The 487,587-nt window shown below is 41.1% G+C and overlaps 2 protein-coding genes, 1 long non-coding RNA gene and 1 other non-coding gene across 15 annotated transcripts; 1 reads left to right on the forward strand and 3 right to left on the reverse strand.

Moving 5' to 3' along the window:
- Positions 1 to 115,033: 115,033 nt before the first annotated feature.
- Positions 115,034 to 118,463, reverse strand: LOC144585870 (uncharacterized). Its single transcript, XR_013540462.1, has 2 exons — positions 118,253 to 118,463; positions 115,034 to 118,039 (listed from the first exon to the last, which is right to left on the reverse strand). It is a non-coding gene; the product is annotated as an uncharacterized LOC144585870 (long non-coding RNA).
- Positions 118,464 to 119,733: 1,270 nt separating this feature from the next.
- On the reverse strand, positions 119,734 to 127,652 carry ZBTB18 (zinc finger and BTB domain containing 18). Of its 4 annotated transcripts, XM_020787712.3 has the most exons (3): positions 127,529 to 127,621; positions 125,064 to 125,146; positions 119,734 to 123,299 (listed from the first exon to the last, which is right to left on the reverse strand). In XM_020787712.3, the coding sequence occupies exons 2-3, from the start codon at positions 125,074 to 125,076 to the stop codon at positions 121,717 to 121,719; spliced, it is 1,596 nt and encodes a 531-aa protein (XP_020643371.1). In that variant the 5' UTR covers positions 125,077 to 125,146; positions 127,529 to 127,621; the 3' UTR covers positions 119,734 to 121,716. The 4 variants fall into 4 exon arrangements, with proteins under 4 accessions (XP_020643371.1, XP_020643380.1, XP_020643389.1 ...); XM_020787721.3 differs by lacking the exon at positions 125,064 to 125,146 and having other exon boundaries at positions 127,529 to 127,652; XM_020787730.3 differs by lacking the exon at positions 127,529 to 127,621 and having other exon boundaries at positions 123,880 to 125,391.
- Positions 127,653 to 199,937: 72,285 nt separating this feature from the next.
- AKT3 (AKT serine/threonine kinase 3) lies at positions 199,938 to 487,102 on the forward strand. 9 transcript variants are annotated; one of them, XM_078383109.1, is made up of 16 exons: positions 199,938 to 212,707; positions 219,267 to 219,362; positions 242,407 to 242,553; positions 291,908 to 291,977; positions 337,441 to 337,566; positions 389,457 to 389,568; positions 390,784 to 390,928; positions 409,640 to 409,771; positions 411,435 to 411,500; positions 418,529 to 418,597; positions 421,000 to 421,122; positions 433,606 to 433,734; positions 445,223 to 445,437; positions 447,959 to 448,046; positions 465,907 to 466,009; positions 476,172 to 487,102. In XM_078383109.1, exons 6-16 carry the CDS (start codon positions 389,468 to 389,470, stop codon positions 476,255 to 476,257), a joined length of 1,257 nt encoding a protein of 418 aa, XP_078239235.1. In that variant the 5' UTR covers positions 199,938 to 212,707; positions 219,267 to 219,362; positions 242,407 to 242,553; positions 291,908 to 291,977; positions 337,441 to 337,566; positions 389,457 to 389,467; the 3' UTR covers positions 476,258 to 487,102. The 9 variants fall into 9 exon arrangements, with proteins under 9 accessions (XP_078239235.1, XP_072849120.1, XP_078239234.1 ...); XM_072993019.2 differs by lacking the exon at positions 291,908 to 291,977; XM_078383108.1 differs by lacking the exons at positions 291,908 to 291,977; positions 337,441 to 337,566 and having other exon boundaries at positions 390,764 to 390,928.
- On the reverse strand, positions 232,841 to 233,006 carry LOC140703323 (U1 spliceosomal RNA). The gene has a single exon (XR_012082762.2). It is a non-coding gene; the product is annotated as a U1 spliceosomal RNA (small nuclear RNA).
- Positions 487,103 to 487,587: the final 485 nt, after the last annotated feature.

The following is a 487,587-nucleotide window of genomic DNA, read 5'->3' on the forward strand; positions in this document are numbered from 1 at the left end:
GAAAGGAGTACGACAAGGCTGTATATTGTCCCCCTGCTTATTCAACTTATATGCAGAATACATCATGCGAAAGGCTGGACTGGAGGAATGCCAAGCAGGAATCAAGATTGCCGGAAGAAATACCAACAACCTCTGATATGCAGATGATACTGTACTGTCCACCTCTGTGTGTGTACCATAGTCCAGCTACCACTTAGATCATTCAGGTCACTCCAAACACTCCCAATGAAAGTCATACTTCTTCCTGTCACCATCATTGTACCAAGGGAAAAAGTGTAGGTGGACAGTCTTTGTTTCACCAGCCCAATTATTAATTAGGTGAGAGATTGGTATGGTCCATTTAGTCCTGCTCATTGGATCTATTAGTGATCCCTATTGTCCCTATTGGCTGGACTGGATGAATCCCAAGCCAGAATTAAGACTGCCACAAGAACTATCAATAACCTCAGATATCCAGATGATACCACTCTGATGGCAGAAAGTGAGGAGGAATTAAAGAACTTCTTAATGAGGGTGAAAGAGGAGAGCGCCAAAAATAGTCTGAAGCTCAACATCAAAAAAACTAAGATCATGGCCACTGGTCCCATCACCTCCTGGGAAATAGAAGGGGAAGATATGGAGGCAGGGACAGATTTTACTTTCTTGGGCTCCATGATCACTGCAGATGGAGACAGCAGCCACAAAATTAAAAGATGCCTGCTTCTTGTGAGGAAAGCAATGACAAACCTTGACAGCATTCTAAAAAGCAGAGACATCACCTTGCCAACAAAGGTCCGCATAGTCAAAGCTATGGTTTTTCCTGTAGTGATGTATGGAAGTGAGAGCTGGACCATAAAGAAAGCTGACCGCCGAAGAATTGATGCTTTTGAATTGTGGTGTTGGAGGAGGCTCCTGAGAGTCCCCTGGACTGCAAGGAGAACAAACCTATCCATTCTAAAGGAAATCAACCCTGAGTGCTCACTGGAAGGACAGATCCTGAAGCTGAGGCTCCAGTACTTTGGCCATCTCATGAGAAGAGAAGACTCCTTGGAAAAGACATTGATGTTAGGAAAGTGTGAAGGCAAGAGGAGAAGGGGACGACAGAGGATGAGATGGTTGGACAGTGTCATCGAAGCTACCAAAATGAAATTAACACAACTCTGGGAGGCAGTGGAAGATAGGAAAGCCTGGCGTGCTCTGGTCCATGGTGTTACAAAGAGTCGGACACGACTTAACGACTAAACGACGACAATCCAATAAACCTGGTTTTGTTAAGCTTTACATCAACATGGACCTCAATCTTTCTATTTGAACATTGTTGACAGAGATCAACTGGTGGCAGCATAAAGGAGGGAATATATCGTGGGCCTCAGGGCTAGTGAAATAATCTGGGGACACACTGGGGCACATCGCAGATGCCAACCTGACTGGTTGGTAGTTGCCCAACTACTTCCTCCCATTTTGAAAATGAGGGATCTATCTATCTATCTATCTATCTATCTATCTATCTATCTATCTATCTATCTATCTATCTATCTATCTATCTATCTATCTATCTATCTGTCTGTCTGTCTGTCTGTCTGTCTGTCTGTCTGTCTGTCTGTCTGTCTGTCTGTCTAGTGTCAAGTCACACTCTGGGCAGTTTACAAAACATAAAAAAATTTGAACCCTCTTCTTTTTCAGTCCACATGAGCCTCACCTATTCTCCAAGAACTCTCAAAGATTATGGACAAAGATCCTGCAAGTTCCTTTAGTACTTTGGATGTAGTTCATCTGGTCTAGGAGACATGAATCCATTTCAAGTAGATATGTGCTTCTGTGCCATGCCTTTGTAGATCTTGAGCAGCAGCCTCTTTTCTTCCTTCTTTCTTCCACGTACAAACACGTAGCAACTCTTTTCTTTTTGGGAGAAGATGGAGGCACAGTAAGAGTTCAGCAGTTCTGTATTTTGTATGCCATTCATTACGAATCCTTGATCCTCTTTATGCAAGGGATCTACTTGTTCTTCTTTTTGTATCTTGTGTAGGTGAAAACACCCTATTTTAAATTGTTACCCTCTCTTGCAAATCTGAGCTCATGTCTGGCTTTAGCCTTTCTGACCTTCTCTACACACATGAGCTACTTGCCTGTATTTTTCTTGAGTGATAAATGTCTGTTCTATTTCTTACACATGCCTCCTTTTAATCTTAGCTCATCTGGAAGGTCATTTATACAGTTACCCCCACTTTGTCAGATTTCTCATCCCTTTCTTTCCCAAAGGAATTCTTAGTAATTGTACCTTTGGTTTCTCGCTCTTAAGAAACTTTGACCTACCATGGATAATGTGGAAGCTCTTAGATACAACTGCATTTGCTCAGATCCTCAAAATAGAGACTCCAAACCTATGGATCTACAAATGGCATTTCTCCTACTACAATACCCACACAGACTGGTTAAAGAACAAATTAACTGGGCAAGATGAATACCCAGAAACAACTTGCTGCAAGACAGACCCAAAACAGCAACGACTAAGCACCATTAGTTTTCACCTTCACCCCACAGCTGTGACCACTCACACCCATCATAAATGATCTACAACCCATTCTAGAGAAGAATACTTCTCTCTCCCAAACTCTTGAAGGCAAGTTTGTGCTTGCAGACACCCCCCTCCCTATCTCAAACTATTACTGACACATGAAACTAAACTGGATGAAAACTAGACCCTGCTACTCAGCGGCTTGTTGATTTATTTCTCTGCCAATGTGATCAATGCAACTCTTTGCTAATCTACACTTTGCATAGGACATCCAGGACAGTCTCTGTGTAACAGAATTAATGTATATCAATTTGACATCAGAAATGACAACACATTCAAAAAAAATTACCTGGCCTCTACACCATCGGCCATGTAATCTGGGACATTAAAAATAGCACATAAGTTTGGAACTGCCCACAAGAATGTGATGCACACCCTTGAAGAAGATGACTTATCATCGAAATCTCATTATTTGTTTTTTTTTTTCATTTTATATTCCTAATGGTTGATTAAAGGTATCACCTGGTCCTACATTAAAACCTGCTTCAGAACATTTTGGTTCCTTAACATTCCTTGAATGATCTGAAAGTGATTGCCACAGGAAAAAAAAGCTACAGAATAAGATATGAAAGAAAGGCAATTGAGATAAGATATATACACAAGTTTGACAACCTGTCAGAGGGATTAAACATTGCCCAAAGGTTCCTAACTCGTCACAGACTCCACATTGATTCTCACAGTTGGTAATTTGTGTTGGTAATCCTATTGTTACATTTCAGACTCGGATGCAGTACCTGCTAATTTAAATTATTCACAACTGACAGTCCTATTTTGAAACATTGTCAGTTTCTCCATTATTTTTATATCCTCTGTTGTTCATGGGGTTATGTATAGATATGCAAGCCATATAGTCTCACTCTGGTGTCTGAAGAAGTGGACTCCATCCACCAAAGCTCGCATTAAAACAGTTAATCTTTAAGGTGTTACACTGGTTTTCTTCCTTTTTGTTTTTTCTGATACATTCAAGCATTTATTTTACTCTTCCTCCTGCACAGGCCAGGGGAAGCTGCAGAGAGGATGAATCTGTGAAAATCATTTTATCCTAAAAGTAGACCTGTACATTTTAACTGAGATGGGTAACCTCATTGGGCTGAGGATCATTTTTCTGGTTTTCCAGTAGCCTGAGAGCCCTACTCTCTAATGTGCATACTTAATTTTTAGTAGAAGTGTTTAGATTTGAATTTTTTTTAATTATAGCTCCCAAAGAATTCCAGGAGCTATGGTCTAAATACAAACACCTGCATATCTCAATTTTGGGGTTTGTTTGTTTAATGTTATAAAGGCTGCTACAGTGGGGTTGTGTTACTGAAAAATAGGTTTAGATTTTTTAAAAAAAAAAGTTAACTGAGCCCCCTCTATTCCTCTGGTAGCCCTTTTTTTAAAACTAAAATTTTGTGGGGTATAAGGTGCCCTCAACACATGGTAGAATTGCTGCCCATGCTCCTCAGAGGGCACAAAAAAGATTATCTAAGAAAAAAATTAAAATAAAAAAAATTGCAACGTTTTGAGGGCCTGGGGAGCCAAGGGCATTCAGAAATGTTCTAATATTTTTTGTTGTTGTTCAGTCGTTTAGTCATGTCCGACTCTTCATGACCCCATGGACCAGAGCACACCAGGTCCTCCTGTCTTCCACTGCCTCCCAGAGTTTGGTCAAATTCATGTTGGTAGCTTCGATAAAATTTAACCCTTCCCAATTAAGTTATCTATGCTTGTGTATGTACTCTAGAAACCAAATATTGTTGGGGCTTTTATATGAAACCAAGCAATTTTGCAAAGCCAGCTATTAGGCATCTAGTTAAGAGTGCTGCTACTACTTACTGACCAGTTTTGTGATTGCTTTTCACATTTCACTGAAATAAAATCAGCATAGCCTAGACAAGACAGAAAGATTGCATAGGCCATATTAAGAAGCCACGTCTTCAACTCAAATTCTTCTGTGTCTCCTCTCTTACTCACTATTTCTGCCACAGATTATCCACCTGTCCTTCTGACAGACTAGTAGTAATTTTGGAGTTTTGATTTTTCTCCTAGTCCCCCATTCCTTCTGTCCTTCATTCTCTTCTAAATGAAAAATGTGACAACAGAATGCATTTAAACATATAAATGTTCTCCTGGGGAGAAGCAGACTTTTTCTTACTATCATGATGGGATGCAGGGTCCTTAATAAAATGGTGTGATATAGGATAGCCGCCTAGAGTGGTCCTGAGTTGGCTAGATAGGCGGGATATAAATAAAATAAAATAAAATAAAATAAAATAAAATAAAATAAAATAAAATAAAATAAAATAAAATAAACAAACAAACAAACAAACAAACAAATAAATAAATAAATAAATAAATAAATAAATAAATAAATAAATAAATAAATAAATAAATAAATAAATATCTGGGGGAGGACATGAGTGACAGCCATTCTGAAAGCACTGTTTCCTCATAATAGCACCTGTTAGGTAAATATATCATTTGTTGTTAAACTGAAAGTTAGCAGGTCGTTTAGGCTGGCTGAGCAGAAAGCTTTTAGCATGTAGTAAGTGTGAGACTAGTAACTTCCAACTCAGAGAGCAGAATCATTCTGAGGGAAACACCACTCATTTCAAAATTTCCAATTGTCAGGCAAGTCTTTTTGTATCCATCAATAGGTCTGACAAGGAACCTCTTTGTCTCCCAGCCAGGGTGGCCCTAGCGTTAGGCAGAGTGAGGTAGTTGCCTTGAGTGGCAATGTGGAAGAGGGAGCCAATGCAGTCCCTTAGCAATTTTCTTCTGTCAAAACTGTGCATCCCAGATACCCCGTGTGCCTTCAAGTACAGTGAAGGGTGCTGTCCCACCACTAATATCAAAGTAACACTGAACTGCTAGTATTTGCAGTTAAAATGAAAGGGGGTCATACTGGCCTTTGGCTTAGACAGCAACCTGTCTTGAGCAGTCCTGATCTTTATCATGGTTGTTGTTGTTTAGTCGTTAAGTCATGTCTGACTCTTTGTGATCCCATGGACCAGAGCACACCAGGCCCTCCTGTCTTCCACTGCCTCCCGTAGTTGGGTCAAGTTCATGTTGGTCATGTTTATTTTAGAGTAAGAGTGAGAATCAAGATGCCCAACATTACAGCTATATAGATAGCTAATATGAATATTTAAGTATTCTGTTGATCTCCAGGCATCCCAATTGACTGGAAACATTAGATACTAGCACTGGGGATTATATAAAAATGTGCAGTTGCAAAATAATATATGGTATAGTTCATACTGTAAAACCATTTTTTAAAATCAGTAAAAGTATTTTTTGGTTGTTGTGGGTTTTTCGGGCTCTTTGGCCGTGTTCTGAAGGTTGTTCTTCCTGATATTTCACCAGTCTCTGTGGCCGGCATCTTCAGAGGACTGGAGTAGGAACTCTGTCCATGCTCTGTTGGGGTTTGTTGGATAATATTTATAGCTGTGGGAACGGCTTTTTTTCTTTTTTCAGGAGATAGGGTGATCAGCATGTTTTTGTTATGATGAGGGACTGGGGGAGAGGGAGAGATTATCTGTCATGAAAAACCCACAACATCCATTAGATCCCAGCTGTGAAAGCCTTCGGGAATACAGAAGTATTTGTGTTACTATATTGAAAAGTGGTGATGTGAAAAATAGCTGGCAAGAATATGACAAAAATCTCCATCCCTGATCACACACAGTCATTTCTACTCCTCAGAGCTTGAAATGTTAATACAAAAGGACTCATTAAAATTTTAGTCTCAGGACCCAAAAACTTAAATTAGGTAAATGGATAAAGTTTCTGAATTAATTTGGTTAAACATTAAGTTATGTCATTTGAAAGGAAACCCTACAAGAAAATAGCATCTGTTACTGTGGCTCTAGTGGCAATTCACTATTTGCATCGTCAAATGGGCTCTTTCTGTAGTTTAAGTTGGTTTCTCCAATCTGACCCTTTCCAGATGACTATTAATTCCACAATTCAGTTGCTGACTGGGGATGGTAGGATCTGTACTCCAACAGAACTGAAAAACGGCTGCTCTAAAACATGGACCTGTTCAATTAAGCTTTGTTGTTGCTTCACATTTCTTTTTGCTCTCTCTCCCTCACCCCCAACACTTATGTTCACTTACCCCTTAAGCACCGTGGGGTGTTTCTCTGCACTGAAAAGAAAGTGTAGTAATGAATGATATCTTTATTCCAGTTAGAGGATATTTATCCTTTTACAGCAATAAATGGCTGCAGACACCAGTCAGTAAATCAAAGAAGGGGGAAAAATGTATAGCAGATGCATAGAAACCATAGAATATGGGAGAACCTTGTCCTTACAGGTCGTATAAAATTGTCAATGTTACGATAAGCACCAGAAAATGTCAAATGCATTATTCTTAAGCATTAACTTTGTTCATGTGGACTTTCCATTCTTCTTCTGTTTTTTTTCTTTTTAAAAAATTCTTACTCTACATTGTTTTGCTGGAATTCATCATTCCTTTTCTGTTCTGCATTAGCAATGTCAAAATCCAAATTCTGGTGCTAGAATCAGTCCCAGTTCTAGTTCAAACTAGAGAATACACCCATTGCCTAAAATCCTGTTCTCATAGTTATGCTGTGTAAGACTGATTATATCACAGCTGCAGCAATTTTGTTGGAAATAACACATTTCCAATTTGCCCAGGAAGGTCCTGAGTCTCTTGTGGAATCTTTTTTTTTTTAACTGGAGGCAGCAGTTTTTAGACATTAACCACTCTGCAAAAGTCCCACAGTCCTCTCCACAATGAAAGGGATCCCACAAGAATCTTGGCACCTCTGGGGAAATCAGAAATATATTATTTTTTTAAAAAAAAATCACATTGGCTGATGATGTCATCAGCCTTATGTAGCATAAGTTATGGCAAAGTTTTCAGCCATTGAATCAGTGAAATTTCTATAAATGATAACTAGCCACCTAGTAATTGGATGTAGACTTGAGGATTTTCTTTCCACCTTCTATAGTTTTTAGATAATTAAATGTAGCATTAAGGATCAACAGCATGTGCTCACTAATATGAGAAAAGTACAAATATGGGTTTTAGCAACTTGGGCTGCTCATGCAAATTATACTCACATACAATTTTGCAGTTTTGCTCCAGCCACATGACAAATTCCAATAGATATGATTATCTGAATGTAAGAGAAAGCAGTACAGAGATCTGCTCACCTATGCAAGGGAATTTTTGTGTGCTTAGTTCTTTAAAATGTCTGCCTTTGACCCTCCACAGGCTTCTTATCCAGTATATATGACTACAGAATTTTGGCCAGAGCAGATGATGATGATTGAATTTAATTTGCTTTATTTTATTTCAAAAGGGGCTAACCACGTTTATGAAATTTCTTCTAAATTGGAGGGAAAGGATTTTTGCTTTTCAAAAACTTTCAAGAAAGGAAAACCAACAGATTTATCTAACAATGTATCCTGGTTGAGATAGGATACAGATAAAATGTTAGCAACTACTGGCTATAATTTACTAATGAAGAAAATGAAGAGTTGACCACCAGATGGTGTAGTAGCTTCAGAGATGGGGAAAGAAAAGCTTGTCTGCAGTAGCGCTAGAGGGCTGCAGTCAATTGTTTCAAAGTACTTTTCAAAGTGGCTTGTCAGCTGTGACTTTTTTTTGTTTTGTTTTTTTTCTTTTAACAAATCTTGACATTTCTAAGTTCAATGAAGCAAACCCAACTCTCTGTCTAATTTGTTCAGTTCAACCCCATCTGAAATGAATGTGAAGAAATGAAGTCACTTCACAAGACTGAAAACAGAGTAGTTATTGTTGCATTTGGCTGTGTTTGCCAATAAACATCAAAACATACTTTGGAGCATGGAGTACTACTGTCATAGAGAACTTTTGTTCCATGTTTTTTCTGGTAGGTTTCCAGATCTAAGCCATGTTGGCATTTGAACGTAGGCAGACAGAAGCGTTTCATTTAGTTCTCATTGGCCCAAAAGGCAGCACAGTGTGTTCAGTTCTGATCTGACAGCCGATCACATCAACTGTCAAAGTGTTACTTCCCATCATGGAGAGTCATGATTGAGGAGCTTAAGATAAATCTGTAAAGCTTGGCAATTACAGGAGATGTAAATGAGAGCCGTTGTTTTTCTGTGTCAAACAATGCCAGTGAAAGAGAGACAAAATTGCTTCTAAATGTGAGCAACACATTTTACACATACGTGGATAAGAAGCTGCTCACATGCTGCAACCTGGCAAAAAGATGAAATATAAGGGAACAAGGACTTACAATTTATAACTTTTGTACCATGCCCTTCCTTCAAGGGATGTGTTTATGGGGGCTATTTCATTTTATCCTCATGATAACCTTGTGGAGTAGGTCTCTTAGTTCAAAGTCTGATTATCTTGTTACATTACAGTGGCTTTCTGCCTTCTATTTTCATATGGAAGCTTGAATATCTCCTTGCGGCAAAGATGGATGTCTCAAGAGGAATTCATATGTGCCATCACTTCCTGGTACAAATGTGCATGACTATGTACTGTAGAATTCTAGAGATTGATATCTTTGTACAATGACTTTTCACTACATGTTGCAATTGTGCAAAACCACAGTTAGAGTCCCTATATGAATAATTAGGTCAAACTGCCTTTCACGAGTTCTAAATATTAGTGGCATATTCTTGATGGTCTGACCTGATGAGTCAGTGTTTATATTTGATGTGCACAAGGTCCAATTCAATCATTCCTCTGATGGTGCAACACACAACGACAACACTGGGGACCTCTGGTTAAACATTTGCATCACACCTATCATGAGCACTCAAGTAGTGTCCAGGATCTGATGAGCTATTGGAAACCATGATCACAAACTTTTCAAATTTATACACACGTGATCAGGCAAAAGGCCAGGAAATCCAGCACAGAGTACCTGAAAGTAAAGGATGACAAGATTTGGTGCATTAGAAATGAAAAGAATATCCTTCAGATATTGCAATCAATGCAACACAGCCAATGTTACATTTCTTGTGTCACTGTCAGATTCAGACAATCTTTAATAAAATAAAATAATAAAATCACCACGATTGCAGAGTTCAGATCTAAAAATGTGTGACAGTACTACAGATATTTACAGCATATATGCCACATTCTCCAAGGCCTGATAGTGATTTCATGATGCCAAAAGAATTCAGGAAAGAATCCACAATAGAAAATGATCTAAGGAGAGATGTCAATTGCCCTTTCCATCCCATAAATGTACACTTGGATACTAAAATTAGACAGTATATAGACACAACAAAATATTTTGCTTTCGATTATTCATGAGGAGCTGGATTAGTGTCACCATACTAGCAAAGGCCACTCATATTCCCATCTGAGTGGGAAACTGATCAGAAAATTTAACACAGCCACATTAAAGTTCCAAAGGGGAAAATTCTTGAAAGCAAATGCAGCAGCTAAAAGCAAATGGCAGGCTGTAAGTTGAAAGAACAAGTCAGTTTAGGAAGCCCGAAGGTTATATGAGACTGCAGTCCCATGCACTTATCTGGAAATAAATCACACGTAGTATAATGGAACTTCTGAATAAAGAGACAGAGAGCTACCGCATAAAAACAGCATAGTAGAAGCATAAAATAAAAACAACTTTGAAAATACACATGAGATGCAAATGTATGCCGATATAATGAAATATTGGAGCCAGAGGGACTTCAAATGGTAGGAAGGCATCTTTAAAAATGTAGAGGTCCTGCCCAGAAGGAGAGCATTGGGCTGGAATAACAAAATTGGTAAATCAAAGGCAAATATATAATAAGGAAAGGTAAGTAGAATGCAGTGGCATTTCAGTCTCTTCGGAGCAGTGGCAAGCGAAGTGCAGCTCTCCACAAGTTGCTGTCCTGCAGCATCATTGCTAGAGCTGATGGGAGTTGCAGTCCAAGAAGACCAGGAAGGATGCTCTTTTGCCCACCTCTGCTTTAGAGAAAGAGCATGTGCACACTCCTTTATTGCTAAGGGTTCATTTTCCTGAGTTAATGTAGTGAACAAATCATAGCATTTTGGACAAACCCAGTACACAAAACCGTTGCTGACCTGTAGCGTAAAACATGACAATCTCTGAAATTCAGGAGCAAGTTGGTGGTTAAACTAGACTAGACAGAACTAGAATGCGACCCATGTTATTTAAGTAAGTATCTCTTAATGATATTCTGGGTTCTTTTAAAAGACTCTATCCTAATTGCTGTTTAGATAAAATCTCTCATTGGCATGATCTGGGAAAGGAGGAGAGATTCCAGCTGATTGAATTTGGAATATTCAGCAAGTAAAATTGACATTTCTTTTTCTAACTCCCCTTTGGTGTTTTTTTATTCCAGGGGGAGCATCCCCAGGTATGAATAATTTCCACATTATCAAATTTTATTAGGAAATTTTATGCAACATCTACGCAAAACACATAGCCAAACATATATTTTGTGTTGAAACAGTCATCTGTATATTTAATGGGATTAGCTTGGTTTGGCACATTTTAAAATCATTATATACTACAGTATTTTAAGTCTAGATCTGCATAAGGTTGACTAGTAATTCTGACCTCTAAAGATTATTCTATACTTTTTGGGATGAACCAGTGATATCTGAATATATGTTTGCTGATATTCTGCGCACACACTAAACCACTTTCCTTCTAGTTTTACAAGAAAGGGATGGAGAAACACTGTTAAACCATTTTCTCAAAAACACACATAATTTTATAATGATCCCAATGGAATCTACAACATATGAACTGATTTAAAAGTAAGAATTATACTGGCATTCTAGAGAGGTAAGCATGCAACATTATTCAATTAAAAGAGTGCCAGCAGTTCACAAGGACACACAGAAAAATAACTTTCCAGCAGCATACAATCATGCTAGGTTACCTTTGTTGTTGTTAAGTGCTGTAAAGTCACCTCCAACTTATGGTGACCCTAATAGGGTTTTCATGGAACAGGAAAAGTTCAAGAAGTGGCTTATCGTGGACACCTCTCAGTCTATTTCTATAGCTTACATTTTAATCAGGGCTGTGGTCTGTGAGTAGGGATGAGAAACTGTGGCTTTGCCCTAGGACCCAATGTTTAGAGGACACCAAAATCTAGACGTGAATCTACTGCTGTGTGTTAGAAAAACTAAATGAAAAATGAACTTTCTGTTTCTTTGGGGGTAATACCATGGTCTTCTCATTTTTCTTGGGGTGGGGACTTATGCCAATGCCTCGCAACTGAGGAGGTGTCATTTCCTTTGGGTGCCAGAATGGTCAGTTACAGCTCTGCCCAAGTCTCCTAAGTACATTACTCTATCCATATACTACACTGGCTTTCAGATTGACTGCACAGTCAAAAAACCCATACAGCTGAAGCGGAGAAAGAGTCATCGTTTAGTCGTTTAGTCGTGTCCGACTCTTCATGACCCCATGGACCAGAGCACGCCAGGCCCTCCTATCTTCTACTGCCTCCCGGAGTTGTGTCAAATTCATGTTGGTCGCTTCGATGACACTGTCCAGCCATCTCATCCTCTGTCGTCCCCTTCTCCTCCTGCCATCACACTTTCCCAACATCAGGGTCTTTTCAGGGAGTCTTCTCTTCTCATGAGATGGCCAAAGTACTGGAGCCTCAGCTTCAGGATCTGTCCTTCCAGTGAGCACTCAGGGTTGATTTCCTTTAGAATTGATAGGTTTGTTCTCCTTGCAGTCCAGGGGATTCTCAAGAGCCTCCTCCAGCACCACAATTCAAAGGCATCAATTCTTCGGCGGTCAGCTTTCTTTATGGTCCAGCTCTCACTTCTATACACCACGACAGGAAAAACCATAGCTTTGACTATTCGGACTTTTGTTGGCAAGGTGATGTCTCTGCTTTTTAAGATGCTGTCAAGATTTGTCATCGCTTTCTTCCCAAGAAGCAGGCGTCTTTTAATTTCGTGGAGAAAGAGAGTCCAGGAGAAAAGCTTTTGACTTGTGAAGAACCTGCCCTTTACAGGTGAAGAGCAGATGTTTGCAAGTGTGCAATTCTCGGGCTCTCTTTCTTTACATGTTCCAGTAAATCACAGTATTGCTGCTTACAGGAACATACTGTGTCCCTAAATTGATCTGGGTCCACCTGGTTGAGGGTTTTTTATACCAGCAGCAATGCCTTCCAGCAGCATTACTGTGATGCTCAGAATGTTCCAGATGAATTTATTTCTTATTTATGTCATTTATATCCTACATACATTTCAGAGTGCTTACTCAACATTTCAGATGATGTACATGTGAACAAATAAGACATGTAGATGTGGATCCAGAGCAAATTTCTAGAGGATTTTGGGGTGGGTGGGTAGAGGGAAGGAGAAATCAGTAAAAGCACCTTCCACCATATGCGATAGAGAGGTTTCATAAGTGAATTTCTGCTCATAAGATTTTTGTAGATCTATTCCATTATGATTGCATGCATTATCCCTCATACTGTAGTTTTATATTATTTCCCTTGTAGAAAGAATGAAAAATGGGTTTGCAGATGAAAGACAGTGCTGCTGGGAGGCGATAATTAGCCAGGTGAACCTGGGAGGATATTTGTTTCTGTTTGCTTCTGTGAGAGGCCTTCTTGATTTCCTTAGAATGGATTTACAGAGTCAGTTGAAGACCACAAAGGAGGAAACAGCTTTGGCCATACTCAAGATGGGACAAAACATCTGGTTTATGGGAATGGACAGAAGTGTTCCTTAGGTTCATGGCATCTTGATTTTGAATTGGTTGATTCATCATAATGAAACTTTGATTTTGATACAGAAAACAGATAGAGGTACTCAGAACAAAAGAAATCAGGAAGTACTGAGGTGGAGATTTAACCTGCCCATTCATCTGGAGGTGAGGATGCTTCAGGATTTGATTGGCTTTCTCACCAAAGATATAGGGTGCCCAATGACAGATGAACTTATTATTAGTTGTGGTGGCGGCGAGTGGGAAGTCAGGAAGGCATTTGTACTTTATCTTGAGTTCCCATTGCCTGTCCACTTGCATGAGAGTAACTTACAGGATGTGTAAGCATGACCTTGCATTACAGTAAAGGCATGTGACTAATATGCTACCAGGATCATTTCACTTCTGTTTCTGCAGTCTTTCCCAGAACAAAAGGCATATTAGATATATTCATCTGGCTCACCCTTAACATGGGTCAGTTGCGGTTCTATAACTAGACAATGTCCTAGGTTAGTGGTTCCCAACCTTGGGTAACCCACATGTTCTTGGATTCCAACTCTCTGAGTGGCGAAGGCTGGTGGCGAAGGCTTCTGGGAATTGCAGTCTAGGAACACCTGGATGACTCAAGTTGGGAACCACTGTCCAAGGGTAACACTAAAAATGATACTCAGTGTGGTGTAGTGGAAACAGTGATGGACTAGGACTAAGGAGACCTGGGTTCAAATTGTGCTTAGCCATAGAAGCTCATTGGGGGAGTGGAACTGGTAAAACTACTCATTAGATATCTCACTTATCTTAAAAACCCTATTAGGGTTGGTATAAGTTGGTTCCAGCTTGATGGCACATAGCAAATACGAAAAAGGAAACATGCAGAAACCATCATGCGTGAGCTTTATAGTAACAGATTAGATTACCTTCTTTTCCTCTGCATGTCCCTTGTAGTACAGTGATTAAACTTCTTGCATAAAGCCAAGACTGTGCTCATGACCTGGGGTTCAGTCCCAAGTGGCTCACTCAAGGTTCACTCAGCCTTCCATCCTTATAAATTTGGTAAAATGAGCACCAGCTTGCTGGGGTGGGGGCAATGTGTAGCCTGCATAATTAACTTGTAAACTGCCCAGAGAGTGCTTTAAGCACTATGGGGTGTTATTTAAGCAGCACACTTTGCTTCCTCCACTTTTTTAACTTTTTTTCTTTTTATTTTGCAGCCCTAATGAGCCTATGAAATGTATTCATGAAGGCTTTCACAGCTGGAATCTAATGGTTGTTGTGGGTTTTTCGGGCTCTTTGGCCGTGTTCTGAAGAGGGCTAAAGAACCCGAAAAACCCACAACAACCAGCCTATGAAATGATTGATAAAGGCTTTGTGAATTGTTCAGAGCACTTGCAGAATGACTACTGGATTGTCTCAACTAGACAGATGTTTAAGACAAGAGAGTTTCTGTTACATCATGCCTTGAGTGTCTCTTTACTTATTTCCCATGTGACCAGGTCCTTCCATGTGACCAGCTTTTTTGCAACATTCATTGTGCAATCATGCAGAGATTCATTTTCACTTGTGTATTAGAAAATCCAAATCTTTGGAATTAAAACCTCCTAATATTGATTTTCCAATACTAGGTGTAAATTACACTCTGCATGACAACATCCAACAAAGCTTCAGGTGCTATGACTGCTGATGCAAAGATGAAGTTCAAGGCCCATTAGACAATGGGCAACTTATTTTAAAAGCACAGGTCAGCTACAGATTTCAAAAAGAAGTTCAGCAGCAGAAAAAATAATGTATATGTGTGGATGGGATGAAGCGAATTGAGAGGAATCCTAAAGAGAGGAAAAGAAATATTATTAATGGTTCAGATTTAGAATGTGGGAGTAACCTCTGAGGTTTGGGGAGGGAATATAATTACACACAATGGTATCAAGGACCTCCTGCTTATAAGCTGTCCAAAAAGACACTCTCTTTAGAAAAAGGCATACGCTTTGAATTGAAAATGAATAGCAAAACTGGCCTTTGGGATAACAATAATAAGCTGTTTTCCTGTTTTCCTCAAAGCTCAGCACTCTACAGGAAAACTGGAGAAATATGACTAAAAAGTGCCACAAGACAGCCTCAATGATTGGTTTTTATTTTAAAAAAACATGGACAAACAAGAATGACAAAAATACACATGGAGCGGGGAAAGTGGAAACCAATGCAGATAGGTAATTCCTTAAGTCACAGCTTTGTGATGAAAGGATCCATCTGCGTCAGAGATAGCATCTCTTTCCTATTGCAGTTTAAAGTGGCTGTGTATAGTGAATTATAAACAGGGATGGGACTCACTGTCAAATTGGACTTAAGTCGCACCAGTAACTCAACTCAGTTTCCCCCCCACACACATTACTCAAACTTGACTCGTGACTCAGAACCCCCATCCCTCCTTTTTCTGGTGAAAAAAGCTTGTTTTTAACAGGGCTTTGGGGCTTGGCACTTGGTACCAAAGTCTTGGACGTGGGACTCAGACCCAAAGACTTGTCAACATCCCTGACTATAAACCAATGACAACGAGGGCTGCCATTGGCTTGCTTAATTAAAGACACTTCCAGACAAGGATTTTGTTATGCAGTTACCCTACCAGAGTTGTAAGATGTCTAAACAATGACATCTCCAACTTGTTACTTCCAATATTTTCCCATCATTCCTTACCTATTTTTTTTCTTTTCACAGGACAAATTAAGGAGGAAAAGATAAGACAGCTGCAAAGCATCTCTGGATTGGTGGCACTAGGAGCCCTCCACCTGAGAGTATTCTCAGAGAAACCATGGCATCACAACACTTCCCAAGATGGGCTGACTTACAGAATGGCAGAACAGTATCTAAAGCAATTATGCCACCTTTTTTGCCATGGATCTATTACTCACTAGAAACAAGACAGCAATAAATCACATTCTGTGTTTTGGAAGGTTTTCCTGTTCTTTGTTACCCAGAAAGTAAAGCCATTATTATCAGCTATTTATAGCAAATGCTGTTAGAAATAAAAATATGTTGGTTCATTCATATATTTTTAGAAAGAGCTATTCAGATCTTTAAAAGGGAATATAAACGTCCCAGAAAAACAACAACCCTAAAAGGCATACGGTCTATCGCAATAATAATAACCATATTGAGAAATAAAAAGAATGATGCAAAACAAATGGATGTGATTGTCATAAAACTTAAATCTGGCATGAAAAATCTGAGCCATAACAAAAGGTTCCAATCAGGAGGACTAAACCAAAGTTCAATCCAAAAGTTCAAAGTTCAATCAAGGTACAATGAAAGTTCAACACTGTTTCCTTTCCACACAAAGTGAATTATTTCTTTTAATAGTAATGTATGCCACTTGAATATTTATGACAAAAATTTTGAAAACAAACAAACCTAATCTAGCTGGTAGAATCATAGAGCTGGAAGAGACCTGAAGAATTATTAATTCAAACCCTCTGCCAAAGCATGAAGCCTACAGCTAAAGCATCCCCGACAGGTGGCCATCCACATTCAGTGTGCAACTAGACAGTCAAAATTGGATTGGGCTGAATCAGGTTAAATAAGGTCACTTAAGGTTGCATAGAGGTATGATATGCAATTTGTGGTGATCCTTGCATCCACATGCAAGGATCTGGTGGCTTCAGGGCAGGAAACCACACCATACAAGTGACTTTATTTAGTCCATTTCTTCTTTTAAAGGGAGGAAAAGAAAGAAAGAAGGTTCCCCCTTCTGTCTCCCCCTCTGTGGAGCAGGAGGAGGAAGCTTTCTAGCCGCCTAGAGTGGTCCGGTGGTCCAGATAGGCGGGATATAACTCAAATAAATAAATAAAATAAAATAAATATTCAATATACAGTGGTGCCTCGCTTGACGAGGATAATTCGTTCCATTGAAATCGCTGTTAAGCGAAATCCTCATCAAGCGAAACGAAAAAGCCAATTGAAACACATTGAAAACCTTTCAATGCGTGCCAATGGGCTAAATACCTCAGTGTCCAGCGAAGATCCTCCATGGGGCGGCCATTTTCGGTGCCTGTAAAGTGAAGAATCTGTCCTAAATCACAGCGAGGAGCCATTTTGCACAGCGGGCGGCCATTTTAGAGCTGTCGATCAGCTGATTTAAAATCATCGTCTAGCGAAAAATCGGTTCCCGAAGCAGGGAACTGATCATCATTAAGCGATTTTTCCTATTAGAACATTGTTTTGTGATCGCAAAAGCGATCGCAAAAACTTCATTGTCAAGCGGTTTCATTGTTTAATGAGGTTATCGTTAAGCGAGGCACCACTGTATACATAAAAATTCAAATGGCATAAAGCTGAATTTGCTTACTGAGCAACTAATTCAGTGTTGGAGTCAAAGGTCTTTAAAAACCCTCTTTGCATCCTCTTCTGTTTCGACTTCTGCAGGGGATTGAGAAGAAGCTTTGATTTCCTAATAGCTAATTAGATTCTGAAGTGGCATAAGCAAAAGATAGTTTAAGTCAGCCACTTTGGCTCAATACTGCCAATCACACAGTCCAGAACCAAACCAAAATGGAGTAATCCTACCTTCATTAAAAAACAGTAGGCCCTGACAGGACCCCAAAAAGGTATGGGCAGGCATGGACAGACTGCTTCACAATTGTCCATACGTCATGTGTTTTCTGTAGAAAGGAGTAAAGCAGTCTGTGCCCAAAGGGGACTGAACTATGGGACAATCCCTGTCTGATCACACCTTCAGTTTAAAAATGTCCAGTAAAGGAAAGTCGACCACCTTTTAAGCGTGTTCATTCCCTTATTACTAATGTTTATCTGGACTCTCCTTTCTTGTTATTTAAATCCTCTAATTTTGTCCTACTTTCTGAAGCTGCAGAAAATAATCTTGTTCCATTTTCCATATAACAGCCTTTCAAATATGTGAAGAAGGCTACTGTATTAATTCTTGGTATCTTCTTCTGTAGGTTAATCACACCAATTCTCTCAACCATTTGTCATAGGATTTGATTTCCACACTTCATAGTCATTTCACAGTCTTGTGCACTCCAATGGACATATATCCAGGTTGCTGATGTTTGTGTTATATTGTAGTGCCCAGAGCTGGACACTATTTTCTACATGAGGCCTAACCAAAGCAAAACAGAGAGGTAGTATCTCTTCTGTTGGATGCTACGTATACTGAGGCAGCACAGTACTGTGTTAGTTTTTCCTTCCTACTATTGATTCTTGCTTAGCTTAGGGTCTATTAAGACCCTTGGATTCTTTTCACATGTATTATTGCCAAGCTATCTGTAACCCATCCTATATTTGTGCATCTGATTTTTCCTGTCCAAATGTGGAACTATACATTTGGTTATCCAATTTGGTAGTCCTAACAAGTGTAGGGATATTGAATCAATTGATAAATGGTGAAGTATTGACTCACCATTCATCAATTGGTTCAAGGGTAATCCCATTGATTTAGGATGTGGTCAGAGTGTGGAAAGGTGTATATCCCAGTGCCCAAAAGTAGTATCACTACAGCTGGACCAAAAAAGTTATTTATGGGCATACATCAGGGTTGGGCTGGAGTGCAATTCCTTATACTGTGTATTGTGTGATTGCTGAGAAATACATTGTTCCAGATTGCTCACAAGTGATCCAAACTGCAATCTACATCTCTGTGATCACACATTCACTCAAGGTGATTCACCGTAGATGGGATTAACAATTGGATTCAGAACCTTGGGCTCATTAGGTGCCTACAAAATATCAGGTAAGTAGTAAAGACTAGAGATGGGCATGAACCTCGATTGGGAGGTTTGTGCTGGTTCATATAGCACACGAGTGCCACATGTTCCCTTCCCCTACATCCTCGGCCAGTGCGTCACTCACCAGTTGGAGCATGCTCCTCTCCTCCTCTTCTTTGATTGTTCAGCCAGTTACTGGCAGAAGCACAGCTTGCCTATCCCACCTCCTTATCTGGGTCATCAGCTAAGGAGGCAGCTCAGGAAAACCTGTGGTCCTGCCAAGGACTGGCTGAACAGCCGTTGGGAGGGGGGAGAGGAATGTGCGCTGGTTGGTGAGTTGGGGACCCAGCTGAGGAGGTGAGAGAAGGGAACATGTGGCACCTGTGGTGCCACATATAAGAACCCGCACAAGTTCAACTCTCATGCAACATGTGGAACGCTTGATGATGCTACTACTGCTATTTGTATGAGAAGGGAAGATCAGTTTATACCACATTCTTTTGTTGTATAAAAGAAGAAGAATGTGCAGATTATTAGACTAGAAAGGAACTTTTTTCTAATGTGCTTCTTTTGGCTATAACTAGTAGTAGCACTTCCACTCATCGTGGTAGTAGTTGTACACATTTGTATCACAATTTTCTAAGAGATTTGCAAAGTAACACGATTTAAAACCAAATTTGTTCTATTGTATTTCATGTTCATTTTTGACATAAAGATAAAGAGACATTTTTGGTATCTTATTGGTTTTGTCATGCTTTTCTTATGAACTAGATGAAATGTACAGTAGTGCCTCGCTAGATGATTGCCTCGTGGGACGAAAAACCTGCAAGATGATTGTTTTTTGCGATCACTATGGTGCCTCGCAAGACGCTTTTTTCTATGACCGTGCTTCCCAAAACTTTTTTGAGACCGATGCTTTGCAAGACTTTTTTTTTAGACTGATGCTTCGCAAGATATATATTTTTTTAGACCAATGCATAGGGAACCTCGCAAGACGATTTTTTCACAAGACGACAATTTTTGCGGAATGAATTAAAATCGTCTTGCGAGGCACCACTGTATCTAGATTTGAAGGGAAAGGTATGTGCAATCAACTTTATGTGTTTATTAAGAGAGCAAAAAAGGGGAATGCAGAACTTTGAAGAGAAAGCATATATATATTTGAAACATGAAATTAAAAATCTGCTGTTCCAGAAAGGGACTATGGCTAAAATAAGCTTTTAAAAAATCTCATATGGATGCAGTCATAAAAATCTTAGGATGGCCAGTACATTTTCTCTTGCCTGATCCTAAAAATCCAATTGATAGCATAACTCAACTGACCTGCTATATAGTAATAGTTCTCTGAGATATTCATTATTCATTCTGAGCAGACAAATGTTGGCTGGCATAATATGGAGCAAGCTTTTATATAACCATCACATTTGTCACTACCACAATTGCCACTTTATAAACAACATGTGAACAAAGAAGCATGATGAGATGAAAAGAGAGGAAGAAATCAATTATAAGAAATTTTTTTGTTTTTCAGAGTTCTGTCCTGGCCTTTCATGCACGCGCACACACACACAAACGCCCTCCAACCCACCCAGAATAAAGCAACTGGCAATGGCATTTGATATGGATTACAGATGGATCATGTGTCACCCATACAGCTGTACATATCTGGCACACAGGTGTTTGATTGTGTGTCTGCCAGCTGCCCAGCAGCAGCCAGAGATACTAGGGCCAAGATAGGGATGGGAGCAAACTCTTCACACTTGTTTTTAAAAGGAGGGGAGAGGGAGGAGAATGTGTGTGTGCATGCAAACATGTAAACATATTGTGGGGGAAGGAAAATAATAGCAGTGACAGTGAAGGCACAATATTTTCTCCAAACTCCAAGTCGGACTATTCCTACATATGATTCCTGCATATGTCCCTTCAGACATGTTTCTCCAGGAAGCGCTACACATATGGTGAAGGCCTACATTTCCCACATTTCTTTTGAACCAAGAAAGAGACTGGGTTGAGTTGTAACAGAAGTGCCCATCAACCAAACATCGATACGATGAATCCCAGTTTACAAAGTGAAAGCTGATTTTTTTGTGTGTTTGTGAGCATGTGACAATTCACTGTCCAGGTGGGAATTGTTCCATCTCACTTCTCTGGTAACTGTAAGATGAAGTCCACAACATAAGGCATATCTGATCTGGTGGGCCAGTGCTTGAGTAAACAGTGTCCTGGTCAAGGAGCGCCTTTTCTATCACTTCTATGATGGGCTTATGGCACCGGGGCACATGTGTTGTTGGGGTCCTTCCACTGCCTCCTACAAAGATGGATGCATGTGTGTACGAAGTGTGTTCCCATGATTTTTAAACAGCGCATATGATATCAAACTGAAAAGTGAAAAAGGTACACACTTTAAAGCAAATTGAAGGAGGCCTATTTCTATACGTAACACCCAAATAACCTGCCAAAAATGGAAGGGAAAACTACAGAGTTTGCTTTTTGCTACCTTAGCACAGTGCAGACAGTATATTAAAAATATACAGTCCCTGAACTCAGCTCAGGCCCCCTTCTGCTGTGTTTGGCACCCCTTCCTGCTTGGTTACCTGGAGGATCACCCAGTTCTCCCCCTGTTAAGGCCAGCAGTGCTGATTTGAAACCTATGAGTACAAAGCCTTCCTTGAATTGATTACAACATTGGGGGAATTTTTGCATAATTTATAACATGATAACAAAACAGAGAGATTTTAAAAAATTGAAATATGCTAGTAATTGATACATTTTAATTTGTAATACAGTTAAAGCCTTTTGCTATAATGCAAAATGATTTTCGATTATATGGAATTTCCCATCAAAAATAAATGATCTTTGAGAATCAGGCATACAACATTGGTGTAGACTCAACAGGAATAATATGGTCCTCATACTCAATTTGTATATTTCTGAACCGTCAGCAGAATTTCGAGTAATACCCCTTGCTCTTCATACTTTCGCAGACTTGAGTGGATGCCCAGTCAGCATTAATAAACATCAACCCAGATTCTCACTCACACTAAATGGTGTCCGAACCAAGCATCTTTGCTGTTGCCTACTTAGGCCCACGCTTAATAGACTATATCAAAGCCTTTGACTGTGTAGATCATGGGAAACTATGGCTTGTTCTGAAAGAAATGAATGTGAGTCCTAGATCAAATCAAGCCCGAATTATCTCCAGAGGCAAAAGTCTTGAAGCCGAGGCAGTCCTGGTTTGGGCTGGAAAAGATAATAATGCTGGGAAAGGTTGAAGGTAGAGGAAGATTAAATATGAAATGGATTGACTCCATATAGGAACCCACAGGCTTAAGTTTGCAAGAGCTGAACAATGCAGTTGAGGACAGGACATTTTGAAGATCTCTCATTTATAGAGTAGCCATAAATCAAAGGCAACATAATGGCACATAACAACTTAGGTTCATAAAACATAATGGGGTTTTTAAAAAACTCATTACATAAGGAATCTCATGCAAAAATGTTCTAGATCTGAATAGCACGACATACTGTTATAAACGATTGGGTTAAAAAACAACAACCCCATAGGAACAAATTCCAGTTGCCTGTTTGCACACAGAATGATTTTTCCAGTGCTTGTATTAAAGAACACCTTTCTCTGGCTATGCTTGAGGAAGTGGAGACAAGTCACCCACACTAAATAGGAGCAAAATAAAATAAACATCCAGACTGGCATAAAAATAATTACCAATCCTTATGCCATTAGAAGTTTGGGTTTCCATGAACTCAGAACAGTATATGTCAACTTCTTATAATTTGTACTCTTTTCTGCTATGTAGTTGGTCACATATCTATGTTACAATTAATTATGCATGTCCACTTTAATAATGGGGTGAATTCCTCAGTCTGTAGAATGCCATTCTGCTCCACCAGGATTTTATTTTATTGATTGATTTAAAATATGTTTACCCCTCCTTTCTCCTGAAAAGGTGCCCAAGGCAGCTTAACATAATAAAAACACCATACTAAAAGCTAAAACCAGAAAAGTATTCAAGTACTGCAGGAGAATTAATAATATTATATTTAAAATGTTATGTAAAAGCATTACAAAAACAAAGGATTCCTTCACAAGAAGCGGAGGTGGAGTGGGATGCCGAGGAATATCTGGAACCATTAATGTTTTTATTGTTTTTCCCCCCTATATTCCTTAAAACATGATAGGGTAATTTGTTTAAACAGACAAATTTAGCTTCAGTCAGTTGTTCCCAGGAGACTCCTCTCAGGCCCCATGAGAATCAAACAAGCCAGAGACAGGGCCGTTTGAGTACAGATTTGTGGACTGCAGTTTGATTCTTGGCATCGCTGTCTGGATGGCAATTTACAACAATGGAAACCAACTGACTGCCAAACCTCCACACAGCAGTCAAGGCTAGATCCAGCTCTAACTAAATGGGAATGAGGTGGAGCTTCCATTTTGGAAAGATTCACAGGAGGGAGTTAGTGGAGCTTGGCAAAGCAGAACCCACATTTATAGCATCCACTCTATGGCACTCCATTCATTCTTGTCCCCACTGTTTCAGCCATACCTCACAACCTCCAGGATCTAAAATGCAGATGAATGGCTATCAGAATGGGGTGCAGACCAATGTCAGCAGGAAAGCCTCCCAGGAAAATTAGCATTCTAGACACACTTTGTGAGCAGGTGGAATATTGCAAGTATAAGAAATAGAACAGCTTAAAAAAACAGTAGCACATGAACGATGCACTTCACAGTGAGGGACACTTTAGATGCCCTTTCAGCAGAACTGACATTCTTTATAGGGCATAAATTATCATGTATGCAGTGCATAGGTGGCTCAGATACTTGATCTAGTGCACTTCACCTAGCATCCTGCCTGTCAGTTACTTCTGTTTTTCAAGGAGTATGTGCTGTAATTTCATCTGAAATACACTATCGTTTCCTTCCCTTCCCTGTTAAGCACTGTGTGCCATCGTTGGCCTACAACATTTGACACACATCATCAGACCCAAATATAGCCAAAGCTCAAGAACACGCTTTGCATAATGTACATATGTATTTCATTTATTTTTATCTCAGTTCTGCTTCAGTATATAGAAAAGAATGAGTGATAACCTTGCCTAGAGCTAACATAACATGGCCAGGCAGTTTGTGCTACACACACAACTCCAATATACATAGTGAGGCTCTATTTTGATGTCTCCATATACTGTACATCAGTGACCAGTTTTCATTTTCCAGCAATGTGAGCCGTTAGTCGGCTGAGGCTTGATTCTGTTCTCCATGCATCTGATAAGCTAGCTTCAGACATGATGTGGGCTGATATTGTGAGTGTCATGGTAGGAATGCCTACTGGGTCCTTCTAAAAAAGCACAGGGCTCAGGACAGTTAGGCTTGTGGAGATCCTCTGTGTGATCCTCAAAGTTGCTCAATTTCCCTTGGGCTTTTTGGGGTAAAAGAACTGGCGTGAGGCAAATGCATTTGTCTGGCTCACAAGAGAGCTAGCCCTGAACATGGGAGCCATTACAAACAAAGCATGTGTTCTATCTTTAAACTATAGCCTGTCGTTGGTGATGGTAAGCTTAAGCAGTCATGGAAATCCTGTTTTAGGAAGCCACTGGGTAATGCAAAGAACATGTAGGCTGTCTCTTTTTGACAACTTCACTAGAATCCATTAGGATTTAAGCTCGCTGAAGTGATGATGTCTGTGCAGAAGAACCCAGAAAGACAGCTTTCATACCTATCCTCTTTATTTCTTTGAGTGTCTGAGAAGGTGGCTGCTGATTTCTTTCCCCTGCTTTGGTAACTACAATTTCTCATTTTCCAAGTACCAGCTATATGCGAATAGGGCAAAAAAGGAAAAGGGCAATCAGTTACAGATTAGACTTCTCCAGAGAAGTGGCATATCCTGTGATAGAAGGCTATACACAATGTGCTAATTTTATTTTTTCTAGTGACACTTCTGATTTGTTTTCTTGGATTTTAATTTAGTTTAGGTTGTCAGCTCATGCAGAGCTATGAGCTGCCTTTGGTGAAATGATGTCAACCACTGGCTCACAGAAAAAGATTTGTTAGTTATAAATACTCTATATTTATGAAGATTAATAGAGGAAAAGACAGCATGAAGTAAAGCTAGATAATAAAAGCAAAGCCACAATGTCCTTTCTTTACAGGACAGTGGACCCAAATTTGCTGAGATTTGTACACAGAGAACTAGTATTAGATGTTTCCTTCCACCGTAATTCAGCACAGAAACCTTTCCTGTTGTTTGTTTTATTTTCAGGCATCCTAACTACAGGAAAACAGACAACAAATGAGCACATCCCAGGTCATTATTTTTCTGAGTTCACAACTAGTAAGCTACAGTTTTCCTGAGAAGGTCATAATTTAGGGGTAATCCTGGAGAACCAGAGTTCCTAGTTAAATATGGGGAGCTGTGCTAAATTGATAATTCAGAATTGTGGCAAAATATATACTAGCTTGTTGTTATTGTTTTGTGCCATCAAGTTGGAACCAACCCTAATCAGCCATCTATGTATCTGAGATATTTAAGAAGTGGTTATCCCAGTCCCACAACTCCAGTTAGTTTCCATAGTTGAGCGGGGATTCTGTCCCAGGCCTCCTGAGCCCTAATCCATCACTCCATCCATTATACCACACTGGGTATCATCCTGGCGTACTCTGCTACATTAATAGCAAGTTTTATAATGTGAAGCCTGAAGCATTTTTTAGGTGGAAATTGATTCCCATTAGCACCGTACCTACCTGTTAACTACAACCAGCATTTGTAAAAACAGAATCAGGTACGAGTTACAATCCAAACATATGATCTAACTATCACGGTGAAATGGGCAGGAAATATACAAAGGTTCACGCTGTCATTTGTGCACAGCACAACTATGCCTGTTTGAAGGCATGTGCATCAGACTGACAGCACAGTCTCATTAACATTCGTACCTGTTGTTGTTAAATGGAATGAGACAGAAATATCAGGCTTATGAGAAGAGCACTGATGATAACAACTACCCCACTTCCCACTGTGGGCTGCAGTACTTTTTTTTTCTTTCACTTATACCACTGCAGGTTAAATCCATAAACTCTTCCACTTCACATACTGTCACCTGAAACAATAGGGCTGGGCATAGCAGAAGTAAAGAGCAGATGCTTCATCAGTTCTTCTTTAAAAAGAGAAGAAAGCATGACATGTCGCTTATGGGTATATATTTCAGACTTATTTCTGGAATGTGACAAATGCTTCATGCCCAAAATGTGACAATTCCAAAATCATGTTTAATGTTAAGCCATTGCTACATAAACCTGGGAGAGTTTGTAGGGCCTACTTCCAAGTTAAGAATACATGTAGGTTTGGGCTGCAATCTTGCAATCACAAGTGGGCTTACTTAAAAGTAAATCACTGTAGTTTTCATATAATGGAGGGGTGGGGCAGCATATGGCTCACAGTCTGCATGTAGCCCTTGCACCCCTATTTTTGGGACCTTCCCTAGGCTCTCCTATTCCTGCAGAATCATCCACCGCAGCTGCTGTCTTCACCATGACAATCACAGCACTTTCATTTCTTCTTTTCCTTTCCCTTCCTGCCAATTCCAGAAAGAAGACAGATGGTTTACCATTGCCATCCCCTGGCCAGCTTCCATGGCTAAGCAGTGATCTGAACCAGATCTTTAGCTCCTAGTCCAACACTCTACCTATTATACCATACTGGCACTCGCAGCAACTGTGGCAGTAGCAAATTTGAAAGCAATGCAGCCTTTGAACTCCAATGCAGCCCTTTGCAACACTGGAAACTTGCTGTGGCGACCGCCTACGTCACTCATGCCATTAATATTCATGAGCTGATTTGCATGAACCTAAAGAGGGCTGGAGAGGTGGAGTCAGTAGCTACATGGGGCTTGGCGGAAGAAGGAGGAGTCAGATAGGGCTGGTTAGTCAGAAGAAAGAGAGAGAGGGAACTGAAACTGATACTGATAGAGTTAAAGATGAGATACTAAGAGAGATAGGACTGGTTAATCAGAGTGATAGAGCTGGTTAGGAAAATAGGTAGAGAAGGTGGTAATGATAGTGCAAGAGAAAAGTATGTACTGAGAGAACTGTTGATGATTTGCTTATGCATAATGTGTATCTGAGAAACTTCTGTTATTATTCAATCTGCTTCACTTCAATAAATAAATTCTGTTTCTGTTCACAAGACAAGTGTTCCAACAAATGCCATTTATATTGTGGATTGAGGTAATCCACTGGTGGCATCGAGAAGAAAACGCGACATGAGCCTTTGTGAGGGAAAGACAAGCAGGGACCACAAGGGCAAACACCACACTTGCCATCTTGGTTTTTATCAATTGTCCCTTAAAATAGTTTGATATAATATTTCAAGCATCTTAAGGAGATATATAGTATCTGTGTTTTAGGCCCTTAGGACTTTAACTGGAGTCAGATTTTTCCCCTTCTCCACTTCCCATTAGCTTTCCTTGTAGGCACAGTGGGTAATAAAAACTCCCAATGTCTGGCTCCATAGCCAGATAACTAAACCACTGAGCTGTATATACTGGATGGTTGTTTGGTGTGGATGTCCCCCCCCCGCCCCCCTTACGGAAGGGATCTCTCCAACCAGCAGCTTCTCTTCAGGCACATTCCCTGCTATTACTCACCAAGGCAGCTCTATCAGTCCAGAAGCTAATAATGAGAGACTAAAATGTCTGTAATGCTCATCCATTGTTTGGCTACCCAGATTAAAATTAAGGAAATGTTTTTCAGAGCATCTGTAAATCCTGAAGGAACAACAGAGAATGCCAGAAGCATAATGTAGAAAGAAAGAAATAATCACTTCTTAAAGTGGATGGAATCCCAGGAAAATCTAGCCCCCAGTCACACAATGAGCTGGCTTACTTGGGAGCCTGTAGAGTGGAGTTGGCAGAACCAAGAGGAATCTAAGAAAATTGTGCTTTTGCACAGACACTGTTCATTGTAAGTGTGGAGGAGAAAAGGCAACTTCGCACTTGTGCCACTGTACTCTGTGTCCCTTAGTATGTACTATGGAAGATTTGGTGTTAGCTGCCTCAAATGCTCTTGATGTTACCAATTGCTGGGCAAATTTTTCTGATATACAGTATTTATTAATTATACTGCAGTGTTTCTGATATGAACAAAGAAGAAGGCCAGAAGCTATGGCACATACATATTATTGGATTCCCTGTCTGCTTCTTTTCTCCTGGCCAGAAGAGTAAAACTAGTGCTTGAAGTATTGAATAAAAGATCACCTAATCTTCACAACTGGGAGGGAAGAATTGCATTTATTTGATTACTGGAGTGTAGGAGTTGTAGAACGGTCTAATTTCCAAGTTAGAAATTCGTTTACACACTTTTCTTTATGAAGAAAAAAAGAGGGGGGGAGGGAATGCAGCTGTCAATTCCATTTATTTATTTGATTTGTACTCTGCTTTTCTTCCTGAAAAGGGACTTGAGGCAGTTTACATTTTTTTTCCCTTTGGAATAAAATGTGAGTCGTGACAGGAAGGTTTAGTCGATTTATCCAAGGCAATAAGAGAGATCAACGAGTTCCAGACACACACAAGAAAACCCAAGAAGAAAGACCAATGGTCTTTCATTGCTAACATGTTATGAGAACAATCTTTGATAAAGGGATATCAACTTTGTTATTAAATGAAAGCAGTTGGTTTCCATTATACTAGTGGAGCATTGCCCCATTGCTTTCACAACTGTAGTGCAAGATGAAGATTAAAAAGCTAAGAGCAGAGTTTGTAAACGTTAGGTTTTCTTTTACTACAGTTTCCAGAATCCCTCAAGTAGGCTGGGGGATTCTGGGAGCTGTAGTGCAAAAAGGAACTTGTCCATGTTCTTGGTAAAGAGCTAGGTCTTCACAAACCTTTTGCAGGGATCTGTGTCTGCACAGTAGAGTTGACACCCAGTGCCAACTTCAGAGCCTTGGGCATTGCTGGTGACTAATGGGCTATTAAAGAACAAATGGCTCTGTTGGAGCTTGTCATCCAGCATCTAATTACTTTAGCCTCTGCCATTGCATCATCAGCTGGGTGAGGGGTGGGTTGGAATGCCATTTTTGTAATGTTAGTTGTTTTTCAACCAGCAGTCATTCAACCTGGCCGCTCTATTTATTCACTTCCAAAACTGGACTGAAGCCAATGTGTCGGACATAAAGGTCATGTTGCCTGGTCCTTCCTTTATCTCTGTATTGAAAGATGTATTTATTGGCCTTCAAATAGCTAGTGCAAAGGAAAACCATACTTCAGAGATAGAGTATGTGATATGAAAAATTTCTGTCCTGATCCCTGCTGGCAATTTGAAACATGCACAAACTAATGTAAATAATGGCAACGAGAAAGAAGGTAAGAATTTAAGTTATTTTTATTGTTATTGGTAATGTGCCATCAAATCAATTATGATGTACAACAATCCTTTCCAGGGTTTTCTAGAGGTATAGATTACTTAGCAGTGGTTTACCATTTCCCACTTCTGGGGACCCTTTTGGACTGTGCAGCTTGCCCAAGGCTACACTGGCTGGCTCTTCTCCCAGGAAACACAGTGGGGAATTGAATTCCCAACCTTTAGCTCTACCAGATGTCTAACTTGCTGAGCTATCCAGCCAGCTATTGCTGAAGTCAAAACACTGCATAATATTATCAGGAGAACACCTAAACTGTTCCTAATATGTGTGGTGTGGGAAGAATGTCTCTAATGACCAGAAATAACACTAGCTATAAAGATTTTAACAGTTTCTTAATTCCTTACCAGATAAGGAGGCATTTATATGGAATTGCATATAGTTTTCTAATAGTCTGACTATAATTTCCTGTTACAAGTTGATTCAAACATAAGATTTTTCACTGAGCACATTATAGTGACCTGTGTTACACTAGCATTACAAGTACTGTCCTAGAACCAATATTGTTATGAGATATTCTTCTTAAGAAATATTTTACTTCCCAGGATGCCTGTAATAATAATGCAAGAGTAGGTGATACCTTTTATTGGACCACTAAAAAAAAAATACAACAAATGGCAAGCTTTCATGGATGAAACCCACTTCCTTAGGCTCTAAGCACGCACTCTTCATGGATAGTGCATAAAAAGATCATTTTTCCCAGATACGTAACATCAATTTCTGGATAATTTTTCTGTACCATCCATGAAGAGGTTGTTTTATTTTTTGGTGGTCCAATAAAAAGTATCACTACTCTTGTAGTTGTGTAATCTTCAGGACCACACTGGCCCTTTTCTTTTTATTCTGGACTATATACAAATGATTGTTGAACACAGAACCACCTACAAGACATTGTGGACTTTCAACACCAGCCACATGAATTATTCACATCAACCAGAGTATGACCTTATGCTCATCAAACAAAAATGTTGATCTGACTTTCAATTTGGCAAAATTAGCTATTTCTACCAGGTAAATGAACCAAATTGTGAGCACTGACTTGTACTGAAAACTGCTTTCTCTTACCCCACAGCTAAAAGTCACTTACTTTCAAATAAGCTCTCTCTCTCTCTCTCTCTCTCTCTCTCTCTCTGTGTGTGTGTGTGTGTGTGTGTGTGTGTGTGTGAGAGAGAGAGAGAGAGAGAGAGAGAATCACAGAGTAATTCTCAGCCTTTTGGTCTCAAGAACCATAGTGTAAAAATTCAAAACCTTACTACAGAGACAGTAAGAGGACGAGCCTCACAAGAAGATCATCACTCCCAGATATATAACATCAATTTCTGGACAACTTTTCTTTACCATTTATGAAGGGGATGGTGGTGTCTAGAGCCTGAGGAAATGGATTTTATTGATGAAAGCTTGCTTTTTGTTTTAATTTTTAGTGGTCTGATAAAAGATATCACCTACTTTTCCATTTGTGTAATCTTTGGGACCACACTGATCCTTTCCTTTTTTCCTGTAATAATAATGTATCACAAAGCATTTATATAGCACATTGTAGAGTGCTTCCCATATTATAATCCTTGCAATAGGCAGTTAAAGCTGGTGGCTGAGACCTATAGAGCTCATATGATCATTCCAAGACACCATCTCTCACTGACTAGGACCCAGAGGTTGGAAATGGTTTGTTTGTTTGTTTTAGATTGTACTTCTAGAATCTCCCATCCAGCAAAGCTCCACTGGGATCAAGGCAGTCTTTTAGTAGTTCTGCTTGTGCTGCTAAAAAAGCATCAGATGAGATGACAGCTAGTGCAGAGGCAGAACTTAGGAAAACAGCTTGTTTGGATTCTCAGACTCTAAAACTCAGCATGAATCTGACAGAGCCTGGTTTGGAAGCCACTCAAATGTCTCCTCTCTGGCAGTAATGGGGGCAAAGATTTCTTGCTTCTCATCCATTTCACTTTGGAGACTTATACAGCATTCTATGGGTGCATCCATTGGTGGCTTGTGGTGATAGTTTGTGTAATTTTTTGCAGAGGAAGTTGCTGGTATCAATGGCCACTTAGATGCCATAGTGAATTGTAGCAATAGCCCTCTTGACTTCTGCCCTCATTATTGCCCAGGTGAATTTGGGTTAATTTCACCTGAAGGTATAGATACATCTTAGTTTTAATGACTGTTGGGTTCCTGATATTTTTTATCTTTTTGAAGCACCTCATGGGAAACATCACTGTTTTGAGATTGTTTTACTGTTTGTATTACTGAATTAATGATGTGTAAAGATGGAACCAGTGTGGTGTAGTGGACAGAGTGATGGACTAGGACTCAGGAGGCCTGAATTCAAATAAGCGTTCAGCCATGGAAATTCACTGGGAATGTGGAACTGATAAATAAGTTTCAGATTGCAGGGCTATACATGATTCTATATCAAATTATTGTGCAATGTTGATGTGTATGTATGTATGTATGTATGTATGTATGTATGTATGTATGTATGTATGTATGTATGTATGTATGTATGTATGTATGTATGTATGTATGTATGTATGTATGTATGTATGTATGTATGTATGTATGTATGTGGTGGTGTTTTGTTTTTGCCTTTCTTTATTTCTTTTTTAGCTGATGCTCCTGATTGTTCCATGGCAATAAAAATGCTCAACTACCATTTTATATTTTTGGCACATTTGAGTGAATATTCAGCAAGAACTGGCTTCTCCCTCCTTATGGGTTCCTGGTCAACCAAAGCTATTTAGTGAAATAAGTTAAAATAATAATGAAATAATGAGTCAGTTCCACCTGTAAAAACAGGAGAGAGAACTGCCACCTGAAATTTAAGTCAATGTACCAGAGTTTTTTAAAATATTAAGTATCCCATGGGATACTTCTCACTGGAAGTGCTCACTGGAAGGATAGATCCTGAAGCTGAGGCTCCAATACTTTGGCCATCTCATGAGGGTCTTTTCCAGACTCCCTGGAAAAGACCCTGATGTTGGGAAAGTATGAAGGCAAGAGGAGAAGGGGCGACAGAGGACGAGATGATTGGACAGTGTCACCGAAGCTACCAACATGAATTTGACCCAACTCCGGGAGGCAATGGAAGACAGGAGGGCCTGGCGTGCTCTGGTCCAAAAAAAAAGCATGCTGCTTATATACCGCCTGATAGTGCTTCAAGCACTCTCTGGGCGGTTTACAAGTTAATTATGCAGGCTACACATTGCCCCCCCTGCAAGCTGGATACTCATTTTACCAACATCGGAAGGATTGAAGACTGAGTCAACATTGAGCCAGCTACCTGGGACTGAACCCCAGGTCTTGAGCACAGTTTTGGCTGCAGTACAGTGGTTTAACCACTGCGCCATGAGGCTCTTCATGACCCCCATGGGGTCACAAAGAGTCGGACATGACTTAACAACTAAACAACAACAACAACATCCCATGGGAAGAGCAATTAAGTGATCATAATCTACAACCACAGGTTTAGTAGGTTATTTGACCACTATAAGTGATCCAAATTAAATGTCAGGGAAAATGTTTGCTACAGCTTAGAGACAGTGGGTGCCAGACGTCATGCTGCATAAGGCTCTTGATCTCATTAGCTGTGGTGATTTTTTGAAAATATACATATATATTTGCCATCCTCCCACCTGAAGTTCTGAGGCTCCTATGAGGTCCCTGTCATCATAGGGAAGCTGTTGGTGCCATGAGTTGGGAAAGCTGTATTTAACTTTCAAAAATTGCCATGGATAGGATATTTTTGCATCCAGCAGCGATTTTTGGAAATTAAAGACACCCCCCCCCCATTATCTGGCTCCAAAAGGCTTTCCCATGACAAAAGGGATTCCACAGGACCTTTGGGGGGGGGGGGATCAGATTTTTTTCTTTCTCTCCGAAAAAGTGCTGCAGCTTGTGATGTCACCAGCCTTACACTGCATAATTTACAGCAACAAGATTTCAGCCACTAAATTGGTTCAGTCCTACAGTCACAACTTGTATTTGTTTGGATTATTTCACGATTGCAGAGCTCAGTACTATACAATGGCTGGGGTAAGTGTTTTAAAGAGGGAATACTGAGAAAAAGCTTGTTTGGGGAGACCTAGATGGAATTAACAACTTGAACATTTGAAAGAGATGTCCTTAAGTTTGGAGGAGCCAATTTCTAATTCATGCTGGAGATTATGGTTCTTCACCTCTGCCTTAATTCAGCCCAGGGAGGTGACATCAGGATTTCTGAGCTCAGCCCTTCATGAAACAAAACAAAAGTTGGATGCTTTCCCTATTTCAGTGAGCAGAGCAAAAAGCAGAACAAAAGACTGATCATTCAAAGGAAAACAAGTAAAGACCCATGGACAATTAGTACTGTACAGGGTGAAGCAGCATCATTAATGAGGGATAGTATCCAATTAGAGAGGGAAGACTGACGATCTAGAGAATGTTTGTGTGCGTTCCACTTTGAATTCTGTACAAGGTCAACAACATACGTACATGCTTTCAAAATTTAGGCAAATGAAGTATTTTAAATATTCTGAGACCAAATAGTTTCCTTGCCTATTTTTGACTATAAAACAGTCAGTTTTGAAAAGAGATTGGTACAAAGAATAGAAAATAAATGAAACATCTGTATAACCTTCCTGGTTCCCTTTATCAAAATGGTATAATCCTACAAAAAGATGCATGTACTTAAGTTCAACACTGCACTGTCAGTAAATAAAGTGACAGGTAGTGAACTGACACATATAGATCTTGTTTTATTGCGGAGATCCATGAAAAACACATTGTAAATTCACAGCTAAAACTACATCCTAAATGTACTGCCATCTTAAAAATGTTTATTTTGAAATCCAATTGAATAGAATGACATATACTTCCAAATATGTTTGCACAATATTGGAACATTCCTTTGTTCGTTTGCAGTCATTAATACTCAGCTTCCCTCTCCCACTGAAAACTTACTGTATTTATCTCATCGCAAATATGAATGTGTGCTGAAATCTCTTCCATATATTAATACAGGGGCTGGAATCCTATTATGTTTTTATACTGGTGTAATTATACTGATGTAACTTTCAGTGGAGAATTGCCATTAATTTAAGAAGTCATCATAGGAATTTTCTATCAGACACTTAGAAGTGTCACTAGCGAGCAAAAGGAAATGCCTGTGCTGACTTTTTAACTTCTGGCAATTTGTCACTGAAATTTATTCTGCTCAAGTTATGTTGGCCAGTGTAACTAAGAGGAGTCTGGCCAACAAAACAATAGCTGTGGGAGTATAAATGTTGAGATATTGCTAACAAACAAAAATGCTCTGAGTAACCACATGTATTTTGTTCTCAAAACTATTCTGGGGTGACTGCAAATATTTAGTACTAGTACTAAAACCAGCAAATGCCCCATTCTACTACTTTTTATTTGCAGACTGGCAAGGAGCTCCAGAAATCCACACACAGGAGCTTAGCGGGTATACATCTCACACTTTTTTATTAGCTCAAGAAGTTTTGCAACCCATTGCCTTATACCTCATTTTTACATCTGTAACACACTTTGACCATCTACTAAGGATTTATATGTGGGAAAAACTTACAGAATCCCAGGAAAAAGCAAAATAGTGTTATACAAAACTTTTTCAGGAAAACATAAAATAAATCCAAGCATATAAAAAGAGAATCTACAGTATAGTAGAAATGTTAAATAACATGCATATGTGTGCTATATTTTGAATTATAACCAATGGCTGAAATCCTGTTGTACACCTCAACAGGCACGACAGGAATGATGTCATCTTCAGCAGCAAATCTCAACTAATTAAAGGCTTCCTTTGGCAATTTTGAGATGCATGTGACTTCATTTATCTGTGTATGAGTTGCATAGAGACAGAAATTGCCAAAGGAAACCTTTTTGTTGTTGTTTATTCATTAAGACATGTCCGGCTCTTCGTGACCCCATGGACCAGAGCACGCCAGGCCCTCCTGTCTTCCACTGCCTCACGGAGTTGGATCAAAATCATGTTAGTAGCTTCGATGACACTCTCCAATCATCTCATCCTCTGTCGTCCCCTTCTCCTCTTGCCTTCACACTTTCCCAACATCAAGGTCTTTTCAGGGAGTCTTCTCTTCTCATGAGATGGCCAAAGTATTGGCGCCTCAGCTTCAGGACATGTCCTTCCAGTGAACATTCAGGGTTGATTTCCTTCAAATGGATAGGTTTGTTCTCTTTGCAGTCCTGGGGACTCTCAAGAGTCTCCTCCACCACCACAATTCAAAAGCATCAATTCTTTGGTGGTCAGCCTTCTTTATGGTCCCTTTATACATCGCTAGTGGAAATACCATAGCTTTGACTATGCAGACCTTTGTTGGGAAGGTGATGTCTCTGCTTTTTAAGATGTTGTCCAGGTTTGTCATCGCCTTTCTCCCAAGAAGCAGTTGTCTTTTAATTTCGTGGCTGCTGTCTCCATCTGCAGTGATCATGGAGCCCAAGAAAGTATAATCTACCACTGCCTCCATATCTTCCCCTTCTATTTGCCAGGAGATGATGGGACCAGTGGCCATGATCTTAGTTTTTTTGATGTTGAGCTTCAGACTATTTTTGGTGCTGTCCTCTTTCACCCTTATTAAGAGGTTCTTTAATTCCTCCTCACTTTCTGCCATCAGAGTGGTATCATCTGCATATTTAAGGTGGTTGATAGTTCTTGTGGCAGTCTTAATTCTGGCTTGGGATTCATCCAGTCCTGCCTTTCACATGATGTATTCTGCATATAAATAAGCAGGGAGACAATATATAGCCTTGTTGTACTCCTTTCCCAATTTTGAACCAATCAGTTGTTCCATATCCAGTTCTAACTGCTGCTTCCTATCCCACATGCAGATTTCTCAGGAGATAGATAAGGTGGTTAGGCACTCCTATTTCTTTAAGGACTTGCCATAGTTTGCTGTGGTCCACACGGTTTAAGGCTTTTGTGTAATCAATGAAGCAGAAGTAGATGTTTTTCTGGAACTCTCTGGCTTTCTCCATAATCCAGCGCATGTTAGCAATTTGGTCTCTAGTTCCTCTGCTCTTTTGAAATCCAACTTGTACTTCTGGGAATTCTCGGTTCACATACTGCTGAAGCCTACCTTGGAGGATTTTGGACATAACCTTGCTAACGTGTGAAATGAGTGCAATTGTACAGTAGTTAGAGCATTCTTTGGCACTGCCCATCTTTGGGATTGGGATGCAGACTGATCTTTTCCAATCCTCTGGCCACTGCTGAGTTTTCAAAACTTGCTGGCATATGGAGTGTAGCACCTTAACAGTGTCATCTTTTAAGATTTTAAATAGTTCAACTGGAATGTCATCACCTCCACTGGCCTTGTTGTTAGCCATGCTTTCTAAGGCCCACTTGATTTCCCTCTCCAGGGAAGGTCAAGTTCAGCAACCACACTATATGGGTTCTCCGGGACATCCAGATCTTTCTGGTATAATTCCTCTGTGTATTCTTGCCACCTTTTCTCGATGTCTTCTGCTTCTGCGAGATCCCTGCCATTTTTGTCCTTTATCATGTCCATCTTTGCACAAAATGTTCCTTTAATGTCTCCAATTTTCTTGAACAGATCTCTGTTTTTCCCCTTTCTATTATTTTCCTCTATTTCTTTGCATTGTTCATTTAAGAAGGCCCTCTTGTCTCTCCTTGCTATTCTTTGGAAGTCTGCATTCAGTTTTCTGTAACTTTCCCTATCTCCCTTGCATTTTGTTTCCCTTCTCTGCTATTTGTAAGGCCTAGTTGGACAGCCACTTTGCTTTCTTGCATTTCCTTTTCTTTGGGATGGTTTTTGTTGCTGCTTCCTGTACAATGTCATGGGCCTCCTCAATAGTTCTTCAGGCACTCTATCCACCAAATCTAGTTCCTTAAATCTGTTCTTAACTTCCACTGTGTATTCATAAGGGATTTGGTTTAGATTATACCCGACTAGCCCAGTTGTTTTTCCTACTTTCTTCAGTTTAAGCTTGAATTTTGCTATAAGAAGCTGATGATCAGAGCCACAATCAGCTCCAGGTCTTGTTTTTGCTGACTGTATAGAACTTCTCCATCTTTGGCTGCAGAGAACATAATCAATCTGATTTTGGTATTGCCCATCTGGTGATGTCCATGTGTAGAGTCGCCTCTTGTGTTGTTGGAAAAGAGTGTTTGTGAAAATTTAGTGTAACTTTGATTTTCTGCATCCTTTATATGCTAAAGGAACCAGAACTAGGAAGCCAGTGTAAGCATGTTTAGTGGTTCAAATATGCTATGAAAGTATTTATTAAATTCTAAAGAAATGCAGAGAAGAGGTAAGCCATTACAGTATGGAGCAAAAATACAGCTGCTCCAGCTCTCAGTAACTCTGTTTCCCTATCAAGAGAAATGGAAAATTCATGTATATTACAACCAAGCTCACTATATCTGTTACATAAGATCTATTACATTTCTATTCAATTCCCAAAATCCTGTTGTGTGGCTCCAACTGTACAATGGAAATGGCGCCATCATGAATGGCCACTGATTAAAGACTCCCTTTTCCAGCTTCAGGATGTGCATAGCTTGCATGCAATGAGACAAAATCACATGCACTTTACCTGTCAGTGATTATGATGTTGTTCCCTTTGTGCAGATAAACTATGGCAAACAGGATATCAGCCTATAACCTAAGAGAGTCATGATAAAGTACTGCAACAGAACATGTGCTTTATAATGCCATATTTAGTTTAGTCTTTTTATTCCTTTGGTTCTCCACTGATGTTTAGAAAGAGATAATTTCCAGGTTTTCCTGAAATGAGATGTGAGAACAGAGTAAATATGTATGACATCCCACTACAGCAGTAAAATTGAAGAGATTTAAATACTGAGGTTTTTTTGTGCACTTCACATTTCCTATAAATATCGATATTAAATTCTTTACAAAGTCCTCATTATATCTGAAAACCAAGGCCACTGCTTTTCTTAAGGCTAGGTCCTGGCTGCACAGATTGACACAGTATAGGCAAGATTAATATCAGTTTCTGCATTGACATTCCAACCCCTGCTAACTGTAAATAATATTTCAGAGAAGATTCTGATACATCATGATCTATTATGTTGTGGTGATGAGGCTGGTTGTTATGTCCTTAGCAGTGATTTATCATCCTCTGCAATGGCACAAATCATGGATCGCTCATGACATTCCAGAATGTATGGTCCCTTAGTTGTGGCAGAGATGAATTTTTGAGCTTAGATCATAATGTTTGGGGACACTTAGCTGATGTTTTGTTCCCATCCACTTTTTAAAAAGGGCTTAGAATCACACACACATGCACACACACACACAAAAGGCACACATCTACCATAGTTTTGCTAGCCTTGACAATAAGTTCATCTTCAATTGCTGTTAGCAGCTTGAGATGATTTCCAGTATTAAATTCCCTGGAGTGGCCAACTTGAAATTCTGATTTGCTTATTTAATCAGCATCCTTTTGTTCAGTGCATTGCCCATTTCTTGCCTTATTACCATTGAAGGCCATTTAGATTTTGAAATTCTGCATTCAAGAGATTGCCATAGAGCATGTCAATTAGTCAAAATTTCTCCAGAAAATAATGATGAAAAGTTCTCATAGATGTCATAAAATTCTTTCCCTTACATTTACCAAACCTATATTTAAAAATCTGCTGGAAAGATTCTAATGTCTATAATAAAGTAAGGAAATATTTTCAACCAGAAATTTGTGTTTTTGGAAGGATACTTTTAAAGGATACCAAGTTCTGGTTTGGGATTGTAAGCTTTTTATGCACAGAATTTGGGTACATCCCTATGGACCTCTGGCTACAGTATATTCTCCTCATCTTATAGCTTGATCCTAAGAGACACATTCTGGCATGCAGTTGCATGCATAATGAGTATAAAATGTTCTCCTAAGCAATGGGGTATGCTCATCTGTTTGGGTTCAGTGGACCTATTCCGACACAACAAGCCCACGTTCAAGCTGTGAATAAAGAGAAGAATAAGCTTGTTGGTGTGGAGCTGATGTAATGCAACGAGCTGCTGCTGTATCAGCTCTGCTCTGGAATATTCCAACTTTTGTCATAATGATTCCACTTACATTCTCCTTCAAAACACTTCAGGGGATTCAAGCATGAAACTGGTGCAAGACCCTCTGCTGATCTTTTTAAAGAGGACATTGTTCTTACTTGTATTTAAATTATAGGTAAACCAATAACAAGGCCTATATGCTCCAGCTGTCAGTGTAAATACTTATTTGGGCCTCAGTTTATGATTAAAAGAGAGGATGTATTTGCTTTCTTAAGCAGCCATTCAAAGAGTTGAAATAAGGACAGATTCCAACCATTCTATCCTTATATAAGCCCAGGTTATCTCCCACTGAGATAAATCCTGAAATCCTTATTAACCCTTTACTCAGACAAAACACCTACTGATGTCAATAGGAGCTGAAAGCACTTCAACCCTCCCACTGATCCATCAGCTGTGGCATATTCAAATGCCCATTTCACAAGGAGACACAGGGAGCTGATGGCACTATGACAATCTGGTTCAATAACTGGTTGTCACTCTTAATGAATTAGAGCAGATACCTTTGCAAGAAGCAATGCATCAATGGAAGGGGTGATCAGTGAGGTCTTCCAAACAGACACCGTACTATTTAATTTGTTCATCTAAGGTTACAAGCAAGCAGCGAGGCTGCTGATGACACCTAATTATTTAGAGTGGAGAAAATCCAAATGAATTACTGTATAAAGAATTTTTAAAGAAAAAGAATTTAAACTGGCAATAAAATGGCAACAGAGGTTTGGTTTCACTGCAATTGTCTATATTGAGAACACTGAGTCACTAATTCCATGTATAAGCAAATCTGAATGGGTAACAGCTAGCCAGGACAAAGTTGTCTGGCTGCTGCTTGATAGCTCAGTGAAAAATGTCAATTCAGTATGCAGCAGCAATGAAGGAATGAGGATATTATAGAAGTTTATGACCTGTGGGAGATAACCTTTCTCCTACCTCGTATTAGCTGGAATCCTGTTGGTGTTTGTGTAAGGCTTGAGTAACACACTGTAGCTAATTGCAGCTAATTGAAAAAGCCAGGACTGCACCTTGTTTGCAGAATCAGGCGTGTGACTAGGCATATGACTGAAACATCGCTCTGGCACTTCATCAATTAACTACAATTAACCTCTGTGAGTTGTGCAACCCCCAACAGTATCCTGACCAATATATTATTCTTGGGGTGGGGGTGGGGAATAGATTCCAAACAAAGAAGTATTTCTTCATATTGTGCATTTTCAGTTGATTGTCACAAGATGTGGCAAAAGCCACTTTGATATTTAAAAAGTGGATTAGACACACAGATGGTGGATAATCTACAATCGATTCTAGTCACAACGGCTGGCTATATGGTATCTCTAGGAGTCTGAGGCAGCATTCCTCTGAAGCCCATCTAGTGAGGAGCAGCAGTACAAGGGGGCTATTGCCTTTAAGCCCTGCTGATTAATCTCTTGGAAGCATTAGTTCACCACTGTATGAGAGAAAATCTGAACTACCTCAGGCTGCCTGTGATAATTTCTGGTCATTTGACAGGATCAATTTCAGTGAAACTTATTAGAGCAACGCCCTAATTCGTATCTCATATAGTATGGCATGTGGCAGAATTTCAGCATTTCCCCCCTCTTTTTAAAAATATCTAGTTGTCTTCTACTAGAGGAGAAGCAGCCACAGAACCCTTGAGGAGAAGAAGAATGGCAATCTAAACAACCAAATCAGGCTGTTGATTGTAATGCTTTCCAGGCAGATTGAAACATGGACGGAGGCAATGACCAATGGAATGAAAGATCAAGTTCATCCTTTACACTAGCTTTCTAGAAGATCACTAAGCACAGTCTGTAGTTATGAAAAATTAGCACAAATTAAGAATTCCTTAACAAAGTTTTACATCCATGGCTGTCTGATGCAGTTCTGCTTGTTTATATTCTGTACCAGTCACACTGAATTGTGGTGCTGGAAGAGGCTCTTGAGAGTCCCCTGGACTGCAAGCAGAACAAACCTACCCATTCTGAAGGAAATCAACCCTGAGTGCTCACTGGAAGGACAGATTCTGAAGCTGAGGCTCCAATATTTTGGCCATCTAATAAGAAGAGAAGACTCTCTGGAAAAGATCATGATGTTGGGAAAACATGAAGGCAAGAGGAGAAGGGGACAACAGAGGACGAGATGGTTGGACAATGTCATCGAAGCTACCAACATGAATTTGACCCAACTCCAGGAGGCAGTGGAAGACAGGAGGGCCTGGGGTCACGAAGAGTCGGACACGACCTAAAGACTAAACAACAACAACCAGTCACACACCCTCTGAAAGATGAGATATCACATGCATTGCGTGCCTTGAGAATGTGGCTAAAGGAATCATGAGTCTGAAGACATCAAGGAAAGGAATCCTATAGCTCAAAGTTGTGTTTGCAGGCTCCCAGAAGCTAAAAACCATTCTGCTGAATGTTGGAAGCAAGCCATGCTGCTAAATGTCAAAGACAACCAGGAAAGTCCCCTTTTCATTTGTCTGACATCATTTCAGTGTCTGGTTGTCCACCAAATTTTAGTGGCAAATTTATTACATACCATTAAAGAAAAAAATGCTTGTTTTCAATAGGAGATTTTGTGAGCTGCAACTAAATTTCAGCGGTAAGACTGTGAGGTCTGCTATGGGTTCTGAAGGGGCAAAATTGTCCACCCTTGCTTTATGTTGACTGATTGGCATGGAAAAAAACATGAGAGAAGAAGCAGCTTGTCAAGACCTGTAGCTTCTAGAGGACATCTTTAAAAGAAGGTGATTTCTGTGGCTGCACAGTACCTCTTGGGAGAAGGAAGATACAGTGCCAGCTTTGCTGGTAAATCGGTGGATATTCTGAAAGCACTTCCCTTGAGTGCTATATTCAGGAATAGAGCTTGCAAAAAGGAGGGCATATGCCTTCAGGAAGACTGAAGGAGCTGATATCTTTTCTAAAGGACTTTCTGAAAAGAAAAGGGGAAGGCCCTGAGACGGCAGTACATTCTGAGAGGAGGTAAGGTTGGCTTCTCCTGGTGAAACATCAGCCCAATTCACAGAGGTTATTGAAGGCATGTGTCCTCTCCTTAACAAGCACTGCTCCTGAATATGACATTCCCATAACCCCCATTGCTTCCTATTTTCTGTCCTCTGTCCACCTTGTAGATAACTCTTGGGCTTCTTCAGAAATTGTATCCTACTGTCCACCCTGCCAGAAGTGCTAACAAACTGCTTCTAGCTCTCATCTCAATTGCGACTATGATTTCAGGCTCACCACATCCAATGCTTACAGAAATGGTAACAATAGTGGTACACAGGGTCTCACGGAGGTCCAGGAGTGTGCCTCAAGGCCCCGTTGCTGACAGCTGTAAGATCCCACAAGGAACAAGTTCTGCTTGAGAACTTAGATTCACAAGAACTTGGATTCACAAACTACTAACAGGCATCCTTCAAACTATTAAGTCATAGGAGGTCCTTTGAATATGTCTGCATAGTTGAGATGCTCCATCTATATCGGACTTGTTTAACTCTCCTAACTTGACTATGGAAATTCTCTGATGTTGCATCAAAGAATATAATAGACTGATATCTTCACAGGTTGGTCCCTGTTTACAAATCTTTGATGGGACAGATACAGTAGTGTCGATCTCTTTTCACTGTGACAAAATATTGAATAGTAATTTGTTTGCTTTCTTCTGGTGGATTAGGAGGGTAGCAGTAGCAATATTACATACCATTTCTTACACTAATCCTGATGACTTTTACTCCCCCCCCCTCCCCATAAAGCTGTTTAAAAAATACCAGCTTGGTTGACTGTGTTGCAAAGCTATGGTTAAAATTTATCGAATCAGGACAGCTGTGCGGAGGTAAAGAATTTTAAAATGTTGCTGCTAGAAGGCAGAATCTGTTCTATGGCATACATATGTTCACTTTGATAGTAACCACTGTGACAGTTAGGAAATGCACAAAAATAAACAGACACATACATACACACATGCACAAAAATACCACACATACCTCTTTTTAAAATTGTTGTACATATATCTAAGCAAATATTCCATCTCCTAATTGGCATATTTTCTGTTGTGGTTAATGCATATATTTCCAAAAAACAATGACATGTTTCCAGTATGAACTTCCACAATTTTTTTTATGAGCAATAAAATAGGTTGAGGTGGGATGTGTTGTATCCCACCACATTATATCATTCGTTTTTCCCCCCTCTCTGTTGGATGGCAATTGGGGACCTGCATGCCAAGCTTTGGAAGCAACAGCATCTGGCTCCTTGGCAGATTTTGCAGGCGATCTTGATGCCAGCCTTTAAGCTGTGTCTGGGTCTGCTGCATGGTTTGGCTGCAGATGGGCTCTCTGGGTTGCCTTGTGCTTCTGGGTTCCAGTTTTGGCTTACCTTTGATTTAGAAGACTTTACTCATTTTTATTCATTTGTGAATATAGGCCTATCCAAATGTCTCATGAAACCAATCCTGATATTCAGAATTAGTCAGGGAAAAATGATGAGAGTGCCGTTCCACCGGCCCAAAGAACAGAACAAAACTGTTGAGCTGCCGATCTTTAATAACCTTTTAATTTTCATAGATTTAAAACTTAAGGGATGCTATTCCTTTCCTGAGGTTGGGTACTGTGCAGCAGTATCCTGCAAGAACAATAGCAGAATGTGCCAGCTTCGGGTCAAAAGGCTAACACGTGCTTATTCTTCAGTTTTGTTATGGCCGTGATGCAGGAGTGAAAGATAGCTTCCTCTAAGTTTACGTACCTTTCATGATGGATTTTATTTTAGAAACAAAGTTTGATGTCTTTTAATTAAGAGTTCACTGCAACTTCCCTCCCACTGTCTCCTTTGAAGTTCAGGCTTACTTGGAAGTTGACAACGTTGGCATAAAAGTAAAACATTTAAGATGGCATTTAAGAGACGTGGTGGCGCTGTTGGCTAAACCGCAGAAGCCTGTGCTGCAGGGTCAAAAGACCAGCAGTCGTAAGATCGAATCCACGCGATGGAGTGAGCTCCCATTGCTTGTCCCAGCTCCCTCCAACCTAGCGGTTCAAAAGCATGCAAATGCGGGTAGATAAATAGGGACCACCTCGGTGGGAAGGTAACAGCGTTCCATGTCGAAGTCACACTGGCCATGTGACCACGGAAGATTGTCTTCAGACAAAACGCTGGCTCTATGGCTTGGAAACGGGGATGAGCAGTGCCCCCTAGAGTCGAACACAACTGGACAAAAAAATTGTCAAGGGGAACCTTTACCTTACCTTAAGAATAATATAAGACAAACACAGCCACAACATATAAGGGGATCTTTGCCACATAGCTAACTGAGCAATGTATTATTGGTAGCTTTTAAAGGATTTTTGCTGATATGTGAACTGGGGCTGCAGAAGATCAACAGGCACACTATTCACCATCATTAAGAAATTTGTTCCCATAGGCGGCCAATAGGACTCCTGTGAGTAGAGTCAGCCTGGGTGGCCTTGGGCAAGCTGCACAGTCCCAGGGCACCCCAGAAGAAGGGAATGGTAGAACATTTCTGTGTGTTCCCTACCTAGAAAACCCTGGAAAAGGTTGTCGTAAGTCGATTTGACTTGATGGCATGTGATGATTATTATGATCCAGCCAATAGAGGCACTCTCTTTTAATTCATCATGATGAATTTTATCCAGTAAGCTTCAAAAGCATATGCAGATTTTTTAAAGTGATTGCATCTATAGGCAGAAGTTAGAGAGATACCAAGGTGAAGCCAATTGCTTTTGCTCCTCCAGGCAGGGAGTGATGCATATCTGGAGAAGCATACAGATGGCTTGGTTTAAATTACAAAATTAGGCTTTTGACATTTCATAGTAAATGTGTTACATTCTAATAATGACATTTCATATCTTCAGCATTATAATATTCAGATTTTCTCCCTCACACAGACACAGAGAGGTTAGTTGTTGCCAGCTATACTTAAACTAAAAGGTAGGATAGTTGATCAGGTTCTAAGTGGACATGGATGTTTCTGATGTGTTAAGGGGGTATGGAAGCCCTGTTAAATAGCACATATGCATGACATTCCCTAGAAAACAATGGTAACTATTAATATGCTAGCAACAAAGCATTGGAGGAAAAATAAAATTGTGCCTATCTCTCTTCCACCCACTTAAGCATCCATTACTCAGAGGGACAATTCTGTCTTTGCTTTATTGTTGCCTCCCATCCCTCATTCACTTGGCAAAGTTTCACTAGCTGTTTCTCTCAAGCTTGTTAATGGTTGTAGAGCAGGTGTAGCTTTAATAAATGTCAATGTTCCTCAGAATGGGATTGCCAGATCAGAATAGGGTTGCCATTCTTTAAAATTTCAGGACCAAAACATAGGTTTTGAAGGGGCAGACCTCTACGAAGTGGCCATTGTCATATCAGAGGCATAGGCTCTTGGGTAGTAATTACAAGGTAGGTAGTTAGGTAGCTACCCTGTTTCTCCTAAAATAAGACCTAACCTGAAAATAGTATGATTTCTCAGGATGCTTGCAATATAAGTCCTACTCCAAAAATAAGCCCCAGTTAAGTGAAACCCCGCCCTCCACCATTGTGCAGCAAACCAGAAGATGACAAGACTGTACAGTATTTGAATAAATGTAGATGGCTGTACATGACAAAAAAAAAATAAAAATAAATAAAGCATCCCCTGAAAATAAGCCCTAATGACTTTTTTGGACCAAAAAGTAATATAAGACCCTGTCTTATTTTTGGGGAAACAGGGTAGTGTATGGATGAAACAGATTTTTGCTGAGTTGGTGAATTCTAGTACTAGTTAGGAGTGGAGATGGGTGCAGAAGCACTAAGCCATTCCGCACATTAAAATAAAATGTCCTCTTCCTCCAACTCTTTTTGCCCCAAGATTTGTTTTCCTGACTGGTAGACCCAGAGAAGCATAACAGTTCTTTGAGAATTCAGCCAGCAGTCTGAGACTTGGCAACCCTAACTCACAACGAAGAGCATGATGATATATTCACCCATGAATACATAGCTATTCCCTTCCCCCCTCATAACACTGGTTTGCTCTTACAAATGCTTGAGCTATCCTAATTAGACTGCCTGCCTGTTTCTGAATCCATGATCCAGTCCTCTCTGTCACAAGGAATGCCACTCCAAGCACTTCGTTGCATACAATTCCTTCTAACACAATTATTAATGAAACCCCTCACCCTGCTGTTATTGTTCAGTTTTTACATATTTAACCCCTAATTCCATTCCTGTTGGCTTCTCTGGGTCTTATTTCTTCAGCAAATCTGTTAGACAAACAGACTATTCCTCAACCAATTTTCCACTCTGAAGCAAGGGTCAAACACAGGCTGTTGCCAAAGCCCGTTAATAGTGACACTTGCAGTATCTGACTATGGCCATGTGTGTGTATAATTACAGTTATAGGAGATAGAGGGCGAGAGAGAGAGAGAATGGAAATATAGAAAGTATGGACAAGTGATTATCTTAGCAGCAATAGTTTAACAGTTTGAGAGATGACAAAGACACCCTAGCATAGATAATAAGTTTCACACATTGCTAGTGATGAAGAGTCACTGTTCAATGCAGGCATCAGAAACAGACTATAAACTTTCAGCAAGACTGGAGGGAACATAACTGCAAAGATTGCAAGCAAAACTACAGAGAGAAAAGAAATGCAAAGATAATCTAAACAGCGGTCATAAAATTAACAAAAGCTGGGTTAGGACATCTCAGCTGAGTAGGACACTGGTTCTTAACCTTGGGTTACTCAGGAGTTTTAGACTGCAACTCCCAGAAGCCTTCACCACCAACTGTGCTGGCTGGGGTTTCTGGGAGTTGCAGTTCAAAAACATCCGAGTAACAAAGGTTAAGAACCACTGGAGTAGGGAACAGTGCCCAAGTGGGCTCTGTGTATTCGCTGTGGAATGGGAACTTTAAGGTCCCTGACTATGTTCCTGTTGGGTCCTTTCTCTCACACACATATAGTGATAAGTTAGAAAAGTTATTGTTACAGGATCTGGGAAGATGATGGCTTACATTGGGTGGCAGTCAGGCCTCTCAGTGAACTGGATCCAGTCCCACTGCTTGGCCAAATAAAACTGCTGCTGTAATCAATAAAGATGTGAACTTTTCTTTCCAGTTAATGAGTGATTTATGTCTGTTCATAGGACTGGGCCGGCTCAGCTGTAGACTGACAATACCATATTGTACATTTAAAGGTGCCATTGATTCTCTAATTGATTCCTTAAATGTATAACAATCATCTTTGGTGTTGTTGTTAGCGGCACAATGACTGTTGTACGTATATTCCTTAATTTTTTAAAAGGAGACCCATCACATCCCATAGATTTTTAAAAGAAAGTTTATCCAAGATTGTTGTTAATTATTTCATTTATCAAAACAGAATCAATTTAGAAATACATTTTAAGCACTTGCTGATTCATTCTAAAAACTTTGCATCACCTACAAATCTCAACCTGCTGATTCTTTTTTCATGTGTTGCGATTGTATAATGTCAGCGACCAAAAAAAAGGAGTGAAGGGATAGGACTGAGGGAAAAGTGGTGAGTGAGTGCATGTGCTTAAGTCCATTGTTATTAGGAGTAAGGTAAAGAGTGGGGTGCCAGCACCACAACCCATGAGCCTTCTTGCTGCACAGACATTGACATGAGCAAAAAGCACAATAGGCTGCTGCAAGGCCTTCCACAAATTCCAGCAGCAATATATGGCCTGGAAAATCTCTCTTCATGTTATGTACGCCGTAGATAATGCCACGCGGAATAAGAAGTCTCCTGCAGCAGCTGAGTGTATTTGCCACTTTCCTGGCCATTGTTCCCCCCCCCCCCAGCTGTGGTTTCTATACAGTATTTTCTACTTAACTAGGTTTTATATGGATTCTGGGTCCTCTCATTGCTATTCTTTTTCTGCACTTTTCCACAAACAGGTAAACTAGAAACCTCTCTGCCCACCAAAAGCTTGCCAATTTCTGTGATGTCACAGAAATCCACCCCCTAAGCCTCAGGTTTTGGCTGTGTAACCTGGTAACCTATTTATTTTTCATAAGCTTTTGTGGACTGTAGCTGTTTTGACAGAAGTTTATATTTTAAAAAGTCTCGTGGTGCCTTGAAGTGGTTAGTCTTCAAGGTACCATGAGACTTTTTGTAATATGTGTGAAATGCTTTGAGCTTTCTAGAGTACTACCTAATTATGCTCATGATGCCATGTATACTGCTGTAACATTCTTGATATGTGCTGTCAATTCATTTCTGACACATGGCAACCCTATGAATTTGCAGGACAACTGGGCACATAAATAGGCTTATGTTAAGATGCACCCCAGCACCTCATCAGCAAGCTGCAACTATTCATGGCAAATTATGCAAAGCTTATGCAGACATCAGTAAGATCCTGGCTGCTACTACGTAGCCCAGAGATGTACAGAAAGTAACTTGTGACCCACTGGTAGATGAGCAGTCACGATCTGGTGGAAACTCCTGTGTCATGTTGCATAAAGCGTTGCCTGAGTTAGTTCCAGTCATGGATCTCCCAGACCTTTTAAAACTTGTCCCTTACATCTTGGAAACGATTAAAACTGCCACACATCCTATCATCCTAAACCAGTTGCTAGTGTTCTCTTGAGCAGAATTGAATAAATTGCTGGATGTTAATCTCACACTTGTGTAAACCCTATAGATTCAGTAGCTTTACTCTGGTCCAGACTGGGAGCTGAATTCAAGCCATACATACTGACTCTTAGTACTACCCATAATAGAATGCTGATCATCACATGCCGATCATCAACATACCAAACTTTTTTAAACTATGGGAAGAAAAAAGTTCATATTATTATTCACCCCTGGCATGCTTTGCAGAGGAAAAGAAGTTTGTCTATAGTGATTATATTTTCACAGAGTATTAATTTGGTTTAATTAATATTAAGAGGATGAACACTATTATGTATACTATTTTTATAGTTTGAGTTATTTTATTTCATTTTGAACCAATGGATGGGAAAGATTTATAAGAAACATGTTTCAAGTTGGCATTGTTTTCATTACAATAACCTAGTTCATGGGGCCACGTTTTCAAAACCCATCTTCCTCACACCATTTGACAAAAGGCTTAGACCTCAGGAATAGCGGAACACATTGAAATGCTGCAGAGATGTGTAAATATGAATGTCAAAATGCCCCCAGTCAATGAAATCCATTGAAGGACTGGATGGGGGTGGGGGTTCCATGGTGCAGTTGGCCATATAAACACAATGAAATTATAATGAGAGGAACCACTGATGCAGGCCACCCACCAATAGTTTTATGGCTGTGCCTTGAAATGAAGGTTCTCAGCAGAGCCATTTAATCTGGATGGCTTTGTCGTTTTGAGCACATGCTGAAGTCACAATTCTAAAAGGATGTTTCAACGGTTGTTTTTGACAAACAGCAGCCAGACTATTTATGGGCAGCTCCCCACCCACGCTCGTGCCATTGGCAGTAGGTAGGTGGGAAGGGAATACTGTTACTTTGTTGAAGCAGGATTTCTCATAATCACCGTCTGTTGATGCCTGCATAGACTTAACTTGCTAAAGAAAGACAGTGTTTGACTCCTCTAGCTTGTCAGAGGATTGGCCTGCCGAATCTCTCCCATTTGTATAAGGTCAGAATTCAAACAGCTAATAGCAAATATTTGAAATTTGCCAGCATTTCCCAGTTCTGAACAAATAATTTGTGATATTTTGTGAATGTGAAATTTTGAACTCCAGGTTGGAAATCTGAATGCACTAAACGTTGGTGTTTGTTGATCCGTTGACCTGTACAAAGAATCCAATCATGAATGAACTGTCAAATATCTTTGCTTGCTGTATATTAAATAAAATACTGGCTGGGGGATTGTGGGAACTTTGCTCCAGCAAAAGTAAGTTCCAACTTCTGAATACCAAAGCGTGTTATTTATCAAGTGGATGAGATTTTTTTTTTTTTAAAAAAGGCTTACATGGCAGCTGTCGATACTATTGTAAGCCAGCTATCAAGCACTGTCAAATATGATAGATCCATGGTTTCCAAACTACTTCCTAAAGTTATGTGCAAGCTTTTCAAGGGTTCCTTGGGTGAAAACAACAGCTGAAACACATATTGTCCACCTTTACTTATCTTTCCCTGCACTGTGTAGTGACAGGGGAAGGCATACCTTAACATTTAGAAAAATAGATAGAAAAATGGTTTGACAAGGGCTGATGGAATCCCAGATGTTGAGAAATGTTAAGGATAGCTCAACCTCGGTATGTAATGGATGCCAGATTAAAGGAAAGGAAGAAAATTTAGGGATGTGTTTGTGTTTGGATATACATTTGGGACTAACGTTGTATCATTGCCGATGATTCTAAGGTTAAAACAAACACATAGTACAAAAAGAAAAGGTTTCAAGACAGGGCATATTTTCCCTCCTTGAAACTTTGGTTGAGAAGTTTACAAACAAGCACTGGAAGTTACAAACAGAGACTTACAACTAAGTATTGCAAGTTCTACCCAGCCCAAGCAATCCTCCAGCCACCCTGGCAGAGGAGCTTTATAGGGCGCAAGATGGCAAGGTTTCATGGGGCGAAGAAGGAGAAAAAAGCACTCTCTCCCTTTCCCACTCATCAAAACTCTCAAGCACTGGACTCCATTGGGATTTCTCATTGCTACGCATCAGAAATAAATATGAAAGAGAGACTAAGTCTGAGGATGTAGAAAAAATGAGTTTATTATTCTTCAAGAATTAGACCTAAACAAATGAAAGTATGAAAATGTAATAATCACATTTCCCCCCAGCATCCTGAGACTTGGAGGATGATTGATGGGCATTTAGCTCCTAAAGACAGCAATCAGATGATGTCTTTACTGGAACGAACCAGCCTGCCTCTAGAGTGGTTGTATCTGAACATTTCTGATACCCTGTTAGGGGCTTTTACTTTTTTTTTTTGGTAGAATTGCTCTGGTCTGGTCCATTTCAAGCATGTGTGATTACTAGAAATGAATCAAATGTGAGCCATCTGGTTGCCAAGATTACTTCTGAGAGGAATTTATGATATCATGAAGAGGCTTAATAAGCAAGCCACTTCGGGATATTGGCAAATTGAACACTTCCTCTGCTCCTTGGTGGAGGGATGGGGAAATTATTTTTCAAAAGACTGTAGTAGATTATCACTTAAATTACTTAAACAAATTTTTAAAAAATCTTTGCCTTGTCTTAAAGGCCAGTCAGGGATTCCCAGAGTGATACAGTGGACAGGGTGATGGACTAGGACTCAGGCAAATAGAGTTCAAATCCCCACTTGGCAATGGGAACTCACTGGGGGAGTGGAACTGGTAAAAACACTCCTTAAATATCTCACTTACTTTGAAAACCCTATTAGGGTCACCATAAATGAGTTCCGAATTGTTGGCATAGAACACACACACACACACACACACATACACACACACACACACACACACACACACACACACACACACACACACACACACACACACACAAAGGCTGGTCAAGAAAAGAAACTGCTGAGAAGCAGAGGAAGTTCAGTTTCTTGATATCCTGAAATGGCTTGCTTATTAAGCCACTTCATGATATCGGAAATTCCAGCTAGAAGGAGGTGAACCAAATAGGGTGGCTTGAACTCTGATATCCTATTTAGATGCAAGGATTGTACGTCTAACCAACCCCCAAGTAACCCTATTGAGCTTAATCCTGCCAGCTCCACTTTGGTCATCTAACAAAGTCTTCATCTCTCTTTCATATTTAGATTCAGTGGACATTTCCAGTTCCTTTTGGCTTTTGCATATCAGAAAAGAAGATTCTGGAGAGGAAAATCAAAATAAGGAGAATACGCTTTAACTTAAGAGAAAGTTTCTGCAATCTTTTCCCCTGGAGAAAACATTGCTGAGATCCTACTAACTGCTCCAAAGCTGCCCCCCCCCAATTACAACATTCAAGCCTGGGTGGCAATTATGTGACACAGCTGGATCCAGTAAAGGTGTTTTGTTTGTTTTTTAATGGCACTAACCACAGTGCCTTCCAGCCTGATGGCATTATATCATGCTGAAGGGAAACAATTGCCACAATAGTATCCCGATGAAGTTAGTCTCTTTCTTGCATTTTAAATCAGCCAGGATGAGCAAATGTATTCAACTAAGGAAGAGTAATGTGTAGCCTTTCTGGCAATTTCTGCTGAGCCCTCCACAGCCCCACCACAACTGATCAATTACTGATTGAGTGATTTAAAATATTTTTAACCTGCCTTTCTCCTTAAAAAGAATCCAAGGAGGCTTACAACAATTAAAAGGCAGTATTTAAGTTATTAACAATAAATGTACTCATTATTACTAACTTAAATGTACAGTATTTAATTTAGTAACAATGAGTGTACATGGATCCTAAAAGGATCCATGAATACAATACCAAAAAACATAGGCCACACTAAAACACATTCAATGCAGTAAAGGTGCAAGAATCCATTCTGAAAAGATGCTGCTGCTGCTGTTCCCACCAAAAGCAAGCAAACTGTTTCCTAGCAGAGTCCTGCATTACATGTTTTCTAGCAGAAATGCCCAGATGTGTATGTCAGAAACAGCCCAGTGGAAATGGTGGTAATCTGAGGGTATATCACCATAGGCTTTCAGAGCAGTTAGTGGAGCCCTAGGAAGTGGCTTACCTCTGCTTTAGAGAGCATGGGGTGGGGACCTCATGTATCCAAGAATCCAACCCACATTCCTGAACAAACACGTTACCTAATCTACACACAGAATGGTGTTCTGGACTGCAGTTTCTGTTTCTCTCATGCAAGTGTTTTTAAATCATGTTTTTTTAAAAATGCCAACCTTAAGATGTCTCGTTAGAAGTCTTTATCTAGCTCTTGTCCATCCTTTCTTCCTCCCTCAACACAGCCCTCTTTTACTCAAAGACAAAGGCAATTTTGAATTGCAGAAGGGAGAGACGGAGAGAATGTTCAGTCAGCGAAGCAGATTTGCACTAGGAAATATGCAGCAGTTCTAAACTTGGTAATGAGATACATTGCTTACAAAGCACAAAGGAAGATGACACATGCTTATCATACCCAAAGAGAGATACTTTCCCCTGTATCCATGTGCTCTGCTTATTGCACAGGTCTTCTGTTTTCCTGTCTATTCTCCCAGCCTACTACTTTAACATGGAACAGCAGACTTGAGAAAAACAAGGTTCATTGGCATACTGAACATTCTGATAGCTAAATAACATTTTAATGGAACATTCTGACACATTAATCTCACTGTTCTTCAGATACACTCCCGAGGATGCAGGTATAGACCAGGAAGAGGGCATTAGATGGACCCACATAGTTATCAAAGAACCATGAATGGATGATATACTCAATTAGAAAAGTTGAGCAAAACCATAATTTCTGTATTTGGTATGGTACTGACTGTGCTGGTTATTAAGAAATATTTGTCATTTGGGGCTAAATAGCAACAATCTCATTCCCACCCCCTAGATCTAAGGAGACAGACTGTATCATAACTCCATATGGTGCTTTGACGAAGGGGGTGTCTGGATGCTAGGAGAGTCATACATTGTTCAAAAAATATTTGTGGATATGTATGAGTAGTTGCTACACAGAACATAGAGAAAGCTATAAAAACTAGGAACAAAATTTCATGTCTGCCAAATTTCCAGCATAACTGAAATCAATAAATCGAGTGTCCTCATAGACCTTACACTGGACAGAAGCACTTGCCATGACTGCACCTAGTAGCGCGCGCGCGCACACACCCACCCACACCCACACCCACACCCACACACCAGGAATTTGTAAAACAAACCTGTTGCAGGACAGGCCACTCAAAACAGCAACAGTGCTTCCACATATCCCCTGGAAAGCACACCAAACAGCAGTACAGTAATTGTTTCATGATTTGGATAAATGTTCTCTGTCTGTCCAATAGAAACATGTGGTCCTTTTTCTAACTCTTTTTGGACTATATAAAACACTGTTAATGGTCTCACATAACGTCACCTACAAGACAACGTGGACTCTCAACACCAGATACAGACACCAGTCAGAGGTTACTACAAATTGGCATTATTCTCGTCATGTAAAAACTTTACTTTGACTTTAATTAGCCTCTAATTGGCTTCTTTTACCTGGTGACTACACCAAATTATAGCCCTACCTTGTGTTAGAGGCTATGTCTTTGTGTTGCTTTTTTTTTTCCTTGGCCCCACAGCCAAAAAGAAACTTTGTGTTTCAGAAGCAGGCAGTGTGGGTGCATGGGACAATCACAGAGTCATGAGGACACCTTTTGGTTTTAAGAGTGGCTTATAAATTCCCAGCCATGCTGCAAGGAATGGTGCTTGAGACTGCACCCCCAGCTGACGTATGCAGCCTGCGCCTGAAATCACCTCTCCAAACAGACTTGGTACAGACATCTGCTATTAATTTTTGGACTCCTAACTATCTGTAGTTTTTTGCACTATCTATGAAGTAGTGTTGCTTAGCCTGATGAACTGGAATCTTCTCCATGAGCACTTGCCATTTGTTTGTTTAGTGGTCTATTAAAATGTATCACCTCCCTTCTTACAAATTATCTAAGCCATTCAAAACTTTCCTGTCAAGTAACATTGAGATGTTGGACCTATAGACTGCAGTGGAAATGGTTTAGATTGCATAAAAGTACGTTGGCTTAACAGGTGTGTCGAGCTGGCTTCAGATCAGCTTTAATCTAGGCACTCTGGCTGAAACATTCATGGATTAACTGCAAGAATATAAATCAAATTGTGCTTTGGCTGCATTTAATTAGGATTATACAATGGAACACTGTCACCCTTCAATTGCAATGTAATTGGTGGAGAAACTTTAACAAATCCTGATTTCCCTCTAGAGATACAAGCCATCTGATTGGATTCATTAGCAAAGATTTGCTAATTGTTTAGAAAAGATTATCTGGAGTTGTTGTGTGATGATAACCAACGTTACTACACAATTCTGGGAATGCTTGGAATTTAGGAAGGTCCCTGACTAGGATAATCAGAATCTTCCATAGTTCTGGAATGAAAATACTGTAACTCCCTGTGGCTATGGAGATGCACACCAGATTCCAACAGGCTTGTAGCAATGCATCCTACTTTGGTGCATTATTGTCAAACACCATCAAGAGGTTTTTTTTTTGGTTTGGTTGTTTTTTTGAGTTATTGTGACTGTCTGAATTACTGACTTCAAGAAAGTCTTACCATGACAGCTCTGCTCAGATCTTCAAACAAAATGGTGTGGCTTCCTTGATTGAGTCAATTCATCTCATGTTAGTTCTTCCCTTTTCCTATTGTCTTCAACTTTACCTAGCATTATTTTCACCCAATACATGCTTGTCATCTAATGGCTGCATTATGTATACACATTGAGGACAGAAAAAGAAGAAAATCTCGTGTGTGTGTGTGTGTGTGTGTGTGTGTGTGTGTGTGTGTGTGTGTGTGTGTGTGTGTGTGTGTGTGTGTGTGTGTGAGAGAGAGAGAGAGAGAGAGAGAGAGAGAGAGAGAGAGAGAGAGAGAGAGAGAGCATAGCCGATATACAAATAGGGTTTTTGAGGTCTGTGTATATGAAAACAAGGGTTTCATGATAGAGATGGGCCTTTGTAGCCTCCTCTGGCTGATGTCTGTAGCTGATGTTGAGAGTCCATGTGGTCTTGTAGGTGTTGCTATGTGTGACCATTAATGGTATCTTACATAGTATTTCAACAAAAGACCCAAAACATGGAAGAGGTTCACATCCCTATATTATATCTCTAGTGAGAACCAGTCAGCTTTCAAGCTTAAGTCTAACAATGGCCTTAAAGCACTTTTTCGTGCCTACCAAAGTATTAAATGACATCTTTTCCATCTATTCTCCAGCAATTCAAACAAGCTTCCCCCCTTACTTTGCCCGGATGGGGGAACTCAGGATAATTTCATGTGCAGATCTTTAAGATAAGTAGTTGTCACAGAAGTGCAGACAGGACATACAAGGTTTGTAATGGAGGCTAGAATTGTTTCTGGACCAGTTAATTTCAGAAAGAGGTGTAAGGCTAATCTAGCTGAACAGGGCCCAGAATCCGGGCTGGCAGTTAAATGTGCCTCACCCTGTAATACTACCTAAATATTAAGAAGTAATGACTGCTTTTTTGATAGGTATTTCTCTCTCTTTCCAAATGAGATATCAATGACTATTATGATGACACATTTTAAAGACATAGTATAATAAATATAAGCCCACAAGAACCAGAAATGCAGCTAAGAGGGATGCATAACATATGTCTTCTAATACCTATTCACAATGGGGGGCCACATTATCCAGTTTCATAATGCGCCTTTATGCTTAAGTAATGAGCATTAAAGGACAAACAGTATGTTACATTTCTTTCCAAATTGTGCATGCCTTTCCTCTTCTAAATAAAATACGAATCTCCATTAAATGTGCCATTGTGCTACTTTTCTCTTCTTCTGGCTATTTGAAAAATGACTCTATCTGCTTTAAAGATACAGTAATTGGAACTGAGTCGACTTGATTACATCTTCATTGTACATAGAAACTGAAAATTGTCAGTAGCCATTTCAACCTGGACCTTTGTACACAATAGCTGAAATCCTGTTATGAAGTTATGCAAACAGCATAAGTTTTGCAGGCAAATTGCCAAAAGGTAAGAAATCTCTATAGACCTTATCTGTTGTATGATGGCTGACTAAATTAGGGGAATATTATGCATTCAAAAATAACTTTCTCTGTGGTAAAAAAAACCCTAAACCACTTCATTTACTCTTTAAAAAAACAAAACAAGACCAACAACAAATCACTCTTATTTACAAATAACTTTCCAAATTTCTTCAGTTCTTTCACAATCCACTTTTTTTTCAAATCTGGACTTCGACACTGTTTTTCCTTTTCTTTGGATCACATTCTGTCACTCACAATGGCTTATGCACTCCAGATTCACATTAGAGAGGGGATTTTCTGTACTGCAAATAACATAATTCTCTGTTCTGGGAGTTCTGCCTACCTTACAGACACCTCACAAACACCTAAATGTGATGCACCTGGGAGAAAGGCCTAAATTAGAAAGCTTAGCTAGGCCTAGCTGTGGTGCCTTGTTGACAAAGCAAGCTCTCAGCTAGCAGAAATAGAAAGCTTGGATGGAACTAGTCCTAGCTAAGCCTTAACACCTTCTAATTTTGGCCTTTCTCTCAGATGTATCAATTGTAGGTTTTCTAAGGTATCTGTAAGGTAGGTAGAGTTCCCACTGTGAAGAATTATGCTATGTGTAGTCTAGAAAAACCCAAATTTCCATCCTTAGTTCACATTTCCTAAAGACATTTCTTGAAGATATTATATGAGGGTGTGCAGAGAAGTTGATACTTTAAAATCTGTGTCATGTTTTCTGTTTCTTGGCATTATGTTAGGGTATTTCATGCTTCCTATCCATACACTTGCTGAGATCCTAGCTCCTGTAATCCAATCAAAAATAGATGACTAGGAAGTAAGAAACATCATGCCAGTGGTGTCTGTAAGGCAAATTGACAGGTCTCAAAGTCAACCTAAGGAATTGTTCATCGCAATTCAGTGTATAAGTTGTTACAGGATCAGATTTAGTCAAGCAACATGTAACAAAGGAGCACAGCTGAGTTAATTGAGGCAGCTGTGGGACAACCAATTTGATTGGTTCAACTAAGAATAAAACTAGCCAAGCTTGCAGACACAAACTGTTGGGTAGTTTGGGTAGTGTCTGGTTGTTGTGTTGCTGGTGATCTTGCTGCTGAGAGCTGTATATTCTGCATCGCTGGATGAAGACTTGCCATATTGCAAGGAGAAGATCCTGGAGGAAGACTATCTCTGTGGTGAGAGGAGAAGACTTCGTGGATGCAGGACTATTTACATTGGTAACAATCTTTGGTTACTGAAACTGTAAATTTACCATTGCTAACTGAGGAACTACTGTGAATGACCAGGACTGTATAAGGACCAAGAGAAGCTGTATTTACCCTGTATATATGGACTTTAATGTAAATAATACTTTCAACACTACAACAGTGTCTGTTTGGTTTCATCTCTGGGCAGTTCACTTCACTATTACGCCCCCTGGCGTAGTCTGGTAACGCAGCACCTCTGTCAATTGGTTATGGGCCCAGACAGCGCACCAGACTGCATCCAGGTACAAATTTAAGAAGTTATTGAAGAAACTGCTGACCAGAGAGAGCCAAGTAGTGTGGGCTACAGTCTGTGGTAAAAATGGCCAACGAAATGTCTATGGCTGGACTGTGCATAAAAAAGTTGAATGGGGAGAATTATGCAACTTGGCAGCAAAAGGTTCAGTTGCTATTGCAAAAGGAAGCATTGTGGGACATTGTAGAAAATCCCCCAGCAGTCCTAAATGAGAGGAAAAAGAAACTAAATGCAAAAGCTCTGGCTATTATTGGGTTAACTCTAGAAGACCGTCTTCTTATCCACCTGAGAGGCCAAAACTCAGCAAAGCAGGCATGGGAGGATTTAAGGAGACTCTTCGTAAGAGATAACGTTGGAAGCCAGATTCAAATTGCCAGAAAACTTTTCCGAACTAGACTGAAAGCTGGAGGGTGTATGCTTCAACATTTAGAGGTAATAAAGTCAATGTTGATGGACTTACGAGAAAAGAACATCACATTTACAGAAATACAAGAAGCATTTATTATCCTGTCTTCATTAGATGAGTCATATGATCAGCTGGTGACCAATTTAGAAATTCTTCCTCAAGCAGAGCTAACAGTAATTAATATAACTAGCAAACTGTTGGAAGAGGAACAAAAGAGAAAAGATAACAAACAGCTCCGAGACTCCAAACTCACTAATCACCGTGATAAGCTGAAAGAAAGTGAGGAGGAGGGGGACACAGCTGCAAGCATTCATTCTGGAAAACGCTGTTTTTCCTGTGGCTCAAGAAAACATCTAATGAAAGACTGTAAATTTAAGAAAGGAAAAGAAAAACAAACCAGACGCAAGAGAGAAACACTAAGCCTGACTGAGGAAATTTATAACTCTGAACAGGGGGAAGAGTGGATTGTCGACTCTGGAGCAACTGCCAGCATGTGTAAGAGCAAAAAGCTAATATTTAACTACCAACCTGTATCCAACCAACAAGTATGCTTAGCAAATGGTGTTAGTGCTAAGGTACTGGGAAAAGGTAAAGTGAAATTGCCTTATATTGCTAGACCAATAGATGTTTTACATGTTCCAAATTTGAAGCATAATTTACTTTCTGTGAGTTCATTAGCAAAGAATGGGTTTGTTAGCACTTTCTATGAGGAGAAATGTGTAATAACTAGCAAGAACAATGAAAAATTGAATTGCTATGCTAGAAACAATTTATATAGACTAAACTGCACTAAGGCTAACAATGTCTATGAAAACAAATGTATACACAAAGATTGTATTCATTTATGGCATCAAAGACTAGGACATGCAAACTACAAAACATTGAGAAAAACAATTGAAAACTCAGTAGGAGTTAATTTAAAGCAATGCAATGAATATGTGAATTGTCAAGCTTGCCAATTAGCCAAGAGTAAGAAAGCTCCTATAAAGAAACATAGTGATGTACAAGTGAAAAATATATTAGATTTGGTGTCAGTTGATGTAATTGGACCCAAAAGTGCATCATTAGGAGGAGCCAGATACATTCTCTCTATCCAAGACTAAAAGTCCAGGTTTGGATACTGCTATCTTATGAAAGATAAAAGTGCAGTACATGTGGAGTTTGAAAGATGGCTCAAATTTGTAGAGCGCAAAACAGGGAAAAAGGTTAAAGTGGTACAAACTGACAATGGAACAGAGTTTACAAATGCCAAATTTCAAGCAATATTAAAGAAAAATGGTATTACTCACAGGAGAGCCGCTCCCTATACACCTACTCAGAATGCCTTTATTGAAAGAAGGGGCCAAACTCTGCAGAATATGGCTGAGGCAATGATTAGGGGGAGTAATCTATCAGAGAAATATTGGGGTGAAGCTACACTTTGTGCGAATTTTTATATTAATATTCTTTGGCACAGTGGGATAAACAACATACCCTACACAGTTTGGACTGGGAGAAAACCAAATTTAAAATTTTTACACGTATTTGGATCTCCTGCATGGGTTCACATCCCAAAAGAAATAAGGAGAAAGGGTGAGAAGAAAGCCAGGTTGATGTATTTCCTTGGATACCAACAAAATAGGAGAGCATTTAGGTTTGGGTTGCCAAATACCAACAAACTTGTAATAAGTAGCAGTGCTTCATTCAATGAGCACAGTAACTGGGACAAAATATGCAAACCCCCAGAAACAATAATTAAATTGCCTGATAGGAATGAAAGTAGTGAAGATAGTGCAGATGAAAGTGACTCTCAACCAGAGCAAGAAATAAAAAGAGAGGTAGAATCTGAGGAAATGCAAACTGATAAAGAAATTCCATCCAACTCAGAAAGGAAGGAAACTCCCGAGGAGGACAGAGAATTACCTAGGAGGTCTAGCAGAGAGAGAAAAACTCCTGACAGGTACAAGCCTGAGACCTATTATTGTCTCAATGTGGCTGAACCAGAGACATATGATGACATATGTAATATGCCTGAGCAGGAACAAATAAAATGGAAAGAGGCAATGGAGAAGGAGTTAAATTCATTAAAACAACTGAAGGTTTATGAGGAGGTGAAACTGCCTGAAAAATCAAAAGTAATTGGTTCCAGATGGGTATTTAAAAGGAAGGTGGATGCCAATGGTAATGTGAGGTATAGAGCAAGGTTAGTGGCAAAAGGATATGCACAAACTTCAAACGACTATGATCAAGTTTTTGCCCCGGCTCTAAGACCAGAAACATTGAGATTTGCTTTAACCTATGCAGCCAAGCATAATCTCATGACCAGGCATGTTGATATAGAAACAGCCTATTTATATGCTGACCTGAAACACACAATTTATATGGAAATTCCACCAGGAATTGAAAAGGAAGGCAAATGCTGGATATTGAAAAAAAGTCTATATGGTCTCAGACAAAGTGGCCATGAATGGAACCAACATTTAACTAAAACTTTAAAAGACAATGGTTTTGTGCAAGGAAAGGCTGACCCTTGTTTATTTATAAATGAGAGAACACAAGCTATAATATTAGTATTTGTGGATGATTTAGCTATATTCACCAAAGATAAGAAAGAGGCTGAAGTAATAATCCAAATGTTAAAGAGACACTACAAGTTGAGAGATTTAGGAGAAATAAGTAACTACTTGGGAGTAGAAATAGAAAGAAGTGAGAAAGGATTTAAAATAGCCCAAAAGAACAAAATATTAAAACTCCTAAAACAGTATAAGATGGAGGATTGTAAAGGTGCAGCAACTCCAATGAACATAGAGTTTGAGAAAGAAGATATTAATGGCCCGGAATGTGATATTGATGTATATAGATCACTGGTAGGCAGCTTACTATATTTGAGCAGATGGTCAAGGCCAGACATCTCTATAGCTGTAAACCTGCTATCAAGGAATGTAAGCAAGCCGAATGAAAGGCACATGCAATCAGCAAAAAGAGTACTTAGGTATTTAAAGGAGGCACAAAATAAAAAGCTAAATTTAGAACCAGTGGGAGAACTGGCTATTACTGCTTATGCCGATGCTAATTATGGTAGTGATTTAACAACCCGAAGATCAACATCAGGCATGACTGTGCATTTGGGAGGAAGTTTGATAAGCTGGAAGACAGCTAGACAGAAATTTATATCGTTGTCTTCTGCCGAATCTGAGTATGCAGCATTATCTGAATTATGTACAGATCTAGTCTTCTATAAACAATTAGCACAAGATCTGGGATTGAATATAAAATCACAAATAAAGGTTTTTGAAGATAATCAAGCTGTTATACAGATGGCAAACTCACCAAATGTAAGAAGCAGATCTAAACACACAGATATCAGGTACCAGAATGTAAAGCAAAGCATAGAAAATGGGTTAATTGAACTGGTATACTGTGGAACAGAAAACAATAAAGCTGATTGTTTGACAAAAGTATTGGGGCCAACCAAACATAACAAAGCATGTGAAATGTTGGGGATAATATAATACATGTGAATGTAAAAAGAACTCTGTATATGTTCAAGGCAATGTACTATGTAATTATATATGTTACAGAATTGCTATAAACAATTGGAGGAGATTGACAGGTCTCAAAGTCAACCTAAGGAATTGTTCATCGCAATTCAGTGTATAAGTTGTTACAGGATCAGATTTAGTCAAGCAACATGTAACAAAGGAGCACAGCTGAGTTAATTGAGGCAGCTGTGGGACAACCAATTTGATTGGTTCAACTAAGAATAAAACTAGCCAAGCTTGCAGACACAAACTGTTGGGTAGTTTGGGTAGTGTCTGGTTGTTGTGTTGCTGGTGATCTTGCTGCTGAGAGCTGTATATTCTGCATCGCTGGATGAAGACTTGCCATATTGCAAGGAGAAGATCCTGGAGGAAGACTATCTCTGTGGTGAGAGGAGAAGACTTCGTGGATGCAGGACTATTTACATTGGTAACAATCTTTGGTTACTGAAACTGTAAATTTACCATTGCTAACTGAGGAACTACTGTGAATGACCAGGACTGTATAAGGACCAAGAGAAGCTGTATTTACCCTGTATATATGGACTTTAATGTAAATAATACTTTCAACACTACAACAGTGTCTGTTTGGTTTCATCTCTGGGCAGTTCACTTCACTATTACGCCCCCTGGCGTAGTCTGGTAACGCAGCACCTTAGTTCACATTTCCTAAAGACATTTCTTGAAGATATTATATGAGGGTGTGCAGAGAAGTTGATACTTTAAAATCTGTGTCATGTTTTCTGTTTCTTGGCATTATGTTAGGGTATTTCATGCTTCCTATCCATACACTTGCTGAGATCCTAGCTCCTGTAATCCAATCAAAAATAGATGACTAGGAAGTAAGAAACATCATGCCAGTGGTGTCTGTAAGGCAAATAATCCCTTTTGTGGAAACAAACCATATGGTTCAATTAAACTAGCCATACTTTATGGTCCGAGCTTGAAAATATTACTTTTTGAGACTGCAGATCCAAGTATCCTCCAACTACTATGGACTACACTGCATGATTTAGGGAGTTGTAGTACAAAAACAGGTGCTTTCCTATGCTCTCCTCATATTGCTACAATCAATCCCTCCTCACTCCTGTTATGTGCCACTCAACTCCAGAATGGGAGAATCAAGTCTGTCCTCTGAAGCTCTGAAAAGGAACAGGAAAGAAGCATTATGGTAAATTAGTCAGACCATTGGCCCACTTCGTGCACTGTTATCTTGCTGACAGTGTTTGTTTCTGCCCCAACGTTTCTCCAATGAGCTCTCAATTTATCCTCACAATAACTCTGTGAAGTTCGCCACCCTATGAGAGTATGATGGGTTGAAGGTCAACAGTGAGTTTCATGGCTGCATCAGGAGTTGTAATTGAACATTGGGTGTCTTCACTTCTTGGCAGCAAGTCTCTAGGATTCCAGGCAGGAATTCTTTCTGGCTCTCTGTGGAGATGCAGAAGGTCAAAACAAGAACCTTCTAACTTTAAACTGCCTTGTATATTACGGAGCTATCACCACCAAATATGATTATCCGGCTTAGGGCCTGTTCATACTGGCATATAGATACGATATGAGGATTGCTGATGACACAGTTTAGTTAAGGAAAAAAGGAGGCCACGTCCACAAGTGTTTCTATTTAGAACAATCCACCCTCCCCCTTTAAGAGTTGTTGCACACCTTCCTGACCCGGTGGTAGGGCATGCATTCTTTTTGGCACACTTATCGTTTAGCTTGAAGATAACAATCTCTAGCAGCCTCTGTCATTGTGGCTGCAGATTTCGAGGGAGGAGAGAGAAAGTGGGGAGAGAATGAAGGAAGGACAGCCGGGAAAGGGGAAGGGAGAAACCAATTGGCAGTGATGGGGGGGGAGAGAGGAACGATGTAAAAAATTTCACTTCCCCTGAAGCTCTGCAGACAATCAGAAGTACTTAACTGAGAACTGATGGGGTCAGTAGGGGTTGTTTGCTATTTGCATGGGAGGAGCACACCAAATGGCACATTACCCCTCCCCCATAACACAATAGACCCTTTGTAGCCTGATCCATGGCACACTCAAAAAGTCCAATATGGACAGACACTTATACATCCATCTTGCTCATGACTGCATCCAAGGAACTATCAATTGCACAGGAAATTTGACAGAAGCACTTCCTTATTTTATTAGATTTAAGTTTAGGCCTCTCAAATCTTGTTTCCTCACATGGACCTCTCAGGCAATTCTTCTTGTAAGGAAGGGTCCTGTGGTTGACACAAAAATGTAACTCGGACCTAAAATCAGCAAGCTGAGTGTAAACCTGCATATTTCCTTGGTTTCTTTTCCTGTCCTCTCTTTGAAATACAAGTGAACTTTAAAGCACGCGCACACACACACGTACACACACCCGCTCCTTCTCTCTCACACGCACATGAAAGATCTCACACAGGTCTTTTTGGCAGTGTACTTCAGAGTTTAGAAGGCTGTTAGGAGTGTGAATATAAATGTCACCACACATACATATTACATGGACTTAATTTATGTTTGTCTAAAATGCAACTTTTTTTTTACAGTTGTACCATCTGTGATGGAAGTGTTATCTTCCTACATTTTATTTCAACTCCACGGTAGAGAAAAAGAATATAAAAAGAGAGAAAAATGACAGATTCGATAGAAAAGGGGCAAAGGTAAAAAGGTTGGTCCCTGGCAAGATTGCAGGGCTGGAAGGAAAGTGGCCATAAAAACATCATAGTTCTCATTTCTGGATTATTATCATTATTATTTTTTGATGTTATTAACTAACTAACACCAACTAGGTCAAACAGAAGCATTGTCGCTCCACACGCACTTCATTTCATTTGGTTTTACAAGTGAGAAGCTAGCACTCAGGGGAAATAATAGAACAAGGACCTCTTAGAAGGGAAAGACAAATGATATGGGTGGTGGCGAGACAAACAAGGGCAAAGGGTAGAGTCCAAAGTCATAGGGCAGCGGGAAAGGCAGATGGGGAAAGAGAATAGGCCTAGAAAAATTCAGAACGACATGGGATACCTCTCAGAAAAGAATAATGATGGTGGTGGTGGTGATGGTGACGGCAAGAATAATAATAAATAACTCCATCCTTTCTCTAGATAACAAAACAATGAAAGCAGATCATGCATAAACTGGTAGATATGGCTCTTTTTGTTTTATCATATTTATTAGGAAACTACCATGTATTAGACTGATGGTTTTCAAACAGGCCACAAGGATCAGGAAATATTCTGTTTATTCAGTCTGGTTGAGAAATCTCTTTGCAGCATTTGAAATGTGATACCCATCAAAGTTTGGGAAGGTGACACTCAATAGCAGGATGCAGCAAAGCAACAGTTAAGAATAATATTATTTTCAGCCACAAGAAACTCAGACAGAGAGTGAATTTAGTGTTGGCTGAAGGTGGAGATCCTTGGCATGTAGAAACTGTCTTTGGGAAACTGAGGCACATTAAAGGATTATGCCTTTTTTCAATATGCTCTTCTTGCAAATTTTTAATTTCTTCCTGTATTATATATTATATTATATTATATTATATTATATTATATTATATTATATTATATTATATTATATTATATTATATTATATTATATTATATTATATCCTGTATTTCTCCCAATGCAAGGGCACAAGGCAAACTTTATATATATAGTTTCCTTTATATAGTCTAATATTATAACTTATGCATCTCCCTGCTGGCAGAAGGACAGAGGAGAAGAGGCAACCTAATGTTCCACAACTCTCCCAAAAGGAGCTCCCTAATGTTCCGGCCGGAAATATCTGTAAAGGTGATGGGACCACCAGAGGGGTCTCATTTGAAAATTCTAAAACCCAGGAAGGTTTCAAGATGTATGGAGAAATGTAGTCTTTTAGATAGTGTGGACCCAAGTCATAGAGATCATAAGCAGCTCTTTGAACTGGACCTAGAACTGATGGGTAGTGGAGCTGTTCTTAGCAGGGGGTTTGTTTTGATTTCTCCCTCCCTCCCCCTCTCTTTTTCTGTGTGTGTGTGAGGGAGATTGTGTATGCAAGAGATAGTGTTTTGCATTAAAAGAAGAACAATGCTAATTTTGTGCAGGAATGTGCGAGCTGTGGGAAACTCAATGGAAAAAAAAGCCCTTGTCCTCTTTTTCCCATATTAGAAGTGAGAAATTTCATGGGGCTTAACAAAATCTTGACAGGTTGTCTCAACATTTTGAGACAACCTCTCTCACAATGAACGAATAATTTAGTGAGATTCCTTTACATCCCCAAGACTTCTAAATAAAAGATATTATAAGGAGAAGTTAAGATTGATCTCTTGTTCCAAAGGAAACAACGTTCTGTAATACTGTCCCTGGAACTTCTCACCATTTTGGAACTAAAGTTATTCTAAATAAACTGATGTAATTACTTTGGATTTTGTGGTGGTGATGAAGGTATTTAGCAGCACCTGGCTCAAGGACAGATAGCACATGCAAAGCATTCATTTGTGTCCACAGTTTCTCAGGTAGCTCTGGATTCTTAGATGAAGTCCTGATTCCTCACACTTATGACTCTTGGTCAAGGTAAATATGGCCTAATGAAACCAGCAGTGCAAAACCATTAAAATATAAAGTTTTAGGAACAAAACCCCATTACTCTGGTTATCAAAGGTTATTAGGGAAGTGTGTCTGGTGGTGCATACAGTGGCTTGCTTGTTTACTTTATGAGAGTATGTACGTAAGCACTGGGTTGCATGACAAAATATTAGGGCAAGACGAGCTGGAATATTCAGCATGAATACATTACTGAAACAGCGACGTCTACATTGGCTTGGGCACATCGTGAGAATGGCTGATGGTCGGATCGCAAAGGATCTCCTGTATGGAGAATTAGTGCAGGGAAATCGCCCCAGAGGGAGACCACAGCTGCGATACAAGGATATCTGCAAGCGGGATCTGAAGGCCTTAGGAATAGACCTCAACAGCAAACCCTGACATCTGACTGTTCAGCCTGGAGGCGGGCAGTGCATCACGGTCTCTCCCAATTTGAAGAGACCCTTGTCCAGCAGGCCGAGGCAAAGAGACAGTCCTGAAACCAGCAAAACCAGGGAGCTGGACAGGGGAAAGATTGGATTTGTCTTCAGTGTGGAAGAGATTGTCACTCTTGAATTGGCCTCTTCAGCCAAACTAGACGCTGTTCCAAGTCCTCCATACAGAGCACGTCACCATAGTCTTTCGAGACTGAAGGATGCCTAACCTAAGGGCAAGACTGGCTTTATAAAATGAGCTGCATTTCTTCCTTTGATCGTGGAAGCTGTAAAAAGCATAACTGTGTTTATTGGAAACACTGTATTCCACTCCATTCACGCACAGAGCACTTCACTATACAGTTTGGATCAGTATACATCAGTGGTTCTTAACCTTAGGTCCTTAGATGTTCTTGGATCAAAACACCCAGAAGCCTTCATCACTAGCTCTGCAGGCCAGGATTTCTAGGAGTTGTAGACCAAGGACATCTGAGGATTCAAGGCTGGGAACCACTAGTAGCTGATTGTATGAGAAAAATAAGTAGTGTTTCCCCATATGAATCAAACCTACATTAGAGTTGTGTGGGTTTGTGTTTTTGGACTATAACTTCCAGTATTGTGTCTGGGAGGTTTCTGGTTATAGTCCAAAAAACACAAATCTGCACATGTCTGAGGAAGAGGACTCTCATTGAAATATAGCAGTTAATTTTTAAGGTGCCACAATATTTTTTGTCTTCGTTTAAAATTTCATGTTGATTTTGCCTGATATATATATCTGTACATGTCTGGTAGGAGGCAAGGGAATGCAACTATGCATTGTGTTGTTTCAAAGCTTGGAAATGTTGCTCTTTATTTGACAGCAAGACCCAGAACTCTTTTGGCCCCATCCCAAAGATTAACTTCCATTTGTAAGGAAGTTTGTAAGGCAGTTATCATCTATATCAAAGGCATACAAGAAGCAGGATGCTGTATTATAATATTGTAGCTATTGGAAGATACTTGAACATGCCCAAGAGATTCTGCGGAAAGGTATGCCAGTAATATTTTAAAGTATACTTTACAACTTATCATTCCAAACAAAGACATTATCATTTTTATTTCATCTTCATTGTATTATTTATACTCACCTTTATCACAAAGAGCACCCACAGAGCTTACCCCAGTTCAGATAAGGTAGAGGCTTTAGAGGTTTAGCTGGGATCCTCAAGTCTCTGGAATCGGATAGACAAAATTAAAATAAATAAGCAACCTAAATCCTATTGCTAGTCCCAAGAAGAGTAGACTCATTGAATTGATTGTTGAATGGTTAATCTACATAACTGTTGATTCACCTATGAACAATTGATTCAATGAGGTCACAAAGTTCTGTTGAGTCAGTGGATCTACCCTGGCTGGGAGCAATCATAGAAGTCTGGTCAATGTTGTTATAGTAGCTAAAAGAGACAGATGATTGTTTCCTATGCTTTTGGGGACGGGGGATATGGCCTTACCATATATTTTCAAGCATTTATGTTTCCACTAATAGAAAAGGCTTCAGGAGTTAACCTCGAGGCAAAATCCGGAGCTGCAGTCCCGAAGGCAGTTCGTGTCGTTCTGCCAACTCCTGCGACGTTGCTGGAACCAGTTGTATTGGCTCTTGCCTTTCCATTGGACCATTTCAGCAATGTGGAGAGGGGGGATCTGCTGCTTGGGTAACAGCCTATCTTCCATATTACTTTACCCAGGCTTCATGCTCTGGAGAGGACACTCCTCGATTCAGAGCATGTTACCATAGTCTCTCGAGACTGAAGGATGCCTATGCTATGTTTCCTTTTTGTTTGGGCTAGTATCCACCCTGCAAGTACACACATATGTTTGTTTTATTTTGTTTTATTTCTTTTATTTATAGGATGCCTTTCTCCTGATACTTAAAGTGACAAGAACTGAACCAAGGAGATAAAGTAGAGGTAAAAAGTTTGAGTATGGAAAATGTAAGTTTTGTGAATGTGTAATGCAATGTACACATTGTGAAAGAACACAGTGGGTTTATGCTATTTTGCTTTTCCTTTCGTTAACATTCTTGAAACATGAAAACTCCAGAAGTTCACTAATAAAAGAGGTTGCAAATATCAGGGAAGGTGACTCAGCAGCTTTTGCTGGCTGAATCTTTCTCAGAAGTTCCATTCACCCAGCTGTAGTCTGGACACCCACGTCTCAGCTGTTCTTTCTAGCCACAGGCAGGAAATAATAATCTTTTCCAAGTTAATGAATATTTTATACACAGATATGTAATCAATATCCTCCAAACAAAGACTCAGAGAGAGTAGCATCAAGGCAGGTATCCACGTTTTGTTCTCTGACAGTTCAATTCAAATCTCAAACTTGGATCAGAAATGCCATTTGTCTGTGGGAGGAAAAGAGTAACAGGGAGACAGATGTTTCTCTCATTATTTTTTGTTCTGGGACAGCCATGGCTATTAAGACGTGTCCCCATCCTCCAGGGCCACAGATACAAATGCACAGCAGGACAGCTGTGTTTAAATTATCATTGTAATTTCCACTGGGGCACAAAGAGAGGGGGCTCAGAGATAGTGTATTCCATTCAGAAGCATTCATGCAACATAACCTTATTTTGTATGAGTGTATCTGGCAGATCCCCTCCCCCTTCCGCACTTTTATATGTATGTATCTTTATTCACATATAAAAAGAGCTCCTTAGCTGTTTATCAAGGTGAAATCCAGGTGTCTTTGTTTAGGTTCATCTTTCAGGATAGTATAAAATTTTACCCACTTGGCAATGCTTTGCTCCTCTCCTGGTGCTTTCTCCACCCTTAGTTTTGCTCAGCAGTTTTTCCCAAGTGTTGAAAATTTCATTTCTAAATGATGACACTTCTGTGTACCTGAAGAGAGGGATGGCCAGATGCTCTTTATGTCAGGATGATTTTTATTTTCAACAACTGACCCTCTGTTCCAGAACTGTTGTCTTCACACTTTTTGGAGAGAAGAAATTATCTGATCCTGATCTGAAAGATAGGATTGAATTTGTAAGTATTTTTATTTTTATTTTTTTACCATGCATACACACTATAGAAGGGAGTATTCATATACAAATACGAATATCTCAAGGGTCCAGCCCCTGGGGGCAGACCATCCACTCACACGTCCGAGGAGCAGTGGCAGCCCCTCTCTTCCTTCCAATCCCTCTGGAGTACCGCTTGGCTAACTACTCTGCAGCCTTGCAGGGAGATTTGTCCTCCCTCCCTCTGCCAGGAGTGGCTAGATGACCGGGAAGAGAATGGCACTCAGGAGCGATTGGAAGGATGAGTGGGGCCAGCATCAGCAGAGAACATGGGAGTGGATGCGCCAGCCCCAGGGAGCTGGACACGTTAACTCTAGCTGTGCGAGGATATTCATATTTGTACATAAATATGAATTTATTATTGTTGTTGCTGTTCAGTTGTAAAGTCATGTCCGACTCTTTGTGACCCCATGGACCAGAGCACGCCAGGCCCTCCTATTTTCCACTACTTCCCGTAGTTGTGTCAAATTCATGTTGGTTCCTTTGCAGACACTGTCTCATCCTCTGTCGTCCCCTTCTCTTGCCGTCACACTTTCCTAACATCAGGGTCTTTTCCAGGGAATCTTCTCTTCTCATAAGATGACCAAAGTATTGAAGCCTCAGCTTCCTCCCAAGAAGCAAGCATCTTTTAATTTCGTGGCTGCTGTCACCATCTACAGTGATCAGGGAGCCCAGAAAGTAAAATCTGCCACTGCCTCCATATCTTCCCCTTCGATTTGCCAGGAGGTGATGGGACCAGTGGCCATGATTTTAGTTTTTTTGATGTTGAGCTTCAGCCCATGTTTTTGTGCTCTCCTCTTTCACCCTCATTAAGAGGTTCTTTCATTCCTCCTCACTTTCTGCCATCAGAGTAGTATCATCTGCATATCTGAGGTTGTTGATATTTCTTCTGGCAATCTTAATTCCGGTTTGGGATTCATCCAGTCCACCTTTTCACATGATGTATTCTGCATATAAGTTAACTAAGCAGGGAGACAATATACAGCCTTGTTGTTCTCCTTTCTCAATGTTGAACTAATCAGTTGTTCCATATCCAGTTCTAACTGTTGCTTCCTGTCCCACATATAGATTTCTCAGGAGATAGATAAGGTGGTCAGGCACTCCCATTTCCTTAAGGACTTGCCATAGTTTGCTGTGGCCCACACAGTCAAAGGCTTTTGCATAGTCAATGAAGCAGAAGTAGATGTTTTTCTGGAACTCTCTAGCTTTCTCCATAATCTGGTGCATGTTAGCAGTTTGTTCCTCTGCCCTTTCAAAATCCAACTTGTACCTCTGGGAGTTCTCGGTCCACATATTGCTGAAGCCTACCTTGTAGGATTTTGAGCATAACCTTGCTGGTGTGGGAAATGAGTGCAATTGTACGGTAGTTGGAGCATTCTTTGGCATCGCCCTTCTTTGGGATTGGGATGTAGACTGATCTTTTCCAATCCTCTGGTCACTGCTGAGTTTTCCAAACATGCTGGCATATGGAGTGTAGCACCTTAGCAGCGTCATCTTTTAAGATTTTAATTAGTTCACTGGAATGCCATCACCTCCACTGACCTTGTTGTTAGCCATGCTTTCTAAGGCCCACTTGACTTTACTCTCCAGGATGTCTGGCTCAGGGTCAGCAGCCACACCATCTGGGTTGTCCGGGACATCCAGATCTTTCTAGTATAATTCCTCTGTGTATTCTTGCCACCTTTTCTTGATGTCTTCTGCTTCTGCAAGATCCCTACCATTTTTGTCCTTTATCATGTCCATCTTTGTACAAAATGTTCCTTTAATATCTCCAATTCTCTTGAACAGATCTCTGGAAAATATGAATACCCAATCTCTAATGCACACCCATCTCTGGCTAGATAGCCAGGTACAAAAAGGTGAAAGGTAACTTCTGCATTTAGCAAGTATGAAAAAGAGGGAAATGCAAATTGTGTGAAGATCTCAGAATGTTGCAGTTGATGAAATTCCATCTCCTATTGTAAAGGTCTATGGCCAGAAATGATAAAGTTTTTATACAGTATATGTATCTTCTCCTACTTCTAAAGGAACTTGACCTGGCCTCTCTCTCTTGCCCAAAGGCAAAGAATGGAACCTTCTGAGGTCAGAAGGCAATATATTTGTAGGTCTAGAATAAAAAATTTCTCATTTTGAAAAAAAAATAGTCTGACCATCCTTCCTAAGTACTGAAGAAACCCTTTTTAAAATATTGAAAGAACTCGGCTTCTTTAAGAATTTTTATTCAGAAAGGACTAATCTCTGCCAGGGAACGTCTGCCACAAATTAAGCTGTAGGTCAAAGGAGAGAAAACAAATGCTTTCCCATGCAAGATGCTCAGGATTTCCTGCACTAGGTCAAGAAAAACACACCTCCCCATTGTCCTAGTTTATATCACAGAGTGTCCTTGTGTGCCTTTGTGGATTTCTAGTCCTGGTAACTAAGGAAAACTTTCCGGAAAAGTTTCATACTTTGTATTATGTTTTCTAAGTTACAGCCTCATTGTTTTTGATAGATCTAATACTTTTCTTTAGCAAAAAAATATCTATGCATTTATAATTGGCTTATAAGCTGTATGTCTGCAGCATTCATGGCTCAGTCATTTTTGGACTTTTGCCACCAAGCAAGTTTTATCCTCATGAAGTCCTACCTAATTATTTTTTTTTGCAATGGCTGTATCCCGCAGAAATAATTAGGAAGTGCATTCAGATTCAGGAAGGTTTGAAATTCAATGAATAATGCCATATTCAGATATTTTCAGTTATATCTGAATCTCTGTAATAATTATCCCCAATATTCAGGATCCCATTTATTCCTATGGATTAGAAAGCAAAAGACTAGATTTCTACTTGCTAGAGAAAGAAGTGAAAGTGGAACCTATTCCTCAGGCATCCTCTGAATGGGTGCCTGTTGGAGGACTCGGACTTTGAAGCACTGAAAGCCTGTTCAGTGAATAAATGAACTGGCGTGAATCACCAAACTGGCAATCATCCCATTGATTTCAGGGGCTGTAAATATGACCCTAAGTATGACTACATCTGGATCCAACTCTAGAATGGAAAGCATAAACTTACCCAGATTGTTCAGTGGCTCTCTGAAATTGTCCATGTCCTTCTGAGCCCAATTTAAGGAACTAAATATCACCTTTAAACCCTTTCATGGCTTGATTCCACCACATCTTTTAATTTACATTTTTCTGATGTTTTTATTATGCTAAAACAGAAGAAACAACAAACAAAACTGCCAAAAAAGGACACAGAGCAGAAATAGATGTATTACAGTAATAATAATTATTATAAAATGTGTATAAGGTTCAGTGAAAGGTTTCCAAATGTCTAAAATTACATCCAGAAAAAATTTGTCATCTGTATGTCATACGTTCATATACTGATACAGTTCCTCAGTGACCCAAGGTGGGCATTTTTCTTTCCAGGGTTGTTATATACACCTTTTAGACACTAGAAGGTCAGGAAGAACCCTTTTTCACTGCTCAGTGATTACCTCCAGGGAACAGACACTCCCATCAGTTGCATTCAGTTGCATGAAACCAAGCTCTCCTTTTCACTGTAGAAGGATTTCCATTGGCTCTGAGCACAGTGATTGCAGCAGTGCCCCAAGGCTGTGAAATAATCAACTAGCCACTCCCCTGAAGCTGAAAGATGCTGGATGTTTACCTTATCTAAATGACAGCCACAGGGAATTTTTAAAACATTGTTTAAAATTATGTAGCCTAATGATCTTCTGGGTATAACTTGATATCGTAGTGACATATTTAACACACTTTTCCCCCTCTCTGATGAAAGATGTTCAGCTCTAATATTTCACTTTTTCCTTTTACATATTGGATGTTTTATCTTGTATGTACTTTCATCCATGCAGAGTTTTATCCTCTGTATGCTGCTTTGAACATAGGGGGAAGTCTATGTAAAAATAATATAAAAATGAAAAAGTGTAAAATTAATAAAATAAGAATAAAAATACGTGTAAAATAAGATAAAGGGAGAGAGCTATATATGAACATCCATCTCTTTGTGACAGCAATTTATATAATGATCCACATTTCCATGCTGTCAAATAGGGTGAAAAGTGTTAGCAGAACAAACAACAGCTAAGTTAACATCTAAATTCTGCCCCTGAAAATCAGAACAGTTAGCAGAGAAGGGTAAGAAAAGAAATCGCATCCACATTTCTTATTCTAAGAAAATGAGAAAGCTAATGTTTATTAGACAGATACCTTAAGATAGGCAAGATAACAGGAGTCTTGGTCCCAGTTAACCAGAAAGAAAGGCAGAAAGCTATGTATTCTTGAGAATACAGACAAGATGTCTCCTCTGTCCTTTCCCTGGGGGTGGAGATGGTGGTCAAGAGAGAAACTTGAGAAGGGAGAGATATTAGCATCAAGTCTATGCAAGAGATAGGTCAGCATTGATTGGGGCAGGTGAAGGGCAGTCTAGACATTTGTGGAAGTCACTCTGTCTTTCTATACTCCTTCTGACTTCAAGGGATGTGTCTTCTCCAGCGTAAGGTAAGTTATACCCAATCACCTCCAACAAGAAGAAAATCTTCAAGGATGGGGAGTCACAAATAAGGAACTAGCATGCTTGGTAGAGCAAACCGAGTCACATTCAACAGTAGAAATTAACAGTGCTCTACCCTGAGAACTAAAGGTTTCTGTTTCATCCTAAACATGCACACCTCTTCATATAATGGTTTTCATTGCACTGCATTTGTTGTAATTTGAAGCCTGTTCACTCAGCTAGGTTGGAGAATATAAACAATTCTAAAATCCACCAGGACACTGGGAGAGGGAGTGCCTGTAACATTTACTGCCATGTGTACACATTGGAGAAAGAATCAGGGCAGGATGCATCTCACATTAGTTTTTCATAGATGTAAGTGCTCCTTCCATCCATTGAGACTTCTTTTGAGAGATTCAGGAAAGCACATCATCAGGCAGAAATGAATGAGGTATTAATTTCCAACATGTCCTCCTCCTATGTAGGACTGTGTGTCTACCTCACATCTGACCTGGAATGGGAAGCTGCAGACTGGAGACTACAGGAGAAAGATAAAATGCGTCACTATGATCATTATTCATCAAAAGCCCACGTTTTGTTGAGCAACAATACATAAGATATCTATATCTTTGCATTAATTAGATTTGCATGCAAACAAGGATAGGTGATAACAGCACGTTTTATATTTGAAAATCTGCTGTTTTCTGAACAGCAGTCATGTAATTCTAATTTATGATAGATTCTTACAGAAGCATGATTATTAACATAATAATGTTTAGCTTCACCTCCCTCTATTACCATCTCCATGCGCGAATTGGAGGTTGTTCATGACTTTGTGTACCTTGGCTCAACGATCTCTGACACTCTCTCCCTAGATGTCAAGCTGGATAAACGCATTGGAAAAGCAGCTACCATGTTCTCTAGACTCACAAAGAGAGTATGGCTTAATAAGAAGCTGATAGCATATTCCAAGATCCAGGTCTATAGAGCCTGCGTCCTGAGTACACTCCTGTACTGCAGTGAGTCCTGGACCCTTTGTGCATGGCAGGAGAGGAAGTTGAAGACGTTCCATATGCGTTGTCTCTGGGGCATTTTTGGTATCACCTGGCAGGACAAAGTTCCAAAAAGAGTAGTCGTAGAACGAGCTGGAATTTTTAGCATGTATACATTACTGAAACAGCGACATCTATGTTGGCTTGGGCATGTCATGAGAATGGCTGACGGTCGGATTCCAAAAGATCTCCTGTACAGAGAATTAGTGCAGGGAAAGCGCCCCAGAGGGAGACCTCAGCTGTGATACTAGGATATCTGTAAGCGGGATCTGAAGGCCTTAGGAATGGACCTCAACAGATGGGAAACCTTGACATCTGAGTATGGAGGCAAGTGGTGCATTATGACCTCTCCCAATTTGAAGAGACCCTTGTCCAGCAGGCCGAGGTAAAGAGACAGTCCTGAAACCAGCAAAATCAGGGAGCTGGACAGGGGACAGATTGTATTTGTCTTCAGTGTGGAAGGGATTGTCACTCTCGAATTGGCCTTCTCAGCCACACTAGATGCTATTCCACATCCTCCATACAGCACGTTACCATAGTCTCTCGAGACTGAAGGATGCCTAATAAAAATGTTTAGCTTGAACTACACTTGCCCACCATAAAATTACAGCTTTAAAAAACCCACCTGGCATTGGTATATTCATCTCTATGGCTCATACTTGAACGGTGCCTATCAGTGTTCAAAACCAAAGAAGAGGAATGCTTCAAGAATGTTATCTAGGAAACTGAAAACTCTTCATAGACAAACTTAAAATAAAATCACACATACATAATATATATTATATAACTAGCTATATAACTATATATTATATCTATAGCTAACAAAAATAATAAGTATACAGTATATATTATTCTAAAAGAATTCAAAGGTACTCTTATAAACAGCATAAACCCATGCACTCTAAATTTAGGACTGATTTTTGTAAAGTGTGGGAATGGCTGCCAGGATTTCATCTCATTCATCTTTGTCTAAGGAGGCTCAGGCTTATGCTGCCATGAGAGGTTAAGGAGGTCCATTTATCATCTCAAGAGTACAGGTCAGAGACAATAAAGGAAATGGTAAAATCAACCATCAATCCCTGTTATTTATTGTGATTTAATTAGCAGATTTAGACTGCAGTCTTCACATGGCCCTACAAGGCCAAATCCCATTTACTACAAAGAGCTTTTGTGGGACACTGAGCATTGCAAATTGGTTATTAGCTTATTGCTTTTATTTTTGCCAAATATTTAACTTATTTCTTTTGTTTTTGACACATATCTGCTCTTCCTTTGCCTTTTATGCCAAACAGCATAATCTTCTGAGTGAATATATAGTATGCACTCTAATAGCAATAGGAAATACGAAAGTGTAGCCCTCTGAGTAGTTACCCGTCTTACTCCACAGGTAAGACACTGCTTTCTTTGAAGGGATGGCAGAGGACAGCCAGTGATACCTGTTTCAAGGACTCTCCAGTTCAAGTCTGCATTAAGACTAAAGAACCATAACAAGGGGAAGTTGTGGCCTTGAGGTTGCCTTTTAGCAGGGGGCACCTGGAGGGCCAACTAAAGAAGTACAAAGCTCCTTGAGCAAAATATTCATGACTGTGATAAGATGGTTTGAATTTCTATTTAATATCTACGTAGCATTTCTAATTCTCCATCTCTGTCTCTCGCAGCATATGTAAATCTTACGCCAATCTGACTCTCTTTCATCTTCTTTTCTGGTGGTATATTTTCTCTTTGCTGGCAATGCTGAAGTTCCATAGGTAGTGATGCTAGCCTTAGAGTCATCTCCATCTTTGAAGAGACCTTAGTAAAATACCTGTTGGTGGCCTTCCTCTGTATATTGATGGCAGTGACACACAATCCCAGAAGCAACAGGCCATTTGGTTCAGAAACTGGTGTTTCAATTTCCAACAAAGTGACTGACACGATATTGCTCCAGTACATTGTTGGATGTCAAAGTGATGGGACCCAGGTCCATGTGCTGGCCCCAGGGGCAAGCATTAGTGGCAGGCCTGAAAAAGGTGTTGAGGCCCTAGAAGATGCCCAAGCATACTTAGTGCCTGCTGTTGTCCATCATGCAGTTCTTTTAAGAACATGGTTTCATGTAAAGAATAGCTAATACACTGTAAGATGGTTACTCAGCTCCTGACTATGTTCTTGAATTACATTCTTCCAATATGAGGATAGGGGATGTTTGGTTCTCCAGATGTTATTGGGTTGCAGCTAGAACAAATGATGAAGGATGATATGAGGGCCACATATTTTCCCCATCTTTATTCTGATTATTTCTGTTAGCAGGTGCTGTGGAAGGAAAGTATAAAATTTGTGTAGTGGTTTGCCTTGACAACTAAAGCTCAGCAAAGCACCTCTGCCATATAGTTTGTGTAAGTTTCTGCACAGTGAACAACTTCTTCAGGAATGCAACTCCTTGCCCACAGAAAAGACTAGCATGTTACAGAGAAAACAAGCCTAACACCCTTTCCATTAACATTTTGCTTTTTATGTACAGGCAGTGAAGTGTGGGTTTTTTTTTCCTTAATGGAAAAGCATGATTTCATACAAACCTTTCACCTTGGGGTGGGAAATGATATAGCTCAGTTACAGATTCACCACTGCTTGGTGGGCCCAGGCAGTGTCCTAAACAGAAATCCAAAGAGTCGCAACAAAACCCACAACACTTGATCTCTGCATCCTTGACTAAGTAGAGCACAAACTGGGGCGTGTGGTCTGCTTGGAAACAGATGCCTTCAGTGCTGACTGCTAGGGTATTATCTTGATTATTTATGCAATACAAATTAGGAGGGGTGGGGAAAGGAGGATGGCAGCAAAAAGCAGCTGGGAGCTGGGAAAAAAGTAAAAGGAAAGCAGCTATCATCAATGCTAGCAAACAGTTAATAAGCACGAGTCCGATGCATTTTCGGAATATAACTGTTATCAAGGACAGTAATTTAGTTCTTCCATCTTTAGTTTAATCGAGGAGACAATACAAGGGATGCCCTACTGTGAAAGCTTACACCAATTTAATCCTAAAAAAGAATGTTGTACCTGAAATACATTTGGCTCCAATATATACAGCGGCTTATGGTTCAAGACAGGGGAACACCTCAGCCTCCAATTTGCAGGTGAGGCACTCCCTCTTCCCTGATCACAGGATGCCTGCATCAGACGCCTTTCAATAAAAGATTTTATTAATTTAAAATATTTTTACCTCAGTGTTTCTCCTTAAAAGGACTCAAGGTGGTTTACATAATTAAAAAAACAACATTAAGTACAGAAATATTTAAAAAGAATTAAACAAGTATTATATTAAGATTTGTAAATAAAACCAATACTTAAAAAATCTTTAAAAGCAACAGGGCACAACAATCCATTCAGCCTCCCACCCCATCAGACAGCCAGTCACTGAGGCAAAGCTTGCTTGATGACAAAGGTTTTTGCCTGCTTGTGGAAGGACATCTAAGACAGAATCAGCCTGGCTTCCCTTTGGAAGGGGGGCGGGTGTTACATAACAGCACTGATGTTACCTGTCTGTCATGGGTTTGGAGGGAAAGTTCCATCCTATGGGGAGTGGAAGGCGGGACATCAGGAGGAGGGGCTGTACTGTATAAATATGTGATGCCTGTGTGGTGAAGAGAGATGCTGAGACAGACTGTGAGACACTGGGTTGGGACGAAGCAGCAGCTGGGGAAGAAGAAGCTGTTGTGGGAGTCTGGGTGTCTGACAGGGTACTACTGTGTGTCAGAGTACCAGCCTGAAAGGTTCAGGGGTCTGTTGGTTAGCCAGAACTGATGGGTTCAGGGTCTGTGCTTTAAGTTAAAGGTTCTAGGTGAACCAAACTGTATGCTTGTGTGTGTGAGAATAAGCCACGTTACTTTATTTTATTCACCTGATTGTTTTATTTACCCTGTTTGTATTTAAAATAAACCTTATTCTTTTATTGTTTAAAAATCCATCCCTGGTCTGTGTGACTTATTATAGGGAATGGTTGGTGGCAGCTTAGTGTAACTGTGTGACATATCCCAGTAGGTCTGGGTTTGTCACATTGATTGGTGTCCAGCGTGTGGGATACGACTGGTCCAGTTGTCCAGCGGTCCAGCAAAGCCTTGGCAAGTGTGCCCAGAGCAAGGGGGGTCTAGTCAGGGACAGTCTGAGGCGCGTAGGTAATCTTCTAGGTGTACCTCACGGGGAGGTGCACTAGTAGAAGAACGTGCCAACTGGGGAGACTTAGATTTAGGTGCTCTGAGGCAGCCTAGTTTTGGCGGGAAAAGCTGAGGCAAATCTGCGTAGCAACAGTGAGCTAGCTTGCCAGCTGAGAGGCCCAGCAGAGGGGGGTAGGCTCTGACTCGATACTGTTGCAACTTTAGTGCTGAAGAACAGCAGCAATCTCTAGGGAGAGCTGGTTCTGAGGTAAAAGGAAAAAAAGTGGTCGTTTTATTTTGAGGCTTGACTTTTTAAAGCAGCCTGTTCTGAGGGGGGGTATGCCCTTGACTCGAAGCCAAGTAGCAGACATGAGTGAGGTGAAAGACCCCCAGATTGACCAAGGTTCTGAGGATGAATTTGGCTCAGTGCAAGGTGACAGCACAGGAGAGCAGGACCCAGAACTCAGAAAAATACTCCTAGCCCAACAGCATGAACTGAGGGTGAGGGAAATGGAGGAAAGATTAGAGAGAGAAAGAAGAGAGGAAAGGGAGAAACAAAGGCAATTTGAATTAGAGAGAGAGAGAGAGAGAATGGAGAGGGAAGAAAGAATGGAGAGAGAGAAAATTGCTCTGGAAAAAGAAAGGATGGCGTATGAGTTAAGAAAACTGGAAATGATGAACCAGAACAATAATAATAATAGGGATTCTGAGGGAGGCCAACTGTCTAAGGCTGACCTGAAGAAATTCCCTGTGTACCACAAGGGAGATTGTCCTGAGGTGTTCTTTTCCTTAGTGGAAAGAGCGTTTGTGGACTTCTCAGTGAGGGAAACTGAGAAGATGACCATCATGCGTTCTTTAATCAGTGGTAGCCTGGCTGAGGTTTATGCCGAGATGCCTGAGGAACGGATGAAAGATTTTGCAGAGTTTAAAAAACTGGTGTTCGCAAGACATGGGATAAATGCAGAGCAGCTGAGACAAAGGTTCAGGTCCCTCACCAAGAAGCCAGAACAGACTTTTACCCAAGTGGGGGCCCAATTGGTGAGGCTGCTTGAGAAATGGCTGTCGCAGGAGGGAACAGAGACCTATGAACAGCTTAAAGACTTGATAGCCCTGGAACAGTTCTATTCAGTCCTGCATGGGGAATTGAAATTCCAGGTGAGGGAAAGGAAACCGAAATCTGTGGCAGCAGCCGCAGAGATCGCGGATTTTATCTCCCAAATAAGAAAGCCCTTGGGTGAGGGGAAATCTGTAGGTAAACCCAAAGAAACCTACAGCAAGTACTCTCAGGGACCAGGGAAAAGCCAGCAAGGGGGAGGGGCCCATGGTGAAGGGAAGCCCTCAGGCATGAAACCAAGCCCTCAGAATTTGGAGGGAAAACCCAAACAAGAGGAGAGAGAATCAAAATACACCAGAAAATGCTATTTCTGTCAGGGAAAGGGTCATCTGATCTCAGAGTGTGAGAAATTGAAGCAGCTAAAAGGAATGGTGCCTCAGAATGCTAGTGGGACCAAGCCAAAAGCTGTGTTCTGTGTCCAGAAGGAGCAAAGCTCATTGTCACAGAGGGAGCCTGTTGCCATGACTACTCAGTCTGGAACAGCTACCTCTGCTGATCAGGCTGAGGAAAATGGTCCTCTTATGGAGGTGAAGCGCTGCTTGCTGATAAAAACAGATTCTCAGTTGTTTGAGACAGCAGGGGTGGACGTAGGAATACTTGACCGTCAGTATAGGGGACTGCGGGACACTTGTTCCCAGGTAACCCTGTGCCATCCAGATATCATCCCTAGGGAGTTTATAATCCCAAATGAGAGCATGAAGGTGGCAGGGATTGAGGGGCAGATAATCTCTCTGCCAGTAGCAGAGGTACCTGTCAACTTTCAAGGCTGGAGGGGAGATTGGCGGATAGCGATTTCATCGACTCTGCCAGCAGCCGTGCTCGTGGGAAATGACCTGGCTGAACATGTGAAACGGGTGCTAGTGATTACACGCTCACAAGCCACCACAGGGACAGTTCAGGGGGGTAATGATGAGCCAGAGACGGAAGCAGGTGGGGGGAGTTCAGAAGCTGTGGTGGAAACCTTAACCACAGACAGCAGATTTGGACAGGAGCAAAAGGCAGACGCCACTCTCCAAAAGTGTTTTGAACAGGTGACTGACGCCCAGCTAACACCTGAAACCCCAGTGAGATTTCTGGAGAAAAAGGGGATTTTATATAGAGAAACCCTGAGGAATATCTCAAAAGGGGGAGATGGGATCAGAAGTCAGCTGGTGGTACCTGAAAAGTATCGCCCTATGATCTTACAAAGGGGGCACTCTGACATGTTTGCTGCACACTTAGGAGTGAACAAAACACAGCAGAGAATCACACAGAATTTCTACTGGCCTGACATAGGGAAGCAGATCAGGGAGTTCTGTAAACAATGTGATGTGTGTCAAAGGCAGGGGAATAACCGCGACAGGACCAAAGCAAAGTTGTGCCCTTTGCCTGTGATTGACACTCCGTTCAAATGCATAGGGGTGGATATAGTGGGACCTTTGCCCAAGGCCACAAAGAGGGGGAACAGGTTCATCCTAACAATTGTGGACCATGCCACAAGGTATCCTGAAGCCATACCCTTGACTAACATTGAGACTAACACAGTGGCCGATGCTTTGGTGGGGTATATGTCCAGGATGGGATTTGCCTCAGAGATAATCACAGATTTGGGAGCATCGTTCACATCAAAGCTCATGAAACGCTTATGGCAGATCTGTGGAATTAAGCACAAGGAAACCACTGCCTATCATCCTGAAAGTAATGGGTTAACTGAGAAGTTCAATGGGACTCTAATGCGCATGATTAGGGCTTACTTGGCAGAGAATCCAAACAATTGGGACCAGAAGCTGCAATCCCTTTTGTTTGCTTATCGATCAGTGCCACAAGCCAGTACCGGGTTTAGTCCATTTGAACTTCTATTTGGGAGACGGGTGAAAGGGCCCCTTGATTTGATCAAACAAAATTGGGAGCAGATCACCCAGGATGACCCACAAGACGTTGTGACTTACATAGACACCTTGATGAATGACCTAAGGAGAAATCTAGAGCTGGCAGCAGAAAACCTGCAAGCTCAGAAGGTCAGACAGAAAACATGGTATGACCACAAAGCTAGAGAGAGGCACTTTGACCCAGGGGAGGAAGTGCTTTGGCTTAGGCCCTGCAGAGAGAATAAACTGCAGCTCAAATGGGCAGGACCATATAGGGTCATTTCCAAGATGTCAGACCTGAACTACCTAATAGAGCAGGAGGAGAACCAAGCAAGGAGGGTGGTTCATGTGAATGCCCTAAAACCCTACTACAGAGGGGAACAGAGGGTTTTATTCGCGATAAAAGCAGCTGAGAGTGAGGAAGCGGAATTACCCTTCTGGGAGGGTAGAGGGGAAGTAAAATACAACCCAGAGGAGGTAAAGATCAGTCCTGCACTCACCCAAGATCAGCAGCAAGAACTAAAAATGCTGCTTAATAAATATCAACAGGTGTTTTCCAACAAGCCGGGGATAGTGAAGGGAGTGATGCATCGGATCCACACAGGGGATGCACCCCCGCAGGCAGTATCCCCATACCGAGTAACGGGACCCTATAGGGACAAGGTGCGGAAGGAGTTGGACGAAATGCTGAGGGAGAACATAATCGTCCCATCTTCTAGTCCTTGGTCCTCTCCGATAGTCCTTGTGGACAAGCCTGATGGGAGCATTAGGTTTTGTGTTGATTACAGGAAATTAAACCGTGTAACCACTCCTGATGCCTACCCAATGCCCAGGCTAGACAACCTGATTGAAACCATAGGGGGTTGTCGGTTCATCTCATCATTGGACCTGGTAAAGGGATATTGGCAATTAAGAATTGATCCCAGGGATCAAGAAAAGACTGCCTTTTGCAGCCCTTTTGGTCTCTATGAGTTTCGAGTCCTGAGCTTTGGTCTCAGAAATGCACCAGCCACATTCCAAAGGCTGATGGACCAGACCTTGGCAGGGCTCAGTGACTTTACAGTGGCCTACATTGACGACATAGGGATCTTCAGTAATACCTGGGAAGATCACCTGATACACCTGGAGTTAGTGCTGCAGAGGTTAAGTGCAGCAGGGCTAACAGTAAAGGCCAGCAAGTGTCAGCTGGGTAGCCCAGAAATAAAATACTTGGGTCACATGGTAGGGGGAGGAGTGATAAAACCCCTGGAGGCCAAAATAGAAGCTGTTCGTGATTGGCCTAGACCCAACACCAAGAAAAAAGTCAAATCATTTCTTGGGTTGGTGGGCTACTACAGAAAGTTCATCCCGAGGTTTAGCGAGATTGCGGCTCCGCTGACCGATCTGACGAGGAAGAAGGCTGATGACCGCATCCCGTGGACCAGCGACTGTGAGGCGGCGTTCCAGAGGTTGAAGGAGGCGCTAATCAACTATCCAGTCCTGCGTGCTCCAGACTTCGACCGGGAGTTCATCATCTACACCGATGCGTCTAACAGCGGGGTAGGAGCAGTTCTGTGCCAGGAGGATGAGAATGGTGACCAGCATCCAGTGTCCTACCTGAGTAGGAAACTTCAAAAAGGTGAGAGACATTTGGCAACCGTGGAGAAGGAGTGTTTGGCCATAGTCTACGCGATCCAGAAGGCCAAGCCTTACATCTGGGGAAGACATTTTGTTCTGTGTACTGACCATTCACCATTGCAATGGTTAAAGACAATGAAAACCCACAATAGCAAACTTATGAGGTGGGCTTTGAACTTACAGGACTATGACTTTGAAGTGCAGGTGGTCAGAGGGTCAGTGAACTGTGTTGCTGACGCCTTATCAAGAAGACCTGAAGACTGAAGACGGCGAAAGAACATGGACTATATGTATATAATGAAAACAAAAAGTTAAAATGTACCTGGTTTTAAATTGGTTTGTATTAATAAAGGTAAATTGATGTAATGTATATGGTAAATGTTTAAATGCCTATTTGAAATGTTTAACTTAGAATGTAAGTAAGTATAATATGGTAGGTATAATTGGTGTTGTGTGTTTTATACAGGTTGTTTTTTTTGGGAAAAAGCACCTTAGCTTTCCCCCTACAAAACAACTTATAAAGAGGGGAGGTGTTACATAACAGCACTGATGTTACCTGTCTGTCATGGGTTTGGAGGGAAAGTTCCATCCTATGGGGAGTGGAAGGCGGGACATCAGGAGGAGGGGCTGTACTGTATAAATATGTGATGCCTGTGTGGTGAAGAGAGATGCTGAGACAGACTGTGAGACACTGGGTTGGGACGAAGCAGCAGCTGGGGAAGAAGAAGCTGTTGTGGGAGTCTGGGTGTCTGACAGGGTACTACTGTGTGTCAGAGTACCAGCCTGAAAGGTTCAGGGGTCTGTTGGTTAGCCAGAACTGATGGGTTCAGGGTCTGTGCTTTAAGTTAAAGGTTCTAGGTGAACCAAACTGTATGCTTGTGTGTGTGAGAATAAGCCACGTTACTTTATTTTATTCACCTGATTGTTTTATTTACCCTGTTTGTATTTAAAATAAACCTTATTCTTTTATTGTTTAAAAATCCATCCCTGGTCTGTGTGACTTATTATAGGGAATGGTTGGTGGCAGCTTAGTGTAACTGTGTGACATATCCCAGTAGGTCTGGGTTTGTCACAGCGGGTTCCTGAGTCTGGAAGCAGCAACAGAGGAGACCCTCTCCTGTGTACCTACCAAGCATGCCTGTGAGGGCGGTGAGACTGAGAGAAAGGCCTCCTCTGATGATCTTAATGCCTGGGCAGGCTCTTAGAAGGAGATGCAGTCTTTTATATAGTTAGGACCCAAATCATTTAGGGCTTTATAGATTAAATCCAGCACTTTGAATTGTGCCCAAAAATGGATTGGCAGCCAGTGGAGCTGCTGTAACAGGGAAGTTAAATGTTCCCTGTAACTGCCCCTAGTTAACAATCTGGCTGTGGCATTTTGGAGTTTCCAAACACTCCAAAGGCAGCCCCATGTAGAGCATTTTACAGTAATCCAGCCGAGATGTAACTCTTAAGAAATGAGTACAGCTGGTGCACTAGTTTTAACTGTGTAAAAGCACTCCTGGCCACCACCAAAACCTGAGCATCCAGGCTCAGAGACAAATCCAGAAATATATGCTTATCTCTGTTGTTTTAATTCAGTCAGGAGTCTAATATTGTCAATTTCACTTGTTCTCATGAACCAGACACTCAGTATTCTTATTTTCCCTTTGCCAAGTCAATCTATTGGAGTCGGGGGTGCTCATAACCCCCAAGCTCATCTGTGCCAAAGCAAAGGGCATAAAGATTGGAGAAAACCCACTTTGTACCCTTTAGGAAACATTTCGACCTGATGCATCCTCAGGTCTGTGATAATATCCATGCGCTTCAGCATTGCAATTCCTCCCCACTTGCAAAACATCCTTGTGAAGGGGGCACAAATGGCTGCATTATGGTTTCTATACAGCATCCTATTTGTGACCTGTTCACTCAAGGCTCATACAACAATTGTACACACACTTAGTTCAGACAACATAGGAATATTTCAGTAGAGTATAGTAAACTAAGTTGTGAAAGAAAAGGAAGAAGATGACAATTCCAGAAATGGAAAAAGGCTATCTAAACTGTGACATAAATCTCTCTCTTCACCTTATGGCTTCACAAAATGGCTGCAGACGAGCTGAAAGAGGATGTATATATTGTGCAGGGACTTCTATAATGCCACAGTGGTTAGTGTGTCCAGGGGAGATCTTGGGCTTTATTGGAGGGTGCAGCTGCTACTCACCTTCTCTTTTGGTGCCAGCATTTCACTGTACTGTATTACTTTTCATTTCCCTCTTTTGCTGTCCCTTTTTTATGGTATTCAAAGGATTCTTTGTTGTTTCAGACTACTCAAGGAGGAGTGTCTTCTTCCACCACTCTCTCTGAGATTCTGCAGTGCAATCTTAGACATGTCTATGTAAAAACTTCCATGGGTCTTCTTCCCAGGAAAATGTGTGTAAGACGAGTGGGGAACATTTTCCTCCAGAACTTTTGGATTCCCTCTCCCAAATTTTCTTCATATGGGCCATGCTGTATGGAACTGGGAGCTCTATGCAAAGCCACTAGTGAGTGGAAACTGCCTTACCAATGTACTACAAAATTCTAGCTTCCAGAATAGCTCTTTTTTATTGTGGTGTTTTTTTTCTGATCTAAGTTAGGGTGAGCAAAACCTAATGGTTGCCCTGTAACACACTGGAACACCTGGGAGAGAGAGTTTGAATTATAGTTTTAGTTCACAGCAGTAAAACATATATCATATAGTTCACAATCATGTGTTACATACTGTATATGTTACACTGAATATCATATTTTTAAACATCACAGAGAAAAATCATTCTTGTAAAGAAAATGTGCTTGATCTATTAAAGATGTACTAGAGTCCTCTAAAAATGTTCTGAAAATGTCTAAAATTTATGTTTTTTAGCTGTGTTTCTCTCTCTGCCACCATCCAAGCCACCCCAAACCAAATGTTGGAATGCTCAATAGAATTGCATTTATTTGTCAGATCACGAAGTTCTCATAACATTTCTCAGCCTTAATAACACATCTGCTCTTAAAATGTGGTCTCTTGGTAATAGCTGGCTGAAAGTGTCTGAATTTAGGGATTATTTGAGACAACAGATTTCCTTCTATTTGGAATTGAATGAGGCATCTGCTCCCTCACCGTTGGCTTTGTGGGATATTCTCAAGGCAATCATAAAAGGGCAGATCATTTTGTATATTATCGGGAGGGGAAAAAAGACCTCTGCTGGTAATTATGCGACTTGGAAGGGTATGTTGGGAACTTGCAAAAACATTACTTAATGGGTAAAAAAAAGTGGTTACTTCATAGATCCTCCAGCCTCCACTCTGAAAGAAGTGGAGGGCTTAGATTCACAAAGCAAGATCACAGCAATAAGAGCAGCAAGTGGAACAAAGAAAGAGGGTGGGGTGGGCGAGGGGAACCGGACGTTATTTGCACTGCACCTCAGGAAAACACACATACACATTCTCATTCAAAGGACTTTCCCCCTTTGAGGATTATGAACACAGGCTTTAAAGAACTAATTCTGAATGTATGATATGGCAATGTTAATACTGAATTTTGCATAGAGACAGCGTCCCTGCACATTACCACCTGAGGTGCAAAAAGTCAGGAAATATGATTTTAAGAATCACATCATGCATTTCAGACACACGTGAAGTTGGGCCATGCTACACAGCAGCCTCAGCAGTAACTGAGTATTATTTTCAGGGACTTACTTCTCCAGCCCTGTCCAATGGCATTCCATGGCAGTTCTAGATTATGCATACATGTGCATTGAGACCTTCATCATTCCATTTCACTTTTTTACAGAACTGGCATGAGCCAGGTACTGTGAAAGCCATGGACCGGATATGGCCTTAATGGACTCTGTGTGCATCCCATCATCCTCTCCCCAGGGAGGGAAAAGCAGTTGCCTGACTGGGGATTATTGTGGGTGTCTTTTTAAAAAATGTGTTATCTATGTAGTGAGAGAGGAGCTCCCTATCTCACTTACACAGCAAGTAAAAAAGGCAGCCTGGCCACGAAGAGTATGTGTGTGGCAGCACTATAGGTGGTCCTGCCCAGTGTTGGCACCTGCCTTTTGCCATTGTTTGCCTGGAACCAGTGTGGCTTTCAGTTGAAAAAGTTCCCTCACCCCCAATGCGTGTGTGTGTCTCTCTCTGTGTGAATATTATTGGTAGGAAAAAAGGTGTGATCTAACACCTAGCTTTTTCTGTTCATAGTGCTTCTTCCTCTGTACAGGTTATGTAGTCTGTATAAATTCCCATAATATCTTATACCCGCTGTTTTATTACACACAGGATTCAGTATGGATTATATTGTCCTTGGAATACTTGTATGTTCGGTATAACATTAGTATTCAGCTGTTATAGTGGTACATGTTGCAATCAACAATAAATTATTTGTCATTTATTGGTACACATAATTCTAGTTCATAGGATCATTTCTTAAGTTTCTGAGTTTGTAACACACCCAGACTGTTCGGCACAGTGATTAGTTAAGATGTGTTAATGCAACCCTTTTTCATTACTACCATTTCAAAATCGCCATGATTTTTCTTTCATAAAATACTGTTAATGAAATGCTTATCAACCTTACTCTGTGGCATATTTGCTTTAGCCAGTGGCATGAACAGACAACTTAAGCGGCAGTTCCCTATTACACATTGGTAAGTGTCAGTGGAGTAAAGCCAGAATTGTATACTTATCACATTTAATGAGACATTTTGAACAGCTACTTTGAACAGGTGACATCAAAGGGACAATGTGCCCACTTGTTTTGCCATGAAAATAATCTAATGCCACAAAGCAGATAACGTCCTTTTAAAGTCACGGTTAAATAAAGTTTCGGTGAAAGTAGGGGGAAGAAAATGGAAGGCTTTTTGACCTAAGGATGTTTGTGTATGTTCAATTGTGATGACAGTTTCCTTGCATTGTTTTTCCCCTATGGAAAATTATCTTGATTTGAACAGGAGCTTTTTGTGGTCAACTGGGCACATGCTCATTCACTGGATCATTGTAATTTTCTTTATTTTTCATTTCTCCTGTTTCGTGATTTTTGTATTTCCTCCTTCACACTCAAAATACACAAACACCCAACTAAGTATAACCTTTGGAGGTGACTTTTTATGCCACTCTCCTTCCAATTTTTTTTCACTTATTCTGATATTCCTTTCCACTACATTTGGTTCTTGTTCTTTAGCCCCTTTCTCAAGAGTCCCTATTTCAATCTGCCACCTTTCTTCTACTGTCCCGGGCTGGGCAAAGTGCAGCCCACAGATATTGTTGGACTGCAATTCCCAGCTTTCCTCACCACTTGTTATACTGGCTAGGTCTGATAGGAATCACAGTGCAGCAACACCTGAAGGCATGCACCCCTGCCATCTATGCTTTGCACATGCTGTGGTAGCCTCCACTCATCGCCACCTTTACATGTGTTCTTGGACCATATTGCTGCATTGTGAGTGAGGCCTAATTGGGACTTCCTCAAGGGAACATCCTATGCCACTGCAGTATCATAGGGACCCAAGTAGGTGCCAACATATCATTTTAAGAAAAGATGTTCCTGAGTGCTTCAAGGATTGCAACATAAATCTTAAACCTCAGAGATGGTCTCCAGAGCTCCAGAGTTAAGCACCGGCACTTTTTTTTTTTTGGCACAAAAATGACTTTAAAAAAGAGAAGACCCTCCTTTGTGCATTCTAACGGCCAACAATATATGTTTTTTAAACATTAATGAAAAGTTTCCAAAATCCATTTTTCTTTCATTTGTCCTGCTGATGTTAGCACCAAAATCTGAATAATGTAAACAATTACACAGTTTTCTATAGTTTTTTGGTTTAATTGAGTACTGACTATTTCCTAGGAGCTCTCAAAACCAAATGTCTGTTAGATGCTCCTCTTACTTATCAATATAATGATACATACTAAACGTTGAAATAAAGTCTTAAAATGGCCTAAGGCTTTGAATCCTAGGAAAATATTACCTGGTGATTTGTAGTCCAGTAATAAAACTAGAAGTTTATAGTCAGAATGGCAAGCCAAATGTGGAAAGATCAGAATTGCTGATATGTCTAACTGACAGCTAACATTACCTTACCTTAAGCATTTTGTTGTTGTGTTTTGGTGAAACATTGAATTCCTTAACTACATTTCTATGATCCTTCTTAGTCTCTGGTGATGCATTAACTGCTGCTGGTGGTAATTAATCCTCAAAATTTCAACAAACGTGCATGACAAAGCATGTTGGCACTCTTGACACAATTGAAGGCATTTGCCTTTGGAAGTGATCGAAGGATGAAAAGGGACCAGGATCACAGAAAGTTGACTTATAGACCATAAGCCCATTTACCTCATTATTATCAACACTGACTGGCAACAGTGGTCCAGGATATAAACAGACTTTTCCAGCCTCAACTAGAAACGCTGGAGCCTAGACCTGGGACATTTTGTGTATGAACCTTTAGCAGCTGAGTTGTGGTCCCTCCCAAGAACTGAAACAATATTGACCAAAGTGATCAGTCGCACACCTAGAGACATTCCAGATCTGCATTGAAGTCTTTTAGCCCATAAGCCCTGGGATTGGGAGTGCTCCCCTGTTTCCTGTGTAAAAAACAGAAAGAAAAGCACCTTCACAAAAAGAGTATTGCAACCAGACATGAGCATATTGTTTGTTGTTGCCAGGGCTGGCAGGGATGCTCGTGTGAAGTACTCTGATGTATGAGAGGGCTCGCTAGTTAGCAGATTTTCAAAGGGACTTGTGAAATTTGGATCTGCCCTTGGTTGCTACCTCTTGGCGCACAAAAGCCTCAATACAGGACGAAAACCAAATACAAGCCTCAGGGTTGAGGGAGCTGCTTATTATGAAAAAGAGAACATCAAGTATGTTCCACAATCAATTCTGCCTGTTTTGGAACATTGTTGTCTAGGCTCAGAACCTTTTGCTCATTCCTTTAAGACCCCTTCTCTCACCTTCCAGAAGCCCTTTCAGTTCAAAATGCTTGGTGGTATCTCTAGAGGAACGTCAAAGATGTCAGATCTGAAAACATTCTGTTTTCTGACAGTCTATGTACAATGGATTAGAAGCCACAGAATCAACACATGAGATGTGGCCCCTGCAAATAGACATGATTCCCTTCAAGAATATGCAGCCAGTGAAAGCATTATGATTTATAATATTAGCACTTCTTTAGAAATTATTCCACTGTTTATGGTCAATTTTTGGCATTAAATGTGGCTAACAATGAATTTAGTTGGTATTCTGCTTCTGTTTCGAAATATCTAATTAAAATAGGCAATCTCATTTTTTGGAAAGAGATTTTGAGAAACATATATGCTTCCCTCTAGTTGCCAACTATCCTTTCCCAGAACTTTTCCTTCATTCCTGCCCCAAAAAACCTCCAGGTATTTTGCATGATGCAAGGGAGTGCTGAGCGCCACATGGCTTGGCAAAAGGTTTCCGTAAAGTTCTGTCCTGTAGCTGCGGATACAAACTCAAGCTGGTCTCACACAGACTTCATCGTATTCAGCCCTCTACCCCTCGGCACAACCAAATGTTTCAGCAGCTGCCCTTTTGTCCTGTTTCTTAAATAAACAAAGAACAGATACAAATTAATGACCTAAATTTATGGCAAAGCATACTGCTTTCCCAGAGCTGACTGCCTTAAAAGAACAGATGTTGAAATAACATTTTGGATTTGTACAAATGCAAGTTTTTTTAAAAAAAGGAACACCGACAAACTTCCGTGTGAACATGTAGGCTTAGAATAACATATAGAAAACAACCTCTTAAAAAGTCAGTCATTGCTTGCTCTTTACCATTGCACCACAGATTGTGTGACCTTCCCATCCTGAGTGATACATTAAAATTATTCAGCACATCACATTCCTTAACCCTCCTCTTCTCCCCTAACAGATCTTTTAATGCTCGACTTGGATGAAGGACAAGAATATTATCATTTTGCCATTTAAGTGATCAGATGCTGTCAACAGCAGAACTGGATGTTGGTCTACAGAACTCTATATACTGTATATATATATGGGTATAGATACACATACAGAGTTCTTTGTCCCATCCTTGAGAAGGCAGTCATTAGTCAAGAAGGATGCTTTCTTGCTCAGCACTAAGCCTATGAATAAGCAGACTCTTGTGAATGTTAATTACAGTATATCCAGGTGCAAAGAAGTAATTAAAAGAAGGAAATCTTTCACAGAAGCAGTGAAAAATTCTTATACAGAAAGAAAAGATCTGATGTGGAAATAAATAAATAAATAAATATGAATGAATGAATGAATGAATGAGTCACCAATATATAGAAAGGTTACATGTAGTATTTCAGTAGGCAATGAACATTTTTATCAGAGAGAACCATGAGAAAAGGTTATCCATGAACAGCATCTACCTGTTTATGTTACCATGAGCTTTCCAGTCTGCTGAGCTTTCCGCCATGTTGGAAGGTTAGCAAATATGCTGCATCAGATGCATGACTGCTAGATTACATAATTATAATTTATTTCATGATAGTTATAGATCACTCTCTCCTGTGCCCTGTGATGCTTACCTACTGGAACATTTTAAAAACAGTGATTAAATGTGAAACACAAAAATAGCTTTTAAAAATCAAATCTGCAACCACCAAATAGAATCTAAATTGCCTGCAAATTACCTCAACATAAGATTTTCTTTGTTGTTGTTTAGTTGCTAAGTCATGTCACTCTTTGTGACCCCATGGACCAGAGCACGCCAGGCCCTCCCTGTCTTTCACTGCCTCCCAGAGTTTGGTCAAAGATTTTCTAATCCCTCAAAACATACAAGGGAGAAGCAATTTTGTTCCTCAGACCCTACTCATTGTACCTATCATTGTTACCTTATCCAATTAAGATATTCAGAGAAAAGGTTTAATTAACTAAACTTAGTCACAGCTGGGAGAAATCACAGGGACAGGTTGAATTTACATTTGTCATCCTTCACTATCTTCAAGAGCAAGAAGTTCAAAGGTAGGCTTTCTCTACAGACTTGTGAGTTTTAAAAAAAATATTGATTCATTTCAAATGTCCAAGCACAGGATTAGGGAAGCGAGCAGATTCCTAAAGCAAGCAGCACAGCCCTCACAATTCCTAATGCAGCCCTCGGAGATGCTTCATTCTCAGGTAACTCTTCAATCTGGTGGTATTGCTTTCTACCCAAATTCAAGGAGAAATTGCTGCTAGCTCCCCCACTTTTCCTTCCCGAATCTCATATCCCAAGGCTAGAGAGTAATTCACAAACACTGCAACCACCCAGCTCCTTTTGTTATGCCATATTTCCTGTTAAACCTGTCACAGGACAAGCCCCATTCGTCCCAGTCTCCACAGGCAAGCTAATTACAACATGTTGGTCTCAGACAGTGAGATGTTTTTATGTGAACATTCTTGCTTGGTTTAGAAAAAGTAGAAATAGTACCCTAATTTCCTTTGATTTCTGTTCACAGATTCACATATATTGCGTGTAGCCCATTATACTGGAAGAGTTGTTTGTTTTCTCCTAAGAAAGGATCCATAGTGGTACACATCATTAAAACACAATAATAAAGCAAAAAACAGTGAATTATTCAAATATTAAACAAACTGATAATATTTGATTAAGAGTGTTAGGTAAAGCATTACTTAGAAGCAGCAAAATGCAAAACATCCTATTTTAAAACCTCTCTTAGCCAATCGCTGAAGGAAAGCCTCCATGAAGAGAAAGGTCTTTGCCTGCTTCTGGAAGGACAAGATGGGGCCAGCCCAGCCTCCTGGGGGAGGGAGTTCTAGAATCTGGGTATAGCAACAGATATGGCTCTCTCCTGTGTCCCCAGTCAAACACACCTGTGAGGATGATGGGACAGAGAGAAAGGCCTCCTTTGATTATGAACCAGGCAGCTTCATAATGGGAGATACCGTCCTCGAAATAGCTTGGATCCAAATCATTTAGGGCTTTATAGGTTAAAACTAACACTTTGAATTGTGCCCAGAAATGGATCGGCAGCCAGTAGAGCTGCTGTAACAGTGGAGGGTTATGTAATCCCTCTAACCAGCCCCAGTTAACCTGGCTGCAGTGTTCTGGACCCGCTGAAGTTTCCAAGCACTCAGCGTATTCTGGAATATCAGAAGCAGTTCCTGTGAGCCCATTCTAGAAATTATGGTTTCTAGTGCTATACCTCAGTAACTTGGTGTCCTACTTTAAAATTTCCAAGCTGCCTCCATTTGAGAAGCACCATCTTTGGGGGTGCGGGGTCTGCACTCACAAGTGACATAGTGTGAAGCCAGGTTAACAGACTATGAGCTGACTTCAACAGATACATTGACTGGGTGCACGCCAAGTGAATTTTGTTTATACCACAGCACTCCATTTTCCTCCTTCCTTAGCCTTAGTCTAATATACATTTTCTTGTCAAGTATCTTGGCAGTCAGCTCCACAGTTTGCAAGATGGACTGAGAATTCCACAGGTGGACTGATTAGTGGGTGGCATTTTTGAGTTCTAGCAAGCTGTTAGCATTATGTCTGTTTGCTTTAGGTACAGATGTGAAGTGATTTGACAGGCAATTTCAGAAGTGTGTGAATTTTTTTAATGTCAAACTCTTCTTTATGGATACAGTCTCTTATTTCCCTGGCTGTCCATTGGAAGTGGGGGGTGGGGTGGGCTAAAAACCTCAATCAGGAGATTTCATACATTATGGGGGAAGTACAAATGATTTCTAAGTGGCAGTAGTTTTGAGCTGGGAAGGGACAGTGCTAATCTGGTTTAGCACTCCAATCCTTATGACCAAAATTCCAGAGCAGATTCAAAGGATCTGTTTCTAGGAAGTCAATTTTTCTGTTTATTTCACACAACATAGCCGAACACAAGGTTGCATCACAAAAGCCATAGATACAGGCAAATGATGTTTGACAAGTGGAATTCTCTGTTGACTTGCTCATTACATTCCCTCCTTTTGACAGAAACATTTGGAATGTGATTTTTCTTACAGTTACTCTGCGCCCAAAATAACAACTCCAGAATCAACACTTGGGAGGTGGAAAGGTACAACACAGACACAGTCAGAGCAGCATGGGAGATAGGAGATATGTACAATAACCACACATGGCACATGGGGTTTTTTTATGGCATCTTGTCATATGAAAGAGACATTGTCAGATCTTGACATTGTGCTTCCATATATAAATATTATCTATGCAAGCTGTGGATAGAGTAGGCTAATGAATGGGGCAAGATTCCTGTTTCCAGTTAGCAGCAGTTTCTACAAGGAATGCATACACAAAGGCACCACCTTACTCATAAAGTGATCTGGGGTCCATAAGTACCATATTTTTCCATTTATAACATGCCGCCATTTATAAGACGCCACCCCAATTTTCTAATCCCCAAATTAAGAAAACGTATCTTTGAGGATTCAGCCTCTGACCTCGGAACGTCGGACATTTTGTCTCTGTTGAATCTTGAGCCTATAGGCTCCACCTCCAAGGAGGTGTAATCTAATTGGTTTGTTCAGGATCAGCTGACATCAGTTCCATAAGGCTTGTGATTGGAGGAAGCTAAATCTCCTGACTACAGGAAACTAAGCCTTGTGGCTGAAGCAAGACTGTTTAGAGAAGCAAGGTATATGCCATTTTGTTCTCTCTTCAGCTCTCTCAGCTTACTTCTGTGTAAAAGACGTCCCTTAATTTTTACGGTAATGATTTTAGGAAAAAGTAGCATCCTATAGATGGAAAAATACAGTACAGTGGTGCCTTGCTTGACTAGCATAATTTGTTCTGTTCAAATCACTGTTAAGCTAAATCCTTGTCAAGCGAAATGAAAAAGCCCATTGAAATGCATTGAAAACTGGTTCAATGCGTTCCAATGAGCGAAATACCTCCGCTTCCAGTGAAGATCCTCCATACGGTGGCCATTTTCCAGAGCCTGTAATGCGAGGAATCTGTCCTAAAGCACAGCGGGGAACCATTTTGCACAGCGGGTGGCCATTTTGAAACCCGACGATCAGCTGTTTTTGATCGTCATTAAGCGAAAAATCGGTTCCTGAAGCAGGGAACTGATCAACGTTAAGTGAAAAAAGCCCATTCAGTCATTGTTTAGCGATCACAATAATGATAGCAAAAACTAATCATCAAGCGATTAGTATTGTGTACATTACACACACACACACACACACACACACACCTCTTTTGATTTGTTTCTTTAGTTCTTCAGTGCTGCTGATCCTCAATGGAAGAAAGGAGGTGGTGGCAGCATGTTCAGTGTTACAGTTACTTCTTGGATTATTTTCACGTTAAGAATTACAAAGTTAATTTGAGGGCACTTGCCCTGGGTGCCAAAATTGCTGCTTATGATTCTGACTGCTCTGGCTTATAATCATGTGACTAGCCAGATACTGCATCAGGCTTATACTGTATGTGATAGTGAATACTCCTTTGAGCAGTTAGTAAAAAAGGACAACTGTGTATGCAATGGAAAAAGCAAGCAGAATTCTGGCCATCATTTCTATACACATGGTTTTGTTGACAAATTCTTTGTCACTTAAAGGCAAATCAAGTAAACCTCTTTAAAGATCCATCTAACTTGATTTAAAGTATGGCATGTTGTTCTTGTTATGTGCCACCAAATGGCTGAGCACTCTCCATAATGTCTTGTCCTCAACACCTCTGCTTGGCTCCTGCAGATTCAAGCCTATGGCTTCTTTTATGGAGTCGCCCTATCTCACATTTGGTCTTCCTTTGTCCCTGCTGCCTACCACCTTTCTCAACATTACTGTCTTTTCCAGAAAATCTTGCTTTCTCACAATGTGCCCAAACCTGAGGACAGCCTCAGGTTCAACATTTTTGGCTCCAGAGATAGTTCAGGCTTGATTTCCTCTAAGACCCACTTATTCATCTTTCTAGCAGTTCAGGGTATCCACAAAGTTCTTGTCCAGCATCACATTTCAAGCAAATCAATTTTTCCCCTGTCAGGTTTCTTCCCTGTCCAGCTTTCACACCCATACATGGTGATCGGAAATATGAAAGTGTGGACGATCTTGGTCTTTGTCTCCAGTGACACATCCTTACCCTTGATTATTATTTTTTTCATTCTTTATTGTGCATTCACTGACCCAAATTAAAACATTAGAGCAATAAGAACAAAATAGCGGATAGTTTTTAAAACATACCCATATTTGGAAAAAGTAGTTAAATTAATAAGGCCTTTTTATGGGATCTTACAACAGAGAACAAAAACTTCACTACAGACTCTTTTCTAATCTTTTCTAATCCCATCACTGCTGCCCTTTCCAGTCTCCTCCTGATTTCTTGGCTGCAGTCTCCATTTAGAGTATACAAAATCTCTAATTATTTCAGTTTCTTCATTGTCAACCTTAAAGTTGTATAACTCTTGTTGTCTTCTTAACATTCAACTGCAATCCTATTTTGGCACTTTTTTCTTTCACTTTTCCTAACAATCATTTCAAGTGATTGTGTTTTCCGCCAGTAAGATGGTGTCAGTTACATGTCTTAAATCAGTGGTTCTTAACCTTTGTTACTCAGATGTTTTTGAACTGCAACTCCCAGAAACCCCAGCCAGCACAGTTGGTGGTGAAGGCTTCTGGGAGTTGCAGTCCAAAACTCTTGAGTAACCCAAGGTTAAGAACCAGTGTTTTAAATAATTGATGTTTTTTCCACCAGCGTTCACTCCCCCTTCATCTGCATTTAGTCTGGCTTTTTGTATGATATGTTCTGTGTACAGATTAGGGGATAAAATGCACCCTTGTAAAGCATGGCTACTAAAAAATCAGACAGAATTACCCTGTGTCCTATACACCACCCATTCTGATGTACAGAAAAGTCACTACAAAAGAGTAATGCAGAAATATTAATTCAACATTAATGTTTTGGACCATTCAGCTCTTGCCAGTTCAGACGTAGACAAAAAAAATGTGAAACTGGTAAAAGAAACTTGCAGCCAACCAACTCCTTAGCACCAGCAACAATTCCTTTTGGTCCCAAGAAATGAGGAGAAGATCAATTTTGAATTGATCTCTGGGCAGGAGAAGAAGGGATATTCCTTATCCTGGAACCCCCCCCCCTGCCGCTAATTGTAATTTCTCCAAGTTTCTCCTTGAAGTATGAAGAAGTCTAGAACATGTTTTGGTCATATGACTGGCCATGCATGCACCCAAGAATGCAAACAGCACCTGATTAATGAGTGACACGTTGCTGCCAAGATGTAAACTTCTCCTTTACAGAAGTATCAATTGCCAGTAGGAATCTTGCCAATATTTAATAGGGTTATTAATTTTTAAACAATTTTTAAAATTAATATGAACAGTTGTGGTTGGGTATGTAATGATCTACATCAAAGTCTACAAGGCTAAATATACAAGGAATGTTAGAACTGCAACCAGCACCATTTCTTCTGGTTTCAGAATGGATACTGTTATCTCTTGTGTGGAAAATGCATCCTCCCAACACTTCCATGTAGGAAAAAAAAAGTTTACACTGGCCACTTGTTTTATGTATGTACTCATGTGTTGTACTTGAAATGTTTAACTGCCCTTCAGTTCACAGAATTCACTGACTGGTTCTAAAAACTGGAAAAATAATGGCTGGAATACTATTTATTGCAGTTTGTGTGATTTGTTGTGGCTAATTACAGCTAACAGATGAGGTACCAGGTTGTATCTCAGTTGCACAATCGTGCATTACTAGGCACACAACTAAGGCGCACACCCCAGCACCTCATCAATTCACCACAATTACCAGTTGCAAGTCACACAAACCTTACGTGAACACCGATACCAATTGCACTTTGCAAAGACAACGTCAATCAATACACACAGAAGAGTCAGAACTCAGTGTGTTAGAGCACACGTAGTGTCAAATGCCACAGCTGAATAAAAGGCAGAAGGTGGCCTTTCCCATGGTTTACTTCCCTGACTTCTCTGCCACTACTTTGAAAAATTCCCCCCCCCACACACACACATATACCTTTTTGCTTTACTGTAAATGTATCTTAAGTCTCTGACTCCTAAGCATTTTGGATCTAGTTTCTTTTCTTTTCTTTTTTAGCTTTAGTTTGACACCCTAATAAAGCTGTTAATTTGCTTTGGCTTTTTTTTTCCTTTTTACACTTATAAATAAAAACATTTGTTCCAATTTTTTTTCCAAAGTGTGAAGAGCTGCAGCAGAAGCCATCAATTAACACAAGCAGACAGGGCCAGAGTCCTTCCTTCCTCCCTCCCTCCCTCCCTCCTTCCCTCCTCCCCCATTGCATGCTGTAAGGAGAACTCTGCTGTGCTAACTTTGAGGCTGCTGCTTAGGAGGGAAGGTTAAGCTGAATGGGCCCATTACCCCTCCTTTACATCTGTTCTTGGTTAAACAGCATAATCAATAGAAGGCCTAGAAATGGGCTGTTCAGCAGCTGCCCTTAGACAGAAGGAATGAGGAGACAAGGGAGGGAGCGCTCCTTCTTTTTGTTCCAAAGAGCCGTCCAACACTGACCAAGGTTGCCAGCTGTTGTCTGTTCCATTCCAAGTACCACTTTCCTTCCCCCTCACATTTCTTCCCCCCCATTTCTGAATTTGCAAGAAGCAAACCCGCCTCCCCACTTCCCCTTCACAAGCAGCTTTGCTTAATTAGCTTTAGCTTTTGAACACTTGCAAGTAAAATCTCTGCAGAGTCTTTCTGTAAGACAAAGTAGGACTGCCAGAAGACTTTTGCCTGTAAGGTATTAGAAGCAGGCTTGCAACTCATCTTTGACACCAAAGGTGCATCTGAAAGCCTCCCCTCTGAGACAGATTCTCCATTTAAAGTCATAGGCAAGAGTACAGCTAAGGCTGCTGAACAGGCCTCAAGCCAGAATTGCCTTTGGAATTTTAATGTTGCATTACTTCAAGACTACCCCTACCAAAATAGAAAGCAAGGCAGTTGGTTGTCTTTGGCAGCAGGTAAGGGGAAGCAACAGCTCTGGCAGTCTTCTGGCTGTTCCTCTTGGAATACCTGGCTGTTTCCCTCTACCAGAGAGCAGAGCTGTGTGTGTCACTCAACCTGCCTTGGATCTCTCAAACGAGCCTGCTGTCTCCGATGTGGTGAATGACACTATCCAATTGTCAGTGTGAAGTAAAATTTAACTGCCAATTGGCTTCTGTACATGGAAGGGTACCAGTTTGTCCTTCGCCTCAGATACCAACATGTCCTCCTAGCTTAGTGCTCAAGGAGAAGTCTCCCTGTTCTTGTGAGGTAACAGGATCTTTATACAACCAACACAAATGCAGGTTCAGTCTAGGAATGGCAGAAAGGGGGGAGGGAAGCAGTTACCCAAACTCAACCTCTGCTTTTCCAATTCAACCTTTGGGGGTAAACAAGCCCCCCCCCCCCGATACTTAACTGGTTTCAGAAACTGTTTACAGTAGTTGAATTAGCATTACAGGAATGTGCATGGATTGCCCTAAATGTTTCAGGGTAAGGATACAGTGTGAATCAAGTCCTACCAGGGCTCAGTACAGAACTGAGTCTGAAAAGAATTACAGCTCCCAGAATCTCCTAGTCAACACGACAACGGAACATTTCCAAGCTCTGATCCAGAGCCTACATTGTTTACCAAGAACATACATCTGTAGAATTCCTGAGACAACAAAGAAATGTAGCTCACTTGTTCCTATCTGCAGTTGGGAAATTATGATGGGGTCAGGGGATGTATTTTTCAGGCTTGCTGCCACCAAGGGGCCTCGTTGATTATTGATAATATCATCATCATCATCATCATCATCATCATCATCATCATCATCATCATCATCATCATCATCATCATCATCATCATATTTATATTTATATTTTTTATTTGATTTGATTTATATCCCACCCATTTAGACCAAAGTCTACTCTGAGCAGCTAATATCAATATCAATAACAACCCACCACCGGCCAAAACTCAGCTTCAGTAGTTAGGTCTTTCCTGTACAAATGCACTTCTACCAGAGGTTCCACTGATCTAGGGATATAATTATTCAGAGGCACAGCATCAACAGCAGCATCTCCATGTACAATTTCTCTATAAACAGTCTGCATTTGAGAGCCCCAGAGATACTTCACACAGTTGTGGCACTGTATGGCCATGGCTAGCTTGGGTGACCTTACTTAGGGCACTGATGCAGAAAGCCACTAAAACATGGAAATGACAAACCATTCTCTTCTACAGTGAATGCCAAATTCATGGACTTGCTCATGAAAGCTCACATTAAAATATAGCAGTTAGTCCAGAAGAACCTGTCTCTTTTCTTTTGTGTTTGTTAAAATACTACCTCTCCTTTCTCTACTTAGCCAAATTTTTTCATGTTATCTTTTTTTTTCTTCCCCTACAGCTCTTTCGAATGACAATGATGATATCTCAGTTCACCAGAATGATGTCCAAGGCAGGCCAGCAGCCAGCCAAACCAACCATGTGTGTATGTGAAATGGACCAGGAGAATGTTCTTCAGAAAAAATAAAACAATTTAATTCTGCAGGCTACACATTCCCACCTTCCACCCCTGTTAGCTGGGTACTCAATTTACCTACTTTGGAAGGCTGGAAGGCTCAGTGGACATTGAGCCAGTCACCTTGGATTAAACCCAGGTCATGAGCAGAGTTTTGGCTGCAGTACTGCAGTTTAACCACTGAAACACAAGGCTCCTTTAGATGAAAGAATCAAGAGGCCAAAAATGAAAAAAAAAATCAATGATGATGATGATGATAGGATGCTATCTGCTTCTAGTATTCCAAGGTATTTACAATTTTGGCACTTGATAACAATATTATAAAATCACTATCAAGTGATGAAAATTATAAATACCTTGGAATACCAGAAGCAGATACCACTGTGCACACAAATGTGAAAGAACTGACAGAAAGGGAATATAGCAAAAGACTGTGCAAAATCTTAAAAATCAAAATTAAATGGTGGAAATACAAACAAATCTAAAGGCTCAGTATAAGAAACAACAATTTGAAAATAAATTAAACAGCTGGAAAAATAAACCACTGTCTTCCACTGGCTCCTGGAGTTGGGTCAAATTCATGTTGGTAGCTTCAGAGACACTGTCCAACCATCTCATCCTCTGTCGTCCCCTTCTCCTCTTGCCTTCACACTTTCCCAACATCAGGGTATAGAAGTGGAAATAAAAATAAATAATAGAAGTTCCATCCTCACTAGTAAGCGAACTGCATTCACCAGTCATAGAGAGTTCTGTGAAAGTCATTTAACAACAATTAGAAAACAACAATTGACTGAGAGTTTGTTAACCACCTTCTATCGGAGTTCGATTGAGAGCATATTATCCTACTGTCTCTGTGTATGGTTCACGAGCTGCACAGTGGCAGAGAAAAAGGCAATTCAAAGGGTGATTAAGACAGCCCAAAACATCATTGGCTGTTCACTCCTCTCTTTGGAAGAATTGTATAAGAACAGATGTAAGAGGAAGATATCTAACATACTGAAAGACTCCTCTCATCCGCGACATCAGCTCTTTAAACTATTACCTTCGAGAAGGAGATTCAGGGTATTGAAAGCAAGGACAAGCAGATTCAAGAACAGCTTCTACCCAAGTGCAGTATTGAGTTTAAATGCGGGGTCATAAGTTTTGGGGGAATTTTAATTGCCGGGAGAAACGGGGTATCTATATTTGTATGGTGAGTGTTGTGTATATTTTAACTTTTTTTGTAGTGGTGTTGTCCAGTTTTACCTTGGGGAAGAGCACCTCATTTCGTTGCACCCACTTGTGAGTGCAATGACAAATAAATTTCTTATGTCTTATGTCTTAACAAGCTACAAAACGAATCCACATTCTGGTATATGTATAGCATAGATTCCTGGCCTGGAACTGATACATCAGCAGGGTTCCTATGGAAGTTCTGTTACTTGTTGCACTGCTCCTATTTAGTCATGTTTGACAGGTACATGTGGTTTGTTTGGCCCACTCAGAAGTTGCTGTACTGAAAAGCCATACAGTAAATAGAGTTTTGGCCTAGAAAAAGAACCAGAATGTGGTTCTGGTAGATGATTTGTGCCTGATTTTGTTCCATTTTGTAAGTTTGCCCTTTTGGAAGTTGTCTTTCCAGGCTGTTTTCTGGAATCTGGGATTTTGGATAAAAAGAATCACCAGGATATGGTTCCTTTGAATCTTTTGTGTGTTGTTGAATCACTCTCATTGAGCCATTCATGAATGGAGAATGAGGTTGGCTTTTCCAACTCAGAAGTTACAATTCAAGCCCCCCCCTCAAAATACGAATTTTCAACTCAGAACGGGTACAAAAGTGTGGTTTCCAGTGATGTTTTCAGGCTTGCTATATTAGTCCCTAATAGCTTCATAGCTAAATACCTTTTACTCCAAACCTAGCAAAAAGACAGGTTATTCTTATAATAGAGGCAAAAGCGGAATTGATTTTAAGAAACTGCCCACTGCAATATATACTGACTGAAGTTTAATGTATTACCAAGGAAAGGTTTATGACATTTAATTGCCTCATAGCATTAGAAGCTGTGCAGCCAGTTATGTCTTTATGGACATGAGCAGGTGATGCTCTAAGAGCAGAGCTGGAAGGAAAAAACATTTTTTTCTTGAACTTCAGTTCAAGACTTTCTTAGCCAGCACACTCAATAGCTTTGAAGGCTAGAGGATTGCAGGATTTGTATTAGCATACAACATTGTTTCCAAGCTCTGCCCAAGATATTGCCACAAATGGTGTGATGGGCCTGCCCCATGAAAGAAGAACCTGAGGCCACTTCCAGAGTAAGCTGTCACTAATTGTACGTTGTTCAGGCTGACCATCCTGCTCTGTAGTGTTTGCATGGAAGGGTAGGAGCTGTCCAGGGTTTCTCAGACTAATCTTCCGAAGCCCAGCTTAGAGTTGCCAGTACGTAATTAAAATGGACTCTCCCCTCCTCCAAATGCTTTGTGACTGAAAATGCCCCTTCATTTTATTTTCATATGGCAGAAAACATGAATTTTTGAAAACATGGTCATTCTTACATTTTGTCACTTCCATTTTCTCACTGTGTGCATGCAGATACATGCATGCTATCTCCGATCCCCAAGGACAGAAGTAGAGAGCTGTAGGAGGGCAAAATGTAGTGACACTGCTTGGAAGGAGATAATTTTTTGTTTATGCTGCAGAACTTTTAGACCCAAAACAGTTGGGATGCAGTCCCTGATGATAACTAGACTGGTTTGAAATGTCTTGGGACATGACTTCAACACATTACTAGTTTATATTCTAGGCTGCTCATCTCATTTGTATGTGCCTCTTCTTGCAGACTGAAACAAATAGGTGACAGCAGTCTACAAAATAAGGTCTAACATAGAGCCCTGAGTCTTAGCTTAAATCCCCATCTCCACAAATTTTAGTGACTTGGTCCTTTTTGATTCTATTTTTCCTTGGATCGATCTTGAAGCAATTTCATCCTGGTTTGTTTTTGTTTTGGTGTGACGTGTTTAGCCTTTGATGCTATATGAGGAATTGCTTGCAAAGACAAATGGTTGATGCAAACAAACTTAAATATGGGGCTTTTAATTCATGTTACATCGCTTTTGCACCCTTGCTGCACTTTAGGCAAAGAAGGGGCATCTTTTTACATTATAAAATATCAACACGAATCACCTTAAAATCCCACACAGCAAACATTAGCTCAGACATACTCATTTTTGCATTTACAGTTGTATTACTTGAAAAGGATTCTGGGAGTTGTAGTCCAAAAATTAGCTTTTCTAAGCTTTGGGTGTCACATTGAATAGCTGGACCCAATTTGCCACCCTCCAGAGCTTACAATAGCTAAAGAAGTGTCAGGTTAAGAGAAAGTTGCCATCAAAGGTAACCATCATGGTCTGCACCAGTGACCCAAATCCAGCCTCCTAGGTGTTTAGATAAGACCCTTGCTGCTTCCAGAGAAGGCTGTACTCTATTCTAGTCACATTGATATCATTGGTTGATGGTTTTCCAGCTTTTCTCTGTCTCCTCCCCCAACTTCCAAATACAGTATAAAAGAATAAAAAAAAATTCTCCTAAGGCATTTAAGATAAAATATTCCATTATTTTGGTCCCACACCTTTGCTTTTAGCTCCACCTTCACTGGAATGTGGTCTATGAGAATGTATCTGAATGTGCATTTAACTCTTGAGATGAGTTCCCACCATTAATTTATACTGTTCCTACACAGCTGTTGGATGGTGGGCTCTGTCAGACCAGTTTGCTGGTACATCTGAGAGTTTCTCTTACAACTCAATGGCTGAAATCCTGTTGCTTAGTGTAGTAAGTAGCACTAGAGTAGGACAACTGAAGTACAGTGGATTTGGTGAGTCAAATCCTCTGTAAGTGCCATCATTTCAAATGGCCCTATTCTAGCAAAATGTACTACACCACGCAACACAATTTCAGCCAATGTCTCCTACAGTGAGAGTATAGGCTTTCTCACTCTGGTTCAGACTGCTGTGTCCCACACACTGCTTCTAATATAAGTATATGAGCTCTCTCGTCAATCCATTCCCTTTTAACTCAAGTAAATGTGCCATTTGCAGAATAATCATTCAAATAAATGACAAGCCACCTATTACAGCAAAGAATGTCGAACATTATCTGTGAAGTCAATGATCTGACATAGTGGTACAAACACATTGTTAAGAACATATTGGAATCCCTTGATTTTTCTTTTAAATAGCATTCACAGGGTCAGTAAGTCTCTACTACTCATTGCCTCAAGCTGAGAAGCCATCACAGCCTTTTCTCCTGTTAACACAGCTTTATTTCCAACAACTCATGCACTAACACACTTTAATAGTTCAAGGGGAGAAGTCCTGAGGAGTTGCTTCTATTTGACTGTGGACTTCTGTTTCTGTTAATTTGCATTGCATAATCTTGGAATTTATACTTTCCATAAACTGTGATAGAAGTCCACTTTTCCACATTGTGGGAGATGAAAATGAAGATAAAAGGCAAGCAACTATTCTAAGGCTTTAAGATGAAAGTTTAATCTAGATCTGTTTGAGCCAAGGTCAGGGGTATACATCCCCTGGATTGCACTGTACTATCTTTCTCAGTAAGGAACTGTCATTTTATGCACTAGATAAAGTTATGCCCAGCTTTCCCAATACGTCTAGTTAATTCTCACTACGCCACTCCACATCCTATCTCCATCTGGCTGGTTAACACCCTTTAGGAAACTGAAGATTTATTCCCCAGCCCATATCTTATATTAAACAAGATATTTATAGATTTAAAATGATGCCTCCTGATATATTCGTCCTTACAAATACCATAAAGGTTTATTAAGAAGTAACAGTTCCAGAGTTTTAACCGTTCTGATTCTTTGGAGTTGCACTTTACAGCTTTTCACAGAAGAACACAACAAAGCGGTCACATTCTTGATCCATGAAGCCTACTGCCTTCATTTTGACAAAAGGGAAAAGAAAAAAGGCAAAGAAGAGAGGAGGAAGCCACTTTTAGAGGTAATTAGCACATGCTTTCACTCCTAATCATGGTGAACTATGTCAGACCCAAAATGTTCAAATAATCCGATACATCAGATGTTTTAGCAGTTCATCAGAATCGTATCAGGTCCATTACTTAAGAAAATCTCTCACCTGTGCACCTCTGAGAAAATGAAAGTTCAGAAATGGGTGTTACCTAAACAGATGAAAAATACAATTAAACTCTGTGCTTGCTTTGGTCTGATGGAAGTCTCCTGATAACTGCATGCCTCTTGCTCCAAGGAATGCTGCACTGTGCAGATGTCCTCAAGTAACCTTTGGTGCATCCAACAGCACAATTCCAATGAGAGGCAACAGACCACCAAGTAAGAGAGAACACAATTCTAATCATAGAGGTGAAGTTGGAAACTGCAGATGAAGACAGCAGCCCAGTTCTGTATTCTTTTGGCACGCTAATTAATTTCGCAGTATATGTGTAATTCTAATAAGCAACAAAGTTTTAAGAAAAGATTTTTGTTGCTTGATCTACTTTTAAATTTGATTCCTGGCAAGACACCAGAGGGCATTTATACAGAACAAGACCATGGTAAACTTGTACAAGTTATACTTCTGAGGATTATGAATCTTAGAATCCTCTGTGCTGGCTGGGGGGATTTTGAGGGCCTGATTTTTTTAAAGTCACTTTTACCATGTTCTGGACAGTGGCACATATCTTCTGTTCAGTAGCAGAGTGCAGCACCTCTCTGATAGTGGAGTAGTTGAGAAGTTGAGAAAGGTCAGAAAGTTCACACACAGTGTGCAGATCCCTGGAAATCTTTTGAGTGCCTGACCAGTTACATAAGATTATATCTTGGTTGCATTTTGAAAGCTACTGCAAGCCAGGGAACACAGACAAAGAATCTACTAATTTTCCTTACCAGAAAGCAATATGGCCTACCCTGCATGGAGCCAAATAAAAACAGATGTATACAAAATAGGATTGGAATGCACAGATTGGAATAGTTTGATCCCAATGAACTCATCCCTTTATTCCTACCTAAAATGAGAGGTCATGCTGTATCAGACCAAAGGCCAACCCAATATTCGGTGTACACTGTGGAAAATCCATAAGCAGGTGTTACTGCATTGACACACTTGACCTTGTGCTCCCCAGCAGCAGATACACTATGACATACATATTTCCTCTGATGCTGGAAGTGTTATATAGTCACCCTGACTAGTAGATATTAATGGCCATAACCTCCATGAATTTATTTAATTGTCTTTCTGAACTGGCCAAGTTGGCAGCCACCTCTTTATTTTGTGGCAGTCAGCTCTTCAGTTTTATAATACAGTGCATAAAGAAACAGAATTCTGGACCAAATAAGATCAGAACATTGTTCCAATGTCACATTTGATGAACCTCCAGGGAAAGAAAGTAGGCAACTGTGGGTGATTTATATATACAGTATTAAAAAATGTGTACCAATGAACCCCAAGAGAATGACTGCTTATGATTCCTGAGATTGCAACAAGGCAAGATGGTCAGGACCTGGGACACAATACTTGGGCACAGTGCTGGCAGGCCATGAGGTCTTCAGTATGGCCTATCAACATAGCAAAAACTGAACCAGCTTCTTGTGAAAGGAGGATGCATTTTCCCCTGCCTCCTACTCTTAGAATGAGAGAGCTTTACTGGTCATCAGTTAAATCATCTTACCTTCAACATGACTTTGAAATATCATATGATCTCTGGTTGGCTGGGATCATGCTCTAAGTCCACCATTCTCAACCTTTTGGGGTTTTTTTGCCCATGGCCATAAACACAACATGAAAGAAATATAGGCCAAATCAGGATTGCATAAGTCGCATAAGAAACCTTGTAAAGGTTGTGTGTGAATAACTGTTTCCTGTCATTGGCGCCCTTCAAATGTGCCGGGGGGCCCAGGAGGTAATATGGCCCTTGTTGAGAATGGCTGTTCTAAAGAAACCCCATCAAAATGGCTAGTGGCAAAGGGCAAGGAATGCTGGAGTTTGGCAGCCTGGAAGGCAACAATCTTCCCCAGCATTAACCCTTTGTACAAAATGAATATGACAATATTAACTGTCTGCCTTCAAGTCAGTTCTGATTTATGGAGACTCTTTTCAGGATTTTCTAGGTACAGTGTGATTGGAAGTGGTTTACCATTCCCTTCTTCTGTGAGCTGTGCAGCTTGCTCAAGGTCGCACAGACTGGATCACCTGTGATGCACAATGGGAAACTGAACTGTCAACTTCTGATTCCATAGTCAGTAACCTAACTCACTGAGCTATCCAGGAAGCTGAACACAAAATTACTCTCAAGAAATAAAAACTCACAAATATTCAGTATAGCACTAGTCATGTTCTTGGCAGTATTACAGATTCCAAAATTGTCCAACCAGCATAGCTTCAGCACTCTGCAAACTGCTGTCCAAAACTTTTAAAAATTTCCAAGCCCTATGCTGTAGTAACATGAGATGTGTACAGATGACCATTTAAAAGACAATCCATTGTGTTATATATGCAAACATTTTATACAAGTAGACAATTCTTCTTATATACTGAGTGAATGCAAAATATTTCTATGAAACTTTCCCAAAGCATTTTCCTCCATTCCATAATTTGAGAAATCACCCTAAAAAAATTAATCCCATTATGTATTTTATGTTTATTAGCCAAAGAGAAGAAGGTCTCAGATAGCCAAGAAGAATAAACGCCTGTCAGCTCATTTAACCCTCAAATGCCCCCTCATGCAGCTTGAACTCTGTGGCAGCATAGATGGCCCCAATGCATTCATCGTGAATGAAAAATAAACCATAGAAAAGAAAATGAAATTGCAACTAAGGCTACATTTGTGACACAATTTTATTCTACTTGTAATACACTTCAATGCATATGTTTACAATATCTGCAATAATAATTATTAAATATAGTCAAATACCTCAAAACTTGGCTCCCTGTATAATTGCACTTCTAGTGAGAAGAAGAAGAAAAAAACTGAAGTTTTGACAGCATGCCACTTCCTCCTCCCCCAGCTTTTAACAGAAGCAGCCTCCAGTGAAATAATCCAAGCTGTGTTCAAGAAGTTGGCAAGTAGGTCCAATTAAATGTGGTTTTAGTGTTTTCTGGCATTTGCATATCTACTGTGCCAAGATGTAATGTTTGAAAAAAAAATCCTGCTTTTGTCCAGACACAGTCAAACAGATAGTGCTGCATTTCACAAAATATAAAATTAAGGCTGCAATCCTGAACACACTTGCTAGGGAGAAAGACCCATTGGTTACACTAAGACTTCCCTCTGAGTTTACCTGCATTAGATCATACTGTAAGATCCATTACTCACTTAACAGTTTGTAAAGTGCTACAGTGTGGAATGTATGCCCATATGTTACATATGAATCAATAAGAGATTATAAAACAAGCTCTTGTTTTCTAGTTATCTTTTCAGGAAATTATAATTATATTATGAGATTCTTTTTAAGTTTCCTTGTACTGTAGTTCAACAATTACTGAAAAAGTTAAGCCGCACCTTTTGAATATCCTTTTTTTCAAGACTGTTATCCGTGCAAAACTTAAACAATTGTCAACTATGTTAAAAAAAAAGAAATTTTGTCCTTTACCATCCAACGTACAATCTTCAGTGCTACACCATGAACATCATGCGCACAGGGCTGGACACCCATTTAGACAACAATTGTCCAGTTTGATTAAATGAAGACACTTGCTCATTTACTATCTCATCTAGCTTCTGTCTTGTAAAAGCCCTGATGGATCAGGTACCCAATAATTTTGTTTTTTGAAAAAGCAAAATAAGAAGACTAAACATCTCCACAAAATAAAAATAAATGATATGTACATTTGGAAAACACGCTCTTACTCCCTGAAATTCCCAAAGTTTTTATTAAATTAATGGTGTATTAGTAGAACCAATTTTTCAGGAAAACTCCCCAACTTCAGTCTGTGCAATGGAGCAGTTAATTTCTTTTGGACTGCAGCGATGGCATCAAGCTGTTCTTCCCCCCCTGTTAAAGAATGAAACCTTCACCCAAACAAACAATTAAATAATCAACAGATAGGAATATTTAACTGAAAATAAACATAGGGAACGATCACAAACTGAAAAGCTACAAATTAAATTCACACAAGCTCGGAAAAAGCTTGACTCAGTCTGCAACAGCAAGCTGAAATTATTTAGTTTCTTATGTGCTTTGAATATGCCTCAGACATATTGGACAGACATAGGTATTGTTTAACATCAAGATCCTGAATTTCTCAAGGACATAATTTAATTAAATGTAGTACATTAAAAATAATAATAGTGGGTCGTGGCCAACATGTATGGAAGGCTCCCATATACACTAACAGCTTCTATCAGTGGGAAGGAGGTGGGAAGGAGGTGATTTGCACCAGTTCCCCCTTCAGTGCTTCACTCCTTCCACATGTGCTTCATTGTGGATAATTCCCTCAAGATCATCCATAGGCATGTTCATTTCGCTGGGTTGCAGGGTCCTTCAGAATAGCATGGAAGATGCAGCAAGGTAAATGAGTGGAAATGGCTTCCCTCCTGGTTCTACTGAGAGATTCTATTGGATCACAGAGCCTTCCGCCAGAGTAAGAATACCCCCTGGATAAAATCCAGTACTGGCCAAAAACCATCTTACTATGGTTTAACAAGCAATGCTAAGTATTCCTTTTATTCCGATAAGCAGAAGGCTTTTTCAAAACCAAATGCAATTTAGTCACTGTATTTTTTTCATTAACAGATTTAGTAAATGCAAAACAGAACAAAAGCAACAAAACAAAACAAAACAAACAACAGCAACCTCTCCTTGCATGCATACACATTTGAAATGTACTTTGTGAATGACAGCTAAAAGCTCTGATCTTGGAAAGCCACTCACTTTCATGATATTCAGCTTTCATGGAGCTATCTACACAAGACTTTTAGAAAAGCAGATCTCTATGTGTGTGTGTCTATGTGTCTGTGTGTGTCTGTGTGTGTGTGTAAAAGAAATAGTCTTTCTGGTAAAAAATGTTAAGAACAGGACAAAAATCACTGCATGTGTTTAATGGCAGATAATTCATGGGGTGATAGACATTGATAACTTTTTTCAGATTAAGGAGGTCACCGAATAAAAACGCATACAACCCCATTTTTGTATATGCAAATATATAAGCTGACCACAAGAGAGGTGCTTAAACATTTCTGTGATGGAATAACTAGCCACAGGAAGAGTTAAGCACAAACTGTTGGGAGTGAAATGAAGAAATTCTTCTCATCCCATTAGATTTGATATCTAAAAACACATTTTTGTTGTTGTTGTCCATTTATTCATAGCACCTTTTTACATGCTTTTCATTCTTCCTTGCTTTTATTTTGTCTTTAGCTTTTCCTGCCTGTGAAGTTCTAAGCAACCACAGTCTATGGCAACCATATTCAGATGTTTGCTAACTTTTTGCCAGAAAGCTTTGGATATTGTGCTACCTTTTCAGCATATTATGTATTCCTGAAAATGGCAGCTGCCAGGGGGGAAAAAGAATGTCTTCCCTACTGCAACATCTGGGTCATTGTGGGGAAAGGAAATGCTAGCCAGGCACTGGGATGTGACTGCGAAGGAGTGATTAATTGTATAATATTACACAGACTATTCATTTTGGAACAACTGAAGGCTGAACTAAATGGAGTTCATTAAGTTCAGGGTTTTCTTTTAAGTCATTTGTTCTGAAACAAATGTTGTCCCCTACATACTGTATTTCTCACAATTTCTCCTCTGCAAACACCTGCAATGCCTCCACACAATTAAAAGACTAGCATTTAACAAAAACACAACATGCCATTTCATCTTAAGAACTGCTATGCGCCTTCCACTGATCACTCAGAGACCTCTTCAGAGGATCCTCCGGGTGGCCAGTGTTCATCGTACTGATGAAGTGGAGCTCACCTACAGAACACAGTTGCCAAGTAGGGTGTCTCCCTCTGTACTGCCCTTACATTTCTCTGACCATACCCTGTGCTGGCACTGCTCCAAAGGAGTCAATGTGATAAAGTTCTCTGACCTTGCCAGCTCTGTTATAAAGGCTATTTGCAATGGCCTTAATATGGACATAATATAAATTGGTCCCAAATGCAAGTCAGCATAAACTGAACATATTGCTACTGCTCTCTGATATTGCATGATCACTCTCAGGAGCTTTGCCCTGAAATATATTCTGGAACATATTCCTCATTCCTGCCTGGTGGAAATGAACTGTCAATGAGATACGTTTCTTTTCCTTATACATCCCATGCCTGAAATTTTTACAACAGGAAGAGTATGACTGTTCTGTTCCTCTAGCTATCTGTGATGTGATTTGAAACTTCTGCAGTGGTTTGTAGCATACAGCAAAAGCTAAAGGTCATTTGGTCATGTTGAAATAGATGTTGCCCAAAAGCAATATATTTGAGAGTACCTATCATTATTTTTAAAAACCACAGTATTATCAGTGTAGAACCAGTGGGGTAGACCAAGTGACTTGGTTTACACGTAACATTTGACCACTATTCTCAAACACACAGTGAAGATTCAGTTGATGCTCTCCCCTGTACTCTCTAACTGGCACTCCTACATACTGGGCAACTGAGCAACACATAAGAGTATCTGGCTATGTTCCTATTCTATGTGAATAAGATTGCTGGTTCCATTTAAAATTGCCTGATGCTCATGTGTTCCTTTTAGGGTTCAGTTCATCAGGTTTGTACTACTCAGGTATCTAATAAAGAAATTTCTACCTATACTTTAAAAACAAATTGGAATCTTGTTTTGGATAAATCTGAACAAAGCATAGTATATTCTCATTGAACTTAGGCCAAATTTTATTTCTTTCCAAGCTAATGAAAACCTTGTATATGTTATAAAGAGATGTGGCACAAAAAGGCAACAGGTTGGTGGAGGATTTAGCATCCCTCCTTCCTTGGAAGCACTGAAAAGGAACCTTCAGTTACATGTACTGGTACTGTATATACTTTTGCATGATCCTCAACCATTTCTCCACTGTAATATTGGCTGAAATCCAGTAGCCAGTCACAACTAGAGTAATTAATTTAATTCATTAATTTGTATTAACGGAACCTACAGAGGAGATGACACATCAAATTCCCTCTGATTCAATGGGCTTACACTGGTTGCAACTTACTACTTGATTTCAGCCATAGACTTGTTGAATCTGCAATATCGTTATTCTTCAATTTATCTTACTATTAAAGTCATTTTTGCCATTTTAACTATATATCCTTTGCACTTACTACCAGTTTCAGAAAGGAAACACATAACATTCCTTTAATTTAAAAATACAGAATGTCCAGGGGTTTTAATTACATGCTTGACCTTTTTAAAATGTTATGATTAAGATGGCTACTTCAGTTGGATTTTATGTACCAAATAGATTATATTATAAAGTACCACAATGAATAAATATTTATTAAACAATAAGTACAAAAATAACATTTTTGGTTAATTGGTTATTTAATGCACTGTTACTTTGCTATTCCCATCCTGTGCTCTTTTTAAAAAATCACCATAGCTAAAGCAGGAGGTTAATCCACTTGTGATTAATTTTGTCAGGGGAAAACAGCCTAGAAATTCCTTCTCACTTTTACTAGTGGCTTGTAAGCTAAATATGCAGCACTTAAAACGATAGTATACTTAACTACTTCTCAACACCATTCCCCATTTTTCCTTTCAGATGACTGCTAGAAGCATACAGAAATTACATCAGCTTAGCATGTAAGTAAAAGTGTAATAAATATTTTAAAATGCAAATACAATTATTTAACAAGTTTTATTCCAAGTATTAAGTTTATTTTATTTTATTTTTGGTTAGACATAATTTTTATTCTTAAAGATCTTGTTTACAAAGCAGTAGATGTTTATGTATTATTATACATTACATCGTAATGAAGACTTAGCAAGATATGCTATCCCTAATCAGTTTTTTCATACATAAAAATAATAATACAATCAAGCACTAGTCAGCTTTTATACTCGTATCCCACTGAAACCAAAGGAAACTGAGCAAAAATTTTAGTTCATATATTCCTGGATAACACTCATGAATTCAATGAAACATCTTTAAGAATCCTAGTTGATTCTCTGGAAACACACTAGAACAACTTATTGCTTCTGAAAATGTAAACTCAATAATCTCACTCAAGAAATAGCTGTATATATAAGATTTCCATAAGGGTAGGCTTTAGCGATGGGTGGTGTAGCAGACAGCATGCTGGATTAGGACTTAAAACCTGGTTCAAAATCACTCTTGGCCAAGGAACTCACTGGGGGATAGCAAAAGTAAACTATTCCTTGAGCACCTCACATGCCGCAGCAGATCGACTAAAATAAATGCGGCTTCATTAGGTCAAGACTAAATATTGTTCCCGTGATTTCAAAGTGTGATTGAGTTCAATAATTTGCACAGAAACAATTTTGAAAAACCTCAAAAAGAGTTAAGAAACAAGCTTATCCTTAATGTTCAGCCATAAAGAGAGAGACAATTTAAAACATTAATAATGATGAATAAAAAAAGGTGAACTGTGCCTTTGGGAGATATGCAAACATATTTTGACATCTGCAGCAAAGATCTAGATTTTTATACAATTAAAAGTTTCATTTATCCAGTATAGATGTTTTCTTACAGCTAAAATGGGTTTCATGCACTAATTTGCACTAATTTGGTTCATATCAATCTATATTTTGGCATGTTTCCTACATAGGTTTTTAAAAATTAAGTAAAAGGTTAGAAACTGTACCATCATCATGCAACCATTACAGAATATAATAATTGCTAAAGTGTTCTATAAATCCTTATGACAGATACCCTAGCATTTATTTAAAGCAATTTGTCTACTGCCCGGTTTAGTCCAAGGTACTACTCTAGGCAGTCGACAGTAATACAAACAACCCTCCAATCTGATTCCTAACCCCAAAGCACCTCCCCACCATCCCAATGAGCTCCCCAATAAGCCAAATTCAACACAATTCCAAATGCACATTTTGTTTAACGGGATGTTGTTTAACAGCGCAAGTCTACTCGAACCTCTCACTGAGCTTACTCACAAGTAAACAGCTGTAGATCTGTGTTATCTAAAAATCCACCAATGCTGTACAATATTGCATTAAGATAGTGGTGAGGCAAAAAATAGCACATTTGTTTTTGCAACTGACACCACTTAAATATTTCTGAAGTTTTACTTGATTAAATTTAACTGTCCTTATTCTAGACCTTAAATCTGCATGATCCCAGTGAATGGTCTTCTCTTTCAGCAGAATGCAAAGTATTATACGACGAATGTACATCAGAATTTTATTGGGTGCTTATTGCTGTTGATCAAGGCAATTTTAGAATACAGGTAACACATTTCAAATACATTAATACTTTTAACCTTCTTCCAGTTTAGTTGGGATAAGGATGATCCTCAACATGTAAAATGTAGAATGTAAAATGGCAGTGACATATAAATTAATCCTGATACAAAACAAATAATATCTTATTTCAAATAGAACAAATCTGGAGTAAAAATTCACCTAATTTTGCATCATATGTTAGTATTTAAAATTGTCTTCCAAAGTAATAAACTGAAATCTGCTCTTATTTTTTTAAACAGGATTTACAAGAAAGCCATGATATGCAATCCTATATATGTCAACTCAGCCTCACTCAGCTCAATGGGACCTACTCCTATGTAAGCATGTACATATTGTGGCTTGAAGTGAGGCTTAAAAAAACATTTGACAGAAATTTTGAAGCATTAAACAAAATGCCTTTTTCAAACTGATAATGAAAAAAGAGAATCATTTTTTAAAAGCCTAAACACAATCTGTCATCACTAAGACCCTTTAACAGGTTTAGTGGATTTTATCACACTAGAATGATCTTCTAGCTCTAGGCTTTAACCATGCAGTATTCTTTTTGGCCCGGCTGTTGTAAAACAGTGACAGAAGAGAATATACTAACTTTTCACTTTGTCAGGGAAGTGCAATAGAAGCCAGTAAAAACTAACTTCAGTCTGCTAAATGATCCAAGTAACAGTATTTAACAAAGTATGTCAAATGACTCCAGCTGACAAAATATGAGGCAAACTTGAAGGTAGCATAGGCTTAGCTCAACGTTCTTGATGCTAACTATATCGTCTTATGCATTGTATTAATACAAAAGTATTTTTATACCAACCATTCTGTTTGTCCAGTAAAAATGGGTTATAACGGCTGGATCGGCAGGACAAACAAAATGATATTAATTCAGACACATCATGCCCACTTCATTGCTAAATGTATAGAAAAAAATAGTATGGAATTCAAGTAAGAATTTTAATTCTTATTTGTTGAGTTTAACTTTGAATAAGAAGTAGCAAACATTTTAAGCCACCATCTTCTCTAACTCAAATACATGCATTCTTGTACGTAACATAGCATTCAAAACCCGATTTTCTACCAGCTAGTTTAAAAAGACAGCTCAGATTTCTGAGGTAACTAACCCCCATACCCCATATATGCTGTAACTTTCAAAAGCATACAATTTAGGATGCAATGCTATATTTTTTTAACTACTGTTTTAGCGGCAAAGCAAATATTTAGTTCAACAGGGGAAAATGAACTGAGCATACTTCCTGAACAGGTGAGCAAATGCAGCTGCTAATAAGAAAGCAAAAAATCAAGGCAGTCAGCTACACAATCATTTTGACTCACCTTTATAATAATTTTCACTTTTCAATGATCATCTTCCAACACGTTTAGCACTTTTTTCTGGTAATTTCTTCCTTTACACAATGTGACTTACATTCTGCACATATATGCACATGTATACTCCTGTTACATAAGTGGGTGCAATAAATGGAGTCAATTATTTTCAAATTTAAGTATAAAACATGTTAATAATTACTAGAAAAATATTGTACTTATTTCCATTACATGATGCACACTAAATCAAGACTGATTTTAATCAGTTTTCATTATCATTAAAATGTTTTAAGACCAAACAAATTCACCAAGAGCAGTTTTAAATGCAATGATCCAACATACCCTGTGATTTTTAGGATTTAAACACTGTAAAGTTCTGTGCCATTTCCATCATTGCTGACTTGTTCGTGTCCACTCTGCTGAAAAAGTGAGCAAGCATTTTCCTTGCTTCTGTGCAGGTGTTTTACTTCTTATCATGCTCCAGGATGACTTTATCACATGATATTGCAGGTTATTACAAGCTGGCATGGACTCTGAAGGACTTTATTTTCACATGGAAACACTAAGCAATTGAGAATAAAAGCTCAACTTCTGTGGCATTTATAACACAATCATATGTCACATATAAAAGTGAATCTGAGCATTTTCTGTTAGATTACAAATATATTTTCATTACTCCACCCAAACCCACAACAATAGTGCACAGCAGGATATTTATTGTAATCAGAACTTTACAGACTTTTAGGAGTATTACTAGAACAATGTACTAGTACTTCTGTGTAACCAAACTATGAGTACAAGTAGTAACCTCTAAACTCTTCCATTAATATGTTATTTGGAAATTTTCACTTCAAAGACACTTTAGAGTTTATCATGAATTACTTTCAAACTGGCAGCCTGAATTGTACATATTCATGATATATACCAGAAGAACGAAACTCACACTTACTACTAAGATAGCCTTTTTCCTGAGAATGGCATCAATCCTCTTGAGAAGGAGTAAAGAACTAAACAAATCTAAGGTATACAATTTCATAAAATATGTTGAGGTAATTCAATCATTTCTTTGACATATGATAATGTGGGCCACAAAGTATTGTAGAAAATATATGTATCTAAAAGACACCTATTTTAGTTGAAAATACCTTCTCAATATCTGTGCCATATCACAGGCTTCTAAAGCAGTTAAGACACTGATTAGGAACAGGCGACCCATTCCCGAGTGTACTAGACAACTTTTGATCTAGAAAACCAACAAAGCAATTCTGTTTGAAAGGTTTTCAAATCTTTCAAGAACTTGGTCTAGTTATCGGATATTCACCAATTACTCTGACAGAGACAAACTTTTTCTTCTTTTCCCATTCTAAAAAATAGAATTCGAATTTTTTATAATATGAGCCCATACACCATTTGGGATGACCTCTTTTTTGTCTCCAGGGCAATAATCATTAACTAATAATAAAACTGTCATTCCCCTCCCCTCCTTGTCCCATCCTATTCTACATTCTCATCAGTATATATCAGTCCTGACAGGTTCAAACTTTAGTGCCATCATAACATTTAGAATTGTGTTACTTGGTAAATATCATTATTTTCTATTAACACTCTGTAGAGATTTAAAAATTTATTGTGTAGCAAAACTTTTAAGAAATACAGCGTTTTCAAATGTTTAATCTGCCTAAGAGAAATGATTTTTAAGAACTACTTCAAACACTAAGTATATTATTCCATAAAACAAGTAAAAATCTGTAGAAAACGTATGTGTGTTCATTATCAAAAATATTCTGTAATTTCAATGTTTAAAAAGGGGAGAAGACTACTAATTGATTTCTCAGTATGTATAATTTATTGCAGTTAGCACACAGTTTAAAAATTCACCAACACACCAATAGTACAAAACTAAACAGCGTTATAAGTTATTCACCCTCCCCCTCAGGAAAATAAAACATACTATGATTGTCAAAGCTAGATGTCAGTCTAATTCTTAGAACCAAATAATAATAATAATTAATAATAATAATAATAATGTGAAACTAAAGGGCAACCCCCCAAAAAAACAATCACTCACGTCCACAAAAAAATAAAATAAAATTCAAGAGTCCATTTTTCCAGACATTGATTGTCTTTTCTAAATTAATAAAAAGAATGTATTTTTAAAACCTAGCGACTATTCAAGTAACTAAAAATAATGCTCCAAGGCCATTTTCACAGCTTTTTTTTTTGTTTGCTTTAAATGCCATTACAGCCAAATTAACATACATTTGACCAAAATATTTCCAAAACAGTCCAGCAATACACAATGGAGTTTTCCATTCAGTTTCTTAAGCACAAAAATAGGCTATGTTTACAGTAGTTAAGGCGATCAAATTCTAAACAAAGCGGAAAGAAGAAAAAACAGTTTTCCATGCTACTCCCATAGACCTTATTTGTAAGTGCAAGACAGGAAAACAAACACTGTGCAAAATGCTTTTGCCCTGCGTGTTGATCATTAAAACCACACATCAGGCTGCAGTCTTTGCTGCTTGGATACACAGCTCACAAACCCTCCCCCAACTTTTCTCCCGCCGTTTGCCCACCCCACCCCATTCCACCCCATGTCAATCAAGGTTTTCTAGTCCTTTCAGCCTGGGGCTTTTTCACTCCATAGGATCTTTTCAAGGGGCAAAAAATGAATGACCTATTGTTAATTTGTGCAGCAGGAATTCTAAAAATGCTTATATGGGTACTGTATGCATCTAAAGTTGGAGCTGGCATGGGATTTGTGCAATCAGGTTTTTTGATAAATGTACACTGCACATGCAAATCTCTAAGCCTGTTTGTAAACATTACTATCTTCCTTTACATAGCTAAAATCAACATGTAGTTTTTGTTCAACTTAAAGACAGTGGGAAATTAATTTAAATTATATAAAATAAAAAACAGTGCATTTATGTTCTTCATAACACCAGTTTTCCCCATGGTGTTTTTCTCCTATGAAAAAATTAAATAAGTTTTAAAACTCACTCATTAAAGTTATACAATGCAAACAAAGACAAAATATACTGAAACGCATGCATTTCCGTAGCGTTAATATTTACTTTTCAAGACTCAACTGAGAGCATTAACACAACTTGTCAATTTCCTTGACACCCCCCAGCCCATTTAATCAATTACAGTATACAACAGTAATTCACATTTTTAAATGCACAGTTCGCAACTGCTGCAGCTGCAACATCCTTTTGCATCCCAAGCACACCTTCATATAGTCCCAACAATTCCAGTGTATTTTTTAAAAAGAAAACAAAAAAAACGGTAGTGGATAATTTTTTCAATTGGGAATTGTAGTAATTCACAAATTACAATAATATTTCAACTGCGTGTTTAAAAATAGACATTCCAGCATTTCAGAAATGTTTCACTTCGGTCTAAAAGCATTCAGGTTTCCCACAGCTAGAAAAGATGCATGCAGTTTTAAAAATATAACCAATTCATAAAACACTGGAGGGGACTACTGATTTTGTTTTAAATGGAATTTGAAATTATGCAGTGTTGGAAGTAAAGTTATATAGAACTTAAAAATCATAATTGTTCATTTGCAGATTTGTTTAAAAAAACTACTTACTTGATGGGGAAATTTTAATGATGTTTAATAGTCTCATTTCTATAGTTCATATTATCAAAGCACTAAATAGTGAAATGTTCATGCCGCCTTAAAGTGCATAAAACAAGCTAATGGCCAAACTTTCAGTTCAAGGAAACAAGACTGCTTTTAGACTGTACCACAATTATATAGATTTATATATATATTAATTATATATATAAAAATTCTATTTCCAAAGTTCTTGTGAGCTATCTTCTAATGTCCAGTCTCTGACAGTAGGTAAGCTCAGTGCTTCACTTTTGACAGATAATGAGTTCACCAACTCACAGTGAAACTTCCGAATGTGTCTGTAAAGGTCTCCAGATTGTGTGAACCTGCGCTCACACCACTTACAAGCGTGTGGCTTCTCCCGTGTATGAACTACGGCATGGCGGCTCAGATTGTGGGAGTACTGGAAGCTCTTTCCACACTGGGTGCAAGTGTAAGGTTTTTCACCTGAATGAGTCCTTTCATGACGTTTCAAGGTGTACATGCAAGAAAAAGTCTTACCACACAAGGAGCAGGTTGGGACATTGACATCAGTGGCAGGCTTGCTGCGGATCCCGTCCTGCTCTCGAAAGTGCGTACTTAAATGAATCTGCAGAATGTGGGGACTAGGAAAGACTTTGTTGCAGAGGGGACACATGAAAATTTGGCCTGCGGGATTCAGTATGTTGGAGACATAAGGAAGCAGACTGCTGTCCATATTTCCTTCCACCTGAACTCTCTCATTCTCTGGAGTTATCATTTCATCATCACTTGCTTTGTCCTCTCTCTCCAACTCCCTCAAAACAGAGTCTTCCCTCATAGGAGCCAGATGGGCTGGCTCATACGGTACCCTGTTATTAGTGCTCACACTTTCTTTCACAGTGCTGTGTTCCATGTCATAGTCATTAGTGCCAACATCACTCTCATCACAGGAAGCTTCTTTCTCCACTTTCACCTGAACCAGGTTGTTTCTAATCATGTCCTGTGAAGAGAAATAAGAATTGTTCAGATTCTCAACTCCAGATAGGCTTGACTTGACAGATAAGTCCAGGACACAGTCAACATCTGCTGAATCCCTCATGGAGGTGACAGACCTCTGGGACAAAGACTCTGTTGAGCTGCAGGGGCTGGCTACTGTTTTTCCAGCTGCTGTTGCGTGTGTCTCTGCCTCTCCGCCACTCTGGGGAATGCCTGCTGAGTCCGAGGGCAATCTCATCCACATGTTCCCAGGCTCAGCCGCCAAGTCTCTTTTGCTAGGCAGAATGTTCAATTTTTCATCATCTCCTTCATCTTCATCACTGGGTATATCTCCTGCAATGTGGCTACTGCCATCAGAAAGGCTCTCTACTTTGTCTGAACAACTAGAAGCATCTTCCTCTTTTTTAGTACTGTCTGCTTCCGTAGTGGCTTTTTCTTTTAGCTTCTTTTTGCAGACTTTGACAATGTCATACATGTGGAGATAACTGGCAGCTGCTAGCACATCTTCAATGGGCAAGTCTTTGAACTGGAGTTTCCCTTCATACATGAATTCAAGCAAGAGAGCGAAAGCTGGGGCTGTAACAATGTCACTGTTCAGATGAACAATGTCTCTTTTGTCCAGCTGGTCCTTGTAAAATAGGTGGAAGTACATGCTGCACGAAGCCAACACAGCTCTGTGTGCTCGGAATTGGGCATCTCCTACCAGAACGGTACAGTCACAAAGAAAACCCTGATGTCTCTGCTCACTCAGACACTGTAGTAAATGCCTACTATGGTCAGGAAACTCCATGCTGTCTTCATAACCTAGGATAAAAAAGATTTAGTTAAACACTGGAAGTAATTGATCTTACACCTACAGATGACTGCACACAATATTGTAACAATTTTGTAGATGTGATGCTATTAATGACCTATATTTGCAGCATGCAACAAATCATATAAATTAGTCAACTTTTCATGTTTTTTAAAAATGTTGAATTATCTTTTGTAGACCCCCAAATTATATCCTATTGTGAAGGAGTAGGTTGGTGGTGGGGGGTGTAAATTATTCAACTTCATTAGGTTAAATGTCACATATTTCTGTATGAATACAGAAGCAAAAACTCAAAATGCAACATTTGCAATCCTACCAAGATAGGTTGAAAAATCATATGTTACAATAAGAAAACAATGGATTCTGAAATGCTTTGCCAATAGATGAATGTGACCTCCTCTGTGAATGCTAGACTTTTCTTTTTGGCAAAATAATTGATCAACAGGGAAAAAACTTTAAAGGAATAGACAAAAATCAAACAGGTGTAATCATAGAGAAGTGGCTGCCCTTCTGTTAAAAATCCTAAACACATAAAGAATGTTTCCACTGGTAAACAATGAAAAAAAATACCTTATTAACATTTTATCCCTTTTTCTTTCTCTTCTGGATACTATTGTTATGATCATTTAAATCACTGTAACTACTCTTTAGAAGAAAAGCAGAGGAAAAGAAACACTGAAAGTTTCTAGTGAAACACCTTAACTATTTCCCCATTTCTATGGTTTGAAATCAAAGTTGTGCCAACTAGTTACACATAGCAGCTGCATCTTTAGGCATGAAGACATATTCTTGAAGTTACAATCCTGTCCCAAGTATACTCCACAAAATATACTGCTAGAATAAAGCAAGAAGATTTACAATACAATCACTTTAAGTGCCCCACAGCCAACATCAATCCTAATCCTTAAGAGGGCTAAAAATAAAGATTGGAGGGCAGCTCACAAGGTAGCTGTGATCAAATTAGGAGGCTGAAAGGACAGAGAGGGACGAAGAAGGAAGCTTATAAACATCTGATCCAGCTGACTGTGGCCATATGGCAGCTGCTGCCCAGATAAAGAGATTAAGAATAGAGGAGTGCGATTACAGCTGTCTGGCCAATTCAGGCAGCTCAAATCTACAAGTTCTAAATTAGTCGTGAACACAGAAACCTCCTCTCAAACAATTACTGTTGCAGCAAAATAAATTTCATTGACAAATAAAAAGAAAAAAGATTGGGACTAAACAAGTTATTCTTTAAATTTAACATATATACAATTTTCATTTTTTCCAAGAAAAGAAAGGCTGCAGATTTCTAGAGTTCTGTGACTTGGTCTTGAAGCATAAAGTTGAATAGTAGAAATCATGATGCACAAGATATTCTTATGTCCTACAGTCTCAATCATATATGCCATTTCAATCCTTTCTTCTTCTTTATCCTTAAGCAGTGCTATTAGAATATTTGTAACTAGCTATATTGCCATGACAATACCCCCCCCCAAACACACCATGAATTACGGTCTCAGTACTGAAAAGAACAAAAACAGTGGGACTAAATTATTTTAAACATATATAACTTAATATAACTACATAAGAAAAAAACAGGTCAACACATAGTCCAAACCTGAAATGAAATATGATATGTTGTCTCCTTTTCACTGAACTGCACTTATTCTTCTTAAACCTCATTAAACAAGTACTGTAATGGGATTCTTATTCTGAAATTAAATAAACACCAAGAGAGAAATACACTATAACTAGCCTACCGCTGTTCCTACCTTTAGCACACATAAACCTGATTAAGTCCTTTTGTCCGAGTCTTGCTGGCTCCAGGTCTGTTAGATCGGTGGAAAAAAGCAGACTAAGAGAGAGACAGATGCAAAGTGGAGATGATGTTAGAGAGGAATGAGATACCTTCCCTACACACAGATCTGCAGACACACTCACTCTCTGTCTGTGTGTTAGAATAAAAGGCTGAGGGATGGCAGGCTGTCAGCTGCTCTGACATCATGTTCAGATGGAAATGCTACCTCCAGCTGTGCTCCTTTTAATGCCATATGCTACTCCTCTACACTCCTGCCACCAGCTTTTTCTTGGGAGAACTTTTCTTGTCTGTTAGTATAAACAAAATACTTCAAAGTCTCCTTTTTCAAAACTTTCTAACAGAGAAAAGGGGGGAAAAGCCCTTAAACATATGGGTCTCCACTGCATATACAGTATAGCAACCCTTCTGTCATAAGTTTCTGGAGGATTTTTTACACTGAGAACTTATTCAAGGCACACTAATCCATTTTTACTGAGCCCAGGAGTTCATTTTAAAATATTGCTTTCACTTCTGCAATTCAGCAAACAGTCCATGTCTTCTACAGATTTAGTCAAGATTTTTAAAAAGCTTGTAGGGGATATCATTGTCAAAGCATTTTTTTTTTGCCTTGCCTAAAAAAATGAAAGACTTCACTACTTATGAGTAAAGGAATACTGTAATTTCTTTCAACATGCTTAATATAAAATAAATGGGAGAATACAAACACTTTAGTCTGTGCTCTTGAAAACATATTGTTTTATACAAGGTCAAGGTTTTCTTTTCCCCTTCCAAATCCTCATATTACAGATTTTTGCTCTGCAAAATAATGTTCAGTGTTGTTCAACTTTGGTTTGTCAAACATAACCTGTTTGTGGCATGGAATATTCAACACTTTTTGCTATATTGCTTTAGGGAGGCAAAAGTACCACCATCTACATTAAAACATAATTACTGTTTTTACTGTACAAGCATATAGAAAACTCATTCAGGACAATGGAAATAAAACATCATACTCTCTTTTTCTTGAGAAGAAAGTAGTGGGGTAATAAGTTAAAATGAAACAAGTTGTTCAATACAGCAGAATTAAGAAGTGACTAGCTAGACTCTCGTAGGCCTTTATAACTTTATACTCAATGAAGTAAGTGCTCCGTTTACCATGCACTTTTATTTTACTGCAACTGCTGTTACCTAATCTCAGTTGCTACAATTCTTAACAGATTATCAAAATTTAGATGGATGAATATGGGATAAGGCAGATTAGCACACAATATGCATTTTCTTTTTGCACTTCATAGTGAGACACAAAGTTCAAGAGTGAGCCAACGATAATGTAATCCACTTCCTGATACAATGTAAAGCGTGCAGCGACCAAAGAAAGCCAATGGAAGGAAGAGAAGGCGGAAGAGTAGCAGTACAGACAGGAAAGAAGGAAGCCCACAAATACAGAAACAGCCCAGATCTCAGTAGCCAGAGCAACAACAAAAGAAAAGTAGCTGGAAGATCTGAGTTCTGGGATAGAACACGGTGCTCTCTCCTCAGGCTCCTCATCTACACTGCCTTGTCTCCACAGCTGCACTGCGCCCCAAATAATCTACTTCCTTGACCTTCTGAGCTGCAAGACAAAAACACATACAGACTAACGCTGCCACACACAAAGGACTCTCTGCTCCCCCCATCTGCTCCTGATCTCAGCCCAACCGCCCTACCAAAACCACCTCCTCCTCCTTCCATCCTGCATAGAAGGCTGCAAACTTAAAAGCCTGGATCCTTCCCTATTCTACAGTTCCAACCTGCTGAACAGCTTCCTCCTCCACCCTGTTGCTACGTAACCCCATCCCAAGACACACACACACACACCTGCTCCCAACCCCATTCCTTCTCATCCAAAATAGGCTCCCCTCCACCCTGACCCATTAACCGCCTGACCCTCTCCTAACACAGCCCCCTCCGCTCTACCTCTCTTGCTTCCTGGTCCTAGCCTGCAGAGTTCAGTTTCAGAGGCAAGTTCTACCTTCCTCTCCACACCCCCCCCCACACCCCGATACATTCAGGGAGACCCCCCTCCTCTCCCCACACCTTTGAAAGCCTTTCCTCACTTTAAGGGGCTCCCCAGGCCCCCCTAGAACACCCCCCCAAACCCTTACAGCGCCCTTCTCTTCGGCCACCCCGGAACCTACTGAAAACCCCTGCCTCTCATACACCTCGTTACTTTACTATCCTCTCCCCCCCCCAAAAAAAACCCCACCAACTGCCCCATAACAAGCTATTCCTCCCCATATCCCCGTTGTAAGCAACCTGCTGCTTCACTCCCCTCTTAGGGAGACATGGGGCCGCTTCAGCCCCGTCAACCGGCACTCTCTCCCCCCCTCTCCCGGCTCCCCTTCGCCGCGCAGTCCCATGGACGTGTATGTGGTGGGGGGGGTTAGGGTCGGGACTCACACTCTGGAGCGGCCCCCAAGTCTCAGCCGCGCTCCTCTCGGGGGTGCCGCTGCCGCCGCCGCCGCCGCCGCTTCCTCTTTTGGCCGCTGCCCCCCCCTTCCTCCTCCTCAGCTTCTGAGTGCCCGTGGCCCCCGCCCGGCGACCCCCTCCCTCTCTCTCTCCCCGCCCCCAAGGCAGCGAGTGAGTGAGTGAGGGACCACCAAGGGGGGCAACGAAGATGGGGCAGCGAGGGCGGGAGCGAGGCAGCCCCCCCCCCCGCGCGCGGTCTCAGCGGCTCCCCATGGCAGAGCCCCGGAGGATCCCGGGCGGGCCGGCGGAGCGGGAGGGAGGGAGAGGGGGGCGGGGAGCGAGGCGCACGCAGCGCAGGAGCACGCGCGGCGGCGGCGGCGGCGGCACAGACGGGCCCGGGCTGCGGCAGCCAGATGTTTCCTTCCCTCCCCTCCCCTCCTTCTTTCCTTCCTTCCCTGACCAGTTTCCCTGACTGACAGCGCGGCCGGCCCACAGGGCAGCCTCCTCCAATCGGAGGGGATGGGCGCTGCTGATCGACAAACAAAGTCCGCCCAATGGCAAGGAGAGGAAGTCGAGCAAACTCTCGGTGGCAGCTAATCAGAGCGCTAGGGGCGGGGCGAAGGCTCCACCGGGCTGGGCGGCAGGCGAGTTGCTGGGTCTGGGAGAAGGGGCGGGGATTCGCAGTCCCGGGTCAGTTTGCGCGTCCTTCTCCCCCACTGCAGTCTCCTCGGCCTCGGGAGGAAGCGAGGGAAGAGATCGGGCAGGGCTTTCCCCCCCCACCTCTCTGGGCGCAATGCATGGTGGGGAATAATGGCTGTGGGGCTCGGGTGAGAGAAAGAGAAGCAGGCAGGCAGGCAGGGTGAAAGGCGAGGCCTGCCTCCGGGGTTGTCCGAGACCCGCAAGCCCCTTCAGTTATGCCTGCTGCTATACTGCCTCGTCACAAATGCCTCTGATTATGTCTGGAAAGGGAGAAAGGCCGGCCTTCTCCCGGCGAGTGAACCCACTGCTGAAGGGGCTCGTGTGGTTGCTTTGCAGTTTTTTTTTAAACTTCTGCTTACCTTTCTGGGGTTCGCACCTTTTTGCTGAGGACTGCAGGAGTCACCCTTCTCTTTAATCCAGCGCCCTTTGTCGTTTTGGAAAGAATCGCGCTCCTCTCTTCCCCCGCCTCCCACTCGATCGTATCTTCGATGAGTTTATAGATAAACTTCATTCAGCCTGTTCTGTAGGATGGGATGGTGAAGTTTCCTTATTACAAAGGGAGGGGAATGCACCTGCCCAATGTTAGCTTGCAGGAACCATTTCAAACCTCTTTCAAAACCGTGGCCATTCTTTGCGTCCTTCATCATCTTTCTTAGCCTGGGATCAAAAAAATCACAACTCTCCTGTTCACACACACATACACCAAATTAAGGGGAGGAGCTTTTAAATTAAATTGAATGAGTTCTCAGCCTTGGTAATTCACATATTAGAAATTCAGCACTCAATGTAAAGACATTCTGTAGGTGACACACCGGTCACTAGGCCACCAATATGAATGAAGGGAAAGAACAATCCTTTGCAAGACTACATTTATGATCTGGAGTAGTTCCAGATGAAGCTTTTATTGTGCATTTACCCTGGGACGTGGTGGCGCTGTGGGCTAAACCGCAGAAGCCTGTGCTGCAGGGTCAGAAGACCAAGCAGTCGTAAGATCGAATCCACGCAACAGAGTGAGCTCCCGTTGCTTGTCCCAGCTCCCGCCAACCTAGTGGTTCGAAAGCATGCAAATGCAAGTAGATAAATAGGTACCATCTCGGTGGGAAGGTAACAGCGTTCTGTGTCTAAGTCGCACTGGCCATGTGACCACGGAAGATTGTCTTCGGACAAACACTGGCTCTAGGGCTTGGAAACGGGGATGAGCACCGCCCCCTAGAGTCGAACACGACTGGACAATTGTCAAGGGGAACCTTTACCTTTACCTTTTACCCTGGCTCAACCATGGATTGTATGTGGGTGTGTAGATGACAGTGTCTCCCATGTATAACCCACCTGTGTCCCACGCCCACTGCTTTTCTTACCACAGAAAAATCTAAAAGGCACAATAATTGCAGAAAGCTCTTCAAAAGGCAATATGATTGTTTCCCTTATGTTGCATGCATTGTTAAAAGCCTAAAATGAGACAGTATTGTTGTCTGCTACAGAGTATCACTGCTTTCTAACAATCTTGCTGTTGACTCCTCTTTTTGCTCACTCATTTACAGAAAGATCAACATTGTTATATACAATTGGAGAGCTGTCTTGCTTTCTCGCTTATAAGGGTACACTGATTTCCAGGATTTTCACTCAATGATTTCGCCCCCTTAAGATTAAGGGTCAAACTGGATGATACAGTTGGGAGGTAATCAGAAGCAGAGACCCATAAGTGGTTAAAATGTCTGTTAATCCTATGAGAAACTTTTGTGCATGAGGTAAATTAGCTTGTTTTTGTTCCATGACTTGTCATCAGGAGGTAACAGAAAACAAGCATTATAGGATGCTTTGGGCATACAGTACCAGATAAAAAGGGAGACATCATTATGTAAAGGGGGAGCAGTGTTTCTAAGCTTGAATCTTAAAACTTAATGCATGTATGATTTTGGAACTAGTGTTGCAGTGGAAACTAGAAGCAACTCACTGGAATTAATAATGGAACAGAGATGGAAAACATGATGATTTTGGATTGCAACTGAGAGAAGTCTCTAGCCAGCACCTTGTGAGGAGAAATTGGTATAAGACCAATCAAGAGCTCCCCTTGATCTGGTGGCATTGCTGTAATGACTTTCATTTTTCTAAGGTAGCACTGATGACCCAGCATTAATTGAAATGCTTATGTCAGTGGAAGGTATTTCTGCTACTAAAAGTCTATTATGTATGTTGGAATAGCAGATTTATGGTGACCTATTCCCTATGTGACTGATTTATATTCCCCCCTTTCTCCTGAAACTAGGACTCAAGGTACATTTTATAATATATGGAAGTAACAAAAAATAGTATTATCCTTTTCATAATGTAAATGTATCTGGACAGAAAATATGAAGCCACAGACTTACATATTTTGTCTGTTGATATTATATCTTACCTTTCTGTCAATACCCATAGCATAACTTAGAAAATTAAATATAGGTAAAAGTATGGTAAAGTAAACCATAGTTTGATTGATTATCATATTAAAACAGTAACAGAATAAAATGCACATCATGAGAAAATGTCAGCACCCCCATCCCTGCCAAAGGCTGAGACAGCTGCCCAAAGCATGTCTGAATGAAAAAAAAAATCTTTGTCCATTGTTGCAAGGGCAGAAGGGCAGAGACAGTCTACCCTCACCTTGCTTAAGGTCCACAACTTACAGGCAGCTCCTGAGGAGGCCCCCGTCTGCCTCCTAGTATGCCTATGAGGGTGATGGAGCCATGATAGCGAGCCTGCCCCAGTAGCATTAAAGCCCATTTCCCCAGACATGCCTTTAAAGGTGATGCTGCAAACAGGGAGTGGTGAAGGGTTGCTAATAGGGAAGGGATTTATAAAATGGATACTTAGAGAATAAGTAACATAAAATGTTGTTTCTTCACTTTAACTTGTATTTGAAGAAAATGATTTGAGTTAATGCAGTTACTCTTGTTTTAGATTTGCTTATGAACAGATTGTTGTGGTCCAAATATTAGAACTCATTCTGAACCCCTTTGTTAGGCTCTCAGAGGAAAAAAATAAAAAGCACCATCTTTTAAAATTTTACATTGTTACAATTTTAAGAATGAGTATTGGCAAGAGAACTACAGTAAGTTTTTTTCCTTTATTGTATTGTAAGAGAGGGGCAGGATCATTGTTTTCTTAAATAAGAGATAACCAAATAATATACAGTATAAGATATGAATTAAAGTAATAGGCCACGTCTTCTATAAGAATAGATTGACGGCAGTTCTGTGTGTGCGTAGTTACACCTGCTTAGGTTCTATTGATGCATGAATAAATGGTTTCAGTTAAGGTCTAAGAGGAAACACCTCCATCAGAATGTAAAATTATAACTTGCTCTTTCAAAGCAGTTTTCTGATTCCTTGGTGCCAGTAACTATGCAGTAAAACTCTGTGGGCTTCCAGGCAGGAAGAAGAGGAGGCAGTTTGGGTATATTGTGGCTAGGACCACCACTTCCCATGTGTCACTGCCATTTAAATTGTTGTATTTGAATGCATATTTCTTTTAGGTGGTGCCAGACAGATGCCAGCAGCACAGTAATCTTCAAGAGGCCACAAGTATTTGACTAGAGACAACAGGAATATTGGAAATGGGATAAGACAGCAACAGAAGCCACAGAGTACGGATTCCTTTCTTTCCCCCAAATTCAGATTCTTGAATCTTAAATTATAATTGAATTTTTGATGTGGGGTCTTTAAGAAATAGTTACTGAAAATCATTTTAGAAATCAGCAGTATTTTTTTAAAAAATCAAATAACTGAATATCTTTGTATCTTGATTTATTATTATTATTTTGGTATGCACAGTTTTAGGAAATGAATGTTGTTGCTGCTGTGGAGAGTTGAGAGATACATGGTAAATTGAGTGCATTTTAAAGCCAAACAGAACAGCTAGGGAAGACTAGGTGGTAGGACTTAAGCTGGATCCTGCTGATAAGGTTGTGTGAGAGAAGAATGATTTAGAAAAAAGTATTTGCAGAAAGGAAACAGTTGACCCTCTAGCAGTGTTTCTCTCCAAACGTATTTTTTAGCCACTTCTAATCTGCTTTATAGTTGTGTACTCTCATCAAGTGGGGGGGGGGGACCCTAAAGGGTGGGTTGTGACTTGTTCAGAATTTACCTGCTCCTCACTCAAATGTGTTTGCACTTAGATTCCGCGCACAGATGATCATTACAGGAATTGAGTGGCAAAGCAGATTCTACATGAATCTGTTGCTGTCGTGTCTTCTTTGGCCCTGAGCCTTTGTGTGAGAGAAAAAATTAAATACAAACAGGAGCTGTTTAGCTGGAGTGCATTTTTTCTGTGCAACATCTGGCAATACATCTGGCCTCTACATACATTTATAAAACACCTTTCATGTCAGGCATCCCTAGGTAATACACAAAACAAGCAAAAATTTGAAAGATGAGTTTTTATAAACCAGAAAGAGCAGGAATGTTTCTCCATGACTGTAAAACAAGTTAATGCTATTCATTCTTTAAAAAAAAATGAAAGTATCATTTGGGAGGATGTATTAAAGTGAGTCTAGGAAAACTCTTCCACCTTTAAACATGCCAACTTCAGTTTATAACCCCCAAGCAATGCTAAGCCTGAAGTGTGCTGCCTCAGACTCTGTGCTGATGTTGCAATGTGGAGTTGTATTTTACAGAGAGGGAGTTATAGATGCTTTATTAGTGGTGCTGCACACACAGAACAGGTATATTTAACACAAAGGTTCCATTTTTCTATTTTAAATAGTTTTTTTAAACAAAACTCTTAACATGTCAGTCTGAGTGGAAGTTAGCTTTCTGTGCAGAGTCAGTTAAAGTCACAGAGAACAATAACCAGGTTTTCTGGATCTTATTGTTGTTGTTGTTGTTGTTTAGTTAAGTCATGTCCGACTTTTTGTGACTCATAGTTGTTGTGGGTTTTTCGGGCTCTTTGGCCGTGTTCTGAAGGAAGAACAACCTTCAGAACACGGCCAAAGAGCCCAAAAAACCCACAACAACCATTAGATCCCAGCCGTGAAAGCCTTTGCAAATTCTTTGTGACTCCATGGACCAGAGCACACCAGGCCCTCCTGTCTTCCTCTGCTTCCTGGAGTTTGGCCAAATTCATGTTGGTAGCTGTAGTGTTCACCCTTATTATGTTGCAGGTTAATGTTGCTGAGAAGTGGAGCCCAGAGATATTTAAAGAGAGGTGGAGTCCGAGAGTGAGTCAGTCAGACTCGAGAGAGTGAGTGAGAGTGGAGAGACAGAGTGTGGTATTTGGGAGATCTGAGGTGTGATTAGAGTGAAAAGTGAATAAGAACTCTAATGACAAACAGAAAGTTGAGACTGATGATAATAGAAGTTACCTATGATTAATATTCAGACATCTGTAATCAATAAAAACGTTTTATTTAAAAGACAATGAAGTTTGGACCTGCATCTTCATCCTTCCATAATTAATGTTGATTTAGTGATCAACTGGTGGCAGTGGGGTAGAAAGGAGTATTGGTTTGCCTTCGTGTGCCCTGTGTTTGGAGTGTCAGGCAGGTGCACGAGGTGCGAGCGCCAGAGTAGCTTCGGTGACATTGTCCAACCATCTCGTCCTCTGTCGTCCCCTTCTCCTCTTGCCTTCACTCTTGCCTTAGTATAGTAAGGTCATTTTATTCACATTGCTCTTTACCATGTTTATTTGGAAACAAGACCCATTCATTCCAGTTAGGTGTATCTCTAAATAAGGATGCATTGATTTTTGCAATTTACCTAGATTTTCAAGAAATATGAACGCATACAGTTAAGTTTGGGCATTTAAAAGGATCTTCTTTCTAAAGCATATCTGATCAATGGTGTTTTGCTGCTTTTTTTCCTTTACTAATAAATAGCCTGGAAGTATTTCGTTGATGTTATTCTTTGTCATGGATACTTCTTTGTCACAGTATGTGGATTAATTTTACTCACTTCTGTTATTATGATTTGGAGACAAATACCTTTCACTTAAAAAGTGCAAATAAGAGCAAATATTGTTTGGGAAATTATTTTAAATTTGTTGTCTGAGGCACCTCAGATCTTTTTTCCCAACCATTTAGCATATATTTTACTGCCCCATGAATATGATCTCTTTAGATTCTGTAGTTCAGATACCACACAATTTAATGGTGTTTTCATTGGCAAATTATTTCTTTATTTGAAATTGTAATGTATACAATAGCAATAACGGAGCGTGGGACTTATAGTACATCTGTGAAGTTATGAGTGTCTCCCTGAAAAATCTTTAATCTAAAACAGAAGAGGCTAAGGCAGCATCCTTTTGTAGAAGTTTTGCAAAATACAACTTAGATTGTCTAGTAGGTGTCCTTTGAAACTGTGTAGAACAATGATTAAGTGGTTACTTAATTATATTTCAAAATACTGAAGTACTGGACAACACCAGCAATCATTATGTTAGACTGCACAGGGAAGCCATTGAAATCCATAAACATCAGCAGCGCTCCAACAAAAAAGAGGAAAGTCTAAAACTTAACATGCCTGGCTTCCAGCACTGAAAAAATACAGCCTGCAAAAGGTCAACAATCTCTACCCAGCCACAAGGACCAGGGATCATTGCACAAAAAAGACCAGATAAAGACACCCATCAACCACAGTGACAAATAATCTCTCCCCCCTTATCACAACAATACATCCACAACAAAAACACGCTAATCACCCTATCTCCAAAAAAGGACAAAAAAGGACAAAAGCTGTTCCCACAGCTATAAATACTCAACTATCCAACAAACAGCAGCAGAGCATGGACAGAGTTCCTACTCCAGTCCTCTGAAGATGTCAGCCACAGAGATTGGCGAAATGTCAGAAAGAACAACCTTCAGAACACGGCTGGAAAGCCCAAAAAACCCACAACAACCATCAGTATGAGGAAGGTTTGTAAAGCAATCATTGGGTGCCTAGGAGAAGTACAAATAGTTCAGTCATTCCTCAGGTTGCCAGAGAAGTACTGAACAAATGAAGACAGCATAATGGAGTCCTGGCAGTAGAGTTTGGTACATATTTTCACCACCTGAAATACTGTTACAAATATAAACTCAGTTGAGCAGCAGATGCCTTTAGCTCTATGGACTACGTCAGTTTTGGCAGATAGAAGTTTAAAATATATTCTGATGCTCCATCCTAAGACTGTGACCAAGATTTCCTCTAAGGTGTGCAGCTGTACAAGCATGCATGACTTCGCCTTTCTCCATGCAACTTTCCTCCTCCTCTGTGCACCCATAGGGAGTGTCTCCAGCCCCTTTGGTTCCGGTCACAACAGAACCCCATGTGGGTGGCGGAGTCCTGTGAGAGGGATGGAGCACCACCCAGCAGGGCTGAAAATCAGAGGGAACATTGACTGTGACTAAATGCACAGTCAGTCAAAAAAGCCAATGCCTTTTGAATGTTCATTTATGACCTCATCCCAATTGTATATTGTATGATATCCTGCTTCCTTGTGTTCTGTTGTGCCACTATGGTGGATTTGAAACTGAAGCGAATAGTAGGAATGCATGCTGAGTTGCCACCAAAAAATATTCTTCCACTCTAGATAGATCTAAGGTGCACCAGGCAGACACAGGATAACCCATATTTGTTCCATATGCATTCCACAAATGACAAACCAACATAAAAGTAAGCAAGCTGTTCTTCCGTTTTACATATTCCTGGACCCTTATTCCAGTTCTGACAATAATTAAAAAGAAAAGTGGCAATATTTCAATATATTCTCTAAAACAGGCTGTTACTACAATAAATTATAAGTCTTGAAGTTTCTGCACCCCAGCATCTGTGAAACAAGTCTTAATTTGACATTATTATGACTTCCCACGGCTGCTGTCTAAGTGAGCTGGTCCATTAAATGGCCAACAGCAAGCTGGTTAGGATATCAGATACTGAAACCAGCACCTTGTATGTATGTATGTATGTATGTATGTATGTATGTATGCATGTATGTATGTATGTATGTATGTATGTATGTATTTATTTATTTATTTATTTATTTATTTATTTATTTATTTATTTATTTATTTATTTATTTATTTATTTATTTATTTATTTATTTATTTATTTATTTATACATACCCCGCCTATCTGGTCAAATGTGTATTCAGCCTGGTAAACAGTTGTAACAGCACAGCCTTTTCAGAATCAGGATTATATGATTTTTAATACTACATACCAATTAGCAGTCTAGCTCCTTTTATATTGCAGTACAGGACTTTCTCCTGCATAGTTTTCAGGCCCAGTTCAGGGATAGCCCACATAGGGCACATTGAAGATAAGAGTGAGGAATCTAGATCTGAGTGCAGATGTTTCTAGAGCTGCCTCTCTATAAGTGCAAGCATACTGCTCACCAAGCTGTAGACATCCTTACAGCCACCTTTCCATTGCAAATGAAGTAAAATATTGAACCCCTCCCTTGCAGTATGGGAAAGTGATCACTTAGTAGTTACTTTAAAAAGTTAAAATGTTATACCAAAGCCCCTTTGACTATCTATTGGTGTATCATTCTCCACTGGTTACTTTTAACTACAAAGCTGATACAGTTCTTCTAACAAGGATGACCTTGGGAGAGGAAGTGGAAATATGACCTTGATGACCGTCCTTGATATCTCAGCAGCTTTTTCTACCATCTCCCTGGTGGGGCTGTCTAAATGGAATGTGGCTAACATGGCCTTTTGGTGGTTTCATTCATACTGAATGGTCACTTCCAGAAGAATAAGGACAAAGGGTTGTTTTTTTTCTCAGTCCCGTAGCATTTGTGATCACACAGTTCTCCATTTTATTCTCCACGCTATGTAATAGCCGCATGAAATTGTGAAGTGAGGACAACTGGAGGTTTGGAATGTTACATTATTGATATTCAGAAGAGCTTTAGTAATGGGATGCATGAAGGCCAAAGAAGTGAAACTTAATCTCATCAAAACAGAAGCATCATTACTTATTTTATTTATTTATTTAACTTATATGCCACTCACACTACCCAAAGGTCTCTGGGTGGCTTACAACAGTGTGTGATCCCATTGTCAAAAGGAGCAATAGTTTGTAGATTGGTTTGGTAGTCTGAACTTTTGAGTTGTGGCTGTGATTCAAGGTGTACTATGCAGTACAGGATGATTTTGATCAGCTTCAGAAAATATATCAGCTACACCCATAGCTGTATATTAATTACCTGACTATCGATCTGTGCTCTATTAATCTCTTACTTGGATTTCCATAGTGAGGTTTCCTTTCAGGAGACTTCAGAAACTTCAGCTGCTGTAGAATATGGCAGCAAGAACCTTGACTGGAACGAGATGAATAGCTTTTTTTTCCAACTCCACAGGCTTCCAATTAGTCCCAACTCTAAAATGTTGGTTTTCACCTAAATATTTTGCATGACTTAGGACATCAGAACAAAAGTGAACATATTTTTTCATATGCCGCTTTACAGCAACCCATCTTTCTGTTACTTAATATTCCTGGTAATCTCTGTATTTGAGAGTTCATCTGTTAATGGGGACTATGTCATTGCCAGGGCAATAATCAACCATCCATTGCAGGAAGTTCTGAGTAGGTCTATCTTCAGGTCCTACTTGTTTTTGTTTCAGGTCCTACTTGTTTTTGTTTTATCTGTAGTGTTGTCAGCTCCACTCAACAGCCATTTCACGGAAAGGCAGTGGGAAGATGACTCGGGATATGTAGGAAAAAGTGTCTGAGTTTGTCATAAATGATAAAAATAATAATGTGCCATCATCAATTCTTAATGGCACATTATTATGACTTTTTTTCAGGGTTTTTGAGATAGAGGATACTCAGAAGTGGTTTACCATTCCCTTCTTCTTCTTTTTCCCACATTTTATTTATATCTAGACATACAAACTTAAAAACATTAAAAATCTAATAAATAATTAACAAAAAAATTACAACTAAACATCCATCCTTCCCCTGTGGATCAGAGATTTCACTGGTCATCAGAGTATCTTCAAAGGACTCTGGTTCGCACCGGTTCTCCATAAACTAATTTCCCCCCCTAAGTTCCTTTCTTTTTCTGGGCCCAATTATATATCAATGTCCAGCTTTTCTTTACAAAGTCTCTTGGTTGATCCCATAGTGCCTCCGAAAGCATGTCTAGTTCTCCAATATCCAATAGCTTTTTAAATAACTTATCCAACGTTGGTGTCTCTACATTCTTCCATTTCTGGGCCCAGAATAACCTAACTGCTGTGAATACATACAGTAGACTATATTTTATTTTCTTATCAATAATTTCTGGCGTTATATTCAATAATAACATTTCAGGTTTAAAACTTAATTTTTATTGAACAATCTCTTTTGCCATTTTCCAAACCTATATCCAAATTTTTTTGCTTCTTCACATGACCACCACATATGATAATAAGTCCCTGGATTTTTTTTTACATTTCCAACAACATTACTGATCCCTTCTGACATTTCCGCCAATCTTACAGGAGTAAAGTGCTATCTATGAAACATTTTAAGGATATTTTCTCTAAGATTCACTGCTTAATCATTTTAAGTTTTGTGCCCTTTTACCATTGCCTCCTTCACCCTCTCATCCTCTAAATCGTATTCTAATAAGTATGTATACATTTTTAAAATTATTTTTTCATTACTATAAATCCATAATTCATCCACCTGGACCTTCCCCTCAAAAAAGCCCATAATTTTATCCTTTTTGTATCTCGATTCTAATTTCAACATTCACTACCAATCCGTAGCAAGTTCCAGTTTCTCTAGATCTTGTTTATCTCTCATATTCTAGTCTTTAGTTAATAAGTCTTTATACGTGAGTAACGCTCCTTTCTGATTCAATACTTTCAGTGTAAATGCTTCTGTTGGTGCTACCCATATTGGAATTTTCTTGTAGGTTTGTATTTGAAATTTTTGCTATACTTAAAATATGATCTGCGAAATGTGATTGTTCTTTGCATTTCCCATACTACACATATGCATGCCAACCCATTTTTTAAATCATGACCCTCCAATTTCAATAATCTTTGATTTTCTAATTCCATTCCCTTCTTCTGAGTGCACCCTGGGACTGTGCAACGTGCCCACGGCCGCACAGGCTGGGTCTGCTCTCAAGAGGCATAGTGGGGAATTCAACTCCAAACGTCCAGCTCTGCAGTGAGATACATAAACCACTGAGCTATCCAGCCACTCATAATCCCCTTTTAATTCCTAGTGGGTTTTTTGGGGGAGGGGTTGTTTTCTTTTCGTAGACCTTTGTTTCCAACAGCCATTCTTTTTTGCAATTTGCTTGTCTTGGTGCTACTTCCGGTTTCAAAAGAAAAGGGTTGTTGAAATAACAGACAGTGCCCCCTGCATTTATAAGGGGTTGGGGAGACACTAATTAGTCAGGATTATTTGGGAGATCTGCATGTCCATCTTTCTTAAACATGTAAAAATAGCCCTGTGAAAAACTGTTCTCTTATTGAGTCCTTTATGCCACTGACACTGTGCCATGAAAGGCTGCAGAGTTAATTGGAATCTAATGGTATCTTTATTGTTGATTTAGCCACTTTGGTCATTCAACCCAAACTAGCATTAAAACATAAATAAAAATATGTGCATCTGCAGATTATTAACTTAAAAACATGGCGCTAGCAAGTTGGAAAATACAAATGCATACAACCAAAACACAATGCAAACAAATTAACAATACGAACAGTTGAAAAAAATTAAGTCATTTCAATTAACCATGTGAATCTTTTAAAAATGTCTCTCAACTTTTGGACAGCTACTCCAAATCTTGCTACTCTCTGTTACAGTTTTATTAACATAAGACAACAGATGGATGATTTTAGTCTGTTCACTTTTATCTGGAATATCCTCAAGCAAATATGAAATAAACTTTGCTCTAACTTCAGAAGACGAAGAACAAGGTGGTAAGTAATGGTGTAAATCTTCTATAACTTGAGCTCCATATATACAAACGGCTGTGCTATCAGTGTCTGGGTATGGCGTCCTTCCACATACTGTGAAGGCATAGTTTGAAAGGCTTTTTAAGTGAAGGGCCTGAGAATTCATGGAAATTATTCATCTACAGTGGGGTCTTGACTTGAGAACTTAATCCGTATTGGAAGGCGGTTCTCAAGTCAAAAAGTTCTCAGGTCAAATCTGCATTTCCCATAGGAAGGCATTGAAAACCATTTGATCCGTATCTGCTCTTTTCCGTCCATAGAAACTAATGGGAAGCTGCTATTCCGCCTTCGACCACTAGAGGGGGATATCTTGTTTCTTTTTTCCTTAGGTCAAGAAAGGTTCAGGGAAGTCAGGGAAAATACAGTCCAGGCAGTACAGTACCAGGCAGTCCGAAGACTGTCTCCCAATCCACTCTCTAAACGCTGGGAGGAGTGAGGAAGCAGACAGGCACCCTTGTCACTGGCCAACAGTTAACTGAAAGTTCAAATTTTGCACTTTCCCTGCCTCCCACGTGGTTTTTTTTCAGTTCTTAACTCAAATCTAAGTATGTAAGTCAAGTCAATATTTTCCTATGAGAGTGGTTCTTAAGTCAAAATGTTCTTAACTCGAGCCGTTCTTAAGTCAAGACCCCACTGTATCTATGGCATAATTTCAAAAAACACAACTGAGGGGGAAATGATATTTAAACTGCATTCAAATCTTGCTGAGAATATATGAGTCTGTTTAATTGGGATCATATCTTCTCTTGCATTTGGGCAGGGAAAGAAGGCAAAGATGATAGCTTTTGTTTTGGTGTCTCCACTAACGATGCTGAGTGCATATTAGCCAGGTCAGCTATTTTGTTATCTTAAATTTCATTAGCAGGAAGCTGGGACATTGTTCTAGGTAAGGATAAGATCCAAACTAATTTGGCCACTCCTCTAATCCTTGCACACAATCCCCTCAAATTCATCTGTTTCTTTTCAATTAAACCCCTGTATTTGTACTGACTCATAAGACTTAGGGCGGAATCCTGTTGACTGCCAGCAGAGAATATGAACACTTTTACTTATTCTCTGTTGTGCAAGAGGAGATGGCATAGCTCTCCAATGGAGCTTCTGCTTGATTAAGGCAGTACTGGGTACACACTGCTAGAATGTCAAATCGCTCACACAATGTGCCATTCCATAAGCATAAATCACTTAGAATTATTTATTTTAGAGTAAAATAAAATTCTTTCGCTAGGCAGAGATTACCTAGAAGTCAGAGAAATATGAGGAATTGAGCTTTAATCCTATCTTCATGCAGTTAAATTAAAAGTAAAATGGCATTTTAATTTTTTTTCTTTGCACTGACCTGCTGCAGCACTATTGTTACTTCTTGAAAAGATCATTTTGCATTCCAAATTTCCTAGAACTGCCTAATGCTTATTCTGCATTTCACGTCTGCTACAGCTGATTATAGAGACAGACGCTGCCTTCTTCCAATCAGTATGTCTGTGCTGTTAAGTTCATTCACTAACTCTTCTAATTGCATGATGCCATATGTTATTATCTTGTGTAAAAAGTGTGGACAAAGAGAGGGCATTACAAATATGCACAAAAGTGGTAAACCCAACAACACAGTTACTGAAATAAAAAGAAAATGAGGTGATAGAATAATCTTATCATGGTGCATTGGGAAAAGATGGAAGTATTTGTAATCTGAAGTGCCCAAAAATAGAAGAAGAAAAGGACAAAATAAGAAGTATTCAAGACAAACAAGACTTAATTTAATAGAACCCATGAGCTAGGCTTGTAAAGATTGGAGACATATGTTCAGAACAGGTTCATTTCACAGGGATTGGTCAGTGAACTTGTGCCATTTTGTATACCACTTCCCACCAGTGGGCAGCAAGGGGACCAACTCACCTTTCTTTGTTCATCTGAAAGCCTGTATTCTATCTCCTTTTTCCCAGAAGCAAGGAAGATATACCTCTTCCAGTGAGAGTGCACATATCCATGTGCCCCTGCACTGTTCCTCTCTTTTCCTGCTTCCTTTTCCTAATTTCTGTTCCCCTCTCCCTCACCAAAGTAAGCAGGGCACAGTGAGATCCCTGCCGATGCCCACACATGGTGCCCACACATAGCCAGAGTATGAAAATTTCTCTGTCTCAATTTCACTCTGTTTCTTTCGATCTTATTTACATAATTTTGTTTGGAATTGTGTTTGGGATTGTAAGACATTGTGGTTTTGTCTCATATGGAAAGTTGTACATATACAAATGTTGTATGCAGTATATGAAAGTTGTACGTATATAAAAGTTGCATATATTTTTAACATATATTTCTTGATGTGCATGTTTTTTACATTATTACTTTTGAATGAAGTGTGTTTGTGTGTATTTTTCAAAGGTCAGTTAGTTATGTGCCATCAAGTCAGAACTGACTTATAGTGACTCTAATAAGGATTTCAAGATAAGTGAGATATGTAAGGATCACTTTACCAGTTCTATTCCCCCAGTGATTTTCCATGGCAAAGTGGGGATTGAACCCTCGTCTCCTGAGTCCTAGTCTGTTACTTTATCCGCTATCATTCTCAATCATTTTTTGGCCACGGCCCTTTAGGAGCTCTTCTCAGGTTCTAGAAATCCCTGCCAAGCAAGAATACAACATGAACAGATGAATAGAAAAACAGAATAGATTTTTTTATTTTATTATTTTAGTCTGTGGCCCTCTTCAAATATGCCAGAGCCTCCCATATGGCCATATGGTCCCTGTTGAGAATGGCTGCACTACACCACACTGGGCATTTTCATTTGCATGTATTTATTTGTATACATTTTTTTAAAGGAGGAAAGAAAAGCTGATGATCATGGGTTCCTCCCAATGCGAAGTCAAAAGATATGCATTTTCCTTATTAGTCTTATGGAGCATGATTTTGAAATTTTGTTTACATTCAGTTGACATTAATTTCTTTCCCATGCCTGCCCCATTGGGAACACATAGGGGAAGCCAGACTTAAACCCAGGCTTCAAATATTGCTTCACTATTTTTAACAGATTGCAGGAAAAAGACATTCAGCAGGTATGACCTTGGCCATGTAGGTTGATGCTGCTGGAAACTATTGTGCAAAACATCTGGATGGTCCTTGCTTGAGGACTCCATGTATGCATCATCAGTCAAGAAATCAACTGCATCTGCTTTGGTTGTTAGATAGCGAGAACTGAAAAGCTATGATGTTTGGTAAAGTGATCAGTTCATATTTTTCCAAATATGGGATGAAGAAAAGTTATGTAAGAAAACTATAGAATTTAAATTGGAGATATTGTATTATGTGATAAGATCCAGATCATTTTCTGTTTTTGATAGGCTACCTCTTAAACAATTAAATTTGCCCAAGCTTTTGGATTTGTATGGATAGAACAATTTGTCAGTCAGAACCTCCGACTCAAAGCTGGTAGAACAGTTGTTGGAAAAAGGTTTTGGAATGGTATGAAACAATTTACCCTGCAACTGAAAGCATAAAAAGATTATATTTTCATTTGCATGGTTCACTTGCTTTTATGTAGCAGAGCAGATTCAGTAACAACATGCTGCACTTAGCTCGTAAAACAAAGAGATCGGTAGCAACTTTTTAATGGCAGGATGCAATTGTTGTAGCTGTTGGCCCTTCATCATTCATATTAAACCTGAATGCCTGCGTTTATTATTGCTTAACTGAGACTAAAATTACAAGCTCTACAAGGAGCCTTCTAGTGTCTTTTCAGATACTTGGTTCAGATCTTTCTTTCTTTCTCTTTCTTTTTTTCTTTTAAGAAGTAGCAATATCAAGAAGCTTCAGTGTGTAGGCTATGTTGCTGCTACTAAGATGTCTCAGACATTGCAAATAGAACCAGGCTCCCCTCCCCCATGTGAAGGAGTCCAATGGGTGTTGAATACTGTCCCATTCTTACCATTACATATGTCTGTTTGTATGATCATGACAGTGCCTTTAAAAGAAAATTGAAAAACAAGCCCATACAATAGGTTTTCGTATTGGAGATATGTGTTTCACTTGAATCACTTCAATAAAACTAGTTATTGAGCATGCTTGATTTGAAATACCATTGTGAACTGTATGTCAATAATTTAGGTATTTTAGCATCTAGTATGGATCCAAGTCTTCTCAATGTGCATTTATGGAAGGTGAGCTTACCTGCTTGATTTGTACTCTATCCCTAGGCCAGGAGTGGGCAATTAATTTCTGTAAGGGGGACACATGAAAAATCTGAACTGTTCGGGGCCGAACCAACTTTACTTAAAAATAAAATGAAACAGTGATGTTATGATTGTTTTTATTTTAAGCTTGTTAACCTTGACAAATACTAAAGAGGCTTTTTGCGGTATGTTAAAGATAAGCAACTGGTCAACTTTAGACAAAAAGCTATAAATGGTTTTGATGTTCAACTTGTTCAGTGAGAGAAATCCAGCCTGTCTTGGGCTTGAACACCGGACTGGAGCGACGACCAGCAGGCCAGACAGGAGCGGCTCACGGGCTGTATGTGGCCCTCGGGCCGCACTTTGCCCAGGCCTGCCCAAGGCTCTGTTCTCAGTACTACATACAAGGGACTAGGACACATTCTTCACAGAGTTTTTATTATATGAGAAAATGCTAACTGTTGAGGTGCTGCATGATACACTGCTGTGGGATTAATGAGAAGTAGAAAGGACCCATCCATCCCACCAAAAGGAATGAGAAGCTAGATCTTGTCTTGAAGTTTCTCATATACATATCCACAACTCGTTGTAGACCTTTAATAGACCTGGGATATCTTGTAGACCTTTAAAAATTCCAGTGTTGCTGCCCATCAATTTTACATAAAATATGCCCAACACTCTGGAAGACTGAATTAATAACAAAAAATTACACTGCAGGGTTGTCATATGCAACTGTAGCACTCCTCTCTAGCCATCCCAGCTCTCTACCTTCTGCAATATAGGTATAACTACACTGAGCTAGTTTGCATGGCTAGCAGTATTCATGCTTGTTCAGTTGCCCTGCTTCCTACAATATTATAACTGGAAATATTCCTATATGGCTTCTCATGTGTACAAGTCTCCAAACTATTTATGTTAACAGCACCATCATTAACAATAAAAACAATGATCATATGACATAAGAGAAAGTAATTTGCCTATGGCTGGGCACAGTTGGAATAAGAAGATATGTCTTTGACAGATGCATGAAAAGAGTATGTATAATAATTATAGGTGATATGTATCTACAGCAGCCACGAAATTAAAAGATGCCTGCTTCTTGGGAGGAAAGTGATGACAAACCTCGATGGCATCTTAAAAAGCAGAGACATCACCTTGCCAACAAAAGTCCGCATAGTAAAAGCTATTTTTTCCAGTAGTGATGTATGGAAGTGAGAGCTGGACCATAAAGAAGACTGACCACCGAAGAATTGATGCTTTTGAATTGTGGTGCTGGAGGAGGCTCTTGAGAGTCCCCTGGACTGCAAGGAGAACAAACCTATCCATTCTAAAGGAAATCAACCCTGAGTGCTCACTGGAAGGACAGATCCTGAAGCTGAGGCTTCAATACTTTGGCCATCTCATGAGAAGAGAAAACTCCCTGGAAAAGACCCAGATGTTGGGAAAGTGTGAAGGCAAAAGGAGAAGGGGACGACAGAGGATGAGATGGTTGGACAGTGTCATCGTAGCTACCAACATGAATTTGACACAACTCCGGGAGGCAGTGGAAAATAGGAGGGCCTGGCGTGCTCTGGTCCATGGGGTCACGAAGAGTCGGACACGACTAAATGACTAAACAACAACAACAACATCTACTTTGGCTGAGTAATTTTATTTTTCAGATTGGGTCCATTGAAAGGAAGAGGGCCTGAGCTGTAATAATTACAAATATGTGTCCTTGTTTCTGCTTTTTGCTCTTGAGTAGACACGTTACAAATGACAGCTACATTAAAATCTTGGATTTCTGAATTGTTCTTTATTGGTGGGAATCACTGCCCCCAAAGAATTCTTATTATTGTTAAGGCTTATATACCACGCTATAGAGCTAGAGCACTTTCTGGGTGGCTTACAACATAATTATGTAGGGATAGCAAACAACACCACCTTCAAATGTCCTTTCTCCAGTCAGTGGGTGTATCAATCATTCCCGTAACAGCATTCATTGGTTAAAACACTGAAAGGCATGAGCAGGCTAGTTTCTCACAAAACAAAAGATCAGAATAGCGGGATGGGAAAGAAAAGACATTTCTAAGGAAAGGCCCTGAAGGTGAAAATGAGGATATGTTCTGGGATGCTTATCATATTGTTGTACGTGTTACAAATATGATCACAGGTCAGTAGGCAGCTGCATAATGCAGGAATCTGAACATATAGGGCTGGGAGGGCCTATAAAGGCACAAGGGGTAATGCTCAAATATTGCTAGAAACAGATGCAGAGCCTTTTTGTTCAGTAGGGTGAGTTTAAGGCTAAAAGAGAGTCTTGAAAAATTAGGGGTAACTTCATAACAGTATCTTGTGGGATATCTTTCTTAGCTTTTGAGGATGGCAGGTTTCATTCTCAGCATGGACTTAAACAAACAACATGTCTGTCTCTTTGGATGCTACTGTATCAAACTTACATTTATTTTATCAAAATAATCCTTAGCCACAACAAAGTAAATGAAGATGATAAATGGTTGCTTTAGCGTAACTCTAATCTGTGTAGCACTGGCATTGAATGGATGGGACTGTTTACCCTCAAATCCCATGTCTTCCATCCATAACTGTCACTGCCAATATATTTTAATTTTAATGTAATATTGCACAGCTTTCTGTTTTCCTTATTTTCTCTTCTATAACATTAACACATTTTTGTGTTAAAAAATGTGTGAAAGATTAATTTGTAGAATGACGGGATATGTGGGAGCACAGCAGGGGACAGATGGAGGGAGTGTAACATGATAGTTTTCTTCCGCAGCTTCCTTTTTGTTTTTTGCTCTTGCGTGTGTGCAGGATTTATCCAAAATGATCATTTCTTCTTTGGGCCACACGTGAAGCGCAGGAGGTTGACCTTCTCTGTATCCAGCAGCACTCTGTATCCAGCTTAAAGATGCCAGGTATTAGAGATGTCTGAGTCTGAACAGCAGTTCTGTTCAGTTGTTATATGCCATCAAGTAGCTTATGACTTACGATAACCCTAACATCACTTTCAAAGTATGTGAGATTTCAAAGAATGGTTTTACAATTGCAACATCCCCCCACCACCACTAGTTTCCATGACTAAGTGGTGATTTCAACCCAGGTCTCCTAATAGTCCAGCACTCTTATCTGCTACACAAAACTCGCTGTTAAGAGGTATTCATTAATGGACCAACAAGGGGAGCACAATGCTCTTCAATTAATGCTGTAGAGAAGCTTGGAGTTCACTTAAGGGTGTTAACTGCAAATGTGCCAAACCTGTTAGAAATAACTCACTTTGCTTTCACTGATTTCTGTGGGCTTACTTTTAAGTAAGTACATTACTGCTCAATCCAAAGTTCACTTTATTTGTTTTAAATGATAAATACATAAAGATGGGTTATTTATATAGCAGAAATAAGCACGTGAAAGGTGGCAGTTGTGATCTGTGGCCAAAATTTAAATTTACACATACGTATGGTAGGAGTTTAGTATAATAATGTCCCCTTCAAAGAAAAAAGCAATTAGCACAGCAACTCACTATCATCTGGTACACAGAGACATTCCAAGAAAAAGTGAAACTTTAAGAGAGAAATTTAGGTCAGCATGTGGAGGAGGAATATGGAGGCGCTTTTTATGCCATTTTGTGAAGAGTAGAGAAATGACAAACATGGTGATTAAATTTTTTATTGGTTTTTTTTGTGTGTCCTTACATTTAAAAAATTACTGATTTTTACAATGAAGATTGTCATCCTCATCTGTGCACAATGCTAGTATAGGAAGCATTTCAACTGGCAGCAGGCATTACCAACCTGTTCCGTTTTCATCCAAAGACAGCTATTACACAGGCACTGGTTGTATAATGGGAGACCTGTAAACAGTGAAACACTGAGGTGGGGCAACAGTTTTCTGCCAACAGTTATTTTCTACCAAAGGCGGGTAATTAAAATAAGGAATCTTCTTGTGAATTAAACTCTTTTATACTAAGAAAGAAAGGTCAGAAGTAGGACAATAGTCAGCCCCTGCTTACATTGCTTCATGGATACAGATCCAAGGAGTTACAGGCCTGACCAGGACCTTTAAAGTGGTACCAGAGATGGTAGTGTAGATATATTTAGCATGTGGGCCTGAGGATGTTGGGGTGGTGAGTGCACTTCATCCTTCTTTCATGCATTATTGAACTCTATGCAGGCATAGTCCCTGAACAGGGATTTAGTCCCTAATGAGAACCCGACTGAAAAACCATATATATCCATCCTGTTCCCAACAGTTCAGTCACACACAACCCAAGATAAGATGAAGCCAGTAGCTGCCTGGATAGCTCAGTAGTTTAGGTATCTGGGTGCAAAGCCAGAGATTGCGAGCTTAATTCTCCACTGTGCCTCCTGTAAGAAGAGCCTGCTAGTGTAGCCTTGGACAAACTACACAGTCCAAGTGCAACCCCAGAAGAAGGCAGACCCAGAAGTAAACCACTTCTGAATATTCTTTGCCTGGAAAATCCTGAAAAGTGTCTCTATGACTCAGAATTGACTTGACAGAACATGATTATTATAATACAGTATTATTACATTACCCTCTAGTCACATTCATATACCGGAGCCAATGGGAATAGCCCTTAGAACCTTACTTGAAGGAAATTGTTCACTGCTACATGATGCAGCAGGCTAATTCATGATGTGGCCGATGTGGCCGATGTGGCATACACTGCTCTGTCATCAAAGAGAAGGAAACAGATAAGGAGTGCAGGAATACAGTTGTGGTTGCTTTGGCTCGATAGCAAGCCTGTCTTTTCAAGTAGGTCAAAAGGTGTCAACACATTTGTTTATGGTGTAACTAAAATATATACTGTATATTAAAATCTTGAGTACAACTTGTTTTCTCAAAAAATTAATTTTAGTCTTGTTTCAGGACAGTGCCAATACAAAACACACACACACACACACACACACACACACACACACACACACACACACAAAAATGTAAATACAGAGTTAAGTGTTGAGATAATAACAGTCTTGCATGCTGTGCAATACTGAGTATCAGTGGGAGGCAAGCTTTTCGGACCTAAAAGGATTCTCTCCTTTCTATTAACCTATTGCTAAAGTTATTTTCCCCCCCCCCCCACTTCTGGCTCACTCTGTCTCTCTTTCTGTTTGTTTGTTTGTTTGCTTCGCTTCCTTTTATTTGTTCATCTCTATCCACTCCTGATCTCCAGCCATGCAGCCAACATGGAAGGTCTCTCTCCCACATGGTTGAGACTCACCTCTCCTCATTTTTTTTTTGTATTCTTTTGACTCTATTTATTTATTTATTTATTTATTTATTTATTTATTTATTTATTTATTTATTTATTTATTTATTTATTTATTTATTTATTTATTTATTTATTTATTTATATCCCGCCTATCTGGTCGGATCAGGACCACTCTAGGCGGCTAACAACATAAACAGTACAATAAAATTGATATATAAAGCAATTATTAAATAATAAAACATTACTATAGACAACAACTCATAGCTTCTTTTAAAAATAATTCTAGAGTGATTTTATACCAACATAGTACTAGTCTGTGGGAGTAAGGGTTAGTAATGAGACTGGGCTGATCCTGCCACATTTCTTACTCTAACTAAAAGGGAATAAGCAAATTCTCCAGCAAAAATCATGTTGCAATGTAATCATAATCACGCATTTAGAGAAACTGATGCTGAAAACAATGTACATAACTTTCTTGTTGAAAACACTGCGACCTTAACTTTGTAAAGTGTTTACTGTATAATATACTTCCTTTTGTAAACTTATGAAAATGCTTGGTAAACATTTAAGAAAGTTTTCTGAATGGTAGGTTCACACATATCTTTTCAGGAATTATGAAAAGGCCTAATGCTGAGGTGCACACTTTGGAAAAATGGTTGACAACCTAGGTGGCCAGCAGTGAGCCACCAAAACTGTAGTGTGCACAAAAATATTTATGTTCCTCTGGGGTTCTTCTTGTTCTGTCTTGTTAAGTTCAAGAAGAATAATTTTTTAAAAGCAACTATATTTGTGATTATACAGAGTGCTAGAAAAGAGTAAAATACCTTAGGGCTGATATTTTTTCAGATTACTTCAAGTTATCCTCCCTTCTGTTAGTGATAACCACCCAGTCCTGCTGTAGTTATCTTAATAACAGAATAATAAACAAACTCTTGCTTCTCACTACCAACAAACAAACATACAGCTTTATTACTGACCAAATAGAGAAGATAATTGAAAATGAAAGTGAAATGCAAAATGAAGGAAGGTACCTGGGATGGAATCTAACTCTAGTCGTTAATGTAATATTCTAATAAACTCCTGTTGAATTCTGCAGGGGTTTCTGGATTAAGTAAACTATCTAGATCCATTTCAGTTTGTTTTTAGGCCTAGTAATGAACCAGAGACTGCTATGACCGCCTTGGTGGATAACTTATGCTAGGAACTGGGGTTGCAATCATTCCTGGAGAGCTAGACTCAGAAGGTGGTGTTGGGGAGTCCTGTTTGACGACCTGGCCATTGGCTTGTAGGGACCCCCAAGGTTCTGTCCCTTATGCTAAATCTGGGAAAGGTTTCTTGAATTTGGGGGGGATTATGGTGCCATCAGTATGCTGATGTTGCCCAACTCTATCTTTCCTTTCCAACTACTGTAATTCCAAGGAAGCTGTTCTGGGCTTAAACTGATGTCTGTTGTCAGTAAAGGTCTGGGTAAGGCCAAGCAAACTGAAACTTAATTAAGAAACAACAGAGGGGCTCCTGGTCAATCAAAAGACAGATCAATGGTAGGGGTACAGCCTGTGCTGGATACATTGTGTACCCGGTGCATTATTCTTTGAGATGTCTGATCTGGCTACAGTAACACACGCCTTAGTTACTTCTCATTTGGATTATTGCAACTTGCTTTACATGGGGCTGCTTCTGAAAAGAATTCAGAAACTTAGGAGACTTCCGGCTTGACGTCGCGACAAGACAGCAGCAGGAGGACAGAGCTCTGTCCCCCGGGCTGAATTCTGACCTTGTTTGGGACACCATAGGGTGTTGGAACCACCCTGGAGGGGTGGTGAACTGGGGGGGGAGCCTGTTGATCACGGGGGCCACCCCCGTTCGATCCAGGAAACTCCCTAATTAGCCAACGGGCAGAAACAAGCAGCTTAAGGGCTCACTTGCAAGTCGTCGGCAGCCAGCTAAGAGAAGCAACGATCAGCATCTGGCATCGCTGTTTACCATCGGATGAGATTTTTATAACTAATTGCTTATGTACCCCTGGAGGAAACAATTCCTATATATGGAAAAAAAGAATTGCTATCTATCTCAGAAAATATAAAGCGGCAAAAAATCTGGTGAGATGGATAGCTGATGGAAAGGAAATAACTTTTAAAAATATACTTCAAGAATATTACAGTTTGGCATTGTGAAGCTTGAGAAACTTTCCTGTGAGTTATACTTGATAAATCTGGACTCTGTTTTGACTATCTGAAGTCACTTGGCAGGGAGCCTAGGAGGGGTGACCTTGAACACTCTGCTGTTATTTCCTTTTGACTTTCTTTGTGCCTGGCTGGAAAATTAACCTGAAAGTGGACCTTTAAGGCCATCAGGCCGCGGATACAAATATTGCACCCTACCCTGGTATTTTGAGGGTTCGCATTTGGTTCAGGCCTATTTAGCCAAAACGGACTTTTTGAAATGACTCTGGAAACTTTGAATATCTGTTTATAAGCATTTGGGCAGCTGAAACAGAATGGCACAACAAGGACAATTTTGGAATGAAATAAAATCTACCCTTCAAACAATACTAGAAATAGTGAGATCTCATTATCAAGAGGCAAAACTATCCAATCAACATCAGAAGAACTATAGTCCGCAAGCAACAGGAAACAACAAAGAAGGAAATGAGAGTATTTCAGATGATGTATGCCAACTAAAGCAGGAGCTGGAGGAAGTTAATCTAAGAGAAATGTCAGTCTTGGACCAGAGGAGAGTACTAAGGGAAGACAAAGGGAAAAAACAGCAAAATTTACCAAAAAAAAAAAAAAAAAGCCTGGAAGACCCATTAAAGATAGACCAAGTACATAAAGAGTTAGTGGACATAAATCAGATGTACAAAATGGTTTCAGAGGACATGAAAGATGGCAGAAATATTAAATGAGAAAAGAGAAATTAGAGAGGGAATTACCTAGAAAGATGAAAAAAGGGAAAACAAGGAAGGGCCCGTTAATATTGAAATCATGTATATATTTTACATCTGGAACTGTAAAAGGGTATATTCTGTATATTAAAAAGGAGAATTAAGTTGAAATAAGGGAGCCCTAATCAGGGTAAAGATGTAATATGGTGGTTTTTTATTTTAGGTAAACTAAACTAGATATAAAGCTGGGTCATAGATCTGGAACCACTTTCAATAAGAATGTTATTAGAAGACCTTGAGACTGTTATATAATATGAGAGTAATATTATGATAGTAGTCATATTATATACTAAAATTTGTATATGAATGGTTTGAATGTTTGAAAGATGTTTGGAATTTGGGGGGATAACCAGGAAGACACTGAGATGTAAAAAAACAAATAATTGTAAGCAAAGCATGTAACAAAATCTTTGACAAGCACAAAACAATGTAGATAGATTGAAAAACTAATAAAATGTTTATATAAAAAAAGAAAAGAATTCAGAAACTTCAGCTAGTTCCAGTTGCTGCAGTCTGACTACTGTACTGAGAAGTGGTAGTTACAGGAGGCATATTACTCCACTATTACAACAGCTTCATTGGCTGTGAGTTTGTTTCTGGGCCCAATTCAATGTACTGATTGTTACTTAAAAGCCCTATACGGCTTGGGCCCTGGACTGTACTACTGTATAAGAGCCTCCTTGTCTTTTAAGATCTTCTGGAGAAGTCCTTCTTTCAATCCCACCACTTTCACAAGCCAGTTTGATAAGAATATGAGAGAGGGCCTTCCGAGTGGCTGATTCCAGGCTTTGGAATGCACTCCCTTGAGGAGCCAGGTTGGGCCCCTTCCCTCTTGTCCTTCCATCATCAAGCAAAGCCCCTTTTTTCTAGGCAGGTTTTTAAGTAATAAATGAGAAGGTTGGGAATATTGTAGTTATTGAATTTATTTTAAAGCTTATTTCATCCATATTTTGGAATTTCCTGTGTCAAATGATTTGCATTCAAAGTACAAAATTCTTGCTCATTCATATATTTGCTTGATAGTTTGCAGTCCACATACATTAGTTCTCTACCCACTCTCTCCACCCTTTTGCCATATGTTTATTGTGACTGTTTAAGGGAGACTGAAGGAAGTAGCTTTTGTGTGTGCGTGTTATCTTAACTGCCTGCCTAAAATAGTATTAACAATTAGTTCTGAGAAGCTTTCACTAAATACTAGAAGGGGAGTGTGTGTGGGGGGGTTCTTCCTTTGGCTGCTTCTACTAAGAATGTGTAGGATCTGTCATTCATAAATTGTTACAGAGCCAATAACTAACATAAAGATTAGATTCTCAAAAGGTTTCAGTTGCATTTCCATTCCAAGAGACCATGGAGGAATGAAAAATAGAAGTGGGCCAGTGACTGTAAATCCTGTGGCAGGAGTTGCCTAAATGAGGGGAGAGTGGATGTCATTAAGCTGCCTAGATCACCATGAGGAAGTTCTCATCTGGAGAAAAGCCTATGTGAGATGGTGACTATACTGGCTACTTCACAGTTTGCATCAGATTTAGCATAGATAAAATCAAAATAAAATCCAGCAATACACAACATAAGCCTAAGCATGGGGAGCATGGTGTTTTTCACTGAGAAATCATCTCTCTTTTTTCCCATTCACCCAGAAGGTCTAGCTTATTTTGCTCCAATTTACTGTAGTTGACAGCAGCTGGGTGGGGGCCTGGCAGTCAATCCAGGCAGTGGGCAGGCAGGCAAGTGAGAGAGCGAGTGAGCAGAGGGGACACACCATCTGAATTGTCAGATAGTGATAGTGTAGCACCAGTGGCTGAGCAGCAGTGGGGTGAGTGGATGGGTGAGTCAGGGGGGCAAACAGGAGACAAACAGGTGGGTGGGCCTGAGCAGCTAATTTGGGATACAGCACAGCTGATCCGGCCTGGCGCTCCTCCTACTGCCTCTGCCATAGCTGGTCCTCCTCCACTCTGATTTCTTCCCTTCTGCTGAGGAGACACAATTGACTCAGACACATTGCCAAACTGATTGAAATAATTTTGTTTTGGCATGAATTTTAAAATAAATGACCCTCTGGTGGAGGAGTATTTTGCCTCACCTTCTAGCGAAAAACAAACAAAAAACAAAAACAAAACAAACCACTCAGAAACCTCCCTGTTCACATCATGGAGACACCTTATTTTTAAATTCATTTTATTTTTTCTTAACCCAGCTCAACAGTGGTCCTAATTGGCTATATAATCATGCCCTAAAAGGTATGTATTTACTGGACTCTTCACTATTTGACTTCTCTCCCAGTGTGTTAAACCAGTACTTTTCCTCAGAATGAAACCCAGACCATGTAAGTGAATACAGAAGCTCCTTATTCTCTTCCCCTTCCCTAGATTTATTATGGAGCACCTTCTGAGTCTCTAGAGTAGAGTTTAGGGAGTGAATGGGAGGTTGCAGGGCAACGGTGTGTCCCCTTTGGGTGGTTAAAGTCACATTGTGGTGAGAAGAAGCAGGTGCAAAAGTTGGTGTTCACATACATGTGTGCATGTCAACCCCACATGTAGACAGGCATGCACTCACACATTCTCTCAGTTCCACCCCATTAGTTCATCCTGCCCCTTAGCTGGAGAGCAGAAAAATTAAGATGGGGTAAAAATATTTTAAATAAATAAAATATAGAAATCTTTATGTCTGCTGCTGTTCCTTTCTTTTCTCACTTCAAAACCAAGCAGTTGGCTTATTCAGTGATATTCATTCTCTCATTTTTAATTCTTCCTCCCCAGGAGGGGGACCCAGATGGAGCCCTTACTCTTCCCATCTCATGCAAAAAGGCAGGCAGTGGTGGGTTGGCTGAAGGTGAGTTTGAGCCTGGGATGGGCCTATGTATGACTTATTTGCCCTAGTGGAGCATACTCCACTCTTGCAGGCAGAGGGTGAATCTGTCATCTTCTAACATTGTCCACTAGATAAAGACATTACTAGATTTCACCCTTTATTGTCTAGTGACATCTTAAAGGCTAACAAATTTTACTTTGCAAGGAATTTTCACTCCTTTTGTAGACTGCAGTGCCAGAAACATATGTCAGGTAAAACACATTTGTCTGTATGATGCTACAGGACAACCTGGGTTGATTTATTTCTTAATTTTTGCTGCAACATACTCAAATGGGTACCATCTTGGAAAATGTTTAGTTGATGAGGATACAGTAGGTCTTTACAGAATTACTAATAAAGTCTCCAGGATATCCTTTTGTGCTCACTCTTGTGCTCTTTCACAGAGAGACACTAAACAGGGGAAATCCCAGAACCTGAATCCTTTTTTTTCATCAGTTTTTTTTTTTTGAAGAATTGGATAGGTTTCTAAAACAGTGAGACCAATTTTTAAAATTTTTTATTTAATATAATTTGATTTTACTTTTATAGGATCTTTCTTATGCTTTGTTATTGGTCTGCCTTTTCACGCAGGTAGCGTAACATATCAGAACAAGAAAAAGGTGAACAATGTGCTATAAAGCAGAAGTGATATAAAATTTGTTCCAGTGGTTGATAGACTTGAATTCACATTGAAGTTACAAAATATTATCAGTTTATTTCCACTAATCCTAATTAGAACTGTGTCTATAACCTTAATAAAAACCCTCCACACATGGAAATTATCAACAGGGATATTCTCACCCAGAATATACACAGTTCAAGTTAAAAAAGAGAGTTTTTTTTAAGACTCCAAATGGATGTGTCCTCAAGCACTGGAAGCAGCGAATAAAAGAAAGCAAGAATAACAAAGTTAAACATGCAGAAGGGAGTTGCTGCGACAGATAAGGGATTTAATGGGCAGAGATGTAGATGAGATGTGTTCTTGGGGAAAGTCCTTAGGCTTAAAGCCAACAAAAGGCTCCACATGGGAAATTCCTGAGAGGCAGTTCATGTCCATGGACTGCTAATTCCCAATCTATAGTATGTCAGCTAGGTATAAAATGCATTACTCCCTTTATATGGGGCATTAAATAATAGGGCTGCAATTTTTACTGAACAAAAATAATGTTTACTAAGAGAAACATCGATCATCTGTGCTTTTGCCCAGATTTTTGGATTCTGTAAGCTAATGCTTTCCTGTTGAAAACTTGGCACTTCTTTATGTGTTTAGATTTAGGTATGACATGGCGGCCCAAGGGGTCCAGTTTCAAATTCTGAAATTTCTGTCAAGCAGTTTTGATTTTGAAAATAAGAGGCCATTGCTTAGTCACTGAGTGTATAATTTATATCTACAATGGTCAAGTTCCAAAACAGCTTTTGCACTGATGGAATTGTTTCTTTCAGTATAACAAAGAGAGGGCTTTCTGTTTCCCTCCTACAGTTTTCCTTGTGCCCCTAAAACCTGCTATGGAGGTCTAGGAGACTCTAGACCTCCATAGCAAAGATAGGTGTGGGGATAGGCCCAGGGACCAAAATCCCCTTGTGCTAGTAGTTCAATGCTAGCATGGCAATGGATTTAGAGAAATGTGCCTTCTTCAGTCAGGGGCATAATGGGGGGGCGGGGGCAAGACTATGAAAAACCTGAGAATTATGGCCAGTAAAAAGATTGAGCTACACAGAATGGACTGGGCTGAATGAAACCAAGCTGTACTGACGTATCATGGACCCACAGCCTCAGTCAGTATAAGGCAGTTCCATACGCATCCTCTCTGTGTTCTGATATAATACAAGCCACCATCTCTTGGTATCTAAATATCAGAGAAATGCTTTCTAACACTGTGATAGCCACGTGAAGGTTGCATGTTATAAGAATTTATAAATTTGTATAATATGTTCAGACATTACAGTAAAAAAAGTACAACAAAAAAATCCTATAGATACATAACATTTTGAGGCTCCTTGGAACACGGAAATCTGCCAACACTAATCCAAAAGAATTACACTCTTTAGACCCGAACATAACATACTGTATGCAGTAACTCACATCAGATCAACCCATATGCTACTGTTAATGTGCCAACTGACACATGTTAAGCCACAAACACAGGAAAGGATTGGAATTAGACTGAATTTTTATATTCTACTTATTACTGAGATCTATATATTACATTTTATTCCACCATATTTTCTCCCTTCTTCCAATAAAACTTCCACTGCAGCTATTGCAACTTCTACACCCCCTAGTGGATTTCTTTCAAGAGATATGTTGTCTCTGGAGCATGATGTACTCTGAATAAGTTAACATGAACTCACAGATTATATATATATGCATGTGTGGAAACTAACTTCCTGCAATAACTTATCTAGGTCACTATCATTTCCGTTTTAATTATTTCTGTGATACAAAACTGGTGCCTAGGACGACCCATGCTTACTCCTGGCATCAGCCCAAACTTTAAAACCTGTAAAAATGTCACTTTGATGCTAAGCTAGTATTGTTCTGAATTTAGCATCTTGTTCCTACAATTGGATCTGTCATTATGGCTTTGCCTAAAGTGATGCCTGAAAGGAATGGTAGATGTGACAAAAGAGGAGTTTTGTTTCTTTAACGCAAGGGTGAGAACTTGTGGGCCTTCAGATGTTGATAGACTGCAGCTCCAATTATTCATCACTACTGGCTATGGTGATTTTGGTCGACAAAATCTGGAAGGCCCCAAAATTTGTCACACCCTCCCTTAGCAATTATGGATAATCCACTGAATGGGCAGATCACCTGCATGTATGGGGTGATCATGCAGTGAATTCTTAGTAGGCTCTCTGTAAGAAACTGCTGTTTTGGTATTTTTCAGTTTGGGAAGAGATCAAGGGGGACAAAAGGCTAGATACCTTGGAGTCAGAGCCCCTCCCCCATCTAATGCCTGTTTATTTACATGTTCTCCTAGTATGTACACTCTCTGCTTCATATCCAAAGGAAAATGACACCTAGCAAGGCTGTGCCAGGAACTCCATACTATTCTGAGAGGTAGGCAGTGTTTCATCAAAGCGTAGGATTTCTAGCTTGAATTAAAAGTTCCTATTTTGATAGATAGCTAGATCACATTTTCATGTGATCGGATCATTGTTCACACCCTGACCTTGCAGTGGCAGTGCTCTAGTAGGTCATGCACTCAAAGTGTGCTTGTGCAAAGCTTTTGATTGTAGGCTGATTGTGCCAAACTAATCAGGTATCTGCATTGGACCCAAGAGGCTGCACTTCAGTGGTGTTTTGGATGCTGAAGGTGATAAATTCAATCCCTGGCATTTCTAGGACTGGGGGAAACTCTTGTCTGAAAGTCTGGAGAGCAGCTGCCAATCAGTGTATTCTGAGTTGGACTTGGTTCAGTATAATTTAGCTTCCTAGAATTCTTAGGCATATCTACACTAATGACTGTAGTGATCTCACTGTGTGTTTCATGCCTCACCTTGCTGAGTCAGCTTCAGAAGAGGAAGAAGATTTCATGCAGCCATGGAAGGTTAATGTAGAAAAGGAATTCAAAGCCTCAGCAATCAATGCTGTTCCAGAAACAGTAGACTGTTCTGGAAACAGTAGAGTTGGCAGAGAAGTATCAGAATGTGAAGAGAGTGCAGTAGATGTGAGACCCATTTGTTCCAGGGAGAGGTACAGGCTGAAAAAATTAGAGCAAAAGTTTAGACAACATTGCAATGCTCTCTGAGCACTAATTGGAAATAACGGGAGAGCTGACTGGAGGCTATACATTCTGCATCTGCTGCCACAGATCCTTTTGGGATATCATGTGGAATTTTGCCTCTTTACTGTTATTCCATGTTACCTGCCCAGATTGCTGGAACATTTATGACCTCACCCCTTCCTTCTCCCTCTTAAGAAGGTGACTGATCTATTTGGACTAAAATAATGGCTTGACCTACATACAGTACTGAGCTCCTGTTTTGGGTGTATGGGCTGGCCTGAGATAGAACAGCCCAGGCACTTACTGCCTGACACATAAGGGTGAGCTTCTTAAAAAAAATGAGGATGTCAGGAGCAAAACATAGAGAACAACATAAAACCAAATAGTGAAAGGACTAAAATGATCAAAGTAACTGCTGGTGCCTTCCCAGGATGTTTATGGGCTCTCCTTGGTCAACTGAAATGATGGCTAGAAAGGACAAGATACACTGAATAGAAATGGAAGATGTAAAGATTGCTCCACTTTGATCTACTCTGGGAAAAATATTGTAACAGTATGGTTGGGGAAAGTTGTAGTCTAGTTAATCCTGAAATCCATAGTACAATTATGGTAGCAGCCAATAGTCATAGGCATCCTTCAGTCTCGAGAGACTATGGTAACATGCTCTGAATCGAGGAGTGTCCTCTCCAGAGCATGAAGCCCGGGTAAGGTAATATGGAGGATAGGCTGTTACCCAAGCAGCAGATCCCCCCTCTCCACATTGCTGAAATGGTCCAATGGAAAGGCAAGAGCCAATACAACTGGTTCCAGCAATGTCGCAGGAGTTGGCAGAACGACACATGCTGCCTTCGGGACTCCAGCTCCGGATTTTGCCTCGAGGTTAACTCCTGAAGCCTTTTCCATGAGTGGATATAGCCACAAGGCAGTGGAGGTTTGAAATTGGAGTTTTCGGAGAACAGCCAATAAGTTCTACTCATACAGTAGAATAGGAATCATTGCTATACTATATAAACCATGAATGGGGCTGACTTTTTAGAGGTTACAACTTTAAATTATTAATGTCTTACTTTTAGCAATAGTAATAACCTAAATGTTCAGTATCTGAGGTCACTATTTTACATAGTGGTGAAAGACTACACACCAAAGTTAGTTAGTCAGTCAGTCAGTCAGTTAGTTATTTAGTTAGTTAGTTAGTCAGTCAGTCAGTCAGTCAGTAAGTATACCACTGCATTAGTGTAATGCACTGATTTCATTGCAATACTTTTAAAAACCCTGTTCCTGTAGTAAAACAAGGCTCCATTTCAAGAGGACTGAGTGCTATTGTGGCACATAATTGCTGACTGACTTGATTCTAACTGAAGTGGAAAACTGATATAATTGTCCTTGTCAGATAAATGTCTCAAATATTAAATTCTCAAATATCACCTCTGATACTGTGTCAATTATAGTGAGATCCAAACAGGCAGCTTCCAGAGGGGCAGCTGTGTTACTCTGCACACAGCAAACAAGTATTTTATGGCATCTTCTGATTTCTACAAAATAATGCATGTTTATTATTTGTTTTATTTTTGTTGTTATTTTATTTATAGGCCTCCTTTCTCTCGATGTGAGGTCACACTCATTAATTGTTATGGCGTTACCTGAAAAAGTCTGTCTTGTTTTTACAGGAAAGACTGAGATATAGACAAGGCAATTCGCACTCAAAGATACGTTAGTGGCCGTGGGATTGGAATGAGAAGTAGCCTCTTGTGCTGGACTGCTCTTAGGCTGGCTTATTTTAGATTTGCTGAGACAAATTGGATCTGCTGCTACAACTGCTGTGCTAGTTTAGGTCAGCTGGCAAAAGAGCCAAGAGAGAGGCAGAAAACGGGAGGTGTGGGGGAAGAGCTGAGTCACACCAAATCCAAATCCTCTCAACCCAGACTCACAATCTTTATGCTGGCACAAAGTTAGGCCAGGTAAGGGTAGTCCTAAATAATTTCCAATTTCCCCAGGCTGGGAAGGTTTTGGATTCAGCACAGACTCAACTTCACTTGCAGTGAGTTCAGCCAAACCTCAGATATCTTGGATAGTTATTATGCCCTAACTCAGTAGAGTTACCAGATACTAACTAGTATTTTGTATCTCAGAAAAGAACGACAGCAACTCAGCCAACTGCAGTGAAGAAAAATATCTGCCTAAACTACTACATATATTGGTTGTTGAGCATGCCACAAGTAAATGCATGGCAATGAAATAACCTATGGGACTAAGAAGCAGTTTTACAAGAGGTAGCCATGTCAGCCTGTGTTAATATACTAGGCAAAAAGAAAAGAAAAATAAAGACAAAAACGTTGTGTCACCTTAAAGACTAAATGATTTATTTTAATGTGAGCTTTTGTGGACAAGTCCCCTTCTTCAGATGTGAGAGGGAGGCACTCTTATGGGACTGATTTTGCCTACTCCCCATTCCTTTAAATCTGTTTAACTTTGTGTCATCACTACACATTTTGGATTGGTAACAAATTACATAGTTCAAATAAGGGTGTTTTGAAGAAGTAATACTTTTCTCTGTTCACCATTTGGCTTTGTTGGATGACCTTTATTGGATCACGTACTGAGGAAGAAAAAAGTAGCCCACTTTCTTTAAATTATGCATAATTTAATATACTTTTGAATAGGTCCAAACATTTCATTGTACAGAATTGTGCATTTTAGTTTCCGTTTTTGGACCTTTTCCAGCTTTCATCACCACAGAGAAAGCTTTTTCAGAATTAAATGATAAATACATTTTTTGTTGTAGTAGTTACACAAAGAAGTACCTCTTCTAATTATCTTGATGCATGGACAGGTTAAAATGGAATCTGATCTTTGGGTTTCAATCAATTTAGGATTCCAAACAAAGAAACCAGTTTCTTAAATTTAGCCTGCTCTGATGCATGGGAGATGTTCCTCCTCCAAAACTAAAATAATATGGCTATATTGAGGCAAACCAGCTAGAATTCTAGCAGCTAAATTCTGTACTCAAATTCAGCCTCCCATATAACATAGTATAGTAATCAAAAAGTGGATCAGTGTGGCCAGATTATTCCTATCATGGGAAGGCCACAGCTGATGAACAAGATAAAACTGATTCACATTTTAAAGCAAATGCCTGTGATCTTGCTGCCTGTCATCTACCTCCTTTTTCTTAACTTTGTTCAAAGAAGCAAACGTCACGCCCAATTCTTCTAATAAAACTGGTTTATTATTTAACATGTTTCCATCACTTTTTGAGTCTTGTTTATCATCATCCAAATTCAACAATAAATCATAAGTCTTAACGTTATTAAAACTGGGTATCTCTTCATGGCATGACAATGGAGAATAACTGGTAACATCGTGAGAGCACTTGGGTTTGGCACCCATCAACTCTGGCGTGTTATCTGCCCACTTCAATTTTGTGGATTGAATGTCGAACCTACTTGGCGTTCCCCCTTTATCGAGCCATGAACTGACCCCCTTCAGACCCCTCCGTCAGGGTCTGAACGGGGTGGGCCCACAGGATTTCTCCGGACACACTATACATCTCTGCCTTTCTCTTCTCTGTTCTTCCCTATTTACCCATGCTTTATGCTCTTTCTTTTGCTTTCTCTCCTCAGTCTCCCCCCAGTAAGGTGGCTTTCTATACATCTGTCGTCTCTATTCCCTTTCAGTGTACTCACGGGGTACTTTGAATTCCACCCACCCTGTCCAAGGGTCTTCTTGGATCAACTCTACAAGCTCTTCTTTTTTCTCTGCTTTCTCCTCTCTTCCCCAACATGCTTCTCTTTTCCTGCCTGATTTGTGCCCCCTTCAGTCTCTTCCTTTATTTCTAATTTCCTCAATTCCCTTTCTATAACTCCCGTCTCTTGCTCTTCTGTCTTTGTTTGAGAGTCAGGCAGTACAGTCTTCTGATCCTACTTGAGGTGACCCTTTGCCTCACAATGCACGAAAAAATGACAGGGCAGTTACCCTACCTACATGCAGTAGAAGAAAAGCAATATATTAAATTACAGGAAGGTAATTTACATTTTAAAAAAACACAACCAGTATAGCTATGGAATAAATTGCTTATGGAGTATTTTTGCAGAGTTTGAAGAAAGTTTGAATAGACATGTAGTTGAATAGGCTTGTCTTGACATCCTCCTGGCTTGGACGTGAAGCTAGTTCAACATGATATGTGGTATCATCCAGACTTCAAATGAAAATTATCATGCACAACTTAGAGAGATTCCATATCATGAAAGATACCCCAAGTATGCATGGTTTGAAAGTAAGAAGTACCAGATAAGATTTCTTGCAGAAGTGCATTCTGTTGAGATCAGTGGGACTTGTGCACAGGATTGGAGCCTTATTTGTAGAATGAGAGGGGTTCCCTTTCTAATTCCATTCCACTCGTAATCCTCACTGAAATGAGTAGGTTTGAAATACTGTAAACCGAAGCAGAATTTGGCCTCAATTGTTGTGGATTTAGACCTTAATACAGTATTAACACAGTTTTGAGAATTAGGGGTGGACCGCAGATCAAGACATCAGGGCGAAACATTCCTTTAGATGGATGAACATGATGATGCAAGCAATCCTATAGTGCTATTGAATATTAGGAATCTGAATGAAGGCAAGGGTATTTATGTCTAGTTTCTAAAGTTATTTTTGAGTAGTTCATCATTTTTTCTTTTGGACATCATATGATCTGAGAACATCGTTTCTGTAATTTAGGAGTGAGCAGTTGGACGTTGGACTGCATATTTAACATATAGTCACATTTTTGAGAGTCTTCCTTTTAATGGAACAGCAATTTATTTTTGCAATCTACCACTGCTACTTATTTTCACTTTACAGTTTTATCTACAGGAACATTATCAAGTTCAGAGCTGCTTTAAATCCACCAGCCCTGCTAAAATGTAGCAAGCTGGCGTTTGTAATACTGTACATGCACCTATATAATCACTATGCCAAAGCAGATGCGGAATGTAAGACTGCTTGAACAATCAGCATTGCCGTTTGCACAGTAACATTGTTTTAGACCTAATTAATGCTTATGCAGATCCTCTTACAAAAATATAAAAACTAAACCAGGATGTAATTGTTTAATGAATTTTGTGCAAAGCTCATCTGCATAAAATTACATTTCAGCAAGGAAAAAAAGCCCCAAGTTCAAATGCTATTTGCTTAAGAGCCAACACATTGTGAATTTTGCCCACTTCGTTTTAGCCTTGGTGGGTTGGCTTTGATATTTAAAATAAATACTACAAAGTAAAAGCCTCCAGCTGCAGAACAGCCCATCTGTAGATGTAGTTTGCTATATTTGGCAGTTCTAAAACATGACTTCCTCTTCTACTGAAAATAACACTGAAAAAGAGGAGAGTTCAATTAACACACACACACTTATCAGCACAAAATTATATTTAAAAAATTGCAGTATAACTTAAAAAGTTCTCTGCAGTGGTCAATTGACAAAATTGGTCTCTTGCTTAAGGGTATTTCAGCCTGTTCCTATTTTCCAGTTGGGCAGGAACTACCAACCACACTATGGTAATTACACATAAATAACAGGACATCTCTTGAATCAGATGCCATAGGTGCAGATGTTGCCATCTGTACAGGCAGCAATATAATGTAAATGTAAATTTAAGTTAGAGGAAATTTTCTCCAAGATAGATGAATAATTTGTTTATATCGAAAATGGCCAAAACACCATAGCATGAGGCATGACCATAAATTTAACTTTGCAACTCCTTGCCTGTTTGATTTATTTTCTTTATTCACTGTAGTCAAAATGAATATTAATGCTAAAATAGAATAAAATAACCTGTTTCAATGAATTATCTCTCCCCATCCCTTTAGATCATGTTACCAAATTGTTCTGATCACAGAATTCTTTATATTTTGGACAATTCCTATACTGGTCAATTGATCGCAAATAAATGTAGCCGTTTGTTGTGAAAGTCTTGCTTTCTCATCATTACCTTTATTCAACGCCCAAAGCCAAAAAAAAAAAAAAAGGTACTGGCTTGTATCTAGGAGTGGATTTTGTTTTGTTTGGGATTTGGCATGCATTTGCCTACATTAGGAAAGAGAAAAGGGATGGAAACTTTAAGCAAAAATTGTGGCTACTGTGAAAGGGAACAAAAGGACATCTGTGAAGTAGGCCACAACTGGCAGAAGAGCTATTTTACCTCCAGTGCCAGCTGCAAGGAAAATGTGTGCTGCTCACCACCCCCACAAAGCCTGTTTTGTTCTGCTGCATAAACCATGGTGTGGCTGGAAACTTTTTAAGTGATGTGATCTGAAGGCTGAAATCCTGCTTTATTTATTTATTTACTCTGCTCTCTCTCTCTCTCTCTCTCTCACTCTCTCTCTCTCTCTCTCTCTAGCTAGTCCTGTCTAGAGCAGACTGACGGAAATGAATGGAGATAGGTCTTGACAACAAGCTGCAGTTCCACTAATTTCAATTGGCCCACTCCATATAGACTAACATTGGATTTAGCCCCTGTTTTCTATTTTCCTTTCTATCCAAAAAGTACCAGACTTTGAATTGCATCTATTGGGCAGGCTCCCAAAAGAAGAGAACATTTCCCTCACAGTAAAGGGAGAAGATCTACCCACCAAATTTGTAGCCAAATGTATAGTCACTCCTCAGATGGATAATAAAAGCAAAATTACCTTTACTTCAAAATGGAGAAATTTCACTCCTTTTATGACTGTGCCATGTGGTGGTAGAAATATAGTACCCCATATTTTAGCACCGTTCAGGAAGGTGTAGAAGAATACTGTTTTTGTGTGTGTGTTACAAAATGGTCTACACTGGATCAGACCAAAGACCCATTTATTGCCTAGTGGCAACATCTAAAGTGTACCTCAGATAACTATCAGGCGGCAGCCACATTAGTTAAAAATTTGGTAAATCCTACAAGTTTTGGGTGATGTGATCTGCATTTTTCTTTCCTGTTGATCAAATGGTGCAATGGAAAATCTGAATCACTCTGGAGTTCTCTCCCCCAAACCATAGTTCTTCCCCTCCATTGGGAAGGCTTCTCCTTTTCAAACTACAGATCCTTTCACATTGGTTCAGATGTGTGCTTGCTTGAACCAATTTAGAGAGGATGAGCCATGACACACACACACAAAGCAGTCTTGTGTCAAAGCACTTTCCCCCTTGCCTCTTGCTTCACACAGGTAAAGCACCAGGGCATGGTCTTCCTGGAAAACCTCTATTTCAAAACTTCTTTTTCTTTTTAAAGCTTCTCTTCCATGGGCAACATTGTTTGATTGCTTGTTTGTTTTTAAAAACAGCTTAAGAAAGGAAAGTTCTGGCCACAACAGGATTTTTTAAAGCTAACAGGGTAAGAATCAAGGAAATTGTAGGAAGGAGCCTTAGCACCACTTGTTAATGCCGTTCTTTTTAACGGCACCACCTGCAGGACTGTATGTAGAACTGCAAGCAAACAGTTCAGTGTTAAGTGCAGCCACTTAAATTGAGTAGAGAGACTCAAATACTCCAATTTGATTTCACATCAAGTGAATGTTAGCAAATTCACCTTTCCTGCACTGTGTAATGCACTCTCAGTCAGATCCATAAAGAAAAAGAGAGGAAAAGTCTAGTGTTTGCTCACCAGAACTAGTCCATATTCAAGATATCTCTTAAGATATTGTACAGCACACTGGCCAATATTAAGGCAAAATTATTCTGTAGCGATCTGCCTGCTGCATGATTGATGCAGTGGGTTTAGGGCTGGATCTAACAAATAGCAGCTGCCACAGAAATTTCTTCCCATTCACTGCCATCCCATGAACCATAGCTAGCAGTTTGAGGACCTAGGGCAAATGGGACCTTCTCCCGCCTTCTCTGCCCTGAGGTATGGGTACAAATCCGCCATGAAGAAGGAAGAGAAGAATGTAATATCCCCCTACAAGAAAGGTAATGCTTATGGTTTAAAAAGAAAGGAAAGGAAAGAAAATAGGTTCATGAGTAAATTCTGCTCTAGATTTCAGTGCCTCCTAAATGTTGGTGCCCTGGGGCAAAGCTCCAGTTGCTCCACCCTAGTTGCTGCCCTGTTTATTGGGATGAAGTCACCAATTCTGCACATATATAAACAAGCATGGACTAATCCAGTCACCAGGAGCATTCTTCCCACATACTGTGCCTCATGTTTAAGAATTGCCTGGGTGTAACCACTGCCAATGAAAGCCGAAAGCTGTGTCCACACGAAGGCTGCATATACTGAATGGTGAATATAAAGCGTAGGTTGGCTGGAACAGCGGAGCGTAGCAACAGGCCACCCACCATTTCCACAATTCTGCTGTCTCACACGGGATAGGGTAGGAAGGAGGGTTTTAAAAAATATTTATCTATTTATTTGCAGATGGGAGGAGTTACATTTTTCAAAATCTGTGGATCTTTAAGAAGGGGTGGGGAAACACTCCTTGGTTCCAATGGAAGGTATTTAGTGGTTAGTGATACCACTTCCAGGTCTTGAAGCATCTCTATCATTAAAAAGAACTTTAGATCCAAGGTTGTCTCTATCCTGCCTGACTCCAGTGGTATTGTCTGCAGAAAGCTAACAGCTATGCAATTTTCCATGAGAGCAACTGGGATCTCAAGTGTGTCCTCACCTCAAACAACTCATGTTCCCTTTCCCATCTAAAAACTTATCTGTTCTCCAGATGAACGATGAAGGTAAGTGAGAAACACTATGAGGGTCATGGAAGACTTGAGCTATAAGTACAAGTGTTTGGTGGTTACAATTTATGGTACATGTGGGCACAAATTTATGAATTTATTAGAGTAGGGTATTAGAAGAAATAAATGCCTTTCACAATTTTGTGGAAAAACCGCAAAACTTCTAGTACACAAAGTACAGTATCCTATACAATCCTATCCTATAAAAATACCTCACCCTACTATAAATTGGGTGCTCAACCCTTGATCTTATTTCAGTTTAAAGGGATATGCTAGGGCTATTTATATAATGTAGTCAAAATGTAAATGTTGAGTTCACAGAGTCAACAACTTAGCATTAACAAGGCAGGTAGCACAACTATCATTCCCTTGACAACCCTGGAAATTCCACTGCCACCAATGTGCACATTCACAGGATATCTCTCATCCTATTGCAATTAAGAGTAACTGTCTACAGGTAAAATAGTTGAGACTGTTTGCTCCTTAGCAAACACCAGCCATGAGGCAACATTAGTAGAAAAAAAAAAACTATACAGGGGATGGAGAAATGCATTTCCACCTTCTATTGGAAACAAATCCACACTATAAAAACCGGAGATACTTACTTATGGAAATCTAATGAATAACATGGTGGCATATGGAATACAGTACAGACACCACTTTTTGATAAACTCGGGAACTGGAGCCAATTCGGTTCCCCACTGCTCCCAAACTAAATTGTTTCCATTGTATCCTATGAGATGGGGAAAGTACAGTATATTTTTATTTCAACATTAAGATTTTAGTAGATACAGAGCAGAGTTCTCTGATGTCAGCTTGTTCAAATGGTAATGAATAACTTATATTTATTAATTAATTACATTCCAAACTCCATGTTTCTTCTAAGGGGGTCAAAGTAACATATATCTGTTTTCCTCACTCCATTTTTTCATGGCATTAACTTCAAGAAATAGGTTAGCATCCTAGCCTTCCAAGGTAGATGTGAGGCACCCATGGGCTTTATGGCTGAATGGGTGGATGTGGACCTCTTTGGACCAACACTGATCTGATATGTACTATACCAGTAGTTCTTAACCTTGGGTTACTCAAGTGTTTTTGGACTGCAACTCCCAGAAGCCTTCACCACCAGCTGTGCTGCCTGGGGTTTCTGGGAGTTGCAGTTCAAAAACATCTGAGTAACAAAGGTTAAGAACCACTGTATTATACCACAGCAATTCACTGTACTACAGATTCCTTCTGGTTTAATTGTCCATCTTTGATGCATCTGAAGAAGTCAAAACCTTATGCCACATAAAACTGATTAGTCTTCACAGCACCACAAAAGACTGTTCCTTGTTTTTTCTCCATCACAGCTGCCCTCTGCAAATTCTCTCTCTTAGGTGAATGGCCCTGTAGTTTTATCAAGTGGTTGTGCTTAGACTGCTATGTTCCCTAATGCAGAATGCTTATCGTTGAATCTCAATTCTCAGCATACTTTGCAATACAGAGAATCCTTGAACAGTGTCTTTCTGCTTTTCTTTTCAATGCAGCCTGCATTGAACTAGCTTTGCTGAGTCCTCATTTATGTGACTGAAACCGCACAAAACAGTCTGCCCCTAAATACTGCTCCCAATTCATTCTAACAAGAAATAAGGAGGTCAGATTCCTGGTGGAGGCACCATTATTCCAGAAGAAAGTCAGAAGGAGCAAGCCATTCTTATTCTTATCCTAGGCTTCTTTCTACACACAAGGGCTTGATACTGGCACAGACTCAGACTAAACAATACAGTTAGCACACCATTAGAAGCAGAGCTCTGAGTAGTGTTGAAAAAGTAAATTGATATCAGCTTGTCTCACTCCACATTTTATAAATTAGTTTGCTTTTGTTTTGTGATTAGTCATCAAGGTTAACATAGGCAACATTTGGAGGTCTGATTATGCTTTGAAGGAATTGCTAACCTAGACAGGAAACAAAGGAAGTATGAATTTCTTTATACAGTATCTGTGAAGATTCTCAATCACTCAGCTGAGATTATCTGGAAATTGAGTCATGGCAACTGAACTTCTTCCTTATTAAGTTGAAATGTTTCGCTACTCATCCAGGTAGCTTCTTCAGTCTGAGGAGAGCTGGTAGGAGACCCCTAATATATCCTCCCCATTCGTTTCACTTCCCCCTGGTCTGAAGAGGCTTGTTAGATGGATAATAGATGGGTGGGGGTAAGTGAATTTCATTGTAGCTTCACCCAGATCCAGGAATTTCTGAAATGTTCCTTCTTTTGACCCAATGGAGTTTTGTAACAAAATAATTGTATGGAAGGGGTGGAAAAAATATATATGCGTGCATGCATAAATGACATTTTAGTTATTTATTTAAAATATTTGTATTCTGGCATACAACAATGTTCTCAATAAGATCCTTTGGTTTTATGTCCTTCCTGCACACTTTTTTAAAATAGGAAAAAAGAGGAAACACCATTACATTTTTTCACAGATATGTCCCTTAAGACTAGCTCGTTTGACAGCTTAGTGAGTTGGAGGACCAGATCGCAGAGCCAGGGGTCAGGGATTCAATTCCATACAATACCTCACAGGGAAAAGGCCTGTCTGTGTAACTTTGGACAAAGTGTACAGTCTCAGAGGACCACCAGGGATTGGTAAATTACTCCTGAGTATTTTATATCTAAGAAACTTTGCTCTCAACAGTTGGGATCAACTTGATGGAACACAGTTAATATGTAAAGACTGAACTCACATCCCAAATCTATGTCAAATAATATTAAAATTAATGCTCTTTCCTTTTAATTATTTTAAACCCAGAAATGTCCACATCGACCAGTGAGCATTATCAATGTAATTGCAAGCTCCCATGTGCTGAATGAAGCATTGAAGATCAAACTGGATAATGCAGTTAGCATGTCTTTAAAGAAAAGATGGCTGTTTCTCGTAGCATATGCTGCTGATCTCTGTGTGTTGCAAATGGGCTTACTTTTCTTTTGTTTGCAGTCACTGACAGGTAAGCATGGGCTTTATTAAAAGTTTGATCGCTCACATATGGAGCTTCGAAGGAATAGCATGTGTTAGACACACAGTCATCCTCCAAGACCAAGAAGTCTACACCCAAGAAGCAGTTTCAAAGAATAGGATAACACGGAGTCCACATTGTTTCCTCCTAATCTTACCAATCTAATTCCACTTTCTCCCCATTTTGTCATTTGCTTGACCTCCCCTTTAACATATGAAGTATAAGCAGTGAGTAAAGAACAATTACTATATGTCCTTTTGTTCTATATTTAAAAAGGAAAAAAACTGTTTTCTTGGGTTGCGGGGGCTGCTGCTCAGCAAAGTTCCAACCATTCCTGCTGCCTGCTTTTCCCCCCAAAGATTATGACATCCCTTCATATTCTTTAACACAACCCCCTTTTAAAAAATAAATCCGCTTTGCCAGACACTGGAATTGCAGGCATCTCCTCCCTCAAGCCCTCCTTGCCTTTAAATTTTTTTCCGCTTATTAGTTGTCATAATAATGCATTTTACTAATAATTGATTCATAGCAATCAACTACAATAGCACATTTGTTGTTGTTTAGTCCTTAAGTCATGTCCAGCTCTTCGGAGCCAATGAACCAGAGCATGCCAGGCCCTCCTGTCTTCCACTGCCTCCCGGACTTCGGTCAAATTCATATTAGTAGCTTCGATTACACTGTCCAACCATCTCGTCCTCTGTCATCCCCTTCTGACACCCAAGACGGACAGGTCATAGTGGAGAGTTCTGATCCACCTGGAGCAGGAACTGGCAAGCCACTCCAGTATCTTTGCCAAGAAAACTCCATGGACAGAAACAATAGCACATTAGACTAGGATAAAACCATTGTTTCCATTGATGCAGCTAACAGTAGGAGAAGGAATTGTGCTTTATTTCCATCTGGTGACAAAAGGAACACTAGGAGAAACAACTGTGTCCAAAGTTTAATCTGCACTTAACACCCATGGTATGTTGATGCCACAAGAATATGTAACCGGGGAGAATAAGGTCAAAATACCCATGTCAAGTTATATGCTGATCTGTATGGGTATACTGTGTATATACTTACAATGACAATAAATTATTATTATTATTATTATTATTATTATTATTATTATTATTATTATTATTAACTTACTTTCTACATGTCTAAGGAATTCAGGGAGAGACATGGAGAAAGTGGTTAAAACAATATTGTAATTCAGACTAAAGAGGTCATTGAACACATTTACTATCCACCTTGTATGTTTTAAGGTGAGACTGAACAGACTCCAAAAATTCAGTTGGCTTGTCTGAAGCAAAAGGCATGGCTTTCTATATCCTGAGTTGTTCAGTAGCTGCTTTTGCCCAGAAATTAACCACTGCCATTTCGTGTGTATAACAGAGTGGCGGCTGACTGAGTGACAATTTGTACAGTTACTGAAAGGAATGAGAATTGCTTAACCTAAGCCCCCACCTTATCTTCTTCCCAAAAGGTACTTATGTTGATGAAATGCAAACACCTTTGTGAGGATTATTGGACTGTTCTGACCTTGGGAACTCTTTCATTATATCCCACCGTCAACACCTTTGACCTTGCAAGAAGGCTGGAGCTCATTTACATTCCCTCTTGAAAGAGCGTTGGAGAAGAGGCAGCCCACTGACCAGTTGGTGAATGGGATTAGGAGGATATTCCTAAACCAGCTGCTGGTCTTTGGTCCCTTCCTAAAACTTCTTGGCTTGGTGATCACTAGCTGAGACAGCTGTTTTGTCTGCATGCCTGTGAGGATTCTCTTCAGACTTCTGTTTCTGTCCTTGAGCCGGTGAAAGACAGAACATCTTCCACTGGTCTGAAAAAAGCAGACTTATTTGTGTGAGCTCTGCTATCCAATTGGAGCCAAAGACAAACCACAGATTTATTTTTAAATTATTTAGGAAAATCCTCAAGTTAGTGTGGAAAGTAGCAATTTTCCGCAGGTTTTCACTCTTTCCTCTTCTTTGGAGAGCAACATTATATTGTGAACCACGTTTGAAGGTGAACATCATACATCTCTTATCTCAGCAAATTTAACACTTCCATATCACAGAATCACATATTGTAGTCATAATGTTACAATGTCTTGAAAAAATCATCTTGCACAATGTTCAGGCCTCACCCATACTTCCTCTACTGAAGGATATTGTGGCAACATTCCAAACAGTCCTTTTTGTAGTTAAGTCGTGTCCGACTCTTTGTGACCCCATGGACCAGAGCATGCCAGGTTGTTGGTATTTCTTCCGGCAATCTTAATTCCGGCTTGGGATTCATCCAGTCCTGCCTTTCACATGAAGTATTCCACATATAAGTTAAATAAGCAGGGGGACAATATACAGCCTTGTCTTACTCCTTTCCCAGTTTTGAACCAATCAGTTGTTCCATATCCAGTTCTAACTGTTGGTGCTTGTCCCACAAATAGTAATCACTATTGTGTACTACAGGGGTCAAATGAATCCAGTTTCACAATGTCAGAAGTACTTTCTGTATGACTGGAACATTTAACTGAGGAAATAGGTTCTGTGCAATTTTCAAATGTCTTTTATTTAGCCTCAGGTGTTATGCACTTTTTACTTCTTTAATAACTTGTTCAACAATTAAATTGTGTGATCATTTTGAAACATTCATTCATTCATTCATTCATTCATTCATTCGTTCATTCGTTTGTTTGTTTGTTTGTTTGTTTGTTTGTTTGTTTGTTTGTTTGTTTGTTTATATGCCACCCACTCTACTCAAAGGTCTCTGGGCCTTTGTAAATGTAAATAAATCTACATTTATTTATTTGCTTGTTTTCTATCTCATGTTTCTTCCAAAAAAATAATTTTCAAGAAAGTAAAAGTAAAAATGTTCAAATATAAATGAATACAATGTGTTTAACTCATTTCTTGTGTTCATGTGCCATCAAGTCAGAAATAACTAATAGTGACCCTAACAGAGCTTTCAAGGTGAGATAAGGAGTGGTTTTGCCAGTTCCACTCCCTCAGTGAGTTTCTGTGGCTGAGTGGGTATTCCCAGTCCCAGTCTTGATCGTTTGCAACATTATCAGCATTGTCTCAAGAAACATTAATGGCTTAGAGATCTTCCTTGAGTGTTTAATGCCAAGTTTTTCGAGGTCAGCCTCCTTTTCTCTTTCTTTCAAGAGGTATCCACCATAGTGCAGTTCTTAGGTGCCAATCTTCGGGCATGTGTAGGATGCGGCTTGCAAATTGCATTCGATGTTCGGTCACAGTTCTTGACAGATGTTTTGAATCTGATCTTTTTAGTACAGTATTTCTTCATTAGTGATATGATCACAATATAAGGCACAAAGGATTTTTCTAAGGCAACATTGTTGAAAAACATTTAATTGTTTAGTCATCTTGGTTGTATTTTTTCGTGTTTCACAGGCATATATTGCAGTAGGTATAAGAATACTCTTAAAGAGTTTTAGCTTTGTGGCAATGCTCATGGCTTCTGTTGCCCAAACCGAGTGCATGTGCTGAAATACAGCAGATATCATTCCAATTCTGCAGTTGATGTCCTTCTCTGTGCCTCTGTCAGTAGACATAATGTTGCCAAGATAAGTGAATTATTGGATTTGCTCTGTAGCCTGGCCATGGGCAATTACAGGCTTGCTATCTTGGACTCCTCCAATCTGCAGGACATGGTGGAGCAAAAATGTTAAGTCTTCAAAAGGAGAGCCTGAATTATCAAGAGGTCTTGGTCTTGTAGTGGATAGCTTAGTGAGAATGTCAATCCAGTGTAACCTGATTCTTTTCTTTTCTCTTTTTCTTCTGTGGTTTATTTTTCTTTTTCTTCCCCATCTTGAAGAATCGGCTATTTAATGTAATAGTTCTTTTTTATATTTATTCTTGTCTTACGTGTTTGTAAGCCGCCTAGAGTGGCTGCAAGACCAGATAGGCGGGATGGATAAATAAATAAATAAATAATTGAATGAATGAATAAATAAATAAATAAATAAGAATGAGTGAATAAATGAATAAATGAATAAATGAATGAATAAATAAAATAAATGTGATACTGTATTCGCGAAGGCTTTCACGGCCGGGATCTAATGGTTGTTGTGGGTTTTTCGGGCTTCTTGGCCGTGTTCTGAAAGTGGTTCTTCCTAACATTTCGCCAGTCTCTGTGGCCGGCATCTTCAGAGGACAGCAAACTGTGCTCTGGGTAGGCTTGAGAGTGGGTGGAGTATTTATGGCTGTGAGAAGGCTAGTTTGTGAGATAGGCTATTGTCCTGATCAGGAGATGGTTGATTAGTGTGTTTTGTTGTGGCTGTATTGTTTTGATAAGGAGGGGAGATTATCTGTCCCTGTGGTTGATGAGTGTCATTAGCTGGTTTTTTGTGTGCAGTAATCCCTTGACCTTGTGGCTGGGTGGAGTTCCTTGACCTTTTGCACTCTGTGTTTTTGAGAGCTGGGAGCCAGGTTTTGTTGAGTTTCAGACATTCCTCCTTCCGGTTGAAGTTTTGTTGATGCTTGTGGATTTCAATGGCTTCCCTGTGCAGTCTGACGTAATGATTGCTGGTGTTGTCCAGTATTTCAGTATTTTGAAATAGAATTTCATGTCCAGTTGGTTTTATGGCATGTTCAGCTACTGCAGATTTTTCTGGTTGTTTTAGTCTGCAGTGTCTGTCATGTTCTTTGACTCTGGTGTGGATGCTTCGTTTTGTGGTTCCAATGTATACCTGGCCACAACTGCAAGGTATCCGGTATACTCCTGCAGTGGTGAGGGGGTCCCTTCTGTCCTTTGCTGACCGTAACATTTGTTGTATTTTTGTAGTGGGCTTGAATACTGTTTGTAAGTTGTGTTTTTCCAGAAGTTTCCCCATGCGGTCTGTGACCCCTTTGATGTATGGCAGGAATACTTTGTTTGTGGGTGGCTGTTTTTCTTCTTCAGTTCGGTGTTGTTTTCTTGGTTTGATGGCTCTTGTGATTTCATTTTTGGTAGCCATTTGCCTGTAGGGCCCAATTCAGGTGGTCGAGTTCAGCGTTGAGAAACTGAGCTTCACAGTTCCGATTTGCACGGTCTACCAGCATGAGTGGATGACATACAACACATTATAGGAAACCCTGTGTGCATAGATAAAATACCAATTTAGACGAATAAAGTCTCTTATAGCCCATGCATACTTGTATATACTGTATAATGAATGAATGATCTCCAGCTATTTCAGCTCCAATAAAAATGACTCTAATGATACTATAAGAAGCAACATTGGTTGTTCTTGATTCTGAGTAATTTTGAGAGCACTTGTGGATCTCATGCAAGAATCAAATCTATCACTATTCTTTGTATGCACTACGACTTCCTAACTAAATTCAGGCAAAATATTAGAGAAACAAGATGAGACTGAGAGCTCTTGCCTTCTAAATGATCACTGTCAGAAAAATTATTTTTATTTATTTTTTACATTTATATTATCAGCATTACAATTGATTGGATAATCTCTCTCAGCCTGGTCATTCTCTTAGAGATCCTCCTGTTAACTAGTTGTAGTCCCCTGGGACAAGTCATCTTTCCCCTAAGGAGCTCAAGACAGCATACGTAGCTCTCCTTCTCCCCATTTTGTCCTTACAACAATCTGAGAAGATAGCCAGGATGAGAGAGATTATCCAATCTACTGTAATGCTGAGACCCTAATTGTTCCAGAGCAGTGAGGCTGTCTTGGACTACACTGCCCTACAAAGGAAATGAATTATTTTCACTCCATCCACTCCTTCAAGGAAATTAAGAATCCAGCCTCAGTCGGTTCTTAGCTACAGCAAGACCAGATATATACTGTTCTTGGTATGACACAGCTGAGACATGACTATCATGGAAGAGAGGTTACATAATTTTAGACTCTAGGCCTGAAAGTCTAGTGTCTTCCTCCAACAGATACATGCCCTGACTTACTCTAAGTAGGATGAGCCAAGCAATGATATATTAGGATGCCTCCTGCTCATTCTGTTGAATGGTGTCCTAGACATCTGCCCCAGATTCTTGCTCAGGTGGCACCACTGCTCTTCTCACAGTGTAGTCATATGTGGTAGTAGTTTTTGACCCACAAAACTGTATTGTCCTGATATTCTGAATTTGATTGCACCAGAACAGTTTGCTCATTTGACAATATAATGACTCAGAGCATGGGGCAGTAAAGCTAGAGAGGAGGCAGATGTAAACAACAAATAGCGAGCAACGTTGGCAGTGCCATTCACTATTTTATAACATGATGTAACTTGAGCCCTTTGGTGAAGACAGAGTAGAGCTTAGCTGTATAAAATGAGATTAAGAGGTCCAAATAAATGTTCGATTAAATGCTGGTGCAGATCATCCCCATGGTGGGTGTAGATCTGGGAGGCTTAGGTGACGTTAACATTTTTCCTTTAGCTAGTTGTATGCATTTTGGAGTCTAATAACAATAGCTCAGTAGCTTAAGTATCTGGCTGTGGAGCCAGAGGTTGGGAGTTTAATTACCCACTGTACCTCTTGCAAGTAAAGCCAACCTATGTGGCCTTGGATAAGCTGCACAGTCGCAGGATGGCCCCAGAAGAAGTGAATGGTAGACCACTTCTGAGTATTCTCTACCTGAGAAACACTGAAAACGGTCACCATAAGTCAGAATTAATTTGAAGGCACACAATAATTATTATTTATTAGGCATTTGGGACTCTAATAATGACAATGAAAGTACAGTGGTGCCTCGCTTAGCGACCGCTCCATTGAGCGATGAAATCGCTTAGCGATGGGGTTTTGGCCATCGCCAGAGCAATCGCTTTGCGATGGTCCCTATGGGTAAAAATTGCTTTGCGATGATCGCGGGGAAGCGATCATGGCAAAGCGACCCTTTCTAAACAGCTGATCGGCAATTTCAAAATGGCCACCGGAAAAACAAAATGGCCACCCACTGTGTGTCCTCGCTTTAGAGGCACCGAAAATGGCTGTCTCTATGGAGGATCTTCACATAAGGTCAGTTTTGAAGCCCATAAGAACACATTAAACGAGTTTTAATGCGTTTCTATGGGCTTTTAAAAATCGCTTAGTGACGAAATCCCTTAGTGATGTTTTTTCCTGCACGGATTAACGTCGCTAAGCGAGGCACCACTTTAAGTAGCTTGAAAATTCAAAACCCAATGAGGAGCTTTTGAAAAGTACAGGCTAAACTGTATCTTGTGTTGTAATATTGTAGCCATTCTGCCTGTGGATCCCTGGATAGTCACCGGCATTTCAAATATAGAAAACGTCTAAGCCTATGTCATATGAGATGCTGTTGTCCATCCTCATGTTTTGACTAGGCTGTTCCCTGCATCTTTGTTGGTCTTGTAAGTCTCACATAGCCCAAGCAGAAGAGATTCTTATATTACAACTATGGTGCATTCCTCTGATAGTTAAACATTAGAGTATTCAAAGTGAACATTCTGCACTGATTATTTATTATTTTGTAAACTGCAAAATACTGCACAGTTAAAACCGAGCATTGCTCACTACTGGTCAAACACCCATCACTATAATCTAACTAGAATGGGAGGAATACAGAGGTTGGAGGTGGGAGCTCCTAAGGTGAGATATTGAATGTCTCTACATATAAAAATATGATGACTTTATGAGAGGAGGGTCTATAGGGGTGAAGGCCAATCTCCTTTCTTTCCACCTTACGCCCCTCCCTCCCCTAGTCAAGGACCTAAGCATGGTCAGAATGGTCAGTAAATATAAGCCATTTACCATCTGGCAACAACCTAGAAGCAAGCTTCCCCTCTCCCTTTACAGCACCCATACTTTGAAATGTCATTCCCATTGTTGAATGAAATTCAGCATCTGTTATGTTTTTTGTACATCTTCTGAATGCACACTTATTTTGTTCTTTTTCTAATCTTTGTTTCTCTGTTCTATGCTTTTTAAATGGTATGTGTTACACGACCCTTTTAGGCCTGTTTTTATGCTCCTGTTGTATTCTACTTAGATATTATTATAGTAAATGTTACAGAAATTAGGTCTCACTGAGTTTCCATGAAAAAGTGTTATAATCATTGTCACTGTGATCATTAGTTATAGGACATTCTACAACATAAAGCTGTCAGGACACGTATAGTAAAGCAGATCAGAAATATGAGAATTTTTAAAAAAGTATTATGATTTTCAAAAGGCCTTAAAAATTAAAAACAACAACCCAAAATCTAAAATATCTTGGAAAAGCAAAATATCTTCACCAGATAAATAAAATATAATATTGTGGGTGCGAGACAAACCTAACTGGAAATTCCAGCCCATAAAATAAAGACCTTGCATTTAGAAGGAAGGCAAAACCTATCTCACCCCAATACTAGGGCCCTAGCCTTTCTTTCTCGTACTAAATCTAGGATGTTGCTTCTTACTGTGCTATTAAAGACACTGGCAAGTAAACCCTTCAAAACCAAGAAAGAATCTATTTGGGGGCAACTCCCATGAAATCAGAAGAGTCTTATTGGACTGGTTCCACTTCATTTAAACCCTATTTAGACCTTCCTTCCTAATCACAAGGATTTGGCTGACTAAGGTGGTTATGCTTTTGTTCCATTGAAACCATGGGATAAATTAGTCACAACTGAATTAAGTTGGATTGATTTCACTGGGACTAAAGCATTACTAGGTTACTCAGAGATGAACCCTAGGATTCTCAAGGTGACTCTGTGATGGATTTTGATGGAACCATGAATATGAATATATTTTGGAAAGTACATCATCTCCTTACACCTTATAATTTTGAAAGCTACTTCAAAATTATGCAAAGTAAGGACACAAGTCTTCTGCACGGGGGACACACACACACACACAGAGTGATTATCGCCGTTTGCACAGCAAACTTTCTCTTCATTTTAAACTTTACATATCCAGTTCCTTTTATATGTGACCAGGTAGCACATTTTGGGCAGGAGTCACCCAGCGCTGCTTTATTTACATAAGTGTTTATCAGCCTCCATTTCACTGTGAAGTGCTATGTTTTAGGAGAATATAAGAGAATAGTGTATAACCCACCAATTTGATGGTAAACAAGCTTTGGCTTTAAGACAAAGCTTGTTTTAATCTCTGCAATCAGGATAGAGATCTGAACATGTTTTTCAACAAATCTCTACTGAAGAAATCCTATTCATGATTATTATCTGTATGAGAATTAAAAAAATGTCTAATTACCTTCTATTAAATCTGTATTTATCAATTGCAGCTTTCTCTGGGAAATTATAATTTGCAAAAATGTTCTGTATTCCAAGCTTTAACAGTTGGAGGTGGATGTCCTTAAGGATAGGGAGGGGGGAAGTTCCTTTTTAAATGGCACATTTACTAATTATAAAATGCTCTTATCTCTCTGCAGCCAAAGCCAAAATGAACATGTGCCTTGCACTAAGAAATCCCAGGATTGTCACAACTTGTGCCAGCTGTTGAGGTTATGACACCTGTGCCAGCATCGCCAGCTCTGCCCACTGTCATCTGTTCCAACTGTTCCATCTGCACTGTTTGTACCAATTCTCCCATTTCTGCATCTGTACCTTCTGCAGAAACAGTTCCAACAATGCCAGCTGTGTCATTGGTGCCAAATATGCCAGATGTTCTATTTGTCCACCCTGGGCCAAATCAATGTAGTTTTGTGCTCATTAGTTTTAGCTGGTAGCTTCTATTTCACATTTTTAAAAAAGATAGAATCATTACTAAATTACAACTACAACTGCTTAGCATCTATTTAGCCATCCATCTATCTGTAAACACAACTATGTCAGTGTGCATTCTGTCAGCATTATTTTGATCACATTAAGCCATGCATGATGACTGCAAGTTCTGTCTCAATTGCAATGTTTTTCCCTTCATGAGGACTATATGGCTCAGGAAAAAGCATTGAAATAAAGTTATGGAATCTAGCATGCAAATAGCATTAAGGGCATGAAAAATATTTCAACCACTCCAGTCTAGAGGTTTGCATAAGTAGCTGTTGAAGTATTCTGAGATGACACATACATTAAAATCAGGGCACTCTTCACAAAAACTCTTCTGTTGAGTTACTTTGCTTCACTGTGGTTGGAATCTTTGAATAGTCACTGTTTTTATGCTGCGGCATGTGACTTCAACATTTACAAGAAAAAGGCTCCTGAAATAAAGAAGGATCCTTCCTATTGTAATGTAGACAAAATTGAAACTGATTACAGATTATCACTCTTTACCCCACAAATGTCTTGGCCCATGATCCCAAAAACTATTAAATTAACAGACAGAAACTGCTAAGACAGATTCCAAGGCTGGTTCATGTTCTAGTGAAACAGGTGTGGTGGAAGTCAAGATAGAAATATCTCTCTTAATGACTAGCACATTTTCCTACTGGGATACTGCCTCACAGTTCAGATTGCATTTCTCCAGAGTAAATTTCCCTTCACCAAGTTAGATGCCTTCCTATTACACTACCTATAGATTTGCAATGCCCCTTGACCTGATACAGCCACATTTTGTGAATGTGAAGTTTTGTTAAAGATATGCCGATACCACGTCTGCAAATGTAACTGGTTTTAAAGTAGTTTAACAATGATTCCCACTTCCTTCTCTGTCCCACAAATAATGGAACTTGTTATCATTTGAAGGAGCAAAAAATTCCCAGCTCACAATCATGCATCTCAGTTGTATGTTGATTTGCACAGAGGTAAGTAAAGATATTACCCTTGTATGAATAAGTAGCATCTGAATTGAAAAGCTCAAACTCTGGACTGAAAATCCATCTTTTTATGGCCCTCTGGCCATGCCTTCTCCACATGACACTGCTTGACAGTTTTCCAGAATTTGTGTAGCTTCTTTCCCATTCTCTGGAAATGCCACTGAAGCATAGCTACCGGCAGCAAAAGCTGTAAGCCACAATATTCTGGTGTATTTTGGCCTTATATTCTTGCCCTTAAGAACTTCTTTGGATTTAAATTTGACACTTGGTCTGAAAGACGTTCGCCATATTTGTTTTTTACTTTTCAATGCATGCTTATGAGTAAAAACGGGACACTAATTTACTGGCGGTGCCAGTGATAGAACCAAGGGGTTTTCAGGAGTAATTTCAGGTTAATCAATTTCTGCATACTGTTGCAAAGGAAATTAAGAATTTTCACAAATCCACAGTACATTGAAGGAAACCAAACTATCTTGAAGGAAAGAGGTAAAATCAGCCTTACCAAGAGGTAAAATCAGCCTTTTTTGGTACAGCGAACAAAGGCTAAAACATGTGTGTACTAGGGCTAGGTAATGTAAGCACCTAGTAGTCTCATCAAAGACAACAAGCTTAGGTTTTACTGGAATTGGCAGAGAGCCCAGATCTTTGTAGAATAATGCCCTGTGAAGTCATCTGGCAAAATCCTTAAGCCTTTTATTCCAATTTTAATCTCTCCTTCTTTAGAGAATTCTCTCATATAGTTCAGTGGGCAAATCCAGAAAAATGATGAGCATCTGAGGTGTTTATTAATGTAAAGATGTAAACAAAAGCAAAGATGCATCTTAAAAACCCTTGTTAGCCTGACCAAGAAACAGCTCATTACTGTCAAAATTTGGGTGAGTCATAAATACAGGCCAGAGTCATCACAGTTATCTTTTTATGGCTACAGCTGACCCAGGTCAATTTTTGACCATCAGGCAGATGGCAATGGGATTCTAGCCATATACTACCTGGGCACTTCTGAACCATTCATCAATTTTAACACTGACTTTGGGAGGTAGGGATGTACTAACACAAATTTATAAATGAGTTACTGGGCAAGGTAGGAATTAATCTTCTCTTCCCTTAAAAATGTTCAAAAAATATCTAACATTATATATTTATATGGGTTCTAACATGTGTTGGGCATTTAAGATTATATACAGAACTATAGAACTAGGCAGCCTTCAACCTAGACCCTAAAGAAAAAAACAAGAAAGTTAGGAAGCAAATACTGGGTGAAAATACATAAGCAAAAATATTATAAAATTGCTTGAGCAGGATTGTATAACAGAAAAGAACCCACCGTTTGCAAAGTCACAGGTTATAGAGAAGTATGAACTTTCCTCCTCTTTTTTACATATTTATTAGGGATGGGATCGTTAGATTTCTGAGACTGCAAATCCCATAATTCTCCATTCTGGGAATTCTACCTGTTACCTTGCATATGCCTAAATGTGGCTTTGTTTCTTTGTTTTATTTATAGGCCACTTTTCTCCCGACAAGGGGATCCAAGGCAGCTCACAATATTAAAAGAACAAAATTAAAAACATTGTAAGTTAAACATTTAAAAAATGATTAAACTACTGTATATACTAATTAAAATGCAATTGAATAAATAAAAGCAGATAAACATTAAAAACTACCTTAACTTAAAAAAAATGGCATTCAGGGACTCAGTCATGATTGTTAAAAGCCTACTTGAAAAAAATAGATCTTCTGCTGTCGGCAGAAGGATAAAAGGGAAGGGGCCAGCTTGATCTCCTGAGGGAGAGCATTCCATAACTGCTGTCGAGCCTCCTCCTCCTCCTTGGACCTTTGCCCAGCCTGGCTAACCAAAGCAGCCAGGCCGATAACAACAGAATGGGCCACTGCAATAATAAATGGGTCTTTCCTTGAGGGCAGGTTTCCATCTGCCCTCAAGGAGACACTCATTAGGTGCATAAGAAAGAACCCTAATTTGGCTGTGGACGAAATTGGCAATTATAGGCCCGTCGCCAATGTTTCTTTCATGAGTAAAGTGGTGGAGAGGGTGGTGGCCGACCAGCTTCAGGTCCACTTGGATGAAACAAATGCCCTGGATACGTTTCAGTCGGGCTTCAGGCCGCGCCACGGTACAGAGACGGCATTGGTCACCCTGTACGATGACCTGTTGAGGGAGGCTGACAGGGGCAAAATGTCTCTGTTGGTCCTCCTTGACATCTCGGTGGCCTTCGATACCGTTGACCAGGGTATCCTCCTGGGGTGGCTCTCTGAGTTGGGAATTGGTGGCTTGGCGCTTGCCTGGCTCTGTTCCTTCTTGGAGGATCGCCCCCAGAGAAGTGCAGCTTGGGGAGAATGTTTCTGCCCCGTGGAGTCTCAATTGTGGGGTCCCACAGGGGTTAATTATCTCCCCAATGCTGTTTAACATCTACATGAGACCGCTGGGTGGTGTCATCAGGGGGTGTGGAGCATCGTGTCATCAATATGCTGAAGACACCCAGCTCTACATCTCCTTTTCACTAACTGCAGGTGATGCCATCCTGTCCCTTCAGTGCTGCCTGGAGATCCGCGCGGCCCCCAGTTTGGGCACTTTTAAAAGTCAACTAAAAACATGGCTATGTATTCAGGCCTTCCCTCTAGCTAACACTTGATTTTCTCTTGTTCTCTCTTATTTATTTTTGTTCTATTTTTGTATTGTGCATGTTATAATTATGATTTATGTAACTCTTTGTATTATTTTATTGTTGGAAGCCGCCTGGAGTGGCTTAGAGTGGCTTTTTAGGCCAGAAGGGCGGGGTATAAATAAAATAAAACAAATAAATAAATAAACCCGGTGTGTCCCCATTAATTGTGCCTACACTGGCAGTGGGACAGAGAGAAGGGTCTCCCCTGACCATCTTAAATGCCAAGGCTCCTATGGGCAGATAGTGCAATTCTTCAGGGAGTCTGGACCAACACTTAGAATCGGCCTCAGACGCGGACTGTGGTTGTTTTTGCAGGGGTGTGATATGTTCCTATAACCTGGACCATATTCTTCATAAGGCTATCTAGGGGCCAGGCAGGGACTAGGGGGCCTGTCTATTGACCATGGTCTGGCTGTGAGCTGTAGTGGGGTGAAAGACTGAAGTGCGGGGGGGGGGAACAAAAATTCTTGAAAGCCTAGGGGCCTGGCCATGTGTTCATATGACCCTGCCTATAACTGGCACCAGAATAAAGAACTTGATTCTATTTTCTACATCTTGAGGCTTTGTCTCTCATTTCTAATCTGGACATTCAGGAGAAAGGCCTCAAGTGGAAGGCTTTGAGGCTTCACTCGGCCTAGCTTCACCCAAGCTTCCTGTTCATGCCCTGGTGCTAGTTTGAAGCTTCCTTTCTGAACAGGAAGCTAAATGGGGGCTAGCTTAACTAAGCTTCAGAGCTTTCTAGATTTTCTTGCAGGTGAGTCACGTTTAGGTATCTGAAGAAACTGGAAGTATTTATTTTCTAAACAATCTCCACAGCTGATGAAATCATTAGCTGGTAGAGATGTGTTACATGTGTAATGTGCTATTTTTCATGTTATGGATGCTGTGCTATTGTCTGTTTTATTATTATGTGTACTGGAGATGGCATTTAATTTCGTTGTATGGAAGTACAATGACAATAAATTCAATTCAATTCAATTAGCCTTATGCAGCGTAATGTAGGCAACAAGTATTCTCACCTTCTTTGCAACAAATTCCATAACCTTTTTCTGCACAAAAGGCTTTTTCTGCACATTTTGCCAAATGCAGTCCTCTTTTGTTGGTGGGTCATATAAGAAGTCCTCTGGGCAACTGTGATTCCCAAGGTGACAATGTCTAGTAATTTGGGAACAGGTTTTATTTATTATTAATAAATTATTATTAATGCTAGAATAGGAAAACTTTTGAGCTGATTCAGCAGGACTCTTTCATTATTATGGTAGGAAGAATAGCCCACTTACAACTTCTTGCAAAATTAGGTCACAGTAGTTCAAGTGACAGTGATGGCAAATGCATCAATTGTTTGGTGACTGCACCTATCTAAACTGAGGAAATACACTGTTGTGATCTTTCCCTCTCACATGGCTCCTTCATCTACTTGCTCCATCCCCTTGGAGCAAGAAATAGGGGAGACAAAAAATCTGCATTCTTCCAGCAGTATCAAGCCAGCTCACCAACTATCACCTTCTCATCTCATGACTCCTTCTCTCAACAAGCCATTTGCAGAACTACTACATTATAGCTGGTCCTTTAAATTAACTGCATAACTTAAGCAAGGTAATCTCTCAGATGAAATCAGCTTTATTGGGTTGATGTAAGAATAAATAGTATCCTTTTAGAGACAAAAGTAGCATTACTTGATTGCTAAACAGTGAGTTGTTCTTGTGTACTAAAGCAAAAGCAGGTGCTTACACAATGGACTGCACAAGTGTCAGGTACAGCAAAAGCACAAGTCATCGTTTATTTCACAACTGCTATCCAATAGGTACCCACCATGTGTCATCAAAAATCTTCCACTTGCTGAAAGTAGCAACAAAATCTTGCATTATTTGCAGAGAGGAAATGATATTTTCCCAGAGGTTTCATACTGCTGTTTGTGTGCTAGGAACATGCAACAGAAGGGAGATAATGCCTATGGATCCACAGCAATGGCAACAAGTGTGCATTTATTCATGCAGAGACAGTGATTTGCAAGAGCCTTGTGAAAATTTGTGCCCCCTGTCTATTTAACAGCTTTTAATGGGTTATGCTCAAAATCCTACAAGGTAGGCTTCAGCAGTATGTGGACCAGTACAAGCTGGAATCCAAAGGGGCAGAGGAACTAGAGACCAAATTGCAAACATGCGCTGGATTATAGAGAAAGCCACGGAGTTCCAGAAAAACATCTACTTCTGCTTCATTGACTATGCAAAAGCCTTTGACTGTGTGGACCACAGCAAACTATGGCAAGTCCTTAAAGAAATGGAAATGCCTGACCACCTTGTCTATCTCCTGAGAAACCTATACAGTATGTGGGACAGGAAGCAAAAAACGGCCTGAAACTCAACATCAAAAAACTAAGACCATGGCCACTGGTCCCATCACCTCCTGGGAAATAGAAGGGGAAGATATGGAGGCAGTGACAGATTTTATTTTCTTGGGCTCCATGATCACTGCAGATGGAGACAGCAGCCACGAAATTAAAAGAGGCCTGCTTCTTGGGAGGAAAGCGATGACAAACCTTGACAGCATCTTAAAAAGCAGAGACATCACCTTGCCAACAAAAGTCCGTATAGTCAAAGCTATGGTTTTTCCTGTCATGATGTATGGAAGTGAGAGCTGGACCATAAAGAAAGCAGACTGCCGAAGAATTGATGCCTTTGAATTGTGGTGCTGAAGGAGGCTCTTGAGAGTCCCCTGGACTGCAAGGAGAACAAACCTATCAATTCTGAAGGAAATCAACCCTGAGTGCTCACTGTAGAGACATATCCTGAAGCTGAAGCTCCAATACTTTTGCCATCTCATGAGAAGAAAAGACTCCCTGCAAAACACCCTGATGTTGGGAAAGTGTGAAGGCAAGAGGAGAAGCGGACGACAGAGGATGAGATGGCTGGACAGTGTACGCGAAGCAACCAACATGAATTTGACACAACTACGGGAGGCAGTGGAAGATAGGAGGGCCCGGCATGCTCTGGTCCATGAGGTCATCAAGAGTCGGACACAACTAAACGACTAAACGACGACAAATGTTGGAGCAATTATAGTGGAGGTTAAGCTAGTGGTTTTTTTTTTCATGTTCCCCATTGCTATGCAGACAAACAGCATGTCACTGTAGAGATATCATATTGTCTGGTGAATGAACAAATGGCTTGAATAAATGCAAGCTGTAACTGTCTCTAAACTATTGGAATCAGTAGAGCTGACAGCAAATCATCACCCAAAAAGAGGACAAACAAATGAAAGAGCACAAATGGGGGGGGGAGAGGGATTGTTAACTGAGAGAAAAAATTGAGAGCTAATCAAGGAACTAGAAAAGCAAAGCAAAGCAAAGGGAAGGTGGAACAGATAAATCAAAGTTGTGCCCTCTTTTCAACAAATTTCATTCTTTATGGAAGTGTGTTAAGAAAGCATTTTAAAAACAGTATTTTGGAAATTTTCCAGGAAAATTATTGATATTTCGATACTTTCTAAACCAGTGGATCCCTACTTTTTTCAAGTTGTGACCTCTTTTATAACAGCCAAATAACCGGGGACTCCCCCTTGTCACATTTGCATTAAAAAGCATTTTTAATTAGGTAAAGTCCTCCATCACTTCTCAGAAAACAGATGTTTCCCCAGGCCTGTTTCTTATACATACACACTAACTTTAATATCTGGCTCTGAAAGGTCAAGGAATAAATTATTTGACAAGGGCTACAACACATATAAGGAGAGCCATCACATCCACCCCACTCCCGAAAACACTTTACAATTCCTTGTGGGTCACGTCCCTCAGGTTGGGAAACACTTCTTATATCCTAGCAAGGCCACTTTTACCCTTCCACAAGGGTTGGGAGAAGTACACTTGCCAAGAGGGGGCTCTCCACAAGCTAGCTCCTTTTGAGGGTGTGGGGAAATGCCAGTCCTGAGGTGGTCCTTGCAACCACGTCACGATGATAGATGATAGGGCATTCTCTGCTTTGGAGAACCATCATCTGGAAGATTCCCCTAAAACCAGCATTCATGCAAAGCAGTCAAGTTCTATGAAAAGCTTGTCTCCTATTTCTGGAAGTTTTGCTGCCCCAAGTGTTTCTCTCATGTGCCACTTCCAGCTGGAAGGAAAGAAAGAACAGCGGCAGTTCTCCAGAAGAGGGTGGGTTCTGAATCTGGGACAATGGTGGTAGCTCACAAGACCTGCCTATTCACCATCTCCAGCACCAAAAGTATCTCCCTCAGTGGGCCTAATGGTGGGACTGGCCTTCTCCATTTACTCATATTTATATACCGCATCTTCCATAAATTGTTCCTCTGCCTCCTTTGCCTTTTCCCATTCCTTTAATAAATTGCTTTGGCCCATTCAATATTGACAATACTAGACTAGACAGACCAACTGTGTAACTAGGTGTAAAACATAATGTATGTTAACACATAACAGGTGGATGTGGTATATGACAGTAGGACCAGTCTTGTCTGAGTAAAGTTGCTTTGAACACACATCTTCAATATCATCCTCCAGCTATCTGCAAATTAATATCCAATCTAAGTGGAATTTACTGAGTGCTAGTGCTATGAAAGGCCCTCGATCCGTAATAAAAATTCTTAAAGGGTGTGAATACAACCATATAGATGAAATATAGGAGCAATCTTTCATATAAATATACTGGGAATTATTTTAAAAAATTGACAGTGAGAGAGACAGCCCTCTAATCAAAAAAATGCATTCTAGCTAGTCTAACAAAACACCCATGAATCATTAACTTGAAAAGCAACTCTGTCAATTATGCACACAGCACATCTACATAATCTTATGTTCTTATTACTGCTACACATGTCTTCTCCTTTCCCCTCCTACTGTCATATGCTACATCCACCTGTTGTCTCTTAACTGTTATTTAAATTAAGACAACGTTGTCTTTAATGTTCTATATGATGCCTTGTACAGGGAGTGATAGTGCTAAAAATGGATTTCACAGAAGCCTATAGGTGTCTAGTGAAGCACAGAGGTATAGATTGTATTGTGAATCAGCAGCTGGAAATGAAAAGTTAGCAATGAGGAGCAAAAAAATAACTGAAGATAAAGGAATAAGGTGGGTTACAATATTTTAAATAAATAATTAAATAAATGAACTACTTTTTGTGTGTTTATAAGCTTTGTGACTGGTGATGATCTCAAAGTAAATTTTACCCAGTTTACTTGCGAGTAAGGAGACAGTAGCAACAGCAGCCAAGGATAGCTGAAGCATGAGGGGAGAACATTGGGGAGAAGTTTAGGGAGACAGAATGGAGGTAAACCCATCTTTCCCCCACCTTTCTCACTCTGTATGAGTTACTGGCTTCCAAAATGTCCAGTCATTAAGAGATCTGGTCAGATCTTGCAAACCAACAGCATCTCATGTTAGGTTCTTCTCTCTTCCAGCTGCCCCTACCCCTTCCTAGCAATATTGTCTTTTCCATTAGGTTCTGCTCAGATCTTGGAAACTGTGTCCTTTACTTAGTCAACGCGTGTCATGTTAGTTCTTTTCCTTTTCCTTCTGCTTCACTGAACTTGTCTAAGCAATATAGTCTATTCCTGTCACTTCTGTACGTATTTCACTTACGTATATCTGCATGGTAGGATAGCTACAGGTTACTCGTTTTTGCTTGAGAGGGAATTCAGGTTTGACTTGACTGAGCACTCACATTTCTGCTTTTCTGGCTATCTTTTGCATCAGTACCAATACCACATTTCAAATGACTCGATTTTTGTCCCTATCTTTCTTCATTATCTTCCTTTCACATAGTATGGATAGTTCGGCCTTGGTTTCCAGTGACACAACGTGTTCATAGAACTTTCTTCCTCAGTTTGCCTAACTCAAAGAAAGGGATATGAAATTGAAATATAGTTTTCCAGTCTGCATTTGATGGAGTGAAGAACAAGCCTTGCTGAGGGAAAATCAGCATGGCTTCTGTAAGGGCAAGTCTTGCCTCACAAACCTTTTAGAATTCTTTGAAAAGGTCAACAGGCATGTGGATATGGGCGAACCAGTGGATATTGTCTATCTGGATTTTCAGAAGGCGTTTGACGCGGTCCCTCACCAAAGGCTGCTGAGAAAACTCCACAGTCAGGGATAAGAGGGCAGGTCCTCTTATGGACTGAGAATTGGTTGAGAACCAGGAGAGAGGTGAAAAGTGGTGTGCCCCAGGGATTTGTCCTGGAACTGGTGTTTTTCAACCTGTTCATAAAAGACCTGGAAACAGAGAAAAGCAGTGAGGTGGTCAAGTTTGCAGATGACACAAAACTTTTCCGGGTGGTGAAGACCAGAAGGGATTGTGAAGAGCTCCAGAAGGATCTCTCCAAACTAGGAGAATGGGCGGCAAAATAGCAAATGTGTTTCAGTATGAGAAAATGTAAAATAATGCACATAGGAGCAAACAAATCAAAACTTTATTTATCAGCTGATGGGTTCTGAACTGTCCGTGATAGATCAGAAAAGAGATCTTGGTGTGCTGGTGGGCAGTTCAATGAAAGTGTCAACCCAGTGTGCGGCAGCAGTGAAGAAGGCCAATACCATGCTAGGTATCATTAAAAATGGGATTGAAAATAAAACAGTCAACATTATAATGCCATTGTACAAAATGCTGATAAGGCCACACCTGGAGTATTGCATACAAGTCTGGTCGTTGCACCTCAAAAAAGACATTGTGGAACTGGAAAAGATGCAGAAGAGAGTGACTAAAATGATGACTGGGCTGGGGCACCTCCCTTTTGAAGAAAGGCTACAGTGTTTGGGGCTCTTTAGTCTAGAGAAAGGGTGCTTGAGGAGGGAAATGATTGAGACGTATAAAATTATGCAGCTTCCTCAGATGTAGGTGGCAAGGAGAGGTAGAGTTGGGTGTCACCTGCATACTGGTGACACTGAACCCCAAAACTCCGGATGATCTCTCCCAGTGGTTTCATGTAGATGTTAAATAACATAGGAGTCAGTGGCATTTAAGATTCTGACCCTACTTCTGACAAGCTTTGCATTTCCTTCTCATCTGTAATTACCATCTATGAGTTTCATCAGTTATCCATGAAGGCTTACTAAGGACACAGTCCTAACTAGCAAAGATAGTCACTGACAATAAGCTACCCAAGGCTGTGCTGAATCCAAATTCCTTTCCACATAGGGATGTTGGAAATTATTTTGGACTAACCTTATCCAGCCTAAATTTGTGCTGGCATAGCACCTGTGAGCCTGGGTTGAGAGGAGTCTGGATCTTGCATAACTCACCTCTTCCCTCCTTTTTCCTCGTTTCCATCTGTTTTCTGGTTCTTCTGGCAGCAGATCTTAGCCAGTTGGCAGATCCTGTTGTATCAGCAGATGTGAGATTAGCCAGGAGAAGAAGCTGTTGTTCCAGCACAAGAAGATTCTGCCCATTCCAAACCTACTATAGTTGGTGTACCTTTGAGTTTTGATTGCATTGAGCCCTTTGGCAATAAAGTTAACTAAAATATTTCTGGAATGGAATCCACACAGGGTTGTAGATGGAGCCAGAAAAATGAAGGGAATCGTGTTGAAGATATACAAATAGTTTATAGTGTATTGTATTTCAGTGCTGTAGCCATCTTGATTTTATAATAGTAATCTAGTGAAAACTTCTGTCTTTTTAATATGTATGTATATGTGGTGTGTTTGTGTGCGTAAAAGTGATTATAACAGTGATATTAAACCATTGATAACATAGCAGGCACAGCAGGTAAAACCAGTAAATGTGACATGTCTGAGAGTTATAAGATTTACAGTCTTTTTTCTTCATAAAGATGGAGTGCTACTCAGAACAGTGTTTCATTTCTTGGATACGTGTGTTTTTTCTAAAATAAATCCTTCTTGAATCTAGCTGATCATTGATCACCCAAAAATTATGGTGCCCACCCATTCTCTGTCCACTTGAAATTAATAATATGAACAGATTTGATGGTAACGCGGAAAATCTCTTGGATAAATATTAAAAAAGGCATACAAGAACAAATGTGAGCTCTGTTCCTTACGGTTTTGAACTCTGTTGTTGTTAAGTGTCATCAAGTCACCTTCGACTTGTGGCGATACTATTAATTAGCAATCTCCAAAATGTCCTGTCTTCAACAGCCCTTGTTCAGCTCTTGCAAACTCAAGCATCTCGCTTCCTTTAGGGAGTCAATTTATGTCAATTTTGCATACAGATCGAACAGATAAAGGGATAAAATGCACCTTTGTCTAAAACCTTTGCCTATAGGAAACCCTTCTGTCCCTCCATGTTCTGTCCTAATTGTAGTCTCTTGTCCACAATACCGGTTACACATCAGGACAACCAAGTACTGAGGCACATCCATTCTTTCAGAACAACCCATGGCTTCTCATGATCCACATAGCCAAAGGCTTTGCTGTAGTCTATAAAGCATAGACTGATCTGAATCTCTTTGGTCTGCTCCAGCAGCCAGCAGATATTTGCAACTCTCTTTACTAGGTTCTGATAATAAGGATTGGGAATTAGAAATTACCTAGTGGAGCAGTTCTTGGAAAAACACACTGCCTTCCTACAACAATATCAATTTTGTAGAGGAAATCCATATTACTTGCATAATTACACACAATGCATTTACACCTGTACTTGTCATGTAGAATGATTGTATACAGTTTCCTTACATGATGTTATCTGTGCAGGACATTGTTGCTCATGAAGCAGCCTTGAGTATAATGTTAAGTGAAAGTTATGAATATTCTATTGTAGCCCACTGTAGATTATGAATATTCAAAAGTCACCAAGAATGTTTCTATGAATGCCATATGAGTCATTCATGGTAGTCTCTGATTCAAGGACAGGATTGTCTCATTGAATGTGGATACAGTATGTAAAAAATGTAGAGAAGTCATTTGGTTAGTTATGAGAAAGACAATACTGTATAGTTATACAAGTTACACAATACATTATTCTATTCTATTCTATTCTATTCTATTCTATTCTATTCTAAGTAATATACTTTATCATTTGAAAAGGCATGTCCAAAATTAAGTCTTTAAATTCGATTGGAATTTTTGACATCATCTATTTTGAACATCACACTTTAAATGAACAAAATAAATGACAAAATATTTATTACTAGAATAAAAGCACAATCTCAAATAAGATTTTGAAGAGAGCCCTGCTGGATTAGACCAAAGGCCTCTCTTCTCTGACATTCTGTTCACACAGTATCCAACTCATTAGAAGCCCATTGGAAGAAAAGTCCACCAAGAGGTCATGAGTAAAATTCCATTTTTTTTGGTCTCATGTTCCCTGGCATCTGATATATAGAGTCATATTCCTTTAGTCTTTCATTCCTTATGACTGAAGGTTAGTCAGGGAGATTCATAACAATGATGCTCTGTATGTCCACAATGAATACACAGTTGAGAGCTCCCATTGTAGCTTCCCCTGTGAAGTAAAGATTGAGGGGGTCTGACTTTTCTTCCATACCTCTTCAGAATTTGTTCTTATCACTATATACTGCCCTGTCTCTCTAGTTTGCAGGGCCTGGCATTTTATCTCCCGCTTTTCCCTCTTTCCCAAAAGATTGTTTGTGTGAAGTTTGGGAATTTCACTGTCTCTCTGCTTGTTCCAGTGGGACCCTTAGCTGTAGCAATTCCTCCCACTATGAGTCTTCTTTAACTACACAGTCCCACTCCTGAGTTTATAAGTTTCCTGAGTTTATAAGTTCCCTTTGACTCTGCTTCCAAGAAGTAAACCTCCTCACCCTGAGTTTCTACAGTATCTTTGCAAGTGACCTCTTCTTCCACTTTTACCTTCTCCTTTTCCTCACCAGCATCTAGGTTTTCCTCTGTTTCTGAATCATTAGCTCCAAAGCCTCTCTTTGCTCCCTCCAGCATGTCCCTTTTCTTCCTCCTTCCTGTTCCCACTAGTTCCTCCTTTATGTCCCTCATTTCCCACGAGTCTTCCACATCCCCCAACTGTTCTCCTTTCCCCACTCTTTCTTCCTTTTTGGGACTGCTCTCACCTGCCAGATATTGTCTTTAAGACTGGATTAATCTATGCTCTTGCATATGGCTACAAAGCAATAAAGTATTCAAAACAAACACATAAATGTAGAGTGCCATTTAGCACATCACTTTAGAGTTGCAGAGGACTTCATTCAGTGAACTCATATGGATTTTAAATATAATGACAGACAAGCTGTAATCCTGAAAAACCACATAGCACAAGGGCGAGTGACTTCCAAGGGTCCAGGGGCCATTTTTACCTCCAGACTTTGGAGGGCTGCACAGCCCCTTTGAGCACCTCTACCACATCTTCACCAGCTTGGGAGGGCACTCCGAGTTCTATAGGAGGTACCTGTGGCCATGGGCTACGCTTAGCTTCCTCTTGCCATAGGACAAATACCAAAAAGTCAAATAATCACCTTTGGGAATTGTGCAGGTTGAAGTGGAACCACCCAGTCATGGTTCTCTCCATCCCTAAAATGGGTAGCATAACCAGGATTAAGAGAACTGAAAGCTACTAAGAAGTCTACTCCTACTCTGCCTCTCCTTCTCTTGACACAAATTATGCTCAAAAGCAATCAAGGCAGTCTTGGTGCCCGACCCAGTCTTGAAGCCAAACTGAATTGGACCCCGACAAGCAGCCTAAAGCATCTTGCACAAGAAAGGGTGGCCAATACTGTAGTTGTTATTAGCCATTAAAATCCTAGGAGGCTTCCTCCTGGAACTTTCTCACAAACACCTTTCTCATGTTGGGATAATGTCTGTCAGCTTAGAACAGTGGTTCTCAACTGTGGGTCCCAAAAGAGATTGCAAGCCCATCATCTCCAATCACAGTTCATGCTCACTGTGGATTATGAGTATTATAATTCAAAGCATCTGAGAATTAAAATTGGGAGCCATTCACTTTAGCAGAAAGACAGTTAGGCAACAGGGTAATTAATGCAATAACAGCATCCCTGCTTCTTTGATTGCCATTATTACATACAAAAAATTCAAAACTGAGAATCAAGGCATCAGGGGTCCTGTAAAGAGAAATAGACACCCTATAAATCACAACGTCAATTTGATAGTCATGGTTCAACAGCTGTTTTAGGTGACAAAAGGGTGAGGGAGTAAGACAAAGAGAAGACTCTCAGAAAGACTGCCTATACCTGTTACAGCAAAAGATACATAATGGCACATTTTTAGCTTTCAAGTGGCCTTACCTTAATCAAAAACCAAGGCTTACCACATATTCCATCTTTGCTGCTGAGTTCACAGAGACAAAGAAGGGCTGACACAAATCAGGTACTGTATTTGGGACAACCCAGTGAGACAGCAAGAAATAGCTGCTTTGGATACAAATGAACTTGATTAAGGAATTGTTGGCACGCCTTTGATTTTGCACCTATCCCCTTCACTTTGTCCGCATAGAATGGTGTGTGTATGTGTGAAAATAAAGTAAGTAGAAAAATCATTGTTAATATTTCAATAATGTTTACTTCGAAATGTAACACTGAATGAACTACTGGCAATTTGGAGGTAGAAAATTAAGAAGAGATGATGAGAAGAAATTCCTCTTCAAAGGACGCATCTCAAGCTAGCTTTCCCTGCAGTAAAGGATGGCAGAAGTCAGGGAATTAACCACCTATATAGCAAGATACATGATCTACTGATATCTTGTAAAGATGCTACAAGCTTACCAAATAATTTAAGTGATTAACATGATTAGTAAAGATGATGTATAATCTCTTTTTATACTAAAGTTAGTTGATGACATTTCCTACATTTACTTTACGAGAAGCCTTGTTTTTAACAATCATCTTAAGTCCTAGTAAACTGAAGAATTAATTAGCAAGCACAGAGGATCAGCAAACTAATGCTTTAGTCTGTTAAACCATCTGTTGAGGAGCACCCTACACAAATCTTGGCATTACCAAAGATGGGAGAGTACTTTTGCTTCTTATTACTAGTTCCAAGCTGCTATTCCTTGCTGAGAACTCTTCCTTTATTTTAAGCTATGAAGGAAATTATTAAAAAGGTTAATAATTGATCCAGCTTCTGCTGTCACGGCAAAGTTTGTGCCAAAAAGACTGATACACGTTGGCAGGAAACTTCATTTGAAATATGACTCACACATTGTGCACCAGATTACCATATACAGTATTACGTATAGACAGATGCATAGTTGTATAACTTATGTATCAGGATGTGTCAGCACTATTACTTATGTAAGTTTTATTGACTCAGAGCTGGCTTGGTGGCACAGCATTGCTATAAACCTCACTTAAATGGCCTGTATGACAAAGTGCAATTTAAACTCCCAATAAATATATTATGCCAATTAAAAAAACCTTTGGATGGAATGTTATTGTTATGAATTTATTATGGGAGGAATTTTTGGTTATTTCCCTTTTAGGAATATGCTTTATGCTTTTTAGCATAAAGTACAAAAAACTGGAGTAGCACTAGAGAAATGTGAAGAATAGCAAAATGCCCCAGCTTCCACCCAGCCCTTTTGTTCCCCCAGTGACTTGCCTTCTGTATATAAAAATCACTCTACAAGTAGCTTAAGGAGAAAAAGAAAAATGTATTTACCGAACAATTGTGAAACTTCAGTTACAATCAGGAGAATAAAAGGGGTAAAAAAGGTGCACACACTTCCACATAGAAGTGGAAGAGAGTGGAAGTCACTCCATAATGACTGTGTGATCCAGATGCACACAAACCTCAGTTTGGAGGTTTGTGCTGATTCATACGTGCAGCACTACAGTTGCCACACTTCCCCTTCCCAACCTCCCCAGCTGGATCCCCCACTCACCAGCCAGTGCATTCTCCTCTCTTCTCCTCTTTAGCTGATTGACTAGTCTCCAGCAGTAGTATGGGCCTCCCTGCCCTGCCTCCTTGGCTGACAACCCACTCAGACCAGGAAGCAGGACAAGCAACCCCTTGCTCCTGCTGGGAACTAGTGGAACAGCCAAAGAGGAGGAGGAGAGTAGGACATTCTGACTGGTGAGTGGCTCATTGGCCAGGGAGGTATGGGAAGGGAACCGAGGTTCATGCCCATCTCTAGTCCAGAAGTCAGGAAGGAAGAGAGAACTACAAACAATAAAAGCAAATACAGTACACAAGAAGGAGGGGCAGAGGCTTGTTTAGTATGCCACTAGTATTTTCCCAACATTTATAGTCTGACTGTAAGAGATTATTATTCAAGAATGCTTTCCTACCACTAAGAGCTCAGTTATATACCTTGTATTTCTCAACTTTTATTTCCACCTCTGAATTCAGCAGATTTATTTATTCACCTTGTATTCTTCAGCATCTACAAAGTCTTTATCTGCTACCACATGATGGTGGGGTGGTGGTGACCCTGAGCATTTGAATGCTACACCAGTAGAGTGCTAATTCTGGCAAAGTCTACAAAGCAGATAAGATTTAAAGTAGGGAACTAGTGGCTGACTGTGAACCTGCAATCTGAGGTCCACCCTGATTAAGTGCAAAGACTCATCACCGGAAGGTTGACTACTGGGTGACTACATGATCATAGCACTTATAAATAAATTTATCTATTGCTGGAGAGACTACTAGTCCCAGTGTAATAAAATATTTCAAATAATGTTTTGGCCACTTCTTTTCATAATGCCCTGGCCCCAAGGTGGGCCAGAGCTGGAAATAAAAGGTGCCAATACTACACTCCTTCTCTATGTCCTTTGAGAGGCGATCAAGCTATATGGGAAACTGACTGGCTTTAATTACAATGGAAATGATTGATATACATGCTTTTAAAGAATTTTGTTTTTTCTAAATCAGAATTTAAAGGTGCCTAGTATGGAAACATCTGAGGCTCACTGTCTGCAATTTGGCACGTTGACTTCCATCTTTATGGTTTAGAAAATCTCCACATTTCACTTACATCAGTGGGAAAATTTTAAAAAGGTATAGCTGCTTTGGCTTTTCAGTTTCCTTCCTGCATCCTTCTGCCAGCAGGTACAGACTTTTCATTCAAAGCCTCAGTGACTACGGGGACCACTGAAGTGTGTTTCTTCCAGAGGTGAGATGTTTTGATTGCCAGGTCACTGTAATTTGTTAGTTATTCTAATTCTTTTTTTACAACTCAGGTACCCTCTGGAATTGCAATGTCAATGAGCCAGACATTTCTTCATTCTATTGCTACTATGCTTGGTGTGTTATGTTCAATGTGTCTGTCCGTTTGGATCTGGAAATCCCACAAGATCTTGAGTTCCTCATTTTGTGACATCTTCTCTACCTGATGTCCCCATGGGTTTTTGGAGGCTGGCAAATTATATTTCTGCATAATGACCAGTGCACTAATTTTTCCACTCTATCATGTGTAACATTGTAATCTGTTTGTGCAGTCTTTGGACATTCACGGATGCAGTGAGACACAGTTTCATCTTTTTCTTAGCAGAGTCGACATTTGTTGTTAGCAGTAATTCCTTGGATCTTAGCTTTCATCACATTGATTTGGAGTGCTTCTTTTTGTGCAGCAAAAATCAAGCCACCTTCTTCTTCTTCTTCTTCTTCTTCTTCTTCTTCTTCTTCTTCTTCTTCTACTACTACTACTACTACTACTACTACTACTACTACTACTACTACTACTACTACTACTACTACTACTACAAGAAGACAAAATTCTTGACTAGTATGATATAACAGATACAAGTTTTAACCAAAAGACTAAGTAGCATTTAAATATTGGTATAATATGTGTGCTGTTCCAAACATTGCCATTTTTCTTTGCAGTTCTGATAGTATTATTTCAGAGATCTGGAACTGATTTCATATTTTATAAAATTCTGCGGCATTATTTCAAATGCCTTGATAACTATGGGGGCCACTAAAATGTGTTTCATACACAAGCCGTTTCTATTGTCAGGGTTCTGTATTTTGTTATTTTTTTCAATTCTTTATCTTCAGTTCTGCCATCCCCTGAAATTGCAATGTCAATTATCCAGACATTTCTTTATTCTGTTATGTCCAGTGTACTATGCTCAAGGTGTCTGCTTATTTGAATCCGAAAGTCTCACAAGATCTTATCCTAGTTGTTTTCTGACAGCTTCTCTTCCTGATGTTCCCACAGATTCTTGGACACTGGCAGGTTATACTTTTTACAAAACAACTAGTGTATTAATTTTGCAACTCTGTCATGTCTAGCTTCATAGTCTGTTTGTGTAATCTTTGAACATTCACAGTTTCATCTTTTTGCTGACCAAGTCAATATTTTGTGTTTATACTAATTCTTTTAATTTTGGCTTTCATGACATTAGTTTGAAGTGATTGTTATTGGGCAGCAAAATCAATCCCTTGGTTTGTTTCTTGATGGTGCCCAGTTTTAGCCATGCCCAAGTTAAATTGTTATTATGTTTCCCGTCAATATTTCTCAGATGCTGTCCATGCAGTGGTCTATTTTCTCCAGCTATTTAATTTATCGTCAATTTGTTGTTTCTTATATTCACATCTGTTATTTTCAAGATGTTTTCCATCCATCCATCCATCCATCCATCCATCCATCCATCCATCCATCCATCCATCCATCCATCCATCCATCCATCCATCTATCTATCTATCTATCTATCTATCTATCTATCTATCTATCTATCTATCTATCTATCTACCTACCTACCTACCTACCTACCTACCTACCTACCTACCTACCTACCTACCTACCTACCTACCTACCTACCTACCTATCTATCTATCTATCTATCTATCTATCTATCTATCTATCTATCTATCTATCTATGTAACTAACTAACTAACTAACTAACTAACTAACTAACTAACTAACTAACTAACTTTCTCCTTAAAAAGACCCAAGGCAGCTTAGGGTTCAGTCTTTGCCAGATTGGTATCCAATTACTGGAAATGTCCATGTATTTATGGCTTTGATTGTATTTCCACTGTTTAGTTTAGTTTTTAAAAATTTCCAGTTTTTAATGAATTCCTTTTGCATACATTTTTTAACTTTTGTATACAGGAGATTATCTGTTTCTGATATTCCAAGGTATTTATAATTTTCATTGGTTGATAATGATTTTATATTGCAGGTTTTTAGCTGTATTCTGTCTAGGTTTTGGATCTTGCCATGTTGTATAGAACATTTGTCAAGTCTAAATTTCATTGGAATGTCTTTGCTAAATATTTGAACTGTATTTGCAGTGATTCTGTTTTGGTGGAATTTATGCAAAAATAGTCATCCATGTACAGTATAACAGAAGATTGATGCTTCCTGCTTGATCTGAAATATGGTAGCCCAATCCAGTTTTCTTTAAAATTATTGACTGCCATGGAGTAGGCTTTCCAATGGGTTTTAGCACATGTTGAATTGGATCAGCTCCGAGTTTTTCACCATTGTCACTCTTGTCTCCATTCCACTCATTCAATTATCACCAGCTCCTTAATAAACTAAGGAGTTAGTGTGGCTGCCATTGTCGGAGAGGACACTTAGGAGCAATCGTATCAATAGCCCTGGCCATTTTCCCTTTCCCATTCACCCAAGGCCTCTACAGGATCACCTGCCAAGACAGCAGGAAACTCCTCAAGAGCCATCAGGAAATTATTTCGATCCAGGCCTAAACCCTACCAGAGAGTGATCTGTCCAAGTCAGCCAGCCTAGGAAGGAAAGCTGCTGAGCAGTGGGATGAGTGTTATGCCAGCAGAATCTCTATTCTATCCTACACACCCATTTTCAGGTATAAACACTGAAACCAAGTTAACTGTGGGATTGTACAAACTGACGAGGGGGATAGAATCTTGGTAAACTACCGTACTACAACTCCATCTCTCCACCCCTCAGGAATGCTCTGTTGCTACACAAAGAAGCCAGATGATTCACCCGTGGAGGTTGATGGATCTGAATGGTTTCCTGACATCTCTTGGTAAGCTTCCTGTTGTCTTGTCAGGCAGTCCTGTTGAAGCCATGCTTTACCTCTGGAATAAGGAAATGGATGGGGCTATTTGTTTGTTTCTTTGTTCCCATTTCTATACTGCTCCTTTAGTATAGTCACACTCTGACCAGTTGCCTCACCAGACAATATGTCATAAAAACATAACAAACACTATAAAACAAAAATAAATAATACAGAAAATGCAATAAAATACAATTAACCCTGTCACTAGCAGAAACCACTTTTAAATAAAAATACAACAATTAAAAACCAAATGAACATCCCAGGACAAATTTACACTAGTAGAAAGCAATATTGTATGTTGTTAATGTTATGTACCATCAAGTCACCCCCAATGTATGATGATTCTATGAATGAACAATCTTTATAATGCCCTGGCAGCTTTTTGTCCACAATACAAGTGGAGAATCAAGTGGTGAGGCACATCCTTTTCTTTCATAACCCATAGTATATCATGCTCTACACAGTCAAAGGCTTTGCTGGAGTCTATACAAGTAAAGCTTAGACTGATCATCTTCAGAAACACTTTGGTTTTCTCCAAATAGTCAGAGGATATATGCAATATGATCTGTGTTGCATCTTCCTTTTCAAAATCCAGCTTGAACATAGGGCGCACCTATAACTCAGTCTTAATTAGCTTCCTAAGAACAGAGAGGGATAGTGCCTGTCAAAGCACTGTAGAACTTTGTTCTAGAGGATAGGGGGCATGACTGAGAAAGCTCAGTTTCTCAGGTTGGCTTTTTTGGCCTCTTTCGGTTTTACAATTCTTAACATCAAGGACTGTGAGGAATGGGTACGATGGGTAGTTATTTTTTGGAGAGACATTCCTTCAAATATTGAAGTTCTAAACCATTAAGGGCTCACAGCCACTGCTGGGGTGGAGGATCAATACTGATAATATTGTTAATATCAATAATATCCTACTATTCAAAGAGTAGCTTAGCTTACTTCTCTATTGTGTGAGGTAGTCTCTTCTTGTCAGCAATGCAACTGACAAATTTACAGTAATGTCCATTTTAGTGGACAATGGGCAAGGATATAGAAAGGAGGTGGTGGCTTTGCAGTGTGCACATGCCTTGTCCACATTTTCAGGCTGTAGTAGCTGAAACCTATCAAATTTAACTTGACTAGATGGTGCATTGGATATCTCATTCAGATCTACTTGTATGAACAAGGAGTCATGGTCGCGACAGATACTGTCAGCCTTAGATCTAAATTGAGCTGCCATTCAGATGCAATTCTCAACATTTGAATGGAGAAATTGTTTTTTTCTGGAAAAAATCAGGTCAGGAATTACCCAGAAGTATTACTCTTGATGGTTGGAAGGCATCTCAATTAATTCAATATTGTGGTTTCTTGTGGTGGCCTTGAGTTTATTCCAGTATCTTCTGGACATTTTCCTGACAGTCTTCAAGGTTGAATCTGTGGCACCTTTAGTCCATCTGCTCCTAAGCATCCCCTTTCATGCAGTGAAGCTGAATAAGCCCCCTGCTTTACCAGAGAGTTGGCAACAAGTGGGACAAAGACTAGGGATCTGCTCTGACTTAGATTGTCCAGTTGATGCAAGTCCTCTGCAGGTAACTTTGGCCCCTTCTTGTCCATTGATCATGGATACATTTCAGTTGCTGCAGCTTGAGGATGTGAACCACATACTGTATGTGCTGGATTATTGCCCTTTCTGGCTATGAAAGTCACCAGAAGGGAACTGGCTACTGAGTAAGTGGAATGTAAATGCCTTCTTACAGCAAGGCAGGGTGCCAGCATGCCTAAAGAAAGCAGTAATAAGATCATTATTGAAGAAGCCCTCCTTAAATTCCTTTGTCTTGAACAACTACTGGTTCTGCTGAACCTCTCAGTGGACTTTGATACCATTGACAATGATATTCTTCTGGGCCAACAGTGCCTCTGATCCTATTCCGGGATGAGCGAGCACAGAAGATGGTACTGAGGGACTCTTGTTCAATGCTGTGTCCATTAACCTGTGGTATTCCTCAAGGTTCATTTCTGTCCTCTCCACTATTTAAAAATGTCCATGAAACCACAAAAGGAGGTTGTCTGAAAGTTAGTGCCATCAGTATGCTGATGACACCCAGCTCTATCTCTCCTTCCCATCTGCTTTCAAGGAAGCTGTTTCGGTCCTAGATCTGTTTCTGGTGTCAGAAATGAGCTGGATGAGGGCAAACAAACTGAAACTTCATCCAGATAAGACAGAGGTGCCCCTGGTCAGTCACAAAGCAAGTTAGGGGTTAGGGATTCAGCCTGTACTTAATGGGGTTACACCTCCTACCTGAAAAGTCAGGTCTGCAACTTGGGTGTGCTCCTGAGTTCACATTTAGGTCTTGATGATGCCCAGGAGTGCATTTGCCAGAATTGAAGCTGGTACATCACCTGCACACATTCCTGGAAGTGTATGACTTGGCTATGATGACACATGCCTGAGTTACATCCCATTTGGATTACTGTAGCATGCTTTACATGCATCTGCCTTTGAGTACAGTTTCGAAACTTCACCTGGTTTAAAATGCTGCAGCCAGACTGCTGACTAGAGCCATTTACAGGAAGCATATAATTTCCATGCTACAACACTTAGACTATCAACCAGTTCATTTACAAGCCCTGTTCAAAGTGCTGGTTATGACTTACAAAGCCTTATATGGTTTGGGCCCAAGCTGTCTGAAGACCTGTATCTCCCCATATGTGCCTTTCCAGATCCTGAGATCTTCAGAAAGAAGGCTCTTCTCTCAGTCCCACTGCCATAATTGAGTTTTTATTTGGGGACATGGAAGAGGGGCTTTTTCCACATGGTGGAATGCTCTCCCTCAGGAGGATTGGGTTGGTCCCCTCACTTTTATCCTTTTGGCAACAGTTAAAAGACTTTTAATAACTAAACTAGGCCCATTGAATCAATGCTGGCCAAATATTCTTCTAAAATGTGTTTCTAAGTTTTGAATGTTTTGATAACTTTTAAAATTATTACTATATGTTTAATTGCTTTTTAATTTTGTAGTTTATTATGATTTGAGTCTAATTGCTATCCTTCCACAAGTAGGCAAAACCTTTCTTTTCAAGTTAGCTTTCCCTGAGTGACTGGCTGACTGAATGGGTTTTTTAATGGATTGTTGTACCCTACTGCTTTTCATGTATTTTGGTATTGTTTTTGTTTATTGTTGTTTAGTATGGTATTTGTTTGATCCTTTTAAATATTTGTATACTCACTGTTGTTAGCTTTAAATGTCTTTTAATAATGTAAGCTGCCTTGGGTCCTTTTTAAGGAGAAAGTTGAGGTAAAAATATTTTAAACAAACAAAGAAACCAACAAATTTGTTTTAATCAGTGCGAGTCCCCTCGGGTCCCCTCATTTCTATGCCAGGAAAAAGGTGGCATAGAAATGAAACAAATAAACAAGTAATATTCTGCATTCTATGACTTATTTGAATATAGAGGCCAAAATCTTACTGACAATTTATGTGGGCTTAAGTGAAATCATATATACTGTGGAAGCAAATTATTGTTTCCATTCCTGGCTGCACCTCTCTTTGTTCCCTGGAATGCAACCAGAACTTCATTAATTAGTGGAAATTTGCTGCGGCAACTTACACTTTTTCACTTATGCATGTGTAAATCAGCAGTTAAGTTTTTGACCAACTTGGATTGTTCAGTAGCTAACTGTTTGGGAACATTCATGAGATCTGAAATTGTAGCATCTGTATTCAAACACCGTCTTAAGAAATATCCATAAAATTTAGGACCTAAAGCATCTACCTATTAGTCACTGTTAGCTGACAGAGTAACAGGCTATATGGAATATTACCTTGGTTGATTATGGCTTCTGTTCTTTACTTCTTTCTTGACATGGCTGTTTTAATAGACATTTGGCACAACATAGACAGGTTTTAGAAATGCAATTTATTTGGGCATTAAATGGAAAGAACAAACCATTCTTAATTTCTGTTGAATACATCAATTCAGTATATATATCATATCAATGATATTCCTCTCTAAAAAGACAGTTTTCACCCATCCTTTTTGGTTTCAATATACACCCATTATGTATCAAAACAAAAGTGGTAAGGATGGAAGGTGGAAGAATTCCTGAACCACTATGTGATAGTAGGATGATGTTCTTATTAAGCCAACTGAAGCTTTCATTCTATGCACATTTATTTGGGTCTAAGCATTATAGCAACCACTGTTACTCTTGAGAAAGCAAGAGCTTGGTTGCTTACATGTTTCATTCTTTTAAGAACTGTACACTATTAATAGCACTCTATGAAAAAATACCCTCACTCTGTCAGTTGAGATGAGGAACATGTGGCCTTCCAAAAATTGTTGGACTGCAACTCCCAGCATTTCATTAATTATGCTGGCTAGGGCTGATGGGAGTTAGTGTAACATCTGGAGCACCAAACATTAAAACCGCTGGATAGCTCAGTGGCTCAGGTATCTGGCTGCAGAGCAAGAGTCTGAGAGTTCAGTGTCCCACTGTGTCTCCTTGACAGGGGCTGGATTCGATGATCCACAGGGTTCCTTTTAGCTCTGCAATTCAAGCTTTAACCAATCATTAGTTGTTGAAAGAACAATTATCTAATATCTTTTTCCTATTCATTGTGCTGAACTTATACACATTAATAACAGTATATTTGGCAATTCAGTAACTCTCAAGGAAATCAGACAGTTATCTTTGGTTACCTTCTCAGTTTTCACACCTCTTATAATGTGATTACATGTCTGGATTAAATCCAATTTATTTCTATTGTGGCTCTGGGCTCTTCCAGACCAGGCTTTCAATTACAGTTTCCCGAACTCATTCACAGGATGTAATGGTTACTAGAAGTCCAGATGTTGCTGTGTTCCACGTAGAAACCTTTTATGTTTTCCCATCCGATACTTCTTCTAATGAGAAGAAAAGACCACAAAAATCCACTAAGAAGGAAATAGCTGCATGGCGCCTTTGACTGGAAGCACTAGGAGCTTTCTATCTGGAAGCACCATTTTTATAATAAAATGATGACTCAAAACAGGTTTAACAGTGATGATAATGTATTTGCTCTTTAACAATCCAAAGGCTATAGTGTTCCAAGATGAAACTGTTAGGTGAATAAAGTCAGCTAGAGCATAATAGTCTCAATAATGAATGCTAATGTGTTTTCACCTTAAGTATGATTTCACTTCTTAAAATACCAGTTTTGTGCCAAGTTCATCGACTTCAAGTGCTGTAAAGGTGAGTGCTATATAGTGAAATTCAGTACTAAACAATAAAATAAGTAGTGTGCCTCTGCAAAAACACTTCCTGAAACACAAGCCATTTGAATTAGCAAAAAGCTGTTGAGAAAACAGGATGCTGGTTATTGCTGGGATGGAGGAACAAAGCAATATTAAACAAACAAATTACCCAGATTTCTTTCAGGAAATGGGTCTATTCAACACAGAGAAGTACACTGTACACTGCCCACTTCTTTGTGAAAGGAAGCATCAGCTTGTTTATCTTCCCACCTCATAATAATGTCTATGGGGCCTATATTTTTAAGACATTTATACTAACAATTGACAATTGACGTAGAGATCTGTTGCTTAGTAGTACATTGCAACTAGAGTAGGCCCATTGAATCAATGCAACATAAAGAGGAATTACTAACCAAATCTCCACTGATTCGATAGGACCGTTCTAGTTGCAACTTACTATGTTAAGTAACAGGATTTCTGCCTAGAAAATATTTTTCCAGTTTGGAATTCTGTACAAGTCATTATCAATTACAAATGAAATAGGTTTGTGTCTGCACAATTAATTTGTGCTGGCAAATCCACAGTTCCAATCTCATCTCAGTTGTGAATTCACTAGGTGGCCTCAGAAAAGTCACCCTTCCACTCATCCCACTAAACTTCACCTTGTGTTTCTTCCACTGCATGTAATACACAAAATGCTGGCAACTCACCTTAATGAGCTATTTTAAGAATTTTTTTAGACTGTGTGATGCACATCGAAAGCTTTGACCATTTTATTGCACTGTGTAAACTTTTATGATTGTACATTATTTTGAAGATGCTTTTAGTAGTGACCAAGGAGGACAATTACTTGAAATGAACTTTATAGCTACTATCACAATTATGTCAATGCATAGGAAATTCTACCCTGCTCAATAGGTCTGTGAGTTGGGAGTACAGGGGGCTAAGAGTTTGATTCTTCAGGATGCCTTACTGTATGGGCAAAAGCTCCCATCAACTGATCACTAATCTGTTATAACACACACACAAACACAGCCAATAAAGAAAATTATTTTTTAAATTTGTTTCCATTTTAGAGAAATTTTAAAAAACAATTTTGAAATATTTTGAACCATTTCTTGATGAGAAGCTGATTTCTTAAAAGAGAAGAGACATGGTGTATTAAGAGTTTACATGGACAGAAATCCTACTTAAATGGCATCAATTGGCACACAATTGTGAAGAATAAATGAAACTCTTCCATTTAAAAGACATCCAGATGGCAGCCATCACTGCATCTTGGGGCAACAGATTTCATAGTGAGACTACACACTATATAAAGAACCATTTCTATTTGTCTAGAAACTCCCACTATTCAGCTTCATTTAATTACCCTGAGTTGCAGTATTATGAAAAGGGGTGCAGTTTACTTATTTCCCTATCCTTCTTCTACATCCTGCATAGTTTTATACCTTCCCACTTATATGCCTTCCCCTAAACTCCCAAATATTGAAACTGTTCCTCAACCAGAATCCTACTGGTGTTCACAGAAGGATGGTGTTATTTGTAATGGCTAATTGGTGAGGTACTCAGGTAGCTGCTGGCTATGTCATCAGGTATGTGACCAAGCACCCACCTGACAGGTGCCCTGCACCTTTTCACTTAGCCACAAATAGCCATGACAACTTACACATTCCCTCTTTGAATACCAATGATTCAAGCCTTTATAGGGGCTTTGCTCCAGCTTCTTGATGATTTTACTTTACTCTTTTAGGAAATTTTCTCATCTCTATAACATTTTTTTAGACTAAAACTACACACTACAATATTTCAAGTGCTACCTCTGATTTGTACAGTATAATGTTATTATGATGCTGGCAAGTTTAACCCTTCTTTTCTTAAATATCCTTAACAAGGAATTTGTGTTTTTCAGAGCAGTTGCACAATTAGTTATTTTCACTGGGTTATCCACCACATCCTTAAGATCCCTTTCTTGGTCAGTCAATGCCAGGTTAGTCCGCAAAGATATATGTGGAGTTGTTTGTTTGCCCCAATCATTCTATGCATACTTACACTTAATTGTTTGCCAATTTAGTGCCCATTTCCTCAGTCTGGACAGGCTTTTTGGTTTAACCACCCCAAAATCTGATGTCCCCTGCAAACATGCTTACCTTGTTATTTCTGTATCATTTGAACAAGTTTAAACACTGACCCTAATATTGCAAAACTTGTCTCTTCATTCCTGTTCTTTTCTTCCTTTTGTTTTATCCTCTCAACTCATTACTGTTAAAATTTATGCTGGCATTTTAAGTGAGGGAAGTAAACAATGTCTACCCAAACTCAGTGTTGGGTAACAATTTCATTGGGCTCCTAAATATTATGAAAAGAAATCTTTTTAGTCTTCCAGGGCTACTTCAACAGGGTGCACATTGCAGATTTGGGATAGGAAACAGAAAAGTAGAATCATCATCCTATCTAGATGATGAAGTCACAAGGTCTGTTAAAAAATAAAGACTGCAGACTTGAATGAATAATCACTTTGAAGTATGATAGTACCATGATTCACCTCTGAGATACAGTATCAATTCTCTTCATATAGACAAATGATGTTTACCCAATCAGCCTTATCAATATGCTTATGGGCACTCTCAAATAACTCTAAAGCATTAGCAAGACTGAAACTATGTTGATTCTTCTTCAGCATGCCTTTTTCTTTTTTATATGCTTATTTTCTTTAGAATCAATGTTAATTAACACACCAAGAATACATTAAGCTGTAACCCTTACCTTCCTAAAATCCCTTGGATCCCATTAAAAATGGCATTATACTGGTTACTTTTCAGTCTGTAGTTACAGAAGGATTTTAGACACAGGCAGTACATTTTTGTTAGATGATCAGCAATTTCCCACAAGCTATGAAATCTCAGATGGCTATTACCTGGAAATAAATATTTTTGTTAATTTGCTAATAAGATTTTGAATTTAATCTCTTCACATCACTAGCTGCCCAAGTTCCTCAGACGACTTTCCTGAAAGTGACAATTCTGCCATTAGTATCCACCCTACACTTTCTGCAATAAAGATAGTTATGAAGAATTCATTCAGTGCAGCCATGTTGGGCTCCTCTCCCTCCCTCCCTCCCTCCCTCCCTCCCTCCCTCCCTCTCTCTCACACACACAAAAAGCCGTGTGGTCTTTGTAAACAATCCAGCAACAAGAGTGGGTGATACTTGACTGGGTCACTGAATTCCCATACATAGCAGCTAGCTTTTGACTTCTCTTTGTCAGAGGGAGACTTGGAGCAGGAAAAAAGTTATAAAATTGGGCAGATGTGTGGGTAAGATTGACAAGGCAAATTGCAAAATGGGGGTTGCAGAATATATTTCAATCTAGAAGGCTTTAGATTTAATCTTTTGCAGTGTAGATTATAATGTCCCAAACTTCTTAAATAAAGATCTGCTGATCATTTTGTCCTCCCACCCACTGCACTCTCGTCAAAACTTGTGGTTCCTTTTTGGCTAGGGACACAGGGACACAAAAACATGACAGACCAGAATACAGACACATTGGGATTAAATTTAGTGTATACACTGGGTACGCAAACTGCATCCAAATTAAAACATTTACCAAATAGCTGAAGAAACAGTCATGATTGAATGTCCTTGCTTGCATAGTTATAGATACAGTACTGCCTTGGCTGGCTATTCAGGTTATCTTTCATAGTCCAATAAAAAAATACAAAGGCTGTGTGGTTCTTCTGCAAGATCCAAAGACAGGAGTGCGTGATACTTTAAGTAACAGTAATGTTTTTCTCATTTATGGTGATTCTTCACAAGGTTTTCCAGATATAGAGTATTCATAAGTAGCTTACTAGTTAGTTTTCTGGGGTACTCTGAAACCAAGCAGCTTCTTACCCACAGCAACACAGGCTGGCTTTTCTTCCCAGAGGCTCTGTGGAAAATTGAATTCCTGATCCCAGAGCTCCAGCTCGGTGAGCTTCTTGTACATAAAAGCTAACTTTTAACCCTACACAAAACTTTGTTAGGCAGTGCATTCAAAGCTGCAGATATTCCAGAAAAAAAAACTTCAAAATACATGGCCAGATGTACAGGCCTGATCCCCATAAAAGAAGTTCCAAAATGGAGGCTGGAGAGTCCATTTAGAGGAGGCAGATTTCCTTTGAATTCTCTTATAATCCAGTGTCCAGTCATTTCATCTATTGGTTTCCCATTTATAATGTATTTTGTTTCAACTAATGTTTTGAAAACTAAGGTCAATGTTAATTCTACTCTGTGCTAAAGGTGTATATTACACAATTTTATATCTCAGCCATTCAGCCTTACAAATGAATACCACAATGATGGTGGTATTCAGATGCCAAAATTAGTTTTATTTATTTAACAGCGTTTGTACAACGCTTTTGAGAAATAACAGTATTCCAAGCAGTCCAAACTAATATTCTTAAGATTTCGAGCTGGATTATATTACCCTCACTAGAATAGATCTAGAAAATTAGATGCTGCTGATGAAATGAAACAAACTGTCTCTTCAACACATGTGCAAAATTTCATTCCAGTGTCTTAATGATGAAAGGAGAAATTGTATGGATCTTCACTTTTGAAATCAGGTCTGGAGTATGAGCTAGTGTTTGAAACTGACATATATGTAGCCTTGTTTTGAACATATGTACAAATTTTAACTTCATTATCTCACCAGTCAATAGCTTATCTCAACCAGTTAAAATGCAGAATGTATAAGTTAAACCAAAGATTTTACACAAAATGTAGGGGAGGTTTGAGAAGCAAAATACAACTGTAATTACCACTAATTTTTAACAATAATTTAAATACAAATTAAAAATAACAATGTTGTAACCTGATAGATCGCTCATTTAGGTGTGTTAACTCAAACAAGAGGCATGCTACTTCATTTACATGGCTCCAAACAGCAATTATGTCTGTTCTCTCATAGGCAAAATATCTTCTTGATACTTCACCTCATATTTGTTATACAGTAGGTTCAACTACATCATACCAACCCTTGGGGAATAGCAATTAATACCTGCCTACAACCAGGTAATATTTGAGAGTTAATTCTCGCCAGTGCTGAAAGGAGAAATACCCACTGTGGTTTATAGCTATATCGTTTTGTAGATCTTGTTCACTGCAATTGTTACATCACCGGATTAGGTATTACTTGGAGAGCAGTTGCCCTGAAAATTGGGTAATAGTTTCCTAAAATAAGATGAAAGTCATGTGAAATACATCCATATCTGCCAATCTGCATGCTTGTACCTGTACTAAACAAGAAAGAGCCAAATATTAGTGCCAGACAACCACAGCTATCAACCACATCCTTCAGGCTCTTTCAAGACACACCGCACTTCTAACCTGCCAGCTGTTCTGAGAACTCTTGTTTAGAGACAGCAGGCCATGAAAATAAGATGCGACGGCTGCTCTCACTCTATTTATAACAATATCAAAGCTAACGAAACCACTTCAAATATGTATCAGTTTTCTCATTCGAGTCCGTGACGGGTAACACAAATCCTGACGGAATGGAGGTTTCCGCAGCAGCCTTGCTCTGAACTCTTGCCACGGCGGGTGAGTTTCCAGAGCCGTCCTGGTGGTTCTTCCTCCCGGCCACCTTCCTTCTCCTCTAGGGTCTCTTCCGACGTGTAGGTTTTCCTCTGGCTTTCGCCTCTTCCTCTAGCCTCTCAGTGTTTCCCCTGTCTGGGCACCGGCTCCGAGGGAGTCCTCCTCCACCTTAACTGCCCCCTCCTGCGCCCGTCCCCCCGTTTCCTGAGGGCTCGCCAGGCGCAGCTTCCGGACTCCCGGCGGCTCTTTCTCCCTCCAATCCATCCCCGGCTTCACCTCCGCCTCCCTCCCTCGCTCGCTCGCTCTGTCTGGCGGCCCCCGCCTTTTCCCTCCCTGCTCTGTCTGGCAGCCCCCCACTCCACTCCGCGCATCGGCGCTTCTCGCGAGAACTGGGGGATGCCGATGCTGCTACCGCCGCGGCCGCCACCGTCGCGGCCGCCGCCTTGGAGGGGGAGACACTCGGGGGGGAGCCAGTGACGTCGGGAGTTTTCCTGAAAGTCAATAACGAGCCTGGCGGAGGTGGTGGTGGTGGCGGCGGCGGCGGCGGCAGGAGCCGAGCCGAACGCTGGGCCCGGGGCTGCTCCGGGGAGAACCGCCGCCCGGGAGCCGCGACAGCCGCCGCCGCCGCCCTGACTCCGTGGATGCTGCGGCCGAGCTGCCCAGGCGGGCGGGCGCCTCCCTGAATAGCGGAGAGCCGTCGTGGTCGATGTAGCCGCCGCCCCTCCTCCTGCGTCTCCTCTGAGGGGCTGCCGCCAGAGGGGCCGGGACCTTTCTCCGCAGCTTGGAGGCAAAACAGCGGCCGTGAGGGACCGAACCCGGCAGGGGGGACGAGGAAGGAGGGATTGTGGGGGCCCCCCTGCCCGGAGCCGCCGCCGCCGCCGCGCCTCTTCTCACGCCAACGGTCAGCCTCCACCGCCCTCGCCTTTGCCGCAGGTAAAGCGCGAGCGGGCGCGTGAGGTGTTGGGAGCCGTCAAGAGCCCCGGGAGGCATAATAGCGGAGCGGAGCGGTCTTGGGGAGGGGAGGGGGGGCCCGCTGGGCGTGCGGAAGGAAGGCTGGGCGGCGGAGGGATGCTGGCGGCTGGGCGCTGCCTGGTCTTGGGGCACGTGAGGTGAGGTGCGGGCGGGAGGAGAAGGAGATTGGAGAGTGTGTCTGTGTGTGGGGGGGGGAGGGAGATGCCTCCGATCTGCGGCTTGGCACGCAAACCGCCGAGACGGCCCCCCTTCCTCTCCATCCTTGTCACTCCCTCCCTCCTTGTCACCCTGAAGGGGCATTTGTGGCCTAGCGGTCCTCTCAGGGTCTTCGGCTGGCCAGGGAGGGGGTGGTGGGCGACGGATCCCCCACCGGTTTCCCTTCAGCTCCTCCTCCTCCTCCTCCTCCTTCCCCATCAGGCATCGTGTGCCTCAAACGAGGCTGAAAATATATAATAATAATGCCCTGCTCTCGTTCTCTGTGCGCCTGCCTGTGCGTTGTGTCTGTGCTTGGCGGGGCCTGCTAGACTTCTGTTAGAGACAGACAGGTTATGTAACATTAAAGACTGGCGGCGGGAAGGTTGACACGGGGTGGAGGGTGGGGGGGTGGGAGGAAGAGAAGGAAGACGATCTGCGCTTGGCCACGAGGCACAACACACAACGCGCGCGCGCGTGCATACACAGACACACACACATGCGCGCGCGCGCAGTTATTTATATAGAATGCCACTTCTTTGCCGCCGAAAGGAGGGTGTAATAGGCGTCTCCGCCCCGCCCCCTCCTCCAATCTTTTGGGTCACTGACAATGTTTCCTCCTCACATGTCCCCATCACCCTCACTTTTCTGCTAAAGGGCTTGGAAATACTGTAATTAGAGGTAAATGTATGACAAATGGCGTGAGTTAATAAGCAATAAACGTTAAAACGTCTGTGTGCTATTAATAGAACTAAGGAAGAACAGTCTTTCCCCTTATAGCAGTGCCTTACTGGAGGGATGCTGCTGCTGCAAGTAAACAGTCTTCTCTGTGCTTTAGCTGGAACAGCCATTGTGGCTGCTTTGCACATAACAGCAGTTGATGTACTTTATTACCTGTCAGACAACTGCATCTCCTCCATGTCTTGCCTGTATGAAGCATAATTCCAATAGAGTGCATAGACAAAACACATCATACCGTTTCAGACAAATGTCTGGCCTAGTGGCATGGTAGATAATAAATAATATATATATATTATTTGTAAATGAAATCTTAAAACATTTTAAACATCACAGGTCTATCGTAAGTCTGTCATAGATACAATGTATTTCAAATTGCTTTTTCAGTTTGTTCCGATATTTTGGTTCTTTCCATGGACATTTAATTATACAGTAGTTGTTTTAAATTCATACATGTTGGCAGATTGGGATCACTGAAATTATATGGGGCATTTTTTTTGTTGTTGGTTGATTTAAATCTGTTATATATTTACTTCTGTTATGCTTCAGAGGTTGGGATGTAGAGAAACTATTTGGACATCAAGTAAAACAGTATTCTGAAAGTTTGGCAAGATTAAACTTGTATCAGTTTTTCACACACAATTTTAAGAAAATTAATTTTGGAGCTCAACTGAATATACTGTACAGACAATTTAAGTTTTGCACTACTGCTTAAGATACCTAAGCTCTCTAGTGTGTATGTCTGTGAAACTCTAGTAATGGGTCTGTGTGTCTTTACTGCCCTATTTGAAATATATACATGCAAATTATACTCTAGAGGGAGATGTAATGTCATTTATATGCAATTTTAATTAATATTTCCCAAATAAATTTCTTACATTGTTTTGTAAAATTGTCAAGTAAAAGGATATGATCAGCTTTAGTACTCTGTTTCCCCGAAAATAAGATAGGGTCTTATATTAATTTTTGCTCCAAAAATGCATTAGGGCTTATTTTCAGGGGATGTTTTATTTTTTTCACCTACAACAATCTACATTTGTTCAAATACAGCCATGTCATATTCTGTTTGCTGCACAATGGTAGAGGGCGGGGTTTCACTTAACTAAGGCTTATTTTGGGGGTAGGGCTTATATTATGAGTATCCTGAAAAATCCTGCTAGGGCTTATTTTCAGGTTAGGTCTTATTTTAGGGGAAACAGGGTAGCTGTAGGAAAAAATACACATTTGAAAAAAAGGAGGGATGATTTCTGTTTATTTTGAGTTCCTTGAAGTGATTCTATGAGTAGTTCTTTTTGTTTTCTTGTAGTGACTTTTAATTTGTCTCCAGTATCAATAATCTGATTGGACTGCTAATTATAATGTATGTACACCATGATTGGATGAGGGAAACATGGTTCAGATGAACACTTAGAAGATGGTGCAGAGTTATTTGCAGTGTGACAGAAATTGTGTACAGTATATGTATATTTAGTTAAGAATGTCTTTGAAGACTTAATTTTCTGACCAGAGGCAAGAGTTCTTTCTTTTGTTTTTTTGAAAACTGGCTATTTTTAGTGTTTGTTTTTACCATGTTTTAAATTTTACAATTTGTTCTGAAACGATACGGTATTACAATGCATTGTACATTGTTATTATCACATATTACAGACATTGCAAAGACAGTTTGAGTCTTTGAAATAAAGTTTTTTTGGTGTTACTGTTATAATATATTGTAAACATTATGAGAACAATTTGATTCTTTGAGATAACATATCTGCTGACAGTAAAACAAATAAGCATTCTGGCCGTATGCACATTTACTTCAAAGGAAATACCAGTATGTTCAGTAGGACTCATTCTCAAAAGTTTGATTGGATAGAAGTGGCGTCTTAAGTGATGGTTTATTTGATTTTAATTTAACTGTGCCATTTGGAAGTGATAGTTTAAAAAATCATAACATGTTATGCTAATGAATATGTCTTTCTGAGTTCAAAGTGATTTATTCCCAAGAGGATGTACATATGATTAGAGCCATAAGGCGTGGTCACATTGTTTTCTAAACTGAGAACGTGAAGTGCATACAATTAAAGATACAAACTTCTGATTGTTTTAAAAATGACCAGTATCAATTCATGACTTAAACTGTGAGCAAAGTTATATCAGGCATATTTTGAGGTTGTTAATCTATAAGGAACACATAATCAGTTGATAGTTACGTATTTCTTTTCCTCTTTTAAAATAAATGAGTTGCCATAGTCTTGAGTTTTTACTCTAAATTCACTTGCTTGGAAATGTATGTCTAATTGAAGCAAAGTGGTGTTTTTTTGCTGTTGTTTAGTCGTTAAGTCGTGTCCGACTCTTGGTGACCCCATGGACCAGAGCACACCAGGCCTTCCTGTCTTCCACTGCCTCCCGGAGTTGGGGCAAATTCATGTTGGTAGCTTTGATGACACTGTCCAACCATCTCGTCCTCTGTTGTCCCCTTCTCTTGCCAGAAGTAAAATGGTGTTTACTTCTGATTAAATGCAAGTGTATCTAGTCAACAGTAAGCCCCATTGAATTCAGTAGTGCTTATTCCTAGAAAGGGGTATAGGATTGCAGCCTAAATACAATTAAAGCTGGGCTGTTAAGGTTGCAGTTGTATGAGCATTTACTATAGGCATAAGTTCCTTAAGCTGCATACTATATTTGCCCATTGCTTTCCAGCTTGCGCATATGCACGAAGGAGTGCACACTCTCGCACAGGTGTGCATGCGCTCATGCACATGCGTGAAGGAGGGGGTGCTTGTGCGGGGGCACTCTCGTGCGCATGCACAAATAGCATCGCTCATGCAGTCGCTCGTGTGCATGCGCAAAAGGGTAGGGGAGCGGTCATGTGGGCGCTGGTGCTCGCACATATGCGCAAAGGGGCTGTGCGGGGGTGAGTGCATGTGGGGTGCATGTGGGAGGTCTGCCTCCATGACCTGGTCTGGCTCAGGCCACGGACCGGTACTGGGCCGCGGACTGAGGATCGTGGACCTCTGTGCTAGAACATAATTATGATGGTATGTAGAGTTTAGAAATACCTGTATATGTTTAGTCTTGGAAACACCTGTTTTTGTTGTGCCTGTTTTGAAAAAAAAGTTATCAAAAACCACTATTAATTAATTAAACTTATATACCGCCTATGTAGAACGTGTCTACTCTGAGTGGTTTACACAAGATCCAGAACTCTTTCCAATCTCTTTACCACCATCATTCATAGAAACCTAAACCTACAGTATTTGATTCCTTAGGAGAGGGAAGCATTTTTTTAGTCCCACTTAGATTAAAGTCCAATTGATTCAGATGGTCTACTTTAGTTGAGATTGTCTGTTGGATTTAGGTCTAAGATTTTGCCATGTTTCTGAAACACATATTTAATCACTATAGGGAGAAACTCTGTAACTCTGTTCACAACAAGTTCTATGCATATTCTGCAGCCCAGAGTAGATGTTGTCTAAATGGGCAGGGTATTAAATAAATAAATAAATAAATAAATAAATAAATAAATAAATAAATAAATAAATAAATAAATAAATAAATAAATAAACAAACAAACAAACAAACAAACAAACATACATACATACATACATACATACATACATACATACATACATACATACATACATACATACATACATACATACATACATATATTGACTTGAGAGGAAGCCCTGCAGAACTCATTAAGATTTACTCCAATATAAGTCATTATTGTACTCAGCGTTGTTAATAATACCATGCTATCATGTACAGTACAATTAATAGAAATCAGAATGTACAATTTTGAAACATGAAAACTGTTTTAAGTCCCATTTCTTTGTGATTCTTTGACATATTTTCTAGTGATAGGTGGGAACAATAGACTTGGCAAACAATGGCCTATGCCACATTTGAGTAAATTCTTAGCACATTTTGATTTCAGTTTTGAAGCCCAAACAAGACTCGAAGCCATCTTTTTAAAAGAAGGTTACAGTATATCTTTAAAAGAAAGTTATATTTCCAGTCCATTTTTATTTAGTATTTTAGAAAAGAGGTTTTTTCCATGGTTCATGTTAGAGAAAGAAGCATATGTGGTAACATTGTTTTCTTTATGAAATAATATGGACAAATATTTGAATATAAATACTGTAGAAATTTAGTGTGTACTAAAAACACAGAAATAAAAATCCTTGCATTTGTTCATTTGAACACATCTGTTATCCTAGTTGTTATTTCTGATGTGCTTTGAAATTGAGAAGAGTTATCATGCCCTAATAGAGATTGTATTTGTGAATTTTTCCCCCCAAGCAGATTCCTAAGTATGGTGCTTTTGGAGTTTGGTATTTGTACTGACTTGCAAGCTCAGTATTGGAGCTTGTTAGAGATATCCTAGAGAACGGTTGTTGTGCTGGTTAGTCACATGGATAAAGTTACTTGTTTGTTCTAAGCTTCAAAGAAGTAGACGCTTCAGGAAACGGTCAAGTTTAAGGGTTGTTAATAATATATATGCTTTTTCATTGACTTTGCAGGATACTGTTTCAAGACCTAAATAAATAAATAAATAAATAAATAAATAAATAAATAAATAAATAAATATAAAATGTCATCTTCAAGTTAATAGTAAAGAATGAGTGCTATATTTTTCAAATGTTGAAATATTGTGAATTCTTATAATTATAATTTTCCCAAAGTTAGAAATCCAAGAAAGTTTGGTCCTTTGATTTATTTTGATTACAGACAACAAAAGCAAAAGTAAGACTAATGTGTATGTTTTAGTGTGAGCTTTCATGTGTACAATCCACCTGTTCAGACATGTGGCAGACAAATCTATAAACAAATTTATAGACAGTGTACATGGTGGTGAGGATAGGGATGGTGTGGATGAAACAACATGTGGGAAGGGTGGGAATGGGACCAAGTGAAATTGCAGTAGGATATTAACAGCAGGTAATGAATTTCCAGGATGACAGTAGCCTTATCACACCAGTGAACACTCAAGACATTGATTATCTTGGCAATCCTGGCAATAGGAAGATGTAAATGATATGGGTTTTCAGGAAGAACAGATTGTGTTGAGGTCAGAGTTGTGTCAGAAACAAGTACATCTTAGGGATGTGCCTGGGGAAGATAATCAGAGTGCATTCTTTCTGGGGTCTTTCAAGGGGTGTGTGGCTCATTCAGTTTTAGGTGTTTCAGGTATTCCTTCTTTTATTGAACAAAATGGTCTGCTTTTTAAATTTTCTTTTGTTTAATTTTTCCTTATTTGGTTTCTGAAGTCTGTTGCCTTCCTTGCTTGGCAGGCAGGCCCATCCTCTCTAACCTTTGGTGCACAGCACATGGCACTGCCACTGCCCTTCCATGGTGCCATCGATACAAAAAACAAGTTATTGTTAAATGACACGAGTGAATAATCTTTGGGATGCAGGAGAGAATGCTGACTGCCCTCAGAAGTTCATGAGGAGTCAGAGAATTTGACTGGCTGACATCATGTACAGACTTTATTTCCTTCTCCCCTAAGATATGTCTGGCTCCTAGCAAGTGGGCTGCTTGCTGCGTAATTTAGCCATACCTAGGTCTCATCACAGACCATTCTCTTTCACCCACGCAGAGTCAGTGACACTACAAGCAGATCCAGTGTCTGAACCTGGCATACAAATACTGTATGGACATTTACCAATCACCTGTTGCACATGGCATCAGGCAGGCAAGTATTATACACATATCTGCGCCTTCATTCCTGGTTCTTTCTAGTACTACCACTCTAGGTTCCCATTCTAACCATTTTCTATGGTCCTCCTCTAACAGTTTTAAATTCATACCCACAGATTCATCCTGTCAAGGCTATGCCATTATCTCCCATCATTGTACTTTCTGCATTTCAACTCAAAGGCACACAGTTGTACTTTGTGTGCTTGCTTACTCAACATTATCACAATCAGAGATCATGGAGAGAGGTAGACTTTTAAAATATCTTTCCTTTCTATAGTGTATATGCATGTGTTTACGTGTGACCTATTAACACAAGGATCTGTGAATTTAAAAAAATACATGTGGGTCAGAAAGGGAGCAGTGAACCTAGATTATTCTTCAGTGGGACCTTTTCTATTCAATATTGTCTTTAGGTGCAGGGGAAAAGCTAACCTTCCACACCCTCCCCTGTCTGCAGCCAGGGAAATCTTATTTCAGTTTTCTTCCTTGACTATGGCTATAGGAAAAGTGAGAGAGCAGTAGTAGTGGAAACTAGGTTATTACGGTACTGGACATTTTCTGTTTACAGTGAGGTCTTGACTTGAGAACTTAATCCGTATTGGAAGGCAGTTCTCAAGTCAAAAAGTTCTCAGGTCAAATCTGCATTTCCCATAGGAATGCATTGAAAACCATTTGATCCGTATCTGCTCTTTTCCGTCCATAGAAATTAATGGGAAGCTGCTATTCCGCCTTCGACCACTAGAGGGGGATATTTTGTTTCTTTTTTTCTTAGGTCAAGAAAGGTTCAGGGAAGGCAGGGAAAATACAGTACAGGCAGTACAGTGGACCCTTGACTTACAGAATTAATCCGTATTGGAACGGTGGCTGCAGGTCAAAAAGTCTGTAGGTCAAGTCTCCATTGAGCTACAGTGCATTGAAAACCAATTAATCCCGTAACAGGCCGTTTTTGTTCCATTTTTTTTTTTCTGGTCTGTAAGTCAAATCTCAGTCTGCAAGTCAAATCTAAATTTTGCGGCCAGAGAAGTCTGTAACTCAAAAAGTCTGTAAGTCAAGCCGTCTGTAAGTCAAGGGTCCACTGTAGTTACGAGTTTAAAGACAATGGAAAATCTTTATATTTACATTTCTTTTCTTTTTTCCTTACCTAGCAATACTTTCTACTTTCCCTCTCAATGTAGACATTTTTCTACATTTCCCTCAATGCACCTATGTAATCTCTTGGTTTTAAAAAAATTCTTATCTTTTTCCTTTCTTTATCCTCTCCTTAAATGTCAAAATTTTGTGCTGTAATAGAAATCAACCTGATTCTAAATGGCTTTTAATATTTTATTGTACTATATTTTAATGGAGTATATTATATTGTTTATACCGTTTTATATTGTTTTATCCGATGTATGTTGCAATAGTCTGTATGCCACACAATAAACTTATATTGCTTGCTTGCTTGCTTGCTCCTTTCTATGCAGGGGGAAATTTTCATTTTAGACTTTTAAGGGACCTTTATCTTGTCCTGCCCTTCCTGTTTAGCTTGTGGCCAGTGATAGAGATAGTGCAGGCCACTCTTCTGTGCTCCATTACTCTATGGGTTGATAGGAGTAATCCAGAAGAGGCAGCTTAACCTTGAGGAAAATCAACATTTCAGTCCTCTTGCCCATAAGGCAGGAATGTTGTCGGCTCAGGACTGCCCCACAATAGAGAATATACATTTGCTCTCCATGTTGGTGCAGGTGTGTGTGTGTGTGTCTTGTGTGTGTGGCACTAAAGCAGCTCAGTGGTATTATTGGCCAGGGCTAGCTGTACTTTCATCTTCTGCATCCAGTACTCCAAGGAACTGATAGCAACATCCACATCTTCCCCCATTCAGCCCACTCTAACCCACTGACTGGGAGGCAGAACTCTACTGTTGTTGCTATAGGCAACACTAGTAGCTGGCTCCAGTATTCCAGCAGTGAATGAAGGGGAGTGGGGGGGCCCATCAACTCCTCTTCCCTTTCCCTTTCCCCCTACCCCTGGCTCATGATCTTCCTGCAGCTGTCAAGAAGGTCCCATAGCTCCCTTGCCTCTTGGTCAACATTCCCTCTAAGCTGTGCAGCTGCATGGCCTTGCAGTGCTGTGTCAGTGCCATGCAGCTGAGCCAGTGTTACCACCTACTTGCTTCTAGTCACAGCGAGGACCACACATGCGTGGGGTGAGGCCCCCACCCAGCACTAGCAGAAAATTAGGAGGAGGGGAAGGCATAGTTGAGGAGATTGTGGAAACCCAATTTGGTCAACTGAGAAGGGGAAAACACCAATAGTGATCATTTTTCTGAGTTAGCACCCTCTGCATTGCCTGGACCCCTCCTTGTGTGCAAAGAGAAAAAGAAACAGTCTTCATCATAGTCTGCTGCTGTGTAGAGGGATTTTGCTTTGATTCTGACTGCGCTTCCATGTGCTCATGATCCACTGGAGGAGGCATATTGCCACTGCTTTGAAGTGTCAATGGCACACTAGTCTCAGGACTCTTTGCTTGCTGAACTGTAGTCTGGGTATGGCTGTAATTGGTTTTAACCTTTAAAGGCACTAATTTTAACCTTTGAACCCCTAAACGACTTAGTGTCTGGCTATCTGAGGACTGCTTACCTTGTTATGAGCCTGTCCAGATGTAAAACCTTCAAGAGAAGCCCTCTTAAAATTACAGACAGTTGCAGAAACCCATCTAACCATCACAAGGAAGAGGGATTTTCCATTGTTGCACCAAACTATGGAATGTACCCCCTTCCAACATGCAATCTGTTTTCACTGTGGCTGATTTTAAGAAGAAAATAAAGACTTATTTTTTAAGATTGGCATATGTTTATGCTGTCCTGTGGTGTTGTTTTTACTGTATTCTTTGTTAATTTTAATTGATTCTACTAAATGGCCAAGATAAAGCTATTGAGGTAACACACTTCTGGTCAAAAATAGTCTAATTAACATTGTAATGTATTTTTAATTTTACTTATTTTTTATATACACTCATAATTTTAAATTGTGCAATGCTTTGATATAAAGAAGAAAGAATGGTTAATTTTGCCCTTTCCTACTGCTCATTTTCTCTTGCCCAACATCTGGTTCCCAGTTCCCTTCACTGCTGCTGAGGGAAAATATTTTAAATTTTTCTAGATCCTAATCTTTAAGTAAAATATTTGTAATTAATTCTTAACCTTGTTTTTTCTTCATTTTGACAGTCAGTTTTGTTCATCTTACATCTATAGGGCCCATTTTAAAATTGTGTATATTGCACAAGTAAAATACCTCTCACCAAGGAAGTCTAAGTTCCTTCACTGTTTGGTTGAGGAGTACCAGACTCAAACTTGCCAAACTTACCGTAATTTCACTTGAGTGGCAATTAAAAAATAGACAATCCAGACTGAAGTTTAATCTTTGAGAGAATTCATTAAAAGCAGTAGATAATATCTTGAATCAGAGAACAACATGAGTTTCAGCAGTTTCAATTTATAAGACATCATCCAAAAAGGTTCTGATGGAAACACTCCAGTCAGAAACCACATTGTTTAATATAAAAAATGTTCAAAGAACAGAGATATTGGACTCCATGCAAGACATACCAGCTCCCAAAACACAAAGTGTATACCGTATTTTTCCATGTATAAAACAACACTTTTTCCTAAAATAATTACAGAAAAAAAATGAGGGTTGTTTTATACATGGAAGGCAGCAGGAAGAGGCGGAGACTGAGGCAAAGAAGCAGCTGCGCTCGGCCGCCTCTCCCAGCTACCCATTGACTGCCGCCCGATCGCCCCCTCCAGCTATTGTCTCCTTGCGATTGGGCAGTAGTGGCAGCAGTCAATGGGCAGCAGCAAGAGACAACTGATCCCGGCTGCTTCTTTGCCTCAGTCTCTGCCTTCTGCTGCTGCTGCCTTCACTGCTGGTTGTAGGCTCAGTGATTGTGCAGCCCTTTGATCCCTGCTTTTCCCTTCCTTTTGCTAAGTCCTGTGGATTAGCAAAATGAAGGGGAAAGAAGCAGTCAAATTTTCAAATTTGGGATTAGAAAGGGGGATGTCGTCTTATACATCAGGTCATTTTATAAACGGAAAAATATGGTGATTGACTTTGAAATCAATAGCGTTAGTTTCAGTCATCACCACAACTTTTATCTTGATCTTTATCCAACTCTGTTTCACCCCTTCAGCTTTGAATATGAAAAGATCACCACATCATACAAGATCTCAGCTTTTTCTTGGTGAGAGAATCCATGTATCCACTGTGCTGTTTCAGAGCTCTGCCACGGTTGTACACTGAAGCTGACTAGCATTAGCCATCCCTCTACTATGAATATCAGAGTGTGGAGGGAGAGAAACATACTTGCTCTCTCCTTAGATCAATTATATGCTCATTTTTCTTATTAGTATATAATGCACAGAATTTTGGTCTTGAACTTGCCTGAATCAAAAAGCTCTTGATATACTGTAGAAAAGAACAATGTTCTGCTCACACTCAAAAAGGTTGAAACCAAGGTCTCCAGTGCCAGACTAATTCGCAGCAGAAAACATGCTGAATTGTGTCATGTCCATTTTGGTCATCAACTTCGAAACATACTACTATATGTGTGATTGGTTGGTGCTGAAATCCCCAATTTTGACATTGGAAAGATATGAAAACTGGTTGGATTCGGCTTCAAGCTTGAGACCATTGACACTAAAAGTCTCCAATTCAGATGTCAGTTCCTAATCATGAACATTCTAAAAGTTTAGCTAAGAAATCAGTATAGAAAAAGAGACAGTGTAGTGTGTATACTAACATGACTTCAGCATGGGTTAAAGATAAAAACAAACAAGTTTCTGCAAATAAGGCAACCCCCCCCCAAAAAAAAACACTTACCAAACCATTTCCCACCACACAAGGCACTTCAAAAAAGGACAATCTCCAGGAAAACCCTATAAGAAATAGAGTTGGACAACAGCTCCCATCCTTCAGAAATGGAATCTGATAATGAGTTGACAGAAGAGCTGCTCTCAATACTAGCAACACCTGAATCTGGTCTAGATGATGTGAATTCTCCGTCTTCATCTGAGGATATTAGATCTTATTCAGATCTTATGCTAAAGATGGCTGAGTATTATAGAGGTACAAAGCCCACTATCACCTAGGTCTGGTATAATATTTGATAGGGTTCGCAGAAATGCTGCAGTGCTTGTTCAAAATGGTCTGCTATGGTTAAAGAATCTGGGTGCTATCAATAGAGCAAAAGGAAGTACTTTAAACTCAAATATAGTCCAAAGTAAGGCATAGGAAATAGTATTCTGGTCAGGTAGAGATATGCATAACATCTCAATGCTGCAGCAGCTAACATATTCTTTGTAGCACAATTAGTTGCATACTGAGCTGAATTAAATAACTATTGATAGTAAAAAGACCTTTGATGGAAAAACCATCAACGTTGCTTCCAACATGGTAAGGAAACTAGTTTCCTGTTAAAAACACCCTCAGCCTCATTAGATTATTGTGGAGGCCGTACAGATAAGAAGAAAAGATAATCAAAATACAACACTGAACAACACGGGAAGCAGAAAACTCAATGTTATTGGCACGAGAATTTATTCTATAGCAGCTCTGGAAATAAGAGTGGCAAATTATCAAGTGATCATGTTGGCTTACCATCAGTTTTATGGGGGGGGGAATCCACCCCTTTATAAACAGTTTGTCAAATTATAAAAGAACTCTGGCATTCCATCCATCTCTAGCTTTAGCATTCCTTGTATCTCCAGAACTGGCAGATCAGCTATGATGGTGGACTGATATACACCATGGGCAAACTGTTCAAACATCCTCAACCAAAAATTCAGATAATGACAGATGCCAGTATAATTGGTTGGGGAGCTCATTATCAAAACAAGCAACTTCATGCTCTATGATCCCAGGAAGAAAGGAAATTACATATCAACAAATTAGAAATGTTAGCTGTGTAAAAGGCCTTCAAAGCTTACAAAACTCTGATCATAAGCAAAGTAGTGCAAGTGACAGTAGATGACAACACACATGAGATCTGCCTCTGAAGGTATACAAGAACATTTGACGTCATTGGAGTTGAGCAAAAATAGATTTGTTTGTCAATGAAAACAAAAAAAAATGCATTAAGTACTGTAGTGTTCATGGGCGGATCAAGGGAAGAATTCCTTAGGATATGCTTTTACGATCTGATGGATGAGAAAACTTTTCATACTTATTCCATTGATTCACAGGATAGCAGTGAAATTCTATCAGGGAAAAGCCAACACAATTCTGATTGCTCTGTGGTGGCCATGCCGACTCTGGTTCTTGATGTTACCACAGATAGCAACAGACGGCTATCTGATAACATAGCAGCCCATTATGAGGGGAAAATGTGTACCAAATGGCAGAGAAGTGCATGTAGGTTTTTGTACTATATAATTTTAAATGTTAACATTAACACATACATATATTTATCAGTTATCCAATCAGTACTGTGAGAATGGGGGAGGAGTAGGGAGGAAAAAAATTGTGTCAAATGGGATTTAATTTTGTAGGCTAGATCATTCTGCTTGCAGATGTCAGATAAAAAAAGGAAAAGTGCTAAAGTGTATGTGGGATTGCTGTGCAGAAATTGTAAAGGTTACACTGGAGTTCTGTACAGCAAATAAGTCTGTATTGTTACATAACGATCGCAAAACGATGTTTAAATAGGGAAAATCCTATTTGACGATGATCGGTTCCCTGCTTTTTCGTTTTACAACAATCAAAACAGCTGATTGTTGAGTTTCCGAAATGGCCGCCCGCTGTTCAGAATGGCTCCCCGCTGTGTTTAGGGCGGATTTTTCGCTTTACAGGCACCAGAAAATGGCCATCCTATGGATGATCTTCGCTGGACGCTGAGGTATTTCACCCATTGGAATGCATTGAGCGGTTTTCAATGCATTTCAATGGGTTTTTTACTTTCGCTTGATGACGATTTCGTTCTACAGCGATTTTGCTGGAACGGATTATCGTCGTCAGGCGAGGCACCACTATACTGTATAACATTGGACTACAGTTACATGTATCTTTGTTAAGATATAAAAGTTAAAAACATCATGTGTAATTCTTGAGATAAGCTTATGATACCCATTATCTAAGTATTTGTAATCTCAGTGTCATTTAAAGTAATTTTCAAGAAAGCTAATTCAGATAATTGTGTGTTGTATAAGATTGCCAGAACCATAATGACAGTTTTCTTTCCAAAACACATAGAAATTCATATTTTAAAAAATTCCTCTGCCAGTTTAAGGCCATACTTAAAGCCACTGTATGTTGCCTCAAGTTCTACAAAGCTAGGAAATTAGATGCAAATACTGATACCTTAACACAGAGGTCGTCAACCCCCGGTCCGCGGCCCAGTGCCGGTCCGTGGGTTGAGCCTGATCGGGCCGTGGAGACATACCTCCCCCCCCGGACGCACTCCCCTCCCCACAGCTACTTTGCGCACGTGCGTGTCAGCGCCGGCGTGAGCGCTCCCTCACCCCTTCATGCAAACCCCCGTGTGTGCAAAGCAGCTGTGGGGAGGGGAGTGCATGCAGGGACGGGTGGGAGGTCTGCCTTTGCGGCCTGGCAGCGGCGGCGACTGGGGTGGGGGAGAGCCGGGAGGAAGAGCAAGGCCCGGGTGCTCTCCTTCCACCAGAGGCAGCGGTGGCGATGGGGGTGGAGGGAGTGGAGAAAGGCTGGGAGGAAGAGCAAGGCCCGGGTGCTCTCCTCCCGGCAGCAGCGGAGGTGGCGACGGGGGTGGAGGGAGTGGAGAAGAGCTGGGTAAAATAAAAAAAATTAAGACTCCCAGGCTTTCCGCCACTGCCATGGGTGGGCACGCGCTCCTGCGCATGCCGAAGCATCCCCCGGACGTAGCTTGCTTAGCTCTCTCTTGCTCGTTCTCCCCTCTCTCTTGCTCTCTCTGTCCCCATTAAATTAGTTGACTCATCATTCCTCCTCCTCCTGCTGCTGCCACCGCCGTCCCTCACTCCTTCCTCTCTGCTATTGCCTTCTGCTGTTGCTGCTGCTTCTTCCTCCTGCTCCTTATTTTAGTACAAAATAACATCGAGGGCCACCGACTTTATTTTTTAAGAAAAAAAATGTGTGCAGCCCAAGACAGTAAAGAGGACGTAGCCTCCCTGCTGCTGCCTGGAGCTCTTTCCCGGCGGCCCGGGATCATCCAACATGTCCTAAGAAGGAGTCACAGAGACGAGCAAAGAGGAGGCGGTGGCGGCGGCGTGGAGTAAACCGAGGAAAGCCGGAGGGGGGGGAGGGAAGAAAGGGCATCTAGGAACGGTGGAAACAGGAATTGGATTTTAAAAAGGAGGCTGGAGGGTTAAGACTGAAGGGGGAAGGGGTTAAAACTACAAAGCGCGCGGGGGAGGGGGAGAGAGAGAGAGACAAAGGGAGGGGTGAAAGGGAGATGAGGAGTGAGAATGGAGGGGTGTTCGATTTCTGGCACAGGACGCGCAAGAATTTGTAATCAGCTTGATTAGTGTGAGGCGGCTGTGCATTTATTACACACAATACCCAGAATAACAGGGAGCAAGGTGAACGAGAGAGGGAGAGGGATGCTGCCACTGGCAGCACAAGGCAAGCGAGCGGAGCGTATGCAATGAACTGGCGAGCGGAGGAAGGACGGCGGCGGCGGCGGCGGCGGGGATGGGGGGTGGAGAAGAACTGGGTAAAATAAAATAACAATTAAAAAGACTGCCAGGCTTTCCGCCGCCGCCGTGGGCTCCTGCGCATGCGCGAAGCAGTGAAGGAAAGCACGCGCACCAAAGCGCGCGCGCTCCCCAACCACTGCGCGTGTGCATCAGAGAGGGCAAGCGCGAAGGGCCGCCCCACCTCCCTCAGAGACTCAGCCGGTCCGCACTTGTAAAAACGTTGGAGAACACTGCCTTAACAGATATGCCCCATGATCACTTATGAAGTACAATGTCACTGATTGTACTTTTACAGCTTACCCTCTAGTCAGTAACACTTTGCATTGGGCTTTCACCCAGCTACTGATGAAAGGAAATACAGTGCCTTGGGCCAGGAAAAATGTCTATTCCTTTTCTTGTCCTTTGTTGCTTTATGAAGCAACTGAGCCTTAGTGTATTGGTAGAAAAGTCCTTGTATGGATTAATCCATGTCTGATTGTTTCTTACATCCATAACTGGCTAATGAGGTCCACTATGGAGAGACACCCCTTTTCTTATACCCTTCATCATTATGATGCTTTTTGTGTACAGTAGTATTGCAAAGCTGAGTGAACATGAGAGTTCAGGTGCCTGTACATGAGAGTTCAGGTGCCTGTTTTGGATATAAAGCCGCCATGCTGCATGATGATGGCAAATAACACCATGTTGAGATTCCCACCATTGGACATGCTGCATGTATCTGACAGTCCTTTGAAATTGTGGGAAATGCTTGGTGTGGATAAAACAGATTGGTTGCTATAGTGCTGCAGTTGGAAAGAAGTTGTAATTGGGTATGTTAAGCACTGCCCTTCAGCAGAGTGTTTCTTTGCTTCAAGCTGAATCCTCCCCCGGCTACTTTGTAGCAGTAAAGATTTGTAGGAAAAGGCTTGCTAGCAAAATTGGCTAGAATTCTCTTGGCGATTTATGCCAGCATAAGTGTAATTGTTTAGATTGCAGCTGCAACTTGCTGCTAATTAACATGTTGAAGCTCATTTTTATTTATTTTATTTATTACATTTATGAAGAATAGATTGTGGAAGAGATTGTCACTCTTGCAGTGGCCTTCTCAGCCACACTAGACGCTGTTCCAAGTCCTCTCAGAGCACGTTACCATAGTCTCTCGAGACTGAAGGATGCCTAATGTAATCTAAACATTTATACCCTGCCCATTTAGTGCCCAAATGCTACTTTGAGTGGCTAACAGCAGTTAAAAACACAACTACCCATCTTTGCCCACAAAAACATAAATAGAACCAGAAAACATTAGTAACCTAGGAAATCCAAAAATAAACTTTGATGGTAAATCAAAATCAATAATCAATTCATGGGCCTATGAGGAGGTCAAAGGGCTAAGATATTTCTAAATGACTCTTCAAGCAGTATGTTTTTTACCTGTTTCCTGAAGGCGAGGAGTGAGTCTGGTGTATATTTGCAGGTAATGCACTGCATAGTGTTGTGGCCACCAGTGAGAAGGCCTGGTTTGTGGTGGTAGTTGTCCAGGCTTCTTCAGGAGTGACCACAATAATAACCAATGCAACATATGCCTGGCTAGGGTGGCCCAGGGGAGAATCTTATTCCATCATGTATCAGTTGTGTGACCATTTAACTCAATCTTAAAAATCAGATGAGTGTATGAACATTTACATTGCCTTGTTAGTCATATAGGGACTGAAGTCCTTTTATAATACTTTTTTAGATGTTTTACATGCATAAATGACTCTTCCATTTGTCTCTGATAATATTCTGTTATGGATAATGCTATGTTCTGTCCAGTATGAGGCGGGTTTTGCCAAATATATTTCTGAAGAATGTGCGTAGAACCCCTCTCTTCTCCAACCACTGAACATTTTTCTTCATCACTGTAGACCAGTGGTTTTTAACCTTTGTTACTCGGATGTTTTTGAACTGCAACTCCCAGAAACCCCAGCCAGCACAGTTGGTGGTGAAGGCTTCTGGGAGTTGCAGTCCAAAACTCCTGAGTAACCCAAGGTTAAGAACCAGTGCTGTAGACTTCTAAAATACATTACTTTCCCCCCTTGTAAATCGTTTGTTTGTTTAGTAGTCGTGTCCGACTCTTCGTGACCCCATGGACCAGAGCAAGGCAGGCCCTCCTATCTTCCACTGCCTCCCGTAGTTGTGTCAAATTCACGTTGGTTCCTTTGCAGACACTGTCCAGCCATCTCATCCTCTGTCGTCCCCTTCTCCTCTTGCCGTCACACTTTCCTAACATCAAGGTCTTTTCTAAGGAGTCTTCTATTCTCATGAGATGGCCAAAGTACTGGAGCCTCAACTCCTTCCAGTGAGCACTCAGGGTTGATTTCCTTTAGAATGGATAGGTTTGTTCTCCTTGCAGTCCATGGGACTCTCAAGAGCCTCTTCCAGCACCACAATTCAAAGGCATCAATTCTTCGGCGGTCTGCTTTCTTTATGGTCCAGCTCTCACTTCCATACATCATGACAGGAAAAACCATAGCTTTGACTATTCGGACTTTTGTTGGCAAGGTGATGTCTCTGCTTTTTAAGATGCTGTCAAGGTTTGTCATCATTTTCCTCCCAAGAAGCAGGCGTCTTTTAATTTTGTGGCTGCTGTCACCATCTGCAGTGATCATGGAGCCCAAGAAAGTAAAACCTGTCACTGCCTCCATATCTTCCCCTTTTATTGGCCAGGAGGTGATGGGACCAGTGGCCATGATTTTAGTTTTTTTGATGTTGAGCTTCAGCCCATGTTTTTGTGTTCTCCTCTTTCACCCTCATTAAGAGGTTCTTTAATTCCTCCTCACTTTTTGCTATCAGAGTGGTATCATCTGCATATCGGAGGTTGTTGATATTTCTTCGGACAATCTTAATTCCGGCTTGGGATTCCTCCAGTCCAGCCTTCCACATGGTGTATTCTGCATATAAATTAAATAAGCAGGGAGACAATATACAGCATTGTCGTACTCCTTTCCCAATTTTGAACCAATCACTTGTTCCATATCCAGTTCTAACTGTTGCTTCCTGTCCCACATATAGGTTTCTCAGGAGATAGATCAGGTGGCCAGGCACTCCCATTTCTTTAAGGACTTGCCATAGTTTGCTGTGGTCCACACAGTCAAAGGTTTTTGCATAGTCAATGAAGCAGAAGTAGATATTTTCTGGTCTCTGGGTGTCTGTGAATTTCGTTGTATGTGTATATACTTACAATGACAATAAATTATTATTATTATTATTATTATTATTATTATTATTATTATTATTATTATTATTATTATTATTATTATTATTATTATTATGGACTATATTGTGCTATCTCCACGTTTTTAGAGCTCTTGTGCAAGACACCCTCTGTGGGTTCCTCTCTGTGATCCTGCCTTCTCTTTACCATTGTTCCCATTGGTTTCTTCCCCCTCATTGCCATCCCCGCTATGAGTGGTTTGCTTCACAGAACGAACATTGGTAGGCATGATCTTAATGGATAGCGATGGTGGAAGAAGTGGCAGCAGAGAGGAACTCTGGCGGAAAGTTCTACATAAGTTCTTGATTTCAAGAGAAACAAAAGCAGAGTTTAGCTGCATGTATACATTGGATTTTTAAAAAGCTAATTTAAATAAACTCAGAACAGTGATAGGTAATGTCCCATGGCAGGAAATCCTAACAAGAAAAGGAGTCCAAGATGGCTGAGAGTTTCTAAAAAAGGAAAGTCTAAAGGTTTTTGTTGTTTAGTCTTTAAATCATGTCAAACTCTTTATGATCCCATGAACCAGAGTACGCCAGCCCCCCCTGTCTTCTACTGCCTCCTGGAGTTTGGTCAAATTCATGTTGGTAGCTTCAATGACACTGTCCAACCATCTAGTCCTCTGTCATCCCCTTCTCCTCTTGCCCTCACACTTTCCCAACATCAGGGTCTTTTTCAGGGAGTCTTCGCCAAAGTATTGGAGCCTCAGCTTCAAGGATCTGTCCTTCCAGTGAGCACTCAGGGTTGATTTCCTTCAAAATCGATAGGTTTGTTCTCTTTGCAGTCCAGGGGACTCTCAAGAGTTTCCTCCAGCACCACAATTCAAAAGCATCAATTCTTTGGGGGTCAGCCTTCTTTATGGTCCAGCTCTTACTTCCATACATCGCTACTGGAAAAACCAAAGCTTATTGAGATGCTGTCTAGGTTTCCCGTTACTTTCCTCCCAAGAAGCAGGTGTCTTTTAATTTTGTGGCTGCTATCAGCATCTGCAGTGATCATGGAGCCCAAGGAAGTAAAATCTGTCACTACCTCAATATATTTCCCTTTTATTTGCCAGGAGGTGATAGGACCAGTGGCCATGATCTTATTTTTTTTGATGTTGAGCTTCAGACCATTGTTTGCACTCTCATCTTTCATCTTCATTAAGAGGTTCTTTAATTCCTCCTCACTTTCTGCCATTAGAGTGGTATCATCTGCATATCCAGTCCTGTCTTTCGCATGATGTATTCTGCACATAAGTTACCATATTTTTGCTCCATAAGACGCAGTTTTCGCTCCAAAAAGTGGGGGAGAAAGTATGTGCGTCTTATGGAGCAAATGCTATAGAAAGGGTTCAGGCACCATCACCCAGAAGCCTCCCACCGCCATGCTGGGAGGCCTCTAAACTGGCACCAGAGGCTACTTGCTGTGGCAGCCACATTAGACCTCACCACTCTGCCATCTACACTGCAGCCTTTCCAGGATCTGCCTCCTGGAGCCCATCTGGAAAACCAGCAGGGCCTATGGCAGCAAATTTAAATGGCAGAGGGCAGTGAAAACAGGCAAGGACCAAAGGGGAAGGAGTGATTCTAAAAAGACCTAGGGGAAACCACAAACGCAGTCCCCCACTACCATAAATTAGGCAATTGATTTCCCCACATTTGGGGAAATCACAGGGATCAGCACACCCAAAGTGCAATGGATGAGCCTTATCCTGGGACAAAGCCACTTTTATGATCATGGTATCTCCTCTGCCAGGTATGAGTTGGAGTGGCCCCTGCAACTCCTACCCCCTTGTGTGCCCTGTCCCCCCAAGGCATGGTGACCCTGGCTGCACCTCCTGCTCAGAACAGGGCTGCACAGCCCCAGTCCCCCCAGAGGCCAAGAGAACTCAGTGTTTTGGGGTGCCCCATGGGACCCCCATCAGGGGCTGGGTGTTCCTCCCACAATCCTCCACTGCACAGATATGGGCATACCTAATGTGCGGAGAAGGCAGGGAAAGCAGGAAATTCAAACTTTTAGTTAGTGAAGAGGCTGCTTGTCTGCTTCCTTGCTAGTCCAAACAGTTAGAGAGCAGGGAGAGAGACCTAGGACTGCCTGATATTGTCATTTTAAAATGTAAAATTTAGTTTAAAAGCTGCTTGTTAGTGCTTGGGTGAAAAAGTGCTCCGGTTGAGTTGAAACCTGCTTGTGTAGAAACGTGCATGCTTGCTTTAAAAGCTGCTAATTTTGCTTTAAAAGCTGCCTGGGAAGCCTTTCAGACCAGCGCCGATCAGCTGTTAGGTGGGGAGAGGGAAGGAGCGGAGAAGAGCACAAAATGGCTGCCAGCTGTTGGCTTTTAGCTATTTGGTGCTCTTTTTCGGCTGTTAGGCACTGTGAAGAGCTGGGCTTAGTCTACAGTACCTGGTAAGTGACTTTCTTTTAATTTTTTTTAAAATTTCTGACCCCCCCCAATAAGAATGCATTAATTAATTTTCAGTGCATTTCTATGGGAAATTTGGATTCGACTTGCAAACTTTTCAACTAGTTCTGGGCATCTAATAGAGAATGTATTTCCAAAGGGAGTTGCAGCAAGGAAACTAACTGTGCTTTATGAGCCAGAATACAAACTTGGCTGCTGATCACAAATTACCCCTGCATACATGGGAAAGCAAAATTCAGTCGTACTTTTAGTTGTTTCCAAGTCCTTATGGTTGTGGTATCTGTTTGATGTATATAAATCAGAACAGGGCCAGGAAATCTCAGAGACAGGGCATAGTTATTTGGTTAGTGTTTTTGGAATAGAGTTCTTGCCTGTAGCACATGCTACATTTGCTGATACAGTAGTTTGAAAATTAAGAAAGTCAAAATTCTTAGTGACTTCTAACTGGATTACAGTACCTGCTTCCTGATTTCAGCTACTATACAGTGGTGCCTTGCTTAACGAGCGCCCCGTTTAATGATGAACCCGCATAGCAATTTGTTTTTTCTGATTGCAAAAGTGATTGCATTGCGATCTTATTAATGGCAAAAAATTGCTTTGCGATGATCGGTAAGCTGTTTCGCTTACCGATTTCTGCATAGCGATGTTTTAAAAACAGCTGATCGGTGGTTCCAAAATGGCCACCAGAAAAAATGGCTGCCTGCTGTGTTTTCGCGCCCATTCCTCGCATACCGGGCAGTGAAAATGGCAGCCGTATGGAGGATTTTCACATAACGGTGAGTTTTTTTCCCATAGGAATGCATTAAACGGGTTTTAATGCATTCCTATGGGCCTTTTCGCATAGCGATGAATCCGGATAGCGACAATTTTTCCGGAACGGATTATCGTTGCTGTGACACACCCAGTTCCCCTGTTTGTTTCTCTCCACAACCCAGGTTCACTTTCAGGTGTGACACTTATTTTTCAACTCTTTCCGCTGCCACCAGAGGAGTCCCTCCTCAAAAAATCAAATATGATTCTTAAATCAGTGTTATTCAATCAAACAAAGTTTATTAAAGTGTTCATAAGTAAATCATATAAAGTAAATCATAGATGGTCTTATTTCATTTAATCAATCAACAGTGCTTTAGTAACATTTATATTTGCTTATGCAGAACCATGTTAATATAAGTATTTATTCAGTTCTTTTCTTATTCATTTCTTTTCCTGTCTCTCTATTACTCTTCACTAACACAAGACTGGTTCTAACTGCCTAACTTTTTCTCTTTAACTGAGGTCCTTACTTCATCCCTGACTGAAGTCCTCTCTAATTCTAACTCATATATACAACTGAACTTCAACTGCCTTCCATTCTTCTTAAATATCCTCCGTTCCGCCTCTTCTGTTCACCCATTGGTTGATCTGTCAAGGTTCTATTGTGATGGACAGGAGTGTTACTGACATGTCCGTCATAGTCGCTATGCGGGGAACCACTGTAGTTTGTATTCAGTTTTTTTGGCTTGCCAAGAACATTGTTCCTGGCTTTGTCTTGAATAACCTGTTGTGCCTTGCATGCTATAAACGTTCAATTATGTCAGAAAACCGAGATTTGGACTTGTGCTGAGCGTGTGATACTGCTGGCGAATGGGATCAGGTTAAGCTTTATGTTGCTGTTCTTTTGCATAACCTAAAGTCAATAAGGAAAACCAGCTGTTAAATAGTTTAATTCCACTATTATAGTTTAATTCCACTAAAAGGGACCTCTCAGTGCAGTGCCAAATCAGACAAACCATTTCTAACTTAATATAGGCTTGAGCTGTAGCTGGGCAGAGTTGCACAACAATCTCATCTGTCATTGAGACATTTCTATAAGCATGGGGAGGAGGTGGATGAAAGGAAATGTAAAATATAGCTAGTGTGATATAGGTCTTATCACTGGCTGGTAATGGTCTATATGTACTTGACTTAAATTTATGGTACACAAATTTATGGTACATAGAGTACACAAACCTTTAAGTCTCTCCGTTTGTTAATGACAGTGGTAATGGTTCTTAATGCCACTGTTGACTGCTGTTCACTTTACATCAGGGGTCTCAAAGTCAATTTACCTGAGGGGCCTCTGGAGGCAGAGTCTGGGTGAGGCTGGGCCGCATCAGATTTTCCGCCAAGCGGAGCAAGAGCCCGAGGGAGCCGCCCAGGAGTTTCCTTAGCCTGACTGGGGCTATGAAGAGCATGATCCCTCATCTCTGGCCATGACCCCCTCCGGCTCCTTTTTCACTATCACCAGAAGTAGGAGCAGGATGAAGAAGCGGAGAAAGAAGGGAGCGCCGGTGACCGCCTAGCCGGGGGGGGGGAAGGGGGAGGGCACAACATAATTTTTTTAAAACCCTCACAAAATCACCTTGCCAAAGGAGAAAAGTCCCCATCAGTACCCGCAAAATTAAACAAAATGGGGCAGGTGCGCGGGGGCATGAGCGCATGCACACAAGCACACACATACACGGAGGTCCGGCAACCTTCCTCTGAAGGCCCCTCTCAAAAAAAGGCACACTCAGCAGCAGCAGCAGCTACCCCCACCACGACTGAGGAGCAAACTTTGCCAGGCCAGCCCAGGCAGCCTCCAGAGCTGAGGCGGCTGAAGTAGGACGAGGAGGAGGAGGAAGCACCACTGGGTGCTGAGGCGGCCGCTGGCTGGGCTGGTGGTGCTGAGAGAGAAAGAGAGTCAGAGAGCCGCTTCCCTGGAAGAGGAGGCAGCAGCAGCAGCTGCTGTTGGAGGCACTCTTTGAGGACAGGGTGGGAGCAAGCTCTGCTCTCAGGCATTGCTCGGCAGCAGCTCGGGCACTCAGGGAAAAGGGATGGCAGCGCACCTCGCTCGCCGGATCTCCCCCAAGACAGCACCTCTTGCACCTTCCATCCAGATCTGCTGCCGGCTGACAGGTGGGCTGGCTGGCAGGCTGCAGTCTGGGATGGAGGGTGCAAGAGGTGCTGTCTTGGGAGAGAGCTGGCGAGTGAGGCGAGGCTTTTTTTGACTCTTGACAGCAAAGGACGCATGGTCGCTTTGGGGGGGCAGGAAAGGCGAGGGCCACAAACTGTCATCTGGAGGGCCGGAAATGGCCCCCGGGCTGCATGTTTGAGACCCCTGCTTTACATGTTTCAAATGTTATTCTGTTATAGTTTACTATACAGTTATAGTATATTATATATAGTGGGTCCTGATGGCACTTTTAATTGTATTTTAATCATTTTATCTTTTATTGTATTTTAATTGTATTTTAATTGTTGTAAGCCGCCCAGAGACCTTTGGGTAGAGTGGGCGGCATATAAGTTAAATAAATAAATAAATAAATCAAATAAATCAAATAAATCAAATATTTTATTACACTATTTGGTTCAGAATATTTTTCCTGTGTTCCTCCTCTAAAAATTAGGTGCGTCTTAAGGTCAGGTGCGTTTTATGGAGCAAAAATATGGTAAATAAGCAGGGAGACAATATATAGCCTTGTCATACTCCTTTCCGAATTTTGAACCAATCATTTGTTACACATCCAGTTCTAACTGTTGCTTCCTGTTCCACATATAGATATTCTAAAGGTGCAACTACAGTGGTGCCTCGCTTAATGAGCACCCCATTTAATGACGAATCTGCATACCGATGCGGATTTTGCAATCACATTACGATGTTGACTATGGGGAAAAATCGCTTTGCGATTTTTCCCCATAGACCAATTTTCCCCTAATTGAGCGGCGGGAGCTTTGAAGCCCCGCCGCTCAGCTGGGGGAAAATGCCGGTGGTGGCCTCGGCAGGACCCTTCCGAAGCCACCACCGGCATTCCCCTTTGGAAGAGGCATTTTCCCCCAGCTCAGCGGGAGCCCCGCCGCTCAGCTGGGGGAAAATGTCGGCGGTGGGCGGCGGCCTCGGAAGGACCCCGAGTCCACCGCCGACATTTGCCTTCCGAGCTCACAAAGGGCCCCCCTCCGACATTGGAGAAAGCCCTTTGAGAGCTCAGAAGGCTCTCAGCGGTGGCGGGGGCAGGGTAGGGGGCTCCTGAAGGCTTCCAGGCCTTTGCCTGGAAGCCTTTGGGACCCCCACACACACCCTGCAGCCGCCGCCACCGCTTGAAGCCGCTCCACGCCGCCTACCCCAGCCGTGCTCGGACGCCTGGAAGTCCGAGAACGGCTGGGGTAGGCAGCGCAGGGCGGCTTCAAGCGGTGGCGGCTGTGGCTGCAGGGTGGGGGGGTGTCCCGAAGGCTTCCAGGCAAAGGCCTGGAAGCCTTCGGGACACCCCCCCACCCTGCTGCCGCTTGAGCCCGCTGCCCAGCTGGGGGGAAAGGCCGGCTGGCGCTTGGGAAGGAGAGTGGAGGAGGTCCCCGTACTCCTTCCCAAGAGCCCGCTGCCCAGCTGGTGGAAAATGTCGGCAGTGGGCGGCGGCCTCGGAAGGACCCCGAATCCACCGCCGACATTTGCCTTCGGAGCTCACAAAGGGCCCCCCTCCGACATTGGAGAAGGCCCTTTGAGAGCTCAGAAGGCTCTCAGCGGTGGTGGGGGCAGGGTAGGGGGCTCCTGAAGGCTTCCAGGCCTTTGCTTGGAAGCCTTTGGGACCCCCACACACACCCTGCAGCCGCCGCCGCCGCTTGAAGCCGCCCCGTGCCGCCTACCCCAGCCATGCTCGGACGCCTGGAAGTCCGAGAACGGCTGGGGTAGGCGGCGCGGGGCGGCTTCAAGCGGTGGCGGCGGTGGCTGCAGGGTAGGGGGCTCCCGAAGGCTTCCAGGCCTTTGCTTGGAAGCCTTTGGGACCCCCACACACACCCTGCAGCCGCCGCCGCCGCTTGAAGCCGCCCCGCGCCGCCTACCCCAGCCATGCTCAGACGCCTGGAAGTCCGAGAACGGCTGGGGTAGGCGGCGCGGGGCGGCTTCAAGCGGTGGCGGTGGTGGCTGCAGGGTGGGGGGGTGTCCCGAAGGCTTCCAGGCAAAGGCCTGGAAGCCTTCGGGACACCCCCCCACCCTGCTGCCGCTTGAGCCCGCCGCCCAGCTGGGGGGAAAGGCCGGTCAGCACTTGGGAAGGAGAGTGGAGGAGGTCCCCGCACTCCTTCCCAAGAGCCCGCCGCCCAGCTGATCAGTGGTTCCAAAATGGCTGCCTGTTTCGCGCCTCGCTTACCGAGGTGGCGAAAATGGCAGCCCTATGGAGGATCTTCGCTGAACGGTGAGTTTTTGCCCCCTAGGAATTAATTAAACAGGGTTTAATTTGTTCCTATGGGGTTTTTTGTTCCGTTCAGCGATGTTTCCGTATAGTGACGTTAATCCTGGAACGGATTAACGTCGCTATGCGGGGCACCACTGTATATAAAAAATTCCAACAAGAAAAAAGGGTGGAAGACAGCAAAAAAGACCAATGTCTCAGAGACAACCCAAAAACAAAAAAGGGGACACATGTAGGAAGTGGAAGGAAAGCCTGGCAACAAAGGTAAAGTACAAACAAGCAGCAAAGAATTGTTGGGATGGCATTAGGAAGGCAAAGGCTGAGAGCGAACTGTGGTTAGCAAGAGATGCTAAAAGCAAGAGAAAAAGCATTCTTCAGGTATGAGGGGGTGCTGATAAGTATTGAGCCTTTCTCAGAAAAAAAAATGAGCTAGGAAGTGGTAACTGCCACACTATTCTACATATTCCCCCAGGAAATCAATGCACTTGCGACATGTTTCCTGCAGCTTCCAAAATCCCTGCAAATAAAATTCTTCCGATTGCTGGTGTAACCACTCATTTGCAACATTACTTGCCTCCAGAACACTCCCAAATTGTCCCTTTATGTGTTTTTTGTGTTTGGGGAACAGATAATAGTCAGAAGGAGCCAGGTTGGGAGAATAGGGTGGATGGGGCATTACTTGAAAGCCTAAGGACATTAGTTTTGTCATTGTTTCACCTGCATTGTGTGACAAGGTGTTGTCATGCACCAGGATGACATCTTTGGAGAGCTTTCCTCAATGTTTTTCCTTGATTTTTCCTCCAAGAAGAAGGAAGCAGGGAATTACAGACTAGTGAGTCTGACATCAATTCCAGGGAAAATTCAGGAGCAGATTATAAAGTAGTCATTCTGCAAGCACCTTGAAAACAGTGCAGTAATAACTAAAAGCAAACATGGATTTGTGAAGAACAAATCTTGCCAGATTGATCTATTTTTTTTAAATTATATAACCTCCCTGGTAGATGGTGAGAATTCTGTAGATATAATATATCTTGACTTCAGCAAAGCCTTTGACAAAGTGCCCCATGATATTCTCATTAGCAAGCCAGGTGTGGGCTGGATAGAACAACTGCTGTGAATACATAGTTAGTTACAAAATTATATTCAGAGTGCTTATCAATGTCTCCTCAAATTGGAGGAGGTAACAAATTGGGGTACCCCAAGACTCAGTCCTGGGCCTGATATTCTTTGACATTTTTATTAATGTCTTGGATGAGAAAGGTGTAGGGAATACTTGGCCAGATCTCACCTGTACTATGGGTTCAGTTCTAGGTATGACAGTTTAAGGACAATATGACAAGAAATGTATCTGGAGAAGGGTGACCAGGATGGTTGAAATAAGAAAATTGCCTGTAGGAGTGGGATTTGTTTAGCCTGGAAGAGAGAAGACTGAGATATGATAAATGTTTAAATATTTGAAGAGCTGTTACATGAAATATGTGGCTTATTTTTGTTTGCCCCAGAAGATACAGTGGTGCCTCGCACAGCGAGGTTAATCCGTTCCGGATTAACCCTCGCTGTGTGAAAGCATCGTTGAACGGGGCAAGAAAACCAATTGGAACGCATTAAACAGTGTTTAATGCGTTCCAGTTTGGCTGAATACTCACCGTTCAACGATGCTTCCGGGCGGCTGGCAGCCATTTTCGCGCCCTCCCCTCGCTGAACGAGGGCACAAAAATGGCTGCGATCAACTGTCCGGCGGGTCCAAAATGGCCGAAATGGCCGGCCGCAGCGTTTTCGCGCTCTTGGTAAGCGAGGGGAGGGCGTGAAAACGCTGCACCATTTCAGCTGTTCCGGCAGCGTTTTCGCGCCCTCCCCTCACTTACCAAGGGTGCAAGAATGCTGCGCGCGGCCATTTTGGGGTCGCGCGGTGGCCATTTTGGACCCGCTGACCAGCTGATCGGCGGGTCGCAAAGCGATGGTCGGTAAGCGACCCGCTTACCGACCTTTGCTCTGTGAATTGTGCCCTATCTAGATGCCGTTTTGCGATCGCTTTTGCGATTGCAAAAACGGCACCGTTGCGCGGATTCGTCGCTCTACGGAGCGACTGTTCTGCGAGGCACCACTGTACTATAAGGCCCCAGAGGATAATATAGTGGGAACATTGTTGGTCTCTGCTTTATTTTAGCATTATAGAAGTCTGTATCCTTGATCTAAGAATTGTATCAAGCAGACAGGATAGGTTTGATTTAAATCAATTTGATTTAAATCACAATTTAACTCTCTAGTCAATAAGCATTTATTTTAAAAAAAATCCAATTTAAATAAAACAAGTAAAAATCAATTTTTATATAAACTTTTTAAAATTAAATACTTACTAATGGATGATAAAATCATGATTGAAATTGACTTGATTTAAATCAATCATGCAAGCAGTTTATTTCATGTTTGATATAGATAAGACAATTTCATTCCAACATACCACTCCAGTGACCCATCAGATCACTTGTTTTTGGTTGAAGAGGAAAAGCATACCTAGATTTGTGCGAAGAGTAAGATTTTAATGTTCCGTTTGTCTTGTATGCTTAGTTTGAAGGAGCAGTATTGCTTCTCTGATATTGATGTATTTTCCTCATGATCAAAATAACAAAATAGCATTCTGCACTGTATTACGCACATGATCGGAGTTCCAAGGGCTGATCTGTGAGCCAGAATTACATTTGTTTCCAAATATAAAAACCAGTCAATCAAGTTACATATGAGTAAGCAAATTTGCATAGATCGGTTTCTGAATAAGAAATAGTTTTGAAGGAAAAGGTGGAGGTACCATCTTAGAAGTAGTGTTGACAAACTATTTAAGAAAAAGAAGCATTAAAAAAGAAGTAGTATTTAAGAAAAAAAAATCCATTTTTCTTAAATAGCCATTTGGAGATCCATAAGAGTGTCCTGGGACTTTTCTTTAAAGGTCCTTTTACAGAGAAAGGAGGGGAGAAATATTGTAAATAATTCAATATAGAAAGAGTTATCATCCACAGGTTTTATAGTTAAGAGTATTAAAGTTGGTAATTTTCTCTTTCTTAAAAAGGTGTTGCCCAATTAATTGGAGGTATTCTTTAAAAAATTCAAACTATTTTAAAATTATTAATCTCATTGATTAATCAATGTCGTTTTCTTGCAGTTGTCAGAGTCTGTATTTGCACAAGGCACAAATTTTCTAGATGAACAAAGACTAGCAATATAATCATGCTTTATTATGTAGCAATTTCCTTAATATTTGTAAAATAATTTCCGTGGAGAGCATAGTTTCTTTTTGAAATTGGGGACAAATTTAAAGCGTTATTAATTTGGTTTCTAAGTTAACTTTTGGGTAGCATCTGTTCTGGTTAATTTTGTTTCAAACACTTTTTTAAAGCTGTTAATTGTTATATGTGCTTATAAGGTAATCATATTCTTGGTGTGAATTTTGTAAATCACCTACTGAGGAAAGATGACCTAACCTTCCCCCCAACCCAGGTTTTTGGGAACTGGCTGTTGGGTGTAAAGCATATCAAGGGTTAATGTTTGTTTTTGTTTTTTTTGTATTTCTAGGTTGATTTAAGATACTGAAAAGTCAAGGAGACGTGAAATTCTAAAAGTGATAAAGCAAAATATTATTTTTTTCTGAACTGAAGGCTCAGTGTGGAGCCATCATGAGCGATGTTACAATTGTGAAAGAAGGATGGGTTCAGAAAAGGGGTAAGTTTTAAATGAAATATATTGTGCAATAAGAAATAGGACCCTAATTATTACCACAATTTTATTTTTTATCATACATTATAAATCTGTGTTTAAATTATCAATAATAGCTCTCAGTTAATATTATTACTTTAATCTTGAACACATTTTAAAATGTAATGTTTGGCACTATGTATCTCAATAAGTACACAAAGTTCTAGAAGTGTATTCCTTGCTATCCTCAGTTATTTATTTATTTTTATTGCTGGAACTAATCCGGTATTTAGAATGTCTAGTAAATGTGGAACCTACATTGCAGCCAAAGTGGGAGTATAATTGTTCTTATTTCTTTAAAACAAAAAAAGATTTTTTTAAAAAAAAACTCAACCAATTCTTTTTTATTCATTATTTGATTAAAAATATTTAAACCATTCCTTATTTGTGGCGTTTGTAGGTCCCACACGTTTATTTGCCAGTTATTGTGGGCTACCGTGGTGTAATGGATTATTGTCTTATTGTATTGTTGTTGAATATGCAACCAAAAGATTGGGAAGATTTGCCTTGAATCCTGATCCTATAGTACATTAATAATTGTAATCTAGAATCCAGCTCCCATAATAGGCTTTCATGGGTTTTTTAAAATTATTAATAATATTGTGGAGAAAGAGCAAAATCTTCAAGTTATATCCAATGGAATTTTTAGAACTGTTTGTTTAACAACTTTCCTTCATTCAGTGTGTTTGCTCTAATTAGGATTAACAATTTGATTTAGCTCCTAGTTAGAGGCAGTTTGTGGATGGACACAAGGGGAATGCCTCACTCCAAAACTGCCTTAGTCATGAGCCATTTATGCTCCTAAGTCTCTTCTGGTTTTGATTGTCATTTAAATATTTTGTAGTATTAGAAGTGACATTCAGGGAAAATGATGGGGAAATTTTGATAATTCTAGGCAAATATCTTTAGGTTTTCACATTGATTTTATATACATATAAAGTGTCTACGTGGAAATAAGTGGAAAGTAGTTTGGAATTTGTTTGAGCAAGTTACTGCTTCACAATATTTGGGAGCTGTGTTCATGTTTAATTGGTCATTTCTTGATAATTAAGTCAGGCTGTGTATAAATTATGCAGATGCATTAATATGTTTTTCAAGAACTCATGGAAGGATTCAGATAATATTTGCCATCTAATTATCATTGACTTAGGTTGGTTTTATTCTGTTTGTTGGCGAATGGAAAAGGTGAATTTAGGCAGCAGTGAAAACTGAAGTACATTTTGCAGCTGTTTAACATATATTAAAACTTTTCTCATGGAACATAATTTATATACTAATTAATTCAGGAGGATGCAGGTTCCTCTTCATCATGGTAGTCACTTCAGCATAGCAAGAAGAAAAAATGCTGTGTGGTTCCTTTACACAGTCTGAAACCAATAATATTAAACCACTAAAATCTTGCAAACAGGCAAACTTGAGTTCTCATGAACTCTTCACTAGCAATGGTATTACAGAATGTATGCATGTGTAGAATAAACAGGAAATTCCCCAAAATCATCATGGCCAGATGTTATGACCAGGCTGTTTTGTGTGAAGTAAGTTACAAAATAGAGTCTGCAAGCATTTAAAATCAGATTGAAGTACAGTGGTGACCCGCAAGACAATGTTACTTCGTTCAGCGAAAATCGCTGTTTAGCGAAAACATTGTCTTGCGAAATGTGGTTCCCCATTGGAATGCATTGAAATCCGTTTAATGCATTCCAATGGGGAAAACTCATTGTTTTGCGAAAATCGCCCATAGAGAAACCGTTTTGCGAAGCGCAGATCAGCTGTAAAAATCGCTGTCTTGCGAAAAACGGTGCTGAAAACACCTGTTTTGCGAATCGCGGACTCAGCTGTCAAAATCGTCATCTTGTGAAAACCAGTCCTGAAAAAAAAACCATCTTGCGAAGCACGGTTTGAAACATCGTCCAGCGAAAATCGCCCATAGGAAACACTGTTTTGCGAAGCGCTATAGCGATTGTAAAAACTCATTGTCTAATTAACAGTTTTGCGAGGTAATCGTCTAGCAGGGCACCACTGTAGTAGTTTTAGGTTTCCCCTTAGACAATGTACATAGATTTCATTGCTTTCCCAATCTTGGTAGACAAAGGACTACCAGTCACTCAAAAACCTGCATTGCCTTATATTGCTTTCTATCAAAGTACATGGCAGAAATGTAGCAAAACCCAAATCGGAAAACTCTGAGATAAAATTAGTTTAGCCACTAGGCAAAACACAGTCAGTTACAGCCACATTAAGAGTATTGCCCAGTAACTGGAGAAAGATACAGTTCTCAGTTAGTGCATCCTTCTTGGACAATGGTTAATGTCCTTGCTTGGTTTTGGTATTGTCCTATTCAGGATATCTTTTATAGTTCAGTAAAAAGGGGGAAAGCCTTGTGTTCATCGTAGACAAACAGAGATGGTCGGTATCTTTCTTAGATCATTAAATCTTTTAAACAAGCAAACTTTCAAATCTTGCGGGACTCCAGACAAATTAGAAGAAAAAACTGGGTAATTTCAAAGATTGGAAATTAAATTAAAAAACTCACCATCGGTTAGTGTTGTGAATTTTTTGCTTCTATATTAAGTGTTCCCCCCCCGAAAAACTGTCAAAAGATTCAGACTTACCTGACAGGAAAAGAGTACGCTCCATTGTTTATGTGATCAGTATGTTGGGGAAAGTAAAGGGAAAAGAAAAGAAACTAAGATATTGTAACACTTCAAAGGCTAACAATTGTATTCCAGTATGGGCTTTCATGAATCAAAAGTCCACTTGCTCAAACACTGGTGTACCAATACATGACTAATATATTCATAGATATCCCCATGACCTGGTGCAGATATACTGTAGGTTATAGTCAAAGTGGTTTCTTAACTCAGCAATGGGACTGTCAAGCTGTGAATTACTTCAATTAGCAGGTCCTGGCCAGGACAATAGGTGTTGGCCAGGAAGAGTTAACTTTAGAGGCTGTCAAAGGAGGCAACTATTTTATGTGTGTAGTATGCTAAGAAGGCTTGATATTTGCCGAAGCTCTTAGAGATGTGCTGGAGCTTGTTAAAGTAGCTAATTTATGCTGCCTCTTTTCTAGAGTCTTTATAATTCAATTTTTTCTTAAATAGTCATTCTGAGACCCATAACACAGTGTCGTGGGACCTTGGCGTGTTCTAAAACTGGCTTCTCTATGTGGCCCTTCCTGATGTCAGATTTATGTCAGTTCATTCCTTTGTGCAAAGATTGTCCTGTTTGTCCTATGTAGAAAGCACAAAGACAGTTCTAAATCACATTAGAGTGGAAACATGTAAATCAACCCCTGTTGTTGTGGCTGACATTGATAGGGGTATTTATGGTGCTGCCATTGTAGATATGGAGCACCGTTGGCTTCTAGGTTTACGACAGGGTCTTGATTCCTGCCCCTGTCCCCATGTTGTGTTATCTGTTGTGTATCAGTGCTTGTTTAAGTTTCGGAAGTCATCTATAGGGAACTATGTGCTGGTCTTCAGAAATCCTGGGAGAGGAAAATATTATGAGGTGCAGTGATATGCTGTGTCTCAGTTTGCCTTAGTTGGGAGCTGTAGGTGATTACCACTGATGTTCTGTCATTCTCCCTGTTGGCCTGTCTTGCAGCAGATTGTTATCCATCAGTTTACTTTTTCGTCATGTTGTGTGACTGTTGTAGTTTAAAAAATGCCTGTTTGGGCAATAGTGATCAACCTTTCTGATCTCTCCTCCAATGTTTATGTAGGATTGATCTGAGTTTGAAGCTTCTTTGTGAGTTATTTTGTGCTAATTTCTTACCAAAAAGGGTTTGTTAAAGTATATACTGTACTTCAATTATTATATAGTTATTGTAGTTATTTTGATTGTTGTTAATGTCTTATGGAATGATAACTGTTTACTGTATGTTTTTATCATTGTAGTTACTATATATACTCGACTATAAACCTAGTTTTTCAGCACTTTTTTTGCTGAAAAAGCACCCCCTTGGCTTATACTCGAGTCAGTGTCAAAATTACATGTTCTCCCCTGCAGTGCAGGTGTTCTCCAGACTCCCCCGCTCATCTACTGGTGCCTGCAGCCTCTGTGGGTGGTCCAATGACCCAAGTTAAGGACACTACATTTCCGCTTTCAGGACACTCCCATCGTCCTCCTTCTACATATTCTATGTATCCACCTTCCTCCTCCCACCTTCCTCCTCCATCCTCCATCTTCCTCCCTCTTGTTGTGCAGAAATAGAGCAGTAGATAAACGCAGCATCCATTATGAGTCCTCCCTCTGCAGGCAGTGAAATGTGTCTGGCAACTCAGAATGGCAGTATTTTCAAAAACATTTAACCTACTGATGCCTCAATGTAATTTTATTGGTATCTATTTTTATTTTTTTGAAATTTACCAGTTTTATTGTAGGCATCCTTCAGTCTCGAGAGACTATGGTATCGTGCTCTGTATGGAGGTCTTGGAACAGTGTCTTGTGTGGCTGAGAAGGCCAATTCGAGAGTGACAATCCCTTCCACACTGGAGACAAATCCAATCTGTCCCCTGTCCAGCTCCCTGGTTTTGCTTGTTTCGGGACTGCCTCTTTGCCTCGGTCTGCTGTACAAGTGTCTCTTCAAATTGGGAGAGGCCATGATGCACCGCCTGCCTCCAGGCTGAGCGCTCAGACGTCAAGGTTTCCCATCTGTTGAGGTCCATTCCTAAGGCCTTCAGATCCCGCTTGCAGATGTCCTTGTAACGCAGCTGTGGTCTCCCTCGGAGGCGGCTTCCCTTCACTAATTCTCCATACAGGAGATCTTTTGGAATCCGACCATCAGCCATTCTCACGATGTGCCCAAGCCAACGTAGACGGCGCTGTTTCAATATTGTATACATGCTGAAAATTCCAGCTCGTTCTAGGACTACTCTATTTGGAACTTTGTCCTGCCAGGTGATCCCAAAAATGTGTCGGAGACAACGCATATGGAAGGTGTTCAGCTTCCTCTCCTGCCGTGCACAAAGGGTCCAGGACTCGCTGCAGTATAGGAGTGTGCTCAGGACACAGGCTCTATAGACCTGTATTTTGGTTTACCAGTAGCTGCTGCATTTTCCACCCTCGGCTTATACTCTAGTCAATAGGTTTTCCCAGTTTTTTTGTGGTAAAATTGGGTGCCTCGGCTTATATTCGGGTTGGCTTATACTCAAGTATATACAATGTTATGGTTGTATTTTAACTGTTTTTGACTATTGCAGGGGTCTCAAACATGTGGCCCGGCCCCTCGTCTTGCCTGCCCCCCAAAGCGCCCACATGTCCTCTGCTGTCAAGAGTAAAAAAAGCCTTGCCTCACTCGCCGGCTCTCTCCCAAGATAGCGCCTCTTGCACCCTCCATCCAGAGCTGCAGCTTGCCAGCCAGCTCACCTGTCTGCCAGCTGGCAAGCTGCAGTTCCAGATGGAGGATGCAAGAGGCACTGTCTTGGGAGAGAGCCGGCGAGCAAGGCATACTGCCGGCCCTTTTACCTGAGTGGCCGAGCTGCCGCCGAGTGATGCCTGAGAGCGGAACTTGCTCCCACCTTGTCCTTGAAGAGCGCCTCCAAGTCACCAACAGCAGCTGCCGCCACCGCGGCCTCTTCCAGGGAAGCAGCTCTCTGGCTCTTTCTCTCGGCACCCCCAGCACCAGCCTGGCCAGCGGCCGCCTCAGCACCCAGCGGTGCTTCCTCCTCCTCCTCCTCCCTTTGTCCTACTTCAGCCGCCTTAGCTCTGGAGGCTGCCTGGGCTGGCCTTGCAAAGTTTGCTTCTCTGTCATGGTGTGTGTAGCTGCTGCTGCTGAGTGCGCCTTTTTTGAGGGGGGCCCTCAGAGGAAGGTTGCCAGACCTCTGTGTGTATGTGTGCTTGTGTGCATGCGTGTGCACGTGTGCACCTGTGGTGGCCCTGCCCCGTTCTGTTTAATTTTGCAGGTCCTGGTGGGGGCTTTTCTCCTTTGGCAAGGCAAATTCTGTGAGGGTTTAAATTTTTTTTTATGTCATGCCCTCCCCCCCTCCTGGCTAGACGGTCGCCAGCACTCCCTCCCTTCTCCACTTCTTTGTCCTCCTACTGCTGGTACTAGTGAAGAAGGAGCCGGAGGAGGTCGTGGCCAGCAACGAGGGCTCGCAGGCCCCTCCTCCTCCTCCTCCTCGGAGCCCCAGGTGGGCTAAGGAAACTCCTGGGTGGCTTCCTCGGGCTCTTGCTCTGCTTGGCAGAAAATCTGATGCGGCCCAGCCTCACCCAGCCTCTGCCTCCAGCGGCCCCCAGGTAAATTGAGTTTGAGACCCCTGGACTATTGGAATATGCTTTGGTATAGAGCGCAATCAAAATAAATATTCACCGTTTTATATTTAATATAAAATTATTTATATTTAATATTCAAATTATTTATCGTTTGTAGATTTATGCATGGTAACTTACTTTACTGGCAGAGAAGATCACCTAGAGATGGAAGTGAGGGGAGTGAAGACTGCGAAGTTAGTATTATAGCAGGTTTTATAATTCAGGCTCGTACTATTGTCCTTGATGGGTCAGTGTCTGGGCACAAAACTTTGTTTTATTTATCTTCCTCTTTTAAAGGATCAATTTTCTGTGTGGAGAAAGAAGCAGAATTTTGTTTCTTTTTACTATAAACCTGCTAAGCAGTGCTGATGTTTGGTTTTTACTGCACTTCAGAGCAGACAGGGGCACCTGTATTTGTTTCCCTGGTGAAACAATATGAACTGTGGAGGTGGGACAGAAAGTTTCCCTGCTCTGCTGATGAGTGGTTGGTTGTGCAGGGAGGCGGGAAGGGCTTTCCAGGCTCCTGCCAGGATTGGGATGAGAATGTTGATGATGGAGCTGAGCACCGCACGGAGCCTGGGAAGAGGCCCAGCCAGTTCTGGGGCTGGGATTGGTGCCGTGGTTTATATTTGTTTCTCCAGGGAAATGAATACGAAGTGCCCATGTCTAAGCTAGAGCTGTGCTACATAAATACAAAGTGCTCACTAGTCAGGATACTCACCAGTTGCATGGCAAGCAGGCATTCAGTGGCTGAAAAAAAATAGTAAGTCACAACTATGGTAGGCCATTGAATCATTGGGAATTTGATCAATCAACTCCGTAAGTTCAATTGATTCAGTAAGCCTACTCTAGTTGCACCTTAGTAGAGTAAGCACATTCAATCACTGGATCTTGAGAGGAACTGACACACCAAATCCCCATTGATTCAGTGGGACTATTCTAGTTGTGACCAGCTACTGGAGTCCAATCAATAGGTGCCAGGTTAACTGGCGCACAAAGAAGACAACAGCAGCAGTGGGTATTCTCTTGTACTTAAAGTGAATAGAAGCAAGAACTTTAATGCAGGCAGACCTCATGTCCAAATACAGAGGGATACTTTTAATAGCAAAAAATCATTGCTGGATTGTCATCACTGTGATAAGTCTTAGTTTCCATAGGCGTTATCTGAATGTCCTCTGTAGGACTGCTGATCTACAGACTCCCTATGAGAGACTTATAGACTTTATGTCCTTCACACATCTGCCAAGGAATTAATGGTCTTAGAAGATATTGTACCTTGTTCTAATTAATTAGTTCTGCATTCCTGGATACCTTTTCTCCTTTTCTCCTTTAAAAAGGTTTATTTAAAAAGCAAGCAATTGAGTAAATAAGAGCCAAAAATGTAAAATATACTTGGAATAGTATAAGACTTAGGTTTATATTGAAGGATATAAAAAAAGCACAGAGTGCTGTCCTCTGAAGATGCCAACCACAGAGACTGACGAAACGTTAGGAAGAACAACCTTCAGAACCTGGCCAAAGAGCCCGGAAAACCCACAATGATATAAAAAAACTAATTCCTTTTAGTAAAAAGTTATTTTTTTAGCAAAAAGATCAATTAGATAAAACTCCAATACAGGCACATAAAAATCTCTATTGAAATACATTTTGTTATTAAAACCAACTTTAGCAAAGCATGCACATCATAAACAATTCACATTGCGTTATATATTTCTCACCCAATTTCCCAGCAGAGATTCCCAGCAAAAACAGGTGCTTGTGCTTCTTGGAAGATGTTCCATAAACATGATAGAAATCTCTGTTAATATATTTTTGATGTTTTGGGTTAGTCAAAACATTGCAATGTATACTTTTTTCTCAGAAACAAACAGTCTCCTTGGATAGCTGACTTTTAGGGTAATAGCCAGTTGAGTTAGCTGAGCTGTATAGTTGTCCCCACTTGGAGTAAATTTCATAGCACCATATTTGGGCAGTACAGTACATTTTGAATGTCAATTTCCTGGTTTTTACATTTTTTATATTCCCCTTTTAAACACTTTGAATTTTTCCTGCCATATATATTTTCTAAAACCAATAATTGACAGGACTGCTATCTGCGATTTAGTGGCAGTTTTTAAATATTAGAGGCCTTTCACCATCCTGAGGCTCCATAAGCCTTCTCCAGGGCAAAGAGAGCCCTAGAGAATTATGGAACCTAAAAGGAGGGGAACAGGAAGCTTTTAGTTACTTTAAATTAAATGCTTCTGGCACCCGATCCAGATTACAGTATGCAACATTAAGTCAACAGATTATTGTCTACTAATGATTTGTGTCCTGATGATTTCAGGAGGCTGAATGCATGCCTCACTTCCTTTACATCCCCTGAAAGTATTTGTTTTTATATTAAAAAAGGAAAATGGGATATGAATGTTCCCAAAATATGAACTTTATCACAAATATACAACAACAAATGGTATTTGTTGCAGCATAGTTTCTAGAGAAACACAAATAAATAATGATTTTACAAATACAGTTTGAATCAGAAGTGCTTCTGTGATACAGAAGAGAAAAACTGATGTCAAAACATAGGTAGAACCTTCTAATCAATTGAAGTAAAGTTACAAAGTTAGGTAAGTTTGTAGTTAGTTATAGGCAAGGATCTTGTCTGATATTTATATGCACACAGAACTCCAAGAGCCACTGCAATGATCTCACACATTGCCAGTCATTTGTGATCAGTCACATAAATTACACAGATCAACAGGGCGACTTCCATAGTTGGAGTTCCCATGCACAAATATTAAACATGACACTTGCCAAAAAATTTAAAAACATATGTTTTGTATAACTTACAAATATTATTGTGAGGGTCCGCTATTCTTCACCTCCCCCGTCCCAAATAAAGCCGTAGACACATTTGAACTGAACCATTTGTCTTCTTTATTTAACTGGGGTAACGGGATGGAAACGTCAATCAACTTGGGGACAAACTTCTCCTGCTGAAGTAACGGTTCATACAGGGGTACCCAATCTTCGTCGAACGGGTTGCTTGACTTCGACGCCCATGGACCTGCCTGAACCCGTGAGGGTTCTTCGGGATCGAAGTCTTCTCTCTCGGTTGTTAGTAGAGGGGTCGTCTCTTCGAACCCTGTGTATCCCCCAGGGTATGGAGGTCTCTGCCCCGGGTTGTTCCCAAGGTCCTGGCGATAACCCAGTCTCTTCAGCTCCTCCAAATGCCATCTGGTCTTCTCCTCCTTTTCTCTCTCTACCCTTTTCTTCTCCTCCACTAATTTCCTACGCCACTCTCGGGTCTCTCTTTCTCCCCAATAAGAGGGTCGGACTCTAGCCTCATTCCTCCTCCTCTCCTCTGCCTCCTGTTTCGTCAGGCATACTTGTTCCCATTTACCCGACCAGGGGTCTTGGATAGATACCCACTCCCATCCACTCTCTTCCCCTGACGGCCGGTAACTGACTTCCCCTGCTGCTCCCTCCTCGGGGTCCTTCGTCCCCCTCCCTGCGCAGACCCGAGGAGTCTGGGTAGATATGCTTAACCCCTTCACTCCCTTCTCTAAGTCTACTGTATCCACGGACTGGTGTAACATCCGGGGTGGGAATGGCTTGGGAGCTGTCTGCGTGCCCACGGAGGCTTTGGGGCGAGACGGCACTCCTAGCATCACCTCTCTACCCGGTTCACGGGTGTCACACATCCCCCCCTCCGAGAGTGCCGCTCGCTCTTCCGCGCTTCGCGCCCACGGACCCTGCCGAGAAAAATAATCGACATTAGTATGCTCTTTGCCTTTTCTGTACTTCACTCGGAAAGAGAATGGCTGCAATGCTAGGTACCATCTGGTTAGACGTGGATTGGTTTCTTTCATTCTCTCTAACCACTGTAGCGGGGCATGGTCTGTGACCAGGTCAAAGGGCGCTCCTAATAAATAGTATTTAAGGCTATGAGTAGCCCACTTAATGGCTAGAGCTTCTCTCTCAATGACAGCGTATTTTTGTTCCCGGGGTGACAACTTCCGGCTTAAATACAACACCGGGTATTCTACCCCTTCTTTAACTTGAGAGAGAACAGCTCCTATGCCTCGGTCGGAAGCATCTGTGAAGAGGGTGAAGGGTATATCAAAATCCGGGGCAAACCTAACTGGTAACTCGCATATGATCTCTTTCAGGGTAAGGAACGCTTTTTCTTGGGAAGGACCCCACACTACTTTCACCGGGGCCCTTTTTCTCGTCAAATCTGTGAGTGGGGCGGCTATCGAGGCAAAGTTAGGCACGAACTGCCTGTAATATCCTACTAGGCCTAAAAACTGCTGGACCTCCTTCTTTGTCCTGGGCCTGTACCACCTAGAAATTTTTGTTACCTTCTCTTCTTGGGGTTGTATTTCTCCTTGTCCTACTTTGTAACCTAGGTACTCTACTTTGGGTAACCCTATCTTACACTTTTTGGGGTTAACGGTTAATCCTGCTTCCTGTAACCTCTCCAACACTCTTCTCAAATGGGTTAGATGTTCTTCCCACGAGTTACTAAAAATAATAATGTCGTCGATATAGGCAGCGGCACAATCTTGTAGGGGTTCTAAAACCCGGTCCATTAAGCGTTGAAAGGTGGCCGCTGCGCCATGGAGCCCAAACGGCATCTTTTTAAATTGGAATAACCCTTTAGGGGTGCAGAAAGCCGTTTTCTCCTTATCTTGGGGGCGTAACGGAATTTGCCAGTAACCTTTCGTTAGGTCGATTGAGCTCAGGTATCTGGCCCCCCCTAACTTATCCAATAAGTCTCCCACCTTGGGCATTGGGTAAGCATCGAACCTAGATATGGCATTAACCTTACGAAAATCGATACAAAACCTCAAGGACCCGTCAGGTTTGGGTACCATCACGGGGAAGCTCCTCCAAGGCCCATTGGAGGGCTCAATCACCCCCAACTTTAGCATTTCTTCCACTTCTTCATTGATGACTCCCGTTACATGTCTGGGCCAGGATCTTCCGCTAACCCTTACTACCTCCCCCGGGAGGGTCTCAATATGATGCTCTACCAAATGTGTACAACCCGGCGTGGTGGAGAAGACCCGGGGAAAATCTTCCTTTAAGTGTAACGCTTGTTGTTTTTGTTCCCCCGACAACAGGTCTCCTATAACCACGTCACCTCCTGAGGTGAGCTCTTCTCTATCAGGTCCTAATTCGTCGTCTACCTCAGACCCGAACAATGCCTCACGGTCTACCCATTCTTTCAATAGGTTTACATGGAACACTTGTGTCTTCTTCCTTCGGTCTGGGGTTTCCACTTCATAGTCTACCTCATTTAACTTTCTTAACACTGTGTACGGTCCGTGCCACTTAGCTAAAAATTTGGAGGTGTCCGTAGGCAACAATACCAACACCTTTTGTTGGGGTTCAAAACTCCGAGGCCTTACTCTCTTGTGGTAAGAGGCCTTTTGTCTAGCCTGGGCTTGGCCTAAATTCTCTTTGGCCATCTCCCAGGCCACCTGCAGCTGGTTTCTCATTTCTGCTATCTGCTGCAGCACCCCCTTTGAATGATCTTCTCCTTCTTCCCATCTTTCCCTTATTAGATCAAGAATGCCCCGGGGTCTCCGTCCGTATAACAACTCAAAAGGAGAAAACCCCGTGGAAGCCTGAGGGGCTTCCCGAATAGCAAACATCAAGGGAGCTAAAAAAGTGTGCCACAATTTGGGTTTCTCCAAGGACAATTTCCTAAGCATCCCTTTAAGGGTCCGGTTAAACCTTTCTACCAGGCCATTAGCCTGAGGATGATAGACAGATGTTTTTAAAGGCTTGACCCCTAGTAATTGCCACATCTGTTTAAAGGTTAGGCTCATAAAATTGGAGCCTTGGTCTGTTAGCACCTCCTTTGGGAAACCGACTCTGGAGAATAGTTCTAACAACTCTTTTGCCAACACTTTAGCCGTTGTAGACCTTAGGGGCACCGCCTCGGGGTATCGGGTCGCATAATCAATCACTACCAATATATATTGGTGTCCCCCCGTCGACTTATTGAGGGGTCCCACAATATCTAAGGCGATTCTGTCAAAGGGCCGGTCTACCAGGGGCATAGGGACTAATTCTGCCCCAGGTCCTGCCTTGGGTTGTGTCATTTGGCAATTGTTACAGGACCGGCAAAACTCCTCCACATCGTGAGCCATCCCCGGCCAAAAGAAGCGTTGTTTCACTCTGTCCAATGTCTTTTGGGTAGCCAAATGCCCTGCCACTGGTAAATCGTGAGCCCAATGCATCACCCAGAATCTTAAGCCCTCTGGGATTACCAGTTGAGACTCATCATCGCTGGACGCCTTGTTAATGTGATATAGCAAGCCTCCCCTCATTTCAAATCCTTTTTCCCCCTCTGGGGTGGTCCCCTCCTCCAGGGCTCGTTGCATGCAGTTGGAAAGTCCTGCATCATCTTGTTGAAGGTTTCTTATCTGTTCTCTAGACAAATTCATGACTTCTAACTCTCTGGCCTCATTTTCTTCTTGTGCCCAGCCAAGTTCCCCAGGCTTTGAAATCAAAGTACTCAGTCCCGGCCAGTCTCTCCCTAACAGCATTTCACGGGTCATCCCGGGGACTATCCCCACTTCCATGTTTCTTTTCAAACCGTCCACCTCCACCTCAGCCTTCGTGGTAGCGTATTCTTTGGTATCCCCGTGAATGCATCGAATGACGGTAATCTCTGGCAACAGTTCGCCCTCTAGCTCTTTCACTAGGGTCTTACTGCACCCAGTATCCACCAAGGCCTTTTTAACGTGGCCATTGACCTTCGCTTCCACTACCCACCCCGGGTGGTTCTCTTCACCCACCTTGGAGGCGCCGGTGTACGCTTCTGCCCAAGCACACTCAGTCACTGGGCAGTACTTCCGGATATGGCCGAACTGGCCACAGGAAAAGCAAGCGGTCATTTTGTCTTTACCCAGGTTCCAGGTCGCCGCCTGTTTTGAGGCTGCCGGGTCGCTCGTGACGGTCGGCCTAGGTACCCGTGTTCCCACTGGATTCGCGTACTCGATCCGGTCCGGTCTGTTCTTTTTGGCCCCCGTCTGTCCGGCTCCTCTTGTGTCCGCTTGCCCGCTTGGTTCCGCCATTTTCTCCCGCGGCTTAGCTCCGTCTCCTTGTGACGCACTTCGCATTTGCCACGTGTCCTCAGCCTCTAGGTAGTCTTCTAACAGCGTTACAGCGCCCTCTAGGCTAGAGGGTTTATTCTTGATGACCCAGTTACGGGCCCCGCTGTTTAGCGTTGAAATTAGCTGCTCCATAACAACTATTTCTAAGACCTGTTCTGCGGTCTTCCCCTTTGGTTGAATCCACCTCGTGGCATTGACCCTTAATTTCTGGGCTAGTGTTCTGGGGTGTAACCCGGGTTTCAGCTTTAGTCCTCTAAATTTTCTCCGGTAGGCTTCCTCGTTTAAGTTGAGAGTGTTCAAAATGGCCGTCCTTACTATGTCGTAGTCCCCCGCTTCTTCTGGGTCCAGGGTATCGACGATTTCTTGAGGTAACCCTGTGAGATACGGGGTTAATATGAGTGCCCATTGATCTTTCGGCCAATGCGCTGAGGTGGCAATCCTCTCAAATGTGTGTAAGAACGCTGCTGGATCGTCTTGAGGGCCCATTTTCTGTAACTTAATGGGGGGTCGTGTCGCGATGGGTTGTTTCTGTCCAGGGCTCTCTGGGGTCTGATTTAACTGAGGGGGTCTCAGCTGTTCGATTATCATCCGTTGTTGGTCGGCTAGCTGTTTTAACAGGACCTCTTGCCCTTCTGTTATCCGTTGCATCCATTTCTCCGCGTCTGTAGGTTGCGGGGGAGGCCCCGCGTTCTGGGCGCCAATATGTGAGGGTCCGCTATTCTTCACCTCCCCCGTCCCAAATAAAGCCGTAGACACATTTGAACTGAACCATTTGTCTTCTTTATTTAACTGGGGTAACGGGATGGAAACGTCAATCAACTTGGGGACAAACTTCTCCTGCTGAAGTAACGGTTCATACAGGGGTACCCAATCTTCGTCGAACAGGTTGCTTGACTTCGACGCCCATGGACCTGCCTGAACCCGTGAGGGTTCTTCGGGATCGAAGTCTTCTGTCTCGGTTGTTAGTAGAGGGGTCGTCTCTTCGAACCCTGTGTATCCCCCAGGGTATGGAGGTCTCTGCCCCGGGTTGTTCCCAAGGTCCTGGCGATAACCCAGTCTCTTCAGCTCCTCCAGATGCCATCTGGTCTTCTCCTCCTTTTCTCTCTCTACCCTTTTCTTCTCCTCCACTAATTTCCTACGCCACTCTCGGGTCTCTCTTTCTCCCCATTAAGAGGGTCGGACTCTAGCCTCATTCCTCCTCCTCTCCTCTGCCTCCTGTTTCGTCAGGCATACTTGTTCCCATTTACCCGACCAGGGGTCTTGGATAGATACCCACTCCCATCCACTCTCTTCCCCTGACGGCCGGTAACTGACTTCCCCTGCTGCTCCCTCCTCGGGGTCCTTCGTCCCCCTCCCTGCGCAGACCCGAGGAGTCTGGGTAGATATGCTTAACCCCTTCACTCCCTTCTCTAAGTCTACTGTATCCACGGACTGGTGTAACATCCGGGGTGGGAATGGCTTGGGAGCTGTCTGCGTGCCCACGGAGGCTTTGGGGCGAGACGGCACTCCTAGCATCACCTCTCTACCCGGTTCACGGGTGTCACAATTATGTAATCATAACTGTTTGTATTAGATAATATTTCTATTCTCATTGTACCATGATAATTGTAATGTTGAATTCATAGCTATGATTGCTTCATATATCAGTTGTTTATATAGCAGAAATATGGCACAGAATTGGAGAAACAGGGTGAGCGGATAGCCAGTGAGACAGATCTTTCCTTAACTTTTCACGGCTTGCTCTGTTAGCAATTCCTTCTGCCCTCCTAGTGTTGTGGCTGAATGCCAGATTATTCCATAATAAAGTAACAATAATCCTTGATTTTATTGTGGGTGAGAGGGTCAATCTAACTGCTGTCATCAAAATTTGAGTGCGTTTGGTAGTCTCTTTCTTAACAGTTCAACTGGATACTCAGTTCAGCATAGATGATATTGCTGTGATCTGTACACTTTCTTCCAAATGATCTAGGAAGACATGGTTCATCACAGTCACCATCTGTGCCTTATGGGTGAGCAAAAAAAGAGTTGGGAAGGTGGGAGATCGGATCAGCTGGTCTCTTCTAGAATGTGGTAGCTATGGTAGTGCTTTGCAGCCCTGGAATATTGATGGAGAAGGAGCGTGTTGGGAGCTATTGGTTATACCTCTTCCATGCCAGAAAGAACAAGGTTGAGATAAAATAAGCTGTACTCATTTCCGTTGCTCTGTCCTGTGGTTTTACACAAAGAAACCCTGACCTATATGTTGTTATATAGAGGGTATGGCCTAATTGAAAAGGTTTAGGTTGACTCTCTACTTTTGCAAATGTGGGGTTTTCTGGATGCCGCCTTCCTGTTTCTTGGTAGCACTGTTTTGCCAAAAAGGTCAGCTTAGTTTATAGAATGGTAGAATTTTAGAGCTGGAAAGGACCCCATGGGTCAATGAAGCTGATATTCTGCCAAAGTAGGAAATCCATGCTAAAGCATCGCTTGACAAATGGCACTTAATCTCTGTTTAAGAATCTCCTATGAAGGAATGTTTAGCACTTTTTGAGGCAGCATATTCCACTGTCGAATAGTTCTTAAGAAGTCTTTACTAATTCAGGCAAAATCTCCTATTTTGTACTTGTAATTCATTATTTCAGGTCCATCATCCTCATGACATTCCTTTACATATTTGAAGATGGTTATCATACTACCTCTCTTCTCAATGGTTCTTCACAAGAGCTTAGTTTCCAAATCTTCTATCATTATGTTCATCCTCTAGTCTCATTCCAGGTTATTGCTATCTTTTCTAAACTGTGTTATCCAGAACTAGACATAAGAGTCCAGATGAGGTCTGACCAAAACAGAATAGAGTATTACTATTACATCCTTTGATTTGGGCTGTTGAAACAACCAAATGTTGCATTTGCTCTTTTTTTTGCTGCCATGTCACACCGTTGACTCTTGTGTGGCTTGGAGTCACCTAGGACCCCTAGTTTTTTTTTTTTTCATATGTGTCTTATAAGCTGTCTTATATTTATGTCTCTGGTATTTGCAACCTAAATGTAGAATTTCGTATGGGAGCCTGTTGAAACTCTTATTGTTTGGTTTGGCCCAGTTCTCCAATATATTAGATCTTGAATTTTGCTTTTATCTTGTGAAGCCTTAGCTACCCTACAAGTTTGATGCCATCTGCAGGATGGAACCCTGTTCCCCCCCCCCACTTTTCACTCCTCTCTAGGAGGTTGAGGAATAATTGCTGAATATTTTTAGTATGAAGCCTGTCACTCACTTACAAATCTATTGAACAATAGTCTATTTCATAATTTACCAGCTCGTCTTCATTTAATATAATGGCAACTGTCTTAATTTGGGGAGGGGGCACTCCAAACAGAAATCCAAAGTCAGAAGGTCAGTGATTTCAGGAAAGAAACTTGCATGATAAAAACAAGTTCATTGACCTTAAAGGAATGTAACAAAGCCCGGCAAAAGACAGCGTGCTTTACATGGAGCCTTCTCAATCAGAGCTTTGATAGAATAGCTTTGACAGTGAATGCTTCTGATTATGGAATTTCCATTAAATTAATCCCAGCTCCTTTTTCCAGTTTCAGTCAGAGACTAGTATTGCTTCAAATTGCTTCAAATGATGTATTAGTTTTGTCAAAATTCTGAAAAGTAAATGTGAAAGACTGGAAGAAGTTCTTAGCTTTCATTACTGTCATGGAAGGTGTGCATGCGCTCGGAAACTGATTGCTGTGCTCTGAAGTAACCATGGAGAGAGGGAGCTGATATTTTTAAACAGCAGCAGCAGCAGCCAATGTTGACTGTGGCAATAAAAGGATGAAACTGTGTCACACCTCATCTGTGAATGTTCAGAAATTATGCAGACACACTACAAAGCTAGACATGATAGAGTTGCAAAATTATCACACTGGTCATTATGTAAAAAATATAATCTGCCAACATCCAAGAATCTGTGGGAATATCAGGTAGAGAAGGTGTCAGGAAACAACCAGGTTAAGATCTTGTGGGACTTTTGATTCAAATGGACTTATAAGCTGTCTTACATTTAAGTTCAACACACCAAACATAATAGTAATATAATGAAGAAATGTCTGGATAATTGACATTGCAATTCTAGGGGATTCCAGATTTGAAAATAAAGAATTGGAACAATTAACAAAATACAGAGCCCTGGCAATGGAAATAACTTGCTTATAGATGAAATATTTCAGTGGTCCTGGTAGTCATCAGGGTACTGGGAACAGTGCTGCAGAATTGTATAAAATATCATAATTAGCTGCAGTTCTCTGAAAGAATACCATCAGACCTGCAAAAAAAAAATCAGCAATATTAGGAATACATACAGTATTACACCACTATTTAACTGAAACTTCCATTTTTTTGTTAAAACTTGTATCTGTTATATAAATGCCAATCAAAGACTATGGTATTTTTGACTAAAATTAATAATTGTATACTGTCGGGTCAGCTCTGACTTGTGGTGACCCTTTCCATTATTTTTTGTTAGCAAATGCTCAGAAAAGGTTTACTATTCCCTTCTTTTGGGTCAAGCTGCTGTGCAGCTTGTCTATGGTTACAGACTGGCTGTTGTCCCTGGAGGTAGAGTGGGAAATTGAACTCCAAACGTCTAATTCACTCTGCTTTCTGTAATACTTTGTATGGCGTGTGTTATGGAAATATATATGGAAGTGGTTAAGGAGTCATCAGAATTCTGTTGATGATATAGTATGCATAGGTTAATATGTTTAACTCTTTGCAGCAAATTGTCACTAAATAATGGTTTGTTGTTTGCATTATAGGACATACCCTTGATTGCTCAAAAGGTGTACACCCTAATGTAATTGCTCCTTCATTAGTAGCAATTCACTGGAGGGTGTCATGTAGCTAAGTGTACACATATGGAGACCATGAGCAGGATTCTGGTCAATGGAACTGTTTTGAACGGTGGCTCCCAAGCTTGGGCTATTTCAGAAGGCTTGTCTATATGAGAGAATTATTTCTTCTAAAATAATTCTGTACAGAAGGTGTGTGGGTGTTTCCTTTTTGTAGACGAGAATGTACAGACATGCATGCCCCCTTCAAAGAACACACCACTAAATACCAATGTTTAATAAACACATTTGGTAATGCTACATTGACAAAGTTGTTTTTATGATGCTGCATTTATTGATGGCATTTTGTCTTAATTGACTGAAAAGCGAAGCTGTGTCAGTGTTTACCTTTAAGAATCTTCTATCCATTATAAACTCTTTAAGGTTTTCTTTTTTAAAAAAAATTGTTTTTAAATTAAAAAAAAGAAATACACTGCAATAAAAAATACCCAGAAACACAAAGAATACAAATCTAGAAAAAAAAGAGAACTTAATAAGACAAAACAAAAATAAACTATATGATTATAGTGTAGTCTTCTGATGGATCGATCTGGAGATATATTAAGTCAATTCTCCCCCCCCCTTATGTAGCCCCATTGCCCTTCCAAAACTGTATTGAATTTTGCGAAGGTATACAACCCTTCTTTTTTATTAATAAATAATCAAACACTCCTCAGATGTCACTGAAATACTATAATTTACCAAACTCTTTTTTTACTTTTCTCACTCTTATACCTGATGAAATTGACATATTCCACAAAAACTTACATTAAAATATAGTGATTAGTATTTAAGGCACCACAGCGTCTTTTTTGATTTTGTTTTCTCTTTCTTGTTGAAATGTTTTACTTCCATAGCTATATTCCATTCTTCTTTATATCAAAAAGTATGACTGGGGGAGTGGGCAAATAACCTGGGCAGCACTGATAGACAGATTGGACTAGCAAATTGATAGTGGTGGGTGGGAACTGTGCCAACAGCATTGTAAATGGACTGTGCCATTCTATTTTATTTAAAGGGGCAGCAACATTTGGTTTACCTTAAGGAAAATATGTTTAAGAGGGTTGCTAGAATGAACCCCATTCTTCCACAAGGAAGCAAATCTGTAGTGGAGCAGGTCCTTTAGTTTGCTGGTCAGGGCCATCACTTCAGGTGTAAAAAATGGTAGTCTCCCTCAGGAATCCACCTATTAATGGTCTCCTCATTATGCCCGTATTAAGCGGGATGTGGTGGTGCTGTGGGTTAAACCGCAAAGCCTCTGGGTTGCAACATCAAAAGATTAGCACTTCGATCCCATGCGACGGAGTAAGTTCTTGTCGCTTGTCCCAGCTGCTGCCAACCTAGCAGTTGGAAAGCATGTAAATACGAGTAAATAAATAGGTACTACTATGGTGGGAAGGTAACAACATTCTGTGTCTAGTCACACTGGCCATGTGACCATGGAAACTGTCTATGGACAAATGCTGGCTCTATGGCTTGGAGACGGGGATGAGCACCGCGCCCTAGAGTCGGACACAACTGGACAATTTGTCAAGTAGAACCTTTACCTTTACCTTTACTGTTATGCCCTCCAGCATGTCAACCAAGCTTTGGAACTTTGGGAACACCTTTCTAAAATTGGCTGTCTCTCCACTAAGGATCTGTGTTGCACTCTCAAGGCTTCGGAGGACATAGACCTCTTGAGCCATAATGTTCCATTTGTCTCTATGCAGAGGAGCAGCCACACCAATGGAAATTGCCAGTCCCAAATCATGAAGTGTTCTTTGCTGTTCAAACAGCGTTGGAAAAACTGTACAGGAAATTGGTGTTCCATTGAGTTGTCCCATTCTGGATTAGGCAGTGCAGTGCCAATCCTGATTTTTCTTGCCTCCACTGTAACAACTCACTGGTCTAGACATTTACGAGAAAGTTTCCTGCCATCTGTCTGGCCCACTCAGTTATATTAGGTATGCCTGTGTCTTCCTTACCCTGCAAAGTCCCCCTGACTGCAAGGTTGAGAGTGTGGGCCATATACCAGTGGTCACCAACCTTCGGCCTCCAGATGTTCTTGGACTTCAGCTCCCAGAAATCCTGCCCAGCAGAGGTGGTGGTGTAGGCTTCTGGGAGTTATAGTCCAAGAACATCTGGAGGCCCAAGGTTGGGGAACACTGCCATACACCATATCCCTTTCATCTTCCCAGCCAGCAGTGCTACCACTGTGTTTTGTCCCTTTGTCTGTGACAAACAAACCTTGTGTTTTTATAGCTAGACTCACTGCAGCTGAATGTCCCTCGTAGTCTCTTAAAAGTTGTGAGCTGTATGACTGCATTCCACCACAGCCACATTCAACAGGGCTCATTTGTATTCTGCCCTTGTGTGTTGTTCTATGCCTAATGCATCCCATCAGTATCCTTTCAGGGAGATATAGAAACATTTTGCACCCTGGTTGCTCCAGATGTCGCTTGTAAAACATAGCACCTGTGCCCTGGCCAACTGCTGCTCTATAGTTACCTGACATCTCAATATAAATCTGGCATCACCCTGTTGCTAAGGGTTGTTTGGGATGGCAATTGGTAATGGGGTGCCAGTTTACCACAAAACTATGGAAATCAGTGTTCTCCACCAGAGAGAATGATTGGTCATCCAAGGCTGTCATCTGCCCTAAGCCACAAATAATCCTGGCATTTTTATGTTTGTTGAAGGCCTTTTTCTGCACCTATCCAAACTCCTCCTGAGGAGCCTAGAACTTATTCTTCAGATGCATGTCTGGAATTGGCTGCCTCCCACCTCTTACCTCCAATCTCTGCCCTCTGATGACTCTTACCCTTCACAATAAGGAAGCCACTTGCCCCCACAGTACCTGTTTCACTTGCCAGCAGCAATGCCTTGTCCTGAGTCTTGGCTGAGCGTGCTGCTGTTGGAGAGGTGGTCCAAGTCCTGCCTACGTTTGAGTGTCTTCTTGCAGTGCATGTACTCAGGCATAAAAGCATCTGTTGCATTGTTGAAGATATATCCAGATTGTTGACTTCTTGGAAGCTCTAGGTTTTGACTGCATGTTCCTAACAGGGATTACTAATTTATCATCATTGCTAGTTGCGGAAACTGGTGGGGCAAATGCAGTTGGAGGGGCATGGGTAATTTGACTTTCATAAGCTTCCTAAATAGTGTGCACCTGAATCCCCCCACCCCAGTTTCCTTCTCCATGTCAGATGTGCAAGTACTTGATGGGAGTACCCACCAATCAAAATGCTGCTTTGCACATGAGAGATTTGCTGGGAATGTGGACTGAGGGCCAATCCTTCCTTGAATATGATGAAGCTGAATGGTATGGATATGGAAGGCTATGTTTGGTGCTCCTCATCAATCTCAAAATCTTATTCCCCTGCTGATATACCCCAAAGAAGACTATGTATACCTAATATAATATTTTCCTGTTGATTTATAATGAATTAATCTATTAATTTACTAATCCTTAATTTTATTCCTAACTATATTCAGTGAACAGTATACAGTGAGATGTAGAGAATGTCAGTGTGAGTTGAGGAGGGGATTTATGAGCAGCTATGTCCACCTTTCACTTGGAAAGAACTGATGCGAAAAAATACCTTCTGGTTTCTATGTCTGTTTCTAGATTGCATTGGTGGAGATGGACATCATTTATCCCAGTCCCCCTCCCTTGGGAAGCCCATGGCAACCACAGTCTGGAGATACTTGAGTTCTCTGCCCCAGTATCCTTGGTGCCAGAGTGTCTTACATTAAATTTCTCAAGAAATAACTCCAGAATGCCTGAGAAACATATTCCACTTTCATCTTTTCCTCTAACAAGTGGAAACCTAGCCTTTTGCTTTCTAATCTATAGGAATAAATGGGAGTCCAAATATTATGAATTATAATTATAGATATTTGGAATGATGAAATTCAGAATTTGGATATACTTGGAAGTATCTGAATATGACATTATTTAGTTAATTCCAAATATGTTTTGTATCCAAATGTATATCCCTAAGCATTTTGACTTCTATGCCACCAAATTTATAATCAGTTCTTTCATTGTCAGTGTCCATTGTTTCCTCTCAAATATGAGTAAAAGTGCTACATTAGGACATAGTTTTAGATTTTAATTTAATATATCACTTATTTCTTTAAAAACTAGCTTCCAAAATTTAATTATATATTCACATTCCCACCACATGTGGTTGTAAGTTCCAACTTCTTACTCATATTTAATCTCCAAAATCATCTCCAAACCAATTTATAATTTTTTCTTTTATTCTGAAAGAAATTCATTTTAATTTTTTTATCCCATAAATTCTTCCACACTTCAGTACTTATTTCCTCTCCTCAATCTGTTTCCTGTAGCATCTTTACAACCTCTTGCTGATCCTCTACTTCTATTAATATTTTATAAATTGTACTTATCTCCTTCAATCTTTTATTCACATTTCTTTTTTTTATTATTATTGTTGTTGTTGCTGCTGCTGTTGATAATAATAATAATAATAATAATAATAATAATAATAATAATAATAATAATAATAATAATAATAATAATAATAATAATAATAATAATAATAATAATAATAATAATAATAATAATAATAATAATACACTGCATTTCTCCCAACAAGGGACCCAAAGTGATTCACAACATTAACATTCACACAATTTAAAAACACAATAAGTTAAACATTAAAAGATGAATTAAACAATATACAATTTAAAATACAATTAAAAGATAGGAGGCGGAGCGATGGCAGTGAGAACAGGGGAATCCTAGGGTTCTGGGAACCTCTGTGTAAACTCCGAGTCAGTGGACCCCAGAAGTGAAGGGGGGGTAATCTTTCTACAGGAGAGTGGACTTGCAGCAAGTAGGGCCGGGAAACCTCCAAATTCAGACAGCAAATCTGTCTTTGTGAGAGTTTCATTCATAAAGCAACTGGCCGGGAGTCGCCATGTCTGGTGAGTTAGCTGCCAAGAGAGGTGTGTGAAGAAGATTTATGCCTGACTGCATGAACAGTGAGTAAATGACTTTCTATTCAGCTTCAGCATGTACAAATCAAACTTAAGAGGCTGACTTTAAAGGAGAGAAAAATAAACTAAAAGCGGCATAAAAGCATTTGTATTCCTGAAACATCAGCAAATATTTACAGTGGGGTCTTGACTTACGAACGGCCCGAGTTACGAACATTTTGACTTACGAACCGCTCTCATAGGAAAATATTGACTTGACTTACGTACTTAGATTTGAGTTACGAACTGGAAAAAACCATGTGGGAGGCAGGGAAAGTGCAAAATTTGAACTTTCAGTTAACTGTTGGCCAGTGAAAACGGTGCCTGTCTGCTTCCTCACTCCTCCCAGCATTTAGAGAGTTGATTGGGAGACAGTCTTCAGACTGCCTGGACTGTATTTTCCCTGCCTTCCCTGAACCTTTCTTGACCTAAGAAAAAAAACAAAATATCCCCCTCTAGTGGTCGAAGGTGGAATAGCAGCTTCCCATTAGTTTCTATGGACGGAAAAGAGCAGATACGGATCAAATGGTTTTCAATGCATTCCTATGGAAAATGCAGATTTGACCTGCAAACTTTTTGACTTGAGAACCACCTTCCAATACGGATTAAGTTCTCAAGACCCCACTGTACTGTGTCACATTTGAAAGAAACAGAAACTAGCTAAAGACATAGCTGTCCTCCGTGGATGGCATAATTATCACATCATAAAATTAGAAGTTTAAGAAGACTGGGGAACCCTCCTTAAGTGATCTTGCTATGAGCTGTGAATGGTGGATTATAATTTAAACTGCTCCTGGCTGAAGTTGGATTTACAACTGGATCCGTTAGTGGGAGTCTGAATCTGGGCTGCCTTATTCAACATGAGGGAGAACTGATTAATGGTTTTACTGTTTTATGGCTTCTGACTTGAAGGGGGGGGGAAATAAAAGCCGGACTTGGTGGGCTTTGGAGAAAACAGAACTCTTTAACGCTGTAGCAGAAAACGTTATTCTACATGAAATCTACATTCAGGAAGCAGAGAGGTTGGCGCTTGTTTAATGTACAAGCCCATCAAAATTTACAATGGAAGATTCCTTCAAGAATTACATACAGGAGATTCAAATGAACATTGTCAATCCAATTAAGGATCACATGAAGACCCAGATATTTGAAGTTAAGGCCGTGATTTCACGATATAATGTGGAGGGAGAAAATGTGCAGATGGAAGCCCAGCCCACCGGAGCAGTGGAAGCACACACAGAGAGACTTTAGAATTAAGACCAAAGGAGGCTAAAATAATTGGTCTGCGTGAGAGGGAGGGTCAGGTGGATGAGTTGAGGATTTATATTAATGAGAAGACTGCTCAAAAATGTATACAGTGGTGCCTCGCTTAGCGATGTTAATTGGTTCCAAAAAACACGTCGCTATGGGAAAACATCGCTAAGCAAAACACCATTTCCCATAGGAATGCATTGAAAACCAGATAATCCGTTCCAATGGGAACGGATTACCGTCCTTAAGCGAAAATCGCCAAAGGAAACATTGCTAAGCGAAACATGGTTCCCCCATTGGAATGCATTGAATAGGTTTCAATGCATTTCAGTGGTTTTGGCAGGTCCGTTTCTGCTATTTTTAAAGTGTCTTAAAATGTTCAAAAACTATTTAAAATGCTTGGAATCATTAGTGCACCCTGTAAAACCTTTGCAAACTTAATTTGGCTTTGTTCTGAGTCTTCGTTAATTTTTGGTGAATTTTTTCTCCCCCCCATTGAAATGCATTGAACTGTAGGTTTGACAGCTGTCAGTGCATTCCAGTGGGGGGAAGAAATCACCAAAAGTTAACGAAGACTGAGGAACAAAGCCAAATTAAGTTTGCAAAGGTTTTACAAGGTGCACTAACGATTCCAAGCATTTTAAAGTTTTTGAACATTTTAAGACACTTTAAAAATAGCAAAAACGGACATCGCTAAGTGAAACAGGGGGACCCAAACTGTTATCACTATGCAAGGCATGGTCCCGAACATTGCTATGCGAAATTCCCCCATTGGAAACATCGCTAAATGGAGCGCAAGATCGCTCCTAAAGCCTCATTGCTAAGCGAATACATCATTAAACCAAGCAATCGCTAAGCGAGGCACCACTGTACTTACTTGATAGAAGAGATCTTAAAGAAGGAAATGTGAAGGCAGTGAGGTTGGAAGGGGTACAAAATTATAATTATACTGTCAGCAATTCTGGATTCTTTTCTGTTTAAGTGGTTGATAAGTATATATAACCTTTAAATTAGAAATGAAGGTTATATCTTAAAATCAATTCAGGTCAAAATACTGTTAGTAACTTTGGACTTTCCTTTGTATAGGTGATAGATGAGCATATATTGTTTTTTTTTAATTAGAAATGTCTATGTTAAATACAATAACAGAAATTGCTGAGTGAAAAGTAAATATATGTGTACAGTGGTGCCTCACTTAACGGCGATAATCCGTTCCAGGAAAATCGCCGTTAAGCGAAAACATCGTAAAGTGAAAAAAAACCATTGAAACGCATTGAAACCCGTTCAATGCGTTCCAGTGGGGTCAAAACTCACCGCCCAGCAAAGATCCTCCATAGGGTAGCTGGTTTCACTGCCTGTCTTGCGAGGAATCCGTCCCAGAAAACAGCGGGGAGCCATTTTGTTTACCCGATGGCCATTTTGAAACTGCCGATCTGGTGTTTTAAAATCGTCATTTTGTGAAGAATCCGTTTCCGAAGCAGGGAACCGATCATCACAATTGCGATCGCAAAAAGATTGTCATAATGCGGTTTCGTCGTAATGCAGGACAATCGTAAAGCGAGGCACGGCTGTAGTAGTTATGTAATTAAGATTATATATTAGTCTATTATGGTAATCACTTTAAATTAGGAAGGCTTTTGATGAATTTAATATTAGAAGTTTTGATCTGAAATATGTATGTGTGTATATACATTATATATACAGTGGTGCCTCGCTTAGCAATTGCTCCGTTGAGCGATGAAATCGCTTAGCGATGGGGTTTGGGCCACCGCCAAAGTGATGGCTTAGTGATGGCCCCTATGGGGGAAAATCGCTTTGCAATGATCGCGGGGAAGCCTCGCCCATTTTCGGCCAGCTGATTGGTGGTTCCAAAATGGCCACAGGAAAAACAAAATGGCCGCCCGCTGTTTTGCCTCGTTTTAGAGGCACCGAAAATGGCCGCCCCTTTGGAGGATCTTCACATAAGGTCAGTTTCTAAGCCCATAGGAACGCATTAAACACGTTTTAATGCGTTTCTACGGGCTTTTTTATTCCGTTTAGCGATGAAATCGCTTAGCAACATTTTTCCTGCAACGGATTAATGTCACTAAGCAAGGCACCACTGTATATATACTGGGTGGAGAATATAATATGGTTTAAAGATGTTAGGCAAGGTTTTGAAAAAATATTCTACTATAGAAATATATCAGAAATATATCGTTAGAGCTTCACCATTGTTATGGGATGGAGCTCTGCAATCCTGTGATGTAACACTTCTAAAATGCAATGCTATCCATGTTTATACAAGCATAAGTCCCTTGTAGTCAATGGTGCTTATTCCCAGGGTGTTTATAGTAAGACAGGCTTGATAAATGATTATTCATTAATCTTTCTGGATTTTTAAAGGACAAAGTAACAGTATGAGTACTTAATCCATTCATTGGTTAAGTATAACATTCAGAATGCCTCCACCTATCTTTAATTGAATTAAGTTATGCCATTTATCAGGTTCCTTAGGTGATCTTCGTTAAGATACTGGTTAGATCCTGATCATCTGAGACTTCAGCAAAGTCCCCAGACTCTGTTTTTGATTCCCAGGGTCCCAAAACTGGGAACTTTGAGAAACGCTGCCATGATAGATGTGACTAGTCATGGGATACTCTGCAAAACAAACCGGTGAAGTGAAAACAAATGTAGTTTTTCTAAGAAAAGCATACAACAGAGATGGGGGTTGAGCTTTAAAAAACACTACTCTTTAGGCAGGCTTTTCAATCCAGCCCTGTCTGAGCACCTCCCATCTGGTCCTCTTTTTTCTGAAAATTTGTTGGTGCCATTGGCTTTTATGGTTTTGATTTGTCATTGCTGTTTTTAATGCATTCCTATGGAAAAAAGTCCCCAAAAATCACTTACCTCCTCACACTGCCTTGGTAGCCTCAGAAGAGCAGGAAAAAGAGTGCCAAACAGCTCAGAGTCAGCACCCAGCAGGGAGCCGGCAGCCATTTTCTGCTCTTCTCCCCTTCCCCGCCTCACAGCTGATCAGCGCTGAGTCTTAGAAGCTTCCCAAGCCTTGCCCAGCAGGTAAACAGGCACCAGGGAAGGCTCTGAAAGCTGAGCTTTGCTGGGGTGGTGGCTAGATCTGGGTGGGCGGGTGGCAGGGGCAGGCCGCCCCTGTGCTCGTCCGCCCCCCCCCAGGCAAAGCGCAGCTTTCAGAAGCCTCCCGGGTGCTTTTCCAGGTGCTTTTCGACTGCTGAACAAGCCCTGGGAGGCTTCTGAAAGCAGCACTTTGCTGGGGTGGGTGTGGGTGGGTGTGGGTGAGGGGGTGGCAGGGACAGGCCTGCCACCCCCACGCCCCCCCCCCACAGGCAAAGCGTGGCTTTCAGAAGCCTCCTGGATGCTTTTCCATTGCTGAACAAGCCCCAGGAGGCTTCTGAAAGCGGTGCTTTGCCGGGGGGGGTGCAGGGGGGCGGGCCTGCCCCTGTCACCCCACCCCCACCCCGGCAAAGCGCCGCTTTAGAGGCTTCCCCGGTGCATTTCCACTGTCTATTTGCCTGCTGGGAAAGCCTGGAGAAGCCTCTGACACCCTGCGCTGATCAGCTGTGAGGTAGAGAGGGGGGCGAGAGTGGAAAAGAGCACACACACCCTGCCCCCCCCTCAGAGCAGCACTTTCAGAAGCCTCCCGGGGCTTCGTCTTGTGAAACAGGGCCATAGGAAACATCGTCTTGTGAGGCACCAAAACCCTCACTGGACCCAATCATCCAGCGGGTTTTTCGTCCTGTGAGGCAATTGTCTTGCGGGGCACCACTGTACTTAATAAGCTTTATAAATAGGGTGCATTTAATTCAGTGTAGCATTTTTCACTTGATTTTTTTCTAAAAGAGCTGTCAGTTGGAGGAATCAATAAAGAACCACACAAACAAAATATGTAAATGACATGAGTTATTTTTTTTTCTAAACTAAAACCTCAGTATTCAGGTTTAATTGCAGTATTGGCACTTCAGAATAACTAATTTGGTTTTGTGTTGCTGTTTGGGGACTCGGGCTCAAAAAGGTTTGCCATCACTGGTATAGATGTTCAGTACTGGATGACTTTCAGACTAGGTACCAGACCAGAAACAGATTTCTTGTAAACTAAGGCTTCTCCTCCATTGTTCCTTCACTGATTCAATACTGGTGCTATACCAAGAAGTATGGTAGACCTTTTAGGGAGAAGTTGACTGTTCTCTCCTTTGCCAGTCAAGTCTGTATTGCAGTTAGGCCCAGAATAAAGCATCATTTCCACTGACCAAACTGCCATTTATTCATCAGTATCCACAAATTAGAGGGAACTTCAAGCAAACCCACAGAGATACTGAGGCTGGGGGGGGGGGGAAGCACAAGACGAAAAAGATCATAGAAGTCTCAGTTGCCTTCTCAACCATCATTTGCCTTCTGCTAAAATATCTCTTTCTTCCATCTATTGTGCTTATACTGGTTCCCAATTTCTTACCTCTAAGGCACATAGGAGGCCTTAGTCAGCTCCAAGATGCATAAACATGCAACACCTCACATTCTTTTTTGTTAAGAACATTAGGAGGGAGAGGGAAGCAAGGACAGATGGGTGCCTGCACAGCCTTTTATATACGCACCATCCAGACACATATCCTCTCTTTAGATGCATCTCTTTATTTGCGTGTGATTCCAAAAGACAATACACTGTACAAGTATTATGTATATACAATATATATACAAGTGTAAGCACACACACACACACACACACACACACACACACACACAAACACAAGTACAGACATTATAAAATATATTAATGGAAGACATTTGAATATGTAAAACAATGAATTTTTTGGAAGAAATGTAACACCATGTTTAAGACACTGATAAGCACAAGGACATCTGCTTTTTAAATGTTGTTAAATGATAATAATTAAAAGGTTAAATAAAAGCTGGAAAAGCTTTGGATTTTGAAATGTTTGCAACAGCTAGTAATATGACTTACTGAAGACATTTTTGTCAAAGTTGAAGAAGTTAGAGCTAATTAATTTCTTCGGAGACATATGATGAAATAGTAGGTGTGATAACATATTTGAGTAACATATGGTCGTTATGGGGCACCTTTCTAATGACTGAACAGCAAATTAAAAATAGACTTTTCTGCTTTTCAGTACTAGGCTATTATTTATATTATATTTAACTACATTTAATTCTTGCTGTATGTTAATTTTATTTCTTCATTGTTGTAATTGTTTCCTTATAGCGTGGACTATATAAAGTAATATGATTTATGAACTGTCTGTGTAATTCATAAAATGTTTATGTAGATGTTGCAGAAAGGTTTTGTTTCCTAAATTGAGAAGAAAATTGTAAAAAATTGGTTCCTTTATGACAGGAAGTGGAGCACCAAGGTGGTTTTTGTAGCTCCCAACCTTTCTTTTTTCAACAGCAGGAACAGCAACAAACGCTGATTTGCACCTTCTGGAAGTTTCTGGCAATAGAGATTCATCTCTTAAATAGGTCACATAGCTTCTTTGTGTAGTTAGATACTTCCAAAGAGGTTTTTTTTTTTTTTTTTAAACTGGAAGTCACTTCTGGACATGACTTCTAGTTTGTGTGTGGTTTGTGTGTGTGTTTACATTTATAACATTCTGTGCTATTTCTGAAGTATTCAGGGGGGCAAAAATTGCCCATTGGATCCACCAGAGATGTTCATCTCTGCTCCAAGCTTACCCGTTTCTAGCTTAAAACCTGATGTTTGATATTTGAAAGTGAAAGAGAATTAGCTTTCCTGAAATGGTCTCTTCTATGTCTCTTACTCCACTCTTTCAGCCATTATTGAGGCCATGTCATCTGTTACCTAAAGGAAACACAAACTGGGTTTGCAGCAAGTAATCAAGGCATGTATGTCCATTCACATTCTGACTCTTGACTTGCTTGGTAAAAGAACTTTTCTAACTTGTGATGCACATTGTATACCACATATGTTCATTTTTGGTTCAGAATATAAAACCTGTTTCACATGTAGTCAGCATTCAGCCAGTCTATTTGCTAGACTCATCCAGCACCATTCTTTACTGTTAAGCTTTTATTATTGATTGAACTTTTGTAGACTTGGAATACCGTTTGTTCTAGCCATGAGTAAACTTGTGTTTCTCAATGTTTTTTGTCATGCCTCTCTTTTATAATAGCCAAGTAACCTGTGACCACTCCTGTCACACGTGCAGAAAAAAGCATTTTGAATAGGGTAAAGAAAACACTGTACATTTTTTTCATAATATAATTCTAATTTTAATCTAATATTTGCCTCTTTGCTGTTCCTGAAGCTGTTGATCTTCTTGATTGTATGTGAAGAGAAGAGTAGCAGGACATTTTAGGCGCTGCCATGAATGTGTACATTTAGTGAGCCCTTGGGCTGGATTTGGAAAGAAACTGATTTTTTAAAATTATATATTTAGAAACAAATATATTCATTTCTACTTAAAGAAGATTTGTGGGAAGTTAGCCCTAATTTCTGTGAATTTGGTTAGCTACTTTGGGAAGTAGGATGCTGGACAAGATGGACTTCAGGTCTGATTCAGGATTGCTTTTCTTCCTTGTTTAGTGGCATAGGGAAGAAGTACAAAGGTTGATCAACTCCTTTCTTCCTGCTTACTCTTCTTGATGCTTGTTATCAGTAACAGATAATGGGGGCTAGTACTCCTCTCTGAACTGGCATGTGAAGAGGACAATAGTCCAGCTGTTTCCTTTCCTCCATCATACTCTTTGTCAGCTGCTCAGCTTCTCAAGATTCATTCCTCCTCACTAGGTGGTGTGATGCCTAGGTTTTCCTTTTATGCAGTTTGTTATTCCTGGCAAGTATAGTGTGCATGTGTGAATACTGGTATATAGTAGGGTAGTGTGGATGGCTACTGTTATATTATAGTCCCAGAATAGTTTTTTTGTGGAGAGAGAGAGAGAGAATTCAAAGTATACTGTATTAAGCATGTACTGTAGGTATAGAGTTGTGTCAAAAGTGGTTTTTCAGATGAATGTTCAGTAGTATGAGAAATGTTGAATGTATTGCATTACACTTGATTACTTTTCTCAGATTACATCTGCAGCATAGAGGTTGTATTTTTCATAAGGCATAAACCACAGTTCTACAAAAATTAAATTTTGTCCTCAGCTAGGGCACTAATTATTGCAGTGTGTTCTGTTTGAATTGCTGCTTGAGTACTCCTCATGCACTGATGCAGCTAATAAGATGTTATTCAATTGTCTCACATTTATTATGTCATTTTCTGAAGTTAAAATATGTAAAATATTTTCTACTATATTTTGTAATTCCCATTCTCAAATTTGCTGCACTTGATCTTCTTTTCAGTCCTGATTATTGATAAGATCTAGAGTTGACGATATCCTACTCACATTATTCTTAAATTTAAACAAGAGTAATAGTAATTTTCTAAAATCCTTTTACAGGGACTATCATCAGTGGATTGAAGCTAGGAAAAACAGTGCACAGTGAATAAAACCTGGGTGTTTGAAAATTTGGAAGGACGCAGCAAGTTTTAAACAGAAGCAGATTAATCGCTGAGTAATTTCTTCTTCTGTAAACAGTGTTTAGGAAGGTTACTACAGCTTGTGTTGTTTTCTTTACTATCACCTTTTGAAGAAAGAGAAAGCAGTGTTGCTTTGTTTCCAGGCATTTAAGCAAATGAAAGTAGTCCAGACAGTTGTTTGACCTCAAGTAAACCTTTTAGTCTCTGGCTTGTCAGATGATACAGACAACACAAAAAGCATAGTTAATTGGCATTCATATCACAGGCAGGCAGCCACTGGGCTCAGTATGTACCAATGTACTGGCTTGGGCTTTAGATAGACCTATCCCTGGAAAAGCATCCCAGTTGTCAGAGTAGCTCGTTTTCTCCTAAAGAAGTACTACATAATGTAGAGACTGAGTACAGCTATTAGGCATGTTGCTTTTTTTAAATGTTAAAACTGGCCTTAACCCAAGAAAGCAAACATCTTTCCCCTGGAAACAGTGTTTCCTGCTTTTGTCTAGTCAAAAAAGCAGCCATTATTGTTTGTATATTTTAGTAATTTAAATAAATTATAGGGGTCACATATGGTTTTGGATAAATCACTTATGTCTGAAAAAGTGGATAATGTTCCATGAAAACTTACATTAAAATATATCAGTTAGTTTTTAAAGCGCCACATCTTTGTTTTGTTTTGTTTTGTGTTTCTTGTCAAAATACTTGCACAGACTAATATGGCTACAACTCAGATAACTCACCTAAGAGGAGGAAAGTGAGGATAAAAAGTCCTGAAATTTTTTGTAACTTCAATTATCTTTATCTTTGCAGGCCTTTTCGGTTTTTTGGAATTGTTACTTAAATTTTAAAAAGTTTAAAAAGATTGATGAATTTGTTAGCAATCACTTTGAGTTGGCTTTTATTACTTTGTGTTCATCTCTGTGCAGTCTTTGGGGATTTGATTTCTTTCTGGTAATGTTTTATTAGAGTGACATCACAGTTTATTCAGTCTTTTAAGATAGTTTCCTCCACTCAGTTTGATCTAGAGAGAGACATGGGCTTTCAATCTCTGTTAACCAAATGGATTTGACACACCAGTGGTACATGCCAGAAAGAGTTGTGAAATAATTTGTTTCTTTTCTACTTTTCTTTGAATTTTTGAAACTGTTGTGTAGGTTTCTGCATATGGAAAGGTAATCTATCGTTCAATAAAGCCTGTTAACAAAAGCACTGTGGCAGCCATTAAAAATTGTTCGATTGGTTGGTCTTTTTCTCTTCCAGTAAATGAAGACTAATTCAGAGTTATGCAAGTTGTTCGTAGCAGAAAGCCAGAATACTCATGGAACTGTTTGTATGTTCATTTATCCTGTACAAAAACAAGGCAGACAAATTCTTATACATTATAACATTAAACACTTCATGTGATGATTTTGAAAATCTTTGGATTGACAGGTTGCAAAGCAAAGAGTACTCTGATCTCTAGATCTTTGAAAACAATAATAATGTATCATCAGCCGCAGTTCCCTTAAGATGCTTCTCATGTTGCTCTTGTGGATACATGGGGAAAGTAACCCTTTCATTTTTCTTTCTTTGTTTTTTGTTATTTTGCATCCTTAAAACTGGAAACAAACTTTTCTGTTTTACTTTCTTTGAATTACAAATGTGCCCCTTTTTTATGAATAATACACCAGCAGCATTTAAATAATGAAGTGATTTACTTTATAGTCATTCAGTGATATTGTTCATAATTAAAATTTCAGTTCCTGTTCTTTCTTTTATTATCAACATCTCTTAAATTTAGAGAAAAGGAGCACACACATGTGTTATTAGAAAATGTTGACCGATTGTCTGGGAATAGCCACAGAGGCAGTCCAGTCTTTCTGTGAATTTGCAATGGTGCCTTGTATTGTATCTTATAACTTGGTTTTGCCTTGCTTTCCCAGGAGTTCAGCACCATGCAGTAGGTTTTTGTTTATTTATCTATCTATTTATTTATTTTTGACTTTGAGCATTGTGATTAATGATAAGCTTGGAGTAAACTTTGACTGATGAGTGGTGGGGCCACTAGGGGACACATCAGGCCGATTCTGTTTAAATTACATTGGCTACCAGTTGTTGCCCAGGCCCAATTCAGAGTGCTTGTTTTAACATATAAAGCCCTAAACGGCTTGGGCCCTGGATACCTGAAGGACCGCCTCCTTCCATATGAACCTACCCAGCAGTTAAGATCCAGCCAGGGGGCCCATTTGAAAGAGCCGTCCCTCAAGAAGGTAAGAGTGATGGCTTGTAGACAAAGGGCCTTTTCGGCAGCTGCCCCCAGACTATGGAACGCCATCCCAATTGATATTTCTTTGGCACCGATGCTAATGACATTTCAGCGCCAGGTCAAAACCTTCCTTTTCCAGAAGGCTTTTAATTGAAATAATATCAACTGTGGGTCCTAATGGCAATTTTTAGAGTATATATTTTAATTGTATTTTACTGTAATTGTTTTTCTTTTTTTATTGCATTTTAATTGTTGTAAGCTGCCCGGAGACCTTTGGGTAGTGTGGGCTGCATATAAGATGAATGAATGAATGAATGAATGAATGAATGAATGAATGAATGAATGAATGAATGAAATCTAGATAGTGTTATTTTGGACTGGATGGTGCATCAGCTATTAAATTCTGTCCCTTCCAATGATAACCAGACTGGAATCAGAACTGCACAGTGATAGAGAGGTTCTTTATTCTTGCTGTTTTAAGTTGCTCTATATCAGAGCTTGAACATAATGTATAAAGAGTCACAACAGTGCTTTTTTTCTTTATTGCTATTAACTGATCAGAGTAGTTTTCGTCTTTTCCTAGTAGGTTCTCAACAGGAGAGTTCTCATTGCAAGTTTTGTGTATTCCCTTGTGCTTTGGACTATGAGTTCGTTAATTTCTTAAATTTCCCTCACAGAATAAATGACTTTTCCATAGAAGCATCAAACAATCCTGTGAATAAAATAACTTTAGAAGTTTTAGGGTGAGACATTAAAATTCTTGTCTGTGGAGACTGATCACCCTGAATAAATTCCTGACAACTCTGGGATAGTTTCCTGAAGATAGGACTGATAATTGACAAAACACTGTATGATTACCGGACATCATCAGTTTTAAGCACCCATTCAGTGGCCTTATGGAGACATACACTATAGAGCTGAATTTCATCTCTGTTTAGGATTCGGAGTGCTTGGGGCTAAATTAACCTTACGGGTTTTAAATAGAATCTCAGGGACTGTAAATTCACAGCAACAAATACTCTCTACATTTATGGAATACAATAAATATTTATATAAATCAGAAATAACACTGAATATAAACACTAAGAAATTTATAAACACATTACCAGTCAACTAGATTTTAGAGAAACATAAAGATTATTTGAACAGCCCAGTAACAAAAACTGAGATAAATTCAGTTATTAAAAAACTGAAGAAAAGAAAAGCACCAGGTTGTGATGGATTCACAACTGATTTCTATAAAGTTTGGGAAGAAGATGCCATAGAACATATTCTAAAGCTATTTAATTCAATTTTGGGCAGCAAAGAAATACCAGACTCATGGCATACGGCCAGAATAATAACTATATTAAAACCAGAAAAAGATCCAATGTCTCCTTCATCATATAGACCTATAACATTGCAAAATCAAGATTAAAATTTTTCTCAACAATACTGGCACAAAGATTAAGTAGTTTTATTACTAAATATGTCCATACAGATCAATATGGCTTTATGCCAGGAAGTCAAATGCGAGATGCTATCCACAGAGTATTGAATATTATATATACAGCTAATAAAGAAAAAAAAGAATATAGCAATACTCTCATTGGATGTCCCTAAGGCCTTTGATCACATGGAATGGAAATTCATGTTTGATTTGTTGGAAAAAATGAATATGGGTAAAAAATTTTTTAAAGTTCTAAAGGAGTTATGTATAGGAGCAGGTGTTACTGTACTTACTAATGGAATTGTTGTTGTTTAGTCGTTAAGTTATGTCCGACTCTTCGTGACCACATGGACCAGAGCATGCCAGGCCCTCCTGTCCTCCACTGCCTCCCGGCAGATATCACATGTAGATATATTTCTCCAAAATAGAAGCATTCTGGTGTGAAGTAATTAGATGGATAGAGACACTGATTAATCAAAAAATAGACATGAATGAAACATTATTGTTATCCTCAATATTTACAGGGGGAAATGAGAAACTTGAAAATAAAGAATAACTGTAGTAGCAAATCTTATAGGGACAGCAAGTTCTGAGATTACTAGAAATTGGAAAATGCCCAAGATCTTTCATTGCACACATTTATGAATAAGATATGACATACAATGCTGATGGAAAACATGTACAGTGGTGCCCCGCATAGCGATGATAATCCGTTCCGGAAAAATCGTCGCTATGTGGATTTATCGCTATGCAAAATAAAAAAGCCCATAGGAATGCATTAAAACCCATTTAATGTGTTCCTATGGGCAAAAAACTCACAGTTATGTGAAAATCCTCCATTTGGCCACCATTTTCGCTGCCCGGTAAGCGAGGAATCGGCGCGAAAACACAGCGGCCGGCCATTTTTTAACCCGGTGGCCATTTTGGAACCGCCGATCAGCTGTTAGGAAAACATCGCTGTGCGAAAATTGGTAAGTGAAACAGCTTACCGATCATCGCAAAGCGATTTTCTAAATCATCGCAATGTGATCACAAAAGCGATCACAAAAACTTAATCGCTATGCGGATTCGTCATTAAACGGGGCGCCCATTAAGCGAGGCACCACTGTATTGTAAATTTTTGGTTGTTGTTTTTGTTTTATTTTTTATGTGTATTAATAAAATGCATTTTAAAAGATAGAGTAATCCTAAAGGAAGCAGTAGTGAAACAACTGATGAAAACCTTTTAGTATATTTCTCTGCCCTTAATTTCAAGCCAGGTTATAATCTTGCATTTTTGGCTGAGATAGATGAACAGTTGTACCTCAGCTCTTCAACTCCATCTCAGCTCCTTCTAGTTAATGCAACTCCAGCTTTTTTTTTCTGATGATAAAGATTCTGTAGTCCGGGATGGGCAAATTAGGGCTTAATGGTTGCTTGTGGGCACTAGGAGCTCTACTACCATATTCATTTTTTCTTCTTAAAAGAAAAGAGCACAGGGTGAAATTTTATATATATTGTGAAAACCTTTCAGGCTAAAACAGGTGAAAAAGTCCTAAACAGATTAGGGAACCCTACAACATGACAAAATTTCATATATGATTTTAGTATATGAAAAACAAAACTAAATATAATTTTAGTTTTTTTTAAGGCTTCTCTTAAGATTTGAAGAGCTAGTCAATTGCACAGTGATATTACCCTCCTTTATGGCTACTAGAAGGCATGAAGGGACATTTCAACAAACATTTCTACAAAACGTTGCTATGGATGTACAGTGGTGCCTCGCTTAACGAGCGCACAGTCTAATGACGAATCCACATAGCGATGCGGATTTTGCGATCGTTTTTACGATTGCATTGCGATGTTTTCTATGGCCGAAAATCGCATTGCGATGATCGGTAAGCGTTTCGCTTACCAATCTTCGCATTGCGATGTTTTTTTAAACAGCTGATCGACGGTTCCAAAATGGCCGCTGGGTGCCCAAAATGGCTGTCGCAAGTGTTTTCGCGCCCTGCCCTCGCTTACCGAGGGCGCGAAAATGGTGGCGCTATGGAGGAACTTCGCTGAACGGTGAGTTTGGGAGCCATAGGAATGCATTAAATGAAGTTTAATGTGTTCCTATGGCTTTTTCCATCCCGTTTAGCGATGTTTCTGCATAGCGACGATTAATCCGGAACGGATTAACGTCGCTATGTGGGGCACCACTGTAGTGGCAAGGGATTTGTCCTGGGTTTTGTTATGGGCCCAATGTAGTTCAGCATCTTTCTAAATGGCTTGGATGAGGTAATGGAAGGTATGCTCATCAAATCTGCACATGACACCAAAGTGGGAGAGATAGCTAAAAGTTCAGAAGACAGAATTGGGAATTGAGATGATTTGAACAGATTGGAGAAAAGGGCCAAAACAATCAAATGAATTTCAGCAGGGTAGAATGTAAAGTTCTCTATTTAGGAAAGCCAGATGCACAAATGTAAGGTAGGTGAAATCTCATTGGAAGGAGTATGTAGGCATCCTTCAGTCTCGAGAGACTATGGTATCGTGCTCTGTATGGAGGTCTTGGAACAGTGTCTTGTGTGGCTGAGAAGGCCAATTCGAGAGTGACAATCCCTTCCACACTGGAGACAAATCCAATCTGTCCCCTGTCCAGCTCCCTGGTTTTGCTTGTTTTGGGACTGCCTCTTCGCCTCGGTCTGCTGTACAAGTGTCTCTTCAAATTGGGAGAGGCCATGATGCACTGCCTGCCTCCAGGCTGAACGCTCAGACGCCAAGGTTTCCCATCTGTTGAGGTCCATTCCTAAGGCCTTCAGATCCCGCTTGCAGATGTCCTTGTAACGCAGCTGTGGTCTCCCTCGGGGGCAGCTTCCCTGCACTAATTCTCCATACAGGAGATCTTTTGGAATCCGACCATCAGCCATTCTCACAACGTGCCCAAGCCAACGTAGACGGCGCTGTTTCAATATTGTATACATGCTGAAAATTCCAGCTCGTTCTAGGACTACTCTATTTGGAACTTTGTCCTGCCAGGTGATACCAAAAATGCGTCTGAGACAACGCACATGGAAGGTGTTCAGCTTCCTCTCCTGCCGTGCACAAAGGGTCCAGGACTCGCTGCAGTATAGGAGTGTGCTCAGGACACAGGCTCTATAGACCTGGATTTTGGTGTATGCCGTCAACTTCTTATTAAGCCATACTCTCTTTGTGAGTCTAGAGAACATGGTAGCTGCTTTCCCAATGCGTTTATCCAGCTCAACATCTAGGGAGAGAGTGTCAGAGATTGTTGAGCCAAGGTACACAATTTCATGAACAACCTCCAGTTCTTGAATGGAGATAGTAATAGAGGGAGGTGAGTCCACGCCCTGGCACATGACTTGTGTTTTCTTCAGGCTGATAGTTAGTCCAAAGTCTTGGCAGGCCTTGCTAAAGAGATTTATGAGTTGTTGGAGGTCTTCAGCAGAGTGGGCAACAATGGCTGCATCATCAGCAAAGAGGAAGTCCCGCATGCATTTCAGTTGGACTTTGGTCTTCGCTCTCAATCTAGTGAGATTAAAGAGCTTTCCATCTGATCTAGTCCGGAGATAGACACCTTCTGTTGCAGTTCCAAAGGCCTGCTTCAGCATGACAGCAAAGAAGATCCCAAACAGGGTCGGCGCAAGGACACAGCCTTGTTTTACTCCGCTTCGGATGTCAAAGGGATCTGATGTTGAGCCATCAAAAACTACAGTGCCCTTCATTTCCTCATGAAAGGACCTGATGATATTAAGGAGTTGAGGTGGACATCCAATCTTGGGAAGTATTTTAAAAAGTCCATCCCTGCTAACCAAGTCAAAGGCCTTTGTGAGATCTACGAAGGCCACAAAGAGTGGCTGTTGTTGTTCCCTGCATTTCTCCTGCAACTGTCTGAGGGAAAATATCATGTCGGTGGTGGATCTATTAGCTCGGAAACCACACTGTGATTCTGGATACACTCTGTCTGCAAGCACCTGAAGTCTCTTCAGCACAACACGGGCCAGCAGCTTCCCTACAACACTGAGAAGAGAGATACCACAGTAGTTATTGCAGTCGCCCCTGTCGCCTTTGTTCTTATACAATGTGACGATGTTTGCGTCCTTCATGTCCTGTGGTACTCCACCTTCTCTCCAGCAAAGACAAAAGAGTTCATACAGCTCAGTGGTGATGATCTCTTTACAGCACTTGAAAACTTCAACGGGGATGTTGTCCTTTCCAGGTGCCTTGCCAGAGGCAAGGGAATCCAAGGCCGCTTTTATTTCTGCTAAAGTTGATTCACTGTCCAGCTCTTCCAAGAGAGGCAGGCACTCAGTGTTATTTAGTGCCTCTTCCGTTACTACATTCTCTGGTCTTCGAACCAGTCAGCCGTCTTTTTGGTCTTCTTGCCAAATGTGGACAAGGCAGTGTTATAAACAGTGTTCTTAAAGTGTTCCCATCGTTCAGGTGCATTCGCATCAGCCGAGCCTTGGAAGGGTTTCCTGAAGCGCTTGGGCAAATTCCTCCACTTTTCTTTGATTGTGAATCTTGTTGATATCTATACGTGGTCTTCCTTCCTTTTTAGTGTGATACAATCTCTTTGTTTGCAGTTTTATTCTGCTACACACCAGGGAATGATCAGTATCACAATCAGCACTCTGGTAACTGCGTGTGATTGTAATACTAGATAGGCTAGAATGTCTAGTGAGGATCAAATCAAGCTGATGCCAATGCTTCGATCTTGGATGTCTCCAGGAAACTTTGTGTTGAGGCTTTGTATTAAAGAACGTGTTAGTGACACAAAGACCATAATAACAGCAAAACTCCAGCAAGCGTTGGCCATTTTCATTCATCTTCCCAATGCCAAAACGGCCTAGACAGGTGGGCTAAGAGTTGTGATCAGCACCACCTCTAGCGTTAAAGTCTCCGAGAATGAACAGCGGCTCTCTCTCAGGGACTTTTTTGATAGCAGCTGCCAAATCATCATAGAATTTGTCTTTGACTTCTGTTGTGGATGACAGTGTTGGTGCATATGCACTGATGAGGGTGACCAGTCCCGCTGAGACAGGATTCTTTCACTCCCCACAGTAGGTGGAACAATGGATCTCAGCAGAGTATTTCTGACCGCAAAGCCAACACCATATTCCCTGGTCTCGTTCAATGGTTTTCCCTGCCAGAAGAATGAGAAGTTTTTTTCTTTGACAGATCCCATGTCTGGCAATCTCGTCTCTTGCAGGGCAACAATGTCCATCCGCAGTCTACTCAGTTCAATGTCGATAACAGCTGTCTTGCGCACATCGTCTATTTCTTGCAGATTGTCAGAAAAGCCAGGGGTCATTGTCCGAACATTCCAGGTTCCCAACTTTAGGGCAGATATTTTCTTCTGATTGTTGCATGGTGCAGGGTTATTGATCTGTTTTTCGGCTCTCCCACCATCAGAAGTAGCCCCTGGCATCATGCTCTATGCCAATCGAGCAAAACGTATAGCCAGTAACTGCTAGTTCCTGTGTTATTTCGACACTATGCAAAGCTGGAGTGTCCTCTCCAGAGCACGAAACCTGGGTAGAATAATATGTAGGATAGGCTGTTACCCAAGCAGCAAATCCCCCCTCTCCACGTCACTGAAATAGTCCAATGGAGAGGCAAGAGCCAATACAACTGGTTCAGCGACGTTGGAGGAGTTGGCAGAACAACACGAACTGTCTACGTGACTCCGGCTCCGGATTTTGCCTCGAGGTTATCTCCTGAAGCCTTTTCCATCAGTGGATATAGCCACAAGGCAGTGGAGGTTTGAAATCAGAGTTTTCCTTCTCCTAGATGGGCTGCCTTACATGGCTGACGAGTCCCACCTACCCGGCCTGCTCCCTAATAGTGCGGAAGTATGATCCTACTCCTGAAACATTCCTGCCCCCAGGTGTATGAAATACTGTTTGGTTGTCCTATTTAGGAGATTAGAGTAAAAAAATAGAATGAGAGGATTTCGCGCGCCGTCAGGCGCACGCTTCTGCAGGCACTAATTTAAAGCCAAAGCCCCGCTCCCTCAGACCATGTGGTCAAAGGGTCAGCCTACCAGGAAGAGCTCACCAATTAAAATGTCCCCCAAACACAGCTCCCTCCTGCCTCTGCTTCCTCTTCAGGAAAGGGGCTTAGAGCTTCTGCAGGCACTAATTTAAAGCCAAAGGAGTACATTGTAAAAATTCTGTGGTGTTCAGCAATGCAGTGGACTTCTTTGGAGGCTGTTGGGATTGTTTTCATTTAAAGTTTTAAAACAGAAGTAAGATGGCCACCTGTGAAGCATGCTTTAGTTGTGGATTTCATGTTTCATGGGTGTACTACTTGCTGACCATTGATGTTCCTTCCAGCTCTGCACTTATGTGATTCCATGGGTTGCAGGAATGGGTGTGGTGTGCTAACGGCTCAAGTCAGCATGCATATCCCATGGATATGTGGAGTTGCTGCCGCTATTCTTATTCCATTCTGTTGTAGTTTCTGAGGCAGTTTGACTTGGCCATCCCTTGGAAACTTCATATTGGGAATGAATGTACGTTTGCTGGTTCTGCAGGTTCTCTCAGTGCCATTTTATACCACCAACCATGGTATACTTACACTCCACCTTTCTAGGCTGAACCTGGGGAACATTGGTTTGTGCTGTTTCTAATCCTAACTAGAGGGGTGTCTCCAGATAATTGTGCTGGGGAGCTATTGCTTATCCCATTGGTATTCCTACTCTTAATTTGGGGTACTCGATACAGTAGGACCTCTGTATCTGCTGGATCAATATCAGCTGATTCACTTATCCACAGTCTGGAAACACTTTTGTTGTTTAGTCCTTAAGTCATGTCCAGCTCTTCGTGACGCCATGGACCAGAGCATGCCAGGCCCTCCTGTATTCTACTGCGTCCCAGGTTGGGTCAAATTCATGTTGGTAGCTTCGATGACATTGTCCAACCGTCTCATCCTCTGTCGTCCCCTTCTCCTCTCGCCTTCACACTTTCCCAACATCAGGGTCTTTTCCAGAGGGGTCTTCTCATGAGATGGCCAAAGTATTGGAGCCTCAGCTTCAGGATCTTTCCTTCTAGTGAGCGCTCAGGGTTGATTTTCTTCAAAATGGATAGGCTTGTTCTTGCTGTATTAATAATATTAAAAGAAAGAAATCCTCCCTAAAAAAAACACACGTATTTTACCAGAGCAGGCCGCTAGATGGAGCCGGAGATCCTGTTATGAATTCTCTTAGATTACTGTATTTTTTCTTTTAGGACAGTGGTTCCCAAACTTTTACAACTCCCTTTCCTCACCTATCCTGGTGAGTCAGCCCCTTCGCCTGCTGCAAGAGGTAGATGGAGGAATGTGTAGCTTGCCTGGGCCACCTCTCATGGTGGTAGCAGTCTCTGGCCTTGCCCTGCCCTTTTATCCCTGGACATCCAGTTCCCTTCTCTTGTGCACGGGAAGCTCATCCTCCTTGCCAGGTTCCGCTTCCAGTCCACTCACCTGGGCTTTCAGTCTCAGACAGGCAGGTGTGATCCCTCCTCTTCTGTTGCTGCTTTGAGACTCCTTATAGGTGAGGAAGCACAACAAGAAAGGGCAGCTCTTCTCTCATCCCTTCATACTCAGCCACCCTGGTGGCTCTTCCCCCTGCCTGCTGTCGCTAAGGGAGGGAGGTGGAGCAGTGTGAGGCTGGCATGGGCCACTTTTCACGAGGGTGGTGACAAAGGTGGGAGGTGGGAACGTTCACTATTGTCTGAGGTTTTCAGGATCTGTAGTGGGGTTTGGAACCACTCTCCCGCAGATGTGGGGGGTCCTACTCTACATGTCAGAAACCTGCAGGCTGCTGACAGTCTGATACGGTAGCTTGAAAACTAATACAATTTCCAGATTAGAAGGACTGGAATTACATTCGACATTCTGCTCTGGATAGTGGAACACCCTTGTGGGGTTTTCTGAAAGAAAGAAAAAGCTGGAACTTAATCTTGAAAAAAATTTAAATTAAGAGGAAGAGGGTTCATACTTAGATTTTTGAACGATATCCCGGGCAGAGGACTGAAACAAAAGTTCCATTGAAAGAATGAAATACTGTAATATAACCTGATATAAACCATGGTATGATAAATGTACCCTGTCCTCTTCATTTATTTGATGGAACATCATGAAAATCATATAGAATCTGTGTCTAAGAAAGTGTGTCTTCAGATTTATACAATTGCAGCACAGTCCTGTCAAGAGTCTATGTTGTTTCGGATTTATAGAATCATATAGAATAATAGAATAATTAAATTGGAAGGGATTTATAAGACCTTTGAGTTCAACCTCTTGCTTAATGCAGGAATCCGAAACAAAGGAGATCTGACAGATGGCTGTCCAATTTTCCCTTGAATGCCTCCAGCACTGGAGTGCACATCACTTCCTGAGGTAGTTGTTTCCATTGTCACACTGTTCTAACAGTTAAGTTTTTCCTGATACTCAGTCTAAATCTGGCTTCCTGTAACTTGAGCCCAGTATTATGTGCCATGCACTCTGGAATGACTGAACAGATTCTGCCCCTTTTCTGTTTGACTGCCTTTCAAGTATTTGAAAAGTGCTGTCATCTCTCCCCTCAGTCTTCTTTTCCCAAGGCTAAACTTGCCCAGTTCTTTCAATCTTTCCTTATAGGGTTTCGCTTACAGAGAAAAGTACCAAGGATTTTTGCATTACTCATGGACTATTGATTAGTTTAAAAGTATACTATTTAGTTTCACCTGTAAAGGACTGCCTTGAGAAATAGCTAACCACAGTAAGTGGTGGTCAGACTTTCTTGAAAATGAACACTTACATACTTGAGTCCAATTTAGGTGTTACTTCTGAAATCCATTGAAATGTCACCAGGATGTGAGGATGCAGATAAGTCCAATCCCTCACGTTCCCATCCTGTCTGGAAGTCAGACAGACCCTCATGTTTTCAGAGCATGAGGTTGCTTCAGTCTGTGTATGCACAAACATCTGAACACACTTGAGGTGTTCCTTTCATTTGGTGCTCCGATAAGGCAGTTCCCAGTCAAAGAAATGCTATAATCATACTCAGCTGATAGTAGGCATCCTTCAGTCTCAAGAGACTATGGTATCGTGCTCTGTGTGGAGGTCATGGAACAGTGTCTTGTGTGGCTGAGAAGGCCAATTCGAGAGTGACAATCCCTTCCACACTGGAGACAAATCCAATCTGTCCCCTGTCCAGCTCCCTGGTTTTGCTTGTTTCGGGACTGCCTCTTTGCCTCGGTCTGCTGTACAAGTGTCTCTTCAAATTGGGAGAGGCCATGATGCACCGCCTGCCTCCAGGCTGAGCGCTCAGACGTCAAGGTTTCCCATCTGTTGAGGTCCATTCCTAAGGCCTTCAGATCCCGCTTGCAGATGTCCTTGTAACGCAGCTGTGGTCTCCCTCGGGGGCGGCTTCCCTGCACTAATTCTCCATACAGGAGATCTTTTGGAATCCGACCATCAGCCATTCTCACGACGTGCCCAAGCCAACGTAGACGGCGCTGTTTCAATATTGTATACATGCTGAAAATTCCAGCTCGTTCTAGGACTACTCTTTTTGGAACTTTGTCCTGCCAGGTGATACCAAAAATGCGTCGGAGACAACGCATATGGAAGGTGTTCAGCTTCCTCTCCTGCCGTGCACAAAGGGTCCAGGACTCGCTGCAGTATAGGAGTGTGCTCAGGACACAGGTTCTATAGACCTGGATTTTGGTGTATGCCGTCAACTTCTTATTAAGCCATACTCTCTTTGTGAGTCTAGAGAACATGGTAGCTGCTTTCCCAATGTGTTTATCCAGCTCAACATCTAGGGAGAGAGTGTCAGAGATTGTTGAGCCAAGGTACACAAATTCATGAACAACCTCCAGTTCTTGCATGGAGATAGTAATAGAGGGAGGTGAGTCCACGCCCTGGCACATGACTTGTGTTTTCTTCAGGCTGATAGTTAGTCCAAAGTCTTGGCAGGCCTTGCTAAAATGATTTATGAGTTGTTGGAGGTCTTCAGCAGAGTGGGCAACAATGGCTGCATCATCAGCAAAGAGGAAGTCCCGCATGCATTTCATTTGGACTTTGGTCTTCGCTCTCAATCTAGTGAGATTAAAGAGCTTTCCATCTGATCTAGTCCGGAGATAGACACCTTCTGTTGCAGTTCCAAAGGCCTGCTTCAGCATGACAGCAAAGAAGATCCCAAACAGGGTTGGCGCAAGGACACAGCCTTGTTTTACTCCGCTACGGATGTCAGCTGAATGAGCTTACAAATGTGGCTACAGACCTGTGCTGTGAACATGTAATAGTTTCCTTTACCTCCAAGTGGGGAGCAGCATCTACATGCATACAGTGGGTACCTTGACTTAAGAACTTAATCCGTATTGGGACTGCGTTCTTAAGTCGAAAAGTTCTTAAGTCGAAGCATCATTTTCCATAGGAATGCATTGAAAACCATTTAATCCATATCTGCTGTTTTTCGTTCATAATTCGAGGTGCAGTTCTTAAGTCGAAGCATTAGTTCCCATAAGAACTAATGCAAAGCCGGTTAATCCGTATCTACCACTAGGGGGTGAATTTTTTCTTCTTCTTTTGACCTAAGGTGCACTTAGGTCAAAAAAAGGGGCAGGAAAGTCCCCCCCCCTCTTTTTTTGAGGCTCCATTCTGAAGTCGAAGCAACTTTTTGCGAAAGGAGCTGTTCTTAACTCAAATTGTTCGTATGTAGGGACGTTTTCAAGTCGAGGTACCACTGTACAGTGGTGCCCCACATAGTGAGTTACTCCGTTCCGGATTAACCGTCGCTATGGGGAAACATCGCTATACGGAACCGAAAATGCCATGCGTTCGTAAACTCATAAACTCACAGTTATGCGAGGTTTCCCCATAGCGCCGCCATTTCGCGCCCTCGGTAAGCGAGGGCAGGGCGCGAAAATGGTGCGGGCGGCCATTTTGGGCATCAGGCGGCCATTTTGGAACCGCCGATCAGCTGTTTTAAAAAAATCACTATGCGAAAATTGGTAAGCAAAACGCTTACCGATCGTCGCAAAGCAATTTTTCCCCTATCTAAACATCGCAATGCGATCGCAATTGCGTGTCGCTATGCGGATTCGTCGTTAAATGATGCGCTCGTTAAGCGAGGCACCACTGTACTTTCATCCCATTATACTTCAAGTCACACGTGTTTTCAGGATGTGACAGCTGACTAGAACTTTATAGGTTTTCCAGTTCCTGTGTTCTGATGTATTTAAAAATGCTTTGTAATGTTGTTCATTTCAAATTTCTGACCTGTTACTTTTTCTCTCTCAGATTGCTATACGTTTGCTAGCAGTCATACAGTATCTTATTAACAAGTAAGGCTGGTTAACAAAAATTAAAAATAAGCCAAGTATTTTGAATCTGGATGGATGGATGGATGGATGGATGGATGAAGACTTTTTTTTATGCAGCTTATTTGCAATATATCTGGGTTAGCCCTGGGCAGGAGGCACAAACTTTGGCTCCTGGTGGCTGCATACAGGATCAGGTTGGATACAGGGCCAAATCCAAGTGATGGGGATTCTTCTCCCTCCACAATTCACATTCTTTCACAGCAGTGCCCCTTATTCATCCACATATGCTTCTCTGTCTCTCACAAAACCTTTTCATTGTATGTAAATGGGCAAGATTTAGTTTGTGAGGTAACATAATTTCATGGCCCGGCTGACCGGTGCAGGGACCAATTGAGGGACAATTGGATTTGTATATGCTGTTTGACTGGGAAGGAGAAAATGCACCATTGAAGTGGTAACGATTGTATTCAGGAATGACTCCTTTTGTATTGTATCCTCTCTGTCATAATTGTATTTATCCACAATGTGCTTTGTGGAGTAGTGTGATTTTTTAAAAAATTTTTTATTTCTATAATTATAACAAAAGCAAAATCATATACATATAAGCCCCAGTTAAATGAAACTCTGTCCTCCACCATTGTGCAGCATTGTGCAGCAACCAGAAGAAGGTATGACTGTAAAATAAAACATCCCCTGAAAATAAGCCTTAATGCATTTTCGGAGCAAAAATTAATATAAGACCCCTGTCTTATTTTTGGGGAAACACAGTATTGTCAACTAGTGTGTTCAAAATATTTTAAATGGTGTAACCCTTACATTCCATATAAACAGAACAGTCCTTTATGAAACCTTGATCTTCTTTTAGTTTAGGGAATGATTTCTAGAATTAATAAAGTTAAACCTTAGAATAAAGGTAAGGAGGACAGAAGTCCCAACAGAAAGAATAATTTAATGTAGACTATCAGAGTGCTATAGTCGTTTGATGGATGATCAGCACAGAATGATTTAACTATAATTATTTCTATTTCATCCTTCAGTATGAGACTTTTTGTACCTATTTTTCTGTTGCTTTGGAGCTCTAGTTTCCCCCACATTGCATCTAAAAAAATTAGCAAGATCACAGTAGCTGGCAGACTATCACTAAAACAGCAAATGTAGCTCCTCCTCCTGTTTATTGTTGTACCTTCTTTGAGGATCTTTCCCTTCCAAATAAAGTCACAGGATTTAAGATGCCTAGAACCAGTCCTAAGAGCCAGTTGTAACTTTGGTTTGAGACCAGAGTTATTTGCTTGTCTGCTCACTTCTCCAACTCCCAGACACTAAACATACATGTCTTGGAGGGACATTAACCGTTTCAAAAAGATGAGTGTGTGTTTTGTCAACTGTCCTTGATTAACAAGTACCTACTTGGTAAGGACTGCATGATTTTTTAAAGAAAAGCAAGAGCTTTAAGTTAATTTATGGTTTATAGATTGCAACCAGCAATGTTATTGGACAGGTAAAAGGGAAAAGTGCAGGAAAACAGCTAATTATAGTAATTGCAGCTGGTTTCAAAGTACTTCTAACAGTTTGGGCATAATGCTTACTTGAAAGCATCAAATGGGCGCTAGTTGTGAAATAGAACACCTGTTTGTTGTTGAGCATGTGTTTATGCAGATGATTGTTGTTGTCAAAGCACCTTGATGTAGAGTAGTCCTGTTTACATTTACATTCTCCCCAAAGGATTAACAGTGTTCTCTCAATAAATTTGCAGTCTATTCTCCTCTCAAAGGCTGCTGTTTGGAGGGTGGTGTGAATGAGGCAACAAGTGCTTGCTAATCACTCGAATATACATAATTAGCAACAGTCTGGTGCACTGGAGTCTTTGTATAACCAGAACAATACTGATTGGCAGCAGCAGATAACAATAGTTGTGGAAAGATGTTGCCTGCTGGCTGTTTTAAAGGCATCTGTATCTTTCTTAGTTTGTTCACAGTGGGTTTTTTTTTTTTAAATTAGCCGTGCCACTATTTTAGTTACTTATTTCTTTGAGTTGCTAGCAAAAATGAATCCTCAAGACTTAGATTCTCACGCTAGTAGTTCTCTGATAAGAACCTAAATTGGAACTTTCAGCATGTGTTTTGGGATCCAGAAAATTCAGAAAGCATTTTCCTCCTGATCAACCTAATTAACAGAACTGTACAACAAAACCATATTTTAAAATTACTGGCCAACAAATTTTGCACAATTTAATGAATGATATAAGGTAGTTGTTATTATTACAACTGTTACTATTACTGCTTTGAAATAAAGCTGCCAGAATAAAAGACTCTTGACTAGATATATCAGTGTTTTAGATATCTGGCTATGGAGTGAGACATTGGGAGTTTGATTCTCCTGTTGTGCCTCCAGGGAGAAGAGCCAGTCTGTGTAGTCACCGGCAAACTGCATAATCCCAGGACTCCCTCAGAAGGAGGAAGCGGTAAACCACTTATTTGTATTCTCTAGCTAACAAACACTGGAAAGGGTCACCATAAGTGACTTGATACCACACAATTATTATTAATAATGCAAGACTAGCTAATGTCAGACTTCCATGCCCCCCACAAGAATTTGTTTTTATCATGTTGCCCCCAGTCATAATGTTTGTGCTGTTTTATTATTTGTCTAAAACCGAGTTAAAATATTTTCTGTTAAGTTGTCAAAATTATTTGCAAAGTGGTTGACATCTATTAAAATGTCTAAAGAACATGAAATGATTGACTTCTATGCAACATCAGCCAAAGTCACTTCCGTCTCTCTCAGTGGTTTTGGCTGGTAGACCTTTTGTTGCATAGAGATAGCCACTCTCACTCCCCAATAAATTATTTACCACTAAAGATGTGATGACCAAGGGAAAGAAATCAAGGAAAAAGCATATATGGAGTCTTTATTGCTTGTGGATTACTGCCATTCTTGTGCTGGTGAAGTTTTTCCTGTTTGTGGAGATATTCACAGTACAAGAAATATTTATAGCAGACTAACAACTTTAATTTTTTCCTTGCTGATGGTCATCAAGTGAATTGTCATAAGTCAAACCCTACTTTACCATTGAAGGTCAGTGCTAAAATAGGTCTTGCCTCCCAGATAATTTTCAAGCTTCAGTTCTTTCATCTTTCTCACATCCTTAGTAATCTTCCTGTCCATCTTGTGTCAGTTTATATGGATTGTGACATTCATCTGAACTTGCCAAATAATTTTGATTCTCTCCTTTAGTATACAATACACTCATAGCACGATCTTGCTTGCTCTGTCTGCGTTGCTTGAAAGGCCACAGGTTTAAAACTGAGTTTCAGTTAGATTTAGTGGTTTAGGTTGGGATACTGTGTAACCCTGGAGTGATTGTAAGTGAGAGTTGTAAAGCAAGCTATGGTTAAGAAGATAGGATTCTGTATTTTAGGTGTTATAAATGTTGTGGTTTCTATTTTTTCTTTTCCCACTTTTTTGGAAAAAATCAGTTCAAAAAGTTCGCTACTGACCGAGGATATGGGGGACAATATTGGCATGTCTTGAGACCCCTATAATCCTCATCCACCATGCTAAATTGTTCAAAAATTGGCCATGAGGTTGCAAGGATGCTTTTTCAGTTCAGAACCACCCCAGTTTTTCTAAGAAAAATTATTTGGATGGGGGTCACAGGAGCAAGTGCAGCTTTCCAGCATCTAAGTAGAAGTCCATGCAGCCTCCAGACTCCTGGAGGTTACATCTTCTTACTTTAAGGAGTCACAAGACAAGCTGCCTATCATTATCCCTTCTCCCTCTAGTTTCTTTGTGATTATGCTCTTTCTGTCTGGCCTCCATCCCCCCCCCCAATGATTTGTGGCTCCCTTTTTGCTACTCTCTTCTCCACCTGCTACTGTTACCCTAAGGGTCCCTGTTAGATGGGATAGGCTTCCCTCTTCCAATCAGTTAAAGCAGTGGTTCTTAACGTGGGCGATAATGCCCCCCAGGGGGCGATTTCATTTTTCAGGGGGGCGGTAGAACGAAAAGGGGCGGCGTGGGGGCGCTGGAGCAGAAGGGGGCGGTAGGGGGGCGCTGGAGCAAGCCAAACCTGTGAAGATGGCTGCAGCCTTTTTACATTGTGCATGAAAATATATTTTCCTCCAATTTTAATTTAGTTTCAGACTTTTTGTCTTGAAATTTTTAGTTCCTGAATTTGTTTTTATGCCCTTTTTATATTTCTTTTTGCATCTTAAAATTCACTTGCAACTAAATCATCAAATGTTACTTTTTGGGGGGCATTTCATTTTCTTGGAATTAAATTTTGTTTTCAGGGGTCATTGGATTTAAGTGAAATAAATAAATAAATAAATAAATAAATAAATAAATAAATAAATAAATAAATAAATAAATAAGAAAGAAAGATATCATCACCGCGGGGAGGGGGGCGATGATAACTTCCTCAATGGCTCAAGGGGGCGTTTCTTTCAAAAAGGTTAAGAACCACTGAGTTAAAGTAGGCTCTCTACCCCACCCCTTGTTGTTTAGTCGTTAAGTCGTGTCTGACTCTTCGTGACCCCATGGACCAGAGCACGCCAGGCCCTCCTGTTTTCCACTGCCTCCCGGAGTTGGGTCAAATTCATGTTGGTAGCTTCGATGACACTATCCAACCAACTCGTCGTCATCCACCTCTGCATTCAAGTAAATCAACAAATGTGTGACTTTTTGCACCTATGTTTGCATAATAATTCAAGGACAGAGATCTTTCCTTTTTGTTAGCGCAAAATCACGGAAATCCAGTAGAATCAGAAGAGTAATGTCCAGTCCAGGAAGTCCAAATAAATCACACACACACAGGCAGCTTCTCCCAACACCAGTGTGTATTTACAGGATATACACAGCAGTGCAGTCTGGCAGCATAACAGGATAACATTCATCATAGAACAGGAAGATACATCTACTTTACAAGTTCACATATGTACTTATGCACTGTGTCCAATCACATTAGACATTGCATCATGTATGAGTCAGCACTCATTAGTCATCACTCAGCATTACTACACACCTGTTCATCATGGCTGCTCATTAATACACTTTGTTGTGCTCAGGCCTGGAAATTATCCTTGACATTTTTGTTTGCTAATATACCTCAGTGCAGAAGCCTGTACATATGCAATTATAATACAATTATGCTGGGGAAGGGAGGAATGAGTGAAAATTGCAGCATGCCCCTTATGTCTGCCATGAGGGAAATGGCTAAATGCATATCTAGGTTTTAAATACTGTGGGTGTTCGTCATATTTCTCTTAATGATAAACAACATGGGCTAGTGTTCTGGTGCTAGTCCCAAAAAAGAATAGAGCCATTGACCCAGTGGATTCCAAGGGTGCTTTAGTTGAGAGCATTAGTAGAATACAAGTTAGAGAATTGTGTAATTAAGGCATTTTGATCTCTTCTGTGTATATGCAAACTTGTCAAATCTTTCTAGAGCTAAGCTGAAGTGTGGTACCAGCTACAACATATCTAGGACAGTGATGGCAAACCTATGACATGTGTGCCACAGCTGGCACACAGAGGCATAAGTCGCTGGATCACTACCCCCGGCAGCCAAACTGAGGAGGCGGCTGTAGCCACAGTGCTAGCACCCTGATAGGCAGCGGGCCAGGATCCGGAGCAGCTGGTGCTGGCAAAGTTTGGGCACGATTGGAGGCAGGAGCCCGGGAAATTCAAATGGCCTTCCAGCCGGCCTCTTAATCCCAGTGCTGTGTCTGTCCCCGCTGCTCGCTTCCCAGCCGGGCTCTGCCTCCCGGAGCCCGGCCGGGAACCGACCAGCGCGGACTGACCCAGCACTGGGAGGCAGGAGCCCAGAAAATTGAAATGGCCTCCTAGCCAGGCTCAGCCTCCTGGCACTCGGACAACACCACCACCAAGAGGCAAGTGGCTGGCCAGGCTCAGCCTCCTGGTGCTCGGACACTGCAGCACCACCTCTGCTGGGAAGCAAGCAGCCGGAGGGAGCACCCCATCCAGTCTTAGCCTCCTGGCGCTCGGACACAGCTGTGCCGCCTCCACCGGGAGGCGAGCGGCCGGAGGGAGCACCCCAGCCAGGCTCAGCTTCCTGGCTCTTGGATACCGCTCCCGCTGCCACCACATCCCTTTCTCTAACCATTGGGGCGAAAGAGCTACAAAGAAGCAGCCTCTTCACCACCAACTGTTTGAAATTCCCGCCCTTTCCCCCTGCCTTTTTTGGTTCATGTCAAAGCAAAATTTTGTGAACGGAGCTGTTCATAACTCAACATGTTCGTAGGTCAAGGCATTCGTAAGTCAAGGCACCACTGTACACTGGTTGAGAGATCACATCACACCTTGGGTTCTGTGTCTGTCACACACAACCCTTCAGACAGTCTCAAAAACTGTTTATCTGTTATGGCTCCCATAAAGAGGGACAACTGGTGTCCACCCAGCCCCCAGCAAAATGAGTAGTAGACACACTGTTATGAGGTGGCCTACATACCAGTGCCCTGCCTACCAGAGACCATTTAGTAAGTTCCATGACCACCTCTAGCATTAGTGCCTCCTCAGGACACATATAATGCAGCTATGTGGAGTCCGTCCAGCACCTTTGTGTGACACCACCACAATGTGAGATCTTGTCCAACCATTTTTTTGCGCTCTCCTCTTTCACCATCATTAAAATGCTACATACCAGTATTAAAATAGGACTTCTTAAACATTAATTCCTGACTAAGGAATATGTCAGTTCCAGGTTTAAAAGATTGACATGTACGTAAGCTGCCCAATTTGCAGTAGCAAGTATGTAGAAATAGATGGCTGTAAGGAATGGAAAAGCAAAATGAATCAATAATACAGTATATATTTTCTCTGCTACCTTAGGGTGAATGGTAGTGCCTTTGTATCCTTTTCAAAATATATTTACTAATTACTTAAGGGTTCTCTGATTTGAATTTAGAATCGATAATGTTGCAACTTGGTATTCACATATGTGCTGTTATTTGCATTTGTCTTTTTTGATGCAAGTTTAGAGATAATATATGCATGTATGTAGATCTTAACATTGCTGCTTCATTTATTTACCTAGCTAGATTCAAGTTCCCAACTAAGAAGCCAGTAATCTACAGTATTGCCAATCCCAGCTAGAGTAAACCCATTGACTAAGTGGTAATTATGTAAATATCGATTTACTATTCAGCAGTTGATTCAATGGGTCTGCTCTCTAGTTGAGACTAGAAAACAAGATACTGACTAGATCTTGAGAAACATTGATCTTGCTACGTAGTAGTAAGGACATTTTACAACATAGCCTCCAATTCTTTTTGCTTCATAATTTCCTCTTATTCTTCAGTCTTTTTTTAACTAAATGAAGTTAATGAATGAATACAGTATACACAATCCAAATCAAAATTAAAAAATCAAATAAATGTATTGTCATTGTAAGTATATACATAGTATACCCATACAATGAAATTCACACAGACACCCAGAGACTAGACCCACATGCACACACATAAAAAATCCCAAAACACTCCCCACCCACTAAAAATCCCCCACTAAGAATACAAACATCCAGGATCAACTGTAACAAGAGTTTATAAAGAATTTGTCCCTTATGGATGTTACTGGGATTCTGGGGTGTGTGAAGGCTGCTTTGTGGTCTTGATCCTTGTCCCTCATAGTTGGATGAGGCATGTTCAGAGAAAGTAAGAGATTTCCTGCTGACCCTAACTAACATTTCATTGTCAGAGGGTGTCTTCCCAGAGGTCTAAAAATGGTGGTTGTCAAGACCTCTAATAAAGAAATCTACAATAGATAGGAATAAATTTCTAGACATCTGCCAATTTCCAACCTGCTCTTTTTGAATAAGGACTTGACAGCCTTATAGGCCCCTTCCAGCTTCATTATTCTATGAAGCTTTACTAGCAGAGCAACTCCAGGAATACCTAGAGGATGCATTCATATTTGACTCTTTCCAGTCTGGATTCTGACCTGAGACAGCTGAGGTGGCCTTGTTGAATTATCTCCTTTTCTGTCTCGACAAGGGAGAGTCATCCTTGCTGATATTGTTAGATCTTTCAGCAGTCTTTGATAAAGTGGATGATGGTAAAGAGATTGGAAAGAGGTCTGGATCTTGTTGGTTTTTATTGTTCCCCTGTAAGAGGAGCGTAGTGGTAGGGAAATGTCTATCAGCTTCCTGGGAATTGTCTTCAACATATATATGAGGCCACTTCAGAGATCATCTGTGATTTTGGAGTTGGGTGTCATCAATATGCACTCCATCGCATGGATTTGATCTTACGACTGCTGGTCTTCCGACCTTGCAGCACAGAGGCTTCTGCCGTTTAACCCATAGCACCACCACGCCCCTTCTTGTAGTTTCTATGGCATTTGCAGGTAATTCCTATGCATATTCACATAGAACCAACTATCATTAAAGTCCCCCCCCCCAATTTTTTTCTATATATCTAGAAGTACAGTAATTCTTAAAAGATCTCATTTATGGTCTTGGGAGTTTTTTTTATTTTATTAGCTGCATGCTTGTCACTAACTACCAAGACTTTGGCAGCACCTTTGTACCCACAATCTGGTATCCCTCCATTGATCTTAATCTCTGGATGCATCCAAACCAGAGATGAAAAAGAAGTTGCATCAGACTTAAAGTAACTCAAATTCAGTTTTCAAAATAATTGAGGTATTTAAGGACTGGTTTTACCATTGCCAGCAAAGCACTCTTCCCGGGGCCCCCCCCCCAATGAATTTGCATGGCCAAACAAGGATTCAGACCCAGGTCTACTGAGTCCCAATCTGTCTTTCTATCTTTATTGCCACATACAGCAGAGTGCAAACTAGAAGAATTGGGGATTGAAGCAGATGTTATCAGAGTGCAAAAAAGACTATAGTGTTAAGAGAAAAGCCTTATCTGAGGAAACACTTAAAATTGTTAAGAACAGGCAGGAAGCAAAAGCAAAGGCTGACAAAAATGTCGGACTCTGAAATTCAGCTTTTCAGTGATTGATATGTAGCAACAAAGCTATTGTCAAACCGTCACATCTAATCCTCAACCAGCATATGATTTTTATCGCAGTAATTCTAAATTCCCACTCTAGTATAGCAAACCTTCCAAGAGAAAGAGCCAAAGAGTTAATTTTCAAGGTGATGCACCTTATTCATGCCTACACAGTTGAGTAATATTTATACAGGTGGTATTGGGTTTCATGGCATTTATGGTTGTTGATTTATCATGTTCAAAACTCTTTGTATGACCTCTTCAAATGTGGTTTATTTGACATTTCAAACTGAAACGAGAATGCAGTTGAAGGCATGGGTCTGCTCATGAGTAAGGGGTGGCAGAATGTGTGGGTCTACTCATGAGTAATGCCTGCAGAAGGCGCGGGTCTACTCATGATTAAGGGCGGCCAAAGGCGCTGGGCTGAGGCGTGCGGGTTGGAGGGGCTCCTCCAGGGACCGGGCGTGTGGCGATGGCACAGGAAGAGGCTCCCAGCCGGGAGTGAGTGCCATTGGAGGAGGCTTCAGTCTGCCTGGTAAGGTGCTGCTTTTTCCTTTTTAGAAACGTCTGGGTGGGTTTTGCAGGGTCGATTTTGGCTGAGGGGAGTTATGTTTCTGTGCTGTGTTGGTTTTTGCAGTCCCAGTGTGGGGATTGCTCGATGTTTATTTTTGGATTTTATTTTGTTTGGGTTTTTTTTTTGCAGCCTTTGGGGCTTGCTGTTTATTTTTGGGTTTTTTTTTTAAAGCCCCAGTGCCGTCTGATGGGGCTTCCTGTGTGCTTTAAAATTATTATTTTTTAAAATGTTTTCTGGTATTTTTTTTAAATGCTAGAACGAATTAATCCCATTCCCATGCATTTCAATGGGAAATGGTGCTTCAACTTACGAAAATTTCGAGTTACAGCCACTGTTACAATACGGATTAAATTGAGGCACCACTGTATCAAGGGCATTCCCTCTGTTTCAGACTTGGGCAGTGGGAACCATGGAATTTGCAGAGTTTAGTTCCAGTATGGTCTCATCATTCTGCGTAGATCTGTGAAGATCTTGATCCATCTTCTGATGAAGTTCTGTACTGCAGGCATGGTGCATCTACCTTCCAGTTCATAATCACTAATCCCATGGTAGAGAGCACACAACATATAAATGTGCTGAATATTTTGGCAGTTACAAAGATCTTTCAGGTGTTTGCGATAATATTGAGGTAATATTGGCCATGTTGTTCTCTATGCTGTGGATAACACTATAGTGGTAATACTATAATGATGCACTACGTCTTTTGTCAAGGAGGGATGAAATTTTATCAACTATTCTTGGGAGTGGTACCTCTCATGTCATATATGATTGACAGCCACCCATTTAGAGGGAGAAGAAAACATGTTAGGAGATTCTCTCAGTTGATTGGAGTGGCAATACACAAGTGGCAGTCGGACCCCAGGTTGTACAAATCGTTTTCCAACTTTATGGTTTCCCGAAGTAGATCTTTTCACAACTCTGTAATACACAATATCAGATATATTGTTCCAGGTGCTGGGCACAGTTGGGGTCCTTCAGTGATACCTTCTATAGAAAGTGGACAAAAAAGACCGTGTTATGCATTTCTCCCCTTTTATCTACTGTAATTTAAAGAGTTCTGGTGAAGACCAACTGCAATAATGTGAATGCATACTGATGCCCCCAACCGTTTTGGTTTCTGCTGATGACTAGCCATCAGTGCTGGAAGCTTCAATTTTGCCCAAATCTTCTCACTATGTCAGAAGTCAGACACTCAGATCTGTGTTCCTCAATATTGACTGAAATGAGAAAATCTTAACACCTGGTGTTCTTACAGGGCAAAATGGTATCCCTTTCAGAAATTCTTTGATATGAAAAATGTAAAAGAGTTCTCTCTCTTTCTCTCTCTGGGTCTGCAGTATATGTTGTATCTCAAGCATAATGAACTAGCTATGTCATTTATTAGTGCAGTACACAATTCTGGGCAGTTTACAGCAAGCAAAAAGCATGTAATAATCATATAGTATATAAATAAAACAGTTAAACAAACCACAAAACTTTCAAGAGGCATATATTGTAAAAATAAAGCACAGAGTGGGAGGCATATAACCAACCAACCAAATCAGAGAAACAAAAAATTAGGAAAAACATGTCAGATAGGGTTGCCAAAAAGGCATCTCTGTAAAGCAGTGTTTTAAAGTGCTTTTTATATGTGGGGAAGGTGGGAGCCAGGCACAGCTCTACTGGAAATTGGTTCCAAAGTGGTGGTGCCATGGGAAAGAAGGCCCTACTTCTGGTGGACAATTTCTTGTCTTCCTTTGGAGTGGCTACTCAGAGGAGTATTGTCTAGACACACCTCATGGAGCAGGTAGAAGACCTTGGGGAAAGAGGTTCTGACAGGTAACGTGGTTCCAAATTATGAAGGCCTTCATATTCAAAACCTTAAATCTGATCCAAGATGCAACAGGCAACCAGTGAAGCTGGGCCAATACTAGGTAGATGCAATCAAAACTGCTCATACCAGCCACAAGGGAAGCCCCACATAAAGAACATTGCAACAATCTATATGGGAGATGACTAATGCATGCACTGAAATCCTGAGGGAATCCTTGTCTAGGAAGGGGTGGAGTTGGGCCATACACCTCAGATGGATAAAGGCGGTTCTGAACACAGCTGAAGTCTGGGAATCCTGAGACAGCTGGGTCCAGGAGCATGCCCAGATTGCATACAACCTTGCTCCCTAATGGGAAGGACAACATTGTCCAATTTAGGGTAATCCCTGCAACCTATCTGAGCCCCACCTTGCAACAAAATCTCCATCTTGTCATTCCAAGACTGATTCCAGGCAGTATTTGAGCATTTGGACTGCATCCATTGCAGAGGTGTTAAAGGAGAGATAGAATTATGTATCATCAGCATACTGATGATATCTTACTCCAAATCTCCTGACAATCTCTCCCAGTGGTTTAACATAAATTTGGATACTGAAGACATTTGGGGCACTCCACTACTGAGGGTCCATAGTGCCAGCAACCCAACACCAAGCTGAACTCTGAACACAGCCCTCCAGGAAGGATCGGAACCAGTTAAATGCTAGTCCCCTGATCCTCATCTCTTAGAGACTATCTGGGAGGATACTGTGGTCAACAACATCAAAAGCCATGGAGATATTTAGGAGTGACGACAGGAAAGATCCTTATTTATCAGCCTCTCTTAAAAGGTCGTCATGCAATGTGACCAGTGCATGCCATCACTCGCTCAATCACTTTGCCCATATAGGATGTGTTGGCAATGGTCTGTTTGTTAAGATTATCCATCACCAAGTGAGGTCATTTAACAATGGGTAGGATGATAGTTTCCTTCACCTGAGAGGGAAGACATTTCTCACTCAAAGAAGCATTGACAATATTCAAGGCCCAATTGACAATTACCCCATTGGCAGCCTTTATTAACCATGTAGACCAAGGATTGAACAAAGATGAAGTAGGTCTACAGCTAGCCTGTTTCTTAGACACCTCCTCCAGTGTTACAGGGTTAAACTGAGCCAATTGGGCAGAGGGAGAATGCATAGAAACAGCCATTGGCTGATCATCCAAATTGCTGGCTGAGTCAAGATCAGCCTTAATGGCCTCAGCTTTTTACTTAAAGGAGGCTGCAGATTCATCACTGGTAAAGTCACCAGGATGTGGCTGTGATTGACCAGAGTTAGTTAGTTAGTTATTTAGTTTAAATTTATATCCTCCCCATTTAGTCGACAAGACACTACTCTGGACAGCTTCCAAAAAAATGACAAGAATTTACAACAGAATTTTAAGAATAAATGTATAAAAACAAAACCCTCGTAAACTCCAGTCTGAGAAGAAATCCCAGACTCAGAATGGCAAATTGTGGACTACCAAAACTTACTATACAATTAAATTAAAATTTGCATTTAAAACTTGAGTTCTGGGTCAGGAAAAGAGGTTGGGGGAAAATACGCAGTGTTTTAAAAGATAGTGATGTGTTTCTAAGTTTTACCAGGAAACGAAGGTACCTTGAAGGTCAACAAACAATCACCTAGACCTGATGGACCTTAGACATACCACAGTTTGTAACTTTACCCATTGGCTTATTTTGATAAGTGATACTATTAGTCCTCCAGGTGACATCAACACTGCAAGCTGAAATGAATTTGGCCAGCCCTGGCAGGAAGAGTGCTTGGGTCATCTAATTGTTTAAGGTGAACTTAGCGATGAACATGCCTTACTCTCATCCTGATCCTAATACTGTGTGATTTTCTTATCCAGTGGTTGAGTACGTTTTAAAAGGCCTCTTTAGTTATTTTCTGCCAAGAGTGCTGTCAACATTCCTGTGCAGTTTATATGTCATCCTTTTGAAAAATGGATGAAGAAATCATTTGAACTTTTTTAGATGTACTGTGCATGGAGGTTGCATTTGTGGCTGTTTAAAGAGTTAGTGTATTCTGTTTTTGTTATGTATGTTTGTTATGTATAGACAACCCATACTTGGTCTTCCATAAAGAATAAAGTAAAGGTAAAGGTTCCCCTTGACAATTTTGTCCAGTCGTGTTCAACTCTAGGGGGCGGTGCTCATCCCCGTTACCAGGCCATAGAGCCAACATTTTGTCCGAAGACAATCTTCTGTGGTCACATGGCCAGTGCGACTTAGACACGGAACACTGTTACCTTCCCACCGAGGTGGTCCCTATTGATCTACTTGCATTTGCATGTTTTCAAACCGCTAGGTTGGCAGGAGCTGGGACAAGCGACAGGAGCTCACTCCATTGCGTGGATTCGATCTTACGACTGCTGGTCTTCTGACCCTGCAGCACAGGCTTCTGCGGTTTAGCCCACAGCACCACCACGTCCCCTATCCATAAAGAATAAGTGGTACTAAGTCCTAATGTTTCCACTGCTTGCATCCCACTTTCATGTTTCACAGGACATCATCTTACCCATCCTTTATCAGAATACTCCTTCACTACTGTAACTTTCCTTGATGTCCTCAGCCTTCCATAGCGTACAGTGGTGCCTTGCTTAGCGATTGCCTTGCTTAACAATGTATTCGCTTAGCGATGAGGTTTTTGGAGCGATCTTGCGCTCTGTTTAGCGATGTTTCCTATGGGGAAATTTCGCATAGCGATGTTCAGGACCTTGCTTCGCTTAGCAATGATAGTTTAGGTCCCCCTGTTTCGCTTAGCGATATCAGTTTTCGCTATTTTAAGTGTGTCTTAAAATGTTCAAAAACTGTTTAAAATGCTTGGAATCGTTAGTGCACCTTGTAAAACCTTTGCTTTGTTCTGACTCTTCGTTAATTTTTGGTGAATCCCCCCCCCATTGGAATGCATTGAACCATAGGTTTGACAGCTTTGATGAGGAAGTAAATACTGCTTACAATGTCAGTCCTCCCCCCCGAAACATTTTGGGATTTTAGAAACACAACACTAATGAAGCATGTTCCCCCCTTGACTTCAGAATTTAATATGTACCATCATCTCTATGTAAACTTTTGTTGCCGTGTTCAAAAATTCTGGAATATTTCTGAAGCAAATATTGTCTATACATATTTTTCTGTGTATAAGACTATACTTTTGTCTAAAATCTTTAGACTAAAAATTGAGGGTCATCTTCTACACAGACGTAAGCTGAGGAGAGAACAAAAACAAGCAGGAATCAAAGCAATCCTGCAGTGCTTTGATACCTTTTCCCCTACGCTTGCTAAGCCCCACTTATTTTTCTTAATTTTGGATTAGAAAAGTGGGGGGGCGTCTTATACATGGATAATACGGTAATTATTCTTCCTTGGAAACACTTGTACTTCATATTTATCAATTGTGTCATTTGCTAAATTTCATTAATTAATTTACCTGAAAGAGTGCAGCCTGAATTATCTCTCAAGGATGGATTTTAAAATGTCTAACAACTTGGGAAAATGTGGTTATGATTAGAATCAGTGTGTCTGAAAAAAAGTTCTCATATTCATTTTATTTTAATTAAAACGTGTGCATCTCTTTCACTCTATAATAGAAGATTCCAGAGTGAGGTACTGAAAAGCAAAATAAGTTTAAACAGTTATAAAACCATTTTAAAAATTCAGCAGTATAAAATGAAGCCATCTTGTCAACGCCAAGCTAGGGTCACAAGGACTCGTGTGCTGGTGTGGAGAGCCAGAATTTAAATTGATGCTAAAATGAGGCCAACATCCCTGCCAATTAGACTTCCAAAGTGCAGGCATTCTATAACCTGGGTGCATGGTAGGGAATGTTCTCTCCTATGCCTCTACATAATATATTGCTTCAGTGGCAGGATGCATCTGGAAGTTCCCCACTTCTACAGTAGACATGGTCTAGAGGGGCGGGGTATAAATTTAATAAATAAATAAATAAATAAATACATAAATAAATAAATACATAACTCTCAGTCTAGACTACTGTATTGTAGTATATGTGGGACCATCCTTAATAATAACACAAGAGCTGCACCTAGTGCAAAGCATGGTGTCCAGAATGTTACACAGAAAGCTAGGGGACTTATCTAGACAGTAGGCTAGATTGTAAGGGACATCACTGGGTCTGTGTTCATGATACAAGTGATGACAAAGTCTATATTCTCGACCAAGCACTAGGCTCTCCTGAAAAGGCCCTGATATGCATCCTGCCACTGAAGCAATATATTATATAGAGGTATAGGAGATAACATTCCCTAACATGGCACCCAGGTTATAGAATGCCTGCACTTTGAAAGTCTGACTGGCATGGATGTTGGCCTCATTTTAGCATCAATTTAAAATCTGGCTTTTCACAAGTTTTGCAGTACAACAATAAAAACAAAAACTCTTTTCATTACTCTCCAGAGGAAAACCAAAATAACATGCAGTATTTTCATATCGAACCTAAACTTATTTTAATATCTCAACCATATAACATACTTCATTCATAAATTGGTTAGTACATAAAATTGTACCATATGACATATTTGTGAAACTTAAACATATAAAGCCTTCATTTTGTGTAAACAAGATAGGGAAGGTATGTTATATTAAGAAGAAATAAGTGAACTGCTGCACCTTACGCTACTGAAACACATTTACTTTAGTTCTTTCAATCTGAGAGTGAAGTAAACATGATAACAGAAGCACCCAACCCCAGGCTCACCCATGTGACTGCGTTTTTTTTTCTGTGTCATTGGCTTCAGGACCAGGAACAGCATGTGTGGCTGATGAAATTATGTCCTGTGCTGCCTGTGTGGCCTTGGACAAGCTGCAAGGTCTAGCAGCATTACCAGAAGAAGGGACTGATAAACCATATTGCTGGAAAATCCTGAGTAAATAGCAATCAACTTGATGGCACATTATCATTATTAAATGTTTTAAGTATTTTACTGTAAGAATGACATAAAGTAGTTACAGATTTTTATTTTGATTAAAGGGAAAACTGGCCTTTGAATTAGTATCATTTAAAAGCAGAACTATAAGTTTTAGTTGTTTTACAGATGACAGTATGAATAATAATTTTACAACTTCTACAGTTTCAGTTCATTGCCAGTGGATATCTTATTTATCTTGCATTTTTGTTCCCCTGTTTATGATGGAGCTAAGTGGAATATAAGTAAATCATAAACACTTTTCCTCTATAGAATGATGATAGGTAACATGCTAAATCTTGGTTTAGGAAAGACATCCAGATGTATTTTGCCTGTATTTTCATTCACAGTACTGGTTCTTCCACTAACGAACCACAATGTAGTGTTTCATTAAAGAAAAACATTTACAAATATTTTTTTGTTCATTCAGATCCTATGTATCTGTGTCTTCTCTCAAAGGAATTTCTGTTGTGTATCTGTTATCTGTACCTCCTAGGAAATGTTAAACCTAGTATTTTTCCAGTATTAAGTAAGGTCATTATTATACCAATTTTCTTTTGATCCCTGACTGTTGTTTACTGGGAGTGGAGTGGTTTTACAGTTTGTTCAACTTCTGTGCATAGCTACATATGGTGTGCCCCTACATACTTGTTCTAATTACACCACTCAACCTCCTTGGAATATCAGATATTCAGATCCATCTATGAATGTGGTAAAGAGAATAACAACTGTAAAACAAAGCACTGTGCCTATAAGTGACTGTTTGCATGTATTTCAGAAGGGATAAATGCTCACCATATGGTACAATTACTGTGTCCAAGTTTTCAAATTAGCTTCTCTCATCCTCCTTATTACTGTCTTTAAAAAGAGAGAGAGAAAACCCAACATGATTTATCTGCTCTGCAGCAGAACTCTTGACGCAAAACAGCAGCCCAGTTCTGTCCAGTTTTTTTTCTCCCTAGCATAATAGAGGCTGTCGGACTTTTTTTTATACTAATTATTGTGTGAGCCTCAGATGAACCCCTTCAATTCACAGGGCTTTGTTAAGGGAGGAGCTGTCAATGTGTCTGCCCGTTTGCAGCTGTGCTGTGGCTTTAGCTTGCTTAACATTATGCTGCTTTTTAGACTTGACAGAAGGGATTTTTTTTATTATTAAAGCAAAGCAGCCTTGTAGCGAAATGGTTTAAGCAGCTGCATTGTGGCAAGGCACAAAGAAGTTATTATTGTGTCTGTTTAGGGGGGGTGGAATGGAGGGGAGAGATATTCGGCTGCTGTTGATGCCGATTGTTGACTTGCCATCTGCCAGATAGGGAGAAGAAAAAAAATGACAGCTCCAGCAGGGTGTTCAAGAGGTTGTTTGGAGAGACGCATAAACATGTGCAGATGTCGAACTGAATAATGGCAAGAACTTGAGACGGTTTATGATGCTGCTGCTGTGTGTGCATATACAGAATAAATGTACAGAGGGGGTGGGGGAAGAGGACACACACTAATTATCCTTGTTCCTTCCTACCTCCTTTCATCTTGATAATTAGTTCAGGAGTTGAATATTTTCCCGCCCTTCATTATTTATATCCTTTTAAATACTTACCCAAACTTTACTACATAGTTTTAAAGTTTGATCAACGTGTTACTTGTCATATGAGAGCTAATACAGTTATCTTGATACCAGCCTTGGTACAAGTAGGTGCTTTATGTTTTCTATGAAACAATTTTGGATGTATCTGCTTATTTTGGGTGCATCTAGAAAGTGGGATATTTGCACATTCCTGTTATTGCTTGCATTTATGTGCAGGAAATATTACTTACGCAACCCTATTTATTTTTAAAATGTCAAATTATCACTAAGTCTGTTTATCACACTTGGGAAATCAGTGTTTGCTGCCTCAAAACATAAATTTGGGGAGGGAGGGTTGTTCTGCTTTTTTCAGGGGAAGATGAAATACTGTAGTTCAATGGCCATTACCACAAAATTACTTTCTTAGTGTTGTTTTTATTGCTATTACTGTTTTAGCTAAATTAAAAGGAAAACCAAAACTAAAATGTCAGTTTTTTCCTTCATCTCAACCAAGTTTCTCTTTCTCCTTTCTCTACCCCAGTTTTTGTTTACTACTAGAAACTCGATTTACTGATTAAATAGCTACACATGTTCAATCAGTTCTACTGGTATAGTTTATTTCTATGCAATTGTCACTGTTTATTTACTGGATGGCCAATTTCCCACCAATTTGAAGATATTTTTGAACACCTTTCTTCTGTTAAATGGGACTGCTTCTGATAATATCTTTTTCATTTAAAAAAGTACAAAATATCAGCTTCACACACCAGTTATTGTGTGCATGATAAAACTGTTGCATTTCTCTCATTCCTGCAGTTCTGAAAATTCCATATTTATAATAGATACAAAGCACATGAGATTCTCACTATATACTAGGCATCATAACAGGTACTTATTTACTGTCTCCTTCCCTTCCAAACTTAGATATACGCATGCATACTAACAAAATATATGGTTTATTTGCTATTTAAATTTTTCCACCCCAATTTTTATTAGATTTCTCTCATTTGATGGGCAACTCATCTAATAGAAAGTCATCACTATCTTGTCTAGCTTGTTTCTTAGTGATTTATACCTTTTAAAAAGCTATTATTTTCTCTACAAATTTATACTAGTTTTCTTTATTATGCAGCTAAGTATAATAAGGATTATTGAACACACTGCATGTTGAAAATTTTGCACGAATGACAGAAAATTACTAAAAATCAAACTGAGAATGAATCTTCACAAAATAATGGTAAGAACAGATGAAAAGTAATGCTTGCCCACATATTTTTGTTTTTGCTAGTGTGTGATAAAGATTGCAGATATTTATTGTTATAAGCAGGAATTGTGGAACTAGGGAGAAACATAGGTTGATAATTAAATTACTGTAGGTTTTTAGAAAGAATACTTTCAAATGTACAGTGGTGCCCCACATAGCGACAATAATCCATTCCAGAAAAATCGTCGCTATACGGATTCGTCGCTATGCGGAACAAAAAAGCCCATAGAAACGCATTAAAACGGGATTAATGCATTCCTACAGGCTTCAAACTCACCGTTCAGCGAAGATCCTCCATAGCGCGCCCATTTTTGCTGCCTGTTAAGGGAGGAATCTGTCCCAGAAAACAGCGGGCGGCCATTTTGAAATTGCCGATCAGCTGTTAAAAAAGCATTGCTTTGCGATAATCGGTTCCCCAAGCAGTGAACCGATCATAGCAAAGCACAGCCAGCCAGCCAGCCCCGGACAATGCCCGGCCTCCTTGGCGGGGCTGTCTCGGGGCGCAGATGAGCGGGCCGGAGGGTCTTTCTTCGGTGAGTGAGGGCTCCAAGGCAGCCGCTTGGGGCAGGAAGGGGCATGTTACCCACCCGCCGCTCGCCAGCCAGCCAGCCCGGGAGACGCCCGGCCTCCTTGGATGGTGAGTGGCGGGCTCGGAGGCAGGCAGCCGCCCGGGGCGGCAAGGGGCTTGCCATCCACCCGCCGCTTGCCAGCCAGCCAGGGAAACACCCGGCCTCCTTGGATGGTGAGCGGCAGGCTCGGAGGCAGGCAGCCACCCAGGGCGGCAAGGGGCGCACCATCCACCTGCCGCTCGCCAGCCAGCCAGCCCGGGAGACACCCGGCCTCCTTGAACGGTGAGCGGCGGGAGAAGGGTTCAGAGACAGGCAGCCGCCTGAAGCGGGAAGGAGCACGCCACCCACCACCACCCAGCCAACCCCGGACGCCCGGTCTCCTTGGCGAGGCACAGACGGGGCGAGGAGGTCTCTGGCATGCCGGCCCCCCCTCCAGCCGCTGCCACCCTGACTGCTCTTTGGCTCGGCGCCCCAGAGGTGTGCGCGGGGATCAGGGCCAGGGCCTTCGCCCCTCCTTTCCTCCTTCCTCCCGAGGTGCCAATCTGGAGCGCCCCGTTCCCCCCTACCGCCATCCCCTATTTATGCAACAGCTCCGGGGGGTAGCGTGTTAAGAAAGCATTGCTTTGCCATGATCTGCCACTGTACATTTGAAAGTAGTACCTGAATGTAATAATGAAGGTTTGACTACATGGGCAGATGCTAATTGTTGAGGGGAAACTTGAAGGCTACTGCTCTCCTTTCTTACCATTCTTTATTTCTGACAGACTTAAGACTAAAAGTCTGTCCTTTTAAAAGTAAGACACATAACCAAACCTTCTCAGCAAATACTGACCTGCCGGGTAGGTGGGGCTCATCAGCCTTGGAAGGCAGCCCATCTAGGAGAAGGAAAACTCTGATTTCAAACCTCCACTTCCCTGTGGCTATATCCACTAATGGAAATGGCTTCAGGAGTTAACCTAGAGCAAAATCTGGAGCTGGAGTCCCGAAGACAGTTCATGTTGTTCTGCTGACTCCTGCGACGTTGCTGGAACCAGTTGTATTGGCTCTTGCCTTTCCATTGCACCATTTCAGCAACGTGGAGAGGGGGGATCTGCTGCTTGGGTAACAGCCTATACTCCATATTACCGTATTTTTCACTCCATAAGACGCACCTTTCCATAAGACGCACCAATTTTTTAGGAGAAGAAAACAGGAAAATATAATCTGTTTTCTTCACTCCATAAGACGCACAGACTTTCCAACCCCCTGTTTTGTGGGGGGAAAAGTGCGTCTTATGGTGCGAAAAATACGGTACTTTACCCAGGCTTCATGCTCTGGAGAGGACACTCCTTGATACAGAGCACGTTACCATGGACTCTTGAGACTGAAGGATGCCTATGCACTATTAGAAAGAATAAAATGTTTTATTCAAATACATTTTTTAAAAACGTATTTCATATTTCATATTTCTTTTAGTGTAATTAAAATACTTATTTTCAGAAACAAAAATTGGTATTTAGCCTACTTTTATGTTATGAAACTATTACCAACTTTGTTATGAATGCTAATCAACATTTTTATGAACCTCAGATTAATCATCAGTCTGATAAAGGATGCTGCAAAATTTTTGAAAATCATTTCCTGGCCTTTCAGTGAAAAGATAACTGAAGAGAGTCTAATAACATCATTGCTCTTAAACAACTGATACTGCAAATGCAAAATCTGTTTTGATTCATAAGTATAGGGAGCAGATATCTGGAGTACAGTGTTCATGTTTGCACTACCATTAATAAAGAATGTTGCCAAGGTGAAAGTGATTCATAAGAAAGTTGCAGAGGATTAGAGGAAAAATCTTGTGTGGGCAAAAATGCAGAAACTAAGCATAACTATTGGAGATTGCAGTCCCATCATTCATGGTCGTCCACCCCAAGGAAATAGAATTTTTCTAATCTCTCAGTGTGGAATTAGTAATGCACCCAAAGAGAGAGCTATGGCCTCATAAACCTTCTCTGTCATTCTGGATGTGGTTCTCTTTGAAGAAAAGTTCTCTTGGATAAAAAGGAGTTTAGTAACTCTGTAGATCCACAGCCATCCCATTCCCCAAACATGCCACCAAATGAGAATGGGGAAATACTGCCAAACTAGTGGTTTCATGGCTTATTTTGTTCTAATGTTAAAACCAATGAAAAGAAAATTTTGTTGTTTTAGTGATAGTGGTTGTGGTTGTCAGTTAACAGTGCTTTAAAACTGTAAGAACTGCCATCTAGATTGAGCTATGTAGAGCAAAGATGCTTTATGGGATAGAGATCCACCTTCCAGTACCTGAGATGGTGTATATAGTTGTCCTCGTTGCATTAGGTGTGCACAAGCATCTATTCAACAGATGGTCAGTGTAATCAGCTTTATAATGCTGTTCCTTCATTGGAGGATACTTAATACAAGATCCATTTCCCTTCTTCCTTACAGCAGTGATCAGTGGTCTCAAAGCTTGTTTGTTTGATTACCTGTTTGATATACAGTATTTGTCTTTGGCTTGCCACTGAGTGCAAGAATTTCTTGATCCGCTGGTGTCCCATAACTTTACAAAATATTGATGTATCTCTTTGAAACATCAGGCTGAAACATCATTGGAACAGTGGTTCGGTATCTTTTTTTGTCTGGAACTGTCCAAATTTTTTCTTATGTAAGATATGTATATATCTTACGTATGTATTATATGTTAATATCTTATGTATGTATTTCATAATGTAAGATATGTGTATATCTTACATATGTATTCTTATGTATTATACACATAATAATGTGTATTATGTAAGAAACAGGTGCCCAAGCAGGTGCTTCAGCCTAATGCTTCAAAAGGACACACAATGCTATTTCTACATTTTTGTAGTATTAGATTTTCTGCATTTTTCTGAATTTTTCAGCACGCTAGAGTTGTTGATAATACTTAGTATGTTTGAGGAATAAAACATTTCCGATTCCTTCCTGCGGAAGTCCTGAGGTTTTATGGAATCTTGTTCATCATCAGGAAACCATTGAGGACCATAGAACTAGGATCAGTTTTTTGATTACCAAAAATAGTGGTTGCCAGGATGTCTTTACCAGTGATGATGCTTTTTGGCAATTAAAGACTCCGCCCCCCAAATCCTATGTCCCCTAATGGCTTCTCAGTGTTGAAAGAGATTGCATAGAAGCCTTGGACCTTTGCAAGGGTGGGGTGGGTGGGGATAGAGGTCCACTTGAAGAACCATGGTTACAGGTAAGTAACCTGTCTTTCTGTTATCACCTCTTTTCCATGATTTCAAGAAAATAATCGACAGTGGCCCTGTGATCTCTTCAGCTATTTCCTTCAGTATCCCTGGATGCAGTTCATCTGGCCCTGGGAATCTGAACGCATTCAAAGTAGCGAAGTATTCCATGGAAATTTGTTTATCAATCTCAAACTACAACCCTATTCCCTCCCTTTATACTTCACATTTACCTGGAGGCAATGTACCCTCTAATTTTCGCTGCACTGTGCGGGGCTGAGCTGCTCTCTCTCACAGCTTCACTGTGTGTGAATGCAACTCTGCCCCTGCATGCTGGGTTCTGTCATGACCGGAACCTCAAATGATTGCTGCATGGAGAAGGAACGCACACGCCTGCTCCTAACATAGCGGGAACCTTGCCTGGAAGGTCATAGTCTTTTGGGAAAAGACTAAGATTAAGTAGGAATTGAGTATTTCTGCCTTTTCTTTGTCATCTGTTACCATTTCCCCATCCCATGGAATACCTGAGTAGCCAATGCTTATTTTCTTTATCTTTCGCTATGCATGTACCTGAAACTGCCTGCTTCCCTCCCCCTGCCCAGGCCTTAGCACTGAAGAAAATAAAGAGGGGCTGAGACCAATGAAGTTTCTAAGGCTGCAACTTCAGTCAGTGCACTGTGTTCCCCACCTCCAATCTGGAAGCACCCCCAAACCCACCTAGTTGTTTTGCTTTCTGCAGTCCCTTCAAGAATGCCAGCAGAGGACTCATCAGCTTGCCCTTAAGGTAGCGGTTCCCAGCTTAAGGTGATCCAGGTGTTCTTGGACTGCAACTCCCAGAAACCTCCGCCAGCACAGCTGGTGGTGAAGGCTTCTCGGAAATGCAGCCCAAGAAAACCTGGGTTACCCGAGATAGAGAACCTCTGCCCTAAGCTAAATTCCAACAGGGCAGCTGAAGTTCTGACACATAGCCACAAAATGAAAAGGCACCCCAGTCAATCCCATCCTACAGCAGAGGTCCCCAACCCCTGGTCCGCAGCCTGGTGCTAGTTTGTGGTCTTAGCTGGACTGAGCCGTGGAAACAGACCTCCCCCCCAGCCCCGCATGCACTCCCCCCACACAGCCTGTGTCCGCGTGAGTGCTCCCCACCTCTTCGTGCATGCGCACAAGTGCCCCTGAGCGCTGTATGACCCTTCATGCATGTACGCAAGCACGCCTGCACAAGCACCCTTCCGCTCCTTCGTGCATGCATATGAGCGTGCAGACCCCCGCTGGCGAGCGCCCACATCTTCACGCATGCACACAAGCATGGGGGGTGCCCTGCCTTCCCTAACTGGTCCACGGGGTTAAAAAGGTTGAGGACCGCTGTCCTACAGCATTGACTGAAGCTGCCTCCCATCTATCAAACTAAAGCCAATTGATAAAGAAAATAAAGTCAAAAGGAGATGGAGTGGACTTGCCCATTGAGGACTGTGGAGGCTTGTGGAAGCTTATAAGAAAGCTGCCGCACACATTTTGTTTCAACAACAAACTATAATGTATACCTCTGTTTCACACCTTCCACTTCCCTAGGCCTTTTTCTGCCATTATGCATTTTTTCCACATACTGTACCCCTAAATGTCCCGGTTTGTACCCTGTGGGTATACATACTGCAGGTTGAGAACCACTATAGAATAGCTGTATTCTTCATCGTGGTCTTCTGTGAATGCACACAAAGGGTTAATACCAGCGCCAGCGTTGGGCCTCTCGGAACGTTTTCTAGCTGCAAGAGAAAAGTAACAATGTTTAGGACTACCCCTACTGCGCACGCCCAGCCTAACCGTCCCTCAGTTCCATTTTTCCGCCTAGCGGTTTGGAGCCTCTCGTCTTAGCTGCGTTTATTGCGATCTATCTATCTGATTTTTGGCTTTTGACCTCAGCTTCGCTCACGGACTACCCTAGCGCTTTTTCCCTTCAACTTGACGACCCGGTGTATTTCTCTGGCTTTACTCGGACTGATTTCGGATTGCTCTGCCTTATCCTCGGACTTGTCGTTTCGGTTTCCTTACTGCCCTATGTCCCCTTCCGGGCCGTTCAGCAGGTGTGTGGTGTGCGACCGCAAAATTCCCCATCAGGACGGCCACGATACTTGCCTGTATTGTTTGGGGGAGTCGCACAATCCCAAAGCTTGCCCACACTGCAAAGCCTTCACTAAGGCCGCTCTCAGGGCTCGCCAACAGCGCCTTAAACTCCATCTGTGGGAGTCAACGTTGTCTTCCACGGCGCCCTCGGAGGGGGAAATGGCTTCCACTTCTCGAGCAGCTCCTGTTCAGTCAGTCGTCTCTAAAGTTTCCAAAATGTCGAAAAAATCCGCGTCGTCGAAATCGGCCGCTCCTGCTTCGAACCCCGAGCCTCCGGCTCCGAAAGCTAAGCCGTCGAAATCGTCCAAAGCTAAGGCGGCCGCCCAGCTTAAAATGACATCCATTCCACTTTCTCCGAGCTCGGGTTCCATCCCATCGCCGATTCTTGAAGAGTTGTCGAGGCGCTTCGGGGCCTCGTCTGAGGCACCCGCGCCTCCTCCTGCTCGACGTACTGAGGTGTTACCGCCTTCGGGAAGGTCTTCCCCGACACCGAGCCAGTTAGTCGCTGTCACTACTGGCCTCGCTTCTGCCCCGCATAGCCCTTTTCCTGCGGGCCAGGGGTCGCCTCCCGTGTCGATCTCGTCCGTACACTCGGACTCGAGATCCCCTCGAGAGAAGATACCTCGATCACCTGTGCGTTCGAGGTCGAAATCTCCTCGAGGCAAACGTTCTCGCACGGAGAAGCATGGCTCCCCGAGTCGGTCCCCTTCCTCCGGCCGCTCGAGGTCGAAGTCTCCTCGACGGAAACGATCGAAGAAGAGGCATCGAGCTTCCACTCAGTCCGACTCTGGCGATCGCTCGGACTCGAAATCCTCTAAGCGTAAACGCTCTAAGAAGAAGCACCGTTCTCATCGACGTCGTAGCAAGCATCGACGTCGGTCCTCTTCTTCCCGTTCAGCGGATTCCGACCGCCCTAAGCGTCGTAAGCACCATCGACGTCGGCGCGACCGCTCGCGGTCTCCTTCTTCGTCGTCGACATCCGCATCTCGAGACCGGTACCGCAAAAAGATCCGGTACATATATGTGTCTTCTTCTTCGGAGTCGACCCGGCCTCGACGCCGACGCCGGGCTATTCAAGCCAAAGACCACCCTCCAACGGTACCGGTTGCCCCTCCACCGCAACCGGCCCCTTCCACCTCGGCGCCAACTGTGGTCCCAGTTCGACCCCCGACAACGCAGGTCGGCATCGAGAAACCCCCTCCAAAGAAGAAGAGGGATGTCTTCTCCTCTGATCCAGATGAGGTGTCCACGGAGCGGTCTTCTGACTCCGATCAGGAGCAACCCCCACCCTTGCCACCGCATGATTTACCTCCGGGTGATCTGGTGCTTTCCGATACTGGCGATACTCACGCTCCTTCTCCATCTGAAGATTTTTCTTCTTATTCTCAGATGATGTCCAGGCTTGCCAAGACACTCAAATTGGACTTGAATCTCCCTTCCCCTCCGGGAGAGGACTTGTTCTTTGGGGACATCAAAAGGGACAGTACTGCTCCCCCCAGTATAGCCTTTGTGCCTGTGGTTATGGAGGCCATCAAGGAGTTCTGGGCTCAGCCTGCGACTACACCTAACGTCCCTCGTCGCACAGAGCACTTCTACAAGATTCATGGGGCTGACACTCATTTTCTGCTCAAGCACCCCATTCCAAACTCACTCATTGTTGAGACAAGCTGTTCAAGGCCTTCGGCCAAAGCCCATGTTACCCCAGTCGACAAGGAGGGTAAAAAGCTGGAACTCATCGGCAGGAAGATCTACTCCCTTGTCACCTTGTTGCTTCGAGTCATAAATTATCAAACTGTGTTGGGAGCTTATCACAAACAATTGTGGCTCAAGCTTTTACCGGGGTTGAAAATGATACCTGAAGACACCCGGCAAGCTTTTCTTAACTCCTATGAGGAAGCTCAGACGGTGTCCAAGTATGAACGCCTTTCTATCAGACATGCAGCAGAAATCTCTGCCAGAGTCCTCATGTCTGCCATCTCTATCCGGCGCCATGCTTGGCTCCGTTCTGCTGACATAATGGAGGACGTCAAGTCAAAAGTTGAGAGCCTCGCCTTCGACGCTACCGGGCTGTTCAACGAAAAGACCGACTCCCATTTGGAGGACCTTCACAAGGCTAAGAGAACTGCTAAGTCCTATTCTGTTCAGACTCAATCTAGACAGCGACGCCCTCAATGGCGTAAATCTTATGGACAGTATCAATCTTCCCAACAATACCGTCCTTACAAGCACCTACCTCAGCAGCGCTCTGGCCAGTCCTCTTCTTCTGTCCAGGGTTATCAGGGATACCGCCCTCGTCCCCCCCATCGCCGCCAAGCCTTTAAGCCACCTGGCAGGAAACAAAAACAGTATCTTTGACTTTCGGCCCCCCGTTTTCACCCATTCACCACCTACCACCCGTCTTCAACCGTTTCTTCACAACTGGTCTGTCATCACAAACGACACTTGGGCTCTAAAAATTATTCAGCACGGTTACCAGCTGGAGTTTATAAGATCTCCTCCGCTCGGTTTCATAACTCATTCTCCCTTCGACTCCTCACTAGAGGAAGAAATATCATCTCTCTTGGAAAAAGATGCCATCTCTACAGTACCACCTCGCGACATACAATGCGGGTTTTACTCCCGCTACTTCGCCGTCTCAAAAAGCGGAGGAGGCATAAGACCCATCCTCGATCTCAGACTCCTAAACACTTACCTGCGACCCAGACGGTTTCGGATGCTCACCTTAGAGTCCATCATGCACTTGCTGAAAAAGAACAACTGGTTCGTCCTTATAGATCTAAAGGACGCATACTTTCACGTCACTATTCACCCCGACCACCGCAAGTTCCTTCGGTTCATCTTTCAGGACACGGTCTACGAATTCCAGGCCCTGCCATTCGGTCTGTCCACAGCTCCCCGGACCTTCACCAAGGTCATGGCTCCAGTGGCAGCTTACCTTCGTCTCAGGGGCATTCACGTTTACCCTTACCTGGACGATTGGCTCGTAGTCTCCACCTCGCGAAGACAATCCCTGAAAGACACAAAATTCATCCTGTATCTTCTCTCCAATCTCGGTCTCACTGTCAACCAACAGAAGTCTCAGCTCATTCCCTCCAAAACAGTTCAATACATAGGGGTCTGTTTGGACGCTGTAAAGGGTCGAGTCTTTCTTCCCCCAGAAAGAATACACAAGATTCGACGAGCCATCAGGAAATTTCTTCCCGGTGCTCGGGTGACAGCCCATCACGCCCAACACCTCCTCGGCTTGATGTCTTCTACAACGCCGGCGCTAGCGCACGCTCGCCTCAAACTCCGGTCGCTCCAATCTTGGTTTCTCACCCTTTTCGACCCCATGATGGACAGTCAAAGGAAACGGCTTCGTGTCACCCCGGAGCTCACCAGCCAGCTCCAGTGGTGGATGTACACACCCCATCTCACGGTTGGCCGGCCCTTTCGTCCACTCCGTCTCACCGTTCAAGTTACAACGGACGCCAGTCCGTCCGGCTGGGGGGCGCACTGCGGGCGTCGCACCATTCACGCCCTCTGGACACCACAGGAAGCCATGTTCCACATCAATCACCTGGAACTGCTGGCGGTTATCAAGGCCTTCAGGTCCTTCCTTCCTCTCCTGCGCGGCCGTGGAGTTCAGCTGGTGACGGACAACACTACCACAATGCATTATGTCAACCAGCAGGGCGGAACCCGCTCTCATTCACTCCTGTATCTCTCCATCCTCCTTTGGGAATGGTGTTACCGTCATCATATCTATCCAGTGGCCATCCATGTAGCCACGGAGGACAACACACTTGCGGACACTCTGAGCAGGCTTCAACATCAGACACACGAATGGGAGTTGAACCCTCTGGTCTTCCAGGACCTTTGCCGCCAATGGGGGACCCCAGTGCTGGACGTGTTCGCATCCCCTCACAACGCGAAATGCTCCCGGTATGCGTCCCGGGCAGGTCTCGGTCGCCACTCGCTCGGCGACGCATTCATGATCCCATGGAACCAGGGTCTCTTGTACATATTTCCACCGATCCCGTTGATACAGAGATCCTTGATCAAACTCCGACGTTCAACGACTCCGGCCATTTTCATTGCACCCTTTTGGCCTCGCCAAGTGTGGTTCCCCACTCTAGTCAGCATGGCCGTGGACTCAGTAACCCTTCCGATGTGGCCGGACCTGCTGACCCAGGAAGCAGGCAAAGTCCTTCACCCCGACCTCGACACGCTCCATCTGACGGCGTGGAGGATCGTCCAGAAATTCAGGAGGTCTTGACTAACGCCATCAAGCCCTCCACGTCTCGCTTGTATGCCTACAAGTGGAAAAGCTTTCTGAAATTTACCCAGCAGAGGAATCTCGCCTCCTCCCCTGTGTCTCTCTCTACGTTTCTGCAGTATCTCCGTTACCTGTTCGATTTCCACCTGTCTATTTCTACTATCAAGGTGTACCTTGCTGCGGTTGTCTTCTTCCAGCCCAGAGCTTCTCCCTCTTCTCGCTTTTTCGCCCATCCTACCGTCAGGATGTTTTTGAGGGGTCTCTCTAACCTCCGACCTCCCGTTCGTCCTCCACTCCCTCAGTGGTCCCTCCACTTGGTTCTGCATGCCCTAGCCAGACCCCCATTTGAACCCATGGCTACCTGTGACCTCAAGATGCTCTCTTTGAAAACGCTATTCCTGGTGGCTATCACCTCTGCTCGTCGAGCTAGCGAGTTGGCAGCTCTCCGTCATGACCAACCTTTTCTTCAATTCTTTAAGGACAAGGTTATGCTTTACCTGGACGTATCTTTTCTTCCCAAGGTGGTCTCCGACTTCCACGTCAATCAGCCACTTATTCTCCCAACTTTGTTTCCGTCCCCGACGACTGATGTTGAACGCATGCTCCACATGCTTGATGTTCGACGGTCCTTAGCTTTTTACGTGTCCAGGACCAAGGACTTTCGCCTGGCTAACAGACTCTTTCTTTGCTACTTTGGCCCAAAGAAGGGCTGCCCGGCCTCGCCGTCCACGCTCTCTCGGTGGCTCGTATCTACCATCGCCCTTGCCTACGAGCTCAACCACAGAGATCCTCCACAGGGACTTAAAGCCCATTCCACCCGGGCTGTTGCCTCATCCACTGCCTTACTTCGTGGCGTCGACCTGCCCGACATCTGCCGGTCCGCTACCTGGTCCAATGCCTCTACCTTCATAACCCACTACAGATTGGACGTGAGGGCAAAAGAGGAGACCAAATTCGGGAGGGCAGTGCTAGCATCGGCTCTTCAGTGACAGCCCACCATCCGGTTAGTAAGCGTGCTAATCACCCTTTGTGTGCATTCACAGAAGACCACGATGAAGAAAGAAAGGTTACTTACCTGTAACGATGGTTCTTCAAGTGGTCATTCTGTGAATTCACACAATCCCGCCCGGCCTCCCCTCTGTCTGTCTGTCACTGGCATCTCTATGACTCGAGGGCCTATGGCGGACAAATGGAACTGAGGGACGGTTAGGCTGGGCGTGCGCAGTAGGGGTAGTCCTAAACATTGTTACTTTTCTCTTGCAGCTAGAAAACGTTCCGAGAGGCCCAACGCTGGCGCTGGTATTAACCCTTTGTGTGAATTCACAGAATGACCACTTGAAGAACCATCGTTACAGGTAAGTAACCTTTCTTTTTTTTTTGTGGACAGTGAATATATATATTGATTCTTTGATTATTTTTTTAGGAGATCCATATTACTTATATTGGATAGTACACTGAAGGTAATAGCCAAGGAACATAACTACGTATAATGAAACATCTGGGGATGATTAAATAATGACTGAGTCATATCTCCAGTGCTGTCGTAATTGCTGTGCTGGTAGTGATGAATAAGGTGGTACACACAACCACGGAGAGGGACATTGAAAGGGCTTGAAAAATTTTGGAATGTCTCACCAGTCAAGTCAAAAATTTCACCAGTCGGCATGACCGGACTATAGCCTTGCAATTTATTGGGATTGGGAATCATTCATTTATACCCTCAGACTTGGGTTGCTTTATTACCTGCATGCCTGTGGTGTCATGAAGCTTGTATTTTGAATGCCTTTCTTTTGAATGTCTCCAGAAAAAATAAAACTGAAAGCAAAAGTGCCTGGCCTCTTAAGGAGCCATGGTTCCCTCCCACCCCAGTATGTGTCCTCGTTCGGTTGAAATTGGGAGCAGGGAATCTCCATATTCTCCTGCATGGGACTACTCTACATTCTCCTGCAGAGCTATATCTGTATGTGCCGCTCGAACTTTCTTCTCACGAGAAGAGGGCAGTTTTCCTTTTGCAATGGGAGGGGGAGGGGAGGACTGCAGGATTAGAGAGATAGGGGGGTGGAGGGGAAGGAGGCAGGCAGGGAGGGAGCTGTGACTCGTCGAGCAGCATTTTTCACTCGTCACAGATGAGTGGATGAGTGCATTTTTCAAGCCCTGGACATTGAATTTACTAAACAGAGCATAAGAAAGCGCTACTAGGAAAGCTGCATATGGGGTTGATCTCTGTATGCCTGAAATTGAGGCTCCTATAAGACATGGAGGGTGGAAGTAATAATAGGAGCACATGGGGAAGAGGATGGAACTCTGGGTGGTCCTCCGTTACAGGGGTAAGGTACAGCATCAACTTAGAGTTAAGATGCTGCTTAGTGAATGCATTTTTAATGATGTCTCTGTGTATGGCAGTTAATATTTCAGCAATGCATATGTTGGTGTTAATGTTAACACCTATTTCCTTAACTGCAACTTGAGGTTTTTTGTTGGTATGAAGCTGGCTGAAAGCTCTGTTTTTCTAGGAGAGCTTTCCTCTATATTCCTGTATTGCCTAAATTACCCTGGTTGGACATGAGAGAAAGCATTCTGGATTATAGCATAGACTCTTTAAGGGGAGACAGTGCTGACTACTGGTACTGCCACTTTTGAGGGAGCAGTTCTTTCTCACTGTGGTTTTAATAAACTAAATGGCTTGTTTTGATATTTTAACTTGCTGTTGGTTTTTGCTAGTTTATTAGTTATTAGTGTTGGCTTTGATGATTTTTTCTCTCTCTTGTTCTCTGTATTTTTCATTGAGAGGTTAGTAGACAAAAACATGTTAACATATAACAACTTTTGTTGATATAGCAAAGATATAAAATACCAAAGATGAACATATTTTTATTTAGCATAAGCATTTGTGGACTGCAGCCCACTTAGCCTGGAGAAGAATCTTTTAATCAGATGTTTGCTTTTTACAGTAGTTGGTGCAAATACGTGAGATTTATTGCATTTGCTATGTTGACTGTAATTTTGTATACTAAAGTTATGTCAAAGTCTGAGGGCTTGAGTTTATTTTTTTGAGACACAGAGGGGTTTGGGCAGTTCAGATTTGGTAGAATTAATCATTCAAAAACTTTTACTCCTTCAGGCACTAAAGAGGTTTGGGATTTTTTCATATATAAACCAAAACTGGTCAAACATTGTAAAAAGATATAATGAATATTAATACCCTGGATCACTTTGACCAGACCATATGTTATATAGCTTTGAAAAATGCCTATCTTGTGTGATCAAATATAAGTACTCAAGACTGATTTATATGAATTGGTTGTAAATACAGGAATGTTTGGTGACCAATTGAGCACAGCATAGTCATACAATAATAGTGAAATATTTATAAATACAGAAGGAAAAATGGATCGGAATTGGTTTCTTCAAAGAAAAAGCTGAATCAAGATTAATTTTACATTTAAAATAGTTGGTATAATTCAGGCAGGTCTAGCACAGAGAGCATTTAAGATAGTGAAATGTATTTTGTCTCTGACAAAAAAGAGTGCACTTTCATTATGTATATTTTTGAGCTACCTTACAGTTTTTGCTTTAATTAAAATTAGATATTAAAGTGCTCATTTTATCAGAAAATGTATTTACATAAAAAACTACCATATTTTTCCATGTATAAAACAACACTTTTTCCTAAAATCATTAGAGGAAAAATTGAGGGTCATCTTATACACTGAAGGAGGCGGATGCAAAGGAGCAGCCACGCTCGGCTGCCTCTCGCAGCTGCCCATTGACTACTGCCACCGGTGCCGAATCTCCTCCTCCAGTGTCTCTCAAGGGATCCTTTCAGGCGGGGGAGAAGACAGCTGGAGCATTGGTGGAGGAAATCCCACTGGGAGTCTGATCAAACACAACTTAGAACCGATTATTGGGCCTATTTCATGGCAATACGGCTGGCGAAACGGCAATTATTTCACCATCCATATTGCTTTGTCAGAATGTCATCCAGCAGAGCTGTTTTGGGTGATCCGGGATCTTGTTCAACCGGGAAATACAGTGGAGGTTCCAGACTGCTCATCAGCTTACTCATTTTGAGGGGAAAATCACTCAGATTTGCAGTGGGTTGGACTCCACCATTACTGCAGAATCAGAGAATGTGTCCAGTGCGCCGTGCTTAGGTCAAATATTAATGGATGAGTTTCAATTGTTGAGACCTGAGGATGTGGACAGGGTGCTTCGATCTGTCCATTCTACCACCACTCCGCTTGACCCTTGCCCATCGTGGCTCACTGGAAGATCTGCCGGGGGGGGGGTTTCGCACCTGGGTCCAGGAGGCTGTGAATGCCTCTTTGAGAGAGGGAGTAGTCCCTACCACCTTGAAAGAGGTGGTAATTCAGCCACTGGTTAAAAAAGCCTAACCTGGACCCAGGGTTGGTGGTTAACTACCGACCAGTGGTGAATCCCCCTTATTTGGGCAAGGTGTTGGAGCGAGTTGTGGCTGGGCAATTCCAGGCACTGCTGAATGAAATGGATTTTCTGGATCCATTTCAGTTGGGTTTCACACTGGGCTTTGGTACGGAGACTGCCTTGGTCACCCTGTACAATGACATTTACTGGGAGAGAGACAGAAGGAGTGCGACCCTCTTGATAGTCCCGGACCTCTCAGTGGCTTTCGACACCGTCAACCATGGTGTCCTTCTGGATAGGCTGGCTGGGTTGGGAGTTGGGGTTTCTCAGGGTTCGATACTGTCCCCCGTGCTGTTTAACATCTACATGAAACCACTGGGAGAGGTCATCAGGAGGTTTGGGCTGAGGAGTCAGCAATATGTTGACGACACTCAGCTCTACATCTTGTTTTCCACCAATCCAGGTGAGGCGGTTTCTGTGCTGAACTTGTGTCTCAACCTGATAATGGACTGGATGAGGGTTAATAAATTGAAATTCAATCCAGACAAGATGGAATTGCTGTTAGTGGGTGGCTAGAGGGCCCTTTTCCTATCCTGAATGGGGTTGCACTCCCCTTAAGGGACAGGATCCACAGCCTTGGGGTGCTCCTGGACCCTGGGGTAACTTTGGAAGCCCAGGTGGGCTTGGTAGCCAGAGGTGCCTTCCTTCAGCTGCGGAAATTATACCAGCTACGGCCCTACCTGGACGAGCAGAGTCTCATGACAGTTACACATGCACTGGTAACATCCCATATAGATTACTGCAATGCACTGTACGGTGGGAGTGCCTTTGAAGACAGTCTGGCAACTGGAACTGGTTCATAATCGAGCTGCACAGATGGTGAGTGGTGGGGCTGCTAGGGAACACATCAGACTGATTCTGTTTAAATTACATTGGCTGTCAGTCGCTGCCCGGGCCCAATTCAAAGTGCTTGTTTTGAAGTATAAATCTCTAAACAGCTTGGGCCCTGGATACTTGAAGGACCGCCTCCTTCCATATGAACCTACCCAGCAATTAAAATCTAGCCAGGAGGCACTCCTGGAAGAGCAATACCTCAAGAAGGTAAGAGGGATGACTTGTAGACAGAGGGCCTTTTTGGCAGCTGCCCCCAGACTATGGAACGCTATCCTGAGTCAGATTTGTCTGGGGTTGACGTTAATGACATTTTGACGCCAGGTCAAAACCTTCCAGTTCCAGAAGGTTTTTAATTGAAATAATATCAACTGTGGGTCCTAATGGCAACTTTTAGAGCACTGTATTTTTAATTGTATTTTAACTGTTTTATCTTTTTAACTTTTTACTGTATTTAAATTGTTGTAAGCCACCCAGAGACTTTGAGTAGTGTGGGCAGCATAGAAGTTAAATAAATAAATACATTGCTGCCTCGACTTATGACCACAATCCGTTCCAGAAGATGGACGTAACTTGAAATGGTCGTAAGTCGAAGCACCATGCCCCATTGCAATGCATTGTAACGCGATTAATCTGTTCCAGAAACAAACAAACAAAGAAACAAACCACACAGCAAGCCCCATTGGAAGGGGCTTTAAAAAAACAAAGAAACCAAAAATAGAGCACACAGCAAGCCCCATCGGAAGGTGCTGGGACTGAAAAAAATAAACATACCAAAACACAAAAAAACCACAGCACAGAAACATAACCCCCCAGCCCAAACTCACCCTGCAAGACCCCGTAAATGTACTTACTCAGAACCAGAATGCAGCACCAGGCAGTCCCAAGCCTCCTCCAACGCACACACTCTAACCGTTGGGGTGAAAGAGCTATAAAGAAGCTCTTCACCAACCAACGATTAGCCCTCTAATTTGAATTCCCTGCCTTTTCCCCGCTGCCTCTTTTGATCACAACTCGAAGCTCTGGTTGCAAGTCCAAGCAAAATTTTGCAGCTGGAGCTTGTCGCAACTCAAAATGGTTATATGTCGGGACGGTTATAAGTCGAGGCACCACTGTAATAATAAATAAATACCCAGCTCACTCATGCATTAGAAAGGCAACTGATGGGGAAAGGCAGCTCAGGAACAGGGCATTCTTATATGCAAAACAGTCTTCATGGAAGGAGAAAGGGTATTTTATGTGTGCAGTTATCTGCAGTTTTAAAAACAATCAAAACAATTGTATGAATAGATCTCCTGTGTCTAGTGAGATGAATGCGCAGCCATGCCAACTTACCTCCACTAAAAGTCTATTACAGAGATTGCTTGTGAACATCATTGCTTTTGGTCAAGCTGATTTCAGTGTACTTGGGAACATAGGAAATCATTCTATATGGCTGCCCTGTTGGTAGATGCCAAGAAGAGACTACTCATACAACCTTATGTATGCAATGTAAATACAGTGGTGCCCCGTATAGCGAGGTTAATCTGTTCCGGATTAACCTTCGCTATACGAAAACATCGCTGTGTGGGTAAGCAAAGCCTATTGGAACGCATTAAACTTAGTTTAATGCGTTCCAATAAGCGCGGAAACTTACCCCTCCAGCGATGTTTTCGCTCCGGCGGCCATTTTGGAGCCGCCGATCAGCTGATCGGCGGCTCCAAAATGGCCGCCAGATGACCCGAAATGGCCCCTATCAGTGTTTTCGCGCCCTCCGGATGGCCGCCGGATGGCCCGAAATGCCCCCCCGCAGCGTTTTCGCGACCTCCGTAAGCAAGGGGAGGGCGCGAAAACACTGATAGGGGCCATTTCGGGTCATCCGGTGGCCATTTTGGAGCCGCCGATCAGCTGATCGGCGGCTCCAAAATGGCCGCCGGAGGCCCCAATCGTCACAAAGCGAGTGCGGCGATTGGGGCTGATCCGTATAGCGATCCCCAAAAAGGGATCGCTATACGGATTCTTCGTTAAACGGTGCGCTCGTTAAGCGAGGCACCACTGTACTCTACTTTTCTAAGGAGTTCAAATTTGGTAGTACAGTTATTGAAGTACATTTGATGAGGTTTGTAAATTCAATGAACTAATTTCTTTTGGGAAAGATTTTGACAATTGGAAAAATGAATTTCCTACCAGTGGGTAATTTTATGGAATTTGGAACTTCTTGCAATTCCTGCAATACCTTAGGGATTATGCTTTGTGAAAAAGAGCCCTCCTCACAAAACCATCATTTATTAAAATGGTGTGGTTATTGTATCAGGAGAGAAGAACATTGGCTTGTTTGTGTTGTAGCAGTTTAACATGTTGTAGCAGTTTAACTAAATCTAGAGATTTATCATTCGTTTTTCATAGGTATGGGTACTAATGTGAAAGTCCAGTAGTTTGTTATGGTTTTGCATATGGCTCAGGAAAAAGTGAAACCCACCATTTGTGTGATGCCTGGGGAGTTATTTTAGTGTTCTTCCTACTCATGAAAAGTTCTGTTCCTATTTAGTAGTAGTAGTAGTGATAGTAGTAGTAATAGTAGTAGTAGTAGTAGTTACCTGGTAGAATATTTCATTTTCAGCTTTGCTTACTTCGACATTTATTTAATTCTTACCACTGATAATCGTTCATATCAGAAATTTGTTGTTAGATTTCAACTTGATCCAGAATTTTAAATATATAATAATAATCTGAAAACTGAAATGCTGGGAAGAACCCTGTGGATCATCATCTAGCCCCTATCAGGGAGGCACAGTGAGGAACTGCATTCCCAATATCTGGCTCTTTAGATATATACTACGGAACTACCCAGCAGTTTGTATATTAAGCAGTTGTTTTGAATATGTATGTAGCAAGCAGATGAATATCTTCAATTCCACTCAAACATTTGTTTTCCTTTGTTTTAAATTCAATGTAATTTTAAAAAGTATGGAAGCTTGTTGATTTTTAAAATTTCGTATGAAATATGAAATTCCATTACAGTACATAATAAATTTGCTAAGAAAGGTTTGTAAGAAATCATTTTCTGGGGGATTGGCAATCATTGTTGGGTTAAATATTATTTTAATAGTGTGATGCTATTTTAGTATCTAATCTTAGGTAATACTGCCCTCAGAGGGCCAAGGTAAGCAAGTTCAGTTTTATGATAAATACTTTTGAACCCTTTAAAGGTAGGATGTTTTATTTTCAAACCATCTTTGTGTATGTGTGTGTTTAAAAATATTCCGTTTGATTTCTGTCATTTAATTTTCATTTACCTCTTTCTTTCTTTCTTTCTTTCTTTCTTTCTTTCTTTCTTTCTTTCTTTCTTTCTTTCTTTCTTTCTTTCTTTCTTTCTTTCTTTCATGTATTGTATTATTAATAATTCATGCCAAGAATCTTAGTAAAGTTATGTTGTATTCATACCTGGATTACAAAATACTGTAAATCTATAAAATATTTTAAAAATATTTTTTGTTACCTCTGTGTTTGAAAATCTTGCTTTTGTCTGCATGATAGCTGTGGCTTCTTTTTGAGAAGCCATGATATTGAATTCCAATAATTCTGTATTTTACATATATCTTAATAAAACAAATATAGTATGCCTTGGTGTCTCTGGTAGGGGATTTTATTTGCAGAATTAACTTATAGGAGTTTGACATATTTAAAACATAGTGAATTAGAACATAAAACTATTGTTCACAACTGAAATCAGTTGTTTTTTCATTTTGTTCCCATTAGTACTTTACTTTAACCATTCCTCATAGAAGATAAAAAACGTAGCATATCAAGTCAGTTCTTCTTTGTGGCCTCTGTGAATCACACTGTGGGTGATCCGCACCTGTGCAGAGCCTCTTCAGAATATTCTAGAGCTTCTGCGGTAGCAAAAGCCATATTAGAATAGACCCTCCTCAGTATAAGTACCTTGGCGCCAGGACTCTCCCTTCAGTTTCTTTCAACCGCTGCATTGAAGACCCTCGTACATCTATCTTCTGTGAGTCTGATACCACATCTAGTCTTATAGCCTTGATCAGTGGTGTCCAACCTTGGCCCTCCAGATGTTCTTGGACTTCAACTCCAAGAAGCCTTCACCACCACCTCTGCTGGCCAGGATTTCTGGGAGTTGAAGTCCATGAACATCTGGAGGGCTAAGGTTGGACACCACTGGAATAGATGTTCAACAGAAGTCTGATGCGGCATTCGAAGGTGCTGTTTTGGCTTCTGCCTTGTCATGACACCCTGCCTCCAGGTAAGACAACTTGCTAGTCACCCACAGTGTGATTCACAGAGGCCATGAACAAGAATAGGAGGTTACTCACCTGTAATTGTAGTTCTTCAAGTGGACCTCTGTGATTCACACATCCCACCTGATCTTTTCTCTGTCATGCCATGCAATATTTTTTTCCCTTGTGGCAGTTGATACAACTGTAGGGAGAGTCTTGGCACCAACGTACTTATACTGAGGGGGAGGGGTCTATTCAAATGTGTTTTTTGCTACCCCAGAAGCTCTAGAATGTTCCAAAGAGGCGCAGATCACCACAATGTGAATCACTGAGGTCCACTCAAAGAATTACAGGTGATTAACCTGCCGTTCCCATTTTACTTTCCTCAGAACTTAGAAACATCTGGGCACCTCTTCTTACTACACATTTAATGTTTGGGCCCTATTCAAAGATTGTGCTCCGTGTATGAGGAAGTGGATTGCAATTCATAAAAGCTTACACTGAAATACATTTTTTAATCTTTAAGATGCCACATTTGTTTGTTTGTTTTCTGTCTTTTTTGTTACATAAGTGGGCCCTGATAGTTTAAAAGCTTTTTTTGTCATTTATGTACACTCAGATTTCATACACGACAAGACATGTTTCTATTTAATACCCAGAGCCTAGATGAAACATGCTGTACTGTACAGAAGAACTCATAAAACCATACTCTGTCCATTTCTCAGTGCAAGTCATCCACTAAGTGGATATGTCTCAGGCTTTTTGTGTCTCAGAAACAGGCTTTAATTCAGATTGGAACAGATGCAGATAATCATTCTACCAAAATTTGTGCATGTAAGAGCTCCCTACTAGAGATGGGGGTATTTGTAGACTTAACGAGGGCCTGGCCCCTGGGGCTGCAGCGTCCCACTCATGCATCTAATGGTGGCTTCACTCATCCTTCCAATCACTCTCGGAGCCCCGATCTCTTCCTGCTTGGCTGGCCACTCGGCCGCCATGCAGGGAGACTCGTCCTCCCTCCTCCTGCCTGGAGTGGCTGGCCGAGTGGGAAGAGAGCGGAGCTGTGGGAGTGATTGGAAGGATGAATGAGGCTGCTGCTGGTGCCAGACATGTGAGTGGATGGTCCAGCCCCAGGGGCCAGACCCTTAAGTCCAGCTGTGTGGGGATATTTCGATGCACATATGAATAAAAATATCCTCATCTCTACTCCCTACTGCTTCAAAACTTTGCTCCAAATAGAAGATTACATGCATGATGATCGTTATTGCAGGCTGCACTATCTTATCAGAAGGTGCTTAAGCACTGCCTCCTTACGGATAGTAGGGACCATTCTTTCGCTAAGAAAATCACTGGTTGTTTCTAAATCCGATAGTGGAGACTTTAGTAGTCAAGATGGATAAGGATCTATAACAGGTGGCAGACCTCAGCTCTCTAAGATGCTTATCTGTGTCATTTTGTTGTATATACTAAAATCATCCACAGTAGGATCAGATTATGTCTTTCCTGCATCCATCTCAGTCTGGGTTTAGAATGTGGTATCCAAGTTGATGCAGATGCAAGCAGTTTTAATTTATAGATACATAAAAAGGAAATTGTGTATGTCCAGATGTATTTAAAAGATGCTAGCTCTTCTGACTTAACGAGTGCAATAATAATTTGATATACTGATATACATAATAATATTCTGATATACAATTTTTGTTTGTGTATGGAAATCATCCGTAACTTCATTATCCCTATTGGGTTTTGTTTTGGTAGTACTATAACATATAGTACTATAGGAAAAAAGACACTAATGGTAGTTGTGTCTTGACTTGGCACAGACTTTTTTTTGCTTCAAATGGGGCTAAAGATGCATAGCCTTGGCCACACATACCCAAATGTAGACTGAAAATCTTGTTGCTTTGCATAATACGTCACACTTAGAGTAGAACCACTAAATAAATGGGTTTTTGGTGAGTCAGCTGCTTCATAATTCCATTGATTGAAGTGGTGCTATTCTAATTGTGACTTGCTATTTTAAAGTAAGCTGCAAATAGAGTAGGCCTATTGCTGCCTTGTCGTGGCGAAGGGGCTTGAGTAACTCAGTGAAGCTATGGGCTATGCCGTGCAGGGAAACCCAAGACGGACAGGTCATAGTGGAGATGTCAATACGAATCCAAGGCAGACCTTTCAACATCACAATAATCCAAGTTTATGCACCAACCACCAGTGCTGAGAAGACTGAAATTGACCAATTCTGTGAAGACTTACAACAGCTTCTAGAACTGACATGAAAGAAAGATGTTCTTCTCATTCTAGAGGACTGGAATGCTGAAGAAGGGTGTCAAGAGATAAAAGGAACAACAGGTAGGTTTGGCCTTGGAGTTCAGAACGAAGCAGGGCAAAGGCTAATAGAGTTTTGTCAAGAGAACAAGCTGGTCATCACAAACACTCTTTTCCAACAACACAAGAGGCAACTCTACACATGGAAATCACCAGATGGGCAATACCGTAAGCAGATTGACTATATTCTCTGCAGCCAAAGATGGGGAAGCTCTATACAGTCAGCGAGAACAAGACCTGGAGCTGATTGTGGCTCTGATCATCAGCTTCTCATAGCAAAATTCAAGCTTAAACTGAAGAGAGTAGGAAAAACTACTGGGCTAGTCAGGTATAATCTAAACCAAATCCCTTATGAATACACAGTGGAAGTGAAGAACAGATTTAAGGAACTCGATTTGGTGGACAGAGTGCCTGAAGAGCTTTATATAGAGGCTCATAACATTGTACAGGAGGCAGCAACAAAAACCATCCCAAAGAAAAGGAAATGCAAGAAAGCAAAGTGGCTGTCGGCTGTCCAACGAGGCCTTACAAATATCAGAGAAGAGAAGGGAAACAAAATGCAAGGGAGATAAGGAAAGTTACAGAAAATTGAATGCAGACTTCCAAAGAATAGCAAGGAAAGAGAAGAGGGCCTTCTTAAATGAGCAATGCAAAGAAATAGAGGAAAATAACAGAAAAGGAAAAACCAGAGATCTGTTCAGGAAAATTGGAGATATTAAAGGAACCTTTTGTGCAAAGATGAACATGAAAAAGGACAAAAATGGGAGGGACCTCACAGAAGCAGAAGACATCAAGAAGAAGTGGCAAGAATACACAGAGGAACTATACCAGAAAGATGTGGATATCCCAGACAACCCAGATAATGTGGTTGCTGACCTAGAGCCAGACATCCTGGAGAGTGAAGTCAAGTGGGCCTTAGAAAGCTTGTCTAACAACAAGGCCAGTGGAGGTGATGGCATCCCAGTGGAACTATTTAAAATTTTAAAAGATGACGCTGTTAAAGTGCTATATTCAATATGCCAGCAAATTTGGAAAACTCAGCAGTGGCCAGAGGACTGGAAACGATCAGTCTACATCCCAATCCCAAAGAAGGGCAGTGCCAAAGAATGCTCCAACTACCGTACAATTGCACTCATTTCCCACGGTAGCAAGGTTATGCTCAAAATCCTGCAAGGTAGGCTTCAGCAGTATGTGGACCGAGAACTCCCAGAAGTACAAGCTGGATTCCGAAGAGGCAGAGGAACTAGAGACCAAATTGCTAACATGCCCTGGATTATGGAGAAAGCCAGAGAGTTCCAGAAAAACATCTACTTCTGCTTCATTGACTATGCAAAAGCCTTGGACTGTGTGGACCACAGCAAACTATGACAAGTCCTTAAAGAAATGGGACTGCCTGATCACCTTATCTACCTCCTGAGAAACCTATATGTGGGACAGGAAGCAATAGTTAGAACTGGATATGGAACAATTGATTTGTTCAAAATTGGGAAAGGAGTACGACAAGGCTGTATATTGTCCCCCTGCTTATTTAACTTATATGCAGAATACATCATGCGGAAGGCTGGACTGGATGAATCCCAATCTGGAATTAAGATTGCCGGAAGAAATATCAACAACCTCTGATATGCAGATGATACCACTCTGATGGCAGAAAGTGAGGAGGAATTAAGGAACCTTGTAATGAGGGTGAAAGAGGATAGTGCAAAAAACGGTCTGAAGCTCAACATCAAAAAAACTAAGATCATGGCCACTGGTCCCATCACCTCCTGTCAAATAGAAGGGGAAGATATGGAGGCAGTGACAGATTTCACTTTGTTGGGCTCCATGATCACTGCAGATGGTGACAGCAGCCCTGAAATTAAAAGATGCCTGTTTCTTGGGAGGAAAGTGATGACAAACCTCGATAGCGTATTAAAAAGCAGAGACATCACCTTGCCAACAAAAGTCCGCATAGTCCAAGCTATGTTTTTTCCTGTCGTGATGTATGGAAGTGAGAGCTGGACCATAAAGAAAGCAGACCGCCGAAGAATTGATGCTTTTGAATTGTGGTGTTGGAGGAGGCTCTTGAGAGTCCCCTGGACTGCAAGGAGAACAAACCTATCAATTCTAAAGGAAATCAACCCTGAGTGCTCCCTAGACACCCATATAATGTGGTTAAAGAACAAATTAACCAGGCAAGAGATACCCAGAAGCAAACTACTGCCAGACCCAGAGGATACAGTGGTGCCTCGACTTACGACCATAATCCGTTCCAGGAGATGGACGTAACTCGAAATGGTGGTAAGTCGAAACACTTTTTCCCATTGAAATGCATTGGAACGCGATTAATGTGTTCCGGCCAAAACAACAACACACCAATAATAATAATAATAATAATAATAATAATAATAATAATAATAATAATAATAATAATAATAATAATAATAATAATAATAATAATACATAAATAAATACATAAATAAATAAAGCACACAGCAGCCCCGTTGGAAGGTGCTGGGGCTTAAAAAAACAACAACCAAAAATAAAGCACACAGTAGACTTGTCGGAAGGCACTCGGGCTTTAAAAACAAAACAAAACCCAAAAATAAACAACACAGCAAGCCCCATCAGAAGGTCCTGGGGTTGAAAAAATAAACACACCAAAACACACAAAAAAAATCACAGCACAGAAACATAACCCCCCCCAGGCCAAACCCACCGTGCAAAACCCTGTAAATCTACTTGCTCAGAACTAGGCAGTCCCAAGCCTCCTCCGATGCACACACTCTAATCATTGGGGCAAAAGAGCTACAAAGAAGATCTTCACCGACCAACGGTTAGCCCTCTAATTTGAATTCCCCGCCTTTTTTCCCTGCCTCTTTGGATCGCAACTCGAGGCTCTGGCCACAAGTCCAAGCAAAATTTTGCAGCCAGAGCTGGTCGCAACTTGAAATGTTTGCATGTCAGGATGGTCGTAAGTTGAGGCACCACTGTATAATGACTGAACATCACCAGTTGTCAATTTCAGTCCACAAGTGAGACCACTCATATGCATCATAAATGATCATAAGTGATTTCCAGTCGATTCTTGATAAGAATACTTGACTCTCCAAAGCAGTTGGTGGCAAACCTATGTTTGCTTACAGACAACCCCACATTCTCCAAAGCCAAAAAAAAAAGGATAAGAAAATATTAAAAGAGTGCATTTTATTGGTAGTAAGTGCAAAAGTGAAGAACACAAAACAAAGTTCCATGTGCTATCTCTTGGTGTAACTAATTTCAACAAATAATACATATTACATATGCGTAGCAGTGGCTTTGCATTGTGTTTTCCTTCTAGAGCAGGGGGTTTGAAACTCAATTCACATGGGGGCCACTAGAGGCTGAGTCTGGGTGAGTCTGGGCCGCATCAGATTTTCTGCCAAGCGGAGCAAGAGCCCGAGGAAGCCGCCCAGGAGTTTCCTTAGCCGACAGACAGGTGGGCTGGCTGGCAGGCTGCAGTTCTGGATGGAGGGTGCAAGAGGTGCTGTCTTGGGAGACAGCCGGCGAGCAAGGCAAGGCTTTTTTCAAAACTCTTGACAGCAGAGGATGTGAGGGCGCTTTGGGGGGACAGGCAAGGGAGGGCCACAAGCTATCATCTGGGGGGCCGCAAATGGCCCCCGGGCCGCATGTTTGAGACCCCTGTTCTAGAGTGACTCATTTTGGCTTATAAATGAGCAGGAGGTAGGTCTATGTATTTTGGAGATCCTGTGATTATTAAACAGTAGGAGAGAGGAACCTTTTACATACATCAGAAGAGTGCATCGACTTAATTGCAGTACAAGGCTCAGCATCTGACAGCTAGCTACTCAGAGTCCCTCCAAAAGTGTGGTTTTTGGCAATGGCAAACTTGTCAAATAGGTGGATGAGTTTCCATTCAGTAAATCAGTTAATTCCTAATGCCTTTGCTGCTTGGGAGTGACTTTGTAGTTGCAGTGGCAAAGGAAAAGAAGTTTTTTTTTTAAAAAAAAGTCATTTTTCCCAGTCTGCATGCAAATAGAAAATGGATATCTCATAATATCTTTTAGAAAATTAATTAACTGGATTAAATAGAGCATTGTAACAACAGTCACATCCAACATATTCTTAGCAGGGAAAATATTAATGTGTATGGACAGACCATAGCCTAATGGGACAAACTTTGTTTTTAACTAGAAATTGAAGCAAAATAAGAATTTTGGTGGTTGTGGAGTCAGAATCAAAATGATGACTTATAGGGCAGAGCCAGTGCTTGCAGGGTGGAATGAGATAGGATATCTTCAGTGAATGATTAAATTTGGCCGAATTTCAAACAAAATTACCCCATTTCTTTCTTTATCTTCTTGCCCTTGATGCAGCAAGTTATCCATTGTTCTCCCATGAGCTATACATAGACATCAGCTACATAAATGAGTGGAAGTCCATATCTGAATCAGTTCTAATTAATCTAGGATTCTAATGTAATTAATTAATTAATTATTCATGATTCTCTCCAAGGTTTTCTAGGTTTAACGTACTTGGCTCCTGGTGGTATTATGGGACCATGCACCTTGATCAAAGTTACAGACAGACTTTTCTCCTGGGATGCACAGTGAGGAATTACGCTCCCAACCCCTGGCTCTATACTAAGGCACTCCAACCTACTGAGCTATCCAGCCAACTGATTTTAACTTAAATGGGAAAACTGTTGCTCTTCTTAAAAAAGTATGTTGCAAAGCATCCAGTGGACTACATTAAGTGCCTATCTGTCCATTGTTCATGCCTTATGCAAAAATACTGTGCAAGGTGGCTGTTAGTGGAAGTAATATCTCAAAATAAACATCTGTAGTATAGGTTCCTTTAGCTCTCTTCTAACTTGTGCTGTGTAGGAGAAGGAGAATCCATTACATTAGTAGTTTCTTTTTGGCTGGTAGACAGTCAGCATTGGTACAATCCTGTGGATGCAGCATGAAAACAATATTTTTTTTCTGTGTTAAATTGTAGGAAAATTCAACAATATAGGATTTATAATTTATCTTCCATTTTATGTTCCTGTGACCTTAATAACACCTAGATTACTAGATTTTAATGGCCTGCTTCACACATTCACCAATCATACCCCAAATTTATTTTAAATCTTTTTCTAGCATTTATTTATTTATTTATCAGCCCAAATAGAAGGGAGCTGGGGTCTTCAGTCCTTTTCCTTCCACATTTGACATTCTTGTGTTGATACAAGATCTCTCTTGTCTTAAAAAGAAAACAAATTATACAAATGAGAAGATTGGAAAGAGAAAATTAAAACTAAAGAACAAGTAAGACCCAATTTTGGTGAAGAAAAACTAAATTGATTAAAAGTTGGAGAAGTGGTTAATAGAGGGTGAGAAATTAAAACTAGGAGATAGAAATTTTACTAATTTTGAAGAAATTATAAAGAATTTAGAAAAAGAAATAGATAAGAAAAAAGAGAAAGGAAGAACATGAGTAATTTATAGAATCTTGATGGATCAGGGAGAACAGTTAGAAGAGTTAAACCATGTGGGAGATGGATATAGGGGAAATAGATGAAAATGACTTGAAAAAAAATCTGGAATAAAAGGGTTTTTTAAAATATGTAAATTAGGATAACAGAAAATGGTTATAAAATATTATGGAGATGGTGTTAACACTGGTAAAATTAAATATTATAGATTTTTAATATTATAGGAAATGATGGAAATCTAACAAAGAAGCTAGGACATATTTTCATTTGCAGTGAAATTGTGAAGTTATACAAAAAGTACGGGTTAAAGTATTTGAAGAGATCAGAGAATTGTTGGAAATCAATATTGAAATGGTTCCAAAAACAGTATTGTTATTGATGAAAGAAAATTGTGATGTGAATTAAAAAAAAAAAAGAAAGAAAGAAAGAAAGAAAGAAAGAAAGAAAGAAAGAAAGAAAGAAAGAAAGAAAGAAATGAATTTGATAACTGCAGCTCGATTGCTTTTAGCGAAGAATATGAAGAAGAATTGGGATTTCCAGCTGCAGGACTGATGCAATGAAATCTGACATATATAGCAGTTAATGATAAACTGACTTTGGAAATTAAGTTTAAAAAGGGAGAGATAAAGGTTAATAGATTCAGTGAAATATGGAGATAATTTTAAAAAGCTGTATTGTGTAAAGGGAAAGGGAAAAACCGGGCAACGAATATATGTATTTTTGGAATGACTTTGGGAGTGGCTAAAGGAGAAGATAAGTTATGATTATAAGTAAAATATGTAAGATACAATGCTCCCTAGGGAGAGGAGTGCACTTGTATTTTGTGTTTATGTATTTAGTAAGTTTTATGTGTTTGTAGTATATGTATTTTAAATAACAATTTGTTATTAAAACAATTTGTTATTAAAAAGATACAATATCTCTGTTATAAACCTTCGCTGTGTAGAGGAAGCAGGGTTGTGTTCTGCACAATTTAGGAGGGAAATGTCTGAAAAGTGTTTATCTTAATTCCAGGAAAAGCTTAATAATACAGCAGGAGTGATGAATTTTGGAGGGTCTGAGGACAAGTTTTCAACCTTAAGGATTCAGTGGAGATCACAGTAGTCCCGAAAATGAGGAAAAGGACAAATTTAAAATCAATGTTATTGGAAGTCTGTTTTAATTTCATGAGAACATATATTACATGGTTTTTGTGAGAATGCAATGGGGAGAAGACACATGTATGTCACCTTGAGCTTGTTGAGGAAGAGATGAAATATGAATGTAACTGGTAAGCACTACACCACTTCTTTCATATTGCAGTAATACTCTTTTCTTATTTAGGAGAATATATAAAAAATTGGAGGCCAAGATACTTCCTGTTGAAGACAGATGGCTCTTTCATAGGATATAAGGAGAAGCCTCAAGATGTGGATCTACCATATCCTCTTAACAACTTTTCAGTAGCAAGTAAGTATGTCTAGCAAGCACTCAGATTTTTTTTTAAAGGATCACCAAATTTATGGCTGAATAGATGCATACAGTGTTTTTTTCCTGCAATCCTTTCATTTGTTTCGTGTGAATTAGGAGTTTGGCTCCCGTACACATTCTTAGAAATGGCAATAAAGTTACATATGCACATGTAAAATAGGCATAAATCCGTTCATGTGTACTTAATAAGCATGCAAAAGACCAGAAGAAAGACTATAGTTTTAGTGCAATTACTACTGTATTTGGTAGGACTTTACTTCTGACTAAAAGTGAACAAACTCTATTATCTGAAATGGATACCGCTTCCATTTCCATCAGCTCCCTCTGCCACAGCACATTGTTATACCACCGTATCAACCTCTGCAAGAAGAATTAAAAAATTTACTTCTCAAAGACGCCATAGAACTGGTACAACACAACAACGTTTCTCTCGCTATTTTACCATCCCCAAAAAGGACGGCGGTCTTCGCCCAATCCTAGACCTCAGAGAACTCAACCATTATGTTATCACCACACATGGTAACCCTCAAGTCGGTTCTACCCCTCAGAAAAAAAGATTGGTTCACAGTCATAGATCTAAGATACCGCTTCCATACATACTTCCACATCACCATCTATCCATCCCACAGGTGGTATCTTCGATTCCAACTAGGGTCTCGAGCCTATCAATTCAAAAGACTTCCCTTGCAACAGCTCCCAGAGTCTTCACAAAGTGTGTGGCCCAGTAGCTGCTTACCTCAGTCTACAAAACACCGTCATTTTCCCATACATTGATGATTAGCTCTTGGTAGCTCACTCCTGTCGCAAAGCTCGCAGAGACACTTGTTTCACCTTATCCCTCCTCACCATCTTGGTCTCATGGTCAACATGCAAAAATCCAAAATGAGCCCTACAAGGGTCATTCAGTACATCAGAACACGCATAGACTCTATCTGAACCCGCGCATTCCTTCCCCTCGACAAACAACAAAGCCTCATCTCTTTGCTGCACAACTTTATCCCCAGTGCTCTGGTACCCGCCCTGCTGGTGCAATGTGTCCTAGTGTCACGTTCCCAGGGGTTACAATAGCCGAAGTCCAGTAAACCAGTCCAGGGTCAGAGATACCAAGAATGCAAACCAGAGTTCCAAAACAAACTTACAGAGTGCAGTCCAAAGTCAAAGTCCAGGGTCAGATACAGAGTCAGAGTCCAAAGTTCAGAGTACGTAGTCCAGGGCCAAGGTCCAAAGTTCAATACCAGTGCAAGTCCAGGGTCAAGGTCCAGAGTTCAGGAACAAGAGACGTGGATGCCAGCCAAGATGTTGACTCCTTGCTTCCACGAAGTTTCTTGCTTCGCTGAAGCTTGTTTTATCCTAAAGCAGCTCCCTGAGCTGTTGGAACACTCTCTATTCTCAGGGCTAGGTGAACGCAGGTCCCTGTGGAAAGCTTTAGAGCGATCCTCTGCTCTTCTTTCCCTGAGTCTTTTCCGAAGCCTGCCCCGAAGCCTGTCTGCTGTGGAGGGAGAACCTGGAGGCTGCTCAGCTGTTTCCAATCTCTCCACATTCTCCTCAGCCACAATTAACCCTTCTGGGTCCAGATCTTCGGGCGCACTCATGACACCTAGGCACCATGACCTCCATGACCTCAGTTGTACACATATATATCTAAAAATGAGGTTGCTACAATTGTGGTTTCTCACCCTCTTCGACCCACTAACGGACTCTCCTCACACTCTACTGAGAGTCACCCCCGAACTCGCCTCCCAACTCCAATGGTGGGGTTTCATTCCAAACCTTTCAGTAGGACGTCCATTCCAACAACCTTGTCCTCAAATACTGGTCATGACTGATGCCAGCCTCACAGGCTGGGGAGCATATTGTGGCTCTCTCAGAATCCATGCCAACTGGTCCCGCAGAGAACATTCCCTCCACATAGACGAGCTGGAACTTCTGGCGGTCGTAAGAGCATGCAAAGCTTTCAGGACCATCCTTATTGGCAAAATGGTACAAATTGCCACTGACAATACTATAGCCATGTACTACATCCTCAAACAAGGTGGCACCCACTCCCCATGCCTCCTCTATTTGGAAATAGATCTCTGGGAATGGTGCCTCTCACGTCACATCTGCCTAACACCTTTACATATTGCAGGCCAGGACAGCAATCTGATGGACCTCCTCAGTCGTGCCAGCTCCCAACCTCATGAGTGGAAATTACAAGTGGGGCACGCCAACTCTGGATCTCTTCGCCTCATGAAAAACGCGGAAGTGCAAACGCTATTGCTCCCATGCTGGAATCTGCAAACACTCCCAGGGACATGCATTCATTGGCCGTTGTTCCAGGACTCTCTTATATCTGTTCCCACCTTTTCCACTCCTTCACAAAGTAGTCATCCATCTACTACAGTACAAACTGGACACCATTGTTATAGCCCCATGGTGGCTACGAGAACCTTGGTTTCCAGTTGTCCACAATCTGTCATCAGAGATTTATCACCTCCCCTATCAGCCACACCTCCTAATGCAGAACAACTCCCAGATACTTCATCTAGACCTACCTGTTCTTCACCTGGCAGCGTGGAGGATTCTGCCTCCTTGATGGATATCGTCCGTCAAGCACGAAAACCTTCAATCAGAAAAGCATATCTATATAAATGGAAGAGATTTCGATCCTTCACTGCAGCAGCTTCCCTACGTCCCATCAGCCCATCTGTTTCCACAGTTCTACACTTTCTTTACATCTGAAATCCACAGGCCTTTCCTTTTCTTCTCTGAGAGTTTACTTCTTGGCAATCGTCTCTTACCAACCACCGACCTCTCCAGCGGCGCGTTTTCTTAGGCACCCCATGCTCAAACATTTTCTCAAGATATTCGCGAAGGCTTTCACTGCCAGGATCTAATGGTTGTTGTGGGTTTTTTGGGCTCTTTGGCCATTTTCTGAAGGTTATTCTTCCTGGCGTCAGGAAGAACAACCTTCAGAACATGGCCAAAGAGCCCAAAAAACCTACAACAACCATTTTCTCAAGCGTTTATCACATGCTTACCTGGATGTTCATCCACCTTCTCCACAATTGTCTTTAACCCTTGTCCTCCGTCAGCTAACTAGACCTCCTTTTGAGCCATTGGCCTCAACGTACCTCCACCTGCTTACCTTCAATCTTAATACAGACAATACATCAAGACCAATCAGGCTTCCTTCCAAAAAGGCAGATGAAAAATAATTTAAGGATAATCTTAAATACTTTGGAATACTATGAAGCTCACCCGGAAAAGCAAATGGCTATGATATTCTTGTATGCAGAGAAAGCTTTTGATAATTTGAATTGGAATTTTATGCTACACCAATTGGAAGTGCTACAAGTTGGAGAAAGTTTTTTGAAATTAATTAAAGCAATCTATAACCAGCAAAAGGCAAAAGTTAGAATCAATGGAGAGCTGACAAAAGAAATACAAATACAAAAAGGTACAAGACAGGGGTGCCCATTCTTTCCATTACTATTCATTCTTACTCTAGAAATATTAACTGAGCAAATTAGAGATAAAAAGGAAATAAAAGGACTGAAAGTAAGAGGTCATACTTTTAAGCTCCAAGCTTTTGCAGATGATCTAGTTATTATACCGGAGCATCCAATAGCCTGTATTGAAGACCTGATGGAGATGCTGATGAATTTTGGTGATATGGCAGGAATGAAAATAAACCAAAAGAAAAAAAATACTTGTTAAAAATATGAGAGACCAAGAACGACAGAAATTAATATAAAGGACTAATTTTCAAGAAGAGAAGAGAGTCAGATATTTAGGGATCCAAATCACAAAGAAAACGAGTACATTAGTCAAAGACAATTACAGTGGTGCCTTGCTTAACGATGTTAATTGGTTCCAAAAAAACATTGCTATGGGAAAACCTACAGCTGTCAAACCTACAGTTCAATGCATTCCAATGGGGGGGGGGGGAATTCACCAAAAATTAACGAAGACTCAGAACAAAGCCAAATTAAGTTTGCAAAGGTTTTACAAAGTGCACTAACGATTGCAAGCATTTAAAACAGTTTTTGAACATTTTAAGACACTTTAAAAATAGTGAAAATGGAAAATTGCTAAGCGAAACAGGGGACCTAAACTGTCATCGCTAAGCGAGGCAGGGTCCTGAACATCGCTATGCGAAATTCCTCCATAGGGAACATCGCTAAACGGAGTGCAAAATCACTCCAAAAACCTAATCGCTAAGCGAATACATCGTTAAATGAGGCAATCGCTAAGCGAGGCACCACTGTATATGAAGTTGATTAAAGAGATAAAGATTCGCTTGGAGAGATGGGAAAAATTACAGCTATCATTGCTGGGAAGAATAGCAACCATCAAAATGAATGTTGTACCTAAAATTTTATTTTTATTTCAGACAAATTTCATAATATTAAAACAGTCATTTTTTCAAGAACTTAACAAGATAATCATGAGATTTGTGTGGCAAGGTAAAAAACCAAGAATTAAAATCAAAGCAATGCAAGATGCCAAACAAAGAGCAGGTTTTGGTCAACCAGATAGGGTATTGTATTATAGATCAACTAGTAGACTCTGTGTACTATGTATTAGTCTGGATAAAGGAATGGATAACTTTAGATAATGATGGACTACTCAAGTTGGAAGGACATGATTTATATTTAGGTTGGCATGCTTTTTATGGTATGATAAGGAAAACAGCAGAAAAGTTTCAACTCGCATTTGATAAGAAGAGCCCTACTAGGGACCTTGAAAAAGATCATCCAGTAGATTTACCAAAAAACACCAGGCTGGGTATCACCCATAGAGGCCTTTACACAACCTAACCTCATGACAGAAGCAAAACTTTTTAAGATATCAAGATCTATTAAAAATGATTGTGAGTTAAGGTCCAAGGAAGAGTTAGAAATGCAAAACATATATCTAGACTGGTGGTTCAGAGCACAAGTGGAATCTAGGTATAGAAAAGATAAAATAGAAGGCTTTTACACAGAACAAACGATATTCGATAAACTTCTGCTGGGCTCAAATGATAAAGTAATTTTAAAAATGTATGATTATTTGCTTGAAACTAAAATGCAAAATGAGATGGTAAAAATGTATGATTAGGTGGGCACAAAATATAGGACATAATATTGATATTGATCAATGGTTGCAAATATGGAAAAATAACAAAGCTAACAAAATCGGCAAATTTCAAGGAAAACATATATAAGATGTTTAATAGGTGGCATAAAAAATTGTCCGAAAAAAATGTCATAGATTTATACAGAGGTGTCAAATGGTTGTTGGAAGTGTGAAGCATAAGAGGGAAGCTTTTACCATATGTGGTGGATGTGCCGAGTAGCGAAACAGTATTGGATAGCAGTATATACTCTGTTACAAAAATACTGCTTTGTAATGTTCCACTAACTCCAGAATTGTTTTTACTGAGCATTATACCAGATAATATAGATAAAACAAAGAACTACTTAGTTGTACATATAGTCACTGCAGCCAGAATTCTTTATGCTAAAAATTGGAAGAAATTGGAGATACCGAAACAAGAGGAACTCATCGAGAAGATATGGGAAGCGGCAGAAATGAATATTCTATCAGAAATGTTGAAAGACTGTCGAATACAAAAGGCAACTGAACAATGGGATTTATTAGTGTTTTAGGCTTCATAAGATGCACCTTTCCATAAGACGCACCAATTTTTTAGGAGAAGAAAACAGGAAAATATAATCTGTTTTCTTCGCTCCATAAGACACACAGACTTTCCACCCCCCTGTTTTGTGGGGAAAAAGTGTGTCTTATGGTGCGAAAAATACGGTATATAAATGGCTTGAGTCACCAGATAGTGCTTGAATAATATAGAATTAAACTAGGATGTACAATGGTGCCCCGCACAGCGAGGTTAATCCGTTCCGGATTAACCTTCGCTGTGGGAAACATCGCACTACGGAACAGAAAAAGGCATTGGAACACATTAAACAGCGTTTAATGCGTTCAAATGCCATAAAATACTTACCGTTGTGCGATGTTTCCCAGGGGCCGGCAGCCATTTTCGCGCCCTCCCCTCGCACAATGAGGGTGCCAAAATGGCTGCCATCAGCTGTCCGGCGGGTCCAAAATGGCCGCCGGAACAGCCGAAAGGGCCCGGGGTGCAGCGTTTTTGCGCCCTTGGTAAGCAAGTGGAGCGCGCGAAAACGCTGCCGGAAGCCCCGAAATGGTTGCTTCGCGAGCAGCTTACCGACCTTCGTTCTGCGATTTCCCGCCTATACGGGCACCGTTTTGCGATCGCATTTGCGATCGCTAAAACGGCCTCGTAGAGCGAATTCATCGCTCTATGAGGCGCCCGTTGTGCGAGGCACCACTGTAACTGTAAGTTGAAACCTGGAGGGCAATCAAATTGTAGAAAGGTGAAAAGTCGACTTGATATCGCAACATGAACAGATTGGATGACAGTACATTTTGTGTTCTCCTTCCCCCTCTTCCCCCCCCATATCCCCCTCTACCTTTAGGTACCCATTACCTTATCCCTAGTTGTTAAAAATAAAAAATAAATTTTAAAAAAATGATTGTAGTGACAGTCTCTCATTAACACCTGTTGTCACTGCTGTGGCCAATGCTATTTACCACTGGACTGTTGGTGACTGAGGAGATTGCTTGCTGAGAGTAGAAAAACATGTTTTGGGAATCTCAGGCATCGTAACTATTGTCCTAGATGGGTTTTGATATTGTTATTCATAAAACATGAGCCCTAATTTATTTATTTTTATTTATTCTATTTGTACCCCGCCTATCTGGTCAATACAACCACTCGTAATGGCCAGCCTTTGGGCTTTTAATCTATAACAGGAAACACTCACAGCCCAGCTGCTCTGATTTATGAAAAAAAATTAGATGACTTCAGACAGCCTGCAGGTTTTCAGTTGGCAAGTATAAGTGAATACAGTGAGAGCGAGTAATTTGGTGAATGACATTTTTATTTGGGGAATGAGTTGGTGAGCATTTTTTTAAAAAAAGAAACAATCCCTAATTGAAAATAAATCATTTGTATGCAAAATCACTTTAAGTCTGCAGTCATGGATACATGTAAGTGGTTTTAAGCCTATTGAATTCCTTTCAGTCAGTTTCTGAATAAGTATGCCTCAGATCAATCTATAGCAGTGGTCCCTAACCTTGGGCCTCCAGATGTTCTTGGACTACAACTCCCAGAAGCCTTCACCACCACCTCTGCTGGCCAGGATTTTTGGGATTTGAAGTCCAAGAACATCTGGAGGCCCAAGGTTGGGGACTACTGATCTATAGCACATGGATTATTTGTCTTAAAAAGACTCTGCAAACTTTAATATAAAAATGTATATTTTTTTATCAGTGGTGGTTTTTTTGTGATTTTGTACTATAGCCCCCAGAATTCTCTAGACAGAATTGTTGGAGTTCCAGCCCGCAAATACAAATTGACAGATTACTAAATTTTGCCCGCCTATAGAAGGACTTACCTCCAATACAGTATATTCTTGTCATTAATTTGGAAAACAAGGGAACCTGCTGTGGTGCTTTGTGGGATTCATAATTCTTTGGAGGTACTCTGTAGAGTCTAGTGGGCAGCAAGACAATGACTCCCAGCATCCTCCACTTGCAGGCAGTCAATTATATTCTCAAAGAACTATGATTCCCAAGAAGCAACATTAAAATAAACAACAGGAAGCAAAGACTGGAGAAGGCAAGGCACTGTCAGATGCAGGTACTTACCTGCAAATTTGTGTTAGTGAACTAGAACACCCAGAGTTCTCCCTGGAGAATTCTGAGGGTAAGCCAAATGATCTTACAAGTAATTACTACCATGTAAATACTATTTTGAATTTAACTCCATCCAAGAAAGGAAGTGAAATATGCAGCCTAGACTTTTATGATTATTTCTTGATTAATTCTTATTCAGTTTATTCACGAAGGCTTTCACGGCCGGGATCTAATGTTTGTTGTGGGTTTTTTGGGCTCTTTGGCCGTGTTCTGGAGGTTGTTCTTCCTAATGTTTCACCAGTCTCTGTGGCCGGCATCTTCAGAGGACAGCACTCTGTGCTCTGGTGTAGTTTGCTTAGGAGTGGAGTATTTATGGCTGTGAGATAGGCTTTTGCCCTATTCAGGGGATGGGTGATTAGTGTATCTTGTTTTGTTGAAACTCAACAAAACTTGGCTTCCAGCTCTGAAAAATACAGCATGCAAAAGGTCAACGACCTCTACTCAGCCACAAGGACCGGGGATCACTACACACAAAAGACCAGCTAATGACACCCATCAATCACAGTGACGGATAATATCCCCTCCTTATCACAACAATACACCCACAACAAGACACACTAACCACCTATTCTTTATACAATTTACCATGGAAAAAGAAATAGAAGGCCAACTCCCGTTCTTAGATGTCATGTTCATACGCAAAACTGATCTCTGACTGGGACACAAGGTCTACAGAAAACCCACACACACAGACCGATACCTACACAAAAATTCCAACCACCACCCACAGCAAAAAAGAGGCATAATTAAAACACTGGTAGACTGCAAATCGGAACTGGGAAGCTCAGTTTCTCAGCACTGAACTCAACCATCTGAATTGGGCCCTATAGGCAAATGGCTACTCCAAAAATGAAATTATAAGAGCCATCAAACCAAGAAAACAACAGCAAACTGAAGAAGAAAAACAGCCACCCACAATTAAAGTATTTCTGCCATACATCAAAGGGGTCGCGGATCGCATGGGGAAACTTTTGAAAAAACATATCCTACAAACAGTATTCAAGCCCAACACAAAAATACAACAGATGTTACGATCAGCAAAGGACAAAAGGGACCCCCTCACCCTGCAGGAGCATACCCTGCAGTTGTGGCCAGGTATACACATAGGATCGTCTTCCTTGCAGGTGAAGGTATCACTTCAGGAACTTAATTGCATCTTTATGGTAGCTCATTAAGATGATAATACCATTGATTGATATCATGGACTAAAGGCTCTCATTTGATTGCCAGGCTTTTTAAAATCTAGTATAGGTCTTAAGTAGCTTCTACCTAAGCCACAAGTATATATTACAGTACATACATGAATACAACCATCTAAGTACAAATCTGGATCCAATGGGTTTCCAGGATACCATGAGAGGGATTCCAGCAGAACTGTCTGGCGCTCCTGTCGAAGCTCTGGTTGATGGCTGGTTCTCCGCCGCTACTAGGGCCATAGACAGGATCGCTCCCAAACGCCCTCTCAGAAGCAGAGCTCGGCCAGGACCCTGGTATAATCAGGATCTACAAGCAATGAAGCGAATAAGGAGACAGCTAGAGCGCGTTTAGAGAAACAAACCGACGGGTTATAATAAGATAGCTGTCAGGATCGCAACTAACCGTTACCTAGCCAAGGTAAAGGCTGCTAGAAGATCTTACTTCGCTGACCGGATAAGCGAAGCTACCAACCAGCAGGCGGAACTTTTCCGTATAGTTCGCAATCTATCCGGAATTGGTCTGGGCGAAGGGCCTCCCGCTAGCATCTCACCTGACCAATTTGCAGCATTTTTAAAATCTAAAGTGGAGGCCATCCGCCGTGATCTTTCTCCATTTTTAAATACAATGGATCGAGCAGAGATGTCCAGTGCTCTGCCTTGCCCGACAATTCTTGAATCCTTTCAGCCTGTAACACCAGATTTGGTTGGCAAGGTGCTTGATCGCTGTCGGGTCACCACCTCTTCTTTTGACCCTTGTCCAGCCTGGCTAATCAAAGCAGCCAGGCCTGTAACAATCGAATGGGCCACTGCAATAATTAATGGGTCTCTTCAAGGAGATACTCATTAGGCCCATTAGGAAGAAACCAAATTTGGCGACGGACGATATTGGCAATTATAGGCCCGTCGCCAATGTTTCTTTCCTTAGCAAAGTGGTTGAGAGGGTGGTGGCAGATCAGCTCCAGGCGCTCTTGGACGAAACCAATGACCTGGACCCATTCCAGTCGGGCTTCAGGCCGCACTATGGTACAGAGACAGCACTGGTCTCACTGATGGATGACCTGTTGAGGGAGGCCGATGGGGGCAATATGTCCTTGTTGGTCCTCCTCAACATTTCGGCAGCCTTTGATACCGTCGACCACGGTGTCCTTCTGGGGAGGCTCTCTGAGTTGGAAGTCGGTGGCCTGGCGCTTGCCTGGCTCCGTTCCTTCTTGGAGGACCGTCCCCAGAAGGTTCAGCTTGGGGAGAGTGTCTCGGCCCCATGGAGTCTCAATTGTGGGGTTCCACAGGGGTTGATCATCTCTCCAATGCTGTTCAACATCTACATGAGGCCGCTGGGCAGGGTCATCAGGGGGTGTGGGGGGCCTTGTGACACCAGTATGCTGATGACACACAGCTCCACATCTCCTTTTTATCTACCTCAGTGGATGCTGTCCTGTCCCTTCAGCGCTGCCTGGAGACTGCATTGGAATGGATGCAGTCGAATGGGTTGAAGCTGAACCCGGACAAGACAGAGGTCATGAGGGTGGGCGGTCCTTCCATCAGCGGTATAGGTAACTCCCTTTCTTTTGGGGGGACAACCGTTGCCTCAAAGAGTGAGGTTCGCAGCTTGGGGGTACATCTGGACCCGGCGCTTACCATGGAAACCCAAGTGGCGTCCGTGGTCCGCTCTGCCTATTTTCATCTATGGCGGATTGCCCAGCTGCAACCCTATCTTGATGGGGGGCTCTCGCTACTCTAGTCCACACGCTCGTAATCTCGAGATTAGACCATTGTAACACACTCTACGTGGGGCTACCTTTGAGGCTGACGCGGAAACTTCAGATGGTCCAGAATGCGGCAGCCAGGCTTCTTAGTGGGGTGAGAAAACACCAATATATCTCCCCCACTCTGGCTGCTCTGCACTGGTTGCCCGTCTGTTTCCGCGTTGACTTTAAAGTGTTAATGATTACATATAAAGCCCTAAACGGTTTGGGACCTCAATATCTGGCAGATCGTCTTCTCCCACCCAGATCTACCCGAATCACCCAACATAGCCAGCAGGGACGGCTGAGGGGTCTGACGCCGAGGGAGGCCCGGAAGGAAAAAACGAGAAACTGGGCCTTCTCAGCGGTGGCCCCTTGGCTGTGGAACACTCTTCCTACTGAAATTCGGCTGGCACCCTCGCTGGGCGTCTTCAAAGGCCAACTGAAAACTTGGCTATTCAAGCAGGCCTTCCCTCCAGTCAATTCAGTGGTGCTTATTTCTTATTTCTTTCCTTTTAACTCATGCCATCTTGGGACTGTTTGCTTTAAATTAATTGTAAATTTACGATATTATTTTTATATCGTTTTGTGTGTGTTTTTTAATGTAAATTTGTGTATATTTTAAATTGTTTTTATCTTGCATGTTGTGAGCCGCCCAGAGTAGACTATGTCTAGATGGGCGGCATATAAATGCAATAAATAAATAAATAAATAAAATAAATTATTTCCCACTTGATAAAATTTGTGGCAATTTACCAATGACATAATGTTATTGTGCATTTCCCACAGGATATCATTAGCTATTGTTGGCAGTGCAGTGTGCAATTCTATGATACCAAAACATATGTACGCCTCCTAGATACATAGTTTACAGCTTTGGCCTTAAGAGAGGAGGGTATGATACACATATTCATTCTTAAAACAGGTAGTTATAATTTATTTCATGTGGAAACTTTGAAATTTAAAACATCTCCAGTATATGGTTGGGCGGGATGAAGGAGCAAATTGGAGTTAAAAGGCTTTAATATTTAACAATTCAATGTTTAAACTTTTAATAAATTCTGAACAGATGATACATTTTTGATTGTATTTTTTTAAAAAAAAACTGGCAGGTTTTAGGCTGTCTAATTGGCTTCCCAGCTACATGGAATAATTACAGCTTCAAGCAAGCTTTGTCATCTGTGGTTCAGAATGGTGTAAGATAAACAGAATGTTTTAACACACAGTGTGCAGTTTAGAGTTGATCAAGAGAATTTAACTTTATTTATTTATTTATTTATTTATTTATTTATTTATTTATTTATTTATTTATTTATTTATTTATTTATTTACTCCTCCCTTTCTTCTTAAAATGACCCAAGATGGCTTATGTCATTAAAGTACAATATTTAAAAGCTACGAACAGCAAGTATGATATATTTAAAAAATAATGAAACAACACACTTAAAAAAGGTAAACAAAATTAATACCAAAAGCACATTCAAAGCAACAAGGCACAATACTCCATTTGGAAAAAACTCTCGACAGCCAATTGCTAAGGGAATGCCTACCTGAAGAGAAAGGTGTTCATCTGCTTGTGGAAGAACAACAAAGATGGGGTGGCCTGGCTTTCCGTGGGAGGGAACTGTGCAATTCTATGATACCAAAATATATGTAAGCCTCCTAGATACATAGTTTACAGCTTTGGCCTTAAGAGAGGAGGGTATGATACACAGAGTCTGGCTCCAGAGTCTAGCTCCAGAGTCTGGGAGCTACAACAGAGCAGGTCCTCTCCTGTGTCTCCACCAAAAGCACCTATGAAAATGGTGAGACTGAGAGTAAGGCCTCTCCTGATTATCTTAAAACCTGGGCGAGCTTATTAAAGGAAGCTTAAATCCAAGTCGTTTAGAACTTTAAAGGGATTTAAAATCAAGTGTATTTTTGTTTCAAGAAGATAATTGCTGCACTCTTTATTTTTCTATGCCATTCATTTTTAGAGATATGCTACATAAAACCCATTCATCTTTTTACACAGTGCTAAACCATGAGGTAACACTAGAGGAGATGCTTCCTTGAAGAGGATAGAATGGACCTTGGCAAACCTGGGTCTTTTGTTTCCTTCTCCTCTAGCACGATTGTGAAAATATCTAAATTTTCTTTGTTTCGGCTACATATGACCTGTGAGCCACATGCAGTTCTCAGGCCCATTTTGCAGTGTATCCAGTGCCCCTACCTAAAATTTTTAAAAGTTCTAAATGTTTTGCTTAGAAAGTCTCCTTGTCTTCTCTAGGGTTGTGAAGACAATTTTGCTGCATTTTGAGTGTCTTCAAGCACCCCTGTTTCCCCATGGTTCCAATTTTGGAAAATGGTTTTAAATATATTTGATTATTGGAAGGTACAGAGAAGTTTCCAAGTAGTTCTTTTTGGCCTCTGTGAATGCACACAAATGGGTTTTACTGCACCTGCGCAGTACTCCTTGGAATACTCTAGAACTTTAAAAGATGAGATTAGTAGGACATTGCCCTGTGGCGCGCATGCTCCGCTCACTCGTAATACCTCAGTTCCTTTTAGCCAGCGCTGAAATTGGACTTCTTTGCGACTCTTAGAACTATTTGTGATTTGTGATTCTATATACGGTTTTCTGATCTTTGGACTGCTTACAGTTTTCGATTCTTGGATTACAGATTTAATCAAGTTTTTTTATTGACGGACATTCCCTGTAAGTTATTTTTTTCTTTGTCTTCTCCCCCTTCCCGCCCTTTTAAAAAGGCTTCCTGAGGCCCATTCAAACACTGCACAACGTGTGCCAATAAAATTCCTTTTATAGATGGCCTTGATTGTTGCTTATCCTGTCTGGGTGAGAGTTACCAAACTCACACTTGTCTGGGGTGTAAAAAGTTAACAAAATCAGCTTTAAAATTCTGGCTTCAACGACTGAGGTCCCACTTGTGGGAAGAATCTTTGGCACCTTCCAGTCTGCCAACCAGCCCGTCTACGGAACTTACCCCAGTTCCACTGTCTCGATCTGAGTCTTCCAATCCTTTGGCTCCTACAACTCCTTCGCTGAGGACTTCTACCAAGGCTTCCAAGCCTAAATCTCCATTGGTATCAACATCGACCTCGATGTTGAAGTCTTCAGTGTCGGCAAAGACTCAATCTATTAAAAAGCAAAGGGATAAAGACAGAGTCAAACAAAAGAAAATGAAGCGGGCTCCTAAACCTCATCAGCCTCGTGAGCCACCAGTTGTCCATGTCTCCCTTCCATCTTCCATCCTGGAGAAATCGTCAAGGGACATCCCGGACCAAGGCTCCATTTCTGAAGCAGGGGAGTCAAGTCTTCGGTCTCCATACTGAGCTTGTCTCCCAGACATGGCCGTTCTGAGGCTGATACTATATCCAGCCCAGCCTCGGCCCATTCTTGCCCTGTTTCGACCGGGCGGGCAACTGTGATCAATCCCCTCCACGGAAGAGAACAGCAAAGTGGTATCACATCTCTCCATCCCTGCAGTATCTGGAAATAATCTTTTTCCACGTCCATCTCGACACCATGCCTTCCCTGAATATGGAGATCCCCTTTATGACATCAATTGACATGGTGATTGCCACCGATACCAATTCAATGAATATGACCCACGGTTTGTTCCAGACTATTATGAGCATCCCAAACGCATTATGCCCCGTCCAAATCCTCTCAATCTCCATCGCTGCCTCCTGTTCGGTGTTGACACCGAGCCTGTTACAAGCCCGCTCCAATGGTGCTGATGTCTAAGAAATCTACTAAACACCATTTGTCTAGCTCTGACGTACAGCATCATGACCCAATTCCATCTCGACATAAGTCCGCTCAACATGAGCCTGTTCCAGCTAAACGGCAACACTCTTCTATGGTACCATCAGCCTCGACCTCGCGCCAGTCTGTCTCTCTATCTAGATCCCGCTCTGATCATCAGGTCCCAGCAACAACCCCTCTTGTTTCTGTTTCTCGAGTTCGTCAACATTCTTCCTCTCCAACTCTTTTCATTTCGGGATAATCTTCGGCATTGACAGTTTTTGAACATGGTCTTCCCTCTGAGACATCCAGTGAGTCTCCTTCAAATCTACCAACCCCAGATTCTGATGTTGCAGATGTTCATCCTCCATCTCCATCTGAGTCCTACAGACTCTGCAAGATCTCGGCCTGCAGGTCAACTACAAAAAATCTCGTTTAGAGCCATCTCAGTCCACGGATTATATTGGGGCACATCTCGATTCTATCATAGCCAGGGTGTTTACCCCTTCAGAGAGAATACTCAAGTTAAGGTGAGCCATTCGCTGCTTTTGGCATTGCACCATAGTCACAGCTCAACATACACAGATTACCTATTTTGCATAACAAGGAGTGAACGCTACATACCTCCCCCCTTAAATATATTTATTTGGGAGGGAAACACATTTTACATCCCAAACAAACATGCATCATTGCATGAAACTTTACTTACCCTCTGGCATCATTTTGCAAGCAATAACAATCTTTATTATAACAATCAAAATCTCTTTTAGCCTAAACATTCCAATACAATTCAATAATATATTTTACCTTATCAGTTATACTTACTACATTTAACATTTTCAGCCTTACAGAAATATACGACAGTCAGGAAACTTTTACATAGATAATTAACCAGTAAATCAATTGTCCATTGCAGTTCGTTTTAGAAATCCTTGAATCGTTCTCCATGTTTCAGTTCATCAATATTCAGTTTTTCCACACTATATACAAACAGAACATTTCTTATATTATCAGCTTGGTTTATTCCCCCCCCCCATCGGTCATTTGGCTTTTGAGGCACAATCTGAATCTCTTTTGCAAAGTCCAAGTCTTTCACCTTCCCGTTGTAGTAAGGTGCACAGTGGACTGGTCCGGTTGTTACTGCCTCCTTCAGCTGGACACATGATTGCTGGCACTCAGGGGTCCCTCTGATAATCAGTGGCTCCTTCTGCATTCTCTTCTGTCAACTGGAGGTCATCGGCCACTCGGTTGTCCACTGGATGTTGTCTGCTTGTCATTTGTTAGTGACCTCTGCTTTAAGTGTGGCTCAGGGCTTCACTTTCTCAGCTGGGGAAAGGGTAGGCAGTTCCCTCTCCTCCTCCCGAACATTTCTGGATGTGTCCCTCTTCAAGATGTCAGGGCTTATGCCTTCTTCCTCACTCACACATTCACTTACAGGTATGTTCATTGAAACAGTTTCCTTATGTGCGCAACCATTATCATGGGTCACTTTAATATTTTCATGCAAGTTTCTCTTAAGTGCAATCAATGATTGGCTTGTTTTGGATGCACTTAGTATGTTAGCTGATTCTATTTCTTTATTCAGTGATATGCTAGCAAGGGGGTTGCCTTGCAAGGATATAAAGACTACTTGTTCCGCCCCTGCCAAACGCAGTTTTCTCCCCTCTATAATTCTCAGTTCTACTACTTGGTCCTCAGGACAGAATACTCTTTCCTGGGCCTCATACAAGCTTTTCTCTTTTTCAGGAGTACTACCCAAGTTTGGCTCTGCCACGTCTAAGGACTTTTTTTCTATATAAAAGCTGCTTATCCAGGCAAGACCTTTCAAGGCATTCAGGAGATACTGGTGGCTGGTTCAAAGCAACCTCCCAAACTAGTTTCCTCCTTCTGCTCCTGAGCCAAACTAGTTTTACTTGGGGTTTTCAAAATCATGAGATCAGTTTCTAAGAGACTTTCTCCCTCTAGGCTTCCCTTTGCTACTGTATCCATTTCTGCTGCAGTGGGTGATTCCTGGCCCCCTTGTGAGCGTGTAAGTACAAAAGCACTCTCAACATGCTCTATCAAATATAAACCCACTCTATCTGTCAGGCCTTTATCAGTCATAGACCTCTCTGGGTGTTCAGGGGTCAGTGGAATGGGATTCTCTCTAACTTTAGTACAGTAATACAATCCTTTAAAGTACCATCTTCAGTTCATTAATACAGGAAAGATTATTAGGGATTTTCAAAATAACCTCATCATTCATTTTGATTACCTCATGGTTCTTTTCTAACTTGGGATGTCCCTGGATAGATTCAGAGGTTTGGGATTCAATTTTTCCCTCAGGGAGTGCCAACTACCAACTCTCAGGGAACCTGTTACTTCAAAAGCACTCTGCACATGTCTAGTGAGATCTAGCCCAATTAAACAAGGTGCAGGAATTTGATCAGAAATTGACACGTCCCAACTTCGGAACCAATCTTTATAGTTTATTTTCACTTTAGCCATAGATAAAATCTCTGGAGTAGAACTTATTCCCTTGATGGTAACAGTCTGGTTTGGGAGAATTTGTTCTTTAGAAATTACCTCAGGATAACAGAGGGTTATATTAGAACAGGTATCAACTACTCCAACATAAGACTTTTCATTAATAAGAATCCTCTCACCAGGGTTATGGATTAAAATATCTTTTGCCTTTACTAGAAAACAATGAATGACCTGGGCTAGTGGCAGATCAGAATTTTCTGTTGTGCCAGTTGCCATGGAGATAGAACTTTGGTTACTGCTTTTCTCAGTGGCTTCAGCTGGTTTTAAACAGTAAACCTTTTCGGTCTGATTATCACCCTTCTCATTCCTAAGTTTAGTTTTCATACAATTGAATTGTAAATGACCGAACTCTGTGCAGTTATAACACTGTCTTCTTCGCTCACTCTGAGGAGATCTGTTCAACTTTAACTTTTCCTCAGGGTTCATTTGGGTCTGAGAACTAGGTCGTGCTAATTTAGGTGAAGCACTACTCTGGCCTTCTTTTTCTGTTGTTTTGCTGAGGTAATTTTTATTAAAGCGTTTCTTATTGTTGTCCCAGTTCTGGTTGTTAAAATTTACCTCAGAGAACCTGTGGTTTCGAATCTCCCCAAGGTAATCCACTGTTTCCTGCTTCTAATAGATTTTTGGGATTTTTGTCCTTAACTAAATTACGCAATTCCGCAGGCAAAATAGAATAAAGTTGTTCCAACCCAATCACATTTTTCATCTACTCAAGAGAAGTGAGATTTTCACGATCCATCCATTTCTCCAAACACTGAACCAATTTAGCCCCTAGTTGAGCATAAGATTCCTCAGGCTTTTTGGTAAGGGCACAAAATTTCCTCCTCAGGTGTTCTGCATTTATCCCAAATCTAGAATACACCAATGTTCTATAGGCTTCAAAATCTCTGACTGCTGGCTTCTGCTTTTATCCACCAGTGCTCCCTTCTCTCAGAGCCTTGGATCTTAAGCTAGCCAGTAGGTCTTTCAAATCCTGAGGTAAAAACAGGATTTTTTTTTCTTCAGAGTCGTTCCCTATCTTAGTCCCCCAGATCTGGGATCAGAAGCCCCACCACTAAGCTTTTCCCAAAAGCTCTAGCAGGTAACCTACTTCTTCACCACAGTGTGTGTGTGTTTAGTCGTTTAGTCGTGTCCGACTCTTCGTGACCCCATGGACCAGAGCACGCCAGGCCCTCCTGTCTTCTACTGCCTCCCGGAGTTGTGTCAGGTTCATGTTGGTTGCTTCGCAGACACTGTCCAGCCATCTCATCCTCGGTCGTCCCCTTCTCCTCTTGCCATCACATTTTCCCAACATCAGGGTCTTTTCCAGGGAGTCTTTTCTTCTCATTAGATGGCCAAAGTACTGGAGCCTCAGCTTCAGGATCTGTCCTTCCAGTGAGCACTCAGGGTTGATTTCCTTTATAACTGATAGGTTTGTTCTCCTTGCAGTCCAGGGGATTCTCAAGAGCCTCCTCCAGCACCACAATTCAAAGGCATCAATTCTTCGGCGGTCTGCTTTCTTTATGGTCCAGCTCTCACTTCCATACATCACGACAGGAAAAACCATAGCTTTGACTATTCGGACTTTTGTTGGCAAGGTGATGTCTCTGCTTTTCAAGATGCTGTCCAGATTTGTCATCGCTTTCCTCCCAAGAAGAAGGCGCCTTTTAATTTCAGGGCTGCTGTCTCCATCTGCAGTGATCATGGAGCCCAGGAAGATAAAATTTGACACTGCCTCCATATCTTCCCCTTCTATTTCCCAGGAGGTGATGGGACCAGTGGCCATGATCTTAGTTTTTTTGATGTTGAGTTTCAGACCGTTTTTTGCACTCTCCTCTTTCACTCTCATTACAAGGTTCTTTAATTCCTCCTCACTTTCTGCCATCAGAGTGGTATCATCTGCATATCGGAGGTTGTTGATATTTCTTCCGGCAATCTTAATTCCGGCTTGGGTTTCTTCCAGTCCAGCCTTCCGCATGATGTATTCTGCATATAAGTTAAATAAGCCGGGGGACAATATACAACCTTGCCATACTCCTTTCCCAATTATGAACCACTCAGTTGTTCCATGACCAGTTCTAACTGTTGCTTCCTGTCCCACATATAGGTTTCTCAGGAGACAGATAAAGTGGTCAGGCACTCCCATTTCTTTAAGAACTTGCCATAGTTTGCTGTGGTCCACACAGTCAAAGGCTTTTGCATAGTCAATGAAGCAGAAGTAGATATTTTTCTGGAACTCTCTGGCTTTCTCCATAATCCAGCGCAAGTTAGCAATTTGGTCTCGAGTTCCTCTGCCTCTTCGGAATCCAGCTTGTACTTCTGGGAGTTCTCGGTCCACATACTGCTGAAGCCTACCTTGTAGGATTTTGAGCATAACCTTGCTACCGTGCGAAATGAGTGCAATTGTACGGTAGTTGGAGCATTCTTTGGCACTGCCTTTCTTTGGGATTGGGATGTAGACTGATCTTTTCCAGTCCTCTGGCCACTGTTGAGTTTTCCAAACTTGCTGGCATATTGAATGTAGCACCTTAACAGCATCATCTTTCAAGATTTTAAATAGTTCAACTGGAATGCCATCACCTCCACTGGCCTTGTTGTTAGCCAGGCTTTCTAAGGCCCACTTGACTTCGCTCTCCAGGATGTCTGGCTCAAGGTCAGCAACTACATTGTCTGGGTTGTCCGGGATATCCACATCTTTCTGATATAATTCCTCTGTGTATTCTTGCCACCTCTTCTTGACGTCTTCTGCTTCTGTTAGGTCCCTCCCATTTTTGTCTTTTATCATGTTCATCTTTGCGCAAAATGTTCCTCTAATATGTCCAATTTTCCTGAACAGATCTCTGGTCTTTCCTTTTCTGTTATCTTCCTCTATTTCTTTGCATTGTTCATTTAAGAAGGCCCTCTTGTCTCTCCTTGCTATTCTTTGGAAGTCTGAATTCAAGTTTCTGTAACTTTCCCTATCTCCCTTGCATTTTGCTTCCCTTCTCCTCTCTGCTATTTCTAAGGCCTCGTTGGACAGCCACTTTGCTTTCTTGCATTTCCTTTTCTTTGGGATGGTTTTCGTTGCTGCCTCCTGGACAATGTTACGAGCCTCTATCCAAAGTTCTTCAGGCACTCTGTCCACCAAATCTAGTTCCTTAAATCTGTTCTTTACTTCCACTGTGTATTCATAAGGGATTTGGTTTAGATTATACCTGAGTGGCCCAGTGGTTTTTCCTAATCTCTTCAGTCTAAGCTTGAATTTTGCTATGAGAAGCTGATGATCAGAACCGCAGTCAGCTCCAGGTCTTGTTTTTGCTGACTGTATAGAGCTTCTCCATCTTTGGCTGCAGAGAATATAATCAATCTGATTTCGATATTGCCCATCTGGTGATTTCCATGTATAGAGTCGCCTCTTGTGTTGTTGGAAAAGAGTGTTTGTGATGACCAGCTTGTTCTCTTGACAAAACTCTATTAGCCTTTGTCCTGCTTCGTTCTGAACTCCAAGGCCAAACTTCCCTGTTGTTCCTTTTATCTCTTGGCTCCCTACTTTAGCATTCCAGTCCCCTAGAATGAGAAGAACATCTTTCTTTGGTGTCAGTTCTAGAAGGTGTTGTAAATCTTCATAGAATTGTTCAATTTCAGTCTCCTCAGCAATGCTGGTTGGTGCATAAACTTGGATTATTGTGATGTTGAATGGTCTGCCTTGGATTCGTATTGACATCATTCTATCATTTTTGAGATTGTATCCCATTACAGCTTTTCCCACTCTTTTGTTGACTATGAGGGCTACTCCATTCCTTCTATGGGATTCTTGTCCACAATAGTAGATATGATAATCATCTGAGCTGAATTCGCCCATTCCTGTCCATTTTAGTTCACTGATGCCCAGGATGTCGATGTTTATTCTTGCCATCTCCTGTTTGACCACCTCCAGCTTCCCAAGGTTCATAGATCTTACATTCCAGGTTCCTATGCAGTATTTTTCTTTGCAGCATTGGATTTTCCTTTCACTTCCAGGCACGTCCACAGCTGAGCGTCCTTTCGGCTTTGGCCCAACCACTTCATTAGCTCTGGAGCTACTTGTACTTGTCCTCCGCTCTTCCTCAGTAGCATGGTGGACGCCTTCCGACCTGAGGGGCCCATCTTCCAGCGTCATATCTTTTAGCCTTTTGTTTCTGATCATGGGGCGTTCTTGGCAAAGATACTGGAGTGGCTTGCCATTTCCTACTCCAGGTGGATTGCGTTTAGTCGGAACTCTCCACTATGTCCTGTCCGTCTTGGGTGTCCCTGCACGGCATAGCCCATAGTTTCTCTGAGTTACTCAAGCCCCTTCGCCACGACAAGGCAGCAATCCATGAAGAAGTCTTCACCACAGACCTCTGACTAAAAGGTACCCTTGACTCAAAAAAAAAAATCACTTTAAATTCAGGCTTTACTGGATTGCTTTGTATCACACCACTGGACACCGATTGTGATGTTTGCCCCTTGTGGCTCCTGTTTGTCTTCCAAACACATGAAGGCAAATGAAACACCTTTTCACACGCTGCCACCATTTGATCACTAAATCAACGTACTTTACTTAGGAAATTTGAAGGTCCATTCAGTTTTCACTTTTTCTTAAAAGAGGTTTATTTATTACGGATGTTTTTAAAATAATTCATAGGTACAGTGGTGCCTCGCAAGACGAGCGCTCCATTTAACGACAAAATTGCATTACAACAAACTTTTTGCAATCGCAAAAGCGATCGCTTTACAATGGTTTCAATGGGGGGAATGTCACTTTGCGATGATCGGTTCCCTGCTTCGGGAACCGATTCTTGCAAAACAATGTTTTTCGGCCAACTGATCGGCGGTTTCAAAATGGCCACCAGGTAAAAAAAAGGCTCACCACTCTTTTCTGGGACGGATTCCTCACTGCATGGGCAGCGAAAATGGCAGCGCTATGAAGGATCGCTGGACGGCAAGTTTCAAGCCCATAGGAACACATTAATTGGGTTTTAATGCGTTTCTATGGGCTTTTTTTATTTCGCATTACGACATTTTCGTTCTACAGTGATTTTGCTGGAACGAATTAACGTCGTAATGCGAGGCACTACTGTATTTACTTAGGTTCATCAAGCATCAATCTTCTATTTAAATCTCACAAGTTACTATTCACTCCTCAGACTAATCACACCTCAGATCTCCCAACCATCTCTCTCTCCCCCCCTCCCTAACTCTGGCTGAATTCTACTCTCTCTCTCCCTCCTGACTGACTAATTCTTGACTCCCCTTTTAACCTCTCTCAGCTCCGCCTCTCCACCACATTTGCCTAGTACATGAATAATACATGACCTATTTTGCATAACAAGGAGTGAATGCTACACTCGCCAACTTACCTGGTGGACTTTCATCCCCCACCTCCTAGTGGGCCACTCATTCAGGCCTCTCCAACTCACGGTACAGCTCACAACTGACGCCAGTCAGACAGGATGGGGTGCACATTGCGGTCATCGAGAGATCCACACTTTGTGGTCAAGCTCAGAGAGACGGCTGCACATCAGTCAACTAGAGTTGCTAGCAGTCATCAAATCCTTCCGAGCTTTCCAAATTCTCATAGCTGGTCATGGGGTCCAGGTCATCACGGACAATATGACCACCCTTTATTACATCAACAAACAGGGTGGCACCCATTCTCTACATCTTCTATATTTAGCAATTGAGCTGTGGGAATGTTGTTACAATCACCACGTCTTTCTGGTGGCTTCAACGAGGTCACTGACTGTCTGAGCCGTCATACCACCCAAACCCATGAGTGGGCCCTCAAGGACACCATCTTCTCTCTTCTCTGCAGTTCATGGGGGACTCCAGGTCTTGACGTCTTTGCCACCCAAATCCAAATGCAGCAGGTACTGCTCTTGGGCAGGAAGAGGAAAGAACTCTGTAGGTGACACTTTCATGGTGGACTGGAGCGACAGTCTCCTTTATCTCTTTCCACCTATTCCACTCATCCAGTGAACAATAGTCAGGCTCCATCAGCTGAAGGATACCATTCTAATAGCACCATGGTGGCCTTGACAACCGTGGTTCACCACTCTCATAGCCATAGCTACCGACTTCCTGAGGTTACCTCTTCAACCATCCCTTCTGACTTAGGACGAAGGTTAAATTTGTCATTCCGACCTCAAGTCTCTGCACCTCACTGCATGGAGAAATCCCCCAAAGTGGCTGAAGTCTTAAATAGGGCTAAGAAGCCCTCTTCTCAATTACTGTATTCATATAAGTGGAACACTTTCATCAAGTTTGCCGCATTGCGAAAATTGCCCACAGTTCCTGTTTCCTTGGACACCCTTCTCAAGTCCCTTCGTTATTTGTTTGACCAAGGTTTGGATCATTCAACGTTGAAAGTTTGTATTTCTGCAATAGTTTCATATCAGCCTGAAGGGTCGGAGGCCTCTTGTTTATTTTCTCAGCCTACTTTGAAGAGATTTCTGAGAGGTATGTGAAACATGTGCCCACCTACATGACCTCTGTTACATACAGCACTGATGTTACCTGTCTGTCATGGGTTTGGAGGGAAAGTTCCATCCTATGGGGAGTGGAAGGCGGGACATCAGGAGGAGGGGCTGTACTGTATATATATGTGAAGCGTGTGTGGAGAAGTTTAGGAGACGCTGGGATGTGAAGAAGCAGCAGCTGGGAAGAAGAAGCTGGTGTGGGAGTCTGTGTGTCAGACAGGGTACTACTGTGTGTCAGAGTACCAACCTGATAGGTTCAGGTGTCTGTTGGTTAGCCAGAACTGATAGGTTCAGGGTCTGTGCTTCAAGTTAAGGGTTCTGTGTGAACCAAACTGTATGCATGTATGAATGAGACTAAGCCACGTTACTATATCTTATTCACCTGATCATTTTATTTTCCCTGTGTGTTGTTTTAAATAAACCTTATTCTTTTATTTGTTGAAAATCCATCCCTGGTCTGTGTGACTTCTTATAGGGAATGGTTGGTGGCAGCTTAGTTAACGTGTGGCAGATCCCAGTAGGTCTGGGTTTGTCACATTGATTGGTGTCCAGCGTGTGGGATACGACTGGTCCAGTTGTCCAGCGGTCCAGCAAAGCCTTGGCAAGTGTGCCCAGAGCAAGGGGGGTCTAGTCAGGGACAATCTGAGAGCACGTAGGTAATCTTCTAGGTGTGCCTCACGGGGGGGTGCACTAGTAGAAGAACGTGTAACCTCAGATTGGGGACTAGATTAGGGAGCTCTGAGGCAGCCTGTTTTGGCGGGAAAAAGCTGAGGCAAAACTGGGTAGTAGCAGTGATCTAGCCTGCCTGCTGAGAGGCCCAGCAGAGGGGGGTAGACTCTAACTCGCTACAGTTGCAAGTAGTGCTGAAGGACAGCAGCAATCTATAGGGAAAGCTGGTTCTGAGGCAAAAGGAAAAAAAAAAGTGGTCGTTTTATTTTGAGGCTTGACTTTTTAAAGCAGCTTGTTCTGGGGGGGGGATTATGCCCTTGACTCGAAGCCAAATGGCAGAAATGGGTGAAGTGAAAGACCCCCAGGTTGACCAAGGTTCTGAGGATGAATTTGGCTCAGTGCAGGGTGACAGCACAGGAGAGCAGAACCCAGAACTCAGAAAGATACTCCTAGCCCAACAGCATGAACTGAGGGTGAGGGAAATGGAGGAAAGATTAGAGAGAGAAAGAAGGCAATTTGAAATAGAGAAAATGGAAAGAGAAGAAAGAATAGAGAGAGAGAAAATGGAAAGAGAAGAAAGATTGGAGAGAGAGAAAATGGCGTTTGAATTAAGAAAATTGGAACTGATGAATCAGAACAATAATAACAATAGGGATTCTGAGGGAGGCCAATTGTCTAAAGCTGACCTGAAGAAATTCCCTGTGTACCACAAGGGAGATTGTCCTGAGGTGTTCTTTTCCTTAGTGGAAAGAGCGTTTGTGGACTTCTCAGTGAGGGAAACTGAGAAGATGACCATCATGCGATCTTTAATCAGTGGTAGCCTGGCTGAGGTTTATTCAGAGATGCCACAGGAACTGATGAGAGATTTTGCAGAGTTTAAAAAACTGGTGTTTGCAAGACATGGGATAAATGCGGAACAGCTGAGGCAAAGATTCAGGTCCCTCACAAAGAAACCAGAGCAGACTTTTACCCAAGTGGGGGCTCAATTGGTGAGGCTGCTAGAGAAATGGCTATCTCAGGAGGGGACAGAGACCTTTCAGCAGCTTAAAGATTTGATAGCGCTGGAACAGTTCTATTCAGTCCTGCATGGGGAACTGAAATTCCAGGTGAGGGAAAGGAAACCTAGATCTGTGGCCGAAGCAGCCGAGATCGCAGATTTTATTTACCAGATAAGAAAGCCCTTAGGTGAGGAGAAATCTGTAGGAAAACCCAAAGAAACCTACAGCAAGTACTCTCAGGGACCAGGGAAAAGCCAGCAAGGGGGAGGGGCCCATGGTGAAGGGAAGCCCTCAGACATGAAACCAAGACCTCAGATTTTGGAGGGAAAACCAAAACAAGATGAGAGAGATTCAAAATACACCAGAAAATGCTATTTCTGTCAGGGAAAGGGCCATCTAATCTCAGACTGTGAGAAATTAAAGCAGCTAAAAGGAATTGTGCCTCAGGATTTGAGTGGGACCAAGCCAAAAGCTGTGTTCGGTGTCCAGAAAGAGCAAGGCTCATTGTCACTGAGGGAGCCTGTTGCCATGGCTACTCAATCTGGAACAGCTACATCTGCTGATCAGGCTGAGGAAAATGGTCCTCTTGTAGAGGTCAGGCGCTGCCTGCTGGTGAGAACAGATTCTCAGTTGTTTGAGACAGCAGGGGTGGACGTAGGAATACTTGGCCATCAGTATAGGGGGCTGCGGGACACTTGTTCTCAGGTGACCCTGTGCCATCCAGATATTATTCCTAGGGAATATCTAATCCCAAATGAGAGCATGAAGGTGGCAGGGATTGAGGGGCAGGTGATTTCACTGCCAGTCGCGGAGGTACCTGTCAACTTTCAAGGCTGGAGGGGAGTTTGGCGGCTAGCGATTTCATCGACTCTGCCAGCAGCCGTGCTCGTGGGAAATGACCTGGCTGAACATGTGAAACGGGTGCTAGTGATTACACGTTCACAAGCCACCACGGGGACAGTTCAGGGGGGTAATGATGAGCCAGAGACGGCAGCAGAGGGGAGTGCCGAAGCTGTGGTGGAAACCTTAACCACAGACAGCAGATTTGGACAGGAGCAAAAGGCAGACGCCACTCTCCAAAAGTGTTTTGAACAGGTGACTGACGCCCAGCTAACACCTGAAACCCCAGTGAGATTTCTGGAGAAAAAAGGGATTTTATATAGAGAGACCCTGAGGAATATCTCAAAAGGGGGAGATGGGATCAGAAGTCAGCTGGTGGTACCTGAAAAGTATCGCCCCATGATCTTACAAAGGGGGCACTCTGACATGTTTGCTGCACACTTAGGGGTGAACAAAACACAGCAGAGAATCACACAGAATTTTTACTGGCCTGACATAGGGAAGCAGATCAGGGAGTTCTGTAAACAATGTGATGTGTGTCAAAGGCAGGGGAATAGCCGCGACAGGACCAAAGCAAAGTTGTGCCCTTTGCCTGTGATTGACACTCCGTTCAAATGCATAGGGGTGGATATTGTGGGACCTTTGCCCAAGGCCACAAAGAGGGGGAACAGGTTCATTCTCACCATTGTGGACCATGCCACGAGGTACCCTGAAGCCATACCCTTGACTAACATTGAAACTAACACAGTGGCAGATGCCTTGGTGGGGTATATGTCCAGGATGGGATTTGCCTCAGAAATAATCACAGATTTGGGCGCATCGTTCACATCAAAGCTCATGAAACGCTTATGGCAAATCTGTGGAATTAAGCACAAGGAAACCACTGCCTATCATCCTGAAAGTAATGGGTTAACTGAGAAGTTCAATGGGACTCTAATGCGCATGATTAGGGCTTACTTGGCAGAGAATCCAAACAATTGGGACCAGAAGCTGCAATCCCTTTTGTTTGCTTATCGATCAGTGCCACAAGCCAGTACCGGGTTCAGTCCATTTGAACTTTTATTTGGGAGAAGGGTGAAAGGGCCCCTGGATTTGATCAAACAAAATTGGGAGCAGATCACCCAGGATGACCCACAAGACGTTGTGACATACATAGACACCTTGATGAATGACCTAAAGAGAAATCTAGAGCTGGCAGCAGAAAACCTGCAAGCTCAGAAGGTCAGACAGAAAACATGGTATGACCACAAAGCTAGAGAGAGGCACTTTGACCCAGGGGAGGAAGTGCTTTGGCTTAGGCCCTGCAGAGAGAATAAACTGCAGCTCAAATGGGCAGGACCATATAGGGTCATTTCCAAGATGTCAGACCTGAACTACCTTATAGAGCAGGAGGAGAACCAAGCAAGGAGGGTGGTTCATGTGAATGCCCTAAAACCCTACTACAGAGGGGAACAGAGGGTTTTGTTTGCGATAAAAGCAGCTGAGAGTGAGGAAGCTGAATTACCCTTCTGGGAGGGTAGAGGGGAAGTAAAATACAACCCAGAGGAGGTAAAGATCAGTCCTGCACTCACCCAAGACCAGCAGCAAGAACTAAAAATGCTGCTTAGTAAATATCAACAGGTGTTTTCCAACAAGCCGGGGATAGTGAAGGGAGTGATGCATCGGATCCACACAGGGGATGCACCCCCGCAGGCAGTATCCCCATACCGAGTAACGGGACCCTATAGGGACAAGGTGCGGAAGGAGCTGGACGAGATGCTTAGGGAGAACATAATCGTCCCCTCTTCTAGTCCTTGGTCCTCTCCGATAGTCCTTGTGGACAAGCCTGATGGGAGCATTAGGTTTTGTGTCGATTACAGGAAATTAAACCGTGTAACCACTCCTGATGCCTACCCAATGCCCAGGCTAGACAACCTGATTGAAACCATAGGGGGTTGTCGGTTCATCTCATCATTGGACCTGGTAAAGGGATATTGGCAATTAAGAATTGATCCCAGGGATCAAGAAAAGACTGCCTTTTGCAGCCCTTTTGGTCTCTATGAGTTTCGAGTCCTGAGCTTTGGTCTCAGAAATGCACCAGCCACATTCCAAAGGCTGATGGACCAGACCTTGGCAGGGCTCAGTGACTTTACAGTGGCCTACATTGATGACATAGGGATCTTCAGTAATACCTGGGAAGATCACCTGATACACCTGGAGTTAGTGCTGCAGAGGTTAAGTGCAGCAGGGCTAACAGTAAAGGCCAGCAAGTGTCAGCTGGGTAGCCCAGAAATAAAATACTTGGGTGTTAAGGTATATTTTTCATTGCCTGAAAATTGATATATATGTGTGTGTGTGTGCACAGAACAAGACAGATGACATCACTTCCTCTAGACCTGGCTGATGCAACTGCACTGCAATACTTGATGAACACACCTGAGTAGATGAGATCACCACTTTATGATTGGACAGACTAGGCTGGACTTATGTATAAAAGTAGTCAGAGAACACTGTTCACTCTCTCCTCTATTACTCAATTTCTGCGTGTCACTCTGTCGGTTTGAACACTGTATGCTGATGCTGTTGATGATACAAAGCTGTATGTATGTCCTGTAAATACTGTAAATTATTTGTAAATACACCACCGAGAAAAGGCAGCATTGTGGTCGTTTATCTGCGCCGTACTCTGCTGTACTCTGCAAAGAAGAGATAAAGACGCACCCGAACCACACACGTTCCCGGGTACAGAGGTTATGGGCCCAGCACGCTCCCGCTGCGCAAGATAAAAGGTGGTGAGTAAACGTTGTGCAACGTGGGAAGAATAAATAAATGAAAAAGGAGGAGGAGAGCAGTGACAGCGAGACAGAAGCTAGTTCGTCTGTGGGGAAGGTACAGAGAACAGAAAGGCTTCAGAGAGACAGGACAATGGCAACATACAGCTCAGGAGTTGGTGCTCTGGCTATAAACAGGCTAAATGAGCAGAACTATAAAACGTGGGCAGTAAAATCCGAGATGCTGCTAAGAAAAGAGTCATTATGGCGCTACATTATTAACCCCCCAGCGCAGCCCGATGATGAGGAATTGGAGCAGAGTGAGAAAGCTCTAGCAACTTTAGTGTTGTCCCTTGAAGATACCATTTTAGTTCATATACAGGGACTAACAACAGCCCAGGAGGTCTGGAATAGACTAAAAGGGATTTATCAGCGAGAAACAACTGGAACAAAAATAGCACTTACCAGAAAATTGTTCCAGTGCAGAATGCAGCCGGGGCAGAGTGCATCGGAGCACTTAAAAAATATGAAAGACATGTTCAATCAGCTTCAACTCATGAACGTTGTATTTCCCCAAGAGCAGCAGGTTTATATACTTCTTAGCTCGTTAAATGACTCTTATTCTATGCTGATAACAAGCTTGGAATCGTTAACAGATGCTCAGCTAACTTTGGAATATGTTTCGAGTAGAATTTTGCAGGAGGAACAGCATTTACAGGAAAGAAAAATGAATAAACGCCAAAGCCACGTGCAGGCTGGACGGGATGGATATCCGGAAGCCAGCAGACGTGCCGCGGAAGAACAAAGGGGGCGAGTCCTGATGACAAAAGCTTGCTTCTTGTGCGGTTCCACCAATCATCTCCGGAAAGACTGTGATGCAACAAGAAGTCCTCCAAACCATAGAGGTACAACAGGAAGTCCTCCAAATCATAGAGATGTGACCGGAAGTCCTCCGGACCATAGAGTCTACAGAAAAAAGGGCTCCAGGAGATTTCAAAGAAGAGACAACGTGGGACAAATCTCTTCAGTAACGAATGACACAAGAAGCAGCAACAAAACAGAGATGATTAGATGGCTGTTAGATTCTGGAGCTGCAGAAAATTTGTCTAATTCTTTAGAAATGTTTTCTTTTATAGGTAAATCTGATCTACGGCATGTGACGATGGCGAACGGCCAGCAGGTGGCGGTCAAAGGCAAAGGAACTGTGTACGTCTCTGCATTGAAAACTGAGATAAGGGAAGTCTATTACACTCCAGGTTTAGAATTTAACATTATTTCTATTGCGTCTTTGGTAGATCAGAAGTTTGCTGTAAGTTTTGAAAAACAGGAGTGTGTGATAAAGAAAGAGGGCACTTTAATTGCAAAAGTGAGGCAAGAAAATAAATTGTATTTCTTACAGAGCCAGGCACATGAAGGTGCAAACACATTGCAAGTGAACAGACCACAACATGATAATTGCATACACTTGTTGCATAGGAGGTTGGGTCATGCAAATTTTAGAACAATACAAAAGATGGAGCACTTAGCCAGGGATGTAAGTTTGAAGAAATGTCATAATTACCTGGACTGTGCAGTTTGCAAAGCAAGTAAAACATGTATAGCTCCAAAAGGAAAGAAAACTGATAGAATTACTACTAGACCTTTTGAATTAGTGCATACTGATTTAATGGGACCATTCCCACCATCGCTAGGGGGAGCGAGATTTTGTATGGTAATTACTGATGATTTTTCGAGATTTTCTTTTTGTTATACGTTAAAGTCTAAGACAGAAGTTTTTGACACATTCAGAAAATGGTTGGTTGCAACAGAGAGAAAATTTGGCCTCAAGGTAGCTCAGCTACAAACAGACAGGGGCACAGAGTTTACAAACCACAGGTTTCAGAGGTGGTTGGAGAGTCTAGGCATTAGACACAGGTTGACAAGCCCTTATAGTCCCTTTCAAAATGGGGTTGCAGAAAGAAGGAACAGAGTATTGCAGGAGATGAAAGACTCAATGCTTGCAGATGCTAAACTGCCACATGGGCTTTGGAGTGAAGCAATACTCACAAGTAATTTTATTGTTAACAGAATCTATTCTTCTGCCATAGATGAAACGCCATACTTTCTATTATACGGTAAGAAGCCATGTATGAAGTACTTACGCGTGTTTGGGTGCACGGCTTTTGTGCACATACCAAGACAGCTACGAAGAAAAGGTAAAAGTAAAACGAGAAAATTAATTTTTGTGGGTTATGAACCAAACAGCAAAGCTTACAGGTTTTTTGATGGCAACAGGGGCGTGATCATATCAAGGTCTGCTAGTTTCAATGAGGGTGAGAACTGGGACCAGGTACATGCCAATTCACAATTATACATTCCTCTGCACTCAAGAAGAAACCAAATTAGAAAGGCAGGAACACAGATGCGAGATGAGGAACCCTATGATGAAGATGCCACAGATAACGAGGCAGATGTCGATGAAGAAGAAGTAGCTACTGCAGAAGAAGAAGGGCCTGCTACAGATGATGAAGGAAAAGAAGTTGAAGAACATGAAGCTCACACAAGTAGGCAGTCAGAGAATCAGACACATAGTCCCAGAAGGTCTCAGAGGGCTAACAAAGGGGTTCCACCACAAAGATATGGTTTGGGTGGCGTTACAGTATGTAATGTGTATGTTGAGCCTAAAAATTATAAAGATGTCTTAAAGCTACCTGATTTAGAAAAGAAGAAATGGATGGAGGCCATGGATGAGGAAATGAAGTCCATGAAGAAACACAATGTATTCTCTGAGACCAAACTGCCAGCAAAAACAAGGTAATAGGATGTAAGTGGGTGTTTAAAAGGAAGTTACAAAATGATGGAAATTTCAGATATAAAGCAAGGTTAGTGGCACAAGGTTTCACACAGAAAAGATTTGAACATTATGACCAGGTATTTTCGCCAGCAGTTAGGTCTGAAACACTAAGAGCTGCACTCACATTTGCTGCCGCCAAAAATTATGTGATTCACCATTACGATATTACTACTGCTTACTTGAATGCAGATTTAAAAGAAGAATTGTACATGGCGAAAGCACCAGGTTTCCAAGGTGACAAACCAGAATTAGTATACAGATTAAATAAATCCATTTATGGCCTCAAACAATCCGCCAGAAACTGGAATGACTGTTTACATCATGTATTGGTAAATTTAGGTTACAAAAACAGTCTGGCGGATCCTTGCATGTACACCAAGAAAGTAGGTAATGAGTTGAATGTACTGCTTGCTTATGTAGATGACCTATGTTTCATAACCAAAGACCACAGTCAAGTAGAGCTATTTGAAAGACAATTAAAAAAGAAATTTGAATTTAAAAGTCTGGGCCCCATACAAAATTACCTAGGCGTACAAATAAAGAAAACAGAAAAGGGGTTTGAGTTAAGCCAAGAACTAAAAATAAAACAAATGCTAGAAAAGTATAACATGGAAGAGTGCAAATGTGTAAATACCCCTATGGTAGTAGATTTTCAGAAAGAAGATGAAATAAGCAAAGAATTTGAGGACCAAGAGTTATACCACTCTGCAATTGGCAGTTTAATGTACTTGGCCAATTGGACGCGTCCTGACATTGCAGCGTCAGTAAACATCCTTAGTAGATATGTAGCAAATCCAAAAGAAAAACACTGGCAAGGTGTGAAAAGAATATTTAGATATTTAAAGGGAACGTGTAATTACCACTTAATATTGAAGGCATCAAAGAGTTTAAAGTTGTCAGCCTATGTAGATAGCGATTGGGCGAATGATGAAACTGACAGGAAATCAATGACTGGGTTTGTCGTCAGACTTGGAAACAGCATAATTGGTTGGAAGTCAAGGAAACAAGGGTCCGTAGCTACCTCAACTTCAGAGGCAGAATTTGCAGCTTTGTCTGAATTATGTTCAGAATTGATGTGGTATAAACAGTTAATAAAAGATCTGCAATGCAAAACTGATGACACGATAAAGGTAATGGAGGATAATACAACATGCATACACATGGCTAATTCTGATAGAATAAAGAGCAGAAGTAAGCATGTTGATATAAAATATCATAATGTGAGGGAAGCTATTAGAGAAAAGTTAATTGAGTTACAGTATTGTAGCACTGAAGAGAATGTGGCAGACATTTTAACAAAACCATTATGTGCTCAGAAACATGAAATGTGCATAGATGCAATGGGAATGTGTAATGTTTAATAAGTAACGGATTCATGCAATTCAAAATAGGGGGAGTGTTAAGGTATATTTTTCATTGCCTGAAAATTGATATATATGTGTGTGTGTGTGCACAGAACAAGACAGATGACATCACTTCCTCTAGACCTGGCTGATGCAACTGCACTGCAATACTTGATGAACACACCTGAGTAGATGAGATCACCACTTTATGATTGGACAGACTAGGCTGGACTTATGTATAAAAGTAGTCAGAGAACACTGTTCACTCTCTCCTCTATTACTCAATTTCTGCGTGTCACTCTGTCGGTTTGAACACTGTATGCTGATGCTGTTGATGATACAAAGCTGTATGTATGTCCTGTAAATACTGTAAATTATTTGTAAATACACCACCGAGAAAAGGCAGCATTGTGGTCGTTTATCTGCGCCGTACTCTGCTGTACTCTGCAAAGAAGAGATAAAGACGCACCCGAACCACACACGTTCCCGGGTACATTGGGTCACATGGTAGGGGGAGGAGTGATAAAACCCCTGGAGGCCAAAATAGAAGCTGTTCGTGATTGGCCCAGACCCAACACCAAGAAAAAAGTCAAATCATTTCTTGGGTTGGTGGGCTACTACAGAAAGTTCATCCCGAGGTTTAGCGAGATTGCGGCTCCGCTGACCGATCTGACGAGGAAGAAGGCTGATGACCGCATCCCGTGGACCAGCGACTGTGAGGAGGCGTTCCAGAGGTTGAAGCAGGCGCTAATCAACTATCCAGTGCTGTGTGCTCCAGACTTCGACCGGGAGTTCATCATCTACACCGATGCGTCTAACAGCGGGGTAGGAGCAGTTCTGTGCCAGGAGGATGAGAATGGTGACCAGCATCCAGTGTCCTACCTGAGTAGGAAACTTCAAAAAGGTGAGAGACATTTGGCAACCGTGGAGAAGGAGTGTTTGGCCATAGTCTACGCGATCCAGAAGGCCAAGCCTTACATCTGGGGAAGACATTTTGTTCTGTGCACTGACCATTCACCACTGCAATGGTTAAAGACAATGAAAACCCACAATAGCAAACTTATGAGGTGGGCTTTAAACCTACAGGACTATGACTTTGAAGTGAAGGTGGTCAGAGTGTCAGTGAACTGTGTTGCTGACGCCTTGTCAAGAAGACCTGAAGAATGAAGACGGCGAAAGAAACATGGACTATGTATATATATTGATGACAAAAAGTTAAATGTACCTGTTTTTTGAACTTGGTTTGTATGAATAAAGGTAAATTGATGTAATGTATATGGTAAATGTTTAAATGCCTAATTGATATGGTTAACTTAGAATGTAAGTATAAGTAAGTATGATATTGTATGTATAACTGTTTTGTGTATTTTATCCAGGTTGTTTTTTGGGAAAAAGCACCTTAGCTTTCCCCCTACAAAACAACTTATAAAGAGGGGAGGTGTTACATACAGCACTGATGTTACCTGTCTGTCATGGGTTTGGAGGGAAAGTTCCATCCTATGGGGAGTGGAAGGCGGGACATCAGGAGGAGGGGCTGTACTGTATATATATGTGAAGCGTGTGTGGAGAAGTTTAGGAGACGCTGGGATGTGAAGAAGCAGCAGCTGGGAAGAAGAAGCTGGTGTGGGAGTCTGTGTGTCAGACAGGGTACTACTGTGTGTCAGAGTACCAACCTGATAGGTTCAGGTGTCTGTTGGTTAGCCAGAACTGATAGGTTCAGGGTCTGTGCTTCAAGTTAAGGGTTCTGTGTGAACCAAACTGTATGCATGTATGAATGAGACTAAGCCACGTTACTATATCTTATTCACCTGATCATTTTATTTTCCCTGTGTGTTGTTTTAAATAAACCTTATTCTTTTATTTGTTGAAAATCCATCCCTGGTCTGTGTGACTTCTTATAGGGAATGGTTGGTGGCAGCTTAGTTAACGTGTGGCAGATCCCAGTAGGTCTGGGTTTGTCACAACCTCCACTTCCACAGTGGTCTCTCCCGGTTGTTCTCCACGCACTCACTCATCCACTGTTTGAGCCCATGGCCTCAACACATCTCAAACTTCTTTCTATCAAGACTTTGTTCCATGTGGCTATAACTTCTGCGCCTCAAACAAGCAAGCTGTCCACTCTTCGAGCTGATGCCCCTTACATTCAATTTTATCCCAACAAAGTTGTCTTATATCCAGATGTGTCCTTTCTTCCCAAAGTGATTTCTGATTTCCATGTTAATCAACCTCTAATCCTTCCAACGTTATTTCCAAATCCCTTTTCTGATGTTGAGCACGTGCTCCATTCTCTCAACATTCACTGTGCCTTAGCATTTTACATTTCCAGGACTAAGAAATTCCGCACTTCCCCCAGACTTTTTATGTGCTTCCATAGCCCACGAAAGGGCTCTCCTGCCTTCTCGCAGACAGTCTCAAGGTGGATTGTCTCTGCTATTACTTTAGGTCATGACTTGGCAAGCAAGACTCTGCCAGAGGTGCTAAAAGGACACTCCATGAGAGCTATGGCAACTTCTACAGCTTGGTTGTGTGGTGTTGCAGTCCCTGACATCTGTCGAGTGGTCACTTGGTCTACAACCTCGACTTTTGTGATGCGCTGTCGTCTTAACGTCAGGGTCAAGAAGGAAGCAAGTTTTGGAAGGGCTGTGTTGACTTCGTTGTTGGCATGACGGCCCTCCTTCTGGTAAGTGAGCTTCCTAGTCACCATTTGTGTGCATTCACAGAGGCCACCAAGAAGAAAGAGAGGTTACTTACCTGTAACCATGGTTCTTTGAGTGGTCCTCTGTGAATCCACACATCCCGCTCTACCTCCCCACTGTCCGTTGCCTGGTGTCTTGAGCTTTGTGGGAGTCAGTCAGTGGCAGACATTTTGGAACTGAGGTATTACTGGTGGGCGGAGCATGCGTGCCATGGGACAACATCCTACTAATCACGTCTTTTTAAGCTCTAGAATATTCCGAGGAGTGCTGCGCAAGAGCAGTAAAATTCATTTGTGTGGATTCACAGAGGACCACTCAAAGAACCATGGTTATAGGTAAGTATCCTCTCTTTTAAAAGAAAACAATTTTATCTAAACCCATTTTTCAGTTAGCAAAACTCACTGTAACATTCACTCATTCCCTATTTGAAATCATTCTGGGGAAAATATTCCTTACTAAATTAATAAGAGCATTTCTTCCTTATGAGGAAGGATTCAATTATTAGTGAGGGGACTAGATTCTTAGAATTTCTGTATGGAGCAGTTCATAGGATCAATTACTGTTTACATCTCAATGCATCCCTGGGAATACTATGACACTCAATTCGTTTTTTGGCGTGACTTCTTTGCATCATATAAATAGGTGATGGACCTGTGCAGAGCCCAGTTGAAGAATATTCTAGTTGAGTGTTCTGATATAAAAAACCACTACTCCACTGCATAGGCCTAAGTGCTTCTGTGTCTCTCTCATTCTGTTTCTTTTCCACCGTGTTGTTGTTTTTTGCACTGTGATTATCGAGTTTTGCTTATCATTTTGTTCTTTCTTTATATAATTTTCTTTTTCTTTCAAATACTTTTCCCCTTCTTTTCTTGCTCTTATCCTCCTTCATCCACTTAAGGAGGCCCCATTTCATAAGCGTCCAACTTGTGGAAGCCAGCTTCTCCCCACCAATCAGACTGTCATTCCCTTTCATCATTTTGCTTAGGTGACAAACACAATTTCTTATTGTATTCCATCTGCTCTGCCTTCACCCCAAGGCTAAAACAAACAACTTGTTACATTTTTGTGTCCATATATTGGGGAAGACAGTAGTTGCAAATTTTTTCAACTTTCATCTCCCTTGACTTACTGGCCACTAGCCGTGGCTCCCCAGTACAATACTCGAGTGGGAGAAGGAAGGGTTGAAGCCTGGCTTGATTAGGACTTCTGTTTTTTCTCCCGTCTTACCCAAAGTATCGTATTGACAAGCTGCAACCAGTAGCCAGTAAGTCAAGGGAGCCTCAAGTTGATACAGTTTTGGAACTGCTGCACTACTCTGATCGCCCAACATCACTTACAAATCATTGCCTCTGCAGGACTGTGGCAGATGGGCATTCAAGGCAGGAAGGAATCTGGTTCTGAACCTTAATGTAAAACTGAGAGGTGCTGGAAGAGAAAGGAGACATTGAATACCTAGCAAAGCAATATCCAGCTCAAATCCTTTGATGCAGATAGGTATGAGATTTATGGAGGGTGGGGACAGATGCTCCTAAAAATCTTCTTTGCCACATTTTAATGATGATCAGGCTACGCTATGCCCCTTTGGGACTAGAATTTGTCTAGTCTGTGGGGTGCTTGCCATTCCACTTCCTCCCTCTCTCTGGTCATCCCATCATTCATTCTCGTAGTCCTTTAAGATTACACAGCAGTTTGGTAACCTTTGCTCTGCAAGATGCAGATGTGTATGCTGAAAGACCTTGGCTTATCCAGGAATGACTGTAAAACTTGTCTGTTACTGAAATTTTAATGGTTGGACCATCATCTTTGGCTGTGGGAGTGCTATCTACCTCTGCCTAAACAGCCTAGCTTGTTTTGGAGCTACAGTGGTACCTCACAAGATGACGACCCCGCTGAACAACGAATCCGCATTACGATGACTTTTTGCGATCGCTATAGCGATTCGCAAACAGTCATTCCAATGGGGGATTTTTGCTTGACGTCGATTAGGTCCGTGCTTCGCGAACCGTTTGTACGTAAGACAACGATTTTCCCGGCTCCGCAAAATGGCTGTCCTGTGTTTTCCGGACCCATGCTTCTCAGGGCAGCCATTTTTACAGCTTATTGGCGCTTCGCAAAATGGATTCCCTGTGGGCGGTCTTCACTGAACGACAGGGTATTTTCCCCATTGGAACGCATTAAATGGGTTTCAATCTATTCCAATGGGGAAACTGATTTCGCATGATGACGATTTCGCTAAACAGCAATTTTCCCGGAACGGATTATTCGGGGCACCACTGTATACCAATTGTTCCTAACCTTTTGAAGTTGCACTCTCTGGGGCAGTCCTCCAGGAAGGACCAGAACTAGGACAAAACCAGGCCATGATCCCCAATACTGTGGCTGGTTTTGATCTGGACTCTCCATCTTAGCTAACTGAGTTGACCTCATTTAGTATCTACATTTATTAATTGAAGGTCTTAGAAATACAATTTTAAACTGGTGACTATCATTCCACAGTTGTTGCTGTGGGTATACTTAGTTTTTAAAAGAATATCTATTTCTCCCTCTGTAGCAGAAAACTATTTAAATTGCTTTTGCTAGTTGTGAAATAAAAATTGTCTTGTTGGACAGAGATGGTTGGAAATGAAAACCAAAATATTGGCAGGGAAACATTTTAATAAGGAAAATTCTGCCAAATAATTGGAGCCTGAACGTTCTCCACAATCGCATTATAATTTTCATCAAATTCTGTAATAATTTATAATTTCTATGAAGTAATTTCTTTATATTAATAAAATTATTCATAGATTTGTAAGGGTAGGGACATTATTCTTAGATACTGAAGGGTAAGAACGCCTGTTCCTTGAGATGTCAGATTTGGCTACAGTGTAGCATGCTCTATGTAGGCATTATAACTGAATCCCTGAACCCCATTTTAGAGATAATTTTAATCTTTTTCATGTTTTAATCTTGTAATTGTATTTTAAATCATATTTTTAAAATTTATCTTTTAATATTTAACTTATTGTCTTTTTAATTGTGTGAATTTTAATGTTGTGAGCCGCTCTGGGTCCCTTGTTGGGATAAATGTGGCATATAAATAAAACTACTGCTATTGCTGCTATTGCTGGTGCTGGTGCTGGTGCTACTGCTACTGCTACTACTACTACTACTACTACTACTACTACTACTACTACTACTACTACTACTACTACTACTACTACTACTAATAATAATAATAATAATAATAATAATAATAATAATAATAATAATAATAATAATAATAATAATAGTAATAATAGTAATAATAGTAATAATAGTAATAATAATAATAATAGTAAGAAGAAGAAGAAGTAGTAGTTGTGGCAACTTTGGGTATACTCTGAATTTCAAGTTGTGATGGGAATGGGATGCTCATACACAGGAGTTTCAATTTAGAATAATTTATTTTTATTCCTGTGTGAACTTGGAATAACTTAACATTTTTCAAAGAATCTTGGTATAGATTAGGGAGGACAAGGAGGATGTCATCAGCAAATAGATAATTAAACTTTGCCATTAAATCTTAGCTCCTTTGATGTATATATTTATATGTACAGTGGTGCCTCGCTTAACGAGCGCACCATTTAATGACGAATCCACATAGCGATGCGTTTTTTGCACTCGCTTTTGCGATCACATCGCAATGTTTTAGATAGGGAAAACATCACTTTGCGATGGTCGGTAAGCGTTTCGCTTACCGATTTTCGCATAGCGATGTTTTAAAAACAGCTGATCGGCGGTTCCAAAATGGCCGCCGGAAGAAAAAATGGCCGCCCACAGCATTTTTGTGCCCTGTCCTCGCTTACTGGGCAGCGAAAATGGCAGCTGGATGGAGGATTTCCGCATAGCAGTGAGTTTTTCCCCCATAGGAACGCATTAAACGTGTTTTAATGCGTTCCTATGGGGTTTTTTTCCCTGCATAGCAACGAATCCGGATAGCAACGATTTTTTCCGCACAGATTATCGTCGCTATGCGGGGCACCACTGTATTTTGCCAACAGTTTAGTAGCAAAGGCAAAAGAGTGACGAAAGGGAGCATCCCTGTATTATTCTTCTGCTCCTTACAGTTTGAATGGAGTCATGTTTGTTGGTGTGAATAAATGCCTGAGATTTTTTTATAGTCTAGAAAAACAAATGTGTTTCCAAAATAAATATTAACTAACAGTGTTAAAGGATGTGACCATTCAGTATGGGCAAATACCTTTAAAGCATCTAGTGCTAATATCAACCTTTTAAAAAAAAATCTTTATTGCAGTTATATATTATATTCAGCATCCTTCTGATTGCATTTACAAGTTGATGTCATCACTAAGCCTATTTGATCTTATGACACATACATAATAACAGCACTCTTAATTCATGTTGCTAAGATTGCAGTAAGAAAGTTAAGGTCCTGATTTACTAATGAGATAGGCCTTATGACTCATAAGAGAAAATAAACTAAGTCTCAGTTTAGTAGGACCTTGTCCTCACACCATATGCCACCAACACCCACAGCTACATATGAGATATTATTAATTTCTTAAGGAAAACTACAGTCCGTTCATAATCTCCAAGAGAATATCATCCTGGCCATCATGAATGTACAGGTACTTAATATCAATATTCTTCACCAAGATGGCCTATAAGCCATCAGAAATACCATTCGAAATGAGGCCATAGTAAATCTTGCTACCAAGCTGTGTGACTTCATAGTCACATGTAATTATGTATGCTTTGGCAACATGCTACATCTCCAGATCATGACACACATGCCTCAACAGTATGCAAACATAGTCATGGCTGACCTGGAACAACACTTCCTTAATTTGTGTACCTCAGAAACCTCTCCTCTGTCTGAGATCCATTAACAATATTTTTGTCATCTAGACTCATCACAGCAAGGTGTCATTGGAAAAATTCTGCTACAACTTCAGTAATTTTCATCCCTCCATCAACCTAATCTTGGTCCAGATTACTGAATAAGTACACTTTCTCAATGCCACTGTGTAACTGCTCAAGGGACATATCAGCACTTCGTTCTATGAGAAATCCACCATTACTTGTGTCTATCCAGCTTCTGGATCTCAAACTCATTTGTCTTTGTGGTGATCCATGTTATCCATAAAGCTCTCCTCTAACACAACATTGTTTCCCACCCCATTATCTTTATTGCTCATTTTTTTTGATCCATATATTTTAGGCATCCTTCAGTCTCGAAAAACTGTGGTAACGTTCTGTATGGAGGACTTGGAACAGCGTCTAGTGTGGCTGAGAAGGCCAATTCGAGAGTGACAATCCCTTCCACACTGAAGACAAATACAATCGGTACCCCGTCCAGCTCCCTGATTTTGCTGCTTTCGTGACTGCCTCTTTGCCTCAACCTGCTGGACAAGGGTCTCTTCAAATTGGGAGAGGCTGTGATGCACCGCCTGCCTCCAGGCTGAATGCTCAGATGTCAGGTTTCCCATCTGTTGAGGTCCATTCCTAAGGCCTTCAGATCCCGCTTGCAGATGTCCTTGTATTGCAGCTGTGGTCTCCCTCTGGGGCGATTTCCCTGCACTAATTCTCCATACAGGAGAGCTTTTGGAATCTGACCATCAGCCATTCTCACAACATGCCCAAGCCAACATACATGTTGCTTTTTCAGTAATGTATACATGGTAAAAATTCCAGCTCGATCTAGGACTACTCTATTTGGAACTTGGTCCTGCCAGGTGATGCCAAAAATGCATCAGAGACAACGCATATGGAACGTGTTCAGCTTCCTCTCCTGCCGTGCACAAGGGGTCCAGGACTCACCACTGTACAGGAGTGTGCTGAGGACACAGGCTCTATAGACCTGTATCTTGGTGTATGCCATCAGCTTATTGAGCCATACTTACTCTCTTTGTGAGTCTTGAGAACATGGTAGCTGCTTTCCCAATGCGTTTATCCAGCTCAACATCTAGGGAGAGAATGTCAATGATACCACAGCATGAATATTCCTGGCCTTAGTTTTCAATGACTCAGTTTTACATTTAAAGACTTTTTTAAGTTCCTTCATAGCTACCCTTCCATGATTCAAGCGTCCTGTCTTTTGCCTGTGATGTTCGTGTGCTTCTATGTCTCTCTTTGGATGATTGAACTAAGATATTGAAAATTGTTTTAACAATTTCTATTTCTTTGTTGTTGACATTAAAGTTGTTTATTGTTCGGTAGTCATGGTGTTTGTCTTCCCAAAGGTTGCCTATAATCTTGCTTTTGCATTTTCTTCTTTAACCTTTAAAGTTGTTTCAAGTCGTTACTTTTTTTCCTGTCAGTAACATGGTATCTTCTACGTATCTTGGATTCTTCTTCCACCAAGTTATATGCCTCTTTCACCTGAATATAATCGAACTTTTCTTACATGTTCTGCATATACATTGATGGAATATATCCTTGTCTGACATTTTACCTAAAACTTTTTTTTTCATCATATTCTCTCCCAACAGTAGCCTCTTGTCTGAAGCATAGGTTGTGTCACAACACTTAAATGGTGTGGCACACCCATTTCTTTTAGAATGGTTCATGGTTTTTCTTGTTATCAAACATTTTCAGTATACAGTGGTGCCTCACTTAGCGACGTTAATCCATTTCGAAAAAAGGTCCCTAAGTGATTTAATCGTTAAGCGATTTTTAAAAGCCCATAGAAATGCATTAAAACGCATTTAATGCGTTCCTATGGGCTTCAAAACTAACGTTAAGCGAAGATCCTCCATAGGGGTGGCCATTTTCGGTGCCTCTTACGCGAAGCAAAACAGCGGGTGGCCATTTTGAAACCACCGATCAGCTGTTCAAGAAAAGTTCCCGGACCCTTTTTAAACTTTGCATTGCAAAAGCGAGAAGGAGCAATGTTCCCATCTGCTCTCCTTGTCGAGGGAGCTATTTCTTCTTCTCTCTTTTTCTCTCCTGCCTGCCTGAGCCCACCACTGCTTTCCTCCACCGAGTGTGTGGTGTGTGTGAGTGCACGTTCCCATTCCCCTTCCCCTCGCCCCAACGGAGCCCTAGGCCAGACAGCCGGGATTGGCCACCAAGGGCTCTGAGGTCTGCCCACTTGAGCCTGGCTTGGGAGAGAGCGAGAAGGAAGGGAAGGGAAAAAAAGAGGGAAGGCAGGGGAGGCGAGGAGAGCGGGGCCACGCTCCCTGCGCTGCCTAGTCTGGAGTGGGAGCCTGGCAGCGGCGGAGCAGCAGCAGGAGGAACAGGAGCAGCTGCCACCAGAGCCTGCTGGTCTGAGGAGGAGTCAGCCCCGGAGCCCTCTCTGCTCCGTGGGTGCACGTTCCCCTTCCCCTCGCCCCAACGGAGCCCAAGGCCGGATGGCTGGGATTGGCTGCCAAGGGCCCTGAGCTCAGCCCGCTTGAAAGAGAGCGAGACAGCGAGAAGGAAGGGAAGGGGAAAAAAAGAGAAGGCAGGGGAGGCAAGGAGAGAAGAGCGGGTCGGCGCTCCCTGTGCTGCCTAGTCTGGAGTGGGAGCCTGGCAGTGGCAGAGCAGCCACCACCGGAGCCTGCTGGTCTGAGGAGGAGTCAGCCCCGGAGCCCTCTCTGCTCCTTGGGCACAAGGCAAGGCAGGTGGGGGGCTCGCAAGAGGCACCCCTTGCGAGGAGGGGGGGAGGACAGACTCTGGGCTAGAAGGCGAAAGGGGGAAGCCGGCGGAGGAGAGAGCGGCCAGTGGTGGTGGTGGTGTCTCCTGGTGGAGGGTGGGCTTCCACAGGATCCCTTGGCCGGGATGAGAGGCTCCCCCAGAGCTCCCCGCTGCTCTGCTCTCCTCCAGGTGGATCCTCCCACCTCCTCCCGGACGTGCAAGGGTCGCTTTGCCATGATCGCAAAGCGATTTATCCCCATAGAGGCCATCGCTAACTGATCACTCTGGCGATGGCCAAAACCCCGTCGTTAAGCGATTTCATCGTTAAACGGAGCGATCGGTAACCGAGGCACTACTGTATAGGCTGTTAACATTGTTTTCCATATTTGTTGACATATACTTATTAGGATTTTGATTGATTCAGTCCTTGAAATAGCTCTATTGGCATTCTAGCTATCTATTACTGGTAATTTATTTTCCAATTGCTTTTAGAACATATTGCATCTCACTTGTTATCCGGTTCTCTAAAAGGGAAAGCTCTTAAAAAAAAGAGAACTGAGACATGGAGGCTTTCTATTGAAGTTTGTTTATTACAAGTTAAAATCGCTGCTGCAGGAGCGGGGAGGAAGCCAATCACCTAATTAAGTGATTATGGGTTTCTCCAAAGAACAAAGCAACTGGTACAATCTCTTATAGCCTGTCCCTTCAGGGCGATTGGGGTGGGCTCACAATCTCCTTAAAAGGTCATTAAGTTAGTTAGCAATAATTCATTGGATTAGTGAAAACACATTTTAAACATGCGCAGAACAATTCACTTTCCCTAAATCGTCTTTTGTCTTTTGTAACCTCTGCATTCCATTCTTATCTAAGCATGTTGCTTTTCAAGCCTTGAGCTACGAAGAAAGCAAGGAAAGAGGGAGGGGGGGGTCGGGCCTGCTTTTACAAGGCTTCTGCCTAATCTCTCTGAATACACAAACAGCCTGTTACAAGTAAGAACAATAGCCTGCTTTTACGAGGCTTCTGCCTAATTGAATAAGTCAAACATTTACTCCTATCAATCCCCCGTTTTTTTCTTTTTCTACATACTTTGACTTATTCACAGTTATGGTTCTTCTTCTTGGGCTGGGATAATTTTGTAACTTATCTCTGATTCTCTCATACGCCCGGTAATTTCTGCAATTGCTTCCTGTGTATCTCCAGTTTCAAGGCAGCAATTTGTCAAATTAAATTTTCCACACACTATAGATCCCTTGCCCAGCTTGCAGGATCATCATAACAAGTTTGAGTCCCCAAGGAGTTTTGTACTCTACCTTGTCAAATGTACAAGAGGCAATATTACCAACACAATTGAAAATGGACTTATAGGTTAAGGTCTGTTGTTCCCTGCTCCCCTGTCTTGTCGTTATTACACAGGGGCAGGTGGATCCTGTAGCTTATAGCACAAGGCTCAAAAGAGCCCTAACACTATCATTATTTTGCCATCAACCCTTGGTCTGCCAATAAGCATCTGCCTGATATTTCTCCAAGACACTAGAGGGGTGGGCTTTACCTTCGCCTGTAGTGGGAGTTCCATTCCTCGTCTGGACTGGGTGCTGACCAGGGGCTTTCGTTCCTGCACTTCCAACACGTCTCGCGGTGCACCAAAGATGCGTAACGGAGCCATCTCTTGGGAATGGCCTCTGTTGTCGCCGAGCTATCGGATCGAATTCTCCACTGATAGCTTGCAGTTGGCGTTTTTACAGCCCACAAGCTTTCGTCCCACAGCCCTTCAGGATATCCCATTTCAGCACATACCACCTCAGGGTCGGGTTCTCGTCAAATTTGGTTTCTCTGACACTCCAGTGGTGAGGGCAAAAATGACAATACAAGAAAAGGGGTTTACTCCTATCTGGGGAACCCAAACTACCGGGAGGTGAAAGTGCGAGGGCAGAGAGGTCACTCCCCTCGGAGAATGGTTTTCCTTTCCTCCTCCCAATCAATGGTCCCCTCGTCCTCCAACACTACTTGATCACCAATTGAATATCCTTTAAAGAAATAGAGTCCCCACCGACTTCTGTCTACTTTTAAATGCACCCCCCCCGGTTTGGACCAGGTTATTAACCTTGCTTACCTCTATATACACACTAAAGAAAAGACAACAATGATGCGCTAACCGACTAATGGACATTACGTATGTCGTTTAAAAATAGTCTTTAGTCCGTCCTTGGACACAGGCACGACTTTCCACCGTCCCTCAGGGTTGACTGCGTGTTTGGCTCGAGTATGGTGAGTCCAGCCTAATTCTTTGGTTCTTATAGCAGTTTCAGTTGTCAACAGTATCTGGAACGGACCAAGCCATCTTGGGGCGAGCGGCTCACTCTTCCATGCCTTGATATAAGCCCAATCTCCGGGGTGGAAGGAATGCACTGCTACCTCCAATGGCGTTCGTTGCACTGAGATGCCTCGCTCCCTGTTATCGGAAAGAATAGAAAACAGGGCCAGCAAATATTTTCTTATAAAGGCATCCTTGAACAAATCTAGATTAGGGCTCACTCTCTGTGTACTAACATCCCAAATTCCCATTCCGTACAGGCTTTCAAAAGGCGAGAGTCCTGTAATGCTATGCGGCTTAGTTCTTATAGCGTATAAAGCTAGGGGCAAAACCTTCGGCCAGGGCAACTGCGCTTGTTGCTTCAACTTATTAATTTGTTTCTTTAAAGTCTGGTTCATCCTTTCAGTTCGTTGTAACACCCTCTGAGTGAAGTGTGTACCCCTGTCACTTGTTTTACAAACAGTCCCTGCCGTTGCCCGAGCCGTAGGGTAAGCCTCTACCCAGCCAGTGAGCTGATCAGTTATCACCAAACAATGATTCCAAGGTCCTGACTTTGGCATATCAATAAAATCACATTGCAAATTTTCAAAGGGGTGGACGGCCAGAGGTCGTCCTCCCATTTCTGTTTTTCTCGGGTTATTCTTATTTACTCTCTGGCAAGGAATGCAGTGGGCTAAAATGGTGTTGGCGTGTGACCACACTTTTTTTCCTGCGTATCGCTGCAGAAAGGCTGAGACCAAAGCCTTGACTCCCCAATGTCCTCCCTCGTGCAATGCCTTGAGGACTTCCCCGACCACCCCCTCGGGTAGCCATTGCCTTCCATCTTTTAATTTCAATATGCCATTCACCATTGTAGCTCCCTGCGCCTCTGCCAATTCCAGCTCCTTTTGTGAATACACCAAAGGGGCAGTGATCTCTTTACTGGTAGGAATAAGGGCTGCTAAGAGGGCGGGAGTCAATTCTTTTTCCGCCGCTTTTCTTGCCACTTCGTCAGCCAGCCTGTTTCCTACTACCTCCGGGGAGTTTCCTTTCTGGTGCCCTGGAATGTGGATAATAGCTACCTCGGACGGGAGGCTCAACGCTTCCAGGGTATCCAGTACCAACTGATGGTGGGCCAGATTCTTTCCCTGGGATGTAAGTAGTCCTCTTTCACTCCAAATTTTTCCAAAAACGTGTACTACTCCACATGCATACTTAGAGTCTGTCCAGATATTTACAGATTTTCCTGTGCTTATTTCTAAGGCTCTTTTTAGGGCATATAATTCTGCAGTCTGAGCTGACATGGATGGGGGAATGGGTCCGGATTCAACTTCAAGCCCCCCATCCTCTACCACCGCATATCCCGTTATTCTTTTCCCATTCACTACTCTAGAGGAACCGTCAGTGTACAAGTTCCATGCCTCCTCTATTACCTCTTCCTGTAGGTCTTCCCTAAACTTTGTCTATAGATCAGTCAGGGCAATACAATTATGCTCGTTACACAGTTCCTTCCTGACAGTTTCTGATAAACCTTCTGCTGGGCCACAATGGTCGGTGGTGGTCAGTATTAGATTGGGCTTTTCAAGGAGAATAGCCTCGATCTGTAGCAGCCTACTGTCCGTCATCCACCGCCTAGCTGTATGGGTGAGGATAGTCCTATGCTGGTGCGAAGAATGCAGGACAATTGCCTCAAAGGGTGGTATCGTCCTGCCTTCTTCTGTGCTAGTACTCCCTTGGCCACCCCGTTACTCACGGTTACAAATAGGTGGCTAGGTTTCTTTGGATCTGACAAAGCAACATGCCCTCCTTTCCCAGTACATTATGTTCCTATGTTGCATTTACTCCTGGAACAATCTGTTCCCATTCCTCCTTTGTTCTCAAATCCTTCACCTTAAAACTGAATTATATATATTTTTCCTAACAATTTCTGGGCTTGGGCTTGATGTAGTTGTTTACTATAAGGATCAAACCATAGCCCATAGTTTGCAAGGCATCCATGCCAATGATTAGATCCTCTGTGGCTTCTGGATCCTATATAAATTCACTCTCAATAAAAATACCACACATGTTCACAACAGTCAGCAGAAGATTCCCTCAACTGATTGGCCTGATACACTTTCCAAAAGTATACCCTCTGTTAGTTTGATCCAGGTAACCTCTTAAACTGTTAAGACGGGTAGTGGCCCCTGAATGCAGAAGTGACTTCTAAGGAATTCCCACAGAAAGTGCCTATGTAACAATCCTGGTAAAACAAGCAAACCATTTCTGGTGCGAAATCAACCCCCCTTGTCTCTCCAGCTCCCACTTCGTGCATCTGGAGAAGCAGGGAGGGGGGGTCTGCTTGCTATCTCTTATCTACTAACCTATTTCTTTCTCCTGTCTTCAAACTCTCTTCCTTTGCATTTATACATGCATCACCGCCAACATAGCTCTCTTTCTTCTCCACCTGTTTAACACTTAATGGTTTCCAAATGGGAACCTCCAAAGAGACTCCATTCACTCCTATTTCTCTTAGGACTCCTCCTGAGGATTCCATTTCATGTACACTTTTGGACAACATTCTCTGTGCCTACTGAGAAAGTTACGTTTCCTTCTTCTCTTTTGATCCTTTTTCCTTCAGCTAACTGTAGTGCTTAGCTTAGAGCAAACAGTTCTGCTGTCCGAGCTGGCATGCACTATTAATTTTATTAAGGACTCCTTTCCTGAATCTCCTTTCTCATTTCCCCTCAAAACTCCTTACCTGATCTTTCTTTGCAACAACCTTCCTTGCCTTCTTTACAATATTTCCAATTACTCCCTCCTTTCCTTACTCTCTCTCTCTTTGCCTAGCTTCACCCAAGTATTTCCTGAGCCACCTTAAAAGTGAACACAGTAAGGGCCCCTTGCCCCCCTTCTTCATCCCCTTCTCTTCTGGGCGGGTAGGGCAGAGGAGAACTCCTCTAGTTCCCCTTCGTTCTTTCTACTTTCTTCTGACCTTCCTCTACCTCCCTGGTTCCTCTCCCACGGCCTCGTCCACGGGCCCCTGCCCATGGAGGATCTGCGCCATCAATTTCAACTTTCTCTTGTCCTTCTCTTCTTCCCTTCTTGCTACCACCTTTTGAGCTTCCGCTAACAACTGTCCTATGGGGTTGGTTGTCATGTCATCCATTTTCTGTAATTTGGACTTTATGTCCGGGTAACACCCTGACACAAATTCCAACCTCAGAATATTTTCATTTCCTGGATCTTCTGGGTCCAGCCCAGTGTACCTTCGCATATTGCGTTTTAGCCTTTCCAGATATTCAACTGGACTTTCATCTTTTCCTTGGGGTTGACCAAAAGCCAATTTCATGCTAACAGTCTTAGGGACTGTTGTCTCTAGCCCTTTCAACAAGAATTCTTTCATTTCTGCACTTCGCCCTCTAACATTTTCATCCTGGAAATCCCAATCTCCAGGGGTTACTTCTGGAAGTGCTTCCCTGGCCGCCTGCTCGGTCCGGGCGGCATTTTGCCCTTGCCAGAGTCTCCTAGCATGACTCAATGCCTGGTTGGTATATGTGACTCCGGCCAGCTGCTTACAAATGTGCAGCAATTCTGTGGGCTTGTAAATCATAGTCCCTAAAGCATCTCTGAGGTCCGTTACAAAGCCAATCGGGTCCTCAGGTAGGTTGGGCAGTTGTTGTTTTATAATTCGGATATCAGAATTGGTTAAAGGGACTTACACGTATCTGACGGCCGTTCCCATCGGAACTTCCCTTAATGGATACTGCGTACAGGCTCCTGACTGCTCCCCTATTTCCTTTGCTTTGGAGCGGGTTACTGGTCCGGTAGGCAGTGTCCCATCCTCAATTCTATTAATAATTTCCTTGCATTTAGTAGTTAATTCCTTAACCTCCTCTTCTCTTAATGGGGTGGAGCAGTCCACAGTCGAAGCAGTGCTTCCAAGACTCCTACTCCGGAGAGGATTCAGCTGTTCTTCCTCTCTTAGTACCTCATTATACCCTGACGGCTGAACCAGAGCTGGGGCCAGCGCGGCCGCTTGTGCCGGCACCAGCTCCTGTCCAGTCACGTCTCCGGGCGGGGCCGTTGGAGGTGGAGGCTGATGGCTTACAAACTCCAATGGGTCGAATTTTGACATTTCCTCACCTTGTAACTTAGAACCTATCAAGTCTCTACTTACTGCCAACCTTCTCCAAATTTGATTAGGTACCACATCCAAGAATCTACATAGGGGGTACGAGGTGGATGGGCGAGGTAGACATCATCCACCCGCTTGATGTCTTCAAAATTATTAGAGCCAAATTTTGGCCATTTAGGGCGAATATCAAACTGTGTCCAAATTTCAGTGCACATACGGAACATTTCCTTCTATGTCTGAAACTCCTGTTCCTTTACAGACTCCCAATGCAGCAACAGTTTGCCCAGCGCACTGTTGCTTGGAATTTCTAACTCCCTTTCGCCTAGCGGATTTGGAGTCGGGGCGTCCCCCTCAGAATTCCGGTCCCCCCGGGACCTCCTGGACCCCAGGTCCTTCTGAGACGTCTGTCTGGTTTCCCATCCCACGGGAGACAGGAGACAATTAGGGAAAGGGTTTTGCGTCAAGAGTAAGGACACGACAGGGTATCGACAATCAGTCACACAACCTGACCCAGGGTTCCGGATCACACATCGGTTACCGTAGGGAACTGCAGGTTCACTCACTCCTTCATTCACCCAACAACGACCAACCCTTTCAGAGTTTCCCACTTCAACCTACCAAGGTCCGTTGGTCCGCTGGCCCGTTGGTCCGTTGGCCGGCCGGCTTGAAAAACCTCTCGCGTTCGTGCCTCTTTCCGAGTTCTTGATGCCAAGCAGCCAAAGCGTCGGCAAGGAAGCGGCTGCCTGAAAAGGAGGCAGAGGCGCCCTCCGATTCACTTTACCACCGCCTGTTTTGCCTGACCTCAACTGGACCAAAGCCCAGCCCCAATCGGGGCGTTTAGAGATCCCGGACGAGCCCCCAAAATTGTTATCCGGTTCTCTAAAAGGGAAAGCTCTTTAAAAAAAGAGAACTGAGACACGGAGGCTTTCTATTGAAGTTTGTTTATTACAAGTTAAAATCGCTGCTGCAGGAGCGGGGAGGAAGCCAATCACCTAATTAAGTGATTATGGGTTTCTCCAAAGAACAAAGCAACTGGTACAATCTCTTATAGCCTGTCCCTTCAGGGCGATTGGGGTGGGCTCACAATCTCCTTAAAAGGTCATTAAGTTAGTTAGCAATAATTCATTGGATTAGTGAAAACACATTTTAAACATGCGCAGAACAATTCACTTTCCCTAAATCGTCTTTTGTCTTTTGTAACCTCTGCATTCCATTCTTATCTAAGCATGTTGCTTTTCAAGCCTTGAGCTACGAAGAAAGCAAGGAAAGAGGGAGGGGGGGGTCGGGCCTGCTTTTACAAGGCTTCTGCCTAATCTCTCTGAATACACAAACAGCCTGTTACAAGTAAGAACAATAGCCTGCTTTTACGAGGCTTCTGCCTAATTGAATAAGTCAAACATTTACTCCTATCACACTTGTTAAAATTCTGGACTTTTCTTTGCAGGAGTCTTCTTTGATGGAATTTGTACTCCTTGGAACTCTTCTGTTTAAACTCTTCATTATATTGTGTCCATCTTTTCTTAATAATATCTCTGCTTTTTATCCTGTTGATATGGCAATCTGTAACATTATTCCCACTATGGATTAATATCTAAAATGCATCATCTGTTCCTTGTAACTAATTAGACTTATAAAGCCTTGTCTCCTCTACCCCCTTTTATTACCCTTCCTTCCATGGTGCTGAGTCACTGAGCGAGGCAGAGACTCTGTATGTTTACCTGATTGTCAGCGTTACCTGAGCTGCTGTCGCTTTCTTTGTTTATTCTTTTGGTATGTTATATAATACAGTTTTACCATTTTGTTTGTTTTCTTAGGGACCCCCGTTTACCCTTGCCCTAAGAGAACTAGATAAAGTATATATACTATTTATCTCAGCGTCTTGAAGCCTCCTTTTTTTCAACAGATCCATGGTTATTCTGATTCATAGTCACAGTTGTGTTTAGTAATATAATTGGTTTTCTTTATAAGGACTTTGAAATTATCAGAAATATAACTCTACTCGTTATAGTTCTAAAGTATACTTAATATTAGGTTGCTACCCAGTGTGATGTATTAGCGCAACCCTATACAGGTCTACTCAAGAGTAATTCTCATTTATTTAAAGGAGTTTTTTCCTCCAAATTAGGTGTCTAAACGATTGCAGTCTTGCTTAAATTTCATTGCCTATAAAAATACATCAAGTGTTAATGTTGCATATAGATGTAAATGTTAGACAAATATTTTAGGTATTGTAATGTGAAGAAACTAATTTAACTGATGTCTCCATTTTATAAAGGCAACATATTAATTTTTTTTTCTAGAATGCCAGCTAATGAAAACAGAGAGACCGAAACCAAACACTTTTATAATCCGATGTCTTCAGTGGACCACTGTGATAGAAAGGACATTTCACGTAGATACACCAGAAGAACGGTGAGATTTGTTACATAAACTGAGTTTTTTTAAGAAACCCATTCACTGCATCTTGGTTTTCATTAAGCTGAAAATATGGCATACATAGATTTTTTTGTGCTCTTATTGCAAAATTTATAAATAAGATTACTCCTAATTCATTTAAAAAAATCTGTTCTTTTATGCTTTTCAAGTTTGAAACATTATCACAATTTGTGTAGAAAAAATGTTATTAGCACTGTGAGCACTGATCGTTAATACACAAGATACACAAGAAAGTGCAAAAGAAATAGTTGACATCCATCAGGATTCTGATTTATTATAATTATAATAGTAAATTTTAAATGGATAAAGATTGTAAAGATGGGGGATTTGTATTTGTATACAGATACAAAGCCTGCAGGCACAGCTGGCCAGCTTGATCAACACCCACCCTCAGACCCTGCCGGACCACTTACTGTGTGGCATGCAGCGTGCATGGCCAGTGTCATCTTCTGTGCCCCAATTGTGTCAATATCTTGGGTACCGCAGCCCTGCCTCCCTGCTCACTCAGCCACTCAGTGGCTGAGCAGGGAGACTTGTCCTCCTGCTCCCTTGATGGAGTGGCTGGGCAAGCAGGAAGGCGGAGCTGCAGCAGCCAACCTACTGCTGTGATTGGGGTGCAGAAGATGACGGTGGCCACACACACTGTGCGGTAAGTAGTCCGGTGGGGTCTGGTGGGGTCTAATTTCCTATTGAAATTTGTCATATTTACTTTCAAGTAATATACAGTATCGTGCACATGGGATCATCCAGTACTGTTTCTAGTTAATGGGTATTAAGGATACATACTTTAGGGGCCCATGTGCCCATTCATCCTTTTTTTAACACTGTGTCCAAAGCTGCAAAATTATTCCTGTATGACTAGTCACAAAATGTTGGAAGCACTTTCTCTGTCTTATCCTCTTTGTCTCTGCATGTGTTCTGTTTCTCCCCCCCACTTTCTTTTTCTTCCCCCCTCATACCTACATTGAGAGGGAGAGAGTAAAAATATTGAGAGGGCACTCTCTCTCTCTCTCTCTCTCTCTCTCTCTGAATGGCTGGCACAGGAAAGGATAATGCAACAGGACAATTGATTGGCCACTATGTTTGTGGAGCTCAGTACAGTATGTTTGTATACATATTATACCTCATCCTCTATGCTAGTTGTATATTTATGAAATGTATTTATTTATAGTCACTGTCCTGGTTTGACAGGGAAGAATGGACAGAAGCCATTCAGGCAGTAGCAGACAGGCTTCAAAGGCAAGAAGAGGAGAGAATGAACTGCAGTCCAACCTCACAGATTGATAATATTGGAGAGGAGGAGATGGATGCTTCCACAACCCATCATAAAAGAAAGGTATTTAGAGATTATCCTTGAAAATCCTTACATTTTAATGACACCGTTTATAAATCATGGTATTAAAATGTAAGTGTGAACACTGGAGTTGATACAGGTCCTCTGGATATAACCGTGGCCTCTGCAGGCCCTATATTAATGCATATGTTTCAGTTATTTCAGCCTGATGTGGGCAGAACCCTTGGTGAAGTGAAGGTTACCACGTGTCTGTTGGGCCCTTGCCTTTCCTAGCTTATAAAACCTGCCAGAAAGGGCCTGGTCAAGTGGGTAGAAGGACTGGTGAATTCTTCCTTTCAACCGAGTAGGATCCCAATGAGCTTAAAGGAGGCCTTAGTAAGATCATTGCTCGAAAAGCCTTCTTGGATCCCACAAAACGAGATACTGGACAAACTCTCATATTCCATCCTTAGGGAGGTGATGGAGTAGGTCACAGCTTCTCAATTACAGCAGTTCCTGGATGAAACAGACTCAGTCTCTTTAGATCCATTTCAGACTTACTTCAGACTGGGTTATGGGATGGAGACTCCTTTGATCACCTTGGTGGATGACCTACCCCAGGAACCTGGCAATGGGAGTGTGCCCCTTTTGGTTTGATCATGGTATCTTTCTGGCCTAACTCTCTAGGATGGGACTTGGGGGCACTGTTTTATGGTGGCTCTGGTCCTTCCTGGAGGAGAGAATTCAGAGGGTGGTGCTGAGAACTTCTGTCTAACACCCTAGCTGCTGGCCTGTGAATTCTGTTTCTATTTTGTCTCCTATGTTATTTAATATCTACATGAAACCACTGAGGGAGGTTGTCTCAAATTTGGAGGTTCAGTGTCATTAGTATGGTGATTTTGTTTTATTTTGATAAAAATCAATTAGAGTAGGGCCCTATATCTGTGGGGGATTGCTTCCAAGCCCCCTGCAGATGCTGAAAACTGGATTATAGCAAACACTATAAGAAGGTAGAAGTGTTTCCCAAATTGTGCGCTGCTGAACCTCCCAAAGGGTGCCATGGGAAAGGGAAGGGAATGTAGAGCAAGGTCTATCCCCCCTCCCCTCGCAGTTCCTCTGCAGTATCTGGCTTTCCTGATCTCAGGCACATTGATCTTGCCTGGCTGCCCTGGCTGATCTTGCTAGGGCTGCCTCAGTTGCTCGTTTTGGAGTGGGCTGGGCTGTCTCCCAGGCTTTGCTGTCCCCAGAGCTGCCTGTCTTTATCCTCATCCCCCACCCACCCCACCATGTCACCACCCTCAGGAGAGGAGGCTCAGGCTTTCCCCCACACACACACAGTGTGTGAAGGGGCCAAGTGCCAGGGGTGGGGATAGATAGGGGTGAGAGCCACCCTTTCTAGGTCTGCTTCCTCGTGAAGTGCTGCGACCCAGAGGTGGCTCTGAGGCGGTGGCGGCATCCGCCCACCTGCCTGAGACTGAAGGTCTAGGTGAACGGGCGGGGAACCGAACCTAGAGAGGAGGATGAGCCTTGCATGAGGCAAGGGCTCCCCATGCCCAGGATCAGGGAAGGCGGGGCAGGGCAGAGCAGAGCAGGGTAAGAGGCTGTCGCCCACCCCGAGCAGCCATTCCATGCTGATCCCGCGGATAAGTGGGTCCTACTATGTGTTGATTTTGTTTACCAAGTTAGTGTGGTTTTTGTTTTGAGTTTTAAAAAATATTTGTATACTTTATGTTTTTAGCTTGTAAACGTCTTCTATGGGTGTAAGCTGCCTTGGGTCCTTTGTAAGGAGAAAGGCAGCGTAAAAATATTTTAAATAAATAAATAAATAACTCAGTCTCGTAATTTTGGTTCTCTCATTAAACAGATTTCAGGGCTGCTTAGATGCTTGCTTAACTTCTATTTTATCACAGACCTGATTCATGCTTCATGACAAACCATGATGTTATGTTCTGAAAAATTAGGCTTGTAAAAAACATTGGGGGATATCACTTTGATGACCAGTTTAATTAACAAACTGTGATATGTATAGTTATCTCTAATTTTAAGATTAATATATGTTTATAGTTTATTTTTATAGTAGTGTTGTTTATGTGGTTATTGTTTTGTCTTGTTGTGGCCTTGTAGCCAGATGGGCGGTATACAAAACAAACAAACACACAAAATTCACATATTTAGATAACAAGTCTAAACCACACTAAAATGGTAAACAAAATCAGCATACAGTGGTGCCTCGCTTAACGAGCGCACCGTGTAACGATGAATTCGCATAGCGATCCCTTTTTTGGGATCGCTAATGCAAAGGCATCCCAACCGCCGCAATGGGCAAAACTCACATTGCGACCCCCGCGGATCAGCTGTTCTTCGGTGGTTTCAAAATGGCCGCCGGACGCCCAAAATGGACGTGCGCAGCGTTTTCGCGCCCTGCCCTCGCTTACCGAGGGCGTGAAAATGGCTGACGATGGGGAAAACTTCGCTTAACGGTGAGTACAGAAGCCATTGGAATGGCATTTTCCATCCCGTTTAGCGATGTTTTCTTATAGCGATGGTTAATCCGGAACGGATTAACCTCGCTACGCGGGGCACCACTGTAATTTATTTTTTCAACATAAAACAAAAGTATTGTGCTGGTGACTCTGAACCCCCAAATTTGAGACAACCTCTCCCAATGGTTCCATGTAGATAACATAGGAGACAAAACAGAAACAGAACTTGTAGGCCAGCAGCCAGGGTGTTAAAACAGGAGTCCCCAGCACTACCTTCTGAATTCTCTTCTTTAGGATGGACCAAAGCCACCATAAAACAGTGCCATCAAGTCCCATCCTAGAGAGAAAGACCAGAAACATGCCATGGTTAATTATGCCTACACTTGTTTGTGCTATGGGCGGGTACAAAACTGGATGAAAGAATTGTCTCCAGCACTAAATTTAGGGAGATTCAAATCTTTTACCTGTACAGCAGTGTTGTGACATGTACAAATCATGCCTGAGTGGTTCCAGTTAGAGCCTATGATTTTCTGACTGGCTGAGAACTCTAGCCATTTGAAACAACATGGAGTCTTGTGTCAGCTTGGTCCTAACAGGTTGCAGTAAATGCATCAAAAGTGGGCTACAGTCAGGATATAACGAAAATGTCCTTTTTGGCCATTTTTCCTGCCTCATTACCCAGATTTCCCAATGGACCACATCCCCCAAGATTTCTCAGTGTCAAAATTGGCAAAAGGGGGGTATTTCTATGCTCAAAACTATGTCAACAGAAATTTCAAATATTTTACTTTGTGTCTTGGGCAAGATAAAAGTTTATCCTGCATAAAATAGTGCTCTTTTTTGTACAGAAAACAGATGGCAACATATCTATTAGACCTACTATTGTATGGCCATTAGATTACAGTTTTGCTGGAACTCTCAAATGATATGCACAAACATGGAGGGATTTTGCAGGTGAAAAACAATTTCAAGAGAACATACAGAGACATCATTTTATAGACTTCACAAGACAGAGGTGAATCTTGCACAGCATAGAGCTCTTCTACAGAGAGAACAATAGATACTTTTCTAGCTTGCAAAGAAGAGAAAGTATGTTCTGCACCGGATGGTGCTGTTTTCTTTGCAGAATGAAGCTGATGTTTTTACAGTGTATTGTGCACAGAACAGAGCTCTCTCTCTCTTTTTTGAAACCAGAAGACATTATTTTAGCTTGCATAAGACAGAAGCGTATCCTGCACAGGATACAACTCTTTTCGTGTATGCAGAAAACAGCAAACATTTATTAAAAGTGTGTCTTGTGCAGAGTGGTTTCTTTGCAGAAGGCAGCAAATTTTTTATAGTTTGCATGCGATACAATTATATCATTCACAGTATACAGCTGTTTTGCAAAGAAAAGAGATAACCATCAGATAATTTTTTCCTAGCCTGCACAAGATAAGATATACCGTGCTTCTGTAATATTTTTCAGTGCCACTGTTGGAGAAAGGAAAGGATCCTTGTGCCAAAAAAAAAAAAAAACATTTCAGAGAGCTTTCAGATACCTTATTGTTTGTCATAGTCCCTATGATTCACACAGTTGGGTCTGCGCCTTCTCACAAGCACTCTTCACAAAACCTTCCAGAGTTTGAGCCTCAAGTCTGATTTCTTTTTCTGTTTCTGCACATGCTCTTCCCACTTCCCTGAGTCCCTTTTTGTCTTCCATGTGGCAACTAAATCCTTAGATTGCTCAAGTGCTCAAAAAGTTATAATTACAGTGGGGTCTTGACTTGAGAACTTAATCCGTATTGGAAGGAGGTTCTCAAGTCAAAATGTTCTCAAGTCAAATCTGCATTTCCCATAGGAATGCATTGAAAACCATTTGATCCGTATCTGCTCTTTTCCGTCCATAGAAACTAATGGGAAGCTGCTATTCTGCCTACGACCACTAGAGGGGGATATTTTGTTTCTTTTTTTCTTAGGTCAAGAAAGGTTCAGGGAAGGCAGGGAAAATACAGTCCAGGCAGCACCAGGCAGTCTGAAGACTCCCAATCAACTTTCTAAACGCTGGGAGGAGTGAGGAAGCAGACAGGCACCCTTTTCACTGGCCAACAGTTAACTGAAAGTTCAAATTTTGCACTTTCCCTGCCTCCCACGTGGCTTTTTTTAGTTCTTAACTCAAATCTAAGTATGTAAGTCAAGTCAATATTTTCCTATGAGAGTGGTTCTTAAGTCAAAATGTTCTTAACTCAAGGCGTTCTTAAGTCAAGACCCCACTGTATTTAAATAGCCTCTAAAAACTCACGTCTACTTACCTTTGTCTGTTGTCTTTACATTTTAAAAAGTTAAGACGGTTTTTGTCATGCCCTCACTCCTTCCCCTCCCTCTCCTTTTCCAATGGTTGAATCTAATGGTTTTTGCCCTCAGCAGCCTCAATGGAATACTGTTCTAACTGTGGTGCAAAGCTACCTCAGGCATGACCAATGTTTATTTTGCTTTGGACAAGCTTATGTATTTATGTATTTATTTGGGCAAGCTTATGTATTTATTTATGTGTTTATTTGGACAAGCTTGTGTATTCTGCAGAGGATTTACTGAACTAAATTTGAAAAATCTCCAGTCACATTTAAAGTCATACCTTTGGGGAAAATTCCTAAAAGCAAAAGAGCCTCATGACGCAGTGGTTAAACCACTGCACTGCAGCTAAAATTGTGCTCATGACCTGGGGTTCAATCCCAGGTAGCCAGGCCAAGGTTGACTCAGCCTTCTATCCTTCCGAGGTTGGTAAAATGAGTACCCAGGTTGCTGGGGGGGGGGAATATATAGCCTGCATAATTACAGTGGTGCCTCTCAAGACGAGCGCTTCGTTTAACGATGAAATCGCATAACGAAGAAGTTTTGCGATCACAAAAGTGATCACAAAACGATGTTTCCTATGGTTTTTTTTTTTTTTGCTTTGCGATGATTGGTTACCTGCTTCGCTAACCTATTATCGCAAAACGAAGATTTTCACACAGCTGATCGGCGGTTTCAAAATGGCCACCGGGTTTAAAAAAAAAGGCCGCCTGCTGTTTTCTGGGACGGATTCCTCGCTGCATGGGCAGCGAAAATGGCCGCGCTATGGAGGATCTTCGCTGGACGGTGAGTTTTAAGCCCATAGGAACGCATTAATTGGGTTTTAATGCGTTTCTGTGGGCTTTTTAAAATCGCTTTACGATGTTTTCGTTCTACAGTGATTCGGCTGGAACGAATTAACATCGTAATGCGAGGCACCACTGTAATTTGTAAACCGCCCAGAGAGTGCTTGAAGCATTATGGGGCAGTATATAAGCAGCATGCTTTGCTTTTGCTTTGATTCTTTGAAAAGATACATCAAACATGTTGCCAAAATAAAAACCACACCAAAATCATTCATTCATACATACATTCATTCATTCATTACATGTACACCCCACCAATCTAGTGCCTAAGCACTACTCTCAGATATATTACAAAATAATGGAATCTTTAATTAAATAATGGAAAATTTGCCAACTGAAGAACAGACAACTATTGCTAAGGACAATACTGATCCATTGACTTCAAAGCTGGCTTCAAAATCAATGAAATCAACAAGAATATCTAACTCTCATAATAAAAAAAGAGCTCATCAGACATTGACTAAGACAAATTGAAAAAGGCTAAAAAGAAAGATAAACTCTTAAGACCTCAGGTGCAGTCAGTGGTGGTATTGCAGATAGTAGAATCTGCTGCAGACCAACAGGATGGAAACCAAAATGTTGATTCTATTTCAGATTGATAGCTGCATAAAAACCATATGTACAGAGCATTTCGCTGCCCGCACTGAAGTTCCCAACCCCAAAAGTTTCCCCAGTGCAAGACTTAACACCTCCTCCATAAAACAACAGCACAGAGGAAAGATTTGAAATTTAGGACACCATTGTGGCCTTCTGCATGAGATCTAACATTTCTTCCTACATCATGGAGGAAAGATTGGAGACTGAAATCACGATTGAGGTCAATATCACGCCAATGATCACTGTGATACATAAATTACAGTCAATCTTGATCTGGCCTTATCCCATTTCTTATAGAGACCACACACAAAAGGAACACCCCTCAGTATAGTGATTGGAGAAGTCTGTCTAAAACAAACAAACAAACAAGAAACCCACACTACCAATCAAGAATACACTTGAAATTAAGATTAAGGTTTCCTTCACCTTGCAAACAATAGCACGACAGAAAGAAATCAGCCAGATCACTATCACCTCATTCATCTGATATCAATGGATTATTTACAGTAAAAGACTAGCAATATATTACAATTAAAATATAATTTCCATAATCTCTAAAAAAAACAGGTGATCCGTTTTAAAACAATAACTTCCATGTTAACATCTTCCTTTAAGACATCTAATAACATAGTAAGCAAGCACAGGTTACATTAATAGTATTTATTTATTTATTTATTTATTGGACTTATATACCGCCCCATAGCGCTACAAGCACTCTCCGGGCGGTTTACAATTTTTAATTATACAGGCTACACATTGCCCCCCCAGCAAGCTGGGTACTCATTTTACCGACCTCAGAAGGATGGAAGGCTGAGTCAACCTTGAGCCGGCTACCTGGGATTTGAACCCCCGGTCGTGAGTACAGTTTTAGCTGCAGTACAGCGTTTTAACCACTGCGCCACGAGGCTTGTTCAATATTGAGATCCTTACCAAAACAAAGAAGTCAAACCTATGAAGCTACAGCTTCTAAAAAAATTAGCCTCTAATTCACAGGCTAGCACAATATCAACAATAATCGCAGAAGCAACAATCTCATACTCAGTTACTTTAGAACTACTAGTTCCAAATTTTATACTCGCACCAGCAATGACACAGTATCAGGTCTCATCATCAGAACTGAACACAGTACCAATGTCAAAGGAACCATAACCATTATAAATACCTGTAGAAAACAAAGAAGCAGATAATTATACTTCAGATTCAAATAATGAACTAAATGATAATTCAAAGTCACCTTTTGTATCAGATTTAGATGTAGGAGATAATGTGCCTACAAGGACCTTCCATCATACAATGAATTAGTTGAAAGAATGGCAAAATCATTACAGTTACAAATATGCCTATACAATCAGCAAAAGACTCTACTTTTGCAAGAGTGCAGAAAAAATACTGAACATTCCTGTAAATATGTCAGTTTTGGAAGTCCTAAGAATCTTAATAACCCAGTCATGATAGAAAACATCAACAGTACGCCCAGCTTCAAGATGCATTGAAAACCTGTACAGGGTACAAGAGGAAGGTGTTAATTTTTTATTTAAACATCCAATGCAACTCAAGGAAGGAATAGATTAAGACACCAGCCAATAGAGTAGGAAGAAAATGACATCTCTTAGGCAGAAAAATGTACTCATTAGCAGCTTTTTAGGCAGAAAAAATTATCAGGTAGTTGTGGGCAGGCAGTTACTATCAGTTCATTTGGGAAAATGTCAACCAATAATAGCTAGTCTCCCTGAGGATAAGAAATCACTTGCAGTCTCATCCCAACAAGAAACTTACTCTTTAGCAGCACATCAGATACATTCAGTACATTATGTGGCAGATTGTGCAGCTAACTGTGACATTAAAGAGACACACATGACTCAGAATGAGAAATATGTTGGAAGACTCCAGACCATGTATAGAGGACGTCCCTTTCAATGGGAAGGGCCTCTCTAACACATACAAAAAGATGATTTTATAGAGAATCTTCACGAAAGGAGCAATAAAAAGAATGGGCCTGAATATGCAACATCAGACACCACAACAGTTTCCTTCATTTTGCCGTAGCTCAAAAGATTTACCAATTCAGAGTGCTCCCCTTTGGTCTATCGACAGCACCAAGAGGGTTCACAAAATGTATGACACAGTAGAAGCTTACTTTTTTTAAAAAAAAAGGTATAACCATCTTCCTGTACATACATGATTGGTTACTAGTGGCAAACAATCAGAACACTTTTGCAGAGAATGTGAATTTCACCCTTCAAACTCTTTTGGATCTTGGATTGAAAGTAAGCTTCAAAATACCTAATTTAATAGCTTGTCAAATAATTCAACACATATGTATTGTCTTCAGTTCAATTATGACAAGAGCTTATTTACCAGAAGACAGGACGAACAAGATTATACACACAACAATGATAATGTGTTCTGCTCTCAGCAACAATACAGTTAATTCAGAGACTGTTAGTCCTCATGGCATCAACAACAGCATGCCAGGTTGAGAATTAGACCCCTGCAAGCTTATTATCTCCTGAGCTGTGACAAGAAAAAAGACATGCTTCAAAAACCATTTTTGTCAGCATACTTGACGACATCTGATGTGGTAGACAAGAAAGAATCTTGAAATGGGAATACTTTTTCATCAGCTACATCCATCCATCCTTATAATAACAAATGCAAACAAAACTGGATGGGGATCACATTATCTAAAGACAGAGGTATATGTGAGTGACATGGGCCTCACAAAAGGGATCATCAGATATCAGCTTTCTAGAACTTTTGGTGATATATGTAGTGAGAGCATTCAGGAACACGATAGCTAGGAAAACTTATTCAAATAGCAATGGACAAGACACCAGCTATGTATTACATAAACAAGAAAGGAAGAATAGAACCAATGACCCTCATTTACCTGTCAGTACTTCTATGGGAATGATGCATTGTAACGCACATTTTTCCAATAACAATTCATGTTGCTGAGAAAGAAGCAGAATCATTGAAGAGAACATTGACACAGACACGAGTGAGAATTGTCCTAACAAGTTTATGCAATACTCATAGACAGATGGGGAAAAAACAGAAGTAGATATGTTCACGTATTACAACAGAATATGCAAGGTGTACTGTTCATGAACAAATGAAGGGAAACATTATCAGGAAGATGTGTTCACAATCTCTTGGAAAGGATGCCTGGTGTATATATTTCACCCATTTGCAATGTTTCATTATATACTAGTAAAGACCAAACAAGACAAATCAGGTATAATTCTAATAGCTCCATGGTGGCCACACCAGCCTTGTTTGTTTGTTTGTTTGTTTGTTTGTTTGTTTGTTTGTTTGGTAGGTAGGTAGGTAGGTAGGTAGGTAGGTAGGTAGGTAGGTAGGTAGGTAGGTAGGTAGGTAGGTAGGTAGGTAGGTAGGTAGGTAGGTAGGTAGGTAGGTAGGTAGGTAACTGAATCCACTTAATACATCTAGAAAAATTCACAGGAGTGGTCAACTCTGCCAGCTATAGCTCAAGAATTTGAAAGCCACATTTGGCTAGATGAAGGTGCGCTCATCTGTTTGGAAAACAGATCCTCAGCCATTTCCCAATACCTCAAAACAGCATGTGTTGGGTTGGTGGATGTTGCTACTCTGTTGCTGGTGGCAAAAGACAAAATGAAATTATTGATATGCCACAACCTCTTAACATGTCAGAAGGAATCAATACAACATATGGATGTTGCTCCTTATCTTTGATGTTGACACAACTAAAGAAAAGCCTATTTGAACCTATGGCAACAGATTTAAGATTAGTGAGTTTCAGAACAGCGTGCTTAATTGCTATTATTTTAACAAGAACAAGTAAAATGTATGTGTGTAGATGTGATCCATCATATATTAAATTTAGTAAAGATAAAATGATGTTATATACTGACATATTCTTCCTCCCAAAAGTAGTGTTGTCATTTTATGTCTCAGCCACTGATACCAACTTCTTATGCATCATCACAAAATTACTTGGAAAGACATTACATCTGTAATATGTGGTCTCTAGCCTTCTATTTATAAACATGTTTAGACTCTTTGTATGTTATCAAGGTCCTAAAAGGTTTTCCAGCATCCTCACAGTGTTTCTCTAAATGAATTTTAATACAATGAAACTGGTTTATGACATCACAAAAATAATTTTGCCATTATCTATTGAAGATCATTCAACTGATGGCTTCTTCAGTAGCATCCATGACAGGGGTTGATACACAGAACAGCTGAAGAACATCAACATGGCCCCAAACTTTGACCTTTGTAAATTGCTATAGACTTCATTTGAAAGCTCAAAGAGATGCTTCTTTTGTTAAAGCAACCCTGTCTTTTTGATTCTGGCATTCCAACCCACTTCTGATTAGTGAGCTTACTAGTAATCAAGTTGTGTGAATTATAGAGACCACAACAAAGGAGGACAGATAACTTACCTGTAACCAGGGATATTGGCAAGTCTTTGGGTCCGAGTCCCACATCCAAGTCCAAGTCTTTTGTACCGTGTCCTCAGTTCGAGTCTTTGGTACTAAGTCCCAAGCGCCAAGTCTGAGACCTTATTTAAAACAAGCTATTTTCCCCAGAAAAAAGTGAGGTGGATTCTGAGTTGTAAGTGAAGTCTGAGTCATTGGGGGGGAAAAACACAAGAGTCAAGTCCGAGTTGAGTCACTGGTACAATTTAAGTCTTACTTCACAGCAAATCCCACAACTCAAGTCCCTATCCCTGTATGTGTTTTCTGGGTGGTTATCTATGAATTCACACAACCCACTCACCTCCCCACTTTTGTCCCACCAAATATATTACACTTTTTCGTGGCTGACATAGTGAAGCTGAGGAAAGTGGGCGGAGCATTGCAGTAAAAGCAAGGAGGGAAAAGTTTCATGGAGAGTGGTTGTGCACAGACTCAGAACTCAGTTGTATGAATAAATAGATGACCACTCAGATACCCTCAGTTACAGATGAGCAACCTACCCTTTTCTGCAATGTACAAAAAAGATACATACCTTGCATATGTACCCTACAGCACTTTTTTCTGTGCAGAAAACATTAAAACAATAATATGTCTATTATATCTACTATTGAATGACAGGGCAGGTCATTCAGTGGTAGATATAGAGGCCGGTGGCTTTAGTAGGATGCCTTCTCACACAAAAAGGAATTGAACTCTCTGTGTGTTTTAATTTTCTTTCCCAAAATGCTTGCAAATTGTGAGAAGTCCCAATAGATTTTTGTCCAAAAAAACTTGTGCAGAGAGATTCCACTGAAATAAAAATTAAATATTTTTCTAATTTTCTTACTAAAAAGGAGATGCTGTGAGGTTGACATCCCTATTCTATTAAGTGCTTACATGAAAATATGTTGCTAAAGAATTTGAATTCTGGCACATAGCTGAAAACTTGCCAAAGAATATAAACTACAGATGGAAAATTTTTATTTATTTATTTATTTATTTATTTATTTATTTATTTATTTATTTATTTATTTATTTATTTATTTATTTATTTATTTGATTAATACCCCGCCCATCTGGCCTAAAAGGCCACTCTTCAGTTTTCTGAACCCAAAACATAGCCAACATATAACAGATTGTTAAATGGATTCCATTAAGTTTCTTGTATTAGTAGAATAAATACCAGTATGTATAGAATCTATTTAGGTCTCAGTAGAGTTAATAAGATCTCCACCACCTTGTTCCCTGCTTCTACTTCTACATTATAATTTGCCAAGTCTGGTTTAATATTTGATATATAGATTATTAAGTTTTCAGGACAATCTTTAATTTTCCCTATTTTCTCCTAATATTAGGTTACATTTTTATATTAATTACTGGATTGAACAGCTGGATTTAAATTTTTTATTGCTCAGTACTATACATTAAGGGACATGGTGGTGCTGTGGGTTAAACCACAGAAGCTTCTGTGCTGCAAGGTCAGAAGACCAGCAGTCGTAAGATCGAATCCATGCGACGGAGTGAGCTTCCATCGCATATCCCAGCTCCTGCCAACCTAGCAGTTTGAAAGCATGTAAAAATGTGAGTAGATAAATAGGTACCACCTTGGTGGAATGTTAACGGCATTCTGTGTCTAGTCACGCTGGCCACGTGACCACGGAAACTGTCTCTGGACAAACACTGGCTCTATGGCTTGGAAACGGGGATGAGCACCACGCCCTAGAGTCAGACACGACTGGACTAAATGTCAAGGGGAATCTTTACTATACGTTATCTGTGGGCTCATACCATTGTATTATATTGCCCCTGTAATCTTAACATCACAGGTATGTTATAGATAATTAATGTCAAAGATTAGCTTTGTCACTGTGCCTAAGTCTAGTGATCTTGTAACAGATGGTACTGAAGAACATAATCAGATTATGAAACAAATAGGAAGAAGAATATTCTGCTTGATAGAGGCAAATCTGTATAGGAAACAAAGTACATGATGTTTGCTGTTTAAACTTAACAGGAATTGTGTTGCCACCAATTGTCTGACTTCTTTTTAACTTCAACTGTAAAAGTTGTGTTAGTCTATGCAAGCATATGTTATATCTCCCTCTCTAATGTCTGATCAAGTCGACTTGTCTGTGAAAGTTCACATTAAAAAAATATAAAAGTTAGTCTTTAAGGTGCCACTGCATTTTTATCTTTTTATCTTTTTTCACTTTCACTTTTATTTTGTTTTCACCTATAATTTTAAACTTCAGTTGCTTTTATAATCACCAGGCTGCCATTGTCAAGCCCACATCCTGCTCCTTTGTGGTCTCCCAGCTTCTCTGGTCATTTTCAATGCAAAAGCTGACAGGGAAGAATATATGTTAGCCCAGGATGACTTCAAGTAGCAGAATGAAGTTACATACACTAAGCCAGCAGCACATGCTTTTCTGAGGAGTATGGTCTGTTGGGTACAGTTGCTTGAAGGCACCCCAGGTACCTTGCCTGACATCAGTCCCCTATCTGGACTCCGTGGTTATGCATCTGTCAGACAGAATGTTTGGTGTTGTGGAGGTAGCAGTGATGTCTGCATGTACCAGAATGCCTTTGTCCACCTCTGCATTTTAGAAGAAGGCCTCATACTCATCTTTGTGAATAGAATTGGTAAAATCTGCACTTCGAATGTGAAAACGGTCAAGGTAGGAACAGGTGTGAATCCTTCCTACTCCTAAAGGTTGTGTTGTTGTTGTTGTTTAGTCGTTTAGTCGTGACCCCATGGACCAGAGCACGCCAGGCCCTCCTATCTTCCACTGCCTCCCGGAGGTCTGTCAATTTCATGTTAGTTGCTTCGCAGACACTGTCCAGCCATCTCATCCTCGGTCGTCCCCTTCTCCTCTTGCCGTCACACTTTCCTAACATCAAGATCTTTTCCAAGGAGTCTTCTCTTCTCATCAGATGGCCAAAGTACTGGAGCCTCAGCTTCAGGATCTGTCCTTCCAGTGAGCACTCAGGGTTGATTTCCTTTAGAATTGATAGGTTTGTTCTCCTTGCAGTCCAGGGGACTCTCAAGAGCCTCCTCCAGCACCACAATTCAAAGGCATCAATTCTTCGGCAGTCTGCTTTCTTTATGGTCCAGCTCTCACAGCCATACATCACAACAGGAAAAACCATAGCTTTGACTATTCGGACTTTTGTTGGCAAGGTGATGTCTCTGCTTTTTAAGATGCTGTCAAGGTTTGTCATCGCTTTCCTCCCCAGAAGCAGGTGTCTTTTAATTTCGTGGCTGCTGTCTCCATCTGCAGTGATCATGGAGCCCAAGAAAATAAAATCTGTCACTGCCTCCATATCTTCCCCTTCTATTTGCCAGGAGGTGATGGGACCAGTGGCCATGATCTTAGTTTTTTTGATGTTGAGCTTCAGACCGTTTTTTGCACTCTCCTCTTTCACCCTCATTACAAGGTTCTTTAATTCCTCCTCACTTTCTGCCATCAGAGTGGTATCATCTGCATATCTGAGGTTGTTGATATTTCTTCCGGCAATCTTAATTCCGGCTTCGGATTCATACAGTCCGGCCTTCCGCATGATGTATTCTGCATACAAGTTAAATAAGCTGGGGGACAATATACAGCCTTGTCGTACTCCTTTCCCAATTTTGAACCAATCAGTTGTTCCATGTCCAGTTCTAACTGTTGCTTCCTGTACCACATATAGGTTTCTCAGGAGGTAGATAAGGTGGTCAGGCACTCCCATTTCTTTAAGAATTTGCTATAGTTTGCTGTGGTCCACACAGTCCAAGGCTTTTGCATAGTCAATGAAGCAGAAGTAGATATTTTTCTGGAACTCTCTGGCTTTCTCCATAATCCAGCACAAGTTAGCAATTTGGTCTCTAGTTCCTCTGACTCTTCAGAATCCAGCTTTTACTTCTGGGAGTTCTCAGTCCACATACTGCTGAAGCCTACCTTGCAGGATTTTGAGCATAACCTTGCTAGCGTGTGAAATGAGTGCAATTGTACGGTAGTTGGAGCATTCTTTGGCACTGCCTTTCTTTGGGATTGGGATGTAGACTGATCTTTTCCAATCCTCTGGCCACTGTTGCGTTTTCCAAACTTGCTGGCTTATTGAATGTAGCACCTTAACAGCATCATCTTTTAAGATTTTAAATAGTTCAACTGGAATGTCATCACCTCCACTGGCCTTATTGTTAGCCAGGCTTTCTAAGGCCCACTTGACTTCACTCTCCAGGATGTCTGGCTCAAGGTCAGCAACTACATTGTCTGGGTTGTCCGGGATGTCCAACTCTTTCTGATATAATTCCTCTGTGTATTCTTGCCACCTCTTCTTGATGTCTTCGGCTTCTGTTAGGTCCCTCCCATTTTTGTCCTTTATCATGTTCATCTTTGCGCAAAATGTTCCTCTAATATCTCCAATTTTCCTGAACAGATCTCTGGTTTTTCCTTTTCTGTTATTTTCCTCTATTTCTTTGCATTGTTCATTTAAGAAGGCCCTCTTGTCTCTCCTTGCTATTCTTTGGAAGTCTGCATTCAATTTTCTGTAACTTTCCCTATCTCCCTTGCATTTTGTTTCCCTTCTCTTCCCTGCTATTTGTAAAGCCTCGTTGGACAGCCACTTTGCTTTCTTGCATTTCCTTTTCTTTGGGATGGTTTTTGTTGCTGCCTCCTGTACAATGTTACGAGCCTCTATCCAAAGTTCTTCAGGCACTCTGTCCACCAAATCAAGTTCCTTAAATCTGTTCTTTACTTCCACTGTGTATTCATAAGGGATTTGGTTTACATTATACCTGAGGAGCCTAGTGGTTTTTCCTACTCTCTTCAGTTTAAGCTTGAATTTTGCTATGAGAAGCTGATGATCAGAGCCACAATCAGCTCCAGATCTTGTTTTTGCTGACTGTATAGAGCTTCTCCATCTTTGGCTGCAGAGAATATAATCAATCTGATTTCGATATTGCCCATCTGGTGATTTCCATGTATAGAGTTGCCTCTTGTGTTGTTGGAAAAGAGTGTTTGTGATGACCAGCTTGTTCTCTTGACAAAACTCTATTAGCCTTTGCCCTGCTTCATTCTGAACTCCAAGGCCAAACTTCCCTGTTATATCTTTTATCTCTTGGCTCCCTACTTTAGCATTCCATTCCCCTGGAATGAGAAGAAAATCTTTCTTTGGTGTCAGTTCTAGAAGGTGTTTTAAGTCTTCATAAAATTGTTCAATTTCAGTCTCCTCAGCAATGGTAGTTGGTGCATAAACTTGGATTATTGTGATGTTGAAAGGTCTGCCTTGGATTTGTATTGACATCATTCTATCATTTTTGAGATTGTATCCCATTACAGCTTTTCCCACTCTTTTGTTGACTATGAAGGCTACTCCATTCCTTCTACGGGATTCTTGCCCACAATAGTAGATATGATAATCATCTGAGCTGAATTCGCCCATTCCTGTCCATTTTAAAGGTTGTGAGTCTCACAATATGGATTGCAGTGATGCTTTTATTTTATTTGTGTGCTGCCCTATACTATAAAATTGTATGGAAAATTTACAATAAATGATCATAAACCCTATTTAAATATAAAGATACAAAACTATGAAAAATTAGTAGTTTCATAGTTCTGTAGAATAATGTAAAATATGGCAATGGTTTAAAAATTTCTGACAGGCTATTACAGTTAGGCGGGGAAAATCTATGCAGTCAACCCTATCAGAATAGTTACAGTTTCTGTGCACATCACTGGCTCTATGGCTTGGACCGTACCATAGGAAGATACAGTAGTTTGTTAGGTCTTCACTGTATATGTAGGAAGAGGCCCCTGTCCTATGTCTTTCCAACCAGGCTGTTCACTGGAGCTTCTTTCTGGGACCCTGTATAGATTTTCCACTTGCAGAAAGTGAGATCTTTTGAGCCCTAGCTAGGGAATCAAGAGCTTTTATAAATCTTTCTACAGTGGTGCCTCGCAGAACGGTCGCTCCGTAGAGCGACGAATCCGCGTAACGGTGCTGTTTTTGCGATCGCAAAAGCGATCACAAAACGGCACCTAGATAGGGCACAATTCACAGAGCGAAGGTCGGTAAGCGGTTCGCTTACCGACCTTCGCTTTGTGACCTGCCGATCAGCTGGTCGGCGGGTCCAAAATGGCCACCGCGCGACCCCAAAATGGCCACGCGCAGCGTTTTCGCGCCCTTGGTAAGCGAGGGGAGGGCGCGAAAACACTGCCGGAACAGCCGAAATGGCTGCGCGCAGCGTTTTCACGCCGTCCCCTCGCTTACCAAGGGCGCGAAAACGCTGCGGCCGGCCATTTTGGCTGCTCCGGCGGCCATTTTGGACCCACCGGGCAGCTGATCGCAGCCATTTTCGCGCCCTCGTTCAGCGAGGGGAGGGCGCGAAAATGGCTGCCAGCCACCCAGAAGCATCGTTGAATGGTGAGTATTCAGCCCAATTGGAACGCATTAAACACTGTTTAATGCGTTCCAATTGGTTTCCTTGCCCCGGAACGGATTAACCTCGCTGTGCGAGGCACCACTGTACTTAAGGAGGGCTTTTCCATCACAAACCTGAGCACTGGAAGAAGCTATTTCCTGCTCAGTTAATTTAGAAGCAGTTGTATTTATATTTGCTTACTAACTAACTAGGGCCACCTCACAAACCTCATTGATAATTAGAGATACTCATTACCATGTTGTTCCTGCTTGTTATCTATAGCCTGGGATTAATTCAACCACCAATCATTGTCATTATTTACAGAATGCTTCCTGGGAAGGAAACTACATATCACCAGGGATCATTGCCAAGTCAACAACTTGTGTCCAAATACAGTATCTGTTTGGGGGCCATGTATACATGTATAAATATTTTCGATGCAGTCCCACTCTTATGTCTGAGGAAGTGGACTTGTCCCTTAAACCTCACATTAAAATACAGCCGTTAGTCTTTAAGGTACAACAATGTTTATGTCTTCTCTATTTTTCATTTTTGTTTTGTTTTTGCCTGATAACAAAGTAACACAGCTACCTCTTAAAGAAACATAAAGGAGAAACTGTATCTGATTCTATAGTAATATTCAATTTTGATACAAAACCACATTCTGTAGCAATATTTGAGTTCATAAAAATCAGTCATCTAAAAATGAACCTTGGCAAAATGAGCTGCTGGGGTGAAAATGTTATCGTTTTATACAATCTGTATTAGTACCATATGCATTATATTTCATAATTTTTAGAAACTTGTAAATTCTTTATCTGCTGTTTTAAACATTTTTGTATTTGTAATAATTCATTAATTACTAAAATATTTCCCTTTCTCTCTCTTTATTTGAGAGTGGGGAGGTACTTTTTCATAAATGATTTTTTAAATAAAATGCCTCAGCTAATTATGAAACACATACTGTATTGATAGTAGGGGAGATCTGTGTGCTGTTGTTTTGATTTCCTAAGGCCTGTTTTGCATTTTTTTTAAAGTGCTGAAGTTTTATTTTTGTTTGTGTAACATATTACACACTAGCTCTGAAACCAAACAATCCTCAAAGAAAATAAACAAAGTAATAGTTGGCATTATATTGCGGTCTTTTACTGGCACGGTATATGATCATCATACCATGTACATACAGAAAATCTGTCCATGTACAGCTTCAGAGTTGAGAACATTATGGTGTTAAAGAAAGCTTAGTGAGCTGTCCTATCTCAGCATTCCTTGGCTCCTTTGTAGTTAATAATCATTTTTAAATTGGCAGCAGCAAAATCATAGCTAACAATTATTCTTTGTAATGTATAGTCACATACAGCAGATAGGATTATAAATGTTTTATATATTGGCATGCCTCCGTGGCAAATACATCTGTGTCTGTCCAGGCTGTAGTGTTTGTATTACAAGAGTAAGTCAAAGATGTGACTTTATACCAAAATTTTCTTGTGGAATGTTATCAGTATTATTTATTTATTTATTTATTTATTTATTTATTTATTTATTTATTTATTTATTTAAGATAATACTTCATAATCATAGTGTTTACGTGCCAGGACAGGAACATTCAATTTAATACATATTCTGTAAAATATAAAGCCTATTAATTCCTACTTTTCTGCTCCAAACAGACAATGAATGATTTTGATTACTTGAAACTACTTGGCAAAGGCACTTTTGGCAAAGTTATACTGGTCCGCGAGAAGGCAAGTGGAAAATATTATGCTATGAAGATTTTGAAAAAGGAAGTTATAATTGCAAAGGTATGCTTATATGTTAATATAATTTATTTGTAAATATCCCATGAGTGAAAACAGCTTTTCTTCACACCTGTGAATCATACTTGGTGGTGAATATATATCTGTAAGTCAAAGCCTGGAAGTTCTTTGTCTTCTGAGACTGTGGTAACATTACTTAAATGTTGCTAATAATGTAGTGCATTCAAGGACAGTATTTTGGTGGAATGAGGCTGCGCTTCATTTATACACATTCTTTGATAGTTGTATAGATGAGTGGGGCTGGTAGAGACAAGACTCATCCACCCCTCTCTCCCAGGATAACCCAGGTGTATGTTTAAGTCTCTTATCCTTCGTAGACTTTCTTTGTGTTCTGTCCATCACCCCATCCCATCACTCCTCCTGTTCGAAACAAGGTGGTTGTTTCCCACTTCTCTTAGCAATAAGGAAACCACAATTTTAATCTGAATTTTGGGAGCCAGTATAACATCTGCCCCTTACTCATGGTGCTGATCACAAGCTGTCTGCAGGGATCTTCATATGAAGCAATAGTGCAACCTGAAGCTGTAGAATTTATGCACTCATGCATACACATACAAACAACACAGACATTCTTCTAAAACAAACGAGTGTTCTAAAGCAAAGTAGAATATTAGTACTGTATTACTTTTCTCTATTACTTTTCCAGAGTATTCCAACTAAATAGATTAAGGGTACTGGAATTTTTCTTTCTAGAAGTCCACTTCTTTCTGCCCACAACCCTATTATATGAAGACATATTCAAAATAAATTTTAGGAAAAGTCTTAAAAGATCCAATGCTAACCAGAGACATACTATTATTGGTGTTCAATCCCAGTGCTAGGAAGCTGCCTTAAATCAGATACAGTATATACCCAGGTCATACTTCATATGCATATAACTACTCTGACTGGCAACAGCTTTTCAGAACAGAGTTTGTTCACTACACCATGCCCCAGTTGCATTTAACTGGAGATAACAAGATGGAATGTGGGTCATTCTGCATGGAAATCATCTTTTCTTTTACAGAGCTGTAGTCCGGTCTTACGATCTGTAGTCTTGTTTGAGACATCAGTTCTGATCAATGCCATGGCATATGTAGAGGGAGATTGACAACAGATAAAATGTTGGTATTCCACATCCAATTTATTTTATTTGTTTGTTAATCTTGTATTGCATGTTTCCACCAAATGGTGCTAAAAACTATTTGAATGGTCCACACTTTTAACATCTTTTAATTACCTAAATTGCCACTGCTGGCATGATTCTACTGTCAGACTTGGCAACAAATTCCTGTAAGCTAAGAAGTTAGTGTAGGCATTTGCTGCTGTGGCCAAATTGTATGACTCAACTCATAAGAAATGCATATGCTGACTTTTTAAGTTGCAAAACTTTATTGCCAAGGCTTCCACCAATTGTATTATGCAGCAGATTTTGATCAGGTTTAATATTTTAAAAAGTTGCCCCACTACTACAGAACTTTAGAATAAAGTAAAAGCTATTATATGAATGAACAATGATACAAGATTTATTTTCTTGTTTCTCTTGCCTGTCCTCCTTCTACTCTGTTAAAAGCATTGATTCAAAAATGTTTTTGGAACTTCTTTATAGTGTTTTTGAAATTATCTAGTTTCTTATAAAATTCATTATTGAATACTGCCTTTTTTTTAGGACGAAGTGGCTCACACACTTACAGAAAGCAGAGTTCTGAAAAATACTAGACACCCCTTTTTAACAGTAAGTATAAGCAATTAATATAAGCAATTAAATTTCCAGTCCTGTACACTCTTATTTAGTAACACGTCCTGTTAAATGCAGTGAAATGTACATATGAAGTAATGAAAATATGTACATGAGAATCTCTTTACAATATCGAGATATGATCATATCTCACTGGTCCAGGTCCATCTCCACTGATTGCCTGTATGCTTCTGTTCCAAATTCAAGATATGAATGTTAATGTTGTGTCCTAAGATCAACTTCACTGTTGTCCCTTCCACCAGCAGCCTGGTGGATGGGACAACACCTGTTGTGGATAACTTTCCCTCCCCCCAGTTAGCATAGACGCTGAGTAATTAGCGAGGGATGGAAACCTCTAAATGAGAGTCGGGGGTTTTATACATGTTTGTTTGTGCGTGTGCGTGTGCGTCTGCGTGTGCGTGTGCGCGCGCGTGTTCTGTGTCTTCAGTAAATTGTGTGGAATTAGTACTGTGTCGTGGCTCTTATTTGGCGTTGAATTCCACTATTCAACATTTAACATGGTAAACCTTAATGGTTTGAGACCTTGTTACTTGTCACAACACCTGCCCCTGAGATTGTCTGCTGGTTCCACCCTTCTGTTCAAGTGATGAAGATGCAGGCTGCCCCCCTGAGGCAATGAGGCCTGGAAATCTATGACTACAAACTCAGCCTTCTCAATAGTGGCCACCATATTATGGAATGTGTTGCCAGCATTGCATTCCACACACACAGACACAAAGTATATATTTAAAATTGTTTATTACTTTTCCATCTACCAGGATGCCCAAAGTTATGTAAAATAAATATATAAAAATAATCTCTGAAAACATATTTTTAAAAATTAAAAATTCATGATTTTATATTAACCTAATCTATCGAATCACCAACATATTGATGTTTAAATGCACACACTGCGTGAACTACAGCACTTAAAATAGTTCAACAATGATGCGAGATCAGAAATCCTTTTTTGGCATAAGATCTTTTTCAGGCTCATGTAAACATAGATTCTTCTCTGTGGTCTCTTGAGAATCACATCGTTAGCATCTTGCTTCTATATAGAACCCCAGGAATAATGTTTCAGAGTTTCTTATGAAGAGGAAAGACAGGAAAGTGCATTGTAATTTTGCCCTCTTGGAACTGTACCTAGAACTTGTTCTCCAGTGAGGTTGAGAGCTGGCTGGCTATTGGCACTTTCTGTCATGCTCTGTGGTGGAAAGTAGTTGCTGGCCAGCTCAGATGGTACAGGTATCATTACTGCCACTGCCTGCCCTCTCTTTTAACTTTATTTGTAGGGGAACAGTTTCCAGCAAAAGAATAAATTAAGAGCCTTTCTTGTGGCTCAGGGGTATGTGGGGAAGGTCTGTGGATGGATGCATTAGTGCTAATGACCCTAAGGTACTATTCACTTTATTATTATTATTATTATTATTATTATTATTATTATTATTATTATTATTATTATTATTATTATTATTATTATTATTATTATTGATAGCTGCCAACTCAGCATATGTGGGTGCAGTTTCTGGATTCCAAAACAGCTCCTTGCTTTTCATTAGAATCTGTAAAATATTAGTGTCACTATGTACAGTACTAAGCTTCTGTCCCTCATTCAAATTATATTAAAAAGTAAATCAAAAGTTGGGAGAGAGGAGAGAACGAAGTCTAGGAATCTATGGGGAAAATGATACAAAGCAAGATAAAGGGAATGCTATCAGGATGTCAGGAGAATTTCCATTAAAATCAGTGCAGTTCTTGGTGCTCAAAGGTGGAAAATGCATTATCTTAAACAGTTCCCCAACCTTTTTACTAGTCCGGACCAGCGGAGTCTCTGATGGAGGTGGGGCGGCCCTTCATGCTTGCCTTCCCTGATGCACGCGGGCCTTGCTCTCCCTCCCGGAAGTTCTCCAGCCACCCCCTCACCCCCGTTGCCGCTGCTGTTGCCGCAAGGAGAGCAGGCAGAACACCCGGGCCTTGCTCTCCCTCCTGGCAGTTCTCCAGCCATCCCCTCACCCTTGTTGCTGTTGCTGTTGCCGGGAGGAGAGCCACCAGAACACCCCGGCCTTGCTCTCCCTCCCGGAAGTTCTCCAGCCACCCCCTCACTCCCGTTGCCGCCGCTGCCGGGAGGAGAGCTGCCAGAACACGCGGCCCTTGCCCTGCCTTCCAGCTCTCCCCCACCCCATCAGACCTCCCGCCCCCCGCACGCACTCCCCTCCCCACAGCTGCTTTGCGCACGCGGGGGCTTGCATGAAGGGGTGAGCGAGCGCTCACACAGCTGACACACACATGCGCAAAGCAGCTGTGGGGGGGAGTGTGGGGGAGTCGGGAGGTCTGCCTTCGTGGCCCGGTCGGGCTCAAGCCACAGACCGGCAATGGGCCGCAGACCGGGCATTGATGACCTCTGATCTAAAAATTGCATGTACATTGTGTAGCTACCAGAAAATAGATTGAACTTGATCACATCAAAAGTGATCCAAACGCAAGGTAAAGTGACATCTGATCACGCTTTTACCTGATAACATTGTTTGTTGTATTGAGAGTGAAATATCTTGATAAGTAGCAGTTAATATCAACTATTGTTTGAGTCGCTCTGTGTAAACAGTGCACAGTCACAGAAGATTCTGATAAATGTAAATAATAAGCAATCTAGAACTTGTTGATATTAGAACCTCTGGTAAATCCAACCATTACCAATATCCGCCCAGAGTAGTTGATTGACTAGATGGGCAGGGCATAAATAAATAAATAAATAAATAAATAAATAAATAAATAAATAAATAAATAAATAAATAAATAAATAAATAAATAAATAAATAAATAAATAAATAAATAAATAAATAAATATCTTTGGTGCTGAGAATTTGCATGAGAAGTATAATTTGAAGATTTGCTAATTACTAGTGTTATCCACATGATGGTGCTATGCTAAACAGATGGACGACATCAAACCTTATCAACTTTGTAAACTGTGACAAGTTTATTTAAAAAGGAGATAAAAGAAGTAGTGGGGTTCTCGTTTAGTCCTTGATACAGAGGTGCCTCGCATAGGGATCACTCCGTTTAGCGACGAAATCGCTTTGTGACGATGTTTTTGCGATTGCAAAAGCGATCGCTTTGCGATGGTCCCTATGGGCTATTTTTGCTTTGCGATGATCTCAGGGAAGCGATCATCGCAAAGCCTCCATTTTCGGCCAGCTGATCGGCAGTTCCAAAATGATCGCCGGTAAACAAAATGGCCGCCTGCTGTTTTCAGGCACGGATTCCTCGCTTTAGAGGCACCGAAAATGGTGGTGCTATGGAGGATTTTCGCTGAGTTTTAAGCCCATAGGAACGCATTAATCACGTTTTAATGCGTTTCTATAGGCTTTTTATTTCGCTTAGCGATGTTATTGCTTAGCAGCGATTTTTCAGAACGAATTAACATCGCTAAACGAGGCACCACTGTATATGCGATGATGAATATTGTTCTCTTAGGAGAACAGTACTGCTCTAAGCACAAGAACTGTATACAGTGGTGCCTCACATAGCGAAGTTAATCCGTTCTGGATTAACCGTCGCTATGGCGAAACATTGCTGTACAAAACGGGGAAAGCCGTTGGAACACATTAAACTTAGTTTAGTGCGTTCCAGTAGGCTCCAAAACTCACCGTTCAGCGAAGCTGTTCCATAGCCGGCAGCCATTTTTGCGCCCTCGGTAAGCAAGGGGAGGGCGCGAAAACGCTGCGCGCGGCCATTTCGGGGCTTCCAGTGGCCATTTTGGAGCCACCGAACAGCTGATCCGCAGCATCGCTTTGCGAAGATCGGTAAGCGAAACGCTTACCGATCTTCGCAAAGCGATTTTTGCCCATAGGGGTCATTGGTATGCGATCGCATTTGCGATCGCAAAAACCTAATCGCTGTGCGATTCCGTCATTATACGGTGCGCTCGTTAAGCGAGGCACCACTGTACTATGAAACATATTTTAAATTGTCAAAAATTCTTGAAACATTAAAGCAAAAAATTAATGTTCTTTTTATTTACTTGTTTTAAATTCAATATTTTGTTCATAATGTGAATACTTTACTTACTACAGCCCATAGGGAGTTTATGAGTTTGCAATACAGAACTATCTAGTTTGTAGTTTTTTCCTGAAAAAAAATGTATGTTACTAAAGGGCCAGTGTCCTGTTGCATTTTGTAGTTGCAGAAGAGCAATTGCATATGTGTTCCACTGTTCTGGCAAGCTTTCCTTGGCATGTTCATTGCTTACAAGATTGGTTGCACAACTAGTTGCATGGTCAATGATGTGACAGGGCACCTGCTAGCTAGAGAAAGGAAAAGCCTTCATAATTGCTTTTACAGTGGTGCCTTGACTTACAACTGTCTTGACTTGCAACCAATTTGAGTTACAACCAGCTCTGATCGCAACATATCGCTTTGACTTGCAACTCGCGCTTTGAGGTGCAACCAGAAAAAAGGCCTCTTTTCCCCATAGTTCCCTCCCTCCTTTCCTGCCCTTTTTTAACCTAAGAGGTCCCTCCACCATTGTCTTCTCTTTTTCTACCCTCTCTCTTTTTGTGCCTAAAAGCACAAACATTTGTCTGAGGGGCTTGTGTACCCTGGTGATGACCTTCTTTCTTTCCTCTTTCCCCCATTGTTCCCTCCCTCCCTCCTTTCCTGCCCTTTTTTAACCTTTAAAAATGGCAGGAACAGATTAATCTCGTTTCAGTGTATTCCTATTGGAAATGGTGCTTTGAGTTACAGTGGTGCCTCGCATAGCGATCGCTCAGTATAGCGATGAAATCGCTTTGCGATGGACTTTTTGCCATTGCAAGAGCAATCGCTTTGTGATGGCCCCTATGGGGAAATTTCGCTTTGCAATGATCGAAGGGAAGCGATCATCGCAAAGCCCCCATTTTCGGCCTGCTGATCGGCAGTTCCAAAATGGCCGCCGGGTAAAAAAAATGGCCTCCCGCTGTTTTGCCTCGCTTTAGAGGCACCAAAAATGGCTGCCGCAATGGAGGATTTTTGCATAAGGTTAGTTTTTAAGCCCATAGGAACACATTTAATGCGTTTTAATGCGTTTCTATGGGCTTTTAAAAATCGCTTAGTGATGAAATCACTTAGCAGCGTTTTTGCTGCACTGATTAACATCGCTAAGTGAGGCACCACTGTACAACCAACTTGAGTTACAACCGTCATCCCAGAACAAATTAATTTTGCAACTCAAGGCACTGCTGTATTCTCTAAATTGGATACTTTTTTCCTGTAGTTACCCTTAGATTATATAACACTTTTTCTGAAGAGAAGCAGTAGAACTCTTCTCTTCTGATATTTATGCAGGTGCTTGGTCCATCTATTTCAACAAGCCTTTAAATTTTGCTGGTTACTTCATTGGGTAGATGCTGTTCTTGAAACTGTTATTCAGTTAGTTTTAACTGCAAGGTTTATTTAACTGTAAGATTTCAGGGGTCAGTATCATGTTGTGTAGCTCTGCCTGCATAACAGAACATCTTCTTCTGTGAATGCATACAAATGGGTTTTACTGCACCTGCGCAGGACTCCTTGGAATATTCTAGAGCTTAAAAAGACGTGATTAGTAGGATGTTTCCCCGTGGTGCACATGCTCCGTGCCCACCCGTAATATCTCAGTTCCTTTTAGCCACCGCTGAAATCAGACTTCTTTGCGACTCTTAGAGCTATTTGTGATTCTATCTACAGTTTTCTGATCTTTGGACTGCTTACGGTTTCGATTCTTGGATTACGGACTTTATCAGTTTTTCATTTATGGATGTTTCCCTGTGAGTTATTTTTCTTTCGTCTCCTCTCCCCTTCCCACCTTCCCACCCTTTTAAAAGGCCTCTTCAGGCTCATTCAAGTGTTGTACGACGTGTGCCAATAAAATTCCTTTCACTGATGGCCACAATCGTTGCTTGTTCTGCCTGGGTGAAAGTCACCAGACCCACTCCTGTCCAGAGTGTAAAAAATTAACAAAGCCGGCTCTTAAACTCCGACTGCAACGACTTCAGTCCCATTTGTGGGGAAAATCCTTAACACCCTCAAGCCATCTAACCAGCCCCACGATGGAGCATACCTCCACTCCAGTGCCTCGGTCTAAGCCTTCTCACCCACCGGCTCCAATTATTCCATCGCTGAAAGCCTCTACCAAGGCTTCCAAGCCGAAATCCCCCTCGGCATTGACATTGGCCTTGTGTCGAAGTTGTCCTCGGCTTCAGCCCGACCTGATAAGAAGCAAAAGGAGAGAGACAGAGCTAAGCAAAGGAACGCTAAGTGGATTCCTAAGCCTGACCACCCTTGAGAGCCTCCGGTCATTCGGATTTCCCTCCCATCTCCCATCTTGGAGGAGTCATCTATATACCGGACCAGGATTCCATTTCAGAAGCAGGAGAGTCAGTACCGCTTACTCAGGCTCCAGCCTCGGTATCGATACCGAGCTTGTAGTCATGGCCACTCTGAGGCTGATGTCATATCCAGCCCTGCCTCGGCCCATTCTAGCCCTGTTTTGACCGGGCGGGCAACCGCCATCCATCTCTCAAACTCGGAGGCATTGGCCTCACAGTCCCCTCCACTTAGGGCAGTGAAGAGGCACCATGTTTCCCTGTCTTCAGTATCAGGAGGTAATCTTTGTCCCGCGTCTGTTTCGACGCCACTCGCTTTCTTAACTCTACTCACACATGAATGTCCTAATTCATTAAATTTGAGACATTTTTTGTGGCATCATACTCTTCACTTATTAAATATGCCTTGACTCAAATTTGCATATTGAATGAACTTTGAATTGCTTTCTATGACTGAATGTTCTTTATTCTGAAATGAGATTATTTTTATGTGTTTTAAGCTAGAATCATGCACACATTTGTCTTGAGAAAGTCTCATTTAACTGAATGTGCCCTGTGTATGAAGTTACATAGATTGGGTTGCAGTGCACAAAATTTGAATAGATTTTCAAGATTTGTTGTTTTTCTTTTCCTTAAAAAAAAGAATGAGCAGTTCTATAACTGCATTTTTTTCTTCTTTTCAAGTCTTTGAAATATTCATTCCAGACCAAGGACCGCCTTTGTTTTGTGATGGAGTATGTCAATGGAGGAGAGGTAAGATAAAGAATGCCAAGTGGTAATTGTTCCGATCTGTTTCCTGCTTCCAAAGATTAAGATCGAAATCCAGTGTTGTACTAGCATATGCTGAGTAGGACTTGGCCAGTCAGCCAGCCTTCCTCCAGCTTAGAAGCTGTCCTCCAGAGCAGCTTTGAAGGTTTTGGGGTAGCTGCATGGGAGAGAGAATGGTCCTTTCCAGTTCTGCTGACAGACATTGTTAGCCAGATTACCTTATTGGATCCATCCCAGTATTGATAATACAGAGCTTTAGTTGGCCTGTGCCCAAGTATTCTTTAGTTTTAAAGAAATCCACTATAACATAATTTCCTTTGGGGGGGGGAACCTGTCATCTGTTAACTCATTTTCCTTAGCCATGTGGACTCCTCAGGATGCTAGATAATTGTAGTACTGAATTCCACTTCCTACTTAAGCAGTCTTTCTTGAGAGCCAAATTTAGAACAAAATTACATTATAAACCAATAATATGGCCTGGGAAGAACCTGGATCAGTGTTTTATACTAAGGTTTGTTTTAAAGAGAATTTTTTTGTTCGTTTGTTTTTCACTGTGGAGCTAAAATGTAATGGTCAGAATCCTGTTAATAATGGTTACAGATGTAACTCCATGGGCATAAATTTCAGGGGCAGATTGCCACATTTAAACAGTTAGCATAGGCATTTGTTATCACACTCCAGTCATATGACTCAGTATATGATGGCAAATGCCTTTGCTGACTTGTATTGTAGCAATTTGCCACTGAAATTTACACTAGTGGAGGTACACTAGCATAAAAATGCAAATACAATGGGATTGTGACAATTTGTAGACTTGGTCTCTTCCCTTCATCTTGGTGACCAAGTTACAAAAATACCGGTATGCTGATGATTGCAGAGTAAAATATTACTCTCATTCATTTCAGTTGTTTTCTCATTCCTTATGTATTTTCCTCAGTTCTATCAGATAGCTTTATTGCAACTTTTGGCACAAATGTTTCTATTAAAATAAAAATTTGGTATTTGAATTAAAAATGACCTGTTTATAGTAAATAGCCCGTAGTTGCATAGATTGCCGTCAGAAAATGCAACTTCATCTGGACGAGAATTGCAAGATGCAGTTTCATTTTTAATGTCTGATTCTTTGTGTCATACACATCACTCTTTTTGCTCAAAAACAGAATAGAACAGGACAAAACATAGGAGGTGCTGCTATGCAAAGGTAATTCTGTTAATATAATGTCAATTATGTTAGTGAAAGCAGAATGTAGGGTTGAGAACACAAAGAAATTGAGAAATACTGTTTTTCATTCTTCCTGTAATAATATTTTTATCAAAATCACATGAGCAAATGCCCAGGCATGTTTTTCAAGTAAAATAACAAGACAATGCAAATTTAATCATAAATGAACGAGTGGATACTGTTAAACTTTACTGTGGATAATAGGGAATACATCATATTTTTACGTGTTACAATATTAGTTGTTTTTAAAAATCAACTAAAAACACTGATGTTTCGGCAGGCCTTCCCCTCAGCCAATTCCTGATTTCCCCTCTCTTTTCCTTTTCCCTATTGTCTGTCCCATCTTTTCCCCTTATTTAAAATTGTTTTTAATTACATTTAATATTCTTGTTGTAAGCCGCCTAGAGTGGTCCTAACTGACTAGATAGGCGGGATATAAATAAAATAAATAAATAAATATAAAATGTGCAGTACGCATTAGCAAAAAAAGAAGATCCAAAAGAAATAAAGGTATGGAATGATGAGGTCATGATCAAAAACCGTGTCACCATAGAAGATCGCATAGCAGGTCTCAAGAAACTCCAAAGCTTACGTTATTTAGGTATTTTGCATTTTGTTGCAGGACATAGGTTGATCTTTTGTTAATTCAGTAAGTGATACCTAATGATATGGGGTAGGACAGTGTTTTAAAATTATAGACTGTTTCTAGGTATTTAAGCAGCATTTTTATATTAGTGCTCAAACTACTTTAACTTCACTTAAAGTAATTGTATGGTAATATAAACCCATACACTTGTATGTGCATAATTAATTCCAGTGCCTTCATTACTAGAAGGTTTAAAAATGGGAATGGAGATGGAATATATAAGAAAGTACAGAATGATGATGAGGCATTTTTCCTCTTATAACTGAAGGTTAAATGGGTAGCAAACAGAATGCCTTAAACAAGATTGGTATATTGATTAAAATGCTGATTTAACAGCTCGTTTTTTCCCTTGGAAACCTGGAAAAGATAAGCCAGCTGCTGTCTAAGAGTGCTGAGTGTCCACTGAGAGTACACTATCTATCATCACAATATGGTGTTGAGAGGTGTTTTATGTTTGTGTTAATTTCCCCCACTAAATCAGTAATTATTGCAATCCTGTCCCTGCTGTTTACCCTGCAGCTGTTTTTCCATTTGTCGAGAGAGCGAGTGTTCTCTGAGGATCGCACACGCTTCTATGGTGCAGAAATTGTTTCTGCTTTGGACTATCTGCATTCTGGAAAGATTGTGTATCGTGATCTCAAGGTAAAAAAAAGAACTAATCGAAATGTTTTTGGAAAGACTGTTGGGACAACCTAAGTAATTATAAAGTTACAGTTTTGAAAAAAGTAACTAGTGTGGGGGGCGAGTGTGCAGTATACTGAAGTTCATTAGATACTGAATATCCAATTTCATACCATAATCTCTATATTGTAATCAGTTAAGTAATTGATGCAAATAGTTAAATCTGTTTTCACCATTAAAGAGAAATTTTCAGATTCCATAAATGTTTTTTATTTCAAATATATTTAAAAGCATAATATCAATTTTTACAATTTTTATTAATCTCCATAAATTAAGAGAAGATACCAGTGTGACTAGTATATGATTAGTGGAGATAGAATGTTTATGGATTAAAGTTCCAACTATGGTGAATAAACAGAATCTAACTTGCTTATGAGAATTATTTTTTTAAAACGCCCCAGACATTGTTTTTAAATATTATTGTTTGAATGAAAACATATCTCCTTGCTATATTCTTACAGCTACCATGTTTCCCCGAAAATAAGACAGGGTCTTATACTAATTTTTGCTCCAAAGAATGCATTAGGGCTTATTTTCATGGGATGTTTTATTTTTTCCCATGTACAACAATCTACATTTATTCAAATACCGTCATGTTATCTTCTGGTTGCTGCACAATGGTGGAGGGAGGTGTTTCACTTAACTAGGGCTTACAGTATTTTTCGAGTAGGGCTTATACAGTATTACAACCATCCTGAAAAATCATACTAGGGCTTATTTTCAGGTTAGGTCTTATTTTTGGGGAAACAGGGTAATCTCCATATTTGAACAGTGTTTCAGCCATCCAGACTGCTCAAAGTTGGTGTGACGTAACAAATAGAGAATAATTAGAGGCTAATTACTGGATAGCTCAGTGGTTTAAGTAGCTGATTGTGGAGCCAGAGGTTAGGAGTTCAGTTCCTTGCTGTGCCTCCTTCCTGGGAGAAGAGCTAGCCTGTGTACTCATTGGCAAGCTGCAGTCCTAGGGTATCCCTAGGAGAAGAAAATGATAAACCACTTCTGTATATTCTCTGCCTAGAAAACCCTGGAAAGATTCACCATAAGTCAGAATTTATTTGACAGCATGCAGTTGTTATTATTAGTAGTAGTAGTTGCAATGTCATTGGGCAGAATAATGACTAGTGGGAACCAATCAGCTGAGACTCAGCCAAAATAAAATGGAAGTACTATTTCTGGATGAGCTAAGTGATGTAGAGAATTCTGTAGAGTTGTGTATTATTCACCTGTTCTGAAGGGTTTGCTCCAACTTTAAAGCATGTTGTGGACAACCGTAAGTGTCTGGGATCACTTTTCCAGCCCAAGAAGAAAAATGGAGGGAAGTCTTTGGGAGCCATACAAGTGGTCCTGTGAAGCTACGAAGTGTCCAGGATTCTCACCTTTATTCTAAAATATTACATGTCATGAGTACAGCTCAAAAATCTCTTTTTAAATATTTATCTATCTATTTATTTAAAATATATCAACTTATGTACCGCTCCATAATGCATAAACTGTCTGCATGGTTTACAGCATGTTAAATCACATATAATGAATGACACAAAATGCCATTTAATATCATAATATAGATAAAACCTTGCCACTAGCTAAAACCGATGTTTACATTGAATTAAACAAATTGAAACAGAATCCATTAGGAAATGCACTAATAAAAGTGGTGGCACTGCGGATTACAGAAGCCTCTGTGCTGCAAGATCAGAAGACCAGCAGTCATAAGATAGAATCCATGCGACGGAGTGAGCTCCCATCTCTTGTCCCAGCTCCTGCCAACCTAGCAGTTCAAAAGCATGTAAAAATGCAAGTAGATAAATAGGTACCACCTCGGTGGGAAGTTAACGGTGTTCCGTGTCTAGTCGCGCCGGACACGTGACCACGGAAATTGTCTACGGACAAAACGCTGGCTCTATGGCTTGGAAATGGGGATGAGCACCACACCCTAGAGTTGGACACGACTGGACTAAATGTCAAGGGGAACCTTTACCTTTTAAATAATACTGTTTTTACTAATTTCTTAAAAACCTATAGGGAAGGTGCCTGACATACCTCTGTTGGAAGCCTGTTCCAACGGGAAAGGAGTCAGGATGGAAAAAGCATTGACTCCTTAGGTGTCACCATTTTTAGCAACATGGATTATAAGGAGCGGGTGGGATAGGCAGCTATTTTGTGGGAGAGACGTCTAACAGATATATATAATGTTTTCAGACTCCCGAATTCCCACACCCTTCTAAAATCGTATACTCTTTTTCAGGCTAAATCTAGTTTATTTAATAACTCCATGAATGGAATCCTATTGGTGTTCAAAAAAGGTGTATGTAACTTCTTTTGGCTAATTGACTTGATGCCAAGGTTGCACAGACACACAATCAATAATGTGACCAAGACATGTTCCTACACTTTTATTATTAGTTTTGATTCTCCTTAGAAGCTCTTTTTTTATACCTGAGTTTTTGTTCGCAATTTTGGGGGAATGTTTGTGTCCCTTTAAATCCCCCTCATGTAGACAAGACTTGCAGATTCTTAAGGGAAGCTATTTCCCTTCTCTTGTAGCTTGCATCAGTGTTTCTAAGTCATGCTAGTGACCTTTTGGAGTTCACATTTTTTTTCTTGGACTGTGCTATGGGATCTAGCTAAGCTTCTATTTAATGTGATGTCAAGTAGTCCTCCAAACAACCTCATGCAGAGATATGACAGTTCTAACATCTCTTTTCGACTTTCCTTTTATCAGTTCTTTCCTTTCAGAGGGCTTTGAACTCAAATAGGAGTCTAAGAATTGTTTGGCACTTTTCTACTTACCTATAATTGACCAAAATCTTGTTGTATAGCTATGCCAGCACAGCAAGTGTGATATCACTGCTAATTAAATCGATCCTGCTTTGATGTTGAGTTACATGCAAATTCATTTCATATCTCATCATGAGCCATACACAACCTGAAACCAAAGCAGGGACTCTTTAATTTGAGGCAATCTGGTATTATCACTGACATCATCCCTACTATACTGGCAGAACTATGCAACAGAATACTGACCATTAAAATGTGATGACTGTTTTCAGCTGGCTTAAGCACACTCACATCTCACATTAAGTCCTAAGTACAGTGGTGCATTGAGTTATGAACGCCCTGACCTATGAACATTTTGACTTACGAACAGCTCCTTCTGCAAAATTTTGCTTTGACCTGCGGCCAGAGCTTTGATCTACGAACAAGAAAAGGCGGGAAATTCAAAAACCTAACCATTGGTGGCGAAGAGGCTGCTTCTTTGTAGCTCTTTCGCCCCAACAGTTAGGGAAAGGGAGGCTCAGCCTCCCACACTTCTGCCGCCACCGCCATCACTGCCTTTGGAGGCCTCCCAGGGGTCCCCCGCCACCACCGATCGCCGCCTTCAGGTTTTTCTGGGAGGTAGACTGGGCGGGGAAGCCCTGGGAGTCCTCTGAAGGCGGCAATTGGCAGCGGCGGGGGACCCCTGGGAGGCTTCGGACCGGTAAGGTGCTGCTTTTTTCTTTTAAAAAAGTTGTTCTGGGTAGGTTTTTGAGGGTAGGTTTGGGATGGGGGGTATGTTTCTGTGCTTTGTTTTTTATTTATTTATTTATTTATTTATTTATTTTTTGCAGTCCCAGTGTGGGACTTGCTCCAATGTTTATTTTTGGATTTGTTTGGTTTTTGTTTTTGTTTTGCAGTCCCAGCATGGGACTTGCAGTCTTTTATTTTTATTTATTTTAAATTTTTTTTCTTCGGCCGGAACAGATTAATCGGTTTTCAATGCATTCCAATGGGAAATGGTGCTTTGATTTATGAACGTTTTGACTTAGGGCCACCGTTCCAATACAGATTAAGTTCATAAGTCAAGGCACCATTGTAGTGCCTCTTGGATTCAGTTGCCTCCCCTCTGGCTGGTTCTAGTGAGCTAGTGAGGTTCTAGGGGGTTGTTATTTGGAATGTCTTTGTGATTGAAAGATTTTTATTTCAATATCCTCTCTTTTGGATATCTTCCTGATTTAATTTTCCAGTTCAATATCACCTTGAACATGTGACCATGGAGGACTATAGTTTGTCATTAGCACTAAATTACTATTCAGGCCTAGTATTTTCACCCTCAATAATTCTGTCGTGGAAGCAACTTCTTTTAAAAGTTTCTACCTTGTTTGAAACAATACCTGCCCCAGTATACAGGAAAACATAATCTCCACTATGCCTTCCCCTATAATTTATATAGAGTTTGTAACCATAGACGCCTGTGTTCCACTGGTTCTCGCCATTCTAACAGGTTTGTGTTATGTTATTATTACATCTACCCACTATGTCTGTTTTCCCTTTGAAACAAATATCCAGCCCTTCAAATTTTGATTAGAGGCAGTTAAGGGTAACATACCTAATGCACAGTGTCTATCTTCAAGTATCTCTGCATGGGTTGTACCTTGTAAGATTGTTACTTTGTAAATCTTTTCTGTACATTGTCAGACATTAGGACTTTTTTCTACTAAGGGTTCATAACTCTCCAATACAATACATAAAGCTTCTGTTGACCTTTAGCATCTAAAATTAACTCTCACCTTGATAATATAAGTATAATATTGCTCCCTATTTTTCCTATGTGCTGTGGAGACAATTATTTGCACAGAGAGATAAGTTCTCATTATTGCCATCCTAATATGATGGCTCACTCATGGAGTTTCAGGAATCTGGATTCATAATGAATTCCTGAATTTCTAGTAGACATTACTACTTCCATTAAAGCCATACTCTCACTGTTGAATACAGAGATGACACAGTTTAGGCCAGAAGTGGGCATCCTGAGCCTTCCAGATGTTGTTGGATTGTAAGTCCCATCAGCTCAAGACTGCACAGCTAATGGTGAAGAATGATGAGGTGATGGATGTATTCAAACAATATGTAGAAGTTCATAGGCTGTCTACTCCTTATCTAACACAACAAGAAATTATTACAGCGTTGAGAAGCCATTGTTACAACTTTCCTAACCACTTTAAATACAAAATTATATTTTATATAATTTTAATCCACAAATGATAGTCTAGTCCAGTCAAGAGCATCAGCTGATCTAGCTAAGTGGGTTGAATTTCAGGTGGTGCAGTCTGATCCAAATCACTTGGACTGATATGATCCAGTTCCTGTTACTTGGCCCTTGTCCTTTAGGGACAATTATATTACACAGAAATGCATTGGCTGACTGGGACTTGGAAGTAATTATCACTGCTTTGTAAGTCAGTGTTGTTCCTGTTGTATGAAAGAACCAGTTCTATAGCAGCTCTTTAAAAAGGCATTCTTTTTACCTGCTCAGAAAACTTTACTGTGTATAGTTTTGCTTTTGAAATTTTCTCAGCCCAGATGTAGCAGCAGAGGGGGGCTGTGCAACTTTTGAGTATTAAATCTTCCAGGGCTAATATTGGTAAAAAAAAAGAACTGCCATCAGTCTGTTGGTTGATTGGTGGGAGTTAGAATGAATAGATTTTTTATCTGTCTGGACTTTGGTCATGTAAGTTAAGGAACAGCTGTGGTGAGACGATGTGAGGTGACAAACTAGTGCAGATCCAGAATAGCAAGAAGTATCTTGTGGGAACGCCATACCAGTGCCACATCCATTTTTAATAGCTGGTGCTCTTTTTCTGCAGCTGTTGTCTTCTTCTTGGCTTCCTTTGAGTAGTGGATATATGGTTAAGAAATGCTCCACAGGGTCTTTATGCTCATTAGAGAAATCCAATGTTGGTTTTTCAAAGCAGAAAGTTCATCCAGGGTTATAGGATATTTGTGAGATCCAAGGCTATTTAACTGGCCTGATCCTTCTTCAGAGCTCTTGTTGAGCTCTTTGAGGCTATGGCACAGGGGTGTGTGACTGTATTTGTGGTTTTAGATATTTCCATTAATTTTGATATAATTGGCTATATTGACTTCTGGATCAAATTTGCATCTATTTTCAGATCCATTTTCAGAATGGCTTGTTTAGGCCCTTTGACATATCTGCTTATCTTCCTTGTTTTTCTTATCTCTCCAAAGCATTTGATTTGGTGCACTAGTCTGTGCATAATAGTTTTATTTCTCATTGAAATCTGATGAGTACCGAACCTGTGCCTGGATGTGATCAGGGGTAGAATGAGGTATAAGAAACTGAATTTTAAATCACAAGATTAAGGTTCTGTGCATGGACAATCATCTAGTAATTCATTGTGGTCTCCATACATCCCACATGCACAATGACTTTGGAGTCTTCTAGGACTAAACTAAGGGGGAAAGTTCTTGGCACCCCATCTTGATGATGGGATAAATATATGGGGCTCCCGCCTAGGCCTCAATTCCTTTTTCATATGCTGCTTCATTCACATCTCGGATCACTAGAGCTTGATTCCTTGAGTAAATTACTTCTACTTCTTTCTTGACATCTCTTTGGATTCTCCTTCAGACTGATGACCAACCTTTTGTCTGTCCGGCTTGACCTTGGCTTGTCTCTCAACTATGACCTGTGCTTCGGCCTCAACACCTATACGTCATGACATTGAAGTCCTTCTTCAAAAAATGTACGTAATGGGGTAGTAAAATCCCACAAACTGATGGCCAGTCCAAGCATCCGTTTTGCCTTGAAGATGGTCATGTTGTTGAGATGTACTGTCGCTGGCAAAACCTTTCCAAGCCCACACTTCAGAACACTTCTCTAGGGAGAAAGTCCTTTCAGGCATCAGACCAAGTGGCACAGCATCAGATGTCTCAACCACTGCCAGTCTGTTCCATCTCATCCCATCAGCTGATCAGCATTGACTCCACTCTCTTGAATTCTCACCCTTCAGTGCCAGTTTCCACACAGGAACTGACTCAGGATACTTGTTACCACTCTGTCCTAGAGAGCTCGGTCCTGTTCATCTTCCTAAAAATAACATCACAAGCAGGACAAACAAGCTGCTATTACATCAACTTTGTCCTCTGTGGGCATCCTCTCTTGGATCAGGTTGAATCCTGTATCTTATAGCCACCAGGTCCTGAGTTCATCAGCCACAGCCCTCTTTGCAACTTCAGACTTGGCAGTAATCCCAGTCCCACACCCAATCCCATTATCTCCACCAATCCCAGGCACTCAGCAACCAAAGTCAGCATCAAGCCCCTTCCAGAGGTCCAGGCTATCATCTCCTACACTGAGGGTGAACTCATTGTGTCCTCCCTGACATCCTCATTCACCTTCCCCAGCCCAATATTTCACCCTAGAAGTCTGCACCACTGCTGTTCTCATTTATTTGTTTTACATCAGTTTTCTAGCCCTGAGCTTGATCTCCTATCCATTCATATTCTTTAAGACTCCTTGCTCCAATGGAATCAACCAGGCTGCTTGCTTCACCTTGGCACCGTTGGGCTCACCACGTAACCCCACACCAGTGTTCTCAGACATTGTCCCATTGCTGACATTAATCTTGATACCAGTTTTGATTTCCAATCCCTTTCCCAGACCGTTGATCTTGTTCCTGATCTATAGGACTCCCTCAGTTCTGACACTGACAGTCACCAGCTTTGTCATAACATTACCCTCCATATCTGTACTCTTAAGATGAATCCTACAGATGGTATCAACATTCCATCTTCTATAGACATTGCCAGGCAGCTTCTCCTATGTGGACCTTGGTACCAACTGAACCTTAATCCAGCCACATATTCTCACATTCAGTAGAAGGTCATAGGATAACTTTCCCCACAGGCTTACCTTCTGTCTTCATCAGTGCCATTTCAATGCTCATAGCTTCTGGTACTGTGGCCTACGCTGACTGTACCAGTAATCAGCAAGTGTGATTACTGGTACAGTCAGCATAGGCCACAGTACCAGAAGTTGTGTGCCACTTTAGCACATGAATTTCCTCCTCATCAGGAAGCCCCTCCAACCTCACTGATGTAGTCCTCTTCAGACAAGGGCCAGGGGACTGTACCTCTCCCGCTAGTCATCAAACCATCCCTTTACTCCCTCAACAGATGCCCTCATGGGAAATCTGAACCCACTATCAGCAGCGGATGGTATACAGCCTTTTGCTGATCACCTGCACTGACTGGCACCAGCCTTTGACCTCAAAGTCAAAAGTCCCATCCAACACTGTAACTGATCCTCTATTTCAGCAGGTCCAATCTAAAGCCTAGCTACCTGTGGGTATCCCTGTCTTACCATCACTCTTCCATGTAGCCAGTCTTGGCAGACCCACTTGTCCATCACTCTCACATCAAGGAGAATGGAAAACTGTGTCAGGTGATCCACCTTCCTTTTCAAACATCCCCTCTGACATCTGTCGTAGCAGAAGCCTTCCAGGACAAATCCAGAGACAGAGTATGCTGAACACTAAGTGTCAGGGAGGGAAGGAAACTAGAAGCCTTTGGAAAAAAGTTTTGCTCTACCGTTGCCATATCTCTCAGAATGTTTATCTATCAGGCCTGCCAGCAATTCTTCTGGGAGAAGACTGCCTCTATTATGGACAGGTTCACAGGTGATAACTGCCTGATAACCCTCATCTTTTACACTGAGGCCCACCATCTCACAATTCAACAGTTCACTATGGCTCACTGTTTATGAGACAAAGGCCTTAGCAACAGCTGTTACATTAAGACAATGCATGTAGGTTCTCTGGACTCTTTTTTCCAAGAGGGTACCACTTTTAGAGGATCTGCCTTTTGACAAAGTTGGACTCCTCCACGAAGATACTAATACATTATGATAAGAAATATTGGTGTCATTACTTCTTCCTATCAGAATTATAGGTTTCTCCCATTTTGGCTTCAACCAGGGTCCAAGCTCTCCTCTAGCCTCCCTCTGTACCACCAACCTTGGACCTTTTACATAAGAACATATGAAGAGCCCTGCTGGATCAGGCAAAGGGCCCATCTAGTCCAGCTTCCTTTACATCACAGTGGCCCCACTAGATGTCTCTGGGAGCACACGTGACAACTAGATACCTGTCTCCTGATACCCCTCCCCTGCCTCTGGCATTTTGAAGTACCTTCCTTTTAAGCCTGGAGATCATACATCCCCATCATAGCTTGTAGCCTGCGATGGACTTTTCCTCCAGATATCTGTCCAATCCCCTTTTAAAGGCATCTAGGCCAGATGCCATCACCAGATCCTGTGTCAAGAAGTTCCACAGACTAACAACACACTGGGTGAAGAAATATTTTCTTTTGTCTGTTCTCACTCAGCAATATGAGTGGTTGTCCCCTGGTTCTGGTATTGCGTGAGAGGGAAAGGAGCTTCCCTCTATCCCCTTTATCCATGCCCTGCATCATTTTATACATCTTAATCAGGTCCCCTCTCAGACACCTTTTCTCTAGACTAAAGAACCCCAAACGCTATAGCATTTCCTCATAAGGGACCCAGCCCAGTAATCATTTTGGTCTCTCTTCTGCACCTTTTCCAATTCCACTGTATCTTTTTTGAGGTGCAGCAGCCAGAACTGTACACAATACTCCAGATGCAGCTTCACCAATGTTTTGTACAATGGCATTATAATGTTGGCTGTTTTATTTTCAGTCCCCTTTTTAATGATACCTAGCATGGAATTGGCCTTCTTCACTGCCGCTGCACACTGGGTTGACAGTTTCATCAAGCTGTCCACCAGCACACCAAGATCTCTTTCCTGATCCATTACGAACAGCTCAGAACCCATCAGAACCCATCAGCTGATAAAGTTTTGATTTTTTTTGCCCCAATGTGCATTACTTTACATTTTCTTATATTGAAACACATTTGCCATTTTGCAGCCCATTCTCCCAGTTTGGAGAGATCCTTCACAAACTCTTCTGGTCTTCACCACCTGAAAAAGTTTTGTGTCATCTGCAAACTTGGCCACCTCACTGCTTATCCCTATCTCTTATGAAGAGGTTGAAAAGCACCGGTCCCAGGAAAGATTACTGGCGCACACTGCTTTTTACTTTCTCCATTGTGAAAATTGCCCATTGACACCTACTCTCTGTTTTCCTGGTTCTCAACCAATTCTCAATCCATAAGAGGACCTGTCCTCTTATCCCCTGACTGTGGAGTTTTCTCAGCAGCCTTTGCTGAGCGACTATGTTAAATACCTTCTGAAAATCCAGATATACAATATCCACTGGTTCGCCCATATCCACATGCCTGTTGACCTTTTCAAAGAATTCTAAAAGGTTTGTGATCCAAGACCTACCCTTACAGAAGCCATGCTGATTTTCACTCAGCAAGGCTTATTCTTCTTTTACCCCTTTATCTCTCAGAAGAAGCCCTTCTTACCATCAAATGGCAGACCTCTGTCCATGACCAGCCCCCAGGGTCATCCATTTTTCAGGTAGTCTACCTCTCTGGTGACTGCAACACAACAATGTCCACACCCATTCTGTGACCACCTTCCATGAGTGGCAGTTGTCTTCTGTGGTAGCTCAGCATCTCTATCATTACTGGGGTCATCCTGTGATTTATCTGTTTGCCTCCACATCCAGTGCCCAATGCACTTGCTTTTACTGCAGACCAGCGTCCATCAGCATAGTTGACCTACACAGTGTTCTATCCTGTCACTTACCCTGGATTGCAGGACCTCTCTTTTGCCTCCCTTATGGTGGCCATTTCCGCCTCCCTGCCTTATCTTTTGGGGCATTCTTGGTTCCACTTATCCCAAGTAAAACATTTCTTAGGCTTCCTTCAGCTGCTCGCATTCCTGATTTGTCCACCTCTGGTTAGTCTTCTCTTGACTTCAAGGCCAACCCTTTTGAACCCGTGGCAGTCCACGATCTTTATCTAATGTCCCTTAAGTGTGCTTTTATAGTCACAGTCGCTTTGGCCCATTGAGTTTGAAAGTTCATGGCATTATTCTGTGACCCACTATTCTTAGTCTTCCACAAGGAGATTACCCCATAGCCAGACATCACTTTTTTACCTTGTCCTGACTCCCTTATTCCATTATCGTACCTCCCCTGCAAAAGTACCCTTCCATTCCTTCATGTCAGGAGTGCCTAACTTTTCTGCTTCCATTCGGAACCAAACATTTTGACAGACAGCTTGTTTCTATGATGAATCCCATAAGGAATGCTATCTTGCTTCATAGGCTATCCACAACCATCTGACTGGCTTATGACCTGGCAGCAGCCCCATTCCTGCCAGGCATCATGTAGGAATCCTTCAGTCTTGAGAGACTATGGTAACGTGCTCTGAATAGAGGTCCTGGAACAATGTCTAGTGTGGCTGAGAAGGTCAATATGAGAGTGACAATCCCTTCCACACTGAAGACAAATACAATCTTTCCCCTGTCCAGCTCCCTGATTTTGCTGGTTTCGGGGCTGCCTCTTTGCCAGGCATCACAGCTCACTCAACAAGAGCAGTGTCTTCTCGTACAGAATGGATTTCATGGGATTCCTCTAGACGGCAGTTGCAGAATAGACGCCTAGTCACAGCTGTTGACATTAGTCTGGCACTATGGACTGGACATCTGTGTCTGCCAGGAGGCCATCTTCAGATTAGAGGTGCTGTCAAGAGCTGTCCAGTGGACACTGCACCTGTCCCCCAAGGCAGCTTGCTAATAACCCATATGTGTGATTCACAGAAACCACAATGAAGATGTCCGGGTTGATCACCTATAACCATTGATTCTTTGAGTGGTCATCTATGCATTCACATATACCACCCTCCTCACTTGAGGTCACTAAAAGTTCTTGTTTCTTCCTGCTGCTCCCTAGCAGCAAATTTGTAGAACTGAGGTCTAGGTGGGAGCCCTATGTATTGATCGCCATAGATGGTTAGGCAGGATTCCTGTCAAAATATTTTCATTATCATTTTACCACTAGAACATTATAAGATCATTGAATGTGCACGGGACAGACCTATTTGTACAGATGACTGCTTGAAGAACCACCGTTACAGGTAAACAGCCTGTTTTTTTGAGAACTGATTGTAGCTAGCATTACATTCTCAACTGGAACTCTGAGTAACCTTTGGTGATGTGGTGGCATTTACTTGGCAGATAATGTCTTACTTTTGAAAGAGGTTCACTGTCTACCAGGCAGTTTCCAAATCTGTTTCAAAGTGCTGGTGCTAATCGATAAAGCACTGTAATGTTAGGAAACAGTTATGCATACGATTAGCATGACATAAACCAATGTTTACTTTCCGTATACTGAGCTAATTTGTCAATATTATTTTCCGGGTACTCCCACTATAAGAGCTGAGAGAGCTGGCAATCACAAAGAAGGTACTCCTAGCTATGGCATTCCATTCATGAAATTTCTTCCACAAGGAAGCTAGCGTGCTATCTACTTTTGCACTCATTAAACATTTTGGAGTTCCCCCCAGTCTTTCAAGTATGTTTAATTTTTTTTGTTTTTTATACACCTGTGATCCCTGAACTCTTATATTTTAATATTTAAATTTACTATTTGTTTTTAAGCCATAAATTTTGCTTTAAATAATTGTGAACAATATTTGTAAAATATTTGTATTTGTGTATTTATTAAATACAGTTAGAAAACCTAATGTTGGATAAAGATGGACACATAAAAATTACAGATTTTGGGCTTTGCAAAGAAGGAATCACAGATGCAGCTACTATGAAAACGTTCTGTGGCACACCAGAGTATTTGGCTCCAGAGGTATGTCAGCCTTTTGCTTTGTACATTGCAAACATGTTAGATTTCACTTAGTTGCACCAAGGGTAGGGAACATGTGGCTCTTCAGATGTTGTTGGATTATGGTTATCTTCAGCATTAGCAAGTGTGGCCAGTAGTGAGGGACATTGGAGGCTGCAGTCCAACAACATCAAAGAGCCACCTATTCTTTTTATTTGTACTACAGGTGTGTGAAGTGATTATAGATTCAAATATTGGAAATACTTTAAATGTGCAGTTTAAGCATAACCACAAGTACCTTAAATTGAACTGCCAATTCCTAGTGCAGAAGTGTTAAAAGTATTTCATTTCATTCTGTACATACACTTTATAACATATTTTCTGTTGGGTTTTTTTTTGTTTTTTGTTTTTTTGTGTTTTTTTTTTGCAACTATGTAAAGTCAGAACATCCAAAGAGAGACTCACGAATTAGATGACGGTAAATAATGGAATGGGAACAGTGGTTCCAAAGTAATAGTGGATGAAACCTAAGGATCACTGCTTAAGGCTGTTGTGGCTTAATCTATAAAAGTGTTTTACAGTGGTGACAAGCGTGCTTTTATATTCATCTAAAGATGTGTCTTCATCAACTTGAAAGCTGGCTTTATTTTCCAGGATAAGGGTGATTTGAAATGCAGGATTTTTCATTCAGTCTTTATTTTTCTCACCTACCCACCCACTCTGAATAGATGATATAGGGAGAGAGGAGTATGAAATCCCACAGCTTGGTCTAGCTGTCCCTCTAAGGGAAATTATCAGCTGTGCAATCCCATAGCTTCAGCTCTGATACTACCAAATTGAGTGAAGAGACAGAAGAACAGGGGACAGCAACATACTGCATCTGCGGTTATTTGCTGCTCCCCAAGGGTTCCTGCTGCTGCTGAGTTAGCAGTGGTGGCCAAAATAATTTGGCACGGTGGCAAAATCCCTTTAAAATGAGTACTTCCACTTTAAAGAAAGATGTACAGGGACCATGCATGTTTTAATAGGATTGTTGTGTCTTCGTGTAATGGGGTATGTATTAAATAATACTTACCAGAAAGAATATTGAATCATTTACACTCAGCAGTTTACATTCGTACTTGTCCAGATTTGTTTTTATCTTTTTTAATTTTTATCCTTCATGGATTGCTTTGAAATATTAAATTCAGTATCTTTTAATGATTAGTTTCTTGCTGAACTTTAGAGAAACATCTTTATATCCATTGAGAATCATAGCTACCTATTCTTCTGCTAATTATATGAACTTTCCCCTTTTCTGTTGAGGTATCAATACTTGTTCAACCTTCTATTGTAAAACAGTTTGAAAATCCAGTTCAGTTCACATGCAAGACCCAACAAAATCAGAAGTGTTAAGAATGTTGTTGGCAGTTCATTTTTATTATGCCCTGCCTTCAAATGTATGAGCAGATAATCATCTGAATGTTACTTATTTTTCACATGCTTATGTGATCACACAAAAAGTACACACTAAAAAGAAGCAGATGGTGACAGATGGGGAAGGTTGAATAAGGTGGTTTTGGAAACCTAGAAAACTGCACTTCTGTAATTGTGTAAAAATAAAATTTTATTTGATTGCCAAGTTAGAGCTAACAAAACAAGCACATCAGATAAAACCTTGATTGTTAATGAATGTCTATTTTATGGTAATGTTGATCAAATTATATATCTATATATTATCCTTGTCAAAATTATATTCCTTAGTATATTTCTCGTTATTTATAATGAATAAGTAGGAAAATATTCTTGAGCATATGTACTTGGGAGTATGAGCTGTTGAATTTAGTGAAACCTACTTTCAGGATTGGACCATAAAAATAAACAATTAGTCATAATAATTGAAAAAACCTCTGAGAAGTTGGTTTCCATTTGGCAAAGGTAAAAAACAAAAATGTATTCTGTCTCTCTAGCTTTTTAATCTACATGCAGAACTTATTATAGTAAAAACTAATTTTAGAATCACATGAAGGAGGAGTAAAAATAGCTGGAAGGAACACCAGTAATTTAAGATGTACAGGTGACACTTTATTAGTGACAGAAAGCAGTAATGATTTGAAATGACTTGAAATGGCTTGATAGGTGAAAGAAGATGCAAAAGCAGGCATAAATCATGACTAGATAAAAAAGAATTACATAACTGTTATTTTGAATTTCAAAAAATTGAAATTACTGAGGATTTTTTATACTTTGTGTGTTCAATCCAAGTGGAGACTGCAGCAAATAAATCAGAAGACTGAGACTTGGAAGAGCAGTTATGAAAGAACTAGTAAAGATGTATAAGAGTAAGGATGTGTTAGGGGATACCAAGGCCAAGATCATCCATACTATAATATTCCTAATTATGATGTACAGATGAATTAGAATTAGAATTTATTTATCATGGTCAGGTGACCAGCTCATAAAACATATGTACAAATGAGAAAATAAAATATAAATAGTTTCCTCAGGGATGGGGGAGAAGAAGAAATACAGTGGTGCATTGCTTAACGGGTGCTCCGTTTAGCGAAGAAACCGCATAGCGATGAAGATTTTGCGATCTCAAAAGTGATCGCATTGCGATGTTTTAAATGGGCTTTTTTCGCTTTGCGATGATCGGTTCCCTGTTTCGCTTACTGATCATCGCAAAGCGATGATTTTTAACAGCTGATTGGTGGTTCCAAAATGGCCACCGGGTAAAAACAATGGCCGCCCGCTGTGTTTAGGGATGGATTCCTCACTTAAGAGGCAGCGAAAATGGCTGCCGTATGGAGGATCTTCGCTTTAAGGTCAGTTTTTTGCCCATAGGAACACATTAAACAGGTTTTAATGCATTTCTATGGGCTTTTTAAAATCGCATAGCGACGAAATCACTTAGCAGCGATTTTTGCTGCACGGATTAACATCGCTATGCGAGGCACCACTGTAATTGGATGGTACATTAAATTAAGCCCAAACTCTAACAACAACACATAGTGAGAAGACTGGGTTCACTAGAAAAGACAATAATGCTGGAATGACTAGAGAAGATCATAGAATCATAGAATAGTGAAGCTGGAAGTGGCATGTAAGCCCATTGAGTCCAAATCCCTACTCAATGCAGGAATACGAATGGAAGGATATTTGTCTAAATTTGACCAAATATAAAATGGATTGGCTCAATAAAGGAAGTCACAGACTTGAGTTTGCAAGGCCTGAGTTGGGCTCTTAACTTTAGCACCTTTGGAGGTCAATCCTGTTGCACGGCACCATGTGTGCAATGGGAATGACAGCATTAACAGTGGCAGCAAATCACTGTTGATTAAAGGCTTCCTTTGGTGATGCAAGAAGTCACAAGCACCCTGAATTCACCAAGAGAAGCCTTTAATAAGTGTCAAATTGCCACTGCCCATGACATCATTCCCTTGCACATTTGGATCTCCACTAGTGGATTTTCATAATTTGGAAGCAACTTTACGGCACATAACAACCATCATAAAGTGTTTAATTCTCCCTACAGATTTTTCTGAGGAATAATTTCATCAGGCTTGGATTTGATTTTTCAGATCAGAAGCCATGCTTTGTGAAGGTAGATTTGAAGCTACTACATGCTGATATGTTAATACATGTATACAAAATACTCAGTTTTTCAAATTAATTTTGTTAATATTAGTCTCCTGAAGCAGTGTTTTTTTTTTTTTTTTTGCAATTCAAGAAACATTCTGTAGGACCTCAAAAGTAGCCTTACTCTAGGTTATGCTCCAGTGCTGGACTTTGTACAGTTTTAGTGAACACGTTCATGTACAGTCGTGCCTCACTTAGCGATGTTAATCTGTTCTGGAAAAAAACATCGCTAAGTGATTTAATCACTAAGCGATATTAAAAAGCCCAGCGCGTTTAATACATTCCTATGGGCTAAAAACTTACCTTAAAGTGAAATTCCTCCATAGCGACGGCCATTTTTGGTGCCTCTAAAGTGAGGCAAAACAGTGGCGGCCATTTTGCTTTTGTGGTGGCCATTTTGGAACTGCCGATCAGCTGTTTAAAAAAGTTCACTTTGCCATGATCGCTTCCCTATGATCACCGCAAAGCGAATTTTAGCCATAGGGGACATCGCTAAGCGATCGCTCCAGTGATGGCCAAAAGTCCATCGCAAAGCGATTTCATCGCTAAGCGAGGCACCACTGTATATTGTGTCTTGTCTTTTGTGTTTTAATCCTCTTGCAAATCACTTTGTGACTTTTTAATGTCCGTGAAATAATTCATAAAATTCAGCGCTAATAAAATGAACTGTATTACAAGTGAAATGTGTCTGCAGTGTCAAGTCTCTGGAATACAGTACTATACTGCTTCATTGCGGTCTGAGTCTTCACATTAACATGTTTGCATCTGCACAGAGCCACATTTTAGAATATTCCAGATGGAGAGAGAGTATTTTAGCAGTAGCCCTGCCCATCCTATCTACAAAACATACAGCAGTGCTCAGCCTCTCAGTTCTACTTTGTCAAAGTGTGCTCACTTAGTAGAACTTATTGTTTGAGAGATTTAAATAGGGAGATAATAATACAGGTTTTAAAAAAATTACCTTTAGGCAGTTTTCAGCACAACATACTTTACTTTGAGATGGTCATTCTTTATATTATTGATATTTTTTGTTTGCCAGTTTTTCCCTTAGGGCCTATGGCCCCAGAGGCCTTTTTCAAATATTGTGTGGAGGTGAAATGGAAAATACCTCATAATGAGCTCTATGGCATGTTTATTTTTTGTTTGCTGAAGGCCCATATAATCTGCACATGTAAAATTTATCTTAATTTTTCGAATCAGACCCAAAGAAACTGTAGTGCAAGGCTAAAATATTTTGTTTTTCAAAAGATGGTTTTGGCAGCAACCACAATTTAGATCATGTGTAACTCAAGTAGCTTTGAATATCCTGCCAGTCATGCTGTTCTCTGCCACCATTTCTGTTTCCTGTACCCCTGGGAGAGAGGATGAGGTTGAACAGTTGTTGTTGCACTATTCCATATCTGGATTGGGTGAGGATTCAGCATTCTTCATGTCATCTGTAACACACAATCCTCATTGCCAGATGTGTTAGTAACTTCTACTGATTTTACAGCTTCATCAAAGGACTTCTTCTCACATTCAGAGTTAATCTTTCACTTGACCAAATGTCTCAACATACTTTATTCCCAAAAGAAACTCTAGAAGGAGACCCTGTCTTTTCTGCATTCCATGTTCCAAGCTCTATAGTAATAACCTCTTCCACTAATACCATCTGCTCCCCCTAGAAATGAGGGATGATAGTTGGCCTGCTCAGCCAGGGGGTTTGTAACTTGGTTTGTGCCTATCCCTATTCAAAAGCACCACACCTCCCAGCATTTACAGTACCAGGCTGGCTCAACATCTCTGAGCTTGGAACTCTATCACAACTAATTAGTGAGTCGTCTTGCGCAGCAGACAGACATACCCAAATGAAAATGGTATTCTCATCTGGATGAGAGATTGTTTCAGGTGTGGGGTTGTCCACAGATCAACATTTTTCACTTCCATATCCAACAGAAAGTCTCCACTGTATTACACCACAGCAGGAACAGATCAGGATGTTCTGGAGAATGTCTTGCCCCAACCGTTAACATGGGTAGAGGCTCTACATATTTCCATCTTTCCTGCAACTCATCAGATCATGTCAAAGATTCAACAACAACAGCCATGCAGATTCTGATAGCCCCATGATGACTGTGCCAGCTATGGTTCCCTCTGCTTCTCCAGCTCAACTGTTAGTTGCCAAATCTACCTGTGATTTGCATTTGGCTAGATAATCAGGCCTTTTGTTTCTGTTCATGGGGTTTTCTTGGCAAAGATACTGGAGTGGCATTGCCAGTTCCTACTCCAGGTGGATATACGTGGGACAGGAAGCAACAGTTAGAACTGGATATGGGACAACTGATTGGTTCAAAATTGGGAAAGGAGTACGACAAGGCTGTATATTGTCTCCCTGCTTATTCAACTTATATGGAGAACACATCATGCAGAAGGCTGGACTGGAGGAATCCCAAGCCGGAATCCAGATTGCCGGAAGAAATGCAAACAACCTCCGATATGCAGATGATACCACTCTGATGGCAGAAAGTGAGGAGGAATTAAAGAATCTTGTAATGAGGGTGAAAAAGGAGAGTGCAAAAAACAGTCTGAAACTCAACATCAAAAAAACTAAAATCATGGCCACTGGTCCCATCACCTCCTGGGAAATAGAAGGGGAAGATATGGAGGCAGTGACAGATTTTACTTTCTTTGGCTCCATGATTACTGCAGATGGAGACAGCAGCCACGAAATTTAAAAAGGCCTGCTTCTTGGGAGGAAAGCGATGACAAACCTTGACAGCATCCTAAAAAGCAGAGACATCACCTTGCCAACAAAAGTCCGCATAGTCAAAGCTATGGTTTTTCCTGTAGTGATGTATGGAAGTGAGAGCTGGACCATAAAGAAAGCTGACCGCCGAAGAATTGACGCTTTTGAATTGTGGTGTTGGAGGAGGCTCTTGAGAGTCCCCTGGACTGCAAAGATAACCTATTAATTCTAAAGGAAATCGACCCTGAGTGCTCCCTGGAAGGACAGATCCTGAAGCTGAGGCTCCAATACTTTGGCCATCTCATGAGAAGAGAGGATTCCTTGGAAAAGGCCTTGTTGTTGGGAAAATGTGAAGGCAAGAGGAAAAGGGGACGACAGAGGATGAGATGGTTGGACAGTGTCATCGAAGCTACCAGAATGAATTTGACACAACTCAGGGAGGCAGTGGAAGATAGGAGAGCCTGGTGTGCTCTGGTCCATGGGGTCACGAAGAGTTGGGCACAACTAAACGACTAAACGAACGAACGAATGAACAAGATAATCAGGATTGATTCCCTGTCCTGATGTTGACACGCTCATCATAACATGGAAGATCTGATTTGGAACACCTGAATTGGAATAATATAGGATGCAAAAGAAGACCTTCCATTCACAAGTTGCTGATTAACCTATTTTTGGATATTTTTTTGCAGATTTGCTAGGGCAGCTTGTTTGGCCCTGTTTTGCTTATAAGCAGTTTTTACTTGCATTTTTAGATAAAGGTTTTTCTTTTTCTTCTCTGAAGGTATACCTAGCAGCCTTAGTAGCTGAGCTGACTCCACTCAATAGGCTTCACTCATTGTTTATGATCTCATCATCTTAAAAAAAATAATGTTGTGATTAACATCAGTATCCTTCAATACTTCTATCTCTTCCACTCTGGAGCTTTCCCCTTACACTGCCTTATCTGTCAAAACCTCCCTTTGTACATCTGGCTACCACTTCCTTGAATGCCAAGATAGCTTTTTCTTGTGGTTGTTAAATTGGTAGACTCAGTAGGAACATTTTCAGCTCCTAGAACAGACAAGTCTTACATCTTCTGGTACCCATACAAGGTGGTACTCTGAAAGATACAACATTCCTGCTCAAAATGAGGTCTCATTTCCACCTTGCTCAAAATGTTTTCTTCTCTTGACACCAACAGAGGAAGCTCTCCACATGCTGAACACGAGAAGGGTATTGTCCATAGAACAGCTCCCTTAAGGCAGTCCCCTTGATGTGTGTGTGTGTGGTGGGGAAAATACTTGACCTAAGAAATGGCAGACAATTTTTCCTCAAAGATTTGCAGAACATGTCCTGAAAGTGATCTTGTGATATACCAGCCAACCAGGAAACCACTGCCTAGTGCTTTCACATTAATAAGTCTGCACCTGTGCAGAACCAACCATTCAGGATATTCCAGAGGAAAGAGTTTTGGTGATAGTCCCACACCTGTTTTCTACAGGGCAGATACACTCAGCCCCTCAGTGCAGAATTTCAGATGACAAAATAGCAGAGTTCCATTGTCAGCAAGTGCCAAGGACGGGAGGAAACACATGTCCCATGAATGTGGGACCGAAGAAGCTAGTGAAACATTTGAACCTTATAAGAAATAAGTCCAGTTGCCATGACTCAACTTCCAGGGTCCCATGAATGCTATTTATTGTACTGTTTATTAAAAGTAGGTTGTGCAAAAACTTGTGACGATATTTATTTTTACTTTTGTGCTGTCTTGTGCCATCAAGCTGTTTCTGGTTTAATGTGCCCTTATGAATTGATAACCTCCCTATCTTCTTCTTTTTCCTAAAGTCTTGAATTAGTTAGAGGTGAAAATATAGCCGCAAGATTGCCATTGCCTGTGTGCTTTTATGTTCCTTTGGGAAATATTTGGCACATATCATAATTTCAGAGATTTGCATAGGTCATCATATAGCAGATTTGAGCTTTCAATGAGTCTGATATGGACAAAGCACCTGCATTTGAAGGAATCCCTGAATCCCGACAAAACAGAGATCTTGACGGGGGGTGGCAGCTCATGCCCAAGTAGGGTATAATTTACTTAGTCTAGACAGGATTACAATTCCCCTAAAAGACTGGGTGTACAACTTGGGTATAATCCTGGATCCGGCACTGTCTGTGGAACATCACATTTCAGCCTTGACCAGGACCACCTTTTTCCACCTTAGGTGGATTGCCACATTGCACCCTTATCTGGATGAGAAATCCCTGAAGACAATGATCCACACACTGGTAATCTTGAGACTTCACTACTGCTGTGCTCTCTATGTGGAGTTTTCCCTTGAAGATGATATGGAAGTTTCCGCAGGTCTAGAATGCAGGAGCCAAGTTTATTTAGGGGGCTAGGAGGTTCAGTCATGTCTCCCCAATTTTGGCTTGTCTGCACTGGCTTTCTGGTAGCCTCCGTGACAGATTTAAGGTGTTTGTTATGAGATACAAAGCCCTTAATAGTTTGGGAACTCATTACTTGTTGGAGTGCCTCTCCCCAAGAATATTTGCCTGGCCAACCTGTTCCTCTCAGGCCCTATTATTGTGGGTGCCTACCCCAAGAAAAGTAAGGAAAGCTTATATAAGAAATTGGGCATTTTCAAAAGTGGCACCCTCTTTGTGGAATAGACTTCCTTGGGAAATGAAACAGGCACTCTCCCTACAAATTTTAAAAGATTAATGAAAACTGAATTGTTTAGGGTGGCTTTTGGCAACATCCTCTTCTTAGTTTTCTTGTGACCAGTTTGTTGTTTTTGTTTTCTTTATTTCAGGATTTTATATTTTTTTAAATTATATTTGTTTTAATTTATTATGGTGTATTGTAATTTCGTTAGAATTTCTGTTAGCTCAGGTGTCTTCTGGTGGTTGCCGTTTTATGTTACATTTTTTATTTATTAGAATAGCAAGTATTATCATTTGTCAATGTTCTGTGTTGTGTAAACAACCCTGTGCAGTGTTCTCACTAACTCAGGCAGTATATAAGCTCTATAAATAAAATAAAATTTCACAAATTCACTTCTTGCTTAGCACAGTAAGTCACATTAGAGTAGGTCCACTGAATTAGTGGGATATGATGAATCAACTCCTCTATAAATTCAGTTGATTCAAATCAACCTACTGACTACTTTCTTTTAGCATGGTAAGTCACAACTAAAGTAGATCCATTTGAATCAATGGAATTTATGAAGGAGTTGACTCACCACATCTCCACTGATTCAATGGCTCGATTCTAGTGCAGCTTACAACACTAAACATGACGTCAGGAATTAAAATATTACTAGAAGAGAGATATCTTATATATATGCTTATATATGAATATACACTTCCCATATTCTCCAACATAACTAAATAGCAAAGAGATTTACGGAGGAGCTGACACACCCTTGCATGCAGTCACATCTGAATTCTCACTCAGATGAAGATGAGAGAGTAATGAGGACTCCTGCACATACATACTGCCTAGATTTAGCTGAAATAAGAACTTGAGAAATGAGGGAAACAATGCATTTAATAGAGGGTAACCAATTAAGGGATGTGGTTGTGCTGCAGGTTAAACCGCAGAAGCCTCTGTGCTGCAAGGTTAGAAGACAGCAGTCGTAAGATCGAATCCACATGATGGAGTGAGCACCCGTCCCTTGTCCCGGCTCCTGGCAACCTAGCAGTTCAAAAGCATGTAAAATGCAAATAGATAAATAGGTACCACCTCGGTGGGAAGATTACAGCGTTCCATGTCTAGGCGCACTGGCCACGTGGCGACGGAAACTGTCTTCGGACAAACGCTGGCTCTATGGCTTGGAAACGGGGATGAGCACCACACCCTAGAGTCAGACACGACTGGACTAAATGTCAATGGGAACCTTTACCTAACCAATTAAAACACAAAATCATAACTACTGAAGAATTACATAACTTCAGTGCTGACAGTGAAGAAATTTAAATGGAGATTTTGTATACCCTAGCTTTATCATCAACCCAATGGAGACTGCAGCCAATAAATCAGAGGAGGACTAAGACTGGGAAGGGCAGCAGTGAAGGAGTTGGAATAGATTATCAGGTATAAAGATGTGTCACTGGAGACCAATCATGCACACCCTGGTATTTCCAATCACCATGTATAGGTGTGAAAGCTGGACAGTAAAGAAAGCTGACAGGAAAAAAATGATTTGTTTGAAATGTGGTGCTGGATGTGGTGTTTTGGGGATATCCTGGGCTGCCAGAAAGATGAACAAATGGGTCCTAGATCAAGTAAAGAATGAAATATTTTTATAAGCAAAAATGTTGAAACAGGCTGACCTACTTTGAGCACTTCATGAAAAGGCAGGATTCTGTGGAAAAAAATTCTGGGAAAAATGGAAGGCAGCAGGTAAAGAGGAAGACCAAATATGAGAGGGACTGATACCTTAAAAGAAGCCAAAGGTTTGGTTTACAAGAGCTGAGCAGGGCAGTTGAGGTCAGCATTTTGGAGGTTGTTTGTTCATAGGGTCACCATAAGTCAGAGGTGATTTGACAGCACATAACAACAAACTACAATTGGAGGCTATAAAATGTGTCATATTGTTGTTTAGTCGTTAAGTCGTGCCCGACTGTTCGTGACCCCATAGATCAGAGCACGCCAGGCTCTCCTATCTTCCACTGTCTCCCGGAGTTGTGTCAAATTCATTCTGGTAGCTTCAATGACACTGTCCAACCATCTCATCTTCTGTCGTCCCCTTCTCCTCTTGCCTTCACATTTTCCCAGCATCAAGGCCTTTTCCAAGGAGTCCTCTCTTCTCATGAGATGGCCAAAGTATTGGAGCATCAGCTTCAGGATCTGTCCTTCCAGGGAGCACTCAGGGTTGATTTCCTTTAGAATTAATAGGTTTGTTATCCTTGCAGTCCAGGGGACTCTCAAGAGTCTCCTCCAGCACCACAATTCAAAAGCATCAATTCTTTGGTGGTCAGCCTTCTTTATGGTCCAGCTCTCACTTCCGTACATCACTACTGGAGAAATCATAGCTTTGACTATGCATACCTTTGTCGGCAAGGTGATGTCTCTGCTTTTTAATATTACATAATATTGGAGGCTGTAAAATGTGTCATAGTCATGTTAATTTTAAAGGAATTGACATTTTGGATAATTTTTCTGCCTTTACATTACTATTTTAGGTTTTGGAAGACAATGACTATGGTCGTGCAGTGGATTGGTGGGGCCTTGGAGTTGTCATGTATGAAATGATGTGTGGCAGGTTGCCGTTCTACAATCAAGATCATGAAAAACTTTTTGAATTAATATTAATGGAGGATATAAAATTTCCTCGAACTCTTTCATCTGATGCAAAATCGCTACTTTCTGGTTTGCTGATAAAAGATCCAAATAAGCGGTAAGTCTAAAAGAATAGCAGTTACATGGAAAGTTATATTTTCAATCCTAAAATTACACACATTGTACCTTTACTGTTTCTAGCCATAGGCCTTTACAAAGGCAGACTTACATAAAAACGGTTAAAACAAAAGGATACCACAGGGGGGTCAATAAACCCATTCTGGGAATGGTGGCATAGTATATAATATCAAAGTCACTATATTGTATTTAACATTTATGTAATATTATAAACCTTAACAAATTGAAGCCTCAGTTTCTTAGCTGACAGAGCAAATTGTGCAACAGAGTACATAATATACAGCTGTGTATCAGCGAGTAGTCTTACTATTATTTCCATTGAAGTATAGTTGGGATACAGCTGGGTAATAGGAGATAAAAATCTGGGGTTTTCATAGAGATAATAGAATAATAAGTAGTGAGTTAGGTCCTCAATCTGATTGCAGCCATAGACACAACCCTAAAATCTGTAGGGGAATAAGAGAATTACACCAGAATTATTGTTTTCTAGAGCAGTTTCTTAATTAATACCCTACAGCAGGGGTGTCCAACCTTTCACCTTCCCTGGGCCACATTAGAAGATGAAAATTTGGTTTGGGCCACACATACATTTGGTTTGGGCCGCATGAGGGGGCAGCCCTAGCCGTCCTCCACAGCCCCGCTCCAAGTGCACTTACTGGCAGCTGCGATCTCAGACAGCAGAGGCTGCCAGCTTCTACTCCGGCAGCTTTATGGGGCCAGGAGGGGGTCCACCTATTGACGGGGATGGTGCAGTGCAGTCACACAGCCCCCCTGCCCCCTCCCCTCCCACTCCTTCCTTCCTTCCCTCTCTCCCCCTCTACTGTTGTGACATGCCCCAGCCACATTCCGGCTGCAAGCGCGGGCAGTGTAACTTGAAACTTTGGAATTTCTTTTAAAATAAAAAATTGCACTGAGCTGACCTGGGCCGCATGCGGCCCTCGGGCTGTGGGTTGGACAAGCCTGCCCTACAGTGTTACCATAGCAGTTGTATAACTTGGAGCTCATTAAGGGATCATCCGGTAGTGTTTAGCCTCTAGTCATAAGAGCCCCTGATGCAGGGTCAGAATCTGCAAAGAGGATGTTTATAAGCAAAGAATCAGTTTCTGAGGAGAGCCACCTTTGTCTATGGAAGTCCATGTGAACTTTGATTTTCCAGCATTCCAAATCACATGGAGAATCTCCGGGCAAAGAGGCTGGCCTTGTGATGAAAATGATGATGGCATGTTTTGCCGCATGATGCCTTATTCAGGTATTAGCTTAAAAAGCGTCATGAACTTTTGTGGATTTGAGAGTATAGTAATGGATCAACAGATTAGCTATTTCCTCACACATTGATTTACTATATCAAATTGTCTCCTTGAAACTACTGTTTGATTTTGGGGAGACCTTGAAAGCACTACATGTGTGGCTGTGTTTTCTTCCAATAGGGCAAATAACACCTTTCTTCTTTTTGTAGCTTGGTGAAGATTCTAATAGATGGAAGTCCTGAGGCAAATTTACAATAGTCTTTGTTTGCAAGGCTATTTTTTATTTTGGAGCAGTTATATGATGCAAATGGAACTGGAAGTACAGCTACTTCACACTTCCTTTTCTGATGTATCTCTTATGTAGGAGGGAAAGCAATATACAAATCCATATACACAAGTAAAATAAATAAATAAATATACACCCACAACAAAAAACATGCTGATCACCATAATCACCCAATCTCCTGAAAATGACAAAAAGCTGATCCCACAGCTATAAATACTCAACTATCCCACAAACTGCACCAGAGCACAGACAGAGTTCTGACTCCTGTCCTCTGAAGATGCTGGCCACAGAGACTGGCGAAACATTAGGAAGAAAAACCTTAAGAACATGGCCAAACAACCAAAAAAAACCCTACAACCACCATACTCTCCACATATTTTGAATCTTCCAGGGCAATAGAGCCCAATATAAAGAATGAAAATCTGCCTGTGTGAACTCTCCCCATATTTCTAGATCAACCTGTTTGGTCTGTAGATGTAACCAGTGCAAGCACCAATCAGTACTTGTGCATCATGCAGATTAGAGGCATATGTTACTAATTTTAAACATAAATTATTTCTCTCAAGTCTGAAAGATGCACATGAAATTACTGGAAAAAATATTGAAGAATTATCAGAGTTGAGATACCATGAAAACTAAAACAAATATTTACTTTAAGCTTTTGTGGATTGCAGCTTAATCTCTCAATGCACCATGATGAAGTAATCTACAAAATTTTATGTCAGATAAATTTTACTTATCTCTGAGGTGTTATAAGACTTTTATTGTCTTTGTTGCAATGGACAAACACACCTTCCCCTTAAGAAAATTGAAATTATTATGTAGCCTGTGTGTAATCTCATGTTGTTTATAAGAATGATTTTAATTTCTATGGTGGTCACTTCAAATTGATCTGTGAAAAGAAATTCTGGATTTCCCACATCTTCTTTACTAATAAGATTTGTGTAATTCATACTTTCCCTCAATAGTCTTGGTGGAGGACCAGATGATGCTAAAGAAATTATGCGACACAGTTTCTTTGCTGGAGTAAACTGGCAAGATGTATATGATAAGAAGGTAGGTCTGTATGCGCTGACACGAAATGCTTAGAGTTCCTGAGAAATATTTCCCTGCTTCACACTTGTTGTGGTTTTAAATATAAAAAGGTAAACATTGTTCTTAAAATAAAGCAGCTTTTAAATAGTTCTCAAAACTATAAAAAATCTAGAGCACTGTCTGAGTAAATGTGAACATTTTGAGTCTGTCTGGTTTCAGTGGTTGAAATTCTGTTTCTTAGAATAATAAGTTGCACTAGAGTTAGGCCCATTAAATAAATGAGGATTTGGTAAGTCAAATCTTACATGAGTTCCATTGATTCAAATAAGCCTACTCCGGTTGTAAGTGATTACACAGCTACAATAAGTCACAACTACAATACGCTGATTTGAATCAATGGAACGTCTGGAGGAGTTGCCTCATAAAATTCCCACCGATTTAATGGATTTGTTCAAGTGCAACATACTATGCTAATTAACAGGATTTCAGACAGTAAGAGCATGAAAAAGTTTGTGCTTAATTCTCTCTAAATTATTTGAGCATATATTTCATAACAATTTATTGTATTTCCAACAAAACACAAAGCTAATATAATTTGTTTCTTTTTTCTGAATTATTGTAAAAAGTTTAAAATAAATATATGTGCATCCTTAGATATTTGCAAATGGCTGCTGTATAGAAGATTTACCAACCCAGTCTGCTATCCATCTAGAACAGGGGTCTCCAAACTATGGCCCGCAGGCCACATCCAGCCCAGCTTGCCTTTTTATCTGGCCCAGTGGGCAGGCGGGTGCGCACAAGAGTGCAGACGGGCAGGTGTGCGGGCAGGCAGATGCATTCGGGAGTGTGTATGCACGTGCACGTGCGTCTTCCTTCAGCCCTCAAAAATGTGGAGCATATATTATGTGGCCCTCCCGCTGAAAAGTTTGGAGATCCCTAATCTATAACAAGGATCAGAGGCCTGTAATATTTTTGTATTTTTATTTTTTGGCCAAATCACATATTGTAACTACATTTGAAGGAGATTAGATAGTCAGAAAGTGTTTACAAATTGGACCAATCCTCATTATGGAATGTCAGTTTCCATTCCTCCCTTTTCATACAGAAGAATTTTTATAGTCTGGTTCTAGCATTTAATGAACTTTGGCTCCTACTTGCACTCCTTTTTCTCTCATAATTTTTAAAATTAAAACATCTTTCTGGGATATTTTGTGTTCAGATGGCAGAAACATGCAACATATACTCTGCAACATGTCTTTGTATAGCTGTATCATTCTTAACTTTTTAAAAGTGGTGTATAGCTCTAATTCTGTGAGAATTGAAAAGGAAATTTAGTGTTTTCAACTTCAGTATTACTGAAAAATGCTTTTGTACAGTATATTCTTCTTCTGCCATCTTATAAGAGTATTTTTCTAATGTATAAGACGACCCCCCCCTTTTTTTAACCCCAAATTAGAAAATTTGATCCCTGCTTTTCCCTTTCTTTTGCTAAGTCATGGAGCTTAGCAAAAGGAAGAGAAAAGCGGGGATCAAAGGGCTCCCTTTGACCACTGCCTTTCCTTGCTTTTTGTGAAGCCACAGGGCTTAGCAAAAAGGAAGGGAAGGCTCCCTTCGGGTAAAGCAGCAGTGAAAGGGCTTCAGGATCAAAGAGCTGTGATTGTGCAGCCCTTTCATAGCTGCTTTACCCAAAGGGAGCCTTTCCTTCCTTTTTGCTAAGCCCCGCGGCTTCACAAAAGGGAAGGAAAAGTGGCTGCCTTCCGTGTATAAAACAACCCTCAATTTTTTTTCTAGTTATTTAAGGAAAAAGTGTCACTTTATAAACAGAAAAATACAGTAATTCATTATGACCCAAATTATTTGAATTCACTATTTTTATGTTCATATATTTATCTTTAAATTGTTGCAATTTTTAAACATTTTCAAGTGCTCTTCAGCTCCCCAAGCAAACATCCCTTTTCTAAGAAGTCATTTTGAATCTTAGAGGAATGCTTCCTGTCTCATTCAGCCTTTCCCAAATTTGTTTGGTCAGACCTTCTTTGTAACAAGCTTCTTTGGTAATGTTTTCTGCACAAACCAAACCTCTTTGCCACAGCCTTCTTTGGTATTGGTTTGTGTATGAACCAATCTGGACTGCCCCATAGAATCTCAGTAGGATGTTAATTTCCAAGTTTCTTAACATTTTAGAAAGTGCATAGGTAATATTTTGCTTAGCATTGCAAAACTGTCCTGTGCATGTTTCCTTAGAAGTAAATCCCACTGTGTTTCATGGTTGTTGTGGGTTTTTCGGGCTCTTTGGTCGTGTTCTGAAGGTTGTTCTTCCTAACGTTTCGCCAGTCTCTGTGGCCGGCATCTTCAGAGAACAGCACTCTGTGCTCTGGTGTAGTTGGTTTTGGGAGTGCTGTCCTCTGAAGATGCTGGCCACAGAGACTGGCGAAATGTTAGGAAGAACAACCTTCAGAACACGGCCAAAGAGCCCGAAAAACCCACAACAACCATTAGATCCCGGCTGTGAAAGCCTTCGCGAATATATTGAACCCCACTGTGTTTATTTGGGGTTACTCTCTGAAAGGTGCGGCTAACATTTTCAGCCTTAATATTCAATTTTTCAGTTAGAAATAGAAAAAAAATGAGTAAGGTTAATGGACTGCAACCAATACTAGCTTTCTGCTGGCAGGATGCGAAGGGAGCAATTCCTGCTCTTCACTTCAGCCACCTGTATGCCAACAAACTACCCCAAAGCTATTTTTAGCACAGGCAGTTCTGCTATTGGTCTATGGCTATAATAACCTCCCTCTATTCAGCACTGGTTAGGCCTCATCTAGATTACTGTGTCCAATCCTGGACACGACACTTTAAGAAGGATGCCAGTGGAACAAGTTCAGAGGAGGGCAACAAGAATGATCAGAGGGCTGGAAATCAAGTACTATGATGAGGAAAGACTGAAATAATTGGTCAGTTTAACCATGAGAAAAGAAAACATAAGGGAGATATGATAGCACTTTTCAAATACTTGAGGGTCAGGATCTGCTCTAGATCATCCCACAAATCAGAACACATAATAATGGGCTCAAGTTACAGGAAGCCAGATTTAGGCTGAATATCAGGAAAGACTTCTTAACTGTTAGAACAGTACTACAATGGAACCAGTTGCCTTGGGAGGCTGTAAGCGCTCCAGCGCTGGAGGCATTCAAGAGAAAATTGGACAACTATTTGTCAAATCTGCTTTGATTTGGATTCCTTCATTGAGCAGGGAGTTGGACTCAATGGCCTTATAGGCCCCTTCCAACTCATTCTATTATTCTAATGTTCACCAGTTAACTTCCAGCTCATTATTTTAGAATTAAAACAAAGACCAAAAGGTCTTTTTTCAAAAATATTGCTTGTAGCTTGAGTTGTGCAAATAATTTGACACCAAAGACTGAAGCTGTAGATTTTCTTTTCACAAGTTCTGTAATTTCCTTCTAAAATTAGCTCTATTTAATCAAACATAACGGCTCTAGTGAAATTGTTTCAATGCTCATGTAACATTTTCCCCACCCTCAGATGCCAAAACATTGTTAAAACGTATGCCTATTTGAGATTTTGATAGAGAAAAGCAGCACAGATTAGAAAAATAAACAGATTTAAATACAAATTGAGTTTTTTCAAGATCTGAGATTCAAATTAAAGATAATTAGTGAATTGAAAATAATATAACAAATAAAAATTATTGAATTGGCTGATTCTTATTTTTAAAACAATTGTATTTAATTAAGTCTCAGAGTACAGCTCTTTTGTTTATATTTTTGGCAAAGAATTATGCAAGCCTCGTTTCCTTGAAGACATGCAGCTTCTTCTGTACAAATGAAATTGTGGAACATAGCAAAATCAGGGAGCTAGAGCTAGTTTGGGTAATGTAGTTGGATTGGACACTGAGAATTATTAAACTAAAGGAATCTTCTCAAAGGGCACCGCCCCCCCCAGCCGCAAATTTCTTCTCCATCTTACCTCCCTGCACCTTCAAAATCCATAACCAAATATTGGGTTGGAGGGGGCGCTGCTGGGAGAGGAGAAAGTTATCTTACTGAAATCAAGCCAGGCCATGGCAGACTTATGAATTCAGAGTTACCATTAATATTAATATAATATGTCCAATCAGGACATCCAGTTTGTCACCCATATTCTGAAGGTAAACTGTTTGAGTCCTCTTACCTCTCTAGAGCTTGATCACACTCTACTACTAATCATTCTGACTGCTCCTATTCTTAGAGTCCCCTTTGCATCCAGTCCTGTTCTCACAATTATCAGTGATATTCAAGTTGGGGCCATTCCCATCCCTGAGACCATTCCAACCTATGTGCCAGTTTTGTTCCCCCATTAGTATTATTTCAACAAAGAAATTGGCACAACTCTCAAACTTCCATGTATTCAAGAACATCTTTGTACAGATATCACCTTACTTTTTATCACTCTTAGAACAATAGAAACACACCTTGCCTAATCGATGAATACTGAAGAGTGTGTCCCACCAGGACAAGATTCTAGCTGGACTATTTGGAAGTCACTTAATAGACTTCAAAGAGAAATAGGAAGATAAAATAATAATTTGTATTTGGATACAGGATGATTTTCTGTGACTGTGGAGAAATCCAGGCAATGCAACACTGATGTGCATGCAATTTATACCCTGCCACATGTACAAAAGGAAATCTAGCAAATGGTTGAGATAATGCTGTTGAAGTAGCCTCCTTCTGGTCCAAAATAGTCTACTTACCTTAATTTTTTAATTTTCTTTTAAGTTTACCTATATTTCATGTATGTCCATAATTTTAAATTATGCAGCATTCTGATACGGATAAAGAAAGATCAAACATCCTGTTACACTTCTTCCACAACAGCTACACAGAAAATGAGACAAAACTCTCAAGACATACTGTCAGCCTCCTGTAAGGGGAAGCAGGATGATCCCAAGCAGCATCTTTGACTTCTTTCCTTCCCACATCCACCTTCTACTCCATGGATAAACCCATTCAGTAACAGCCTGAGTCCACTAGCTACTTTCGTCGATGCTGATCAACACCAATTGCTAGCTAGCTAGTTATTTATAGGTAGGTAGGTAGGTACGTACGTAGGTACGTACGTCATCGTCGTTTAGTCGTGTCCGACTCTTCGTGACCTCATGGACCAGAGCACGCCAGGCCCTCCTGTCTTCCACTGCCTCCTGGAGTTGTGTCAAATTCATGTTGGTTGCTTCGATGACACTGTCCAACCATCTCATCCTCTGTCATCCCCTTCTCTTGCCTTCACACTTTCCCAACATCAAGGTCTTTTCCAGTACACACACACACACACACACACACACACACACACACACAGAGAGAGAGAGAGAGAGAGAGAGAGAGAGAGAGAGAGAGAGAGAGAGAGAGTTATATCCTGCCTTTGTAGTGGACAAGCCACTATTCTGGGTAGCTACCAAGATAATAGCACAAATATATAGACCAAGTTGAAAAATTAAACATACAAAAGCCAAGAACATTATAAAATGCTAAAGATGGAGCATGTCATCCAAACAAGCATGAGCTTTAGAATACACATTTGACACAGGCTCTCAATCCAAGATAATTAACAAGGTACACATGAATGTGATATTAATAGTGAGGGCAGGAGGAAGAACTGATGTTTTGTGATAAGGTTCAGCCTCCCCTGAAAACTCATCATATTCTCCCAAACAAAACTTCCTATCAGATACATTTAGAGCTGCCTGGTGTATTTACACATTTTATGTCACCACAATATCCTGATTTGCACTCATTGATATCTGTACAAATGTTTGTCCCATCTTTTTTTGTGCCTATGAGAAAACCCTCTGAGCAGTCACAGAATTCTCCAGTTTGTGGATCACACAGTGCAGGGCACGCAATCTCTGGGCATTCTGGGCATCAGGATCTAGTCTTCCCCATCTGCTTCAGTCTTTCCCACTTCATGAAAAAAAATTGTCTCAGAGTTTTGAATTTCCAATAGAATTCCTTTTTTTTGCTATGCATTAGAACTATAGAGACTCACAGAGGAGAAAAGCTTCAAGTTCCCCAGGAAACACCCATTTTTCATTAACTGGCACAAAGTCTCAAAAACTCACTCTGGGACATTTGTAGGATTTTAAAAAATTCTTTACTTGTAGTTGCTTGAAATTAGAGACTTGTGTATACCACTTTCTTTATTGCACAAATACTTAGCAACCAACTGAACAAATCAACTGGAAACAGACAACCCAGGAAAGAGCGGGAAAGAGCACTCACTAAAGAAGCAGGGCTCTCTTGGAAATCAAAAGCTGAAAAGAACGATTGGTTGGTATTAGAGAAATAGATAGTCACCCCAGCCCAGAAAAGTTCCTTCCAGTCACTCAAACCACAGACAGCGTGTGCGGTTGCAAACAAAATTCAAAGAAAAGTTTTGGTATGTCCTGGATGGGTGCAGGGCACTGATTTGCTTTTGACCTACCTCAGATTTCAAGAGGTTTTAAAGGCCATTTGTTCCTGTAAGAGCCAGCAGATGTAGTGGATGCCCTCAGCTGATGCATGTTGGAATGCCTTCTCCTAATATACCATTCTCAGGACCAGTCTGTTCCTTAGGATATCACTGCCCATTCAGTCTGGGGTATAGAGGCCTTGGCTATCTTTATCTTGAGTCCACCTTTGGAAGATGTTTGCTGGAGAGCCGTGGGAAATACCTGTTCTATATTTGTTCAACACTATGGGATTAAGGAGAATCCTTCAGCCAAAGCATTGTAATCATAACAGTGGATGGTGGGATATGTCCATTTAGGACATAGACCAGGGATCTCAAACATGCGGCCCGGGGGCCATTTGCAGCCCGCTGGATGATAGTTTGTGGCCCCCAACTTGCCTGCCCCCCAAAAGTGCCCACGTGTCCTCTGCTGTCAAGAGTCAAAAAAAGCCTCACTGGAGGCAGAACTTGACTGCAGTGAAGCCAGCAGCTCCCGGCTAACAGCTCCCGGGGAAAACTGGAACCGCCCAGCCCGTCGTCCCTCTAGAAATGGGGTGACGGAAGGGGAGGCCAGGAGAGGTCACCCCCAAGCAGATGTGAGCCCAGAAGGTAGAAGACTTAGCAGCAACTGGGTCTTTCTTCCCTCTGAAAATTCACCCAAGCATGGACTGGAGACGGGAGGCCATCTTATGGCAGAAAGCTGTGGGAAAACTCCACCCCCAATTCCCGAAGGAGAACAAAAATACAGCTGAAAATATACAATAACAAAGTAAGCCTTTGATTTATGAATAACCTCATTAAGATGTTAAGGAAACTAAAGTGAAAATACCTGACCGAAAGGAGAGAGGAAGCGGCGAGCCGGCACGCCAACCTGTGTGTGTGTGTTTTTTTTTTCTTCCTCAAAGCGAACTTTTAAACAACAAGTTTACAACTAGCAGACTGGCTCAAGGTCAATGAGATAAGACAGCCAGATGGAAAAAGTTTGTGTTTCTGGAAAAAAATCCCAGTGGAAATATTACTCAACAATCTTTAAGGAACTGAAATCTTGTTAATGCTGTGCAGTTTGGACTCTTCTTACTAGTTTGAGTGGGACTTTGAAAATAAAAGCTTGTCTTGGGAGCAGGAGGCATAAGCTTGTGGGAAGGAAAAACAGGTGACGAATTATCAGCGTGGCGACATAGATTGAAGAACTGGAAAAGCCCTCTAGGAGCAACTGACAGTGAATCATCAGCTCATGAGCGAGAAGAATTTAACAGAATAGACTAAGGACTTAAAAAAAATCAGGGCCAGAGTTACTGAAGGACTATAACGATTTTTTTTTGAGAGAGAGAGACTGGTTCCCTGTGTCTGTTGTGTTTGGACTATTTGAATTTGCTGTGGATTTTGATAACATTGCTATAATATCTGGATAAGGATACTACTTGGACAATAACTGGACAAGGAGGGGAGGACATTTCTGGGGGGGGTGGATTGTTGATAAAATAGTGGAATAAAAAAAATAATATTTATACAAACTATATATACTGGACAGATGGAAATGACCTCCAAAAGGTTGGGAATTTTGCCAGATAATGAATGGCTGGTTACTATGCAAATGATAATAATAACAGGATTCCAGCAGGTAAACGAGCACATTAATCAGATGGAAGATCTTATCAAAAGGAAATCAGCAGAGGTACTGAACCTTTACCACCTGAAGGCATCCCTTCTCCGACGCCGAGCCAGCTTGCCCATGCTACTGCAGGCTTGGCTTCTGCCCCAAATAGCCCTCTCGACCGGGTGGGCATCTTTGGCTCCATCTTCGTCATCTGTTGCTTCAAGACCGAATTCTCCACCTCGAAAGCGCCCAGCTAAAACTAAACATATTTCTCCAGATCAACATCGATTTCCCCGACATGAGGTAGTGGTGCTCCTTCGATCCTCAACGTCAACACAGAGAAAGATATGACTCTGACCAATACGAGTCCAGGCATAAGAAACTTCGACCCCGAAGGGATTATTCTGACTCCGATTCCTCTTTGACGTCCAGCGATCGCCATAGAAAGAAGAAGAAAGTAAAATACGTATATACATCTTCCTCTTCTTCTCCCTCGACATCTCACAGACACTGACGTCGGAAACATCTCAGTGTCGACAAGAAAAAAGAGGTGGCACAGCGCACTAGAAAACATCCATCGGAGCCAGCCCCTCCATTCTCGGCGTCAACAATAACAAGATCCTCTCAGCAGACCACATCGTCTTCTCACAGTGTCGACTGGTGCTCTCATAAGAGACCTCACCCACCTTCAACTTCAGGACAAGAAGAAGTGTTCTCTGCTGACTCCTCTGCCCCAGACGATGATGCCCCACAGGAAGGGTCTGCTGAGGAATTGCCAGAATGAGAAGTGGTGGAATTTGATGCAGCTGACAACCATCACCTTCGGAAGACTTTTCATCTTACGTTCAAATGTTCGCAAAGATAGCTAAAACCCTCAAAATGGATGTTGAACAACCTGTTCCACCATCAGAAGATCTTATTTTTGGGGACATAAATCAAGAAAGATCCCCACCTCTCAGTTTGACGTTCATTCCGGCCTTAATGGAAATAATAAAGGATGCTTGGAACCAACCATCGACGTCTACCCCTATTTCAAGGCGCCCAGAGAATTTATATCATGTGCATGGGGATGAAACAAATTTTCTTCTAAAGCATCCTATTCCCAAATTACTTATAGTTGAGACAAGTTGCTCACACCCTACTGGAAAATCCTACGTTACTCCGACAAACAGGGAAGGAAGAAAATTGGAGGTCCTCGGTAGGAAAATTTATTTCCTCATCTCATTTCTTCTCCGAGTTACAAATTACCTGACAGCCTTGGGGGCCTATCAGAAGCAACTATGGTTACGAATTTTACCAGGCCTGAAACTAATTCCTGATGATGTTCGACAAGGTTTTTTGAACACTTATGAAGAAGCCCAGACGGTTTCTAAACATCAAAGGTTGGCATCTAGACATGCAACTGATGCTGCATCAAAAGTCCTCATGTCAGCTGTCACCTTTTGAAGACATGCATGGCTCAGGGCAGCAAATATCATGGAGGATGTGAAAACACGAGTGGAAAACTTACCTTTCAATGCCAAAGGACTCTTCAGTGAAAAAACTGATGGGAATCTGGAGGAGCTGCATAAAATGAAAAAGACAGCTAAGTCTTATTCTATACAACAACAGCCTAAATACAATAAATATCAGTGGCGTAAGCCATATCATCAATATTCGCAATCTGCTCAACCTTACAAATCCTTAAAAAACCAAAATCAGACCAGATCTTCACAGGCATCTTCCTCTACATCTAACTACCGTCCCCAGCCATCTCGGCGGCGACAACCTTACAAACTACCTGCAAAAAAGTCTAAGCAGTACCTTTGACTCCACCATGACACCATTCGGACACAATCGGACAATCCGGCTACACCCCTTTCTACAAAATTGGATGAACATTACAAAAGACTCTTGGGTCTTATACATTATTCAATTCGGCTACCGACTGGAATTTACAGAATATCCTCCTCTAGGACAGGTCAAGCGTACATTCTTCGATCCTGTTCTAGAAGAAGAAGTTCTCTCTCTCCTGCAAAAGCAAGCCATTCAAATAGTTCACCCAAAGGACATAAAAACGTCTACTACTCCTGTTACTTTGCCATTCCAAAAAGGATGGAGGGATCAGGCCTATTTTAGCTCTATGAATGCTAAACATTTACCTTCATCCAAAACGCTTCCGAATGGTGACATTGGACTCCATAATCCACCTGTTAAGAAAAAAGAACTGGTTTGTGGTAATAGACTTCAAAGATGCCTATTTTCACATAACAATCCATCCCAACCACAGAAAATACCCATGGTTCATATTTCAGAACACCATCTACCAATTCCAAGCCCTCCCATTCGGGCACTTGACGGCCCCAAGAACATTCACAAAGTGCATGGCACCCGTGCCGGCTTACCTACATCTACACAAAATACACATTTATCCTTACATCGACGATTGGCTGGTGGTCTTGCCATCAAGACACCAAGCCCTACGGGACACCAAGTTCATACTCTGCACTCTAAAGGACCTCGGCCTTTCAGTCAATGCCAAAAAGTCACATCTCATACCATCACGGATAATAGACTACATAGGAGCCAGGCTGGACTCCATCAAGGGTCGGATATTCCTACCTCCGGAGCAAATGCAAAAGATACAAAGAGCCATACGCAAGTTTCGACCAGGCTTGCATGTCTCTGCAGGGCATGCCCAGCACCTGCTCGGTCACATGGCATCCACGACACACACCCATTTGAAGATGTCGTCGTCGTTTAGTCGTGTGTGACTCTTCGTGACCCCATGGACCAGAGCACGCTAGGCCCTCCTATCTTCCACTGCCTCCTGGAGTTGTGTCAAATTCATGTTGGTTGCTTCGATGACATTGTCCAACCATATCATCCTCTGTCGTCCCCTTCTCCTCTTGCCTTCACACTTTCCCAACATCAAGGTCTTTTCCAAGGAGTCTTCTCTTCTCATGAGATGGCCAAAGTACTGGAGCCTCAGCTTCAGGATCTGTCCTTCCAGTGAGCACTCAGGGTTGATTTCCTTTAGAATGGATAGGTTTGTTCTCCTTGCAGTCCAGGGGACTCTCAAGAGCCTCCTCCAACACCACAATTCAAGGCATCAATTCTTCGGCGGTCAGCTTTCTTTATGGTCCAGCTCTCACTTCCATACATCACTACAGGAAAAAACATAGCTTTGACTATTGGACTTTTGTTGGCAAGGTGATGTCTCTGCTTTTTAAGATGCTGTCAAGGTTTGTTATCGCTTTCCTCCCAAGAAGCAGGCCTCTTTTAATTTTGCACTGCTGTCTCCATCTGCAGTGATCATGGAGCCCAAGAAAGTAAAATCTGTCACTGCCTCCATATCTTCCCCTTCTATTTGCCAGGAGGTGATGGGACCAGTGGCCATGATCTTAGTTTTTTTGATGTTGAGTTTCAGACCATTTTTTGCACTCTCCTCTTTCACCCTCATTACAAGCTTTCTTAATTCCTCCTCTCTTTCTGCCATCAGAGTGGTATCATCTGCATATCAGAGGTTGTTGATATTTCTTCCGGCAATCTTAATTCTGGCTTGGGATTCCTCAAGTCCAGCCTTCCGCATGATGTATTCTACATACAAGTTAAATAAGCTGGGGGACAATATACAGCCTTGGCGTACTCCTTTCCCAATTTTGAACCAATCAGTTCTTCCATATCCAGTTCTAACTGTTGCTTCCTGTCCCACATATAGGTTTCTCAGGAGGTAGATAAGGTGGTCAGGCGCTCCCATTTCTTTAAAGACTTGCCATAGTTTGCTGTGGTCCACACAGTCAAAGGCTTTTGCGTAGTCAATGAAGCAGAAGTAGATATTTTTCTGAAACTCTCTGGCTTTCTCCACAATCCAGCGCATGTTAGCAATTTGGTCTCTAGTTCCTCTGCCCCTTCGGAATCCAGCTTGTACTCCTGGGAGTTCTCAGTCCACATACTGCTGAAGCCTACCTTGTAGGATTTTGATTATAACTTTGCTAGCATGTGAAATGAGTGCAATTGTACGGTAGTTGGAGCATTCTTTGGCACTGCCCTTCTTTGGTATTGGGATGTAGACAGATCTTTTCCAATCCTCTGGCTACTGTTGAGTTTTTCAAACTTGCTGGCATATTGAATGTAGCACTTTAACAGCATCATCTTTCAAGATTTTAAATAGTTCAACTGGAATGTCATCACCTCCACTGGCCTTGTCATTAGCCAGGCTTTCTAAGGCCCACTTGACTTCTCTCTCAAGGATGTCTGGATCAAGGTCAGCAACTACATTGTCTGGGTTGTCCAGGATATCCAAATCTTTCTGATATAATTCCTCTGTGTATTCATGCCACCTCTTCTTGATGTCTTCTGCTTCTGTTTGGTCCCTTCCATTTTTGTCCTTTATCATGTCCATCTTTGCACAAAATGTTCCTCTAACATCTCCAATTTTCCTGAACAGATCTCTGGTTTTTCCTTTTCTGTTATTTTCCTCTATTTCTTTGCATTGTTCATTTAAGAAGGCCCTCTTGTCTCTCCTTGCTATTCTATTTAAGTCTGCATTCAATTTTCTGTAACTTTCCTTATCTCCCTTGCATTTTGTTTCCCTTCTCTTCTCTGCTATTTGTAAGGCCTTGTTGGACAGCCACTTTACTTTCTTGCATTTCCTTTTCTTTGGGATGGTTTTTGTTGCTGCCTCCTGGACAATGTTATGAGCCTTTGTCCAAAGTTCTTCAGGCACTCTGTCCACCAAATCGGGTTCCTTAAATCTGTTCTTCACTTCCACTGTGTATTCATAAGGGATTTGGTTTAGATTATACCTGACTAGCCCAGTAGTTTTTCCTACTCTCTTCAGTTTAAGCTTGAATTTTGCTATGAGAAGCTGATGATCAGAGCCACAATCAGGTCCAGGTCTTGTTTTTGCTGACTGTATAGACCTTCTCCATCTTTGGCTGCAGATAATATAATCAATCTGATTTCGATATTGCCCATTTGGTGATTTCCATGTATAGTCACCTCTTGTGTTGTTGGAAAAGAGTGTTTGTGATGACCAGCTTGTTCTCTTGACAAACTTCTATTAGCCTTTGCCCTGCTTCGTTTTGAACTCCAAGACCAAACTTCCCTGTTGTTCTTTTTATCTCTTGACTCCCTACTTTAGCATTCCATTCCCCTAGAATGAGAAGAACATCTTTCTTTGGTGTTAGTTCTAGAAGAGCCTCGTGGCGCAGTGGTTAAAACGCTGTACTGCAGCTAAAACTGTGCTCACGACCTGGGGTTCAAATCCCAGGTAGCCGGCTCAAGGTTGACTCAGCCTTCCATCCTTCCGAGGTTGGTAAAATGAGTACCCAGCTTGCTGGGGGGGCAATGTGTAGCCTGTATAATTAAATTGTAAACCGCCCAGAGAGTGCTCGTAGCGCTATGGGGCAGTATATAAGTCCAAAAAAAAAAAAAAAAGTGTTGTAAATCTTCATAAAATTCTTCCAGCGTCGTGTCTTTTAGCCTTTTGTTTCTGATCATGGGGCGTTCTTGGCAAAGATACTGGAGTGGCATTGCCATTTCCTACTCCAGGTGGATTGCATTTAGTTGGAACTCTCCACTATGACCTGTCCGTCTTGGGTGGCCCTGCATGGCATAGTCCATAGCTTCTCTGAGTTACTCAGGCCCCTTCGCCACGACAAGGCAGCAATCCATGAGGGGACAATTTGAAGATGAGTTCCCTCCAAACTTGGTTTTTGACTCTATTCGATCCCATGCAAGATCACCAGAAGAAATGTCTCCTTGTGTCACCAGAGCTAGCTCAGCAACTCCGGTGGTGGAGCTTCCCTCCTCATCTGCTAATAGGCCGTACCTTCAAACCTCTACAATTCTCAGTACAAGTGACAACGGACGCAAGCCCAACAGGATGGGGGGCACATTGTGGACAACACCAGGTACATACTCTGTGGTCCCATCGAGACAAAAATCCTCATATCAACCATCTGGAGATTCTGGCACTTAAAAGCATTCAAAGCCTTTCTGCCCCTGATACAAGGTTGTGGTGTGCAACTGATCACCGCCAACACCACGACCATGTATTGTGTCAACAAGCAGGGAGGGACACACTCCAAATCTCTTCTGTTCCTGGCTGTACACCTTTGGATATGGTGTTATCAAAATCACATCTTCTCAGTAGCAATACATGTATCGACAACAGACAACGAGTTAGCGGACAGACTAAGTCGTCTACAAGGCCAAACTCACGAATGGGAGTTGAACAACGAGATCTATGCCACACTATGTTGTCGTTGGGAACTCCCAGGGTGGACATGTTCTCAAGCCAGCACAACAAGAAATGCAATTTATATGCCTCAAGGGCAGGTCGTGGCAAGGATTCTCTGGGGGATGCATTCATGATACCTTGGAGCTCGGACCTACTATACCTATTCCCACCACTTCCACTGGTACAAAAGACTCTGATCAGGATTTGTCAGATGAAGGCAGAGGTGATACTCATTGCACCTTACTGGCCTCGCCAGGCGTGGTTCGCCACACTTCAAATGATGGCCTCGGACTTCATCAAATTATCATTTCTCCCGCACCTCCTCACACAGGATGCAGGCAACATACTCCATCCAGATTCAGAGACCTTGCATCTGACAGTGTGGAGAATCTCCCCGCTATCGAGGAGGTCCTAGACAACGCTAGAAAACCTTCCACAACTCTTCTATATAGTTACAAATGGAAGAATTTCCTAAAATTTGCCTAGACCAGACATCTGGAGACTTCTCCTGTCTCATTATCGACTTTACTCCAGTATCTACGTTACCTTTTTGACCACAATTTGACTATTTCGACCCTCAGGGTCTATATTGCTGCGATTGTTTCGTTCCAGCCTAGAGAGTCAGAATCAGCAAAACTGTTCTCTCACCCTACTCTAAAGTCTTTCCTCAAGGGGCTTAATAACATCAGACTGCCTATTAAGCCTCCAACTCCTCACTGATCCCTTCAATTAGTTCTGCGTGCTCTTATGCGACCTCCCTTTGAACCTATGGCCACATGTGACCGTGTATTTTTCTGTTTCCATATTATAAATATATTTTGCCACTAGTAAATTATTCTGGCATATTTGGAGCACAAAAATATATGCAGATCAAGAGTAGGGGAAACATGGCATATGGGCTGCATATTCCCCCCCAGGACTGAAACATCTAATATTCATTCTTCAAACTGGAGTGAATATATCACTGCTCCCCAAAAAAGTTTACTTCCTGCAACATGTTATTTCATGGGCACTCCAGATCTCTTTGATCTTGGTGACACTTTATCAGCATCCAGGACCATAGAGCTCTGTCTTAATTGCTGCCGTGGGATGCTGTTTTGTCTTCCTCCTCCATGTTGTAAGGGTAAAAAAATAATGAAAAAAAGAGAAATCATTAAGACATGGGAAATGGGGGAAGGGTGATGACAGTTAAGTAATTATATTGTAAGTAATAATGAAGAAATAAAGTAGGTGGGTTGATAAGAGGAGGAATAGAATGAAAATTAAAGAAGCATGCTAGTAAAGACTAATAGAAATGGTTGTTTAGGGTTTGGCCAGTGGCCTAGTGTGGGAAATGGTTCTGATCTCAAAGAAGTTGCGCACTCTCAGTCTTAGATGGGATATTATAGATTTTGCATATTGACCTAAATATTTCAGTACTTCATATTTTTCCAGGATATAATCACAATAATAAATATTACTAGCAGGCATTAAAATACACTAGGTTCTACCTGGTGTGGCTTTGTAATAGGGAAGAGCACTTCCATATGTGAAGTGAACACATTTTACACAGCCCATCTACCGCAGCCAGATAGAGAAGTTGCTCTTGAAAATTAGCACACCTTCCAGAAGATAACAGATTATAATTTGGAGTGCATTAGAGTTAGCCACCCTTAGATGAAATACTTGTTGAACTTGTTACATGGGAGCAGGAAAGATCTGTCTTTGATGGTTTGAGCAAAGTGATGATGGTGTGGGAGGCTTTTCCCTCTTAAGTACATTGATTAACTCAGATGTTGTAATGGCCGAAAAGGACGCAAGAACTATTGAAGCCAATAACACTTTGCATATGTTTACTCAGAAGCAATCTCCACTGAATTCTATAGGCCTTAATCTAGAGAAGTACACACTTAAGGCTGTAATACTGAACACACTGAGAAGGAATTATGCGCCGCTGCATGCACAGAATTATGGGACTTACTCTGAATGGTCATGTATATAGGATTTTAAAAGTACTTATGATTAATCTTGGATAGAACTGGGCCAATTGTTTCCTAATTTTATTTTTTAGTAATTCCAATTTACCAAATTGCTTTGGAAGTAGTTCTAGGACCAACTTTCTTGGAATATATTTCCCTTCTTGTCTTTTTCTCTGTTCAGCTGATCAATGTATTCCTGCTTTGATTATTAATATTCAGTATTTTCTTGAGTGTGGTGATCAATATGTTTTGAGAAACAAAATGCTAAATTTAAAGAGAGAGGAAAGCAAATCTTGCTTCATGGTCCAAAAGAATTTATGGACATATTTGCCTAGATAAAATTGTCCTTGAAACATAGCTATGCTTCAGTCATGTTGTGAGTGTGCTCTTTCAAGATAAAAATGTCAAATTATGTCCCTGAATCACAAATGCCTTTTAAATTTCTTTTAAAGTAACTCTTCAGAATGCAGCATTTCTACTTCACAAAGTGGATGTGAGATTGAAAGACTGCTGTAGAAGCAGATCTGATTACACAAGATTGGGCCAAAGCCATTGCTGTGGTTCCATGATCATGGACACCTCTGCCATCTGGTTGCTTATCTAATGGCATGGCAAATTCTTGAAGCTAGTGGTCTTAAGATTCCAGTCTGTTTGGAAGTTACACCTTGTAACATGAAGACTACTCCTGCAATTTAAGATATAACACAGGTTGCCTTGTTGGCCATTAGTAGTAGATAAAAGCATTCGACTCATGGGTAATGAATAACATCCTCTTATTGCATCCCATGTTCTTATGCTGAGCCATACAGAGCCCCTTTTCAGGCTATGTGGCACCAGAATGTACCTGATGTACTCATTCTTTCATGGCATACAAATGCATAAGCTATGAAGCAGTGATGCTGAAAATGTGATCATCCTAATTTGAAACATATATATTCAGTAAATGGGTAGCGAAGACTGGAATTGCTGTATTTATGGACTGTATCAATTCCAGTCAGTTCTTTTCTACAGTAAGACCACAATTTTGAAATCATTTGTGATTTTGTGAAACAACTATGTTAAGAATTGAACTAGATGAAAAACCTGAGCTGCAGTTTCCAGAGGATTGCATAATCTGTGAACCAAATGAGATTATAGCAATGTTTAGAATGATACTCAGTGATTTATTGAAAAAGATTTTTCACCTCTTCTCGTGTAGTATGCGTAATATATTAGATATAACAATAAATTATTTGCAAATTCTTATTAAACAACAGCAACCTTTCTGCAGGCACTTTCACTTTATAAACTGAAATCATAGTTCCATTGTGACTATGGGAATAAAATAGAGTTTGTGTTGCTGTTCTGATGCTAAATACTTTTGCTTGGGAATAAACAAGAGTGCTGTAATAGAAAACAGCTTTTTCTGTTGTGCTGTTTCTGAGAGTCATCATTGGAGTAGGAAACACAACAGCCACAAGATTGTTTTTGAATAGACTTTCACTCCAGCATTATTGTAATGCCAGGAATACATTCTAAGTACTGAATCTGAAGAGTTTCACCTATTCCTTTATAGACAACTGCCTTAAACTTACTTCTATTCACATACATTAATGCAGTTCTTTCGTACTCCTTCAGCTCGTTCCTCCTTTTAAACCTCAAGTAACGTCTGAGACAGACACCAGATATTTTGATGAAGAATTTACTGCTCAAACTATCACAATAACACCACCTGAAAAATGTAAGTACCTGTACCTCAGAAGTATTTAATCATCATAGTGCAGAGGAGCAGAAGAATGTATGTATATAAAATGAAACAATAAAGTGCAGTTTTCAAGGACCATGTCTCATGGTTCAAGTAACTGCTTTCTCTTTCCTTTTCCTCTTTTGCTGCTGAAAACCCTCTCTAGTTGCTCTCATGAACACGGGACGTTGTTGTACATGGCTGCATTGGAGGAATGTCATTCCCTAATGTTAATGGAAAAGTTTTTCTTGGATAAGAGCTCTCCTTGAGTATGATGCCTCAGCCTAATAGGCAGCAACATGCAACACAACTCCCACTGGTTAGGAGGGTCTTCCCAAACCTACTGGAGAAGGTTTTCAGAAAGTACAAGGAACTGCAAGGGGAAGAAGGGATGAGACTAAACAGTTGCATGAACTGTCTTCGATTTACAGAACTATTGCATACAAATAAAAAATATAAGAGACCTTTTAACAGCAGTTCCCAAGAGGATAGCCATGTAAGTACCTGTTGCTTTGCATAAGAAAATTTGTACCTTTCAGTTCATTCCTAATGTCACATTCCCAGGGGGTTTCAACAGGCAAAAGTCCAGTGAGCCAACCCAATATCAGAAGTCCAGAAAATGCAAAGCAGATACCAAAATGTCAAAGCCAAAACACAAACCATAGTCAGAAGCCATAGTCCAAAGCCAAGGGTCCAGAGAACAAGGTCCAAGATAAGCAGGAGCGTGGATGCAAGCCAGAGTGTTGACTTGTTGCTTCCACAAACTTCCAAGCCTCTGGGTGCAGATTTTATAGCAGCAGCAGTCATCTAAACCAGTGGTTCTTAACCTTTTTGAAAGAAACGCCCCCTTGAGCCATTGAGGAAGTTATCATCGCCCCCTCCCCGCGGTGATGATATCTTATTTATTTATTTATTTATTTATTTATTTATTTATTTATTTATTTATTTATTTATTTATTTATTTATTTATTTAAGACACTTAAATCCAATGACCCCTGAAAACAAAATTAAATTCCAAGAAAATGAAATGCCCCCCCAAAAGTAACATTTAATGATTTAGTTGCAAGTGAATTTTAAGACGCAAAAAGAAATATAAAAAGGGCATAAAAACAAATGCAGGAACTAAAAATTTCAAGACAAAAAGTCTGAAACTAAATTAAAATTGGAGGAAAATATATATTCATGCATACTGTAAAAAGGCTGCAGCCATCTTCACAGGTTTGGCTTGCTCCAGTGTCCCCCTACCGCCCCCCTTCTGCTCCAGCTCCCCCATGCCGCCCCTTTTCGTTCTACCGCCCCCCTGAAAAATGAAACCGCCCCCTGGGGGGCATTATCGCCCACGTTAAGAACCACTGATCTAAACACTTCATCCTGCTAAAACTCAGGTCTAGTCAACCTGATGTTCTTATGGAAAGCATTCATGTGAGCCACTGATCTTTGTGTCATGAGTCCTTGCCGAAGGTTATCCCTCACTCTGGCTACTGGGGGAGGAGAAATCTGATGGTGATTCAGCTGTCTGTGATTCTGATTGCCCAGCATTTTCCTCAGCTGTAATTAACCCCTCAGATTCCAGATCTTCGGCTGAATTCACGACACCTAACCAGCAAGTGAAGAATCCTTGCTATCATTCTCAGGTATTTATTTATTTATTTATTTATTTGATTTATATCCCGCCCATCTGGTCTATATGACCAGATATACCTGTGGTGCTGGCTTGGTGCATGTGCACACAGCACTGGGAATCACAGCAAGGACTTTTTATTTGCCAGTTAGAAATGGATTGAAAGTTTTGAATTTTATTATGTTATGCAACAGGATTTCTGCCAGTCTACTGTAGCAAACTACTGTATCCTAGTTTGTTTATACAGTATTGGAAATGAAGACAGCACTTCATGGATCTTATAGAGTGGGCTGCAGTCCATCAAAGGTTGTGCAAAATAATACTTCAGGATTTTTAATGTGCCTCAAGACTATTTTTCAGAGGGTGGGAGAAGGATGATCAGACCATGCATTTGAAGACTGATGCCATTTTGGTAATCAGCTGAAAGTGAATTTGAGAATTTATTTCACAAACTGCAAATTATTGCAGTTATACTAAAAATGAATGTGAAAAAACTCAAAGACTGCCATGGTGGAAGTCATATATTTCAGTACAACAGAGCAGTTCATAATACATGCCAAACTATGAGTATTGGTTAGACATCCTGTTGACACAAAGCCAGTACTAAATTAGAGATGGGCACAAACTGGTTTGTGATGGTTCATGGTTTGTGGCTACCCGCATACCATAAACTATCATGAACCACCCCAAAAACAAACTGGTCCACAGTTTGTTTTTGGGTTTGTGCTAGAGAGGGCTACCTGGTCCTACACCTCTGTCTCCTCTGCTGCTGCTATGGGCTGCTGCCTCTGCCTCCTTTGCCACTACCGTGGGCTGCCTCTGGTGGTGGCACAGGCAGCAGGGTCAGGCATCAGGACCAGGTAGGTGGAGGGATGGAGGCAACAGGAAGTGGAATAGTGGGCCATCCTGTTTTGCTAGAGCAAAACAAAGCACCAAGAGGGAAAAAATTGTTCTTTGTTTTGCTGTGGCAAAACAGGTTCACCAAACCAGGTCACAGACAAAGCCACGAACCAGCCTGGTTCATCAGTTTTTCCCATTCATAGTTTAGTTCGTGCTCATCTTGGATGCATATTGAGCTCTCATAAAACATTGTGATAGGATTCTTTCATTCACACTGCATGCTCAGCATGACAGTTTAATCATGCTGCTTAAAGGTTAAAACAAGTATTTCCTAAATTATTCTTCAGCCTCACCAGATCTTTTAAAAAATGTATTAGGGAATATAAGTGTGATATTTTGAGTTTAAATGTTATTATTGTTTTTTGTTAGTTGCTTCTGATGGTTGTAGTGTATATAGAAAAAAAATGAAAAGTTGAACATCCCATGCAGGGTTGTGAACTTTTCAGTTGGTTAGGCTAGCCAGAGGAGATATTTATGTCATCTTTCTATGACTTTTAGAAATGATCAATACAGTAAGTACATGTTGTATTGAAAAGAAGATTGGCCAGAATCCTGGTGTTTTAGCATAGTAAATTGCACTAAAGTAGGCCCATTTAATCAGTGGGGATTAGGCATGCCAATTCCTCCATAAATTCCTTTGGTTCAAATAGGTAAAGGTAGAGGTTCCCCTTGACATTTAGTCCAGTTGTGTCCAACTCTAGAGTGCGGTGCTCATCCCCGTTTCCTAGCCGTAGAGAGTTTCCATGGTCTCGTGGCCAGCATGACTATACATGGAACGCTGTTACCTTCCCACCAAGGTGGTACCTATTTATCTGCTCGCATTTTTACATGCTTTTGAACTGCTAGGTTGGCAGGAGCTGGGACAAGTGACGGGAGCTCACTCTGTCGCGTGGATTCGATCTTACGACTGCTGGTCTTCTGACCTTGCAGCACATAGGCTTCTGCAGTTTAACCCACAGCGTCACCAGGTCCCTTTGGTTTAAATAGGCCTACTCCAATAACAATTTCTTATATTAAAGTAAACAGTAATTTGAGTAGGGCAATTTGAATCAGTGGAACTTACAAAGGAGCTGAGTCACTATGTCTTCGTTGATTCAACAGGCCTAGGCTACTACAATGTTCTATTCTAAACTAGTGGTTCTTCAACGTGGTTCTCCATGAATCCACACTAGTGGGTTTAGACAGCGCCTGCGCTGGCTTCTCGGAATTTTCTAGAGCTGTAAGAGAAAAGTAACAATGTTTGAGGCTACCCTTTACCGCGCATGTCTAGCCCGCCAACGGCTCAGTTCCATTTTTCCGCCAGTGAAGTTGGGACCTCTCGTTAGAGCTTCGCCTTCTTAGTTCGTTTTTTAGCGAACTATTTTTCTTCTATTCCCTCGGCTACCCTGACTTTCGGACTGTTTTTGACTACGCTTTTGCCTCTGCTGATTTCTTCGGTGAACTGTGCCTCTATCCGGCTCTGATTGCCTTAGGCGGCCTCCCGCTGGGGCCTGATAGGCCTTAACGGGCTCCCCGCTGAGGCGCCACGCGCCTGCAGGAATCTTTCAATTATTTCTGATTGGACTTCCTTCCTTGCTCGTTTCGACGCGGCTCTCTTCTTAGTCAATCGAATCGTCTACTACGGTCAGTTTTTCCTCCTTAGTCTATGCCTCCTAAAGAAAAACCATCCCCCAGGAGAGGACCCTTTCGCCTCTGCACCGCGTGCTCCAGAAAACTTCCCTTTCAGGACGGGCATTCCCTCTGTTTGTACTGCCTGGGGGAATCACACGCGGTGTCCCACTGTAGGCATTGCAAACAGTTTACGAAGGTCACTCTCAAGGCGCGCCAGCAACGCCTGAAGTATTTTTTGTGGAAACAGACCCTGTCCGCTTCCCAACCTTCCCAAATGGAGGCTGTACCTTCTACCTCCTCCGTGCGCTCGGAAGTCAAAATCGTCTCGGCGCCGGAGTCATCTAAGGGAAAGGCACCTAAGCAATCTTCTAAAGACAAGTCCAAGAAGAGGAAGACCCCATCTGCTCTTACCTCCGCATCGGTCTCCCTGTTTACATCGGCCGAGTCCTCGGTTCCACCGGTGTCGGAGCATCTGAAAAAGAAAAAGGCATCGACAAAATCAACATCAAGAGCTAGAGAGCTTACCCTCATTGTTCCATCCTGCTCGACATCATTGCCTTCTCCTTTACTAGAGGATTCCTCTCGGGACCGAGAGTCGGCTTCGGACTTAGCTCCCTCATTGCCTCCTCATCAGGAGCCACCGTCCGTTGTCGAGAAGTCACCGACAACGAGCCACTTGGAGAAGATAGTGGCTGATTTGCCGGGCGTCCCTCGCAGCCCCATCTTAACCGGGCTAGGGACGGGATCCCGATCCTCCACACCGGGATCCCCAGGCTCCAAGTCTCCATCCACACCAGTGAGACCTGCTAAGCCTGTCGAGGCCCCCTCTCCTCGGCTTCCAGTATCCGAGTTAGAGGAGGAGCCGGCGCCTAAGAAGCCCCGGCACCACCGCAAGCGTAAACGCGGCTCTGGTGCCGATAGGCGCAAAAAACACAGACATCGGGACTACTCCTCCTCCGACTCCGATGATAGCAGGGATAGGAAGAGGTCCCGTCGCCGACGTCGTAGGCGAGATTATTCTACTGAGTCCTCCTCCTCGACCTCGCGTGATCGGCGTCGACGTCGGAAGAGGTCTCGATATACTTCTTCCTCCTCGTCTTCTACCTCGCCACCTAGGAAAGGTCGACACCGCAAGCGTCCGATCGTCATCGAACCTGTTCCTTCGGCACCGACTAAGCCGACTGAGGCTCCAAGTCGACCCAAACCATCTTCTCCTCCGGTGCACCCGGTGCCTGATCCTGTGCCTCAGGCGCCTCGACCTCGTAAACCTTCTAAGACCAAGGATACTGACTCTCGTCCTAGCATCCTCCAGTCTTCTGATGAGGATAGCCAAGACCCTCGCTCCTCTTCTGAGCAAGAGGATGGCAACACTTCTGAGGCTTCTCTGGATTTGCCACCTCCAGGAGAACCCCTAGGCTCAGACGCAGCGGACATCCATCCTTCCTCCCCGTCTGAGGACTTCTCCTCTTATCCTCAGATGGTTTCTCGGATGGCTGCAGCACTTAAGTTGGAGATAGAAAAATCCCCTTCGCGTGCAGACGACCTGATTTTTGGGGATATCCACCTCGCAAGGTCTCGTCCTGTCAGTCTTTCCTACGTGCCTGAGCTTATGGACCTTCTCAAGGAATATTGGCAGCACCCTGCTGATCCTCCCAATATGTCCAGGCGTACTGAGAACATGTACCGAGTACATGGGGATGATACCTCGTTCTTGCTAAAGCATCCAGCTCCCAATTCCTTGGTGGTAGAGTCTAGTGTTTCCAGGTTGCCAGCTAAAGGTCATCCAACTCCGACCACTAAGGAGGGCAAGGACTTGGAAGTTTTGGGCAGACGGCTCTATTCTATGACTACTTTTGCACTCAGAGCTCTCAATTACTTAGTAGCTATGGGTGCATACCAGAAACAACTATGGGAACGAGTCTTGCCAGCCCTACAAGTAGCCCCGGAAGACATCAGGCAGACTTGTCTCAATGCCCATGCGGAGGCCTTGACCGTTTCCAAGCACCAACGCTTAGCCTCCCGCCATGTCGCTGATGCCAATGCGAGAAACTTGGCATCCATCATTACTTTAAGAAGGCACGCCTGGCTTCGTTCCGCTAATATTGTGGAGGACATCAAGGCTAGGATCAAAAATCTGCCCTTTGATGCTACAGGACTATTCAATGGCTCCACTGATGAGAACCTCGAGAGCCTACACAAGAGCAAAAAGACGGCAAAATCCTATGCAGTGCAGCAGCAGCCCAGGACCTCCAAATTTCAGTGGAGGCCTAGATCCCAGCAACAACCCTACCAACAGCAGACCTACCAACAACCTGGTCCTTCAACTTACCGTTCGTTCCGCTCTCAAGCAGCTCCACGTTCTTCTCAGGCTTCTTCGTCGGCTTCCAGCTTCAAGCCTCAGGCCTACAAACGGCAGTCCTTCAAACCTGGGGGGAAAAGGTCGAAACAATATCTTTGACTCTCGTCATCCCATCCGGTCCATCAGGTCACGCACAAGACTTTCTCCTTACCTTCTGAACTGGAACATGATTACCCAGGACACCTGGGTCTTGAACATTATAAGCTCCGGCTACCGCCTGGAGTTTATAGAGTTACCTCCTCTAGGCTGGATCAAGCATACCTCGTTCGATCCCATCCTAGAGGAAGAGATTCTCGCCCTTCTAGAGAAGCAAGCCATCCAGGTGGTCCCTCAACGCGACATCCTGAACGGGTTTTACTCCCGGTATTTCACTGTTCCGAAGAAGGATGGCGGTCTACGTCCCATATTAGATCTGAGGGACCTCAATTCTTACCTCAGACCTCATCGCTTCAGGATGGTCACTTTAGAAGGGATCCTTCACCTGTTGAAGAAAGGAGACTGGTTTGTGGTGGTGGACCTCAAGGATGCCTACTTTCACGTGACGATACACCGGAAATTCAGAAAGTATCTCCGTCTCATGTTCAAGGACACAGTATACCAGTTCGTGGCTCTTCCTTTCGGTCTAGCCTCGGCACCGAGGACCTTTACCAAATGTATGGCCCCGGTGGCAGCTTACCTGAGGTTGCAAGGCATCCAAATTTACCCGTACATCGACGATTGGCTCATCGTTTCCAGCTCCAAAGCCAGGGCATACCAGGACACTCGTTATGTCCTCAACACTCTTCAAGCCCTGGGACTATCCATCAATTACGAGAAGTCTCATCTAGAGCCCTCCCAAACGATGGATTACATAGGAGCACGTCTCGATGCAGTACAAGCTCGCATGTTCCTTCCTCTAGAACGCATCCACAAGATCAGGAAGGCAGTTCACAAGTTCAAACCGCGACGCACAGTGTCGGCCAAGCTCGCTCAACATCTGCTTGGCCTCATGGCATCGACAACAGCCACCTTGTCTCATGCACGGCTGAAGATGCGCTCCCTGCAAATTTGGCTCCTCACCCTGTTCGATCCAGAGACAGACAGCCAAAGAAAGCGTCTCAGGGTCACACCAGAACTGGCAAGTCAACTAGAGTGGTGGACATTCCTCCCCCATCTCTTGGTCGGCAGACCTTTCAGACCCATTCTGCTTACCAGGCAGGTCACCACGGATGCGAGCCCGACGGGTTGGGGAGCCCACTGCGAGGGTCATCAGATCAATGCCCTCTGGACCTCGGAAGAATCGACGCTGCACATCAACCATTTGGAGATGTTGGCGGTCATAAAAGCCCTCAGGGCCTTTCTTCCCCTGGTGAGGGGCAGGGCCATACAACTAGTCACGGACAACACCACCACGATGTTCTACGTGAACAAGCAGGGAGGCACAAGATCAAAGTCTCTTCTGTTCCTCACTATTCAGCTGTGGGAGTGGTGCTACCAGCAACACATCTTTCCGGTAGCCATCCACATTGCTACAACGGACAATCAGCTGGCGGACGACTTGAGTCGCCGCTCTGCTCAGACCCACGAGTGGGAATTGGATCAGCAAGTGTTCCTCAAACTTTGTCGGATGTGGGGTCAACCTCGAGTAGACGTGTTTGCGACCCTCAGCAACAAGAAGTGTCTGCATTACGCTTCTCGGGCCGGGAAAGGAAAGGACTCCCTCGGGGATGCTTTTATGATCCCTTGGGACGTGGGACTAGTCTACCTGTTCCCTCCGCTACCTCTTCTGCAGAGAACTATCATCAGAGCCTTGCGAATGAAAGCGGAGGCGATCCTAATCGCCCCTTGGTGGCCACGTCGACCGTGGTTCTCCACACTATTTCAGAGTGCAGTGGACTACATGACATTACCATTGCATCCACATCTTCTCACTCTGGACGACGGGAAGATTCTGCATCCCGACCTGGAAACCCTCCATTTGACAGCGTGGAGGATTTCCCATCACTGATTGAAGTCATTGATAAAGCTCGTAAACCAGCGACAAAGTTGCTTTATCAATATAAATGGAAAAATTTCCTGAAGTTTGCTAAGGAACGCAACCTACAGTCGTCCCCAGTGTCCTTGTCTACTCTCCTGCTTTACCTCAGACATCTTTTTGATTTTGGACTGTCCAAATCTACCCTGAAGGTTTACACAGCGGCTATTGTGGCCTTTCAACCTCAGGGTTCTGAGTCATCTCGCTGGTTTTCGCACCCAACGCTTAAGGCCTTCCTCAAGGGTTTAAGCAATATGAGACCACCGTTGAAGAAACCAGTGCCACAATGATCTTTGCAGACTGTTTTACATAGCCTCACCAGACCTCCCTTTGAGCCTATGACCTCTTGTGACCTTAAGTTCCTGTCATTCAAAGCATTGTTCCTAGTAGCCATCACTTCGGCTAGGAGGGCGAGTGAACTCGCAGCTTTACGTGCAGATTCTCCCTATCTGCAGTTTTACAAGGATAAAGTTGTTTTGCATCCTGATGTTTCCTTTCTCCCTAAGGTGGTTTCTGAATTCCACGTTAACCAGCCTTTAGTTTTACCAACATTGTTTCCTGAAGCAGTGACAGATGTTGAGCGCATGCTTCATTCTTTGGACGTTCGCAGGGCACTTGCCTATTATGTCTCCAGGACTAAAGATTTTAGGAAGTCTCCTAGACTGTTTCTGTGCTTCTATGGTCAGCAAAAGGGTTCAGCTGCTTCGTCGTCCTCTCTTTCTAGGTGGTTGGTCTCCACTATTTCTTTGGCCTATGAGCTACAACACAGACCTATTCCTGAGGGCCTTAAAGCCCATTCAACTAGGGCTGTGGCCACTTCTACAGCTTTACTACGAGGAGTCGATATTCAAGAAATTTGCAGATCGGCTACCTGGTCTAATGTGTCCACGTTTGTTACGCATTATAAGTTGGACCTCCGGGCCAAGAATGAGACCAAGTTTGGAAGGGCTGTCCTTACGTCATTGCTACAATGACGGCCCACCATCCAGTAAGTTTGCTTGCTAGTCACCCACTAGTGTGGATTCATGGAGAACCACGTTGAAGAAGGACAGGTTACTTACCTGTAAACATGGTTCTTCAAGTGGATTCTCCATGAATACACACGTCCCGCCCAGCCTCCCCACATGTCCGTCATTGGAATCGAGTCCCAACTCTTCTTTGTGGCGGGCATATGGAACTGAACCGTTGGCGGGCTAGACATGCGCGGTAAAGGGTAGCCTCAAACATTGTTACTTTTCTCTTACAGCTCTAGAAAATTCCGAGAGGCCAGCGCAGGCGCTGTCTAAACCCACTAGTGTGTATTCATGGAGAATCCACTTGAAGAACCATGTTTACAGGTAAGTAACCTGTCCATTTTAGACATGAAGATCTTGTTTTCCATGGAGAGCTACATTGACACAGCTGTCATTTCTTTCTTGTTAACCTGTGTCAGTATTTATTTATTTATTTATTTATTTATTTATTTATTTATTTATTTATTTATTTATTTATTTATTATTCAATTTTTATCCCACCCTTTTAGACAGGAGTCTACTCAGGGCAACTCACAATATATATTAGAACATATGCAAACCTCCTTCAGAATTAAACACTTAGTTATGAAATATATGGGCAAATACTTTTAATGAGACTATTTTGATATTCATTTTTGCAGATGATGAAGATGGCATGGACTGCATGGACAATGAAAGACGACCACATTTCCCTCAGTTTTCTTATTCTGCAAGTGGACGGGAATAACTCCTTATCTGTTTTCCTGCTTCACAGTCACATTTGACTTATCACTGAAAATGGTTCCTGAACATCAACACCATTACTTGCTATTATTTAGCAGAGCAGAGCACTTTCAGAGATCATTCAGAATTGAACAAGTTCCCTTCCTGACCAGTCAGCCTTTCTGGTTTATATGCATGACATTTTATATTGGTCTAACATCTCCTGCTGTTACTACTGTCCGCTGTCTCAGCATGAAAGTAACAGTAAGAATCTATTTAAAATGTTGTGATATTAAGGTGACAAATTCCCAATGATGCATTTTATGCACAGCTGGCTAACATTCTCTTGTGTTCCAAGAGCAAAGGCTGAAGGACATGTGGGACTTGAGATGTATTCCTCATTTCTTCTAGAAGACAAATCAAATTTCTAGTAAAAATGACCATGACATTTTCTCACATCTGTTTGAACTAAACAGAACCAGGAAACATAGAAAGTGGTGGTGTACATATGCAAAGCGTTTAGTAGGCATATCATCACTTGAATCAGACTTGTCATTAACATCTGGATGAAACCATTCAGGAGACGGACTAATAATTGTTAATATATATAAATATATATATATATAAATATATATATATTATTTTTTAATTACTGTTGGATACTACACAAGAAGCAAAAAGGTTGGGTTCTCACCTATCCTCCCACTTAGACTTCCAGATTCATGTGCAATTATGGAGAATGGGACCTTTAAAATTCAAGAAATTAAGGCATAAAAGCAGCATTTGAAATTGTTTAAAGGTCTTATGATTTGCATCTCACTCATGCTTTTATTTCTTTGTTGATATACATCACCTCTGGAGGCTGAAGAATGTAGTCAGGCATAAACAACATTGCTTTTCACCAAAACTTGTACACTAAGGCAAACAGGAGTTTGCCTTACATATTTTTATTTTTAGTTCGTGAATTAGTTTTTTCTTCAGGTGATTTAACTGAATATTTTTGTTACACTTCAGTAGTATTTATTTTTAGTGACAACGATTGTATGTGTCATGTTTGCAAATGCTGCTATATCCTAGAAGAGGCTTATCTTTTATTTTGTAATGTATGGAAGGACTGTACAAGCTGAACAAAATAATGCACTTTTTCTCCCATGTGAAAATGTTAACAAGTTTCTGAAAGCGTACTTTGTACTTAGAATCAGGTTTCTAATATTTCCTTATGGTCAAGAAAATCCCAAAGCCATGTATCCAGAAGGTTTCTGCACTCTTCACTCCAGGTGAATGTAGAATAGCATCACTGAAAAGATCTAGTTACTAAGTCAACAACAACTATAAGGAAAACACTTCATTAATGTTTTACAAATAATAGAATAGAATAAAAGGAATAGCCACATTAACTGATGTTGGAGCATCGGCCACAAAAGAGATGACATTGTTAAGGAACTGAACTATCTTTCTCAAAATATTTATTGAACAGGATTTCTGAATGTTTTATTTTGTGATTTTAAAAAAAGGAAATATAGTGAGGCAAGGCAATCTGTAATATAGCCTTTGGTGCTAGGAGTTGGGATTTTGAAACCGAGCCAATATATAATAACTGTGCATGCCAATGGCAATGACATCACAAAATAGTCCTTTATGGGATTATCATTGAAATATCTAGGCTTCATTATCTCTTAAACTCCTGTGACAAAACTGTGATTTTGCTGAGCATTATGATTGCTGTGTACATCACTTTTGAAAAGAAAATAATATTTACATGCAGATGTCTCTGCCTCTTGATGTTGAAAATTTAGATATCCTAGAATGAAAACCACTGCAGGCAGTGGGATATGCATGGGTTATCAAGAGGCATGTGGGCATTTTATAAAGGCAGCTAAGACAAATCTGTACTTTCCATAAGTAAAGTAGGGTTTATTGATTCTTTGCATCACAACAGGTTGTGAGTAATATACACCATGTGAGTGGAAGGAGTATAGAATAAAACTGCGTCTGCACTTACTGTTAATGACTGAAGTAGTAAGGAGCAAATCAGAGTGAGTCCGTGGCTTCACAGAACTTTATAAGCAGTCTCCTAGGATACCAAAAGTGGCCATGTGATTTATGTAATTAATATTCACAGTAGTCCCAATCCAGAGTTTATTACATAGAAAAATATCTCTGCTGGCCAAGTGGACAGTGTAGCCAGTTGTGAACCCTCTTCACCCTTTAGTGTGGGCAGGGCAATAGCTCAGCAAAATACTCCAGTGCACTCCAAATAGATTATCTGTATTAATATTAACACTATCACTGATCTGTGTAACAGATTTGTGTTAGCTTGAGAACTAGCAAGAAGCAATCCATGCACAGCTCTGATGTTAGATGTGGGATTTTTCTTTCTGTGCAGGGCCCTTTCTTACTTAACTATGACCTCTCTTTGTGAATCAGCCTTGTTGGATTGAATGACTTTCCAGGACTTAAAACATTTCCTAATTAGGCTGGACTGCATCTTGCAGCAGTGCTATTTCAGCTTGCTCCTAATCTATAGAAAGATTGTTTTATATATAATAAAATTATCAAGCTGTTATATTTCAATGTTAGAATACTATTTATAGAGGCTGCTAGTGAATTATTTGAAAACCATGCAATAGGTCAATCACTGTGGGGGTCATTCCATAGAGTTCCACATCTACATTTTGTAAAGACTAATGCGTTTTGCATCATAAATTGTAAATATTGTTAATATAAAGACCATTTAAAAACAATGTACCTATAAACATAACTGGTGACCATAGTTGTTACAACCTATTGATTTCAAAATTATTTATGTGTTTGTCTGGGAACATAAGATTGCACTAACTCTGATTCTGGAGCTGGTGTTAAAACAAAGCAGGTTTTCTGTAGTACAGAGAAATCAACAAAACAGAATTTTTGTAGTCTCATTCTCTGTGTTGTCAACTGAGTAAATAGTTTGCCTTATACGATACCCCCAGATTCCAGGTTCATACTTAACTGGAGTATTATGATAATATGGTAAGAACTGGGTCATTTAGTATTTTCTGAAAGACATTTCCTTTACAAAAATGTTACCAAAAATTAACAAAGAACAATGTTGAAAAAATATAAACAATATTGTGCAATCCAGTGAAAAGCCACATACATAAGGAACAGGATGTAGAAATGGCCCCCAGGTGTATGAGTTCCCTCACCAGCCTAACAGCTGGAACCAGATCCTCATTCCCCATTAGCAGAGGGAATTGGGCTGGATTCCGACTCCACTCCTAATTTCCTGTCCTTACCAAAGAGCTGATTGGCAGTATTTTAACATTTTAATAAGGGCTTCCATAGATAGTGCTGACTGCTCAGTGCATACTTCGGATTGCTCAGATGCACACATAAGCTTTTCTTATGTAATCATCCATTTTTGCTCACTGAATAAAAATTAGCTATGACACATAGATTTGAATGTAATTAAAATAATCCTGGGGGTATATCTATGTAGGACTCTGTAATAGACACATGTAGACAATCCTTTCCTGGACTGCTTTTGTTCATCTCCTCAGAAGGTAAGGCAAGCAGTCATGCTTGCAAGATTATGAGCAACTAATTTCATTAAAATGCATTGGGATAATCTCAGCTGTTGGATTGACTCAAGAATGTGGGTTTGGACACATGATCTGCCTTCTACTGACAAAAGAGTTCATCTAGTGGACTTGTTTTCATAGAACTCAAATACAAGAGCTCACTCCATTGAACAGAGAGTCTCCAAACCACTGCTTGGCATTTGTAAGAAGGTGGAGCGGAGAGACAGCCATAAGGAGAGGAGTCAGGAAAGTTGAATGTGCTCTATCATTAAGAAAGCATTCATTCTATAGTACTGTAGTTTACTTACTAGATCTCAAGTATGTTTCTTCTTGTCAATACGAATTTTTCACTCACTTATTTGAAAAGCACAGGTAAAGATGTGCAAACATAATTATCTTAATATTCACAGTATAAAAGCCCTCCAGTACAGTTTGCCATCATATATGACTTAGCTGTTCCCAGCACCTTCACAGCAAGGGTAATGTTCAGAGGTACAGAATTAAATACTTTCCAAATTTGAAAAGAGGATAGTTTCCCCAATTCTTAAATTGCATCATACCCAGAAAAGACATGGTGTCTGGCAGCGTATCACCACTTAGTGGTTTGGGTATGGGATGTGTGCACATACATTTAGGATGACTTCAATGAAATGATGAGAAAATGCATTTAAACAGTACAAGGCATAATATTTGCTCACCTTTCTGAACAATTGAAATGACATTTTTTTATTGTGACATCACAGATGTGTGCATGGAATCAAATGATTTTGTCTTGAGCAGATGCAATACCATGTTTTCTCCATGTTTTGACTGATTCCCTTGTATCCATGTTAAACACAAGATAAACATCATAGGTCCAGTATGTTTGCTGTAGCCTAAGAACTGAAGATTTTGGATAAATCTTTGAGAGTGCAAATAAGTTCTGATTTGTCAAGTGTTTGTATCTTCTTTACGTCTATCAGCAGTTATGATTTTATACAAAAATATTTTTCGGGTGACTGCTTAAAATGTCTGTGCAAAGTGTCCATACTTTCATTCTTACCTGCTCACATGTGCATTTCTCTTTCACGTTTCATCAGGTGACATTGTCCAGAGATCTAGATACAAATTGAAGAGTATGAAACTATTATCTGCAGGTCATTCTATCATAGTTCTTGCTGCCTTGCTTTTTAAAACTTTCTTCACATAATGTTCTTGGGAGGAAAGAAGTTTTAAGTACTGACTTGACCCAGTTCATAACACATTTATCATATTCTCCATCTGAAGGAGTGCAAAGAGAGAGCACTCTGTGTGCATGTGTACGTGCAGTGTACATGTATACAAAATCCCCTCATCCCCACCAAAACTAGAGGGTAACACCATAGAAATTATGTATCTTAATTTCCTCCAGATTAGATATCTTTTGTGTTTATCATGAAATTGTACATGTTCATAGAGTATAAAGAAGAGACATTTTAATGTCTAAAATACAAAACGACAGAGTCATCCTCAGATTTTTTATTAGCTCAGAAATGCTCCAAATAATTACCAAAATATTAAATGAACAATATTTGTTTGATTGTTTAATTGCCGCCAGTGGGTCATGATAGTAGTTCTTGATAGTAGTTTTTGTTCAATATTACATCAGTGGGCAACTAAACTTTCCCATGTTCCTTTCCCAAATCTTTCCCAAGGGCTAGGATGTAGCAAGAAAGCATTACACAAGTGGATGTCTGCTCTCCCAATATCAGGTTAAAAAAAATCACAGATGCAATTTCATCGCTAAAGCTGCTTACATTAGCAGAACTGGGGGTGGGGTACTCTGTGCACCTTCAAAGCCTGCATGAGAAGGCTGGGGAGATATTCTGGAGATATGCAGGGCTGAATATGGTAAAGAGGGAAAGGAAAGGAAATCCCATTACACAAGCAGGTGTCTCGTACCGTGACACAGGATTTAGGTTACTAGATTTGTAACTTACTGTACGTTAATTGATCTTATAGCTGGGAAAACTAAAGGTTGCTTGCTAGTTTGTCAGTAGCCTGCATTTGCTTTAGTACTGGTGTCAACAGAACTGTGTAACTCAATTAGTATGATTAAGCAACAAAGCAAATATGACTTGTAAATTTATGACCATATATGGAACGACCCTAGTGAACGTGAAGTAATGCTCCCAATATTTTTTAAAGGTAGAAATAAAGCTGTGGCTGAGAGATAATTGTGAAAATTCTCTTTTGCCTCTCCACAGCTTTCCCCGAATTTGGCAAGACTGTGATAGCATATTTTAAAAACAGAGTACATTTCAGACTTGTTGACTCCAGCTTGTACTGGCTTCCAGGACATAATGTGTCCCCTCTTGTACTGCAGCCATCTTGAGGAAATTGGTCATTTCTGTTTCTGTTTGGGAAGTTTTTGCACATAGCTTTGCTTTTCACCCTAACGATTCTTCCAGCACCATTCTGCTAATTAAAGAAGCATTGGTTCCAGTATTTTTTCCACAAATTTTTCAACTTTGTTTGCTTCTTGAAGCTGGCAGTTCTTGCACGGGCCATGTGCTTTTTCTAGGCTACAAATGTAAGGTATTCCTTACTAACTGCAGGGTCTCTATATATTACACCTCAGTGTACACACTTTGCTGCTACTGTTTGTACTGTCTACAGTAGAATTTCCTTATCTTGCTCCTGGTAGTGCATTACAGGCAAGCATGAAATGTATAAAGTATGTATTTAAATAAAAACTTTAAATTGGTAACTGATTACCTCCCTGTAGCTTTAGAGTTTGTGGAATTTCCTGACCTTGCTAGTTCTTTCATTAGATTCTTGACAGATCTAGTCAAATGGTTAAGGACATAAAGCAGACATGACTATAAAACCCAGGCAACCGTATTACTGTTGGTCATACTTAAATTGTTTATTTCCTTAAGTATATGACCCTCAAGGATGTGAAATAACTACAGCCATTTTGTATACTGTACATCCTTAGTATTTTTACACATATATGATAGGGATGCACATTATTTTCCTTCGTACAGACAGCTTAAATAAAGCACTATGTCAATCTGCTACTTACGTGTTTATTATTGCTTTTCTTTTCAGGCACAAATGTAACAGTTGCAACAAAGGAGGGTTTAGGTGGTGCTTTTTAGGTGGAACCAGTTATACTGTATATCCCATGAAAAAGCAACACGTGATTGCAAATTACAGCAGATACCATGTTACAGTACAGTTCAGAAAAGTATTTAATGGAACATGCATTATATAAGGTTTGAGTAAAAGCAGTTCTGAATTATTTAATTTCATTCTGAAAATATTTGTGCATTCTCTCATCATATATTACCTACATAGCTGATAAATAATGCCATATATCCTGTTAAGCTGGCTTCAAATCTTTTATAACTTAGACAATTACTACTCCAGTAGCAGTAAAACTGCCCTCCTGTATGGAGATTTCTCCTTTCTGATAGGGCTAAAACGCCCTTAATGAAAAATGGTTACTAAATGTTAGCTGTGTACAAGATACGTATTACCCAGAGAACTCACTGTCTAAAAAAAAAAAAGAATGACTAAGAAAGATGCACAGAAATAAGAAGCAGGGTTTATAGCAGGGTTTGTGAACAGGCTTGCTAAGAAGAAAAGTAAAATAAGGAAGACCAAATAAGAGGGGGGTTGAGTGGATAGGATTTTAAGAGCAACAGAAAAAGTACCAGAGCATGGTAGGTACATTTTAAGAAAGCATTTATGATATAAAATGGTGCTGCAGGTGAAAAATGAAAGTTTCTAGGCTGAGAAACGGAGGTAATGGATATGAACAGAGGAGAGTGAAAAGGCTACTAAGGCAAAGCTATGAGAATAGGAAGAGGAAGTTGACTGAAGAAAGCAGAAAATTCTGATTATGTCTGGTTTTCCCAGATTGTAGAAAAATAATATATTTAATTTCAGATGTGGAACTGACTTAGAAAATACGGCCAATATGGCACCGTGCAGAAACGGTAAACATTTTGTTACCTTTCAATAGCATATATTAGAATGCATGTGGTGTCACTTGAAAAGCAGTGATTTCATGATTTGTGAAGTCAATGAATAAGTTTGTGAACAAAGAATAGATTCCAAAAGAATTCTAAAATACATTCCAAGTGATTTTTTTTATTTTCAAAAATTATGTTTTATGGAAACTATTTTCTTTCTACAGACCAAGTAAAATAGGCTAAGCAAACGTTACTGTGCTGAGATTGTTAGCTTATTAAAATATCCTTCCCCAATTCAAGTATGTAGTCTGGCCATAAAATAATCTTCATAAACAAAGGCATTAGAAGCAAAACAATAAAGGCTCCTACAGACAGGGCAGAAGTGTTTCCCTCTTTTCTCCTGATTAGTTGTGGAAGAGCACCCAGCTTACCAGGTCAGACTGGGGTTTAGAAACTCCTTTTCTGGAAATGCTTTCTACCTGAAGAAAACCATATAGTCTTTTCAAAATCTTTTAAAAAAAATTACTCCCTGCCAGTTCTGCTGTTCTTGAACTTCTGTTATTGTTAGTTTTCAATCTAATCAAAAGCTTCCAATCAGAAGCTCTGGCCACGCAACAAACCTCCACATACTTTTGATCCATTAGCTCTAAATACCATCTTGAATGCTAAAAAGAAGGGGAAAAAAACATTCCTGGCCAGGGATTATGCTCTGGGGCTATTTTGGTTGGTTGGTTGGTTGGTTGGTTTGTAAGAAATACATTGAAATCTTCTGACTGGGAAGTTGCTGTAGGGTTGAATTCTGTCCCCATAGAAATCTTGAACAAAAAAGAACAATGCCTTGCAGGAAAGACATTTTCACATGGAATGCCTTTGTTCTTTGAGTGTTTATCACTAGTCATAACTATTCAAGCCTTATGCCATATTTTGGAGGAGGGGGCAGCTGGAACTTCAGGAACTACTCTGGTACATTTCCCTTGGGGGAAAGGCCCATCTGAAGGAGTCTTCCATCATTCTTTTGCCTTTTACAATTGATCTTCAGTGGTTGTATGCACAGAGCATTGTTACATTAGCAAATTTCACATTTTGAATACTTAATGTGTGTTTAGTTCATTGTTTTCATGGCCACTTTCATCTTGGTGAAAGAGGCACAATGGCTACTCTTCAAAGCATAAGTGATTTTCGTGTCCTACCTATACAAGTTCAAAGGTTTTTGTGTGGTTGCTTTCATTATCAGAAATGAAGAAATCAACTATTAAATCAGCTAGCATTCTTGAAAAGAAAACATGAAATTAGTCTCTGATCACAATCATCTATGTGAACAATTTTCACAGATTATTCAATCTCCAAAACCCCAAAATCATTGGAATAGACATTGTACTTTTTATAACCCCATTTATATCCACCCCCTTTCTCCCCTGGAATCTCCTAGGAGTTACCTCATTCAGCCATTGCCCAACTGCTGAAGTGCTTAGTTTTGGTAAGGGGACTGCACTGTGAGCCTCAGTTACATCAGCCATATATGTAATGGAGTTAATAACAACAGCCCAGATTCAATTGCTAGTGCCAGTGAGAGTGGACCATTGAGTCACTTGCCAAATGGTGAGTCAATACTTACGTAAATCCCATAGATTTGGTGCTATCTACTTTAAGTGACATTGTCAACTGGATTCAGGCCAGTGTATTTCTAGCCTATTCAATTAAAAATAAAAGGAGAGTACAACTAAATAATAAAATATAGCAAAAAGTATAGAAACAACAACTTCTGAGAGCAGCAATGAACACAGTGCAACCAACATGTCCAAAACCAAGCACAGTTTTATTCAGTAGAACTGGCAGCAACATGGTAGACTTTAAAAGGCTTTTAAAATTAGAATCCTCTCTGTTTCTAGCATTGCAACATTATGTAACATAAAATTCCAGTCTCTTGTGTTCATGTAACTGGATCTCCTGCTATGGCAGGATCTCCAACAATGATCTTCATTCTCAGAGACATAAACAATTGGGTGATCCTTAGTCTGTTCTTAAGGCATTCCAGTCTTTTAGCATTTGAATAATAAAGGCTGGTATACATACATGTGTGTATTATATTTTGCCAATAACGGAATCTGCAGTTCTCCAAATTGCTCCATATGTCAAGTTAATTCAAAAACTAATATATATAATGCTGAAGAAGTAGCCAGTTAGGGAGCAAAGACATTATAAAAGATAAGATGCACTAATGAAACTAATTAAAAGCTTATGGATAGGTTTTCATTGAGTGGTTGTGTCTGCTTCTAGCCACAGAGTTGTAGTCAGTACCAAATATATCAATATGGAAATGCAAATATTCTACAGTCTTAAAAGATGAGAAATAACTAAGGCATAATAAACAGGTCTTATAGTTGGTTCACACATTCCTTGTACATCACTTGATTGCATCATTTGATTCCTCTCAGCTGTATGTGTGTATTATCTCCACTGATACGTATCACATGACAACTGGTGATACAAAAATTCTATGTGCACTAATTAATCTATGCTGGCACATTCATATCTGTAAATCACTATGTGACATATTTTTCAACCAGTGATGGCAGCATGTGTAAACTGTGATGGAGATTATTAGGAAAGAAGGATCTTTAATAGGGCAGCAAAATGGGAGAAAAACCACACTAGACAACAGCAGGATAATTGGAAAGGCCAGAAGAAAGGCAGGACTAGGCTGTGTGCTTGGCAAACAAATGGGATATTGACAGCTTAGTAGAGTTTGTGCAGAAACATCTCCCAGTCATGTAAAGGTAATGCCAGGACAGCAGAAGAAATGGCTGAGAGCTGAGAACCAAAGAATATTACAATTACTTAGAGGGCTGGGTTTTGTGAGCAAACAGGAAGATTAGATGGGAATAAATTGTTGAAGGGAAGCAGAATAACAGAGTTGAGTTAGAGGAGGATGACAGATGGTTATGCATGTCCTTTACTTCCCCTCAAAATCAAGCGGACTACAAACTTGAAACTTTGTCTGGATTGTGCCTTAGTAATGTGCAGACAAATTATTTTCACTTGAGTCAAGATTTATTAATATTGCAAACATTTTGATGACTACAGGGAGGAAGGATGTGGAGCTATTCCTCTTAAAATGTGCAAATTAAAATGCAGTGTTAGACTTTATTTGAAAACTCCAGAGAATTCTAATGAGTGCATACCTGTTCGCTTTAGCCTTTTTTGTAAAATGTCATAGTCTTACATCTTTTCTGTTTACTTTTGTCAAGCATGTACACCTTTATTTATTTATTTGAGGGTTTTTTAAACCACCCTATGGATGAAAACTCAGGGTGGGTGACATTAAGAAACATTTTAATCATGTATTTAATAAATATTTATTACATATTTATAAGGGTGAATGAAATTATTCGCTTACAAATTTACATTCAAAGGAAATAAACTGTCAGCTTTTATTTACTTCCAAACACATTTGTAAAACACTAAAGACCAAGGACTTTCATACAGAATACTGCAAAGCATTGATAATTCCTACTAGTGATGAATGCTTCAGACCATGTCCAACCTAGAGGACGTGAATGCATTATCAAGCATAGGGTTACTTGTCCAGATGATAAAATATTCTGGTTTAATCCAACCAGAGAAGATTCATTGCAACAATGGAATTTTCACAAGTATTAATGTACCATTTAGGATTTGATTGATCTATTTTAGTTGGGATAAGAAACTAGATTTTGGCTGATAAATTTATAACTTTCACTTGAATTGTCTACAAATTTAAAACATCATATGCAACCCAAAGTTCACTTTACAACATACTATCTCATTCTCCAAATGTAGTCCAGTAGAATTTGCCAGGAAACAGTCTGTAT

The sequence above is a fragment of the Pogona vitticeps genome, chromosome 1 (genome assembly GCF_051106095.1).
Source record: "Pogona vitticeps strain Pit_001003342236 chromosome 1, PviZW2.1, whole genome shotgun sequence".
In the NCBI taxonomy this organism is placed as follows: Eukaryota; Metazoa; Chordata; class Lepidosauria; order Squamata; family Agamidae; genus Pogona; species Pogona vitticeps.

Bases quoted from the DNA above. Each gene is read 5' to 3' on its own strand.
- AKT3 (XM_072993019.2), top strand. From the start codon at position 242,508: ATGAGCGATGTTACAATTGTGAAAGAAGGATGGGTTCAGAAAAGGG. The intron at 337,567-389,456 runs GTAAGTATGTCT...TTTTTTTTCTAG, and splicing joins TAACAACTTTTCAGTAGCAA to AATGCCAGCTAATGAAAACA. The intron at 411,501-418,528 runs GTAAGTATAAGC...CTTCTTTTCAAG, and splicing joins CTAGACACCCCTTTTTAACA to TCTTTGAAATATTCATTCCA.